Source organism: Stegodyphus dumicola, chromosome 9 (genome assembly GCF_044657685.1).
Source record: "Stegodyphus dumicola isolate Sdum_Otavi_A_Nest chromosome 9, ASM4465768v1".
NCBI classification, from domain to species: Eukaryota; Metazoa; Arthropoda; class Arachnida; order Araneae; family Eresidae; genus Stegodyphus; species Stegodyphus dumicola.
The window spans coordinates 181,894,979-182,446,050 of record NC_140776.1 but is presented as its reverse complement, the minus strand read 5'-3'; the positions used below and the strand labels follow the sequence as shown (position 1 = coordinate 182,446,050).

At 35.6% G+C, this 551,072-nt stretch overlaps 4 protein-coding genes, 1 long non-coding RNA gene and 2 other non-coding genes across 10 annotated transcripts; 2 read left to right on the top strand and 5 right to left on the bottom strand.

Moving 5' to 3' along the window:
* Positions 1–89,479: 89,479 nt before the first annotated feature.
* LOC118198564 (uncharacterized) lies at positions 89,480–107,314 on the bottom strand. Its single transcript, XM_035370263.2, has 3 exons — positions 107,140–107,314; positions 102,448–102,535; positions 89,480–90,249 (listed from the first exon to the last, which is right to left on the bottom strand). The coding sequence occupies exons 2-3, from the start codon at positions 102,533–102,535 to the stop codon at positions 89,696–89,698; spliced, it is 642 nt and encodes a 213-aa protein (XP_035226154.2). The 5' UTR covers positions 107,140–107,314; the 3' UTR covers positions 89,480–89,695.
* A 14,842-nt stretch (positions 107,315–122,156) lies between these two features.
* On the bottom strand, positions 122,157–364,952 carry LOC146995573 (uncharacterized). 3 transcript variants are annotated; one of them, XR_015043156.1, is made up of 3 exons: positions 364,828–364,941; positions 141,315–141,524; positions 122,157–122,884 (listed from the first exon to the last, which is right to left on the bottom strand). It is a non-coding gene; the product is annotated as an uncharacterized LOC146995573 (long non-coding RNA). The 3 variants fall into 3 exon arrangements; XR_015043155.1 differs by lacking the exons at positions 141,315–141,524; positions 364,828–364,941 and adding an exon at positions 129,282–129,474; XR_015043157.1 differs by lacking the exons at positions 122,157–122,884; positions 141,315–141,524 and adding an exon at positions 352,404–354,195 and having other exon boundaries at positions 364,828–364,952.
* Positions 195,764–195,836, bottom strand: TRNAT-GGU (transfer RNA threonine (anticodon GGU)). Its single transcript has one exon. It is a non-coding gene; the product is annotated as a tRNA-Thr (tRNA).
* LOC118185751 (uncharacterized) lies at positions 213,563–285,434 on the bottom strand. The gene is made up of 2 exons (XM_085824434.1): positions 285,084–285,434; positions 213,563–221,136 (listed from the first exon to the last, which is right to left on the bottom strand). The coding sequence occupies exons 1-2, from the start codon at positions 285,135–285,137 to the stop codon at positions 219,607–219,609; spliced, it is 1,584 nt and encodes a 527-aa protein (XP_085680560.1). The 5' UTR covers positions 285,138–285,434; the 3' UTR covers positions 213,563–219,606.
* A 30,844-nt stretch (positions 364,953–395,796) lies between the features above and the next one.
* LOC118185750 (organic solute transporter subunit alpha) lies at positions 395,797–440,060 on the top strand. Of its 2 annotated transcripts, XM_035355655.2 has the most exons (8): positions 395,797–395,969; positions 400,664–400,774; positions 410,587–410,738; positions 411,609–411,682; positions 413,297–413,455; positions 415,503–415,614; positions 423,829–424,081; positions 428,186–440,060. In XM_035355655.2, exons 2-8 carry the CDS (start codon positions 400,711–400,713, stop codon positions 428,314–428,316), a joined length of 945 nt encoding a protein of 314 aa, XP_035211546.1. In that variant the 5' UTR covers positions 395,797–395,969; positions 400,664–400,710; the 3' UTR covers positions 428,317–440,060. The 2 variants fall into 2 exon arrangements, with proteins under 2 accessions (XP_035211546.1, XP_085680559.1); XM_085824433.1 differs by lacking the exon at positions 400,664–400,774.
* A 56,359-nt stretch (positions 440,061–496,419) lies between these two features.
* LOC118204983 (ionotropic receptor 93a-like) lies at positions 496,420–542,729 on the top strand. The gene is made up of 10 exons (XM_085824432.1): positions 496,420–496,779; positions 501,796–501,897; positions 501,992–502,174; positions 511,181–511,284; positions 514,009–514,096; positions 517,371–517,526; positions 519,363–519,525; positions 526,649–526,866; positions 535,140–535,420; positions 541,428–542,729. The coding sequence occupies exons 1-10, from the start codon at positions 496,633–496,635 to the stop codon at positions 541,699–541,701; spliced, it is 1,716 nt and encodes a 571-aa protein (XP_085680558.1). The 5' UTR covers positions 496,420–496,632; the 3' UTR covers positions 541,702–542,729.
* On the bottom strand, positions 522,607–522,680 carry TRNAA-GGC (transfer RNA alanine (anticodon GGC)). The gene has a single exon. It is a non-coding gene; the product is annotated as a tRNA-Ala (tRNA).
* Positions 542,730–551,072: the final 8,343 nt, after the last annotated feature.

Here is a 551,072-nt window from a genome sequence, read left to right as displayed (position 1 = left end):
TTTCCGGAACGGCGGCCTTGCTGGCACCTGACTCTGTGGCCGTGTGCGCGTTCTCCTTGATGTGAAATTTCTCCTGCCATCCTTTGTAGGTGGTGTTTTTCTCTTTACCACGGTTTCTTTACCCGGTGCATCTGTATTTTTGTTTTTCTTAAACGCTGGAGTTTGAAAATTATTTTTTCTTTTTGATACCGACATCCGGGTTGTAAAAGTGCTAGGTCTCTCTTCAGTTCTCTGTTTCTTGGGTGGTGGAATAGTTGTTGTCTCTGGACCTTCTATTTCGTTTAGACTTGAGTCCTGCAAGAAACTTTTAAGGATTTCAAAATCATTTGGATTATAGTATTTTTTCACCTGGTCGGGACTTGCTTTACAGATTTCCCCTCTCTCGTTCTTAAGATATAAGACTACTCCTTTGATTTCCTGAATTACATAGGGGCCTTCAAACTTTGGAGCTAGCTTTGCCATAAAATTGTCTGGGGCACTTGATAAAGAAAATTTCCGCTTCAATACTTTATCTCCAACTTTAAAATCTGCTTCACGGCTTTTCTATCGTAATATAATTTCTGCCTATTTCTTGCCGTATCCGAGCTTTTAAGTGCCTGATCAATTAACTTTTGCACATCTTTTTGTTTAAACTCCTGCTCTCTTTGTTGCACAAAGAATAATTTATCTAAAGGCGTAATTAATTTTCGGCCTAAGAATAATTCTGCTGGAGTTTTTCCCGTAGTATCATGATGTGCCGTTCTTAAAGCATAAGCTAATTCATTTATGTAGCCATCCCAGCGCTTGTGATGTGTGCTCACGTAACTGCGAATTATTTTTACTATGTTTTTATTAACTCTTTCTGCTATGTTAGCCTGTGGTCTATACGGAACCATTTTGATATGGCGTATGCCAAGTCCATTGCATATGTTTTCAAATATTTGACTAATGAATTGTTTTCCGTTATCGCTAATGACTTTTATCGGTGCACCGTATTTTAAAATGTATCTGTGTAAGAATGCATCTGCGACTGTTTTGGCTGACGCGCGTTTAAGTGGAACAATTTCTGTCCATTTTGAAAAATGATCTACTATTACTAAAAGAAAACGATTTTTATTTAACTCGCTCTGGGGGAAGGGACCAAGGAGATCTATGCCTAAAATTTCATTCGGAAATGTAGCGCGAATGCTATTTAAGTACCCGGCCGGGCTGTAATTAATATCATTTATTAACTGACATTGATTGCAGGACCTGACATACGCCGTTACTGTTTTGTATAATTGCGGGAAATATACCGCCTCGCGTACCCTTTTTAAAATCTTTCTGAGCCCTAGATGGCCGGCTGTTTTTGCTTCGTGCAACTCCTTCAAAATGCTTAATCGAAGCGAGGCTGGGATGACTGGCTTATACTCAAGATTTTCGTTTGTTGTTTTCGTATAGAATAATAAATTATCTATTATTTCATAGATTTTTGCTCTATTTCTTATCGCATCGATATCTGTGTGCTCGAAGCTTTCGGGGTCTTTCAAATAAGCATAGATATTTCCAAATTCAGGATCAGCTTTCAGTTCAGTAATGACCGTATCTCTAGAATCTAAAATTTTTGAAGTCAACACAGCGCATTTAAGTTCATTTCCTTCATCGTCCAGTTTTATACGAGAAAGTGCGTCAGCTACATTGTTTTCCTTACCCGGTTTATATTTTATTGTGATATTATATTCTTGGAGTTTTAAAGCCCATCTTAATAACCTGGGCGTTAGGTTTTTTCCCGAGTAAAATCTACCAACAGCCGCATGATTCGAAAAGACTGTTACTGGCGATTTGCCGAAATAAACTCGAAATTTGTGTACAGCCATTAATACGGCTAATGTTTCTCTTTCTGTAGCTGTATAATTCCTTTGTGTCTGATTCAATGTTTTACTAAAAAATGCCAGAGGATGGTTATTTTGCATAAGAACCGCACCCACCGCATAGTCTGACGCATCTGCTGCAATTTCCAGGTTTTCGTCCCCCTCCGAGAATTTTAAAACAGGGGCATTAATAAGCGCTTCTTTTAATCTTTCAAAAGCTGTGTTAGCTTCCGCTGTCCACGTAAATTTAGCCCTTTTTCTTTTGATTACTAAGAGTGGTTCAACAATATTAGCGAAATCTTTTATGAAAGATCGATAGTAAGAACATAACCCAAGGAAGGAAGAAAGTTTCTTGGCGGTGTTGGGCGGTGGGAAATTCTTAATAGCTTTTATTTTTGAATCTTGCGTTTCTATACCCTTTTGCGAAATTTTATAACCGAGATATTTAAGTTCTTTAGTTGCGAACTTGCATTTTGAGGCGTTAATTGTAAGACCGGCCTCTTTTAATAATTTAAAAACTTGTTCTAGATCATTCATATGTTGTTCCAACGTACTACTCGTTATAATTATATCATCTAGATAAATTAAAGTTGATTTTCCTAGGACAGGCTTTAGAACAATGTCCATAGCTCTCTGGAATGTTGATGGGGCCCCACACAACCCAAAAGGCATGCGTAAAAATGCATAAGTGCCCGAATTTGTTATAAACGCAGTTTTATGTATATCTTCGGGTCTCATAGCTATTTGATAGTAGCCAGACGTTAAGTCCAAAGTAGACATATATCTTGTCGATTTGATCTGTCTAATGATCTCGTCTATAACCGGCAAAGGGTAAACTGGAAATTTGGTAATACTATTTAGTTTTCTGTAATCAATAGCAAACCTCCAAGCCCTTTTATCCGAAGGAGGAAACTCGTTCTTTTTCCTACATAGTACGACTGGACTCGCGTACTCACTATTTATGGGTGTTATTATTTTATTCTTTAACATCTCCTGAATACGTTCTTCGATGATTACGTCTTTTTGTTTGTCATAGCGGTAAGGTTTAGTCCTACAAGGTTTTTCGGCATTTAATTGAATCTTGTGCGTCACTATTTGGCAGTTTCCTGGTTTTTCTGAAAATAAATGAGAAAAATTACTCACCACTTGCTGTATTGCTTTCCTTTCATGGTCATTCAGATGGCTAAGGTCCAATTGCGGTGTCTCCACAGGTTCCACCACCCTCTGGTCCATCTCGAACACCACGGAACTATCTTGAAAATTTAATTTGGCCCTCGCGGCCCTTAAAAACTCCATACCTAAAATAAGAGAATGTTGCAGATCTTTCACCACAAAAATTAATACTTTGAGACTTTCCTCTTTTACCTGTAAGTTTAATGATAATTTCCCGATGCAGTGACATGTTTTTCCTTGTGCCGCTATAATTTCCGTATTTTTGGTTTTAAATAGTCGTACCCTATAAAAATTGTTTTTGAAGAAATTTTCACTCATAAAATTTCCTTCTGCTCCTGTATCGATGAGGGCTTCTACTGGTACATCGCCAACCAGGACTTGTATAATTGGTAGCTGTGAATTTTTTACGATGACCGTATTTAAATGTCTATTTGAGGGTTTTTTTAAAACTTCCGGGGTCTGGACCCTCCCTTTCACAGGCCCCTCTATTCGTTTAAAGCTTTCCTTTCAATCTGTGTCTTCTGGGTACGCGGATGTTTATTTTCAAATTTTCTTTTTGGGCCTTGACCTTCGAGTTTCGATGCGTTAGCTTGATAGCTTTTTCCCCCATAAGAGCGATTTCCATTTCTGGTTTCCTCCTTTGAAGATTTCCTTCGGGTACTTTGAGAATATGTTTCCCCTCTCGCTTTTTCCGCTATTCTGCGATTTTGAAACTTCACCGCCAATTCGAAGAGTTCCTGCAATGTTCTTGGGTTTCTAATTTCAAAGTAGTCTTGAACAGCGGGTAACAATCTTGGTAATATTATTTCAATAATCTCCGCATCGGGTTTCTTCCCATACAGCATATCCGTTAGCTTGATTTTTCGTAGAATAAAGTCCGTCAATTCTGCTATATCCCGTTGATAGAAACTATATAGCTCGGCTTCCAGCCGTGCGCGATCTTTCACAATGGGGAAGGCCTTTACTAACGATTTTTTGAAATTTTCAAATGTATATGTCTGGCTTCCAAATTCACCTAGTAAAAATTTGCCTATGTTTTTCCACCATAGCGCGGCCTGTCCTCTTAGTGCTGATGTGGCGATGGCAACTTTTTGTCTTTCAGGCACAGGGTAGAGCTGAAAGTGGTTTTCTAGACCTTCTAGAAATACCGCCACCGAATTTTTTCCGTCGAAATGGACGTTTGGCTTGATTGATGCTCTCAAAGTCTGGACCAGGTATCCAAATCCTTCGAACTGGCTTGTCATTTTTTGGTGTTGTCCAGCGGCTTCCATCCAGTTTTCGGCCATTTCAGTTCGATAATTGTTCGGGCGCCAATGTAACGTTGCGCGCCTCCAACTTGCACGCAACCAAGCGGTGACTGTGAAAACTGTATAAAACACAGAGTCTTGTGAAGGGTTTAAGTCCCTTTTTATTCAACGTAAAAATTACAATTGCGTGCTCTTGACGCTCACAGACTGTGCCAACTCGGCAGTCAAATAAAAATAATAACCTGAAAAGAAACTAAGGACAAGACTCTAACTACGAGGCTCTCTAAAATAACTAACTCACCGCGTTTTACAATACCGCTGCTACTTCAGCAAACGTGAAGCTCACTTGAACGATTAACACTACTTCCCGCCAAGCACATAGGCCGAAACGGCCTATGTGCTTGGCCGAAACGGCCTATGTTCTTCAATTTCTCGCTCACTACCTCCGCGCTCGTGAAGTAAGAATATCACACCGAACTCGTTTCCTTCCTATTTAAATTATAATACTTCCGCTGATAATTTGAATCCTTGCGCGTTCTACTCACATTTACATATTCTGGCATTGGCAGTTCCAGGGGAAAGTAAGGCTTGACAGGAAAGATAGTTTAAACTTAAAATAAATGTTAGTTAAAATAAATATAAACCCTACACGCTTTTCGGACCGATTTATTCACGAAATGTATGGATCAAGCACGAATCACATAATAGGAATTTTTTTCGCTCTTATGGGCCCACCAGCGGCTGAGCGGTAAAAACGCTGAACACTGGTAGCTCGGTCCGAGGCTGGAATCCCGCGAACGGGCTGGCTGCATGGGCGTTTTCGTGGTTTTCCACAGGTGTATACGAGCCAGTTTCCCTTACAAAGTTCTCCACGAAGGCATCCCCCATTTAGGCAGATAGGCCTTGTGTGCTTTTGCCATAACTAAATAATACCATCCAATCCTTTTCGCTCTTATTTTTTCCATGCGTATTTTTACTGCGTTCAAAAAACACAAATTTAAGAATGCCAGAAAACAGCTTTTAAGTAATCTAAGATAATACGCTGGTAATCAATTGTATTTATTGTTTGATTATATTGTGCTTAACTTTGCGCATTTATATACAGTGATAATCGTTTAACACGAAACGGAGGGGACTGAAATATTTTTCATGTTAAAGGATAATGAAAAAAAAATACATATATTCGACAAAATTAAGTTTATTAGAGTACATTTTATTTACATATATATGTATGTATGCCTGCAGTTAATAAAAATCAATGAAACAAAAGCAACCACAAGAACTTAATGAACATTTATATAAAATTTTCATGTTTTTGGGAAAAAAAAAAAAAAAAAACATTCATTGAGTTTTTCGAAAATAGGCTAATATTTTTCTTTGCACTTCCTTTTTTAGCATCAAATTGTGAACAAATTGTTCAATACCGTCCATTTTGTTATTCATTTCATCTTTGGAATGAGCGTCTAAATAACTGTGCTTACTTTTCATGATGTTCTTCATTTCGGATGACCCGGAAACAGGAGCTGCATTATTCATTTCATTTTCGTCGTCGGAATCTGCATCAGTGCTATTTTTTGAGCTTTGAACAAACTCCAAAATGTCTTTGTCTGCCGTACTTGGGGCTGTACGCTCACCAACTACTGCAACGAATTCTTCCAATAATACAATAGGGATGTACAATAATACAGAAACGTTCTCAAATTTTTCATTAAGTGTCGGCGCAGTTTCAATATCTTTCTTCTCCATTTCTTTTGACGCCAAAGAATCTGATACTTTTGAGAATCGTGCATGACGAAAAGAATCTTCATTCATCCTTTGGAGTCACTGAATTCCATGCAGAGTGTAACACATGGAGAGAAAGAGATAGGCAGAGTGCAGCATATGAAGAGACAGAGATAGGCAGAGTGCAATACATGAAGAGACAGAAATAGGCAGAGTGCAACATATGAAGAGACAGAGATAGGCAGAGTGCAACACATGAAGAGACAGAGATAGGCAGAGTGCAACATACGAAGAGACAGAAATATGCAGAGGGCAACAAATGAGGAGACAGAGATAGGCAGAGTGCAACATATGAAGAGAGAGAGATCGGCAGAGTGCAACACATGAAGAGACAGAGATAGGCAGAGTGCAACACATAAAGAGACAGAGATAGGCAGAGTGCAACATATGAAGAGACAGAGATAGGCAGAGTGCAACATATGAAGAAACAGAGATCGGCAGAGTGCAACATATGAAGAGACAGAAATATGCAGAGTGCAACATATGAAGAGACAGAGACATGCAGAGTGCAAAATATGACTCAAACTCACAGAGTTTTACTCACACTGCGATGTACTCGTCCCTGAATTCCAAAGCCAACTGATGAGAGATGAGATGTTTGTGTGGTGTTCGCAGGGGTGGAAGTAGCTTAGATAATCAAAACTTTCTCGCGTCGCAGGCTATTACGAGGGTATTTCAAAGCCAAGTTAGCTTACTTTCTACGAAACATTTGAAAACACATCTTTTTCATCTCACAACTCTCTTAAATCTCGCCTGCGAGGCCGCTGTTTTCCATATTTGTTCATTCCCAGAAATATATCTCTTCGTGTTAAGCGATTTTTATTTCCTGTTAAAAGAAACAAAATGCATGAAAATACATAGTAGTTTGTCGGGACCGTTGTATGATTCCGTGTTAACCAATATATCGTCTTAAGCGTTTTCGTGTTAAACCTATTTCACTGCTTTTATTTACATACTGGTAAAAACATGAGTTCTTCCAAACTTCAGTTTTGTTATATATAAAAATTTTTATGATAAATTGCAATAAATAACTGCTGTTGTGTAATCATTATTATTATTATTTAATCTTTATTATTTATTGTATAGTTTTCATTAGTATAAATTTATTATAATAATTATTATAATTGATTATAATAATTTTACGATAATAAATAATTATTATAATATTATTATCATTACTTATTATATATTTTTTTATCTTTGAACTAAATTCATGTACATTAACAAAAAGTGAAAAGCGAAATTTCTTAATTATAAATTACTTAATTATAATAATTATATTATATTAATTATATAAGAATAATTATATTATAATGAATATTACTATACCCTTTGACTTGTTTCGCTAAAATTTATACGCAATATTACACTTAGTTGAAGAGGTGGTGAAGAACCAAATTTATTTTAGGAAAAATGCATGGTTCTTGCGTCAAAGATCACAGTACTGATGATTGTCACGTTAAATCAACTTACAAACAGGGAACCACCCTCTCAGATGGAGTAGATACCTGTTGATCATTATTTTTTTAACCTACAGATAGAATATTTCGGCTAAAATATAGTTTCCCTATATTTAGGGATCATATTTTTTAAACCAAGCATTGAACTGTTTGAACTGTTCATATAAAATACATGTGTTATGAAAACAAATATTCAATATTTGTGGTTTCCAGGATTGCACTTCAGTGCGAATCCTCGTGTTTAATTCTGTCAGTATGAAACAAAGAGCTGAGAGACAACTGACGGCAGGATTACTCAGTGATATGGGAACTTTCCCTCTTTCGATAGTTAATTCTCTTTTACCGGATAAACGCGAAATCTCAGGTGACTTCCCCTCACTGCATTCAAATAAAGTTTCTACTGGAAGATTCTAAGTATTTTGGAAGAATGCCAACCAAGGTTGCGTTTGAGGCGGTCAAACTATATCGTGGCGCACGAGTATACTTCATTCTGGAAACGTGTTCATAATCCAAAGCAATCATATCAAAGCATATCTTCCAGTGAGAAATAATGGACGCTCAGATGATTCATTCCACAACTAATGGTAATACAAAAAATAAAGACACAGAAAATAAATTAACTTGCAATTTGCTTTTGAAAAGAATTACTGCTAACGAAAGCGTTTGTATCTGTTGGCTGAGTGTGATATTTTTCTTTCTGTGCACCTTAAACTAAGCACTCACTCAATGATATTTGTTTTATCGCCTTTTGATGATTTGACTAAAATGAGACGTTGCATTGATGTCACTCTAATCTCACATAAAATGAAGGAAGGCCTCCGTCCTTTTTTCCTTTTACTCAGATCAGATTTTTACCTACTGCTGCTCCTTGTGATGCAGATTCATTTTCTTTTGGTAGTTAGCTCTCGGCCACGTTCTTTTATTAGCGCTTGGATTTATTTTTTTTCTTCAGATCCAGTCTCATGGTCATCCTCAATGGATACAATTATCTTGACTCTCGCCATGCAAAACCTATACGTAGTACTGGTATTGCGAGGCGTAGTTCGTTTATCAAGTTAAAAGTTTTATTACAAAATTTTTTTCGTCTTCCAAACTACTTACAGAACAAGTTATTTGTCTTCCGAGGATTCTCTGTATATTACTTGCCTAAGCTGGAACATATTTTCTAGGATATATTTTCTAGGATAATTCACTCCGAATTTTCTAGGATAGTGGAAGGTTTATGTTCCATGCATTCAGAGGTGAGCAGTTGGAGAAGAAAGCTGGCAGTGACACATCGTATCTCATTTCCGATCATAGGATTATTTGCACCGACCCACATCGTCAACTGTTTTCAAAGTTATCTCTCTGCATAAGTTCTTGAATTCAATCCGCATTATCTAGGATAGTGGAAGGTTTATGTTCCATGCGTTCAGAGGTGAGCAGTTGGAGAAGAAAGCTGGCAGTGACACATTGTATTTCATTCCCGATCATAGGATTATTTGCACCGACCCACATCGTCAACTGTTTTCAACGTTATCTCTATGCACAAGTTCTTGAGTTTACTCCGCATTTTCTAGGATAGTGGAAGGTTTGTGTTCCATGCGTTCAGAGGTGAGCAGTTGGAGAAGAAAGCTGGCAGTGACACATCGTATCTCATTCCCAATCATAGGATTATTTGCACCGACCCACATCGTCAACTGTTTTCAAAGTTATCTCTCTGCATAAGTTCTTGAATTCAATCCGCATTTTCTAGCATAGTGGAAGGTTTATGTTCCATGCGTTCAGAGGTGAGCAGTTGGATAAGAAAGCTGGCAGTGACACATCGTATCTCATTTCCGATCTTAGGATTATTTGCACCGACCCACATCGTCAACTGTTTTCAAAGTTATCTCTCTGCATAAGTTCTTGAATTCAATCCGCATTTTCTAGCATAGTGGAAGATTTATGTTCCATGCATTCAGAGGTGAGCAGTTGGAGAAGAAATTAGGCAGTGACACATCGTATCTCATACCCGATCATAGGATTATTTGCACCGACCCACATCGTCAACTGTTTTCAACGTTATCTCTATGCACAAGTTCTTGAGTTCAATCCGCATTATCTAGGATAGTGGAAGGTTTATGTTCCATGCGTTCAGAGGTGAGCAGTTGGAGAAGAAAGTAGGCAGTGACACATCGTATCTCATTCCCGATCATAGGATTATTTGCACCGACCCACATCGTCAACTGTTTTCAAAGTTATCTCTCTGCATAAGTTCTTGAATTCAATCCGCATTTTCTAGGATAGTGGAAGGTTTATGTTCCATGCGTTCAGAGGTGAGCAGTTGGAGAAGAAAGTAGGCAGTGACACATCGTATTTCATTCCCGATCATAGGATTATTTGCACCGAGCCACATCGTCAACTGTTTTCAACGTTATCTCTATGCCCAAGTTGTTGAGTTCACTCCGCATTTTCTATTATAGTGGAAGGTTTATGTTCCATGCGTTGAGACGTGAGCAGTTGGAGAAGAAAGTAGGCAGTGACACATCGTATCTCATTCCCGATCATAGGATTATTTGCACCGACCCACATCGTCAACTGTTTTCAAAGTTATCTCTGTGCATAAGTTTTTGAATTCAATCCGCACTTTCTAGGATAGTGGAAGGTTTATGTTCCATGCGTTCAGAGGTGAGCAGTTGGAGAAGAAAGCTGGCAGTGACACATCGTATTTCATTCCCGATCATAGGATTATTTGCACCGACCCACATCGGCAACTGTTTTCAACGTTATCTCTATGCACAAGTTCTTGAGTTTACTCCGCATTTTCTAGGATAGTGGAAGGTTTATGTTCCATGCGTTCAGAGGTGAGCAGTTGGAGAAGAAAGCTGGCAGTGACACATCGTATCTCATTCCCGATCATAGGATTATTTGCACCGACCTACATCGTCAACTGTTTTCATAGTTATCTCTGTGCATAAGTTTTTGAATTCATTCCGCATTTTCTAGGATAGTGGAAGATTTATGTTCCATGCGTTCAGAGGTGAGCAGTTGGAGAAGAAAGCTGGCAGTGACACATCGTATCTCATTCCCGATCATAGGATTATTTGCACCGACCCACATCGTCAACTGTTTTAACGTTATCTCTATGCCCAAGTTCTTGAGTTCACTCCGCATTTTCTAGGATAGTGGAAGGTTTATGTTCCATGCGTTGAGACGTGAGCAGTTGGAGAAGAAAGTGGGCAGTGACACATCGTATCTCATTCCCGATCATAGGATTATTTGCACCGACCCACATCGTCAACTGTTTTCAAAGTTATCTCTCTGCATAAGTTCTTGAATTCAATCCGCATTATCTAGGATAGTGGAAGGTTTATGTTCCATGCGTTCAGAGGTGAGCAGTTGGAGAAGAAAGCTGGCAGTGACACATTGTATTTCATTCCCGATCATAGGATTATTTGCACCGACCCACATCGTCAACTGTTTTCAACGTTATCTCTATGCACAAGATCTTGAGTTTACTCCGCATTTTCTAGGATAGTGGAAGGTTTATGTTCCATGCGTTCAGAGGTGAGCAGTTGGAGAAGAAAGTAGGCAGTGACACATCGTATCTCATTCCCGATCATAGGATTATTTGCACCGACCCATATCGTCAACTGTTTTCAAAGTTATCTCTCTGCATAAGTTCTTGAATTCAATCCGCATTTTCTAGCATAGTGGAAGGTTTATGTTCCATGCGTTCAGAGGTGAGCAGTTGGATAAGAAAGCTGGCAGTGACACATCGTATCTCATTCCCGATCATAGGATTATTTGCACCGACCCACATCGTCAACTGTTTTCAAAGTTATCTCTCTGCATAAGTTCTTGAATTCAATCCGAATTTTCTAGCATAGTGGAAGGTTTATGTTCCATGCATTCAGAGGTGAGCAGTTGGAGAAGAAATTAGGCAGTGACACATCGTATCTCATTCCCGATCATAGGATTATTTGCACCGACCCACATCGTCAACTGTTTTCAACGTTATCTCTATGCACAAGTTCTTGAGTTCACTCCGAATTTTCTAGGATAGTTGAAGGTTTATGTTCAATGCGTTCAGAGGTGAGCAGTTGGAGAAGAAAGTAGGCAGTGACACATCGTATTTCATTCCCGATCATAGGATTATTTGCACCGACCCACATCGTCAACTGTTTTCAACGTTATCTCTATGCCCAAGTTCTTGAGTTCACTCCGCATTTTCTTGGATAGTGGAAGGTTTATGTTCCATGCGTTGAGACGTGAGCAGTTGGAGAAGAAAGTAGGCAGTGACACATCGTATCTCATTCCCGATCATAGGATTATTTGCACCGACCCACATCGTCAACTGTTTTCAAAGTTATCTCTCTGCATAAGTTTTTGAATTCAATCCGCATTTTCTAGGATAGTGGAAGGTTTATGTTCCCTGCGTTCAGAGGTGAGCAGTTGGAGAAGAAAGCTGGCAGTGACACATCGTATTTCATTCCCGATCATAGGATTATTTGCACCGACCCACATCGGCAACTGTTTTCAACGTTATCTCTATGCACAAGTTCTTGAGTTTACTCCGCATTTTCTAGGATAGTGGAAGGTTTATGTTCCCTGCGTTCAGAGGTGAGCAGTTGGAGAAGAAAGCTGGCAGTGACACATCGTATCTCATTCCCGATCATAGGATTATTTGCACCGACCCACATCGTCAACTGTTTTCAAAGTTATCTCTGTGCATAAGTTTTTGAATTCATTCCGCATTTTCTAGGATAGTGGAAGATTTATGTTCCATGCGTTCAGAGGTGAGCAGTTGGAGAAGAAAGCTGGCAGTGACACATTGTATTTCATTCCCGATCATAGGATTATTTGCACCGACCCACATCGTCAACTGTTTTCAACGTTATCTCTATGCACAAGTTCTTGAGTTTACTCCGCATTTTCTAGGATAGTGGAAGGTTTGTGTTCCATGCGTTCAGAGGTGAGCAGTTGGAGAAGAAAGCTGGCAGTGACACATCGTATCTCATTCCCAATCATAGGATTATTTGCACCGACCCACATCGTCAACTGTTTTCAAAGTTATCTCTCTGCATAAGTTCTTGAATTCAATCCGCATTTTCTAGCATAGTGGAAGGTTTATGTTCCATGCGTTCAGAGGTGAGCAGTTGGATAAGAAAGCTGGCAGTGACACATCGTATCTCATTCCCGATCTTAGGATTTTTTGCACCGACCCACATCGTCAACTGTTTTCAAAGTTATCTCTCTGCATAAGTTCTTGAATTCAATCCGCATTTTCTAGCATAGTGGAAGATTTATGTTCCATGCATTCAGAGGTGAGCAGTTGGAGAAGAAATTAGGCAGTGACACATCGTATCTCATACCCGATCATAGGATTATTTGCACCGACCCACATCGTCAACTGTTTTCAACGTTATCTCTATGCACAAGTTCTTGAGTTCAATCCGCATTATCTAGGATAGTGGAAGGTTTATGTTCCATGCGTTCAGAGGTGAGCAGTTGGAGAAGAAAGTAGGCAGTGACACATCGTATCTCATTCCCGATCATAGGATTATTTGCACCGACCCACATCGTCAACTGTTTTCAAAGTTATCTCTCTGCATAAGTTCTTGAATTCAATCCGCATTTTCTAGGATAGTGGAAGGTTTATGTTCCATGCGTTCAGAGGTGAGCAGTTGGAGAAGAAAGTAGGCAGTGACACATCGTATTTCATTCCCGATCATAGGATTATTTGCACCGAGCCACATCGTCAACTGTTTTCAACGTTATCTCTATGCCCAAGTTGTTGAGTTCACTCCGCATTTTCTATTATAGTGGAAGGTTTATGTTCCATGCGTTGAGACGTGAGCAGTTGGAGAAGAAAGTAGGCAGTGACACATCGTATCTCATTCCCGATCATAGGATTATTTGCACCGACCCACATCGTCAACTGTTTTCAAAGTTATCTCTGTGCATAAGTTTTTGAATTCAATCCGCACTTTCTAGGATAGTGGAAGGTTTATGTTCCATGCGTTCAGAGGTGAGCAGTTGGATAAGAAAGCTGGCAGTGACACATCGTATCTCATTCCCGATCATAGGATTATTTGCACCGACCCACATCGTCAACTGTTTTCAAAGTTATCTCTCTGCATAAGTTCTTGAATTCAATCCGAATTTTCTAGCATAGTGGAAGGTTTATGTTCCATGCATTCAGAGGTGAGCAGTTGGAGAAGAAATTAGGCAGTGACACATCGTATCTCATTCCCGATCATAGGATTATTTGCACCGACCCACATCGTCAACTGTTTTCAACGTTATCTCTATGCACAAGTTCTTGAGTTCACTCCGAATTTTCTAGGATAGTTGAAGGTTTATGTTCAATGCGTTCAGAGGTGAGCAGTTGGAGAAGAAAGTAGGCAGTGACACATCGTATTTCATTCCCGATCATAGGATTATTTGCACCGACCCACATCGTCAACTGTTTTCAACGTTATCTCTATGCCCAAGTTCTTGAGTTCACTCCGCATTTTCTTGGATAGTGGAAGGTTTATGTTCCATGCGTTGAGACGTGAGCAGTTGGAGAAGAAAGTAGGCAGTGACACATCGTATCTCATTCCCGATCATAGGATTATTTGCACCGACCCACATCGTCAACTGTTTTCAAAGTTATCTCTCTGCATAAGTTTTTGAATTCAATCCGCATTTTCTAGGATAGTGGAAGGTTTATGTTCCCTGCGTTCAGAGGTGAGCAGTTGGAGAAGAAAGCTGGCAGTGACACATCGTATTTCATTCCCGATCATAGGATTATTTGCACCGACCCACATCGGCAACTGTTTTCAACGTTATCTCTATGCACAAGTTCTTGAGTTTACTCCGCATTTTCTAGGATAGTGGAAGGTTTATGTTCCCTGCGTTCAGAGGTGAGCAGTTGGAGAAGAAAGCTGGCAGTGACACATCGTATCTCATTCCCGATCATAGGATTATTTGCACCGACCCACATCGTCAACTGTTTTCAAAGTTATCTCTGTGCATAAGTTTTTGAATTCATTCCGCATTTTCTAGGATAGTGGAAGATTTATGTTCCATGCGTTCAGAGGTGAGCAGTTGGAGAAGAAAGCTGGCAGTGACACATTGTATTTCATTCCCGATCATAGGATTATTTGCACCGACCCACATCGTCAACTGTTTTCAACGTTATCTCTATGCACAAGTTCTTGAGTTTACTCCGCATTTTCTAGGATAGTGGAAGGTTTGTGTTCCATGCGTTCAGAGGTGAGCAGTTGGAGAAGAAAGCTGGCAGTGACACATCGTATCTCATTCCCAATCATAGGATTATTTGCACCGACCCACATCGTCAACTGTTTTCAAAGTTATCTCTCTGCATAAGTTCTTGAATTCAATCCGCATTTTCTAGCATAGTGGAAGGTTTATGTTCCATGCGTTCAGAGGTGAGCAGTTGGATAAGAAAGCTGGCAGTGACACATCGTATCTCATTCCCGATCTTAGGATTATTTGCACCGACCCACATCGTCAACTGTTTTCAAAGTTATCTCTCTGCATAAGTTCTTGAATTCAATCCGCATTTTCTAGCATAGTGGAAGATTTATGTTCCATGCATTCAGAGGTGAGCAGTTGGAGAAGAAATTAGGCAGTGACACATCGTATCTCATACCCGATCATAGGATTATTTGCACCGACCCACATCGTCAACTGTTTTCAACGTTATCTCTATGCACAAGTTCTTGAGTTCAATCCGCATTATCTAGGATAGTGGAAGGTTTATGTTCCATGCGTTCAGAGGTGAGCAGTTGGAGAAGAAAGTAGGCAGTGACACATCGTATCTCATTCCCGATCATAGGATTATTTGCACCGACCCACATCGTCAACTGTTTTCAAAGTTATCTCTCTGCATAAGTTCTTGAATTCAATCCGCATTTTCTAGGATAGTGGAAGGTTTATGTTCCATGCGTTCAGAGGTGAGCAGTTGGAGAAGAAAGTAGGCAGTGACACATCGTATTTCATTCCCGATCATAGGATTATTTGCACCGAGCCACATCGTCAACTGTTTTCAACGTTATCTCTATGCCCAAGTTGTTGAGTTCACTCCGCATTTTCTATTATAGTGGAAGGTTTATGTTCCATGCGTTGAGACGTGAGCAGTTGGAGAAGAAAGTAGGCAGTGACACATCGTATCTCATTCCCGATCATAGGATTATTTGCACCGACCCACATCGTCAACTGTTTTCAAAGTTATCTCTGTGCATAAGTTTTTGAATTCAATCCGCACTTTCTAGGATAGTGGAAGGTTTATGTTCCATGCGTTCAGAGGTGAGCAGTTGGAGAAGAAAGCTGGCAGTGACACATCGTATTTCATTCCCGATCATAGGATTATTTGCACCGACCCACATCGGCAACTGTTTTCAACGTTATCTCTATGCACAAGTTCTTGAGTTTACTCCGCATTTTCTAGGATAGTGGAAGGTTTATGTTCCATGCGTTCAGAGGTGAGCAGTTGGAGAAGAAAGCTGGCAGTGACACATCGTATCTCATTCCCGATCATAGGATTATTTGCACCGACCTACATCGTCAACTGTTTTCATAGTTATCTCTGTGCATAAGTTTTTGAATTCATTCCGCATTTTCTAGGATAGTGGAAGATTTATGTTCCATGCGTTCAGAGGTGAGCAGTTGGAGAAGAAAGCTGGCAGTGACACATCGTATCTCATTCCCGATCATAGGATTATTTGCACCGACCCACATCGTCAACTGTTTTAACGTTATCTCTATGCCCAAGTTCTTGAGTTCACTCCGCATTTTCTAGGATAGTGGAAGGTTTATGTTCCATGCGTTGAGACGTGAGCAGTTGGAGAAGAAAGTGGGCAGTGACACATCGTATCTCATTCCCGATCATAGGATTATTTGCACCGACCCACATCGTCAACTGTTTTCAAAGTTATCTCTCTGCATAAGTTCTTGAATTCAATCCGCATTATCTAGGATAGTGGAAGGTTTATGTTCCATGCGTTCAGAGGTGAGCAGTTGGAGAAGAAAGCTGGCAGTGACACATTGTATTTCATTCCCGATCATAGGATTATTTGCACCGACCCACATCGTCAACTGTTTTCAACGTTATCTCTATGCACAAGTTCTTGAGTTTACTCCGCATTTTCTAGGATAGTGGAAGGTTTATGTTCCATGCGTTCAGAGGTGAGCAGTTGGAGAAGAAAGTAGGCAGTGACACATCGTATCTCATTCCCGATCATAGGATTATTTGCACCGACCCATATCGTCAACTGTTTTCAAAGTTATCTCTCTGCATAAGTTCTTGAATTCAATCCGCATTTTCTAGCATAGTGGAAGGTTTATGTTCCATGCGTTCAGAGGTGAGCAGTTGGATAAGAAAGCTGGCAGTGACACATCGTATCTCATTCCCGATCATAGGATTATTTGCACCGACCCACATCGTCAACTGTTTTCAAAGTTATCTCTCTGCATAAGTTCTTGAATTCAATCCGAATTTTCTAGCATAGTGGAAGGTTTATGTTCCATGCATTCAGAGGTGAGCAGTTGGAGAAGAAATTAGGCAGTGACACATCGTATCTCATTCCCGATCATAGGATTATTTGCACCGACCCACATCGTCAACTGTTTTCAACGTTATCTCTATGCACAAGTTCTTGAGTTCACTCCGAATTTTCTAGGATAGTTGAAGGTTTATGTTCAATGCGTTCAGAGGTGAGCAGTTGGAGAAGAAAGTAGGCAGTGACACATCGTATTTCATTCCCGATCATAGGATTATTTGCACCGACCCACATCGTCAACTGTTTTCAACGTTATCTCTATGCCCAAGTTCTTGAGTTCACTCCGCATTTTCTTGGATAGTGGAAGGTTTATGTTCCATGCGTTGAGACGTGAGCAGTTGGAGAAGAAAGTAGGCAGTGACACATCGTATCTCATTCCCGATCATAGGATTATTTGCACCGACCCACATCGTCAACTGTTTTCAAAGTTATCTCTCTGCATAAGTTTTTGAATTCAATCCGCATTTTCTAGGATAGTGGAAGGTTTATGTTCCCTGCGTTCAGAGGTGAGCAGTTGGAGAAGAAAGCTGGCAGTGACACATCGTATTTCATTCCCGATCATAGGATTATTTGCACCGACCCACATCGGCAACTGTTTTCAACGTTATCTCTATGCACAAGTTCTTGAGTTTACTCCGCATTTTCTAGGATAGTGGAAGGTTTATGTTCCCTGCGTTCAGAGGTGAGCAGTTGGAGAAGAAAGCTGGCAGTGACACATCGTATCTCATTCCCGATCATAGGATTATTTGCACCGACCCACATCGTCAACTGTTTTCAAAGTTATCTCTGTGCATAAGTTTTTGAATTCATTCCGCATTTTCTAGGATAGTGGAAGATTTATGTTCCATGCGTTCAGAGGTGAGCAGTTGGAGAAGAAAGCTGGCAGTGACACATCGTATCTCATTCCCGATCATAGGATTATTTGCACCGACCCACATCGTCAACTGTTTTAACGTTATCTCTATGCCCAAGTTCTTGAGTTCACTCCGCATTTTCTAGGATAGTGGAAGGTTTATGTTCCATGCGTTGAGACGTGAGCAGTTGGAGAAGAAAGTGGGCAGTGACACATCGTATCTCATTCCCGATCATAGGATTATTTGCACCGACCCACATCGTCAACTGTTTTCAAAGTTATCTCTCTGCATAAGTTCTTGAATTCAATCCGCATTATCTAGGATAGTGGAAGGTTTATGTTCCATGCGTTCAGAGGTGAGCAGTTGGAGAAGAAAGCTGGCAGTGACACATTGTATTTCATTCCCGATGATAGGATTATTTGCACCGACCCACATCGTCAACTGTTTTCAACGTTATCTCTATGCACAAGTTCTTGAGTTTACTCCGCATTTTCTAGGATAGTGGAAGGTTTATGTTCCATGCGTTCAGAGGTGAGCAGTTGGAGAAGAAAGTAGGCAGTGACACATCGTATCTCATTCCCGATCATAGGATAATTGGCACGGACCCACATCGTCAACTGTTTTCAAAGTTATCTCTCTGCATAAGTTCTTGAATTCAATCCGCATTTTCTAGCATAGTGGAAGGTTTATGTTCCATGCGTTCAGAGGTGAGCAGTTGGATAAGAAAGCTGGCAGTGACACATCGTATCTCATTCCCGATCATAGGATTATTTGCACCGACCCACATCGTCAACTGTTTTCAAAGTTATCTCTCTGCATAAGTTCTTGAATTCAATCCGCATTTTCTAGCATAGTGGAAGGTTTATGTTCCATGCATTCAGATGTGAGCAGTTGGAGAAGAAAGCTGGCAGTGACACATCGTATCTCATTCCCGATCATAGGATTATTTGCACCGACCCACATCGTCAACTGTTTTCAACGTTATCTCTATGCACAAGTTCTTGAGTTCACTCCGAATTTTCTAGGATAGTGGAAGGTTTATGTTCCATGCGTTCAGAGGTGAGCAGTTGGAGAAGAAAGTAGGCAGTGACACATCGTATCTCATTCCCGATCATAGGATTATTTGCACCGACCCACATCGTCAACTGTTTTCAACGTTATCTCTATGCCCAAGTTCTTGAGTTCACTCCGCATTTTCTAGGATAGTGGAAGGTTTATGTTCCATGCGTTGAGACGTGAGTAGTTGGAGAAGTAAGTAGGCAGTGACACATCGTATCTCATTCCCGATCATAGGATTATTTGCACCGACCCACATCGTCAACTGTTTTCAAAGTTATCTCTCTGCATAAGTTCTTGAATTCAATCCGAATTTTCTAGCATAGTGGAAGGTTTATGTTCCATGCATTCAGAGGTGAGCAGTTGGAGAAGAAATTAGGCAGTGACACATCGTATCTCATTCCCGATCATAGGATTATTTGCACCGACCCACATCGTGAACTGTTTTCAACGTTATCTCTATGCACAAGTTCTTGAGTTCACTCCGCATTTTCTTGGATAGTGGAAGGTTTATGTTCCATGCGTTGAGACGTGAGCAGTTGGAGAAGAAAGTAGGCAGTGACACATCGTATCTCATTCCCGATCATAGGATTATTTGCACCGACCCACATCGTCAACTGTTTTCAAAGTTATCTCTCTGCATAAGTTTTTGAATTCAATCCGCATTTTCTAGGATAGTGGAAGGTTTATGTTCCCTGCGTTCAGAGGTGAGCAGTTGGAGAAGAAAGCTGGCAGTGACACATCGTATTTCATTCCCGATCATAGGATTATTTGCACCGACCCACATCGGCAACTGTTTTCAACGTTATCTCTATGCACAAGTTCTTGAGTTTACTCCGCATTTTCTAGGATAGTGGAAGGTTTATGTTCCCTGCGTTCAGAGGTGAGCAGTTGGAGAAGAAAGCTGGCAGTGACACATCGTATCTCATTCCCGATCATAGGATTATTTGCACCGACCCACATCGTCAACTGTTTTCAAAGTTATCTCTGTGCATAAGTTTTTGAATTCATTCCGCATTTTCTAGGATAGTGGAAGATTTATGTTCCATGCGTTCAGAGGTGAGCAGTTGGAGAAGAAAGCTGGCAGTGACACATCGTATCTCATTCCCGATCATAGGATTATTTGCACCGACCCACATCGTCAACTGTTTTAACGTTATCTCTATGCCCAAGTTCTTGAGTTCACTCCGCATTTTCTAGGATAGTGGAAGGTTTATGTTCCATGCGTTGAGACGTGAGCAGTTGGAGAAGAAAGTGGGCAGTGACACATCGTATCTCATTCCCGATCATAGGATTATTTGCACCGACCCACATCGTCAACTGTTTTCAAAGTTATCTCTCTGCATAAGTTCTTGAATTCAATCCGCATTATCTAGGATAGTGGAAGGTTTATGTTCCATGCGTTCAGAGGTGAGCAGTTGGAGAAGAAAGCTGGCAGTGACACATTGTATTTCATTCCCGATGATAGGATTATTTGCACCGACCCACATCGTCAACTGTTTTCAACGTTATCTCTATGCACAAGTTCTTGAGTTTACTCCGCATTTTCTAGGATAGTGGAAGGTTTATGTTCCATGCGTTCAGAGGTGAGCAGTTGGAGAAGAAAGTAGGCAGTGACACATCGTATCTCATTCCCGATCATAGGATAATTGGCACGGACCCACATCGTCAACTGTTTTCAAAGTTATCTCTCTGCATAAGTTCTTGAATTCAATCCGCATTTTCTAGCATAGTGGAAGGTTTATGTTCCATGCGTTCAGAGGTGAGCAGTTGGATAAGAAAGCTGGCAGTGACACATCGTATCTCATTCCCGATCATAGGATTATTTGCACCGACCCACATCGTCAACTGTTTTCAAAGTTATCTCTCTGCATAAGTTCTTGAATTCAATCCGCATTTTCTAGCATAGTGGAAGGTTTATGTTCCATGCATTCAGATGTGAGCAGTTGGAGAAGAAAGCTGGCAGTGACACATCGTATCTCATTCCCGATCATAGGATTATTTGCACCGACCCACATCGTCAACTGTTTTCAACGTTATCTCTATGCACAAGTTCTTGAGTTCACTCCGAATTTTCTAGGATAGTGGAAGGTTTATGTTCCATGCGTTCAGAGGTGAGCAGTTGGAGAAGAAAGTAGGCAGTGACACATCGTATCTCATTCCCGATCATAGGATTATTTGCACCGACCCACATCGTCAACTGTTTTCAACGTTATCTCTATGCCCAAGTTCTTGAGTTCACTCCGCATTTTCTAGGATAGTGGAAGGTTTATGTTCCATGCGTTGAGACGTGAGTAGTTGGAGAAGTAAGTAGGCAGTGACACATCGTATCTCATTCCCGATCATAGGATTATTTGCACCGACCCACATCGTCAACTGTTTTCAAAGTTATCTCTCTGCATAAGTTTTTGAATTCAATCCGCATTTTCTAGGATAGTGGAAGGTTTATGTTCCCTGCGTTCAGAGGTGAGCAGTTGGAGAAGAAAGCTGGCAGTGACACATCGTATTTCATTCCCGATCATAGGATTATTTGCACCGACCCACATCGGCAACTGTTTTCAACGTTATCTCTATGCACAAGTTCTTGAGTTTACTCCGCGTTTTCTAGGATAGTGGAAGGTTTATGTTCCCTGCGTTCAGAGGTGAGCAGTTGGAGAAGAAAGCTGGCAGTGACACATCGTATCTCATTCCCGATCATAGGATTATTTGCACCGACCCACATCGTCAACTGTTTTCAAAGTTATCTCTGTGCATAAGTTTTTGAATTCATTCCGCATTTTCTAGGATAGTGGAAGATTTATGTTCCATGCGTTCAGAGGTGAGCAGTTGGAGAAGAAAGCTGGCAGTGACACATCGTATCTCATTCCCGATCATAGGATTATTTGCACCGACCCACATCGTCAACTGTTTTAACGTTATCTCTATGCCCAAGTTCTTGAGTTCACTCCGCATTTTCTAGGATAGTGGAAGGTTTATGTTCCATGCGTTGAGACGTGAGCAGTTGGAGAAGAAAGTGGGCAGTGACACATCGTATCTCATTCCCGATCATAGGATTATTTGCACCGACCCACATCGTCAAGTGTTTTCAAAGTTATCTCTCTGCATAAGTTCTTGAATTCAATCCGCATTATCTAGGATAGTGGAAGGTTTATGTTCCATGCGTTCAGAGGTGAGCAGTTGGAGAAGAAAGCTGGCAGTGACACATTGTATTTCATTCCCGATCATAGGATTATTTGCACCGACCCACATCGTCAACTGTTTTCAACGTTATCTCTATGCACAAGTTCTTGAGTTTACTCCGCATTTTCTAGGATAGTGGAAGGTTTATGTTCCATGCGTTCAGAGGTGAGCAGTTGGAGAAGAAAGTAGGCAGTGACACATCGTATCTCATTCCCGATCATAGGATTATTTGCACTGACCCACATCGTCAACTGTTTTCAACGTTATCTCTATGCACAAGTTCTTGAGTTCAATCCGCATTATCTAGGATAGTGGAAGGTTTATGTTCCATGCGTTCAGAGGTGAGCAGTTGGAGAAGAAAGTAGGCAGTGACACATCGTATCTCATTCCCGATCATAGGATTATTTGCACCGACCCACATCGTCAACTGTTTTCAAAGTTATCTCTCTGCATAAGTTCTTGAATTCAATCCGCATTTTCTAGGATAGTGGAAGGTTTATGTTCCATGCGTTCAGAGGTGAGCAGTTGGAGAAGAGAGTAGGCAGTGACACATCGTATTTCATTCCCGATCATAGGATTATTTGCACCGAGCCACATCGGCAACTGTTTTCAACGTTATCTCTATGCCCAAGTTCTTGAGTTTACTCCGCATTTTCTAGGATAGTGGAAGGTTTATGTTCCATGCGTTCAGAGGTGAGCAGTTGGAGAAGAAAGCTGGCAGTGACACATCGTATCTCATTCCCGATCATAGGATTATTTGCACCGACCCACATCGTCAACTGTTTTCAAAGTTATCTCTGTGCATAAGTTTTTGAATTCATTCCGCATTTTCTAGGATAGTGGAAGATTTATGTTCCATGCGTTCAGAGGTGAGCAGTTGGAGAAGAAAGCTGGCAGTGACACATCGTATCTCATTCCCGATCATAGGATTATTTGCACCGACCCACATCGTCAACTGTTTTCAACGTTATCTCTATGCACAAGTTCTTGAGTTCAATCCGCATTATCTAGGATAGTGGAAGGTTTATGTTCCATGCGTTCAGAGGTGAGCAGTTGGAGAAGAAAGTAGGCAGTGACACATCGTATCTCATTCCCGATCATAGGATTATTTGCACCGACCCACATCGTCAACTGTTTTCAAAGTTATCTCTCTGCATAAGTTCTTGAATTCAATCCGCATTTTCTAGGATAGTGGAAGGTTTATGTTCCATGCGTTCAGAGGTGAGCAGTTGGAGAAGAGAGTAGGCAGTGACACATCGTATTTCATTCCCGATCATAGGATTATTTGCACCGAGCCACATCGTCAACTGTTTTCAACGTTATCTCTATGCACAAGTTCTTGAGTTCAATCCGCATTATCTAGGATAGTGGAAGGTTTATGTTCCATGCGTTCAGAGGTGAGCAGTTGGAGAAGAAAGTAGGCAGTGACACATCGTATCTCATTCCCGATCATAGGATTATTTGCACCGACCCACATCGTCAACTGTTTTCAAAGTTATCTCTCTGCATAAGTTCTTGAATTCAATCCGCATTTTCTAGGATAGTGGAAGGTTTATGTTCCATGCGTTCAGAGGTGAGCAGTTGGAGAAGAGAGTAGGCAGTGACACATCGTATTTCATTCCCGATCATAGGATTATTTGCACCGAGCCACATCGGCAACTGTTTTCAACGTTATCTCTATGCCCAAGTTCTTGAGTTCACTCCGCATTTTCTATTATAGTGGAAGGTTTATGTTCCATGCGTTGAGACGTGAGCAGTTGGAGAAGAAAGTAGGCAGTGACACATCGTATCTCATTCCCGATCATAGGATTATTTGCACCGACCCACATCGTCAACTGTTTTCAAAGTTATCTCTGTGCATAAGTTCTTGAGTTTACTCCGCATTTTCTAGGATAGTGGAAGGTTTATGTTCCACGCGTTCAGAGGTGAGCAGTTGGAGAAGAAAGCTGGCAGTGACACATCGTATCTCATTCCCGATCATAGGATTATTTGCACCGACCCACATCGTCAACTGTTTTCAAAGTTATCTCTGTGCATAAGTTTTTTGAATTCATTCCGCATTTTCTAGGATAGGGGAAGATTTATGTTCCATGCGTTCCGAGGTGAGCAGTTGGAGAAGAAAGCTGGCAGTGACACATCGTATTTCATTCCCGATCATAGGATTATTTGCACCGACCCACATCGGCAACTGTTTTCAACGTTATCTCTATGCACAAGTTCTTGAGTTTACTCCGCATTTTCTAGGATAGTGGAAGGTTTATGTTCCATGCGTTCAGAGGTGAGCAGTTGGAGAAGAAAGCTGGCAGTGACACATCGTATCTCATTCCCGATCATAGGATTATTTGCACCGACCCACATCGTCAACTGTTTTCAAAGTTATCTCTGTGCATAAGTTTTTTGAATTCATTCCGCATTTTCTAGGATAGGGGAAGATTTATGTTCCATGCGTTCAGAGGTGAGCAGTTGGAGAAGAAAGCTGGCAGTGACACATCGTATCTCATTCCCGATCATAGGATTATTTGCACCGACCCACATCGTCAACTGTTTTAACGTTATCTCTATGCCCAAGTTCTTGAGTTCACTCCGCATTTTCTAGGATAGTGGAAGGTTTATGTTCCATGCGTTGAGACGTGAGCAGTTGGAGAAGAAAGTGGGCAGTGACACATCGTATCTCATTCCCGATCATAGGATTATTTGCAACGACCCACATCGTCAACTGTTTTCAAAGTTATCTCTCTGCATAAGTTCTTGAATTCAATTCGCATTATCTAGGATAGTGGAAGGTTTATGTTCCATGCGTTCAGAGGTGAGCAGTTGGAGAAGAAAGCTGGCAGTGACACATTGTATTTCATTCCCGATCATAGGATTATTTGCACCGACCCACATCGTCAACTGTTTTCAACGTTATCTCTATGCACAAGTTCTTGAGTTTACTCCGCATTTTCTAGGATAGTGGAAGGTTTATGTTCCATGCGTTCAGAGGTGAGCAGTTGGAGAAGAAAGCTGGCAGTGACACATCGTATCTCATTCCCGATCATAGGATTATTTGCACCGACCCACATCGTCAACTGTTTTCAAAGTTATCTCTCTGCATAAGTTCTTGAATTCAATCCGAATTTTCTAGCATAGTGGAAGGTTTATGTTCCATGCATTCAGAGGTGAGCAGTTGGAGAAGAAATTAGGCAGTGACACATCGTATCTCATTCCCGATCATAGGATTATTTGCACCGACCCACATCGTCAACTGTTTTCAACGTTATCTCTATGCACAAGTTCTTGAGTTCACTCCGAATTTTCTAGGATAGTTGAAGGTTTATGTTCAATGCGTTCAGAGGTGAGCAGTTGGAGAAGAAAGTAGGCAGTGACACATCGTATTTCATTCCCGATCATAGGATTATTTGCACCGACCCACATCGTCAACTGTTTTCAACATTATCTCTATGCCCAAGTTCTTGAGTTCACTCCGCATTTTCTAGGATAGTGGAAGGTTTATGTTCCATGCGTTGAGACGTGAGCAGTTGGAGAAGAAAGTAGGCAGTGACACATCGTATCTCATTCCCGATCATAGGATTATTTGCACCGACCCACATCGTCAACTGTTTTCAAAGTTATCTCTCTGCATAAGTTTTTGAATTCAATCCGCATTTTCTAGGATAGTGGAAGGTTTATGTTCCCTGCGTTCAGAGGTGAGCAGTTGGAGAAGAAAGCTGGCAGTGACACATCGTATTTCATTCCCGATCATAGGATTATTTGCACCGACCCACATCGGCAACTGTTTTCAACGTTATCTCTATGCACAAGTTCTTGAGTTTACTCCGCATTTTCTAGGATAGTGGAAGGTTTATGTTCCCTGCGTTCAGAGGTGAGCAGTTGGAGAAGAAAGCTGGCAGTGACACATCGTATCTCATTCCCGATCATAGTATTATTTGCACCGACCCACATCGTCAACTGTTTTCAAAGTTATCTCTGTGCATAAGTTTTTGAATTCATTCCGCATTTTCTAGGATAGTGGAAGATTTATGTTCCATGCGTTCAGAGGTGAGCAGTTGGAGAAGAAAGCTGGCAGTGACACATCGTATCTCATTCCCGATCATAGGATTATTTGCACCGACCCACATCGTCAACTGTTTTAACGTTATCTCTATGCCCAAGTTCTTGAGTTCACTCCGCATTTTCTAGGATAGTGGAAGGTTTATGTTCCATGCGTTGAGACGTGAGCAGTTGGAGAAGAAAGTGGGCAGTGACACATCGTATCTCATTCCCGATCATAGGATTATTTGCACCGACCCACATCGTCAACTGTTTTCAAAGTTATCTCTCTGCATAAGTTCTTGAATTCAATCCGCATTATCTAGGATAGTGGAAGGTTTATGTTCCATGCGTTCAGAGGTGAGCAGTTGGAGAAGAAAGCTGGCAGTGACACATTGTATTTCATTCCCGATGATAGGATTATTTGCACCGACCCACATCGTCAACTGTTTTCAACGTTATCTCTATGCACAAGTTCTTGAGTTTACTCCGCATTTTCTAGGATAGTGGAAGGTTTATGTTCCATGCGTTCAGAGGTGAGCAGTTGGAGAAGAAAGTAGGCAGTGACACATCGTATCTCATTCCCGATCATAGGATAATTGGCACGGACCCACATCGTCAACTGTTTTCAAAGTTATCTCTCTGCATAAGTTCTTGAATTCAATCCGCATTTTCTAGCATAGTGGAAGGTTTATGTTCCATGCGTTCAGAGGTGAGCAGTTGGATAAGAAAGCTGGCAGTGACACATCGTATCTCATTCCCGATCATAGGATTATTTGCACCGACCCACATCGTCAACTGTTTTCAAAGTTATCTCTCTGCATAAGTTCTTGAATTCAATCCGCATTTTCTAGCATAGTGGAAGGTTTATGTTCCATGCATTCAGATGTGAGCAGTTGGAGAAGAAAGCTGGCAGTGACACATCGTATCTCATTCCCGATCATAGGATTATTTGCACCGACCCACATCGTCAACTGTTTTCAACGTTATCTCTATGCACAAGTTCTTGAGTTCACTCCGAATTTTCTAGGATAGTGGAAGGTTTATGTTCCATGCGTTCAGAGGTGAGCAGTTGGAGAAGAAAGTAGGCAGTGACACATCGTATCTCATTCCCGATCATAGGATTATTTGCACCGACCCACATCGTCAACTGTTTTCAACGTTATCTCTATGCCCAAGTTCTTGAGTTCACTCCGCATTTTCTAGGATAGTGGAAGGTTTATGTTCCATGCGTTGAGACGTGAGTAGTTGGAGAAGTAAGTAGGCAGTGACACATCGTATCTCATTCCCGATCATAGGATTATTTGCACCGACCCACATCGTCAACTGTTTTCAAAGTTATCTCTCTGCATAAGTTTTTGAATTCAATCCGCATTTTCTAGGATAGTGGAAGGTTTATGTTCCCTGCGTTCAGAGGTGAGCAGTTGGAGAAGAAAGCTGGCAGTGACACATCGTATTTCATTCCCGATCATAGGATTATTTGCACCGACCCACATCGGCAACTGTTTTCAACGTTATCTCTATGCACAAGTTCTTGAGTTTACTCCGCGTTTTCTAGGATAGTGGAAGGTTTATGTTCCCTGCGTTCAGAGGTGAGCAGTTGGAGAAGAAAGCTGGCAGTGACACATCGTATCTCATTCCCGATCATAGGATTATTTGCACCGACCCACATCGTCAACTGTTTTCAAAGTTATCTCTGTGCATAAGTTTTTGAATTCATTCCGCATTTTCTAGGATAGTGGAAGATTTATGTTCCATGCGTTCAGAGGTGAGCAGTTGGAGAAGAAAGCTGGCAGTGACACATCGTATCTCATTCCCGATCATAGGATTATTTGCACCGACCCACATCGTCAACTGTTTTAACGTTATCTCTATGCCCAAGTTCTTGAGTTCACTCCGCATTTTCTAGGATAGTGGAAGGTTTATGTTCCATGCGTTGAGACGTGAGCAGTTGGAGAAGAAAGTGGGCAGTGACACATCGTATCTCATTCCCGATCATAGGATTATTTGCACCGACCCACATCGTCAAGTGTTTTCAAAGTTATCTCTCTGCATAAGTTCTTGAATTCAATCCGCATTATCTAGGATAGTGGAAGGTTTATGTTCCATGCGTTCAGAGGTGAGCAGTTGGAGAAGAAAGCTGGCAGTGACACATTGTATTTCATTCCCGATCATAGGATTATTTGCACCGACCCACATCGTCAACTGTTTTCAACGTTATCTCTATGCACAAGTTCTTGAGTTTACTCCGCATTTTCTAGGATAGTGGAAGGTTTATGTTCCATGCGTTCAGAGGTGAGCAGTTGGAGAAGAAAGTAGGCAGTGACACATCGTATCTCATTCCCGATCATAGGATTATTTGCACTGACCCACATCGTCAACTGTTTTCAACGTTATCTCTATGCACAAGTTCTTGAGTTCAATCCGCATTATCTAGGATAGTGGAAGGTTTATGTTCCATGCGTTCAGAGGTGAGCAGTTGGAGAAGAAAGTAGGCAGTGACACATCGTATCTCATTCCCGATCATAGGATTATTTGCACCGACCCACATCGTCAACTGTTTTCAAAGTTATCTCTCTGCATAAGTTCTTGAATTCAATCCGCATTTTCTAGGATAGTGGAAGGTTTATGTTCCATGCGTTCAGAGGTGAGCAGTTGGAGAAGAGAGTAGGCAGTGACACATCGTATTTCATTCCCGATCATAGGATTATTTGCACCGAGCCACATCGGCAACTGTTTTCAACGTTATCTCTATGCCCAAGTTCTTGAGTTTACTCCGCATTTTCTAGGATAGTGGAAGGTTTATGTTCCATGCGTTCAGAGGTGAGCAGTTGGAGAAGAAAGCTGGCAGTGACACATCGTATCTCATTCCCGATCATAGGATTATTTGCACCGACCCACATCGTCAACTGTTTTCAAAGTTATCTCTGTGCATAAGTTTTTGAATTCATTCCGCATTTTCTAGGATAGTGGAAGATTTATGTTCCATGCGTTCAGAGGTGAGCAGTTGGAGAAGAAAGCTGGCAGTGACACATCGTATCTCATTCCCGATCATAGGATTATTTGCACCGACCCACATCGTCAACTGTTTTCAACGTTATCTCTATGCACAAGTTCTTGAGTTCAATCCGCATTATCTAGGATAGTGGAAGGTTTATGTTCCATGCGTTCAGAGGTGAGCAGTTGGAGAAGAAAGTAGGCAGTGACACATCGTATCTCATTCCCGATCATAGGATTATTTGCACCGACCCACATCGTCAACTGTTTTCAAAGTTATCTCTCTGCATAAGTTCTTGAATTCAATCCGCATTTTCTAGGATAGTGGAAGGTTTATGTTCCATGCGTTCAGAGGTGAGCAGTTGGAGAAGAGAGTAGGCAGTGACACATCGTATTTCATTCCCGATCATAGGATTATTTGCACCGAGCCACATCGTCAACTGTTTTCAACGTTATCTCTATGCACAAGTTCTTGAGTTCAATCCGCATTATCTAGGATAGTGGAAGGTTTATGTTCCATGCGTTCAGAGGTGAGCAGTTGGAGAAGAAAGTAGGCAGTGACACATCGTATCTCATTCCCGATCATAGGATTATTTGCACCGACCCACATCGTCAACTGTTTTCAAAGTTATCTCTCTGCATAAGTTCTTGAATTCAATCCGCATTTTCTAGGATAGTGGAAGGTTTATGTTCCATGCGTTCAGAGGTGAGCAGTTGGAGAAGAGAGTAGGCAGTGACACATCGTATTTCATTCCCGATCATAGGATTATTTGCACCGAGCCACATCGGCAACTGTTTTCAACGTTATCTCTATGCCCAAGTTCTTGAGTTCACTCCGCATTTTCTATTATAGTGGAAGGTTTATGTTCCATGCGTTGAGACGTGAGCAGTTGGAGAAGAAAGTAGGCAGTGACACATCGTAGCTCATTCCCGATCATAGGATTATTTGCACCGACCCACATCGTCAACTGTTTTCAAAGTTATCTCTGTGCATAAGTTCTTGAGTTTACTCCGCATTTTCTAGGATAGTGGAAGGTTTATGTTCCACGCGTTCAGAGGTGAGCAGTTGGAGAAGAAAGCTGGCAGTGACACATCGTATCTCATTCCCGATCATAGGATTATTTGCACCGACCCACATCGTCAACTGTTTTCAAAGTTATCTCTGTGCATAAGTTTTTTGAATTCATTCCGCATTTTCTAGGATAGGGGAAGATTTATGTTCCATGCGTTCCGAGGTGAGCAGTTGGAGAAGAAAGCTGGCAGTGACACATCGTATTTCATTCCCGATCATAGGATTATTTGCACCGACCCACATCGGCAACTGTTTTCAACGTTATCTCTATGCACAAGTTCTTGAGTTTACTCCGCATTTTCTAGGATAGTGGAAGGTTTATGTTCCATGCGTTCAGAGGTGAGCAGTTGGAGAAGAAAGCTGGCAGTGACACATCGTATCTCATTCCCGATCATAGGATTATTTGCACCGACCCACATCGTCAACTGTTTTCAAAGTTATCTCTGTGCATAAGTTTTTTGAATTCATTCCGCATTTTCTAGGATAGGGGAAGATTTATGTTCCATGCGTTCAGAGGTGAGCAGTTGGAGAAGAAAGCTGGCAGTGACACATCGTATCTCATTCCCGATCATAGGATTATTTGCACCGACCCACATCGTCAACTGTTTTAACGTTATCTCTATGCCCAAGTTCTTGAGTTCACTCCGCATTTTCTAGGATAGTGGAAGGTTTATGTTCCATGCGTTGAGACGTGAGCAGTTGGAGAAGAAAGTGGGCAGTGACACATCGTATCTCATTCCCGATCATAGGATTATTTGCACCGACCCACATCGTCAACTGTTTTCAAAGTTATCTCTCTGCATAAGTTCTTGAATTCAATCCGAATTTTCTAGCATAGTGGAAGGTTTATGTTCCATGCATTCAGAGGTGAGCAGTTGGAGAAGAAATTAGGCAGTGACACATCGTATCTCATTCCCGATCATAGGATTATTTGCACCGACCCACATCGTCAACTGTTTTCAACGTTATCTCTATGCACAAGTTCTTGAGTTCACTCCGAATTTTCTAGGATAGTTGAAGGTTTATGTTCAATGCGTTCAGAGGTGAGCAGTTGGAGAAGAAAGTAGGCAGTGACACATCGTATTTCATTCCCGATCATAGGATTATTTGCACCGACCCACATCGTCAACTGTTTTCAACATTATCTCTATGCCCAAGTTCTTGAGTTCACTCCGCATTTTCTAGGATAGTGGAAGGTTTATGTTCCATGCGTTGAGACGTGAGCAGTTGGAGAAGAAAGTAGGCAGTGACACATCGTATCTCATTCCCGATCATAGGATTATTTGCACCGACCCACATCGTCAACTGTTTTCAAAGTTATCTCTCTGCATAAGTTTTTGAATTCAATCCGCATTTTCTAGGATAGTGGAAGGTTTATGTTCCCTGCGTTCAGAGGTGAGCAGTTGGAGAAGAAAGCTGGCAGTGACACATCGTATTTCATTCCCGATCATAGGATTATTTGCACCGACCCACATCGGCAACTGTTTTCAACGTTATCTCTATGCACAAGTTCTTGAGTTTACTCCGCATTTTCTAGGATAGTGGAAGGTTTATGTTCCCTGCGTTCAGAGGTGAGCAGTTGGAGAAGAAAGCTGGCAGTGACACATCGTATCTCATTCCCGATCATAGGATTATTTGCACCGACCCACATCGTCAACTGTTTTCAAAGTTATCTCTGTGCATAAGTTTTTGAATTCATTCCGCATTTTCTAGGATAGTGGAAGATTTATGTTCCATGCGTTCAGAGGTGAGCAGTTGGAGAAGAAAGTAGGCAGTGACACATCGTATCTCATTCCCGATCATAGGATTATTTGCACCGACCCACATCGTCAACTGTTTTCAAAGTTATCTCTCTGCATAAGTTCTTGAATTCAATCCGCATTTTCTAGGATAGTGGAAGGTTTATGTTCCATGCGTTCAGAGGTGAGCAGTTGGAGAAGAGAGTAGGCAGTGACACATCGTATTTCATTCCCGATCATAGGATTATTTGCACCGAGCCACATCGTCAACTGTTTTCAACGTTATCTCTATGCACAAGTTCTTGAGTTCAATCCGCATTATCTAGGATAGTGGAAGGTTTATGTTCCATGCGTTCAGAGGTGAGCAGTTGGAGAAGAAAGTAGGCAGTGACACATCGTATCTCATTCCCGATCATAGGATTATTTGCACCGACCCACATCGTCAACTGTTTTCAAAGTTATCTCTCTGCATAAGTTCTTGAATTCAATCCGCATTTTCTAGGATAGTGGAAGGTTTATGTTCCATGCGTTCAGAGGTGAGCAGTTGGAGAAGAGAGTAGGCAGTGACACATCGTATTTCATTCCCGATCATAGGATTATTTGCACCGAGCCACATCGGCAACTGTTTTCAACGTTATCTCTATGCCCAAGTTCTTGAGTTCACTCCGCATTTTCTATTATAGTGGAAGGTTTATGTTCCATGCGTTGAGACGTGAGCAGTTGGAGAAGAAAGTAGGCAGTGACACATCGTAGCTCATTCCCGATCATAGGATTATTTGCACCGACCCACATCGTCAACTGTTTTCAAAGTTATCTCTGTGCATAAGTTCTTGAGTTTACTCCGCATTTTCTAGGATAGTGGAAGGTTTATGTTCCACGCGTTCAGAGGTGAGCAGTTGGAGAAGAAAGCTGGCAGTGACACATCGTATCTCATTCCCGATCATAGGATTATTTGCACCGACCCACATCGTCAACTGTTTTCAAAGTTATCTCTGTGCATAAGTTTTTTGAATTCATTCCGCATTTTCTAGGATAGGGGAAGATTTATGTTCCATGCGTTCCGAGGTGAGCAGTTGGAGAAGAAAGCTGGCAGTGACACATCGTATTTCATTCCCGATCATAGGATTATTTGCACCGACCCACATCGGCAACTGTTTTCAACGTTATCTCTATGCACAAGTTCTTGAGTTTACTCCGCATTTTCTAGGATAGTGGAAGGTTTATGTTCCATGCGTTCAGAGGTGAGCAGTTGGAGAAGAAAGCTGGCAGTGACACATCGTATCTCATTCCCGATCATAGGATTATTTGCACCGACCCACATCGTCAACTGTTTTCAAAGTTATCTCTGTGCATAAGTTTTTTGAATTCATTCCGCATTTTCTAGGATAGGGGAAGATTTATGTTCCATGCGTTCAGAGGTGAGCAGTTGGAGAAGAAAGCTGGCAGTGACACATCGTATCTCATTCCCGATCATAGGATTATTTGCACCGACCCACATCGTCAACTGTTTTAACGTTATCTCTATGCCCAAGTTCTTGAGTTCACTCCGCATTTTCTAGGATAGTGGAAGGTTTATGTTCCATGCGTTGAGACGTGAGCAGTTGGAGAAGAAAGTGGGCAGTGACACATCGTATCTCATTCCCGATCATAGGATTATTTGCACCGACCCACATCGTCAACTGTTTTCAAAGTTATCTCTCTGCATAAGTTCTTGAATTCAATCCGAATTTTCTAGCATAGTGGAAGGTTTATGTTCCATGCATTCAGAGGTGAGCAGTTGGAGAAGAAATTAGGCAGTGACACATCGTATCTCATTCCCGATCATAGGATTATTTGCACCGACCCACATCGTCAACTGTTTTCAACGTTATCTCTATGCACAAGTTCTTGAGTTCACTCCGAATTTTCTAGGATAGTTGAAGGTTTATGTTCAATGCGTTCAGAGGTGAGCAGTTGGAGAAGAAAGTAGGCAGTGACACATCGTATTTCATTCCCGATCATAGGATTATTTGCACCGACCCACATCGTCAACTGTTTTCAACATTATCTCTATGCCCAAGTTCTTGAGTTCACTCCGCATTTTCTAGGATAGTGGAAGGTTTATGTTCCATGCGTTGAGACGTGAGCAGTTGGAGAAGAAAGTAGGCAGTGACACATCGTATCTCATTCCCGATCATAGGATTATTTGCACCGACCCACATCGTCAACTGTTTTCAAAGTTATCTCTCTGCATAAGTTTTTGAATTCAATCCGCATTTTCTAGGATAGTGGAAGGTTTATGTTCCCTGCGTTCAGAGGTGAGCAGTTGGAGAAGAAAGCTGGCAGTGACACATCGTATTTCATTCCCGATCATAGGATTATTTGCACCGACCCACATCGGCAACTGTTTTCAACGTTATCTCTATGCACAAGTTCTTGAGTTTACTCCGCATTTTCTAGGATAGTGGAAGGTTTATGTTCCCTGCGTTCAGAGGTGAGCAGTTGGAGAAGAAAGCTGGCAGTGACACATCGTATCTCATTCCCGATCATAGGATTATTTGCACCGACCCACATCGTCAACTGTTTTCAAAGTTATCTCTGTGCATAAGTTTTTGAATTCATTCCGCATTTTCTAGGATAGTGGAAGATTTATGTTCCATGCGTTCAGAGGTGAGCAGTTGGAGAAGAAAGCTGGCAGTGACACATCGTATCTCATTCCCGATCATAGCATTATTTGCACCGACCCACATCGTCAACTGTTTTAACGTTATCTCTATGCCCAAGTTCTTGAGTTCACTCCGCATTTTCTAGGATAGTGGAAGGTTTATGTTCCATGCGTTGAGACGTGAGCAGTTGGAGAAGAAAGTGGGCAGTGACACATCGTATCTCATTCCCGATCATAGGATTATTTGCACCGACCCACATCGTCAACTGTTTTCAAAGTTATCTCTCTGCATATGTTCTTGAATTCAATCCGCATTATCTAGGATAGTGGAAGGTTTATGTTCCATGCGTTCAGAGGTGAGCAGTTGGAGAAGAAAGCTGGCAGTGACACATTGTATTTCATTCCCGATCATAGGATTATTTGCACCGACCCACATCGTCAACTGTTTTCAAAGTTATCTCTCTGCATAAGTTCTTGAATTCAATCCGCATTTTCTAGCATAGTGGAAGGTTTATGTTCCATGCGTTCAGAGGTGAGCAGTTGGATAAGAAAGCTGGCAGTGACACATCGTATCTCATTCCCGATCATAGGATTATTTGCACCGACCCACATCGTCAACTGTTTTCAAAGTTATCTCTCTGCATAAGTTCTTGAATTCAATCCGCATTTTCTAGGATAGTGGAAGGTTTATGTTCCATGCGTTCAGAGGTGAGCAGTTGGAGAAGAGAGTAGGCAGTGACACATCGTATTTCATTCCCGATCATAGGATTATTTGCACCGAGCCACATCGGCAACTGTTTTCAACGTTATCTCTATGCCCAAGTTCTTGAGTTCACTCCGCATTTTCTATTATAGTGGAAGGTTTATGTTCCATGCGTTGAGACGTGAGCAGTTGGAGAAGAAAGTAGGCAGTGACACATCGTATCTCATTCCCGATCATAGGATTATTTGCACCGACCCACATCGTCAACTGTTTTCAAAGTTATCTCTGTGCATAAGTTCTTGAGTTTACTCCGCATTTTCTAGGATAGTGGAAGGTTTATGTTCCACGCGTTCAGAGGTGAGCAGTTGGAGAAGAAAGCTGGCAGTGACACATCGTATCTCATTCCCGATCATAGGATTATTTGCACCGACCCACATCGTCAACTGTTTTCAAAGTTATCTCTGTGCATAAGTTTTTTGAATTCATTCCGCATTTTCTAGGATAGGGGAAGATTTATGTTCCATGCGTTCCGAGGTGAGCAGTTGGAGAAGAAAGCTGGCAGTGACACATCGTATTTCATTCCCGATCATAGGATTATTTGCACCGACCCACATCGGCAACTGTTTTCAACGTTATCTCTATGCACAAGTTCTTGAGTTTACTCCGCATTTTCTAGGATAGTGGAAGGTTTATGTTCCATGCGTTCAGAGGTGAGCAGTTGGAGAAGAAAGCTGGCAGTGACACATCGTATCTCATTCCCGATCATAGGATTATTTGCACCGACCCACATCGTCAACTGTTTTCAAAGTTATCTCTGTGCATAAGTTTTTTGAATTCATTCCGCATTTTCTAGGATAGGGGAAGATTTATGTTCCATGCGTTCAGAGGTGAGCAGTTGGAGAAGAAAGCTGGCAGTGACACATCGTATCTCATTCCCGATCATAGGATTATTTGCACCGACCCACATCGTCAACTGTTTTAACGTTATCTCTATGCCCAAGTTCTTGAGTTCACTCCGCATTTTCTAGGATAGTGGAAGGTTTATGTTCCATGCGTTGAGACGTGAGCAGTTGGAGAAGAAAGTGGGCAGTGACACATCGTATCTCATTCCCGATCATAGGATTATTTGCAACGACCCACATCGTCAACTGTTTTCAAAGTTATCTCTCTGCATAAGTTCTTGAATTCAATTCGCATTATCTAGGATAGTGGAAGGTTTATGTTCCATGCGTTCAGAGGTGAGCAGTTGGAGAAGAAAGCTGGCAGTGACACATTGTATTTCATTCCCGATCATAGGATTATTTGCACCGACCCACATCGTCAACTGTTTTCAACGTTATCTCTATGCACAAGTTCTTGAGTTTACTCCGCATTTTCTAGGATAGTGGAAGGTTTATGTTCCATGCGTTCAGAGGTGAGCAGTTGGAGAAGAAAGTAGGCAGTGACACATCGTATCTCATTCCCGATCATAGGATTATTTGCACCGACCCACATCGTCAACTGTTTTCAAAGTTATCTCTCTGCATAAGTTCTTGAATTCAATCCGCGTTTTCTAGCGTAGTGGAAGGTTTATGTTCCATGCGTTCAGAGGTGAGCAGTTGGATAAGAAAGCTGGCAGTGACACATCGTATCTCATTCCCGATCATAGGATTATTTGCACCGACCCACATCGTCAACTGTTTTCAAAGTTATCTCTCTGCATAAGTTCTTGAATTCAATCCGAATTTTCTAGCATAGTGGAAGGTTTATGTTCCATGCATTCAGAGGTGAGCAGTTGGAGAAGAAATTAGGCAGTGACACATCGTATCTCATTCCCGATCATAGGATTATTTGCACCGACCCACATCGTCAACTGTTTTCAACGTTATCTCTATGCACAAGTTCTTGAGTTCACTCCGAATTTTCTAGGATAGTTGAAGGTTTATGTTCAATGCGTTCAGAGGTGAGCAGTTGGAGAAGAAAGTAGGCAGTGACACATCGTATTTCATTCCCGATCATAGGATTATTTGCACCGACCCACATCGTCAACTGTTTTCAACATTATCTCTATGCCCAAGTTCTTGAGTTCACTCCGCATTTTCTAGGATAGTGGAAGGTTTATGTTCCATGCGTTGAGACGTGAGCAGTTGGAGAAGAAAGTAGGCAGTGACACATCGTATCTCATTCCCGATCATAGGATTATTTGCACCGACCCACATCGTCAACTGTTTTCAAAGTTATCTCTCTGCATAAGTTTTTGAATTCAATCCGCATTTTCTAGGATAGTGGAAGGTTTATGTTCCCTGCGTTCAGAGGTGAGCAGTTGGAGAAGAAAGCTGGCAGTGACACATCGTATTTCATTCCCGATCATAGGATTATTTGCACCGACCCACATCGGCAACTGTTTTCAACGTTATCTCTATGCACAAGTTCTTGAGTTTACTCCGCATTTTCTAGGATAGTGGAAGGTTTATGTTCCCTGCGTTCAGAGGTGAGCAGTTGGAGAAGAAAGCTGGCAGTGACACATCGTATCTCATTCCCGATCATAGGATTATTTGCACCGACCCACATCGTCAACTGTTTTCAAAGTTATCTCTGTGCATAAGTTTTTGAATTCATTCCGCATTTTCTAGGATAGTGGAAGATTTATGTTCCATGCGTTCAGAGGTGAGCAGTTGGAGAAGAAAGCTGGCAGTGACACATCGTATCTCATTCCCGATCATAGCATTATTTGCACCGACCCACATCGTCAACTGTTTTAACGTTATCTCTATGCCCAAGTTCTTGAGTTCACTCCGCATTTTCTAGGATAGTGGAAGGTTTATGTTCCATGCGTTGAGACGTGAGCAGTTGGAGAAGAAAGTGGGCAGTGACACATCGTATCTCATTCCCGATCATAGGATTATTTGCACCGACCCACATCGTCAACTGTTTTCAAAGTTATCTCTCTGCATATGTTCTTGAATTCAATCCGCATTATCTAGGATAGTGGAAGGTTTATGTTCCATGCGTTCAGAGGTGAGCAGTTGGAGAAGAAAGCTGGCAGTGACACATTGTATTTCATTCCCGATCATAGGATTATTTGCACCGACCCACATCGTCAACTGTTTTCAAAGTTATCTCTCTGCATAAGTTCTTGAATTCAATCCGCATTTTCTAGCATAGTGGAAGGTTTATGTTCCATGCGTTCAGAGGTGAGCAGTTGGATAAGAAAGCTGGCAGTGACACATCGTATCTCATTCCCGATCATAGGATTATTTGCACCGACCCACATCGTCAACTGTTTTCAAAGTTATCTCTCTGCATAAGTTCTTGAATTCAATCCGCATTTTCTAGCATAGTGGAAGGTTTATGTTCCATGCATTCAGATGTGAGCAGTTGGAGAAGAAAGCTGGCAGTGAAACATCGTATCTCATTCCCGATCATAGGATTATTTGCACCGACCCACATCGTCAACTGTTTTCAACGTTATCTCTATGCACAAGTTCTTGAGTTCACTCCGAATTTTGTAGGATAGTGGAAGGTTTATGTTCCATGCGTTCAGAGGTGAGCAGTTGGAGAAGAAAGTAGGCAGTGACACATCGTATCTCATTCCCGATCATAGGATTATTTGCACCGACCCACATCGTCAACTGTTTTCAACGTTATCTCTATGCCCAAGTTCTTGAGTTCACTCCGCATTTTCTAGGATAGTGGAAGGTTTATGTTCCATGCGTTGAGACGTGAGTAGTTGGAGAAGAAAGTAGGCAGTGACACATCGTATCTCATTCCCGATCATAGGATTATTTGCACCGACCCACATCGTCAACTGTTTTCAAAGTTATCTCTCTGCATAAGTTCTTGAATTCAATCCGCATTTTCTAGCATAGTGGAAGGTTTATGTTCCATGCGTTCAGAGGTGAGCAGTTGGATAAGAAAGCTGGCAGTGACACATCGTATCTCATTCCCGATCATAGGATTATTTGCACCGACCCACATCGTCAACTGTTTTCAAAGTTATCTCTCTGCATAAGTTCTTGAATTCAATCCGCATTTTCTAGCATAGTGGAAGGTTTATGTTCCATGCGTTGAGACGTGAGTAGTTGGAGAAGAAAGTAGGCAGTGACACATCGTATCTCATTCCCGATCATAGGATTATTTGCACCGACCCACATCGTCAACTGTTTTCAAAGTTATCTCTGTGCATAAGTTTTTGAATTCATTCCGCATTTTCTAGGATAGTGGAAGGTTTATGTTCCATGCGTTCAGAGGTGAGCAGTTGGAGAAGAAAGTAGGCAGTGACACATCGTATCTCATTCCCGATCATAGGATTATTTGCACCGACCCACATCGTCAACTGTTTTCAACGTTATCTCTATGCCCAAGTTCTTGAGTTCACTCCGCATTTTCTAGGATAGTGGAAGGTTTATGTTCCATGCGTTGAGACGTGAGTAGTTGGAGAAGAAAGTAGGCAGTGACACATCGTATCTCATTCCCGATCATAGGATTATTTGCACCGACCCACATCGTCAACTGTTTTCAAGGTTATCTCTGTGCATAAGTTTTTGAATTCATTCCGCATTTTCTAGGATAGTGGAAGATTTATGTTCCATGCGTTCAGAGGTGAGCAGTTGGAGAAGAAAGCTGGCAGTGACACATCGTATCTCATTCCCGATCATAGGATTATTTGCACCGACCCACATCGTCAACTGTTTTAACGTTATCTCTATGCCCAAGTTCTTGAGTTCACTCCGCATTTTCTAGGATAGTGGAAGGTTTATGTTCCATGCGTTGAGACGTGAGCAGTTGGAGAAGAAAGTGGGCAGTGACACATCGTATCTCATTCCCGATCATAGGATTATTTGCACCGACCCACATCGTCAACTGTTTTCAAAGTTATCTCTCTGCATATGTTCTTGAATTCAATCCGCATTATCTAGGATAGTGGAAGGTTTATGTTCCATGCGTTCAGAGGTGAGCAGTTGGAGAAGAAAGCTGGCAGTGACACATTGTATTTCATTCCCGATCATAGGATTATTTGCACCGACCCACATCGTCAACTGTTTTCAAAGTTATCTCTCTGCATAAGTTCTTGAATTCAATCCGCATTTTCTAGCATAGTGGAAGGTTTATGTTCCATGCGTTCAGAGGTGAGCAGTTGGATAAGAAAGCTGGCAGTGACACATCGTATCTCATTCCCGATCATAGGATTATTTGCACCGACCCACATCGTCAACTGTTTTCAAAGTTATCTCTCTGCATAAGTTCTTGAATTCAATCCGCATTTTCTAGCATAGTGGAAGGTTTATGTTCCATGCATTCAGATGTGAGCAGTTGGAGAAGAAAGCTGGCAGTGACACATCGTATCTCATTCCCGATCATAGGATTATTTGCACCGACCCACATCGTCAACTGTTTTCAACGTTATCTCTATGCACAAGTTCTTGAGTTCACTCCGAATTTTCTAGGATAGTGGAAGGTTTATGTTCCATGCGTTCAGAGGTGAGCAGTTGGAGAAGAAAGTAGGCAGTGACACATCGTATCTCATTCCCGATCATAGGATTATTTGCACCGACCCACATCGTCAACTGTTTTCAACGTTATCTCTATGCCCAAGTTCTTGAGTTCACTCCGCATTTTCTAGGATAGTGGAAGGTTTATGTTCCATGCGTTGAGACGTGAGTAGTTGGAGAAGAAAGTAGGCAGTGACACATCGTATCTCATTCCCGATCATAGGATTATTTGCACCGACCCACATCGTCAACTGTTTTCAACGTTATCTCTATGCACAAGTTCTTGAGTTCACTCCGAATTTTCTAGGATAGTGGAAGGTTTATGTTCCATGCGTTCAGAGGTGAGCAGTTGGAGAAGAAAGTAGGCAGTGACACATCGTATCTCATTCCCGATCATAGGATTATTTGCACCGACCCACATCGTCAACTGTTTTCAACGTTATCTCTATGCCCAAGTTCTTGAGTTCACTCCGCATTTTCTAGGATAGTGGAAGGTTTATGTTCCATGCGTTGAGACGTGAGTAGTTGGAGAAGAAAGTAGGCAGTGACACATCGTATCTCATTCCCGATCACAGGATTATTTGCACCGACCCACATCGTCAACTGTTTTCAAAGTTATCTCTCTGCATAAGTTTTTGAATTCAATCCGCATTTTCTAGGATAGTGGAAGGTTTATGTTCCCTGCGTTCAGAGGTGAGCAGTTGGAGAAGAAAGCTGGCAGTGACACATCGTATTTCATTCCCGATCATAGGATTATTTGCACCGACCCACATCGGCAACTGTTTTCAACGTTATCTCTATGCACAAGTTCTTGAGTTTACTCCGCGTTTTCTAGGATAGTGGAAGGTTTATGTTCCCTGCGTTCAGAGGTGAGCAGTTGGAGAAGAAAGCTGGCAGTGACACATCGTATCTCATTCCCGATCATAGGATTATTTGCACCGACCCACATCGTCAACTGTTTTCAAAGTTATCTCTGTGCATAAGTTTTTGAATTCATTCCGCATTTTCTAGGATAGTGGAAGATTTATGTTCCATGCGTTCAGAGGTGAGCAGTTGGAGAAGAAAGCTGGCAGTGACACATCGTATCTCATTCCCGATCATAGGATTATTTGCACCGACCCACATCGTCAACTGTTTTCAAAGTTATCTCTGTGCATAAGTTTTTGAATTCATTCCGCATTTTCTAGGATAGTGGAAGATTTATGTTCCATGCGTTCAGAGGTGAGCAGTTGGAGAAGAAAGCTGGCAGTGACACATCGTATCTCATTCCCGATCATAGGATTATTTGCACCGACCCACATCGTCAACTGTTTTAACGTTATCTCTATGCCCAAGTTCTTGAGTTCACTCCGCATTTTCTAGGATAGTGGAAGGTTTATGTTCCATGCGTTGAGACGTGAGCAGTTGGAGAAGAAAGTGGGCAGTGACACATCGTATCTCATTCCCGATCATAGGATTATTTGCACCGACCCACATCGTCAAGTGTTTTCAAAGTTATCTCTCTGCATAAGTTCTTGAATTCAATCCGCATTATCTAGGATAGTGGAAGGTTTATGTTCCATGCGTTCAGAGGTGAGCAGTTGGAGAAGAAAGCTGGCAGTGACACATTGTATTTCATTCCCGATCATAGGATTATTTGCACCGACCCACATCGTCAACTGTTTTCAACGTTATCTCTATGCACAAGTTCTTGAGTTTACTCCGCATTTTCTAGGATAGTGGAAGGTTTATGTTCCATGCGTTCAGAGGTGAGCAGTTGGAGAAGAAAGTAGGCAGTGACACATCGTATCTCATTCCCGATCATAGGATTATTTGCACTGACCCACATCGTCAACTGTTTTCAACATTATCTCTATGCACAAGTTCTTGAGTTCAATCCGCATTATCTAGGATAGTGGAAGTTTTATGTTCCATGCGTTCAGAGGTGAGCAGTTGGAGAAAAAAGTAGGCAGTGACACATCGTATCTCATTCCCGATCATAGGATTATTTGCACCGACCCACATCGTCAACTGTTTTCAAAGTTATCTCTCTGCATAAGTTCTTGAATTCAATCCGCATTTTCTAGGATAGTGGAAGGTTTATGTTCCATGCGTTCAGAGGTGAGCAGTTGGAGAAGAGAGTAGGCAGTGACACATCGTATTTCATTCCCGATCATAGGATTATTTGCACCGAGCCACATCGGCAACAGTTTTCAACGTTATCTCTATGCCCAAGTTCTTGAGTTCACTCCGCATTTTCTATTATAGTGGAAGGTTTATGTTCCATGCGTTGAGACGTGAGCAGTTGGAGAAGAAAGTAGGCAGTGACACATCGTATCTCATTCCCGATCATAGGATTATTTGCACCGACCCACATCGTCAACTGTTTTCAAAGTTATCTCTGTGCATAAGTTCTTGAGTTTACTCCGCATTTTCTAGGATAGTGGAAGGTTTATGTTCCATGCGTTCAGAGGTGAGCAGTTGGAGAAGAAAGCTGGCAGTGACACATCGTATCTCATTCCCGATCATAGGATTATTTGCACCGACCCACATCGTCAACTGTTTTCAAAGTTATCTCTGTGCATAAGTTTTTTGAATTCATTCCGCATTTTCTAGGATAGGGGAAGATTTATGTTCCATGCGTTCCGAGGTGAGCAGTTGGAGAAGAAAGCTGGCAGTGACACATCGTATTTCATTCCCGATCATAGGATTATTTGCACCGACCCACATCGGCAACTGTTTTCAACGTTATCTCTATGCACAAGTTCTTGAGTTTACTCCGCATTTTCTAGGATAGTGGAAGGTTTATGTTCCATGCGTTCAGAGGTGAGCAGTTGGAGAAGAAAGCTGGCAGTGACACATCGTATCTCATTCCCGATCATAGGATTATTTGCACCGACCCACATCGTCAACTGTTTTCAAAGTTATCTCTGTGCATAAGTTTTTTGAATTCATTCCGCATTTTCTAGGATAGGGGAAGATTTATGTTCCATGCGTTCAGAGGTGAGCAGTTGGAGAAGAAAGCTGGCAGTGACACATCGTATCTCATTCCCGATCATAGGATTATTTGCACCGACCCACATCGTCAACTGTTTTAACGTTATCTCTATGCCCAAGTTCTTGAGTTCACTCCGCATTTTCTAGGATAGTGGAAGGTTTATGTTCCATGCGTTGAGACGTGAGCAGTTGGAGAAGAAAGTGGGCAGTGACACATCGTATCTCATTCCCGATCATAGGATTATTTGCAACGACCCACATCGTCAACTGTTTTCAAAGTTATCTCTCTGCATAAGTTCTTGAATTCAATTCGCATTATCTAGGATAGTGGAAGGTTTATGTTCCATGCGTTCAGAGGTGAGCAGTTGGAGAAGAAAGCTGGCAGTGACACATTGTATTTCATTCCCGATCATAGGATTATTTGCACCGACCCACATCGTCAACTGTTTTCAAAGTTATCTCTCTGCATATGTTCTTGAATTCAATCCGCATTATCTAGGATAGTGGAAAGTTTATGTTCCATGCGTTCAGAGGTGAGCAGTTGGAGAAGAAAGCTGGCAGTGACACATTGTATTTCATTCCCGATCATAGGATTATTTGCACCGACCCACATCGTCAACTGTTTTCAACGTTATCTCTATGCACAAGTTCTTGAGTTTACTCCGCATTTTCTAGGATAGTGGAAGGTTTATGTTCCATGCGTTCAGAGGTGAGCAGTTGGATAAGAAAGCTGGCAGTGACACATCGTATCTCATTCCCGATCATAGGATTATTTGCACCGACCCACATCGTCAACTGTTTTCAAAGTTATCTCTCTGCATAAGTTCTTGAATTCAATCCGCATTTTCTAGCATAGTGGAAGGTTTATGTTCCATGCATTCAGATGTGAGCAGTTGGAGAAGAAAGCTGGCAGTGACACATCGTATCTCATTCCCGATCATAGGATTATTTGCACCGACCCACATCGTCAACTGTTTTCAACGTTATCTCTATGCACAAGTTCTTGAGTTCACTCCGAATTTTCTAGGATAGTGGAAGGTTTATGTTCCATGCATTCAGAGGTGAACAGTTGGAGAAGAAAGTAGGCAGTGACACATCGTATCTCATTCCCGATCATAGGATTATTTGCACCGACCCACATCGTCAACTGTTTTCAACGTTATCTCTATGCCCAAGTTCTTGAGTTCACTCCGCATTTTCTAGGATAGTGGAAGGTTTATGTTCCATGCGTTGAGACGTGAGTAGTTGGAGAAGAAAGTAGGCAGTGACACATCGTATCTCATTCCCGATCATAGGATTATTTGCACCGACCCACATCGTCAACTGTTTTCAAAGTTATCTCTCTGCATAAGTTTTTGAATTCAATCCGCATTTTCTAGGATAGTGGAAGGTTTATGTTCCCTGCGTTCAGAGGTGAGCAGTTGGAGAAGAAAGCTGGCAGTGACACATCGTATCTCATTCCCGATCATAGGATTATTTGCACCGACCCACATCGTCAACTGTTTTCAAACTTATCTCTGTGCATAGGTTTTTGAATTCATTCCGCATTTTCTAGGATAGTGGAAGATTTATGTTCCATGCGTTCAGAGGTGAGCAGTTGGAGAAGAAAGCTGGCAGTGACACATCGTATCTCATTCCCGATCATAGGATTATTTGCACCGACCCACATCGTCAACTGTTTTAACGTTATCTCTATGCCCAAGTTCTTGAGTTTACTCCGCATTTTCTAGGATAGTGGAAGGTTTATGTTCCCTGCGTTCAGAGGTGAGCAGTTGGAGAAGAAAGCTGGCAGTGACACATCGTATCTCATTCCCGATCATAGGATTATTTGCACCGACCCACATCGTCAACTGTTTTCAAACTTATCTCTGTGCATAAGTTTTTGAATTCATTCCGCATTTTCTAGGATAGTGGAAGATTTATGTTCCATGCGTTCAGAGGTGAGCAGTTGGAGAAGAAAGCTGGCAGTGACACATCGTATCTCATTCCCGATCATAGGATTATTTGCACCGACCCACATCGTCAACTGTTTTAACGTTATCTCTATGCCCAAGTTCTTGAGTTCACTCCGCATTTTCTAGGATAGTGGAAGGTTTATGTTCCATGCGTTCAGAGGTGAGCAGTTGGAGAACAAAGCTGGCAGTGGCACATTGTATTTCATTCCCGATCATAGGATTATTTGCACCGACCCACATCGTCAACTGTTTTCAACGTTATCTCTATGCACAAGTTCTTGAGTTTACTCCGCATTTTCTAGGATAGTGGAAGGTTTATGTTCCATGCGTTCAGAGGTGAGCAGTTGGAGAAGAAAGTAGGCAGTGACACATCGTATCTCATTCCCGATCATAGGATTATTTGCACTGACCCACATCGTCAACTGTTTTCAAAGTTATCTCTCTGCATAAGTTCTTGAATTCAATCCGCATTTTCTAGCATAGTGGAAGGTTTATGTTTCATGCGTTCAGAGGTGAGCAGTTGGATAAGAAAGCTGGCAGTGACACATCGTATCTCATTCCCGATCATAGGATTATTTGCACCGACCCACATCGTCAACTGTTTTCAAAGTTATCTCTCTGCATAAGTTCTTGAATTCAATCCGCATTTTCTAGCATAGTGGAAGGTTTATGTTCCATGCATTCAGATGTGAGCAGTTGGAGAAGAAAGCTGGCAGTGACACATCGTATCTCATTCCCGATCATAGGATTATTTGCACCGACCCACATCGTCAACTGTTTTCAACGTTATCTCTATGCACAAGTTCTTGAGTTCACTCCGAATTTTCTAGGATAGTGGAAGGTTTATGTTCCATGCGTTCAGAGGTGAGCAGTTGGAGAAGAAAGTAGGCAGTGACACATCGTATCTCATTCCCGATCATAGGATTATTTGCACCGACCCACATCGTCAACTGTTTTCAACGTTATCTCTATGCACAAGTTCTTGAGTTTACTCCGCATTTTCTAGGATAGTGGAAGGTTTATGTTCCATGCGTTCAGAGGTGAGCAGTTGGAGAAGAAAGCTGGCAGTGACACATCGTATCTCATTCCCGATCATAGGATTATTTGCACCGACCCACATCGTCAACTGTTTTCAAAGTTATCTCTGTGCATAAGTTTTTGAATTCATTCCGCATTTTCTAGGATAGTGGAAGATTTATGTTCCATGCGTTCAGAGGTGAGCAGTTGGAGAAGAAAGCTGGCAGTGACACATCGTATCTCATTCCCGATCATAGGATTATTTGCACCGACCCACATCGTCAACTGTTTTAACGTTATCTCTATGCCCAAGTTCTTGAGTTCACTCCGCAATTTCTAGGATAGTGGAAGGTTTATGTTCCATGCGTTGAGACGTGAGCAGTTGGAGAAGAAAGTAGGCAGTGACACATCGTATCTCATTCCCGATCATAGGATTATTTGCACCGACCCACATCGTCAACTGTTTTCAACGTTATCTCTATGCCCAAGTTCTTGAGTTCACTCCGCATTTTCTAGGATAGTGGAAGGTTTATGTTCCATGCGTTGAGACGTGAGTAGTTGGAGAAGAAAGTAGGCAGTGACACATCGTATCTCATTCCCGATCATAGGATTATTTGCACCGACCCACATCGTCAACTGTTTTCAAAGTTATCTCTCTGCATAAGTTTTTGAATTCAATCCGCATTTTTTAGGATAGTGGAAGGTTTATGTTCCCTGCGTTCAGAGGTGAGCAGTTGGAGAAGAAAGCTGGCAGTGACACATCGTATTTCATTCCCGATCATAGGATTATTTGCACCGACCCACATCGGCAACTGTTTTCAACGTTATCTCTATGCACAAGTTCTTGAGTTTACTCCGCATTTTCTAGGATAGTGGAAGGTTTATGTTCCCTGCGTTCAGAGGTGAGCAGTTGGAGAAGAAAGCTGGCAGTGACACATCGTATCTCATTCCCGATCATAGGATTATTTGCACCGACCCACATCGTCAACTGTTTTCAAACTTATCTCTGTGCATAAGTTTTTGAATTCATTCCGCATTTTCTAGGATAGTGGAAGATTTATGATCCATGCGTTCAGAGGTAAGCAGTTGGAGAAGAAAGCTGGCAGTGACACATCGTATCTCATTCCCGATCATAGGATTATTTGCACCGACCCACATCGTCAACTGTTTTAACGTTATCTCTATGCCCAAGTTCTTGAGTTCACTCCGTATTTTTTAGGATAGTGGAAGGTTTATGTTCCATGCGTTGAGACGTGAGTAGTTGGAGAAGAAAGTGGGCAGTGACACATCGTATCTCATTCCCGATCATAGGATTATTTGCACCGACCCACATCGTCAACTGTTTTCAAAGTTATCTCTCTGCATAAGTTCTTGAATTCAATCCGCATTATCTAGGATAGTGGAAGGTTTATGTTCCATGCGTTCAGAGGTGAGCAGTTGGAGAAGAAAGCTGGCAGTGACACATTGTATTTCATTCCCGATCATAGGATTATTTGCACCGACCCACATCGTCAACTGTTTTCAACGTTATCTCTATGCACAAGTTCTTGAGTTTACCCGCATTTTCTAGGATAGTGGAAGGTTTATGTTCCATGCGTTCAGAGGTGAGCAGTTGGAGAAGAAAGTAGGCAGTGACACATCGTATCTCATTCCCGATCATAGGATTATTTGCACTGACCCACATTTCAACTGTTTTCAAAGTTATCTCTCTGCATAAGTTCTTGAATTCAATCCGCATTTTCTAGCATAGTGGAAGGTTTATGTTCCATGCGTTCAGAGGTGAGCAGTTGGATAAGAAAGCTGGCAGTGACACATCGTATCTCATTCCCGATCATAGGATTATTTGCACCGACCCACATCGTCAACTGTTTTCAAAGTTATCTCTCTGCATAAGTTCTTGAATTCAATCCGCATTTTCTAGCATAGTGGAAGGTTTATGTTCCATGCATTCAGATGTGAGCAGTTGCAGAAGAAAGCTGGCAGTGACACATCGTATCTCATTCCCGATCATAGGATTATTTGCACCGACCCACATCGTCAACTGTTTTCAACGTTATCTCTATGCACAAGTTCTTGAGTTCACTCCGAATTTTCTAGGATAGTGGAAGGTTTATGTTCCATGCATTCAGAGGTGAGCAGTTGGAGAAGAAAGTAGGCAGTGACACATCGTATTTCATTCCCGATCATAGGATTATTTGCACCGACCTACATCGTCAACTGTTTTCAACGTTATCTCTATGCACAAGTTCTTGAGTTTACTCCGCATTTTCTAGGATAGTGGAAGGTTTATGTTCCATGCGTTCAGAGGTGAGCAGTTGGAGAAGAAAGTAGGCAGTGACACATCGTATCTCATTCTCGTCATAGGATTATTTGCACCGACCCACATCGTCAACTGTTTTCAAAGTTATCTCTCTGCATAAGTTATTGAATTCAATCCGCATTTTCTAGCATAGTGGAAGGTTTATGTTCCATGCGTTCAGAGGTGAGCAGTTGGAGAAGAAAGTAGGCAGTGACACATCGTATCTCATTCCCGATCATAGGATTATTTGCACTGACCCACATCATCAACTGTTTTCAAAGTTATCTCTCTGCATATGTTCTTGAATTCAATCCGCATTTTCTAGCATAGTGGAAGTTTTATGTTCCATGCATTCAGAGGTGAGCAGTTGGAGAAGAAATTAAGCAGTGACACATCGTATCTCATACCCGATCATAGGATTATTTGCACCGACCCACATCGTCAACTGTTTTCAACGTTATCTCTATGCACAAGTTCTTGAGTTCAATCCGCATTATCTAGGATAGTGGAAGGTTTATGTTCCATGCGTTCAGAGGTGAGCAGTTGGAGAAGAAAGTAGGCAGTGACACATCGTATCTCATTCCCGATCATAGGATTATTTGCACCGACCCACATCGTCAACTGTTTTCAAAGTTATCTCTCTGCATAAGTTCTTGAATTCAATCCGCATTTTCTAGGATAGTGGAAGGTTTATGTTCCATGCGTTCAGAGGTGAGCAGTTGGAGAAGAAAGTAGGCAGTGACACATCGTATTTCATTCCCGATCATAGGATTATTTGCACCGAGCCACATCGTCAACTGTTTTCAACGTTATCTCTATGCCCAAGTTCTTGAGTTCACTCCGCATTTTCTATTATAGTGGAAGGTTTATGTTCCATGCGTTGAGACGTGAGCAGTTGGAGAAGAAAGTAGGCAGTGACACATCGTATCTCATTCCCGATCATAGGATTATTTGCACCGACCCACATCGTCAACTGTTTTCAAAGTTATCTCTGTGCATAAGTTTTTGAATTCAATCCGCATTTTCTAGGATAGTGGAAGGTTTATGTTCCATGCGTTCAGAGGTGAGCAGTTGGAGAAGAAAGCTGGCAGTGACACATCGTATTTCATTCCCGATCATAGGATTATTTGCACCGACCCACATCGGCAACTGTTTTCAACGTTATCTCTATGCACAAGTTCTTGAGTTTACTCCGCATTTTCTAGGATAGTGGAAGGTTTATGTTCCATGCGTTCAGAGGTGAGCAGTTGGAGAAGAAAGCTGGCAGTGACACATCGTATCTCATTCCCGATCATAGGATTATTTGCACCGACCCACATCGTCAACTGTTTTCAAAGTTATCTCTGTGCATAAGTTTTTGAATTCATTCCGCATTTTCTAGGATAGTGGAAGATTTATGTTCCATGCGTTCAGAGGTGAGCAGTTGGAGAAGAAAGCTGGCAGTGACACATCGTATCTCATTCCCGATCATAGGATTATTTGCACCGACCCACATCGTCAACTGTTTTAACGTTATCTCTATGCCCAAGTCCTTGAGTTCACTCCGCATTTTCTAGGATAGTGGAAGGTTTATGTTCCATGCGTTGAGACGTGAGCAGTTGGAGAAGAAAGTGGGCAGTGACACATCGTATCTCATTCCCGATCATAGGATTATTTGCACCGACCCACATCGTCAACTGTTTTCAAAGTTATCTCTCTGCATAAGTTCTTGAATTCAATCCGCATTATCTAGGATAGTGGAAGGTTTATGTTCCATGCGTTCAGAGGTGAGCAGTTGGAGAAGAAAGCTGCCAGTGACACATTGTATTTCATTCCCGATCATAGGATTATTTGCACCGACCCACATCGTCAACTGTTTTCAACATTATCTCTATGCACAAGTTCTTGAGTTTACTCCGCATTTTCTAGGATAGTGGAAGGTTTATGTTCCATGCGTTCAGAGGTGAGCAGTTGGAGAACAAAGTAGGCAGTGACACATCGTATCTCATTCCCGATCATAGGATTATTTGCACCGACCCACATCGTCAACTGTTTTCAAAGTTATCTCTCTGCATAAGTTCTTGAATTCAATCCGCATTTTCTAGCATAGTGGAAGGTTTATGTTCCATGCGTTCAGAGGTGAGCAGTTGGATAAGAAAGCTGGCAGTGACACATCGTATCTCATTCCCGATCATAGGATTATTTGCACCGACCCACATCGTCAACTGTTTTCAAAGTTATCTCTCTGCATAAGTTCTTGAATTCAATCCGAATTTTCTAGCATAGTGGAAGGTTTATGTTCCATGCATTCAGAGGTGAGCAGTTGGAGAAGAAATTAGGCAGTGACACATCGTATCTCATTCCCGATCATAGGATTATTTGCACCGACCCACATCGTCAACTGTTTTCAACGTTATCTCTATGCACAAGTTCTTGAGTTCACTCCGAATTTTCTAGGATAGTTGAAGGTTTATGTTCAATGCGTTCAGAGGTGAGCAGTTGGAGAAGAAAGTAGGCAGTGACACATCGTATTTCATTCCCGATCATAGGATTATTTGCACCGACCCACATCGTCAACTGTTTTCAACGTTATCTCTATGCCCAAGTTCTTGAGTTCACTCCGCATTTTCTAGGATAGTGGAAGGTTTATGTTCCATGCGTTGAGACGTGAGCAGTTGGAGAAGAAAGTAGGTAGTGACACATCGTATCTCATTCCCGATCATAGGATTATTTGCACCGACCCACATCGTCAACTGTTTTCAAAGTTATCTCTCTGCATAAGTTTTTGAATTCAATCCGCATTTTCTAGGATAGTGGAAGGTTTATGTTCCCTGCGTTCAGAGGTGAGCAGTTGGAGAAGAAAGCTGGCAGTGACACATCGTATTTCATTCCCGATCATAGGATTATTTGCACCGACCCACATCGACAACTGTTTTCAACGTTATCTCTATGCACAAGTTCTTGAGTTTACTCCGCATTTTCTAGGATAGTGGAAGGTTTATGTTCCCTGCGTTCAGAGGTGAGCAGTTGGAGAAGAAAGCTGGCAGTGACACATCGTATCTCATTCCCGATCATAGGATTATTTGCACCGACCCACATCGTCAACTGTTTTCAAAGTTATCTCTGTGCATAAGTTTTTGAATTCATTCCGCATTTTCTAGGATAGTGGAAGATTTATGTTCCATGCGTTCAGAGGTGAGCAGTTGGAGAAGAAAGCTGCCAGTGACACATTGTATTTCATTCCCGATCATAGGATTATTTGCACCGACCCACATCGTCAACTGTTTTCAACATTATCTCTATGCACAAGTTCTTGAGTTTACTCCGCATTTTCTAGGATAGTGGAAGGTTTATGTTCCATGCGTTCAGAGGTGAGCAGTTGGAGAACAAAGTAGGCAGTGACACATCGTATCTCATTCCCGATCATAGGATTATTTGCACCGACCCACATCGTCAACTGTTTTCAAAGTTATCTCTCTGCATAAGTTCTTGAATTCAATCCGCATTTTCTAGCATAGTGGAAGGTTTATGTTCCATGCGTTCAGAGGTGAGCAGTTGGATAAGAAAGCTGGCAGTGACACATCGTATCTCATTCCCGATCATAGGATTATTTGCACCGACCCACATCGTCAACTGTTTTCAAAGTTATCTCTCTGCATAAGTTCTTGAATTCAATCCGAATTTTCTAGCATAGTGGAAGGTTTATGTTCCATGCATTCAGAGGTGAGCAGTTGGAGAAGAAATTAGGCAGTGACACATCGTATCTCATTCCCGATCATAGGATTATTTGCACCGACCCACATCGTCAACTGTTTTCAACGTTATCTCTATGCACAAGTTCTTGAGTTCACTCCGAATTTTCTAGGATAGTTGAAGGTTTATGTTCCCTGCGTTCAGAGGTGAGCAGTTGGAGAAGAAATTAGGCAGTGACACATCGTATCTCATTCCCGATCATAGGATTATTTGCACCGACCCACATCGTCAACTGTTTTCAAAGTTATCTCTCTGCATAAGTTTTTGAATTCAATCCGCATTTTCTAGGATAGTGGAAGGTTTATGTTCCCTGCGTTCAGAGGTGAGCAGTTGGAGAAGAAAGCTGGCAGTGACACATCGTATTTCATTCCCGATCATAGGATTATTTGCACCGACCCACATCGACAACTGTTTTCAACGTTATCTCTATGCACAAGTTCTTGAGTTTACTCCGCATTTTCTAGGATAGTGGAAGGTTTATGTTCCCTGCGTTCAGAGGTGAGCAGTTGGAGAAGAAAGCTGGCAGTGACACATCGTATCTCATTCCCGATCATAGGATTATTTGCACGGACCCACATCGTCAACTGTTTTCAAAGTTATCTCTCTGCATAAGTTCTTGAATTCAATCCGCATTTTCTAGCATAGTGGAAGGTTTATGTTCCCTGCGTTCAGAGGTGAGCAGTTGGAGAAGAAAGCTGCCAGTGACACATTGTATTTCATTCCCGATCATAGGATTATTTGCACCGACCCACATCGTCAACTGTTTTCAACATTATCTCTATGCACAAGTTCTTGAGTTTACTCCGCATTTTCTAGGATAGTGGAAGGTTTATGTTCCATGCGTTCAGAGGTGAGCAGTTGGAGAACAAAGTAGGCAGTGACACATCGTATCTCATTCCCGATCATAGGATTATTTGCACCGACCCACATCGTCAACTGTTTTCAAAGTTATCTCTCTGCATAAGTTCTTGAATTCAATCCGCATTTTCTAGCATAGTGGAAGGTTTATGTTCCATGCGTTCAGAGGTGAGCAGTTGGATAAGAAAGCTGGCAGTGACACATCGTATCTCATTCCCGATCATAGGATTATTTGCACCGACCCACATCGTCAACTGTTTTCAAAGTTATCTCTCTGCATAAGTTCTTGAATTCAATCCGAATTTTCTAGCATAGTGGAAGGTTTATGTTCCATGCATTCAGAGGTGAGCAGTTGGAGAAGAAATTAGGCAGTGACACATCGTATCTCATTCCCGATCATAGGATTATTTGCACCGACCCACATCGTCAACTGTTTTCAACGTTATCTCTATGCACAAGTTCTTGAGTTCACTCCGAATTTTCTAGGATAGTTGAAGGTTTATGTTCCCTGCGTTCAGAGGTGAGCAGTTGGAGAAGAAATTAGGCAGTGACACATCGTATCTCATTCCCGATCATAGGATTATTTGCACCGACCCACATCGTCAACTGTTTTCAAAGTTATCTCTCTGCATAAGTTCTTGAATTCAATCCGCATTTTCTAGCATAGTGGAAGGTTTATGTTCCATGCGTTCAGAGGTGAGCAGTTGGATAAGAAAGCTGCCAGTAACACATCGTATCTCATTCCCGATCATAGGATTATTTGCACCGACCCACATCGTCAACTGTTTTCAAAGTTATCTCTCTGCATAAGTTCTTGAATTCAATCCGCATTTTCTAGCATAGTGGAAGGTTTATGTTCCATGCGTTCAGAGGTGAGCAGTTGGATAAGAAAGCTGGCAGTGACACATCGTATCTCATTCCCGATCATAGGATTATTTGCACCGACCCACATCGTCAACTGTTTTCAAAGTTATCTCTCTGCATAAGTTCTTGAATTCAATCCGAATTTTCTAGCATAGTGGAAGGTTTATGTTCCATGCATTCAGAGGTGAGCAGTTGGAGAAGAAATTAGGCAGTGACACATCGTATCTCATTCCCGATCATAGGATTATTTGCACCGACCCACATCGTCAACTGTTTTCAACGTTATCTCTATGCACAAGTTCTTGAGTTCACTCCGAATTTTCTAGGATAGTTGAAGGTTTATGTTCCCTGCGTTCAGAGGTGAGCAGTTGGAGAAGAAATTAGGCAGTGACACATCGTATCTCATTCCCGATCATAGGATTATTTGCACGGACCCACATCGTCAACTGTTTTCAAAGTTATCTCTCTGCATAAGTTCTTGAATTCAATCCGCATTTTCTAGCATAGTGGAAGGTTTATGTTCCATGCGTTCAGAGGTGAGCAGTTGGATAAGAAAGCTGCCAGTAACACATCGTATCTCATTCCCGATCATAGGATTATTTGCACCGACCCACATCGTCAACTGTTTTCAAAGTTATCTCTCTGCATAAGTTCTTGAATTCAATCCGCATTTTCTAGCATAGTGGAAGGTTTATGTTCCATGCATTCAGATGTGAGCAGTTGGAGAAGAAAGCTAACAGTGACACATCGTATCTCATTCCCGATCATAGGATTATTTGCACCGACCCACATCGTCAACTGTTTTCAACGTTATCTCTATGCACAAGTTCTTGAGTTCACTCCGAATTTTCTAGGATAGTGGAAGGTTTATGTTCCATGCGTTCAGAGGTGAGCAGTTGGAGAAGAAAGTAGGCAGTGACACATCGTATTTCATTCCCGATCATAGGATTATTTGCACCGACCCACATCGTCAACTGTTTTCAACGTTATCTCTATGCCCAAGTTCTTGAGTTCACTCCGCATTTTCTAGGATAGTGGAAGGTTTATGTTCCATGCGTTGAGACGTGAGTAGTTGGAGAAGAAAGTAGGCAGTGACACATCGTATCTCATTCCCGATCATAGGATTATTTGCACCGACCCACATCGTCAACTGTTTTCAAAGTTATCTCTCTGCATAAGTTTTTGAATTCAATCCGCATTTTCTAGGATAGTGGAAGGTTTATGTTCCCTGCGTTCAGAGGTGAGCAGTTGGAGAAGAAAGCTGGCAGTGACACATCGTATTTCATTCCCGATCATAGGATTATTTGCACCGACCCACATCGGCAACTGTTTTCAACGTTATCTCTATGCACAAGTTCTTGAGTTTACTCCGCATTTTCTAGGATAGTGGAAGGTTTATGTTCCCTGCGTTCAGAGGTGAGCAGTTGGAGAAGAAAGCTGGCAGTGACACATCGTATCTCATTCCCGATCATAGGATTATTTGCACCGACCCACATCGTCAACTGTTTTAACGTTATCTCTATGCCCAAGTTCTTGAGTTCACTCCGCATTTTCTAGGATAGTGGAAGGTTTATGTTCCATGCGTTGAGACGTGAGCAGTTGGAGAAGAAAGTGGGCAGTGACACATCGTATCTCATTCCCGATCATAGGATTATTTGCACCGACCCACATCGTCAAGTGTTTTCAAAGTTATCTCTCTGCATAAGTTCTTGAATTCAATCCGCATTATCTAGGATCGTGGAAGGTTTATGTTCCATGCGTTCAGAGGTGAGCAGTTGGAGAAGAAAGCTGGCAGTGACACATTGTATTTCATTCCCGATCATAGGATTATTTGCACCGACCCACATCGTCAACTGTTTTCAACGTTATCTCTATGCACAAGTTCTTGAGTTTACTCCGCATTTTCTAGGATAGTGGAAGGTTTATGTTCCATGCGTTCAGAGGTGAGCAGTTGGAGAAGAAAGTAGGCAGTGACACATCGTATCTCATTCCCGATCATAGGATTATTTGCACTGACCCACATCGTCAACTGTTTTCAACGTTATCTCTATGCACAAGTTCTTGAGTTCAATCCGCATTATCTAGGATAGTGGAAGGTTTATGTTCCATGCGTTCAGAGGTGAGCAGTTGGAGAAGAAAGTAGGCAGTGACACATCGTATCTCATTCCCGATCATAGGATTATTTGCACCGACCCACATCGTCAACTGTTTTCAAAGTTATCTCTGTGCATAAGTTTTTGAATTCATTCCGCATTTTCTAGGATAGGGGAAGATTTATGTTCCATGCGTTCAGAGGTGAGCAGTTGGAGAAGAAAGCTGGCAGTGACACATCGTATCTCATTCCCGATCATAGGATTATTTGCACCGACCCACATCGTCAACTGTTTTAACGTTATCTCTATGCCCAAGTTCTTGAGTTCACTCCGCATTTTCTAGGATAGTGGAAGGTTTATGTTCCATGCGTTGAGACGTGAGCAGTTGGAGAAGAAAGTGGGCAGTGACACATCGTATCTCATTCCCGATCATAGGATTATTTGCACCGACCCACATCGTCAACTGTTTTCAAAGTTATCTCTCTGCATAAGTTCTTGAATTCAATTCGCATTATCTAGGATAGTGGAAGGTTTATGTTCCATGCGTTCAGAGGTGAGCAGTTGGAGAAGAAAGCTGGCAGTGACACATTGTATTTCATTCCCGATCATAGGATTATTTGCACCGACCCACATCGTCAACTGTTTTCAACGTTATCTCTATGCACAAGTTCTTGAGTTTACTCCGCATTTTCTAGGATAGTGGAAGGTTTATGTTCCATGCGTTCAGAGGTGAGCAGTTGGAGAAGAAAGTAGGCAGTGACACATCGTATCTCATTCCCGATCATAGGATTATTTGCACCGACCCACATCGTCAACTGTTTTCAAAGTTATCTCTCTCCATAAGTTCTTGAATTCAATCCGAATTTTCTAGCATAGTGGAAGGTTTATGTTCAATGCGTTCAGAGGTGATCAGTTGGAGATGAAAGTAGGCAGTGACACATCGTATTTCATTCCCGATCATAGGATTATTTGCACCGACCCACATCGTCAACTGTTTTCAACATTATCTCTATGCCCAAGTTCTTGAGTTCACTCCGCATTTTCTAGGATAGTGGAAGGTTTATGTTCCATGCGTTGAGACGTGAGCAGTTGGAGAAGAAAGTAGGCAGTGACACATCGTATCTCATTCCGGATCATAGGATTATTTGCACCGACCCACATCGTCAACTGTTTTCAAAGTTATCTCTCTGCATAAGTTTTTGAATTCAATCCGCATTTTCTAGGATAGTGGAAGGTTTATGTTCCCTGCGTTCAGAGGTGAGCAGTTGGAGAAGAAAGCTGGCAGTGACACATCGTATCTCATTCCCGATCATAGGATTATTTGCACCGACCCACATCGTCAACTGTTTTCAAAGTTATCTCTGTGCATAAGTTTTTGAATTCATTCCGCATTTTCTAGGATAGTGGAAGATTTATGTTCCATGCGTTCAGAGGTGAGCAGTTGGAGAAGAAAGCTGGCAGTGACACATCGTATCTCATTCCCGATCATAGGATTATTTGCACCGACCCACATCGTCAACTGTTTTAACGTTATCTCTATGCCCAAGTTCTTGAGTTCACTCCGCATTTTCTAGGATAGTGGAAGGTTTATGTTCCATGCGTTGAGACGTGAGCAGTTGGAGAAGAAAGTGGGCAGTGACACATCGTATCTCATTCCCGATCATAGGATTATTTGCACCGACCCACATCGTCAAGTGTTTTCAAAGTTATCTCTCTGCATAAGTTCTTGAATTCAATCCGCATTATCTAGGATCGTGGAAGGTTTATGTTCCATGCGTTCAGAGGTGAGCAGTTGGAGAAGAAAGCTGGCAGTGACACATTGTATTTCATTCCCGATCATAGGATTATTTGCACCGACCCACATCGTCAACTGTTTTCAACGTTATCTCTATGCACAAGTTCTTGAGTTTACTCCGCATTTTCTAGGATAGTGGAAGGTTTATGTTCCATGCGTTCAGAGGTGAGCAGTTGGAGAAGAAAGTAGGCAGTGACACATCGTATCTCATTCCCGATCATAGGATTATTTGCACTGACCCACATCGTCAACTGTTTTCAACGTTATCTCTATGCACAAGTTCTTGAGTTCAATCCGCATTATCTAGGATAGTGGAAGGTTTATGTTCCATGCGTTCAGAGGTGAGCAGTTGGAGAAGAAAGTAGGCAGTGACACATCGTATCTCATTCCCGATCATAGGATTATTTGCACCGACCCACATCGTCAACTGTTTTCAAAGTTATCTCTGTGCATAAGTTTTTGAATTCATTCCGCATTTTCTAGGATAGGGGAAGATTTATGTTCCATGCGTTCAGAGGTGAGCAGTTGGAGAAGAAAGCTGGCAGTGACACATCGTATCTCATTCCCGATCATAGGATTATTTGCACCGACCCACATCGTCAACTGTTTTAACGTTATCTCTATGCCCAAGTTCTTGAGTTCACTCCGCATTTTCTAGGATAGTGGAAGGTTTATGTTCCATGCGTTGAGACGTGAGCAGTTGGAGAAGAAAGTGGGCAGTGACACATCGTATCTCATTCCCGATCATAGGATTATTTGCACCGACCCACATCGTCAACTGTTTTCAAAGTTATCTCTCTGCATAAGTTCTTGAATTCAATTCGCATTATCTAGGATAGTGGAAGGTTTATGTTCCATGCGTTCAGAGGTGAGCAGTTGGAGAAGAAAGCTGGCAGTGACACATTGTATTTCATTCCCGATCATAGGATTATTTGCACCGACCCACATCGTCAACTGTTTTCAACGTTATCTCTATGCACAAGTTCTTGAGTTTACTCCGCATTTTCTAGGATAGTGGAAGGTTTATGTTCCATGCGTTCAGAGGTGAGCAGTTGGAGAAGAAAGTAGGCAGTGACACATCGTATCTCATTCCCGATCATAGGATTATTTGCACCGACCCACATCGTCAACTGTTTTCAAAGTTATCTCTCTCCATAAGTTCTTGAATTCAATCCGAATTTTCTAGCATAGTGGAAGGTTTATGTTCAATGCGTTCAGAGGTGATCAGTTGGAGATGAAAGTAGGCAGTGACACATCGTATTTCATTCCCGATCATAGGATTATTTGCACCGACCCACATCGTCAACTGTTTTCAACATTATCTCTATGCCCAAGTTCTTGAGTTCACTCCGCATTTTCTAGGATAGTGGAAGGTTTATGTTCCATGCGTTGAGACGTGAGCAGTTGGAGAAGAAAGTAGGCAGTGACACATCGTATCTCATTCCGGATCATAGGATTATTTGCACCGACCCACATCGTCAACTGTTTTCAAAGTTATCTCTCTGCATAAGTTTTTGAATTCAATCCGCATTTTCTAGGATAGTGGAAGGTTTATGTTCCCTGCGTTCAGAGGTCAGCAGTTGGAGAAGAAAGCTGGCAGTGACACATCGTATCTCATTCCCGATCATAGGATTATTTGCACCGACCCACATCGTCAACTGTTTTCAAAGTTATCTCTGTGCATAAGTTTTTGAATTCATTCCGCATTTTCTAGGATAGTGGAAGATTTATGTTCCATGCGTTCAGAGGTGAGCAGTTGGAGAAGAAAGCTGGCAGTGACACATCGTATCTCATTCCCGATCATAGGATTATTTGCACCGACCCACATCGTCAACTGTTTTAACGTTATCTCTATGCCCAAGTTCTTGAGTTCACTCCTCATTTTCTAGGATAGTGGAAGGTTTATGTTCCATGCGTTGAGACGTGAGCAGTTGGAGAAGAAAGTGGGCAGTGACACATCGTATCTCATTCCCGATCATAGGATTATTTGCACCGACCCACATCGTCAACTGTTTTCAAAGTTATCTCTCTGCATAAGTTCTTGAATTCAATCCGCATTATCTAGGATAGTGGAAGGTTTATGTTCCATGCGTTCAGAGGTGAGCAGTTGGAGAAGAAAGCTGGCAGTGACACATTGTATTTCATTCCCGATCATAGGATTATTTGCACCGACCCACATCGTCAACTGTTTTCAACGTTATCTCTATGCACAAGTTCTTGAGTTTACTCCGCATTTTCTAGGATAGTGGAAGGTTTATGTTCCATGCGTTCTGAGGTGAGCAGTTGGATAAGAAAGCTGGCAGTGACACATCGTATCTCATTCCCGATCATAGGATTATTTGCACCGACCCACATCGTCAACTGTTTTCAACGTTATCTCTATGCCCAAGTTCTTGAGTTCACTCCGCATTTTCTAGGATAGTGGAAGGTTTATGTTCCATGCGTTGAGACGTGAGTAGTTGGAGAAGAAAGTAGGCAGTGACACATCGTATCTCATTCCCGATCATAGGATTATTTGCACCGACCCACATCGTCAACTGTTTTCAAAGTTATCTCTCTGCATAAGTTCTTGAATTCAATCCGCATTTTCTAGGATAGTGGAAGGTTTATGTTCCATGCGTTCAGAGGTGAGCAGTTGGAGAAGAAAGCTGGCAGTGACACATTGTATTTCATTCCCGATCATAGGATTATTTGCACCGACCCACATCGTCAACTGTTTTCAACGTTATCTCTATGCACAAGTTCTTGAGTTTACTCCGCATTTTCTAGGATAGTGGAAGGTTTATGTTCCATGCGTTCTGAGGTGAGCAGTTGGATAAGAAAGCTGGCAGTGACACATCGTATCTCATTCCCGATCATAGGATTATTTGCACCGACCCACATCGTCAACTGTTTTCAACGTTATCTCTATGCCCAAGTTCTTGAGTTCACTCCGCATTTTCTAGGATAGTGGAAGGTTTATGTTCCATGCGTTGAGACGTGAGTAGTTGGAGAAGAAAGTAGGCAGTGACACATCGTATCTCATTCCCGATCATAGGATTATTTGCACCGACCCACATCGTCAACTGTTTTCAAAGTTATCTCTCTGCATAAGTTCTTGAATTCAATCCGCATTTTCTAGGATAGTGGAAGGTTTATGTTCCATGCGTTGAGACGTCAGCAGTTGGAGAAGAAAGTAGGCAGTGACACATCGTATCTCATTCCCGATCATAGGATTATTTGCACCGACCCACATCGTCAACTGTTTTCAACGTTATCTCTATGCCCAAGTTCTTGAGTTCACTCCGCATTTTCTAGGATAGTGGAAGGTTTATGTTCCATGCGTTGAGACGTGAGTAGTTGGAGAAGAAAGTAGGCAGTGACACATCGTATCTCATTCCCGATCATAGGATTATTTGCACCGACCCACATCGTCAACTGTTTTCAAAGTTATCTCTCTGCATAAGTTTTTGAATTCAATCCGCATTTTTTAGGATAGTGGAAGGTTTATGTTCCCTGCGTTCAGAGGTGAGCAGTTGGAGAAGAAAGCTGGCAGTGACACATCGTATTTCATTCCCGATCATAGGATTATTTGCACCGACCCACATCGTCAACTGTTTTCAACGTTATCTCTATGCACAAGTTCTTGAGTTTACTCCGCATTTTCTAGGATAGTGGAAGGTTTATGTTCCCTGCGTTCAGAGGTGAGCAGTTGGAGAAGAAAGCTGGCAGTGACACATCGTATCTCATTCCCGATCATAGGATTATTTGCACCGACCCACATCGTCAACTGTTTTCAAAGTTATCTCTGTGCATAAGTTTTTGAATTCATTCCGCATTTTCTAGGATAGTGGAAGATTTATGTTCCATGCGTTCAGAGGTGAGCAGTTGGAGAAGAAAGCTGGCAGTGACACATCGTATCTCATTCCCGATCATAGGATTATTTGCACCGACCCACATCGTCAACTGTTTTAACGTTATCTCTATGCCCAAGTTCTTGAGTTCACTCCGTATTTTTTAGGATAGTGGAAGGTTTATGTTCCATGCGTTGAGACGTGAGCAGTTGGAGAAGAAAGTGGGCAGTGACACATCGTATCTCATTCCCGATCATAGGATTATTTGCACCGACCCACATCGTCAACTGTTTTCAAAGTTATCTCTCTGCATAAGTTCTTGAATTCAATCCGCATTATCTAGGATAGTGGAAGGTTTATGTTCCATGCGTTCAGAGGTGAGCAGTTGGAGAAGAAAGTAGGCAGTGACACATCGTATCTCATTCCCGATCATAGGATTATTTGCACTGACCCACATCGTCAACTGTTTTCAAAGTTATCTCTCTGCATAAGTTCTTGAATTCAATCCGCATTTTCTAGCATAGTGGAAGGTTTATGTTCCATGCGTTCAGAGGTGAGCAGTTGGATAAGAAAGCTGGCAGTGACACATCGTATCTCATTCCCGATCATAGGATTATTTGCACCGACCCACATCGTCAACTGTTTTCAAAGTTATCTCTCTGCATAAGTTCTTGAATTCAATCCGCATTTTCTAGCATAGTGGAAGGTTTATGTTCCATGCATTCAGATGTGAGCAGTTGCAGAAGAAAGCTGGCAGTGACACATCGTATCTCATTCCCGATCATAGGATTATTTGCACCGACCCACATCGTCAACTGTTTTCAACGTTATCTCTATGCCCAAGTTCTTGAGTTCACTCCGCATTTTCTAGGATAGTGGAAGGTTTATGTTCCATGCGTTGAGACGTGAGTAGTTGGAGAAGAAAGTAGGCAGTGACACATCGTATCTCATTCCCGATCATAGGATTATTTGCACCGACCCACATCGTCAACTGTTTTCAAAGTTATCTCTCTGCATAAGTTTTTGAATTCAATCCGCATTTTCTAGGATAGTGGAAGGTTTATGTTCCCTGCGTTCAGAGGTGAGCAGTTGGAGAAGAAAGCTGGCAGTGACACATCGTATTTCATTCCCGATCATAGGATTATTTGCACCGACCCACATCGGCAACTGTTTTCAACGTTATCTCTATGCACAAGTTCTTGAGTTTACTCCGCATTTTCTAGGATAGTGGAAGGTTTATGTTCCATGCGTTCAGAGGTGAGCAGTTGGAGAAGAAAGCTGGCAGTGACACATCGTATCTCATTCCCGATCATAGGATTATTTGCACCGACCCACATCGTCAACTGTTTTCAAAGTTATCTCTGTGCATAAGTTTTTGAATTCATTCCAGATTTTCTAGGATAGTGGAAGATTTATGTTCCATGCGTTCAGAGGTGAGCAGTTGGAGAAGAAAGCTGGCAGTGACACATCGTATCTCATTCCCGATCATAGGATTATTTGCACCGACCCACATCGTCAACTGTTTTAACGTTATCTCTATGCCCAAGTTCTTGAGTTCACTCCGCATTTTCTAGGATAGTGGAAGGTTTATGTTCCATGCGTTGAGACGTGAGCAGTTGGAGAAGAAAGTAGGCAGTGACACATCGTATCTCATTCCCGATCATAGGATTATTTGCACCGACCCACATCGTCAACTGTTTTCAAAGTTATCTCTCTGCATAAGTTCTTGAATTCAATCCGCATTATCTAGGATAGTGGAAGGTTTATGTTCAATGCGTTCAGAGGTGAGCAGTTGGAGAAGAAAGCTGGCAGTGACACATCGTATTTCATTCCCGATCATAGGATTATTTGCACCGACCCACATCGGCAACTGTTTTCAACGTTATCTCTATGCACAAGTTCTTGAGTTTACTCCGCATTTTCTAGGATAGTGGAAGGTTTATGTTCCATGCGTTCAGAGGTGAGCAGTTGGAGAAGAAAGTAGGCAGTGACACATCGTATCTCATTCCCGATCATAGGATTATTTGCACTGACCCACATCGTCAACTGTTTTCAACGTTATCTCTATGCACAAGTTCTTGAGTTCAATCCGCATTATCTAGGATAGTGGAAGGTTTATGTTCCATGCGTTCAGAGGTGAGCAGTTGGAGAAGAAAGTAGGCAGTGACACATCGTATCTCATTCCCGATCATAGGATTATTTGCACCGACCCACATCGTCAACTGTTTTCAAAGTTATCTCTGTGCATAAGTTTTTGAATTCATTCCGCATTTTCTAGGATAGGGGAAGATTTATGTTCCATGCGTTCAGAGGTGAGCAGTTGGAGAAGAAAGCTGGCAGTGACACATCGTATCTCATTCCCGATCATAGGATTATTTGCACCGACCCACATCGTCAACTGTTTTAACGTTATCTCTATGCCCAAGTTCTTGAGTTCACTCCGCATTTTCTAGGATAGTGGAAGGTTTATGTTCCATGCGTTGAGACGTGAGCAGTTGGAGAAGAAAGTGGGCAGTGACACATCGTATCTCATTCCCGATCATAGGATTATTTGCACCGACCCACATCGTCAACTGTTTTCAAAGTTATCTCTCTGCATAAGTTCTTGAATTCAATTCGCATTATCTAGGATAGTGGAAGGTTTATGTTCCATGCGTTCAGAGGTGAGCAGTTGGAGAAGAAAGCTGGCAGTGACACATTGTATTTCATTCCCGATCATAGGATTATTTGCACCGACCCACATCGTCAACTGTTTTCAACGTTATCTCTATGCACAAGTTCTTGAGTTTACTCCGCATTTTCTAGGATAGTGGAAGGTTTATGTTCCATGCGTTCAGAGGTGAGCAGTTGGAGAAGAAAGTAGGCAGTGACACATCGTATCTCATTCCCGATCATAGGATTATTTGCACCGACCCACATCGTCAACTGTTTTCAAAGTTATCTCTCTCCATAAGTTCTTGAATTCAATCCGAATTTTCTAGCATAGTGGAAGGTTTATGTTCAATGCGTTCAGAGGTGATCAGTTGGAGATGAAAGTAGGCAGTGACACATCGTATTTCATTCCCGATCATAGGATTATTTGCACCGACCCACATCGTCAACTGTTTTCAACATTATCTCTATGCCCAAGTTCTTGAGTTCACTCCGCATTTTCTAGGATAGTGGAAGGTTTATGTTCCATGCGTTGAGACGTGAGCAGTTGGAGAAGAAAGTAGGCAGTGACACATCGTATCTCATTCCGGATCATAGGATTATTTGCACCGACCCACATCGTCAACTGTTTTCAAAGTTATCTCTCTGCATAAGTTTTTGAATTCAATCCGCATTTTCTAGGATAGTGGAAGGTTTATGTTCCCTGCGTTCAGAGGTGAGCAGTTGGAGAAGAAAGCTGGCAGTGACACATCGTATCTCATTCCCGATCATAGGATTATTTGCACCGACCCACATCGTCAACTGTTTTCAAAGTTATCTCTGTGCATAAGTTTTTGAATTCATTCCGCATTTTCTAGGATAGTGGAAGATTTATGTTCCATGCGTTCAGAGGTGAGCAGTTGGAGAAGAAAGCTGGCAGTGACACATCGTATCTCATTCCCGATCATAGGATTATTTGCACCGACCCACATCGTCAACTGTTTTAACGTTATCTCTATGCCCAAGTTCTTGAGTTCACTCCGCATTTTCTAGGATAGTGGAAGGTTTATGTTCCATGCGTTGAGACGTGAGCAGTTGGAGAAGAAAGTGGGCAGTGACACATCGTATCTCATTCCCGATCATAGGATTATTTGCACCGACCCACATCGTCAACTGTTTTCAAAGTTATCTCTCTGCATAAGTTCTTGAATTCAATCCGCATTATCTAGGATAGTGGAAGGTTTATGTTCCATGCGTTCAGAGGTGAGCAGTTGGAGAAGAAAGCTGGCAGTGACACATTGTATTTCATTCCCGATCATAGGATTATTTGCACCGACCCACATCGTCAACTGTTTTCAACGTTATCTCTATGCACAAGTTCTTGAGTTTACTCCGCATTTTCTAGGATAGTGGAAGGTTTATGTTCCATGCGTTCTGAGGTGAGCAGTTGGATAAGAAAGCTGGCAGTGACACATCGTATCTCATTCCCGATCATAGGATTATTTGCACCGACCCACATCGTCAACTGTTTTCAACGTTATCTCTATGCCCAAGTTCTTGAGTTCACTCCGCATTTTCTAGGATAGTGGAAGGTTTATGTTCCATGCGTTGAGACGTGAGTAGTTGGAGAAGAAAGTAGGCAGTGACACATCGTATCTCATTCCCGATCATAGGATTATTTGCACCGACCCACATCGTCAACTGTTTTCAAAGTTATCTCTCTGCATAAGTTCTTGAATTCAATCCGCATTTTCTAGGATAGTGGAAGGTTTATGTTCCATGCGTTCAGAGGTGAGCAGTTGGAGAAGAAAGCTGGCAGTGACACATTGTATTTCATTCCCGATCATAGGATTATTTGCACCGACCCACATCGTCAACTGTTTTCAACGTTATCTCTATGCACAAGTTCTTGAGTTTACTCCGCATTTTCTAGGATAGTGGAAGGTTTATGTTCCATGCGTTCTGAGGTGAGCAGTTGGATAAGAAAGCTGGCAGTGACACATCGTATCTCATTCCCGATCATAGGATTATTTGCACCGACCCACATCGTCAACTGTTTTCAACGTTATCTCTATGCCCAAGTTCTTGAGTTCACTCCGCATTTTCTAGGATAGTGGAAGGTTTATGTTCCATGCGTTGAGACGTGAGTAGTTGGAGAAGAAAGTAGGCAGTGACACATCGTATCTCATTCCCGATCATAGGATTATTTGCACCGACCCACATCGTCAACTGTTTTCAAAGTTATCTCTCTGCATAAGTTCTTGAATTCAATCCGCATTTTCTAGGATAGTGGAAGGTTTATGTTCCATGCGTTGAGACGTCAGCAGTTGGAGAAGAAAGTAGGCAGTGACACATCGTATCTCATTCCCGATCATAGGATTATTTGCACCGACCCACATCGTCAACTGTTTTCAACGTTATCTCTATGCCCAAGTTCTTGAGTTCACTCCGCATTTTCTAGGATAGTGGAAGGTTTATGTTCCATGCGTTGAGACGTGAGTAGTTGGAGAAGAAAGTAGGCAGTGACACATCGTATCTCATTCCCGATCATAGGATTATTTGCACCGACCCACATCGTCAACTGTTTTCAAAGTTATCTCTCTGCATAAGTTTTTGAATTCAATCCGCATTTTTTAGGATAGTGGAAGGTTTATGTTCCCTGCGTTCAGAGGTGAGCAGTTGGAGAAGAAAGCTGGCAGTGACACATCGTATTTCATTCCCGATCATAGGATTATTTGCACCGACCCACATCGTCAACTGTTTTCAACGTTATCTCTATGCACAAGTTCTTGAGTTTACTCCGCATTTTCTAGGATAGTGGAAGGTTTATGTTCCCTGCGTTCAGAGGTGAGCAGTTGGAGAAGAAAGCTGGCAGTGACACATCGTATCTCATTCCCGATCATAGGATTATTTGCACCGACCCACATCGTCAACTGTTTTCAAAGTTATCTCTGTGCATAAGTTTTTGAATTCATTCCGCATTTTCTAGGATAGTGGAAGATTTATGTTCCATGCGTTCAGAGGTGAGCAGTTGGAGAAGAAAGCTGGCAGTGACACATCGTATCTCATTCCCGATCATAGGATTATTTGCACCGACCCACATCGTCAACTGTTTTAACGTTATCTCTATGCCCAAGTTCTTGAGTTCACTCCGTATTTTTTAGGATAGTGGAAGGTTTATGTTCCATGCGTTGAGACGTGAGCAGTTGGAGAAGAAAGTGGGCAGTGACACATCGTATCTCATTCCCGATCATAGGATTATTTGCACCGACCCACATCGTCAACTGTTTTCAAAGTTATCTCTCTGCATAAGTTCTTGAATTCAATCCGCATTATCTAGGATAGTGGAAGGTTTATGTTCCATGCGTTCAGAGGTGAGCAGTTGGAGAAGAAAGTAGGCAGTGACACATCGTATCTCATTCCCGATCATAGGATTATTTGCACTGACCCACATCGTCAACTGTTTTCAAAGTTATCTCTCTGCATAAGTTCTTGAATTCAATCCGCATTTTCTAGCATAGTGGAAGGTTTATGTTCCATGCGTTCAGAGGTGAGCAGTTGGATAAGAAAGCTGGCAGTGACACATCGTATCTCATTCCCGATCATAGGATTATTTGCACCGACCCACATCGTCAACTGTTTTCAAAGTTATCTCTCTGCATAAGTTCTTGAATTCAATCCGCATTTTCTAGCATAGTGGAAGGTTTATGTTCCATGCATTCAGATGTGAGCAGTTGCAGAAGAAAGCTGGCAGTGACACATCGTATCTCATTCCCGATCATAGGATTATTTGCACCGACCCACATCGTCAACTGTTTTCAACGTTATCTCTATGCCCAAGTTCTTGAGTTCACTCCGCATTTTCTAGGATAGTGGAAGGTTTATGTTCCATGCGTTGAGACGTGAGTAGTTGGAGAAGAAAGTAGGCAGTGACACATCGTATCTCATTCCCGATCATAGGATTATTTGCACCGACCCACATCGTCAACTGTTTTCAAAGTTATCTCTCTGCATAAGTTTTTGAATTCAATCCGCATTTTCTAGGATAGTGGAAGGTTTATGTTCCCTGCGTTCAGAGGTGAGCAGTTGGAGAAGAAAGCTGGCAGTGACACATCGTATTTCATTCCCGATCATAGGATTATTTGCACCGACCCACATCGGCAACTGTTTTCAACGTTATCTCTATGCACAAGTTCTTGAGTTTACTCCGCATTTTCTAGGATAGTGGAAGGTTTATGTTCCATGCGTTCAGAGGTGAGCAGTTGGAGAAGAAAGCTGGCAGTGACACATCGTATCTCATTCCCGATCATAGGATTATTTGCACCGACCCACATCGTCAACTGTTTTCAAAGTTATCTCTGTGCATAAGTTTTTGAATTCATTCCGCATTTTCTAGGATAGTGGAAGATTTATGTTCCATGCGTTCAGAGGTGAGCAGTTGGAGAAGAAAGCTGGCAGTGACACATCGTATCTCATTCCCGATCATAGGATTATTTGCACCGACCCACATCGTCAACTGTTTTAACGTTATCTCTATGCCCAAGTTCTTGAGTTCACTCCGCATTTTCTAGGATAGTGGAAGGTTTATGTTCCATGCGTTGAGACGTGAGCAGTTGGAGAAGAAAGTAGGCAGTGACACATCGTATCTCATTCCCGATCATAGGATTATTTGCACCGACCCACATCGTCAACTGTTTTCAAAGTTATCTCTCTGCATAAGTTCTTGAATTCAATCCGCATTATCTAGGATAGTGGAAGGTTTATGTTCAATGCGTTCAGAGGTGAGCAGTTGGAGAAGAAAGCTGGCAGTGACACATTGTATTTCATTCCCGATCATAGGATTATTTGCACCGACCCACATCGTCAACTGTTTTCAAAGTTATCTCTCTGCATAAGTTCTTGAATTCAATCCGCATTTTCTAGCATAGTGGAAGGTTTATGTTCCATGCATTCAGAGGTGAGCAGTTGGATAAGAAAGCTGGCAGTGACACATCGTATCTCATTCCCGATCATAGGATTATTTGCACCGACCCACATCGTCAACTGTTTTCAAAGTTATCTCTCTGCATAAGTTCTTGAATTCAATCCGCATTTTCTAGCATAGTGGAAGGTTTATGTTCCATGCATTCAGAGGTGAGCAGTTGGAGAAGAAAGCTGGCAGTGACACATGGTATCTCATTCCCGATCATAGGATTATTTGCACCGACCCACATCGTCAACTGTTTTCAACGTTATCTCTATGCACAAGTTCTTGAGTTCACTCCGAATTTTCTAGGATAGTGGAAGGTTTATGTTCCATGCATTCAGAGGTGAGCAGTTGGAGAAGAAATTAGGCAGTGACACATCGTATCTCATTCCCGATCGTAGGATTATTTGCACCGACCCACATCGTCAACTGTTTTCAACGTTATCTCTATGCACAAGTTCTTGAGTTCACTCCGAATTTTCTAGGATAGTGGAAGGTTTATGTTCCATGCATTCAGAGGTGAGCAGTTGGAGAAGAAAGTAGGCAGTGACACATCGTATCTCATTCCCGATCATAGGATTATTTGCACCGACCCACATCGTCAACTGTTTTCAAAGTTATTTCGATGGACAAGTTCTTGAATTCATTCCTCCACATTTTCTAGTATAGTGAAAATTTTTGAAATCGCTTGTTGTCTCCAGAGGACGTTCTTCCACTATCGAAGTACTTGGGCTACTGGAAACTTCGCATGCAACTGATGCAACTGATGATTCTCAGGCTAAATTTGTCGATCTGTGCTAATTGTCTCTGAAACCGATTTAGCTTGTTTTATACAAAATTTTATATTGAGTTGTTCTTCTACAGCCAGATTACAACATAAGCCTCGATGGTAATACAGCGATGCCGTTTCTCAAAATCAAGATTGAAGGTGATAGTTGCGAGTGGAGCTTGCCATTTGTCAGCGCGCTACAGAACCAGGCCGTGAACGTTTTGATACACATTTGCAAGACCGTAATGTCTGAAGGAAACTTTTACTAGCATATTTTTAAGTTACGCACACCTGCTCAACAGGAGTGCCGTCCAGGAAAAGAAGGATGAGGAAGAGTTTCAATAACGTGATTTTACTAGTTGATTTAGAGAGAGGTGTGGTGATATTAATATTGCTATGTTCTATGTAATACTTATTGAATAATTTCTTATTTTGCTCTTTATCTATGACAAATTTAAGAGAGAGACTAATATATTTATTAAACATCGATTTAAACTGATATATTTATCAGATATATCAGTAATCGAACACATGTGCTTATATTCAAAATCGCAAATGCTAAAAGAAAACAGTAAAACAGATTTAAAGCGAAATGGGAACTTTCGTTTAAATTTCTCTCTTTTCTCCATCTGTTTAAAGAAGGTATGAAATCGTAAAAAATTAAATCGTAAAAATGTTACGTTTTAGTACCAATCAAAAGTCAGCTTTAATTTATCTTAGCTTTGTACTAAAAGTCTATGAATATTGAGAGCACCTACCTTGAGTACATGTGAGGCTTTCAACATTTAGACTGCAAAATAATTCTGTATAAGTTTTCTAAAAATTGTTATGCAAGGCCTTAAATGCGTCAGTTTATAAAGAGAAATAAGATTTTGCTATTGTATCGAGGACTTTGACGAAGGAGGAATGCAAGATCAATCAACATAAATAACGATTAAAAAAAAAAAACTTTTTCCAGTACCTTTATAATTTTCAAAATTGTAAGAATGACATGATTAACAAACGTTAACTTCTGTTTTCAATTATTTAAAAAAATGGAATTTTTGAATAAATGTTCCTTCAAAATAAAATAACATCAGATTTTTTAATACCGATACCAGAGAGCGTCATCGTGTCCAGCTCTCAAACTGGAAACCTTTCATGTGCAGGGTTGTGTTTTACCAACCGTGCTATCCGGGATTTGATCTTACAGATGAATTCATACAATATAAATATTACCAAGGCACTCTCGTAAATAATAAAAAAGGCGGCAACTGTAGCATAATTTATGGAATAAAATACATTCTTCGTCAAATGAAAGAAAAAGGTGTTGCATACAGAAGGAAAGATTGGTTTGACAATTTATTTGAAAAGAAGTGAGTAGTCGTTAATAACAATTCATAATCGAAACATAAGAGTGGTATAGCAAATATTTATTGCAAAACTTACAGAGCCTTTATAACTCTCAACAGGATGCCGAGCCGCCAATGCATGCTGCCATACTTCTTGGGTGAAACTGTAGGGGTCCTTTAACATTAGCCTATCCTTCGCAGACAGTTGTTCCTGCCGATTTTATGACAACAAAGCAGTCTTGACAAATAGACCAGATATCTTCTGTTAGGTATAGGCCTGCAATTGGGTTGACCACGGCTGAAAGTTTATTGCTACAAGTCAAGCTCTTGAAATGCCAACTGTACGAAGATTCGCGTTGCCCTTTTGGATTGGAACACTTGAGGGAGAGTTCAAATATTCCAAGGCAACTGCTCAAAGGACTTCATCATTATACCAATTAGGATGCCTACGTGCCCGTGATGAAGACCATTAATAATCGGACATCACATGAAATCTTATGCCATACCCAAAAATCTATAAAGAACTTATAATCTATAGCCTGGACATGACCCTTCGTTTTGAGATTTATATTGGTTCTTCGCCTCAAACCAAAAGTGAAACTCCTTATTAGAGATTGCTTGCTACCATTCAGCATATCTCGATTATGCTCTGGCATAGTGTCATTGAAGTCTATAACGCTAATGCTGCTATGTGAGGGGCAACCGTTACAATGCCGTGCATTCTTGTAATCCATTGACATGCAGTCTTCTGCTAGTGGTACTGGTATTTACCGGATGATACAGAGAGGGCATTACTGCTTACTGGAATGTCCGCAATAATGGTAAATGAGATGGCTGGGACAAGTCGGACCTTTACGTCTTCTCTCATTGTTATCAGTGGATGTCTACTATAGTCTGCATGCCACGCGTGCATGCTCTCTGGAATCCAATGCTATCAATAGTGTACATCAGTATCACTCTGGCAATCCACATGCAAAATGACCATCCACCTTTATGAAGTCTTTCGATGCTACATTTCTTGAGGGCCTTCAAATTGCTGTCAGCTTCATCTGAAAGACATAGTGCAGTTTAAACTATGATTATGATTCAACAGTATGAGTTTAAAGTAAAAATTACGTACGTTGGGTGTTTTTTTATAGCGTAGTATTTGCAGTGACAGGACATTTCCTTAATAACGTCTTTTGCGATGTGATTATGAAGAAATGTGATTATGGAGGAGGGAAAATGACATATGCCTGCAAATGAACAACAGACAAAAATAAAAAAATAATGCCGCTTTCAAGTAGGATGTTTTTCGTCATCGTCATTTACACTTTCGCACTTGAGGAAAAGGTTTTCTTTAACCTTCGAAAGTGTAACTCGGCTGTAAATTAATAAAATTAAACTGAAAATTTACTCAGGTTACATCGATTACATTTGCTTGTTGCTTCAGTTTAGTTTTTCGGAGAATTCTTTTTATATTTAGTTCACAGGCCGTTTTCCATTTATTCTTAATTTCCATTTCAAAGATATAGCATTCATCATGCAGTAAAGTTTCGTACATTGGCTGGGTTGTTCATTGAGAGAATTCTTTTGATTGTTTCAAATTCTATAATGCATTATCGATAACTTTCTCAATTAATCGTAAAGGCAGGATTTGAATTATTTTTACTTTTAGTGCTCATGCAGTTCCCTATTTATTCTTAAATTCCATTTTAAATATAGGACCTTCATCATGCAGAAAATTTTTGTTTGTTGCTGGGTTGCTTATTGTGAAGTCTTCTCATTCTTCTAAATTCTGTAAAGCACTGTCAGTAACTTTCTCAATTAATCGTAAGGCAGGACTTTAACTCTTTCGCATCGAAGTCGCCCGTAACGCCCGTTCATTCAGGCAACGGCAAACCGCCCCAAAGTCTCGTTTATTTTCTACCTAGTTCTTTCCCCTCCACGTTAGTGTATGGCTCATTGGTTTCGCGAGTTGTTAAAAGACATGTCACTCATTCTTTTGAAGCAAATAAAGGAGAAATACGGAAAGCTATTGACGTTCTCAGGTGCAGTCCGGCCCTAAGGTGAAACTGCACACAATGTATGAAACCGCAGGGGGAAAGGAAAACTATTTCAAGACAAATTCGTAAACACGGGCGTTTTCGATGTTTGTTGAAAATAGATTTGGTCGTCTCTCGATGCGAAAGAGCTAATTCAAACCTCTGTGAGATTCAGATATAAGAATTAATCTGATTCAAATTACTGAGTAAACCACTGAGTAGTGATGAAATCAAGAACAAGAGACGCACACCTATTTTCTTCATTGACTCTTCATAAACGGCAAGTGGCTCAAAAGTCCCCTCTGATTATCTTTAATCGGAATCAGCATGACTTCTTCGTTCCAGCTGTTGAAGTGCTGCTGCAGTGTCGACAGAGGAAGGGAAATACACTAAGATGGTGATAGTCTGAAAATAGAGCCCTTCCAGCTGCACAGTAATTGTGCGGGTTTGTGAGTGGGCAGCTGTGTAACTGCTGCTTGATTGCCTGTGGATAGATAAGTTTTAATGCTGCTGTTGTTTGTGGAGTGATACTCTGGCACATGGAGGTAGGAAGTAAGATGGAGTCGCCCTAAACAAGTTTCTCCGTACCCTGCTCTGAAGCACTGGCGATCCCTACGTGGTGACCAAAACATTGGGTCATTTACCATTGAGTTCTATGGGATTTGACGCATTCGGGTGTAAATATTTTGTAATTACGTCGCAAATATACATATAAATGTATATATTTTCTTTTTCTACAACACTTCAGAGTCCTAAGTATGTGAAAACAACATATTTTTAAACAACATTTCATTCTGAACGGAATTAAATGCTATACTTTTCACAGGATAGTTTTCTCAAAATGGTTTAATTTGAATGAAATATTTTCACAAGTTTTCGTTAATTACATTAGAAAAAAAAATTAAAGTAATTCGATTTTATTCGGTTAAGGTACAAAAATTAAGATCAAAGTTTATTGTATTATTAATATTAAAATTATGCATTATTTCTTTTCTATTTATAGAGCTTCTTCCTAAAATACTTTCTTAAATATGACATGATTTTTTGGCTTCTTTTAAATCGAAAAATGTAAGTCAATTTATAATTAATGCTCTATTCGGTTCATTTTAAATTAGAGAATTATTAGGAATTAGCGAAATACTTTAAATAAGTATTTCGCTAATTCCTAATAATTAAATAGGTATTAAATATTATTTGACTTTCTCTGAACATTTCTGAAAGGGAATAAAATAAGTTCTTTTTTTTTTTTTTTTAAAGTATTATTTAAAACTTGTAACTGAGTTATTATAAAAAGTAAAGGGAATAATTCTTTTAATTATACTTATCAGATTTTTTTTTTACCCTTCATTTCAACAATACATATTCCAAAACTCTTTATTACGTTCTTAAGTGCGCATCTCATAGCATTTGCTTTACAATACCTTTTAACAGATTGCTTTCCACTACAAACAATTCTTGCTTAAATAGTTTTATAACGTATTTGTCAACAGGATTTCAATTTATGTTTACAATTCAATATTAAGGTTATTATATATTTAGATAACATTTATAATCATTATAAATTAGATACATTTAATCATTAGATTTCTGTACAGTACTTCACAGTTGTTTATAAGTGAATAAATTCTTCATTTCAAATACATTTATAAATAATTTAATGAATATTTAAGTATTTTGTCAAAGGCAGATACATGCTTTTTGCAAGCACATGCATAAATACCCATACATATTTCCTATTTATCATTTCCGGCATGTGCAAATCTTTAATTTCTGTGCATTCAGTATATTTTTCGTGTAAAGTAATTTACACTAATTTAGCATACACCCGAAAGTTTTACATAAAAAATATATATGAATATAATTTGAATGAAAATTATAAATATTATTTTTTATACCCACTGAAAGGTCAGTTTTTCTTCAAAATTCCTCCACGATGGCATCTCTCTCTTTAGGCAGATAGCCCTTGCATACGTTACTCTATTTAATAAAAACTTAATCTGACCTATGTGCCTAATTACAAATATTTTAAAATACATAATTTTATATTTACATTTAGCCATCAAGTTTCAAATTTTTCAATTCTTCTAGAAAATAAATTTTGGCAGATCTCTTTTAGCAATTTTCTTAAAATCTATATTTTTGTAGTGCAACAGCTTAGAATTTTATAAAACAAATTCATAATCAAAATCGCTGTTGTTAGTTATCGGAAAATAACTAAGATCTGATTTTTGCGTAAATGTCAGTAAACTATACAAATTGCTATTATCCATCACACTATGAATGTTTCTGTCATGCGAGAGTGTCCCTTTTTCGATTTCTATGGAACTGTCGTGTGTCGAAATACTATCAGAATCTTGTCAAGCGAGCTTCTGAATGTAAACAAAGAACACCCCGTCTGGTGACCCAAGCTTCAAAGCAGTGCTTCACTTCTAGCGCGGAATGGCCCCTCCTCCCTTTCCTACCTCCATGCTCTGGCAGAAGGGCTACAACTACGTCATTGCCTAGACTAACGTGATGCATGATCAGCTGCAGCTCGGCAGCCCTGTGTGGTGTCGAAGCTAATCCATCCAATTTTAGTATGGGATGAGCAATTGACGCAGTGGAGTGTTTGCTTTGCAGTTATCCTTGCTATGAGCCTGTCCACAGTTTACGAAGGTACAGGCCAACACTGCTTTACAGAAATATCCTAAGTGTGCCATTCGCCTGTAAGGATTATGTTAATTTTATTAACAGTTAAATTTTAAGTTCCTTTCCTCTCAATTTCTTAACTTCAATTTACTACTTCCGGCCAGAACGTAGTTTTGGAATTTTTCTGAATACCTAATGAGGAGGAGCGGTATTTTAACCACGAAGTTACTTACAGAGTGAGAGAGAATCAGAGTTTCTGATTTACGCACGTCTGCCTTTTTGGCCACTCTCTCTCTCAAAGCTGTTATTACGCTCGGCCGCACTCAGGCCCTTGCTAAGCTTCGTAGTCAAATAAGTTAAGGGGCCAACTCGATTTGAACCTTGATAGCTTAGGCTATATTTCTTTAGTTTTAGTTTAATTCTTAGTCTCTTAAGGGGACTCATACACCTTAAGACCCGTAAGATGTTCGAATAGGTCACTGTTACAAGAATTGAGATAACTTATTTATTTTAAAAGCAATTACTACCAACTTTTTACAGCTGACTACATAATATAGCTGCCTTCTGAAATAGTAATAAGAAAGTTTGTGTTGCCACAAATATTTTTATAATTTAATCCACTTTGTGACAACATTTTTCGTCATGTTTCCAACTTGCGCGCACAGTTTAAGACATTCTGTTTCATAATTTAATTCCATGTTTAATATATAGCTTTTATAACATGTGGAAACTACTTTGAACCTAAAATTCTAAAAATTTCATGTTAAATTTCTATTTTATTTTGAGTTGAGTTTATAAAATGTATTTTATTAACAAAATTTGTAATGTTTTTGTCCATAAAATTTTTCAATATTAAAATATTCATCAGATTGTTGGTTCAGTTAGAAAATAGTGCCCATATAAAGAATTCCATCTAATTTCAAGTATGTACCATTAGCTATTTTTAAAATATCATGCGCGCAAGGTGGAAACATGCGAAATATTTTGTCACAAAGAGGATTAAATTACAAAAATATTTGTGGCAACACAAACTTTCTGGTTACTAGTTTTCAAAGCAGCTATATTATGTAGTCAGCTGTAAAAAGTTGGAAGTAATTGCTTTTAAAATGAATAAAATATCTCAATTTTTGCAACAGTCACATATTCGAAGATCATGAAAGGTTTAAGGTGTATGAGTCCCCTTAAGTTCAAGTCCAAGTGTCGGCTTTGATTGTACACTCCAAGACAGAGTTTTGTTAAATCGTATTGGAATAATAAAGGGTTACTTACCCTTGCATCTTGTTGGTTCTTGTCACACGAACTAAGCGATTATTCGCTAACTAGTTTTTAAGATACGTCTTTTTCTACAGTAACTGAGAATTACCCAAGTGAAAATCTTACACGCCGTCAGTTAAAACATTACTTGGAAATATTTTCTGAGAGCACAGAGCTAAATTCTATGAGAATGTTTCTGTGGTCCTTAGTATCCTCGTACATATTCTTCTGTAGGTCGACAATCCAGTTCAGATCATTATTAATAGTAATTCTAGAACGTACTGGTTCCTCGTTCACTGAAAGTACTAAACCAACCTGCAAAAGCTTTACGTATGTCATCTCCTGTAGCTTACGTGGGCGGTTACAAATACCATTACTAAGGACTTCTGAAATGAGGGCTATTTGAATCTGAGTGTGACTGCTAAGATGCAGAGAAAGAGCTTTTCCTCAGTTGCTTTGCTGAGTATTTCTGTATTTTTTCTTGTTTGAACTCAAGTCTCATGAATTGTAGAGATCTTCGCGCATTTTGCGAATTAATACTAGGCTTTTAAGTAAAAATATCATTTATTTTTTGGAAAACAGCTATTTCATATATTGAATATATTTCAGTAAAATGGTAATTTGAGGGCTATAAAGGGCTACCATCTTAAAAGTTTGCTGGCCAAGAATTTGCACGTTTTTACTTCCTTGTACGAAGTAAAAAGGAAGTATTGTATTCGCGAAAAGCTTCAGGCACCATATTCAACGAAAATAGCCACTTTGACTGCTTTCGAATGCAATTTAACGATGTTTTTGCGTGATATCTGTACGTAAGGACAGAATAAAAGACTCTTTTCCTCCAAAAAAACTAAAAAACTGCTTTAAAATGAATTCTGAAGAGAATTTTTCGTGGCGTCTGTACGAACGTATGTACGTACGTGCGTGTGTACGTACGTATCTCGCATAACTCAAAAACGAGTAGCCTCAGAAAGTTGAAATGTTGTATATAAGACTACTATAACATGTAGATGGGCACCTCGTATTTTGGTTGCAATCGGCCGCACCAATCGTATATAAATATATTTATATCTCTGTTACCCGGCTCAGTGATTTCAGTTTCTTCACTCTTATATGTTTGTAAATTGTACATTTTTTGCTTTAAAAATGATAGAATTATGTTGTTTTTATCTTCCGGTTAAGGGTTTTATGCCTTTAGTAAATCTGTATGCAATATTTTTAGAATTATCAACAATTTTAAAATTGTTTAAGTGCCGCTAAGCCTAATTTGATGGCGGCCATTGATGTCTACATTTGAAACAGGAGACTAGTGGATTTGTTGCCAATCTAGAGAAACTTGGCTTCGCAACAACAAAGATAACGCATTCATTTATTATTGCCAATTAAATCATGCTTAATCCTTTCTTGAATTTTTTCGAGGAAATAAGCGTTTAAGATTTACTTCGTAATTTTTAATACACATATTTTGAGTTTTGATGTATTTTTGCCTTGTCGCGATGTGAGAACTGAATTAATTGAATGAGAAATACTCAATCGTCTGTGAAAAACTGTGTCATTTTTGTTTTGTTTGCTTAATTTCTTTTATACATAGTTCTAGCTTTATTATAGTATTTGAATAGAACATGTGGCAACGATTCGATAATTCTTTAAATGATATAAATTTTGTGCATTCTGAGTTATAATATGAACGAAATATAATACTGTTAAGTAAACCTAGCGCCAGAGTGTCGCTATGGTAAACAAAGTGAATTTTAAAGAATGCATTTATTCTATTGTGGTTTATGCGCTGTCGGCGAAGTAGGTTTAATTCAATCCAATAAGTTTAAATAAAATGCAAGAAAAAATTCGTAGAATTTAATATTCCGTACAAGGAAGTCATGTGGTGTACACATCAGATTTTTTATATGATAAAGAGAGATGGAAAAGGGAAATAATATCTTAAATAAACAGGTTTGTATTATTTCATTTCGAAAAATAAAAATGATACCATGTTAATTACCTGGTTAACAAATACTAATAATAAGGGAAATAATGATAATAAGGGATAATATAATAATAATAATAATAAGGGAAATAATATCTTAAATAAACAGGTTTGTATTATTTCATTTCGAAAAATAAAAATGATACCATGTTAATTACCTGGTTAACAAATACTTTTGTATAAAAGGTTGGATTTCTGTTGTTTCTGCTGTACAAGTGGGCTCTGTGAATATCAGCAGTTGACTATGGAATATTTAATAAATGAGGTTGTGTGAGCTTAAAAGGCTATTTCATAGCAGACTCACTAAAAAGTGAGTCTGCCATGAAATAGGTATCAGCAGAAAATTACGACTGACTTCAAGTCAGCTTTAAGGATAGTAATAACTGTTTCGACAGCGATAAACATGCAAACAAATTTTGATTTTAAATAAAATTACTTTAGAATGAAAAAGTTACTGACTAACAGAAATGTTTTATTAGTTAACTGCGAATTAATGCACAATAAAATTATAATGCACAATAAAACGCATTATTTTTTAAATAAAATGACAACAAAGTATCGGTTATCATAAATAACTTATCCAGCAATGGGTTTACCATAAGTTGTATTACTCGCCAAAGGAAAATCACCAAAAAATCGCCAAAATCCGTGCAACCGTCTACCAAAATAGCACCGAAGGTTTTGAATGTAATATAAATAAAAATCAAAAAATCATTTAACATATTTTTAAATTATGTAAGTGAGTCAGTAATTTATCGCTTTTTGGAGGAAGGTTTGGTAGGTTTGTAAGGATCTTAAGTTTTACTAACGTTTATTTTATTTTAAATCTTTACTATCACTTCTTATTTTTCTACTTCCGGCCAGAATTAAAAGCTTTAACTTATTTATGCAAATTTGTCTTGCGAACGCCAAGTACTTAAGTTGTGGCTTTTTGCCAAGCAAGAGAGAGGAAGGAGTGATTAGGAGCAGACCGCTTGCCATAGCAGTTTTACTCGGTTGCTGGTTGCCTTCAAGGCCAGAGGTTTAATCCTCTTGATAATTTTAAATGTATCGTAGTGTTAACAGTTCTCTGTACTACATACGGCCTTTCTGTTAATATACGGCCAATCTTCAAGTAGGCACTTGTTTATTAATCCAAAGTTAGTTTAGTTAGAGTTTAGTTAATATTTTTATATTCTTACGTTCAGACCACAAGTGGTTGGTCTCTGTATTCCGAAGTCCGGAAATCATTGTAAAGAGAGAAAAATAAAGGGTTTCGTATACCCTTCCTGTGTATCTTGTCTACTTCCCACATTTATTGAACATAGCTTTAGAAAGCTCGCTGTTCCGAGTCAAGTCATTTAATGTTCCCAAAGCAAGTAAGGAGGAACACTGAACCTGATAGGTTAACTGATTACATTTTGGTAAGTATATCAGGACTGGTATTCCTCTTTACTTGCTTTGGAAACATTAACTGTCCTGACTCGGAACAGGGAGCTTACTCAAGCTATGTTCGATAAATTGTGAAGTAGACAATACACACAGGAAGGGTATACGAAACCCTTTATTTTTCTATCTTTACAGAGCTTTCCGGAACTTCAGAATACAGAGAGTAACCACTTGTGGTCTGAACGTAAGAATATAAAAATACTAACTAAAACTCTAACTAAACTAACTTTGGATTAATATACAAGTGCCTACTTTAAGATTGGCCGTAAATTAACAAAAAAGCCGTATGTAGTACAGCGAGCTGCTAAAACTACGATACGTTTAAAATTATCAAGAGGATTAAACCTCTGTCCTTGAAGGCAACCATCAACCGAGTAAAACTACTATGGTAAGCGGCCTGCTTCTAATAACTCCTTCCTCTCTCTTGCCTGGCAAAATGCCACAACTTAAGTACTTGGCGTTAGCAAGACAAATTTGCGTAAATAAGTTAAAAGCTTTTAATTCTGGCCGGAAGTATAAAATAAGAAGTGATAGTAAAGATTTAAAATAAAATAAACGTTAGTAAAACTTAGGATCCTTACAAGTAATGTCATAAAATAAAATTTTATGTTTATTTGATGGGTAGAGTTTTATAAAGAAGCATTTAAATATTGAAAAAATGAAAAGAATCTCGTAGTAAATCGTATAACTCGATACAGAAAATGTTTTTCTTCTTCTAAATATCCCTTCATCATAATCAAATTGAGATGTTTCTTTGAAATTTCACGATTCTTTCCATTTGTCTTTTCAGGCTTCTAGTTTCTTGTGCGACTTTTCAGATCATTGCTTCATCTTTTAAAAATTCATTTTTTATCAATTTTTTTTTAAAGTTACATACAGGGTGGCCCAGAAGTCACTTTACATTTTGAAAATTAAATAACTTTTTTCTATTAATATATTTCTTTTTCTCTTTTCAGAATTAAAAAATATAATCCCTGGAAATTTTTGGCATGGATAAGTTTACAACAGAACAACGAGTGAAGATAATTGAATTTTACTTTGAAAAATGGACGGTCAATTGTTGCAACGCAATATATGCGCCATTTTAATGTTCGACATCCCCCTAGTAGGCCTGCAATAAGGAACTTAGTGACGCGTTTTCAAGGTTCAATTAGTGCAATCTTTAAAACCAGCAGACTTTCAGAAACGAGTAAATTATGCTGTCAGGTTTCAGAGAACTGCAAGAAATGACAATGAGTTTATTCACAAGTTGATCATGGGAGATGAAGCTCATTTCCATTTGAATGGACATGTGAATAAGCAAAAAATAAAAAAGAATTAATTAAATACAGTCATTTAAGAAAAAGTTATTTAATTTTCAAAATGTAAAGTGACTTCTGGGCCACCCTATACAAATATTACAGCTTCGATTACTTCAATTTAGCTAGACATACATTCATCTAAATTTACAGATGGCCGCTCAGCGGAGATAATGGTTAGCGCCGTTGACTGCCTTACCGAAAGGCCCGGGTTCGAATCCCGGAAAGGCATGGATGCTTGTAAATGAATAGTGTCTGTGCTGCATGGGGTGCTAAATATGCAGTGAGCCGAAAGTCCACTGGTGAGGTTGCTGGTAGAGAAGGAGGGGGTGGGAAACCTTCACACCCGTCCCACGGGGAACTCTCCTTCAAAATTAGGGGTGTAACTGAGAAAAGTCGTTTTGCTAACTGTATGGTGCTCAAGGCTTTTAAAAACGACAGGCGTAATGTGTAGATAGGTCATTTCGAAGGACGAGACATAAAAAATGGGAATGTCCTTGCCGGGACGCATGTTTCACAAGTGCACATCTGTGTAGCCACCGAGGGAGTGGCTTCTAGGATGGACCAATGGGAATCCAGTAATATTTCTGTCATGTCACATGACCTTTCGCGTGCTTTAAGATTTAAGCAAGATGGTTGAAAATATTCTACTACGCAATTTTCTTTACAAAATAATTAAAGCATCGTCGAGTTCTTCTGAAAATTTGAATTGCAAAGTTAGATCAAATATGAGCAATCGGGGAGTTTTCACTACCTGGTTGAAAGAATTTGAAATAAATACAAACACATGTTGGATACTCCGCAAAAATATCCATGTTAAATCTTAATTAAGTGATAAATAAGATGAAGAAAGAAATATGTGAGAAAAATATTTACACCAATTATATATGTAAATAGAAGTCAGCACCTTTTTTTGCAATAAAAATGAAAAATATGTCCTATAGCCAACGCAGAATTTTATTCAAAGTGAACTTAACTAATTTGCATTCGTATACATTTTGTGTGTTGAATTTCACATTTAATAACTGCTCACTCTTAAATGTACTGTCTACACAAGAAATACTCATCAAACAGAATAAATTTATCTTATTCACAATGAATATATTCAATTTATTCACATATAATTTTTAATGTTAACAATGGATATAATTAGATCATGCACAATATGTATTTTGAATCTTACACTTTAAACATCAAAAGAATGCACTGAAATAAGGAAATACTAGATTCATTATAATACTTCCAGTCTTCTCAGCTTAATTAAAAATAAAACTAAACACTTGAATTCTCTTAATCCACAGGGTTTAGTAAATGCATAATATTCGAGGCTAACTGTAGCTTGAGTCATTTTCTCGATGTAAAAAAGCGATAATACGCCATTAACATCAATCCAAATATTAATGCGTGATAAAAATCGCGAAAGTGAAATATCAGGCATTAATTAAACTCATATAACGAAAGCACTGCGAGATTTTGTACTATTATTACAAATGCAAATTAAAACATAAACAACGTACGCTTACATGCACGAAGATTTAGCGTCACAAGAGCAATAGAAGCTCTTGGTCCATTTTCGAAGTCTCTCCCCAGTGGCTACGCTAATGTGCACTTGTGAAATATGCTGCCTGGACTCGAACCTCGGACTTCGGACCTCTCGAACACGCGCCGAGCGTGCTGTCCATTGCACCACGAAGGCATGCTAAGAAGGCGGGAGAAATATACTTACATGCTTTTTAAAAGTCGAAAATTCAAAAATTAATGGCTGATACATCAGGAGATTTAGTAAGGATATGAGGGGTACAGCCTTGATACCCGGTTCTTGCTTTTTTTTTTCCCGAGGAAATTAACAGTGGATTTTGACTTAAGGCAGCTTAGCTTGCTTTGTTTTGATGCACTTGTGCTGGGCACTATGGGTAAAGAGAAGGTATTTCACATTTGAAAGTAGGGTACAAAATATGTTCCTAATAATATTGTTGCTTTTTTCTTTTCTGACACCAGTTGTTACGTTATTTTCGTTCTTCACGTTTGTACGGGGTTTGTGTGGGTTTTGAGTGAATAACTACAGCACTTGATGGAGTATGGAAATACACTTTATTTAAACAATATTAATCAGGACAGCTCCAAAGCCACTTTTTACAGTCGTCTAAGATCTACTATGAACACGCTGACACAATCAGCGACACAGCCTCTAGGTTATCAGGCTATCACGATGGAAACAGCTTCACTGCAAAGCGCAAGAGTACAGCTCCCGACTCTGCTCGGTCGTTCTCGGAACTCCACGTACTCTCGAGACTCTCCACGCTGCAACTCGCGATGCACTCGACGACACACAGAGCAGAGCTCCTGACTCTTCGGTTCAGTCGTTCCCGGAGTTCAACACGCTCTCTCGACGATGCATTAACCGCGATACACTAAGAGACTCCTTCGGTGCACTCGACGACCCACTCGCTGGCCGGCTGTCAACTCGATCGTCAAGGACTAACTAGATGAGACATACTCTCTCGACGCGGACCAGCAGGGTTTATATAGCTTTCAGCTTGTGTTCGAGAACATTCTGGGCTAAACCGGTAAGAATTCGTTCCAGAAGGTTCTCCATCCGTCCATGGAATATCGCCTATTCTCGTCAAATGGGCGATTTCTCGCCAAATGTGGCAACCCTGCCTTCCTTGGTAGTTTATGGCAACGCTAAAACTGCTTTGCGGGAAAGCTATCTCACCGCGCCTGTACATTTCGTAACAATATGTAGAGTTGATCTTAATATTTTTCTTCACTCTCTTTATTTTGAATTTGCGGTTATATGAAAAACTAACAACAATCATAAATTCCTTTAAAAAACTTTCTTAAATTCTGTGAACTATGTTTACAGATTTTTTCCCCTCCTCTTTGATGATAATAAATGGATCTCGTTTTATTGGAGCCATTTAAATACACCCACGACTGATCTGTTGTGACATCCTTTTTACATTTTTGTCCGGATAAAAGTTTTTCAGAATTCTGTAGTGCGTTCCGCGTTCGGTAGCATGTCGTAAGGAAGGACGATGCTTTTTCGCCTTTTTAAGACTCAAATCGGCTGTTAATACTGAGCATTTTAATGATTTTGTAACTGTCTTTTGACGTGACGGATTTCATTTTAACATTAAAATACCTTAGCAACATTAGAAATATTCCGCTTTTCCTTGAATAGATAATTTGGAACAATTTTTCCACTTGAAGCCAAACTCTGACTTTCTTCCTTTCTTACTGACAATATTACCTATTAGCTTTAGCTGTTAAAGAACTATGGCTTTCACAGCGGTTTTCATAACAACTTCTAGATAGGAATAAGTTTCTTCGGAAAGTCGGAAAGAACAGAAGCATAGCCTTCCATTCATTGTTTCTTTAAAAGCGCCATTTTGCATGAGAACAAAACTTTCAGGTAGCAGCAATAATTTATACGTTCAAAAATATAGCTTCAATTAAAGTAATTTCCAAGCAGACGATGTTCGATTAATCTTCGGATTATGGTGACTTGGCGATTTTTTGGCGACAATTTGGCGACCAACCCTGCTATAGCAACCTGCTAATTTTTTTTTTGACGCCATTTTGTTTTCACGAAGTAAAGGCTTTTTTTTTTTTTTTTTTTTTTTTTTTTTTAAACTCAACATTTTTTCCCAACAATCTGCAAGCCGAATTGCGCTTATGCTAGAACTTTAGTGGAAGAAAAGTGCTTAATCATGACGAAGATTAGGTGCGAAATTGGGAGAAAATGCAGAATCGCCCACTGCTTGCCGCGTTTTTAAGAATTGCACATACACGGTATCCATGTACACGTCGACCTATTTTCACTTAAAAAAACATCCCAGAATTCCACAAAAATGGCATTGCGCACACTCTTGACTGTATCCATGTACACTGCTAAAATCCTAACTAGTAACCTTTATCGCCTTATCGAAATGTCGCCAAACTACCTGTTACCATATTCCAAAGATTATCCCGATGTTCTTTTCACAACAACTTTTTATAGCAAGGGAAAATTTCTCTAAAACATGTGGGAATCGCCTCTGTATTTCTCAAATTCATACCTCTTAAAAGTTTCTTTATTGCCTACAGACTTGATTCTGAAAAGGAATGCTCATGCTTTACGCTGTTTGCATAAATGAAACATAATAATTAGAAAGGCAAATTCATAAATCTGGGTTAAAGTCTATTTAAATGACAATTTTTTTAAAACTGTTTCGATAAACTGACTGTATATTTTATCATGTTATGTCCTTAATTTTACCCTAACTTACTAACAACCAATGCTTCAAACATGCTACATATTTTTGAAATCAACAATATTCTCCCCATTTTTTTTAAACCCAAATAAAACTCAATCAGTTCTGTTTCTTTATGTTTTTATTAGAAATGTATCATAATGTTCGCTCTGACGGATCGATTCATTATTCTTATTTGTATTACCTTTAGAAGACGCTATAAAGAATCAAGTATATTTAGCAAGTTGTGACAATTTGCATTTTGTTGTATCACTTCGAACTGAGTCACAATGCAGTTCCCTCCAGAGGATTATGCAGATTTTAAGAAGAACGTAGGAATTTAAGCAGTTAACTGGAACCTGTAATCGGTCGATACTCTGCAGTTTAGAACCATCGTTTATTTGGTGGTAGGTTCAGGCTCGGCATGTACCGTACTGGTACTGTGTTGTCTTCCCCCTCGGTTGTGGGGACAGTTCAGGGTCAGATATCGAAGGTTGTCCTAGGCCCTAGGACCTAGGGGGTTGGGTTTCCTTGCTCAACTCTGGGGAACGGTTGATGTCTAGTTGTGACCATGTTCTATGTGAAATATTTGAGTCCTCTTGGGTTGACAGGAGTGGGGTGTAGTCTCCTCAGATGACCTCCAGGGGCTGGGACGATTTAAAGGTTGTCCTAGGCCCTAGGACCTCGGGGGATGGGCTTTCCTTGCTCAACACTGGGGAACGGTCGATGTCTAGCTGTGACCATGTTCTATGTGAAATATTTGAGTCCTCTTGGGCTGACAGGAGGGAGGTGTAGTCTCCTCAGATGACCTCCAGCGGCTGGGACGATTTAACCGCGTAAGGACTGCCTTGAGTATACCAGGTCTGGGAAATAATTCCTTCTGGTACAGTATATCTTATGTCGGATCCCGCCTGAGTTGTAATCTACCTGAAGAACGGCAGCCGCTTCTGGTCATAAGCGCAGCAGATGATAAGGATAGAATTACAGCAAAGCATTACCCATTCATTATTCACGCTGGAGTATGTGATGAAAGAACTGTGACCATGTTCTATGTGAAATATTTGAGTCCTCTTGGGCTGACAGGAGGGAGGTGTAGTCTCCTCAGATGACCTCCAGGGGCTGGGACGATTTAACCGCGTAAGGAGTGCCTTGAGTATACCCTGGGAAATAATTCCTTCTGGTACAGTATATCTTATGTCGGATCCCGCCTGAGTTGGAATCTACCTGAAGAACGGCAGACGCTTCTGGTCATAAGCGTAGGAGATGATAAGGATAGAATCACAGCAAAGCATTACCCATTGATTATTCACGCTGGAGTATGTGATGAAAGAAAGGTCCTGTCCAAATCAGTCAGCTAAATATTTTAAAAAGGCTAGATTGATAAAAAGTAGTGAACTGTAGTTCCTCGAATCTTTGAAATGTTAATTTTCAGCTTCTCAAATAGACTTTTATTTTTATATTTTGTTATTGATGTTCAAGAAGATAATCATTAAAGTTTTTATGTTATACTATTAAGTCTTGGTCTGCATGCAGATATCCCTTCCATCTCAATAACTTGGGAAAGGAAATTAAAAGTACTTTGTAATTTAGATTCCTTAGAGTTAGCTGTATTGGTCACATTAATAGAAACATCTAAGAGGGTGGCATCCGTCTAAATCAAAGAGAAAAAGGCCATAAACTTAGGTGCTTGTTGAAGAGAGTATCATGCCAAAAAGGCAATCAACAAGAAAACGATCTGCACGCTCAACGCGTAATTGAGAGATCCTTAGGTTGATTCCCAGCGAAGGCGTTTGCTCATTTTTCATCTTTTTTACTTCCAAAAAATACCTAATGTCTCTACAGAACATAAAGATGCAATGCAGAGTTCTGTTTAGAACAACACCTGGTTGCAGGGGTTCTTCAAAACATCAAATCCTTTACGTTAGTCATGACAATAAGAGAAGAACTAACACAGAATAATACTCTTTAAAAAGGATTTATTGACGTTACAGAACTAGATAGCAAGAGCACTGTTGTGAAATATAAATACAATTTATTGCATTTACAGAGTGGGCATTAATTAGAGATATCGGATAAAATCTCTTCACATGGGCTTTCTTCTTTATACCGGTATTTTCATAAAAACTTACGTATAATACTTAGAAATCAAATAAGGTATGACTAGTAAATAATAATAAATTAAGTAGAAATTGGAAGTTCGCGCATGTATTCTCCTACTGAAAATTGTTCGGCACGTATTGTAATATAACAGCAAATGTGAGATATACTTATTATTTAAATTTTAAATTCAAGATACGTTTATTGAATTTCAAACTGAGGGAAACTGAAGTTTATTCTACTTTCAAGAAAGGGAAGTTTGAAATGTTCTATCACTTCGAACCGAGTTACGAGGCCGTTCCCTCCAGAGGATTATGCAGATTTTAAGAAGAACGTAGGAATTTAAGCAGTTAACTGGAACCTGTAATCGGTCCATACCCTGCAGTTTAGAACCATTGTTTATTTGGTGGTAGGTTCAGGCTCGACGGGAGAGCGCACTGGTACTGTGTTGCCTTCCCCATTGGTTATGGGGACGTTACATGGTCAGATATCGAAGGTTGTCCTAGGACCTAGGGGGATGGGCTTTCCTTGTTCAACACTGGGGAACGGTCGATGTCTAACTGTGACCATGTTCTATGTGAAATATTTGAGTCGTCTTGGGTTGACAGGAGGTTGACAGAAAATCTGAACTGAAGGCACAAGATAATAAAATTTCTAAAAGAATTTTATTTCTTTGGCTCGTTGCTCACGAACCGCTTAGCAAAACACAGAGCATGTTTTACAAACATTTATCTTTAAAACGAATTCGTTATGACATCCATTACTCATGAAGAGACTGTAAGAAGTTAAAATTATAATGCACACGTTTTATAATTAAATATTGCTTAACTTTGCAGAGGTGCCACTGGAAGTTATGAATTTCTTAATGAAGAAATCTCCAAGGAGCCAAAGACAGCATTGCAAAGAAGGCAATAAAGGACATCAAAGAGGAAATTGCACTCGTTCCGTTGTAACAATAGCCTATAGGACCGCACCTCTGTGACCTTTTGCAGCAGTATCCTCCTGAACAGCACTTATATCCAGATTGGCAGCAACCGGGTGTACTTAAAGATTTGCAACACTCACTGCCAACGGGGCAACAGCCGGCTTGGGTTGAAGATTTGCAGCAGAAGTCACCCATCCCGCAGCAACCATAGTCCAACAAAACGTAGCAACACGAAGCACCAGCATGGCAGCAGGCTTTTGCGTTATGTGGTGGACAGCAAGAAGTGTGACCCTCGCAACAACTGGTACTATCGCAGCATGTACCAGCACAATTATATGGAGAGCAAACACCATATGCATTCGAAACATCATCAGGTGAAGATTTATTGCCGACTGTCATTTCATGAATCTTTCCCTTACTCCCTTGCATAACAGGTACCGCACTCTCGCAACATTTGTAGCGATCGGAAGAAGCTGCGCAGCATTTTGTACCTGCAGAGAAAATAAAAATATTCGTTATATACATAGATAAGTGGCTGGATCACGAATGAACAAGTTAATAAACTGTTACCATCATTCATTATTTTAAAGAAGAAATTCTCCTTACACGTTATAAGTATCGAAATACTGAAGAATAAAAGTTTTAAATACTCTCTCTGCCTTTTATTTGTCATGCACTTACATTTACACTGGTGTGCAAAAATCAAGGACGAGACGGTTTTTTCAATATAACTTTGTACAAAAGCTTTCCAAATCAACACATTTAATACCGTAAGATCCCTAATACGTAAGGACATGAGTAATGTAAGCAACACTTACTAAAAGAGAAATCAGAGGGATAAAAAGAAGCTTTATTGAAAAAGTAGCATGGAGAGCAATGCGACTGAAGGCCGAAACATCCCTGGGATGGGTGTCCAGCAAGAAACACCCGGTCTTTAATAGGGGATACGATCTCCCCTGACTGCTAGGCAGGTTTCACAGCGTCTGCCCATGCCGAGAATGAGGGTGTCAATGAGTTGTTGAGGCATTTCTGCCCATTCGTCTTGCAGCGCCAATCGAAGCTCCGGAATCGTTACTGGTGGTAAGGTACGAGCTGCCAAGCGTCTGCCTAGAAAATCCCATACATGCTCGATGGGATTGAGATCCGAAGATCGTGCCGGCCAATCCATACGTTCAATATCCTCGCTCTCTAAGAGCTGTTCGGCAGCTACTGTACGATGACATGGTGCATTGTCGTCCATGAAAAGGAACTGCGAACCCATAGCGCCTCTAAAAAGACGCAAATATGGAAGAAGAATCTCGTTACAATAACGGGTCCCGTTGACTGAACCTGCGTCGAAGATGTGAAGGTCTGTACGACTACCAAGCATGATGCCTCCCCAAACGAGAACACCGCCACCTCCTTACCTGTCCCTTTCAATGATGTTCGAGGGATGATTGCGGCTTCCCCCCTCTCTCCAGATGAGTATGCGATGAGAATCGCTACTCAGACTGAATCTGCTCTCATCTGTAAAGAGTACTCGTCCCCATTCATTGTCTCTCCAATTCCGGTGTTCCCGGCACCACAGAGAACGCCTTCTCCGATATGCAGGCGTTAGAGGTACACACCGTACAGGGCGTCGTGCAAACAGACCACCACCGTGCAGTCTTCTGGCCACGGTAAAACGCGATATCGGTCGTCCAGTCACCTGTGTCGTGTGTCTAGCTCCCGCTGTCTGCCGCCTGTTTCTTCTGGCCTGTAAGGCAATATACCGGTCATCTGCGGGTGTGGTTCCTCGTGGACGACCACTACTAAACCTCCGGATAGCTGTTCCTGTAGTTTGAAATTGTCTTCAAAGTCGTGAAACGATGCTGTGAGCAATTCCGAACTCTGCAGCCACACTTGTCACACTGCGGCCTTCCTCCAACTTCCCAATGATTCGACCTCGGGTAAAAGCATCCAGATGTCGTCTAACAGATTGATTATTCGCCGTTTCTCGCTGAGGCAGCAACTCGGTGTGATTTTAACTGCTGTACGGCGTGCAATCTCTTTGCCAGAAATACTGATCTTACACCGACAACATGCTCTATACTACTCAGACACTCCCCCATTACGTCTACCTGCATATCTGCGCATGTGCTACCGTACATCACCTTACTTAATCTCCTGATTGGTCTTTCTGTCCGCTCTGCCTCTTCGTTCAGCTGATATGCTAATTTTTCGACTTCGTCCTTAATTTTTGCACACCGGTGTAGATTTAAACCTCAAAGGATAGTGTACTGAAATACGTATTGGATTAAACGAGTGGCTTTAAAGTTTCTTTTCTTTTTACCATCGACGGAACAGCCGGCCTACTGGGTTAGGTGATTTTCAGCCTGTTGGATCCCGTCGATGAAATTAAAAATAAATACATGAATAAACATAAATAAAGAGCTTAGTACTGTGTCCTCCAAGGATTGGCCACGAAACGAGGAACATTGAAAACCCCTTCGCGCCGGGTAGCGCAGACGCGCGCAAAACCGGCAGTGTCTTACGCGAGCGTCTGTCCAGGGCCGGAGGCTTTTTTGCTATTAAGCCTAAATCCATGAAATTTCCGAAGTGTCAACGCATTGTTTAATAATGCTCTATAGAGTATTTAAACGGCTTAGGCTTTATAGGTATTTATATATATATATATACTTTAATTACCTTATTTCTTGTCTAAATGCATATTTTACACATTTTATTTTCATTACTCACCATTTTATGACGTTTAACATTATACATCTGAAAACTAAATATATTACTTAAAATTCTCTTTTCGTATGAAAAATTTGAAAACAGGGATCTACACGCAGTCCTACGTTACATTCCTTGAACTCGTAATAACTCATTTGCCGTTTTGGAGGATTTTTCCGGGAATGTGAACAATCGAAGCATCGTCGTCTCATTTTCTTATCAGTCTCTTCTGAACAAAGTTTTGTAAAATGTCTTTCAGTTAATCTTTCAGAATCAATATCAGAATTTCAGAATCAATATCTAAAATATTTTGCATCATTTCTGCTATTTCATGCTCCGTTAAACATTTTCGACGCTTCGACATTGCAACGGTAAAAACAGAAAGAATTCACGTCTAACAAGATCTAACTATTTTCTAAAAACTGAACTGCAAACCGAAATACCCAACGCTTTAGCGAAAATAAAACTTCTCTACTTACAATAAACAACTACCACGTGCGAATTTAAAGAGACGTCATAAATCACGCCATTCGGAAACATTTATTTCCCCTTTTGTTTATATAATTAAAAACAGGTGTATGTGAGTCATGCTTCTCTCATTTCGAGTAGAAGGTCTAATGTACATGTATCTCAAACCATATGGACATACAGTGCCATCTTGTGGCAGAAATTATAGTTTTTAAAACGTTCCAGGACACTGGCACAAATACGTGACAGTCGGGGCTGAACGGGAAAACGGTCTGGCACGCCTGCGTGTCGGCCGGAAAGTGAGTGTGTTCGTTGCTGGCACGTAGACGTGACAGTCGACGCGAAGGGGATAAGGACCAGAACGAAGGTGCATGGTGGCAACTGCTGAGACTAAGCGGAACTCTTCTAGACTGGGAAATAATGGTATAAATCAAATGTTCTAGGGTAAGCTCTGGTGACAAAATATTTCAGTGCTATTGCTTAACCGCACTCTCCCCGCGACACTAATCTCTAACACGTATGCGCTATTCGGACCGATTTACTGACTAAATAGAGTAGATGGAGAAGGCATCATGTAGTAGGAACTTTGTATTTTCGATGCGTTCAAAAAGCACAAATTTAAAGAGGCACGAAATTGCTTTTAAGGAACCTAAGATAATATGCTGATAATCAATTGTATTGTTTAATTATTATATGTTTAACTTTTAACATTTATATATTTACTTTTAACTAAGTACTTCCAAAGCTCAGTTTTGCTATATATACATAATGTTGCGATAAAGTGTAATAAGTAAGTACTATTGTATAATACCTGTTATTATTATTATTATTTAATTATTATATTTTACTGTATAATTTTCATTATTATGGATTCCCTTGAAAAAATTATTATAGCTGATTATAGTATTACGATCATAAATAACTATTATACAGTACAAAGTCCGTAATCCGGATTCGTTGGGACTTCGGCGATTCCGGATTAGGTTTTTTTCCGGATTATAGATCGTCATTTTAAATCTGGTAAGATGGCATTCAGAAGTTATACAATTCAAAATATGAAACCGTAATTTATGAAATAAAAACCAATTATGATCTAAAGGGTATCAAATTTTACACAAAAAAGCTTAATATTTGTTTACTTTATTAAACATTTCTTTCCACTCGCGCATGCGTAGAGCATACATTACGCATTTGCGTAATGCGCGTAATGTATTCGCGTGCATTCTTTACACGCATGCGTAAAGCATACAAAAAATTTTGTAGCCTTTGTGGTCCGGATTATAGATCATTCCGGATAATAGACGTCCGGATTACGAACCTTGTACTGTGTATCTTTTTTTATCTTTGTACTAAAGTTTATGTACATTAATATACACTAAAAGAAGAAATTTCTTAATAATTGCTTATTATAAAATGATAATAAATGATTATCATAGTTATTTAATTAATTATAGTAATTATATTATTATAAATAATTATTAATTTAAAAAATACTTTTTGCCACAATCTGTATGCATTATTATACATAACTGAAGTGGAGCAAAAAACCAAATTTGTTTTAGATAAAAGAACGAAAATAATTCTTGCGTGACAGATCACAATATTGGCAAATGTCAGTGTATCGTCTTACAAGAAGGGAAGAACTCACTCAAATGGGTTCGATATCTGTTGATCCTTTGTTTTAACCACAGAAAGGGTAATTACGACAAAATATATAATTCTGTTATATTTAGGACTCTTTTTTTCACAGTAAACCATGAAATATGCACTGTTAACGTGAAATTCATAAAAGAAATCAACATTTTTGGTTTCCTGCATTGCACGTAGACATGGCGAAATTATCTCCCTCGACAGTGAATTCCCTTTTTCCGAAGAAGAGCTGCGTCCAACGCGACTTTCTGCCCCTGCACGGCCTTTTTGGACTAAGCGTTTTGGCAGACTTCCAGTCTAGGTTGCGTTTGAGGCGGTCGGATTATATCGTGGTGGTTCGCCAATATACTTCGTTCTGGAAACGTATTTATAATCCAAAGCACTCATATATCAAGGCAAATTTTCCCATGAATAATAATGAAAACTCAGACGATTCATTCCACAATTATAAAGTTTCATCTAAAATAGGGGGTCTTCAACCCGTGGCCCGAGGGTCACCAGTGGCCCCAAATTTGAATTTGAAGAAGCATTGAAAAATTTTAAGAAATTTTGATTTCAAGAAAAATTGCCTTGTCAGCTTTTGTCGTAAAAAAAAAAAAAAAAAAAAAAAACTCTGCAAGCTGGGCGCGTATTCTAGAGGTCCGTGATTCGATTCCCGACAAAGCCGTTGCTCATTTTTCATCTTTCCTGCGTCAAAAAGAAATGCCTAATAACTGTACAGTGGCGCCCGAACTAAAAGGGTGGCGGATGATGATTATCCACACCCAGGATTTGGCGACTGGGTCCCCTAGAAACCTCAGTCGCGCTTTAAAAGGGGGAGTATATAAGGTATTTCTCCCGCCTTCTTAGTATGCCTTCGTGGTGTGGTGGTCTGCACGCTAGCCTCGTATTCCAGACGTCCGTGGTTCGATTACGGGGAAGGCGTTGCTTAATTGTCATCTTTCCGGCTTCCAAAATATCCTAATAGCTCTACAGCCTACCTTATTTAATTTATTCTGAAGGTTCGAACCATGAGCATATGATAAAAATCTTTGAAATATACTGCTGGAAAAATGCTTATAAGGTATTGTTCTCGCCTTCTTAGCCTGCCTTCGGGGTGTAATGTCCAGCACACTTGGCGCGTATTCTAGAGTTCCGATGTATTCTAGTATTCTAGAGTCCTGGTGAGGGCATTGCACACTTTTCATGTCTACCGTATCAAAAATACCTAATGTCTCTATATGCTAAACATACGTCAAAGTGATGCAGAAAAGATCGCTTTTAAAAACAGTTTCTTATCATGCAAACAATCCGCAGTTGCATCAAGGCTATCATATTCACTACCTATATTTAGATAAAGTAAGTAACAAAGATAGATGACTTTATTTTCTTTTTCAGAATGTCAATCAAATATTTAAGTGTTTTTATTGAACAAGCATTGCTTAAATTACTAAACAGAGATAAAAAAACAACCAAGTGCTCAGTAACTGATAATATGATGTATAGGTGTTACTAGTATGCATGATATAAAACAGGTGAGTCAAATTTGACTTTTTTATACGATAGCTACGTTTCTCAAGAATATGTGTATAAAAAGGCATAGCATATTTGAAAGAAAAAATTTCTGGATCTAAAATATCAGCTAAAAAGTATCTGAAAGATTTCACATTTTAACGATTGCCCAAAAGGGTTTCTTAAGGTTTTTTACGCTTTCGCTGAGCTCCCAGTCTACCAGGCTGCTGTTACACTCACTGCTACTAACCCCTCCTTTTTTAAACTGTATCATTATCATTATTGCTCTAGAAAACTTTTTTATTGTCGTTTTATTACCGTTTTGTGTGTTCATTTATTAAATATCACGTTCTTGGAGCTTACGCCAATCAAATTATATTCAACTGGAAAATCACAAACTATTTAAAAACAGCATATGTTTAAAGTTTGCGATAGATGGCCTTGCCCGCTGGAGGTAAAAATCTTTTATTTTGAGCAGTGTTGTCACTGCTTTCTTTTAAATCGTTGAATTTGTGAATCAAAAATTTGTTAATTCAGAGATAATTAGTTTTGGTTTAGAAATTGCTTTATTGATTAATTATAATTTCTAAAATACTTATTGACAGACGCTGAAATGCTTATGTGTGTATTAGGATTCTACATAGTAACACATTAAAGTTACTCTAAGCACTCATCAACTTAAATGCATATGTGTGTATTATGATTATACATAGAAGCACATTAAAGTTACTCTCTAAGCCCTCATCATCTTAAATGCATATGTAAGTATCTGTATACTTAGCGTTTTGTAAGAATCAAGTGATCATACATTTAATTGAAATAGCGCAGTTTAAAGAGATTTAATATAAGCAGTTACTACTACTAGAACAGAAAGGGGAAATTGCCAAATTAAAATGCCGAGTTAAGGGACCACTGCAAATTAAAGTTGGTATTTTTATTTACGTGATTCTTCTATCTCAAATGCTTATGTGTGTATTAGGATTCTACATAATAACACATTAAAGTTACTCTAAGCACTCATCATCTTAAATGCATATGTGTGTATTATGATTATACATAGAAACACATTAAAGTTACTCTAAGCCCTCATAACATTAAGTGCATATGTGTGTATTATGATTATACATAGAAACACATTAAAGTTACTCTCTAAGCCCTCATCATCTTAAATGCATATGTGTGTATTATGATTATACGTAGAAACACATTAAAGTTACTCTAAGCCCTCTTCATCTTAAATGCATATGTGTGTATTATGATTATACATAGAAACACATTAAAGTTACTCTAAGCACTCATCATCTTAAATGCATATGTGTGTATTATGATTCTACATAGAAACACATTAAAGTTACTCTCTAAGCCCTCATCATCTTAAATGCATATGTGTGTATTATGATTATACGTAGAAACACATTAAAGTTACTCTAAGCCCTCATCATCTTAAATGCATATGTGTGTATTATGATTATACGTAGAAACACATTAAAGTTACTCTAAGCACTCATCATCTTAAATGCATATGTGTGTATTATGATTATGCATAGAAACACATTAAAGTTACTCTCTAAGCCCTCATCATCTTAAATGCATATGTGTGTATTAGGATTATACATAGAAACACATTAAAGTTACTCTAAGCCCTCATCATCTTAAATGAATATGTGTGTATTAGGATTATACATAGAAACACATTAAAGTTACTCTAAGCCCTCATCATCTTAAATGCATATGTGTGTATTATGATTATACATAGAAACACATTAAAGTTACTGTCTAAGCCCTCATCATCTTAAATGCATATGTGTATACTAGGATTATACATAGAAACACATTAAAGTTACTGTCTAAGCCCTCATCATCTTAAATGCATATGTGTGTATTAGGATTATACATAGAAACACATTAAAGTTACTCTAAGCCCTCATCATCTTAAATGCATGTGTATTATGATTATACATAGAAACACAGTAAAGTTATTCTCTAAGCTCTCATCATCTTAAATGCATATGTGTGTATTATGATTCTACATAGAAACACATTAAAGCTACTAAGCCCTCATCATCTTAAATGCATATGTTCGTATTATAATTCTACATAGAAACACATTAAAGTTACTCTAAGCCCTCTTCATCTTAAATGCATATCTGTGTATTATGATTATACATAGAAACACATTAAAATTACTCTAAGCACTTATCATCTTAAATGCATATGTGTGTATTATGATTATACGTAGAAACACGTTAAAATTACTCTAAGCACTCATCATCTTAAATTCATATGTGTGTATTAGAATTATACATAGAAACACATTAAAGTTACTCTAAGCCCTCATCATCTTACATGCATATGTGTGTATTATGATTATACATAGAAACTCATTAAAGTTACTCTCTTAGCCCTCATCATCTTAAATGCATATGCGTGTATTAGGATTATACATAGAAACACATTAAAGTTACTCTAAGCCCTCATCATCTTAAATGCATATGTGTGTATTAGGATTATACATAGAAACATATTAAAGTTACTCTAAGCACTCATCATCTTTTTATTGTTATTTAAAGTTGGTAGATGCAATGTGCGCCGTCCTGTAAACGGAGAAAAAGTTGGGACTCTAAGCGAAAGGCTAAAGTTCAGGATTATATAGCATTTTTTACTTAAATAAGTCACATAGCTGGTAGATAAAAACGTCTGTGTAATAATAACTTACATTTTATCAACGCAGAAAAGGTAAGTGCCAGTTGATTATCGTTGTGCAGCAATAATTTAACCTTCCGTTTCTATGGAAAATTCTCGCCCATATGCAACTTGAAAGAAATGAGATGTTATGTCTTTTTGGAGTGTTATGTTTTTTTCTGCATTTTTGCGGTTGAATACCGACAAATATTCCTCTGTTTTTTTAAAAATTATTAATTATACTTGCAGTTGAAAGATGATGAAGTACAATCTTTATGTGCTTTTCCGTAGTACCAAGTAAAGAAACATCCTCTTCTCTAATAACGACAAGATGTTTTTGTAACTGGTTCTTTATTCGTAATAATTAATATAGCATTGTTAAGTGCGTACTAGTTCGTAATAGAATGAATGCACAAGTCCGCTAATAGGTTATTAAACATTAATTTTTGTCAAAAGAAATATTTCAGAGCTTTGGAATTTTTCACAGAAATTTTCGTGCAAGTGTATTACACGGTATAATCAGTTCTTTTTGTCTCAAAATTTAACTAATTTGAAAACGAAATTTTTTTAAATACGTGTATTATTATACTTCTCGCTGGCTGTAAAATTTGAAGCATAAATAATGAATCCCTTTGGATTCTATAATTCCTTTCGAATACCTTTTCTGTCACAATCTATATTAATTTAATAAAATGTTTTTTACCATTGTAACTGCATTAAAGATAGAAATATTAGGTACAGGAATCAGGACTGTACGTTCACACTTCAAACTACTTAGAACGATAAACACAACGCAATGCAAAACGCATCTAAAGAAAAAGCTAACTAGGATATTTCAGTTCACGCGGATGACAAAAACTAACAACTGAACTCAGACGCTTTCTCTCTGGGCTTTTATACTTTTCAACTAGCCGCCGAGGAATTTCTAGTACTTTCTGCTTATCCAAATTACTGGAAAGCAATAAGAGTGTGGGATTACGGTTGCAGCTAACATAGCGGTCAATTACTTTTTTTCAATTTCAATACATATCACCGTGATACAGGGACCAGACCAAAATGTCGCCAATGCATATTACCTTGATACAGGGATCAGAGAATAAATCGTCACGAGAAATCGACAAAATAAGCCGCCAAAACCGTCATCAGCTTGGCGATATCTCGCCAAATTACCGAGATATCCATTTACTCAATGTTAAATGCATTTGCCTCTTTTTTCTTACATTTCCCGCTTAGCTTTCTCTTAAAATTTGTTTCGCGCTATATCACACCGAAAAATACAATTTTATTTATAGTTCTACTAAAGTTACCTATCTAAGTACAATATTTGTAACAGCATGTTCAATTACTCATGACCGACAGTTTCATAGTTATTGTTTAAGATTAGATTACACTATTTTACAGATTAAATGAAGAACTTTCATTACGGTTTTATTACACATTTATTATTTAAATAAATTTTTAAAAGTACACTAAAATGTAGGGAAAAAAGTTGTTTCGAATAAAATAATAATAATAATAATAATAATAATAATAGTAATAATAATAATAATAATAATAATAATAAAATCTGAAAGGTTTCAGATTTTAAATTGCGTCCAAAGGGGCGTTTTTTAAACATTTTGTGTGTTACCTTTATTTATTAAATATCATGTTCTTTGTACTTAAACCATAAAATTGAGTTCAGTTGCAATGTCGCAACATAATTTTAAAATGAGCCTATCTTTAGAATTTCCGATACACAGTTCCGCGCTCGCTCGAGATAAAAAGGTCCCCCCCCCCCCGCCATAGAGCGTTGCCATTGCTCGCTTTTAAATCGTTGAGTTTTTTACTCAAAATTTCGCTAAAGGTTTACAAAATATGAAATCGATCATAAAACAAATTCCAAATTTCAAATTTGGGCTTCCACGTGCTCATATTCGCAGTAGGATTACGTTATTCAAAATTCGATGGCTCTATGTACCATTGTTTTATCACAATGCGAGAAATACACACACATTTATGCAGATTTTTCATTATTTAATTTCTTCAAATATAATGCAGGATACTAACATTGGGTGGCAACAGTTTGAAAAGGGAAACGGACATTCATAGCGATTCAACGCAAAATTGCAAAACGAAAATAATAATCCTTCAGGGACAAAGCCCCTTTGCACTTAAAAAAAAAAAAAAAAAAAAAAAAAAAAAAAAAAAAAAAAAAGACTAACTACATACAGTACTGAAATATGTTATTTTGAAAATTTCCAGGTTCGTGTTATTTGTCTTCAATATAGCAGGAGCATATTGTTCCATCTTCATATCAGTTTTTATCTGGTTAATTTAAGATTAGTTATCGAATATTTTCGAACGAAAAGAATCTCTCATTGTACGTTACATAATATAATCTGATTCAGTTGATAAATGCTTTAAAACTCTAGTAACATTTTAGCAACATTAGAGGAACAGATTTATGTACCTAATATTTCTATTTTTAATGCAGTTACGACGGTAAAAACATTTTATCAAATTAATATAAATTGTGACAGAAAAGGTATTCGGAAGGTATTACAGAATCCAAAGGGATTCATTATTTATGCTTCAAATTTTACATTACGCGAGAAGTATAATAACGTATTTAAAAAAATTTCGTTTTCAATTTGGTTAAATTTTGAGGTAATTTGAATGACTGTACGTCTGTCGAGACATCCATCAAAATTATCCACAGAATCCGGAAAACTACCAACAACAGTAAATTGTTCACATTTACTACCAAACGGGATATTAAATACTGAAGCAAGTCACAAAAAGCAACAGAAATCGGTCTAAATTTGCAAGATATTAGTTTCGAAGTTTAAACAGAAACTTCTTCAGCTACGGCCAAGGCTTAATTTCTAAAATCAGAAGTGCCGGAGCATTGGGGAAGGTCGTCAAGAAACAAGAACAAAAATAAATAAATAAATAATCAGTAAAATAATTAGTAGTTAAATTAAAACTAAGAAAAAAAAAAAAAAAAAAAACTGTGAAGTATCCGGGCTCCGTTGCTCTCTGGCGCAATTTAAGCTGTAGCTGCTGGGAAAATGAAAATGACGGGTGCCTCCAGGAAAATAGTAGAGAAAATAGGAAATTTTCAGATTTTCAGTGTTTCTCAGTGGTTTTTCGTTCACTTTTCAGTTGGGTTTTCCATAATTTAGTATATAATAACTAAGGCAGAATACTGCAGAACATTTTTATGTCGGTTTTACATAGATACATGTTCTTTTTTCTTCGTCATTTCTATTCACGTAGCTAAGCATGCTTCGATACTAATGGCTTTTCGTTCACTTTTCAGACGATAGATGGCGACAGAGGATTTCTGTAATTTAATATATAATAATAATTTATGCGGAACATTCTAAAAAGTTTCTGTGTTGCTTTCACATAGATACATGTTCTTTTTTTTTTTTTTTTTTTTTTTTTGTGATTTACATTCACGCAGCTAAGGATATTTTGATTATTTAGATTTTATAATTCTTAGAATTTATTTAAATTATGCTTATTACTAGGTTATTGCTAGCTAGGTTGCTTTAACATTCAATTCTTCGACATATTCTTCTTTCCCAACGGAGAAGTCATTTATTTGACACTAAATATTAACCTATGGATCTGGAGTAACATTTCGATTGCTTTAAACTTGCCTTTGATAATTTAAAATTATCCTTACGAATAGAATGATATTAAACGCTTACCTTCTGGGCAGGTTTTCCCATCCGGGCAAGTTTCTTCTGCCACCACCAGCAGGCAGGTAACGAAAATTGCGTACAACAAAAGATGCATCTGGAAGCAAAGAAAAATTCTTATTGGTTTGGAGAAATGCTTTAAAAATATTTGTCGTACGGTTTTGCAAATGATTCAGTGTATCAAAAGAGAGCAATTTACCCAGAGAAGAGACAAGCCAATCTTTCGTCTGTTTTCGTTTTATTTATGACGGGTCTATGTTCTAAGTTACCTATTATTTCTTTGTTCTAAGTATCTATTATTCCTTCAGTTACCTATTATTTCTGTGCTGTAAGTTACCTATTTTTTCTAGGTTCTAAGTTACCTATTATTTCTTTGTTCTAAGTACCTGTTATTCCTTCCCGTTGCCTATTATTTCTATGTTTTAAGTTACCTATTTTTTTCGGTTCTAAGTTACCTATTATTTCTATGTTCTAAGTTACATATTATTTCTTTGTTCTAAGTACCTATTATTTTTTCCGTTGCCTATTATTTCTATGTTCTAAGTTACCTATTTTTTCTAGGTTCTAAGTTACCTATTATTTCTATGTTCTAAGTTACCTACTATTTCTTTTTTCTAAGTACCTATTAGTCCTTCAGTTACCTATTATTTCTATGTTTTAAGTTACCTATTATTTCTTTGTTTTAAGTACCTATTATTTCTGTGTTTTAAGTTACCTATTATTTCTTTGTTCTAAGTATCTATTATTCCTTCAGTTACCTATTATTTCTGTGCTGTAAGTTACCTATTTTTTCTAGGTTCTAAGTTACCTATTTTTTCTAGGTTCTAATTTACCTATTATTTCTTTGTTCTAAGTACCTGTTATTCCTTCCCGTTGCCTATTATTTCTATGTTTTAAGTTACCTATTTTTTTTAGGTTCTAAGTTACCTATTATTTCTATGTTCTAAGTTACATATTATTTCTTTGTTCTAAGTACCTATTATTTCTTCCGTTGCCTATTATTTTTATGTTCTAAGTTACCTATTTTTTCTAGGTTCTAAGTTACCTATTATTTCTATGTTCTAAGTTACCTACTATTTCTTTTTTCTAAGTACCTATTATTCCTTCAGTTACCTATTATTTCTATGTTTTAAGTTACCTATTATTTCTTTGTACTAAGCACCTATTATTTCTGTGTTCTAAGTTACCTATTTTTTCTAGGTCCTAAGATACCTATTATTTCTATGTTCTAAGTTACGTATTATTTCTTTGTTCGAAGTACCTATTATTCCTTCAGTTGCCTGTTCAGCATGTTGAACATGTATCTCTTAGCGGGTGAAGATTTGTTAGCAGTTATCTGACTGAAACAGTGCCTACGCACGCCGTACGCAACCCTCGTTGCCGATGTGTGAAAATATTTAGATTCTTCTAGTAGGGCTGTTGGGTAGAATCTCAGCAAACTAAATACTGTCGACATCAGAAATAAAGGAAAGTTATAGGCATCGGATCTTTTCCTATATGCCGTAAGACATAGCAAAGTAGTTACTGTATATTTCGGGGTATAAAATTCACGTTTTTCGTTGCGAAGAAACTTGCGATGAAAATTACTTAATTTATTACCCGAATTACCTGAAAGATACACTTGCTGCAAGTGTATCTTTCAGGTACTTCCTTTTGAAAGTCTTTTCTTTTTGAAAGTCCTTTTTTTTAAATCTTTTGTTTTGAAGTCATTCATTTGAAGATTTATCCCAGGCTTTCGAACAATGATATACTATAACCGACAAGTAATAAGGGGAACAAAACGTTTGCGGGAGGAAAATGCTTGAGGAAGTAAATAGTTCTGCAAAGAGGGTACATTCAATGCAGCTGTGCACAAGAATGTTATTTTAGGGTTTCGAGAAAAGAGGGACACACTTTCGAGTAAGCCCTTCCGACCCGAAAGAATTCGCGGAATTAAGGTTCACGTGTGTTCTCTTTCTGGCGTCACTTGAAGCCATTTGATTTTGAAGTGAACTTCGAAGGATTTAGTAAATCGAATTTTAGTTGAAACGCAATTGATCTTGTGCTCCTTTTATTAGTTCGTTTCTCATTTTATCCTACAGTACATAGGTTAGGTTAATTAAATATTGTAAAGAAAACGAGGGCTATCTGCCTAGGTGGAGGGTACCTTTGTGGAGAACGGTTCACTAAAGGCCGAGCGGTGCGCCCTTCGAGTTAATTCATTCAGTTACGGGCCCACCAGCGGCCGAGCGGTAAAATCGCTGAACACTGGTAGTTCGGTCCGAGGTTCGAATCCCGCGAACGGGCTGGCTGCATGGGCGTTTTCGTGGTTTTCCCCATGTGTAACGTGTATACGAGCCAGTTTTCCTTAGAAAGTCCTCCACGAAGGCATCCCTCCTCTTAGGCAGATAGCTCTCAAGGCTTTGCCATAATCACACACATTCAGTTACGAGTTAATTCATAGAACATTTTTGTTTTATCTATGCCACACACGATCAAACTCGTAGTATTTTCATGTTCTTTGAAGGTATCAAGCTTTAGGCATTAGGAAAAAACGCAAAAATTTGGCACATCTCAAGAGATTTATTATAATTCATATAAGTATAATATAAGTAATTATAAAATAAATAACATAGTAACTGTACAAATAATCAAGCAGTTTATTAACTTTACAAATAATCAAGCAATTTATTAACTTTACAAATAATCAAGCAATTTATTATAAGTTGTAAGGATTATGTTAATTTTATTAACAGTTAAATTTTAAGTTCCTTTCCTGTCAAATTCTTAACTTCAACTTACTACTTCCGGCCAGAACGCAGTTTTAGAATCACGTCTGAATACATAATGAGGAAGAGCGGTATTTAACCGCGAAGTTCTTTGGTCTTAGCGAGAAAGAATCAGAGTTTCTGATTTACGCGTGTCTGCCTTTTGGCCACTCTCTCTCTCAAAGCTGTTATTACGCTCGGCCGTACTCAGGCCCTTGATAGCTTCGCAGTCATCTGCATTAGAAACTTGATAGCTTCGGCTATATTTCTTTAGTTAATCTTAGTTTTAGTTTAATTCTTAGTCTCTTCAGTTCAAGCCCAAGTGTCGGCTTTGATTGTACATTCCAAGACGGAGTTTTGTTAAATCTCATTGGAATAATAAAGGGTTAGTTACCCTGCCATCTTGTTGTTTCTTGTCACACGAACTTAAGCGATTATTTGCTAACTAGTTCTTCAGATTCGTCACTTTCTACAGTAACTGAGATTTACACAGTGAAAGTCTTACAAAGTAATAAAGCAATTAAAAATTATCTAAATTCACTACCTTTCCCACAAATATATGTTTTGTGTTTTTATTTTACAATTAATTAATTAAAATTTGTTGGCGTGTTGGAACCGTTTTTGAGAATGTCTCTGGGCAGCGAACTTGTTAAAATGATAGAAACAAGTGATAAGCATATCACCAAAGTATAAATTTTGGTTTCTTTCTTACATTTTAGGTTGTGCTAAATTTCAGGATTATTAGATATGTTCCCACAAAAATATTTATCAGCATTTTACTTTTTATTTTTGTCAATTACACTTATTAATGTAATATGGATTTAAATGGACTAAACTGGTTAAGTAAAATGTCTATTAAACATACTTGCTTGTGTACATGCACTAGCTATTTTTCGAGAAAATTCTCTCCTTTCATTTACAAAATTGTATCAAAAATTTTTAGATACTCACATAAACTTAAAATTTTGTTTAATTTAATTGAAAATATTTCATGGAACATTTGTGAAACGTTTTATAAAATTGCTATAATAATATTCTAAATTAAAATATTTTTCGTAACAAGAAAGCTGAAAATATTTCAACTAATCTCATTCCCGAGCACTTGTTAGCGAAAAGAAAGATTCAGAATCCTTTTTTCATCATCACTAAAAATATTCAAATGAAAAACTCTCATTTTTAAAGTTATTTAGAGTAGTCTGTGTACCTTGGGCATCAGCTTCTAGGTCCTTAAACAGAAGCTCCAGTTTCAGGGCGTAGAATAAAATGAGCCCTAATTCTGCTACTAAGAATTGGTGAGACAAAATAAAAGTAGTTTTAAAAGTAGTTAATGTATACGCTTTTAAAATAAAGTAATAATGTTTTTAAAAATTTCATGAAAATTGGATATTAAAAAGTAGTCGGATATCTTAAATTTTAAAACCTTTCTTTTTTCTAAATTTTTTTAAATTCTTGATACATGGCAGATTCTATGATAAAAACACATACATGTTAACACTGTGATTTAATAATAACATAATGAAAGGTGAACATGACCACTAATCTTATTAATTGTAGTCTGCAATGTAAGTTTAGAATAATATTTAAAATTTAGAATTCTCTCCGTTGCAGGACCACACGCGCCAAACTATTTTTTAAAAAGATATATGCCCAAAATTATTACCTATAGCAAGAAAACAAAGTTAAGTCATCGGTTCATTGCGATTGCCGTAAAATTTTCTGAACCGAAGAAATATATATCTTAAGTTAATTATTTAAATAAAGCGTGATAGACATACATTAAAACCTTTTTATAGAAAGTACTAATTTTGCATACAAAACCATTGTTATCAGAGTTAAAAGCAGCACATTTAGTTTAATAGCGGCCGAGAGGCAAAGTTGGTTCATATATTTTTTTGTAGGCAATTTTGTTTGGAAAGTCTTTCCTATAACGAGAAAAGATTAAAAATTTAGTTACCTGTAAAAGTGAACTCAACAACGGAAAACCAGAGCCTTTTCTTAGTCTTTACGTTTCAAATTTTAAGTTATGGATTTTTAGAACGAATGAGTTTTAGAAAACTGGTGCGTTAGTGGGACATTCTTTATTATCTATCTTGCGGTTTTACCTTTGTTCTCCACCGATTGCTTCCAAATAATCTATTATTCAGATAAAGGTTACCTCGCCTTTCAATATTTTATCAGTTATTGAAAACTCTCTCAGCTGGCGAGTAGTTTGGAAGTTTCCATTTTGTTGAGGTGTGGAGGAAGGGTTCCATTTTATTAATGAAAATTTATAGAAATGGTAATGTTCTAAGGTGTGTTCTCCCTCCTTTCTGCATGCCTTCATGGTGTAACGCTAGCGCACTCGGCTCGAATTCGAGAGGTCCAGGTTCAAGTCCCGGCGAGGACACTACACATTTTTCACGTTTCCTGCTTCAAAAAATTCTAATGACTCTCCATTGGCTCCCGAACCAAGAAAAGTCGCTGAAAGATGATTATTCACCATCAGGATTTGGCGATTGGTTTCCTTAATCCCCAGTAGCCCTTTAGAAAGGGGAAGTAAATAAGATATTTTCTCTCTGCTTTTCCGTGACGTCATCGTGTAACGGTGGCACACTCAGCGCGTATTCCAGAAGTCCAGGGTCGAGACCCGGCGAAGGCATTGCTCAATTTTCATGTCTTTTGCTTCAAAATAAACTAATAACTCTACAACTTAGAACATAGAAATAATAGGAAACTGAAGGATTAATATATACTTAGAACAAAGAAATAATAAGCAACTTAGAACATAGAAATAATAGGAAACTGAAGGAATACTAGGTACTTAGAACAAAGAAATAATAGATAAATTAGAACATAGAATTAATAGGCAACTGAAGGAATAATAGGTGCTTAGAATAAAGAAATAGTAGGTAACGTAGAACAAAAAAATAATAGGTAACTGAAGGAATAATAGGTACTTAGAACAAAGAAGTAATACGTCACTTATAATCTAAAAAAAAATAGGGAGCTTACAGCAGAGAAATAATAGTCAACTGAAGGAATAATAGGTACTTAGAACAAAGAAATAATACGTAACTTAGAACATAGAAATAACAGGCAACTGAAGGAATAATAGGTACTTAGAACAAAGAAATAATTCGTAACTTAGAACATAGAAATAACAGGCAACTGAAGGAATAATAAGTACTTAGAACAAAGAAAAAATACGTAACTTAGAACATAGAAAAATTAGGCAAATGAAGGAATACTAGATACTTAGAACAAAAAAATAATATATAAATTAGAACATAGAATTAATAGGCAACTGAAGGAATACTAGGTACTTAGAATAAAGAAATAATAGGTAACGTAGAACGAAAAAATAATAGGTAACTGAAGGAATAATAGGTGTTTAGAACAAAGAAATAATAGGTAACTTAAAACATGGAAATAAAAGGTAACTTAGAACCTAGAAAAAATAGGTAACTTACAGCACAGAAATAATAGGCAACTGAAGGAATAATAGGTACTTAGAACAAAAAAAAATAATAGATAAATTAGAACATAGAAATAATAGGAAACTGAAGGAATAATAGGTACTTAGAACAAAGAAATAATACGTAACTTAGAACATAGAAATAATAGGTATCTTAGGACCTAGAAAAAATAGGTAACTTAGAACACAGAAATAATAGGCAACTGAAGGAATAACAGGTACTTAAAACAAAGAAATAATAGGTAACTTAGAACATAGAAATAATAGGTAACTGAAGGAATAATAGGTACTTAGAAAAAAGAAAGAGTAGGTAATTTAAAACATAGAAATAATAGGTAACTTAGAACCTAGAAAAAATAGGTAACTTAGAAGATAGAAATAATAGGCAACGGAAGGAATAATAGGTACTTAGAACAAAGAAATAATAGGTAACTTAAGACATAGAAATGATAGGTAACTCAGAACCTAGAAAAAATACGTAACTTAGAACATAGAAATAATAGGCAACGGAAGGAATAATAGGTACATAGAACAAAGAAATAATAGGTAACTTAGAACATAGAAAAAATAGTTAACTTAGAACCTAGAAAAAATAGGTAACTTAGAACATAGAAATAATAGGTAACTTAGAACATAGAAAAAATAGGTAACTTATAACATAGAAATAATAGGCAACTGAAGAAATAATAGGTATTTGGAAAAAAAGAAATAATAGGTAACTTAGCACCTAGAAAAAAATAGGTAACTTTGAACATAGAAATAGTAGGCAACCGTAGAAATAGTAGGTTCTCTTCCGTAGAAATATTGTTTCTTTTTTCCTGTTAAAAAAAAATCGTGATGACTGTACTGTGAAATGCAATAATACTAAAAGCAACAGAATAATGTTAACTAAAATTATCCGGATCATGCAAATTTGACAGTTTCATTAGGGAAATCGTATCGTTCTTTTCTGATTGATTTAATAGAGTCTATTACTTTAAAACAGGAGCTTCAATGTTATTTTACGCCGGCCAGTTTGATTTCTCAAATGACGTGTAGAAAATAAATGCAGTGCGGTGATGATGCCCTGAGTTACGACCGCAAATGACGGAGAGGTGCTGACAAAGGCCTTGAAGTGCCTATTTTAAAGTAACTTACTATAGTTTGCTCTGAAATGTTTGAAGCTGAATAATATCCTGTGATTAAATTTTTAACTATATGGAAGGTCTTACACTTAAATAATCATGGATCATGTTTATAGACATTTTTCTGCTTCCTATTTTGCATAGAAAGAAAGGACAAAGGCAATGAAGGTTAATATACTTCAAGGTTTGTTCTTGTTTGACATACTGACGGTTAGTCTGCTCAAAAGCAACTCTTTTCTTTGTGGCTGCTATCTTCCACTTCTGTGAACAAGTGACGTCAGCACTGGAAAGAGCCTAGCAAACAAGTTCGCATAGGTAAAAAATCCATAAAAAATTCCAACTGTTGAAGGTCGATCATTACAGGTATTGACAGCAAAATACATTACTCGTCTCCGAGAGGAAATAAACCGAAACAGAAAATAACAGCAAAATTTAATCTATGTAACGCAACTATTTGGTGCATTCTTCACGAACATGTTAACGGGAAAAATGTTTCTGCAATGTGGGTACGCCTGGTTCTTTCAGCAATTGAAAAGCAATAACTTGTCGCTGCAATTCAAGAATGAGAATATGGTTTTCCACTCCCTTTACAGTCTGGATTTAGTTCTACGTTATTCTAGTTTGTTCTCCAAACTCAAATCTGACGGAGAAGGAAATATAATGATGAAGACGCATGTCAAGACATGTTGTGGAACATGCCTCGAAAGCACGATTTAGGATACATATTATATGTACATGCAGGATTGTTCTAACGTAAGTATTTTGACACACAATCGGACTTTTTCTGAAATACCATGCCATTTTTTTTTTCATATTTCGATTCTACGAATCAAATTATGCCAAAGTGCTAAGTTTTATAAAAATTGCACGAGTAGATTTTAAATATTAGCTCTCAAAATTTTAGCTCCTCCAAGTTAATTGAATTTGTTATAGTACATTTATTAGTATCTCTTTTTTTTATTAAACTTATTTGATTCTTCCTTTCACGTTTCGAAATTTAGGTTCCTTACAAATAAAATTCACCGACTTTTTATGATTTATTTTTAAAATTTGTACTTTTAAGTAATTTTTTATAAATTTTTCGAAACAAATTTTGAATTATAAACTGGAAAATTTTTACCAACATCTCAAAGTAGATGTATTTCTAAGGATACCTGCCAAAAATTAGAGTTTTTTATTCAAAATTTCCTAAGACATACATGAATTTACACACTGACGTGTTTTTAAATTTGGCATATTTGTTATAAGCGATAATAACGCCAAATGTGATTAACGCACTTTGTTAAAATTATTTAAAAGTATGAACTATGACATTTTTTCCGCTCGTGTACAGTGGGAAAAAGGAAAGGAAAGTAGGTTGCTATAAATTAAAAAGTTCGCAAAGTCAATTAATTATTTTTGGTGCAAGCTGAAAAAAAATGCGCCAAGATAAATTTTTTAAATTTCTCACCGAAATTTGTAAAATTTAATATCCAGGCATACTTTCCGTCGTAGAATCGAAATATGGTAAAATGGTGGTATGTTAATTCAGAAGTCCGGTATTGTGTCAAAATACATATGTTAGAAAAATGCTATATGTAGATCTAATATATATCCTAAGTCGTGCGTGCTTTCGAAACATGGAAAATGCAAGTTAAATTTCGACAATCGGTCCAGTAGAACCTTGTGCAAGGTGTACATAGAAATGACATTGAAGATAAACTTAAACATTTCTTCATCTTTTCTAGATGTATATCAAACCGGAAAGTTTACCTGAGTAGATCGGACACCATCGTAAAGTCTACAGTTTTTTTTTCCGAATTGAGTAAAAAATCAATTAAATTTTCACTACAAATCGAGCAGCTGGTATTCTTGTTTACTAGCTGGATATGCTAATCGTTACAATAAAAGCTACACATACTCTAATAGTTATTTTTCATATTTAACATTACTTAAATTTAAATACTACTAAAGTAAGACAATGCATAATTTTCTGGATCTCCTGGATGACTTATGATTTTCTGAATGCTATATAATATTCAGGATCTCCCTTCCCCCCCAAGATCATATGTATTATTTTGAATTTCAGTAACAGAATCTTCTGAATATTCTGAAGTCGCATAAAATGCAGAATAAATGTTTATTTCAGAAGCAGTAGCGGGAACTGAGATATATCGTGAGAAACTGAGTGTATACGATTTAGGGGGCAAAGCCCCTTTATGTTGTTAGCAAATTTCATGTAAGGCAGTTTATAAATCGAAAATATAAATCGTTTATTTTAAGTACAAAATCCTTGATAAATTCTGGATCGGAGTTAGAACTAGATTTCTTACTATTTCTGAAAGGGCAATAAATGTTCTGGCATTCCATATCACATATTTTTATAAAACTACTTTTTCAGCTTCAACGCTTGTAAGGATCTTAAGTTTGACTAACGTTTATTTTGTTTTAAAACTTTACTGTCCTCTTTTATTTTTCACTTCCGGTCAGAATAAACGCGTCATTCTGTTTATGCAAATCGTGCTTGTAACTCTTCAGTATTTAAATTTTCACTCGCGTTTTCAGTCAGATGCTGTCCGACGCCTTTTCGGCCAGAAATTTAGCCCTCTTGATATTGAAGATGTATCGTGGTTTTCCCGTAGTATACGTACGTAAAAGTGTAGAAGGCGAATCTTTGTGTTATTAGGCTGTGTAAAGCATTCGAGTTTAGTTCTTATTTAAATTTGGTTATACAGTAGTTCTTATATTTTTAAGTTCAGACCGCAAGTATTTGGTCTTTGCATCCCCAAGTGCGGGAGCGCCTGTAATTCGTGGAGAGTAATAAAAGGTAAAGTTAACCCTGTCAGGACTTGTGTTTCTCTTGATTTGCTTTGGAAACATGAATGATCCTTAATAGGAACAGGGAGCTTACTCAAGCTATGTTCAAGAAGGTTCGAAGTAGACAACACAAGCAGGAAGGGTATACGAAACCCTTTATTTTCAATCTTTTACAAGCACTTCCGAACTTCGGAATACAGAGACCAACCACTTGTGATCTGAACGTAAGAATAGAAAAACTACTAACTATAACTAAAAGCTAACTTTGAATTAGTATACAAATGCCTAGCACTAAGACTGGCCTTTATTTAAAAAAAGGTACGTATGTAGTACGCCGAGCTGCTTAAACTACAATACGTTTGCAAATATCAAGAGGGCTAAACCTCTGGCCTTAAAGGCAACCAGCAACCGAGTGAAAACTCGTAAAACTACAGAGGCAAGCGGCTTGCTTCCTAAAACTCCTTCTCTCTCTCTCTTGGCAAAAAGCCACAACTTAAGTACTTGGCGTTCTCAAGACAATTTGCATAAACAATTTATAGGATTCCTTGCCAGTGTGGTTTAATTTACATTGGCCAAACTAAGAGAGCCTTAAAATTTCGCGTCAAGGAACATGAGGCATATGTTAGAAAAAAGGAAACACAGAAGTCTTCTGTTGCTCAACATTGTTGGTCCGAAAACCACACTTTCAGTTTTTCTGCTGCCAAAATTATTCAAAAAACATCTTCCATTGGAGAACTGGATTTTCTAGAGGCATTTCACATTCATAAAAATCTTTCTGTTCTAGTTAACGATCCTAATTCCAATCCAAATTTGCCTTCTGCCTTTAAAGAAATTATGTTTTAGTTCTGGTTTCACCAACAGATAGCGCTACTTGCTTATTCTTGTCCAGGCTTTCTTATCTTATCTAATCATTATTTCCTATCTGGCTCATTTGCGGTTTTGCAGCTGAAGATGGTGGTTTGGTAAAACCATCGAAACTAGTCCTGTGAAAATTTGGTAAATATAACGCTGATTTTTGTTGTTTGACTTCTGAATTTGCATAAACAAGTTAAAGCATTTAATTCTGGCCGGAAGTAGAAAATAAGAAGTGATAGTACAGTTTTAAAATAAAATAAACGTTAGTAAAACTTAGGATCCTTAAAACCCTTCTTAAAGATGTTCTCTATTCCACACACATACACGAACATAGCTTGAGTAAGCTCCCTGTTCCCATTCAGGATATTAGATGTTTCCCAAGGCCGTTAGAAGGAATAGTAGTTTTGATACGCTAATTAAAACCAAATGTCGTTCAGTGAGGAAACATACTGAAGATGCTTTATCTCCAGCAGTGTCAAATATCGTACTAATTTTTAATTTGATATGCAGCAGAAAACAAGCACATCCTGTCTCATTAGAATTTTCTTTAATTTTTGTTCGCTTAAAATAAATCCTAAAACTACTTTTTTCTATGTATATTGTTTACCAAAGAAGCAACTTATTTAAGGGAGGATATTTATTTTTATATTTTTATTTCATACTTAAGGGGTGTTAGAACCCCAAAATCTTCAAAAAATTGTGATTTCGGATTTTTGCATTTTCAAATTCTCTACACTTTTATCTTTCTAAAAATACCGTTCTTTAATCTCTATGAAAATTAGAACTGTAAAAAAATCTAGTTTTAATTTGTCATCGACTGCTTTGATCAATGAGGAGTTTTACATAAAAACGCGTTTTTCTCCAAACGTGATTTTTTTATACTGGATGTATCTTTTCTCAGGAACTACTGCTCAAGGTATCTAAAATTTTTATGAATTATTAGGTTTCCTAATATTTACCAAAATGAGATTTTTGTGATAAACTTCGAAAAAAAATTTTTTTTTAATTTTTCTGTGAGAAAAGTGCTAAATTTTACTACGCCTAACAAAATATTCTGTAAATTACTCTGAAATACAAAATATTTCAAAAGCTCATTTCAGTATAATCAGATAGGTATACTTTAATTACACAAAAAAAATTTCAAGCGTGTATCTACAGCAGATTTTGAGAAAAGGTGCATCGAAAATGGCCAATTTAATATTGTTGGTATAGGGGTTGTTGATACCTTTAATACCTATGATCGCGAAACAAATCTCAGTGATAAAAAGGGGTGGCTATTGAAAAACGTTTAAGAAGCCCTGTCTTAACGCATACGATGCATTAAGATGTCTATAAAATTAAAATCGTCCAAAATGAATTATTATTTAACTCAATTACATAGTAAAATATTTGTTACCAAATCTCGTTCAATGATGAATTTTACTATGTCTAACAAAATATCAAAAATTTAAATCTAAACGAGTTCTCCCGTCAATCATGTCTTATCTCATTCTACACTTGCCAGCTGTACAGATACTAGCATTAGATAACGAAATATGTACTTTTTACGAGAAGAAGAGAACACTTTTGCCTCCACTTTTCCCGCAACGTGAGAGAGTAGGCGAATTTTTCTTCATTTGCATGCGGTCTGTTTATCTCATGTAGCTGGAACAAGTGAATGTTTATTGTTTAACATTGATTTTGGAGCAATTTGTTATTACGTTTTAGTTGACACAAAGGCGAGATTTATACAACATATATTATACTATGCATTTAGTTTAGGATTGGCTTAAAAAGCTTCTTCCGAAAGCAGAATGTGCATCGAAAAGTGTGAAATTAATTTGCGGTATTGAGAATCTGTAACATATTCTGGAAAATATGCGAAAACTTTTAATCTTATAAATGTTAATTCATGAGGTTTCTGAACTCAGGAAAATTTTCTTCCACTAATTTCAATTATTCCGAAATTTTACTAAATATATTTAACACTAGCCTTGCGAATTATTTGAATTGAATGCTCTCTAGCTGTCTCTTGAGAGTTAAAATAAACTTGCTTGTAAATTTTTGCCACATATAAAAGCCTGCAGTTAATCGTAATATGGTAAGTGAAACTTAAAAGATTTTTCCAGTATCAGCATTAACAGCAAGTTGACTGATTCATTGACTAATTAGCTCGTTGACTAATATATTGGCTTGTGAAAAGTTCACCACACAATCAAATTATCAATTTTCAAAAACGTAGTTGAATTTGAGTGGCAGAAGATTGCTGCGGTTGACGATGGTAGTTTGCAAATACCGTATGTTGCAGCCAATCACGATTTAGTTTAAAAATGCCAGCAATGGGACAGTCTGAGGAGGTTCATTGAAATGCTAATATGAAGCGTTCATAACTTTCGAAACATAAATTTGGATACTATTCGTATTACTATGGCTGAAGGAAAACGAATGGCAGATAGTGAGTGCCAGCATGCTGGTGGATGCATTGAAAACAGAACGTCCGTGAGTGAGAATCGTTATTATAGAGAAAATTAATTTGATTACAAGAGACCTTTTGATGATTTAACGGGTCAAGTCTTAGTGAAAAAGATTTATTAAGGGAGAGCCTCATATCTGAGAAGCTGGGTAGTGTAGGCTTGAGGTTGTAGTCTACATCGATAAATTCGTACTTGAAGTTTTACCTACATAGAATTTACAGCTAAATGTGTGAAACCTTGAGAACTAGTAAGCGAGTAATAGCTTTAGCTCAGAGAACAAAAACGTAAACTCACGAAGCGTTAATTACCCAAAATTGCTCAAAATAAAGTTTACAAAATTGGCAAAGTAGATGGACAGAGGAAGAGGTAGGACGAAGGACATTTCGCTTACTGCCAAAAGTTAACATGGAAATAAAGACCCACTGTGCTAGCCTAACACAGTTCTTGACAGGTCATGGACCATTCCCAGTATACCTGAACAGATTCAGACTTAGGGATACTCCTTTCTGCGAATGCGGAGAGGAAGGCGACACGGACTATTATTACGTCCATTGTGTACATACAAGAAGCTGGCACTTGAAGAAACCAGCGGACTGTGCCTGGGCAATGTGGGCGACTAACACACTCAAAAACAGAATAGCCCTTGATAAAATAGAGAAAATCTCAGGACACTGCCTAAGCAGAAACAACCGTGGATAATATTATAATGTTTCAAAAGTTCAGAACTTAAAGCAGATAACCAGAATAACGCTTAGTGCCTTGTAGTTAACAATATGTAAAAACTGTTATTAGTTTATAATATTCAACCTTGTTACTCTGGAGTCTTCCCCGCCGTGATGGTATATAATTCCGTTTGGTTCATGTCCGTGGTCGGAAGCCATCATGGCGGTGCACTCACTCACTCACTCACTCACCTTTTCCCAGGACGTACAGAACAGCCTCCACTTGGGCTTTAACTCAAGAAAACTAAGAACTAAACTAATGCTTGACTAAAACGATATAGCCGAAGCTATCAAAATTCTACAGGATTTGTCCCCTTAAATGCTAACTAAACAGCGAAGCTATAAAGGCCCTGAAATAAGGCCGAGCGTAGTAGTAGTGTAGAGAGAGAGTGTAGCCAAAAGTCGAAAGCGCTCTAGTCAGAATCTCTGGCTCTCTAACGAAGTCAATGGAACTTCGACTTCCATTGACTTCGTTAGAGATCATTGACTTCGTTCGTCAATAGAACTTCGAACTCGTACTGCTCTTCCTTCATTTGCATTTAACAGCGATTCTGAAAACACATTCTGGTAGGAAATTGTAAGCTGAAATCAGGAGAGACAGGAAAGTAGCTTTATCTAAAAAAATGCGTCTAGTGTAGAATTGGGTGCCCCTTCAATTAGCCACAATTTTGTTAAATTGTGGCGTTGAAACCTCATAGTTTTAACTTTGTTTTAGCTTCCTGATTTTTTTAAATGAAAATAGATTGATGTGTACATGGATAAAGTCAAGAAAGTGCGCAATGCCTAGTTTGTGCAATTCTGGGATTTTTTTTAAGTGAAAACAGATTGATGTGTACGTGGACACAGAGTTTGTGCAATTTATTTTGGTTTTGTGTAGCGGCCATCTTGAAATTGTGATTTCATGTCGCCGATCTTGGCGTCCAAAAAGAGTCGCCAAAAAACAAGCGACACCCAATTGTAAACTTTAACTACAAAGATAACTGTTAGCAACCTAGAACAAGCCTTACAAGTTGTCAGCATAGTGTACGAAATCGCGATCAATGGCCTTGTGAAAGAAATATTTTTTATTCAGTCAGATGTGGTTTACTCAGTCAGGCAGGGTTTAGGCCAGAAATGGCGGATGACTGACGTATAGATGCGCTTTTCACGTTCTGAAGTCCAATAGAGATGATGCATCAGGAAGGTTCTTGATCTTGGAAATTACCGCAGTTGGCTTCGCCATTTGAGTTAGTGATGCGAGCTTTTCATGTGAAAGTGCCGCTGAAGCAAGCACACAGCTCCCACTGAACTAGACTAGGTCATGGATTTGATGAAGGGGCATAAGTACCTCTTTTACACTGTTTATTATAAAAGATAATTTCAGACTTTTAATCTGCATAGAAGCGAAGACGTTTCTGAAGATGAATGAGGGGGAATTTAGAATGAATGTGTTTTGTAGGGTTCTCCACCTACACTTGAATTTTAAGAATGTTAAAATAGCTCATCGAGTTTTAGAATGTCGAGTAAGGTGTGTCTATTTGGTCGTTGAATTCTAACAAATCATTGTGGTTAGGGGAAGTGTTGCAATACTAAAACACGATTTAAACCAGACCGGTTTAAACCAGTTCAAACCGGCTGATCCTCTTCCTCGAACCGGTTTCTTCCAGTTTGATCCAGTTCTGACCTGTTTAAAACGGGATAAAACTGGTTGAACTAGTTTTCATCAGTTGATCCGGTTCAGACCGATTTGAACAGGTATAATCCAGTTTAAACCGGTTCAGACCGATTAGAACTGGTTCAATCCAGTTTAAACCAGTTCAAACCGGTTGATCCAATTCAGACCGGTTTAAACTGGTTTAATCCGGTTGAACCAGTTTTTATCCGATTCAAACTGGTTCAGTTCGTTTTTATCCCGTTTAACCGGTTTAATTGAGCTTAAACCGGTTTCATCCAGTTTGATCCGGTTCGGTTAAACCAGTTCAATCCAGTTTAATCCGGCGACGCTCCGGGATTTGAGCCTGGGACCTCCGGTACCCTAACCAGTACATTGTCTGCTGGCAAATGTAAAAATATAAATAAATAATTTATATAGAGAGGAGGAATTCGATTTATTGTGTCCGAAACTACCCCGTTATGGCAAAAGTCATCAAAACTATCTGCTTGTGAATGGAGATACATTCAGGAGGATTTTCGAAGTTAATTTGCCCTTCATACACTTTGCACACGAAGAAAATTATTAAAACCACACGAAGCTGTAATAATCAACCACTAAAAACAGAAACCGGGCAAATTCGCAACGTTATTATTCACAACGTAGGTGTTGGTTGCGAACGTGTTGCAATACTAAAACACGAATATTCCCGTTTGACACCACACATGGTGGAGAGCCAGGGTAAATTTAAATTCATGTTTGAATACTTGAATGAATGTGAATTAAGCAGTAACTAAGGAAAATAAATCGATCAAAAACAAAAACTTATTCAGTGTCAAGAAAGTGTAAATTATAATGTATTTAGAAAGATACTGATACTTATTCCTTCCAGATGCTGGAAGGAAGAGAACAGATTGATTGCTGAAGTCCAGGAAAGGTTGCTGTAAGAAGAAAGGGTTAAATAAGTATCTACAGAAATTTATTCTACCTTTTGTGAGAAAACAGTTTTTTTTTTTATGTAAACGAGGCTCTTAAATTTTAGTTCAGAATTGTGGAAACTTTTCAGCAAGTCGTTTCTAGGACCTGCTTCCAGGTTTACCAAATTCTGGCAGCGGCAAATGTAGGGTTTATATTTATTTTAACTAACATTTATTTTAAGTTTAAACTATCTTTCCTGTCAAGCCTTACTTTCCCCTGGAATTGCCAATGCCAGAGTATGTAAATTTTAGTAGAACGCGCAAAGTATTCAAAATTGTCAGCGGAAGTAATCTGAGTTAAATAGAAGGGAAACGAGTTCGAAAGTGTGCTTTCTTGCTTCACGAGCGTGGAGGTGGCTAGTTAGAAATTGAAGAACCACGCGTTTCGGCCTGTGTGCTTGCTTCGGCAGATAATTAAATTTTTCAACGTAATATTCAGAAGTTTGCTGAATTATCAGCGGTATTTTAGAACGCGGTTAGGTTAGTTACGTTTAGAGAGCCTCGTAGGTAGTCACTTGTTATTATTCATTTTTAGTTTCTTATTTTTATTTTACCGCCGGGTCGGCGTAGTTTGTGAGCGTCAAGAGCACGCATCTGTAATTTCTAAAGTTGAATAAAAAGGCATTTCAACCCTTCTCAAGACTTTGTATACTTTCCAGTTCATAGCAGTCACCACTATTGTTGCGTGCAGGTTGGAAGCGCGCAACATTACACGTTAATGCTGAGGAACTGGTGACAGAAAAGGGAGAATTACTGGAATAATATGAGTGGCAGTGATGGAATATGTTCATGGCAAAAGTGTGATGTTATTCGGTATGTAAATTTTTCTATGGTAATGGATGCGTTCTTTTTAATAGCAGTGAAGGACTATTGATGATGTTTGGGAGAAAGGTTTGGTTTGGTTTATGTGATTACGGCAAAGTCTCGAGAGCTATCTGCCTAAGGGAAGGGATGCCTTCATGAAAAACGTTCTAAGGGAAACAGGCTCGTATACACGTTACAGATGGGGGAAACCACGAAGATTCCCATGCAGCCGCCAGCCCGTTCTTGGGATTCCAACCTTGGACCGAACTACCAGTGTTCAGCGACTTTACCGCTCGGCCGCTGGTGGGCCCTGTTAAACAAAAATATGACATTTAATTGCATTGTTCCTATTGCAATCATTTATATACTCGATTATCAAGTCTTTACGGATTGCAGAATTTTTTTTGTTTTTTTGTGTGTGATGGTGTGTGTGTGTGTGTGTGTATCAAGAGGCGTTTTATATTAGTAATAACTCCGACTGGAGTTGACTGAAGCATGTACTTAATGGTGTAACGAGAGTTAGACTTTCTTTACTCCGTACAACATTCGAAGTATGTTTTAGAGATAATTAATAGAAATGTAAAAATGCAAATAAATAATAAATTCACTCAGGAAAAAGGCGGTTTTGTCCGTCTGTAAGCCACAGGTCTAGAGAACAATCCGTACAACCATATTTATGTCAGATATACTTTTCATCAAACTAAAAGACTACAATCTGTGAATAAGTGCCCTTCTGTTCTCCATCAAACGGGAATACAGACAGGAGATATAATATATTCTCGGAGATGCTTTACTTGTGCTGTAGATTTTAAGTGTTCTTCTTTTCGAATTTCAAGACTCAGCATCGAATCTTCAAATATAAGTTATTTCATGTAGAGGAAAGCTGATAGGGATACATGGTTTTAATTATTTTACGTTCATGATTGGAATAAAGTGTGTGATGAAATTCTGCCATATTTAAAAGTTAAGATTTCGCATAAAGTTAAATCTCAAGAAATATTAAAAATTTTATCTAACTAATACATTGAAAATTACGTAAATGCTTTTCATCATTCCTCATCTTGGGTAAAAATATTTTCAATAAATACATAAGTAGAGTAGCTGTGATTTTTGCAGGACTCTCAAATTTTGTGAATGTTATATAGTTGATACCTCCATGAAATGAAAGGCATCAGAAATACTTAATTAAAAACGGATCGGAAGAAAGATGACAATTTTGTCTATATTTATAAGGTATTTCTCCCGCCGTCTTAGTATGCCTTTGTGCTGTGGTGGTCCGCACGCTGGGCGCGTATTCCAGAGGTTCGTGGTTCGATTCCCGACGATGGCAAACCGCACATTGAGTTGATCAATGTTACCGAATTTTGCTTATTGCGCATGCTCAATAGTATACCGCTGACGTGAGAGGAAATCCTGGCGACTAAGCATAACCCTACACAAAGCTGTTTGTTAGCCATGTTGGGTGGAGGGGGTGCCTTTTTTTTACAATTGCATTACTATAGAAATCTGTTGTGTGCTGATTGATGTGCTTCTGTTTCATTTTTTTGGCTTATTTTGTTCATAAATTTTACAATTAATATCAGCTATTTGACTGTAATTCAGCAATTTGAACTGAATTTATTCCTTAATTTGATAAAGTGTATACGAATGGAACGTATGGTAAAACTTAATTGCTTTTATTCCTCAGAAGTATAATCAATAAGCATTCAGTTAATATATCTTGCAGTGCTTCCTGTTTTGTTATTACTTGTTTGTTATTATTATTTTTATTACTATTATATACTTTTCTTAAACGAAAATTTGCGTAGTTTACAACCGATAGTTACACTCTAAAATTCTATTCTGATCCAAATTCTATTCTGAGCATGCGCAGTAAGCGAAATTCATTTAACATTGATCCACTCAATGTGCGGTTTGCCATTACGCTTCCCGGGATAGGAGTTGCTCATTTTTCATTTCTCCTGCTTCCAAAATGCCTAATGTCTCTACACATTAAAAACATTTGTATAATGCTACAGCGGATTTAAAAAGTTTCATAGATTTTTGAAACAATAAGCTTTCATATTAACATTTCTTAATGCTTTAAAAATGAAAGGCTAACAGACATCAGCTTCTAAATTAAAATAGATAAGATCAAAACACTGAAATATGAGAAAAGAGCTTAAAAAATCATTTTATTGGTTTATTTAGCTATTTACATAATCAAATCTTGAAATCTTATTTTCAGTGCCGATTTATTGATCTTTCTTGAACTCTTCAATACAACTGAGGAAGCAGTGGTAAATTACACAATTATTTTAAGAGATATTTAACAAAATACAGAATTAAATATGTCCTCGTTTAGTAAGAATGTAAACTAAACTCTGAAAGGTATAAAGCCCTTAATGAAGGAATCGCCATGAAGTCAAGCTCAGCATTGAAAAGAAGATGAGGGAAGTCATAGTGGAGCAAAGCACGCTCACTCAGCCGTAGCAGTATCCAGGAGGACCACATGTTTGCGAATTCTTGCAGCAACCTCCTCCTGAGCAACATTGGTAACCATACGGACAGCAATTGGCATCTGAAGACGGGCAGCAGAAAGAACCAGAGGAACAGCAACTGGAGTTTTTGCAGCAACTCATTTTCCTAGTACAGCATCCAATTCCACAACATACAGAACCAAAATCAAGGCAGCAACCGACTGTACTGCAACAGGTCTCTGGGCAGCAGGTGCCATCGTTGCAACATGTACCACTGCAGACCACTTCACAAAAAGATAAAACTTCCGAAACTTCCTCAGGTGAAGAACTGTTACGAAATTGCTCCTTCAACTGCTCGGTATCTCCTTGTAAAGCAGGTTCACAACACTTGTAGCGTCCTGAACGAAATGAGCAACAGGATTTACCTGTAGAAAAGATAAAATTATTATAAGGTACATTATATAATGTAATATATTCAGGAGCAGGAAATTTGATGAAGCAGAAATGTTAATCCATAATGACTAGGAAATTGGAGGAGAAGGCAGATTAAATATTCATTTTTTATTTCAGCAAATATGTTGCGGCTACACACAAATCGGCACATTAAATGTGCCTGTTCCAAAGGGCTGACATTTTGGATATACTTGCAGCAGAAAAGAAAAAGCAGACAGACAGCAGTCTAGCTAAGGCATCAAGGACAATCATGCTATTTTATACTGCTGTGAAATTATTATTGAGTTTTAGTTCCATTTACATCACCAGACGTAAAGGTCACATGACATAGATTTTTCTCGAAATGACGCGGTGCAAATAGAGGTTACTATTTTTAGAATAGAGAAGGAAAATTAATTTATGCTGCTAATTTAATCATTTACATATTCTTTATTTTACTTACATATATATATATATATGTAATGTTTTCAGTTATTCCAACACATCGTGGGTGAATGGTGAGGCTATTCCATTTCACGTTTTGGCAGATGGTTGACGAAGCTGGGATGATTGCACCTCGGAGAAAAATGACGACTCTGGACTTTTCACTTTTAACAGCATAACTTTATTTTATTTTAGAGCAGATGATTTTTTCCAAATGAAGATACTCAAATAACTTATTCAGTAATTGAATTATTAGATACGACTGACTTTAATACGTTATAACGTTCTAACAAAGAAAGAGGAGCATAGAGGAGGCGTTAGCAGAACGAAGGCGAGAAGGCATCTGTGTAGAAGAACTTATGACGCAGCATTTATATGAAAGGTTATGTAACAGAGTAGCTTCTAGAAAAATGTAGAAAAACTTATGACGCAGCATTTATATGAGGAGGTTAAGTAATAGGCGCGAATGTTATAGAAGGTACTGGTCTAGGGGAAGATCCTGAATTGCAGAAAATTAATTAAAGGTTGCTGGTTCGCAAAGAGCAAAGCCATCGTGTTTTTTTTAATATTATATATATATATATATATATATGTAATAATAAAATTCCATAGTCAAGAATACACTTAAAATTCTAACTGTATGATCTTGTCATTTTTAATGGCGACGGTCTCTTATTTGAAAGTACGTGGAATTAAATCCACAGCCCCGTAGTCAAGTTGTTTTTCCCGCCTTTTCTACACGTACAGTTATACAATGTTCTGGAAATATTTAAAGCGAACTGGAATGGCTGACGAGGCTGACGTGATTTCTTGGAAGCTCCGCCTTTCCAGAGGCTATAAAAGGACTCGCAAAGGAATATCGGGGTCTTCTCTTTAATGTAACAATGCAGTAAACTTCATACAAAAAGTTATTAGTAATTCTTTTTTATTTACTCCGGAGATCTTAATTTTTGTAACTGCTATTTTCTCCTGAAATATAATAAATGGATCCTGTTTTTTAAACTTATCGTCTGATAATTTAAGCTACGACTACATCTATGATTCTTCACCAATCTATTTATTCCGGAAAAAAGCTGGTACATCATATATATATATATATATATATGTGTGTGTGCGCGTGTGGAATATTTACAACATGTTGCAAAATTTTACTACAGTTTTCATGCTTTTATTTATCGCCCCTGAAAAGGTTAATGTGAGCATTTGTCCATGTGAATATATTTCATGTGAGCTTTTTTCCGCGTGAGTATATTTCTTAAGTGAGCATTTTTCCATGTGCGCATTTTTCTGTGTGGGCATATTTCCTTGTGGGCTTTTTTCCTGTGAGCTTTTATACCTGTGAGCATTATTCGGTGAGCATTTTTCCTATGGGCTTTTTTCCAGTGGGCATTTTTCCGGTCCCCCCTTGAACGACGTATTGGCTCCAAAGCTATAAGAACATTCATATGCACACTAACTAATATTTCTTTTTTTCCAAATCTGTCAGTTAAATTTCGATGACATTTTTACAGTTTTCTCCTATTAATGGCAATCTGTGTTCTAAGGTGCGCTGGTTCGACTGTAAACTAAAGACAACTTTACAACAACAACAAGCAATTTTAGTGTTTTATTTTATAAAATATCTGCTGAGATATTCTTCTGTAATCCGAAGTTTTGATATCAGTTATTTAAATGAACCTTTAAAAGGAGCGATAACTTCAGGATAAGTAACATATAGTTTTTTTCATCAAGAACAGCAGAAGTTAATAAGCAATCACATTTTTAAATATCCTCATATACTGCGTTGAGTTTTTACCGTTGAAATTAATATAAAAGTGTCGAGTTTTATTACGCATTACTAATTAAATTAGTGTTTATTTATTAATTAAGTTAAATGTTCATGATATTATTATAAATTCCTATTTATTATATTGTTTGAAAAAATTTATGATTTCATTGTAAAAAAATCATATGTGTACACCACATGACTTCCTTATACAGAATATTAAATTATAGGCATTTTCCCCTGCATTTGATTTAAACTTATTTCTCCGATTTTCATTAGAGATATGTTTTTCATTCAAATTAATTCAGTTCTCATTCCGCGGCAAAGCAAAAATACATAAAATCTCAAAGCATCTTCATTAAAAATTGTAAAATGCAGAAAAATATAAAACGCCAGGTACAGTTAAAACAGTTTAAAAAAATGTAACTAAAATTAGAGTTTCTACGCAATTTGGCCAACGGGCAAGAAGGCATATTTTTCGGTGCACAAAACTGAAAGCATTCTTTTGGTCCCACTCGGCAAAAAGACATTTAAAGTGCAGAAATTGACTTAATTCACTAATTCTGCTGAGAGATTTTTCTTTCTCCCCTGTGGCAGGCACTTGTCTATAACGGCATACGCCACTCCTAAGGCCAGAAGTGGTGACCATTTTATTATGGAGGCACCAAAACCGTTACCTTCTGTGAAAGGACAGATAATTTTACATTCGAACCCGGGCCTTTCGGTATTGCAGTCAGGCTGCCCTAACCACTGTACCGTCTGGGCGGATTGCAAAATTTGAAATGTAAACAAATGTGGCTGCTATGGTAAAAAATAGGCTTAGCCGCACTAAAACAATTTTAAAATTGTTGATAATTCTACAACTACCACATGCAGATTAACTAAAGGCATAAATGCTTAGCCGAAGATTAAATTATACGCATTTTTTCTTACATTTCATTTAAATTTATTGGATTGAATTAAATCTACTTCGTCGATAGCGCATTAACCACAATAGAATAAATGCACTCTTTAAAATTCACTATATTTGTTTACCATAGCGACACTCTGACACTTAACAGCGGTACATTTCGTCCATATTATAACTCAAAATGCATATAAATTTATATCATCTTAAGAATTATCTAATCGTCGACGCATGTTCTATTCAAATACTATAATAAATCTAAACGATGAATAAAAGAAAGTAAGCAAACAAAACAAAAAAGAAAGTGTTTTTCACAGAAAATCCAGTATTTCTCTTTCAATTAATTCAGTTCTCACTTCCCGACAAGGCAAAAACACCCTCTCTAGATATGGAAAATATAAAACACCTACCTTTCTAGTAATAAATTAACAATAGCCATTTAATTTTCCCCTTTTAAATTCGAGCAAGTCCACCCCCCTTCATTCTGAAAATAACAAAGCAATAACTTTTCTAGCATTTTTATATTCATTTAGAGATATTATTTCAACTACCATAATTCTTGTAAAAATATTTAATCATACCTTCATATATTCCAAAAAATGAAACGTATATAAACATATATTAAAATTTTTTATATTTTACTTTTTATATAAACACAAATAAACATGAAAAACACAAATGCTCCATTTTTTATTGAACACAAATATTTTTAAATAAACACAAAAACGTTCTTTTTGATAATAAATAAGTAGTATAAATATCAATATACCTATACTAAAAAAAATTATTGTACAAACCTACATTTGTAATTAAATGTTTCTTGCTTTTAACGAAGCAAAACCATCAATATCTCTTTCAAAATCTATTTAAACGCTTGATTTATGCTAATTTATGCGAAAGAGAAAGTCTAGGTCTGAAAGTTTTCCTTGATCAAATGAAGCTAATATCTGCCACAGTTTATTTATTAATTCCTTAAAATTCATGACAATTCTTAATTTACATTAATAATATTAGGTAGATTGTAACATTAATGCAAACTGAACACGATTTTCATGATGAAACCATTTGGTTCTTTAAGCTCTGTTAATCGAATTTGGCAAGCTTGTTATGGCAAAATATAAGCAATGCCAATTAATGGCAGACAGAGTACATAATTACTAATGTTGGCAGTATTATAGTTTCTGTGGGTAATTATAGTTTCTGCGTGTAACTTCTCCACGTCTAGGTGTAAATTAATTTCAGTATGCTACTTCCAATAATAAATTTTAATGTTAGAAAATAATATATGCTTACGCTGAAACCTCGTGTCTTTCGAGAATTAATTAATGTATTAATTCTTTTAATTCAGGCGGACTGTTTATAACACAAAACTCCTTTCATATTTATTGATGTATTCCAAAGTTGAAAGTTAAAAATCTTAATTTCCTTTTTAAAAAGCTTATTTCTAAATTTTCATAGCTACTTTGGCGCCACTTCTATTTGTTCACCTAGCTAGAGCAGCTATAATTCTCTCGCAGTTCGAACTATATCGTTTGCTTTATATTTTTAATGCCAATAGCCAAGAGCATCACCACCTGCAGATTAAAACCTTAATCGTTGTACGACTGATTAACCCATCATGGTCAACGATCAACATATTAAAATTCATAAGTAGTTTAAAGTGAAGAAATATGTGTCACATTTTATCCCTCAGATGGCAGCACTAGATGGCTCTTTAGCGGTGGCTAGTTTAACGTGTAAGAATGAGTGAAGATACTTTGCACCAGATGGCAGCACTATCACAGCTGACTGATGAACGGATAATTTTAGTAATAACTCTAGTAGAACTTAAGATATCCAAACTAACTGGGAGAATAGCTTATCAAAATATTCACAAAATTGCTTGGTTGATCTTTACATTATGGTAAATTGGCTATTTTTTGGCGAAAATTTGGCAACCAACTCTCCTACAGCAACCGTCTATTTTTTTTCCCCGCCGCCATTTTGTCTTCACGAAGTAAAGACATGTTTCTTTTCTTTTTATCTACTGAACACTTCTTCCAACAATCTACTAGCCGAATTACACTTATGCTAGAAATTTTATCAAACAAAACTGCTTAATCAAGACAAATATTCAATGCAAAATTGGGAAAAAGTGCACAATACCATACTCCTTACGCGTTTTTCAAAATAACACATACACATAAACCATGTACACGCCGACTTATTTTTACTTAAAAAAACATCCCAGAATTGCACAAAAATAGCATTGCGCACACTCTTCACTTTATCCATGTGCACTGCATTTTTCTCATAAATTAGAAAAATTTCACGAAAATACATGACAATTTTCTCAATCTTTAAACCCGGTAAAAAGAACATATATGAAATTACCTGATCGCGAAAAAGTATTTACCCTTTCCAAATATGAACATTTCCACATATAAAATAAATAAAATATCCAAAAACGTTTATCTCTAAATCATCTATTACATTATACACGTCACCAACGAATTCATACCGCAAGCATTACAAATACCTAGTATCAAATATTTAAATTATTTCCATGCACGTTTACTTCAACTTAAACGTATACCAAATTCCTACAAACATAAAATTCACAAAATAACTATCATTTAATTAAAATATCACTAAACCATGTACACGTCGACTTATTTTTACTTAAAAAAACATCCCAGAATTGCACAAAAATGGCATTGCGCACACTCTTCACTATATCCATGTACACTGCTTTTTTCTCATAAATTATAAAAATTTCACGAAAATACATGACAATTTTCTCAATCTTTAAACCCGGTAAAAAGAACATATATGAAATTACCTGATCGCGAAAAAGTATTTATCCTTTCCAAATATGAACATTTACACATATAAAATAAATAAAATATCCAAAAACTTTTACCTCTAAATCATCTATTATATTATAAACGTCACCAACGAATTGATCCCGCAACCATTACAAATACTTAGTGTCAGATATTTAAATTATTTCCATGCACGTTTACTTCAACTAAAACGTATACCAAATTCCTACAAACATAAAATTCACAAAATAACTATCATTTCATTAAAATATAATTAAATTCAAAAACACTACTTAAAATATAAATGAGCACATACATTAAATTAATCAAAATTACCTTACAATCCTAATTACTTTAAACTAAATCATTGCTAATAACAATTTTCCCAATAATACCAAATTCCTTTCCACCTTACATTTAGAACAATGCATAAAAATAATATCCTCAAATAATTAAAAATACTAACTTACCTAATCTTTTTCAGAATCTTGATTATGTGTCCGATAAACATTTCTTCTTTCTGTTTCAGGATCTTTAAAATCATACTTTTTTTTATTTCACTTCTATCTCGCACAACCTTAAACAAGCATTTATTACTACCCTTTTCAATACCACTAAATACCCAATTCGAATTCACTTTAGTTACGGCCATGGAATCCAAAAATTAACCAACACTGTTTCACACAACACAGAATAAAGCCAAATACAAAATTTCCAGATTTTTTCCCGATTTCCCCCCTTTTCCGATTAAAGAACCGTAATTCGTCCATTAATATCACATGACATATCCCATGATCTCTCATTTCCCTCACACAAAATAATGCGTAATCGGAACTGAGTACTGCTCACATTATTACCAAAGTCCCAGGTAGTAACCTTTATCGCCTCCAAAATGTCGCCAAACTACCAGTTACCATATTGTAAAGATCAACCAATTGCTTAATTGGTCTTTTTTTTTTTTTTTTTTTTTTTTTTTTTTTTTTTGCTAGATATGTATATTACTGCAATGAAAGTTAGTGCATTTTATTTTTTTTTCTCTTGAAATTTATTTCATCGACAGTTATACAGCTAAAACGGTACTATACCGTTTCGAGGACCGTAAAAAATCGCCAAATTATTGTTGATGCCAGTGCTGCCAAAAATAATTGCCACAACCCTAACGTAAGAAAGGAAGTATAATAGTAAATAACTATTTGAAAATTATTTTTTTAATTTATATGGAAGGTTAATTTCATATAATACTTTTTTTATTATTGCTATTTATATAAAAAAAGGCTAAACATAACTGAATGGATTCCTGCATCTCTATTTCGTTACCGAGTTATCGCTAAAGCATAATTTCATCTCGTTGGTTGTTCAAACATAATTTTTTATAATAAATTATACCTTTTCTTTGAAAAAATTCTATTGCAGACTTTTCGTCATGGGCAATTCCCATATTGTTAAAAACCATAGGATATCAAAAAAAGGTTTAAAAATCAAATTAGTATTTCAATGGCATCTTAAGAAATACAGAACTATCTAAACTTACGCAATTTGAAATCAGCGCGTACGCTAGATTTGGCGCGCTGTTAATCAGGCGCGTTTGCTAGATTTGGCGCTTTTGCACATACATTTTCGCTGCAATTTTTTACGGTTCTCAAAACGGAATAGTACCGTTAAAACATGTATTTTCGTATAATAAAATATAAAAGTAATTTGTTTGGTTCGGTAAAGTTCAGGAATAGTAATAATTAACATTTTTGGTCTACCTAAAATTTTGTTTTAAATTTATACTCTACTGAGATCACACGAGAATAAAACCAAATATTACAAGGGGAAAATATTTACCAAATAATAATATTAATAATAATAATAATAATAATAATAATAATAAAGCGCTCAATGATTAATAAAACTTTGATTTCATATTACTCATTTCATACTTTGATTTTATACTGATTTCATAAAATTTGATTCATATACTTTCATTCTAAATACTTACAACGAATTTAATGAAATTAAAATATTTAGTCGTTTTATCGCGAGAATCCGGCCGCCCTTGATTTTCGCCTCCTGCGTACTTTTACGCGCTGCACCCCTATTCTCCCTATTCGCAGCCTGAATGAACATGAAACAAATTGTCATGTTTATAGAATAGTTAAATATGTAAGTTTGAAAAGATCAACCGAAACATATGTTTTATAATAGATTGTTAACATCATAATATTCACATTAAATTGCATTATTCTTTAATTGCATATCATTATCTACATTATTGTGCCTTCACCTTTTCTAATACCATACTCTGATTAACTGTAAAACAACCCAGTAATGATATCTCGATATTGAAAACATGTACTCTTTTCAAGAATCTTGCATGCTCCTATTATTTCACTATTGGTAACCATTTCATTTTTACCTTTATTATGCATTTTGTGTAAGCCAAAAGTATATTGGGAATTGAATTGTGTTTTTAGATTGTCAATAACAGTGTGCATTTATATTACATTTATCTGTAAAAACATTTTTTGCATTTATATTACATTTATCTGTGAAAAGAATAACATATATTCGTAAAATTAGAAGCTTTTAATGAAAATTAAAGAGTTACCCCAAAGGAATGAGGGAAAAAAATTCGGTTATCGAACTAAAATTAATGCGAAGAATGTGCATATCATTCAAAATGTCTGAAAACATACGCAGGTGCGCACAGCAAGTAAAAAATATCTCTGCAAATACCGCCGTACACCTACTGGAGAGGAAGAACACGACCAGCGTTATTTTTTGGCGCGAAAACAGACTTTCGTCAACTTTGATAATATTACCAGTGCCTCCAATTTTAACTGACGGTCTAGATATTACTGCATGACCATAGACTTCCCAATATGCAACTGTTCCAATCCACAACAATGTAGTGATTCATATCAAGTTGATACTGACCAAATTCAGAGGAAGAAAATTTTAAACACCACACATGTTTCATCATTATATAAGTCCTAAATCTTCTTAGCCGCGTTAAATCCAGTAATAATAAAAACACAAGTTATCTTTACATCTATAGAATTTGTATTCTCGTTGCCAACATTGATAACGCATTCTTAAACTTTTTTAAAAAAGTAAACATTATAACGAATTTAGAAGTAGACATTGGCGATTTCATATGAACCATTTGGCGAGTTTAGCGAAACATTTGGCGACGACTCCGGTCCTTATAACATAACACTACCAGGAATTAATTGCATAGAAGATGTTTAATTAATTAGGCGAGTTCCAAATTTTTAAATCCATGGTAAATGCAAGAATAATTAAAACAAAAATAACCGTTAAAACTTTAGAATTTGTATTCTCGTTGCCAATTTTGAAATGCTTTCCTTAACTTTTTTAAAACGTAAACATTGTAACAGTTTTAAAAGTAAACATTGGTGACTTCATTACAGAGGCTGTTCACACATTTTTTAGACGATGTATATTGTATTCACAAAACTAAATGACATAAAATTCTGTGGATTCTCTTTAAGGAGGCACCTGTTTCTGTTGTTGTTGGTCCAAGCTCACTTGTCGTGAAACCCCTTGTCGTTGGCAATAGCCTTTAACACCCTTACAGTTGACAGCGCGATTTAGCTCAGTTCCACCGCCCCCAATTTTGATGGACAGGAGTCTACCACCCCTCTCCCCTTCCAACACAAGACACAACTTCCACAAGAGGACTTTCGGCTGGCCGCATATTTAGTGTGCAGCCATGCATCACCGACACTAAACATTTACAAACATCCGGGGAGCACGGCAGTCAGCGAAGCTAACCACTATACCGGTAGGACGGCCCGCAGGCCTAATAGGCGGCGACTGATTTGTCCTGGTTTAATCCAGTTTAAACCGGTTGATCCGCTTCCTCGAACCAGTTTCATCCTGTTTGATCCCGTCCAGACCGATTTGAACTGGTTTAATCCACTGCAGACCGGTTTGAACCACTTCAGAGCGGTTTGAACCAGTTTGCATCCAATTCAAACTCATTCAGTCCGGTTTGATCCAGACTAATCTAACCGGTTTAATCCGGTTCAAACCGGTTCAGGTTAAACCAGTTTAAACCGGTTGCTCGCTTCCTCGAACCGGTTTCATCCGGTTTCATTCGGTTGATCCGGTTTAAACCAGTTCAAACCGGTTGATCCGTTTTTTCTAACCGGTTTCATCTTAATCCAGTTAAAACCAGTTGAACCACTTCAGACAGGTTTGAACCGGTTGAATCAGTTTTCACCCTGTTCAAACTGGTTCAGTCCGGTTTAAACCAGTTCAAAACGGTTGATCCGCTTCCTCGAACCGGTTTCTTCCAGTTTGATCCAGTTCTGACCTGTTTAAAACGGGATAAAACCGGTTGAACTTGTTTTCATCAGTTGATCCGGTTCAGACCGATTTGAACAGGTATAATCCAGTTTAAACCGGTTCAGGCCGATTAGAACTGGTTCAATCCAGTTTAAACCAGTTCAAACCGGTTGATCCGCTTTTTCGAACCGGTTTCATCCAGTTTGATCCGGTCCAGACCGATTCGAACTGGTTTAATCTACTTGAGACCCGTTTGAACCAGTTTGCATCCAATTCAAACTCATTCAGTCCGGTTTGTCCAGACTAATCTAACCGGTTTCTTCCATTTCAAACCGTTCAGGTTAAACCACTTTAAACCCGTTGCTCGCTTCCTCGAGCCGGTTTCATCCAGTTTCATCCGGTTGATCCGGTTTAAACCAGTTCAAACCGGTTAATCCGCTTCAGACCGGTTTAAACCGGTTTAATCCGGTTGAAGCAGTTTTTATCCGATTCAAACTGGTTTAGTTCGGTTTTATCCCGTTTTAACCCGTTTAATTGAGCTCAAACCGGTTTCATCCACTTTCATACTGTTCGGTTAAAACAAACTGGTTCAGTTCTGTTTTATCCCTTTTAACCGGTTTAATTGAGCTCAAACCGGTTTCATCCAGTTTGATCCGGTTCGGTTGAACCAGTTCAATCCGGTTTAATCCGGGGACGCTCCGGGATTTGAGCCTGGGACCTCCGGTACCCTAACCAGTACATTGTCTGCCGGCAAATGTAAAAATATAAATAAATAATTTATATAGAGAGGAGGAATTCGATTTATTGTGTCCGAAACTACCCAGTCATCAAAACTATCTGCTTGTGAATGGAGATACATTCAGGAGGATTTTCGAAGTTAATTTGCCCTTCATACACTTTGCACATGAAGAAAATTATTAAAACCACACGAAGCTGTAATAATCAACCACTACAAGCAAAAACCGGGCAAATTCGCAATGTTTCACAGTTTTAACAACTGGACCACTGATTAGCCTGGCTCAAACGAATCATCTGAATCCCATCATTTGTGGACAGAAAAAGGGAGAAAAACATTCAAGCTTCAACTGCGGACAAAGATTTCGATACAAGGAGTACTTAGGCAACCGGATCTACAACACTGATATACATCAAGATCAAGAACTATTACACATCCTATTCCAGTGATACTAAAATAGATCGCATAATCCTGGAAAGCTTCTGAAATAGCCGCTATTCCTCGCGAGGTAAGAAGGAAAAAGAGACCATCGACACTTGTATTCCCGTCTGGGGAGTTATAAAACGGAGAAAGAAACACTTAGGGTCAAGTCTCGTTCTTTAACCTTTAAACGCCTTTTCAGAATAATACCTCACTTTCGTAGGAGTACCGTTTCAGAGACAATTGGGGGCGGAGGAAGTAAATGAATCACGTACTGAACAGTATGTGATTCATTAGTACACAGTATGAGATGCAGTAGAATAAAACAGAACCTCTATTTTTTGGATTAACCGGCACCGTAACCAATCCCATATTCGAAATTTCACATAGCCAGACTGTCTTATGTCTATACGTCAAATATGAAATTATTTTTAAGCTACAGAGTGAATTTTATCTTTTTAGCCCAAACGGCGTTAGCCCAAAAGGGTTGTCAATTTCGTTTTGGCATTTTGTGTCGGTTCACTTTTTAAATTGTTGCCACCAAATATTAGAGCACTGCTTTATAATTAAGGAAATTAAATAATGAAGAGTTTGCATGAATGTAGGTATGTTTCTCGATCTGCGAAAAAACACGGTACATAGGCACATACAGTACATAGAGACATCAAATTTTCAATAAATTAATCTTCCTGCGAATATGGGCATCTGGAAGCCCCGAATTATTGATGTTTTTATTATCTCTATCATATTTTGTGAAACTAACAAAAACAAATTCTTATCTAACACACTCAACGATATGAAAGCGAGCTATGGTAATACTGTACTAGAGAAAAAAATGAAAAACATTTTTATCTCCAACGCGCGAGACTGTGTAAGCGAAATTCTAAAGATAGACTCAATTTAAAATTATTTTGCGATATTGCTGTTCATCTGAGTTTTATGATTTAAGTGCAAAGTACACGATATTTAATAAATTAAAGCAACACACGAAACCTTAAAAAAGGGGCGTTTCTAAAACTTAAGCGAATTTCTTATTAACAAACTCAACGATGTCAAAGCGAGTAATGGCAACACTGTACGAGTAAAAAAAAAAAAAAGGTAAAACATTTTTATCTCCAACGCGCGAGACTGTTTATCAAAAATTCTAAAGATATGCTCTTCTTAAATTAATTTGTGATATTTCTGTCGAATTGAATTTTATGATTTAAGTACAAAGAACACGATATTTAATAAATAAAAGTAACACACAAAACATTTGGGCATAATATAAAATCTGAAAGGTTTCAGTTTTGGGGGGGAGGTTACATTGTATAATATTTTGCTTTAGTAATTATTTTGCATTTGCTAAAAAATAAAATAATATTCACAGAGATTTATAGTCGAAGAAACGCCGCAGATATTAAATAAAAACTTGCGCCCCCCCCTTTGAATGGTAGATAGCGACTCTAGCTTTCGTAGTGTAGGGGCCGAGTTCGATTCCGAAGAAGACATCAATGTTTCTAAATGTATAGTTTCTGTGCGGCAGGAGTCAGTCTAAATATGTCGCGACCCGAAAGTCCTCTCAAGAAGTAGTTGGTAGGGAAAGAGGCGTGGGAAACCCGGGGCCCCGTCTTGCCAAGATGCTGTCCTTAAAAATTGGGGGCGGGGAATAAAGTCCTACTGTCACCTACATGGTGGCCAAGGCTCTTGTCAACGACAGGCGCAATCTTACCTCCTTGCCAAGACGAATTTCGTAAGCTTCCTCTGATATCAGATAAGGGACATTAGTCAAAACAACAATAAATTAAGCAAGAATCAACCTCAAATTAACATCCGTTTCGTAAAAATGTCTACCGATTTCGAGACAGTCCATTTTCGTCAAGATGCAAAAATGGTCGACTTTATTTTAATAGGGAATACTCTTCCTCCTTCAAGAAAGGGATCTCTGCCTCTTTCCATCAAAAAATGGTTGGGGTTTTTCTACAAGGTCTACTTCAATGTAAGGCATGTTTTTGTCCAGTTTCACAAATGACACTGAAAGTCACTGTAGTGACCACACTGAAACATGGAATCGGGGTCCATGTTTCAGTGTGGTCACTACAGACTTTCAAATTACCCTTCCTTCAAACCACCGTAGGAAAGAACTGGCAGTTTGCATGGGCATCACTTTGTTCTCGACTGTCAACGTGTGTGGAATCCACAAATTATACTTTTCTTTAATATGAATGTTTTCCGAAAACGTTACGTCTACAGGACTAATACTAACTGAAAGCATGGACCCACGTGTGGCCTATTTTCACAAATAACAGCATACACATAATCAGTGTTTGCCTGAGTAATGGATGTTTCCCATGCGCTCTTGACCTCAGTGAAGTACTTAACCACTCAAACCCACTAGTCCTACAGAGACACTGTTCCTCATGCGGTGCTTGGTATTACTGCCAAATTTCAGGTATTTGGGCGTTTTCCCGAACTAGAAATTCGACCGCAGTTCTTTGTTCCACTCTGCAAGCCAGCTGTTGTTTGTTCAACATTCTTGCGACAGCCGGACTTGACTCAGCAAATTCTAATCTGCACGGCAAGTAAGGTGGGGTAGACTCAAAGAGAAATCAATTGAGAAAGACCATCAGGTATGTAAGACTGATGTAAACACAGAAATTATAAAGACCATTATTAAAATGAAAACCTGCATTTTAGAGGAATGAAATTAACGAAGATGGTAATGGATCATTTAAGAATTTGTGGAAACAGCCCCGAAAAGAAACTTTCTTCAGAACACTTCTTCACCTATCCGGCAATACTTGCAGCTCAGCAAAGCTTGGAGGAATTTCCTTTCCAGGAAGATCCTGTCTAGTGGAAAGATTGTAGAACTGCCAAAAAGCTGGAATTTCCACCATGGATCCATTTGACTTCTCAAACAACACGATACCAGCCAAACAAGTAAGGTGGGGGTATGTGGCCCAAGGACACTCAGCTCTGTGCATGAGTAGTGATTTGTAACAGCAACAGTCCATGTCATGTTTGAATCCCTATGTAGTATATTAATAAAATTTTTACTTGGTGTAAAAAGATAACAAGCTATTCGGATAACTGAAATTTCGGATATCTAAAGTTCCGGAAAACTTGACTTCAATTGAACAAACTATCTAATAACAGTATATTTGCTTTTCTAATTACCATACTGAAAATTACTAATAACGTAAAGTATGTACTTTGTATATCAAAATAAAAAGATCACGAATTTATTATTGATCAAAGTTTCTAAAACATTGTGAGATGGCATGATTTGACGCACCGCATTAGGATCATTAACCGTTAAATGCCCTAGAGAGAACAAAACACGGGAAGATCTTTTTAAAGCCTAAATTAGTCAAACCACTTTAAGCACTTGCTTATTAAAATATCAAGAGGAAGCGCAGTGATAAAATAACGATAACCTAGAGCCATCCAATTTTGAATAACGTACGTCTCCACCCGAATACGGGCATCTGGAAACTCGAATTTGGAATTTGTTTTATCAATTTCATATTTTGTAAAGCATTTATGAGTTTTTCATTAAGAAACTCAACGATTTCGAAGCGAGCAATAGCAACACTGTACGGGAAAAAAAAAAAAAAATTATCGCTAGTGTGCAAGATTGTATCGGAAATTCTAAAAATATGCTCTTTTTAAGTCATTTTGCGATATTGCTGTAGAATTGAATTTTGTCGTTTAAGTAGAAAAACAGTTTAGTAGCTTTATGGTAGAACATGATATTTAATAAATAAAAGTAACACACAAAACGTTTAAAAAGTGTCCCTTTGGACGTAATATAAAATCTGAAAGATTTCACTTTCATTTTTTTTTCGGGGGGGTGTCTCGACGTGACATGAGACGAACAAAAAGTATATCAGCAATCAAAAAAAAAAAAAAAAAAAAAAAAAAAAAACACCGTTTTGTAAGCAAATAATTCTCTGTTGACTAATATTAAACATTTGTCAAGACAATTTATTTTTCACTCAAAATTTTCATTTAAAAAAAAAAAAAGATCATAAGGACTTATGGGCCGGGATGTGCATATAATAATGGTTTGCATTTTTTAAATTTCATCTGATTATTTGGAGAATGAAATGTAATTAACGTATTTACTTGCGTAATAGTCGCACCCCCAGTTTTGAAGCAGAAGAAATCCTCAAAAATGCGCAATATTGTGTAGTAGATTTCCTCACATAAAATAGTCGCTCCTAGACTTTCACAATGAAAGATTGACAACCAAAGTGCGACTGTTACGCAAGTAAACATGGTAACTTTGCATCTAAACCGTCATTTGAAGTTTTTTCTTTTAATAATCAAGGTATTTTAAAATCTTTTCTTGTTAATTAGATTTACAAACCAGGAAATAAATTAATAGCTCATACAAATCTTGCTAGCAGTTGAATCCTAAATGACTTTTGCTCAGTTTGCTCAGTAAATAGGTTTCCCATTCCGTTCAGAGGTGGATTTATAATGTTGCGCAAGTCGCAATTACGAAGATCACCAAATTCTAAGATACTCCAAAATTATTAATTAATTTTAGAAAAATACTAAATGTAACGATAATTTAAGAAGAGAGCCTTCCACCCTCAAGCGATTGATTGGTGCCCCTCTTCCTAAATGAGCCACTGATTAACTACTGACCTCTTCCTAAATCCGCCACTGATATTGTTTATGTCGAAGGGTAGTAATGAAATTTGATAGATTAGAAAACTGCATTTATATTGAAATATTTCTTTGATATATCTATTTAATAAAAACTAATTTTTTTTATTTTTCTCTTTCAGCCTTGAAGCGACCCATGTCGTTTTTTGCAACCAGAGGAAAAAGGTTCGATGATTCGATAGTAGGCAGAATGTCCAAACTTCATTAGAAAATAATTTTCCTTTCTTTTGGTATTATCAAGTGTGTTTCTGTTAAATAAAATATGATTATGTCTACAGATGTAAAATGAAGGAAAGTTCTTGCGATTCATTTCTATAAACTAACCAGAGAAAAAAAATATCCGATGTTAAAAAAAAGTTGTTTTACGATTAGATGAATTAATGTAAAATAAAAAAAGATAATAAAAGATACGAGTTTAAAATATCTTGTATATTTTTTAACACCTCACACTTATTTCACACATTTACCATTATTTAAACATTTACGTTTCTCAGTTCGTTACAACAATGATATAAAAAGAGTACTTTCTGAATTAAATAATTTACAGATATACCATGCAGTGAGTGAAATGACAGTTATCGTTATTAATCAAAACATAGTTAAATTCCTTGACACATATCCTCGCTTGCAGAAGGTGTAATTACTCAGATGCAAGTTCACTTCTGAATCAGCAGGAAAATGAGAATAGCGAAAAATATTACTTTATGTTATTTTACCGTAATAAAAGAAACTGAGTTTCGGTATATTCAAATTTCGTATTGTTCTGGGAAAGTTTACAATTGGGGTGCTCTTTGTTTTTTCGCTGATTCTTTTTTGACGCCAAGATCGGCGTCAATAAGGCACAATTCCAAGATGGCCGCTACACAAAACCAAAATAAGAAGTCAAAGGAATTGCATAAACTCGGTGTCCATGTACACATCAATCTATTTTTACTTAAAAAACATCAGACAATTGCACAAACTCGGCATTGCGCACTGCCTTGACTTTGTCCATGTGCACGTCATCGATATATTTTCCCTTAAAAAAATTCAGGAAAATGATGAAGTCATATAAGGTTAAAACAAAGTTACGGTACTCTGACGGTAACGGCAATGCAAGCTAGAACTAAGTTAAAACGGTACTTTTCCGTTTCGCCGGCGCAAATCTCGCCAAGCAGACTTTATTGGCAACAGTATACACATAAAAAAGTTAACAAATTGCTAGTTCTAACAATTTTTTTATTTTGAAGGCATAAAATTTTTAATATCGTTTAAAATTTTGTAAAAAGACAATAAATAAAGACAATAAATTTGTAGAAAGACATTAATTTAAGAATTTATTATGCTTTCGTGGTACAACATTCGCCGATTCATATCACGTGATCCCAAGTGATATCATCTCATGTAAACTACGCTACAAAAATCTAATTTTCTCGGTAATTATCTACATTAATTTCAACTGAACTCTTAATATGGAATACAAATTTAAATGCAAGAATAATTTCAATTCGTACGAACAGCTTACGCAGAAATTATGTAAAACCGCAGTGCTTTACTTCGCTAGTGGATTGTCAATTAGAATGGATGAATTTAACCCTTTACTTTGCCTTTTCTATATTTTCGTCTTCGGGTGAGCGGTGTGATTACATCCTAATTAACTTAATTACCGCGAATGGCCTCGGGCATAAAATTGAACTATCTGGTAAAATTTCTATGTAATTGTATGCCAGTATTGAAAGAGACAATTTATCTGATAAGAAATGGCTGCGACTTGTTTTGAAAATGAGGCGTAAAACCTTACCAGTGAAGATATTCCGTTTGTCGTCGGCTGTACCAGTTTTGGCGACTTTATCGCCTGCGCCTGCAAAACAAAAAAGTACCGTTAAAACTATCATAGTAAACAGAAATGGGTTTTCATTGCCAAAACTGAACAAATTTGTCGCCAATCGAAGGATATCCAATTGTACACTAAAGCCTTATTCTGTTATCGGGACCGAATTCAAATATCACCAAGAGCTGATGATCTGGTGAAAAATTCGAAATGTAAAAATAATGGTCAAAATATTTACAACATGGTTTAATTGAAGAAAAATACAAGGTAAAAAATAAGATAACAGCTATTTGTATAATTAGAAATTTTTAATGTAAATTTAAACAACTTAAAAATTTTTTTAAAAAGCTGGTTAGGGAATTTAATGAATTAAGAAAAATGAGTAGGCATGAAACTGAGAATATTATTTTAAATGTCTGAAAATATTAACGTTATAGAACGCTACTGCCGCCACATTAACTCAAATAAAAATCTAATTGGTTACGTTCATTGCCGCGTTGAAGTCTATTTCGCACTATCCAATAACCTTTCAAAAGTTTGAGCATTGATAACTAGTATCGAGATCAATAAAATTATACTTACGGCTCACGCAGGAATGTTCAAATCCGGATCTTCACATCTCCATTTCAGTACTTCTTTCGAATTAGAGCAGAACTCAGTTGTATGTTTTTTTTTTTTTTTTTTTTTTTTTTGTAAAACCTCCTACTAAAGTGAATGATTCCTTGTTCCTGCAGAAATAAGCACTGTTCTGTTATCGGGAACCGGATTCAGATATCACCAAAAGCTGATGATCTAGAAAAAAATTCGAAGCATAAAAATAATCACCAAAATTTTTACAATGGACTTCAGCGAAGAAAAATCCAAAGGAAAACAATAACATATATTCGTAAAATTAGAAGCTTTTAATGAAATTAAAGAGCTTCCCCAAAGGCATCAGGGAAAAAAATTCGGTTATCGAACTAAAATTAATGCGAAGACTGTGCATATCATTCAAAATGTCTAAAAACATACGCAGGTGCGCACAGCAACTAAAAAATATCTCTGCAAATCCCGCCGTACACCCACTGGAGAGGAAGGACACGACCAGCGTTATTTTTTGGCGCGAAAACAGACTTTCGTCAACTTTGATAATATTACCAGTGCCTCCAATTTTAACTGACGGTCTAGATATTACTGCATGACCATAGACTTCCCATATGCAACTGTTCCAATCCACAACAATGTAGTGATTCATATCAAGTTGATACTGACCAAATTCAGAGGAAGAAAATTTTAAACACCACACATGTTTCATCATTATATAAGTCCTAAATCTTCTTAGCCGCGTTAAATCCAGTAATAATAAAAACACAAGTTATCTTTACATCTATAGAATTTGTATTCTCGTTGCCAACATTGATAACGCAATCTTAAACTTTTTTAAAAAGTAAACATTATAACGAATTTAGAAGTAGACATTGGCGATTTCATATGAACCATTTGGCGAGTTTAGCGAAACATTTGGCGACGACTCCGGTCCTGATAACATAACAGTACCAGGAATTAATTGCATAGAAGATGTTTAATTAATTAGGCGAGTTCCAAATTTTTAAATCCATGGTAAATGCAAGAATAATTAAAACAAAAATAACCGTTAAAACTTTAGAATTTGTATTCTCGTTGCCAATTTTGAAATGCATTCCTTAACTTTTTTAAAACGTAAACATTGTAACAGTTTTAAAAGTAAACATTGGTGACTTCATTACAGAGGCTGTTCACACATTTTTTAGACGATGTACACTGTATTCACAAAACTAAATTACATAAAATTCTGTGTTGTTGTTGGTCCAAGCTCACTTGTCGTGATACCCCTTGTCGTCGGCAATAGCCTTTAACACCCTTACAGTTGACAGCGCGATTTAGCTCAGTTCCACGGGCCCCCAATTTTGATGGACAAGAGTCTACCACCCCTCTCCACTTCCAACACAAGACACAACTTCCACAAGAAGACTTTCGGCTGACCGTATATTTAGTGTGCAGCCATGCATCACCGACACTAAACATTTACAAACATCCGGGGAGCACGGCAGTCAGCGAAGCTAAGCACTATACCGGTAGGACGGCCTGCAGGCCTAATAGGCGGCGACTGATTTGTCCTGGTTTAATCCAGTTTAAACCGGTTGATCCGCTTCCTCGAACCGGTTTCTGCAGACCGATTTGAACTGGTTTAATCCACTTCAGACCGGTTTGAACCAGTTTGCATCCAATTCAAACACATTCAGTCCGGTTTGTCCAGACTAATCTAACCGGTTTCACCCTGTTCAATCCGGTTCAGGTTAAACCAGTTTAAACTTGTTGCTCGCTTCCTCGAACCGGTTTCATCCAGTTTCATCCGGTTTAAACCAGTTTAAACCGGTTGATCCGCTTTTTCTAACCGGTTTCATCCAGTTTGATCCGGTTCAGACCGATTTGAACTGGTTTAATCCAGTTAAAACCAGTTGAACCACTTCAGACCGGTTTAAACCGGTTTAATCCGGTTGAACCAGTTTTTATCCGATTCAAACTGGTTCAGTTCGGTTTTATCCCGTTTTAACCGGTTTAATTGAGCTCAAGCCGGGTTCATCCAGTTTGATCCGGTTCGGTTAAATCAAACTGGTTCAAACTGGTTCAGTTCGGTTTTATCCCGTTTAACCGGTTTAATTGATCTCAAACCGGTTTCATCCAGTTTGATCCGGTTCCGTTAAACCAGTTCAATCCGGTTTAATCCGGCGGCGAATAATAAAGCGCTCAATGATTAATAAAACTTTGATTTCATACTACTCATTTCATACTTTGATTTTATACTGATATCATAAAATTTGATTCATATACTTTCATACTAAATACTTACAACGAATTTAATGAAATTAAAATATTTAGTCGTTTTATCGCGAGAGTCCGGCCGCCCCTGATTTTCGCCTCCTGCGTACTTTTACGCGCTGCACCCCTATTCTCCCTATTCGCAGCCTGAATGAACATGAAACAAATTGTCATGTTTATAGAATAGTTCCATATGGAAGTTTGAGAAGATCAACCGAAACATATGCTTTATAATAGAGTGTTAACATCATAATACTCGTATTCACATTAAATTGCATAATTCTCTAGTTGAATATCATTACCTACATTATTGTGCCTTCACCTTTTGTAATACCATACTCTGATTAACTGTAAAACAACTCCCTAATGATGTCTTGATATTGAAAACATGTACTCTCTTCAAGAATCTTGCATGCTCCTATTATTTCACTATTGGTAACCATTTCATTTTTACCTTTATTATGCATTTTGTGTAAGCCAAAAGTATATTGGGAATTGAATTGTGTTTTTAGATTGTCTATAACAGTGTGCATTTATATTACATTTATCTGTACATTAAGATAGCTAATTATTGCATTGTGCGTCGGAGCTTTTTTTGCAGATCAGCATTTTTTGTATATTTAGTATACGTAGTATTATTATACCCATTCTGTATAGCAATTTTTGACTTGTAGGATAAAACGATTGTAATATATGTAAACTCGGCGTCTAGGGGATTTCTACGCTGACGACACACATTTAGGTGACTAAGTATTTATTTAGTTATTGATGGAGGTACAGTGATGAGTATTTACAAATGAAAAAAAGAGTTATAATTGAGAAGTTAACAGCTTGGCCATCTATTAATACGTCTTAATCGAAAACATGACTGCTCTCTTTCGCTTCCATCGTCCATCATTCGTCTCACTGCAATGCCGTTCGTTGAGTTGAGTTGTTGCACTCCTGCTACTCACATATATGCTTTAAAATGTAATTGAACATTTTCAAGGGAAATATATGCTTTAAATGTTTTGAACATATGATGTATAACGATTATTAACATTACTATATTTACATTTAACTGCATTTTTATCTAGATGCATATCATTGTCTACAATAGTGTGCCTCCACCTGATGTAATACAATACTCTGACTAATTGTAAAACAACACCACAATGATGTTTCTACATTTAAAGCGTATACTCTCTTCAAGAGCCTTGTATGCATTTTTAACATTTGCATGAAAAAAAATGCATTTTTTTCCTTATTAATAATGGAATACAGAAATATTCTAAGGCACTCAGTTGATTCTGAGAAAAATCTAGAAAAACTTTCACCTATGTTTCATGTTAAACTAGATAATTGGATTTAAGGGAGAAAAACATGGTTTATACGAGTTTTTTAAGAGGAATTTGGAAATTTAATGAAGTGGTTAAACTAATGGTGCTGCCATCTATTGTTTATTTTTTAAAGTATAAAAATAGTGAAATGAACGCTTATCTTAACGTTACTCAAAGGAATCCTTTAAGGACCACATAGAAAGAGTTTCAGAGCCAGAATCTGAGGAGAGAAGAACACTACGAGTTTTTTAAGAGGAATTTGGAAATTTAATGAAGTGGTTAAACGGATGGTGCTGCCATCTACTGTTTGTTTTTTTAAAGAATAAAAATAGTGAAATGAACGCTTATCTTAACGTTACTCAAAGGAATCCTTTAAGGACCACATAGAAAGAGTTTCAGAGCTAGGATCTGAAGAGAGAAGAACACTACGAGTTTTTTAAGACGAATTTGGAAATTTAATAAAGTGTTTAAACTGATGGTGCTGCCATCTATTGTTTGTTTTTTTAAAGGATAAAAATAGTGAAATGAACGCTTATCTTAACGTTACTCAGTGGAATCCTTTAAGGACCACATAGAAAGAGTTTCAGAGCTAGGATCTGAGGAGGGAAGAACACTACGAGTTTTCTTAAGAGGAATTTGAAAATTTAATGAAGTGGTTAAACTGATGGTGCTGCCATCTATTGTTTGTTTTTTTAAAGGATAAAAATAGTGAAATGAAAGCTTATCTTAGCGTTACTCAACGGAATCCTTTAAGGACCACATAGAAACAGTTTCAGAGCTAGGATCTGAGGAGGGAAGAACACTAGTAAAGGCCTGAAGGATGCGTATGAAATAATTTAGATTCATTGTATATATTTTCCCTTTTTGCACTTTTAATTTTCGAGTTTGTACTACTGTGATCATTTTCATTTTGAAGTGCTTAGATTTTATGTTTAACCCCTTTACAATCATGCAATATTAATATTGCTGAGGAATTGCCTTGCTGCGACTACAATTTACTATGTACCAAAAAGAACACCATTTTACATTGATTTAAATCTTATGTGTAAAAAAATGTACCACCGAAAATAACGTAATTACCATTGTACTATAGTTTCAGAAACCTAGTCCTATACCATTATGAGGAGATTAGCAGAAAATAATTTAAAGGAGGATTTAACACGATGGTGGGGCCTTTAATCAGCTACGTAGCAAATTATCGGAACTTGGAAGAATCTGCATAAATGTTTGTATGTTTCTCGCATTGTGATAAAACAACGGTACCTAGAGCCATCAAATTCTGAATAACGAACGTCTCCACCCAAATATGGTCATCTGGAAGCCTAAATTTGGAATTTGCTTTATTATCTATTTCATAGTTAGTAAAGCATTTATGAGTTTTTGATTAAGAAACTCAGCGATTTCAAAGCGGACAATGGCAACACTGTACGGAAAGAAAAAGAAAAAAATTATCTCCAGTGCGTAAGACTGCCTGTCGAAAATTCTCAAAATATCCTCTCTTAAATATTTTGGGACATTTCTGTTGAATTGAATTTTATGGTTTAAGTGCGAAGAACATAATATTTAATAAATAAATGTAACACAGCAAACGTTAACAAAAACGCCCCTTTGGGCGTAATGTAAAATCTGAAAGCTTTCAGATTTTTTTTTTTTAAGAAATTATCGGGAATTCATAGGATTCCGACTTAAATTTTTCATAGTCTATGCATATGTAAACTATAAAACAATATTCTTTTCTTTTTCCCTTTAGAAAAGGTGGTAGTATCATTTCACCATTTTTATCCTTTAAAAAACCAATAGTCGGCAACAACATCAGTTTAACCACTTCATTAAATTTCCAAATTTTTCCTAAAAAACTCAAATAAACCACGTGCATTTAAATCCCTTAAATCCAATTACCTAATTTAACATGAAACATAGATGAAAATTCTTCCCGCTAATTTAATACAGTTGTGTTTTCAGTGATAGTTTAGTTAAGTTAAAGCTGAAACGTTTATCATTGTGTAAGATTTTCAGTGGTGTAATTCTCAGTTACTGTAGAAAGTGACGAATCTTAACTAGTTAGCGAATAATCGCTTAAGTTCGTGTGACAAGAAACAACAAGATGGAAGGGTAACTAAACCTTTATTATTCTAATAAGATTTAACAAAACTCCGTCTTGGAGTGTGCAATCAAAGCCGACACTTGGGCTTGAACTTAAGAGACTAAAAATTAAACTAAAACTAAGATTAACTAAAGAAATATAGCCGAAGCTATCAAGACTCAAATCGAGTTGGTCCCTTTATTTGACTACGAAGCTTAACAACGGCCTGAGTACGGCCGAGCGTAATAACAGCTTTGAGAGAGAGTAGCCAATAGGCAGATGCGCGTAAATCAGAAACTCTGATTCTCTCTGGCTCTGTAAGTAACTTCGCGGTTTAAATACCGCTCCTCCTCATTAAGTATTCAGAAAAATTTCAAAACTACGTTCTGGCCGGAAGTAGTAAGTTGAAGTTAAGAATTTGATAGGAAAGGAACTTTAACTTAACATTTAACTGTATAACCTATCGCTAAATGGCAACAGTAAAAAAAATTGAAACATCTAACATCTGAACCGTTAGTTAAAGAGATTCGAGAGATTTTTGCATGGACATAACTTTTCCTCTTATCTAAGTGTAATTGCTTTATGTTACCTTTATTACTTTTGACATGTAATTCTTCCATGTAGTGTTTTTTATTATAATTATAATTATTTCTTATTTGCTTGGTTAAATGTAAAGTTTACATGGCCCTCTGCTTATAAACTGGCAGCCCAACAGTGGGCCCGAAGCCTAAAAAATTTAAAACTTATTACCGAAAGCAGAGCTCAATTTTTTACTTCGAGCTCTTTTTGCGTTAAAAGGAGAAAATTACCACCCTGGTGATATGGAAAATTTTGATTTTTGACAATCTGGAAATTAACAGCCACCCTAGGAGTGAAGGATTAATCCAACGTCCTTGCGCTTATTGTAAAGCAATCATGTAGTAAGTAGAAATTGTATTTTATATAAAGTTAAATTGATTATGATAGTTTAACATAGAGAAAAAGCATGTTTAATTTTCTAAATAAAAAGAAATAATATTTGAGAATAAAAAAGAAATGGGTCAACAGAAGGAAATGACTGAAAATATGTCATTAAAAGTGAAAGCTACTGGAACGGATGAACCAAAGAATAAACGTGGAAAATCTTCAGATCCTAAATTCAATCTTATTAGTCTCAGTTATCATTGATTAGAAAAGAAATCTTAAACTCTATTTGAAAAACCCGCGAAGAAATGGAGCAACTCATCAGAGGCATTAAGTACAATCGTCTAGCAAAAGTAATGAAGATAAACAAAATAGTAATTCCACAGCTGCCGTCAAGTTGCCTTCGAACTATTCTGAGACTTTCAAAATTTTTAATTTCAAAGTTCCCTTGACAGTAGGATGGTGGGGATATTGTGATAAGATGAATCTGATATTGTGATTTGACTTTTAGAATTCGAGAGTCGCTTCAAACCAGGGGGAGATCCCCATATAATGAACTTTTCAAGAACTGATTCTATGTTAAGTGAATCATTCCGATTCAGTGATGTTTCAGGGAATTATCCCGATTCCATGTTAAATGAATCATCTCGATTCAGTGAAGTTTTAGGGAATCATCCTGATTCCATGTTAAATGAATCATAACGATTCTGTGAAGTTTGAGTGGAATAACTCTGATTCCATGTTAAATGAATCATCCCGATTCATTGATGTTTTGGAGAATCATCCTGATTCTGTGCAATTAAATCAATCATTTCAAACTCGTCATCAAAAGATTCCCGGTTTACTCTTCATAGAGATGAATGTGAAATATCTTGCGGACTCTTCGTCGAGACGTCATCAGAGCCCGAGGGGGAGTCTATAACCTAATGCTAAATGGCAACAGTAAAAAAAAAAAAAAAAAAAAAAAAAAAAAAAATTGAAACATCTAACATCTGAACCGTTAGTTAAAGAGATTCGAGAGATTTTTGCATGGACATAACTTTTCCTCTTATCCAAGAGTAATTGCTTTATGTTACCTTTATTACTTTTGACATGTAATTGTTCCATGTAGTGTTTTTTCTTATAATTATAATTCTTTCTTATTTGCTTGGTTACATGTAAAGTTTACATGGCCCTCTGGTTATAAATGTTAATAAAATTAACATAATTCTTACAATTGTTCAAAAATTTACTATTACATTTCAATTAATAAACTGCTTAATTTATTTAAAATTTCTGCTCATAGTCTCTATATCAAAGAAATCATTCCTTATGAAGTAATTGACTGTGGCTTTATAGATAAGTAAAGACTTCAGGGTCGTATACCTATTAAATAAGCGATGACCTATGACCTATGTATAATGTCACTGTTTGAGACACTAAAAAACAGTCTGATTCCTGTCAAAATTGCATTTGTTTATGCTACTTTCCTTTTTATAGGTTCTTTTTCTATTATTTGTATTTGCTCATGCTACTTTTATTTTCCTATGTTATTTTGCTATTACACCTGTATGAATATTAGAGTGGTTTATTAATTTTTTTTCTCGGTTTTTAAGAGACTGAAAATTTTCAAACTTACGGACAATGGTTAATGAAAATCAACTCTTTTATCGCTTTTGATGGGTGAAAAAGTAAATCTGTGTTCGAATAATATCAAAACCTTTAACACTTAATTATTGCCATTGTGATGAACGGAAGATGACTAATTCTAGTAATTTTGTTCTAAACCTAATACTTTTTATAATTTTTTTAACTGTAGTACACTTTTCGTCAAATTTATTACATTTTACTTTCCAAGTAATAACACTGATATATGAATTTATACCTCATTTTGGATAGAGTAGAAGAGGTGGTGTGGTGGTGTATTTAATTATGGCAAAGCACACTAGGGCTATCTGCCTAAGGGGAGGGATGCCTTCGTGGAGGACTTTCTAAGGGAAACTGGCTCGTATACACGTTACACATGGGGAAAACCACGAAAACGCCCATGCAGCCAGCCCGTTCGCGGGATTCGAACCTCGGACCGAACTACCAGTGTTTAGTGACTTTACCGCTCGGCCGCTGGTGGGCTAGAGTAGAAGAGGATGTCTGACGAGCCAAATCAATTTTAACTACGATCTAAAATACCTAAGCAAGACACATTTTCTTGTCTTAGCAGTTTTCCTTATCAAAAGTAGCAAATATAAATTTAGGTTATTAAGGCAAGATATGTCTGCGTTTTTGCTAATTTCGTGAGTAGGAGGTATAATTATAACGAAGCATTTTGTAAAAGATTAAATACTCAGCAAGGGATCAGTTTCTTCTCGATTCGCTCAACCTGGTAGCGCCATCTCTCGACATGAATGAAAACAAATTCACAAATTCATTCCTCATGGAATATTAATGAATTACATATAATACGAACTAAAAAATAAATCCAACCAACAGAGTTGAGCTTTTAAATGTCGAAAATATATATCTAGGAATTACATGAAAGTTCTTCTAGTCCAGAAAATGCCTTTAAGACTTACAAAGTGAAATAATTACACATCTTTGTTGAGCTATTTATTGAGTTTCCAAATGAATAAATACATAAAAAAACTGCATTAAAATATTGATTTTGAAATACTCAAATCAATTTGCTGTTACACTAAAACTGTACTTTCTTTGAATGTGAAGAAAACAGAGCGGAAAAGGAATGGCTAAGAATTTAATGGGTTTTTGAAATGAAATCTACTGTAGTAGGACAAATGTTAACTAATTTAATAACATTACTAAAACTGCTTTCTTTATCAGAACTGAAATATTATTTTGATTAGCGACCACGAATAAGGATACGAACTCCCTTGAAGAATACTCAGCAAGGGATCAGTTTCTTCTCGATTCGCTCAACCGGGAAAGCGACTGGTAGCGCCATCTCTCGACATGAATGAAAACGAATTCATTCTTCATGGAATATTAATAATGAAATAATTAAAACTTTCATAACTGGGAAATCTTTCTTAAAAATGAATTAATTTTTGAAAATCTACTAAAATAATGAAAGAATACTTTTCCAGATTTTTTTGTATATAAGAATATATGTAATTACAATCTAAAATAAAATGGAATAATTATCTATGTATCGTATATTCTGGTACCGTATAACGTGCACCTATAATTTCAAACCACATTTATTAATTTTTAGGTATATTCACCATATAACGAGCCCCCTTTTGTTTACGAAGAATGCATTAGTGATCATGGGCGAAACTCTTAACTTTTGATTTCATTTAACCCAATATTTCTCCCAGCGTTCAAACAATGATATACTGAATCGACAATAGAAAAGGGAAACAATCCATGAATGGGAGAAAATGCTTGAAGGAGTGAATAATTACGAAAAAAAGGTGCTCGTATTATATGAAGATGCGCACAAGAATGTTATTAGAGGGTTTCGAGAAAAGAAGGGCAGGACCTACAGTAAGAATGCCATTCGGAGCCGAAAGAATTGAATAGAATTAGGCGTCAGAAGATTTCTCTTTCCGTAGTTATTTGAAGCTGTGACTTTGGAGTGAGTATCGTTGGTTTTTGTATTGGGTCAGTCCATAAATTCGTGCGCATTTTTTGGTAAATTTTTAAATAATATAAAAAAACGCAATTTAGCATTTTAATCAATTATATATTTTCCTTCATTATGTATAATGTCTCGCCATCTTACAGGCAGCTTTTTTATGCCATTGCTGTAGAAAGACTGGTTTTGAAGGGAAAAAAAAAAAATTTTAAAGTTCATTGTGTACATCCTGTTTAGAATTTAACTTTTTTCCCAGTAAAAAATTTTGCAAGGCACGAAATAAGTGAAAATCACTTGGGGCAATACCTGGGGAATAAGCAGGATGTGTCAAAAGCGGGCGTTTTTTGATAAATTCTGAATTTAGACGGCGAAGTTGTTCACTATAAACGTCTGAATGAATTGTTTGATTTGGTTCTAATAATTCAAAACGTCCTGAACGGGGTTCATCACCAATGCTGCTTTTTCTACCTTTAAATGATTAAAACCATTTCTGGGCAGTCCTTACACTAATAGCGTGTTCACTGTGTACGCTATTAATTTTAACGCTGCAAACCTGGCAGATTCACCACACGAAAATAAAAAAAATGTAGCACGCACGTTTGTACTGATTATCTATATTCATCTTCTGTGGGTACTAAAATGCGTTCGATATTTACAAAAATTGGTGATAAACTGAATAATGTGTTAGTCAAACGATGACAAGTTTCAACAGGTTCAAAATTGTATTGTTTTAGTAAATGCGTCGTAGTGAATCCCACGCATACTCTTAATGCGCACGAACTTATGGACTGACCCGATAAATTGCAGGTGTGCAGAAGAATATTATTCTCGGCGCAAACTGAAAAAAATCGCCAAGATTCGCGATTTGATTTTCGTCAATAGGCCGAGTAGAACGAGAGATATATAACTGTCCTCCCCTTTTATTTCGCAGTATACATCATAAGATATATTAATTTAACTTTTAACTCTGTAATTTAGTTCTCCTTGTTGTAGCTCTTTCTTGCCGGATTCGTCTTTTATTCTCGCCTAGCAACTTCTGCACATGCTCATTATCAATTTTAATCAACTGCTCATAATCAACTTAATCAACTGCTCATAACCATGGTTATGACTATACAAGTTATAAAACACAGATTAAAATTAATAAATAAATAAAATTCTGAAAGCATTCGGATTTTACATTGCGCCCAAAGGGGAGTTTTTAAACGTTTTGTGTGTTACCTTTATTTATTAAATATCATGTTCTTCGCATTTAAGTCATAAAATTCAATTCAACAGCAATATAACAAAATTTAAAAAGAGCTTATCTTTAGAATTTCTGATGCACGATCTCGCGCTAGAGATAAAAATAATTTTTTTCCGTACAGTGTTGTCATTGCTCGCTTTCAAATCGTTGAGTTTGTTAATAAGAAATTCGTTAAAATTTTACAAAATAGGATGCAGATAACACAACAGTTTCCAAATTCCAAATTTGGGCTTCCAGATGCCCATGTTCGAGTGGATCCCTGCGTTATTCAAAATTTGATGTCTCTAGGTACCGTTGTTTGTTCACACTGCGAGAAACATACATACATTCCTGCAGATTCTTCATTGTTTAATTTTTTTAAATATACACGGCTCTAAGGTTTGGTGGCTATAATTTGAAAAGTGACTATATCTACGATATGAATAGTGGCTACAATTTGAAAAGCGGTTTATACTGAATGACTCAAACTACCAAAACGAAATTAATAGCCCATCTGGACAACATGTCCTTTGGGATTAAAAAAAACTCCAAACTTCAAAGCGCTCAAAATCTCTATCTGCAAACCAATCTGGCCATAATTCTCTTTATGTCAAATTTATGGTTCTGTTATTCACTTGCTGTCAGACCTTTTTAATGAGAATGAACCACTGAAAAATATTAAAGTGATGATCCCTGAATGCTAATTGTGTGGCACAGGTTGCCTGAAAACAATTTTGAAAATCATATATTGTGGATTCGAGTTTTCGTAACTGGAGACAACGTTCCGTCATCCGGAGGTATTTTTTTATTTAGATAATTTGTTCGTTTGTTTCTTTGTTGTTAGATAATTCGTTCGTGTAAAATTCTTTTGTGTCCCCATTTGCGGAAAATATCTGTTTCAAATCTCCTTCTTTGGCCAGCCACAGACCAAGCGATAGAAACCATTAATATTTCGGTTAAGTCCCGGGGAAGGGGCTGGTTGCGTGGGTGGTTTCGTGGTTTTCCCCATGTGCAACGTGGATACAGGCCAGTTCCTTGAGAAAGTCCTCCACACAGCATCTTTCCTCATAATGCCAAATGGCGGAGAGCGAAATAAAAAAAGGAAGACTCGTGGTCAAACGATCAAATGAAATAAATGTATTATTGAGTCTGTTAAGTTTTTTTATTTCCTAAATAAGTTCGAACTCTTCATTCTTTACTTCTAGCATAGGTAATTGTCATTTTTGACAACTCTCTTTGAATACAGGATGTCTTAAATTCGTGGAGGATTAATGTTTAATTACCATTTCGCCTAATTTTGCTTTGGTTATTATGAGTAAAATGGAATCTATACCATTAAAATCTGTGGGCGTCTGTCTGTCTGTTTGTTTGTTGGTTGGTTGATTGGCTTGTTTGTGGCCATTATCTTCTTCGGAACGGCGGGGAGTTGAGTTTCGAGAGGAACCTCGAATTCCAAAAATTCGTTGGAAGCCATTTTCACCATTTTCATCTTCGAACGACATTATTCAGCTGGGATATTAATTTAAAACTCAGAAAACGCTAATTTTCGCACTCAAACAAGCTGTGGCAACAGTCTCGATAGCTGGAGATAAAAATCTATTTTATTTCGAAAAGTGTTGCCACTGCTCGTTTTCAAATCGTAGAGTTTGTTAATAAATAATTGTAAGTATTAAAAAATATGAAATAAAAATAGAATTGGCAAACTTTAAACGTATTATTATTCTGTAAGGTCCTATTCTGACGTTGCAAAAAGTGCACGTGACGTCACTGCATGTCGAAGCGTTTTCGTTTTCGTTAATGTCAGCATTTAAAACAAAATAGCTGCTGTTGACAACTTTATTGTTTCAAGTTAGTATAAGTGATACAATATTAATGCTACGTTAACTCTTTTATTGATATTGAGAAAATGTTGTTATATTACATTCAATCTAAATCATGACGTCATATTAACCTGAAGTGTCAAAAGTTTTTGTTTCCTAGTTTGGCAATAAAACGATTATTTACGAATTGGTTGTTGCTTGAAAAGAAGGAACTGATTTCATTCATACACAAAGGTTTTTATACATTTGCTTTTCAAGGGTACATAGAATTTACAAATTTGGCTTTGGCTGTAACTCGCGAATCTGGCGGGCTTGCCAGCGAGTTTGTATATTGAAATTAGATTGCAATTTTTTACAACTACATGATTTTTGCATTTTTTAAATATTTAGAATTTTCGGAACTCTAATTGTAAATTCTTTGAAATTGAACCTGAAATTTTCTGACTATACTATTTTTTCTCTCGCGAAGCTTTACAAAACTCTGACAGCTATATATGCCATGACAATATATGCCATTTTCAGTGAGCTTTCGGAGAGAAAAAAATTGAGCGATTTCCTCTTTTTCCACTCTTCTGCGGCAAATTTCCTACCTTTTGATATTTCGCAACAGCATGTTTCGAGAGCATTTCCATCAATCTCCTTTATTTTATAATACTTTTTTTTTTCTTTTTTAACTCGAAATGACAAAAATTCAGCAGACAGAAACTGCATTTCTGCTGGAGGTGAAAGCGTCACATTGTCAAGGCAAAACGCGCCTGTGGCTTGGAGCCAGGATCCGGTGACCTTGGCGTGCCTCAACGAATTGCGTCAAAAACCAAACCAAAGGAAATCTGCACAGGCAAAAAAATTGAGTGGAGTAACACTAGCACCGGGAAAAATTAAATTAAGGGTAAAGTGACAAAAACTGCGAATGGTAAAGTTCGTACTTTTTCGGATCGTATCTACGTAATAGGAGGAACATGCATCGCAGTTAGCTATTTCAGATGTAAATCTGTGCGCCATTTTTCCCAAACAAAAGATTGAGCCCACATTCGTATTTTTTGTTGCGTATGAAAAAAATAGGAAAGAAAAAGAAAAATCTGAAATGTTTCAGATTTTAAATTACGTCCAAAGGGGCGTTTTTTACCATTTTGTGTGTTACCTTTCTTTATTAAATATCATGTTCCTCGCACTTAAACCATAAGATCCAGTGCAACAGCAATATCGCAAAATAGTTTTAAAACGAGCATATCTTTAGAATTTCCGATACAGAGACTCACGCGCTGGAGATAAAAATGTTTTTTCTGCACAACGTTGCCATTACTCGCTTTGAAATCCTTGAGTTTGTTAATCAAAAATTCGTCAAAGTTTTAAAAAATAGGAAATCGATCATAAAACAAATTTCAAATTTCAAATTTGGTCTTCCACATGCTCATATTCGTTGGAGGATTACGTTATTCAAAATTCGATGACTCTATGTACCGTTGTTTTATCACAATACGAGAAATATACATACATTTATGCAGATTTTTCATTATTTAATTTCTTCAAATATAATGCAGGACTCTAACATTTTGTGGCAACAGTTTGAAAAGTGAACCGACATTTATGAGTCCGACGCAAAATGCCAAAACGAAACTAATAGTCCTTCGGGATTCAAATCCCTTTGGACTAAAAAGAACAGAAAGATGCTTTAACACATTAAACAAAAATATAATGTGTTGCCGTGGAATACGACGATGATGTTCGATGTATTTTTCTGATGATTAATTACTTTTAATTAATAACAGGCACTCTTTGATATACACAGATTTTTATTTTTTTAGGTACATTTCTGTTAAAGGGGCGCCATCCAGGAAATGTGCGCCAAAGCGACAATTGTGGTAGCTAGTTTATATTGCGCCATGAATAGCTGCGCAATATTTAAAGTGCTCAATGCCCAGGATGCGAGCGGAGCTGAATTTGTGAAATTCTCTGACTTTTTTCCGAACAGAAAACAAATCGCTATGCCATACGGAGAAAAAAAACAGTTGTCTCCATATGCACAGCTAATCGGCATTGCGCCCGTTTAACTACAATTGTTATACAGGGTGTTTCATAGATCACGGGGCAAACTTGGAAGGGTGGTGAAGTGTACTAAAACATGCATTTTTTGTATAGGAATGTAGGGTCTAAAGTGACGGGTTAAGGCAGGAACGGAAAAAAAAAAAAAAAAAAAAAAAAAAGACACTACAGGAAAATGTGTTTATGTACAAAATCAACGCAATTATAATACAGGAATGCTTTGGTGGAAGATATAATACAATAATGCTTTGGTGGAAACTACACTTATGTCCATAAATTAAGGATAATGCACAATCAGGCAAAGGAAGAGTCAGAAGCATAACAAATTTGACTTATTTGTAAAGCTTATTTATTAAGCAAAAGGTAAAGAGCAAAAAAAGATGCTATATGTTTGATATTATTAAAAAAATTAGCGATTTTTTCTCTCTGGAGCAAATTACAAAAAAATCCTATTTACAAAAAACCAATATTACATGGTTGGTATGATTGTTAATACATTGTATGTCTCCCAGACGATGCAATACAGTCCGTAAAACGCCTAGGCATGCTGAGTATCAAATTATCGATCTGATCTTGGGGGATATTACATCACTCAAACAGCAATGCTCTCCGAAGTTCCCGTAGACATGTAGGAGGAGGTTGACGGGCTGCAACTCGTCGGCCAAGCATGTCCCACACGTGCTCTACTGGATTCAAGTCCGGTGAGAATGCTGGCCAGTCTTACAGGTGATATCCTCCGATTGAAGGCATTCGCGTACGATGTTTGCACGGTGAGGACGGGCGTTGTCATCTATAAACACAAATTGTGCACCACCGTAACTGTGTCGTTCAATGATATTTTCTTAGTGGTAACGGGTACCTGGAGCTCTCCATATGAAAGTCCGGCGAGAATCAGACTGCAAGCTAAACCGGGACTCGTCGGAAAACATCACACAAGCCCACTGTTGCGGTGCCCACAATGCACGCTTTATACTCCAGGTTAAACACAGGCGACAGTGAGTTGCAGTAAGTGGAACGCATCTGACAGGTCTACGAGCATATAGACGAATCTGCCCTAAGCGTCTGTACACGGTCTGCCTTGAAATTGTCGTACCAGTGGCTGAAGAGAGCTCACGAGACAGGTCTGAGGCTGTGCTCCGCCTGTTTCTTTTGGCAGTAACTTCCAAATACCGGTCCTCATTCGGCGTTGTAACTCTGGGGCGACCTGTGCTGTAACGTCTACTGACATTACCATCCTCTTGGAATCCAAAGCTCTTGGTTGCCAAAGCCTGGAGATGACACTCTGGGCAATTCCAAGTTCGTCTGATACTTCCAGTTGGGTAAGCCCACATTCCAGACGGCCGATAATTCTACCACGTAAAAAATCATCTAAATGCGTCCTTTGTGTCATAACTATCCGGTTATTGCACTGAAATGCTTATAAAGCGCCTGCGAACAATTTTACTTCTTTGCCTGTAATTCTTATATATCACTCTCTTACACTCTCGTCATTGTGACGTACTATGGGTGTCATCTGGTTACTTCCTGAAATTTGCATATGATTCTTGAAGATGTGTGTAGTGATTTTACAGGTGATATATTTATTTTAGAGTTCGATTCCCGCGTGACTCCGAATTACCCTTAATTTATGGACATGAGTGTATAATACAGTAATGCTTTGGTAGCAGCTATAATGCTTTGTTGGAAGCTATAATACAGTAATGTTTTGGTGGAAGATATAATACAGTAATGCCTGTATGTGTAAAATGTGCTGTCCCAAACCTTAGCTAAAATGGTTAATGTTGAATTTTAAAAGCTACCTATTTCTATTCTATTCTCTTTTTAGCGCAAAAGGGCGTTAGCCCAGAAGGGCTATTAGTTTCGAAACGGCATTTTGCGTCGGATCAGTAAAATCGTTGAAACACTTTTCATATTGTTACCATCAAATATTATCGCCTTGTATTATGTTTGAAGAAATTAAATAATTAAGAATCTGCATGAATGTATGTATGTTTCTTGCATTGTGAAAAAAAACAAAAACAAACAAACAAACAAACAAACAAACAAAAAAAAAAAAAAAAAAAAAAAAAAAAAAAACGATACTTAGAGCCATCCATTGTAACTAATATGCGCGCCTGGAAGCCTGAATTTTTTTAAATTCAACTTTAATTTATTACCTATTTTATATTCTGCAAAACTTTAACGAATTTTCTTATTAAAACAATCCACTGTTTTAAGGCAAGTAGTAACAAAACTGTTTACAATAAAATTTTATAATAATGTATAATTTTATTGATATACTGTTTTTAAGAATTTTTAGCCCAAAGGGACGATATGCCAAATGCTTTCGAATCGTGTATAGTTACGTAAATAATAAAAAAAAAACACCTCTTTGGGCGTAAAATAAAATCTGAAAGCTTTCAGGTTTTCTTTCTTTGTTTCGCGTTTTTTAAAAATTTTTATCAAAGTTTAAAAATATTTTAAGTAAATAAAGAAGGCAAAAGATATATAAATGCAGAGTCTTTTCACAAATTAATAATTGGAAAGCGTAAAAAGATGTTAAGCAACTGACAAACCTTTTCTAAAATTGGGCGAACGAAATGTTAATATCTTCATCGTGAGGCAGAATGTTTGGTGATATGAATGGACGAACCATTCGGTTTCAGGTTATCGCAATTTACTTTGTTTTTTCTGGAACTTTATCTGATGAACAGATTTTGAATTTTCTGATATGAAGTTATTGAAAATATTCACTGACGTATAACACCTACCAGCTTGCAATTTCTTTGCAGAAACTTTGGTACAATTCATGAAGTCCAAAACTAAAATATTTAGAATGATTTTTATATTAAAGGAATCGATAAGAGCCAATTTTTACACGTTAATTAAAAATTTGTCTTTTACTTCGTTAACATTTTCTAGTAGTTAATTTGAATTGTATTATACTTCTTAGTTACTATACTTCCACCATTTGCTAGACATGAAATAATAAAAAAAAAAAATGTTCTGTTCACTGTATTGAATTTCTTAAAATTTTCAAATATTTCCATTTTAGGAAACACAAATCCTAATTAGATTTATAAACATTAAACAAAATGACAGAAATGAAGATTTCTTCGTAATATTTCATTTTAAGAAAAACTGCGGAGAACGAAATTCCTAATATTGAGATTTAAAAATTCGTAGAACTTTTTTTTTTGGATTTTTAAATCTTTCCTGTAATATATTTAGAAGAAATCCCACCTAACACTCAAAAATAGCGACATTGTAACAAATATAATTTGAACGGTTAGATGAGATTTTTCCATCCTCTTATTATTTAGTGATCATAAATAAAATATCTTCATGCAAACCTTCCTCATCCTCTTCCAAGTTTATTTCTAGCTCGTCTTTAGCCTCGAATGTGGTAGGAAAAGGCAGATGGCCTCTCGTCTCTTTCTACAGCACTTTTTCTCTTTCGTCTCATCTCGTTAACTATTTCAACTAAATAAGATTCAAAGTTGTTTCCATGGAATGGTTTAGTTAAAGAGCTACGAAGGATGTCTAAAAATGCTCTGAAAGAAGTATCAAGGAGGCTGAAATTTAAATTGACCAGACAATCTGGATTGAGCGAGATAGATTCAAACTTAGTCAACAAACAAGTGCTGTGCCCTTTAGAATGTACTCCAGGAAATTTTGCGGGTTTTATAAATAAATAATCGACTTGAATGTTGATAATGCTTTCTATAATAACGAAATAATTGGAGGTTAGAGGTGTATTTTCGCACAAAAAGAATGCTTTGTGAAAGATTTCAATATTTTAATTCAAACAAGTTTTACACTAAGAAATAAATATCTGATGTGTACACCACATGACTTCCTTGTACGGCCTATTAAATTATACACATTTTTTGCTGCACTTCATTAAAACTTACTTCCTTGAAATTCATTAGAGATTTATTTCTCATTCAATTAATTCAGTCGTCACTTCACAGCAAAGCAAAAATACTTTAAACTCAAAGCACCTTCATTAAAAATTGCAACACACACACAAAAAAAAAAAAAAAAAAAAAAAATATAGTTAAAAATAGTAAAATAAAAGTTTTTTTTTTTTTACAATTAATTAGAGTTAACAAAAAAGAAGAAAGACAAATAATTCGATCAGCAAATGCATTAATTATTTATTACAAAAACAAATAATTCTATCAGCAAATGCATCCCTTTCTTTAGGCATTTACTTCTCATATGCTTTGCCCTGTTTTGGTATAATAACCTGACCTAAGAACTAACAGGGTCCTTAACTATACTTTTGAATATTAACACTGCTCTAAATCCTATAATATCTGTCAGACCTGAAGAATGAGTTCTGTGCAATAGTTTCATCGTAATTTATAAATACTAGCATTGGAGTTATTCCTATTTGCTCAAGTAGTTAAAAACTAATTTAACGTGAAACTAAACTAACTTAAGCTACACGAAATTAAGCAATTTCCCGTAGAAATAAAGAAATAAAATCAGATTTCAGAGGGTGATTAAGTCGCCATAGTTACCAGATGAATTATGCTTTTATAATTATAATTTAGCTGCAAAATTCTATAAGAGACTGAAATTTAACGAGTAGAAAATTTTGAACTTGAGGGATAATAATTTTGCAGCCGGAAGGAAGTTAGAATCTGCCTGAAACCTAGTGAAAATTTGACAAATTTTGAAAACTAAAGAAAGATTAACATTTAATTAAATGATACTTTTATATGCATTACTAACATACATCCAAAGAGTTGTTAATTAAGTGCCGTGTTTAAAAGAAATCATTCGATTTCGAAAAAGAATTTCAGCACTGACAGACAACGAAAGGTGTTTTTATATAAATTCCAGAAACGATGTTTTCTTGTATTTTGGAAAGAAAATTTTGTACAGATTTTGTCAAAGTATCATTTTGCAGGATATTCTTGTGTAAAATTCTAGTAGAAAGCAGCACAAAATTACTTAAATATATATAAAAAAATAAAAACTTTTATAAAATATCGGATGTTTACACCATATGCCTTCCTTGTACCGCCTATTAAATTACGCACATTTTTTGCTGCACTTTATTTAAGCCTATTTTCTCGAATTTCATTAAAGGATTCAGTTCTTTCAGTTCTCATTCCGCGGCAAGGCAAAAATAAATAAATAAATAAAAAAAAAAAAAACACTCAAAACGTATTCATTAAAAACTGTAAAATATAGAAAATCCTAAAACATCAAATACTGTCAAAAATAGTTAAGCAATTCTTACAATTAAAAGTGAGAGTTTCTGCGCATAAAAAAAAACAATTTGGCCAGCGGGCAGAAAGGCAGATTGTTCGGTGCACAAAATTGAAAGTCTACTTTTGGTCCCACTCGGCAAAAAGACAGTGAAATTGGTACAGAAAGTGACTTAGTTCACTATTCTGCTAACAGTTTCAAATGTAAATAAATGGCGGCTTCGTTAGGCTTAGCACCACTTGAACTTTTAAACTGTTGATAATTCTACAACTGTTGCATGCAGATTAACTAGAGGTATAAAAACCTTAACGAGAACATAAGAACAGCATAATTCAATCCCTTTTAAAGCAAAAAAAAAAAAAATGCGCATTTGCCAACATATTAGAATAAAAAAAACTGAGCTCACTGGGTCGGGTAACAGAGTATGTATATACATATATATATTCGATTTGAGTTACGTGAAATATATACGTACCTACATATAAACGATGTCGAAGATTTTTCATTACTTTAAGCTTTTTAAATAAATAACTGCTGTTTGTAACTCTTTTTGTTTGAGATTAGAATATTTGAGAAGATATGTAATTCTTTTATTGATATTGAGAAAAAGTTGTTATATTGCATTAAATGTAAATCATGACGTCACACGTATACCGTATTAAACTAAAGTGTCAAAAGTTTTTGTTTCCTGGTAACATGTATTCAGTTAGCCTTGTTAAACATAAGCCCACCAGCGGCCGCGCGGTAACGTCGCTGAACACTGGTAGTTTGGTCCGAGGTTCCAATCCCGCGAACGGGCTGGCTGCATTGGTGTTTTCGGGTTTTTTCCTATGTGTAACATGTATACGAGCCAGTTTCCATTAAAAAGTCCTCCACGAAGGCATCCCTCTCTTAAGGCAAATAGCCCTCGAGTGCTTTGCCGTAATCTAATAAACCAAACCAAACCTTGTTAAATATATGTATACATATTAATTTGCTTCAAACACTAATATACTCTTCTAATATTTTCAAATAGTTTGGTTTCAGCAAATAAATACAGAAATGAACACTAAAGATTTTAAAATTTAAAATAAAATTCGTAGTTAGCTTTTAGTATTATTGAATAGTAAATATTTTTTTAGTTTTAATACTGAATGCTATTTTTATTTCGGCAGAGAAGCGGAAGGGTTTTTTTACCGTATTCTTTCCAGCCTGAATGTTTGCAGAAGATGAATAAATGAAATTATTAATAGGAAGAAGTTTTACCATTAAGGGGCCTTAAACCCCTCATGATCTTCGAATATGTGACTGTTGCAAGAATTGGGGTATTTTATTTATTTTAAAAGCAATTACTTCCAACTTTTTACAGCTGACTTCATGATATAGCTGCTTTGGAAACTAGTAACCAGAAAGTTTGTGTTGCCACAAATATTTTTGTAATTTAATCCTCTTTGCGACAAAATATTTCGCCATGTTTCCACCTTGCGCGCGTGATATTTTAAAAATGGCTAATGGTACGCACTTGAAATTGGATGGAATTATTTATATGGGCACTATTTTCTAAATGAACCAACAATCTGATGAATATTTTACTATTGAAAAATTTTATGGACGAAAACATTAAACATTTTTTTAATAAAATACATTTTATAAACTCAACTCAAAATAAAATAAAAATTTAACATGAAATTCTCAGAATTTTTGGTTCACAGTAGTTTCCAGTCGTTATAAAAGCTATATATTAAATATGGAATTAAATTATGAAACAGAATGTTTTAAACTGTGCCCGCAAGTTACTATTATATACCGATTACTACCGATTACTATACCGATTGCTATTTCAGAAAGCAGCTATATTATGTAGTCAGCTACAAAAAGTTGGTAGTAATTGCTTTTAAAATAAATAAGTTATCCCAATTCTTGCAACAGTCACCTATTCGAACATCTTATGGGTTTTAAGGTTATGAGTCCCCTTAATATATTATTTTAGCTTTTTTCTTTACTAATGTTTGTACCTAGGTAAGTAATATTCTGATGTAAACAGTAAATATGCTCGTTTAATATGTTTGCTCTCTGTATCTTACACGAACTAAATTTCGTTAAAATCTTATAAAATATTAGTTAAAATGTAACTAACATTCATAAATCTTTGAACCATTTCAGTAATTTATCTGGATGAAAGATTTTTATTTCTGTATATGTGTAGCAAGCAACCAACTTTAAACAGGGACAACAAAAACTAAAATTAGCATTTTGGTACTTTTTCTCTTTTTAGAATGTCTGCAAGTAATTTTTGCAGCGACTTATTTTAATACGAGTTCCGGAAAGTGCATTTGAACAGCGCATCTTTCCTTAAGCTCATCGTTACAGTTGACAACTTTAGAATCTTTAATCATCTTGGTAGCACAGTAACTTATTTGGTTTTGTATCTGTTCTTTTCTAACTTTAGCGTGACGCCATTTTCAGCAAACGAGGTTAACAGGAATCCGCGATGTTGTTTTCAATTATCTTTCTAGGAAAAAAGCAATTTCAGCATCGATGGAGCGTTGAAAATGGAAATTCGCCTCTTGGTGGGGCTCCAGGCAACAAGCAATCACTTTTAGCCTTCAACTCTGTTTTCTAGATCTTACAAGGTGGTCCAACAAGGTCAGAGAAAGTCATTCGCATCGGTCTTCTTTCCGCACGATATTTGTCGAGCAGATTCTAACATTCTTCTTGTCCAATTCTGTGTCGTTTATGCCAAGCAGTTTTAGGAAAATGGAAATTTTCGAACTCAGAAAAATCGAAATCACTTGCAATAACTTTCATAGCGTTGTAAAGCGTTAAAACAATTAAAAAAAACTAATTCAGAAATCAAACAACAAAAATCAGCGTTATATTTAGTTCTTTCAACAATGAATTCTATTGATCCTGCTATTCAGTTCACTTTTGAACTTGAGACTTGCAATTCTCTTCCGTTTCTCGACATTCTGGTCACACGTAACACATCCAACTTCAGTACTACGGTTTACCGTAAACCTTCATCGCTTTGCCTTCCACCACACTTTAAATCACGTCATCCGACTAAACAAAAGTTAGCTTCATTTTATTCCTATGTTTTCCGTGCTCTTCAAGTTTGCTCCTCCAAACTAGCCCTTGATGAAGAACTAAATTATTTAAAAGCAATAGCTATTCACAGGGCCTTTCCACCCAACATTATTAATCAAGCAGTTAAAAAATTCTCATCTCAACACACTAAAAGGCATACTCTTGTTTTAGGAGATTATAAAAATTCTGTTGTCATTCCCTTCTTTCCATCAATTAGCTATAAAGTTGCACATATTTCGCAGAAATTTAGCTTTCGGGTTGTTTATTCTCCCATCAATAAAATTCCGAGTTCCATACTCAAGGACCCCATTCCGGATATGAATTCCTGGGGTATTTATAGGATTCCTTGCCAGTGTGGTTTAATTTACATTGGCCAAACTAAGAGAGCCTTAAAATTTCGCGTCAAGGAACATGAGGCATATGTTAGAAAAAAGGAAACACAGAAGTCTTCTGTTGCTCAACATTGTTGGTAAGAAAATCACACTTTCAAATTTTCTGTTGCCAAAATTATTCAAAAAACATCTTCCATTGGAGAACTGGATTTTCTAGAGGCATTTTACATTCATAAAAATCTTTCTGTTCTAGTTAACAATCCTAATTCAAATTCAAATTTGCCTTCGGCCTTTAAAGAAATTATGTTTTAGTTCTGTTTCACCAACAGATGGCGCCACTTGCTTATTCTTGTCCAGGTTTTCTTATCTTATCTAATCATTATTTCCTATCTTGTTCATTTGTGGTTTTGCAGCTGAGGATGGTGGTTCGGTGAAACCATCGAAACTAGTCCTGTGAAAATTTTGTAAATATAACTCTGATTTTTGTTGTTTGACTTCTGAATTAGTATTTATTCGGCGTGTTATTGTGTCTTAATTAAAAAAAAAAAACTTATAAATTGAATAGGAGCCCACCTCCGGTTTTATAGTTTTTGAATGAAATTTTATTTCCAACCGTACCCCTAACTAAAACAAGCTACATGTATTTTAATACTGTATTTTATAAGGTTCCTTATCCCTCCTTATCGTGGTGCAATGTGAAAGCACGTCCGTCTAGTAATCGAAAGGTCCTGAAGTTCAAGTCCAAGTAAGGGTACTAATCTTTTTCTTTCCCGTTTCTTGCTCACTTAGAAAAACACAATAAACTGTATAATTAAATAATTAACAATTAACTAGATTATTAGTCCAAAGAGGCAATTTGCGCAGAAGGACTATTAATTTCGTTTTGGCATTTTCCGTCAATTCACGATAAGCGTTTTTCACTTTCCAAATTGTTGCCATCAAATATTATCGCCCTGTATTACATTTAAGGGGACTCATACACCTTAAAAGCCATAAGATCTTCGAATATGTGACTGTTGCAAGAATTGGGAGAACTTATTTATTTTAAAAGCAATTACTTCCACCTTTTTACACCTGACTACGTAATATAGCTGCTTTCTGAAATAGTCATCAGAAATTTTGTGTTGCCAAAAATAATTTTATAATTTAATCCGCTTTGTGACAACATTTTTCGTCATTTTTCCACCTTGTGCGCACCGTTTAAAACATTATTTTACATAATTTAATCCCATATGTAATATATAGCTTTTATAACATTTGGAGACTGCCGTGAACCAAAAATTCTAAGAATTTCATCTTAAATTTTTATTTTATTTGGAGTTCAGTTTATAAAATGTATTTTATTAAAAATCTGTAATGTTTTCGCGCATAAATTTTTTAATATTGAAATATTCATCAAATTTTTCGGTTCAGTTAGAAAATAGTGCCAAAATAAAGAATTCCATCCAATTTCAAGTATGTACCATTAGCCATTTTTAAAATATCATGCGCGCAAGGTGGAAACATGACGAAACGTTTTGTCGCAAGTCGGATTAAATTACAAAAATGTTTGTGGCAATACAAACTTTCTGGTTACTAGTTCCCAAAGCAACTATGTTATGTAGTCAGCTGTAAAATGTTCGAAGTAATTGCTTTTAAAATAAATAAAATATCCCAATTCTTGCAACAGCCACATATTCGAAGATCATAAGGGGGTTTAAGGTGTATAAGCCCCCTTAAATCAAGTAATGAAGAATAAATGTTTCTCTCATTGTGATCAAACAACGATACCTAGAGCGACCCAGTTTTGAATAACGTAATTCTCCTCCGAATATGGCATCTGGAAGCCCAAATTTTGAATTCGGAATTTGTTTTATGATCGATTTCATATTTTGTAAAACTTTAACAAATTTTTGATTAACATATTCAAGGATTTCGAATCGAGCAATGGCAACGTTGTACAGAAAAAACATTTTCATCTCCAGCGCGTGAGACTGTGACTCGGAAATTATAAAGATATGCTCAATTGAAAATTATTTTGCGATATTGCTGTTGAACTGAATTTTATAGTTTAAATGCGAAGAACATGATATTTAATAAATAAAGGTAACACACAAAATGTTAAAAAAAAAAAAAAAATCTGAAATGTTTCAGATTTTAAATTACGTCCAAAGGGGCGTTTTTTAACATTTTGTGTGTTACCTTTCTTTATTAAATATCATGTTCCTCGCACTTAAACCATAAGATCCAGTGCAACAGCAATATCGCAAAATAGTTTTAAAACGAGCCTATCTTTAGAATTTCCGATACAGAGACTCACGCGCTGGAGATAAAAATGTTTTTTCTGCACAACGTTGCCATTGCTCGCTTTGAAATCCTTGAGTTTGTTAATCAAAAATTCGTCAAAGTTTTAAAAAATAGGAAATCGATCATAAAACAAATTTCAAATTTCAAATCTGGGGCTTCCAGATGCCCATATTCGGGTTGGAACGTACATTATTCAAAATTGGATGGCTCTGGGAACCGTTGTCTTATCACAATGCGAGAAATGTACATACATTAATGCAGATTCTTCGTTATGTAATTTCTTTAAATATCAATATTTGGATTTCTTTGAATATCAATATTTATTTCTTTGAATATCAATATTTTCAATATTTGGTGGCAACAATTTGAAAAGGAAATGGGATATTTATAGTGAACCAATGCAAAATGCCGAAACGAAAATAATAGTCCTTCAGGACAAATTGCCCCTTTGAACTAAAAAGAGGGGAAAAAATATGATTCTACAACACTAGTTAAAAAAAATTTCTAAAGCAGGGAGGGCCCACCAGCGGCCGAGCGGTAAAGTCGCTGAACACTGGTAGTTCGGTCCGAGGTTCGAATCCCGCGAACGGTCTGGCTGCATGGGTGTTTTCGTGGTTTTCCCCATGTGTAACGTGTATACGAGCAGTTTCCCTTAGAAAGTCCTCCACGAAAGGCATCCCTCCCCTTAGGCAGATAGCCCTAGTGTGCTTTGCCGTAATTAAAATACACATACTAAAGCAGGGAGGAATCGTTTTACTGATTTTTGAACGTGAGAATGTGAAGAAACACGTCTTTTACAGCAGTTACAATACACTGGCTAACTAAAATATCCATTTAGTAGGCGTAACTCATACTTGCGCGCAAAATAAATGAACGATTAAATAATCCTTTAGACTTTATAACAGAGAAAACTATTTCACTAAATATGTTATAAAAAAAAACTACTGGATAACATTCTTTAAATAAAACCAATGAATGTAAAATCAATTACTTATACTTCACAGAAAACAACAGAAACAATGTTAAATAAAATGCTTCGGTACTCAGATTCTTGAGTGGATGAAGGAATAAATGGTTGACAGAACTGGTAGTTTATTTGAGATATAAACTTGCATTAAAGGGATTTCGGAAAATATTAATTGATTTTCCTCGGGATATTCATCACGAAGGCAGAGTCCTTCTATTAGGTAGAGAACTCTTATCTGTTTACTGTTAAGCAATTAAAAAATCAAAACGGCCAGGACCTGCATTAGTTGGCTAATTATTGGGTTGTCCGAAAAGCCATGACGAATTTTTCTATGTTCTTCAAAGGTCCTTAACTTATATAGAGAACAATGATCGGAAGATAATATATTGCCCTTTTATTTGATAACTTTTTTACTTTCTTTGTAATTTCTTATTTACGAAGGAACCTAGCTTATCGGCGAAAAGCTGAACAAGGTGCTAATTTGCGGCCTCATCTGAATGAAATGCTATATCATAAAAGAAATTTTGAAGCGAGAGGTACAAGTGAAAGTCTGAGGGTACAAGATCACGTGTGCTCAAGGGAGAAAAACAAAGCGTCTGCATGAAGATAAAATCACAGAAATGTGTTTTCGGATATAAAAGCTTCAAGCATATAATCGCCATTACGATGTGTAGTAATAAATGAACTCGAAAGGCAGAAAGACAGATGTCTTGTTTTGCATCCGTTAAGACTTTCTGCTCATAGGGCTAAAAATCAAGCTTAGGTGCGAAAGAAAGGAATTAAAAAAAGGAGGAAATTTTGTTTGACAAAAATATAATTTTATAGCATTTAATACTAAATTTTTTAAAGCGAGGTAAAAAACTGGGTTTAAAAAAAGTACAAAAAGTTAAAAGTAAAACATGAAAGCTTTCAGATTTTATATTACGTCCGAAGGTGCGGTGTTTTTTGATTTACGTATACAAGCACGTTTCGAGAGCATTTGGGCTACTGTTCCTTTGGGCTAAATATTTAAAAACAACCTATCGTTAGAATTTTCTATAGACAGTCTCGCTCACTGGAGATAAAAGTATGTTTTTCCTTACGGTGTTTCCATTGCTCCCTTGTTAAAGTTTTGCAAAATAGGAAAAATGCAATAAAACAAATTCGAAATTCAAAATTAGGGATTATAGGTGTCTATATTCGGGAGGAGGACTATGCTATTCAAGCTTTGATGGCTCTAGGTACCGTTGTTTTCTCACAATGCAAAAAACATGCATACATGTAAGATATAACAAAATACAATACCTGCTTTAAAAATAATTGGCGACCTCAAAATTAATATTTATAGATTTTATGATCTCCCATAAATTCATCTGTTCTCCCAAATTCAAGATCTTTCGACGTTATGTAACGCTACTGGGAAAAGGACAATGAAAACTAATATTAACCAATCATAGCTTTTCTCTAGAATTGCACCTACTCTGGTATAAATACATCTGACGAGGTAATTACGTCATTATTCTGCTAGCTTCTACCTTGCTAATATCTCCTCACTTCGCTTCTCTAAAATGCCTGCGTCATTCTTGTGGGATGGCATCGTTCATTATAATCGGATGACGCGACAAGCTGTGAGAATAAAACTTTTACTTTTCCGATGATAGAAGGCAGACGATTCCGCCATTAAGACGATGACGCGATTAAAAGATGTTTGAATGTAAAGATGATTCGTTCTCTTCATCTGTATATATCATCTATGTAAATTCATCTTTTTCCTTCTACGTATGTAATTACTTTGTAGTTTGTAGCAACTATTCATGTTTCATTAAATATTCAAGTTTTACATAAATCGGACTAGTTTATTAGCGCCTAGACAGCCACCTAAGAAGTAAGTTTACAAACATCATATTCCTAGACAGTAAGTTCCGATTATACATTCTTTTTAAAAAACCAGTGTTTTGTGTATGAGAAATTATCGTAAATGTTATGATTAACAAGCATATTGTTTACGAGGAATTATTCTAATGTGGGACTGGAAATCTGGAAATAAAGATCATAAATGGGTGAACTTAGTTTCGTATCAACTTCTTCCTCTCGCCCTACAACTCAACCATCCCGACTGTGCTTAGAAATTATGACATAAATAAAAAAATCTTTATTATTTAATTTCTTTAAATATAATTCAGCGCGATAGTATTTGGTGGCAACAACTTGAAAAGTGAGTCAGACTTTGATAGCGATTCAATTCAAAATCCCGTTTTGAGACTAATAACCCTCCTGAGCTAACGCTCCTTTGGGCACCTCCCCCTCCTCCCTCCTTTAGTAAGGCCTAGACTTTATAGAAGGGAAAATAATTATGAGCCTAAGTAAGACACAGAAGATGAAAGATAAGCATGAAATAACCTAACCATAAATGTATTCTAATATGCAATAAATAGTTTTTAAAATAAAAGAGATATGAATGTGACTTATCACTTTATAATGAATGCCCTAATAAGTATAAATATATAGTATATTGAATGAGGTGTTGAAAATACTATCTAACCTAAATGAAAAGGGGTTAAAAAGGGGGTGGAATGCCTCGTTGCAGTAACTGAGCATTTCTGAACATTTGTTTCTTGTCAGAGGTAAAAAACGAAGCTAAAAACCTTTGATTAGGAGTGTGGAGTTTTGAAAACATTTTAAGTGTGTTTTGAGCTAAGGGAACACGAGAAGTAATCAGGAATATATTGCCAGTAATTTTAAACAGTTTTTGAATTAACTATTAATTTTTAATTGAAAAGCCAAAAATGAAATTAAGGACTATAACTTTGAAAATGAGTAGAATTTACAATTATGTGTGGCAATAGTTTATGTTTTCAACTATTTAGAATCATTATTTAATTAATTCGTTTTCTTAAAAGTGTAATATTTTGTGAAAAAATACAGTAAAGAATTTAGAAAAAGGAGATCAATTATGTAAAAATAAAACTGTATTGTCAATTTATAAAATCATTTCCATCTTCTTTCTATTAATTGATTCAAAAAGTCTGAAATTTTATTGAAAAAAAAATTCCTTATACCTCTCCACACTGATAAACTATTTCATATTGTAAAAGTAAATGCACATCTGAAAGCCTTAAAATCTAAAAACACATATTTACAAAGTTATCTCATATGATGTTGTGTAGGATGCATCTTTACATTTTTATAACTTTTGTTTGGTATTTAGATATCTTAAAATTGAAAGATTTTTCTCTTCTGTAATTTCTACTGTGGTTTATTTTATTGGCTGATGTTTTGAAACTACCGCGTTTTCTCCTGGCTTTCGTCTTTCTCAAAGTGATTTACACGACGTTTTTTCTCTTAGCGTCTTTATAATTAACAATGTTTTCTTCCACGATGTTTACACGAGCACTTTCAGCGAATACTTTCTCATATTGTAATTACAGTTTCACACGCAGAAAAACTTCTTTCGCATACAATTATTCAATAAAAACAAATGCGAATGTTTGACATATTTATATATTTATATGAATTGCAAAAGAAATATAATAAAATAACGCTTGAACATGGGCAAACCATCGTATCGACTCACATTTATCTTTAAAATTTAAACATAAAAGAAACACAATAAAAGTAACATTAAACACGAGCAAAGCATCGTATCGACTCTCATGGATCTTCAAGATTTAAACTTATAAATATCATATATTCTTAATTTAAGGGGACTCATACACCTTAAACCCCTCATGATCTTCGAATATGTGACTGTATACCACAATCCAAGAATTGGGATATTTTATTTATTTTAAAAGCAATTATTTCCAACTTTTTAGAGCTGACTACATAATATAGCTGCTTTGGAAACTAGTAACCAGAAAGTTTGTGTTGCCACAAATATTTTTGTAATTTAATCCTCTTTGCGACAAAATATTTCGCCATGTTTCCACCTTGCGCGCATGATATTTTAAAAATGGCTAACTGTACATACTTGAAACTCGATGGAATTCTTTATATGGGCACTATTTTCTAACTGAACCAATAATCTGATGAATATTTTAATATTGAAAAAATTTACGGACGAAAACGTTACAAATTTTCTTAATAAAATACATTTTATATACTCAACTCAAAATGAAATAAAAATTTAACATGAAAATTTTAGGTTTACAGTAGTTTCCAAATGTTATAAAAGCTATATATTAAATATGGAATTAAATTATGAAACAGAATGTTTTAGACTGTGCGCGCAAGTTGAAAACAGGACGAAAAATGTTCTCAAAAACGGATTAAATTATAAAAATATTTGTGGCAACACAAACTTTCTGATTACTATTTCAGAAAGCAGCTATATTATGTAGTCAGCTGTAAAACGTTGGCAGTAATTGCTTTTAAAATAAATAAGTTATCCCAATTCTTGCAACAGTCACCTATTCGAACATCTTATGGGTTTTGAGGTGTATGAGTCCCCTTAATCGATAATTATCATATTCGTGTTCCATGCATTAAAATTAATTAAAATTACTTGTTCTTAGTTTGGATGCCATTTGCATGTCAGCATTACATTTTAACTATAATTTTCATGTGGAATTTCATTTCAAACTGCTTCACAGTTGGCAAAAGTTATTTTTAATTATGTGGCATTGATTAAATGTATGTAGGAACGCTGATGTCAATTTTCACGTTTCTGACCCCACAGCGGGAAAGTGTTTTGAAACTTGCATTTTTTATATCAAAGTCAGCAATATTCAATCGTATTGCGAACGGAAGCTTTATTCAATTCTCCGAAGTGGTGGAGGGGTTTCTAAAAATATGCCTTCGACAGCTGTTCGGGTGAGTGCTGCGGTTTGGAACACGACCAGAGACAGTCTCTGGAAACGTGCCACGAATTTCCATCAACTAAGTAAACAGTTAGAATCAGACCATAGGTCGATCACGTTTTGCTTTATCACTCTTGCACGTGGAACAGAAGATGGATTGTGGTATACAGTTTGAGATTTCGGTAGCACAGTGGCGCCTTCATTGTCCACCGCATGCAAGCACTGTTCTCTTGCCAATTATTAACGAGGTGTCGCTAGGCCAAACCTACCATAAAGGTCACAAAAAATGCCAATCTAGGACAAAGTGGACCTCACCCTTGAACACTAGTGGTTAATAATTAAGATAAAACAGCACGTCAAACAAATATTAATTTAGAAGTCAAACAACAAAAATCAGCGTTATATTTTAAAATTTTCACGGGACTAGTTTCGATGGTTTTACCGAACCATCATCCTCAGATGCAAAAGCGCAAATGAAAGAGATAGGATATAATGATTAGATAAGATAAGATAAGAAAGCCTGGACAGGAGATAAGCTACTGGCGCCATCTGTTGATGAAACCAGAATGAAAACATAATTTCTTTAAAGGCTGAAGGCAAAGATGGATTGGAATTAGGGTCGTTAAGACGATTAGGGACGATGGAAGCGTTATCTTTGTTGTTGCGAAGCTTAGTCTCTCCGGAATGGCAACAAATCTACTATTCTGCTGTTTCAAATGTAAACAAACATGTCCGCTATGCTATTTTAATATTAGGCTTAACTCCACTTAAACAGCTTTTAAATTGTTGATAATTTTACAAATATTGCTTGCAGATTTTCTAAAGCATAAAAACTTTAACCGGAAGGTAAAAACAACATAATTCAATCATTTTTAAAGCAAAAAATGCACATTTTACAAACATATAAGAGTAAAGAAACTGAGATCACTGAGCCGGGTAACAGAGTGGATATATATATATATATATATAAATATATTTTGGCGCAACCGATTGCAACCAAAATACGAGGTGCACATCTGCATGTTATAGCAGTCCTATATACAAAATTTCAACGTTCTGAGGCTACTCGTTTTTGTGTTATGCGAGATACATACGTACATACAGACACCATGAAAAATTCTCTTCAGAATTCGTTTTAAAGCAATTTTATAATTTTTTTTTTGGGGGGGAAAGAGTCTTTTATTCTGTCCTTACGTACAGATGTCCCGCAAAATATCGTTTAATTGCATTCGATAGCGGTCAAAATGGATATTTTCGTTGAAATATGCTGCCTGAAACTTTTCGCAATACTTCCTTTTTACTTCGTACATTCCTTTTTACTTCGTACTTTAAGGAAGTAATAAACAGGATGTCTAGAAACTCATGGGCAAAAATTAAGGGGTACTAGAAAACAGGAAACTAGCAATTTTCACCATACAAATGCATGGACGGAGAGCAAGCTGATAACCGCTAGACGGTACTGTAATGGAAAGCATAAAGCACGAATTTTCTTATACAGTGTTCATTTCTAGCGTGAATTTCAGAAGGCATGTCGACCTGCAGTAATCAGGAATTTTCTTACACATCGTCATTTCTAACGTGTATTTCAGAAAGCAAGTCGACGTACAGTAATTAGGAATATTCTTGCACATCATCATTTCTAACATAGATTTCGGAAGGCACGTCGACGTACAGTAATCAGGATGTTTCTTAACATCTTCATTTCTATCGGGGATTTCAGAAAGCATGTAAACAGTACGGTAATCAGGAATTTTCTTACAGATTGTCATTTCTAGCGTGGATTTCAGAAAGCAAGTCGACGTAAAGTAATCAGGAATTTTCTTGCACATTGTCATTTCTAGCGTGGATTTCAGAAGGCATGTCGACGTACAGTAATCAGGAAGTCACTTACAGATCGTCATTTCAAGCGTGGATTTCAGAAGGCATGTCGACCTACAGTAATCAGGAATTTTCTTACACATCGTCATTTCTAACGTGTATTTCAGAAAGCAAGTCGACGTACAGTAATTAGGAATATTCTTGCACATCATCATTTCTAACGTGGATTTCAGAAGTAATGTCGACTTACAGTAATTAGGAAAAGGCAGATAAAGGCATTTTATGTATCATTTTGCGAATGGGAATGCTTTGGAAGCCGAAAGATCGTACAGGCAGGATTTTCCGAGATGACACGTGTCAAACCGAGAAATGTTCGAGAGATTATTTCGATGCTTCTGTGAAACGAGATTCTTTGTCACCGCCATGCATGTTAATTGAGCGTCATGAGTGTGCAGAGGCTGCAAACTGTAGAGGACATTCTGCAAAGAGTGGAAGATCGTTTTCTGCAAAGGGAGGTTTCTCGTGTCGTAAATGTATCTCACTCAACTGTTTGGCGAATATTACGGGACGAAGGCCTATACCCCTACCATGAACAGAAATTACCCTCCGGGGTCCAAGGTCAAGAAAGAAGATTTCGGAGCACTGCAGGCAGTGGCTGATGTTGCGACACTGAGTTTAGTTCTGTACAGAAATTTCTTGATACCTGTAGATTATGAGCCATGTGTCCAGTTTGTACGTTCGTTTTTGCAACAGCTAGCAGCGCAGCCTGATTTCAGTGCACAGCGTTATTTACAGATGAAGGCACCTTCACTCGTGAAGGAATTTCTAATATGCATCTTTACTATTCCTTAAATGTTTACCTATCAGTTTCGAAAAACCCTGTATTAATTCCAAAATCTAAAAAAAAAAGTTAAAAATTTCATTTGAATTCGCATGCAATTGCAAAACTAGACTTAAAATATGATAATTAATAAAGATCAGGAGGCTATTACATGGTACTTAACATTTTAAAAAGCCTAAACATTCTTGAAAAGAAAGATCTGCCAGTATTCTTTTAAATGCCTAGAGTAAGATCCAATAAAGCATTTCAAGACGACGACCATCTTTGAAAATGGTTATTCTGTGTAAGAATATGATAAAATAATGAAACTTGACACCAGCAATAATCATGTTCTTTGAGGTCACTACCAGCAAAATTCGTTAGGAATTGGTAGAATGAATATGATTGTGCACTCAATCTAAGCTTGAATTTTCCATGATTTAAAATTCAAACTTACTCACTATTCTTTTTTCATGCTAAACGCACCTCAACAGAAGATATGAAAAATGAAGACAAAGAAAGAGATCTAAGATTTTCTTACTAAAATCGTGATTATATAAGTTGCCAAATTATTATAAACCTTTACATGATCTTTTGGGTACTTGGCCAATTTGTCGACGCCCTTAAAAGCAAGCAAATGGAAAGGAAGGACGAATGTAATAATGAACACCTGTCATCGGGAATAATTAACAAATCTCAAAGCAAGGTCATTTTTTTGTTCGATCACTTACATTCAATTCCTTTCCTTTTCTTTTTATTGCAATGCTTTCACGTTGTTACTGCCAGCAGTCTGGTGGTTGTTGTATAAAATTTTACAATTTTTTTTGTATAAAAATCTTGATTTTTTTATTTTTTTAATATAGGAAAGAAGCCTAAGTACTAATAACACTAGATTATTTTGAATATGGCAAAGCATATAAGGGTTATTTGCTTTGCCGAAGGAATGCTTTCCTGAAGACGTTTTACAGAATAAGAAATTGATAATAAAACAAATTCCAGATTCCAAATTTGGGCTTTCAGATGCTTATATTCGGGTGAAAACGTACGTTATTCAAAATTTGATGGCTTTAAGTACCGTTGTTTTATCACAATGCTAGAAACATACATAGATTTATGCAGATTCTTCATTTAATTTCTTTAAACATTACGCAGGTCTCTAATATTTGATGGTAACAATTTGAAAAGTGAACTGACATTTATCGTGAATCAACACAAAATGCCAAAACAGATTTGTCCTTCTGGGGAAATTGCCTCTTTGAATTAATAATTAATATAGATTGGAAAGATGTCCCTCAGCTTCAGCAGAAAGCACTGCGTTTTAGAGATATTTATACATTTCTAATGTCAAAAAATTCTGCCCCTTTTCTTTTTCTGCTACAAATATGTAAATTAATGAAGTCTCTTCTTGTCATTGTAAATTTTTCACCAACATGTGATCTAGTTTTCCTTAGAAAATCTGTTACGTGAGATTCTACCATGAGGCAGAGTTTCATTGAATGTTTGTTACAACTAAGTCTCTGCCACTATAAATAGTCTATAGCTAGTTTTTTTTTTCTTCCAGAGTGACTTTTAAAGTATATTTCCGATCGCAAAGAACTCTTACATAAGGATATGTTATAAGGTATTTCTCCCACTTTCCTAGCGTCCTTCGTGGTGTAGTGGTTCTGCGCGCTGGGCCGGTATTCCAGAGGTCCGTGGTTCGATTCCCGGCGAAGGCGTTTGCTATTTTTCATCTTTTCTGCCTTTAAAAATATCCTAATGACTCTAAACAGTGTAGATCAATCTGACTGATAAGGAAATTCTGGGTCATCCTCCTCCATAACAATGTGTGGTATTGCTACGAATTTTGTGCACAGATAAATGATTTTAGTGCAGTTAAATGTGAAATCGTTATAATTTTCTGCGTAACGTAACGCTAAAACTCTTAACAGAGAAGCTAAGCCGGAAACGTAAAAATACAGAGACAAAACCAATTAACGAGTAAATAGATATCTCGGTAATTTTGAAAGATATCACCAAGATGACAACAGCTTTGACGATTTATTTCGTCGCCGAATTTGGAGAGAAATCTGCAAAAGTCGCCAAACTTGGCGACATTTTTGGTTCGGTCCCTGTAATTGAATAAATGTAATTGATCATTATGTTAGCTGTAACCGTAACTCGACCCTCATATTGCTTTTCAATAATCCTTTCCCTTCTCCTTTAAACTACTATGGGCCATTTATTTTAAAATTTATTTTGTCCCAATTTTTCTTCCAGGCCTTTTGAACTCGTATAAAACAATACGAAGTTTTTTTTACTCTCCTCTGGAAACCGAAATTGCACCGCTTTCTATATACATTTCCTTCGCACCTAAGCTTGATTTTTTCGACCATCGGAGCAGAAAGACTTGGCGAATGCAAAACAAGACATCTGTCTATTTTGTCTGTCTGTCTGTCTAATTTCGAAAAGCAGAAAGTACTAGAAATATCTCAGCGGCCCGTTGAAAACTATATAAGGCCGGAGAGAGAGAGCATCTACGTTCAGTTAGTTAGTTAGTTAGTTGCTGTTATTGTTGCGAGTCGATAATTCACCGTGAGATCGGAGTAGCTTTTTCTTTAGATGCGCTTTGCATTGCATTGTGTTTAACGTTCCATTCGTTTGAAGTGTATTACTGATTGTACTGATCGGGTGAACACTTGTATAGATATTTCTGTGGAAGATTCAAAATATTTATTTTGATATAAAAAATTTTTATTAATGTAATCGGACCTGTATGCATTCAGGTTATAACGAATCCGTAGGTACGCAATGAATGATAGTGACGAGAGGCATTAGAACAATCGCCATATTCACCCGATGTGAGCTCATAAGAATTTTTTTTTTTTTTTTTTGTCAAAATAGGAAAATAAATAGTACACGGAATCTATTGCAATGGTAGAGAGACTGTTATTCGTGCTAGAGGGTGGTGGCCGAGAGACATCAGCAAAAACTGATATGCCCGTAGTAAGATGAAATCAACATCTTCCAATAAATTGACAATAGGTGGTAAACAGGACAGACGATAATATTAAGGAACTAGTAGCTACGCTGCCAGCATTCTTCTGGCTTTTAAATGTACCGGAAAAGTACCTGAAGGGAACACCAAACGCTAAATTTGAAAATTGCGCAGAATTTTACGCTCCAGAATATCTTCATTTAAAAAAAAAAAAAAAAAAAAATCTGATGCGTACACCACATGACTTTCTTGTACGGAATACGCATTTTTTCTTGCATTTCCTTTAAACTTATTGGATTGAATTAAATCTACTTCGCCGACAGCGCATAAACCACAATAGAATAAATGCACTCTTTAAAATTCACTCTATTTGTTGACCATAGCGACACTCTGGCGCTAGTTTCACTTAATATTTCGTTCATATTATAACTCAGAATGCACAAAATTTATATCATTTAAAGAATTATCTAATCGTTGCCACATGTTCTAATCAAATACTATAATAAAACTAGAATGATGTATAAAAGAAATTAAGCAAACAAAACAAAAAGAAACAGTTTTCACAGACGATTGAGTATTTCTCATTCCATTAATTCAATTCTCACTTTGCGAGAAGGCAAAAATACATAAAAATTCAGAATATCTGTATTAAAAATTACGAAGTAAATCTTTAACACTTATTTCCTCGAAAAAATTCCAGAAAGGATAAAGCATGATTTAATTCGCAATAATAAATGAAGGCGTTATCTTTGTTGTTGCGAAGCTAAGTTTCTCTAGATTGGCAACAAATCCACTAGTCTGCTGTTTAAAAAGTAAACAATCAATGGCCGATATAAAAAAAAAGGCTTAGCGGCACTTAAACAATTTTAAAATTGTTGATAATTCTAAAAATATTGCATACAGATTTACTAAAGGCATAAAAACCTTAACCGGAAGATAAAAACAACATAATTCAATCATTTTTAAAGCAAAAAATGTACAATTTACAAACATATAAGAGTAAAGAAACTGAGATCACTGAGCCGGGTAACAGAGTGGATATATTTATAAATATATTTATATACTTTTTGCGCAGCCGATTGAAACCAAAATACGAGGTGCACATCTACATGTTATAGTAGTCTTACATACAAAATTTCAACGTTCTGACGCTACTCGTTTTTGAGTTATGCGAGATACGTACGTACGCACGTACGTACATACGCTCGTAGAGACGCCACGAAAAATTCTCTTCAGAATTCATTTTAAAGCAGTTTTTTAGTTTTTTTGGAGGAAAAGAGTCTTTTATTCTGTCCTTACGTACAGATATCACGCAAAAACATCGTTAAATTGCATTTGAAAGCGGTCAAAGTGGATATTTTCGTTGAAATATGTTGCCTGAAGCTTTTCGCGATTACAATACTTCCTTTTTACTTCGTACAAGGAAGTAAAAAACTAAAATGTTTCAGATTTTAATTACGTCCAAAGTTTTTTTTAACATTTTGTGCGTTACCTTTATTTATTAAATATCATGTTGTCATTGCTCAGTGTTGCCATTGCTCGCTTTTAATCGTTGAGTTTGTTACTCAAAAATTCGTTAAAGTTTTACAAAATATGAAATCGATATAAAACAAATTCCAAATTTCACATTTGTTCTTCCAGATGCCCATATTCGCAGTAGGATTACGTCATTCAAAATTGGATGGCTCTAGATACCGTTGTTTTATCACAATACGAGAAATATACATACATTTATGCAGATTTTTGATTATTTAATTTCTTCAAATATAATGAGGGATCTAAATTTTTTCAAACTGTTGCCACGAAATCTAACATTTTCTGGCAACCTTTTGAAAAGTGAACCGACATTTATAGAAGTCCGAGGCAAAATGCCAAAACGAAGTCCTTCGGGACTCAAACCCCTTTGGATTAAAAAAAAACCACACATTAAAAAAATGTATTACATATAGCAAAATTACAACGAAATAAACAATATCCCTTGATACAAATCTTAATTATCCCAATAAATAAATTAACCAACTTTCCGTGGCCTTCTCTCAACAAACGTCCGATATCCAAGAGAAACATTAAATTAAAAAAAAACTGCACAGAATGATCGCCCTCATTTTTCAAGTGGCAACAGTGTCAATTTTAAACAGTCGGCAGTCCAGTATACAACTGAATGAAAAACTCTTGCCAAAACCACATTTCTAAAAGAATGAAACTATTCAAAATGATGCGATAAAATCGAAAAAGTAAAATAAAAAAAATCTGATTCGAATTTTAAAAAAATCACTTCGAGGTGCACTGGCTCTTGTCTAGATGCACCTATATACCGAATTTCGTAGCCCTGGGTCTATTAGCTTACGCGCAGCACGAACGAAAGACGCACAGACTTTTTCTTTTATTATATGTACTGTTTGTATAAATGTTTGTGCGTAGAGTAATAAAACCTTTTCAAATCTGTCAACGTGTTGTCAAAAGTAGTTGCAATGTTCTAGCCATTCGTTTTGCTATCTCAAGTTATTGTAGTAAAAAAAATTGTGGTTATTGTGAAACGGGAAAAAAATCGTTGTGAAGAAAAAGAAAATGTATATTAATTCTCTGAAGTGTCTCGATTTTAAAACGGCAAAGTTCCACGTTTTTTTAAACAAACTGAAGGTTGTTAAACTAGAAACTGAAATATCGGTAAATTATTCCTATCATTATCTCATTATCATTACCCATTATCAGATATTGAATTTACAATTCGTTTATTTCTGGTATGGAAATAGTTTGAATGTCGACGCCTTGGAAGGCGATTAAGAACCTCTTTCAGTGTCCGGGAGTGGGTGTCCGACCGTGTTGGGTCAACGGTAGACTCATGACTCACGAGCGTTTAAGTAAAGAAGAGGAGGAGCCGGTTCCTCCACAAAAAGGGGAAACACAATCTATGTCGTTAAGATTATTCCGAGGCAGCATACTTGAATCTGTGGAGGTTGGCCAAGTGCTGTTGGAACAATTTAATCAGCATCAGCTAATAGGAGTTTAACGAACAGGTGGTATTAGGAAAGAAGTCTCGTAAAACTTCCTTTAAGAATAGTGCCGAATTTTATTTTTAGCTTTAGAAAAACCGCATTACTTATTCTAATGTTTCGTTAACACTCATTTCATCTTAGCAGCCTCTAAAATTTAGTTATTATGATCTTTATTCTTTAATTTTTATTTATTTATTTCACATCATTGTATGCATAATTAACTGCAATGTTCACCACACATACTCTAATGCTATATCGATTTAACATTTTTATGTAAAATTACTTTCAACAATTTATCTGTCATAGGGAAAAAAATCGATGAATGATCATTGCATTTAAATCAAATACTTACAAGGAGTTATCACCTTCCTCCATGCGTACCTGTGGCGGCCAGTCGGAGAAACCGTGGTTCGAATCCCATGGAGAACACAGGCAACTTTCCCCGTTCTCGCTGAATTTCCCCACCGAAAGCTTAAACTCTATTAATGTCTTTAGAAAATATAAAATTAGGGAAGAAAGCAACGCTATTTTTATTATTCGGTACCAGAAATGATTTTAGCAAAATGACCTAGAATTTAGGAAATATGTGTTATGTTGTGACTTATCTCACATGCCTGACAGTAATTTCAGAAAAAGCCCTCAAAATTCATCCTGGCAAGGTGGGCAAGATTACGACTGTCGTTAGCAAAAGCTTTGAGCACCATACAGTACGACTTCGCTCAGTCCGCCCCCAGTTTTTATCGAGAGCACACCGGGGGGCTTACCTACCTCTCCTGAGGCTTTTGACTCGCCGCACAGTTAGAGTAATCCCACACCGCACGGACACTATACATTTACAAACATCCATGCCTTCTCCGGGATTCGAACCCGGGCCCTTTGGTACCGCAGTAGTCTCCCCTAACCACTATACCGTTCGGGCGACTTTCGGAAATATAAGTATTTTTATCAATCACCAAACGGAAGACTGTTTGTGCTATTTAAGACAGAAATTGTTTTTGCATAAATTCAAGAAAGTATATATTTGAAAGCCAATTGTTTAATGTATAAATGACTGTAAGAATCATAATACGTTAGGCAAACATGCTACTAAATGGAGTCGCCTCGATCGGTATGTTGGTTAGCAGTGCCGGTTACCGTAAGTCAGGGTTACCCCAAAGAAGGATGGATGTTTATAAATGTAAAGTGATTTCCTGCCATACGGGCACTTAAAGTATCATCGAAATGAAAGTTCGCTCGACTGATTGGTTACAGGAGTAGAGAGGTAGAAGATTTTATGTTAGGCAAACATGCTACTAAATGGAGTCGCCTTCATCTGTATGTTGGTTAGCAGTGCAGGTTACTGTAAGTCAGGGTTACCCCAAAGAAGGATGGATGTTTATAAATGTAAAGTGATTTCGTGCCATACGGGCACTTAAAGTATCATCGAAATGAAAGTTCGCTCGACTGATTGGTTACAGGAGTAGAGAGGTAGAAGATTTTATGTTAGGCAAACATGCTACTAAATGGAGTCGCCTTGATCGGTATGTTGGTTAGCAGTGCCGGTTACCGTAAGTAGGGTTACCCCAAAGAAGGATGGATGTTTATAAATGTAAAGTGATTTCGTGCCATACGGGCACTTAAAGTATCATCGAGATGAAAGTTCGCTCGACTGATTGGTTACAGGAGTAGAGAGGTAGAAGATTTTATGTTAGGCAAACATGCTACTAAATGGAGTCGCCTTCATCGGTATGTTGGTTAGCAGTGCAGGTTACTGTAAGTCAGGGTTACCCCAAAGAAGGATGGATGTTTATAAATGTAAAGTTATTTCGTGGCATACGGGCACTCAAAGCATCATCGAGATGAAAGTTCGGCCGACTAATTGGTTACAGGAGTAGAGGGGTAGAAGATTTTATGTTAGGCAAACATGCTACTAAATGGAGTCGCCTTGATCGATATGTTGGTTAGCAGTGCAGGTTACCGTAAATCAGGGTTACCCCAAAGAAGGATGGATGTTTATAAATGTAAAGTTATTTCGTGGCATACGGGCACTTAAAGCATCATCGAGATGAAAGTTCGCTCGACTGATTGGTTACAGGAGTAGAGAGGTAGAAGATTTTATGTTAGGCAAACATGCTACTAAATGGAGTCGCCTTGATCGGTATGTTGGTTAACAGTGCCGGTTACCGTAAGTCAGGGTTACCCCAAAGAAGGGTGGATGTTTATAAATGTAATGTGATTTCGTGGCATACGGGCACTTAAAGTATCATTCAAATGAAAGTTCGCTCGACTGATTGGTTACAGGAGTAGAGAGGTAGAAGATTTTATGTTAGGCAAACATGCTACTAAATGGAGTCGCCTTGATCGGTATGTTGGTTAGCAGTGCCGGGTACCGTAAGTCAGGGTTACCCCAAAGAAGGATGGATGTTTATAAATGTAAAGTGATTTCGTGGCATACGGGCACTTAAAGCATCATCGAGATGAAAGTTCGGCCGACTAATTGGTTACAGGAGTAGAGGGGTAGAAGATTTTATGTTAGGAAAACATGCTACTAAATGGAGTCGCCTAGATCGGTATGTTGGTTAGCAGTGCCGGTTACCGTATGTCAGGGTTACCCCAAAGAAGGATGGATGTTTATAAATGTAAAGTTATTTCGTGGCATACGGGCACTGAAAGCATCATCGAGATGAAAGTTCGGCCGACTAATTGGTTACAGGAGTAGAGGGGTAGAAGATTTTATGTTAGGCAAACATGCTACTAAATGGAGTCGCCTTGATCGATATGTTGGTTAGCAGTGCAGGTTACCGTAAATCAGGGTTACCCCAAAGAAGGATGGATGTTTATAAATGTAAAGTTATTTCGTGGCATACGGGCACTTAAAGCATCATCGAGATGAAAGTTCGCTCGACTGATTGGTTACAGGAGTAGAGAGGTAGAAGATTTTATGTTAGGCAAACATGCTACTAAATGGAGTCGCCTTGATCGGTATGTTGGTTAACAGTGCCGGTTACCGTAAGTCAGGGTTACCCCAAAGAAGGGTGGATGTTTATAAATGTAATGTGATTTCGTGGCATACGGGCACTTAAAGTATCATTCAAATGAAAGTTCGCTCGACTGATTGGTTACAGGAGTAGAGAGGTAGAAGATTTTATGTTAGGCAAACATGCTACTAAATGGAGTCGCCTTGATCGGTATGTTGGTTAGCAGTGCCGGGTACCGTAAGTCAGGGTTACCCCAAAGAAGGATGGATGTTTATAAATGTAAAGTGATTTCGTGGCATACGGGCACTTAAAGCATCATCGAGATGAAAGTTCGGCCGACTAATTGGTTACAGGAGTAGAGGGGTAGAAGATTTTATGTTAGGAAAACATGCTACTAAATGGAGTCGCCTAGATCGGTATGTTGGTTAGCAAAGTCGGTTACCATAAGTCAGGGTTACCCCAAAGAAGGATGGATGTTTATAAATGTAAAGTGATTTCGTGGCATACGGGCACTTAAAGCATCATCGAGATGAAAGTTCGCTCGACTGATTGGTTACAGGAGTAGAGGGGTAGAAGATTTTATGTTAGGCAAACATGCTACTAAATGGAGTCGCCTAGATCGGTATGTTGGTTAGCAGTGCCAGTTACCGTAAGTCAGGTTTACCCCAAAGAAGGATGGATGTTTATAAATGTATACGGGCATACGGGCAAAGTATCATCGAGATGAAAAGTTCGCTCGACTGATTGGTTACAGGAGTAGAGGGTTGAGAGAGAACCAAAAACCCAAACCCACCTAGCCGGCAAAGCCGGCCTTAAGGTTAAAAAAGGGTAAAAGGCGATTCCAACAACAAACGAGTACATCCAGCGATCCAGCCGAATCCCCTCAAAACTCAATTAAATGAAACGTTTCAAAAATAACAAATCTAAGTAAACCCCCGGAAAACCAAAACCCGAGAACCGAGTAACAAAAAAGGTTAGTATAAAGAAAACATAATAAACTAAACAAACTTCTGGTCAATGGTTGCAAGCTGTTAATTTTCCAAAACCAGAGAAACCAAAAAAACCAAACCAAAAAAACCAAAAAATTTTTAAATTGGTTAGAGAAACTTAAAAGAAATAATACGCCACATAAAACACACATACACACATACAAACTCTGTAGCACCGTCATTATATATTCTTTCTTCTTTCTTGCATTAATTCTTATCTTCATATCATAATATCAATAATTTCTTTGTTATTATTAATAATACCTAAAATGTCTCTTGAAAACTTCTCAAACTTTTCATAGTCTCTAAAAAGTCCACCGAATCCTTTGTAATTGTATTTCCTTCTCACCTCCCCCATTAAAATACAGGTCTCGACGAAGTGACGTGCATCTCCATAGATATTACATACTAAACATTTTTCGTTCTCCTGGAGGTGGAATCGATTTAAGTATGCCGGGAATCTTCCATGGCCAGTTAGAATTTGATTACAATCAATATGATGATGAATTCTCATACTATTTTTGATTTTTATTTCATTAATGTATCCGGTATTTCTTTCTGAAGATCCCCAGCTATCTTTCCATTCTTTAATAACAATATTTTTAAGAACAGTGCATGATTTTCTCCTAGAGGGTTGTAGATAATTATCTTCCGTTTCCACCCCCAGGGCAGCCTCTTTCGCAAGAACGTCTGCTCTCTCGTTGCCTATATTTCCAGTATGAGCCTTAATCCAATGGAAATAAATAATATGTTTATTCTTCAAATAAAAATATAAATTTTTGATTTCATCTACTAATTTATTCTTATTCTGAGGACTGGAGAGTGCCGACAGTGCAGATACAGCATCAGAGTAAATATTAATGAAGTATTTTACTGTTAACTTCTCCACCCATTTCAGAGCATTAGGAGTAGAGGGGTATAGGTATAGGTAACGGGGGGCACGGGCACTGTCCCTTTACCATAATGGTTAATCGGTATTGCACGGTGCCCACCACTGTCTAGAGCCAATGTGTAGGAGCCACATTTGCGCCCAGCACCAAAAGCCGAGGCCCAACGCTCGGACCATCCAGAGGGCAGTCAAACTGACCAAAAGCGCCCTCCACACAACGCTCACCCAACCGTCCAGGCATTAGTACATATGATAGCAAATACTAAGATTCTCTGACGATTATAATACAATGTGCAATTGGTACATAATGAAATTGCAATTATAAATATACTGCATAATACAAGTCCAATAGTACAATATCAATGTAAAAAGTAAGATATAATTGCAAATGCAAATATTTCGTGAACCATAAGTGCAAAATAATAGTAAGTTAAAGGACTACTGCTTCAAATATTAATACATATGATAACAATACTGAAATTCTCTGACAATTATAATACAATGATCAATTGGTACATAATGAGATTGTAAATATAAATAGACTGTATAATACAATACAAGTCCAACAGTACAATATAATGCAAACACGAGTATGTAATTACAAATGTTAATATTTCATGAACCATCAGTGCAAAACAATACTAAGTTAAAGGACTATGCATATCAATGCAAAACATAAAGTGTTAAAGAGTAGTAGTATACAATGTTAAATATAGATATACTATACAAAAGAAAGTCATATTCTTACAACAAAATGGTATTGCGATTTAAATACCAACAGTATTAAAATATAATTACAATAATAAACTCAAATAAAAATCCGAACATATGACCAATACAAAAGCAAAATGTTATTCTTAAAATATCTATGCAATGCATATTCAAATACAGTCAGTAGATATATACTGATATAATTATACATGCATAACAAGTTAAAGACATATCGAGAAAACAACCCAATACAATCGATAAGATCTATACAATACAAATTCAAATACTAAAATAATCCAGATACTAATAGAAAAGTAAATGCATATATCAAATTGCGACGAAGCTCCGCAAAGTTATATTGCCATTTCAAGACGCCCACGGACCAATAATGTTGAAAGACCGATAACGAAGCCGAAATGTTTTGAATCATGTAGTATGTCTCTTGCTTGTTTTAGATGTCTATGTTTATAATTCACTTAAATCTTTCTTAACGGAATAGACGCAACTCATAGGAAAAAATGAAGCACCTATTCATTAGCTGTTACCAGCTTAAGGTGTACTAGCAGCTAAAAGATTAACTAAAATAACATGCTGAATAACAAAAGTTAAAGATACTATAGAACAAAAACCAGCATAACTTTGGTAAATTTGTAGGACTAGTTTTGAAGGTCAAACGTAACTTCCTTCTTCAACTGCAAGAGTAAAAATAACGAAGGAAAAGCATGTTTTTACGTCATAATAATAGAACAAAATTCCACAACGTTTAAACTAAGGAAGAGGAAGCAAAGCCAATTTCGCCGTCCGTGGATAAAAAGTGAAAACAAAGAAATAATTTTTTCAATAGCTTCATTCAAGGTAAAGAATGGTTTGAAATCGAGACTGTCAACTAGAACTGAAAGATTTTTATGATTCTGAAACTTCTCTAAGAAATCTAATTCGATAACAGAACATGTTTTTAAATAAATATTTATGCAGAGAAATTTGTTTTTGTCAATAGATGGCGCCAGTGGTTTTGTTTCCTCTTGTTTAGCTGGAACTTTCTCGAATTTTTGTCTATTTTTATCGCTTGCTTGAGCACTTGCTTCTCCTACGCTATTTTCACCTTTGCAGCTGAAGAAGAGTGTTCTGTAGAAACCCTCGAAACCAGACCTGTAAATTTACGCTGACTCTTATGGCTACACTGCCTTTAACCTAAAAGAGATCTCGTATTAATAAAGGAATTTTCTGATAACATTACGTTTCAGTTACACAACAAATACGAGGATTATTCTCATTTTGGTCTCCTGTGGATTCAGACTGAATTTAAGCTCCTAAATTAATATTTCAGTTTATTTTTAAATTTTGAGTATTTGTTTATAGTTTAGATAACATAAGTTGGCAAGAGAGTGGTGAATTCGTCATGGATCAGATGTGTCAACTTCAAAAATTATGTGTCAATGAAATAACTGCTGCTAATGCAGCCAACTCAAGCTTGAAATTTACAAGTTTGTGTTAATAAATAGGACTAAAATAAATATCCAGCTTCATAAAACTGAAGATCCAGGCAAAATCTTTTGTAAACGACCTATTTTCCTAACTATTTTCAGTGTACTAGTTATCACTGATGAGAAATACATAAAAATTTCGTGAAAGAAACCCTTACCCGTTTTATTCTTTAAAATTACTGAAATACATTTCGTTTTTCTATATGTTTTGTTTTTGTAATTTCAGTTTATTTATGTGCTGTATAAAATACATGCATACACATTTTAGACCAGGTACATTTTTTTTAGGGGGAGGAGATGGAACAAAGAGAACCTAAAACAATTAATATTCATTTTATGAACAATCCCAATTAGTGAGATGACGGAGATGAAAGAAACAGTTTCTAATACTTTAATAATTAAATGTATGACCACGTCTGCGATAATCAAAACACCCTTATACCCACGAGACATCCAAAGATTTAAGAATGGTGGTGCCAACCAGATAATCGCTCGAACCCTTCAGAAGGCATGGATGTTTGTAAATGTATAATGTCTGTGCGGCATGGGTGCGCTCAAAATACGGAAAGTCGAAAGTACTTTCGAGTGGTTTGGTGGTATGGAGAGAGGGGTGAAAGAACTTCGGATCCGTCCCTTATGCTACTCTCTTTAAAAACTGGGGCGGAAATGGGAAAGTCATTCTATATGATGCTGCTAACGACATATGTTGTCTCGCACTCCTTAAGGGGTGCCGGAACCCTAAAATATTCAAAAAATTGTGATTTTGGATTTTTGAATTTTCAAATTCTCTACACTTTTATCTTTCTAAAAATACCATTCTTTAATCTCTATGAGAATTAGAACTGTAAAAAATATAGCTTTAATTTGTCATCTACTGCTTTGATCAATGAGGAATTTTACATAAAAACGCGTTTTTCTCCAAACGTGATTTTTTATACTCGATGTACCTTTTCTCAGGAACTACTGCTCACAGGTATCTAAACATTTTGTGGCTTATTTATTAGGTTCCCTAATATTTACTGAAATGAACTTTTTGTAATAAACTTAGAAAAAAAATTTTTTTAAATTTTTTGTGTGAGAAATGTGTTAAATTTTACTATGCCTAACAAAATATTCTGTAATTTACTCTAAAATTCAAAATGTTTCAAAAGCTCATTTCAGTATAATCAGATAGGTATACTTTAATTACAGAAAACATTTCAAGCTTGTGTCTACAGCAGATTTTGAGAAAAGGTACATCGAAAATGGCCAATTTAATATTGTCGGTATAGGGGTTTCTGGTACCCCTTAACGTGATAAAATTCGTAGGCTTCTGCTGATTAGATTAGATTAGCCACAGCAGCAATAAATATGGTGGTCGGACAATAACAGCGGTTTGTTGTGCAAGTTAGCAGCCTAAGTTTACAAATCGAGGTTTCGCGAAAAGATATCAGTCGCCTATGCATGTGTATGGCAACCGTCTAAGATCTGATTTTGGGGGGGGGGGAAGAAAAAAAATCAAGTATGAAATTTTAGATTATGCTTCTGCTTTTGATTTTAAAAACTAGAACTGAAAAAAAAAAAAAAAAAAAAAAAAAGATCTGAAATGTTTCAGATTTTAAATTACGTCCAAAGGGGCGTTTTTTAACATTTTGTGTGTTACCCTTCTTTATTAAATATCATGTTCCTCGCACTTAAACCATAAGATCCAGTGCAACAGCAATATCGCAAAATAGTTTTAAAACGAGCATATCTTTAGAATTTCCGATACAGAGACTCACGCGCCGGAGATAAAAATGTTTTTTCTGCACAACGTTGCCATTGCTCGCTTTGAAATCCTTGAGTTTGTTAATCAAAAATTCGTCAAAGTTTTAAAAAATAAGAAATCGATCATAAAACAAATTTCAAATTTCAAATTTGTTCTTCCACATGCTCATATTCGTTGGAGGATTACGTTATTCAAAATTCAATGACTCTATGTACCGTTGTTTTATCGCAATACGAGAAATATACATACATTTAGGCAGATTTTTCATTATTTAATTTCTTCAAATATAATGCAGGACTCTAACATTTTGTGGCAACAGTTTGAAAAGTGAACCGACATTTATCAGTCCGACGCAAAATGCCAAAACGAAACTAATAGTCCTTCGGGATTCAAATCCCTTTGGACTAAAAAAAGAATTAAGCATTACAAAAGAATTTGAAAGCCTTTGTGAAACTCGAAGATTGGAGTACCCTTAATCCTTGCGTTATTAGTCAATAATATATATCTTAATCCTTGCATTATTAGCCTTATTTATTAGTCAAGTTTGCCGGAAGATCACGAATAAATTTGTCTTCAAAAGAAACTGTGGGCTCTAAGGTAGGAATTTCATAGAAAAGGAATCACTTGAGGAAACAGATCCATCCTTGCTGTAAATGGCACATTTTATTCGTTCCAATAAGCTTTTGCTACCGCGCCTTTTGCAGGTGAAAAGGATGCCGAGCGCTACTACTGCGAAAGGTTTTTTGGCCGGAAAATGCAAAACATCTCTTCATTCGTATTCAGCAGAGAAAAGGGTGCCTTCGACCTTATTTACGAAGGTCGAAAGATACGACACCGAGAAAGACGGACAACAGAAGTCAAGGCCTCGCCTTCGATACGGCCCTCGAATGCAAATCGCGGACTCCCAATCTTTCTTCTGGGGTGATGAAGATGCAGAACTGAAATTGGGCTGTTTGCCAGAGACCGAGCATTTTGAACACTATTATGTTATTGAAGACCATAACCTTGATTTTTGGATTATCGGATATCCACACACATCATATATTTCTTGAGTAGGTTCTGGCATTGGTGGATACATGAAACGAAATTGCTGCTCAGTTGAACAGGTGTTATATAGGTAGCTACATACTAGCTGCTGGTGCACAGCTGTTATAGCTATATATTAGCTGCTGGTGCACAGGTATTATATAGGTAGCTATATACTAGCTGCTGGTGCCCAGCTGTTATAGCTATTTACTAGCTGCCGGTGCACAGGTGTTAGGTGTTATATACTAGCTGCTGGTGCACAGGTGTTGTATATGTAGCTATATACTAGCTGCTGGTGCACAGGTGTTATATATGTAGCTATATATTAGCTGCTGGTGCACAGTTGATATAGCTATATACTAGCCGCTAGTGCACAGGTGTTGTATATGTAGCTATACACTGGTGTGCAAAAATTAAGGACGAAGTCGAAAAATTAGCATATCAGCTGAACGAAGAGGCAGAGCGGACAGAAACACCAATCAGGAGATTAAGTAAGGTGATGTACGGTAGCACATGCGCAGATATGCAGGTAGACGTAATGGAGGAGTATCTGAGTAGTATAAAGCATGTTGTCGGTGTAAGATCAGTATTTCTGGCAAAGAGATTGCACGCCGTATAGCAGTTGAAATCACACCGAGTTGCTGCCTCAGCGAGAAATGGCGAATAATCAATCTGTTAGACGACATCTGTATGCTTTTACCCGAGGTCGAATCATTGGGAAGTTGGAGGAAGGCCGCAGTGTGACAAGTGTGGCTGCAGAGTTCGGAATTGCTCACAGCATCATTTCACGACTTTGGAGACAATTTCAAATTACAGGAGCAGCTATCCGGGGGTTTAGTAGTGGTCGTCCACGAGGAACCACAATCGCAGATGACCGGTATATTGCCTTACAGGCCAGAAGAAACAGGCGGCAGACAGCGGGAGAAACCGCTAGACACACGACACAGGCGACTGGACGACCGATATCGCGTTTTACCGTGGCCCGAAGAATGCACGGTGGTAGTCTGTTTGCACGACGCCCTGTACGGTGTGTACCTCTAACGCCTGCCCATCGGAGAAGGCGTTCTCTGTGGTGCCAGGAACACCGGAATTGGAGAGACAATGAATGGGGACGAGTGCTCTTTACAAATGAGAGCAGATTCAGTCTGAGTAGCGATTCTTATCGCATACTCATCTGGAGAGAGCGGGGAAGCCGCAATCATCCCTCGAACATCATTGAAAGGGACAGGTATGGAGGTGGCGGTGTTCTCGTTTGGGCAGGCATCATGCTTGGTAGTCGTACAGGCCTTCACATCTTCGACGCAGGTTCAGTCAACGGGACCCGTTATTGTAACGAGATTTTTCTTCCATATGTGCGTCTTTTTAGAGGCGCTATGGGTCCGCAGTTCCTTTTCATGGACGACAGTGCACCATGTCATCGCACAGTAGCTGACGAACAGCTCTTAGAGAGTGAGGATATTGAACGTATGGATTGGCCGGCACGATCTCCGGATCTCAATCCCATCGAGCATGTATGGGATTTTCTAGGCAGACGCTTGGCAGCTCGTACCTTACCACCAGTAACGATTCCGGAGCTTCGATTGGCCCTGCAAGACGAATGGGCAGCAATGCCTCAACAACTCATTGACACCCTCATTCTCAGCATGGGCAGACGCTGTGAAACCTGCCTAGCAGTCAGGGGAGATCATATCCCCTATTAAAGACCGGATGTTTCTTGCTGGACACCCATCACAGGGATGTTTCGGCCTTCAGTCGCATTGCGCTCCATGCTACTTTTTCAATAAAGCTTCTTTTTATCCCTCTGATTTCTCTTTTAGTAAGTGTTGCTTACATTACTCATGTCCTTACGTATTGGGGATCTTACGGTATTAAATGTGTTGATTTGGAAAGCTTTTGTACAAAGTTATATTGAGAAAACCGTCTCGTCCTTGATTTTTGCACACCAGTGTATATTAGCTGCTGGTGCACAGCTGTTATAAAGGATTAAAAACCTTCGGTGGAAAGTAACGAACTTAACCAAACCAAACCAGGTCTGACTTTGGGGAAATACGGAAGGGAGGAACCCCATGCCAGGCGCATGCTACTCAGCATTCTTCCACGTGAAACGCTCGTAAAGAACGAAAACATGCGGTTCGTGTGAGTCATGCGCCCTTTGCAGAGGTCGGCATTATCTTATGCTAATAAGTTGAGGGAAGTGTTCGACTTTCTTGGCGGGAGTGAATGGTAAGCAACATTATCCGTGAATGAATCATGCTGATGTTTTCTACCTACCTGAGGTTTCTTTCTTTTCTGGAAAGAACTGTACGAGAAATGTTTCTGGGTGGAGAAACTCATGGGACTGTGCTGCAAGCACACAGATATGAACGGATTTTATTTTTATTCAATAGAGAAAAAGTATGGAAAATTAGGTGCGAAAATTATTAAATTTTTTACTAAACAGAAGTGGAAATCTAAAGAAGATATTCTGATGTCACTTCGATCAAGAACGTTTTATTCTATTACTGCAGCAAAATGTAAGAGGGGAGTTAAGAATGCCTTGTGGTAGATGTTTTCTTGATGGGCCTAAATAAAGGAAAGTTCCCGAAGGTAAGCTTATTGGTGAAGAGAGTTCGGGTCGAAACTATCATCATTCGAAGATGTTACATTTTCGATCTAAAATGGAATGAGGAAGGATATGAAATAAATAGAAAGTGTAGCTCAAACTTTAATAGTATTTATCAATTTAATATTAAAGAAGAACTGTTCAATTACTTCTTTAATATCAATCTGAATAACGATATTAAAGAAGTACTGTTCAGTTTTGAGCAGAAAAGAATATAAATTTGAATTCTGCAACTTGAATTTGTAGAATCAAATTTTCATGCTGCAGACATGAAACCTGAGCAATGCCCTCGCCGAGAGTCGAAGCTGAACCTCCCGAATACGCCCGAGTGTACTATCGTTACACAATGAAAGAATGCAAAAAGGAGGAAGAAAATACCTCATATACTCCCCCTTTTAAAGAGCGAGTGGAGATTAGAGAAATACTGGTAGTGAAGAATAGTCATCCATCACTTTTTAGTTCGGACGCGATTGTAGATTTATTGGGTATTTTTGAAACAAAGATATTGGGTATTAAAGAGACAAATGAGCAGTGCCCTTGCCAGAACTGGAACCTGGAACCTCTCTAATAGGCGGCGAGTCTGCTATCGTTACACAGAAAAGACGGAGAAAATACCTTATAAATTTAAAAACTAAAGCCAGCATTTCCATAGAGCGATTTTAACAATTCTGACCTTGTCATAGACATTATATATAATAAGGGATGTTTGAATATAATCTGAAAGCTAAAATAAAATATTTTATGAAATTCCCTGAATCAAAAAAAAAAAAAAAAAAAAAAAAAAAAAGACGGAAAGTTTAACTTCGTTGTCCATTTGAAATTTTTTTTTTCACTTTTTTTTACCTCAAAAGTTTTCACAAGTACGGACGTTCTTACTTTGGGAAGACTTCTTTCGTTTTATTCGCATCGCAACTTATGTATTTGATGTGCTTCGATGTGTTTTGTGAATTTAAAAGTAATATTTCATTCATTTTTTGTTACACTTAGCAATACAAAATACTTTATTTCTTGAATCTTATTGTATTGCATATGAAAGTGAAAAAGTAAGTTCAGTTTAGAATGGATTGGACCTTAACGAGAGTTCTAAAAACGTTTTGGTGCATGAAACAGGGCAATTAATGATTTTCTATTACATGAAATATTCGCTTGCTGTCGACAATGTATTTAAAGATTACACGAGGAAAGAAAAATGAAAATCGTCTTTTTATTGATTATCTACGTATCATAATACCTTAAAATAAATAAAGAAAGTCCTTAACATCAAAATTAGCAGCATGACCTCCAAAATTTGTCTCAGAAATGTGCAAAATTGATTTAAAGAAATATTTTATCGCGAATGTTTTTAATAACACGGAATATGGTAATGAAAATAAAAACTATTTAGAAGGTTAAGGGGAACTTAAAGAGATTCTAATGCTGATTAAGTTGAAGCTATCGATAACATGAAAAAATCGAAATCTAATACTGACTAAAGGAAATGGTAATTAACATTTCTGCTAACAAAAAACTGCAAGTGTCGCTAAATCTGTAGAGCACATTATGATTTTTTTGGAGGCCGGAAAGATGAAAAATTAGCAACCGCCTTCGCCGGGAATCGAACCGCGGACCTCTGGAATACCGGTCCAGTGTGCTGACCACTACACCACGAAGGCACGCTAGGAAAGCGGGAGATATACCTTATAAATTAAATTATAGTAAAATAAAAATTTTCCTGGTGTATGTTATTTTATTTTATTAATATTTTAAAAATGGAAGCCCTAGTTTTTTAACTGTTGGCGATGACATTTAAGGAAGTATCTCAAATCAAAAGCGTCTTAAAACCAAAAATGTAAGGTGGTTAATCTTGCATCCATAAATGTGCCATATAAGGTTTTTGCCAACCAAAGTCAGTTACATTTTGCAAAAGGGGAAAAGGGAATGCCTTCATACTGAAATATAAAACTCGATAATGCCCTGATTTCTAACCTTTTGAATGAGCGGACATTTTTGTATAAATAATCCGAGTAAGCTAAATGAGATTAATAAGAGGAAAAAGTTTCCTTTTCCAGGCAATTTGTTAAGCAAATTTGTATAAATTTTTAATTTAGTAAATTTTTCCAGCTAAGATGCAGTGTAATATAAGTACAAAGAGTTTATAGCTATTGCGCTAGCGTCTGACCCTAAATCATAATTAAGTAAGATCTATTTTGAAAGTACGAAAAAAACTTGGCAACGTTTGAAAGTATTCGTACAACGCAATCAAGAAAAGTAACATTCACGAGGAACTGCCACTGTAACTGTAACCTCTCGTTTTAATGTTGACAGACACATTTCAGAATGCATACCATTTTTTTACAGTTGCTTTCTTTTCGAATAGTTTTATTCTTCTCTCCGTGCTTGAAGAATCTGCCACGCACCGAAGCAGCTTGTTTTTTAATTTTCTTTTCTTCATTTCATTCTTCCATGCATCTGTTGCCTCTTCGTTGCCAGATTTCGAAACTAAGTTCTTTTAGGCGACGACGAAACACCTGGTCGAAGTACTTCAAATGATTTCTTAAAAATATGTAGCTTAACTCCTTAGTTGTCAGATCAGTAGCACAGCTGAATATTGAAATCATTCCAAATGGTAAGTAATCTTACAGTAATTTGAAACAAAATAAGGAAAGCATCTTTTTCGAAAGGATGTGCCTCAGCCTGATATAAACTTAGTATCCGAGTATCATTTGAATCTGGAAAAGGGTGCCAAGCGATAAAAAAAAATTCTCGCTTTCTTTTATAATAACACGCATAGTGTACATACCAAGCATTATTTTTAAATGCATTCTTTTTACTTTATTTCTTTCACTAGTGAGAATATTGATAGGTAGGAAATTCGATAGCGTCATTCCAGTGCTTTACTGGATGACATCCAATACGCTAGCTGAAAGAAAGATGAGCATTTGCTCAATTTTCATTGATTTCTGGTAGGATGTAGATAAACAGATTTGATCGTCTCGTTAAATCTCTGAATGATAAATCCGCCTTTAGGTGTTGGTTGGTTGGTAACGGAGGACGGGGACGCCTGATGTCTAACAGAGGTAAACAGGCATGTGTCCCGCGCCCTCCACTAACCAGGAACAACTCCCTGGGGCCTCAAAAGGCCGCCTCGGGAGCTTTTTAGGATGTTAACAAGAGCATTTACATGGTCATACAAGGGCAGATTGCATTCGTTTTACCATTTGTTGTTGCAATTTGCTATGGTAATTTTGCACATTCACAATAAAATTCAAATAAAAATACAAATTAAATATACAGATACAAAAATACAGTTACAAAATAATAGGATTAAAATACAGGCTCATAGGAAAATAAAAATAAAAATAAAATAAAATAAATAAATAAATAAAAATAAAAAATTAAGTATTATGCATATACAGAAGAGGAAATGTTAAATACATTTGATTGTACATTATTTGAAAGGTGTCTGTAATAGGGACTTATGTAAGTTTTAGGAGTAGACCTATGTGTCTGAGAATGTGGAACTGCATGCTGACTTAATTAGTGCATCATGCCTTGAGAGTTTTGGTTAATGAGGAGAGCACAAATCTTGACCCATTCTCTTGAGCTTGTTAACACAAGCTAATTGTATTTACTGCCGGTTTGTGCTTTATAAGGAAGCGGTGATAAGCTTCACTATTGTTGATGGGAAGAGGGAGGTGATTTCCTGCTGTCAGATGGCATTCAAAAACATAGTGGTCTGGGGAGCCTTCCGCTCCGCAGGCGCATGTGTCTGTGGTTGTTGCCTGTAGGTGTTGTAGGGATTTATATTTATTTTAAATAACCAATTTTATTTAATTAGTTATTCTTTTCTATAAGGTTTTATTCCCCTAATTGTCAGTGCCAGAATATTTAAAATTTGGTAGCGCTCGTTAAGGAATGCAAATTCCACTTTGAAGAAAGAAAGAGTTAAAAACCGAGGTTCGTAGGAAAGAGAGAGAGTTAGGCTATTGCCGTCAACTCTGCTGCTTAAGCATTTGCTCCCAGAGCTATTGTCTTTTCGCGTGGCTTAATTGCATTTACTTGCTGCCACTAGTTTTCAACGGGAGTTTAAGAAGCGGGCCCTGTAGCGTAGTTCTATCCTTTGTACATTTCATCTTCGAATTTTTACTTTCGTTATTTGATATTATTTACCGCCCTAGCAGAGGCGTAGTTTGTTAGCGTCAAGCTGATGCAGTGTAAATTTAAAAGTGAATAACGTATACTTCGAACCCTTCTTTTTCTTCTAGTTTTCACACAGGAGTTATCCTAGTTGACTCTAGAGTGTAAAAGTGCTCCAAAGCCTTTTTTACTTTTAATATCTTTCAAAGTGCTCTGAGATCGGCAAATTTCAAATAGGTTCGCTTATCTGAATGAATAAAAATGTGGTTTTCAAACCGGGAAGTTCTGTTCTCCAAGAGATGGAAATAACTGCATATACTGTTTCATCAAGAACAGGATAATCTTCCAGCCACTTGCAGAAATTAATGATAACAAGGGAAATGTAGATTTTGCCATCAATGTTACATATTGATGGTTAAGATAGATACGTTCCAAAGCTATTCCAATATTATAGCACTATTTTACATTAATATAAAACAATTAAAGACGAAATGAAGCAATTAGCAAACCAGTGGTGCGAATTGGTAGAACCAACTGAAAACCAATCCACAAATTACCTAGGATCCTGAACAGTAAATATTGCGGATATATGCAGCATGACGTAATGTAATCATGTGACAAGGATACCGAGAACGAAAGCGGTATATACTCAGCATTTATATTTTCAACATTATACATTTCAGTGGAAGATGTCGCTTGGCTTACATCAGGTAAGCAATTTCGAGCTGCTACTGTTGTAATGCGATATGTTCTTCAGACAGTTCCATAAACAGCATTGTTACGACTCTACTCGGTCTCGAATGATTATAAAATGAGCAGAAATTCGAAAGGTGATTTTTAAGACCGAGGAGTTATGTTCCAATCACATTAGATTTCGGTTACGCGGGACTTGACGTCGATAGGAACAATTCTCAGAACCCGCAGACTTCCAGGAAACCCACGTTGCTAGGTTACCGTTTTCACTTACTACAGAGACTTGAACGCCAAACAGCAATCGATTATCGCTCAAATTGGTATGACGTGAAGCTTCAGAAGCAGAACTTTCTTCTGATTGGTTCATCTCTACCCAGGACAGAGCTCCAGCCGAGATATTTTCGGTAAGTCCCGTGTAACCGCTATATCGTTTCCGTACCTAGGTGGGACTTCGCTTCCAGCGGGGCTCTTTTTTTTTTCTATGAATCCTCCCGTTTAACCATTGCCACCAGAATCTCGTTTCTCAGAAAAGTCCCGTCTAGCAGGGACTGTCTCCAGATGTGATAGCCTCTTAACGATACAGCATCGTTAAATGAGCGTGGTTAGCATTTTGAATGACTCAGGATGTTTAATAGTTTGTTAAAGGTTTCGCAATAGGCTGTTCATGAGAACAAAAGGCTAAGAAAGATATTCAACCCTGTAAGAAGAAGTCGAAGGCGTATAATGAATGAAATTGCAAGTTGAACTACTAGGCATTCGGTATGACGTTTTGCCATGGCCAGAATATTGAAAGAGAATAATGTATTTGTTTGGCTTATTCAAACAAATACATTATTGTTTGACTAATCTATTTGTTAATGATAGGTTAATATGGTGTGTGCGCAATAGACGCCTCTCCATCGCACACGGCATTTTCTGTGGTGCCGGTAACAAGAGGACTGGAGAGCTTAAAAACAGGAGTAATCTTTATCGATGAAAGACGATTTAGATTCACTATCTGTTCTGAATGTCTAAAAATCTGTAGACATCGAGGAACAAAGTACCTTGAGTTTTTTCGAAAGCGCCAGTTTGAATGTGGCAGAGTTCTTGCTAACGGAGGCACAATTCTTGTTGCCTATACGGAGCTCCACATCTTTGGAAGAGATTCGGTTTCGGGTGGCTGTTATTCTTTTTGCTGGTTAACAGAGCTAAACAGGTATTTGCTTTGCGCCCTTCCACTTCCCCAGAGGCATCAATTCCATTGAGCTGCAAAAGGATGAGTCAAGAGTTTATTGCAAACTCTTTGGAAATTATATGCGCCTGAGTCATTAACAAACTTATGTTATGATACAAGAATATGACATGAAATTATTACTATGAGTACTCTACACAGAAATATTGCATTATGTGAAAATAATTTGAACATCAAATAGGTATTTGCTATATGGATTACAAAGGTGCTTGTTAGTGGAGATAAGTATTTTCTATATGGTTTACAAAGGTCTTTGTTATATGGACATAGGTATTTTCTATATGGATAGAGGCATTTGTTGTATTTTAATGGCTTAACGCTATATATAATAGCCATTATCCTTGAGTCACTACAAGGACCGGAAGTGGTGGCCATTTCATCATGGAAGCACCTAATAGGTGGCCATCGTTGCGTCCTATGAAAGACGGACAGTTTCAACCATGCCTTATCCGGGATTCGAAATCGGGCCCATCGCTACGGCAGTCAGGATCGCTCACCACTATAGGGTTGGACTACATTATTTGCTATGACGACTATGATACGTATAAAAGTCCATATGCATGCTAGACAATGCTCTCGCCATGTCTCATAAACACCTATGTCAAATAATCAAGATACAATAACACGCCGAACAAATATTAACTTAGAAGCCAAACAACCAAAAATCAGCGTTATATTTTCACCAAGATGCCACTATGCTCGTTGCACACAAATCGACATAGAGAAAAGAACAAATATGTAGTTGCCCAATGTTTAATGTTGGGTTATGCAAAGAATGCTTTACCCTGTTGCATATGATGTAAAATTTATTTCATGTAATAAAGGTTTCCAGAATAATAGGTGTGCTTATAGTAAGTCGAACTCTACTTATGGGATATTTGTATCCAACCGTTAACTACACAGCTGGAACATATGTATCGCAGCATTTGGGTTGAAAACCGGTTTTTAAAAATTCCCAAATGATCAATATTTTGTTCAACTGGATAGGAAACGGGGTAAAAAGTTTTTAAAATTGGTATTCAAAGGGCTACGGGGTGAATGAAGTACGGTATGATGCCCTGGTGGAACAGCATATTAGGAATCTTATTCTCACGTCCCTGCTGGTGTAAGTCAGCGGTACCCAACCTTATGCTCGCCGATCGTTTTGTATGTGCTTGCCAGCCCGATTAGGTACTATGAACAAAAAATATTAAAAAAAAACATTCATTTATATTTCTTAATTGTTAAAATATGGTAAGCATTTATAGCCATAAGAGATATCTTGCAAGACGTTATGAAATAATGGATTGTTGACTGATGAACTTGATGGCGAACATGGAATCTTATTGCTTTATTCCGATGTTAGATGGCTCAGCAGGGGAAAAATACTTCAAAGATTTGTAGAGTTTCTTTCCCCAATAAAGCAGTTTTTGTAATCCGGAAACTAAAATTATAAAGAAGTGGACGATAATGAATCGTTATCCGATCTTTTCTCACGGATATAACAGCTAAACTGAACGAAGATCTCCAAGGAAAAGAAAAAAAAAAAAAACCTTTTCCAATTGACTGGGACTGTAACTGCTTTTCAGATAAAGTTAAATTTGTGGATAAATCAGATGAAAGAAAAAAATTTCACCCATTTTTCAGAATTTATAAAGCCATATTAATAACCACACAAGGCAACTGAAACAAAGAAATGCTCGGAAAACCTAAATGCACTGAAAAATAATTTTGAACTCCACTTCTCTGATTTCCATAAAGTTCAACCAATATTCATCTCAAACGCATTTGCCGAAATTAATATTTCAGATGTATCACATAAGATTGGAAATATGTTTAACAAAAATGTGGATGTTTTGGAAATTTGTTCGCGATAGGACAAATGTTGGGCACCACTGGTGTAAGTAGTTAGTTTGGCGAGTTAGTAATCAGAAAATGTGTGGTTCGAATCCCAACGAGAAACCAGGTGATTTTCCATGTTTCCTGCGCCAAAAATAACATTGTAGTTCTTTCAGGTTCGGGAGATGTACTGAAAACATTATCCCTTAATTTGATAACACCGACTACTAGTGTTCATTCTTTTTTTAAATGAGGCTGCAGACATGTTTGTAACATAAACACCACAAGGATATTAACCCAAATTTTCTTATTTTGCCTTCCCTTATCCCTCATTCTCATTTCTTAAGAGCGGTACTGTTTCGTCGTTTTTGGCATCTCATTCGTAAACAAACATTCTATCCTTAGTCTTGTCAGAATAGGTGTTTGGGAAAAAAATTCTCCAAGGAGTTGAAAAGTAAATGACGCCCACTCTCAAATCTTCCCTCCACTCCCAGAAAGTATCTAATAATACCCGGGCACTTTCGCTCAGAGAAAATCGAAAATGAGTTTCTCCAAGCAAATGCGTTTTCTAGCGCGAGGTTTTCTTTCCTTTTTCCCTCAGAAAAAATGCGAGAAACTCCAAGGGTGACATCCTATGCACTTTTGAGAAATGTGTTTGATGGCGAAGTGAGCTTTGGAAGCGCATGAGTTTGCGGAACTGGAGTTATAGCTTCTAAAATAGTTGAGAGCAAACTACTTGAAGGCCAGTTTACTAGAAATATGGTAGAACTGCAACAATCCGGGAACTAACACATACGGAATTCCAATTATCCGGATCATTTATTCTTCTGCTTGTTTTTAATTGTCTTAAAAAGTTCGTAATCTTTTATAGCTTTAAGTAACCTAAAGCATAATGCAGTTTAACGGAACTATTAATTTAATTTAGATGAGTGCGTGTGAGCTGTATACCCTCAAAAACAAGTATATAAACCTACTGATCTTTGTTTTATCTCTTACTCTCTTCCCAACAATGATAATGAGTGATGATGTGATATCAGAAATTAAATTAGTGAAGATCAGCTTGTGAAGGCGTTAGGCCTAAGATGTGTGTAGAGGGATATGTATTATTTTTTTGTTAAGCTAATGTAAGGAATTAATAAGCACATCTAGAATAATAAGCACATATTATTTTCAGATGCAGATCAGTCTGCATGGGCGTTTTCATTGTTTTTCGCATGTGCAAAGTGCATGCTACGCAACGTTTCCTTAGACAGTCTTCGAGGAAGTCATCCCTTTCGTTAGGATTCCCTTCCCTCGGATTGGGTTCCTGGATTATGGCAAAGCAAGTGAGGGTTAACTTGATTTGCCATAATCCAGTAACCCAATCCGAGTTCAGTAATCCGTTACTAAACTGTCCGTTTGACGTTGTAGAGTTCCTCACTTCGTAATTCTAAGTTAATGTTGAAAGTGAAGAATCTAAGAACTGATAAGCGAATAATCGCTTGAGTTCGGTGACAAGAAACAACAAGATAGAAGGGGAACTAACCCATTATTATTCCCATAAGATTTAATAAAACTCCGCCTGGGAGTGTACAAGCAATGCCCGCACTTGGACTTGAACTTAACAGACTAAGAATTAAACTAAAACTAAGATTAACTAAAGAAGTATAGCCGAAGCTATCAAGGTTCAAATCGAGTTGGCCCCTTAACTTATTTGACTACGAAGCTTAGCAAGGGCCTGAGTACGGCCGAGCGTAATAACAGCTCTGAGAGAGAGTGGCCAAAAAGGCAGACGCGCGTAAATCAGAAACTCTGATTCTCTCTGACTCAGTAAGTAACTTCGTGGTTTAAATGCCGCTCCTCCTCATTAAATATTCAGCAAGGTTCCAAAACTACGTTCTGGCTGGAAGTAGTAAGTTGAAGTTAAGAATTTGACAGGAAAGGAACTTTAACTTAAAACTTAACTGTTAATAAAGTTAACATAATCCTTACAACGTTTTTTCCGTCTCTTTGTATATATATAACAGGGATCTTTTTTAATTCTCTACGAAGTAATTTCTTACAAGGCAGATATTACTCAAGTGTTTTGTCATAGCTAATAATCTAATTAAGGGGTGTCAGAAACCCCTATACCGACAATGTTAAATTGGACATTTTCGATGTACCTTTTCTCAAAATCTGCTGCAGATACAAGCTTGAAATTTTTTCTGTAATTAAAGTATACCTATTTGATTATACTGAAATAAGCTTTTGAAACATATTGAATTTTAGAGTAAATTACAGGATATTTTGTTAGGTATAGTAAAATTTAGCACTTTCCTCACACAAAAAAATTTAAAAACTTTTTTTCTAAGTTTATTACAAAAAGCACATTTCAGTAAATATTAGGGAACCTAATAAATAAGCCATAAAAATTTAGATACCTGTGAGCAGTAGTTCCTGAGAAAAGGTACATCGAGTATAAAAACATCACGTTTGGAGAAAAACGCGTTTTTATGTAAAAATCCTCATTGATCAAAGCACTAGGTGACAAATTAAAACTAGATTGTTTTACAGTTCTAATTTTCATAGAGATTAAAGAATGGTATTTTTAGAAAGATAAAAGTATAGAGAATTTGAAAAAGGAAAAATCCGAAATCACAATTTTTTGAAGAATTTTGGGTTCTAACTCCCCTTAAACATGAAATATGCATGCATTCATTCTTTAAAGGGAACTAACTACAACGGGATGTGATATCTTTTAGAATTTCAGGAAGGGCTTTGAAACTTTGAAAGTGCCTATAACAAATATATGTAATATTACGACCGAGGGAGCACCAAATATGACAGGAAAAAAAATCTGGATTTCTTTGACTCTTTAATCAAAACTATGCAGAGAACAATGCTGTTTTTCTACATTGTTCCCGGGATACATCAAGATGCTCTGTGTAAATCTGCATTGAATATGAAACCCGTGCTTGATGCAATCGAGAAGTTTATAAATACTATTCGATCTCGTAGACTTACTCACAGCAATTTCGAGATTTTCTTCACTTCGTGCAATCTGAATACTCTGATGTACTGTATTACAGTGATTCTCAACCTTGTTTTGTTGCGGCACACTTTTAACGATTTCTAAATTTGGCGGCACACAAAGACAGAGTCGTAGCTAGAGTTTTCAGTGCCCAGGGACAACTGAAGATTTCGCGCCCCCTACTGCTTGCCAAGGATGGAAAACATTTAATTCTAAAATGTTGTAACATCAGTTTGGAGCCCCTTGGATTCTGCGTCCGGGGACAGATGCCCCCTCTTGCCCCCCTCTAGCTACTCCCCTGCACAAAGAGAAAGATAAGTTTAAAAGTTGTTTACTTACCTATAATACACTGTGTAAAATAGTTTATGATAATAATTTTGAATGTTAAATATAAGAATATATACTGCAAAAACAGCAGTACGTTTATTAAGGGATTAATTACAAGTTAATAATAAGAGTACTTTTAATGAGGAATTCGAGCTTGATATTTTTGATAATTCCATTTATATTTGGTTGTAAAAATGACAATGCTACTCTCATATCGTCTTGTACATTTAACAGTCTCGATCTTTTTTTTCGTTTTTATGTTGGTCAATAGTGAAAATCCGAATTCTCACAAATAAAATGTAGAAAACTATAATAATATTTTTAAAGCTTTTATGGCCATTATGGGATAATCGCATTTAATGTTAATCAAAAATGAATTAATTGATTCTGCCGAATATTTTAAAATTAAATCTCGATTATTAGAAAGCGAAATTAGTTCTTTCTCTTGGTTCAAAGTTAATTCAAATACAGAAGTCTTCGGCAACAAAATCGGCTTGGATACCACGATTGAAGTGCTTATTAATAAGCCGAATTTCGCCAATTCTCATGTGTACCGTATAATAGGATAAAACCCATTATAAGTTATACTATAAACATTTCTAAAATTTGGCGGCACACTTTAAGAATTTGGCGGCACACAAAAGTGCCGCTGCACGGTGGTTGAGAATCACTGCTGTATTACACGAAAGTAAATGGCTTCGTGCAGGATGTGTTTTCGAGTGAGTTTGGCAGCTGAAAAACGACATTGTGTCGTTTTTCCATGAGAAACAGCTTTCTGCCGAGTGCGAAAAGTTCAAAGATACAGAATGGCTTTCGGACTTTGCATTTTTCACAAATCTTCGTTGTCATATTGTAGAGACATTAGGATTTTTTGGAAGCCAGCGAGATGAAAAATTAGCAATCGCCGAGAATCGAACCACGGACCTCTGGAATACCGGCCCAGCGTGCTACCGTTACAGGTGACAGGTGACGGAGGACGGGGACGCCTGGTGTTTAACATGGGTAAGCAGACATGTGTCCCGCGTCCTCCCCTATTTAGAAGCAACCACTCCCTGGAGCCATAGAAGGCTCCACCGGGAGTTTATAATGATTTGAAACATAGAAGTTACATTGTCATACTGGAGAGGTTTCAGCTTTACATTGGTGATAGAATAACATAATGCTGTGATTGTACATAGATGCATATAAATATAAATAAACTTAGGAGAGTAACAGAGAGAGAAGGCAGGAGAAAGGATGACAGTAACAAAAGTGAGTAAGAGTAGAGAAGATGTGAAGAAAGAGCATCTGGACATACACTAGCATGAAAAGCATTCATTAATACACAATATTAATACACGATAATGCTCATAAACAGTACATTCTGATTCAGAAGTCAAACAACAAAAATCAGCAAAATTTTCACAGGACTAGTTTCGATGATTTTACCGAACCACCCTCTTCAGCTGCAAAACCTCAAATGTTTTTTGAATGTGATTTGCGGTTTTGCAGCTGAAGAGGGTGGTTCGGTAAAACCATCGAAACTAGTCCTGTGAAAATTTTGCTGATTTTTGTTGTTTGACTTCTGAATTAGTATTTATTCGGCGTGTTATTGTGTCTTAAGTACATTCTGAGTTGGGAGACATGCTCTTGATATCTAAATATGTGAACATTGGAATATGTTTAAAAAAATACAACACGAAGGCACGCTAGAGAAGTGGGAGAAATACCTTATATACTCCCCTTTTTACAAGGCGACTAGGGTTTTAGGGGACCTAGTCGCCAAACCCTAAGTGCGGAGAATCATCATCCACAACCCTTTTAGTTCGCGCGCCACTGTAGAGACATTTGGAGGATTTTTTGGAAGTCAGCGAGATGAAAAATTAGCAACCGCCTTCGCCGGGAATCGAACCAGGGACCTCTGGAATACCGGCCCAGCGTGCTACCGTTACACCGCGAAGGCACGCTAGGGAAGTGGGAGGAATACCTTATAATATGAGCAATCTGAATTTCAGGACGGAAGGGAAAAATCAATTTATTGACGATATCTGGGCCCATCTCAAGGCTTTTAAACTAAAACGTAATTTATTTGCTGGGCAACTAGCTACGAAAAACTTGTCGCATTTCTCGAGGTTAAATTCAATACCCTCAGTAAATGAATGAATAGAAGCTTAAGAATTATGAAAATGACTTGAAAAACACTGCATTTGGAGTTCGAACGTAGCTTTTAAAATTCCAGTGCCATTCAAACAGAATTGGATATTTTTACCTTGCCTTTCAACGTACATTGTGAAGCAGTGAGGTCAGATTTGCATCTTGAGTTAATTGAGTTGCAATCTAACCATCACCGCAAGCGGTTGTTTCCAAATATGCCAAAGTTAGAGTATTACAAATCATTATCGAAAGTAAGTTTACAAAATTTAATATCTCACGCCCAGAAAAATCAGTGCTATGTTTGCTTCATCTTATATATGTGAACAAGTGTTTTCAACTATGAACCTTAGAAAGAATTATTTCAGAAGTAGACTTGCACATGAGCATTTAGCCTCGTTCCCTAGAATCAGTACATCTCACTTCGAACCTCAATGTAAGGAACTTTTTAAAAGATGTAAGGATTATGTTAATTTTATTAACAGTTAGATTTTAAGTTAAAGTTCCTTTCCTGTCAAATTCTTAACTTCAACTTACTGCTTCCGGCCAGAACGTACTATTGGAATCTTGCTGAATATTTAATGAGGAGGAGCGGCATTTAAACCACGAAGTTACTTACTGAGTCAGAGAGAATCAGAGTTTCTGATTTACGCGCGTCTGCCTTTTTGGCCGCTCTCTCTCTCAAAGCTGTTATTACGCACGGCCGTACTCAGGCCCTTGCTAAGCTTCGTAGTCAATTAAGTTAAGGGGCCAGCTCGATTTGAACCTTGATAGCTTTGGCTATACTTCTTTAGTTAATCTTAGTTTTAGTTTAATTCTTAGCCTATTAAGTTCAAGCCCAAGTGCGGGCTTTGCTTGTACACTTCCAGGCGGAATTTTGTTTAATCTTATTGGAATAATAAAGGATTAGTTACCCTTCTATCTTGTTGTTTCTTGTCACCGAACTCTAGCGATTATTTGCTTATCAGTTCTTAGATTCCTCACTTCCAACATTAACTTAGAATTCCAAAGTGAGGAACTCTACAAAGGAAATTGCAATTTCATTCATCTCATTAATATATTCGGGGCCCACCAGCGGCCAAGCGGTAAGGTCGTTGAACACTGGTAGTTCGGTCGGAGGTTCGAATCCCGCGAACGGGCTGGCTGTATGAGCGTTTTCGTGGTTTTCCCCATGTGTAACGTGTATACGAGCCAGTTTCCTTTAAAAAGTCCTCCACGAAGGCACCCCTCCCCTTAGGCAGATAGCCCTCGAGGCTTTGCCATAATCACACACACACACGTTAACATATTTGAATTGTAATACTTGTAATATTTGTAAATTGTAATACTTGTTTTTAAAATTTAGAAAAATTGATTTTGTCCAGCCAACCTTTTTTTTTTTTTTTTTTTTTTTTAGTATTTTTTTTTTATTATTGGCCCACGACCGAAAAGGTTTGCCTGTCCCTGATTTTATAAGGTATAAATAATTCTCTAGAAAGTATGATTTTTATTGGGTATTGGGTATAAATTATTCCTTCAGAGCCCTGCCTCCTTCTTGACTCTTCAAATCCTACAAATCCTACTTTCAAATTCATGGAATGGCCCACCAGCGGCCGAGCGGTAAAGTCGCTGAACACTGGTAGTTCGGTCCGAGGTTCGAATCCCGCGAACGGGCTGGCTGTATGGGCGTTTTCGTGGTTTTCCCCATGTGTAACGTGTATACGAGCCAGTTTCCCTTAGAAAGTCCTCCACGAAGGCATCCATCCTCTTAGGCAGATAGCCCTCGAGGCTTTGCCATAATCACATACACACACACAAATTCATGGAATTCTCACTTCTAGGCTTGAAGTGCGCTTTCAGCGATGACCCAATATAGGAATTCTATATCAGGACATCAAAATACGTTAGTTTATTGTAATTTTATTCACACAGTTTATTTCAAAAAGATTTCTCGACTATGAACTGGAGTTATAGCTTCTAAAATAGTTGAGAGCAAACCACTTGAAGGCCAGTTTACTAGAAATAAGGCAGAACTGCAACAATCCGGGAATTAAACAATTTCCGGGAATTTTTGTGTTGAAAAGTTGATCGCGGATAAATGTTTCCAATTTAAGAACAGCAATAACAAAAGAAAAAAAAAAATTCTAGACTACATCAACTTTATCATGTGACATATTATTGTAAAAAATATGAAAATTTATTTTGATGTTGGCTCTATAGAGCAAAACTTCTATGCGAAATGATTTCTGCAGTCAATTTCAGTCTAACAAAAGTTATCCTACTTCATACAATTAAAATTAATGGCACTTTACATTATTTTTTTTAGAATCTTATATAAATTTGTAGAGCCATTAGGTTATACCTATGCTGAAGACTTGAAAAATGTGCCGGGATTCGAACACTTGACTTGGTACTAGGACGTGCTATCCAGTTACACCCCGAAGTCAAAAGAAAAGGAGAGAGAAAATACCTTACACCCTCCGTGATTTAGAATGTGGCTTGGTATGAGTCGACTCAGTTCCCAAATCCTGATGGATGGACGAATGATGACGAAAGGTGATGGACGAATTATCGTCCATCACCTTTTAGTTCGGGCGCCAGTCTTTTAGAATTTTTCGATGAAGAAATCCGCAGCGCTCTTCAAACTCCGGGCCCTCCGATTACGCGTCGGACATGCTTCCAGCTACAACACGAAAGCTTGTGAAAAGATGAAAAAAAAAAAAAAAAAAAAAAAAAAATACCTTACTAACTGCTAAGTTATATGACCTCTAAAATCGATGTCCTCATAATTATTTTTCATTGGATGAAATGGATTTAAGTTATTTAAGCTATAACAACCGATTTCAGGACTCATTTTTGCATGTTTCAAAATAATTTCTTTTCTTATAAGAAGATCTGCAGAATAAGAAAATAATTTGCTAACTGGAATTTCCTTTGCGTATCAAATTTTAATGCATTGTTACTAATTTTGTGCGTATGTAAATAATTTTATTTGTACGTATGTAAATAATTTAATAATATGTAAATAATAATAATGTAATATTTATACGTGAAATAATAGTTTTTTTGTCTATTTAACATTGAGTAAATGGCTATATCGCTAATTTGGCGATATATCGCCACTTGGCGATTCTTTGGCGACTATTTTTTGTCGCCAAACTTGGCAACCATTGTGGGACATTTGGGTCAAGTCTATGTATAATTGCAACTGGTACTGTGATTGAATAAATATAATTCATTAACCAGTACTCCCTCAACATACTCTCTCTTTAGATACAATTATTTATTAATTACATATTACATAATAATTAATTAATTATAACATTTATTTACAACAAGTTCAATGCAATTTTTGCTAGAAATTTTACCATTCAGTTATATTACTCTCAATAATTTTATTACAAATATTATTACTTTCTTAAGTATTTAACATTCATTATAACAGTATTCAATGTCAAAATATTGCATATTTTCTATGTTATACTCAAAAATATCATTTTACATCCATTTTTTGTACCAATATTTCAAAATTTTTCATTGATTTTTAAATATTCCCATTATTCTCAAAGTAAATCCAAAACTCTCGAAAATAATTAAACAATTTTAGATAATAATCCAAATATCTTGTTTCTGCATTCATTTTTAATAACTTTCACTAAATAAAGTTAATTAAATAGCTTTATTTAGTGACTTTATTAAACATAATTATGAAAAATTAAATCTTTTGATACCATGTTTATCATTTTCATTAAATAGTGCTAAATGTTTAAAATCCAGTATAATAAGAAAACAGCATTACACGTTTAAATTTTCAAATGCCAGGAATTGTTAGCACATGTTACTATCTCTGTAACCGTATCCGGCCCTCATATGTCTTCCAGTAATTTCGAGAAACGGAAAGTACTAAAGATTTCTCGGCCTTCGGAGGGAAAGCTATATTAGAAGGGAGAGAGCATCAGTTTCTGAGTTGTTTGGTTCAGCGTGAGTTCTGAGTATTGAGATATCTCCGTGTTAGCTTCGTTCTTTATATGCGCTTTGCATAGTGTTGTGTTTAATGTTCTTAGTAGTTTAAAGTATAACTGCTGATCATACACTGTGATGCTGTGAAGAGCTGTACAAATGTTATTGGGAAAGATCCAGAGCAGAAAAGTGTTCTTTTTTGTAAAATAAATATTATCAAGTTAAAATCGCTTCTGTGTACGTTCAATCTATTAGGAGCCCGTAAGCAACAGCAACAGTATCATAGATTTACTAATAAGGGCCATGTTATAAGGTATTTCTCCCGCTTTCCTAGCGTCCCTCGTGGTGTAACGGTAGCACGCTGGGCCGGTATTCCAGATGTCCGTGGTTCGATTCCCGGCGAAGGCGGTTGCATATTTTTCATCTTTTCTGTTTCCAATTAACCTAATGACTTTACAAGTGGCGCCAGAACTAAAAGGGTTGTGCATGATGATTCTCCGCACCCAGGATTTGGCGACTAGGTCCCCCAAAACCCTAGTCGCCCTTTAAAAAGGGGAGTATATAAGGTATTTCTCCCACTTTCCTAACGTGCCTTCGTGGTGTAACGGTCACGATATGCCTGTTAACCCCTTCGCGCCGACTGTCACGTATACTTGCCAGCAACGAACACACTTATCTACCAGCCGACACGCGGGCGTGCCAGAGCATTGTTGCATTCTCTACCGACTGTCACGTATTTGTGCCAGTACCTTGGAACGTTTTTCAAACTATAATTTCTGCCACAAGATGGCACTGTATGTCCATATGGTTTCAGATACATGTGCATTAGACCTTCTACTCGAAATGAGAGAAGCATGACTCACATACACGTGTTTTTGATTATATAAACAAACGAGGAACTAAATGTTACCGAATGGCGTGATTTATGACGTCTCTTTAAATCGCACTTTATTCGCACGTGATAGTTGTTTATTGTAAGTAGAAGTTTTATATGCGCTAAAGCGTTGAGTATTTCCGTTTACAGTTCAGTTTTTAGAAAATAATTAGATCTTGTTAGACGTGAATTCTTTCTGTTTTTACCGTTTCAATGTCGAAGCGTCGAAAATGTTTAACAGAGCATGAAATAGCAGAAATGATGCAAAATATTTCAGATATTGATTCTGAAATTCTGATATCGATTCTGAAAGATTAACTGAAAGACATTTTCCAAAACTTTGTTCAGAAGAGACTGATAAGAAAATGAGACGACGATGCTTCGTTTGTTCATATTCCCGGAGAAATCCTCCAAAACGGCAAATGAGTTATTACGAATTCAAGGAATGTAACGTAGGACTGTGTGTAGATCCGTGTTTTAAAATTTTTCATACGAAAAGAGAATTTTAAGTAATATATTTAGTTTTCAGATGTATAATGTTAAAAATCATAAAATGGTGAGTAATTAAAATAAAATGTGTAAAATATGCATTTAAACAAGAAATAAGGTAATTAAAGTATATATATAAAAATATCTATAAAGCATAAGCCGTTTAAATACTCTATAGAGCATTATTAAACAATGCGTTGATACTTCGGAAATTTCATGGATTTAGGCTTAGTAGCAAAAAAGCCCCCGGCCCTGGAGAGACGCTCGCGGAAGACACTGCCGGCCTCAGCGATAAGCGCGCGTTTTCGATACTCAGTCGAAGGGGTTAACCTCTGTTAAACTTCAGGCGTCCCCGTCCTCCGTCACCTGTCACCTGTAACGGTCACGCTGGGCCGGTATTCCAGAAGTCCGTGGTTCGATTCCCGGCGTAGTAGATTGCTCCTTTTTCATCTCGCTGGCTTCCAAAAACCTAATGACTCTACAATGTGGGCAAAACTGTCGCAGCCTGATAGTTGTATCTGACGTGTTCTTAAGATGAAGCTGTGGATCTATGGCCAGCTATTCAAGATACATTTATAGATACTTAATCTTTTCGTAACATCCTACACATTTATGTATAGAGAAATATTTCATAGGCATTCAGTTACTACCAGTTATATTCAGGTTGTACAGGGGATATTAGTGATTGTAAATTAGTGTTATCGTATAGTATAAACATTTGTAATAAAAAATTGAGAACAATGCATGAGATAAAAACTGAAAATTCAGATTCATAATTCAAACTTCGTTTTATTCAAATACAGAACACAGATTCAGAATACACCAGAGGCAAACTATACACACTTTTCAAAATTTATTACATACTTTCTCAAAATTGTACAGGCACCTGGACCCGCTAAATTTTACATTATCTTTATCAACAGGTCCTTTGATAACCGCTACCACAACTTCCGAATAAACGCAAGGTAAATATTTTGGCAATCATTTACATGGCATGAAATTATCTCGAAATCGTTGAAAAATATTGTTACAACCAAGTACTTATTCATCACTCAAAATGTATTTGAACTTTGAGAACTCTCTTATTGTAAAGCCTTGATTATCGAAGCACTGAGTTGCCCGCAGTGCAATAAAATTCAACAGTAGACAGAATTTTGACAATAATTATCGCTAGGAGATTTTTGAAGAATTCGAGAATATCAGATTTTTCTGAGGAAGTGTAATGGTTATTTTAGAATTTTACATCTTTTGTATGATTTTTAATTTTTTTTCTAAGCTTTTACATGGTATTTACATTTACATCAGTATGTTCAGTATCATTCTTTCTTTACTGCTCAGTATCATAAAATAATATATAAGTAGATAAAATCATATATAAGTAGATCATCAGTATCATAAAATAACAGCCATTAGTATCATAAAATGGATAAGATATTTAAAATAATTAATAATTTTTATGTGGATATCTATTAGAATTTCCTCGAAAACATACTGCAAAATAATTCCTTTCTGAAATTGAAATTAAAAGATTGAACTCTGGAATTACCCTAAATTTTCGATTCTCCTGGACTACAAAAAAAAGTTCGTTTCCCGACGTACATAAAGTCGTCTTCCCTTACCTGTCAATGTCCACAAAAAATTTTGACGTTGAACGATTATTTTCTTTAAGTGTACACGTTGACCCAAAACATGGGACAGTTTTATACGTATCTTCCGTTCTACTGGTTCTATTGACGAAATTTAACGTGCGTATTTCAAACCTCGAAAAACGCGACTTGTATACAATTAAAAGCGCGACTTTATACAATTAAAAGCGAAATTTATATAGAGAATTATTCCAGCATAAGTATTTCGACTCAAAATCGAACTTTTTATGAAAGAACATATCGATTTTTTTTCATACTTTGATTCTACGGCGCAAATTATGCCAAAGTGTCAAATTTTATAAAAATCGTGGGCACAGTTTTTAAAAACAATAACTCTCAAAATTTTAGCTCCTGGATTAAATTAAATTTGGTACATATTTATTAATATCTCTTTTTTATTAAACTTACTTCATTCCTTCGTTCACAATTCAAAATTTCAGTTCAATCCAAATAAAATTCTCAGATATTTTTTGATTTATTTTTAAAATTTGTATTCGTCTGTAATTTTTATAAATATTTCGTTAAAGGTTTTGAGTTACAATTTGTAAACATTTTACCATCCATCACTTTAAAGTAGATATGTTTCTAGGCAAACCTGCAAAAAATTGGAGTTTTTTATTCAACATATCCCAAGATATGCACAAGAATTTACATACTGGAGCATTTTGTAATTTGGCATATTGGTTACAAGCCGTAATAACGCCAAATGTGGTATACCCACTTTGTTAAAATTATTTAAAAGAATGACAGATGCAACCTATTTTTCCTTCCGTGCACAATGAAAGGGAGGGAAGCCAGGTTATCATAAATTAAGAATTTCGCCAAGTGAATTATATTTGGCGAAAATTTACAAAAATTCTCAGAGATAAATTTTTAAATTTCTCGGTAGATTTTCCACCAAAGGTTACAATATTTAGACATAATTTGAGTCCTGAAATGAAAATATGGAAAACATATTTGTGTCACTACAGAAAAACTCTGATTTGGGTCAGAACACCTGAGTTAGAGCAATGCTATATATAAATCCAATATATAGCCTGAGTCGCGCTTTCGAGACATAAAAAACGCAAATCAATCGGTCGAGTAGAACGGGAGATATAGAACTTTCCTCCTTTTTTTGTGTAGAAAGTTCAAATTAATGAAGAAAATCGGTGAGGTAACAATATGATGTTCAACCTCACTGTACAAGTGTATGGCAGTCTTGATCTAAAATAAAAGTGTTGACTAAGTTTTCAGAAACTGAGTTTCTCAGTAATATTTTGAATGTTAATGAATTAGAAATATATAATATAAATTGTATTTAGTTTCATATTAGTTATTTGTATCGTTGCTTCATTACAGTTATACATCCGTTCCATCTCGAAATGTTATTATAAATTGCACGCAGCAGAATTTTTCACAAGTTTCACTACTTCAGAATATTACAAGCAGATTATAGGTTCAATAATTAGTGTTTATAAATGCGAATATTTGCTGCAGAGATTTTAATATTTATAATAAAAATATTTCGACTCAATTCAATTTTGCAGTATTCAAGAATAAATGGTTTACTTGAAAAAATGGTTTACTTGAATAATGGTTTACTTGAAAAAAGAACATTTCGAAAGTATTTGAAAACTTTCATGCTCGCTCATATTGGATAATCGAGGCTCTACTGTATATGAACTTTCTTCGCACATTCAACTAGGATATTCAAGGTAAATATTATTCAGATATCCAAAGCATACAGTAATGCTTTACATGGAAAATTAATGTAAAATTAAATGGATTTTAGAATAGATAATAACTGTATACTTGTATTGATAACATGGTGCTTTAATTCAACAAATGTATTTTTAAGTGAAATTTTAAGGCATATCCTTGAAGAAAAACCAAACCTTTTAATGTTTTCTAATTTTATTATAAAACTCATGATTATGGTTTGAAATTTAAGAAACAGCGAATGCAAGAACAATTAAATTTACTGAAAAAATTAGAAACAACGGGTAATACCGAACTATGTGCATTAATAAAAAAGGAGGTTCTAAAATGTGTTTTGGCGCAGTGCCAACTCCCATCACGCTTCCGTTATTGGGAAGCAGCTGTTGATTGAAAAGTACTTTGATATCAATGGAAAAGTACTTTCATGATGTATAAATGAGGAAGGAAGTTACTATAGTTCGACCGTCTCCAATGCAACCTTGGTTGGCATTCTGCCAAAACACTTAGACTCGTCCAAAAGGGGTATTTTTACTTGCTGCGACGTGAAAGGCTTCTCTTCTCCGGAAAGAGAGAATTTATATGCTCGACGGAAAGAAAGTCCCCATGCTTCCACCTTATTTTGACAATAATTCAGTCCGAATGGCGCATGCGTGTGTGCGCTCATGGTCGCGGATGAGGCGGTCGAACTATACTTCCCGTTTCCAGATGCGAAAAATAACATATTTTATACGGAAACAAACTTTTCTATGACTTCGTGACTTTTCCATGAATTAATTAGCAGTAAAGAAAGAATGATACTGAACATCTGTTCAGTATCATTCTTTCTTTACTGCTCAGTATCATAAAATAATATATAAGTAGATCATCAGTATCATAAAATAATATCCATCAGTATCATAAAATGGTAGCCATATTTAGTATGATTTTGTTCTTGTCTTTCTTACGGAACCTCTTATGACCTTTAAAAAGATACATTAAAATGCACATTTTATACATCAAAAACATAATGCACTAGACAGGAAGTTAAATGCGTATTTGGAAAATATGATCTCTGTATACTTTTTTACCTAGTTATAAAAATAATCTGTATAATTATGTTTTGAAAATACATGAAATGATTTTCACGTAAAATTACTTAAGGTATTAGATAAAATGAGTCTCCTAACCACAACTTAAAAATATCCTGTTTTCAATATAGGCTAGAAAATACGTTATTTAAAAATCTTCAAAATTGAATTTTTTATTCGATGTCTATCCCTAGTTTTTAATATAAGTTACATACTTCCTTAAAACACATGTCTTCCTTCACAAAGTGTTTCTTTTGGCTCTAGATATTTAACATATTATAAGAAATGAAACATTTTCACACAGATACATCACATATATCGAAATCACTCAAAGTATTTACATCAAAAAAGATAAAAATGAATATAAACAGAATTTAAACACCGTCTTTAAGACTCAATAGAATATATAAGCTTATATTAAGTAGAAACAAAAAAGTGCTGAAAAAAAAACTTAAACGTGCCAGACGTTTAATAAAACAAGAGGTAGGCAGATATATACATTTGTTCTACAGCAGCTAACGCTGTACAGATGAAAACTCGAAAGAAAACAGTATAGCTGGCATAAATAGAAATAGTCCTAATTTTAGTCCCTAGTTTAATTCTCAAAATGAGTAAACAAAATGGCAAAAGAAAACATAGTTTGCTTTTAAAATGCCCTTTATCTTTGCATAGCAGAAATTAACAACGCAATTAAAAATTCTCACAGGGCATCTGATGGATTTTTATCAACATTTTTCAGTCTCTTTTTACAGATTTTAAGTTTATATAATATTGTAATCAATAAAACTATTTTGTTTCAGAAACACATTTACAGCAGTTTAGTTATCAGCTGTTCTTTAGCATCAATTGAAGTAATTAAAAAATAATTTTCGGCTTCAGAACTAGCGTGAGCCAAAGTAATTCCAAGATGTTTTTTGCCTTCAAGAGGTACTAACTGGTCTATCTTTCCCACGTCAGTTTAAACAGACGAAACATAGAGAAACAAAAGCGACACGTTGTTTTGTTCTCTCGTTAATGACTGTTGACCTTTGTTTTATATTTCTCGCCATTTATTTCACACACTTCTGAACACATTAAATTTATTTCACACACTTCAAAAAGTATTTCGTTAAAGTCTGACTGCAATTAAATACGAAGCAGCCATTTTTTCATAAGTAAATACCTTTGTTGAACATCAAATTATAACTACATATTTTGGTTTTCAACTCGGTTTCACATATTTTTGCTTCCTATTTTTCTTCTGAACATCTTTTCCAAGAAGATACGCCCCATCGTTGATTTCAAGTATTTTAATTTAATATAAAATAAAAGCTAGAGTCAAAGTAAAGGCTAATTCAATTCATCTTTTAAGCCATTTCTTATATTTTATTTATAAAATAGCTCACTCAAAGAATTTGTTAAATTTTATTTTCTGTTTTACCGAGCAAAGAAACTTTGTACCATTATCCATTTCTACTATAAAAATTATTAATCAGGAAATACAAGACCCGAAATAATGACGAGCCATTTTTTTTTTATTTCAAATGAAAGTTCTCGGCTCACGTGATAGTAATGTACTTTATGGTAATTTATCTATTGCTGTATTCATATTTAAGGGGACTCATACACCTTAAACCCTCATGATCTTCGAATATGGGACTGTTGCAAGAATTGGGATATTTTATTTATTTTAAAAGCAATTACTTCCAACTTTTTACAGCTGACTACGTAATGTACCTGCTTTGGAAACTAGTAACCCGAAAGCTTGTGTTGCCACAAATATTTTTGTAATTTAATCGTCTTTGTGACAAAATATTTCGCCATGTTTCCACCTTGCGCGCATGATATTTTAAAAATGGCTAATGGTACATACTTGAAATTGGATGGAATTCTTTATATGGGCGCTATTTTCTAACTGAACCAACAATCTGATGAGTATTTTAATAGTGAAACATTTTATGGACGAAAACATTAAAAGTTTTGTTAATAAAACACATTTTATAAACTTAACTCAAAATAAAATAAAAATGTAACATGAAAGTTTTAGAATTTTAGGTTCAGAGTAGTTTTCAAATGTTATAAAAGCTATATATTAAATATGGAATTAAATTATGAAACAGAATGTTTTAAACTATGCGCGCAAGTTGGAAATATGACGAAAAATGTTGTCACAAAGCGGATTAAATTATAAAAATATTTGTGGCAACACAAACTTTCTGATGACTATTTCAGAAAGCAGCTATATTACGTAGTCAGCTGTAAAAAGTTGGTAGTAATTGCTTTTAAAATAAATAAGTTATCCCAATTCTTGCAACAGTCACCTATTCGAACACCTTATGGGTTTTAAGGTGCATGAGTCCCCTTAAGAGGGCTCATAGAATTACTTTCCGGTCAAAAACGACTTAGTGTGTACCTAAAGTCTACAGTTTCGTTTGCTCATTATCATCTACTTTATCTGTTTCTTCTTTTTGGTCATTTTTCAGTTCTTCTGAGGATTTTTTATCTTCCATTTTATTTTGATTTTCATCACTTTGATCAACTGAATTTCCACTACTTTTCGATTCGGAATCCTTTTCCTTTTGGCGGCGTTCACTCTCATCTGCTTTGGCTTCCAGTTTGTCGATACAAGACTGAACTTCCCTTACTGCAGCTTTGCGAGCACTTCGAATGTCCTCTCTTCCTTCGGTGTCTATATCATCGAGGCGTAGCATACATCTTGTTAACATTTCATCGAGGAATCGAAACTGTTTATCCCTACCAGTTCCATTGTATGCCTCAACGCGCACGACAAGATCTTCTACATTCTGCAGAATAACAGCTATCTGTTGAAGAGAAGGGCTGTCGAACTTATTTTTTCTTGGTTTACGTTCCTCATAAGTCTCAGAAGTTTGACTCGTATTTCTATTTTCGTTCCCTTCACATTCTTGGTGCTTTGGAATATTTTGCCTCTGGGGTTTCACCTGATCATCATAAGAATCACCTTTGGTTTGGATATTAGTTGAGCACAGCTCTTCTCGTTCTTTTTGGGAAGGTAACTTGACTTCAATTTTAGTAACGTATGTTTGTTTTGGACAGTGTCCATCCGAGTGCGATCGGAAAGCTGCTGAGTGTTGCTGCTGCTGCCTAGGGATGTCTTCGTGTGTTTCCGAATAAGAGCGGAATACTGATTTTGGTGGTACCGGATGTCTCGAATCGTCGAAGCTCTGAGAACTTTTATGGATTCTTCTTGTTGGAAGCGTATGGATAGCGTGAGGATCCCACGAATCTTGCGTAGGATTTGTAAAAGCTCTAGGTCTTCCACTGGTTGGAACGCGATGATGGTTATACCGAGAATTGACACCGAGATCTTCAGGCTCGAAGGTTTTTCTCAAATGCTGAACCTGAGGACCAACCCACTCCTCAGAATAATCTTCTTCAACCGCTCGATCAGGAGGCGGGGAATTTCTACCAAAACGTGATTTCATTTCTTCCATCCTACGTTCTACCATTATTGGTATGTGATGGACTCTGCCTTCAGCTTTCTCAAATTCTTCCTCAAGATCTTTCTGAAGATCACGCGCGCTGAAGCGCTTGTCGAATTCTTCATCAAATTTTCTCGATGAAGGCCTTCCGTCTTCAAAGTCATGATCAAACTGCCGTTCCACTCTTCTTATGTTAGGAATGTCGCCATCGAATTCGCTGTCCCAGCGACCTGGTTTGAAAACCCTCTTAAACATTCTAGGTCGATCAGGGAAGCGATGGTTGGGAGATTCGTTCCATACTTCCTTGAAGATTCTTCTCGGGAAAGTTGGACTCCTGCGACCGCTAAAGAACTCCTCCTCATGATCTGTCTTTCTGGGTGGGAAGTCATCCTCAGTATGTATGATCCTTCTGTAAGTTTCAGGACTTGAGCCAGGAGATCGAAAATGTCTACCAGATGGAGACCACGTCATGTCTTCGTAGTGAGAAGGCTAAAATGAAAAAAAAAGAAGTAAATAATACATATTTAGTTTACCTAACAACAAACCATTTCATATATTGTAAGTAGTTAATATATCAGTTACAAAACATGTTTCAACCCTTTGTGTATAAGACCCTAACAATAAGGTTATAAGATATTTCTCCCGCCTTCCTAGCGTGACTTCGTGGTGTAGTGGTTCTGCACACTGGGCCGGTATTCCAGAGGTCCATGGCTCCATTCCCGGCGAAGGTGATTGCTAATTTTTCATCTCGTCTGCTTCCAAAAAAAAATCCTAATGACTCTACAAGGTGCTCTTAATTCAAGCAACTATCACGACTATAGTAGTGTAATAATAGTAGAATTCCACTATAACTTGTATGAAATGAAATTAGCAATCAGAAACGTCCGTTTACTATGAAGTATTTAATCTTTTTAATGATACACTAAGTGATAAACAAGCTTTAAAGGGTGTAATATGTATATTAATCAGATTTTAAGAATATTTGATAGAATTTTCATGTTAAAATAATATAACTAATCCTTAGTAGTACTCACAAGATTCAAATATTATCGTTTAGTTGATCATACCTTTTCGGAATGTTAGTATTTTGATTTGTTCCAAACAGAACTAACAATATAGGCTTATAGTCTTCTTGGCTGCAAAAAATGATCATCACCTAATATGGAAAGCCTATTCTTATATTGCATTTTGGAGTTTAATATGCGCAATAGTGACTATGCTGGAATGCTGAAGAGATATGAAGATATGATCCCTAATTACATTCCCTTCAAAGTTTTTAATCAGATATTGGTTATGCTTAAGTTATTCATTTTTCATTAGAATGGCAACCATTTATTCTTAAGAGATGACAATCCAGTTATTAATGCAGTAACGACTTTTCATTAATTTCACATGAATTCGGCTCATACTTTCACATTTCATTACCAGAAGCGTGGCAGTAAAATCCGTGAACATTGACAATTCGACCCAGGTTCATAACCGGTAAACTGGTTGGCTACATGGAAATTTTCGTGATATTTTCCCCATGTGTAATGCAAGTACAAGCCATTTTTCGTTAAACGTCTTTCCACGAACGACCTTTCTCTTCGCTTAAGGATATAGTCGTCGTGTACTTTGCTGTAATTCATATAATCGAATCCAATCCTTTTTGACTATAAAAGTGTAGTAGGTGTTAGCATTTTCAGAAGGTTAATATCAATAACTTGAGGAGATGACTACAAACTAGTTTAGTCATTCAGTACTGATTCATAAGAAAATAAACTTATTATTCTACTGAGTGAACAAGTCCTTACATTTATATAAAATTTAATCAGCGAAACATTGAAATTCACCTTGAACTAAATGGTATAATTCTTGAATTTCGTGCAATTTATATTTTGTTTTCAGGTGCTTTGGTTATCGGAATTCTGAGAATCCAACTAATATGAAACTTTTGTTTTAAATTTTAGAAAAAATCTTGGTAGTACATCAGGGGTTCTCAACCCTCCACGGGATTCTCCACGGGTTGAGCTTACCAAGGCTCATACTTCTTACGCTGTCAATATCAACCACAGCTCGTGGAGAAGCAACTAAAGGAACATTCAAATTCAATTTCAAACGTGGACCGATAGTCAAAGATTATATAATTTAAATCTTACTCTAAACTGGCTAAATAACTCTACGCAACTAAAGGAACATTCAAATTCAATTTCAAACGTGGACCGATAGTCAAAGATTATATAATTTAAATCTTACTCTAAACTGGCTAAGTAACTCTACGCAACTAAAGGAACATTCAAATTCAATTTCAAACGTGGACCGATAGTCAAAGATTATATAATTTAAATCTTACTCTAAACTGGCTAAGTAACTCTACCGTATAAAATTCAAATTTTGCAGGGATATAACGCAAAGCTGACTAATTACAACCTATCAGAGTTTAATTTATTTGATTATAACAAATCACTCGAGGTTATCTGCCTAAGGATAGAGATGCCTTCCCGGTGGACTTTCTAAGGAAAACTGGTTCATCTATACGTTGCACATGGGGAAAACCACGAAAACGCTTATTCAGCCACCCCGCATATAAACATCTGCAGGAAAATAAATTATGTTATAATTTTCAGGTTGATGGTGATGCTAGGCATTTCGTGGTTGATTGTAGTTTAAGGGGTATCAGAAACCCCTATACCGACAATGTTAAATTGGCCATTTTCGATGTACCTTTTTTCAAACTCTGCTGTAGTTAAAATAAGCTTAAAATTTTTTCTGTAATTAAAGTATACCTTGTAGGGTTTATATTTATTTTAACTAACATTTATTTTAAGTTTAAGATATCTTTCCTGTCAAGCCTTACTTTCCCCTGGAATTGCCAATGCCAGAGTATGTAAATTTTTAGTAGAACGCGCAAAGTATTCAAATTGTCAGAGGAAGTAATTTGAGTTAAATAGAAGGGAAACGAGTTCGAAAGTGTGCTTTCTTGCTTCACGAGCGTGAAGGTTGCTAGGTACAAATTGAAGAACCGCGGCCTGTGTGCTTGCTTCGGCAAATAGTTGAATCTTTCAACTTAATATTCAGAAAGTTTGCTGAAATATCAGCTGTATCTTAGAACGCGGTTAGGTTAGTTACGTTCAGAGAGCCTCGTAGGTAGTAACTTGTTATTATTCATTTTTAGTTTCTTATTTTTATTTTACCGCCGAGTCGGCATAGTTTGTGAGCGTCAAGTTCATGCATCTGTAACTTCTAAAATAGAATAAAAAGGAAGTTAAAACCCTTCTTAAGAGTTTTGTATACTTTCCAGTTCATAGCAGTCACTACTATTGTTGCGTGCAGGTTGGGGCCGAGCAACATTACAACCTATCTGATTATACTAAATGAGCTTTTGAAACATTTTGAATTTTAGAGTAAATTAGAGAATATTTTGTTAGGCATAGTAAAATTTAGCACTTTTCTCACACAAAAAAATATCTGTGGTGTTCTATGTTGTGAATTTGTGTTTATGGATTTTTTTGTTTGTTTGTTAGTCTGTAATATTGTGTTCGATGTGCTTATTTATTTTTGATTTAGTATTTTTGTTTGTTGTTTGGGGTGGCTGGGTTACTGGCTGCCCTCATTTGTGGAGATACGGGGCCCCTTCTTTTGAGCTATGGGTACACTCGTGTCCAGGTGGGCTCTGAAGGGAGCCTCCAATTCTTACAATTCTTACCCCGCATATAAGCATTCTGTACCGTGCTACGCGCATACGGAAAAATCCGTACTTGTGATTGGACATACTTTCTGGTGACATCATTTTCTCTTGGTCTACTAACGTTTAAGCAGGATTCGTATAGTTTTGGTTTCGTTAAATGACCCGCGAAACGTGAAATCATTTGTACTCTTTGAATAATAATGCTAGCCGAAAAAATTGATATGCAGCCTTTTGCAGATGGCATCCTGTTTATGGTATGATAAAATCATAAAATCCTTCAAAGATGCTTTTAAAATCAGAAGCAATCTTAAATACTTAGATTATATGAATAACTGACTTCATAAATTTAGTGCAAAAAACAAAACACATAGGATTACATGACCATTCGACACAAACGTAAAGGTGTGTTGGTGTATTTAATTATGGCAAAGCACACTAGGGCTATCTGCCTAAGGGAAGGGATGCCTTCGTGGAGGACGTTCTAAAGGAAACTGGCTCGTATACACGTTACACATGAGGAAAACCACGAAAACACCGATGCAGCCAGCCCGTTCGCGAGATTCGAACCTCTGACCGAACTACCAGTGTTCAGCGACTTTACCGCTCGGCCGCTGGTGGGCCAAATGTAAAGGCATATGTGCTAATAAGTATATTATTATTGAGATTTTGCTGCATTCAGTTCCTTTCACATTGGAGAAAATATTTCCTTTACAACTGTTTATGTTTTTCCATCTTAATGTCCCTGTCTTTCCCACTTCGAACATTCTATTGCCTTAAATGAAGGAAAAAGGTGCGTTCAGTATATTCGCTGAGTACACGTGTATAGGAAAAGAAACATTCTTCTCTGATAAGCACTATTTTTATATATATAGGTATAAAAGATTTTACACATTAAAAAAATGTGCAACATTCATAGAGTACATATTTATAGGAAATATTCAATTTATATATACGTATCTCTGTTTCTGTGTTCTAAATCTATAGTAGTCTAACTTCAAAAATAAATTTTATTTTTTCAGACTGACTGCAAATATCGTGCATTTACTTTGTATTAATGTTAGCTCGCAAAGTCTTTGTGTTTGCGGAAAATGCCTTGTCTCATGCTTTCGGAGGCTGCATCTCCTAAATATCTATATTTAATGAATATGAAATTAATAATTAACCAAAAAAAACACTCCATATTTTTTATATTAGTTGGTGTTGGTGTTGGTACATTTAATTATGGCAAAGCACACTAGGGCTATCTGCCTAAGGGGAGGAATGCCTTCGTGAAGGACTTTCTAAAGGAAACTGGCTCGTATACACGTTACACATGGGGAAAACCACGAAAACACCCATGCAGCCAGCCCGTTCGCGGGATTCGAACCTCGAACCGAACTACCAGTGTTTAGCGACTTACCGCTCGGCCGCTGGTGGGCCGTTTTTTATATTAAATTCATCATACTACAGTGTAATAAGCGTAATCGGGAACAAAACTATCTAGCCGCCATTAACCGCCATTACCGCCATTACCCGCCATTAACCGCCATAACCGCCATTACTGCCATTAACCGCCATAACCTAGCCGTCATTAACCGCCATAATCTAGCCGCCATTAACCGCCATTACCGTCATTAACGGTAATTATCTTTTCGGTGCTATCAAAATGTAAACAAACGGTATGGAAGTGTACATTTGAGCCCAAGGAAAGTCAAGGCGTTCCTAAGCGTAGAGGAAATGATGTCATCGGAAGCCCTATCCAATCATGAGGATAGATTTCACCCTGCGCGCGTGATGCGGTACAGAATGCTCATATGCAATCAGCCCGTTCGCCGGGATACAAACCCTGGACCGAAGTACCTGCGTACAGCGACTTTACCGTACGATTGCTGGTGGGCTCAACCTATCAGAGCCAGCAGAAACTAAATGTAGCATGCACGTGCAGGCCAGAAGCACCTCCTGTATTAAACTCCTCAATTTAGGGCTACACTCATTTACATTTTGGTGAGGAAACTTAAAGCAGAAGTTTTAGTAAACACTCAAATTGTAAATAACTGCTTAATTTAAATAATAAACTTACAATACATATAGAAAAGCTATATTTATCAGTTTTAATTTATGAATACGTAAAGCTACTTTTATTCAAGGTTTCGTATTTATCAATATTTTCTGTACATTTTTTTAAAATTCATAAAACACGATAAAAATAATATAAACCTAAATAAATGAATTTTTGTGTTTTTCGAGTTTTGAAAAGTAGAGGGGGAGGAGAATGATCTGTTAGCGATGATGAAAGGGGTGCATGAGGCAAAACAGGTTAAGAACCACTGTAATACACTGGTTATCATAAATTAAGGAAAAATCACAAAAATAGCGATAAATCCCTCAAAAATAAGCCAAACCGTGTGCAATTTAAATATGTTGCCAAGTAAGAGTAGCTGAATAAAACTGCAATATGCAAATTAGTGGCGCTGCACTCGGAATACGTCATCTGTGAGGAGGATAAAAGTCCATGTTTGAGAGCAATCCCACATATTTCACTGTGATGGTGACATCAGATATCTGAGATAGATAATTCGTAACGATGACCTCCAGACATCATTTGCCTGCAGAACTACGATGGAGAGACATTGGGAGACTAGAGGCAGGATAAAGTCAAACAGAAGTGGCCAGACGCTAAATGTGAGTCCTTCTGTGGTTCATAAACTTTGGAGGCGATTTCAAACCACAGATTCGGCATCTGAGAGGTTTAGCCAAGGACGGCCCACTGCTACGACGAGCGCCGATGACCGATATTTGACATTATGTGCACGCAGGAATAGAACCACTACTCCAGCTCTTCTTAGATCCTCCCTTGCTGAAGCCACCGGAAGGTTGGTGTCAACGTCAACTGTGCGAAGAAGGCTTCACGAAGGTGGTCTGTATGCGAGGCGAACAACCATTTGCTCGCTGCTCAAGTCACGCCATAGGAGGGACCGCTTGCAGTGGGCATAACAATATGTCCACTGGACGCCTTAGCAATGGAGGGCTATTCTTTTTACGGAAGAGTCCAGGTTTAGTCTAGAACGCGATAGTAGGCATTATTTGATATGGAGAGAACCTGGAACTGGTTATCATCCGTCAAACATCCGTTAAAGAGATGCATACGGAAGAGGCAGTGTCTGTGTTTGGGGTGGCATCTCTTTGGGTGGACGCACAGACCTCCATGTCTTTCCAACGGAAATCGTGAATGCTCCAGTTTATAGAAATGACATCCTTGATGCTTATGTGCGCCCATGCGCCAGGGCAATAAGTGATGCTTTCTTGTTACAGGACGATAACGCAAGACCACATAGAGCTCGCATCGTAAATGATTATCTTCAACAGGAAACAATTATACGCATGGAGTGGCCAGCTCGATCCCCGGACTTGAATCCTATCGAACACGTTTGGGATGGTTTAAAGAGACGTCTAACTGCTCTCAATCCGCCTCCTTAGACCCTTGCCGCGCTTGCAACTGCTTTGCAAGAGCAATGGCTCTCGCTTCCTATGGAACTGATGGACCGCATAATTGAAAGCATCACACATCGCTGAATGTGCTGTATTGCTTCTAGAGGCGACCATATTCCATATTGAAGGTACTTTTACTATAGCAAACTGACACCTTCGATTTGTTCATTTTATACATGTGCTAATTTCTATACTACCTATACTATATATTTCTATAATATTGTGTGGTAATTTATTTTCATGTTATTTGATACTTTGCTATGTGTTGTATATAGTGGGTAAGTTTCATGAAATTCTACATGTAACTTTTTCAGTAATCGTGATTTTTCCTTAATTTATGATAACCAGTGTACATATTTCTACCATCTCTGTAGGAGTAGCTATGAAGCCAATTCTGGGTTTATTTCTACAGAAAAGAAAAGACACTGCATTAAAACTGAGGAAGCGAGGAAGAAAAATTCTTTAATCAGGCTTGCTGGCATTGCCCAGACTAACTTTACATTTTTCTGAAAATGAAATTACCGATGGCAATTATGCACGGCTAAGAAATGTAATCCTCTCCTTACACATCACGCAGTAGAAAACTCAGTTTCTTTTGGGGTCGTCAATTCAATGAAGGGCGTAGGATAAAGGATCATTAGCTGCTTGCGTCAGAGATTACGGAGAAGAATGCATTTCTTGAAAGAAATTCTGTGGAATAATCTCTATCATTAGAAGGGAAAAAATGGGACTCAAGGCGTTATAGAAACTATTCTGATATTAGCGTGACTGCTATCTGATGAAATTGATGTGATTATTATTGTGAATGTGCATGAGAAAAGACATTGCAAGTTGACACGAAGGTTGGCTTAATGGTAAATGCCTCTAAATATGAAACAGTCTCAGCCAGTGCATCGGAGTCAAAAATGCATATTTAATTATGAATGCAATAAGAATTTTGATAAAAATAAACAAATTTTTACATTTACATTACACTTCAAATGCATACAAACAATGAATATGTTTTGGCGTCACACATCAGAAAACATAAAAGCATTAACGGCCAGACACACCATTTGCCACAACATTTTGTATCAAAATAAATGGCTGGTGACAGGTGACGGAGGACGCGGACGCCTGGTGTTTAACATATGTAAACAGGCGTATGGCTGTGTGTTGACGCCATACGCCATATGTTAAACACCATGACGCCTGGTGTTTAAAATATGTAAACATGCTCTCGAGGCTGTCTCTAGATAGGGGATGGCCCACGCCCTCCCCTATCTAGAGACAGCCTCGAGAGTTTATTGAGATAAATGAGACGTTGCACATGGCCATACAAGGGCTTAGGAGTGAGGTTAGACAATTTTTTTACAAGCATAGGCTGGACTAACACAAAAATATCAGTTTAAGGATATAAGTCTGTTGTTGTTGTTGACTAACGCTCACTTGTCTGACCAAGCTCACAAAATTTCTCGTGCAAGGAGTGCAAGATACACCTGTCGTTGGCAACAACCTTGAGCACCTTACCGGTGACAGCGCGATTTAGCTCAATTCCACCCCCAATTTTAATGGAGAACAACCCCGGTGGGGAAGGGGTCCAAGGATCTCCCACCATTCTTCCCTTACTACCAGCCTCTCGAGAGGGAAGATTATTCGCGCATTTAGTGTATCCCCATGCCGCACAGATACTATACATTTATAAACATCTATGCCTTCTCCGGGATTCCACCCCGGGCCATTCGGCAAGGGAGGTAGCGAAGCAAACAACTGTAAGGATTGGGTGGCATAAAAAAAGCTAAAATGAAAGGAAAAAAAATCTGGAAGGTTTCAGATTTTAAATTACATCCAAAGGGACGTTTTTTAACGTTTTGTGTGTTGCCTTTATTTATTAAATATCACGTTCTTCGAACTAAAACCATAAAATTCAATTCAACGGCAATACAAGAAAATAATTTCATGAGAGCATATCTTTAGACGTTCGGATACACAGTCTCGCGCGCTGGAAATAATATTTGTTTCCGTACAGTGTTGCCATTACTAACTTTGAAATCGTTGAGTTTGTTAGTCAAAAATTCGTTAAGTTTTACAAAATTTGAAACAGATAATAAAATAAATTCGAAATTCAAAATTCGGGCTTCCGTGTGTTCGGTTGGAGGATTACGTTATTCAGAACTGGATGGCTCTAGATACCGTTATGGTTTCACAATGGGAGAAATATTCGTGCAGATTCTTCATTATTTAGTTTCTTTAAATATAATATATGGCGATAATATTTGGTGGCAACAGTTTGAAAAGTAAATCATCGCAGAAAGTGAAACGATGCAAAATGCCGTTTTGAGACTAACAGCCCTTTTGGGTCTAACGCCCGTTTGGGCTAATAATTCGAAATCCAGATCTCGAGGTCATGGATCTTCAGATTCGTGTGTCATTAAACAAATATGTTTAGAAAACAGTGGAGAGATGCACTGTCGCTACGAGCCATTCCAGTTAAATGACGCATACAATAATTCGCGGATGAAGAACTTTGAAAGCCACGGGATAGGTCTCGTAAAAAGCATTAAAATCCATTCATAGAAGATCAAGAAAACAGTTAGAAGCATCAATGAGAATAGGATGGGCTATAAAACGTATAGATATATTGATCCATGAAAACGTGTTCCAGTCCGTTGGATCTCTAAACACACACAGTGGCTTTTGCGTTTACGATTCGAATTCCTCGTTATATTCTTAACACAGCCTGTTTTCCATTACAATCACCAGCGTGGTTTTCTCCATGCGAAACCACAATTATCCAAACCTAAAATTAAAGTGCACTTTCATCACAGCAAAGATCATTCACCTTCTGGAACACACTACGTTCCTAGATTAAACAATTCTTTGTATTTGCGAAGTCTGGGGGATCTGCGCAAAGAATGCGTTTTCACTTTCCCATCACGTCAAGTACCGTGACCGCAACTGTTTATGAGATTCTACGAGCAAGACTGAAAACGATTAGGAGAGTGATATTCGCGAAGGTGAGAATGGAAATTTCCTTGTTTCATTTTACGCCTTTCAATAAAGGAAACAACTTAAATTAAGATGAATGTTAACCTTTTCACGTTCCCGATGTTTTCTAATTACTTAGAGTATTTTTAAATAAAACAAAAACATTTAGATTTCTAAAATTAACTAGAATATAATAACAAATGCAAAAAACGGTTTGAAGGTATAATTTATTAAAAGGATATAATAAAATTAAATTAAAGAGATGGGATTGTTATATCCTTTAAAATAAACAATTATTTAAAAGAATATAATAATCCCATCCCTTCATTTAAGACTTATATGAACAGCAGACTTTCTTTGCAGGCTAAATTTGTAATCAATAGTTGATTTGTCTTATTACATTTTAATTTTTTGATAGTTTAGAATTATTAATTATGGTAAATTAATCCAAACCTATCTGGAAGGCTATATGGCTACCCTAAGACAGTTCCCACAGATACCATTCAAGATCATTTTCTTTATCATTTTTTTAACATTTTAATAAATAATAGAAATATCTTGAGCAGAAATATCTTGAGGTACTTGTCGCATCGTTAGTTATGCTGTGAATAAGAATATAATTATTCAAAGCATCAGGCAAATCATCAGTATTGAAAGCTGTTTCCAATTTCAGGAAGAATATGATTCATTTAATTTTAAGTTACAAGACTAATAGACGGCTTTACAGAGTAACAATCGGAGCGGTTTTAAAAAAATATGCATATTTCTTAGTGATATTTATCTCTATTTCACTTTTTCATAATACATGCTGTATCATGCGAGCACAGCTCTCGGCCTTATTAGTGCCTAATGCCTATAATGGCTAGTGTCCGCCATTTTGGGGGAGATTTGATTTGATTTAGGGGGGATTAATTAAGATGATTCTAACACTGTATTTAATGGACTCACCTACAAGAAAATAGTTCAGTCGCCGCCTTGAAAGAAAACATCTTAAAATTAGGCAAAAGAACATCTTTTATTTGGCATAGATTTAATTTAAACTCTATCGATTTCTAAGACAAACAGGTAGAGGTCTCTTTTCGTCAGGAGCTAAAAACATTCTGCCATTTTTGGCAGAATTATTTTGGTCCTGACGAAGAGGGACCTGTAGCTGGTTGCCCTCGAAATCGGTAGAGTTTAAATTAAAGCTACGCCAAACAAAAGTTAGTTCTTTTGCAGGGAGTTTTCTCTACTCTTATGATAATCGTCTTCTTTATCGATAGCGAAGTGACATTTAAAATGTAATTTTCTTTGGGATTTGTGACATAACATAATAGCAAAATAACAACATAAAATTTTTGAAGAACTTTAAGTGATTTCCTATGTTTTTCTTTAATTAATAGCAAATCTGCATTATTAATCACTCAAGAATTATTTCAGGAATGAAACAGCCTTTGAAGAAAGTCGTTCATTAAGAGAGAAAACACACACACATTTATAACTACTTAAATAAGATTAGGTTTCCAGTTTTCAAAAATCCGATTAAAATTGCTTTTCAAATATGGTAAAGTTTTAAAGGCTTAGTAATTCAATTCTTAACCCTGTATACTGTTTCTTTTTTACGCTTAAAAACACTCATTATTAAGAACTGGTAATGTCCCCATACTGAAGTCCAAAGCCCTCGTGAAGAACCATGGAAAGAGGAGAGATGGCTTCATTTGTTATTTGTTACACATCTCGAGCCCTTGTGTAACTGTCTTAACATCGATGCTTGTTTTCAATCAAATACCATAGCAGTTTGGATCCAGACACACCCGCGCATGGCATATTATGACCAAATATCCCTCTTCCTGTTTCTAATTATCAGAGAATTTTTGGATCAGTGGAGTAGCGAGCATAACTGGCGCCTGGGGCAAAATACCCTTTCGGCGCCCCCCCCAAAAAAAACACATTGATATGACGAAAATCTTGTTTGGAGACCACCATTTGGCGCCCCTCTGCGAGCGGCGCGCAGGGCATCATACACCCCTTGCCCCCTCTCGCTACGCCATTGTTTTGGATCGATGGGTTTATGTGTTCTTGATCGGCATAGATCGACATCATCCGATGAATCCACTTACCACATAGCAGACCGTTCTTGTATCAATGAACACAAAAATTAAAGTTAGTCCAGATACAAACGAATTATAGTTTCGAAGATACTTCGAAAATACTGTAAGCTCTCATGTACTTTCGGAACAAGGCTGAGATATATACGATAAATAATTGTTATGAGACATAATTCTACATCAGAGTACGTGCAGGTACCTCTAAACACAAATACGAACATAAAATATTGTTTAAAAGAACTTTAAAAATGTTTCTGTCAAATATTTCCAACAAAGGAAAACGCCAAAGATTTCTCTACTAAACAAATCACGACAAGGAACTAGGAAAAGGCCTAAGGACTACAATGTAATACGAGAAAAGCGACAAGAACCTGTGGCAGTGAGCTGGTAACAATGTATTATGAGAAGATTTGTTATTTGATTCTGATTGTGAACTGTCCCAGAGAATGGTGAGAACAGTCAAACAGTGTCAAAGATAAATACTAAACTTGTAAGATTTAGTTTTCTTAGCTATCACCAAATGTGACTAGATTTACCAAAGCTATATCCTTGGGAATTCTCGCACAAGCTTGAAGATGAACACAACAAGGGATGGGTGTAAGACACCCTTTTACTGAACACGAAATATTCAACAGATGGCACAGAGTTACGTGCTTACAAAACACCGATCACTCGCGGTGAGAGCTTAAAAGATAACGTAACACCAAATATAAAGAGTACTGCGAGGCTACACAATTCAATTTAAACTACCAGGTTGACTCAGAAATCTACTGCCCAAAATATAATACTTTGAATTTTTATATGGTCTTACACATAAACAAGCGCTTTAAGACACGGAATCACCATACATGTACCATCAGATATAATAGGTGATTGTATGCAACATGTCTTAGGAAGGTAGCGCAGGGAACCTATACGGTGTTTTTTAAAATCAGTGGGATCACACGAGTGCACCTTCATCGTCAAATAATCTCATATGCATATCGTACTTTTGTCTCATATGCTTATTCCTCACTTGCTTTTTACAGTCTAAGTACAACGACCTGAACCACAGTTTCTTAACATGGGCGCTATCGTCCACCAGTAAGCAATGAGATTTACGGAGTGTGGGTGAAGCGTTACTTGCCCGTAGGGAAGTGAAGATCATTGGAAAGCAAGCGGGAAAGGAGAACACGGTTGGAAAATTTGGTTCCTTCAAAACTTTTGAAATTAATGCTTAGACATTCACATGATTATACAAACATTATAGTCAAATATCCTTATAAGAACCATACTCAATCGCATCATTCGACCCTTTACGTATTTTAGGCTAAGTTGCATGTAAGTTCCCTTTACTATTCCAAGGAAAGAACATTATAGTCAAATATCCTTATAAGAATGCTTCCTTTTCCGCGTTAACTCCCCTGCTGGTAAGACGCATTTCATTCATGCTGCTGCCGCTTACTTGCTTAAGATGACGTCGTACTTAAAAATTAGAGTTATTCTATTCAAATATTATTAAGAAGTATCTTGTCTGAAAAAGGATGATTTGATATGCATGGAAAAAATAAAGATTGGGGTTTTTCAAGATATGTTGTGCTAAATTGCGTCGTCATGCTTTCCACTCTGCCACCTTCAAACCACAGTTTCATCACAATAATATGGCGCAGTCGATTTTCGATCCTACAGGCGTGGAACTTCAGTGCAGTTTATTTCAACTAATCTCACATCGTTTAACGAGTGGATAAAATAAAAAAGGTAACTATTCATCTAAATTCCTCTTCAAGCCACTACGGTCTTCTCGGTCATCTACGCAGTATTGTAAGCTGTTGGGCGGTCCACTGCTTTTATCCTTATAAAAATCATACTCAATCGCATCATTCGATCCTTTACGTATTTTAGGCTAAGTTGCATGTAAGTTCCCTTTACTATTCCAAGGAAAGAAAACATTTTAAAAACATGACCAAAAAGGTCATATTCTAAAAACATGACCAAAAGGTCAAGATACATATGCGCAAATAGTATGTTGTTGAATATAATAATTCCATGAAGTAACAAGAAACTGCGCATGGTTTGTTTGGTCTACAAACGTTATGAGAAAATTTTAATTATTACTATTCCGTTTCCATATTGCGTGCAGAAGTTTAATTAATGCAATAAATATCTATAAATATTTTAACTTTTTCGATCGTACTTTACAGACCCTCCTCGGAAGACTTCCAGTATATCACTGACAATACAAAGTATATCACTGACATCACTCACATCACTGACAGTATATCACTGACAAATATCATTGTTGCTCTATCGAAACTACATGCTATCACTACCTACTGCGCTGCAAAAACGAAGTAACCTGGAACAGCTCTCATCACAGTCATTCCCAAATAGCTAAATTACTATTTCAGCTCCTGTAATATAAGTGTTTAGTTTATATATATGTAATAATAAAATTCCATAGTCAAAATTACACTTAAAATTCTAACTGTATGTTCTTTTCATTTTTAATGGCGACGTTCTCTTATTTGAAAGTACGTGGCATTAAATCCACAGCCCCGTAGTCAAGTTGTTTTTCCCACCTTTTCTACACGAACAGTTATAGAATGTTCTGGAAATATTTAAAGAGAACTGGAATGGCTGACGTCATTTCTTGGAAGCTCCGCCTTTCCAGAGGCTATAAAAGGACTCGCAAAGGAATATCGGGGTCTTTTCTTCGACATATATCTGTGATTGTCGACAATATACCTATGCAGTAAACTTCAAAAAGTAATTAGTAATTATTTTTATTTACTCCGGATATCTGATTTTGTAACTGCTATTTCTCTTGACCAATAATAAATGAATCCTGTTTTTTAAACTTATCGTCTAATAATTTAAGCAACGACGACATCTATGATTCTTCACCAATCTATTTATTCCGCAAAAATGTTGGTACAACACATATATTTGTAATAATAAAATTCCATAGTCAAGAATACAATTAAAATTCTAACTGTATGTTCTTTTCATTTTTAATGGCGACGTTCTCTTATTTGAAAATTAAATCCACAGCCCCGCAGTCAAGTTGTTTTAGGCCTTTTCTACACGTACAGTTTTAGAATGTTCTGGAAATATTTCAAGCGAACTGGATTGGCTAACGAGGCTGACGTCATTTCATGGAAGCTCCGCCTTTCCAGAGGCTATAAAAAGACTCGCGAAAGGAATATCGGGGCTTTTTCTTAAATGTCACGATGCAGTAAACCCTTCATACAAAATATTAGTAGTAGTTCTTTTTTATTTACTCCGAAGATCAGATTTTTGTAATTGCTATTTTCTCCTGAAATATAATAAATGGATCCTGTTTTTTAAACTTATCGTCTGATTATTTAAGCTACGACTAAAGCTGATACATCACATATATATATATATATATATATTTATTTATCTTTTTTTACATATATGTAGCTATTTAACTCTTTTGTTATAAAAATCTTTGTTCCATCGAATCAACTTCTTGACATATACAAATATTTGTACTCATCCGGTGTAATACATTGTTCATACAGTTATCTAACATTCGTTATATAAGCGTTCATTCTAATATAGTAAATATGCCAACGTAACACATGAAATACTAATAACAATGTTGCAAAATGTCTATATATTTCTGTAGTGTAAAAATACTTCTTCCACACTGATTGTCATCACTTAAATGAACCACATTTGACTTATTTATGCACCAATTTTAGTATTCATTTAATGCACTGCCAAGTGCATGTATGTGTATACATACAATATAATTTCACTTATATATAGTATGGATTTATGTTATAAGAGTGTTCATATGTAATACTGTGCTATTCAAAATATCTTGTAACAAAAGGAAATAATATGTACTGAACAACAGGCCTTGTATGCCAACGTAACTGATTTCCGCAGAAATGACGTTCAATTCCGTACGGCAAGAACTGGGACGGATGTCATCTTCGCGGTGTATAGCATATCACTGACTGAAAGGGTAAGGGTGAAGTCGATGGAGCAGTTGAATAAAACTTCGAAATGGAGGTGGAAAACCGGAAATGGACGGGGAAACTCTGATCCATTCATGCATTACGATTGAAATCCCTGCTCCTCGGAATGCAAACTATGGCAAAGAGCAATAGTTTCCAAAACCAAGTATGGCTTTTTGCCATACTTAAGTTACCAAAACTTAAGTATGGCAAAGAGCGTATTGGCTATATGCTACAAACAAAAGAAATGACTTTGTGGAGGATATTACATACAAAACTAGCTCATAGTCACATTACATATGAATAAAATTACGAAAACTCTGTCCATCCAGCCCAGTAACCAGAACAGTCGAATCTGATCGAAGCGCCAATATTCAGAGCTTTACTCTAAAAGCTATTGGTGGACAAATCTGCGGCTTATTATCTCAGCCATTTGGCGGTCAAATTACGGATTAATTATTAAATAGTTTTTGTAAATTAAAATTATACAAGTAAGAAATTTATATTTTATTCCCTTGAAATGCGTGTCTTAGATGCTAAAAATGTTCTAAAATGTTTCCAGAATGATTAACTAAACAAGAAACGTAGAACTACAACTTCTGCGATTACGTGCGCAGTGTTTTTATTTGCGCCGAGTTAACAGCAGCGTTTTGGTAGAATCAGTGGAAAATAAGTTTGTAAAAAACTTATTTCTGCAGAATTTAATATATATATATATATATATATATATATATATATATAAAGATCAGTGTTACCGTCTTTTTCCGAAAATAAGACACTGTCTTACTTTCTTTTTTGGTCCAAAATACGCGCTAGGGCTTATTTTCGGGGGAGGGCAAAAATAAAAGTATATTTATATACTTTTATTTAATATTTATTTTACACAGAATGCAGAAATTTAAATTTATTCAACTACAGTCATGTCATCTTCTTCTGGAACATCGTCATAAATAACATTCTGAATTATATTCTGATTTTCTTCCAAATCCCTTTCCTGTTGAATCATTGGTCCGAATCTCTCATGTTTTGCGATATAGCTATCGTTAAATGAATACTTCTTGTCTAAGTAGCCTGTTCGTAGCGCATTGGAAACATCACTATCAGTTATTTCGTCCCATGAATTTTTTTACCCATCAATCACACCTTTTAATTTTCGACTCATTCTGTGGGGGTTGGAAAAAGGTCGCTGCGTCGTATGTGTCTCAGGGGTTACGGTTCAGCCCAAATTTCACCCCGACGAGAGTCTGCCGACGCTAACGGATGACGATGCATTTCCTGTGAACGTATCTCTCTCGGAGCAAACGGTGAACTGGTTAAGATAAATTCCAAGAATTAATTTCAAACGAACTGTAGAGGAAAACAATTAATTTCTCGGAATATTTTGTTTCAAACATTTCTCTGAAATACGAGTATTAGGAAAGCTAAACATATTATTACTTAATAAATCAACAGCATTTTTTAACGAATCCTTTTTGTCACATTATTTTAACTAGGGATTATTTTCGGGGGATGTCTTATTTTACAAAAAGTTCCGAAAATCACGATAGGGCTTATTTTCGGAGGATGTCTTATTTTCAGAAAAAGACGGTAGAGCCCAATAATTAGGAAACGAGTTAAAAAACGTACAAAATTTTTAGCATTGTAAAATATTTACAATACCAGCAATGTCGAGTTTTAAATCATGGCGGCAAGACGGCTTTGCCCAGCAACAGATATTAAAAATGGAACGCACATAATTTCAAACGTAATCCTCAATTAAAATGCTGTAAAAATAGGATATCTTGTTTTAATTACCTAGATTGCGCAACGCAGACGGTACATGCCTCCATTTGACGTCACACAGGCATTCGGAAAATAAATAGTAACTAAAAGTAAAAGAACAGGTTACCTTTCAAGAACAAATGTCTACGAAATAAGTGGGCCGTCAGAAAATAATTGCATATTCCATTTGAGAACATTTGTGCTTGAGTGCATGAAAAAAGACGTGGGCAAAAATGCGATGGAGCCTGACTTCGAGCTACACCTCCTCTTACTCCGCAACAGCAATGAGTGCAAACGATTAATTACCCTGGTCGAATCTGTTTCGACCGCGGGAAGAGAAAATAGAATCTGTTTCAAGTTTGCTTGTTTTTCTACCTCAAGGAAGAACACAGCCGTAAGGTTACGAACATATTCAACTTTCATTTTATTAAAGACTTTCCAATTGCATCTGTAATACTTCTTTGGCGATATGAAGCAACTCCAATGATGGAACACAGCAATAACTTTTATTTAACACTCAAAAATGGCGACATACAAACAAGAAAAGAAAACATATTCTAACATTTAAAAATAATTTACATTCTTCGTGCGAGAGTCGCACGTGGCACTCGAGTCTGGTTTCAAATATTGCCATTCACAAATACCTTAATGTTCATCTATTTAAATTATTTAAACTACAAGATTTTAATATTATTTAAAGCTGGTACACATGTTGTGCTGTGCAGTAAACTGCAAAATCTCAAAATTTCAAGACCGGATTCAAATTATCTAGAGAAAGAAAAATTCATTTGCATTTTAGCATTCGAATTTAAATAGATCGAATTATTGATCTTCTATTTCATGGAAATATTTAATGTTCAGAATTATGCTCCACTTCATATTCATAATTCATGGTAATTCACTCATAAGTAATATATGGAATTATGACCTTCAATTTCATATTAAAATTTCATATTTGATAAAATGATTACTCTTTATTCCAAATTAGAATTCAATATATAAAAAAACAGATATAGTTTTTTCATAAAAATGGGACTAGTTTGTAGAGATGTTACAGTGAAAGACCGAAATCTGGAGAATGTCGACTTTCACCGGTGAATGTCAACATTCACATAGTCTCTTGGTGTATGTCCGAAATATTTTCCAAATACTCTTATTTCTGACTTACACCGGTCAATGTCGACATTCACCATGTACTAATGGTGAATGTTAAACGTATAACAATATTATATTTTCGTCTCCGTCATTCAGTCGCGAAGAAAACGCACTTGAGACTTGAAATAAGAACTTAAGAACGTGAGAACCTAAAATACACAATACATTCAAAATGAAAAAGGAAAATAATAAAAGTTAAAAACTTACTTAATTATACAGTGCGTTCTAAATGAGAAAATAAAATAACACTAAAAAAAAACACTAAATTATGTGATTCAAATCTTATTCATTGCAGCAACTTAAACTATTATGGCACTTTAATGACCTCTCTTTTCGACTTTCACCACAGCATATCTATGATTGTCGACATACACCGGTGAGGGTCCGAATCTACAAGAATGTAGTGCAATATTTGATCTTTCACCAACGTATTTGGTGAATGTTAACATTCTCCGGTGAAAGTCGACATTCTCCAATTTCGGTCTTTCACGGTAACAGAGACATTAGGTATTTTTATAAGCAGGAGAGATGAAAAATGTGCAACTGCCTTCGCCGGGAATCGAACCACGGACCTCTGGAATACCGGCCCAGTGTGCAGACCCACTACACCACGAAGGCACGCTAGGAAAGTGGGAGAAATACCTTATAAGTTTTCCGCAAGAGATATGAGGATAATGGGTAATAAATAAATTATTTCTAAAATGCAATGGACTAATAATTTAAAAGCTACCAAAATCATAATAGTCCTCTTAATATATAGATACACTAGGGTTAGTTAGTTCTCAGCACTGGCCACCAGCCCACGTAGCAGGCGAAACCTGCCATATGGCTATGAGGGAACAGGCCAAGACACAAAGGCATAACAAACAAACAACAACAACAAAAAAAAGAACGTAAAGTAGTTACATACATTCCAAACACTCTCGGTGAAATAGTATATAAATGTGTCATTTCCATTTCTGTGTTTTTTTCCTAAGTTTAAAATTATAAATTAAAATAAGTTTTACTTTCAATTAGTTATTTTTATTCAAATCGTCTTTATATTATCAAAATTCATCTTAAATTTCTAAGTTACATCAATTAGTTCTGTTTTCAGTATGATTTTCAGTATGCTTTGTTATATCTCGATACCAATATTCTTCTTATTCTTATTCACAGTTTGCATAATATCTCTTGCAAATTTTCTAAACAATTTATAATTACTAAATATATCCTCAAACTTCGCAAATTTATGTTTTTCTCTCACACTTCCAGTCGGGCAACAGTCCTCGACGAAATGCTTTGAATCGCCGAGTTTATTACAAACTTTACATATATCATTTCCCTGGGGGTGGAACCTTTTTAAATAAGCAGGGAATCCTCCAAATGCAGAGAGAATTTGATTGATATCTGCATCTCTTAAACTGTGGGTCGCGGAACTTGCAGCTGGGGGTCGCCAAAAATTTTAACAGTTCTGGTATTTCTTTAACTTATTTTAATAATTTTACAATTACCAAATATTTTTACACTATGTATATGAAAATAAATAAAGAAAAGACAATACAGACAAAGAAAGAAAACGAAAACGCTTCGCCGCATTCTTTTTATAATATAAATGTTCCTTTTTTCTTGCTTTGCACGTGACACTGTCATTTCGTCCGTTACTTATTTAAAATTTCCACATCCTTCTATGTGTTAAAATCAGAAATTAAAGTTAATGACCTAAAACTGCAATAGTATATTACAGTACAAGTGAAAAAAATGGACAGTTTCACTCACGAGTGTGTCGGATTTGTGCAATACTTATGGGGTCCCACAAAATTTTTGTAAATATTATGGGGTCCTGGGGATCGCAAAAAAATCTCAGTGATAAAAAGGAGTTGCGACTGAAAAAAAGTTTAAGAAACCTGCGTGTAGATCAGGGGTTCTCAACTGGTGGTACGCAAGAGAAAAAAATCTGATGTGTACAACACATGACTTGTACGGAATATTAAATTATACGCATTTTTTCTTGCATTTTATTTAAACTTATTAGATTGAATTAAACCTACTTCACCGACAGCGCATAAGCCACAATAGAATAAATGCATTATTTAAAATTCACTTTGTTTACCATAGCGACACTCTGGCGCTAGGTTTACTTAACAGTATTATATTTCGTTCATATTATAACTCATAATGCACAAAATTTATATCATTTAAAGAACAGAATTATCTAATCGTTGCCACATGTTCTATTCAAATACTATAATAAAGCTAGAATGATGTATAAAAGAAATTAATCAAACAAAACAAAAAAGAAACAGTTTTTCACAGACGATTGAGTATTTCTCATTCGATTAATTCAGTTCTCACTTCGCGAGAAGGCAAAAATACATAAAAACTCAAAATATCTATATTGAAAATTACGAAGTAAATCTTAAACACTTATTTCCTCGAAAAATTCCAGAAAGGATTAAGCATGATTTAATTGGCAATAATAAATGAAGGCGTTATCTTTGTTGTTGCGAAGCTAAGTTTCTCTAGATTGGCAACAAATCCACTATCCTGCTGTTTCAAATGTAAACAAACAATGGCCGCCATCAAGAGAAGTATTAGGCTTAGCTGCACTTAAACAACTTTAAAATTGTTGATAATTTCTAAAAATATTGCATAGAGATTTACTAAAGGCATAAAAACCTTAACCGGAAGATAAGAACAATATTATTCAATCATTTTTAAAGCAAAAAATGTACAATTTTCAAACTTATAAGAGTAAAGAAACTGAGATCACTGAGCCGGGTAACAGAGTGGATATTTATATAAATATATTTATATACGTTTGGTGCGGCCGATTGCAACCCAAATACGATGTGCACATCTACATGTTATAGCAGTCCTACATACAAAATTTCAACGTTTTGAGGCTTTTTGAGTTATACGAGTACGTGCGTACGTACGCACGTACGTACATACGCCACGAAAAATTCTCTTCAGAATTAATTTTAAAGCAGTTTTATAATTTTTTTGAAGGAAAAGAGTATTTTATTCTGTCCTTACGTACAGATATCAAGCAAAAACATCGTTAAATTGTATTCGATTGCAGTCAAAATTGATATTTTCGTTGAAATATGCTGCCTGAAACTTTTCGCGATTACAATACTTCGTACAAGGAAGTAAAAACACAATTTTAATCTCAAGCGCGCGAGTTTGTTTATCGGAAATACTAAGGATATGCTCTTTTTAATATTTTGTGATATTGCTGTTGAATTGAATTTTATGGTTTAAGTGCGAAGAACGTGATATTTAGTATATAAAGGTGACACACAAAATGTTAAAAAACACCCCTTTAGGCGTAATATAAAATCTGAAAGCTTTCAGAATTTTTTTTTGAAATATTTCTAGTCAGAATTTTAAAATTAATCGCTGTAAAATGTAGTGATGTTACTAAAGATTTTCAGCTTTTGTTTACATGGTACGAGTTAGTTAAGAGGTTGAGCGCTACTCTAGAGTAAACAGCATAAAGGTTTCTTGTATTAGCAGGTACGTATCTATTCCTTCCTTGATACATATAAAAAATGAATATAAAAAATGAAATCATACATATAAAAAATGGATGTTTGTTTGTCCTATATACAGATCTACAATTTTAATTCCGATCTTTATGAAACTTGGCACACTCGACCTTCAAAATCAAGAGGAAGGTCACTACCTACATAAATTTTCTCATAAAGCCAGATCATGGGATCCACACTCTTTATATACATATATTTTACGCAAATTTAACGAATTTTTGATTAATTATATACTTAAAAAATATTATTGATTTAAAAAAACATATTAAATAATTTTAGCGTTTTCCCCTAATATTTATATTATATGATTTTTTTTTTATTTATACGTGATATAGTTTTATGTTAATAACCAATTAATCATCAGTTTGATGTATATCGATTAATCAGGATCTTAATTATGCTGTTCATTTAACAATGTATGCTATCGATCCACAGTGGACCACTTGATCATCATTGCTCCCCCAAGCAAGGATTAATACCATTCCTGTTGGAAACTCCTGTTTCAGATAAAAGTAAATTGATGATGATAATTCTGAAAACACGTTAGATTATGCATTTGCTATATAGGGTTCAGAGTAATAAGTATTTTAGAATTAAATGCATACCGATTTCATGCATAATATTAAAAGAAAGGAATGATCATAAGCTTGACTGCCCTGCAAGTATTCTAATAATGAGCACTGTATTTCTCTCATATATTTTAAAAAATAAAAGGCGGAAGTAAAGGAAACTTGTGAAGGCGTGAGAGTAGAAAAGCTGCTTAATCATCCTTAAGTGATTTCGGCGACAAAAGAAACCATGTCAGGTAATTAAAACAACAAATCGAATTTAAATTATTTACATAATTATTTGATTTTTCTCTGAATATTATTATTTCTAGTACGCAGTATAAGGAATGCGTCCTCGGGCGGCTTCCTCGACTATTTCAATGAGTCATACGTCCGATCATAAACTCTTGTTGCACCACCTACAGGCAGTTTATTTCCATTCTTTTCCAAAAAGGCTTCCATATAGAACTCATTATCCTTAATTTCTTACATTTCAGAGCAGTGCTGCCAGACATTTTTCAACTAAATTAGCAGGAAAAAGAATAAAAAAGTCGCAAAATGTAGCACATGACGTCAGATGACACGTGATTTTAGTGATGTCATACCTACGCATGTTCATATTACCTCTGACGTCACCACAAATTCGATCTCCATTGGTTTCGTAAGCTACGGACTGTAATTCGATTATTGGTCGTTTTTATTACGTATCTTAGTTCTGTTGAAAATTTTAAAACTAAAGTGCTAATTATTTGTTGGTTAAACACTACTTGTTTAAACGTTACTTTTACTTTTAATTCCTTCTCAGTTAACTTAGATTTTTATTATCTTATATATATGCGGCTTAAGTGTCTGTCGCCGATAAATTATTGGTTGCTTGCGTAACTGTTAATTATTTTATTTCCCGTGTAGTGCAGCGCGTGACGAATATTATGAGAAAGCTAAGAGGGAAAATTAAAAAATACAAGAGCACGTGCATTTAACATTTAATAAATAAATTTAACATATGTTTATCGCCGATAGTTTATTGGTCGCTTGCGTAACTGTAAATTGTTTTATTCCCCGTGAAGTGCAGCGCGTGAAGAATATTATGAGAAAGCTAAGCCGCCGGAAAAATTAAAACTACAAGAGCCCGTGCACTTAACATTTAATAAACAATTTAGCATCTATATATAATAGAATTCGGAAATATGCAACCTGCAAAAACCGGCAACGATGAAAAACAAATAAAATGCATATCTTTATTATATGCGGCTTAAGCGCCTGTTTGTCGCCGATAGTTTATGGGTTGCTTGCGTAACTGTACTAGCCAATGAGGTGAAGTTGCCACGGCACAGGTTGACCGTTTCAATTGAGACGTAGACAATTTCCTGTAAAACTTGCCTTTGCTATGACCATCCATAAGTCTCAGAGTCAAACGCTTAGACGTGTTGGCAATTTTTTACAGGAACCTGCATTTGGACACGGTCAACTTTATGTTGCCTGTTCAAGAGTTCGTGAAAGAACGGACGTAAAATTAAAAATAATGGATGGTTCTCTGCAGGGCGAGCTTAAAAATGATGGAAAGATCTACACAAGAAATGTTGTGAACAAAGAGATCTTTGACATGTGAATTAACATTTTATTATTTAAATCACTTTTATTTATTGAGCTGGCGGTGGCTTTTAAGAAATGTACCTCCAGTGGTTTCCTTCATTGCACTCTACTTTAAGCAATTATGCAAGTAGAAGGGGAAACCCCGTGGGGCAGTAAGCAAAGGGGCGTCCTCGCCGCCTGCCTTATTATTTTAACATATAAAGCATTTTACGATATATTAAACAAACATAGTCGCAAAACGTACCACATGAATACGATGGAGTAGCGAAAATTTTGCAAAATATCATGCACATGAATTTGAATCTCACAGATTTATCAAAAGTAGCAAATTTGCGAATAATCGAACGATCTGACAACACTGTTTCAGAGGTTTTACTGGTGTGGTAAAGAGACAGGTACGGACATAGTATGACGTTGGTATGATGTTTATAATACGATATTCAATTTAAGTAATATTTTAATCCAATTAAAAGTTGGCGCAATGTTGTTATAGCGGTGTTTTTATTCTATTTCTTTGCTATATGAAAATAATAATTTAACCTTACTTTACTATTTTATATTCGAAGTAATTGTATTTGGTACTTTTCTGTTTTGCCGGCGTAGGCGATAAAGTCGCCAATAATGCTACAACCAATGCCAAACAGAATATCCTCCCTGGTAACCTTTTACTCCTCATTTTCGAAACAAGTCGCAGCCATTTCTTATCAGATTAATTGTTTCTTTCAATACTGGCATACAATTACATAGAATTTTTACCAGATAGTTCATTTTTATGCCCTAAGGCTACTTGCGAGCGGTGATTAAGTCAATTATGATGTAACCACACCGCTCACCTGATGGCAAAAATATAGAAAGGCAAAAAGTTCATCCATTCTAATAAGAATGCTCTGGCGAAGTAAAGCACGGCGGTTTTACATAATGTCTGAGTAAACTATTCGTACGAATTGAAATAATTCTTGCATTTAAACTTATATTCCAATTAAGATTTGACTTGAAATTAATGTAGGTAATTACTGAGAGAATTAGATTTTTGTAACGAAGTTTACGTGAGATGAGATCACTTTTGGTCACGTGATATGAACCGGCGAATCAGGATGTGGTACTATGAAAGCATAGTAAATTCTTAAATTAATGTCTTTTTACAAATATATTGTCTTTATTTATTGGCTGTTTTACAAAATTTGAAACAACATTAAAATGTTTATACATTCAAAACAAAAAATTCTTAGAACTAACATTTGTCAACATTTTTTATGTGTATACCGTGTGTTGTCGCCAATAAAGTCTGCTTGGCGAGATTTGCCCCGGGAAAACGGAAAAGTACCATGTATTTATTTACATTTGGCCTGCCATCTTAAAAAACGACGTTTTCAACAAATAATTAACCCATTATTTTTAACGATATTTATTTTTTTAAAGTTCTGAACACTTTACCATGCGTTAAATACGTAAAAACGGCGTTTTTCAAGATGGCTGACGATTGTAAAAACCGCGCCAACAATTGTGCCAACATAAATCGCTAAAAATTTCGTGCAACCCTCTACCAAAGTAGCACAGCAATGTCTTCACCGGACTTGAACCCCGGACCTCTCATGCTGAAAAGGCGCGAGAAATACCTTCTAAGCTATTTTCCGTAAATTTTCCGCAAAAAATGCACAGTAAACTACTTTTTCCTAAACCAAATTATGAGATTTATCTTTGAATTACGCTAAATGTTTTTCGACTTTCATGCAAAAGTTACATAAAAAAGCTCCATTTGCTTATCAATACCAACAAAAGCGGCCGAATGACCATTTTCTAAAAACGTGCAACTTACTGAAGTATAAAACTACATTAATTGGTACTACTATAAATTCCTTGCTATTTATAAATTTCAACGTCGATTTTGTGCACATTAAGTACATTGCGAGCCCGTATTCATGCAATAATATATAAAAAATCTATATATTATTTAAACTAACCAGCTATTTATAATTTTAGCCTTTACTATATCTTCTCCTTTCCGTTTCCTCGCCAGAATATAAATGAGTTAGACAGTACTTAAGCGGATAGCGTTTTTGCACTTACACGCTACTTTCAGTTACTGCCAGCTCTGATAGTTGTAACTTTCGGCTTTCAGTTATTCGCTGTCGATAAATTGATTTTGACGTTACGGTTAAAATTACTAAGCCATTAGAGTAAACTTTTATTGTGTAGTCTTTCACTAGTCGATAAAAACATCATAACTACAAAAGACTTCCTTTAGTTGTATAACCAATAGCTCTGGCTGATATTTTTAGCACAAGAACGTGCATTTATGTTTAAAGTTTTGCTAAATAAAAAGGTTTATTTACACCTTTCCCTGACTTGTAGTTACTTAGACCTATCGATTATTCGTTTCTCATCTGTTAGGAGTTTTAGACTAATTAAGTTTTACAACTAATTAAGTTAAATCTCATACATGATGCATTTAAAACGTAGTTTGGGTCTAAAATGATGATGCTAAATACGTTTCAAAATTTTGATTGGTAAATGGCTAAAATGTAAGTTTTAAATAAAAAAAAAGTAATTATTCTTTGATTATATATAAGTTATTTATATTATTGCTTCAATTGCTTAACACTTTGCCACCCCTTTCCCAAAAGTATATTATTGACTGAGAAATTGTTAATGTAAATGTCAGGTCACGAAAACTTAACAAATTTTCACAACTTACGCTGCCGACTGCCCCTCGAATTTTACAATATTTGGCAGCAATGAAATTTACTGCGTTAGTCATGCGTAACATACACTGAACTGACAAAAGTCATGGGATACCTCCTAATATTTTGTCGGTCCTCCTTTTGCCCGGAGAAGTGCAGCAACTCGACGTGGCATGGACTCAACAAGTCGTTGGAAGTCCCCTGCAGGAATATTGAGCCATGCTGCCTCTATAGACGCCCATAATTGTGAAAGTGTTGACGGTGCAGCGTTTTGGGCACGAACTGACCTCTCGATGATGTCCCATAAATGTTCGATGGGATTCAAGTCGGGCAATCTAGGTGGCCGGATCATTCGCTGGAATTGTCCAGAATGTTCTTCTAACCAATCGCGAACAATTGTGGCCTGGTGACATGGCGCATTGTCATCCATAAAAATCTCATGGTTGTTTGAGTACGTGAAGTCCATGAATGGCTGTAAGTGATCTCCAAGTAGCTGAAGGTATCCATTTTCAGTCAATGATCGGTTCAGTTGCACCAGAGGACCGAGTCTATGCCATGTAAAAACAGCCCAGACCATTATGGAACCACCACCAGCTCGAACAGTGCCTTGTTGACAACTTGGGTCCATGGCTTCGTGGGGTCTGCGCCACAATCGAACCCTACCATCAGCTCTTACCAACTGAAATCGTGACTCATCTGAACAAGCTACGGTTTTGCATTCGTTTAGGGACCAACCGATATGCTCACGAGCCCACGAGAGTCGCTGCAGGCGATGTCGTGCTGTCAGTATAGGCACTCGAGTCGGTCTTCTGCTGGCATAGCCCAAGCAAGAAAAATTTCGCCGCACTGTCCTATCGGACACGTCCTTCGTACGTCCCACATTGATTTCTGCGGTTGTTTGACGCAGTGGTTGCTTGTCTGTGAACATTGACAACTCTACGCAGACGTCGCTGGTCTCGGTCGTTAAGTGCAGGGGGTCGGCCACTGCGCTATCCATGGTGGGATGTTATGCCTGAAACTAGATACTCTCGGCACACTCTTGACACTGTGGATCTCGGAATGTTGAATTCCCTAACGATATCCGAAATGGAATGACCCATGCGTCTAGCTCCAACTACCATTCCTCGTTCAAAGTCTGTTAATTCTCGTCGTGCGGCCATAATCACGTCAAAGCCTCTTCACATGAATAACTTGAACACAAATGAAAGCCCTGCCAAAGCACTTCGCGTTTATACATTTTCTACGCGATACTACTGCCATCTGTATATTTGCATATTGCTATCCCATGACTTTTGTCATTTCAGTGTATGATAAGTATGTTAAAATACTCCATGCCCATGTACATTCTAAAAGTAACTGAAAAAAAATTACAAAAAAAAAAAAAAAAAAAAAAAGTATGAAAGGGTTCATATTTTAACCATCGCCCAAAGCGATTTGTTAAGGTTTTTCTATTCTCTCGCTGAGCCAGCAGTCTACCAATGTGCAGCTGCACTCTTGATAACCCATTTCTTTTTAACTTTATTATTAAGCACCATTTACTTCGCATATGTCATATACAATTCAATGAGAAATCACAAAAATTTTAAAAGCAACATAGTAGTATATATTCAGAATTCCCGATAGAGTGTTAACATGCATTGGCATACATTTTCCTATTTTTTTTTTCAGTCTTTTATCATTTCATTATGTAAATATTCAGTTTTCTTAGTAAGATGACAAGCAAAAAACAAAACAAATTTTTTTTTCTCTTGTTATTAACAATTATTAATAACAAGAGAAAAAAATAATTATATATTTTTTTCTCTTGTTATTAATAATTGTAATTTTTATGTTTTTAATAACTTTATTTTTAAATATCAAGTTCTTCACACGTACGCCCTATAAAATTCAATTAAAAAGGAAAATCGCAAAATATTTAAAAACAGCATATCTTGAGAATTCTCGACAGATAGAGTCGCGCACTGGAGATAAAATTTTTTTTTTTTTTTTTTTCGTATAACGTCGCACTGCTCGCTTTCAAATCGTTGAGTTTGTTAATCAAAAATTCCCTAAAGTTTTACAAAATATGAAATATAAAATTCAATATTTAGGTTTCCAGGTGTACATGTTCGGGTAGAGGACTATGTTATTTAAAACTGAATGGCTCTAGTACCGTTGTATTTTCATAGTGCGAGAAGCAAAAACACACTTATGCAGATTCTTCATTATTTAATATTGGCCCACCAGCAGCCGAGCGGTTAAGTCGCTGAACACTAGTAGTTCGGTCCGAGGTTCGAATCCGGCGAACGGGCTTGCTGCGTGGATGTTTTCGTGGTTTTTCCCCATGTGTTAATGTGTATACGAGCCAGTTTCCCTTAGAAAGTCCTCCCCGAAGGCATCCCTCAGGCAGATAGCCCTAGAGGCTTTGTCGTAATGAAATAGCATAAAAAATAGCATCATTTCATATTGTTTAAATATAATAATAATGTTGTATAAATAATAATACAAATCATATTTAATTCTTTTAAATAATAATACAAATATTATTATATTTTAAAATATATATTTAATCAAATAATTAAACATATATTTTAAAATATAATAATTATTTGGTGGCAACAATTTGAAAAGTGATACAGCAATTTACAGTGAACCTACAAAATCCCGCTTCAAGACTAATAGCTCATTCGGACTAGAACTATAGGACTGCTTTTGAGGTAATAAGAGCCGAAAATTGAAAGTCCTTCCGAGTATCCTTGATATCACGTCAGCTTTATATATTAATAGAATCTAAACTATATCAATATCCTGGAATGTATCCACAGGTAATGCTTAAGTGAGTTATGACTCAAATCTGCAGTATTTTTAAACAGTAGTTTCCTGTTTCACGTGCTCATTCTTTTAAGTAGATGTTGTCATCAGCTAAAATAAGGTTAATCATCCTTCATACAAATAAAAAATTGACGTAACCAGTTATTCGAGAAATTTGAAGTTATCCTATCTTTGCAAAAGACATGCTTTGAAAATTCAAATAATCATTGATTCGTTTCTAAGACTCTGGCATTTTCTTATTTTTATGTAGGAATCGTGTGCTAAATTGGAGAGATCTTAGGGCTAGATAACCTCGAAACGTTTTGTGCCAACCAAGCATTATTTACGCATGGTTTATTATTTAAATAAAGATCTGGGAAACTGTTACAGGATTACGCTTTCTAAGTTTTATATTAAACTTAACATGAAGTTGTAGAGACATTAGGTAATTTTTGGAAGCAGAAGAAGTGAAAATGAGCAACGCTTTAGCCGGGAATCGAACCACGGATCTCTGGAATACGCCCTCAACATGCAAACCACTACATTACGAAGGCATGCTAAGAAGGCGGGAGAAATGCACCCCTTTTTAAAGGGCATATGGGGTTTAGGAGACCCACCCGCCAAATCCTGGGTGTGTAGAATCATCGTTCACCACCCTTTTAGTTCGGGCGCCACCGTAGAGACATTAGGTATTTTTTGGAAGCAGCAGAAGCGAAAATGAGCAATGCCTTCGCCGGGAATCGAACCGCAGACCCCTGGAAAACGCACCCAGCGTGCAGACCGCTACACTAAGATGGCATGGTAAGAAAGCGAGAGATATACCTTATAAAGTATGTTCAAGATTTTACTTCCCTGTAAGAAGTAAAGGATGTATTGTAATCGCGGAAATTTTGGGTATCATATTTAAACGAAAATATCCATTTTGACCACTCCCGCATCCATTTGAATGACTTTTTTTTTTAGTCCAAAGGGATTTGAATCCCGAAGGACTATTAGTTTCGTTTTGGCATTTTGCGTCGGACTCATAAATGTCGGTTCACTTTTCAAACTGTTGCCACAAAATGTTAGAGTCCTGCGTTATATTTGAAGAAATTAAATAATGAAAAATCTGCATAAATGTATGTATATTTCTCGTATTGTGATAAAACAACGGTACATAGAGTCATCGAATTTTGAATAACGTAATCCTCCAACGAATATGAGCATGTGGAAGACCAAATTTGAAATTTGAAATTTGTTTTATGATCGATTTCCTATTTTTTAAAACTTTGACGAATTTTTGATTAACAAACTCAAGGATTTCAAAGCGAGCAATGGCAACGTTGTGCAGAAAAAACATTTTTATCTTCAGTATCGGAAATTCTAAAGATATGCTCGTTTTAAAACTATTTTGCGATATTGCTGTTACACTGGATCTTATGGTTTAAGTGCGAGGAACATGATATTTAATAAAGAAAGGTAACACACAAAATGTTAAAAAACGCCCCTTTGGACGTACGTAATTTAAAATCTGAAACATTTCAGTTTTTTTTTTTTTTTTTTTATTTTATTTTTTGTACGTACGGACGGAATGGGGAACTTCTTTTCCCAAAACTAGAACGCTGAAATTTTGTATATGGGACTGCTATAACGTGTACTTTCTTCTCCCTTTTTCGTTCAAAAGGCCGCACCAAACATATATATATATATATATGTAATAATAAAATTCCATAGTCAAGAATACACTTAAAATTCTAACTGTGTGTTCTTTTCATTTTTAATGGCGACGTTCTCTTATTTGAAAGTACGTGGAATTAAATCCACAGCCCCGTAGTCAAGTTTTTTTCCCGCCTTTTCTGCAAGTGCAGTTATAGAATGTTCTGAAAATATTTAAAGAGAACTGGAATGGCTGACGAGGCTGATGGCATTTCTTGGAAGCTCCGCCTTTCCAGAGGCTATAAAAAGACTCGCAAAGGAATATCGGGGGCTTTTCTTAAATGTCACGATGCAGTAAACTTCATAGAAAAAGTAATTAGTAATTATTTTTATTTACTCCGGATATCTGATTGTGTAACTGCTATTTCTCTTGACTAATAATAAATGGATCCTGTTTTTTAAACTTATTGTCTGATAATTTAAGCTACGACTACACCTATGATTCTTCACCAATCTATTTATTCCGGACAAAAGCTGGTACATCATATATATATATATATATATATATATATATATATATGTGTGTGTGTGTGTATATATATATATAAACAATTTAATTAATTGTCATAGATTGCCAAATACTTGCGTTAAAGCTGCAAAGTAATAAAATAATAATTTATTTACTAATAGATTATTTAGTATATTATCTCCATTGACGAAAGTAGTTAAAATTCTATTGAAGCTATGTAACTCATTAGCATATTTAAATATTGAATCTTAAATAAATTAAAATTGAAATATTAAAAAGGTGTAATTAAAAGTGAAAATGCAATCAATAAACTATATATTCTCATCCTGTTACCCGGCTAGGTGACCTTAGTATTTTTATTCTTAAATGTTGATAAATTGCGCACTTTTTTGCTTTAAAAGTGTTTGAATCATGCTGTTGTTATGTTCGGGTTGTGATTTTTAAGCCTTTAGTTAATCATGAATGTAATAGTTATAAAATTATCAACAATTTAAAAGTTAAAAATAGCACTTTAACTTTTAAACGAAACCTCCATTTATTTACATTTGAAACTCTCAGTAGAGAATTCCTTTTTTAATTTGAACAATAATACGTTATGAATATTGCCCATTTTTTTATGTGTAACATCTTTTGTACCTTTGCATAACATGGAAATAACATAGCATTTGCAAAGGAAACATTTTCTGCAATGTGAAAAAAACAGAATGCAACAAAATTTGAACAATAATAATATACTTACTAGCACACAATGCCTTTACGATTGGATCGAGATTGTCGTTTTTTGGTATTTGCACTAAATTCATGGACTCAAGCTATTTATATAATCCATGCGCTTAAGATTGCTTTTGATATTAACAGCATCTTTGAAAGATTTTATAATTTTATTATTCCATGAAACCGTAAGCCCTCTGCAGAACGCTGCGGCTAAAGATTTTCGTTTCAAAGTAAACAAACGATAATTTTCACGCTTCTATGTCACTCATACGCGTCAACGCCCTGCCTGAACGTCATTAAATCAAGAGAAAATCATGTCATATGAAATTGTGTCCAATCACAAGTATGGAAAGACCTCCACGAAGCATCCTTCCCTTTCCGTGTAGTACCTAAGGGCGGAGCACGTAATAAGTTTTTTTAAAAAAATCACAAGTATGGGTTCTTTTCCTATGCCCGTGGCGCGGTACAGAATACTTATATGCAAGCCGGTCGGACCGAAAAGACTCTGAAATGCCTAATCTAAATTAGTATTAGTGTTATAAAGAACGATAACAGTTTTTCTCGTAAGCAAAATGAAAATTCTTAACGAGAGGAATGAAACTACGCTACTTTAGCGTAACGTAATAAATAGGGAGATATATCTTCCAATCCATTGACAGTAAATATCTTCCGATCAAACGCTGTGCTCAAGAGTCATTAGTTTTTTTTCTGAAGCAGAAGACGTGAAAAGTGTGCAGTGACTTCGAACTCTGGACCTCTCGAATACGAGTCGAGTATGCTGCAAAAAGAAGGGATAAAATACCTTATATGACAAAAAAAAACTCTTACCGTATATACTCGCGTATAAGTCGATACCGCGTATAAGTCGACCCCCCACTTCGACATAAAAAATTCGTAGAAAATAAGAAACCCGCGTATAAGTCAACCCCCCACTTCCGAAATCGATCGAGAAACTACGAAAAATTTTTTTTAAGTCCTACGTTTATTCAAAATCATCTGAGAAAAAAAAGTAAATATACGATAAAAATACCTTGGTAAATAAACAAAATCAAAATCCTTCATCGTCCGATTCATGGTCAGATTCGCCAAACATTTCATAGAACTCTTCTGCCGTCATTGGCTCGTCATCATAGATATTTTCAGTCTCGAACTCTGTATTGTTAGAATCACTACCAGAGACTTCGTCGTCATTTTCACTTTCAAAAACAGCATCACCTTCCGTGCCGTCTAGTTCGTTGCTAATACAATATTTTTTAAATGATTTTATAATAATTTCAGAGAGATTCTGTAATTAGTTCGTCACATAATTTAAGTCATGAAATTACTTCAAGTAAGTGACTTATTTGATAAGTCGTCCAATTTGAGTTCGGGAAGAAAACAACTGCATTATATAAAGAAATTTTTGAACTTCCGATTCTTTTCATTTTTTATGGCCCCGCGTATAAGTCGACCCCTCCCTTTGAAGTCTTTTTTTTTTTGTCCAAAGTATCTCGACTTATACGCGGGTATATACGGTAATTTCATTTCGATCAAGAAACACAATTAATCTTCTTAGCAGTTTTACACTGTTATTATAACGCACCGTGCGGAAAATAATGCTACAATCTTAGTTTTTTTTTTGGGAAAGCAACGAGCTAACAATAAATAGTTTGATCGATGACGAACTCTCATTTCGAACAAATGCGATCTTTATAAAATAAAGAAACGACATTCAACAAGGACAACCAGTTTCGAAACGACTCTGATTTCATTGGCAAGTGTCAGTTCCAGATCTCCTGTTCTTTGCGAGGTCATGGTAACACGAAACTTTCTCAAGAGACGCTATAGAAGTTCGAAAATTCACAGCCTGAAAAGAATTCTTTTCCCCGTCGCAAACGATCTGCCGCTTCGGTCATCATTGTGCCTTATAAGAGGAAATTACAAATTGTTATGTGTCTATCGTAAAAGAATTTTGTTTAAAGTGTTCTACAATGAAAACAGTGCAAATGTCACGAAAGTGTTGCAAAAACTTGTAAATTTCGAAATGAATTTGTGATCATAACACACATTGACGTTAGAATCATTAAAAGAGACTTTTTGGACTGAGTTAGTTGTTAGTTTTAGACCGAAAGGGCGTTAGCTCGAATGGCCTATTAGCCTCGAAGCGAGATTTGGTGGCTTGTTATTTTAAATGTCTGAAGCGTTGCCACCAAATATTATCGTACTGCATTAATTTTAAATCAATTAAATAATGAAGAATCTGCAGGAATATATGTATGCTTTTCGCACTGTGAAAAACGATGGTACCTAGAGTCATCCCATTTTGAATAACGCAGCTCTCCACCCGAGCATGTGCCCGAATTTTGAATTTCGAAGTTTATGTTTCATGTTTCATAAAACTTCCATGAATTTTTAACAAATTAAACTATATGAAAGAGAACAGTGGCAACAATGTACGGATTAAAGGCCCGCACAAGCAGTTTAAGTTTGAGAACGCTGTTTTAGAATATATTTTTGTGAGATTTTACCTTACCGAATGTCTTCATGGTGTAATTGGAAAATACGTCCGACATCGGAAGGTCCAGTGTTCCGAGTCCCAGCGAAGGCACTGCATTTTTATTCACGTTTCCTGCCTTTAAAAAAAAAAAAAAAAAAAAAAAAAAATCTGAAATGTTTCAGATTTTAAATTACGTCCAAAGGGGCGTTTTTTAACATTTTGTGTGTTACCTTTCTTTATTAAATATCATGTTCCTCGCACTTAAACCGTAAGATCCAGTGCAACAGCAATATCGCAAAATAGTTTTAAAACGAGCATATCTTTAGAATTTCCGATACAGAGACTCACGCGCTGGAGATAAAAATGTTTTTTCTGCACAACGTTGCCATTGCTCGCTTTGAAATCCTTGAGTTTGTTAATCAAAAATTCGTCAAAGTTTTAAAAAATAGGAAATCGATCATAAAACAAATTTCAAATTTCAAATTGGGTCTTCCACATGCTCATATTCGTTGGAGGATTACGTTATTGAAAAATTCGATGACTCTATGTACCGTTGTTTTATGACAATGTGAGAAATATACATACATTTATGCAGATTTTTCATTATTTAATTTCTTCAAATATAATGCAGGACTCTAACATTTTGTGGCAACAGTTTGAAAAGTGAACCGACATTTATGAGTCCGACGCAAAATGCCAAAACGAAACTAATAGTCCTTCGGGATTCAAATCCCTTTGGAGTAAAAATCTGAGAGGTTTTAGATTTTAAATTACGTCCAAAGGGGCGTTATTTTAGCATTTTGTTCATTGCATTTATTTATTAAATAGCATGTTCTTCGCACTTAAACCACAAATATCAGTTCAAGAGCAATATCGCAAAATAGTTTTAAATTGAGCCTATCTTTAGAATTTCCGATACACACTCTCGCGCGCTGGATATAAAAATGTTTTTTCTGTACAACGTTGCGATGGCTCGCTTTGAAATCGTTTAGTTTTTCAATCAAAAACTCGTTGAAGTGTTACAATATACGAAATCGATAATAAAACAAATTTCAAATTCAGATTAAGCCTTCCATATGCCCATATTCTATGGAAGGTTACGTTAGCCTTCCAGCACGCGCGCTTGGGTATTTTACATGAGCACGCGCGCGTCGTATGTTTTACGACATCTGTTATTTTACCGTTTTGGGCACGAAAAATGACAGAAATGTGTGAATATTGATAATAAATTTGTTAAAACATAAAATATTAACTTTATTATTGCAAAATACAAATGATGTCCCATTTAAATGATAGTAATTTTTTTAAACTTTCAAATCAGTCAGGTGTAAAGCAATGATGTATTTCATTATAAAAATCTTTAAATTAACTATTTAATAACTATATTTTAAAATCCAAGCTAGTTTTAATATTCATCTGTCCTGTCATGTTGATTTATCATCGAATTGAAGACAACTTGTCAGAAATAAAAATCTTGTCAGACAACTTGTCAGAGCCATCACTTGTGAACAATTCCTTTGCATTTACATGGTGTCCTTTTTTTTTACTCCTATCATATATAACAATTCAAATTAGGCCATCATTTCCACTCAGGTAACAGTGCTATTATTCTCACATCCAAAAGTTTCCTTGTCTGCTTTTTCTTCATCAGATAATTCTTGAAGAATGCGAGCAAAATCAGCTGGTTGCACATATGTTTTTACCATGAAAACCGATATAAAAGTTATAGACTCGAATTTATACAAATTAAAATAATACACGTCAATTAATAACACAAAATTACAAAATAATTGAGAAAAAATATTTTCCGAATTTTTCCCCACGACCACGCGCGTGTCGTGACTTTTACGAAGAAGCTGCCACGTAGCATAAAAGCCCAATAAAAAAACAAAAAATGTCATTTAACTTCCTTTTGGCACATTCCATGATGTGCTGAATGGTTGAAAGGAAGAACAGAAATGACATTTAGATGTCTCAGCTGCGATATGCGAAAAGTGTGCATTAAAAACCGAATTTAAATTTAGATTTAATTTAATTAAAAGTTTGTGCATAGCGCGCGTGCTGGAAGGTTAGTCAAATTTTGTTGGCTCTAGGTACCGTTATTTTATCACAATGCGAGAAACATATATTCATTTATGCAGACTCTTCATTATTTAATTTGTTCAGATATAATACAGGGCGATAATATTTGGTGGCAAAGATTTGAGAAGTGACACAGCCTTTTAAAGGTTTCAACGCAAAACCGCAAAACATAAACAATAATCATTCAGAGCAAATTGCCTTTATGGACTAAAAAACTAATAACTCTACATTTTTACTTCCTTGTACGAAGTAAAAAGGAAGTATTGTAATCGCGAAAAGTTTCAGGCAGCGTATTTCAACGAAAATATCCATTTTGGCCTCTATCAAATGCAATTTAACGATGCATTTCCGTGATATATGTATGTAAGGACAGAATAAAACACTCTTTTCATCCAAAAAAATTATAAAACTGCTTTAAAATGAATTCTGGAGAGAATTTTCCGTGGCTTCTGTACGAACGTATGAACGTACGTATCTCGCATAACTCAAAAACGAGTAGCCTCAGAACGTTGAAATTTTGTATATAGGACTGCTATAACATGTAGATGTGCACCTCGTATTTTGGTTGCAATAGGCCTCACCAAACGTATATTTAATATAATTATATATATATGCACTCTGTTACCCGGCTCAGTGATCTCAGTTTCTTTACTCTTATATATTTGTAAATTGTACATTTTTTGCTTTAAAAATGATTGAATTATGTTGTTTTTATCTTCCGGTTAAGGTTTTTATGCCTTTAATAATTCTGTATGCAATATGTTTAGAATTATCAACAATTTTAAAGTTGTTTAGGTGTCGCTAAGCCTTTTTTTATGGCGGCCATTGATTGTTTACATTTGAAACAGCAGACTAGTGGATTTGTTGCCAATCTTGAGAAACATAGCTTCGCAAGAAAAAAGATAACGCTTTCATTTATTATCGCCAATTAAATCATGCTTAATCCTTTCTGGAGTTTTTTCGAGGAAATAAGTGTTTAAGATTTAAGAACTAAATTAATTGAATGAGAAATACTCAATCGTCTGTGAAAAACTGTTTCTTTTTTGCTTTGTTTGCTTAATTTCTTTTATACATCGTTCTAACTTTATTATAGTATTTGAATAGGAAATGTCGCAACGATTAGATAATTCTTTAAATGATATAAATTGTGTGCATTCTGAGTTATAATATGAACGAAATATAATACTGTTAAGTGAACCTAGCGCCAGCTTGTCGCTAATAGTAAACAAATAGAATGAATTTTAAAGAATGCGTTTATTCTATTGTGGTTTATGCTCTGTCGGCGAAGTAGATTTAATTCAATCCAATAAGTTTAAACGAAATGCAAGAAAAAATGCGTATAATTTAATATTCCGTATAAGGAAGTCATGTGGTGTACACATCAGATTTTTTAATTTGTATAATCTTCTGGTCTGGGAGAATATATGTTACGTGAATCAAAGGAGGCTAGTATTTAGATATACAGCTACCTGAAATCATGTAATTTGCATAATAGAACTAGTTGATGGACCTGTTGATTTTTTCGACAAACAACACTCTATAATTATTAAACTGTAGCGTCTTTGTAGAAAATCAGAATAAAACTGTCATCAAAAATAGACCTATAGTTCATTAGTTAGTTTTTAAATTCTTCCCATTACTTTCACAACCACGTTGGGAAGGTATGCATCTCGCTTAATTAAACACACAATCAGCAGATTCAAACATACTTTTCTCTCTTTGTTTAATTTTATTTTTACGTAACCCAGTGGCAACAGGCCAAGAGATTTTTCTATTCCATTGTACTCCTGAAGCAGTTTTAACCTCTTCAGGTGCAGAGATAAACTTTTGCTAGGAGTAGGGAGTCAAATCCATCATCATATTATTTAAATAAATTTCATGCTTTAGTACTTCATTTCAAAATATTGATGTGCCTTTAAAAAGGTTTTACAAGAAAATCTTCCTGTTTTTAGAATATTCACAATGCTGCTTTAACCTTTTGAAGACGAAAAGGCCATTATAGTGGCCACAGAGTCAACACCTTCTTAAACACAAGCCTCCCTACTGAAGGCTCGTAGTTTAGTGACGTCACAAACTGTTGGCCTTCTCAATGGGGTGCGAAAAATCGCCCCTAAACCAAGGCCATCTAGATGGCATTAGCAAGTTAGGGGAAATTCGTCCTTGGTCGTGAGAAAGCGCGTGAACCATGTCGCCTTAATTTGATATTGATATATTTTTTTCGATTTCAATCATGCCTTTAAAGTGCTGTGTGCCGTTATTCCGACAAAATTATTGTGACGGTTCTAAAGTATGAGTATATAGATTTCTTAAGGAACAAGATGTATTACATAGATGATTAAAATCGATACCGCGAGAAAATTTTACCATTTCGAAGTATTTTCGGGTAAGTTAAGCCTAACTTGAAATTTAAATTTATTAAGGTATTTGCTTCTACATTTAAAAGAATGGATACGTTAATATTAAGGAATTTCATTTTTATAGAATACATTGTGTATAATATTGTGTAATTACGTATCGATTAGTATAATTATGTATCGAATTGTATGGTTAATAATTATGTATCGAATTGCATGCTAAATATTCACTTACTTTTTAAAATGTCCAATTTTTTACTTTTTGATTAATTTTATAACTTGGAACTTTTAACTTCATACGTATATGGCAGCAAATGAAATTATTTAGCTTAATATTTAATATATTTTGGTTTTAAAAGTTTTTCTAAAGGAACTGTGAAGGCAATAAATATGCTTATGGTTTTTTAAATTTTAATATAAAGCGCACAGTTTTGCGTAAAACAAGAAATAATTTAAATTTCTAATGCATGAAAATTCAGATATTATTAAAACTTATGTCACTAATTATCCACTTTAGTGGCCATGTCTTTTCCCCCCATTTTCCAGGCTGAAAAGTGGGGTGAAATGTCAAATTTGACGTCCCTGGGGTTTTAACCACTTATCTCTTTCAAAGGTCTTCCTTTTGCGACATAGATGCACCCCTCTGAGAATCCATTAAACTACACACAAGAATCTTTGTTGCAAATAGGAGGTGATTTCTTAAAGGGGGGAAAGCATTCGGTTCAAGATTCCCCGTCCTTTGGTAGCTTTTAGTGCTACCAAAGCCCCGGCCTCAAAAGGTTAATATGGCCTTTTTTGCATGATTTTAATTTAACATCTTTTAAAACAGTAATTATGTTACAATACTAATTTTGATCTCTTAAGGACAAAATTCTCTTTTAAATATCCGCAATCAAATTTGATTTTGAAAGATTTCTTTTTTCAAAGAAAGATGCTTTCAAGAATTTTGCTTCCAAAAGGTACGACTTCAAAATGTGTAACATAAAAATGATTAAATTTTTGATTTTGAATTAATTTCATTTCTGAAAGCATATGCAATGAAACTGTGATAATCTAACTAAGCACATATCATAACGAGTATTTTACAATTACTAAACTAAAGAAATCTGTTTAACTAAAAGGGGTAATGACTATTAAGCTAATGAAGTATTAAGTTATGTATGAGGTTAATGAGTATTAAGCTAATGAAGTATTAAGTTATGTATGAAGTTAATGAGTATTAAGCTAATGAAGTATTAAGTTATGTATGAAGTTAATGAGTATTAAGCTAATGAAGTATTAAGTTATGTATGAAGTTAATGAGTATTAAGCTAATGAAGTATTAAGTTATGTATGAAGTTAATGAGTATTAAGTTATGTATGAAGTTAATGAGTATTAAGCTAATGAAGTATTAAGTTATGTATAAAGTTAATGAGTATTAAGCTAATGAAGTATTAAGTTATGTATGAAGTTAATGAGTATTAAGCTAATGAAGTATTAAGTTATGTATGAAGTTAATGAGTATTAAGTTATGTATGAAGTTTATGAGTATTAAGTTATGTATGAAGTTAATGAGTATTAAGCTAATGAAGTATTAAGTTATGTATAAAGTTAATGAGTATTAAGCTAATGAAGTATTAAGTTATGTATGAAGTTAATGAGTATTAAGTTATGTATGAAGTTAATGAGTATTAAGCTAATGAAGTATTAAGTTATGTATAAAGTTAATGAGTATTAAGCTAAAGTATTAAGTTATGTATGAAGTTAATGAGTATTAAGCTAATGAAGTATTAAGTTATGTATGAAGTTAATGAGTATTAAGCTAATGAAGTATTAAGTTATGTATGAAGTTAATGAGTATTAAGCTAATGAAGTATTAAGTTATGTATGAAGTTAATGAGTATTAAGCTAAAAGAGTATTAAGCTAATGAAGTAATTTAATTCCATTACTTAAAAGTAATTTAATTTCTTAAGCAGATGTATCTAATGGTATATCGATAAAATTAACTGTTTGACTAAGTATATTAAGTTATCTTTTCGGCAACTCTCATTACTAATAGCATAATTTTCTCACTTTTGTACTCTTAAAGGAATACTATGTTCTTTATAAAAGACAGTTTAATTTGTACATATGCATGTGATTACCTTTATAAATTTATAAAATAATAATTGTGATTTAATGAATAAACTTCATGTAAATATTTCATTAAAATTTCGTTAGTATACTTCTAATTTTACAATGTATCTTCCCTTCCTTCATTCTTTTTTTTTTGTCCAGGACATTTTATTAGGTGGTTTTTCTTTCAATTTAGAAGGAAATCTATACATGATATTATAAAGATTCTGTACTGTTTACTTTAAGTTACAGTTGAATGTGAAGAATCTTAAGCTCTAGTAAGCGAATAATCGCTTGAGTTCCTGAGACAGTAAATAAACTTATTAAGAACCTAAGAATTAAAACTTAACTAAACTAAAAAGATATAGCCGAAGCTATCAAGATTCTGACGGAGTTGGTCCCTTAACGCTTATTGACTGCGAAGCTATCAAGGGCCTAAAGTACGGCCGAGCGTGATAATATCTTAAGTGAGGGTAGCCTAAAAAGGCGGACGCGTGCTAGACAGAATCTTTGGTTCTCTCTCATTAAGGCAGTAGAACTTCGCGGTTATATACCGCTCTTCCTGATTAGCATTCAGCAGTGATTCTAAAGCAACGTTCTGGCCGGAAGTGGTAAGTTGAAATTAAGAAGCGAAAGGAAAGAAGCTTAACTCAAAATTTAACTGTTAATAAAATTAACATAATCCTTACAATATAAAAAGAGACTGGATGTATTACAATCTTACTTGTATTTAAAAAAAATCTGTTGTGTACACCACATGACTTCCTTGTACGGAATATTAAATTATACGCATTTTTCTTGCATTTCATTTAAACTTATTGGATTGAATTAAATCTACTTCGCCGACAGCGCATAAACCACAATAGAATAAAGGCATTCTTTAAAATTCACTCTAGTATTTGTTTACCGTAGAGACACTCTGGCGCTAGATTCACTTAACAGTATTATATTTTGTTCATATTATAACTCATATAATGCACAAAATTTATATAATTTAAAAAATAGAATTATCTAATCGTTGCCACATGTTCAATTCAAATACTATAGTAAAGCTAGAAAGATGTATAAAAGAAATTAAGCAAACAGAGCAAAAAAGGAACAGTTTTTCACAGACGATTGAGTATTTCTCATTCAATGAATTCAATTCTCACTTCGCGAGAAGGCAAAAATACATAAATACTCAAAATATCTATATTAAAAATTACGAAGTAAATCTTAAAAACACTTATTTTCCTCGAAAAAATTCCAGAAACGATTAAGCATGATTTAATTGGCGATAATAAATGAAGGCGTTATCTTTTTTGTTGCGAAGCTAAGTTTCTCTAGATTGGCAACAAATCCACTAGTCTGCTGTTCCAAATGTAAACAATCAATGGCCGCCATGAAAAAAAGGCTTAGCGACACCTAAACAACTTTAAAATTGCTGATAATTCTAAACATATTGCATACAGATTTATTAAAGGCATAAAAACCTTAACCGGAAGATAAAAACAACATAATTCAATCATTTTTAAAGCAAAAAATGTACAATTTACAAACACATAACAGTAAAGAAACTGAGATCACTGAGCCGGGTAACAGAGTGGATATATATGTAAATATATTTCTATGCGTTTGGTGCAGCCGATTGCAACCCAAATACGAGGTGCAGATCTACATGTTATAGCAGTCCTATATACAAAATTTCAACGTTCTGAGGCTACTCGTTTTTGAGTTATGTGAGATACGTATGTACATACGTTCGTACAGATGCCACGAAAAATTCTCTTCAGAATTAATTTTAAAGCAGTTTTATAATTTTTTTGAAAGAAAAGAGTATTTTATTCTGTCCTTACGTACGTACAGATATCACGCAAAAACATCGTTAAATTGCATTCGATAGCGGTCAAAATGGATATTTTCGTTGAAATATGCTGCCTGAAACTTTTCGCGATTACAATACTTCCTTTTTACTTCGTACAAGGAAGTAAAAATGGCAACTAATTTCACACAAATGTGCGATTTGAATTTTCTTTGGGTGGGGGGAGGCGTAGGAAGTCGGGAATATATCGCTAATTTATTTACTTATTTTTTTGTGATGGCGTTTGTTTTTCAAACGACGTATGCATGCCAGTGACGGATGGCTTAACCCATTTGTCGTTAGCCATCTCTTCACCGAGAAAGTGCTTCTCAGGGTGTAGACCGACACTGCACTGGCGGGAAGGGTTGAAGATACACACCTGCAGACAAACTTTACGCAAAATTCAAACCAATACCCATAATTTTTTGATAGACGTCAGCCGTCGTTAACCACTTCTCCAAGCAAGGGGGAAGTTTCAATAATCTGAAGTTTCTTCCTTTCATTTCTCAACTGAATGCTATTAATGATTGCTTCTTAAAAGTCAACTTACCTAAAACGTATATTACGTAACCCTAGATAACTGGTTTTACGTCTTACGCCTCACTGTCCATTAATGCCAGTTCTGTTCAGGCTTAATGGGTAAAAGCTACTCTCACAACCTTCAGAATGCACGAAACATTGTCCGTTTCGACAGAATAATGTAGAACTGAAAACTCTCCATGTGGAATTCATAAAGAATTGCAAAATGTCAACTTGCTCTGACCAGAAACCTCTCATAATCTAAATAAGTGTTATAACTGCTTGAGGTTGTAGGGTTTATATTTATTTTAAGTAACATTTATTTTAAGCTATCTTTCCTGTCAAGTCTTTACTTTCCCCTAGAATTGCGAATGCCAGAGTATGTAAATTGTAGTAGAACGCGCAGTCTATTCAAATTTTAGCAGAAGTAAGTTGAGTTTAAATAGAAGGGAAACGAGATTGTATGTGTGCTTCTTGAATTGCGAGCGTGAAGGTTGCTAGGTAGAAATTTCAGAACCGCGCGTTTCGGCCTGTGTGCCTATTTCGGCAGTTCGTTGAATCTTCAACTGCTTAATCAGTAAGCTTGCTGAATCTCAGCTGTATCTTAGAACGCGGTTAAGTTAGTTACGATTCTAGAGCCTCGTAGGTAGTGATCTCGTTATTTATTCATCCTGTTATTTATTTTTAGTTTCACATTTCTGTTTTGTTAAACCGCCGGGTCGGCGTAGTTTGTGAGCGTCGAGTGAACGCAGCTGTTATTTCTAAAGTTGAATAAAAAGGGATTTAATCCCTTCTTACGAGTTTGTGTAATTTACAGTTCGTAGCAGTCACTACCACTGTTGCTGACAAGTTGGGGCCTCGCAACGCTATAAGGTTATACGTAATTACGGTCGATATGAAATATACTAGTGGCGATGATGATGACAGTACAGGCCCACCAGCGGCCGAGCGGTTAAGTCGCTGAACACTGGTAGTTCGGTCCGAGGTTCGAATCCCGCGAACGGGCTGGCTGCATGGGCGTTTTCGTGGTTTTCCCCATGTGTAACGTGTATACGAGCCAGTTTCCCTTAGAAAGTCCTCCACGAAGGCATCCCTCCCTTTAGGCAGATAGCCCTCGAGGCTTTGCCATAAGTACACACACACACACACGATGACAGTACAGAAAAGAAACATAAATGCCCTCGAAAGATTTGACTTTCTCTTCTGCAATCATGAATATGCCTAATGAGAAGAGAAGTCATTGAAGAGAGTGTTTTAATCTTTCTTCAACACCTCACATAGTTTGTTAATTTCATTTAATTTTCAACGCTTATCCTACCCATGCGTTTGCACATGTACGCTGCAGCATCCAATGCTGCGTTTTTTGAAAATATGATAACATATTCAGTATGCATAAGGATAAATACAACTGAACATGCTAAGCTAAAGCATTGTCTCGCATTCACAAAGCAGGTCTCACTTCGATCTTACAATGCCTCGGATATATCCTCCGTGACAATCAAAACAATGCTATATATCTGCCAGGTAAACTTCCAAAGACGCGATTTCGTGCAGTTGCCAGACGAGTTGAGTTTTTACTTCCTTGTACGAAGTAAAAAGGAAGTATTGTAATCGCGAAAAGTTTCAGGCAGCATATTTCAACGAAAATATCCATTTTGACCGCTATCGAATGCAATTTAACGATGTTTTTGCGTGATATCTGTACGTAAGGACAGAATAACATACTCTTTTCCTTCAAAAAAAAAAAAAATTATAAAACTGCTTTAAAATTAATTCTGAAGAGAATTTTTCGTGGTGTCTGTACGAACGTATGTACGTACGTATCTCGCATAACTGAAAAACGAGTAGCCTCAGAACGTTGAAATTTTATATATAGGATTGCTATAGCATGTAGATGTGCACCTCGTATTTTGGTTGCAATCGGCCGCACCAAACGTATATAAATATATTTATATACATATATATCCACTCTATTAGGCTCAGTGATCTCAGTTTCTTTACTCTTATATGTTTGTAAATTGTACATTTTTTGCTTTAAAAATGATTGAATTATGTTGTTTTTATCTTCCGGTTAAGGATTTTATGCCTTTAGTAAATCTGTGTGCAATATTTTTAGAATTATCAGCAATTTTAAAGTTGTTTAAGTGCCGCTAAGCCTGTTTTAATGGCGGATATTGATGTTTACATTAGAAACAGGAGACTAGTGGATTTGTTGCCAATCTAGAGAAACTTAGCTTCGCAACAACAAAGATAACGCTTTTATTATTGCCAATTAAATCATGCTTAATCCTTTCTGGAATTTTTTCGAGGAAATAAGCGTTTGAGATTTACTTCGTAATTTTTAATAGAGATATTTTGAGTTTTTATGTATTTTTGCCTTCTCGCGAAGTGAGAACTGAATTAATCGAATGAGAAATACTCAATCGTCTGTGAAAAACTGTTTCTTTTTTGTTTTGTTTGCTTAATTTCTTTTATACATCGTTCTAGCTTTATTATAGTATTTGAATTGAACATGTGGCAACGATTAGATAATTCTATTCTTTAAATGATATAAATTTTGTGCATTCTGAGTTATAATAGAAACGAAATATAATACTGTTAAGTGAACTTAGCGCCAGAGTGTCACTATGGTAAACAAATACTACAGTGAATTTTAAAGAATGCATTTATTCTATTGTGGTTTATGCGCTGTCTGCGAAGTAGGTTTAATTTAATCTAATAAGTTTAAATAAAATGCAAGAAAAAATGCGTATAATTTAATATTCCGTACAAGGAAGTCATGTGGTGTACACATCAGATTTTTTTAAAATCTCTTAATGTTAGGTTATCCTGTTTTCTTTCCTCTTTGCAGTGGGGCTTCATTGAGAAACGAGAAAGTATATCGGCTAGCAATCAGAAGGTTTAGAGTTCGAGTCCCGGGGACGGCAATGCATTTTTTCCTTGTTTCAGCTTCGACAAGCCTAATTACTCTACAAAATAACATGCAAATAAATGCATTATCCTGCTTCGAAAATTAATAACGGTAAACGCCACACCATGCATTAAGTAGTACGTACCAAACATTTATGGAATGCATGGCTATGACCTGAGTAAACGTAACGTAGATATTTTTGAGGGTCTAAGTAATCATTTAAATTTCTCCCTTCATGTTACATTCTTCATGTTCTGATGGTTTAAATTTAAAGAAATTAAGGGATTTTTTTAATTCATAATTTCACAAAAACTCAGTCAAGTTTTATTGATTGATTCATTTGATCAGATCTTTAAGAAATTGATTAAAAAAAATCCCTGTATGTTCTTGATAAAACTAATTAAAAATATTTATCGTAACACTAGAATCTAATGAAAAAGCTACAAAATTCCAAGAGAAAAATGGCAGTCTAAAAAAACTTTGTTTAACGACATGCAAGTCCAACAAATATTAGGATTTCTTTTCAGTTATTATATTTGATCTTAAGTATTGGCATATACTGTTAACAAATAACTACAGGTGGCATTTAGAGTTACCAAATTCTTAAAAAAAAAAAAAAAAAAAAAAAATCCGAAATGTTTCAGATTTTAAATTACGTCCAAAAGGGCGTTTTTTAACATTTTGTGTGTTACCTTTCTTTATTAAATATCATGTTCCTCGCACTTAAACCATAAGATCCAGTGCAACAGCAATATCGCAAAATAGTTTTAAAACGAGCATATCTTTAGAATTTCCGATACAGAGACTCACGCGCTGGAGATAAAAATGTTTTTTCTGCACAACGTTGCCATTGCTCGCTTTGAAATCCTTGAGTTTGTTAATCAAAAATTCGTCAAAGTTTTAAAAAATAGGAAATCGATCATAAAACAAATTTCAAATTTCAAATTGGGTCTTCCACATGCTCATATTCGTTGGAGGATTACGTTATTCAAAATTCGATGACTCTATGTACCGTTGTTTTATCACAATACGAGAAATATACATACATTTATGCAGATTTTTCATTATTTAATTTCTTCAAATATAATGCAGGACTCTAACATTTTGTGACAACAGTTTGAAAAGTGAACCGACATTTATGAGTCCGACGCAAAATGCCAAAACGAAACTAATAGTCCTTCGGGATTCAAATCCCTTTGGACTAATAACAAAATGTATTTTACAGTTAAAAAAATCTAGAATGTTTCTAGCGAAATATTTCAGAAATCTGTAATTGTAAATAAAAACCAGAGACTAATCTAAGCAGCTCCCTTCCAACAAACGTGTAGTTAAAATAATTAGAAACCGGCAACTCGATGACGCGGGTTGGAGTCGCGGTGAAAGAGTTGCATGAGATTTTCCGGTGGTTTTATTTATTCGATTATAGCAAAGCACACGCCCACCAGCAGCCGAGCGTAAAGACGCTGAACACTGGTAGTTCGGTCCGAGGTTCGAATCCCGCGAACGGGCTGGCTGCATGGGCGTTTTCGTGGTTTTCCCCATGTGTAACTTGTATACGAACCAATTTCCCTTAGAAAGTCCTCTATGAAGGCATCCCTCCCTTTAGACAGATAGCCCTCGTGTGCTTTGCGATAATTAAATAATCCAATCCAATCCAAATGGCAAAGCGCGCAGTGGTTATCTGTTTAAAGGAAAAGATGCCTACATGAAAGACACATGAGAAAACTCACGAAGGATTTTGAAGTGGACTGTCAGCATTCGCGTAAAATCGAAACCCAGTGTTGAGCAACTTTACTGCTCGGCCGCTAGTAGGCCAGACTTTCCGATGCCTAACGGGAATGCGATGTAGTTAGCTACAAAATATTCTCTACGAAGACGTTCTTTTTCTAAACGGACAGCGTGTTCTGTTGTTCTTAAATAAAGAGACAAAATAATCTAAACTGAAATAATTAATCAATGATTTAAATTTCGATTATAATAATTTATTATAATAATTATAGTAAATGAGATACATTCCAAACTTTCATACATATGAAGAATTAGAGATTTTGTAATTCGCTGATATTTTAACTTAGCTTCAGAACTGAACAAGATGAAAACATTGGGTTTTATCTATGTATTACCAAACAGTGAAATGAGCAATAAATAACATAAAAGAATACAAAAAACAAAAAATTCTGAAAAGCAAAGTATAATTACAAACAAATAAATCAATCAAAATACGAGCTAAAATTTTCATGTACCTGTTTCTTATCGTACAGCGATGTTGTAAAGACATTAGGTATTTTTGGAAGCAGGCAAGATAAAAAATTAGCAAAGCCTTCGCCGGGAATCGAACCGCGAACCTCTCAATTACGCGTTAAGCGTGCAGACTATTACACCATGAAGGCTTGCTCAGAAGGCGGGAGAAATACCTTATATAATCCCCCTTTTAAAGGGGACCCAATCGCCTAATCATGGGCGAGGAGAATCTTCATCCAACACCCTTTTAGTTCGGCGCCACTGTAGAGACATTAGGATTTTTTGGAAGCCGTAGAGATGAAAAATGAGCAATCGCTTTCCTCGGGAATCGTACCACGGACCTCTCGGTACCGGTCCAGTATGCAGACCACCATACCACGAAGGCACGCTAGGAAGGCGAGAGAAATACCTTAGTGAAGTTTTAAAACTGAATATATCGGTCAATTTTTGTCACTTAGGTGACATATCTTTTGCTACTTTTTAATAACGAGTATAAGAATTTTCTAAATAGGAATCTATGAATCCGGATATAGGAATCCGAAGAACGTACAAAAGTTAAATTTTCATAAAATTTATTCTTAGGCATACAATAAAAATAATAAAATCTGAAAGTTTCAAATTTTATATTACGCCCAAAGGCGCTTTCTTTAAAACTTTCTGTATGTTACCTTTATTTATTAAATATCATGTTCTTCGTACTTAAAAACCACATATAATTCAATTTAACAGAAATATCACAAAATATTTAAAAACAGCATATCTTTAGAATTTCTAATAGATAGCCTAGCGCGCTGGAGATAAAAATGTTATTTTTCGTACAGTGTTGCCATTGCTCGCTTTGAAATAATTCAATTTGTAAATAAAAAAATTCGTTAAAGTTTTGCAAAATAAGAAATCGATAATAAAGCAAATTCCAAATTCCAAATTTGGATTTCCAGATGCCCATATTTTTGTGGAGGACTCCATTATTAAAAATTGGATGGCTCTATGTACCGTTGTTTTGTCACAGTGTGAGAAACATACATACATTCATGCAGACTCTTCATTGTTTAATTTCTTTAAGGGGTATCAGGAACTCCTATGCCGACCATGTTAAATTGGCCGTTTTCGATGTACCTTTTTTCAAAATCTGCTGTAGATACACGCTTGAAATTTTTTGTGTAATAAGAGTATACCTATCTGATTATACTGAAATGAGCTTTCGAAACATTTTGAATTTTAGAGTAATTTACTGAACATTTTGTTAGGCATAGTAAAATTTAGCACTTTTCTCACACACGCACACAAAAAAAAAAAAAAAAAAAAAAAAAAAAAAAAAATTTGTTTCTTAGTTTATCACAAAAAGCTCATTTCATTAAATATTCGGAAACCCAATAAATAAGCCATAAAAATTTTAGATACTTAAGAGCATTAGCTCCTGAGAAAAGGTACATCGAGTATAAAAAAAAAATCACGTTTAGAAAAAAACGCGTTTTTATGTAAAATTCCTCATTGATCAAAGCATTCGATAACAAATTATTAGATTTTTTACAGTTCTAATTTTCATATAGATTAAAGAATGGTATTTTAAGGACTAGCAGCTTCGCTGCCAGCCTTCGTCTGGCTTTTAAATGTACGGGAAAAATGGCTGAAGGGAACACCAAATTTAAAAACTGCGTAGAATTTTTCTCTGCAGAACAACTTCATAAAAAAAAATATTACGTATAACAAAATTACAATGAAATAAGCAATTTGTAAAAAAAAATTGTAAAAGATTTTTGGTTTCTAACACCCCTTAAATATAATGCTGGACTCCTAATATTTGGTGGCAACAATTTGAAAAGTGAAACGGACATTTAAAGGTTTCAACGCCAAATATCCCTTAATACAAATATTAATTATCCTAATAAATATATTAACTAACTTCCTTTTGCAAAATATTAAGAACTCAAATGGTATAAAGGAGGTTAAAGACTTTGTTCCCTAAAAAAATCACTCAAAACATTTCAATATCTTAAAGACAGGGAAATGAGCAATAAATAACATAAAAGAATACAAAAAACAAAAAATTCTGAAAAGCAAAGTATAATTAATTATATTTTATATTATATTTTCAAGAGAAAAAAATTTAAATGAAATAAGCTATATCCCTTAATACAAATATTAATTATCCTAATAAAAAAATTAACCAACTTTCCTCTGAAGAAAAAAAAATCATGCACAACTTTTCAATATCTTACAAATAGTGAAATAAGCAAAAAATAACATGAAAGAAACTCAAAAGAAAAAATTCCGCGCAGAATTTTACTCTGCAGAACAACTTTATCGAATAAATAAATAAATAAATAAAAATGTATTATATATATAAAAAAATGACAATGAAATATGCCAATCTCTTAAAAACAGTCACATAAGAAATACGGTGAAAAATTCTTGCGAAACCCATATTTCTAAAAGAATGAAACTATTCAAAATGATGTGATTTCATCAAAAATCTATCAACAACAATAAGAAAGGAAAATTGCTGCCAAAATCACATTTTTAAAAATGTGAGATGTCAGAAGTGTACTCGGAAGCTTCATTTAAAAATTTTTTTAAAATATAAAATATTATCATTTTTCCAAAATTCTTTTTGTAAAAGCAGTCGCAAGGATGAAAGTTTAACGTGTCCAAAAATCAAAGAAAAATAAAGTGTACATTTTTAAACATAAACCTTTTTTAAAAAAATACAGTTGAAAAGGTGTTAAGCTCCTTTTGTTAAATAAATTCGTATTGAATCAATTTATTGAAATACGAAATTTATTTTAAGTTCGTAAAATAGCTAAGTGCCTAAGTTTCATGACGATGTAAAAATGGAGTGCGTAGAGTAAAATCTCGTTTTCCTATAGCCCATTATGTCTCAAAATGACGCGATTTCGTCACAAAACATAAAATAAAAAAAAATTTTAATTCGAATTTCGAAAAAATCGCTTCGAGGTGCACTGGCTCTTGTTTAGATGCACCTATGTACCAAATTTCGTAGCCGTGGGTCTATTAGCTTACGCGCAACGCAAACGAAAGACACACAGACAGACTCTTTCTTTTATTATATGTAGAGATAAAAGTGCAGAGAATTTGAAAATGCAAAAATCCGAAATCATCATCTTTTTGAAGATTTTTGGGTTTCATCACCCCTTAAATATAATGCTGGACTCCTAATATTTGGTGGCAACAATTTGAAAAGTGAAACGGACATTTAAAGGTTTCCACGCCATATGCCAAAACGAAATTAATAGGCCTTCTGCGCAAATTGCCCGCTTGGACTAACAAAGAAACACCCCATATTTACCATTAATGGCATAATCGCGATGGGATACATTAGCGGCGTGTTAGTTGTACCTAATAAAAAATTTACATTCACCTAAACTGAATTATTTCGAAACGCAAGAAGCAAAAACACCAAAAACAAACACTGGGGAATTTGTTTTACGAATTCATTACCCTAAAAGTTTCAGGAAACGTATTACAAAACTAGTTTCATACCTACACGTGCCTTGAGCAACGAAATAAGAGTTTCCCCATTTTCTTCTCAATGCCGTCGATGTAAAAATAAACAACCAGACGATTCAAAGCTGCGCCGGAAAAAAATCAACTCCGCTTTGAGCGCGCTTGACATGTTTTTCCCTCGCCCTGCTGTTTTTTAGCTAGCGTGTGCAAAACCAACGGAAGTGGAGTGAACTTTAAAAACAAAATTTGCTGCTCGCGAGTCTTCCAGGGAACAAGTATTTATAGAGAAAGTCTAAATTTTAAAAGTTACGCCGTTTAACTAAACTGTCTCAGGTAGATCACAGTATTGACTTTTAGTTTAACAGTTCCTCATCTTAATCACCCTGAATGGTTGGTTCTCCATTCCCCCTCCCCGTGTTAGGCATCCTTGTATAAAATTATTACAGTACAGTTAAAGACTCCTCCACTCGATAATCTAGTATCCATATCTGTTTGACGAGGCTCTGAGAGTGTCATTCGGAGGTAATCGGCAGCTTTCGGCATCTATTTACGAGACACCATATACATAGCTGAATTTTATGTAGGAAAATTCTGTTATAGAAAGCAAAAATATCAACATATTAGGTGACCGGAAAAATGCGCACAGGAAAAAAGCTCACAGGAATAATGCTCACAGGTATAAATGCTCACAGGAAAAAAGCCCACACAGAAATATGCCCACATAGAAAAAACCTCACATGGAAAAAAGCCCACTGATAAATAAAATATGTAGAAATATCCTTACATTAATCAATCAATAAATTAATCGATTTGTACATCGTACACCTAATTGAATTTTTCAAAGAAAAATTATTTAAATTACGAAAACATCTATGGTATATATGAAACACCGAAATCTGGAGAATGTCGACTTTCACCGGTGAATGTCAACATTCACATAGTCGCTTGGTGTATGTCCGAAGTATTTTCCAAATACTCTTATTTCTGACTTACACCGGACATGTCGACATTCACCATGTACTAATGGTGAATGTTGAACATATAAGAATATTATAATTTCTTCTCCGTCATTCAGTCGCGAAAAAACGCACTTGAAACTTAAAATAAGAATTTAAGAATATAAGAACTTAAAACACACAGTACATTCAAAATGAGAAAGGAAAATAATAGAAGTTAGAAACTTACTTAATTATACAGTACGTTCTAAATGAGAAAATAAAATAATAGTCATAAAAAACTTACTAAATTATGTGATTCAAATCTTATTTATTGCAACAACTTAAACTATTATGACACTTTGAATTGTAGACTCATTCTTTTCGACCTACACCAGAGCATATCTGTGATTGTCATCATACACCGGTGAAGGTCCGAATGTACAAGAATGTAGTGCAATATTCGATCTTTCACCGACGTATTTGATGAATGTTGACATTCTCCGGTGAAAGTCGACATTCTCCAATTTCGGTCTTTCGCGGTAAATTTTACATTGCTCGGAGTTGCAATAGCTTTTGACACCTTAATGTGTATTTCAGCGGAAGCGTCGGGAAAAAGGAACACAGCAGTGGAGCTCCAAAAAAGGATTTATTCCAAAAAAGATATATTCGGGAATACTAATGTTCTTTTATAAAAAATTTTTCGCATTAAACAAGAGCTTCAATGGTCTGTTTCGGCGAAACGCGTAATGGTATTTAACCTAGTTCGAAAATCAGTTTTTTTCCCTTGAAAAGCCAATTGAGAGTACGAGTGGGTTAATTTACCATTTTCCGCTATTTAATTATTGTATATTGTATTGTTGCATTTTGTGTCTTCATTTTATTTTTTAAATTTTGCTTTTTTATGTATTGGCATATTTTAAACTATGTTTTTGTACTTTTATATTTTCTTCCGTCGATCTAATTATCATGTAAGTTAACTTTTCACATATCACAACGGACAGATTAATTTTTCGTGCATTAGTAAGTCTTTTAGCATTATTTTTGGCTGTTTTTTCGCGTGTTTACAGTTTTTTTCCCCGTTTTTCCAGACAAATTTCTTTTTATTTATGTATTACTGCGTTATAATATTTCGTGGAGCCACAGCTCCTGGTAACTTTTTAGCAAGATCGCTGCAATGTTTCTACCTACTACTATTATATATATATATCAAAAACGTTATAACTTACGTGTAGATTCAGTTGCTATATAACATTAACAAATGGACTGTTTTGAATTATGAAAAGGAGAGTAGGAAAGAAGAAAAATGGAACAGAATATACATTGAAAAATTATTACAATTCTAATTGCTAAAAAATAAAATAATAGTAAATTTACATTTTATAATATAATACACATTTATAATATATACACATTTTATAATATAAACATTTATAAGAATAGCAAATATAAATAACTATTTTATTTAAATTACGTAAAATACCTTATTATATATAAATCATAAATATACTTTTCAAAAAGTTATAAATACATAAAATTACTGAATATTAGCTAATATGTGTAACTATCTAATTTTATCATCGATTTCATCATAGTTGCTTAGATGATTCACAATTACTAAATCTAAGTTTTTATATTTTTTTTTTTTTTTTTTTTTTTTTTTTTTTTTTTTTTTTAACTTCAGTACGCCCTGTATTTACAATAGCTAATAATAAACGTTGACAAGCTAAATCTTTTTTCAGTTCGTCAAATAAAAACCACATACTGGAATGGCTGCAATTAAATAATGAATTCAGTTCCTTATGAAAGCTTTCGTAACAATTTGTGGTTTTAGGAGATTTTTCGGAGATTACTTCATAATGATTCTACACCTCGATTGGAAACTGTGGTCTTCTAGAACTTTTTTGGTTCCAAACTTAAATAACTACATTCAAGCATCAGTTCCTATAGATACACATCAAAAGTATGCAAAAATAGAGTAAAAAAATTAACTATTGGCAGTTACAAGAATAAAATGTCGTACAGGGGCAGTGGTATAAAATATTATAGTACATGCAACATTTTACTATAGTTTATCATTCTTTTATATACCGCCTCTGAAAAGGTTAATGTGAGCATCTGTCCAATAATTTTTTAAATGATTAAATAATTTTTCTTTTAAAAATTAAGTAGGTGTACGATGTTCAGATCGATTAATCATTGATTGATTAACGTAAGGATATTTCTACGTATTTTATTTATCAGTGCGCTTATTTCCATGTGAGCATATACCTATGAGAACTATTTTCCGTATGAGTATATTTCTAAGTGAGCATTTTTCCACGTGAACTTTTTTCTGTGTGGGCATATTTCACCGAATACGTCGGTGAAAGACCGAATATTTCACTACATTCTTGTATATTCGGACCCTCACCGGTGTATGTCGACAATCAATAGTCTGGTGAAAGTCGAAAAGAGAGGTCATAAAGTGCCATAATAGTTTAAGTTGTTGCAATAAATAAGATTTGAATCACATAATTTAGTAAGTTTTTTATGACTGTTATTTTATTTTCTCGTTTAGATTTTTCGGAGTGGTACGAGTGGGTTAATTTACCATTTTCCGCTATTTAATTATTGTATATTGTATTGTTGCATTTTGTGTCTTCATTTTAATTTTAAAATTTTGCTTTTTTATGTATTGGCATATTTTAAACTATGTTTTTGTACTTCTATATTTTTTTCCGTCGATCTAATTATCATGTGAGTTAACTTTTCACATATCACAACGGACAGATTAATTTTTTCGTGCATTAGCAAGTCTTCCAGCATTAATTTTGGCTGTTTTTTTTTTTGCCTGTTTACAGTTTTTTTCCCCGTTTTTCCAGAAAAATTTCTTTTTATTTATGTATTACTGCGTTATAATATTTCGTGGAGCTACAGCTCCTGGTAACTATTCATATATACTGTATCTGGAATATACAGTATCTGGAATATGCTGTATAAGTTTTAGTATCTGGAATATACTGTACAAGTTTTAGTATCTGGAATATACTGTATCATTAAGTAAGTTTTTAACTTCTATTATTTTCCTTTCTCATTTTGAATGTATTGTGTGTTTTAGGTTCTCATGTTCTTCAGTTCTTATTTCAAGTCTCAAGTGCGTTTATTCGCGACTGAATTACGGAGAAGAAAATATAATATTGTTATATGTTCAACATTCACCATTAGTACATGGTGAATGTCGACATTCATCGGTGTAAGTCAGAAATAAGAGTAGTTGGAAAATATTTCGGACATACACCAAGCGACTATGTGAATGTTGACATTCACCGGTGAAAGTCGACATTCTCCAGATTTCGGTGTGTCACCGTAACACATATAATGCTGTTGATATGTTCAATAAAGTGTTTTTTCTTGCACCGGCAGTAACGTCATACTTTGTTTTTCGTATTTTTCTCGTAAAATATGGATCGCACAGGAATGCTTCTTTGAGCAGTTTTTATGTACTCTTCACGAGAAATCTAGCGGTGCAGAGTTTATGCGTTCGTTTTGGGACACCCTGTATATATAGATAGATGCCTAACAGCGTCGCGGCATAATGGAGCCGGCAACTTAAAAAGTCTTGTTCTTAAGTTAGAAATTCACCTTCAAATGATGGCTGGCACCTTTGTAAAAGTTTCTGTCCGAGTTGAGCAAGTACCAGGATCAAACACCAAATCAAATACGGCATCAGATACAAAAGAAGGAAATGAAGATGCGAAAGATGAAGAAAACAGAACGAAGATGCGGAAGACTTGTTTAGCCCCTCCTCCCCGAGTTCCATTAAACGGCGTTACTTTTTCACTTCCCCTCTTGTGATTCACGCGTTCTTTATATTATTCTGGTCAAAAGAATGGGGTTCCCTATCGAATGGGGTCAAAGAGAAAGTGCTGACCACTGGCATTTTGAGACCGTGCGAAAGTTCTCAAAAGGTTGATAAGGCGAACTGCAAAACTTGTAACACACACTTAATAGCGATCTTTTCTTCGCCCTTAATTGGATGCTGGAAAACAGGTCTGGCAACAAAAGGGTCAGTAGCCAATAACATTCTCTCAAGTGCTTAGCATTTATCACGATTTATGGGCCCACCAAATTATGTTTTTATTTTTTCAGTCACTTTAATACAAGGAAAAAACTAGGTCGTTTTTTCCCCCCAAATTCTGTAAATTGAAATTCTATCGAATGCAGCAACTTCAAATACCGTAAGTAATTGGTCTCAAACTAGACAACCGAGGGCCGCATACGTCTCCCTAAGCAATTTTATACGACCCGAGAAGACCTACCAATGATGAATTTGTTACAAATACAGCGCTACAAAGATTTCAATTTCAAGATCTTAATTATTTGAAGTCCCAGTTTACATTATTTTCTTTTCCATTAAACTGTAGAGACATTAGGTATTTTTGGAATTTGGTGATGTGAAAAATGAGCAACCCCCTCGCCGGGAATCGAACCACGGACCTCTGGAATACGCGCCCAGCGTGCAGACCACTGCACTACGAAGGCATGCCAAGAAGGCGGGAGAAATACCTTACATACTCCTCCTTTAAAGGGAAACTGGAGTTTTTTATGGAACCCAATCGACAAATCCTGGGTGTAGAGAATCATCATCCACTACCCTTTTAGTTCAGGCGGTACTGTAGAAGCATTAGGATTTTTTGGAAGCAGGGAAGATCAGAAAAATGAACCACGGACCTCTGGAATATGCATCCAGCGTGCAGACCACTACACTACGAAGGCATGCTAAGAAGGCGGAGTAATACCTTATAAAATCTTACGTGAATAACACATCAGAAAATCTATAAATGGAACTAATGAATTTACAGTGTGATATGGAACTTATTCAAGCTTTGAAGATACAGATTTTATTAACTTTTATTGGCACTTGTCAAAAAATTAATCAGTTGCGAATTTTTTCACTAAAGTTTTGTTATAATTAATACTAATTTATTTTTAATTAAATGAGTTTAAATTAATGAGTTTCGCTCTTTGTTCGGGAATACATTTGTATGTGATCAGTTTTTTTTTTTTTTTTTTTCATGGTTGGAAATTAATAATAAAACTTCCTAATTGACCGACGAGCATTTGCAATCAGGGATGAAGATAATTTCTCTCTAATGTTACAAACTGTATCAAAATGGAATTGCCAGCAAGTATCAAACTGTAGCCTCTAAAAATAATAAAAGAAAGAGTCTGTCTGTGTGTCTGTCTTTCGTTCGTACCGCGCATAAGCTAATAGACCCAGGGCTACGAAATTTGGTACATAGGTGCATTTAAACAAAAGCCAGTGCCTCTCGAAGCGGTTTTTTCAAAATTCGAATCAGATTTTTTTTTTTTTTTATTTTATCTTTGTTGATGAGATCGCATTATTTTGAATAGTTTCATTCTTTTAGAAATGTGGTTTTGGCAACAGTTTTTCATTCAATGCTTTGTATACTAAACTGCTGACTGTTGAAAATATGAGATAAAATACTTATTGCTTATTTTACTGTTTTCGAGATACTGAAAAGTTTAGCTTTTTTTAATGGCAAGTTGGTTAATATATTTACTAAGATAGTTATTATTTGTGTTAAGAGATATTGCTTATTTTCTTTTGATTTTTGGACCTGTATTACGCACATCGCAACTTCCTTATTCTGACGCGCATGTGTCTCACGAGGCACATCAGAAAGAATTTTTTTTTTTTTTTTTTTTTTTCTCTCTCTCTCTCTTTATTTGCTAATGACAAAGAGCTTTGTAAACTTTGAATTAGTATATCATCGACAAAGCACAATTTTGATTGGTTATTGCTTTCTGATGATAGTTTCATTCTTTTAGAAATGCTGTTTTGGCAACAGTCTTTCATTCCGCACTGTTGACTGTTTTCTCTTGAAAATATGATATTTATTGCTTCTTTCATTCTAATTATTTTATATTATTTTTTTATTATATATAATTTTAATTACATTAAAATTTTTGCATGATTTTTTTAGGAAACAAAGGTCTTAACTTCCTTTATACCATTTGTATTCTTAAGATTTTGCAACGGGAAGCTGGTTAATTTATTTATTAGGATAATTAATATTTGTATTAAGGATATTGCTTATTTCATTGTAATTTTTTAATATGTGATACATTTTTATTGATTTTTTTATAATGTTGTAGGTTTTAAAGTAGAGTAAAATTCTGTGCAGGTTTTAAACTTAATGTTTGATATTCCTTTAAGCATTTTTATGGTACATTTAAAAGCCAGACGAAGGCTGGCCACATAGCGTCTAGAACAAAATAAAAAAAGTTTATAATTATTTACATAAAAACACATGTACTTTTTATGCGCAGAAGAAAATTTTAATAAATAAGAGAAGGAGATTAAGTTTTCGTTATTAATTCTCAAGTTTTGTTCTATTTAGAAAAATGTCTCTAAAAAGTTAATATCTAAAAAGTTAAATTAAAATCTCTAAAAAATTATCTAAAAAGTTAAATTAAAAGTTAATATCTAAAAGTAAAATATTCTAAAAAGATAATATCTTTCAGTTTAAATAAAATAGATTATTTAATGATTAATGAAACATATTAAATTTATTTTAAAGAAACATCAGTCTGCAAATTTAATATTTAGTTGTCACTATGTATTTTCGGGGGAAATAAAAATGTCTCTAAAAAGTTAATATCTAAAAAGTTAAATTAAAATCTCTAAAAAATTATCTAAAAAGTTAAATTAAAAGTTAATATCTAAAAGTAAAATATTCTAAAAAGGTAACATCTTTCAGTTTAAATAAAGTAGGTTATTTAATGATTAATGAAACATATTAATAGTTTCCGAATGTTATAAAAGCTATATATAAACTGTGGAATTAAATAATGCAACATATAATTTTAAACACAAACTTTCTGATTACGATTTCAGAAAGCAGCTATATTATGTAGTGAGCCATAAAAAGTTGGAACTAATTGCTTTTAAAATAAAAAGGTTGTCTCAATTCTTGTAACAGTCACATATTCGAAGATCATAAGGGGTTTAAGGTGTATGAACCCCCTTAATGTATTATTTCGAATTATTATTCGAAGAACATATTATTTCTTCACCATTTCTTTTCTCCACGTAAAGCTTGCAAATGCTGATTTAGACATTGAATTTTGCTTCAACATGTTGAAGCAACATGTTGCCAGTTGCTTCAACAAACAGACCAAGTTATCGACAGTTTAAAAACAAAGGAAAAATTGCAGCTTTCAAGCAAATCAACATCGCAAACTCAAAATTACAAAAAAAAAAAAAAAAGAAAAAAAAAATATTATTTGACACATTTATTAAGAAACATTACATGATCTGAATCCGATATCTCCAGCTGGTAGTTAGGAACTAGACAACAACGTAATTTTACTCTAATTATCTTCCAAAACTTCAGAGAATTAGTTTTTCGGCGAGGTTGAGCAGACGGAGAAAAGCGATGGACCATAGAAAGGACACATATTGCTGGCTTAAATCTTATTTATGAAGTATTGTTTACAGTGTACCATCATTAAGTCAAATATTAGCGGTGAAACAGTTTAAATTTAGTGTTTACTTGCTTTCAAAGGCAATTGAAGCCAAAACTCCATCAAGATAATTCACCAGTTCTCCATTAAAATAGTGTTCGTGAAAATGCGTTCTGTTAAAACCCAGAACCAATTCGTTTCGAAAATCCTGCATTACTCTTATTGCTATGTTTCTCGAGAAACATTCTTTTTGCCACAACTTTTAAAACTTTTGTTACTTTAAAACTTCCGAAAACAATCTGTTACATTTATTAGGATTTGAGCTAAAGGTGATCCTTCCTTTCCTTTTAATGTTTTAAATGCATGTGTTTGCTGTAGATCTTCTGTATTAAACTATATTTAATTTTTGCTTTTTTCACAGTGAGAATTTATTTTTATGCTGCAAATATTTCAGTTAGGATTAGTTTTTAACTAACTAAACACGAATTAAATTTAGATCTCATTATATTATTCAAAAAAAAAAAAAATTCCTTAGAAAATCATCTACGAATGCGGAGATGAATATACGAAAATCAGAGATTATTTTATGCATTTGAGAACTTGAACTTTCTTATGCTTTAATGTAATGTATGCTTTAATGTTTTCTCATGCTTTTTTATGTAATAAGAAATCGCTTATGAATACAGACACACACGCATATAAAACTAGGGAAATGCAAAAATTAAGTATAGTTTAGAATGTATATATATAGATATGCAAACGATCCTCTTCAAGCGATTTTAAACTCAAATTAACAAATTTTTATGAAAAACACTTTTGGAAAGAAAATAATAAAAGAAGGTAAATTGAGCATATCTTCATAAACTTAATTTTGTTTTTTCTTGCAAAATCTTTTTTAAAATTATAAGATACAATTAAATTCCTTTCAATATAAGTTTTCTTAAATTAGGGCTCTGTAGAATATGTTCCTCAATCATATTTTCTTCGGGATGTTCAGCGACATCTAGCGGAAAATTTCGTGTTTATGAAACTCTGCCGAGAAACACTTACTCTACTACATTATCAGTGAATGCTATAATTTCAGAAATACTCGTACATCTATAATTATACGAGAAGTGCTAGTAATTAAATTTTTAGAACTCTCATGTAATGTTTATATGAATGCTATTTTATTAACTTGAAGTTTGCAAGATTTCCTACCTCTATTGAATGTAAAAATTATAAATGTACAGTTAGAAAAAATTAGCAACAAATGATAAAATAAATTAAAAAGCTAAAATAAACTATCAATAGAATTCTCTGTTAAACATTTGCTTACTCCTTACATGCTTACTCCTGATGTTACTTCAGCATACGGTCGATAAATGTGTAATCACAATAGCTGACAAATTAATCATACCAAAAACTAATATTTGAATAGTTGCATTTTTACAAATTCTGTCTATTGCGTTTATGCGATGCGCAATTAAAAAAAACATGCTTCTTTATCTAAAGAAAGCTATTTCATACTCGTTAAATTATTAAATAACTGCTTATAAATAACTTTCTTTTTGCAAAGTAATGAAAAAACATCGCTTATATTGCAGTTATGTAAACGTGTATTTCAGGAACTGAATTATTTGAACAAAATGGCGATTTGGAATGAAATCCAGCAGCCAAAAGAAATTAATATCTCATGCAAAGTGTTCAAAATAGCTCACAATTTTTAAACCATTTCCTTTCCTTTATTTCATATCATATGCTCAGAATACTATTAAATATTTTTCAGATAATTTTTCATATATCCCTTCTAAATATCTAACTTTTCATTTAAGTATCCTTAAAATTACATTTTCCCTTCGAGAATTATCCATAATTGAATAAAATGAGCTTGAACTAATTTATTAGATACAAAATTTTATTTAATTCTTACGTAATTTTAAAATGTAAAAAATTATTGCAGAACAGCTTTTATCTTTGGCGTAAAAATACTATGATTTACTACCGCCATAGAAATTAAGATGTTCTTTCTCTCATTGCTGAAACTTCGAAACGTAGTAATATTCCACAAAAAGGGCATATTTTTATAATTTTTCAATGTAAAATTAAATAACGCAGTTTTTTAGAATAATTTTTTTTTTAAAAATTTCATTAATGCATTTTACTGTGATCTACTGAAATTAAAATTAAAATTAAAAATTGTTATTTTAAAAGAATAACCTTTATATAAAATTAGTAATCTTAGAATAATACAATTACTCATAATTTAACACTTATTTGTTTCAAGTACAAACATTTATTAACACTGAATACAGTGTTGCCATCCAGAAATGTGCAATACTTAAAAATCATGTGATACAGTTGACTCTTGAACAACGCGAATGTTAGGGGTGGCGAAACTCGCGCTGTTGAAAATTTGAGTATAACTCTTTTATTATTCTCAAAAACTATGAATTAAACTCAAATTCTATTCGTATGACTAATAATTTTTTTTTTTTTTTTTTTTTTTTTTTTAAAAAGAAATTATTGCTAAAAATCATTATAAAAGCTGTAGTGCTGAACGAATGTTTCAGTGCTCAAGTTTGCGGTTTTAGTTTGGAAGATAAATCGTCTGTTTGTCATTATTTACATAAGCACAGCCTCATATGTTAAACATATTGTAAATGTTACGCATATGAATAATAAATGCATTTGTGCTATCTTAGGACCATAATAATGAAACAGACATATATCTGTTTTAAACTCTCCGTGTATACCTAGCTCTTTATGAAATTTTTCATCATTTCTACACTACTCAGCTTCTTATCTAGCAATTTTCAAAACTGTTGTTAATCTCTTAAAAAAAAAAAAAAAAACACCGATATATTTATTGGGAAAATTAAACACTTAAATTTGAAATCGCGCAATTCAAGCGTCAACTATATTATTTCATAAATCACGTGTGGCTTTTGAGTTGTTTACTAACCTACCTTATAAGATCTATGCCATCCGGGTCCTACAGTTTGCGCTGTTTCGTAAAACATCCCGTTTCAAATCAGCGCCAAAATGTGTAGTCCAAGCAAAAGAAAAACAAAAACCAGAATTATTTATTCACAGGGGAGAGCACAGAGCGAAGAAAATTCGGCGTAACTCAGTAGCATTCGGCAAAATTTCACCACATAAATATTTCCTCTTAAATCAATAGGTGGTGGGCACCAACAGAGTAAGTCCAATGCATGTCCCGAATACAAGCAACAATTGGAGAAACTGCCGAGAACTTCCCGCCAACGGAACGCGTATCAAACTGGCTGTATTACCTAGGTATCCTGAGTTTCTGACGAGGAGACGAATGAGCAGCGAGAGCGGCAGTCACGTGGCCCGTCCAGATATGTGCCAGCCAAGGTTCCCGGTCCATATAAAGTAAGTACACGACCAAGGTCTCCCCCTCTCTCGTTTTTTCTCGACGCCACGAGAAAGAAAACGCTGTGGGCAGGTTTATGTTATGGTTTTGCGGGAACAGAGAACGCAGAATATAAATTTGGGAGGGAAAAGTTCGTGGTTTTTGCGGTTTAGGGTTTGTTTTCCTAGGTGGATCCTAAAAATGTAATGCAGTGTGAGAAATTTGCATGCGAAGTTTCATACTCCCCATGCAGATTCAAACAGTAGAGAAAAATAACGTTGAATCTGTCAGTTAGAAAACCAGTCACTTTTATTTTGCAAGAAATTACTGGGTATCAGATTCCCCTCTGCGCCCTCTTGCAGCGTCAGTGATTAACATGCACATCTAGAAAACTGGAAAGTACGTGGATCGATTCCGTTAAGAAGAAAAATGATTTTTCATATTTCCTGCTTCCATGAAACATAACAATCTCTATCAATTTTTGAATTTCAAATTTAGCAAGCGAGTAGCACGTGATCCACATGGCTGCAGAAACACAATAAACTCTCTTCTCGAGACCATCTCTCTAAGGCGACCGTATCTGAAACTGACCAGCATTTATGAAAACAGAAATAAGCATCGTTATTTAACCTTCCCATTTAATTCAACCTCTTATAAAGATTTAAGATGAAACTTATCAAAATAACAATATCTCGGAGTTTAAACCTTTGTAGAAGACCTTTTAATAATCATGGATATCACCTGATTTGCTGACATTTATATTTTCTGAAATCAGAAAACATGAGAAATCAACTGAACTCTCACCAATATTTAAACTAAAAATCTTCTAGTTGCTGGCTGAACATACTAAATACTTAAATCACAAGAGCATGAGTAGAGAAATTCAGTAACTCCTTACATTCTTCTCTTCTCAAAGGACGATTGGGAAAAGGCAGGGAAACCAGTCGACCAAATTCAAGTGATGATAAATTATCCTCCATCGCCTTTTAAGCTAAATACCACTGGAAAATTTGTGTGTGTGATTATGGAAAAGCATCGAGGGCTATCTGCCTAAGGGGAGGGATGCCTTCGTGGAGGACTTTCTAAGGGAAACTGGCTCGTATACACGTTACACATGGGGAAAACCACGAAATACCACTGGAAGAGATTTACTAGGTTCAGAGCTGCAGAAAGCACATAATTCTCTGTTTTCCTTCCGGAATTCTAACCACAATATTTATAACCTAGTTTCACATATTACCCACATATGTCACAAGATCATGCACACAGAAGGCTATAACTCTTTGCAAAGTAATCATTACAACGAATTTTGAAGTATGTTATTTTCAGTGCACCTTTATGTTTATGAAGATTATTGCGCAATTCTTTCTATTTTCAGTTTTTGAAAATTTCGAAAAAGGCCTTGTAATCATTACGTAAAAAATTACAATAAGAATAATTAATAAAAAAAAAATAAAATCTGAAAGGTTTCAGATTTTAAATTACATCCAAAGGGAGATTTTTTTAACATTTTGTGTGTTACCTTTATTTATTAAATATCATGTTCTTCGTATTTAAACATAAAATTCAGTTCAAGAGCAATATTGCAAAATAATTTTAAATTTAGCATATCTTTAGGATTTCCGATGCACAATCTCCCGCGCTGGAGATAAAAATTTCTTTTTTTGTACCTTGAGTTTGTTAATCAAAACTTCGTTAAAGTTTTACAAAATAGGAAATCGATAATAAAACAAATTCCAAATTTCAAATTTGGGCTTCCATATGCCCATATTCGCAGTAGGATTACGTCATTCAAAATTCGATGGCTCTATGTACCGCTGTTTTATCACAATGCGAGAAATATACATACATTTATGCAAATTTTTCATCATTTAATTTCTTCAAATATAATGCAGGACTCTAACATTTTGTGGCAACAGTTTGAAAAGTGAAACGGACATTTATAGCGATTCAACGCAAAATCGCAAAACGAAAACAATAGTCCCTCATAGAAACCCCTTTGGACTAATAAAAATAATTATTATTTTTGAAATTAAATATTTTCCAATGTAATAATAAAGTGGTAGTTTTATTACGAAAGCAAGTGATCTCAATTTGCACGCAAATACTACAATGGGAAATAAATGCCTGTATTGAAGATAGCTTCAAGTAATTAATTATAGTAAATTAAAAGGCCACTTTTAAAGGCAGCTGAGAAAGAAGAAAATAAAAAGAAGAATACTAGTTTAAACAAAGCAATCTGAAAATGAAAAAAAACTTTGCTTTAAGAAAATAAACCTTTTCTATAGAATTCTTCTTCTAAATCTGTTTTGAATTAATTCAGATTCAGTTTAAATTCACAACAATTTTTTTCGCTAATAGTTAAAAATTGGTAGAATCCTTGCTTTAATCTTTCATTTTCAAATTTGAATTGAAATTTTAAGTTTATAGAATTTTGATATAGCACTTCAACTTTGGCGAATATATATTTTCTTAAAAAATCAAAAGATTCTAAATTAGTGTTCTATTATGATACGACTGTAGGCCATTTTAAAAATGGTAATTAGCATTGTAAGTAACTGAATGCAAGCGAGTTTTAAAAAGTGACGAATATTCATATTAGTACCATTTCGAAATAAGCTTGAACTAAGAACGAAATATTTTTTATTTTTAAAGAATGCAAGCCAAGAATGTATTTTTTCTTCAATTTTTAATTGAAATTCTCTGAGCGGCGCTGTTTTTTGGATCTGTCATGAAGACCTGTATTTCTTCTTCTTCATTGGCTGGACAGCCCAAGGTGGGCCCTGGCGTTCTCCAGAAGTCTTCTTTAGGCATGTCTGCTTTTGGCAACTGTTTTCCAGTTTTTGACCTTAGAACATTTAGATTACTTTGAACATATCCGATATATCTTGCTGGGGGTCTATCGCTGGGTCTGTTTTCCATCGGCTTTGCTAGAAAAGCGTTCTTACATCACCTTATAAAGTATTTCTCCCGCCTTCTTGGCATTCATTCTTGGTGTAGTGGTCTGCATGCTAGGCGTGTATTCCGGAGGTCCGTGATTCGATTCCCGGCGAAGGCTTTGCTCATTTCTCATCTCTCCTGCTTCGAAATAACCTAACGACTCTACAGTGGCGCCCGAACTAAAAGGGTGTTGGATGATGATTCTCCGCACCCAGGATTTGACGAATGGGTCCATTAAAACCCCAGTCGCCCTTTGAAAGGGGGAGTATATAAGGTATTTCTCCCGCCTTCTTGGCGTGTCTTTGTGGTGTGTCTAATTTGTGGTGTCTTTGTGGTGTGTCTATCACGCCTTCTTGGCGTGTCTTTGTGGTGTGGTGGTCTGCACGCTGGGCACGTATTCCAGAGGTCAGCAGTTCGATTCCTGGTAAAGGCGTTCGTTATTTTTCAGTCTCTCATGCTTCCAAAAAAAATCCTAATGACTCTACAACCTGTCTTCATGCACTCTAGCCAGGCACCCAGCCCATTTAAATCTCTGTAGTTTAAAAAATTTGACTATTTTAGGCCGTCTATAGCTCTAGGTTAGATCTTCTTCTCCACGATCCAGTCACTCCGACTCCACCAAGTATGCAACGCAATTTGCTTCTCTCGAATTTGCTTCTCCCCAAAGTTTCCATGTCACGTGAAATTAGCGCTCAAGCTTCCAAAGCATAAATCAGAACAGATATTATAAAGAAGTGATTTTGTTCTTAACTTGAGAAAGCTCGATCTATTCTTAAATAGTTCTTCAAGCCATGAAAACATCTAGTATTTTTACTACAGATTTCTTTTAAGGATTTCAGAAGTTTTCTCATTTTTACAATCCGTTTCCCCTCCCAGATAAGGGAATGTAGACCTGCTTCAAATTTATAGGTACTAATTTCTAAATGACTAAGTGGTAAGTCAGATTTTAAACAAGGCATATATTAATTTTTTTTTTCGTTAACATAAAGGTTAAACCTTTTTTACACTTTCTTTTTAATGCCACGAATGCCTGCTTAAGAGCAGGAATAAATCGGGCAATAATGCAAATATCATCTGCATAAGCCAATTATTGAATTAGTTTTATTAAAAATATTTCCTCTGATATTGATTCTAGAATCTCTGGTAACATTTGCGAGCGCAAGATTAAACAAGAAACACGCCAATGCATCCCCTGTCTATTTTTGACCTCAAATTGTTCTAGACCTGCATTTAAACAACATTTATTAGCTAAATTTGAATATTTACTTATCTTGTAGAGACATTAGGTATTTTTTGGAAGCAAGAGAGATTAAAAAATCAACAACGCCTTCACCGATAATCGAACCGCGGACCTCTGGAATAGCGGCCAGTTTGCAAACCGCCACACCACGAAGGCACGCCGAGAAGGTGGGAGAAATACCTTATAATTTTAGTCTCTATTTTCATAAACTTATGTTCATTAAGATACCATTTATGTTATTAAAGAAAGTAAGAAAGCAAAATATCTTAAATTATAAGCTAATATGTACCAAGTGATAAAAATCTCATGCCCGGATAAAAGCCGCTCAGAGGGTTAAGAAGCGATGTTTTGTTATAATCCCGGAAAGTTAAAAGTCGAAAAAATTGCATTCTTACGTCATGGATTTCAATACCTAATATAATAGTATATATTGATACAAATTACATACCGAAAACACAATACGATTAAAATAATTTCATTGCTAAATAAGGGCATTTTTCCTTAATGTGTGATAATTTTGAAACAGTTAATAAAATGAAAATGTTTCAGTAAACATGCTAGGTTTGGATACTGGAGGAGCAGTATTCATTCACTTAGGTGTCAAATGTATTTGCGGATTTTATGAATGTTTAATTATCTCAAAGTAAATGGCGAAACTATTTTTCTATAGGTATCATACTGCACTACCATCGAATGCTCTATAATTATATATAGATAATTTTATGCGTATTTGGACGAGGATAAAAGGTCAAAGGAAAAATATTAAAATTCAAACAAATAACCTCTACCTGCTCCATTAAATTTGCAGTTTAATTGACGGCGTTTGTGTATCATTATGTTATTATATCATTAGATTATATGTATTGTTATATTATTTTTTAAATCTCCGCTACTCAGACTTACACAAAAAAATCCTTAATCAGCCTATAAATAACATTTTTTCACCTTTTTATATTACACAGTAGGTTGGAAAAGCCATCTGGGCAATCTCGATTGATAATCACTTCCGATTAACTAAATTAAACTTTAAAAGAGCTCTTTTTTCTCTCGTTAAAATCTGAACTTTTCAGACTTTTTTTTCAAAATTTTCTGACATATATTCTTACAAAGTATTTTCGCCTTTCTTTCCGCATGCGTTCGTGGTGTCAGTGGAAGCACGCTGGATGCGTATACGGGAGGTTCCGAGTTCGAAACTCGGCGAGAGTATTTCTTCAATTCCCTGCTTCAAATGAATGTAAGAGGTCTTTGCAGCGGCGCCCGAACTAAAAAGAAGGTGGACGACAATACCTCATCAGCAGGATTGGGCTATTGGGTCCGCTAATCCTTAGTCTCCCGTTTAGAAAATTTTGTAATGAAGCAAATCTAAATAAAACTGCATTTCAAATGCTCTTAGGTGCAGTTTTAAATATACACTCCGCGTTCTAATTATGTTGTTGTTGTTACTAATCTCCATGTCTAGGAATATACTAGACGAGGTCCACGAGTCCATTCAATTTAGAAAATCGAAAACAAGCTCACTCATTTGATAACTTTATTTTAATACTCATTTGATAGCTTTGTTTGAAATGCCTTTGAATTCTTTTTTCGGTTCGGCCCACCAGCGGCCGAGCGGTCAAGTCGCTGAACACTGGTAGTTTGGTCCAAGGTTCGAACCCCGTGAACGGGCTGGCTGCATGGGCGTTTTCGTGGTTTTCCCCATGTGTAACGTGTACACAATCGTATACACGACACTGGCTCGTATACACGATACGAGCCAGTTTCCCTTAGAAAGTCCTCCACGAAGGCATCCCTCCCCTTAGGCAGATAGCCCTAGTATGCTTTGCCATAATTAAATACACCTACACCGAGCAATTTTCGGTTCAGCCAAACAAGCGTGTCATTTTCGAAATCTTCAGTTAGAGCTCGATCACAAGAAATTTCTATCAATTGTTCTTTTTCTCTTCACAAAATGTTTGAATTTAATATGCGTACCACCTATTTTTCTCTTCACAAATTTTTTGAATTTAATACGCGTACCACCTATTTTTCTCTTCACAAAATTTTTGAATTTAATACGCGTACCACCTATTTTTCTCTTGTGTACCGCCAGTGGTACGCGTACCATCGTTTGAGAACCGATGGTTTATGGTATTTCGCCCATTATCTTCTCATTTGAACTGCACTACCATTTCTATTTTTCGCGAGCTTTCACCAAGTTATAAATGAGATATGCGTAAATACGAACAGACTTTTTTTTAACACTGCTAAGAAGGACTACTGACCGGGAACAAGCCCTTGCAGTATGATGTCCACTATAACGGCATTTATTAAGTCTAAATTAAAAAAAAAAAAAAAAAAAAAAAGATTACAGAGTCACATCTAGATAGGGAATACAAAGGACTACCTTGAATACATATGACATTCTTGATTGCATAGATTGAAAAATATACTTAGAAGTACAAAGCTGCATTGATACAAAACTGGTAAGGCTAAAACAAAAGCAGTAAAATTCCAGACTAACAACGGAATTTCAAGCCTGGAGTTATACATCACACTGACTTACTATTATACAACTATACACTTACTGTTATTCCTCACATTACTAAAACACATATTATACAATACATTGCTAGAATACTGAACAACACATTGACATAGTAAAGCTGATACTACAAATGAAACAAATCATATACACTGCTCGTATCAGAAAGGTAGACAATTCTGTACATGACGCTGTACTGTAACGTTAAAACTAATCAAAAGAACACTAGACAAATAACCTTTGGAAGCAGTCACAGTGAAAGTTTAGAAGGTAATATATTGTAGCAGAGCTAGAATGCTGAGTCAATTCAAAACATTAAATCCACAATACATTTCAATACATATTTATAAAGTTCTACAACCAAGAATGTCTAGTTCAATACTACTATTATACATCACACTTACTTACTATGATGCAACACTAAACTAACTATTATACTCCACATTAATAGAAAATAAATTTTACAACACACTTAATACTGTAACGCTAAAACTAATCAAAAGAACACTAGACTTTAATTTGGAAGCAGTCACAGTGAAAGTTTGGAAGATAATATATTGTAGCAGAGCTAGAATGCTGAGTCAATTCAAAACATTAAATCCAACAATACATTTTAATACATATTTATAAAGTTCTACAACCAAGAATGTCTGGTTCAATACTACTATTATACATCACACTTACTTACTATGATGCAACACTAAACTCCACATTATTGTACTCCACATTAATAGAAAATAAATTTTACAACACACTTAATGGAATACTGTACATACACTGAAATGAAATGGCGAATACGACAAAATAGCAATCAATATACAATGGCCTTATCAGAAAGTTGGCTCTGCGGATACGAATATTTGTTAGAAACTGTTACATTTTGCACAATTCTAGAAACTGTAACAAAACATAAGAATAGACTTCTTGAAAGTTCCAGAGAGCTTTGGCAGTTATGCTGACCGTTGGGCTGTTCCCTCCCCTCCCAGGTTTAAGAATTTCCTTAGAAGGCGTTAGCATTTTACCAGCCGAATCACTCATACAATTTGTTTAGCATAAAGCTAGGGCTTGTTACACTGCGCATTTGTTTGCTTTGAGTTTTGCTGTTGTTGTTGTAAATACTCACTTGTCTAAGTATAGTCAGCACAAGCCAATGAAATTCTTCGTGGCAAGGAGAGCAAGTTTACGCCTGTTGTTGGCAACAGCCTTGAGCAACTTACAGGTTGTTATTGCGATTATTTCTGTTCCGCCTACAAGTTTGATGGAGAGCACCGCGAGGGAACGGGTCTGAGGATGTCCCACCCCTCTTCCCTACTACTAACCTCTCTAGAGGACTTTCGGCTCACCGCATATTTAGAGTGTCCTTATCCTGCGCGAACACTATACATTTACAAACACCCATGCCTTTTCCAGGATTCGAACCCAGGTCCTTCGACACGGTATTCAGCGACGCTATACCGTTTGGGCGGCTGCTTTCAATTTTAATTCGCATTTTTTTGTAGTTGGATTTCTCAAGCTGTGAAGATAACTTCTCTTAGCACAAGCCGTGCATTTTTCAAGTTCAAGCTTTAAATTAATAAGTTTGTTTAAGCTTTCTGCTGTCTCTATATTTTCCTTAATAGACTGGACCATAAGTCATTTGGCATTCTCGGTAGGATTCGTTTGATTTGGTTTATTTGATTACAGCAAAGTACACTAGTGATGTCCGCCTAAGGGGAGAGATGCCTTCGTGGAGTACTTTTCAAGGGAAATTTTCTTGTATGTACAGGGTGATTCAGAATTCATCATCAATATTTAGTGGGGAAGTAGGGAATAGGAAAAGAAGGAGATTTCACATAGGAAAGTATGGGCGCAGACGAACGCATGGTGTTGTAGAGGGCGCTGTGTTTACACAACTTCCATACATAAGCACAGCTGTTTGACGTGTGCAGCTAGTCGTAATTCGACTAGGTTACTTTGCAGAAGTAACATGAACCGGTATACGTGGAATGAACTTGCAGATATGCATGTAACTACCAGGCATATTCCAGAAGGTTCGGTTGTCCATGCAACGCCTTTGTGAATCATGCCTTCTAGCACATGGTCAGTAGTTCAAGCACCTCTTCTAAGTCTGTAAAACCGATAGAAAGAAATGTTACATGTAAGATAATAAGTGTTTTTTTCCTTACCTTTTCCATTTTATGTGTTCTTTCCATCATTGAACTAGGATTATTTTGTCCTACTACATGGCATATGCGCCCATGCATTCCTATGTGAAATCTCCTTCTTTCCTATTCTCTACCTCCCCACCAAATATTGATGAAAAATTCTAAATCAACCTGTATATTACACATGGGAGAAACATCTATACAACCGGCCCGTTTGCCGGGAATCTAATACCAGGCTGAACTATCTGTATTAAGCGATTTGACCGTTCAGCCACTGGTGGCTCAATCTTAGTAGGGACCAAGAAGTTAACCGAATAAGAACAATACACAGTCATACTATAATTAGACATTGTTGTGACCGTTTGTAATGAGAGTATGCATGGTATATACGAGTACCATAGAATTCTGAGAGTATGAATGCAGTAAAATATACGCCAACGTACTTCACACTAAATTCCTAAACATTTAAGATATAAACTTAAAAAAAAGTCTACATTTCAGCATGCTTTCGGCGTCTAATTTCAAAATTCGGAGCAAAGTGGTTTTGTTACCTTCAAGAATGTAAAGAAAAAGTCTCAGCAGAGCATTTAAAGGATCTGTTGTATGACTAAGAATTCAGTAACACATCAAAAGTACACATATTTTATGAAGAAGCTCTATTACATTAGTACTCATTTGGAATTTATTCCCACAAAAAAAAGAGCTGCATTTGACTTCTTCTAGACTCAACATTGCTTTTGTTTTCGTCCTGTCGTTGAGATACGGAGGGAAGCAACTCTGGCATCATTCTGGAAAGATCCCAAACTCAAATTTCATCTTGTGTATCTTTTCTGAAAGTTTCTGCACCAGCTGCGTCGAATAGTGGAGATTCTGTTCCAGAATAAATAGTTCTCACCCAACGCCATTTTTCACTTGTCTTCTTTTCCGATGTACGTTTACAGATGAGATTTAAATATACGAGGTTAAATGAAAAAGGTTCTTTTCTATGTTTATGAGAAGTACATGGGTTATAAAGAGTTTCTTTCAGCAGTTTGATAATCATATATTTTCCTTTTCCCTGAATCCAGTTTGACCTCTTATATAGGAAGAATTACAAATGTGAAAACTAGAAACGCTTTTTATATTAACCTTTTGAAAGCAGATTCTGTCAAATAAAATGCATCATTGTTCTACTTGTTAAAACGAATGTAGTCGCTTTGGTAAAAAAAATGAATAATTTCAATACAACGAAAGCTACGGATTGTTTTTACGTTATCTTCAAATTATTACTTCGTTGTAAGAAGTAAAAAGGAAGTATTGTAATGGCGAAAAGTTTCAGGCAGCATATTTCAACGAAAATATCCATTTTGACCGCTATCGAATGCAATTTAACGATGTTTTTGCGTGATATCTGTACGTAAGGACAGAATAAAATACTCTTTTCCTCCAAAAAAATTATAAAACTGCTTTAAAATGAATTCTGAAGAGAATTTTTCGTGGCGTCTGTACGAACGTATGTATGTACGTAAGTGTACGTACGTACGTACGTATCTCGCATAACTCAAAAGCGAGTAGCTTCAGAACGTTGGAATTTTGTATATAGGGGACTGCTATAACATGTAGATATATTTTCCTTATATTCCTCACAGATTGAATAATAAACACTTTTTCTGCAATTTTGAAGTTACTCAATTTATAACTGGACATGGTAAATTCAATTCTTATCTGAAGAGATTTAGATTATTTAGTACAGACTTGAGTTCATGCAGTTTCGGGGGAGTTCAAAATGTCGAACATTTGTTGTTCTATTGTTCAAAGCTCAAGGAAGGACGAAAGGAACTCATTTCTAGGTTAAACTCTGTGAATATTACATTTCCTCCCGCATTTTCACGTATTTGTCCAATATAAAATGGCTTTCTCTTTCTTCTGTAAATTTATCTCTTACGTGTCATCTGTTGAATTTGTAAGTTAATTTTATTTTGTGTTCTGTTGTTGTATTTGTTTGTTTTTTTACTTACCTCTGTAAGCCTTGTGTAATACTATGTGGTGCACAAGGAATTTAAAATTTTCAATTAAAAAAAATTCCCCTGGCACTTTACACCTGAATTTATGTACTTTTGATATATTGCCTTAATTTCTTTCTTCTTCATTTTTACAGACATCACAAAAAACGGTCTCGCCGGTCAGAACGTTTTAAAGAAGAAATTTGACCGGAAATGGGCAATTGACACACGGCAGAGTCGAGCTACGATATTTACTGACAGCCTGTCAAGGATTTATGCTATCAACAACCCTCTCCAGCGCTCCGCACTAATCTCGCACCTGCAAGAAGTCCTCCGTCTACAAGAAAAGTCAATGAGAATCCAAATTTCCTGGGTGAAGGCGCACACCGGAATCCAGGGAAATGAAGCAGCAGACGCTCTTGCCAAGAAGGCTGCCCAAAATGAGGAAACGGAGCAGATTCAGGTGCCCCTGCCCCGGTCATGCCTAAAGAGGCAAATAGAGGAGTCCGCCATTGGAAACTGGCAGAATGAATGGGACCAAATCCCGCAAGGCCGCAGAGCATATGAGTTCCTGCCCAAGGTAGAGGTGGACCGGCTCATCTCATCGCCCTACCTCACGCGATATATAACAGGCCACGGCCCCTTTCCGACGTACTTTGCAGAAAGGGGTCTAGCAACAACTGTGTGTTTGTGACAACGTGGGCTCACCAGACCATTATGTCACGGAGTGCCCCTTAACAGCAGAATGGCACATAAAATTCCCAACTACCAATGTTCTGCCTTTCAAACGCCTTCTCATAAAACATCGAGGCACGCGGCAAAAGCTTAAATGCATAATGGCCAAACTAGAAAAAATGGGCATAGACCTCTGCAGGCCGGAATAGGGCACATGAAATAAACATAAAAGCATCTTACTACTGTGAAGTCTCAAGATGGTTGCAGGGCCAGGGTAATACCCGAGTAGTCATAGAAAGCCGTCCGGGTGCCCTGTCCTGCTGTCACCTGTCACCTGTACCTGTGATCAAAAGTTTAAGTGGGATATTTCAGCACCTAATATTATTGAATAGAATTTTAGATAAAAATCTTGCATCATCAAATCCGTTCCGAATCATTGACATTCAGATTTCATTAAATGGAAAGCAGTCGGCATGCACTTCGTTTTTTAATCCAGTTAAAATTTTGTTCGTCATTTTTCTGATGTAAGTTTTAAAAAAAAACACATCAATGTAAAACTTATAATTACGCATAAAAAAAACTTGAAAAAGTGTAAATTTTGAATAAAAATCTGTCAATTTCGAGAGTGATCAAACATGGGTGCCATGCCCAGCTCCAGTTGTGGGAGATAAGGTATTGATGTCAGTAGCGAGTTATGGGTTGGCAAGATCATTTCAAGAGCAGCACTGGCAGAATGGAGTAACAAGTGCAAGCTAAAATAATGCTAAAATGTCAAAGTCAAAAATGCACACTGTGTCAAAGTCGGAAAAGCAAATTTAAAGTTAATTATGATTTTAAAAGATGCAGAGCTCTTGATTTATAATAGGAACAGTGGAGACTTCATTGGAGACTGTAATGGATGGTACGATGTTTATTGTGATATAGTATGCTTATCTATTATGCATTATGCATGTTTATTATGAATCATTATGTTTATCAATTATCATCTGTATCACGTATGTAAGTAAAGTATGACTTGTTCAGTGTGAACTAGCACACGCCATGTTCCAAATTACACACAAAGTAATCAGATCTCACACACAATACACTATGCTTGATTTGTACAATTCAGTATCTGTATGTAAGTCAAAAATTGTGTAAAACAGTAACTGTGAGCATGGCGCGGAATATTTCAGTAGCATGATTAAGTGTCATGTATGCTTTTGTATTTTGAATCAGTATCAGCAATCGTTTGTATGGCACTGAGCAATTCAGTTGTATGATTATGTATCATGTATATTTATCTATTATGAATCAGTGTGTTTATCTAATATGTGTCTAGAGACATTACGTTAGTTGGAATCAGGAGAGATGAAAAATGAGCAATGCCTTCGCCGGGAATCGAACCACGGACATATGGAATGCGCGCCCAGCTTGCAGACCACTACACCACGAAGGCACGCTAAAAAGGCGGGAGAAATACCTTATACACTCCCCCTTTTAAAGGGCAACTGGGGTTTTAGGGGACGCAGTCGCCAAATCCTGGGTGTGGAGAATCATCATCCACCGCCCTTTTGGTTAGGGCGCCATTGTAGAGACATTAGCTATGGAAGAAGGCAAGATGAAAAATGAGCAACGCCTTCGCCGGGAATCGAATCACAGACCTCTGGAATACGCGCCTAGCGTGCAGACCACCACACCACGAAGGCATGCTAGGAAGGCAGGAGAAATACCTTATATGTGTATCAATTATCCTTCGTCTCATGTATGCAAGCATGTATCAACAAAATTTTTATGTACGATGCAGGCAGCCCTTGTATGCCTTATACAGCAATATTCAACCTATCTGTTTAAGGGCGTTGTTCTGGACAGTTGCGGGATTCGGACAGACACACCGGGTGAAGGACCTCCCACCGAGGTTCTCATTATACGGAACCCATAAAGAGTTTGAAATATCCAACACCCGTGGGACCTTCGTTCTCGCGGGCGCAACCCCCGCAGTCCCCGTCCGGCTTTTACTAAGCATTGCCAGAACGCTTCGTTGCAAATTTTAAAACGCTGTCACCTTGCCTCCGGGCACCACTCCATTGGCAAAACCACATTGTATTAAGGTGCTCTGTCCGCTTTGTCAGTCCCCGCCACGAAAACTGAATGGGGTCAAACCCCCGGGAACTCAGTCGACAATATATACCATGTAGCTCCACCACAGCCGAAGGAACAGACACGACAGTACCAGTACGGTCCCTGCCAAGCCTGAACCAACCTGAGTACAATACTCGGGTTCTAGTCCAGTGAAGATAATTTGTATTCCCCCGTGGTTGAGACTGCCTAGGTACAGATCCTAGCCAGTACTTCCCAGGCGTTCGCCTGAGTCAACCCCCGGGGGTGGCGGGATTCGGACAATACCCGACTAGTCTGTGTAAGCCGCCCGGATGTCCGGATCCTGCTCTCAATTGTCAATTGCAATGGATGGTACTCTTAATTCTGCTGAATGTTTGTGCAACAATTAACATTCATTTAGAATCCTTGGCCTCGGATCATATATTCCAAAAATGAAAAGAATATTCCGATTAAACTTTAGTAGCGCCAGAAAAGCAGTTTCAAAAAGACTTCAAAGATTTCGCTGTCAAGCAATTTTTTTGTGAAGCAATGACTTGATAAATTCAACATGGTTCACATACACTTGCCATATCTTTATAATTATAAGAACTTGGAAAAGAGCTGATTAGTAAAAAATTACTAAAATTTTCAATTTGTCCAATGCAAAAGACAACTGGAGGTACCATACACAGCTATGGTATAGTTCGACCGCCTCATCCGTGACCATGAGCGCAAACACGCATGCGCCATTCTGACCGAATTATTCTCAAAGTAGGGTGGAAGGATGTGGACTTTCTTTCCCTCCAGCATAGCTCTTTCCGGAGAAGAGAACTTTCACGTCGCAGCAAGTAATACAACCCCTTTTGGACGAGTCTATGTGTTTTGGCAGAATGCCAACCAGGGTTGCGCTTGAGACGGTCGAACTATAATATGAGCGGGATATTAATGACAAAGAAATGAAGGAACATAATGCTATAACATTTTGATAGAATTTACAGGATTTCTTTTCGAAAGTGGCCCAAAACATCAAAAATTTGTTTCCTGCATTCACCTGTACTCTTTATAAGATATGCAACATAAGGCAGGTGTATCTTATACGAAAGTTGTAAACAGTTACGTTATCAGTAGCTCTAGCGGAGAGAATTTAACAGCAGGAAGAAGTTTATGAAAACTTGCTTGATGTTTAAATAAAAAAAAATTTGAATTATCTCTCATTTCGGTTTACAGAAAGAATCACTTCTCAAGAATTACACTGCCATGTTACATGATTACAGTTCGCCGACAATTAAACCTTACTGTTGGGTATAAAAATGTAATTGCGCAAAATACTATTTTTGGTTGGGTTGTATCGGGCAGAATTAAAATAGAATGCAATACTCCGCATCCCATTAGTGTTAATCGCATTAGTTTACATATTGAAGATAAAGGTCGATGCAACACTTAAGCGTGTTTGGCAGTTGGAAGAATTAACGTTCCAAAATCAGAAGTCGACAGTTGAAGAAGAGTTTTGTGAGAAACATTTTAAGGGAAACTATCGAGTAAACGAAAACGGCAGATTTGCCATCCGACTGCCCATTTTCAGTGAAGCAGAAGAGTTAGGCGACTTCAAACCTTTGACTATTTCCCGTCTTCTATCCATGAGAAGAAAATTTGATTTAGATAAAGAACTTGGTAGGCATTACAAGGAGTTCATGCAAGAATAGGAAACTTTAAATCATATGGCTCCAGTTGTTCGTGTTTTATATTTTAGTAGAATAGCGTTCTTAGCCGCACGGTGCTGCAGGCAATCTTTCTGTTAAAGAATTTCATGTTTTAGAACAACAATAAAGTTTGTATACAAAGCTGATGCTTTTTAGTTCAAGGCCAGTGGCGTAACTAGAACTCTTGGATCCTATGCAAAACATTTTCCGGGACCCCTTTCCCAATAAATTTAATGTGCTTAAAATTTAAAAAAAATTTAAAAAAAAAAAAAAAAACGCTATAAGGTCAAAAAAAAAAAAAAAAATCAGGGATTCCAGGAGCCAATGTTTTCATGATGATTTTTATCTCATCTGGATTAATTGTTAAAAAATAAAAGCACGTTCTTAGGGAACCAGTGGAAAGGTACGTAACATGAAGAAAGAATAAAAAGGAAAATAATTTCCCTTAACCAACTGTTGAAATGAAACTACTTACAAAAGGCACGTAAAATTATATCATGTTGCTTTCATAACGAACTTTAAATGCTAAAAAAGTTGCATTATTAATAAATTAAACAAAAATGTATTATGGTTTAATACACTCATGTCCATAAATTAAGGATAATGCAAAATCAGGCAAAGGAAGAGTTACAAGCAAAACAAATTTGACTTATTTGTAAAGCTTATTTATTAAACAAAAGGTAAAGAGCAAAAAAAGATGCTATAAAAAAATTAGCGATTTTTTCTCCTTGGAGCAAATTACAAAAAACACCTATTTACAAAAAACTAATATTACATGGTTGGTATGATTGTTAATACATTGTATGTCTCCCAGACGATGCAATACAGTCCGTACAACGCCTAGGCATGCTGAGTATCAAATTATCGATCTGATCTTGGGGGATATTACACCAATCAAAAAGCAATGCTCTCCGAAATTCCGGTAGACATGTAGGAGGAGGTTGACGGGTTGCAACTCGTCGGCCAAGCATGTTCCACACGTGCTCTACTGGATTCAAGTCCGGTGAGAATGCTGGCCACTCCATACGGGTGATATCCTCCGAATGAAAGCATTCGCTTACAATGTTTGCATGGTGAAGACGGGCGTTGTCATCCATAAATACAAATTGTGCGCCCATGGCGCCCCGAAACAAACGTACGTGTTGTTACAGAATGACGTCCCGATAGATTTGGCTTGACATGGTCCCAATTTGAACATGCAGGTCAGTTCTGGAAGTCAGAATAATTCCACCCTAAACGAGCACTCCTGCACCACCGTAACGGTGTCGTTCAATGATGTTTTCTTGGTGGTAATGGGTACCTGGAGCTCTGCATATGAAAGTCCGGCGAGAATCAGACTGCAAGCTAAACCTGGACTCGTCGGAAAACACCACACAAGCCCACTGTTGCGGTGTCCACAATGCATGCTCTCTACTCCAGGCTAACCGCAGGCGACAGTGAGTTGCAGTAAGTGGAACGCATATGACAGGTCTACGAGCATATAGACCAATCTGCCCTAAGCGTCTGTACACGGTCTGCCTTGAAATTGTCGTACCAGTGGTTGAAGAGAGCTTACGAGACAGGTCTGAGGCTGTGCTCCGCCTGTTTCTTTTGGCAGTAACTGTAAAATGGCAGTAACTCTGGGGCGACCTGTGCTGTAACATCTACTCACATTACCGTCATCTTGGAATCGTTGCTAAAGCCTGGAGATGACACTCTGGGCAATTCCAAGTTCGTCTGATACTTCCAGTTGGGTACGCCCACATTCCAGACGGCCGATAATTCTACCACGTAAAAAATCATCCAAATGCGTCCTTTGTGTCATAACAATCGGTTATTGCACTGAAATGCTTATAAAGCGCCTGCGAACAATTTTACTCTTTGCCTGTATTCCTTATATATCACTCTCTTACACTCTCGTCATTGTGACGTACCATCAGTGTCATCTGGTTACCTCCTGAAATTTGCATATGATTCTTGAAGATGTGTTTAGTGATTTTACAGGTGATATATTTATTTTAGAGTTCGATTTCCGCGTGACTCCGAATTATCCTTAATTTATGGACATGAGTGTATGTTTAACTTACACAGAGCTCCAATTGTATTGGCCGCCTAGGGCTCACAAAATGCTGGAGCAAGCCTAATAGGTGCCTTTTCATCGGAAGTAAAAACTATTTTTGCAAAGATTGGGAATGCGTTAATCATTTTATTGGTTAACTATTTATGTGGCTCTGCGTTCGCTTTTGCTTTGCTCTGTCTGCCCTTTGGGTTCCTTATAAAATGATTATCGTTCCTTCCACTTTTCAAAAAAAATTTTTTTTTTTTTTGCTTGCTCTTGAATAAGTGCGAACTGAGTTTCACAATCGATAAGTTTTTGTTAAATTTATACCAATCTCTGCTCGCATTTTTGCCTAATTAATTTTTTAAGCTTTGAGTTATTGTTTGGCATATAGATAGCAAAAACAAGAAAACATTTAAGAGAATAAACACCTTTTTTAGAGATTTAAAATTTTCTTATCATCTAAAAAATAAGCAGTTACAGCTATCATACCAGGATAGATTCAACTTCTTTAAGACAGCCTCATTTCAGAGCTATCCTATTACAAGATCTGCTTTCTCTGACTCCGAAAGCAGCCAGACCTGTTTTGATACTGAATGTAGCATCTAGCTAAATTTGTCCAGAATTTCTTTAATTTTGCTTCTGCCGGCTGTTGCAGAATAGGGAAATGTAAATTAAACGCAATATTTTTTAATTGCAAGTTCATTTCTTAATTTAAAATTCTGAAAGCTACTATCTGAAATTTTGAATTCATCTGTTTTTGGCAGTGAATCGAATAAATATATGTATGGCAATAATAAATATATTTATGGTATAATATACTAATAAATATATTTATGGCAACAAATCAAAGATTTTTGCGAATGTTTGCCCTTTGACCTCTAAAATGTATTCATGTTATTTGCATATATTTTAAGAACTATTTTAATTAGTCTTTTCTAATGGCGGGTATATGATTTTCTGTCAACTGATTTTCTGCCTTTTTCTCCTTTACATTTCATATTCCTTCATTGTACTTGAAAATCATAAATAAAAAAAATAAATAAATAAACACCTTCTGAGCAATGTTGACATTTTTAGGAGTTTACTGACTTGTACCTTTAAACCATTTAATTCCATATTGACCAAGAAAGGTCGGGATTTAACTTACTAATATATTTCTAAAACATAAAAATAGAGTAACAATACAGCCATTTTTCATTCATACAGTTTGTAAGGATTATATTAATTTTTCTAACATTTAAATTTTAAGTTAAAATTCCTTTCCTATAGCTTCTTAATTTCAACTTACAACTTCCGATCAGAGCGTATTTTTAAAATCACGCGTGAATACAAATTTAATGAGTAGAATTTAACCGCGAAGTCCTATTATCTTACTTAGAGAGAACCAGTGATTCTGGCTAGCGCACGTCCACCTTTGAAGGCTACTCTCAAGCTATTATTACGCTCGGCCGTACTTTAGGCCCATAATAGTTTCGCAGTCAATGAGCGTTAAGGGCCCAACTCCGTTTGAATCTTGATAGCTTAAGCTATATCTTTTTAGTTAAGATTAGTTAAGTTTAGTTCTTAGTCTCTTAACTTCAAGCCCGATTGTCGGCTTTACTGTACAACTCCAAGACGGAGTTCTGTTACACCTTATTGAAATACTAAAGGGTGTATTTCTCCCTTCTTACTTGTTGTTTTCTATATCACGAACTCAAGCGATTATTCGCTTACTACTTTTTAAGATTCTTCAAATTCAACTGCAAAGTACACATTACAGAAGCTTACAAGTTGATCAATCATTGCCAAATATCGGCTCAAAACTTTTACATAGAATAAACATTTAATAGACTAATTTTTGAGTGATGGCAAAGAAAGGTGCATGAAAAAAAGAACCACTCCAAATTCGAAAATTACAGAAATTTTACCTAAAATCGCTGTCAGTCAAAGTTTCAATACTGACTAATTTTAAAAAGAAGCTTCTTGAATTCTATGGAAATCTTACGAGATATATCGAGTATAAAAGCATTTTTGTATTCTGTAATTATTATTGGTATTTATATGGAAGGAAACAAGATCTTACAATTTAGCAAAATTCATCAAATAAGAGAGCATCTATTGTAATCTTAATTACAATAAAAAAAAAATCGGATTTCGTCTCCCATTTGATTTGCAGTTAATTTCCGATCAACCGGGGGAAAATTAACAAGGCGCTGTCTAAAAAACAAACATTGTATTTATTATTGGAGAAGTCAAGCAACAAGAATCATCGAAACGTTTGTAAATTTTTCAGGATTTGTTTCAATGGTTTAATTATAGAGCCATCTGCCTCAGCTGCCTTAGTGCTAATAAACAATTTATTTGTTCACTGAGGTACGATGAAAAATTACTATCACAATAACCAGCGTAAAACAAAACTGTCAACGAAAAAGGAAAAAGAAAATGAAAAATGCATACGATAGCTTAGTGATAGCCAGTGATGTCATCGTGTTTGTAGCGTAAATTAGGAATTATATTTTGGAGCATGAGACGTAAAAAATAAACTTACTCCTCGCCGAAATTTGAACTCCTTCCCGGATACTAACCGGATACTTTAAATTATATCATGAAGGGAGGAGGAAAAGAATAGCTTACATATTTAGAAGTTGTTTTTATTCATAACACTATGTAATTAAAATCCACATATATACAGTGGATGGACAAAAATATGGAAACACCTTGTGAAATGCATGTTTGAAAAGAAAGATTGATTTTAATGAAATGTGCAGGTGGCGCTGGCGTTTTTGACTACTGACGCCACCTATACAACTTCGTAAATGTGCTAAACAGTTCAGTTGTTGTCGGAGTACTGTTATGTGAGGTTGTCATTGCACTATGTCAGAGTTAACAGACTTCGAACGTGGGCAAATTGTTGGAGCACGTATGGTAGGTGCTTCCGTAAGCAAGGTAGCCGAGGTGTTTAGTGTTTCAAGAGGTACTGTATCGAAGATTTATTCCGCATATTTGAAAAGCGGAAAAACATCATCTGCTAAATCACAGCGCGGACGAAAGTGTGTCCTGATTGATCGTGACAGACGATCATTAAGGGCAATTGTGACGAAAAATAAGAAGACCACAGCTGCAAAAGTTACTGCTGAAATGAATGTTGTGTTACCGAACCCTGTGAGTACCGAAACAATTAGAAAGGAGCTTCATAAACAGGGAATTGCTGGCCGTGCCGCAATTGAGAAGCCACTCATCAGTGATGCTAATGCCCGTAACAGGAAAAGGTGGTGTTTAAGTCATAAAGGCCTGGACTATAGAGCAGTGGAAGCGAGTAATATGGTCTGACGAGTCTTCTTTCACATTGTTTCCCACTTCTGGCCGAGTTTACGTCTGGAGAACGCCATCTCATGCCTATAATACAGACTGCTTGTTGCCAAGAGTGAAACATGGCGGGGGTTCTGTTATGGTTTGGGCAGCCATATCGTGGTTCTCTGCTAGCCCCATGATAACTGTGTCAGGGCACATGACTGCCAAGACTTATGCGAACATTTTGGCCGATCAAGTTCATCCCATGGTACAAACTTCGTTCCCCGATGGTGATGGTGTCTTCCAAGACGACAAAGCCCCTGTTCACACAGCTCACATTGTTCAGTACTGGTTTTCTGAGCACGAGGATGAGTTGTCCCATCTCCCCTGGCCACCACAGTCACCAGACCTGAATATTATCGAACCTTTGTGGTCTACATTGGAACGGAAAGTGCGTTCTCGTTATCCACCGCCAACATCGTTATCTGAACTTGCCACCGTTTTGCAGGAAGAATGGTATAATATTCCCTTGGCAAACATACAGGAACTGTATTTATCCATTCCGAGAAGACTGCAAGCTGTTTTGGATGCCAACGGGTTTCCTACACCATATTAAGCAAAGAAATATGTTTTCTTAAAGGTGTTTCCATATTTTTGTCCAAAAGCAGCAGAGTTTATATAGCTTTCGGCTTGTGTTCGAGGACATTCTGGGCTAAACCAGGAGGTTCTCCATCCGTCTATGACATATCGCCAACTTTGTCGCCAAATGGATGAGATCTCGCCAAATATGGCAACCCTGCCTATCCTTGCCATTTTCTGGCAACCCTAGAACTGCTTTGCGGGGAAGCCATTTTACCGAGCATATTACCGAGGTTTTTCGCGAATTTGGATTCAGTGACATATTTGAAGTTCTCTCAATTATTATTCTTTAATGCGATTTATAACTTATTGTATTTACAAACAAATGTTACTCTAGGACCTGTCCCCCCCGGGATGCTCTTCATCAAAATTGGGTGCGGAACTGAGCAAAATCACACTGTCACCTGTTAGGTGCTCAAGGCTGTTGCAAACGACAAGCGTATTCTATCGCTTCTTACCACGAGGTATTTCGTGGGCTTTGACTGATTACGTTAGACAAGCGAGCATAAGCAACAACAACACCAACACTAACAAATATTTTCCCTTGGCGTTTTTAGAACAAGATTTTATTATTTTTAAACAAATGCCAGACCATTGACCATTATTCATTAGCCGACGAACTCCCCAGTACTTTTTAACAACGCAATCCAAATCATTTAGTGCAGAATACGTGTCCAGATGGGCAGTAGTCATGTCTTGTCCAGTCTTGCAGTCATACATAACATATTAAGGTGAACTAGTCAGCTTAAATCGAAACAACTCGTCAACTGTCTGAATTCGGCAGCACGGAGTCAGTTCAGAACATTGTAAATACCACAAAACAAACTCCTGAGCTCATAATCAGCAGCGTGGGAAGCCACATGACGAAACCGATTGCTAGAAAATTCTCTTTATTATAATTTTCCAGAGCGAGGAAGTAAGGTCTCTGCAAAAACCTTTGGAGAATATCAGTTCCCTTTTTTGCCAAAATGTTCGCCATTTCGATTTCGTAGAAACTGCAGTGTGATGGTACCCACTAGAAAGCAAACTTTTCCCGAATCCTTTTCAAAAGTTCCCTTCAACTCTGTATGAGGAAACCCTCATTCTCCTGGTTGCTTGTCAAAAGCCTGGAGAGAAGAGACGGAATCTAATAAACTAAACCCTCTTGAGAGGGTAAGGGGAACATAAAAATGTTGCAAGCTTCGAGTTCTCCATTAAAGTCAGTTGTAAATGAGCCAACATGTAGGTAAATGAAAAAAGGCCACTAAAAACGCCAGCACCCTAAGAAACGTCAAAAAGAGGCCCACCAGTGTTGATGTGAAGCCGCTCGCCAGAAGGAAAGTTTCTAAAGCACAGATTCCAATAGGATTAAGGTCACGTTTTCTCATACTGAGAAACAAGTTCACTCTGACATCGAGAACAATGTATTCCAATGGATTCATAAAAGATAGTGGTTCATAGGGCACATTATTAATAACGTTATTATATTGTTACGTTATTTTTCTTCCTTTACGTTACGTACGTACGGGGGATTCGTGCAAATTTGGAGTGAATAACGACGACAGCACTCGATGAAGTATCGAAACGCACTTTAGTCGCCAGTATTCTCAGGACAGCTCCAAAATCACGTTTTTACAGTCGTCGAAGAACTACTATAAGCCCGCTGAAGCAATCAGAGATACAGCCTTCAGGTTATCAGGCTAAAAAGCGATACACTAAGAGACACTTTCGGTGCATTCGACGACCCAATCGGGACTCGCTGACCGACTGCCAACTCGATCGACACCGCACGGATAAACTAACTCTCCGCGTACCAGCAGAGTTTATATAGCTTTCGGCTTGTGTTCGAGAACATTCTGGGCTAAACCAGAAGGTTCTCCATCCGTCCATGACATATAGCCAATTTTGTCGCCAAATGGATGATATCTCGCCAAATATGGCAACCCTGCCGGCCCTTGCCATTTTCTGGCAACCCTGAAACTGCTTTGCGAGGAGGCCATCTTACCAGGCCTGGACATTTCGTAACAATATTTTAGCGTAAGATTCTCTAATGTTTTAAGTATTCAGGCAGCTTTTCTTTCCTCAAAGCTTTCAGAAAGCGAGTTTCCTTAAACTTAAAAAAAAAAAAAAAAAAAAAAAAGTATTCGTCTACGTAGTGATTTATTTTGTCTTGCTCATTGATTTGCTTGTGGAGTTTTGGATTTTGGATGCATGGACTCTGACTGATCAAGAAGTAGTAGTGTACAGCTTCAAGAAAACGGGGATATATAATTGGCTCATAATGGCTCTGAAGATCTTTGCGCGTAGGAAGATAAATTGAACAGCGACGAAGCCGATGACAATAGAAACTTGTTGCAAGGTGCAGCGGACGGCTCAGACAACATATCCAGCAGTCTTAAATGATTTGAAACTTTGAGAGTAGCAATAAACAATAATAACAGCGGGCGATACTCAAAATGCAAGAAGCAGAAAGGAAGATCATGTTAGATATTGCTAATCTTATTTACTATGTAATCTTATTGCTTTCTTTTAAATAAGTAATTCTATAAGCACTTTATAAGCAACGGTGAGATATTCATGGATATTTTTCGTTTGTTATTTTCTTACATTAACCGAGTCCTTCGGAAATTAAAGTGTTAGCATAATTTTTCCTTCTATAAAATTAGTAAGAAAGATGAAAATACACGAGTAAATACGATAGTTTCTTTATTTCTAATGACGTTTAGCCTTCTGTTATTTGCAATGTGCCGTTTTGTTTTCAATACTGATTTAAGGAGACTCATACACCTTAAAACCCATAAGATATGTGACTGTTGCAAGAATTAGGATAACTTATTTCTTTTAAAAGCAATTACTTCCAACTTTTTACAACTGACTACATAATATAGCTGCTTTCTGAAATAGTAATCACAAAGTTTGTGTTGCCAAAAAAATTTTTATAATTTAATCCGTTTTGTGACAACATATTTCGTCATGTTTCCACCTTGCGCGCACAGTTTATGACATTCTGTTGCATAATTTAATCCATATTTTATATGTATCTTTTATAACATCTGGAAACTACTGCGAACCAAAAATTCTAAGAATTTCATGTTAAATTTTTATTTTATTTGGAGTTGAGTTTATAAAATGTATTTTATTAAAAAAATCTGTAATGTTTTTCGTGCATAAAAACTTTAATACTAAAATATTCATCCGATTTTGGGTTCAGTTAGAAAATAGTACCCGTACAAAGAATTCCATAAAATTTCAAATATATACCATTAGCCATTTTTAAAATATCATGCGCGCAAGGAGGAAACAGGGCGAAACATTTTGTCACAAAGCGGATTAAATTACAAAAATGTTTGTGGCAACACAAACTTTCTGGTTACTAGTTTTCGAAGCAGCTATATTCAGTTGTAAAAAGTTGGAAGTAATTGCTTTTAAAATAAATAAAATATCCCAATTCTAGCAAAAGTCACATATTCGAAGATCATAAGAGGTTTAAGGTGTATGAACCCCCTTAATTTACATAACCAAATGAACTTAGTCTTCAGTTTAAACTGTTTAAAAATGCAGGGAAATGATCTACGGCATTTTTCTGTTAATTATAATATGGTTAGTCATCTTCCCTTTGTTTTTTAACTGCCTTCAAATTAAAGCCATTGACTTCGTCCGCATTAAATCAGGAGCTGATCTTACGCTATTTTTGCTTTAAATTATAGTCACTAATTGCCAGCATTTCCTATGATTTCCTGCATAGAAGACAACTGTCGTGCTTCGCTGCAATTAACAGTTATTCCGACTCCGGAGTATCTTCATCACGAGACATTCTTCTGCTCCTACGCTGGGTGCTGGCTCAAACCGAACCAAATCCTCTGTAGGGCGGGCATAAATATATGTTATTAATGATGAATTGTCCCGTCAGAAATGTCGCCCCGCTGCTGCGTTGAGGACTTTGTTAAGAGAAAGGCGAGACCAAAGGGCGTAACTTCGCTTACGTAATTCAGTTATCACTGTGGCACTTGCAACATTTAGAAAACATATTTCATTCTGCCTCCGATAGGGTTGAATCCGTATTTCGATCGGATCATTTTAATAGCTTACAAATGATTCTTCAAGACTTTTTCATTACTTAGTAGTACACTTGGCATTTCACCCCCTCCGGTGCTAGTTTGGTAGACGGTTGCACAGATTTTTGGCGATTTACATTGGCGCAATTGTTGGCGCAGCCATCTTGAAAAACGCTGTTTTTACGTATTTTACGCATAGTAAAGTATTCGAAACATAAAAAAAAATAAATATCGTTAAAAATAATGGATTATTCTTTGTTGAAAACGTCGTTTTTTAAAATGGCAGGCAAATGTAAATAAATACATTTACTACGAGCATAAAATGTTTAAGTAAGTTTAAATTATTACTTTCATATAACAAAGAAATAGAATAAAAACATTGCTCCAACGTTTAATTGTATTAAAATATTACTTAAATTTTATATCTAATTAACAACATCATACCAACGTTTTTTGACAATTTTTTTTATTCCGATACCAATAATTCTTGATAAGTACCAATAACAACATTCATCTTTGAAAAGACATATCCGTTCGCTATGAAATCTAAGGAATTCGAAGAGATGAATAATAAAATTTTAAAATGGCGCGGTAATGCACAAATATTCAGTAACCAATGATAGAGCTGATTACATCATGCATAGAATTAAAATTAATTAAATAATCATTCATAATAAATCATTTTTTAAATGCAAAATTAAATTGTATTTTAATATTTAACAGCCATAAATAATGTTTAAAACATTAGATTGAATTTATAGATATTAATAAAACCAATTACTCTTTAAGTAAGGTGACGTCATTGATTACATCATCCACAACATAAAATTATATAAAATATCATAAACAACAAAATTTTTATTTCAAATAAAAATGCAAAATTAAATTGATTTTTAATATTTAAAAGCCATAAATAATATTTAAAACACTGAATTTATTCATAATAAAACGCATTATTTTTAAAATAAAATGACAACAAAGTATCGGTTACCGTAAATAACTTGTCCAGCAATAGGTTTACCATAAGTCGTATCACTCGCCAAAAAAACAATCGCCAAAATCCGTGCAACCGTCTACCAAAGTAGCACCTAACCACCTTTGATCTTTCCCAATCACTATGCTGATATTCAGATTTTAGACTGTAACCTCCAATGACCTTTATTCAATTTGTATTGATATCCAATCCTGCTTCAAGACATTTTGGTGACTTAGTACATTCGGCATTGTAACCTTCATTGACGTTTATCAAAAACTGAACTCATATTAAGTCTTGACATTATAAACTAAGTATCAGATATTTGTCAAAGATTTTACTGATATACAATCTTGACATTGTGACTTCATCGATCTCTGTCAAAAAAAGGCTGATATTCAGTCTTGGCATTGTAACCTCCGTTGAACGTTGTTAAAAGTTGTACTGATATTCAATCCGATGACATCAGAAATATAGTTCACTTAATAATTGACTTACGACAGGTGTTGCATTCCTATGTTTTGCTTTGAAGTTGAAGACGAGTTTGAAGATTTGGTTAAAATAAACCAAACCCTCAAACTGGCTACAGTCAACTTAAGTCTTCGAGTTGATTAACGATTGAAACATGGTGGTATTTAAACAATACCAAAACAATATAATTGTATATAAATTATGTCGTTGTGTGGAAACATGATGAAACATTTTGTGGCAAAGCGGATTAAATTATAAAATATTTGTGGCAAAACAACCTTCCTGATTACTATTTCAGAAAGCAGCTATATTATGTAGTCAGCTGCAAAAACATGGAAGTAATTTCTTTTAAAATAAATAAGTTATTCCAATTCTTGCAACAGTCATATATCTGCAGGTCTTGTGGGTTTTAGGTGTATGAGTCCCCTTAAGAGACTAAGAATTAAACTAAACGAATCTTAATTAAAAAGATGTACCCGAAGCTATCAAGATTCTAACGGAGTTGGCCTCTTAACGCTAATTGACTGCGAAGCTATCAAGGTCCTAAAGTACGGCCAAGCGTAATGATAGCCTGAGAGAGAAAGTAGCCTAAAAATGCTGACGCGTGCTAGCCAGAATCTCTATTTCTCTCTGACTAAGACAGTGGAACTTCGCGGTTAAATACCACTCTTCCTCAATTTCATTCAAACGTGATTTTAAAACTACGTTCTGGCGGTAAGTTGAAATTAAGAAGCTATAGGAAAGGTAGTTTAACTCAAAATTTAACTGTTAATAAAATTAACATAATCCGTACAAACTTCTGTGAGGCAATCCACACATCAAACTACACCATTTCAACACCTTTCTTCTTTATTTGTCCAGAATCCCCAATGTTTTTCCTTAGCTTACATATCTGACAGTTTCGTTATGTCGGGAATTTGGGTATTTTCCTTTTTTAGGCTCTTGCATAAAAGAACCTGTCTCATTGTGCTTTTGATAAAAAAACAACCAAAGTGGAGTTTCCAAACACCACATTTCATTGAGTGCACATTTTACTATTCTAAGAAACGCCAGTTGTTTTTAGATTGCGATAAAGGCTTATGCAGAAGTTTTTCCTTCAAGGTTCATAGCCCAATGATTATGTCAGCCATCGACATTGACGGAACTTAAAATATCATAGGAAATCCATCAGCAGTGGTATTTCTTTTCCCAAATCAAAGTTTAGACCCCAAAGTGTTTTCAGGGGCTCCCACGCATTACAGGAAGGAAAGAAGTGTGACACTGTTATACTTGGCACTTGGAAGCAGATTATTGTTAGAGCTGTGGAATACACCTCTCTTTCTCTCTTAAGATAAACGCTGAGAGCTTCTATTTTGGCCTTCCGTAGTTTGTGCCTCCGATAACAACATATGTGTACGTGTTTACTTTGCGCGTGCTGTTACGATATAAGTCATTTCTGAGAACACCAACAACCTTCTTACCTGAATGAGAATGATTTCCTGTTGTAATTCCCTGAGGGTGGTAAGATTTCTTGGTAACTAACTAACTACTTTAGCATGGCACGATCTGGATTATTTTCTAACGCATGATTTTGCATCGTAAACTAAAAGATCGATTTGGATGGGTTAAGCGTTACAGAAAAACACGTGAGGGGAATCTGTTAAAAAAAAACGAGCTGATTTTGCGAAGAACTTTTCAAGGGAAACTGACTTATTTTCACATTACACATGGGGGCGGTAAACATCGAAAATGTCCATGCAGTCAGCCAGTTCGCTTAGATTTGGAATCTGGGTCGAACTATCGATGTTCAAAGATCTCATCCACTCGGCCGCACATGAGCTCATAAGGTTGTAAAGATTCTGTACAGTTGAATGTGCAGAATCTTAAGAACTTGAGTTCCTGTGACAGAAAGCAACAAGATAGAAGGATGAAATAAACCTTTATTATTCCAGTCAGGTGTAAAAGAACTCCGTCTTGGAGTTGTACAATAAAGCCGACACTCGGGTTTGAACTTAAGAGACTAAGAACTAAACTAAACTAGTCTTAAAAGATATAGCCGAAGCTATCAAAATTCTAACGGAGGTGGCACCTTAACGCTAACTGACTGCGAAGCTATCCAGTGTCTAAAGCACGGCCGAGCGTAATAATAGTTTAAGAGAGAGTAGCCTAAAAAGGTGGACGCGTGCTAGCCAGAATCTCTGGTTCTCTCTGACTAAGACAGTAGAACTTCGCGCTTAAATACCGCTCTTCCTCAATTTGCATTCAAACGTGATTCTAAAACTACGTTCTGGTCGGAAGTGGTAAGGTGAAATTAAGAAGCCATAGGACAGGAAGTTTAACTCAAAATTTAACTGTTAGCTTGTAGAGACATTAGGATCTTTGGAAGCCAGAGAGTTGATAAAAGAGCAAACGCCTTCGCCGGGAATCGAATCGAACCACGGACCTCCGGAATACCGGCCCAATGTGCAGAACCATTACACCACGAAGGCACGATAGGAACGGCGGGAGAAAGACCTTATAAGCTAAATAAATATAATCCTTACAAGGTAAAGGTTTGATTGATTTGGTTTGATTTATTTAATTATGGCGAAAGCACGCGGTGTACCTGCCCAAGGACAGGAATGGCTTCGTGGAAGACTAAAGAAAACTTGCAAGGTACACACATTACACACGGGGAAAATTACGAAAATGCCATGCAGCCAGCCCATTCACTGCGATTTAAACTCCGGGCGAAAATACCAGTGTTCAGCGACTTTAACCGCTGAGCTGTTAGTGAGCCGTAAGATAAAGGATTTAACTGAATAAATTTTCCCAGTAATCAAAATTATCTGATGTATTATTATTCGTACTTATAGAATAATTTTTAAACTTGTAGGGAAAATAGGCATTCACTCATGTACAATTATTCTGTAACGATTAGCAGCACATCGAACTGGTTATTTGAAAATACCTTCTTCAACTCTGGGCAATGACACAATTTTTTTCAAAGATTTTGTTACCCAAAACTCATAACATTCCTATAATATCGACAATTCACTAAGTAAAATAATACAGGACAATTTGTGACTAATTTGGTTGGTCAATTAGAGGTCGATCCAATTTATCTTCAGGAGGAGGTGGGACTAAATAATACAGGAACAATTTGTGACACTAAGTAAAATAATACAGGGCAATTTGTGACTAATTTGGTTGGTCAATTAGAGGTCGATCCCATTTATCTTCAGGAGGAGGTGGGACTAAATAATACAGGACAATTCGTGACTAATTTGGTTGGTCAATTAGAGGTCGATCCAATTTATCTTCAGGAGGAGGTGGGACTGAATAATACAGGACAATTTGTGACACTAAGTAAAATAATACAGTACTTTGTGACTAATTTGGTTGGTCAATTAAAGGTCGATCTAATTTATTTTCAGGAGGAGGTGGGACTAAATAATACAGGACAATTTGTGACTAATTTGGTTGGTCAATTAGAGGTCGATCCAATTTATCTTCGGGAGGAGGTGGGACTGAATAATACAGGACAATTTGTGACACTAAGTAAGATAATACAGGACAATTTCTGACTAATTTGGTTGGTCAATTAGAGGTCGATCCAATTTATCTTCAGGAGGAGGTGGGACTAAATAATACAGGACAATTTGTGACACTAAGTAAAATAATACAGGACAATTTGTGACACTAAGTAAAATAATACAGGACTTTGTGACTAATTTAATTGGTCAATTAAAGGTCGATCTAATTTATCTTCGGGAGGAGGTCGGACTGAATAATACAGGACAATTTGTGACACTAAGTAAGATAATACAGGACAGTTTGTGACTAATTTGGTTGGTCAATTAGAGGTCGATCCAATTTATCTTCAGGAGGAGGTGGGACTAAATAATACAGGACAATTTGTGACTAATTTGGTTGGTCAATTAGAGGTAGATCCAATTTATCTTCGGGAGGAGGTGGGACTGAATAATACAGGACAATTTGTGACACTAAGTAACATAATACAGGACAGTTTGTGACTAATTTGGTTGGTCAATTAGAGGTCGATCCAATTTATCTTCAGGAGGAGGTGGGACTAAATAATACAGGACAATTTGTGACTAATTTGGTTGGTCAATTAGAGGTCGATCCAATTTATCTTCGGGAGGAGGTGGGACTGAATAATACAGGACAGTTTGTGACTAATTTGGTTGGTCAATTAGAGGTCGATCCAATTTATCTTCAGGAGGAGGTGGGACTAAATAATACAGGACAATTTGTGACTAATTTGGTTGGTCAATTAGAGGTAGATCCAATTTATCTTCAGGAGGAGGTGGGACTAAATAATACAGGACAATTTGTGACACTAAGTAAAATAATACAGGACTTTGTGACTAATTTCGTTGGTCAATTAAAGGTCGATCTAATTTATTTTCAGGAGGAGGTGGGACTAAATAATACAGGACAATTTGTGACTAATTTGGTTGGTCAATTAGAGGTCGATCCAATTTATCTTCGGGAGGAGGTGGGACTGAATAATACAGGACAATTTGTGACACTAAGTAAGATAATACAGGACAATTTGTGACTAATTTGGTTGGTCAATTAGAGCTCGATCCAATTTATCTTCAAGAGGAGATGGGACTAAATAATACAGGACAATTTGTGACTAATTTGGTTGGTCTATTAGAGGTAGATCCAATTTATCTTCAGGAGGAGGTGGGACTAAATAATACAGGACAATTTGTGACACTAAGTAAAATAATACAGGACTTTGTGACTAATTTGGTTGGTCAATTAAAGGTCGATCTAATTTATTTTCAGGAGGAGGTGGGACTAAATAATACAGGACAATTTGTGACTAATTTGGTTGGTCAATTAGAGGTCGATCCAATTTATCTTCGGGAGGAGGTGGGACTGAATAATACAGGACAATTTGTGACACTAAGTAAGATAATACAGGACAGTTTGTGACTAATTTGGTTGGTCAATTAGAGGTCGATCCAATTTATCTTCAGGAGGAGGTGGGACTAAATAATACAGGACAATTTGTGACACTAAGTAAAATAATACAGGACAATTTGTGACACTAAGTAAAATAATACAGGACAATTTGTGACTAATTTGGTTGGTCAATTAGAGGTCGATCCAATTTATCTTCAGTAGGAGGTGGGACTAAAGCAAGAAATTAAGACATTTCTTCATCATTTAATTAAGGGGTGTCAAATCCCCCTTATCTATCTGATTATACAGAAATGAGCTTTTGAAACACTTTGAATTTTAGAGTAATTTACAGAATATTTTGTTAGACATAGTAAGATTTAGCCCTTTTCTCACACAAATTTTTTTTTAAATTTTCTATTTCTTAGTTTATCACAAAAAGCTCATTTCAGTAAATATTAGAAAACCTAATAAATAAGCCATAAAAATTTTAGATATCTATAAGCAGTAGTTCCTGAGAAAAAGTACATCGAATATAGAAAACTCACGTTTGGAGAAAAACGCGTTTTTATGTCAAAATCCTCATTATCAAAGCATTAGATGACAAATTAAAATTAGACTTTTTGCAGTTCTAATTTCCGTAGAGATTAAGTAACGGTATTTTTAGAAAGATAAAGTTGTAGAGAAATTGAAAATGTAAAAATCCGAAATCACAATTTTTTGAAGAATTTTGGGTTCCAACACCCCTTAAGATATTTAAGAATTTTAATTTAAAACATTTAAGACAAATTAAGGCATTTCTTCATAAAGACATGGAGTCTATTTATTTGAAGAACCCCTATCCGGCTACTTTGTTTACTTTCCTATTTCTTGCTCTCAAACTCCCGATAAGTGAAAGTTTCTGTAAAACGCTTCGGATGGTTATGCAAGATTTAATGTGCTAATAGTATTAAGAAATGAATTTTGTAGTACTTATCATAAGACTATGGTCAATCTACTCTTATTTCGACTCTGTTTCTTGATATATGCTAGCGAGCATTCGGAATGCGTTCATTAGCATTGATAATTATAGAATCTTCTGGCAATACCTTTCTTGCAAATTGCTTCATAGGAGAGCTAGGCGTTACATGGAAGCTCCGTATTGGGGCTTCTAGAATTAAATGATCATAGATTATTATTGTTGACTACAGTTTTAGTTATTGATGCGTGACTCCTGCCTTCTTGGCATGCCTTCGTGGTGCGGTGTTCTGCACTTTGGGCGCGTATTTCGGATGGTTCGATTCCCGGCGAAAGCGTTGCTCATGTGTTGTTCATTCTTTTTCACTTCTCCTGCTTCCAAAAAGTACCTAATGTCTCTACAGTGGCGCCCGAACTAAAAGGGTGTTGAATGATGATTCTCCACACCCCGCGGAAGCAATGTTAAACGGTTTAATTTTCGTGGAAAAATACTGTCCTTTAATATCCATATTTAGACTTTACCTGGACCCTGTTTGTAAAGAAACATTCTTAAGTGTTTTATGACCCTTGCCTGTCGTAGATAATATGTCTTTTGAATGTGAACTTTTCACTGAGAATAACTCTTAAATATTCCGCATGAAAACATTGAGATAATAGGCTTCCGTCTATGAAAATATTCTCATCCGGATCCTTTGTTTCGTACCTCCGAAAATCTTCCTGAGAAATTTTGAGGCATGTATTAACATTTAAATAGAATACAAAAGAACACAAAAAACAACCTTACTTTGCAGTAGATTTCTCATCTTTTTTCTTCATTAACAAAAGTATTTTTGATCCTGAAGAAGAGAAACCTGTGTTTGACAGATCTCGAAATCGCTAAAGTTTCTTGTGCTACTTTAGTAGACGGTTGTACGGATTTTTGGCGATTTACGTTGGCACAATTGTTGGCGCGGTTTTTACAATCGTAAGCCATCTTGAAAAAAGCTATTTTTACGTATTTTACGCATAGTAAAGTATTCGAAACTTTAAAAAAATAAATATCGTTAAAAATAATGTATTAATTTTTTGTTGAAAATATCGTTTTCTAAGATGGCAAGCAAATATAAATAAATATATGTACTATGAGTATAAAATACTTAAGTAAGGTTAAATTAATACTTTTTATAACAAAGAAATAGAAGAAAAACACCGCTATAAAAACATTGCGCCAACGTTTAATTGGATTAAAATATTACTTAAACTGAATATCTAATTAAAAACATCATACCAACTTTTAAAAGAATTAAAATACTACTTAAATTGAATATCGAATTAAAAACATAAAACTTTTAAAAGTACTAAAATATTACTTAAATTGAATATCGAATTAAAAACACCATACCAACGTTTAAAAGAATAAAAATATTATTTAAATTTAAATCTTTTAAAATAAGTTTTATAGGATATAATTATTTATCATTAAAACATATGTAGCAATAAATATTTCGGCAATTTTTGAAAAGAGTGTACTAATTTTTTTAATAAAAATTGAAGTATACAATTATAAAGTAAAAGAAAAATATGTACTTACATTTTCTTTTAGTGTTTAACCTGCCGTATATTGATAAGTATCACAAAAAATTCGAATCATGATTTAAATATCAATGAAAAAAATTTGAAAAATCTAATATAATTTTTAAAATGTAATCTAAGGAAAAAAATTTGAAAAATGTAATCTAAGGAATTCGAAGACTTTGGAGCAGTTATTTTCCTTTTTATTTCAATGGCGGATTTAAAGTTTGTGATCATTTTATTCTTTTTTAATCACTGTCAATTAAAATATAAATCCATATTATTACAATATTTGCTATTTTCCTTCTCTTAGTCCAAAGATGCAATTTGCCCTTTTCGTTTTGGTATTTTGCGTTGGTTCAGTGTAAGTATCCGATTCACTCTTCAAATTGTTGCCACCTAATATTATCGTCCTGTATTATATTTGAAGAAATTAAATAATGAAGAAACTGCATAAATGTATGTATGTTTCTCGCATTGTGATAAAACAACGGTACCTAGAGCCATCCAATTTTGAATAACGTACGTTTCCACCCCAATATGGGCATCTGGAAGCCCAAATTTGGAATATGGAATTTGTTTTATTATCTATTTTATATTTTGTACAATTTAACGAATGTTTGATTAACAAACTCCACGATTTCAAAGCGAGCAATAGCAACACTGCACGGGGGAAAAAGAACTTTTTTCTCCAGCGCGCGGAACTGTGTATCGGAAATTCTAAATACAGTGGATGGACAAAAATATGGAAACACCTTGTGAAATGCATGTTTGAAAAGAAAGATCGATTTTAATGAAATATGTAGGTGGCGCTGGCATTTTTGGCTACTGACGCCACCTATACAACTTCGTAAATGTGCTACACAGTTCAGTTGTTGTCGGAGTACTGTTATGTGAGGTTGTCATTGCATTATGTCAGAGTTAACAGACTTCGAACATGAGCAAATTGTTGGAGAACGTATGGTAGGTGCTTCCGTAAGCAAGGTAGCCGAGGTGTTTAGTGTTTCAAGAGGTACTGTATCGAAGATTTATTCCGCATATTTAAAAAGCGGAAAAACATCATCTGCTAAATCACAGTGCGGACGAAAGTGTATCCTGAGTGATCGTGACAGACGATCATTAAGGGCAATTGTGACGAAAAATAAGAAGACTACAGCTGCAAAAGTTACTGCTGAAATGAATGTTGTGTTACCGAACCCTGCGAGTACCAAAACAATTAGAAGGGAGCTTCATAAACAGGGAACTGCTGGCCGTGCTGCAATTGAGAAGCCACTCATCAGTGATGCTAATGCTCGTAGCAGGAAAAGGTGGTGTTTAAGTCATAAAGCCTGGACTACAGAGCAGTGGAAGCGAGTAATAGGGTCTGACGAGTCTTCTTTCAAATTGTTTCCCACTTCTGGCCGAGTTTACGTCTGGAGAACGCCATCTCAAGCCTATAATACAGACTGCTTGTTGCCAAGAGTGAAACATGGCAGGGGTTGTGTTATGGTTTGGGCAGCCATATCGTGGTTCTCTGCTAGTCCCATGATAACTGTGTCAGGTCACATGACTGCCAAGACTTATGTGAACATTTTGGCCGATCAAGTTCATCCCATGGTACAAACTTTGTTCCCCGATGGTGATGGTGTCTTCGAAGACGACAAAGCCCCTGTTCAAACAGCTCACATTGTCCAGGACTGTTTTTCTGAGCACGAGGATGAGTTGTCCCATCTCCCCTGGCCACCACAGTCACCAGACCTGAATATTATCGAACCTTTGTGGTGTACATTGGAACGGAAAGTGCGTTCTCGTTATCCACCGCCAACATCGTTATCTGAACTTGCCACCGTTTTGCAGGAAGAATGGTATAATAATATTCCCTTTGCAAACATACAGGAACTGTATTTATCCATTCCGAGAAAACTGCAAGCTGTTTTGGATGCCAACGGGTTTCCTACACCATATTAAGCAAAGAAACATGTTTTTTAAAGGTTTTTCCATATTTTTGTCCAACCCCTGTATATGCTCATTTTTAAAATTATTTTGCGATATTGCTGTTGAACTGAATTTTATGGTTTAAGTGCGAAGAACACGATATTTAATAAATTAAGGTAACACGCAAAACGTTAAAAAAACTCCCCTTTAGGCGTAATGTAAAATCTAAAATCTTTCCGATTTTCATTTTATTTTTGCTTTTTAATTTTTATCCTGTAGCCCATCTATTAAGCCGTCGCGTATCACCAGGAATATACTTCCTACAAGTTGGGAGCTCCTGTCTTAGCCTATCATTCATAAAGAGATAACTTTCTAAAGCGACATAACAAACTGTAAGATTTAATTTCTTGGGCATTTTACATAAGTATTACTTATCTAATGAAATAACATTTCTTTTGTTAGTTGTATGTATCTTTATGTTCCTCCCTGAAATTAATTTCGAGGCTCATTTTTAAAGAATTAATGTTCCCGTGAGCCAAATAAAAGTAGGTTTAGATGTAGTAAATGCGAAAATCCCGGCTCGAGGGAGACCATAAAACGCCGGACGGAAATTCGACGTAGTTTTAATAGTTTGGTAACTCGTAACTGCAAACTAAAGTGCGTATATTCCAACAGCTATGCTGTCGGGCATCCAAGCTCCCATTTTTATAGCTTCCATTTTAACGGAAACCTTCATTTTTAAAAAAAAACTCACTCTTACACCAAAACAAGCAAAGAAAATTTAGTGCAGCTATACATGCGGGTTTCTTGCCTTGTTTATATAATATTTCATAAAATGTATAAGAAAAAGAGATCGTTTACATAAAATTTAACATGTTACTCCGGTTCTTTTTAAGACAGATAATAGTATTAAATACGTTAAATTGTTCGTGTTCTGTTCTTAAATGCATATTGATTACGGCACCACCCCATGCGCTGTTTCGCCATCTAATTCATTATAAAAATTTTTACATTACATATAAACTATGTGACTCGAAACCCAACATCTTTCCTTAGGTCAGCCAGCTCAATGCTAAAAGCAGTAGCCAATTTCTCATTAAAAATATTTAAAGTGCTACTTAAATCTGAACGATTATAAAGACTATTCAGTACACCACGGATATCCCATAGGATAGCTGGACTTGTTAGCCACTCATATCACGATAGCATGCAGTAACTCCTCACATTCTCTCCCACTTAAACGGTGACTGGAAAATGCCACGAGATGAAACTAATCAAATCCAGGTGGTAACGAATAATCAACCATCACATTTTTACGTCACACGAGAGCTTTTTAAGCCTAGAACATCAAAAATCAATTGTGACATCACCGGTATGCGAACCATGGACCTTCTAATAGCAGCTAGACGTGCTAACCAATTGCACTGCAAGATCAAGCACGCTGGAAATGCGATATTTCCTTATGCTGTCGACTTTAATTAAATGCAATAATTTTTGGAGCAATTCTTAGAATCGCCATTACTCCAGAAATTAAATTCTAATGTATTCTTTCATTATTTACACTGCCAGGTAATAAAAAGATGACTCAAATTATTTTGTGCTTGAAAGTGCTAATCTAAAGGCACCACACACGTATTATTCGCAGTCATTTCCTTATCGTGTATAAAATAAATCCTATTACGCAGTTTCATTGAACGAGCCTCGTCTTTAATCAGCAGCAAAAATAACACATTCAGATAACAGGAAAAAAAAAATGAAAAGCAATTTCATTCAAGAGTCAATTTAATCTATAATTTGGACCCTAATTGAGTATAAAAGATTTTATGTTAATTTTTTGATAGCAGATGCAAGACAAAAGAAAAATAGTTAAGGTCACTGAGAGATACTTCTGTCCATATTGTTTAACTCAAGAATTTATTACTACAGAATTTTAACTTTTATTATTGAAATGTTTTAGCTTACTTTTATTGAAATGTTTTATCTTCAAAGATAACAGCCACTATTTATATCGGATGCAAAAACTAGTAAAACGACTTGGCATAAACGCGGACTCGTTTTATTTTACCTCATTTCGTTTTACGAAAGGTACACATTTGTAATGTGTATATATTTCGTCTTATATATGAAATCCAAATAGGAATTTCTCTGTCCTGTAAAAAAAGGACAAGGGTGAAAGAAAATATCGCTCACTTTTTCTGGCGGCATTTGAGAGCATAGGTTATAAGGTATTTTTCCCGCTTTTTTAGCATGCCTTCGTAGTGTAGTGGTCAGCACGCTCGGCGCGTATTCGAGAGGTCCGTGGTTCGACTCTCGGCGAAGGCGTTGCTCATTTTTCATCTCTCCTGCATCCAAAAAATACCTAATGTCTCTACAGTGGCGCCCGAACTAAAATGGTGGTGGATGATGATTCTCCTCTCCCAGGATTTGGTGATTGGGTCCCCTAATCCCCAGCCGCCATTTGAAAGGGAAATTATATAAGGTATTTTCCCGTCTTCTTAGCATGCGTTCGTAGTGTAGTGGTCAGCACGCTCGGCGCGTATTCGAGAAGTCCGTGATTCGATTCCCGGTGAAGGCGTTGCTCGTTTTTCATCTCTCCTGCTTTCGAAAAATACCTAATGTCTCTTCAAGGTAACTTGCGATACAAAAGCGTATTTAGAACAGTCCAAAGGTCATCAATGGGTTCCGGCCCATTAAAGGAAATGAAGCAGCGGATATGATTGCGAAGGGCGCAGCCAATGAACCTCACGTGAGTAGCATTAGTGTGCCCCTTCCGCACTCGTATCTGAAAACTACTCTCAAATGTGAACTAATGAAGCAGTGGCAAAAGTACTGGGAGACAAGCACCACAGGCAGAAGACTGTATGATTTCCAACCAAAAGTCAACCACAATTTAAATAGCAGTTCTTCGCACCTCACACAGTATCTGACAGGGCATGGCCCATATATGTCCTATCTTCACAGATTTCGCCTAAGAGACAGTGACCAATGTATTTGTGGCAGTACTGGTGACCCAGATCACTATATGTATGACTGCTCGCACGCAGGGAATTCACATTTGAAAAGACCAACTGCAATCAATATGCCAGCATGGTTCAAGAACACAATTAAGAATAAATATGCGCTCAGCCGCGTTAGAGACTGCACTACCATTGCTAAAAGCATTGCTGACAAAATGGAGTGACTTCTTTCCTTGGACACCGTGCCGTCAGCAGCCTGTTCTGTACATACATTAATTTACTTAATGTCTTATGTTTTTTGTTTGTTTTGCTGTTTTTAATTATATTTAATATTATGACTAATCCAGAACTCATTTAATGCATTCCACAATTTGTAATGGTCATCTTTACATCTGTACCTGATTATTATAGCACATCCTTAATATAACTGTATGCCTAACAGCGAAGTACGTTAATAGTGAAAAGTGTTCTGCTTAGTCTCAGCAGTCCCCACCATGCACCTTCTTTCCATGTTCTGGTCCTTACTTCGTGGCCAATCCCCGGAGGATACAGTACTAAGCTCTTTATATTTATTCATGTATTTTTTAATTCCATCGAAGGGATCCAACAGGCTGAAAAGTACCTAACCCAGTGGGCCAGCTGTTCCGTCGATGGTGAAAAGAAAAGAAAGAAAGTTCAAAGGTCAACTGAGTTGCGGTCCATTTACAAAAATTCCTTTGAAAAGACAGAATGTCCTTTTCGAAAAGAAAAAGGGTATTCTAGCCTGAAGAGGCCCGTATCCCTAAGAAGATCAGTTTCTAACTTATAGAAGGCAACTTTCATGAAGGTTCTCATTACAAAAACAAATGGAAATTTTGCTTGAATAGCAATGACCCTGCATAAAAGTGCTAAACATTTACGAAGCTTGCTTTTTGCTAGTTATCTTTATAAAGAGCAGGGCATTTTTATTCCCGGCCCCCTTTGTGAAGGTTTCTGTCTTCTTTGGCAGACTTGAATGTGCGCCAGCACCTTTGTGATGGAGAACCGTTATGAAATCTATAAAGTCTCGTCCTTTTTGGTAACATACGCAACGAGAACCTTAACTAAGACGTAAGTGACACTATGTCTTGAAAAACTACAACAGAAACGTGGGAAGAGTTAAAAGACTCTTTTATTTAACTTCGATAAAAGATTAACAGAAGCCACAACTCGTGCTTACAGGACCAGCCAGCATTTATTTCTTAACCCAAAGCGTAGGAGAATTTAAATTAGATTAAGTTAATCGTAAGATAGCCAAAAAACTACACAAACGCAAAACTTGCAAGTTGGCCCAAAAACCTAAAGTCAGCGTGATAGAAATGCCACAACCTACAATAATGCATTACATATTGCACAGTCATGAAAGTTTTTCCAGAGAAACTGACTAAACAATTGTGTGTATCTTTCCCACGTGCACTTATTGAAATTGTTTTGTATTCTTTAGTTTACATTAAAAAAGCTGAAGACTCATTCTTTCGGTAATTACAAACCGCTATCTGTTCACAGTTCTGTATAGAAGGTGGTTATAATTAAACTCCCAATATTCACTCGGACTACTATAATTAACTGATTCGAATGAAATTTTGTGCGTATATGTTTCAAATCATCGGGAAGATATTCGGTGATGAAAGTATCATCTCATGGGATTCCTCAATTCCCTCCCCGATATTAAATCTCAAATCCTGTGACTTCCAGCTTTGAATTGCTTGAAAGATCGTGCTTTTAATTAGTCATCCGAACGAGTTAAAAACTAGAAAGCTACAAAATTATCTAGATCAGGGATTCTCAGCCGGTGGTAGAGAAAAATAGGTGGTATGCGATCTGAACTTTGTTCAAAAGTGGTGGTGGTAGTAGTACCTTGTAGTGGTGGTACTAAAGATTTCCAGTTTTTGTTTAAATGATACGCATTAGTCGAAGGGTTGAGACCCACTGATCTAGATGCTTCTTGACATACTTGATAATGCCACCTTATGATTCCAATATGTGATAAATAATGAACGATATCACACTGAGCACATAATTTTGTAATTTTATTCTTGCAATTAAAATTATTTTTGTCTTATGCTTGGTGTTGTTTACAGAGTGGTCAAACGACAAAACTTTGAGCACTTTTGTTTTCCTTTCTGTAGACCTTTTCCTCAGTCGGGTACAGGTCCTTCTTCATCAGGCAAATCAAATAAATCTGCAAGACTGGAATGCAACTCAACTCAACTTACAAACATACCGCCGGGCTATTACACAAAAGTGTAATTTTTCTGGCTGAGTGAGAATTAAGCCAATAAGGTGCTTGAAGAGTTTTCTGGCGTGGCAATCTTGCTGAGGAGAAACGGAGGCAAGAAGTTGGAAAGCAACGGATTTCTTGTTACATTGATACTGTTGTTATTATTCTGGCATGCAGCGGGGAAATCCTGTCCCTGTTTTTTATAGATTTCTGAATGAATCCCGAATTGGGCTGACGTCTGAGCAAGTCCATAAATAGCCTTCTCGAGATGAGGTATAGTAAGCTGAAGTGGGGAAACTTTGGAGCCCATTGCTTCCTGCAAGAACATGCCAAGACTGGACGGCTCTATAGAAGAGGCTGTGGTCAGGTACTGTTTAGTGGTCACATGGCCTAAAGCAGCGAATCTAATGTCATGAAGGGGCGTGGCGTTCCGACTACTGCACTAAATGAAAAGCTATATGCACATAATTCAAAATAATTACATGAAAAATTCAGAAATTGCTTGCTCACTATTTACATGGTGAATAAATGTTCTTTTAAGAACAGCAATGAAATGGATGTTACATTTCAGTTGCTGAGGGCTGGAGATTGCCTACCTGAGCGGTGGCATGTAAAGTCCAGTATGTCGAAAGTCACAATAAAGGAATACAAAAACTACTACAGTAAACTCAGTGGCGTAACAGTCCTAATGAGCCAAGGCCTGTAGTGCCCTAAAATCTGCTTTCTTGACCGTGAGCCCGGGGTGCGTAGGCATATTCCCTGACCAAGTGGTCAGTTTGTAGCAGGACTCCCAGTGTTTAATCCCCAAGCGAACTTGGTACTCATCGACCCAAGTGATGGAAACAATAAAGGAATAAACAGTCTTAAAATTACTTGGTAGTCAGTTGCTGTGCATTAATTAATGAAAAAAAAAAGAGCTGGGTGACACGGTGGTATTCATACCCTACGGCAATAAAGGGAACGAAAAGGTGGCACAATCTGTCGTCAAAAGTAGCAACGAAGGTGGAAAATTAAGTTAATAGAATTTTAAAAGGGAATTTAAAGGAAGCTTTAGGAAGGTCTGGATTGGACTTAAAGTCATTAACTAAAGAAGATAAATCTTTGAGAATACGAAAAGCTCCAAGAAAATTCAGTCAACAATCCAAGAAGCTGTTTAAATCATTTTTGCAGAGCCAAAGTCAAAATTACTAAGTTTCTGACTATGATCAGCTATCGAAGACTTTCTAAATTCGTCTTTTCGGACATAAGACTCGTGTTACTAGAAACGAAACTTTAACCCTCTTTTACTTTGGCCAGTATGTCTCAAAACACAAGTTATGCTATAAATGATCACACAATATGCTATAAATTCCCCAAGACATCAGAAAAGTCAGAAAAGTCAGAAAGGGAAGAATCGAACGGTGGATATTATTGATAGGCGAGAAAATGACATGAAAATTGAACTTTTGGAGAATCCGTGCAATTTTATAACTGACAAAAAGATTAAATGGAAACACAAGAAGGTTATTAATGTTATTTGTAACAGAGGGCCGTTTTCCTTGATGATAAGCTGAACATTTTTTAAAGGCTTGGGAGTTTTATCCATTTATTTATAACTAATATTTCATTTTAAATTAGCACTTTCCTGTTACTCTCTTTTCACCCACGCTTTTCATGCTAGAATGTAAATGAGATAGCGAGCGTTTATTCAGGTTAAGGTAGAGAGAAGTGCTATTTAAGCAAGACTTTCGGAAGTTAGTTGTAGAGCGTGTCTGCCTATTCCAGGCCACGATGTGCCGTGATTATTAGCGACTCGATTTAGTGGCGCTGAGTGCTTCTAGCCATTCAGCTTTGTACCGCCGGTTTCCTACAAACCAGAGCCTTGCGTGCGTTTAATTATCCTGCGAGCCGCTAGGCTGATTTACCATATTTTGAATTTGTTCATCGTTCATCGTTTCTGTTAAGCCAGAAGTGCGTGTAAATGGGGAAAATGTTAAGTTTCCGTTCGAATAAAAGGCTCTAATACACTCTTTTTCTGACTTTTGTTTTGTTTCACAAGGCTAGAAGATAATTAAGACACAATAACACGCCGAATAAATACTAATTCAGAAGTCAAACAACAAAAATCAGCGTTATATTTACAAAATTTTCACATGACTAGTTTCGATGGTTTTACAGAACCACCATCCTCAGCTGCAAAACCGCAAATGAACGAGATAGGAAATAATGATTAAATAAGATAAGAAAGCCTGGACAAGAATAAGCAAGTGGCGCCATCTGTTGGGGAAAACCAGAACTAAAACATAATTTCTTTAAAGGCCGAAGACAAATTTGGATTGGAATTAGGATCGTTAACTAGAACAGAAAGATTTTTATGAATGTGCAATGCCTCTAGAAAATCCAGTTCTCCAATGGAAGATGTTTTTTGAATTATCTTCCATTGGAGAATTGGATCCAATCCAAATTTGCCTTCGGCCTTTAAAGAAATTATGTTTTAGTTCTGGTTTCACCTACAGATGGCGCCACTTGCTTATTCTTGTCCAGGCTTCCTTTTCTTATCTAATCCTTATTTCTTATTTTGTTCATTTGCGGTTTTGCAGCTGAGGATGGTGGTTCGGTAAAACCATCGAAACTAGTCCTGTGAAAATTTTGTAAATATAACGCTGATTTTTGTTGTTTGACTTCTGAATTAGAAGATAATTGTTCAGTAGTTTTTTTAAGTCTATAGTGTATGCTTCCTAAGAAAACAGGCTTTATCAATGATCACTGCAGAAAATCCTCGGATCTGTATAATTCAAAAGAACAAACTTGATTTTGAAAGGTACGTTTACCTGAGTAAATGACATATGAATGGTAGCAGAATCTAGATACTAAAATGCAGCGTCATTATCTAACGACCTGAGCAGCATCTCATTTAAAAATATTCTTCTATGTATAATATGTTAATGGTGGACCGAAACAGAAGAAAAATCGATAAACCTGCGTTTTTGCTCATCAGCTTTCTCCTCGTCTCTAATCTATTTTATTTATTTTCTTTTTTTTTAATGGATGCAGATTTTCCTCGTGTTCTTCTCGGTGATTGCCAAAATCTCTTTGCCAGACTCATTGATTGAATTCTCCTGAAGATGTATTGCCCGCTTCTTTTTCCTCTGCCTGGATCATTTCCAAAATAAAAGTTCATAGACGTGACGTCCTGTTTTTTGCGCAAACCTTCAAAAACATCGTTCCCAATTTTTCCTGTCGTCTAGAGCTTCGGAGAGATTTGCCATTTCTTCAGTTCCTACGATTTCCACGATGATGTTGAGGTTATTTCAGCATACAAATACGTCTACACAAAAATGCAAATTTTACTTACATTTATATTAAATAAAAGTGCAGGTCGTATTTCTTCGTGACTTGCATCTTTTGTTAGCTATATGTTAACTAACTACTTAGGTTTAAAAGTAACGCACAGTAATTAGTTTGGCAAAAAGTGTAATCGATAAGCGATTCATATAGAATAGATTCAACTCTAATGTTTGAATAGCAGACATTACATAGAACACGTATTAGATCTTAGAAATGCCTGACATTTTCAAGCAAAGTGTGAAACACTTACATTACTTTTATTTACTTTTAGGCCAGGCAACGGAACTGCTGCAGTTAGTCCACTCACAACAAACGGCAGAATTTCAGTGAACAGAGATTACATCGACTGGTAAAATGTCTGGGCAGCCCTGTATGCTTTTCATAGATACTTATGTACCGTATATTCCGGCGTATAATGCTCACCTATAATTTCAAAGTATATTTAATAATTTTTAGGTATATTCGCCATATAACGCGCACCCCTTTCTTTACGAAAGAATCTGAAAGATACTGTGCGATGCTTCTATACAATGGTATACTGAACTGACAAGCGATAAAGTGAGTAATGTGTGTGGGGGGAATGCTTGAGGGATTAAATAATTCTGCAAAGGGTTGCATTCAATGCAGATGTGCACAAGAATGTTATTCTGCAGTTTCGAGAAACGGTGGGTAGAATTTGCGGTAAGAATGCCTGAATGAATTCGCTGAATTAGCAGTTAGAAATTTTAAGTTTTTTTTTTTATTTTTTCAGTTATTTGAAGCCGTGATTTTGAAGTGAACGTGGAAGGCTTTATCAAATCGCATTTACTTGGGTTGAAATACAGTTGATCAACTGTTCCTTTTCCTAGTAAATATGGCTCCTGCCAAACGAAACAACACAGTGCTGGTTTCAAATACAAATTCATTTAGTTTGTGAAAGAAATTGGAAATCGTGCTGCAGTAGGGACATTTCGTGAAAGATGGAATGAATGACTACGAGAATTTCGTGTAACTACTTTAATTTCAATGAATAACAAAAAGATGAAAGCTGTATTCTTGCTATACTTGCTCCGAGCTAAGCTCTCCAAAAGTGCTTATTTTAAGCTTTAATTGTGTCTTCAGAAAACCACTGCAATATTTTATAGAAGTGCATATCTTTATATATAGTGATTAGAAATACTTTTTGTCTCGCAGAATACAAACGAACCTGAATACAAACGTCTCGCAGAATGCAAACGTCTGATCGGGATATTCCTCAAAGGAAAAATATTTCTGACTTAGCGGTCACATTCAAATGCAATTTCAGACATCTCTTTGCTATGTTTATTATGTACATTTCTCAGATGAAAGCCAAATGATAAATTTGACCTCTCAAACGACAAATTATAGCAACTGAAACTTACGACTTGAAGACCGATCCAATGAGTTTATGATATAAACTACATAAGCCTTCAGTCCAAAATTCAAACATTAATCTGCATTCATTCCTAACTTATATTCTTGTATATTAGGTATGGAAGCACCTTGAACACCACAATATTTCTTAGAGTCTTATTAGTGCCACGTTACAGAAGCAGCGCTGAAGCGTTATCTAAGAGAATTGATGCAAAAATATGCTTTGCAGAGCATATTAGAAACCTCTCATTTCATATAATTACCAGTAAACTCTAAAAAATTGTAATCGCACTTAAAATTCGAGCCTAATTTTTGTCAGTAAGCTGACATTATTTTACCGTTAATTCGACAAATATATTAATATAATCGCATTTCTATTTAAATCCATCTCTAGTGCGTTAGGAAAATTTCCCGGAAATTTAAAAACTTTTAGAGTCATTAGATTATATCAATGCAGGAATGTGAAAAATGTGCAATGCCCTCTCCGGGATTCAAACTCCGCATCTCCCGAATAGGCGTCAAGTGCGCATCCAGTTACACCACGAAGGCACGCTAAGAAGGAGGGCGAAAATACCTTATATAATCTTTCTTTTAAAGGGCGACTGGGGATGAGGGGACCAGTCGCCAAATCCTAGTGGTGACGAATTATTATTCACTACCTTTTACTTCGGTCACTACTTTATAATCTTTTAGAATTTTTCTAAGTTAGGAAACTGAAAAAATTGACAACACCCTCGCTGGGATTCGAACTTCGGATCTTCCGAAAACTCGTCGGACGTGCTTCCAGTTACATCATGAAGGCATGTGGAAAGGAGGGAGAAAATACCATGTAATCTAATGTAAATTTTTAATTAATAATTTTAATTCTTTTTAAGCAATAATCTTCTACAATTTTTTATAGAATATTTGACATATAATATATAAAAACTTGATACTGAAACACTTTGTTGCGAAAAAGTTAATTTAGATATCGCTCATGAATTAACAAATTAAAATACGGTTATAAATAAGGAAACTAAAAATGCTGTGAAGCATTGTATATAAAAGAAATGGTACTATTCGGTTTTGAGGGCCGTAAAAAATCGCCAAACTATTCTTGATGCCAGTGCTGCCAAAAATAATTGCGGCAACCCTAACGCAAGAAATGAAGTATAATAGTAAATAACTATCTAAGATTGATGTTTTAAATTATACGAAAGGTTAATTTTATATAATACTTTTTTATTATTATAATTTAGATAAAAAAGGCTAAACATGACTGAAAGCATAAGAGTCAATAACTATTTCAGATCATTACTATAATTTATATAAAAATTGCTAAACATAACTGAATGGATGCCTGCATCACTATTTCACTACCGACTTATCGCTAAAGCATAATTTTATCTCGTTGGTTGTTCAAACGTAATTTTCTATATTAATGCCTTTTCGTTGAAAATATTCTCAGCAAAGTGCAGAATCGTTCACTTATTTGTTTGCCGCTTTTTACAAGGGTAAAAACAATTAGATTTTTGTCAATTTTCTTTTACTTTTTAAGTGAAAATAGGTGGATGCGTACATAGATAAAGTCAAGGGTGTGAGCAGTGCCATTTTTGTACAATTCTGGGATTTTTTAAGGTGAAAATAGGTCGATGTGCACATGGATACCGAGTATGTGCAATTCTTAAAAATGCGTCAAGCAGTGGGTGATTCTGCACTTTACTCAAACTTCTATTGCAGACTTTTCGTCATGGGCAATTCCCAAATTGTTAAATCCATAGGATATCAAAAAAGGATTTAAAATCAAAAAATGATTTAAAAATTAAACTAGTATTTCAATGGCGTCTTAAATATAGAACTATATAAACTTGCGCAATCTGAAATCAGCGCGTACGCTCGATTTGGCGCGCTGTTAAATGGTCGTGTTTGCCAGATTTGGCGCTTTTGCGCATATATTTTCGCTGCAATTTTTTACGGTCCTCAAAACAGAATAGTACCAAAAAAATTATTATTATTCCGATTTTATGCAGTATCGTTTCCCGCCTGACTATTAAAAAATTACAGAATTTTAATGAAACCAGTAATTACAATAACGAAGAAAATTGGGGAATTAATTGAATATTTTATTAGAACAAAGAACATGCTACTAAATTACAAGAAACAGCAAACGAGACAACAGCTAAATTTCTGAAACTCTGTTTCTTTCATAACTGCAGCCGGAAACAAAATGGAATAAGGAGGTATTATTCGTCAACATTCATTCGTCGAATAGTTTATTGTTAGCAGATCCTTCTCTCTCAGACTCGTCTATTCTCAATAATACCGAAACTGCATGGTAATTCATTGTTTAAATTACTTTCCAGAATATGCAGATATTTTAAATTAAAAGGGGATTTCTACCGGATCGCGTAGTGCCCATATAAAGAATTCCATCGAATTTCAAGTATGTACCATTAGCCATTTTTAAAATATCATGCGCGCAAGGTGGAAATAGGGCGAAATATTTTGTCACAAAAAGGATTAAATTACAAAAATATTTGTGGCAACACAAACTTTCTGGTTACTAGTTTCCAAAGCAGCTATATCATGAAGTCAGCTGTAAAAAGTTGTAAGTAATTGCTTTTAAAATAAATAAAATATCCCAATTCTTGCAACAGTCACATATTCGAAGGAGTTTAAGGTGTATGAGCCTCCTTAAGAAAGTCTGGTCTAGGGGAAGAAATGTATTTAACAGCTTATGTTTAAATGTGAATTCATGTGTAATACATGTTATTCTCTCATGAAAATACGTAATTGGTATAGTTTACCAAGTGGCGAGCTATAAAAGCTTTAACGAAAATTTCGCACTCTCTTTTATAAAAACAAAATATTGAACTCTAATTAAATGTTTTAATTTTAACAAAAATATCAAGCACAATTTATGTGCAAGAAAATATTTTAAACTAAATCATTCATAATTTAGAAAACAAATCTCGAAACATCACTGAAATTACATAAAATAACGAGTTTATTTAATTCTACCGGACGAATCATGGCAGAACTGACTCATTATTTTCTCTTTCATTCATCTCAGTTCATCTTCTAGGATGTTCTAAAACCGAGACACACTTTTTTTTCGAAATAAATCTGCATATGCTTTAAGATATGTTAAATGTTTCCCACTTGAGCTGACTGCTGTTAAGTTTGAAACACATTGTACTTCATTCTATCGTCTTGGTGTTAAACAAATCCTAACATAAATTGATTCCTAAAAGTAAATTTATTGAAAGCAGTGGACATTTTACAGTATCTATTTCGTTTTCTACAGCAAATTTAACCAAATTTAAATGAAATGAGACGAGAGTTCCCCCCAGTTGTCAATAAGACCAAAAACTAATTTTAATCTAAAAATGTCTATTATATGAAAATATATGCTTTTCTTAGAACACGTAAACAATATAAACAGAAAGAGCAATGGGCTAGCAAATAAAAAGACGTATTTAAGATATTCATTTGAGATTGGTTTCCCATCTCAAAAAAATCCTCATAAAATTTGAGATTTGGTTTCCCATTTGAGATGACTGCTATTAAATTTGACAATTGCTCCAGTGTCAACCTCACGAATCTCACAGAATTTTTCTAGAGGTTTCGCAATTTAAAATCAAAATTCGAAAGACTTTTTTATTAGAATTAGAATATTGATTTCAGAGCTAAGGATTTAAGATAATTAATTTAGTAGCTCATTTTAATTTCTATTGTTAGTGTTGCCAAAAAATGATAAGAAATAGCTCTATTTTTATGAGAACAACTCCATTAAGACCTAAATAACGTAACTTAACAAACAGCGAAGAAAAATCATCCAACCTTTTTGAGCGATATTGTTTTAGATCTGTTAACACAGGAGTCTCTGCATTTTCCACTAAATGCAAAGCATAAAATTACGTAAATTTCATAGTCTGTCTGATATTATCTAGTTGTAGCAAACGTTTTCCGCTAAAAAACGTTCTTAATAAAGTTAGTAAAAGAACATTTAAGCAGTACCTTAGTGAGAGCAATAATCACCACCCAGATGTATGTTTTCTGCCACGTTTTGCTAGTTTTTCGATGCCATTCGATTCAGTAGAGTATGCAGGCACACGTGGTCTTGCATTATCTTGATGGAATATCGCCATTTTGCGCAGGAACTCAATTCGAAGTCTTTCCTCGACATATTAGCATCGCGCTGTACAACTCACCGTCGAGGATTTTACATTCTTCCAGATACTCTTTGTGGATAATACCACGGCAGTCCCACCAGATGCAAAGCATGACCTTTTTGCTTGTCAAATTGCTTTTTGAGACACTACCGAAGGGTTCACCGGACGCAGGCCATGCCCCCTTTTCGGCCTGTGTCGTTAAAGTAAATCCACTTTCCATCACAAGTAACGATACGGTCCAGAATTTTGTCCTTGCGTTGATATTCGAGCAGATTATTGCAGGTCCGAACACATCTGTCTTTTATCTGCTCGAGTAGCGCATGCGACACCCAGCGATTGAACGTGAACATCAGGTTTATAATATAGCGCGACTAATGGACATGGAACTAACGTCTTAAAAAGCTATCGAGTGGTTGCATACTGATCTTCTTCCACAAGTTATCGCAGGCGGGCCTCATCAACATCGGTACGCCAGCCAGAGCGCTCTGCTTGAATGGCATAGTCCTTGTTTTCGAACTTTCGGCACCAAACCTTCACTGCGTCATATGTGTTAAAAATAAAATAATCATGCGAGCAGACGACCGTGCGTTTGGATTTGGAAGAAAAGACTATATCGTGAACAATATCAACCTCCCCTCACATTGCATATTCAGGTCCCACCAGCGGCCGAGCGGCAAAGTCGTCTGCGGTTCGAATCCCGCAAACGAGCTGGCTGCTTGGGCATTTTCTTGTTTTTCTCCAAGTGTAACGTGCATAAGAGCCAGTATTCCTCAGAACGTCCTTCACGAAGGCACATCTCCCCTTAGGCAGATGGTCATCGAGAGCTTTGTCGTAATCGTAAAAGCAACCAAACCAAACCATTACACACTCTCATCGCTGTCTTCATCACAACGCTTTTTGTGCTCAAAAGATTACAAATACATTAAAAGAAGTTTCAAATGAGTTTTTATGAAAGCTATAAATATTATTAAAAACTGAGAATTAAATTCGTAAATATTTACTTTGCTATTCAATGAGTCATCTAGTAATCATAAAATCTTATTTTTCTAATCAGAAGTGCGGTGATTATCTCGAGAACAATTCTTTAGCCGGTGTTTTGAGTTAAGTAACAACGTTAAAATTTTTTTTTAAAGAATATAAACATGATCATGCTTCAGAAGAACAGTGTCCGCCGATAACATCGCGGCAAAAACATCGCGGATGAAAACGTCGCGGAGAAAACAACGCAAGGCGAAAACGTCGTCCTACAAAACATCGTGGGAGAAAACATCGCAAAGAGAAAACATCGCTGTTTTTAAACATCGCGGACAAAATATCGTCATCGAAAATAAAGCGGTTCAGAAACTTCGCTGTTTAAAAACATCGTCATCGAAAATATCGTGGTAAAAAAAAAAAAGTATCTACAAATCATCGCATGACGATAACATCGCAGACATGCTTTATTCTGGTTTTAATAATTGCAAATGGCTATTCCCGTAAAGATTTGTGAGCGCAAGATGTATAGAAGGATATTTTTTACTTTCACATTTTTTTATTAACTAATAAATTTTTGCTGAAAAAGTAAGAAGGAAACTTAAGCATGGAAAATTAAGTGCAACTTATAGATTATACTTTTCATGAAAAATTACTAGTAAAAACTTTATAAAAAATTATTTATTAATGGCCTTTGTTAGTTAACTATGTCGGTTTAAAATTCTATTAAGTGCATTAATTTTCTAAGCTTAAGTTTCCTTTTTATTTTCTCAGCAAAAATTTATTGATTAATAAAAATTATGAAAGTAAAAATTATCCTTCTTTCTATCTTGCGCTCATAAATCATTACGGGAATTTCCATTTATAGTTATTAGAGCCTGAAAAAAGCATGTTTGTGATGTTATCGTCATGCGATGATTTGTAGATACTTTATTTTTTACACGATATTTTCGACGACGATGTTCTTCAAATGCGGAGTTTTTGAACCGCTTTATTTTCGACAACGATGTTTTGCACCACGATGTTTAGGAACAGCGATGTTTTCTCTTTGCGATGTTTTCTACCACGATGTTTTGTAGTGCGACGTTTTCGCCTTGCGTTGTTTTCTCTGCGACGTTTTCGTCTGCGATGTTTTCGGTTGTAACCTTCAGAACAATACCATGGAATGTGATCATACTTTATCCCTACTTATCAGATATCTTTGCCACTTTAAGGGAAGTTAATATATACATTTAAGAACTTAACGTTGCATGGAATTGAAAGTGATGGGGAAAATGATTGCAGTGCGTTTAAAATTATATTTGATTATCAAAAGATATAAATTTGAAATATTTCTGAAAAACAGAGTAGTTTTCTAATGAAAAAGTAATCAAATTTTGGTGACAGCATTAAAAAATGAGTATTCGAACGCTTTTTCCAGTTGAGAAAAATCTCGTAAGGAAATGTTTCTCATTACAAAATTTATCTGAAAACAAACTGACGCGTACAACTTAGATAAAAATCTGTTTTAAAATTGTAGTAAAAAAAATCCCTTGCCGACAAAAGAACGAAAACGTTTAATTTATATATCAGCAAACTAAATATTGAAAATTAAGTCTCAAACTGAACAATTGGAAAAAAACAACTAATTTTTGTTTAAAAATTCATGCAGAATACCCTGAAATTTCTAACAAAGCCCTAGAAAAGAGTCCAGAAAGAAAAGATCCTAGAATAATTTTTAAATTATATACTAATAAAAGCAAGATAAAGAGGCAGGCAGAGTACCCGATGTATGAGTATTTTATGTTCAGTTGCAGATAACGTTAACATAAGCAGACTTCGAAATTTTGAGTTAAACAAAAACTAAATGCATACAAGTAGTTAAACTTTACATGGAATTAACTATCATAGTAAATAATAGATTAATATCTAAACTAATTAAACGTGTTAAGATTGTCTGATAAAAAAATTATAAGAAAATAATGATTTGTTTTCATTTTTCATATAAAATGTAAGCAAAACTGAAATTATATTGCGAATTTTTCATTTTAAGCAATCACTTTCCTAAAGGTAATACGCTTTCTTCTCCCCAATATATATATTTATTTATTTGTAAATATGTATGTGTAACAGGAATTCCTTGAATCGATGAAGTGTGACGGCCCTAAGTTAATATATAAAGTCTGAAAAAAATTTTTGTTTTTAATATTCCATATTGATGCAGGTCTATGAAGTGAAGTAAGGCCGTTCCGAATCCTTTGAGAATTCGAATGGAAACTTTCGAAAGCAGGATTGTAAGAATCGGCTGGTTTACCTGAGAGTTTGGCATCTGTGTTGGTGTCATCTGATTCACAGCATGTGGGGAGCACTGGCTCCTTCCCTATCATAGATGACTGATTACCCTCGGACCCCGCGTTCTCTACCTACTTCAACAAGTCAGCTGCAGACGGAATACTTATTGATTCCCCAACTATAGAAAGGAAACATCAATATGACATTAGAAATTCGAATACACAGTTTAGATAAAGAGATTGCTTTCCACGATTGTCGACTTTCTGTAACCACACGATCAAGTTTAAAAGCTGCAAAAGAATTTAATATGACCCATGCTAAAATTACCACGCATATTCCGTTTCAATTTTTTGTTCGATTTTATTCAAATTTTATTCAGAAAGAACTGGCTGAAAGTCGAAAATTGTTTACACGAAGCAGTATATAAATGAAAAAAAAAAAATCAGAAATATAAACTAATCCAAGTAAGTATTATAAAAGTATAAAGCGAACTAGGGTTTTCTTTTAACATTTAAAGGCAAACTGCTGCAAATTTCTAGCTAACTAAATTCCAGTTAATTTTTTGGAACAGCTTCAGTATAGCCCACCCAGAATTTTAACCAAAAAATATCGCCAAGAGCGGCGATAAATGATATGATGTGGTAACCCAAACGCAATGTAAACAAAAGGATGGAATTACGATTACAGCTAATATACTAGTAGTCAGTTACATTTACTCAATTTCAATACAAATTACCGAGAGTTACTCATAGTTAAACGCACGTGCCAATGTATTCTTACTTTTCCGGCATAGCTTCTCTTAAAATTTATCTCACGCAGCATTGCACGGGGAAATGCACAACATTTTAAAATTAGAATTGTACTAAAATTAACTATCTACACAAAATTCGTAACACTATTTTCCGCGAATGTTTAACGCTCAGATATTGTGGAGAATACTGTTTTGGAGATCAGATTTTTGCATTTAGTTATGGATTGCTCTAAACCTGCTGTTAGTAATGTTGCAATTAAGTGTCGAGAGATTTTAAAGGAAAATTTAAGGTGGGAGTTTTCAAACAAGCGTAAAAGTTTGGGAAAGCCAGGCATTCCAAAGAGATATTTTATGTATGAATTGAAGAGAGTATGAACGTTTTAGAGGGTTTTTGATGGATTGTGGATTATTGAAGGATAAAACTTGTGAAAAATGTAAGGTACCACCCAAAGGAATCTTACATTTGGGAAAGCCAAGCAAAGGTGAGATTTTCCGGCATTGTTTTTAAAATTATATCCTTTTAACCTTAATAGGTACTTTTCCGTTTCGCCGGCGCAAATCTCGCCAAGCAGACTTTATTGGCGACAACAAACAATATACACATAAAAAATATTTAAAAAATTTTAGTTCTAAGAATTCTCTTTTTGAAGGCATAAACATTTTAATATCGTTTAAAACTTTATAAAAAGCCAATAAATTTGTAAAAAGACATTAATTTAAGAATTTACTATGCTTTTATGGTTCAACATACTAATTCGCAGGTTCATACGTGACACCAAGCGATCTCATCACACGTAAACTACTCTAGAAAAATCTAATGCTCTCAGTAATTATCTACATTAATTTCAAGTTAAATCTTAATTTGGAACACAAGTTTAAATGCAAGAAATATTTCAATGCGTACGAATAGCTTATTCAGAAATTATGTTAAACTGCAGTGCTTAACTTCACTAATGCATTCTCATTAGAATTGATGAACCCTTGACTTTCCTTTTCTATATTTTCGGCTTCGGGTAAGCGTTGTGATTGCATCCCAATTGACTTAATTACCAAAAATGGCCTTAGACATAAAACTGAACTATCTGATAAAAATTCTATGTAATAATATGCCAGCATTGAAAGAAACAATCAATCTGATAAGAAAAAGCTGCGACTTGTTTTGAAAATGAGGCGTAAAAGGTTACCAGCGAGAATATTCAGTTTGGCATCGGTTGTACCATTATTGGCGACTTTATCGCTTGCGCCGGCAAAACGGAAAAGTACCCCTTAATCATTTTCATTAATCATTCCTTAATATTTCTTTCTTTTAAAATCGTGTATAATAGTAGTAAATTTATTTCTATTATCCACGATTTCTGGTCAAATCAAGATATCCGCTATTTTTGAAACACGGAGTTTCGTCGAAAATCTGGATGGCAATCATTTTTCAAAACAACGTATTTCATGGGCTTTGGCGCCAAAACAAATTCGCCAAACTTTAAAGGTGGACTATACTAAAGCTGTTTCATTTTTGATTTTCCATAGCCACTACTAAGGCGATATGTGGTGGTCTCTTTATTATGGAGGTGCCTAATTAGGTGGGCCACCTTTGCCTTCTTATAAGTATTCCAGTTATTATAATTCCAGTTATTATAAATATGAATTTTTTTTCTTCTCACATAACTTGCATCAAAGTAGCAAGCATAGAATTTTCTTATGACCAGTTTTAACTAACAAATTACTCTTCACGATAGAAATAATACAAATGTTATGTCCTACCTTTTCTTAAAAGAAGCACATTACTTTGCAATATTTTAGTGTACTTTCAATATTAATAGAAACGTATGTGAATAGTATTGCATAGTATTACACTGGAATTAAGTAAAATCACAAAAATTGCACTCTCCAAAAATAAGCCAATCCGTTTAAAATGTGAATATGTGGTCACATAAAAGTTGCTGAGTAGAACTGTAGTATCAAATTAGTGGCGCTGCAACCGAAATTCGTCACCTGCGAGGAGCATAAAATAGTCTGTTTGAGAGAAAGCCTGTAAATTTTGCTGTAATACTGAGATAAGAAATCTGGGACAGCCAATTCGTAACAATGACCTTCTAGGCATCATTTGCCTGGAGAACTGTGATGGAAAATTATTGGGAGACTAGAGGCAGAATAAAGTCATTCAGAAATAGCCAAATGGCTATATGTGAGTCTTTCTGTGGTTCATAAACTTTGGCAACAATTTCTAACCACACATTTGGCAAAGAGGTTCAGCCGAGGACGACTAACCGCTGCGACGATCGCCGATATTTGCTGTTATGCGCACGAAGGAATAGAACTCCGACTCAACTCAGATCCTCTCTTGCTGCAGCCACCAGAAAGTTGGTGTCAACGTCAACTGTGCGTAGATGGCTTTACGAAGGAGGTCTGTACACGAGGCGACCAGCCATTTGCGTGCCGGTCGTGTCACGTCATAGAAGGGAACATTTGAAGTAGGCACGCCAGCATATCCCCTGGACGGCTGATCAGTGGAGTGTTGTTATCTTCATGGATGAGTCCATGTTTAAACTCGAAAGCGATAGTAGGCGTTATTTGATTCTGAAGAGATTAATATCTACCCATTATCGTCCTCCAAACATCCGTTATCATGGAACATGGAAACCATTATCATCCTCCAAACATCCGTGAAGGAGATGCATACAAAGGAAGCAGTGTCTGTGTTTGGTGTGGTATCTCTTTGGGTGGAAACACAGACTTTTGTGTCTTTCCATGTGGAACCATGAATGCTCAGGCCTATAGAGATGATATCTTTGATGCTTATGCGCGCCTTCATGTCGGAGAAACAGGTGATGATTTCCGGCTATAGGACGACAATATTGGACAGCACATTGCTCATGGAAAGTAGTAACAAGCGTGGCAGGGCACCAACGAGGAGAACTAAGAGCAGCTATACGTATTCCTAAAACTTCCCTAACGGGTCTCGCAATCGAGCTGGCTACTCTATGTGCTGAATTCTTTGCTTCTACAAGGTTCCTACGTGATGGATAACTGTATAATGTACCAGCATCACATATCGCTGTATGTGCTGTATTGCTTCTAGGGGAGATCAAACTACATACACTGGTGTGCAAAAATTAAGGACGAGACGGTTTTTTCAATATAACTTTGTACAAAAGCTTTCCAAATCAACACATTTAATACCGTAAGATCCCCAATACGTAAGAACATGAGTAATGTAAGCAACACTTACTAAAAGAGAAATCAGAGGGATAAAAAGAAGCTTTATTGAAAAAGTAGCATGGAGCGTAATACGACTGAAGGCCGAAACATCCCTGTGATGGGTGTCCAGCAAGAAACATCCGGTCTTTAATAGGGGATATGATCTCCCCTGACTGCTAGGCAGGTTTCACAGCGTCTGCCCATGCTGAGAATGAGGGTGTCAGTGAGTTGTTGAGGGATTGCTGCCCATTCGTCTTGCAGCGCCAATCGAAGTTTCGGAATCGTTACTGGTGGTAAGGTACGAGCTGCCAAGCGTCTGCCTAGAAAATCCCATACATGCTCGATAGGATTGAGATACGGAGATCGTGCCGGCCAATCCATACGTTCAATATCCTCACTCTCTAAGAGCTGTTCGGCAGCTACTGTGAGATGACATGGTGCATTGTCGTCCATGAAAAGGAACTGCGGACCCATAGCGCCTCTAAAAAGACGCACATATGGAAGAAGAATCTCGTTACAATAACGGGTCCCGTTGCCTGAACCTGCGTCGAAGATGTGAAGGCCTGTACGACTACCAAGCATGATGCCTCCCCAAACGAGAACACCGCCACCTCCATACCTGTCCCTTTCAATGATGTTCGAGGGATGATTGCGGCTTCACCGCTCTCTCCAGATGAGTATGCGATGAGGATCGCTACTCAGACTGAATCTGCTCTCATCTGTAAAGAGTACTCGTCCCCATTCATTGTCTCTCCAATTCCGGTGTTCCCGGCACCACAGAGAACGCCTTCTTCGATGGGCAGGCGTTAGAGGTACACACCGTACAGGGCGTCGTGCAAACAGACGACCACCGTGCAGTCTTCTGCCCACGGTAAAACGCGATATCGGTCCTCCAGTCGCCTGTGTCGTGTGTCTAGCGATTTTTCTCGCTGTCTGCCACCTGTTTCTTCTGGCCTGTAAGGCAATATACCGGTCATCTGCGGGTGTGGTTCCTCGTGGACGACCACTACTAAACCCCCGGATAGCTGTTCCTGTAGTTTGAAATTGTCTCCAAAGTCGTGAAACGATACTGTGAGCAATTCCGAACTCTGCAGCCACACTTGTCACACTGCGGCCTTCCTCCAACTTCCCAATGATTCGACCTCGGGTAAAAGCATCCAGATGTCGTCTAACATATTGATTATTCGCCATTTCTCGCTGAGGCAGCAACTCGGTGTGATTTTAACTGCTATAAGGCGTGCAATCTCTTTGCCAGAAATACTGATCTTACACCGACAACATGTTTTATACTACTCAGACACTTCCCCGTTACGTCTACCTGCATATCTGCGCATGTGCTACCGTACATCACCTTACTTAATCTCCTGATTGGTCTTTCTGTCCACTCTGCCTCTTCGTTCAGCTGATATGCTAATTTTTCGACTTCGTCCTTAATTTTTGCACACCAGTGTACTGAAAGTAATTTTCCTATACCAAACTGACACGCACGATTTGCTCATTTTATACATATGCTAATTTCTATAACACCGTGAATGTCTGATAACTTCTTTCTATGTAATTTTATACCTTACTATGTGAGGTATAGTGTGGTTCAGTTTCATTATATCCTACATACAACGTTTTGAGTAATCGTCATTTTTGTGATTTTTCCTTGTAATTCGCAAGTACAAGTGATTACTAAACGCATTCAAGTCGTTTGGGTTAAGTTTTAAACGAAATTAACTATTATGGTAAATAATAAACTAATATCTAAACTGATTAAACGTGTTAAGATTGACTGATAAAAAAGTATAAGAAAATAATGATTTGTTTTCATTTTTCATATAAAATGTAAGCAAAATTCATGTTATATTCCGAATTTTTCATATTAAGTAACAACTTTCCTGCAAATACGCCTTCTTTTCCCCAAAATATTTATATTCGTTTGTAAATATGTATGTGTAATAGGAATTTCCTGAATCGACGAAGTTTGAAGACCCTAAGTTAATATATAAAGTTTGAAAAAATTAATTTTTTTTTAATATTTCATATTGGTGCAGGTCTATGAAGTAAAGTAAGGCCGTTTCGAATCCTTTGAAAATTCAAATGGAAACTTACGAAAGCAGGATTGTAAGAATTGGCTGGTTTACCTGAGAGTTTGGCATCTGTGTTGGTATCATCTGATTCACACTTGGACTTGTAAGTTGACTTGGATTTTTTGGACTTGTAAGTTGTATTACCAACTGAAACGTTTCTGCTTTTTACAGCAATCGGGTTCATTTGGTTAAAACTTATTTCTTGAGTGTTATGCATATTAGCAGCAAATTCACTTGACACCTTAAAAGGACATACAAAGTGTTGTATATCATTTTACGTAATTTTTTTCCGAAACCAAAATGATTTTTGCCAGTTGATTTTTTAGGAACCATGTCATTGAGGGAAAAAAAACATTTTTCTTTTCAATTAGGCTTCATTTTATCAGGGTACTGCGTTTATCTCCCTTTTTTTCTAATTTTTCATTAGTCGAAAGATTTTCAGAAATTTCTCGAAAATATCAAATCGTGCAACTTGCGAATTCAAAAACTTGTACAAATGTATGAATCGCGTGACCTTCCACAATCAGCGAGTAAAAAATACTCGTATAACTTCCCTTTTTTAATCAAGATTGAAGAGCTTTAATGTAATATTTTAGGTAAAATTTTTGCTATCCGAAGCTGTAAGAACAGAACATTCAAAAAATTCCTTTTAATATTTCACAAAACCGTTTCCGCTAAACCGTACTTAATAAAGCTCACTGGGACCTTTAGACTAAATTCCAATGTCGAGGTTCGGCTGTGTGCTCATGGGAAGGGATACCTACGTGGAAGACCTTTTAAGGGAATTGGTTCGTAACCACGTTACACATGGGAAAAACGATGTCATGCAACCGTTCGCTAAGGTTTGAATCCGAATCGAGCTACCGTTGTTCAGCGGCATGTAAGGTTTATCCTATGTTTTTAACAGTTATTCTATTAGATTATGTTAATTTTATTTTTAAATTTATGTCAAATTTTATTAACAGTTAAATTTTAAGTTAAGGTTCTTTTCCTGTCAAATTCTTAACTCTAACTTACTATTTCCGGCCAGAATGTAGTTTTGGAATCACTCTGAATACTTAATGAGGAGGAGTGGTATTTAAACCGCGAAGTCTACTTGCAGAGTTAGAGAGAATCAGAGTTTCTGATTTGCGCGCGTCTGCTTTTTGGCTACTCTCTCTTTCTCAAAGCTGTTATTACGCTCGGCTGTACTCAGGCCCTTGATAAGCTTCGTAGTGAAATAGATTTAAGGGGCCAACTCGATTAGAATCTTGATAGCTTCGGCTATATCTCTTTAGTTATTCTTTAGTTTATTTCTTCGATTCTTAAGTTCAAGCCCAAGTGTCGGCTTTGATTGTACACTCCAAGTCGGAGTTTTGTTAAATCTTATTGGAATAATAAAGGGTTAGTTACCCTTCCATCTTGTTGTTTCTTGTTACACAAAATGAAGCGATTATTCGCTAACTAGTTCTTAAGATTCGTCAATTTCTACAGTAACTGAGAAATACACTAGTGAGAATCTTACAATTTTTAGGCTCCTTTCCTATCTATCTTAATTTCAGCTTACAATTTCCTACCAGAATGTGTTTTTAGATTCGCATTTAATGCAAATGAGTGAGACTAGTTTTTAAGTCGAAGTAGAGTTATTGTAGAGTTATTGGGAATTTTTGGAAGCCAGAGAGATGAAAAATATGCAACCGCCTTCGCCGGGAATCGAACCACGGACCTCTGGAATACCGGCCCAGCGTGCTACCGTTACACCACGAAGGCACGCTAAGGAAGTGGGAGAAATACCTTATACACTGACTTCGAGAGAGCCTCAGAGTTTCTAACTAGCGTGCGTTTGCCTTTTGACCACGTCTCTCTAAGCTGTCACTACGCTCGGCCGTATTACAGGCCCTTGATAGCTTCGCTTGCTTATTCGATATTTAGGGGCCAACTAGTTTGATTTGTGGTAGCTTCGGCTATCGATTTAGTTAAGCATTAGTTAAGTTCTCATTTCTTACTTTTGAGTTTAAGCCTAAATGGAGGCTTACTGTATGCCCTGAGAAAGGGACCGACTGCTCATTCTTATTATGAGAAATAAAGGCTAATTAACCCTTCGTGAGTTTTACTTTTCTGTTACTGAACTTAAGCGATTATTCCCTTAGCTGTTCACAAGGCTCCTCCACAGGTAGTGTTTACATGAAAGCATGGAGCTCTACAGGTTCATCTAATGAAAGCAACTGTAAGAAACTTCTGGAAAATGTTATCCGAATTAATAGGTAGAAGCATGATCACATACTACATCTTAACTCTGAAAGATATATATTAATATATTGGTAACATAACAGTGCGAGATAAATTGAGCTAGCTTATTCGACTCGGAAAATGATCCACTGGTCGTAGCTCTGGAGCAAGAAATTAAATTAACATAATACAGGTTTATTACCAGAGCTGGATTAACGGTTATTACCAGAGTTGGATTAAGCAAAATAAGTACATAATTAGGTCATCAAGGTAAAGAGGCATCACAGAAAGGTGTTTTTAGAACTCGTGAAAAAAGGACACCACACAAAGTTCCTGTTGCCGGTTTTATCATGGAATATATGGTTCATTTAAACTAAGACCGAGTGAGAAGAAACTGAGAAAGAACAAACTTTGTTCTGTAAACGTATGTTTGAACACCAAAATCCTTTAAGTTATATAGTATTTCTACCACTTTCCTAGCTTGCCTTCGTGGTGTAGTGGTTCTGTACGCTGGGTCTGTATTCCAGAGGTCTGTGGTTCGATTCCTGGCGAAGGCGGTTGCTAATTTTTCATCTCTCCGGCCTCCAGCAAAATTCTAATGTCTCTACAGTGGCGCCCGAGCTAAAATGGATGTGGATGATGATTCTCCACACCCAGGATTTGGCGACTAGGTCCCCTAAAACCCTAGTCGCCCTTTAAAAAGGGGAGTATATAAGGTATTTCTCCCACTTTCCTAGCGTGCCTTCGTGGTGTAGTGGTTCTGTACGCTGGGTCTGTATTCCAGAGGTCCATGGTTCGATTCCCGGCGAAGGCGGTTGCTAATTTTTCATCTCTTGGGCCTCCAGCAAAATCCTAATGTCTCTACAGTGGCGCCCGAGCTAAAAGAGATGTGGATGATGATTCTCCACACCCAGGATTTGGCGACTAGGTCCCCTAAAACCCTAGTCGCCCTTTAAAAAGGGGAGTATATAAGGTATTTCTCCCACTTTCCTAGCGTGCCTTCGTGGTGTAGTGGTTCTGCACGCTGGGTCTGTATTCCAGAGGTCCATGGTTCGATTCCCGGCGAAGGCGGTTGCTAATTTTTCATCTCTTCGGCCTCCAGCAAAATCCTAATGTCTCTACAGTGGCGCCCGAGCTAAAAGAGATGTGGATGATGATTCTCCACACCCAAGATTTGGCGACTAGGTGCCATAAAACCCTAGTCGCCCTTTAAAAAGGGGAATATATAAGGTATTTCTCCCACTTTCCTAGCGTGCCTTCGTGGTGTAGTGGTTCTGCACGCTGGGTCTGTATTCCAGAGGTCCATGGTTCGATTCCTGGCGAAGGCGGTTGCTAATTTTTCATCTCTCCGGCCTCCAGCAAAATCCTAATGTCTCTACAGTGGCGCCCGAGCTAAAAGAGATGTGGATGATGATTCTCCACACCCAGGATTTGGCGACTAGGTTCCCTAAAACCCTAGTCGCCCTTTAAAAAGGGGAGTATATAAGGTATTTCTCCCACTTTCCTAGCGTGTCTTCGTGCTGTAGTGGTTCTGCACGCTGGGTCGGTATTCTTGAGGTCCGTGGTTCGATTCCCGGCGAAGGCGGTTGCTAATTTTTCATATCTCCGGCCTCCAACAAAATCCTAATGTCTCTACAAAGTGTTTAAAGCTTCTAAAAATCTTAACTTTGGCCTGTTTATTACCAAAACTGATAAAAATGGATCTGCAAAAATTCTAGAAGAAATGCAAAATACAATAACTTATATACAAAATAAAATTATATGTAGTAAAAAAAGTTAAAAAAATGTCTTAAAGGGTATTAGGTGTGATATGCACGCAGTTTTTTCACAATTTATATTATAGGAAAAAGACATTACAGACTGCTAAGTAAAATATAATTTTAATTGGTTGGAAGATAAGAGGAAAATTAAACCGCAGAGTATTCTTTATTAAGCTTTACACATTATGAACAGGAAAGAAATGTTAAAAATTACGCTGCCAAAGAATTCATGCCACTGTTTATAAAATAAGTTCTATCTTGAGAGGAGAAGCAAATATTATTGAGGTCTTAAAAACTTTCTTAAGTCAATGCATTCAAGTGTTGTTTAGTATATTTAAAATATTCATTCATATTGATGAACACATTGCACTTTTAAGAATTATAACCTCACCGAAATTAGAAAGAATAGCTATTCAAAGCTACTAATAACTAATAAGGTATTTTCTTTTACAATATTAGAAGCTAAACTTGAATTGTAAACTAAGCTTAAATTGTAAAGCGCATCAGTGTTCATTAAAGCCTATTTTGACACCCTATTAAAGCCTATTTTAACACCCTATTTTGCCTATTTTGACATTGACAATCTAGATTTAAGTGAGAATAGCGGTTTTGATAAGGAAATTTTCTCAGAGACGGGAATGGAAGTTTGTTCTGATTTCACTTCACAATCCCGCAGAACAATGGCTACTCCATCACGAACTCGATCTGTTACGTAATTGAAGCCTTATGAATTTACAGGAATTGCAGAAGTAAACTGATGTGTTATGTGAATGAAACTGATTTTTTTTTGGCATTTACTTCGATAATCTAATGAACATAATAGCTGAAGAAACTAATAATTTTTATGAACAAAAGATGCCTGAAAATCCATCTTCATTCAAGATTAACATACTCCTGTAGATGTGCCTAAAATGAGAGGATTCCTAAGATTAGTTATTCTGGCTGGGGTGGAATTAAAACGTGCAGCCTGAAAATCTGTTTCACAACTAATGAAAGGGACTAGATTATCACACACTGCGTGCATTCTGAATCATTTATGCTATAATATTTAATCATATATTTTATGGATGTTTAGATATAGATTTCAGTATATTTTTACATTTCATCAAGATGAGTCAAATATTTTATTTTGCTTTTAGATTTTAATTGAAATTTTTTCGAAATCCCTTGATATTCTGTATTTATAATTATATTACTGTTAGATACTGTTACAGAAAAAAATCGAAACAACTAATAAAAAAATCTGATGTGTACACCACATGACTTCCTTGTACGGAATATTAAATTATACGCATTTTTTTTTTTTTTCATTTCATTTACACTTATTGGATTGGATTAAATCTACTTCGCCGACAGCGCATAAACCACAATAGAATAAATGCATTCTTTAAAACTCACTCTATTTGTTTACCACAGCGACACTCTGGCGCTAGATTCACTTAATAGTATTATATTTCGTTCATATTATAACTCAGAATGCACAAAATTTATATCATTTAAAGAATTATCTAATCGTTGCCACAAGTTCTATTCAAATACTATAATAAAGCTAGAACGACGTTTAAAAGAAATTAAGCAAACAACATCAACAACAAAAAAAAAAAAAAACAGTTTTTCACAGATGGTTCAGTATTTCTCATTCAATTAATTCCGTTCTCACTTCGCGACAAGGCAAAAATACATAAAAACTCAAAATATCTGTATTAAAAAATTACGAAGTAAATCTTAAACTCTTATTTCCTCGAAAAAATTCGAGAAAGGATTAAGCATGATTTAATTCGCAATAATAAATGAAGGCGTAATCTTTGTTGTTGCGAAGCTAAGTTTCTCCAGATTGGCAACAAATCCACTATTCTGCTGTTTCAAATGTCAAAAAGCAATAATAAAATTGATAGGCTTAGCGGCACTTACAACTTTAAAATTGTTGATAATTCTCAAAATATTACATACAGATTTACTAAAGGCATAAAATCCTTAACCGGAAGATAAGAACAACATAATTCAATCATTTTTAAAGCCACAATGTACAATTTACAAACCTATAAGAGTAAAGAAACTGAGATCACTGAGCCGGGTAACAGAGTGGATATATATATAAATATATTTATATACGTTTGGCGCGGCCGATTGCAACCAAAATACGAGGTGCACATCTACATGTTATAGCAGTCCTATATACAAAATTTCAACGTTCTGAGGCTACTCGTTTTTGAGTTATGCGAGATACGTTCGTACAGACGCCACGAAAAATTCTCTTCAGAATTCATTTTAAAGCAGTTTTATAATTTTTTTGGAGGAAAAGAGTCTTTTACTCTGTCCTTACGTATCAGGCAAAAACATTGTTAAATTGCATTCGATAGCGGTCAAAATGGATATTTTCGTTGAAATATGCTGCCTGAAACGTTTCTCGATTACAATACTTCCTTTTTATTTCGTACAAGGAAGTAAAAGGTATTTTTAATGAATTTTTTCAAGTTAGGCTTAGCAAAGCGAAACACCCCGTCTTGCGAAATCGTACTACTGCAACAACACAACGTCTCCAAGGTGAGTTGCTCTAAGCGGCATACCGTCGCATAAGAGAATTAAGTCCTGATGCATGTATGATACTTCCGCCATGAAGGGGCTCCTCCATAATGAAGTGAGGAAATAACTTCAGATCAATAATTAATTAATTTAGAAGCGAAAATACTGAAAATAAACAAAGAAAAATACTCTAAAATATTACGAACACGTATAATAATGAGTTTTTGAAATATTCTACAACCGTCAAGACATGTTGCACTTTAAATTTAAACTATTACCCCGTCGCTATAAAAACGGTTTGAAACCCAATCAGTTCATAAATTCTATTAAATTAGTCAGTAATAATAAGAATAAATTTGTAAGAAAATCTCCATATTCATTGAGAACTAACTACCCTCCTATTGAGAATTATCCCTCAATGGAACCAAACATTTTCTAAAGAAACTAGCAGAAAGGTCTTCTAAAAATTACGAACATCTGGTTGAGTTTAATGAAATTAAATAGCATTCTTCTTTTCTCTATTTTAATGGTCTACCGCCATAAAAGTATATAAAGTAAAATAAAAACAAAATCTGAAATGTTTCAGATTTTAAATTACGTCCAAAGGGGCGTTTTTTAACATTTTGTGTGTTACCTTTCTTTATTAAATATCATGTTCTTCGCACTTAAACCATAAGATCCAGTGCAACAGCAATATCGCAAAATAGTTTTAAAACGAGCATATCTTTAGAATTTCCGATACAGAGACTCACGCGCTGGAGATAAAAATGTTTTTTCTGCACAACGTTGCCATTGCTCGCTTTGAAATCCTTGAGTTTGTTAATCAAAAATTCGTCAAAGTTTTAAAAAATAGGAAATCGATCATAAAACAAATTTCAAATTTCAAATTAGGTCTTCCATATGCTCATATTCGTTGGAGGATTACGTTATTCAAAATTCGATGACTCTATGTACCGTTGTTTTATCACAATACGAGAAATATACATACATTTATGCAGATTTTTCATTATTTAATTTCTTCAAATATAATGCAGGACTCTAACATTTTGTGGCAACAGTTTCAAAAGTGAACCGACATTTATGAGTCCGACGCAAAATGCCAAAACGAAACTAATAGTCCTTCGGGATTCAAATCCCTTTGGACTAAAAATATTATTTATTAAATATTTGCTACATTCTTTGCCATTCCTTCATTTAAAATTTGCTTTATTTGCTTTTGTCACGCTACTATGTCCTTGAAAGTCTTTTGTTTTCTTTTCTTGGTTTTCCAAAAAATGTTAATAAAGTACTTTTTGTAGACGCGAAGTCTTGAATGAAGCTGAATCTGAATGAATGAACGCCCTCTTTCAATGACCGACCTTACAGTTGAAGATCGTGCTCGGCCTTTCAAAGAAGGTACTAAATCGTATTACGAAACGTGAATAGTAAATACTAAGTGTGAAAAACCGCCTCATATGGGCGATTAAGTCAAAATGAAGTCCGTTTTTTCATAACTATGCGCCAGGTAACAATGGAAAAATATAGGTATGAAAAGTTTTAAAATTGTACGGTAGTAATAAAATGTATCACAAATTTTAAATGTATTCTTTTAACATCACAGCGTTCTATATGAGCCATATCCAGAATAAAATCATGCGGCATTCCTAAATGAATTGTATTGGTTCAGAATATTGTTTTTATTGAATTGGTTACTATACACTGAAGTGACAAAAGTCATGGGATAGCAATATGCAAATATACAGATGGCAGTAGTATCGCGTAGAAAATGTATAAATGTGAAATGCTTTGGCAGGGCTTTCATTTGTGTTCAAGTTATTCATGTGAAGAGGCTTTGTCGTGATTATGGCCGCACGACGAGAATTAACAGACTTCGAACGAGGAATGGTAGTTGGAGCTAGACGCATGGGTCATTTCATTTCGGATATCGTTAGGGAATTCAACATTCCTATATCCACAGTGTCAAGAGTGTGCCGAGAGTATCTAATTTCAGGCATAACATCCCACCATGGACAGCGCAGTGGTCGACCACCTGCACTTAACGACCGAGACCAGCGACGTCTGCGTAGAGTTGTCAATGTTTACAGACAAGCAACACTGCTTCAAATAACCGCAGAAATCAATGTGGTACGTACGAGGGACTTGTCCGATAGGACAGTGCGGCGAAATTTGTCTTCCGTGGGCTATGCCAGCAGAAGACCGACTCGAGTGCCTATACTGACAGCACGACATCGCCTGCAGCGACTCTCGTGGGCTCGTGAGCATATCGGTTGGTCCCTAAACGAATGCAAAACCGTAGCTTGTTCAGATGAGTCACGATTTCAGTTGGTAAGAGCTGATGGTAGGGTTCGATTGTGGCGCAGACCCCACGAAGCCATGGACCCAAGTTGTCAACAAGGCACTGTTCAAGGTGGTGGTGGTTCCATAATGGTCTGGGCTGTTTCTACATGGCATGGACTCGGTTCTCTGGTGCAACTGAACCGATCTTTGACTGGAAATGGATACCTTCAGCTACTTGGAGATCACTTACAGCCATTCATGGACTTCACGTACTCAAACAACGATGGGATTTTTATGGATGACAATGCGCCATGTCACCGGGCCACAATTGTTCGCTATTGGTTAGAGGAACATTCTGGACAATTCCAGCGAATGATCTGGCCACCTAGATCGCCCGACATGAATCCCATCGAACATTTATGGGACATCATCGAGAGGTCAGTTCGTGCCCAAAACCCTGCACCGTCAACACTTTCACAATTATGGACATCTATAGAGGCAGCATGGCTCAATATTCCTGCAGGGGACTTCCAACGACTTGTTGAGTCCATGCCACGTCGAGTTGCTTCACTTCGCCGGGCAAAAGGAGGACCTACAAAATATTAGAAGGTATTCATCTGTGGCTAGTATGACTATGTATAGTGTTGCTTGCGTACGGGCTCGTAATAGACTGAATGCACACAGAGCTGATGATAGCTTAATAAAACTTATTTTTACAAAGAGAAACATTTTACATTTCTGGAACTTTCCACAAAAATATATTCACACAGCTCTTGTCAGAATAACAGAGCACAATCAGAAGTTATACTGCAAACTACTAAGAATATTAAGCAAAGTGCAATGCCTAGAGGACGAAGATCTCAATACTCGGAATTGAAAAACTGAGAGCATATGCTCTCTTCGATTATATCCACTTTTCCCCAGCTCTCGAGAAATCTCTAGTACCTTCCAATTTTTGAAATTTCTGGAAGGCATATCTGGTTAAACTCACATATTGTTACGGTTTATGCATTTAGTTTATTACTTTTTTTAGTAGAATTGCAATTAAATTGTTTCATTTCCCCGTGCAATGCAGTGCTCGAAGAGTTTTAAGAGAAATCGACGCCGAAAAAGTAAAAATACAGGAACATGCTCATTTAACGTTTAATAAATAGATATCTCGTAATTGTACTCTTTTGCTATCCAAAAAAATCGAGAAAATGGAAATTACCATAATGATTAAAAAGCTGTAAAAAGCCGGGCAGAAACATATCAGTTCAGTTGCTTTCTTAGTGCTGTTGTTGACTGTAGAAAATTTGCGGTTGTAGAGAATTTAGGTTTTTTTTTTTTTTTTTTTTTTTTTTTTTTTTCAGGCAACATGAAAAATTAGCAAACGCCTTCGCCGGGAATCCAACCACGTAACTCTGGAGTATCGGCCCAGCGTGCAGAACCACTACACCACGAAGGCACGCTAGGAAAGTGGGAGAAATACCTTATATACTCCCCTTTCTAAAGGGCGACTGGGAATTTCAGGGGACCCAATCGCCCAAATCCTGGGTATGGAGAAATTTCATTCAACAAACTTTTAGTTCGGGCGCCAATGTAGAGAAATTAGAGTTTTCGGAAGCTTTCTGAAGAAGATGAAAAATTAGCAACGCCTTTGCCGGGAATCGAACCACAGACCTCATTGAACCACAGACCTCTGGAATACCTGCCTAGAGTGCAGAACCACTACACCACGAAGGCACGCTAGGAAAGTGACTCCCCTTTTTAAAGAGTGACTGGGGTTTTTAGGTGACCCATTCGCCAAATCCTGGGTGGGGGGGAATCCTCATCCAAGACCCTTTTAGTTCGGGCGCCACTATAGAAGCATTAGGTATTTTTGGAAAGCAGGCAAGATGAAAAATGAGCAAACGCCTTCGCCGGGAATCGAACCACGGACCTCTGGAATACCAGCCCAACGTGCAGGACCACTACACCACGAAGGCACGCCGCTAGGAAAGTGGGAGAAATACCTTATACGGTGAGATTGGATTAACTTTTTCTGCTTTGAATTGTGTTCTGTATAACGTTTTAGTAGTTTAAAGTCTAGCTACTGTGAGATATTGTGATATTGTACGAATATCTCTGAGGAAATTTCATCATTTTGTTTTATTTATTGGGATAAGAATAAATGTTATTATCTTTTTATCGACTTGTGCATTACTCCATTACGAACCCGTACGCACGCAACAATATAAAGGCCGGATACGGTTACAGTTATATATAGAAATCTATTACTGTTATACAGAAAATGGAACAAAATGTTACCAAATCATCGTCAACTTTGGCGATTGGGGGCGATTTCTCGGAAGATATGGTAACAAAATTTAATCGCCAATACCATCGCCAGCTGATATCCATCTGAGTGTTAAATAGCTCTGTAGTAATCTTATTTTTTCGAAAGAACTTCATCTCTTTTAAGCATTTCATGTTACATAATACAAAAAATGCTACAATTTCACAAATAATTTCACTCAAATTATTAACATATATGCAAAATTTGTAACATTATTATTTATATTTTAGTTCCTAAAATTAAAGAATAATATTAAATATCTTCCGAATAAAATTCATTTAAGAAGTATTTAACTTTATTACAAATATCTTCAAGGTTATTGCAAAAGAAATACAGGGATTCGATAATTTATAGCCAAAACATTTGGACAGCAAAAGCTATCAAGAAGAAAAAAATGTGAAAAAGTGGGCAGATATCAATAAATTTTTTCAGCATTCCATGTGGCGCACACAGTCACCGAGTGTCGAATCATTAGTAGGTAAAATGACGACATCTGTAGTGGAGAAAGTTCGTCTTCCATTGCCGTGATCATTTATGTATTGCGATAATTCGATTTGTATAAAATGGATTTTAGCCACATTTTGTAACATTTTTCATGTCCCTAGGTTATTAATTCTGAAATTCAAAATTCTAACGCATTGTCAATTTCATTCGACTCTGCTCAAAAGCTCAGTGAACACGTTCAACTTTTTCTTCAGATACACGACGTCATCCATAACTTTTTCCTCTGCAGAAAGGGCTTATAGTTTTAAATTTCTTCAGCCAGTCGTAGATAGAGTTCCTGCATAAGAGTAATCTACTCCAATGTGATCGAAATTGGAAACAATGGATAGCATGTGATGCTATTGCAGTCGCATATTCTCATTCTACTGTCTGCTTTGCCGCAGATCAACTGTTGCCAGTTTTCGCAGTACTATTTTAGCGGTGCACGTAGTAATGCCTTTGCGATGATTTTTCAATTGATTTATTACACACGGTTGCATTCTCAAGACCAGATAAGAATCAAAAAATGGACTTTGAATGTCGTGCTCTTAAAGCAGAATGGAGTGTGAATTGGTTTTGATAGAATTAAATGATAAAGGTATTTATTATACACTCGTGCTGAAAAATAAGCAACAAATACTAAAAGTAAAGGTGCAAATATAAAAAAATGAAATTTAAATTTAAAATTTAAGTATAGAAATCATGAGCCGAAGACACCATCTGCAAGGTGAAATGCGTTGGAGGGCTATCGGGATTTTGCAAGCTGGTGTAAGACAATCCGCTATTATGGAAGAGCTGAATATGCATCGTAGTGTTATCAGTAGACTATGGTAGTGTTGCCAAAGGCATCAATCCCTTGTAGAAAACAAGGTTATCTATCTAGGTTATCTGAAGCCCGGAGGATTACCACAACGAAAGACGTTCGCTTCCTGTTCCTATGTGCAACGCCGTAGATCACTAACAGAACAACAGCTGGCGTCGCATCTGTCTGCTACTGATATGCATCAGCTCAGACTACTGATTTGTCTGAGCTGAATATGCATCGTAGTGTCATCAGTAGACTATGGTAGTGTTGCCAAAGGCATCAATCCCTTGTAGAAAACAAGGTTATCTATCTAGGTTATCTGAACCCCGGAGGATTACCACAACGAAAGACGTTCGCTTCCTGTTGCTATGTGCAACGCCGTAGATCACTAACAGAACAACAGCTGGCGTCGCATCTGTCTGCTACTGATATGCATCAGCTCAGACTACTGATATGTCTGAGCTGAATATGCATCGTAGTGTCATCAGTAGACTATGGTAGTGTTGCCAAAGGCATCAATCCCTTGTAGAAAACTAGGTTATCTGAACCACGGAGGATTACCACAACGAAAGACGTTCGCTTCCTGTTGCTATGTGCAACGCCGTAGATCACTAACAGAACAACAGCTGGCGTCGCATCTGTCTGCTACTGATATGCATCAGCTCAGACTACTGATATGTCTGAGCTGAATATGCATCGTAGTGTCATCAGTAGACTATGGTAGTGTTGCCAAAGGCATCAATCCCTTGTAGAAAACAAGGTTATCTATCTAGGTTATCTGAACCCCGGAGGATTACCACAACGAAAGACGTTCGCTTCCTGTTGCTATGTGCAACGCCGTAGATCACTAACAGAACAACAGCTGGCGTCGCATCTGTCTGCTACTGATATGCATCAGCTCAGACTACTGATATGTCTGAGCTGAATATGCATCGTAGTGTCATCAGTAGACTATGGTAGTGTTGCCAAAGGCATCAATCCCTTGTAGAAAACAAGGTTATCTATCTAGGTTATCTGAAGCCCGGAGGATTACCACAACGAAAGACGTTCGCTTCCTGTTGCTATGTGCAACGCCGTAGATCACTAACAGAACAACAGCTGGCGTCGCATCTGTCTGCTACTGATATGCATCAGCTCAGACTACTGATATGTCTGAGCTGAATATGCATCGTAGTGTCATCAGTAGACTATGGTAGTATTGCCAAAGGCATCAAACCCTTGTAGAAAACAAGGTTATCTATCTAGGTTATCTGAACCCCGGAGGATTACCACAACGAAAGACGTTCGCTTCCTGTTGCTATGTGCAACGCCGTAGATCACTAACAGAACAACAGCTGGCGTCGCATCTGTCTGCTACTGATATGCATCAGCTCAGACTACTGATATGTCTGAGCTGAATATGCATCGTAGTGTCATCAGTAGACTATGGTAGTGTTGCCAAAGGCATCAATCCCTTGTAGAAAACAAGGTTATCTATCTAGGTTATCTGAACCCCGGAGGATTACCACAACGAAAGACGTTCGCTTCCTGTTGCTATGTGCAACGCCGTAGATCACTAACAGAACAACAGCTGGCGTCGCATCTGTCTGCTACTGATATGCATCAGCTCAGACTACTGATATGTCTGAGCTGAATATGCATCGTAGTGTCATCAGTAGACTATGGTAGTGTTGCCAAAGGCATCAATCCCTTGTAGAAAACAAGGTTATCTATCTAGGATATCTGAAGCCCGGAGGATTACCACAACGAAAGACGTTCGCTTTCTGTTGCTATGTGCAACGCCGTAGATCACTAACAGAACAACAGCTGGCGTCGCATCTGTCTGCTACTGGTATGCATCAGCTCAGACTACTGATATGTCTGAGCTGAATATGCATCGTAGTGTCATCAGTAGACTATGGTAGTGTTGCCAAAGGCATCAATCCCTTGTAGAAAACAAGGTTATCTATCTAGGTTATCTGAACCCCGGAGGATTACCACAACGAAAGACGTTCGCTTCCTGTTGCTATGTGCAACGCCGTAGATCACTAACAGAACAACAGCTGGCGTCGCATCTGTCTGCTACTGATATGCATCAGCTCAGACTACTGATATGTCTGAGCTGAATATGCATCGTAGTGTCATCAGTAGACTATGGTAGTGTTGCCAAAGGCATCAATCCCTTGTAGAAAACAAGGTTATCTATCTAGGTTATCTGAACCCCGGAGGATTACCACAACGAAAGACGTTCGCTTCCTGTTGCTATGTGCAACGCCGTAGATCACTAACAGAACAACAGCTGGCGTCGCATCTGTCTGCTACTGATATGCATCAGCTCAGACTACTGATATGTCTGAGCTGAATATGCATCGTAGTGTCATCAGTAGACTATGGTAGTGTTGCCAAAGGCATCAATCCCTTGTAGAAAACAAGGTTATCTATCTAGGTTATCTGAAGCCCGGAGGATTACCACAACGAAAGACGTTCGCTTCCTGTTGCTATGTGCAACGCCGTAGATCACTAACAGAACAACAGCTGGCGTCGCATCTGTCTGCTACTGATATGCATCAGCTCAGACTACTGATATGTCTGAGCTGAATATGCATCGTAGTGTCATCAGTAGACTATGGTAGTATTGCCAAAGGCATCAAACCCTTGTAGAAAACAAGGTTATCTATCTAGGTTATCTGAACCCCGGAGGATTACCACAACGAAAGACGTTCGCTTCCTGTTGCTATGTGCAACGCCGTAGATCACTAACAGAACAACAGCTGGCGTCGCATCTGTCTGCTACTGATATGCATCAGCTCAGACTACTGATATGTCTGAGCTGAATATGCATCGTAGTGTCATCAGTAGACTATGGTAGTGTTGCCAAAGGCATCAATCCCTTGTAGAAAACAAGGTTATCTATCTAGGTTATCTGAAGCCCGGAGGATTACCACAACGAAAGACGTTCGCTTCCTGTTGCTATGTGCAACGCCGTAGATCACTAACAGAACAACAGCTGGCGTCGCATCTGTCTGCTACTGATATGCATCAGCTCAGACTACTGATATGTCTGAGCTGAATATGCATCGTAGTGTCATCAGTAGACTATGGTAGTGTTGCCAAAGGCATCAATCCCTTGTAGAAAACAAGGTTATCTATCTAGGTTATCTGAACCCCGGAGGATTACCACAACGAAAGACGTTCGCTTCCTGTTGCTATGTGCAACGCCGTAGATCACTAACAGAACAACAGCTGGCGTCGCATCTGTCTGCTACTGATATGCATCAGCTCAGACTACTGATATGTCTGAGCTGAATATGCATCGTAGTGTCATCAGTAGACTATGGTAGTGTTGCCAAAGGCATCAATCCCTTGTAGAAAACAAGGTTATCTATCTAGGATATCTGAAGCCCGGAGGATTACCAGAACGAAAGACGTTCGCTTCCTGTTGCTATGTGCAACGCCGTAGATCACTAACAGAACAACAGCTGGCGTCGCATCTGTCTGCTACTGATATGCATCAGCTCAGACTACTGATATGTCTGAGGTGAATATGCATCGTAGTGTCATCAGTAGACTATGGTAGTATTGCCAAAGGCATCAAACCCTTGTAGAAAACAAGGTTATCTATCTAGGTTATCTGAACCCCGGAGGATTACCACAACGAAAGACGTTCGCTTCCTGTTGCTATGTGCAACGCCGTAGATCACTAACAGAACAACAGCTGGCGTCGCATCTGTCTGCTACTGATATGCATCAGCTCAGACTACTGATATGTCTGAGCTGAATATGCATCGTAGTGTCATCAGTAGAGTATGGTAGTGTTGCCAAAGGCATCAATCCCTTGTAGAAAACAAGGTTATCTATCTAGGTTATCTGAACCCCGGAGGATTACCACAACGAAAGACGTTCGCTTCCTGTTGCTATGTGCAATGCCGTAGATCACTAACAGAACAACAGCTGGCGTCGCATCTGTCTGCTACTGCAGGACGCCCCATATCTTACCATATGTGTCGCGTCAACTGCATGAAGGTGGACTCTACGCCCAACAGCTTGTGGTTTCTGTTCCTTCCCCCCCCCATTGCAAGTCAGAACGTAGTATAATTGGGCCCATGAACATTGCAGTTGGACGCCAGAGCAGAAGGGCACGTACTCTTTGCAGATGAGTCTTAATTTAACATCCAGAACGATTACCGAAGGGCAATGATCCGGCGAAAGCCAGGTACACGCTATCGGAATCGGACGCCAAACATCGTCGAAAGAGAACCATTACAGAGAAGCAGGCAAATTTGTATGAGCTGGGATAGCAACGAACTGCCACGCCGACCTCTACGTGATTCCTTGTGAATCCGGTACAACTATCCGGTATCGCGAACACCCTGTTGTGCGTCCTTTTATCGCTGCAATGGGTACCGACGCGATATTTATGGACGATAACGCCAACCCACATAGAGATTGAGTGGTGCAGAGCTATCTGAAGAGTGAAATCGTTCCACATCTGACGTGGCCTGGTAGATCAGCAGACGTGAATCCCATAGGGCATGTATATGACAGATTGGGACGACGGACGCGATGTTCCCATTGCACATTCTTCCGACCTTTTCTGTCTTTCTTGATGTGATAGTCGTGATAGATGTGTTTGTGTATGTCTTCACTATATTGTTTGCTATGGGATCTAGTAATGCCACACCAACTTCTTGGGTGAATTTTACGCATATCCATTGAATAATTTTGTTTTATTTCGTGTTTTGCTTCGGTTGCTTATTTCTAAGAAGGAGTGTATTTATTATGTAATGCCATAATATCCCTGTGAAGAAAATTCAATATATGTCATCATAACGCGAGAAAGTATTCAAACCTCTCAAGAAACGCTGAAACGCTAGCTAAAGTTGGAGAGTTCGAAACAAAATGCTTTATCACACAGCAGTTTATTCGTAAAAATAAAAAAATAACGAGCGAGCAGCAACTTAACTCAGTTTGCGACTTAACTCAGTTCAGCTCATTTATTAGCCACGAAAGAGAAATTGGTTACCGAAGGTGAATTAAATTAAACCAGGTTTTCCTGTAGCAGCCGAAGAAATGGGCCTGTAAGAAAATGGATTTATTTCAGTCTCAGTCTTTCCACGAGAACAACGTTTAGATGAGCTGAGGACCACCAGGATCTACATTAACAGTCAATTAAAGAAGAGTGAAAAGAATTCAAGTGGTTTTCGTTGGCTGTTAATTAATCTATGTTGATACTGCGCAACTGTTGTTGTTTATTCGAGCGGTCAGTGCCGAGGTAATTCAGTAATTAGCTTCTACAAGTATGCTACTTGGAACAACTCCAAGTGAAGTTACCTTCCAATATGTCCCAAAAAATGCTAATACAGTGCAATTTGCAATGGAATCACTTAAAGCCTTTACAAATGATGGTCGTAAAAATATGTGTTACAACGTACCCTGGCCGTTCATTTGGACAACTTCAATGCCTTAACAATGTCGTAGAAGATAATGAGTGAGCTGGCATCATATGAAAGAGAATTCATTAAGGGCTTATACAGGTTTAGTTGGCCACAACACTTTACAGCCATTGAAGGAGGGCATGATATTAATTTAGTGGTAATAATTTAGTGGTACGGGCTTCAGTTTCGCAAAGACTATGAAGGACACCTTCTTGAAAATCCATGCTATCTGTGACAAAACATTTATCAAACAGAATGAAGGCGCTAATTAATTCAGAAGTAATAATAACAATAGAACAAATGCTAAGGAAACTAAGCTATTCGTTATGTACCAAGAAGAGATCAATAATGTATCATTTATGTATTCCTGATCTTGTCTGGCCATGACAAATTTATTTATTTTGTAATAAACCCTTGACACGAGAGTACAGACAATTCCTGCTAACCTTCGGAAGTTAGCTGAAGTCTCCGCTCTCCGACACCTGTCATCTGCCTTTCATGTCCAGCTCTCGTACTACCACTTCATACATCTTAAATATACGAAAAGCTCTTTACATAGACTCATCTCCAATAACACTGTTCGTTATATCAAAGTAGTTCAACTTCGCACTCCTTGTCCAAGGCAATAAATATGTAACACTCATTTCCCAAGTATGCTTAAGTTGTTTTCGCTGGTGCCAAGACAGAAATTACATGGAGGTGCACAGACTTCAGCCTATGGTTCTGTTTTGGAACCGATGATAACTGGGTTATGTGTATGAAGACGTATGAGTACGAGTTTCACAACGGATATCTGGCGCACAGCCAGATCAAGGCTTTCATTTGTTGTTACGGTGCAATCTTCCATATCTAATGAATTTCAAACTGCTTCACTGTTTATCATGGGCGATCTAATCGACCAATGACTGGCAAATGACGCCCACCGTAACTTTACTCCTGACTACCATCCTTATCCTAGAGGGTGTTCCAGCTAGAGAATATGTTAAGTTCACATCAGCTAGTGCAATTGCTGTACAGATCGTAGATGTCTTGCCAGTCACCAAAGCTGTCTCCGAACGAACATTGACAAGATCACCCAAGAAGACAAGATCTAGTATCTTTCACAACCACTAACAGATATTATCATTTATGCCAGCATTTTTAAAAATGTGGTAAGCCTCCTTTACTGTCTTATCGTGTGACCGGCTCTTTTAATATGCGTGAGATCTATATGAGGCATTAACATTAGAACTCTGGGTGAAATCTGATGAGCGCCGTGATGTACCATGTGCTGGTGTCATGTCATGTATCCATGCATCATGTGCACAGGATGCATTACTGATCTCCTCTTGGTACATAATGAAAAGCTTAGTTTGTTTAGCATTTGTTCTATTGTTATTATCACTTCTGAATTAATTATCATTTCTGTATGTATCACAGAATATGGTCATCACGTTTTAGGAGTTGATTTACTTTCGAAGATGTATAAACGAAAGGTAATTCGTAAGTAAGGAAAAGGAAGCGATTAAAAATTAATTCCCAATAAACCCTCCACATTAAATATTTTCTCTGTGTTAGCAATGGAAGAATCTTTAACCGAAACTGTCTAGGGCAAATTTAAGCGAATTGAATGTTATTTTTATATATGTCTTTTCTATATTATCCCTTCTGTTTTCCTTTAAGTTATGTTAATGCTCCTATTCAAGTCTGTTATGAGTGCCCCACGATTTTATATTCAATCACATATAATTAAAGATGTTTCGACAGCCAAAAAGATTATTTTTCATTTTTTAGAGTATGTTAATAAAGCCTTGTGACTTTAAAGTTTTTACATACTTATTGTATTTAATATTTTTAAACATTTGAGGACAGACAGCTTTGTTTACTAAGCCTACTCAGTAAGATACCTACAATAATAGCCACAAGTTTAAGATGAAAATTCATTATTTCAACTCTACGCAAGTAATATTTTTTACAAGCCATTAGTACATATATGCAACCGCAAATTATCTTAAATTTTGACCTGCATTCTGCATTTTGTACGGATACGCCATGCCAAATAAGACTATTTGCTGGCCATTTAACCTAAATTTTTGTATTCTTTGTTTTATAAATACCACGTTCATTATTTTGATAAAACAAAATACTGATTTCGCCAGCTTTCTCTCCCCAATCCAGGGTATCTGCGAGTAGAAAAATGGCACCTCTAAGAATCAACGCACTTACCGTTATCAGCAGTTGCAGGCTTAGTTTTTCATCCACAGAGCATCAACGCATGTTGAAGCCACCTGGCTGCCACAAAAACCCCGAAATAACTACTCCTCGCTCAGACGACTTCTCTGACGCTTGCTTTCTTTCGGAGGAAAATATTTCCAGATGCTTCCACCGATTTCCTTTCAGTTTGCTTTAGAGTAATTTGGAGCACGCACTTTTTTCCCGTTTCTTAGAAAAGAGAAAAAGTAGTGTTAACGCTTACGGTATAATAATTCCTGCTGAAGAAAGATTTTTTACATTTTTTAAATAGTTTAAAACAGCAAATATTTGGATGCCATTCATTTTCTTTAACTCTTTGAATCTAGCATCTAAATCATATACGGGAATCATAAAAAATTTTATTGCTTTACGATTAATGCCATCTTGAAATTTAATAATAATAAAATTCAAAGTTTCTTTAGCGTTAAATTTTTCATTTTATTAAAAGTCCATTCCTTAGAGAACGATAATGATAACCTAGCAAATAATAATAACATAATATTTTTCATTCGTAGAATTAACAGGATCAAATGAACGGTACAAGATCGGCGTAAGATCTACTCGACGTAAAATCAACACCTGTATATGATCAATGCTAGTTACCAGTTTATGATCAATATCATATAAAAGAAACTGTCAATATGCTGTAGTAATGAATAAGGGGATTAATGCCTTTTATTCTCCTGTGTAGAGTTTTCACGAGCATGCAATGGACACTGCGTAAAAACTACATCAATAAAATCTTTACGGCACAATCCACATCGAAATCAATTCAAAGCTTTTACTGAGAAACAATTGTAGAGACATAAGGAATTTTTTTTAAGCAGGCAAGATGAAAAATTGGCAACGCCTTTTCCGGGAATCGAACCACGGACCTCTGAAATACGCGCCCAGCGTGCAGACCCCCCCCCCCCACGAGGGCATGCCAAGAAGGCGGGAGAACCTTATACAATCTGTATAAACAGAAACTATCTTACACAAAGTGAATTAACAAAAAATGAAGAATGAATTTCATCAGCTATTGAATTTTGTCATTCAAAATACTCTTTAAAGGTTTAAGAAACTTTTTCATTCAAAAATTCAACTAAAATAAAAAGTTTTTTTTTAATTTTTATTATTATGATTACATACTCATTACCAAACACAGTCAATCGAGGCTGTTATAATAACATTTGTGGTAAAGGGCAACAAACTTTTATCATGTGGCCGTAAGACAACACAGCTCTATCGGTAGGAGGTAGGACAGAGTCTAGCAAGAATTAAGCGTATATAGCCAACAAACTGAAGGAAAGTGTTCATTAATTCTGGAGAAATCCAGAATATCCAGAAGAAATGCAAAAAAGTCATTCAGCAAGCTCTGAAATAAGTTTTGCGAATTCTGGAGCAATATCCAGCTTCTTATACGAGTTCAATATCCAGTTTCTGGATATATATATCTCAGTTCTCAGCTAAGAAATGATCTTTGAAAGTGAACAAGTGTTAAATGAACAAAATAAATTTATACTGCTGATAGTTTTAAGTTCAAATTCCTTACGTAAAACGTTACCAAATTAAACAAAATTAATCATAGAAAATATGTGACAATTTGTCACTCGTATAATATGAATAAGCATATCAATAAGCAGAACGTTTATAATATAATGCACATTTATTTAAAAGTTAGCATTTATAGATCTTTATCATTTTATTTTTACAGATTTACGATCATTAATTATCCATTCTTGCAGAGCAATACGCAAAAAAACTATTTATAAACTTGCGAAGAGCCTCAGTGCTACATTTGTAAATTCATTTCTGAAGTAGTAAATCTTGTATGAAAGGGTTGTTCTAAACTTGCATTTACGTTAAAAATTCGATTTTCCAATAAATAAGTGTACGTCACGTTTAAAAAAAATTTTATGAACCAAGTCAGGTTGTAGAGACATTAGGATTTTTTTTGAAGCAGGAGCCATGAAAAATGAGCAAAGCCTTCACCGGGAATCGAACTTCGGAACTCTGAAATATGCGCCGAATGTGCAGACCACTACACTTCGAAGGCATACTAAGAAGGCGAGGGAAATACCTTATACACTCCCCCTTTTAAAGGGCGGATGGTGTTTTGGAGGGCCCAATCGCCAGATCCTGGTTGTGGAGAATCATCATCCATCACCCTTTTAGTTCGGCCGCCACTGTAGACACATTAGGTATTTTTGGAAGCAGGCAAGATGAAAAATAATCAGTGCCTTCTTCGGGAATCGAGCCACAGACCTCTGGAATACGCGCCCAGCGAGCAGACCACCACACTATAAAGGCATGCTAAGAAGGCGGGAGAAATACCTTATAAGATTAATTAGAGTTGTTACTATCTAGCATTTTGTTTTCCACAAATTTCAATCCGTAAATTTCAACTCCAAGCCATCCGATACTTTGCCTATCGCTGTCCAGGTATATATTTCCAAATAGTTGCAGATTCTGTTGGCCCGAATGAAATTAAAAGGTAAATTAATAAACAAATTAAAAGTAAGTAAGTTAAAAATAAATTTAACTTTCCTGTTGCAAGCTTCCTTAAAAATTAGGAAAATTATGTGTAGGATTCAGAAATAAACTCATTTATAGGATAGTTCACTACCACTTCCATCGCAACGAAGTCTCACAAAGCGTTGAGTAAATTTTATGCAAATCGAATATTTTGTTAAATGCAATCAACTCTGACAAAAATAACAATTATTTTTACTGACCTACCAGTTCTATTATGAAAGTTCTATAATAAAATGTTTATTATGTCTTAGAATAAATCAAAATAAAGTTTCCACAAACAAAAAATGTCGCAGTTTGTGAGATTACACAAAGATTGTCTAGGGGTAAGTTTCGTCTCACTAAACAATATTACTAAAAAGGTGGTGGACGATAATCCTCACCACCAGGATTTGGAGAATGGGCTCCTAATCCCCAGTCCCCCTTTAAAAGCGGGAGTATATAAGGCTTTGTTGGCTTTGTTTTTTCATCTTTCCTTTATTTGCCTTTTTTAACCAAGATCTCCGCAAGAAATTTGGCAAATTCTGATATCTGTATATGTGGGGAACAGGGAACTCCTAAACTGAGGATATTCACATAAAATCCCCAAGAACTAACCTCCTGGCATTCCAAAGGTTTTTAATTAAAGATAAACATCAATATCCAAAGTTTCAGAAAATTATGCAACGACTCTCTTCCTACGGCCTAGATCTTGTCAAGTGTAAGTCCACATACAGTTTAAACTTAGTGAACTTTTACATGCTGTGATTATGGACAAAATGGATCCGCACGTGAACTTTATAAACTGCAATAAACCAATATATCTGAAATAACCCATGGACACCCACCTCTTTAGCATAATTATAACAATTCATTTTAACATTGTTTTGCCAGTACTAATTATAAATATCTCATTATGTTTATTTGTTTATTAATTATGTTTGCCTCCTATTTTTGTTGCACCAAATCAGATGTTCCATTTATCTTGTGAATCTCAAATTGTATTCCGACTATTTTGTATTCTACTTATGCCCTACACCATTATTTTTAATAAATACTGGATGCGGGGCGTACTGTGGAATTGCACGATGTACCATAACAGGCAAACTTTAGACCTTTTGAAAAGCTTCAGTCTATGCAAATTCTTATAAAACTTGCAATTACACCCCCTCTTTTTTTTTCCTCCAAAGAGTTAGTATGGGAAGGCATTACCAGTTGACTTATGGTACATCGCTGGTGTCCCCCATACTTTACCTTTACCTTAACCAAGATCTTATTGTTACTGATTTTGTATTTAGTTAGCTAGTTTTAGTAGAATTGCAATTAAAATTGTTTCCTATCCCTGGGTTATGCAGCGCGTGACGAGTTTTAAGGGAAAGCTACTCCGGAAAAAGTAAAAATACAGGAGCATGCGCATTTAATAAATAGATATCTCGTAATTGTACTCTTTTGCTTTCCAGAAAAGTTTAGAAAATACCAGATTGCTCTCGTGCATGATTAAAAAGCTTATAAAAGCCGGAGAAAAACATCTCAGTTTCAGTTGTTTTAGTGAGCGGTTGTTTACTTGGCTGCTGTAAATTTTGATAGTCACTCCTTATCGACTACATTGAATAGAAATGCAATTATACTTCATTTAAACGAAATGTAAATGTATAAATGTCTAAAATTGTCAAACAGAAATTTGAAAATGAGAAACAGATGGAAGGCGATTCCTTTACAGAACATCCCCGTATCAGTATTTCATTTAAGTAATATGTCATTTAAAGAGAAATATTTGACGACAGCTCTGTAGACACAACATCCAAAGTAATTACCCGAAGAAATCAATGCAGTAAAATTATCGCAAGCGCTTCGGTGTCAGTCCAAGTAAACACTCATTTTATTGGTTCATTTCTTCTATTACATTGGTTTTATCGGCCTGGCGTTTTTTATCAATTCAGAGAAATTAATTGGGTATTTCAGGTTACCTTGTTTGGTTTGGCTGGCTAATGAACAAAATTATTGATCTGCATTGAATGTGTGTTGCCCTTTAACCGTAATTACTCATAAACGTTGCAAAAAGAATCTTTTATTATTTGAAACAACAGATATGTCCTCGCACTGTAACATACGTTTGTTTAACAAACATACAAAAAATATTATGCAGCCGCACAAACTTAGTGGTTAGGGGAGGTAAACCTCTGAGTTGGCTTCCGACCCAGGTATAGATATATCCATACAGAATTGGTTACCAACTCGGCGGTAGTCAACCACTAGCTACCAGGCCCCAGCCCTGGGCAGCTCCGGCTGAGCAGACGGCATTTATAAAATGCAAAAAAAAGAGTTATACATATGCATACAAGGCACTTGAAGAAGAGTACAACAATATACAAAGAAATATGTACATGTGCATGCAAGGCACTTGAAGAAGAGTACAATCAAAATATATGTATATATATAAATACAAACTCATATACAGATATATACACACTTACATACATAGATATTCCGAAACAAATAAAAGTATACATAGTCTGACTCATAGTCATATATACATTTATACATATACGTTATCATGATAATTAAAGTTTACAAGAAGCATGCCATTGAGGTACGCGTGATCCCTAGTATAAATTAGGTACCATAAATAAAAGATATAAACATGTACAGATACATTACAGCATTCAGATACAATACGAACTTTATGTATGAGAACTTGGCGCAGCATAAATACAAAATTACATATTGAACATACATATCACATACTCTGTTGCTGACATGTTGAACTAGCTTATATAGATTTTTATGACTACTATCTTCCAGTGTCAGAAGAGTAATTGCTAGTACAGTACTCAATTATTGTTTTCAGTTTCCGCTGGGCAACTCTGTTGCTTTATAGGGGAGCCTACTGCGATACCGAAGGCCCCGGGTCCGGAGCCCGGAGGAGGCTGCATAATTTTATATTTACATCATAATTTTATATTTACATTTATATTACACATCATAATTTTATATTTAGCATGCATAATTTTATATTTACATCTAGCCATCAGACTTTTGATTTAAAACACGTTTTAGGATACATTCACTATATAACTCAGATTTTCTAGTATATATATTTTGGCAGAGCATTCAATACCTCTTTTTTCTCTGATAATATAATAAATAATATCTATGCATTTCACATTTAAACATTAACCTCACTGTCATCAGATCGCAATCTTGATTGCCTTACTTTACATAATATTGCTTTGTTTGTTTAAAACAATTAAAACAACTACTTGATCTAAATTCACAGATACCTGAAATTTTCATACTGTAAGGTAATCCAGAAGGTAACAATATACAAAGTATATTGATGTACCGATTAATAATTTTTTTTTTTTACCTATTACGCTTAGACACTCTACGGAAAGAGAGGAATGCCCCGTGGAAGTTGTTTTTTTTTTTTTTTTAAGGAAAATTGGCTTGTATCCACGTTACACAGGTGACAGGTGACAGGTGACGGAGGACGGGGACGCCTGGCGTCTAACAGAGGTAAACAGGCATATGTCCCACACCCTCCCCTATCCAGACGCAACAACTCCACGTTACACATGGGAAAAACCACGAAAACGCCCATGCCGCCGGGACTCGAATCCCGGACAGAACTACAAGTGTTCAGCGGTTTTTACCGCTCGGCCGCTTGTGGGCCGATTAATAACATTGATGATGCTTTTTTCATGTCTTGAAACTCTTTCAAAAATAGCGGAGTACTACTCAAGTATATAGTATATTGAATAGCAAGGATTTTTCATTCATAATTTTGTATTACATTTAAGTCATCAATTAAGCATGTTGGTAAATAAAATTTTTGAAAAGAGAGACAGAACTTTTTTTTAAATTATTTTTTAGTTAACGCAAAGTGTAGACCCAGAGTGATAATTTTTCAGTTACATAAAAATAAAATGATAATATGTGGATGACAAAACATGTATTTTATTTAAAACATTTCGGTGTTCGGAATATAAAACAAAAGTAGCGAATCAAGGGTGTCGAAAGACGTCTGCAATTTTAAAGGTACCTTCAAATCGCTGTTGTAAGTTATCGAAAAACAACCAAGATGTGATTTTTATGTAAATGTCACTAAACTATGCAAATTACTATTATCCATCGAACAATTAATGTTTCTTTTATGCGAAAATATCTCGCTTTTCGATTTGTATGGAACTGTCGTGTGTGGAAGTACTGTTAAACAGAGAACAGGGGCTCCATTACCTAGCTGACATGATGTCTGCCTTACACGGATTAAAGCCCCTGCCTCCAGAAGCTATTTATTATCACTAAGCAAAATATGTTTACAGTGGCATACAAGGCCTTCAAGAACACAAGGATATAAGTAATATAGTCATTAATAAACCCTAAAGAAAGCATGTTACAGTTAGTACCTATAGCATTCAAACAATAAACCGAGTATACTTTCATACATTGTACTGCAAATACGAAATACTTTCAAAACTGAGTCCAACTAATTTAAATAAAAACTATGGTACAAACAAACAATATCAAAGCGCTGTCAAGGAAACAGAAAACACCCCATCTGGAGACCAAAGCCTGGGAGCAGTGCTTCACACGTAGTGCGGGGTTGACCCCTCCTTTTATTCTTACCTCCATTAATTTGGTGTAAGGGGAGATGGGTGGGAGACCCTCGGTCCCCCCAAAGATGCTCTTCCTCAAAACTGGGGTGGAAGTAGAAGTCCAACCTCCTTGAATCTTGTCACCATCCTTCCATGAAATTCATGAACAGAAGAACAACGAAATTATGCGTAAATGTTTATTATGACTTTTAGATGACGTAAACAATTCCCAGTCTCCTAAGAAGACAATGTCCTGGATTCAGCCTTTCCCAAGCCCACATCTTGTTATATTATTCCCAGTTCAGCCCTATCCTATAACCATCAATCCCAGTTCAGCCTTCGTTTCTCACTCCCGAGTATTAAATGTGTAGAAGATTGAGTTTTTGATACTTCATCTCTGTTCTTTGTACCAAAACTGTCACGTGATTAGTATTATCCTGTCTTTACATCTGAGCCAAGTATTAAATTTTAGTAACTGTTGCCCACTTGTTAGTTTGTTGCAGGATAGTATACGATACGTGTCAAATTCACTGGTTTATGATACGAGTATTCTTAAAAAAAGTTTTAAAAAAATGTTGGAATATGCTGAAGCGCAGAAGGCCAAAAAAGCCCTAACGTAAGATAAAAGGTATTTTCTCTCTCCCATCTGCATGCCTTCGGAGTGTAACAATGGCACACTAGGCTCGTATTCGAGAGATCCAGGTTCGAGTCCCGGCTAGGGCATTGCTCATTTTCAATATCTCCTGCTTCAAAACAAACTAATGTCTCTACAGTGATGCCAGATCTTCAAAAGAAAGTTAAAAGCGTGTGTTATAAATAAAATGAAGGCATATTTTCAGATCGAGCGCAGATGGGAATAAATTATTAAATTTTTCCCTTCTGAGTTGGGAATAAAACTAGCAATGTTGAATTTGGAATGGGCTAAGCCGATATAAGCTTCCGAAGATGCATGCTGTTTGAAATAGCTTGCCCATTTTAGCTTGGATGAATGACTTTAAGTTTTTAATGGTGAGCTAAAAAACTTCAGTTTTTATTATAAGCTTTTATTTAGTTGATTCTTAGTGCTTATCCCTATGGTCAAAAATTTTCCATCGATATTTAAACAACTTTCTGATAAGCTATCGAGTTCAAATTTTTGTGCACGTATTCTTTGTGGATGACGATACGATATGAAGCGATTTTTCAAAATTAGATTTTGACTTTTAACCAAAAAAGGCTATAAGTCTCAAAATATGATTTTACGTTGATTCACTTTAATGCGCTGTTTTACTTGTTTATTCGAGTCTGCTGTCATTCGGTAAAATGTAAGGTATTCATTTATCCTTCAGATTAAATTTGTGTGCTATTAATTAACAAACTAAGCTATTAAAAAGCAGTATGTGTAATACTTAAGAATATTAGATTTTTGTATTTTTGAATTTTATTAATTTAAATAAAAATGCCTTTTTGGAGGAATTAAGGGGAACTGATTCGAGTCTGCTGTCATTCGGTAAAATGTAAGGTATTCATTTATCCTTCAGATTTAATTTGTGTGCTATTAATTAACAAACTAAGCTATTAAAAAGTAGTATGTGTAATTTTTAAGAATATTAGATTTTTGTATTTTTGAATTTTATTAATTTAAATAAAAATGCCTTCTTGGAGGAATTAAGGGGAACTGATTCGAGTCTGCTGTCATTCGGTAAAGTGTAAGGTATTCATTTATCCTTCAGATTTAATTTGTGTGTTATTAATTAACAAACTAAGCTATTAAAAAGTAGTATGTGTAATTCTTAAGAATATTAGATTTTTGTATTTTTGAATTTTATTAATTTAAATAAAAATGCCTTCTTGGAGGAATTAAGAGGAACTGATTCGAGTCTGCTGTCATTCGGTAAAGTGTAAGGTATTCATTTATCCTTCAGATTTAATTTGTGTGTTATTAATTAACAAACTAAGCTATTAAAAAGTAGTATGTGTAATTCTTAAGAATATTAGATTTTTGTATTTTTGAATTTTATTAATTTAAATAAAAATGCCTTCTTGGAGGAATTAAGGGGAACTGATTCGAGTCTGCTATCATTCGGTAAAATATAAGGTATTCATTTATCCTTCAGATTTAATTTGTGTGCTATTAATTAACAAACTAAGCTATTAAAAAGTAGTATGTGTAATTCTTAAGAATATTAGATTTTTCTATTTTTGAATTTTATTAATTTAAATAAAAATGCCTTCCTGGAGGAATTAAGGGGAACTGGCTCGTATACACGTTATACATGGTGAAAACCACGAAAACGTCCATGCAGCCAGCCCGTTCGCGGGATTCGAACTTCAGACCGAACTACCAGTGTTCAGCGACTTTACCGCTCGGCCGCTGGTTTGCCTTTTTCTATAATGAATGATGCCTTTTCTTTGAAAAAAATTCTACTACAGACTTTTCCTCACGGGGCAATTCTCAAATTGTTAAATCCACAGAGTTATCAAAAAAAGATTTAAAAATTAAAGTAGTATTTCAATGGCGTCTTAAAAAATATAGAACTATCTAAACTTACGCAATTTGAAATCAGCGCGTTTGCTAGATTTGGCGCTTTTGCGCCTACATTTCCCCTGCAATTTTTTTACGGTCCTCAAAACGGAATGGTACCGGTTTCGAATTTTAAATTGCGTCCAAAGGGGCGTTTTTTTCAACATTTTGTGTGTTTATTTATTAAATATCATGTTCTTTGCTCTTGAACCATAAAATTCAGTTCAAGAGCAACATCGCGAAATAATTTTAAAATGACCCTATCTTTAGAATTTGGGATACGCAGTCTCGCGCCCTGGAGATAAAAATGTTTTTTCTGTACAATGTTGCGATGGCTCGCTTTGAAATCCTTGAGTTTGTTAATCAAAAAATTAGTTAAATAATAAAATTCGTTAAATAAATTATTCAAAATATGAAATCGATAATAAAACAAATTTCAAATTTGGGCTTCCACTTGCCCATATTCGCAGGAGGATTACGTTACTCAAAATTGGATGGCTCTAGATACTGTTGTTTTATCACATTGCGAGAAACATACATACATTCATGCAGATTCTTCATTATTTAATTTCTTTAAATATAATACAGGGCGATAATATTTGGAGGCAGCAATTTGAAAAGTGAAACAACGCTTGTAGTGAATCGATGCAAAATGTCAAAATGAAATTAATAGTCCTTCTGGGCAAATTGCCCCTTTGGAATAAAAAGGTTTTTATAAAAAAGCCTATTATTTAAAACTTATAAAATCATTACTAGACTGAAAGGAGGAATAGAATGCGTCATGTAGCTTAATGCGAATAAGAGATTAAACAATCCTTTTGAAAAAATCATCTATAAATTAATTTAAGAAAGTATGTGCCATCATCTTTAAAAATTTATCAAGGATTTGCCGTGTTTTTATTATTTTATTAAATCCTAGTTAATTTTTTCCAAAACAATTATTTAATCTCTTGCTCCCATCAAACTGTACGATAAATTATTTTTCTTCTTTCAGTTCATTAATGATTTTATGGGTTTTAAATAAAAGCTTTTTAGTCCAAAGGGATTTGAATTCCGAAGGACTATTAGTTTCGTTTTGGCATTTTGCGTCGGACTCATAAATGTCGGTTCACTTTTGAAACTGTTGCCACAAAATGTTAGAGTCCTGCATTATATTTGAAGAAATTAAATAATGAAAAATCTGCATAAATGTATGTATATTTCTCGTATTGTGATAAAACAACGGTACACAGAGTCATCGAATTTTGAATAACGTAATCCTCCAACGAATATGAGCATGTGGAAGACCAAATTTGAAATTTGAAATTTGTTTTATGATCGATTTCCTATTTTTTAAAACTTTGACGAATTTTTGATTAACAAACTCAAGGATTTCAAAGCGAGCAATGGCAACGTTAAGCAGAAAAAAAACATTTTTATCTCCGGCGCGTGAGTTTTTGTATCGGAAATTCTAAAGATATGCTCATTTTAAAACTATTTTGCGATATTCCTGTTGAATTGAATTTTATGGTTTAAGTACGAAGAACATGATGTTTAACAAATAAAGATAACGCACAAAACGTTAAAAAAACGTAATTTAATTTGGACGTAATTTAAAATCTGAAACATTTCAGATTTTTTTTTTTATATATATATTGATTTTTTTTTCTTTATTTTCGATTACTGCACTGACAGGTATTGAATTATGTAATTGCAAGTAGAAGAAAATTTAGTCTCTAATGCGTTAATCTTAGGAAGCAATGTTATTTGTAGAATGATGGATTTTTGTGACTCGTACGCCAAACATATCGTTAGGGTAACATATTATTCTTTTCCCTTTTCATTGCTCTGCGCTTCTCGAGTTCCCAAAGGAGAAGAAACAGTCGACAAACGTCACACATTTTTTCGTATGACGTCAATACCTCCCACTATATTTCTAGATTTCAGGTGGCAACGGTAGGAACGTTTTTTTTCTCCCCGCTTCAAGCCGACAGTTACGGATTGCGACGTCAAAACTAATGGATGAACGGCTAAAAAAAAATACGCCTGTTTTATTTTGTTCCTACTCTTTAGCCTCTACGCTTACGCAGCTTTTATGCTGTTATGCAATCGTACTATGTATGCCAAGTTGAAAGAAATAGATTTCTGGTCCAGTGAGGTGTATTTCAGGAAATCTGTACGTTCGTGTACTGAATGTGAAAGTAAAAACGATTTAATCAAGGCACAAAGCAATCAATCAAAAGAAGTTATATAAAATACCTTAAGATGTTCTCTCTGTGATGATGTACTATATTATTTAAACAGAAAATTAGCAGTTTATGATTTTTTCATTTCTTTCCTTACGTCGCGCTAAGCGGGCGTAGTATTTAGCAGGCCTTTTAATGCTCTCCTTTGTAAACAAAACATTCTTCGAGCCATCGTCGAATTCCTATAAATGCTACTGAATATTATAATATTGTTAGCCCAGAAGGGCTATTAATTTCGTTCTGCCATTTTGCGGTAAAAACTTTAAAAGGTACTTTTAAAGGTTTCTTGTACTTGTTTCTTGTTCTTGTTTTTTTAAAGGTTTCTTGTACCACTTTTCAAATTGTTGCCACCAAATAGTATTGCCTTGTGTTATATTTAAAGAAATAAAATAATAAAGAATCTGCATAAATGTATGCTCCTCGCACTGTGATAAAACAGCGGTACCTAGAGCCATCCAATTTTGAATAACGTAATCCTCCACCCGAATATGGGCATCTGGAAGCCCTAATATCGAATTTTAAATTTGTTTTATTATCTACTTCACATTTTGAGAAACTTTAACGAATTTTTGATTAAAAAACTCAACGATTTTCAAAGCGATCAATGGCAACACTGTACGGATAAAAGAACATTTTATCTCTAACGCACTAGAGTGTGTATCGGAAATTCTAAAGATATACGCTTTTGAAATTATTTTGTGATATTGTTGTTGAATTGAACTTTGCGGTTTAAGTGCGAAAAACATGATATTGAGTAAATAAAGGTAGCACACAAAACATTAAAAAGAAGGCGCTTTGGGCATAATATAAATCTGAAAACTTTCAGATTTATATTATGCCCAAAAGTACAAACAAAAAAAAAAATTCCTTTTTTTTTTTTTTTTTTTTTTTTTTTTTTTTTTTTTTTTTTCCCTTTTGTTTTTGTTTATTTTTAATTCTTTGAAGCGCTAGAGTAGTTCTAATTCTCTATAAATATTATCTTTCCAATAAGCGTCCAAATGTTTTGTGTTTCATTTCTTGTAATCTCTCTTAAATCTTTAATGTAAAAAATCTTTAACTTTTGTCTTACATGTTAAAAATCTTTAATTTATATCTTGAAATACAATGATTTGGTTTGGTTTATTGAGATTACGACAAAGCACGCTAGGGCAATCTGCCTAAGAAGAGGGATGCTTTCGTGGAGTACTTTCTAAGGAAAACTGGCTCGTATACATGTTACACATCGGGAAAAATCACGCCCATGCTACCAGCCCGTTCGTCTGGAATTGAACCCTGGTCGGAACTACAGGTGTTCAACGTCTTTACCTCTTGGCCACTGGTGGGCTAGAAGTAAAGTGATACTGTAAGTTAAGCATTTTCTATTATCCGTAACTTGAACTCCCACCCTCCAAAAATGTTTACACGAACTTTAATTCCCTGCACTAAAACGAAAAAGAGTAGACATTTTAGCTATCATAATATTCTTAATCATATGGGACTAAAAATAAGATCGTGAGTTTTCTAAACATGGCAGTTTTCGAATAAAAATTTAAGATAGCTGAATAAAGTCATTTATAATACATCAGTTATGGTATCAGAAATCTTGACAAAAATTAAGAAATACGACAAGCCATAATATATAAAAGACGTTTAAGTTTAATGGACGAAAGTTTTATACCCTTTTCAGCGTCTAATAAATTTTCGGTACTACTTTGGTAGACGATTGCACGAATTTTTGGCGATTTACATTGACGCAATTGTTGGCGCGGTTTTTACAGTCGTCAGCCATCTTGAAAAATGCTGTTTTTACGCATTTCACGCATAGTATTCGAAACTTTAAAAAAATAAATATTGTTAAAAATAATGGATTAATTTTTTGTTGAAAACGTTGTTTTTATTAAGATGGCTGGAAAATGTAAATAAATACATTTACTACGAGTATAAAATGCTAAAGTAAGGTTAAATTATTACTTTCATATAATAGAATAAAAACATTGCGCCAGCATTTAATTGGAATAAAATATTACTTAAATTGAATATTGAATTAAAAACATCATACCAACGTTTAAAAGAATTAAAATTTTTCAATTACTTAAATTCAAATCCTTTAAAATAAGTTTTATAGGATATAATTATTTAACATTAAAACATGTGGCAATAAATATTTCAGGAATTTTTTTAAAAAAGTGTATTAATTTTTTAATAAAAACTGAAGTATACAATAATAAAGTAAAAGAAAAATATGTACTTACATTTTTTTAAGCATTTTACTTTACGCATATTGATAAGTACCAGAAAAAAAAAACGATCTTCATCTGTTATCCACATTTCTCGCACTTCACTGAAGAAGCAATTCGCGAGGTTTCCTCCAAAAATTTAAAATAAATTTCCTCTGATCCTTGTAACAATAAATAAATCTTTCATTAGGAAATCCAGGTTGGCCAAAATAAAGTCTCAAACTGCAATTTTTTTATGCCGATACCAATAATTCTTGGTAATTACCAATAACAACATTCATCTTCGAAACGGAGACATCCAATCGCTTTGAAATCTGAGGAATTCGGAGAGATGAATAATAAAATTTTAAAATGGCGCGGTAATGCACAAATATTCAGTAACCAATCAGAGAGCTGATTACATCACGCCTAGAATTAAAATTATTTAAATAATCATTCATAATAAAATCATATTTAAAAAATGCAAAATTAAACTGTATTTTAATATTTAACAGCCATAAATATTGTTTAAAACATTAGATTAAATTTATAGATATTAAAACCAATTACTTTTAAAAAAATGTGACGTCATTCATTACATCATTCACAACATAAAATTCCATAAAATATCATAAACAATAAAATTTTTATTTAAAATAAAAATGCAAAATTAAATTCATTTTTATTATTTAGAAGTCATAAATAATATTTAAAACACGTAATTTATGCATAATAAAACTCATTATATTTAAAATAAAATGACAACAAAGTATCGGTTACCATAAATAACTTGTCTAGCAATGGGTTTACCAAAAGTCGTATCGCTCGCCAAAAAATAACAGCCAAAAAATCGACAAAATCCGTGCAACCGTCTACCAAAGTAGCACCAAATTTTCAGAGAAATGTTAGAAGTATTATTATCTCATGATAGTTTTGGAAGTCATACACTGTAAATAACTTCTCGTTTCACTGTCTCCCTCACCCCCCCCCCATGATTTTTTTAAATTTCCTTACTTTCAGTGGCACTGATTCTCCTCCAAAACGATATTTTTTATATGTAATTTTTGTTTAAATATACAATTTTATAGCTTTTTTTAGAGAAAGAAGTATAAAAATTAAATAAAAATAATTTCTTGACATACAGTTGTGAAAAAAGGTTTTAAAAAATAGATAAAAAGTAAAAGCTTCAAATTAATTCTAGCTTCAGAAATCATTTAAAAAATTCATTTAGGAACTTCAAAACTTATTTCATTAACATTTTATAATGACCATCAATCAACGATTGAAATTCACCATCAATATTATTTTATCGGATTTTTGCAGTTTTACGTGTTTTGTAAAAAAGAAACGTAATGTCTGAAATACCAAAAATTGAACTCTTAATAATGTAATAAGTTCTTTCTCTCTCAAACAGTTTCTTGTCTAATATAACTTTCAAAAAAGCTAAAATTATCACCGTTCATTAATATTGTTACGAAACGTTCAGGAGCGGTAAGATAGCTTCTCCGCAAAACAGTTTCAAGGTTGCCATAAAATGGCAAAGGAAGGCAGGGTTGCCATATTTGGCAAGAAATCACCCATTCGGCGACAAAATTGGCGATATGCCGTGGACGGTGGAAGAACCTTATGGAACGAATTCTTACCGGTTTAGCCCAGAATTTTCTCGAACTAAAAACTATGTAACGATCTAAAAACTATGTAAATCTTGCTGGTACGACGAGAGTCAGTGTGCGAGATAGTTAGTCTCGAGTTAGTCAGTCCGTGAGTAGTCGATCCAGTTGACTGCCGGGCAGCGAGTGCCGAGTGGGTCGTCGAGTGCACCGAAGAGTCTCTTAGTGTATTGCGGTTAGTGCATCGTCGAGAGAGTGTGTTCAGCTCCAGGAACGACCGAACTGAAGAGTCGGGAGCTGTGCTCTGTGTGTCGTCGTGTGCATCGCGAGTTGTAGCGTGGAGAGTGTCGAGAGTGCGTGGAGTTCCAAGAACGACCGAGTCGGGAGCTGTACTCTGGTGCTTTGTAGTGAAGCTTGTCTCCACCGTTATTGCCTGACAGTGTGAAGGCTGTGTTGCTGATTGTTCCAACGTGCTTACAGTAGATCTTCGACGACTGTTAAAGTGTTTTGGAGCTGTCCTGATTAATATTGGCTAAATAAAGTGTGTTTCGATACTTCATCAAGTGTCGTCGTTATTCACTCCAAATCTACGAACCCCGTACGAACGTGAAGGAGGAAAATAACGTACCAACTGGTGTCAGAAAAAAACGTTGCAATGTTATTGATACAAATCAATACTAATAATAAGTAATTCAAAATAACGAAATTAAAATCACTCAAATTTTTATATTATAAAAATAATGCAAAAAAAAAACCTTGTTATGAAATACATTATTTTTTGAAGATTTAAGAACCTAATATGACATTTGAATAATCTTTTGCTCTTTATATCCCGCATTATGTTATCTTCTCTATTACTACGAACAAGTATTTTTAATACGAAAACGACGATGTCTAGGAAGCAGTAATTCGCAAAGTACGAGGGCAATCCCAAAAAAAGGGTCTCCTGTTTTTTGGGGACGTTTGGCAGCCATTTGAAATGGAGCTCCCGATAAACGTTGCCGCCAAGAGCGAAGTGTGCGCAGTTATTCGATTTTCGAACGCAAAAGGCGTTAAACCGGTTGAATTTCACCGCCTATTGACGGAAGTGTATGGACAGTCGTGCATGGATCCCCCCCGAGGGTCGACGTAGAGAACTCTGCGAAGCTACTGGCTAGGATCTGTACCTAAGGCAGTCTCGGCCACGGGGGTATAAAATTTATGAACTTGGTGGTTCTGAAGGCTCTGGGAAAGGTCACTTATTGGCCGGCCTCGGAGTCTGGCACGTCCTAGCGCGGCGTGGTGCTAGTAACCCGTGGGGTTTTCCCCCGGGGTCGCTGGGTAATGTCCCGCTGCGACGGGCTCGCCCGAGCGACTGGCAGGAGCAATTGACGACCGGTGCTGCCTGGTGACGTAACCAGGTGGTGCGCGGCTCTGCTGGAGGGTAATAGTGGAGGTTGAACCTCCACGACGTGCCCGAAGGCAGAGTCGACCTGTAGTGAGATTTAGTTACTCGGAACAGGGAAGCCGAAACCCATAGTCGTGCATGGATGTCAAAAACGTTCGCAAGTGGTGTAGAGAGTTTACAGCAGGTCGTACTGAAATTCATGACGAAGAAAGGAGCGGGAGGCCGTCAACTGCCGACGAGACAATCGTGAAAGTTGAGGAACTCATGCGTAAAGATCGGAGGATCACTCTGGATGCTCTCTGCATTTTGGTTCCTGAGGTTTCCAGAAGCACCATCCACAGGATTTTAACGGAAAAGTTGCAATATCGAAAGATGTGTGCAAGATGGGTGCCGCGTATGCTGACAGAAGAGCACAAACGGCAACGGGTTGATTCATCCCGCGAATTTCTTCGCCGCTATGGAGACGAAAAGGACAACTTCTTGGACTCGATTCACGCTTCCTGGAGGGCATGGCGGCAAGCTGGTATGACATGGGCATTGTAGAACTGCCACAGCGTCTACAAAAATGCATCGACCGAAATGGCGATTATGTTGAAAAATAAAGCATTCTTCAATCTTTAAAGTGATGTAGCAATTATAGAAAATAAACGGTTCTTTGTATATCTAAAAATATAGGAGACCTTTTTTTTGGGATTGCCCTCGTAAATAAAAGCAATACTAACAGAATATTTTATATCATCATCATTATCATAAGGGCACAGACACGATCCTCCTAGCCGTCACAATCCCGCCATACAACAAAAAGTAGGGCGGGTTATTCTAACAACAAACGAAGAGCCAGGGAATCGGCCACGCTCTTCGTTTAAAAAAAGATGCATATAAAGTCCAAAATCTGGAGTCTCAGGGCCAAATTCCAATTCTACCTTTGTTCGTGTTTATAATCTTGATTATTGTCTTTGCAAAATCTTTCAAACCTGAAGAGTTCCTTTTAAAATCTTCCTTAAAATTCTTTCTATATTTTTCTCTTGCAGTCCTGGTAAACGTACATTCATCAACGAAATGCCTGGCGTCCCCGAACTTATCACATATTAAGCATTTATCATTATTCTATAGATGGAACCCATTAAAATAACCCGGGAATTGCCCATGATTAGTCAGTATCAATATTATTTATAATACTCATCTTCTTGTTTAACTTTATATTTTTCATTAAATCCTTTTCCTTATTGGACGATTCCCACCAAATATTCTATTCCAGCTTTCCATTTCAAGTCATAGTCATTTTTCCTTGAATATTTCGTATCAAAGTTATCCGTCCCATCCCCCAAGTGCCGCCATTTTAGCAAGGGTGTCTTCCATCTCATTTCCGACAATTCCACTATGAACTATTCTGTACATAAAAGAAACTCATTTGTGAGAGCTGAAATCGCTATTTTTCAAAACTTTCTTTCGCTCTGACCATTCTACAACAGAACAACAAACCATTGTTTAAGATACAATAACACGCCGAACAAATATTAATTTAGAAGTCAAACAACAAAAATCAGGGTTATATTTTCAAATTTCTTTAGTTCTGGGTTTCATCAACAGATGGCGCCAGTAGCTTATCTCCTATCCAGCCTTTCTTATTGCGCTTTTTTCAGCTGAGGATGATGGTTCGGTAGAACCATCGAAACTTGTCCTGTGAAAATTTCAAAATATAACGCTGATTTTTGTTATTTGACTTTTAAATTACACCCCTGTTTACTTTAACAAAAATCGAAATTATTGTCATTGTTGCCTAGAGCATCATGTTGTAACTCATGAATAAAAGAAGTCTGCCAAAAAGGGTAATTACACCATTTAACCCAATGAACAAAGCACTGATTGTCTGCTTTGCTCATTGGGTTAAATGGTGTAATTACTTCACCTCAACCTTACAAATTCATATTTTAGTTTATTTATAAGGTATTTCTCCCATTTCCCTACTGTGCCTTCGTGATGTAACGGACATCTGACGGATAGCTGACCATCTGCTTTTCAATCATCAATTGCGGAAAAGGTGTCTACTCCATTTTCTTCTTACCAACATGGTTTTCAACTTATGATGGGTTTATCAGAACGTAACCAAGTCTAGAACCACCTGTACCTAGGGCAGATCAAGCGACTGGCGACTCTAAATGCTGAAAGAAACCTCATATTCTAAGAGGTTTCGTGGCCTCGAAAATCATCTGGAAATACATGCTTTTCTAATTAAAGGGGCATAATAAATAAGATTATTGACTATACTTAATGCTAATAAACACATCAGTTTATTTGTTATGTTGTTTTTGTTGCTTATGCTCAGTTGTCCGACGAAGTCAGCCCAAGCTCACGAAGTTCCTTGTCGCAAGGAGGGCTAGATTACGCCTGCCGTTGGCAACAGCCTTGAGCATCAGTCAGATGACAGTGCGATTTAGCTCATTTCCACCCCCAGTTTTGATGAAGAGCACCCCAGGGAAGAACGAGTCCGAGGGTATCCCACTCCTCTCCCCTTCCACCAAGCCACACGACAGTACTTTCGGCCGGCCGCATATTTAGATTGCCGCGCCGAAACTATACATTTAGAAGCATCTGCGCCTTCTCCGGAATTCGAACCCGGGTTCTTTGACAAGGTTACAGCAGAAAACATCGCGGAGAAAACAACGCAAGGCAAAAACGTCGTGCTACAAAACATCGTGGGAGAAAACATCACAAAGAGAAAACATCGCAGTCCTAAAACATCGTTGGTACAAAACATCGTCGTCGAAAATAAAGCGGTTCAAAAACTTCGCAGTTTAAAAACATCGTCGTCGAAAATATCGTGGTAAAAAATAAAGTATCTACAAATCGTCGCGTAACGATAACATTGCAGACATGCTTTTTTCAGGCTTTCATGACTGTAAATGGATATTCCCATATTAATATGTGATCGCAGTATGTAAAGAAGGACAGTTTTTACTTTCATACTTTCTATTAACTAACAAATTTTTGCTGAGAAATTAAGAATGAAACTTAAGCATAGAAAATTAATGCAACTTATAGTACTTAATAGAATTTTAATGCATTTAATTTTTTATGCTTAAGTTTCCTTCTTACTTTTTCAGCAAAATTTTATTAGTTAATAAAATATGTGAAAGTAAAAATTATCCTTCTTTATATACTGCGCTCACAAATCATTATGGGAATATCCATTTACAATTATTAAAACCTGAAAAAAGCATTGTCTGCGAAGTTATCGTCATGCGATGATTTATAGATACTTTATTTTTACCACGATATTTTCGATTACGATGTTTTTAAACTGCGAAGTTTTTGAACCTCTTTATTTTCGAAGACGATGTTTTGTACCACGATGTTTTAGAACTGCGATGTTTTCTCTTTGCGATGTTTCCTCCCACGATGTTTTGTAGCACGACGTTTTCGCCTTGCGTTGTTTTCTCCGCGACGTTTTCGTCCGCGATATTTTTGCCGCGATTTTATCGGCGGACACCTTCGACAAGGCAGTCAACGACGGTTGGGCGGCGTTTGTTTGTTATAGTTAATGCTAATAAGTGCTAAACACATCAGTTTAACAAATCTGGTAACAAATCTGGTAACTGGTAACAAATCAATAAAGAAAAGAATATTTTTAACTTTTCGCGTTTCTCCGTCTCTTTATCTTTTTATGTTCCTAGAAATGTTATATTGAAGCCTTTCTAAGATGACAACCTATGCTTCTAAACGATTTTGGATTCCTCTGAAGGTGACACTCCTGAGAGACCACTGCTATAATTTGAAGTGCTTTTTCGGGATATACGTCTGGGAAATTGTCACTCTGAGAGGTTTTGCATTTCACAAAGCCGCTTATCTATGTTTCACAAGAATAACACGTATTTCTATTTTTAATCCCTTTACAGACCAATATTATTTACACGCAAAAGATTTGAATGATGTCTACAGACATTTTCAATCAGCTTTAGGTCCTCCTTAATGATTAAATCCTTGAATCATTATGGTTATTAGGAAGCAGGAGACACAAAAAATAAGAAATGTCCTCGCCGGGATTCGAACCTCAAATAAGCGTCGTGTGCCCCACGAAAACATGCAGAAAGGCGGTTGAAAATACTTTATATACTCCCCCCTTCTAAAGGGCGACTGGGGATTGGGAGACCCAATCGCCAAATCCTGGTGGTGAGGAATTATCATTCACCACCTTTTAGTTCGGGCGCCAGTATAGAGTTTTGACGCTGGAGATGTGAAAAATGAGCAATGCCCTCGCTGGACTCCAACCTGGACCTCTCGAATACGCGCCAAATGGACTATCGTCACACCACGAAGGTATGCAAAAACGAGGGAGAAAATACCTTACAGAATCATGATAATCTTTAAACCACAATTATATTAATTCCTTCTACCATATCATGACCTACTACCTAGTTGAAAATTCCAATCGTTGCCATTTAATAATGCTCTTAATGTAACAACCATGCAATGTTAATATGTGATGCTATACCGATTGAGTAAAGCAATGTATGAATTTCTACCATGCATGCCCTACAGCGTAACTCACCACTCTACGGCAGTGCTCGGTGCCGCGGCACACTGGTGTGCCATGAGTAGGATATAAGTGTGCCGCAATCAAATACATGTATTTGACATTTTGCAATATTTTATCATGTATTTAATACACAATGACATTTTTTTCCCCTTAATAATGTCTATTTTAAATGTTTTTATACATTTCACTGTTGTGTGGTTGTGTGTGTGATTGTAAGTGTGTCAGCATTTGAATTTCTTCGGCACTTCCTTGATAACTCGGAACTCTTTGGTGTGCCACGAAATTCCAGAAAGATTTTTTGTGCGTCGCAGGGGAGAAAAGGTTGCGGAGCACTGCTATACGGAATAACCTACTAAAAATGTTTTTCGGCTTTAAATCATGCGAATAACAACTGCTACCTTCACCAACATCCAAACTGAACATTTTGAGAAAATAACAGTTTCTTTATCTGAATATACCATTACAGTTCCTTACCCACCTCAAACTTACAACTTCATATTTTAGTTTATTTATAAGGTATTTCTCCCATTTTCCTACTGTGCCTTCGTGGTGTAACGGTAGCACGCTGGGGCAGTATTGCAGAGGTCCGTGGTTCGATTCCCGGCGAAGGCGGTTGCATAATTTTCATCTTTTCTGCTTGCAATTAACCTAATGACATTACAAGTGATGCCCGAACTAAAAGGGTTGTGGATGATGATTCTCCGCATCCAGGATTTGGGGACTAGGTCCCCTAAAACCCTAGTCGCCCTTTAAAAAGGGGAGTATATAAGGTATTTCTCCCATTTCCCTACCGTGCCTTCGTGGTGTAACGGTAGCACGCTAGGCCGGTATTCCAGAGGTCCGTGGTTCGATTACCGGCGAAGGCGGTTGCATACTTTTCATCTTTTCTGCTTGCAATTAACCTAATGACACTACAAGTGGTGCCCGAACTAAAAGGGTTGTGGATGATGATTCTCCGCACGCAGGATTTGGCGACTAGGTCCCCTAAAACCCTAGTCGCCCTTTAAGAAGGGGAGTATATAAGGTATTTCTCCCATTTCCCTACGGTGCTTTCGTGGTGTAACGGTAGCACGCTGGGCCGGTATTCCAGAGGTCCGTGGTTCAATTCCCGGCGAAGGCGGTTGCATATTTTTCATCTTTTCTGCTTGCAATTAGCCTAATGACTCTACATATTAGAAAACAATTTTGCATCAGTTTAACATCTAATTATCACAATAACTGCAGTATGAAATATTTTTCAGTTAACGATCAGTCTTAACCGTATCTTTTACCGTTGCCCATTTTAGTATTCGCTTATTTTTATCATTCAGGGGTGATTTTTTTTTTTTTTTTTTTTTTTTTTTTTTTATATTTTGCTGCACCTGTACAACACTAAAGAGCTATATAACACATATATTCCGGCATATTACAAGCACTTTGAATACAAAAAATAGGACCGAAATTTACAGGTGCGCGAGGCTGCCTTAGGAAGTGTTTCGGGTATGCCCTGTGTTCAGGGTTAAAAAAAAAATAGCAACCAAAGTTATTTATTTGTATTATTTTAAGCAATCGCAGTTCCAATGGAATACTTCTGAAAGGAAAAGTCGTTATTTGAAAATCTTAGAACTGTTTCTGACCGGACATGGGCGTTTCCCGGGATACTTCGCCAGGTTTAAGATACAGAACGACGATAGATGTAAACTATGTGATCTATTTGGTGATACTAAGCATTTCCTCGAGGTCTGCCCTACTTTAATAGCTTAAGAAACAATAAAAATATTGATTTTGAAAATCTCTTTTTATGCTATAAAGATTTCGCACAGTTATGTAAATCTGTGATGAAAATTATGAACGGTGAGCGCCGGGCAGTGGGAATCAGTGTATGATTTTTGCTTTTTATTGCCATCACTATTTGGTCTATTTTACTAATTTGTTATTACATTGTTTGTGTTTGTTGTTTGCGTTTTTTTTTTTTATTTTTTATTAAAGAAACACAATAAGTTCCCCATGTACCATATAGTATCACATGGGGCTTACAGAAGTAAGTATGAAACACAATACAAAATAAACAGAAGAAAAAACTGAAATGAAATTAAGGATGATTACAAAGTTTCGCAATAGATTGACAAAAAGTGTTAAAAGCACTTCCCTCGGAAATAAATTGGTAAAATTCTGGAGGCCAATTAATATTAAAATTTTCCAGTTCCAGTTTCAAGACTTTTCTATCGTTCTTATATTTAGGACATAGAAGAAGTACACGTTCAACATTCTCCTCTCCACCGAGGCTACAATCACAGACAGACTCGGAGCTCAACTTAAATCTATTCAAATAACTTTTGAAATTTCCATGGCCAGTAAGAAATTTATAGTCTGTGAAGAAGTGATGACATGACAATCTCATCTTGATAGAAGGGAAAAATCTCTTTGTCAAGCTCCCTTTATTTGAATTAATGAATTCGTGGTTGCACGACTCCACAATACTTTCATACATGACCTTCTTATAAAAGGAATTAGGGATATTGACAAAAGTGTCAATTTCCCGCTTAGTCGCAGCCTTTGCAAGGAAATCGGCTCGTTCGTTCCCAACAACACCTGTATGACCACGAACAAATGAAAATGCAACCGAAATATTTTTATCTTTTAGGTTTTTCAGTTCTTTTTGAATTTCGATGATGATATTATTAGAAGAAGAAATACATTTTAAGATCTCCAAGTATGAAAAGGAATCAGTACATTGTTTTTGTCTTTGGTGTCTGTTCTTGTCTATGTGTTTGCATTTGTTCTTTTTCTTCACTTTTATGTTTATAATTATTATTAACACATGATTATTTTTATTTAGATATTTTATGTTTCAATGTTTTCCTTTGTTGAAATGGGCGTGGCCTGTTACGACCATGTGACCAACTTGTTTGGTTAGGCGGGTCGGGCTGCTCCCACTACTGATACTGATACGTTATGAAATTAAACATCTTCATTATCGGATAACATGAAGAGTTCGTCAGGTCCGTCTTCCGTTATATCTTCCAGGCGTATTATCGAATTTTGTTTCATCTTCCTCATCATTGTTATTTTGATCTATAAATAAATAATCATTATCCGTTCCGTCTTTCACTAACACCAAACATTCTTGCTGCAACACGATTTCATTTTTCTTTCGCAAAATGAATCGCTTTGCATTTGAAGTAATTGTTTCTTTTCGCGGAAGGCATATTTACTGCTAACAGGAGCATTGGATCAGTTCTATTTCAACTAAAGCAAATGCGCTTTTCTGAAGGCTTCAATTTTCACTTCAAAATCTCGGCTTCAAATGACTACAGAAAGGAAAAACGTCTCACTCCTAATTCCACGAATTCATTCAAGTTGGAAGTGCTCTACAATAGCATTCTTTTGGACGGTTGTATTGAATACAAGCTTCCCTCTTTGCCGGAATATTTACTCCCTCAAGCATTTTAAAAAATTTTTTTATTTGTAAACATACAGACTTCCCTTGCACCACAGATGTACAACACAGGACTTACAGAAGTAAGTTAACTAAAACATTAAAAGTTGCATTCATAAATAAAACGAACAAAAGCAGAGAACAGCAGTCTGGACTTCACGAAAACAAAGAAGTTCACTAGCCAAGTCACTCCCAACATTTTTAAATCATTCTGCAAGCATAATCTAGGGCATGAGAAAATCAAATATTCCACATCCTAAGGTACTCTTTTTGGACATGCACATAAACTGTTTGATCTTAGATTAAAACGGAACAGGCAACTTGCAATTTAAGATGAACTATGTTCCTTATTCCACTTAGCTAAAGGCTTCTTATAACGAAAGGACTTCCAATTGCTCTTTGGAATGCTAATGTTGATATCAATGGGTAAATTTAAGGCATCTAAGAAAGGCTAAGAAATCATCTCTTTCATTTCCATAGAAACCATGATAAGCTCTCACATAAGCAAAGCGGATATCAATTCCTCTATTTCTAAGCGAACTGAGAGTTAATAGGGTTTCGATAACTAATTTGTCGCACCTCGTAATACGTTTCAAAAGGTGAAGAGGAGAAAGAGAATCAGAACAAATAAGGTACCTTGATCCGTTTGAAGGCAAGATAAATACACAGAAGTTCTGCTTAAAAAGCTGTGCATTCATTATACACCGTATACGGTGTATAATAACAAAACCTCTGAATGGCCTTCAAAACAAACAAATGCAGCATATTGCATTTGTTGTTATTGCATATTTAAATGCAAGAACATCACATATTGTTTCCCATCTCACTTGTCAGTGCGGTTTACAATTGTTCGAAAGGCTAGGGCAAATGTTCGAATAAGTTGTAGAGACATTAGGTATTTTGTTGGAAGCAAACAAGACAAAAAATTAGCAACCGCCTTCGCCGGGAATCGAACCACGGACCTCTGGAATACCGGCACAGTGTGCAGAACCACTACACCACGAAGGCACGCTAGGAAAGTGGGAGATATACCTTATATACTCCCCTTTTTAAAGGGCAACTGGGGTTTTTAGGGGACCCAATCGCCAAATCCTGGGTGTGGAGAGTCATCATCCACAACCCTTTTGGTTTGGGCGTCACTTGTAGAATCATCATTTTTTTTTTTTTTTTGAAAGCAGGCAAGATGAAAAATATGCAACCGCCTTCGCCGGGAATCGAACCACGGACCTCTGGAATACCGGCCCAGCGTGCTACCGTTACACCACGAAAGCCGCTAGGAAAGCGGGAGATATACCTTATAAAGTGACCTCAAAAGCTAAGAGCACTACACATGTATCTTTTAGGTTTTTTTCGTGAAGAACTAGGTGCGCGTTATATGGCGAGTATATCTAAAAATCACAAAAATGTAGCTTGAAATTATATATGCGCGTTATACACCGGTACGCGTTATAAGCCGGATAATACGGTAATTAAAAACTTAGCGAATTTGCCAACTTATAGCATGTCTTCTCTCACTTTTAAATTTTCTGTCTCTCGGCCTCTAAATTCAGCCATCGTTAGCATGTAACAAATAACTCTACTCGTTATTTACGTTTAAGCAATACATCAGTGTTGTCAGCAAAAATTTAGCTATGGGATCCATTATGTGTTTTTTAAAGTGCATTCATAAATTCTTTTCATAGTTGTGTCGACTTCAATTTTTGTTATTTTTTAAATATCGGTAAATACACTGCGGAAAGCGAAATCCCAGAAACAAGCAGAAATCAGTTTTGAGCAGGGTTAATCAAACATTTTGGCAATGCGATCCTACTTGGAATTTCGAAAAAATAACCCGACCCATAATCTGAATGTCGAGTTACCAAATTCAAAGTTACAAAATATACAGTTTAAAAATTGACTGGTGATAATCCTTTATAAATTAAAATTAAAACATGGCAAATAACAGGGAAAATCATTCAAAAGAAAATTCAGTTAAAAAAAAAATTTAAAAAAAAAAAAGCATTTTATGAGACCTAGGATTCATTTTCTTGTTTACAATTAGTGATATTTCTGACTCTGTTTTGCTGAATTCAAGCTTTAAATGTGACTCTATAATTAATTTGTTTAGATATTAGATATTAGATAGAAAACTGGTAAAATTCTATCTAGCACATATAAGATAAAATTCATAATAATATTACCTTTACAGCTGCGTCAGACAATTCTGAATATTCATTTTGAAACTTAAGAGAAAAATTGCTCAATTCAAACTCTTTTAAAACAAATTTCAACTTTCCATCAGATGATAAATCAGTTATTCTTTCGCTTAAACGAAATGATAAATTTTGGGGTAACACTCATTGAAGTAGGTTCCGGATGCATTAAGTCTGAAAAGTCTTCAAAAAATAAGCATTAAAGCAATATTTAAGATCTTCCAAGTGAGTTGCTGTGTCTTTAATAACCGGTTGAGCAAAATTTAGTTTGTTTTCTATAACAAAACTTTGTAAAGGGGAAAATAGTGCAAAATTAACCTCATTGCAGCATAAGCCCTGAGTTTTCTTTCTAAAGGCTTTGATTTTATTATTAACTATTAATATATTTAGTTGTTCTCCTTGTAGACAAAACTTCACTGGCTCAATTTGAGAAAAATATCACTTGAAAAACCTGATCTTCCTAACCGTTCTTCATCAATTAAGAAGGATAAAAAGATGTAATGTTTCTAACTGCGTTGTCTATGCTTAACTTCGTAGAAACCTTGATGAATTATGTAGCGACTTATCGCTGAGTCCAAATGTGTAAATGAAAAGTCCAGAGAAGGATTAAACTCACCCTTATTATCTCAAACTTAGAACACAGATGGCCCCTTTTTCGGGCTCACAGAAAAGCCTCCACTTGGGCTTTAACTCAAGATAATAAAATAAGAAACTAACCTAATGCTATACTAAACTAAATTTGTACATAATTATTTAACATAGTTGGCCCTTAATTAAATTAAGCGGCGAATATCAGCAGGCATGTTCAATACAATCGAGCGTAGTTAGCTTTAAACAACGAAGTAGACTGTCGGCAAAAAGGCGCCACTAAGGACTCCTAAGCAAGCGGAACCGTCCTTTAAATACTTTTTCTGCCTCATTTGCATTCCATTTTACTTTCTGCCTAATGTAACGCGATACTGAAAACCTATTCTGGTAGGGAATAGTACGTGGGAAACGAGAATAAGACAGTAAAGCATGTTTAAAAATTAAAATAACTCTTAGAAGCTTAAATTGATCCCTACAATGTTTTTATCATTGCCATTCAAAAACACAAACACTTAAATTTAAATATGCTCATTATGACCCTATCCTTTTAAATCCAACGCATCTCTGTGTATAAAAGACGATACTGATCTTCGCTGCCCATTTCTATGGATATTTGTGAAAACATTCTTGAGTTCAAAGGATGCGTCTTCATAAAATTTGTTATTTCAAATCCAACATATATGACACATTTGAAGTGCGCTGGGATGTTTTTCGATACGACAAATTCAATATGATTCATACAGTGAACTTGTATTATACTGAGAGAAACTTCTGTGATTTGGGCTAGAAGGTCGTTGTGTTTTCCTTCCAAAACACGAACACCATCACTGCACATCCCCACACAATTTTCCTAAAATAGAAATATTGTTTCTTGTGGTTTAAAAATTTACTAATTTAATGATTGCTTCTCCGTAGTCCTTTGTAGTTCCTTGCAAAAAAGACACTTTTCAACGATTTCATTTTTGTATTCATGTTTTTTCAAAACAAATTAGTTGTCCAGCGTTTTGGCAATCGGTGTTTCATCTAATTGAAAACTGAAAAATTTGCTTTTTTGAATTCTGTTCTTAAGTTCGCTTTCCACATTATCTGCCATTTCGTATATTCTGTGACCAGTTGTTGCATTATAGAATTTTATTTGATGTAGCTCTTATTTTTCCTTTTCCCCCGTTCTATATTCTGAGCTGCTGGAACAATTAACTCCTCAGCATATGTTTTGCCAGTTTTAACTATACGATAATCCTCTCTGTAAGAAACCACTAATGCTTTTTTTGTTAATATCTATAAAACGTTTGCTAACGTTTTGCCTACAGTTCAAATGCCCTGCCTCAATGGTTATCTTTTGATTCTGGGTATTTGGTGTCCCTCTGCAGTTTATTTGTTTTCAGCAACTCATTTGATAGTACTGCCAACCACAGAACGCATCTAGCACTTGATTCATCAACTTTAGTACATACAAAATCATATTTTATAAACTCATTCTCAAACATAGAACTCATTTGTTTACTTTTACTGTTTGTATGTCGACTCTTTAGGGGCAGAAGTTTCTCAATTTATTTGGTCTGTGTCGGATGTTAAAGCAGCTGAAATTGAAGAGCTTTTCTCGGTACTTTTTCCTTCAATCTCTGTTTTTCTCAGTTATCCTAGCAGTTTTTAGCCTTTTATCCATGAGGTCGTTTTGTCTATTTCTTTGTTTCTGGAGCATTATGTTGTAAATACGCCTCTTTTTCTTTACACAGCACATAAAAAGTAACTTCTTTGAATTGAATATGGTCTACTTAAATGAAGAATTTTTCCCATCGTTAGCAAAAGCCAACAGAATATTTATGACTTGTCCAAGTATTATACGAGAGCTCAAAACGGATTTCCAAATACTGACAGAATTCCGGAGTGGGCAAAACATTGTAAAAATTCAAATAAATCTAAATCATCATAACTTCGTTACATAGTATTCGCCAAAAAATCTTAATATTTTCAGATGGAGTAAAAGTTACTATACTATGCAAACAGTTTTCAATTTACATTCGTACTAAATGCTATTATTAAAAGAGAAGCAAATGCGTTTCCATTCATTAAAATTCCGTTAATGAAGAATTGTTTTTAGAATCTATCCATTTAGGTCTAGTAGTAAATCTGAGCTGACACCATCTTTCAGATATGCAAATACGCTTCCCAAATTTCATTTATCTAGCACAACTCTTTTTTGGTGTTGGGAATTCATTTTCAATGAGTATATATTTTAGTCATTGCTTATAAGAAAATTCTTCTAGTTATTAAAAAAATAAATAGTTTTTTAAATTATTATCTCCAATTTATATAACTACTCAAACAGAGAAGGAAGTATTATTCTGTTTATAAAAAATATCTTATTCGTAATGTAAGACCTAATTAGTAGATATTCTTTGAAACTCATATCAGCATTAAAATTTTATAAGTCTATTAGAACTAGAATTTATAAAATGTGATGAAGACTTAAGTACAAAATAAGGCCCACCAGTGGCCGAGCGGTAAAAGCCGCTGAACACTGGTAGTTCGGTCCGGAGTTCGAGTCCCGTTGAACATCCTGGCTGCATGGGCGTTTTCGTGTTTTTCCCCATATGTAACGTGGGTACGAGCCAGTTTCCATAAAAAGACTTCCACGGGGTATCCCTTCCTTTCCGTGTAATGCCCAAGGGCGAAGCACGTAATAAGCCAAAAAAATTACAAAATAAAATTGCACTGCATTGCTGAAAAAATACAATACTCGAAAGAATGAGTAGACTATGAAGAAAACTGTCAGACAAGAAGAGAATGCAAATATAAATAAAAGGCTAAATTTTCCAAAACGTAATACAATATGGGGATCGAATGCACGGAATTATCAGCTTACTTAACACTGTAAAAGGCTCGCCTAGTGATTTCGAATATCATTTAACACTGTAGCTATGGGCAAGCAAAAATCTCCGACCTCGCTTGTGAACTAATAAAATTCGATTAGATAGATTTAAAAAGGTATAGATTTCCAAACTGAAAAGTAAATCAAAAAAATAAAAATCATAAAAATTATTTAAATTCAATTTAATTTGAATTGTATAAGTTAAAATTCGTATCGCATATGCAGCATCATTCACAATTTTTCACCAATATCTCTTTCTGAGATTTGTTGCAAATGTGTGCAATGCAGAATGACTTCAACTGCTTCCTATAAAATATCGATATTGAAACCGGATGTATGCGAAGTGTTGCGGCTGTTGTTGACAGTATAGTTTTTAATTAAAGAATCATAATGTTATACCGAAATAATTTCTCTTGTTTAACTCTGATCATGTAAATAAAATTAAACTTTAAATATGCAGTAGTTAAACTCAGACATCTGTCGTCTGCACACACAACATGGTATGAACTTTCTATTTTTAGTTTTATGTAGAAAATACTTCCGGCTTTTTTTAATGAATCGTTTCAACCAGGTTAAGTATTTCTGTAAAATGCATTCGCTTCTCAGTATTAGAAAAACTGTGAAAGTTTTATTTTTAACATTGATTAATATTGTCTTAGCAATCTACTGTCTTAAACTGCTGTCATGAAATTACTTTCCTGATTTTTCTAATTATAACATATATCTATTTTCCTTGTTCTTCTGAATACTTTTGCTTGCCTACATTTTTTTTTCCAGTTATTTCATAGAAATGATGCTAGAGTGTTATTTTAAAATTGTAATTTATGAAAAACATTTGCACATCATTTAAGAAAAATCGGTGAGAAAATATATACTTTCATTTGGATATGTTGAAAGCATTGTAAAAATATACATTATATAGGTAACATCGTTTTTAATGTTAATACTTTTTATAATAACAATTGAGTATGTAATTATAACTAGTCAGTAATTGTCTTTCATGTATAATTTGGCCTTGGATATAATATTAGTGTCTTTTACATTTTAAAGCGGTTTCTGTATTTATTAGGCATTTTCGTTATTATAGATTGCTACCAAACAACTGAGTGTAAATATGGTAGATGTATGCTAATGACTTTGAAAGTAACGTTTAGAAATAGTGTAATGTTTATTAGAGAAATAACTAAAGGTGATCAATATAGCATTCCAAAAAAAATCTTAACAAGTAAGATTTGTCATTTTATGTATTTCTGAATACCTTGCAGAATATAAAATTGCCGACAGTATTTATTTTGTGCCATTAGTGTGTGTCTAGTGTAAAATGTTTTTCAGTTTTTACCAGAAGATTTTGCTCAACTCTATATGCGTTTAAATACTTAGAAGTATATGTGAACAGTGCAGCTTGATCTTTGAAACAAGGGTTGATCTTTACATTACGGTAACTTGGCGATTTTTTGGCGAAAATTTGGCGACCAACTCCCCTACAGCAACCCTCTATTTTTTTTCCCCGCCGCCATTTTGTCTTCACGAAGTAAAGACATGTTTCTTTTCTTCTTATCTACTGAACACTTCTTCCAACAATCTACTAGCCGAATTACACTTATGCTAGAAATTTTATCAAACAAAACTGCTTAATCATGAAAAATATTCACTGCAAAATTTGGAAAAAGTGCACAATACCATACACCTTACGCGTTTTTCAAAATAACACATACACATAAACCATGTACACGCCGACTTATTTTTACTTAAAAAAACATCCCAGAATTGCACAAAAATGGCATTGCGCACACTCTTCACTATATCCATGTACACTGCTTTTTTCTCATAAATTCGAAAAATTTCACGAAAATACATGACAATTTTCTCAATCTTTAAACCCGGTAAAAAGAACATATATGAAATTACCTGATCGCGAAAAAGTATTTACCCTTTACAAATATGAACATTTCCACATATAAAATAAATAAAATATCCAAAAACTTTTACCTCTAAATCATCTATTACATTATACACGTCACCAACGAATTCATACATGAAGCATTACAAATATTTAGTATCAAATATTTAAATTATTTCCAGGCACGTTTATTTCAACTTAAACGTAAACCAAATTCCTACAAGCATAAAATTCACAAAATAACTATCATTTCATTAAAATATCACTGAACCATGTACACGTCGACTTATTTTTACTTAAAAAACATCCCAGAATTGCACAAAAATGGCATTGCGCACACTCTTCACTATATCCATGTACACTGCTTTTATCTCATAAATTAAAAAAATTTCACGAAAATACATGACAATTTTCTCAATCTTTAAACCCGGTAAAAAGAACATATATGAAATTACATGATCGCGAAAAAGTATTTACCCTTTACAAATATGAACATTTCCACATATAAAATAAATAAAATATCCAAAAACTTTTACCTCTAAATCATCTATTACATTATACACGTCACCAACGAATTCATACATGAAGCATTACAAATATTTATTATCAAATATTTAAATTATTTCCATGCACATTTATTTCAACTTAAACATACACCAAATTCCTACAAGTATAAAATTCACAAAATAACTATCATTTCATTAAAATATAATTAAATTCAAAAACACCACTTAAAATATACATGAGCACATACATTCAATTAATAAAAATTACCTTACAATCCTAATTACTTTAAACTAAATCATTGCTAATAACAATTTTCCCAATAATACCAAATTCCTTTCCACCTTACATTTCCAACAATGCATAAAAATAATTAAAAATACTAACTTACCTAATCTCCTTCAGAATCTTCATTATGTGGCGGATACACTTTTCTTCATTCTCTTTCAGAATCTTTAAAATCATACTTATCTTTCAAAGCAAGATACCAGGTAAAATAAATAACATAATAAAACATGTTTATTTCTCTCTCACACAACCTTAAAAAACATTTCTTACTATCCTTTTCAATACCACTAAATACCCATTTCGAATTCACTTTACTTACGGCCATGGGATCCAAAAATTCACAAACACTATTTCACACAACACAGAATAAAGCCAAATACAAAATTTCCAGATTTTTTCCCGATTTCCCCCCTTTTCCGATTAAAGAACTGTAATTCGTCCATTAATATCACATGACATATCCCATGATCTCTCATTTCCCCCACACAAAATAATGCGTAATCGGAACTCAGTACTGCTCACATTATTACCAAAGTCCCAGGTAGTAACCTTTATTGCCTCCAAAATGTCGCCAAACTACCAGTTACCGTAATGTAAAGATCAACCGAAACAAGTATGAGGTTTGAGGTTGGTTTGTGGTTGTGAAATTTCATCATTGTAATGATGTTTCTTTTTGGTCTTCCAAACAACAAAGCAGATTCACTAGCGTATTTTCAACCATGTGGTATTATCTCTTTAGGGTAAAAATACTCCATTCTCCATAATATCATTTTATTTATCCTGTTCCACTATTATTTGATTGTATCCTGTTCCACTATTATTTGATTATTTGTACGTCTTAAATAATGACAAAATGTGGAGAATGTAAAAAATGTTAATGCTCACTGTCATGATGAAATATAAAGAAATTTTTCTAAAAGCAGTTGTCACAAGGACTGTTTTGGAGTGAGTGCTCCTAAAACGTACAGGAGGACGTATTCAGTATATAGATCCTACTAAATCATACAAAATGAAAAGATCATGAATATTTGTATCAAACTGAACAATGAATTATCAGTAGCACCTGAAATCATGAAATATTATTTTTAAAATACATTTCTGTAATGTTTTATGCATTATTTATAATTTTAGGCCATCCTATCAATGCTTTAAAATGTATTTTGAATTCTAAATAAAAATTTTAATTCAGAATTTTTTCCTTTTAAATTATCTTCTTTACTTGTGTCAATAAAAGTCACTTACAACTCCTAACATACTGCTTTGTTAAAACACTGCATTTAAAATTTTTGTAACAGCTGAGAGCATATAAGGATTATTTATTGCTTCATTAAACAGGGCAAAACGTGCAAGGGCTTTGTCCTATTTTAATAAAGTGAAAAAAGAAGGGAGGATTTTTAAGGACAATGGCTGTTATTTACATTGCACATGGAGAAACTACAAAAATAACCTATGCAAGTAGTCCATTCTTTGAGTTTTGAACCTGAGTTGAACTACCAATATTCAGAAGCTAGGCAACTGGTGAGCTTCAAAGTTTCAAGGACAAATGGAATGACTAAAAGAGTTTCCTTATTTTCAAAATATAATATAAGCTCTATAACCTGAGCCTTCATCATTCACGCTTTCTGTTGATTGAGCTGACAATTAATTTAAAAAATCACGGATAAAACATAGTAACATTCAAAAGAGTACTGTGAAAATCGGTAACATTTGCAAATTCTCTTATCAGAATTGATCTTTCCTGTTCTGTTTTACAATGAAGAATATAGTTTATTTGTAGTATTGACTGGGTAAATTTAGAAAACAGTGAACTAAGTTTTCAAGTACTGAGTGACCCCCCCCCAAAAAAAAAAAAAAAAAAAAGTTCACCTTATCAATCGATAAGAATTACAGTGATGAAAGTGATGCTTAGAATGATGATGAAGTAGAAACAGGCAGTGTAAAAATAAGCCATGTTGAAATGATGTGCAGAGTTCTTTATTTAGAGCAATATTCTGATATTTTTGCCATTAATCTCTTGTGCATCAAAAACTGGCATCATCATGACTCATGATCATGAGTATATTGTCTAAATTATTTTGTCTCAGATTGGTGCTAAAAAATTCTACTTCACCTAATCATCATTAAAGTGATAGTGTTACTAGTCATTGTACGAATAAGAATGAACTTACCATGTTGTTAAATTTCATCACATATACAAAAATGTAAACTTGGTATAACTACATTTTTGTGTTGTTCATAACTTCTTTTCATAGATAAAGTTACTATTTGTTAGTCTTAAAGTATCTGTTTGTCAGAGCTTATTATTCAGTTGTAATTAGATTGTGTCATTAGCTTGATAATGTGTTTTTTTGGGGTGTATTTATTTTTTAAATTATAATTTTCTGTATTGTATTAAATTTGTATTTAAAAAAAAGGTGGAAAACTCTTTTCATGCTTTATCTGAATGTGTGGAATTAATTTTTTTTTTTTTTTTTTTTTTTTTTTTTGTTTGTTTGTTTATAGATGGATATTTGGTATATTTTAAAATGTTTTAACAATGGGTGCTGAAAATGATGAACTGTTCGTATCTTCTGGAGACTGAGTACATTCCTACAATGGAAGAAGCAGTGGCAGGTAAGTGATTTTGAATCGTGAATACAGATACGATCTAAAGGGTAGCAGATCTAAAGAATTTAGATAATTTAATTTATATGTTGAAAACAAAATTGGTACTTTTCCATTACATGCCCACAATCTAAACAAATTTCCCAAACAAATAGCCAGTTATATGCGGAGAAGAGAAGAAAATCATAAGTAACCTGTAAATATCTTAAGTTATTATATTGTCATTGTCATCTTTTTCTTGTATTTTGTTGTGGTTGTGAAATTTCATCATTGTAATGATGTTTCTTTTTGGTCTTCGAAACAACAAAGCAGATTCACTAGCGTATTTTCAACCATGTGGTATTATCTCTTTAGGGTAAAAATACTCCATTCTCCATAATATCATTTTATTTATTAAAAAAAGACAGAACTAGGTGGAGATGTCATGCATGTAAGAATCAAATCAACATCATCAGAAAGGCAGTTGGTTTGAGGTTGGTTTGTGGTTGTGAAATTTCATCATTGTAATGATGTTTCTTTTTGGTCTTCCAAACAACAAAGCAGATTCACTAGCGTATTTTCAACCATGTGGTATTATCTCTTTAGGGTAAAAATACTCCATTCTCCATAATATCATTTTATTTATCAAAAAAAGACAGAAATAGGTGGAGATGTCATGCATTTAAGAATCAAATCAGCATAATCAGAAAGGCAGTTGGTTTGAGAATTCTAGTCTTTTCTTGAATGTGAATAAAGCATCCATTATTCACTGTGACTTTTGGAAGGCATGTAAGATAGAGACTCTCAAAAGAGCAGGCTTTTCCCACTTAAAAGTAAATCACTTAATTCTGCTTTATAGACCAAAAAACTGGCATTCATATACAGACAGTAGAGTGCCTGTGGGGGTCAAGCAAGAAAAAGAATGGACAACAATGAGGAACTGCCCGATAACATTTACTATCATACTTAGCAGAATTCATTTGGCAAAAGAAAGAAAATTGTGAATAAAAAAGTTTTATTCATGTCTGTCATCAAGCCATTGCAAAACAGTTTCTGCTGGAAATCAACATTGACGTTTCAGAAAGCCAGTGAAGTTTATGTCAATAAATAATAATTATTTAATCTGTTGATATTGTATTATTTTTTAATATTTATTTTGAGCCCTTTATAAAAATGTAGGTTGCCTGTATTGTATTTGCTGTTCCTAGGAAATTCGAGGCATTCCTACAGTGCCCAGTGTCAGTATCAGTCTAACTATCTGCTGAATAAAATTTTGTGTAATTACAGAATTTTCTGTTTGTATTGTGACTGAACTGCACAACAAAATACCAGAACTCATCTTATTAGGAGCTTCAGTGTGCTGTGGCTAGTGTTACAATTTTACTCAAAAGTTGAGATGTACCAGAAACAGACTGGCAAAACTTAGGCCCTAATTATAATGAGATTTTTCAGTCTTCAAATAAATGTTAATAGCTCACTGAAATTTATAAATTATTCAACACATTATTTTTGCCAGGAACTTAATATATCAAAAGAAAGCGTATATTAAGCTTATCTATCTAAAGCTTATCCTTTTCTTATCTTTTAGCTAATGTTCAGCATCATAATCTATTAACTAGTTAATTTTCTTGAATTGCCTAATTTGAAAATGTGCTTTTTAAGGTTTATCATTTTTAAGCAATTTTCTTTCTCGTAGAAAGACAGAAAAAATACTGAACATATGTTAAAATGTCCTTTGAAAGCACATCTGTTTCATTTTCAGTCATTCTTCAAATTTCTAGAAAGATGCTTTAACATTGAGGTAAATGGATATCTCTCTAAATTGTCAAAATACCGTCAAGCTGGTGATGGTTTTTGTGACTAATTTTTGTTATGAAATTTGGTGAGAAATCACCAGAAGTTGCTAAATTTGGAGACCATTTGGTGACATGGCTATCTCTCTAAATTGTCAAAATACCATCAAGCTGGTGATGGTTTTTGTGACTAATTTTTGTTACGAAATTTGGTGAGAAATCACCAGAAGTTGCTAAATTTGGAGACCATTTGGTGACATTTGGGTCTGGTCCCTGTGTAATTGATCCCTGTATGTAACTGGAGGCCCGATGGTCCAGTGGCTAGCGCATCGCGCAGCAGCGCCACAGGTCCGACCTTCGATTCCCAGGCTGGGCAAGGTCGACACAGCCTTCCATCCCTTGATTTCCATCACTTGGGTCGATAAAATGAGAACCAAGTTCGCTTGGAGACTAAACACTGGGAGTCCTGCAACAAGCTCACTTGTTCAGGGCATGTGTTTATGTACCCCGTGGCCCACCAAGAAAACAGATTTCGGGCACTGCAGGCCTTGGCCCATTAGGGCTGTTGTGCCACTGAGTTTAGTTTTTTTATGTAACTGTAACCCTATCTGGCCCTTATATGTAACTTTAACCATATATGCCTTCCAGTATTTTTGAGAAATAGAAGGTACTAGAAATTTCTGAGCAGCCGGAGGAAACTATATAAGCCAGGAGAGCATCAGTTGTTTAGTTTAGCATTGAGTTCTGAGTGTTGAGATATATCCACGTGAGCTTAGCTCTTTGGATGTGCTTTGCATTTTGTTATGTTTAACATTATTAGTAGTTTTATGTGGTAACTACCAATTATGCTGTGGTGTACTGAGAAGATATGTATGAGTACTTTTGTGAAAGTTTCTAGAACTGGAAAGTGAATGTTTGGGGCAAATACATTTTATCAAGCTATTATTGGTTCCATATGCATTCAAACTATTATGAACTCATATGCACACAATAATAAACTGTGTTAAATTTTGGGATGAAAAAGACTTTCTTCTAACAGTCCAGGATGAATATCGCCCAGTCTGGTATGTTGTAGAAAGAAGAGAAAGAATTTCCTTTTTGCCCATGTAAAATATTTTGTTAGCCAATGCTGTAGCTTGATAGCATGCACAATCTCTTAGTGGCAGAAACTAAGAAGTTACAATAATGCATAATTCATTTTATTTTAAATTTCCTGAATAAAATTTGTTATTCATTGCAAAGGATGGTACTATTCTGTTTTGAGGGCTGTAAAATAATTGCAGCAAAAATGTATGCTCAAAAGCGCCAAATCTAGCAAACGTGCCCGTTTAACAGTGCGCCAAATCTAGCGTCTGCGCTGATTTCAGATTGTGAAAGTTTATATAGTTCTATATTTCTTAAGATGCAATTGAAATACTAGTTTAATTTTTAAATCCTTTTTTGATATCCTATGGATTTAACAATTTGGGAGTTGCCCATGACGAAAAGTCGGCAATGAAATTTTGGGTAAAGTGCAGAATCACCCACTGCTTGATGCGTTTTTAAGAATTGCTCATACTCGGTATCCATGTGCACATCGACCTATTTTCACTTAAAACAAAATACTAGAATTGCACAAAAATAGCACTGCACACACCCTTGACTTTATCTATGTACACATCGACCTATTTTCACTAAAGAATTAAAAGAAAATTGATAAAAATACAATTGTTTTTACCCTTGTAAGAAGCGGCAAACAAATAAGTGAACGATTCTGCACTTTGCTGAGAATATTTTCAACGAAAAGGCATTAATATAGAAAATTACGTTTGAACAACCAACGAGATAAAATTATGCTTTAGCGATAAGTCGGTAGTGAAATAGTGATGCAGGCATCCATTCAGTTATGTTTAGCAATTTTTATATAAATTATAATAATGATCTGAAATAGTTATTTATGCTTATGCTTCCATTCAGTCATGTTTAGCCTTTTTCATATAAAGTATAATAATAAAAAAGTATTATATGAAATTTACCTTTCATCTAAATTAAAACATCCATCTTAGATAGTTATTTACTATTATATTTCCTTTCTTGCCGCAATTATTAGGGTTGCCGCAATCATTTTTCGCAGCATTGGCATCAACAATGGTTTAGCGATTTTTTACGACCCTCGAAACCGAATAGTACCCAAATAATTTCCGTATGTATTCCCCCCTTCATACTAATTTTATTGTATGAAAGTCGCGAGAGGAAAATTCTCCAAATAATTTAATTTCGAAGGGTATGTTTATAGTTAGAATACGATAATATGTTTATAGTTAGAATATGATAAAGGAAAACTATTCATGGATAAAAACTGCCAGTAACAGTATTATTTATTTGAAAGAAACCTACATTGTAATAAGAATAGAAAGTAATATTAACATTACAATATCGAATATGATGTCTCCATTTCTATATCCCTATATCTTGAAACCCACCCTATTCTTATTGTTGTCCACTGCTGCTTCTGCGGCCTCTAATAATTTAATGTTTCTGGAACTGCTGTCTGTGTCATCTGTTACAGCTTACAAGCTGTTAACCTGATTTTCATCACTGGTCTGTCTGTCATTCCACATGCAGTGATCTTCAGAATTATCAGGAACATTAGATATCCCATTTTCTTGAAGCTCTTCACTGCTATAACTCCATCAGTCAAGCCCATGGATCCAAAACCCACGAGCAAATCAGTAAGACATGTAGATCGATCCGTTTTAAAATTTAGATGAGCTCTCGTTCTGAATGCCTTGAGGAGAGACGAATACATGAATATTTTTTTTTTAAAGTAAGAATTTTATGCTAAAAAGCTAGGTGGAAAATATGCAAGGGGATATGCGAGTAAATATGGTAATAAAAATTTTGCTACGTGATTTAGTTAAAAAATAATAAATTCTTTTTTCAAATTTAAATTTCTAGGCATGCAACACGTATATTGCATGCTCTAAGAAGATGCTTCTGGTTGTGCGACAAGGAGCAGTATTATGGTGCAGCATCTGAATGCGTCTAATTCTTAACTGCATGTGAGTAACTTGTTTTTTAAGCCTTTGGAAGATAGTAATAAGAATTGACAATTTGTCTTTGAGACATGAATTCCATGTGAGTAATCCTCAGAATGTTGGAAAAGCAAATCAAATCAACATTGATTCATATGTAGCTATTCCCCTTCTTCCTTGTTTGAAATGTGGTTTATCACTTCCAATTTTCAAATTTTGTTTCTGGATCAAATTGGAAAATATAGAATTCATCACTAGTTATTGCTTTCCTGAAGAACTTCCTGCTATTTTGGATATGTTCCAGGAGCTTATACCTAATTTTTTAATTCTTATTCTGGTTGGTGGTAAGAAATAGTTTTTTCATGGAAAGAGGAAAGGGAAAATCAGTCTAGCACATACCTTTGCATGCTTGGGTTAAAATTTTAAGTAATGATGGTAGTATACAATCTGCTGCTGTAGTTATTTATTTGTTTGTTAGATGGCACCTTTAAAATTAGTTTTTGTTTCAATCATTTTCCTTCTCTCCATTTTATCACATGCACTAACAGGAAAGCTATTGAATTTTTTATTTTTGAAGCTACTGAAATTTTAAGTTTGTAGAACTAAAAATATGATGGGCTGTTGAATAAATTAATATAATAATTTTCATTTATGTATTTTTAATTACACTCAAACCTGTTTTTGAGTGGAAGATAGGAATGGCATAAAAGAAAATGGATTAAAAAATATTCTGAAAGAAGTAGGTATAAAATACATTGTTTGCACCACATTAAAAATTTTAAAAAATTAATGCAGTAAATAGAGATTACATAAAAAAAGTCCAGTGTAAGAAATAACCCAGCTTGACGACATAGGAAAATATTAATTTACACATGGGAACATTTTAAAATGTTTCATTTGCTTATACATTATATATTACATATACTAAATTTCCAGAATGTAAATGTAAAAATTGGTTTCATTGTCAAAAGTATGGATTTTCTTGTGGAGAACTCGTTCAGAATCACTTTTAAGACACTATCTTGCACGTTGTGCAATGGGCAGAAGGCAGTTGAGGAGTCTCTGTGGTAATCAGTTCCACTCTTGGAACAAGATATTTCTCAGAGGGGAATGGTGAGATAAAATTATCTTCCCCAAAGTGTCCCAAACATGCCTGCTCTATTGGATTAAGATCAGAGATCTGACTGCCAATCTATGCAGTAAATATCCTCATTTTCCAGGTAATCATCAGCCAATTAAATAAATTATCAATCAACAATAAACTAAGCCCTGTGTGGACAAGTTTTGATATCTATTAACAGAAATGCAGGAACAGCTGCACTCCTGAAAAATCAAACACAGGGCTGTAAGATTTCTTCTCTGTACCTTATAGAGTCATTAGCTTATTTTGATGCTGGAGACATGATAAATGAGCAATGCCCTTGCCGAGACTCAAACCTGGACCTATAGAATATGCGCCGAGTGTGCTACCATTATACCACGAAGCCATGCTGGAAGGAGGGAGAAAATACCTTATATACTCCCTCTTTTAAAGGGAAACTGGGGATTAGGGGACCAATGCACCACTGTAGAATTATTAGGTTCTTTTGAAGCAGAACATTTGAAAAATGAAAATGTGCTTAGCAGGACTCCAACCTGGACTTCTCAAATATGCACTGAGTATGCTACGAAATCATGCTAGAAAGAGAGAGAAAATACCTTATAACCTCATAGCAGTCAAAGAGCCTTTGTCAAACACATGCAGGGGTGTGAGTCCATCCAACATAATGCCTGCCCAACCCATTAAACCTCCACCACAACAATGATCTTTTTCCCCGAATTATTCGTGTTCCAGGCTCTCTCCAAGTACAGGTTTGCAGAGAATCAGTGTCCAGGCTGAATCTCGATGCACCTGTAAAGAACACGGTGCTTCACTGAAGTCTGGTCCAAGGCATATGTTATCTGCACCATGCTAAACACGTTCTTCTATGTGCTGCAGTGAGTGGAACATAAACAGCAGGTATTCTGGCATATAGCCTTATCTCATGGAATCTTCAGCTAACTGTAGACCATGAAACTCAGATTCTGGTGGCAGCATACAGTTCACGTGAGAGCTGTAGCAGTTCTGTTTCACCATGCTGAAAGTTCCAAGTAACGATCCTCATTCGCTGTTGTGGATTTTGTCCAGGTCTTCTCAATATGGATCCAGTGTTCTGAAACTGTTTCCACAAATTGTAGACACTGGGCATTACATTCAGTTCTGTTGGCACCTGCACTTTACGATTGGACAGTCTCCAATCTACCAATAATTCTCCATCTCATTCCACCATCCATATGTTTGTGGCTACTCATTTTTCTTGATACCTTATAAAATTTACCTGACTCTTGCGAGAAACATGGCAAATGTTGTGAAGGAGTGCGACATGCAAATCAGTGAAAACCCCTTGTATATTTATATTTCCTCCATAATCCCAACTTCACAGACACAACATGTACACTTACCTATTTGACTTTGAATATTTGCATGATTCTTCAGGGGCAGAATTAATGCCTATGGTTCAGTACTTTTCGTAGAATTAGACATAATTTATGAATTCTTTTAATTTTGCATATGAATGTAGTTTTAGTTTATGGATATAAAAAAAAATATTTAAATTTTGGCATTTATCAGCATTTGCTTTTTCTTTTTTTCATTTATAGAGGCTCTTTAAAAATAATCAAAATCTGGATGAAAGCATGTGCATTTTTTTTTTAGTTTTGGGAAGGAGGAAGTGGAGAATGATCTTCTAGCAGTAGTGAAAGGGGTGCATAGGGGAAAATAAGTTAAGAACCACTGGTATAGATAGATATGAAGTACCTAAAATATTTATTTCAAAAATAAATAAATAAATATTGTTGGGATTGTAAATGAAAAACTTTACGACAGTCATAGTTATAAAATCATAATTTCATTTTGATCTGTATTTTCCATTCAAAAGCTTTGATGTAGTAAGAAAGGCATAGCAAGGAAGTGTAATTTCTTTGAATGCTGTGCCCAGTGTAGAAACAGTACTCTTCTCATTTCTGTTTTATATCACAGTTTGGCACCTTGTAATTCTTCTCTTCACCAATGAAAGAATTGATTAAATTGCTGAATACTGGTAGTTCAACCTGAGGCTAAATTCCAAACAATGGGCTGGCCACTATTTGGTTTACTATACTTTTAACATAGGGCGTGTAATGTTTGTATTTACAGATGCATGTCATGATAAAAAAGCTGTTTCAAGAGTGAGTATTGTTGCATATTTGGAGTGATTGAAGATAACACTTGATGAAAAATCAAAACACATTTTATTCATAAGTATTACACAGGACAGTTCTCAAGATGCGATACATTTGCCAAAAAACTACTACAAATACGTTGAAACAATCAGCAGCACAGCCTTCAGGTTATAACGGTCAAGACACCTTCATGGCAAAGCACTAAAGCACAGCCTCCGACTCGGTCGACTGCTCTTGAGCTAATCTCTGTACTCAAGACGCTACTGCTGAACTCAACGTTTACCACTACTCAGCGTATATATAGCTTTTAACCTAGGTATATATAGCTTTTAACCTACCTTCAAGAACATTCCTGAGAAAAATTGCTAAGGATGTGTTTTAGAATTTTCTAGCTCTGTCTGTGGAGTATTGCTAATTTTGTTGCCAAATATGGCAACCTGCCTTTCCCTGCCACTTTCTGGTAACCCTAACCTTGCTGCTTTACGTGGAAGCTGGGCATTTTATGACAGTACTAGTGAATAAAAAAGGGAGGATAATTGCAGATATATCTGCAGAGTGTCGGAAGAAAGTCATTAAAGCATTAATAAAATGAAATATTTATTTATATATTTTTATTTAATTATTTAAGTTGCTCAAAATTAAATGTGTAAATAATTTTGTGGCTGTTAAACATTTCTGTAGTAAAAGAAAGCATCTTTTATTTATATTTTTAACATATTGTTTGATATACCCAAAAGTATTGAATGCATATATAATGCACAATTTTGAATTCAGTAAAATAAATTTCTTTGCATATAAAATGCAGTTAAATAATATAGCAGACAATAAAATAACTAAGGTAAAAATTTAACTATTATGAAAGGAAATAAAAAGTCCTTTTGATTAATATTCTATATAAATTTAAAAGATAGCTTTTGATGTATTATTAACAAATATTTTAGTAGGCATTATTAATAAAATTGAAAATTAAGAAATTCTGCATGAATGATTCACAGTAAAAGCTTAATTGGAAATTTAAGGTTCACATTAACTGTTGGAATTCAGTATATATATAAGATTATAATAAAGTGTATAAACCACATTTAGTATTACTGTCGCTTATAACAAATATACAAATTTCAAAACATAAATAAACAAAATTCAAAACATATATAAATTCACATATATATTGCAAAATTTTGAATTAAAAAAATCTTAAATTTTTTGCACGTATGCCTAGAAATAAATCCACTTTAATAAAAAAGAGATGCTAGTAAATATATGCCAAATTCAATTAACACTGAGGATCAAAATATGCAAGAGTCATTTTGTTGGTATGTCATTTTGGAAAAAGTCCGGTTTTGTGTCAAAATACCTATATTAGAACAATACTATATGTAAATCTAATATATATCCTAAGTCACGCTTTCAAGACATGAAAAATCCAAATTGAATTTCGTCAATTGGTCCAAAACAGGATATGCAACTGTTCTCCCCCTTTTTTTTTACCTCAGTGTACAATGTTTCTTTATCAACCCAATGTTTGTTCTTTAATTCAGTATGATTTTTAATAAAGTCCATTTACTATTAATTATGTCTTTTGATGCATTGCTTGAAAATGATATGTTTTATTACTGTTGCTATCCTTGCCACCTTGAATTTTCTGTCCATACAGTCGCACCAAAATCTGATCACTAAGTTCACACCTATATTTCGGGGAATGTTTTAACTAGTATTAAAAAGTAGTTCATTGCGGTAATGTGTATTTATTGACTTATAAATTATACTGATTTCTAACTTCTTTCTTCCATTTTAGCTTTAGGAGAACTGAGTATAGGTCTAGTGATTTTAGGTGGAATTGTGACTACAGGCATGTATTGCATATACATAGAAGAATTAGTTTATCTGTATCGTCACTGGCCTGTTAAATTCTTCTTTCTGAAACTTGGATGTCTCAGCATCTTTCCTGTAAGAATATTTTTGTTTTTAGTGTATTTTAAACCGTCAGTTAAAATTATCAGTTTAAAACCAAGGTAATAAAATTTAATGAAGGCAATTTAATCTTAAGATTAGATTTAAAATAAATCTGTGCAGGGCTATCTGGTGATTCAGTATGTTGTAGGCAGTTTAGTCGGGGGGGGGGAGCACTACTTTAGTTTTTATATGCTAGAAAACAAAGTATAAAGTTTCAATGCTGTTTTCAGAAATAGTATTTCCTGTGTAAAATCATTACTATTAAAGATACATTGTTGCTTGATGATTTCAAATTTAGAAATTAATGGGTAGATCTAGGACAGTTGCTTGTGTCAATGCATAAATTTTTTTGCTTTTTGTTTAGTTAAAAATAAAGGATATAGTGAACCTTAGCCTTATTATTACTGCCATGCATTACTAATAGGGTTTCGTCTGAGCTGTGAAGAGCGGAGCAAGCTACTAGTTAGCAGAAGCTAAGAAAATTGTTTTTCAGCCCCCCCCCCAAATAAATGAAATTATGTTTTGAGAAGAGAATTATTTATGCTTTGGCTTTGAAAATTCTCATATTCCATTTACACAAATATCACTCATTCCATAATCATTTCAAAGCACCTTTCAAAATCTGTATAAAATTGTATCCCAATCCTGCATTTTTTTTCCTCTCATTTTACTTTTCAGTTGCTGATTAAATGGCAAAAACATGAAAGGGAGACATTTTTTAGTGTGTTTTCATTTTTGTGAATTAATTTTGAATTTTATGAAAAAAGTATGAAAATTAATTTTTGAAACTTATTATTTTATGTGTAAAAGTGATTAAACTCATACCAGTGAAAATAATAATCTTATTCTTTTTTACAAAACTAGATTGTTGGCTCCTGCTTCTTCCTAAATCTATTGGTCCCTCGTGCTACTGAATATACAACAACCACAGTTGTTCTGTAAGTTTTACCTTTAATATATAATAATTCTAATATATAATACCTTTTCTAATATATAATAATGTATACAATCCTGTCAAAGTTGAACCTTCCTCTTTCTGTCACGTAATGGGCATTTTCCTTTCCATCTGCTATATGTAGCCATTAATGTTACATACACAGTGCAGAATAGAATGAGATGTGTTCCAAGTTTGAGTAACATTCTTGTTACAAAATTGAAATGAAGAGCTGAAAAGGAATGTTACCAGACACATTTGCAAGTCTGTGGAAATGATGCATTACAGTGAAATGCAGAAGGAGGTATCTGAACATGTATGTAGTAAAGGAAAATTTGAGTAATGTTTAGGCCTGGGAGACCTGTCATCTAAGATGCATAGTAGTGTACCTGATTGTTAGTTTATAAATGTTTTTGTGTTTGTGAAACCAGCCTCAGTTTTATGACCATTTTTGACATTTTGGATGAACAACTATCTATAATGGGAGACTGCAGTACATTGCTTTCTTCCTATGCTAATGCATCTGAAATGATATGATCATAAAGATGATGAATCTGGATTCTTAGATCTGTGAATAAATTAAAAACTGGATGAAAGACTAAGTGAACAAAGTGCAAAATGATATGTACTCTGCATGAAGTTGCATGGAAGGAAAGCATCATAGATTGACCACACCATTGTAATTCCTTGTCTCCATGGCAGTGCCAAGGACATGGTAGTGCCCTGCCTCCTGTAGTTCCTTTTTTTTTTTTTTTTTTTCTTTTTTGCAATCAACCTGCTTGCTATAAACGGTTAGGGAAACTCTCTGCTGACTTCAATGCTCGCCTTTGATTTATTCATTAAACTTATGCATACTTTTATATGAGGTGTTCATTATCACGTAAATTCATAACATTGCATTTGTAGTCCACTGCTTCATCCTTGATTTTGACAGATTTGAGACTGCTGATAACATTATGAAGCTGTCACATTGATGAAAAAGGATTTGAAATAATACTGGAGACTATTGAAAGGCCATAAAAATTAACCTATCCCATGCTATAGAAACGAGCCTATAGTTTTCCTTTACTGCATTAACCAGCATTGTTGGGATTATTTTCTCCATTCACCGTATTCAAGTCATCTATTTATAATTATGAATATATTTTTATGGTTACTTCCTTATTATGTACCTATTATTTAAATAATGCCAAGAGTCCTTGTTAATATGATGGGCTAAACCGACAGCTCTACTAAGAGCTGATTACAAACAGTCACCAAATGACTTTCAGTCCTAATCATTGTCCTTATAGTCTGTCATTCACAAGAACAGCTATGAGAAGGGTTACTGTTTTGATGCAGTCCATTAACAGAGGGCTTTTGGCATTATGATAATAAGAAAGTACCATGTTATGTCCAATATTTGTTTCAGGGTTTAAAACCTGTTGATTGTGAAACAATAAGCTATTTATATAACACCTTTATTGGATGTCTGAATTTAAAAATAAAAATTACTAATTTACAGATTTTTTTTAAAAGAACACAAAATTAATATAAAGGGATAACTTACAGGTAATTTTTATTAATTTGTGTAAAATTAACTTTATTGCATGTTTTATGTACTGAAATTCTTTTTCAGATGCTTACCTGCACCATTAGTATTGTTCTTCTGGGTAGTAATTGGCTATGCATCTAAGGAAAGGCATTTGTTGGAAAGGTTAGAGGATAAACTGATTCCTCTGCGAGGTCCACCGTGTTGTTGTGTGTGTTGGTGCTGTCCTAAATTACCATTTTCAAAGTAACGAATTTTGATATTTGTAATAAAAAAGTATTTCTAACAATAAATTAAAATTTTGTTTAGTTTATTTCAAAAATATAATTTTGTGTTTTATTATCTGCTTGGATTTGTACTCTTAGGATAAGTAATGAAATAATGACCACATTACACCATTGCCTAATTTTAATTATATGTTATCAAAAGCAGTTCTGTGATCGGATTTCATTACAAAATTACCCAGCGCTTTGGATAGCTTTTGTGACTAGGTAAACTCAGAAGGTTCTGTTTCCAGGTTATTATTTTTCTCCAAGTTCAGCTTTCAGGTTTTTTTCATTTCCAAAATGTAGAATGTTTCGCATTTTTCTGCAGGCCTTCAACTGTTCACGAATATTTTCAATCTTTGAATGTTCTTGAGTATCTCTAATCTTTCATGTGAGAATATTAAGAAAGAAAAAAAAAGTCTTGATATTAAAAAATTTTTAATTCAAACAAAATTTAAAATCTGCCTTTCACAAATAACAAAGTTAAGGATACTGTTTTTAAGAGTTACTCTGATAATTACTGGAAAGGTAGAAATTTAAAATTCAGTAAATGAAGTATGTAATTTAAAATTCTTAAATCTGATATTCATTTTCTCTGTATAGTCAGCAAAAAATATTTGAGTAGCAGTTGAAATAGTTTACATCTTTCCAGAATCATTTTAAGTAAGTGTAAAGAGGAAATAAATAGCACAGATAAGCATTATTCCTGGAATGGTAAATTCCACTGAGAAATAATTGCGTCCCCCCTTTTTTTTTCAGCAGGAATTTCTGTTGTACCTCAAATAAGATAATCTTTCTTAAGTTCTAAATTGAAATGTTTTTGGTTGGTTAGAACTGCAAACATTAAAATTAAAAAGGTTAAAAAATTCAAATCTGAGATTCATGCATGGGATTCGAGATTTACGAACTTGCCAATTCTAATATCAAGTTTTAATTTTGGGGAGTTTTTAATGTTCTTTGTCATTGTAGTGCAATATGCAGTAATGATACTAAAGATTGCTGTAAAATTTTATGTTAAGGAGCATAAATCTATGTATTGATATTGTTATAACTTATCTCACATGTGTGACAGTAACATCTTATCAGGTCTATGAATTTTATGATGGCCAAGAAGCAAAAGTTACTATTGGCTTAGGTTTTTGAGTGAGGTGAGAGTGTGAATTAGTCCATCTTCATCCTAAATTTTAGGGAAAATTCTTCAGGGGATATATATCCAAGCATTTTCTGCTCCTCTCTTCCCCATCCACCAACTTTTATTTCAGCAACGTTTATTTGCTTCCATGCTGCAAAAACACTGCCTTCTCCATATTTCAAACCAATTTTTTCTATCACCTTACAAAGTATGAATCTAATTTTAAAAAATAAATAAATAAAATAAACAGAAAACTTATTGATTAATTATTGATGGTCCCCTTAAAATCTTTTTTTTTTTTTTTTTTTTTTCTTTCCCCAGCTATAATTAACCGGAAAGATTTGGAGCTAAATTATTTCCTTGAAGGCATTCACACGAATCTCTCAATTTTATTGAATAAATTTAATTCTAATTATATTCTTTTGAAACCTTTCCCATCTTAATTGGCATTGTTTGTGTATTTTTGTAAATATTTATTAGTTTTATGTTTATGGGAAGAAGATGGATCTTAATGTAGTGCTTCATCAAGGAAAGAAATTTAGCATGAAAAGCATGTTTCTGAAATCTGTCTTTGAGCTTATCTCTAAAATTAAAAACATTCAGATTTCACGATTTAAGAAAAAGTTTACATACATTGTTTGTGTAATAAGAGTAAGAAGATTATAACTGGCAACTATTGTAAGTGTTTTAAATATTAATTTAAGTCTCTGATTAATAGTCATATAATTAAAATCTATTACACTCAATTTCTGTGATAATAAATATGTTGGATATCTTTTTTGTATATGCTGCAAAAAGTTTACTTCAGTAAATTTCAGGAACAATTCTTTAAGAAAATAAATTATAGGAGTTCTAAATGTTTTTGTTTCCTAATGTAACTTTCTTTTTGTTACAGGCAACGCTTCAAAGTAGTTAAAGCTTGTATATACCAGTTTTTTTTAACGCCAATAGTCTTATTTATTATTGCTACAGTTTGTTCAAAATTTGGTGTATTCAAAGAATTAAAGGTGAGTTTTTCAGTGATGATAAAAATTCTTTTCATATAGTTATTTTATATATTCATTAAATCATCAAAAAATAAATAATGAATTTATATGTTTTACTGTTCACATGAGTTATAAGAGACTGTTCATAAAGAATTAAAAAGTGCAGTTACTCTGTAAAATTCAGTTACAGATAATATAATTAAATGCTGTGGGTTTTCTTAAATTTTGTTTTTCTGTTAGTCGTATGTTTGTGTGCACTTTATTGGTGACTTGTACTTTAAGCACTCAATATTAGATTTGTCAAACTAAAATATTCATAGCTGTTGAGGTAGAATATCATTTGGTCAAATGCTAGCGTAAGAAGGTAACTAGAAAAATCGGTGCTTTTCCCTTTCGTCGGCGCAAACCTCGCCATTTCCCTTTCTCCAGCACAAATCTCGCCAAGCAGACTTTATTGGCGACAACACACAGAATTCATATAAAAGAATGTTAACAAATATTAATTCTAATAATTTTTTTATTTTGAAGGCATAAATATTTTAATATCATTTAAACGTTTTTCAAATGGGTCTTTTATGGGTCTTCAAATGGGTATTTTAATATCGTTTAAACGTTTTCAAATGGGTCCCAAGCTGAGCTTCAGCTTGGCAACGAAGCTAAGGTTTATTCTCTAGAAAAAGGCTGTCCTCAAGGCTCTGTATCCGGACCTACTCTTTGGAACATAATCATAAATGATCTTTTAAGTCATCTCGACGGTTGTTTAAAAATTGCGTTTGCAGACGACTTACTATTAATTTTCCAAGGAAGGATTTTGAATAACATTCTTTTGAGAGCACAAGAAGTCCTAGATTTTGTCTCCAGTTGGGCGATTTCTCATAAACTCACTTTCAATCCTTCAAAAAGTAAAGTTATGCTTGTTCCCAGTACGTTTGATGAACAAAATATTGCTTCTTTGATGCTCGATAATTCTCCGTTGGAATTTGTAGAAAATGTTAAATATCTTGGTGTCATTCTTGACCAAAAATTAACATGGAAAAAGCACATTGAATTCCTTTCTGCTAAATGTGAAAAAATTATTAATGGCTTTCACCGAATTGCCAAAAATACTTTTGGAGTAAGCTACGATGTTAAGAAACTCATGTATAAGCAGTGTATTGTACCTTTCATTTCGTACGGCTGTCGTGCTTGGGGACATGTTCATGCCAAGAAGGTTAACAAAAGAAATTTAAGAAAGATTCAACGGAGAATTCTTCTTCGTATTATTAGTGGTTATAGAACCTTAAGCTATGAGGCTACTTTTGTTCTTGCAGGAGTTCCGCCTATTGATTTTGAAATTGCATATAAGAATAATATTTTTGAGTCATTGGCAACTCATGCTTCGGAAGACTGTATTTATGGAATTGTCCCCTTCACTGATCTTCCTCATCCCGCTTCTTTAGAACCCATAAATTTCTGCGATTATAAAGAGACTGCTGAAATAAATTTTCATATGGTTTTCTTTACAGATGGCAGCAAGATGAACAACAAGGTTGGCCTTGCATTTGTTCTTTTTGAGGCAGTTCCGAGATTTGTTTTCTTAGACACCGTATACGGAATGAATGTACAGTTTTTTAAACAGAACTTCTGTGCATTTATCTTGCCGTCAAGTGGATCCAGGATCATGGGACAGCATCCTCAAAGTACCTTATTTGTTCTGATTCTCTTTCTTCTCTTCAACTTTTGAACAGTATTACCAGCTGCGATAAATTAGTTATCGAAACCCTAGTAACTGTTAGTTCACTTAGAATTAGAGGTATTGATATCTGCTTTGCTTATGTGCGTGCTCATCATGGTTTCTACGGAAATGAAAGAGCTGATTTCTTAGCTAAAGATGCCTTAAATTTACCCATTGATATCAACATTAGCATTCCAAAGAGTTATTGGAAGTCCTTTCATTATAAAAAGCTTTTAGCTATGTGGAATGAGGAATACATTTCATCTTGTAATGCGGAAATCACCAAAAAGTTCCTTCCTTCTATTTACCATAGATTGAATTCCGAGTCTTTCCTCTCGTTAAATTTTAAAGTGTCTCAGTTTTTATCTGGTCACGGTAAATTTGCAAGTTATCTGTTTCGTTTTAATCTACGATCAAACAATTTATGTGAATGTTCAAAAAGAGTTCCTCAGGATGTGGAACATTTGATTTTCTCGTGCCCTACATTTGATGGCCCTAGATTATGCTTACAGAACGATTTGAAAATGTTCGGAGTGACTTGGCCAGTGAACTTATCTGTTTTCGTGAAGTCCAGACTGCTGTTCTCTGCTTTTGTCGCTTTATTTATGCATGTAATTTTTAATGTTTATTTATACATGTAACCTTTAATGTTCTAGTTAACTTACTTCTGTAAGCCCCGTGTTGTACATATGTGGTGCACGGGGAGTCTGTATGTTCTCAAAGGAAAAAAAAAAAATGGGTCTTTTGTGTCCTTTCACCACATAAATTCGGCGAGGTAACTTTCCAGATGATGACATGCAGTACCTCTGTGTTTCTTATTCTGCCATTTGGCGCTACCCTATAGTCTTTCAATTTTTTGCGTGCACGTTCCAGTTTCCGGATCTACAAAATTGTATTTTTGATTCACTTTGAAATGTTCAAAACTTTCCTCTTCCAGTTTTTCAGTGCAATATGATTTCCATGAATCGGAATATATTGTAGTACCTTTTTTGATATTTTCATTTATTGCGTCTAATATAATAGTCATGGATCGGTTTGGCACCTTCACAAGGAAATGTTTGTTTCACGACAAACTCCACCAAAGATCCACTGTTGTGGTAAAATCCGTCCTGCGTTGTTTTTGCGCTTCATGAACATACTGTCATCCACTTCAATGATCATACCAGGTCCTCCTATTTTGCATTGTTGACATAAGTAAAGAATCCACACAAACCTCACGCATGTAGTTATTCCAATCCACAACTGCTCCGTGATTGATTTCCAACTGCTTTTCACACCATTTAACTGAAGTTAATTCTTAAATCCAACCATAAATAAATCTTACACACTTCAAGAAACTCAATCTCGATGATTCAAATCATGTGCCTTTCCGTATACTTCTTTTACTGCGGCAAGTTGAAAGGTTGCAACGCCATTGAATTTCATCTCCGAAATATAATTTCATTACATGATTATTATCACAAATAGCAATGTTGGGCAAAATGCCTTTCACTTGGAAGAATCTGATAGATTCTTCCTCTGTCCTGGGCAAATCCCAAATATGCATTGTTTTTCATCCATTTTTGACATATTTGTAAAAAGATGTTAATTTAAGAATTTACTATGCTTTCATGGTATAACATCTTGATTCGGCGGTTAATATTACATGACACCAAATGATCTTATCTCGCGTAAACTACACTACAAAAATCTGATTCTCTCAGTAATTATCTACATTAATTTCAAGTTAAATCTTTCTATGAAATACGAGTTTAAATGCAAGAATTATTTCAATATTATAATTTTAAAAAAGTTATGTAACTATATGCCAATATTGAAAGAAATTATCAATCTGATAACAAATAGCAGCGACTTGTTTTGAAAAAGTGCCGTGAAAGGTTATCAGTGAGTATATTCAGTTTGGCATCAGCTGTGCCATTTTCGGCAACTTTATCGCTTGCGCCTGCCAAACGGAAAAGTACCAAAAAATCTGATGTGTGTACCACATGACTTCCTTGCACAGAATATTAAATTATACACATTTTTTCTTGCATTTAAATTTAAACTTTTTGTATTGAATTAAGTCTACTTCATCGATAGCGCATAAACCACAATAGAATCTATGCACTCTTTAAAATTCACTATATTTGTTTACCATAGTGACACTCTGGCACTAGGTTCACTTAGCAGTGTTACATTTCATTCATATTATAACTCAGAATGCATATAAATTTATATCATTTAAAGAATTATCTAATTGTTGCCTCATGTTCTATTAAAATACTATAGTAAATCTGAAACGATGTATAAAAGAAATTAAGCAAACAAAACAAAAAAGAAACAGTTTTTTACAGACGATTCAGTATTTCTCCGTCAATTAATTCAGTTCTCACTTCCCAACAAGGAAAATATACATAACTCAAAATATCTATATTGAAAATTACGAAGTAAATCTGAAACACTTATTTCCTCGAATAAGTTCCAGAATGGATTAAGCATGATTTAATTTGCAATAATAAAAGAAGGTGTTATTTATCTTTGTTGTTGCGAAGCTTAGGTTCTCTAGATTGGCAACAAATCCACTATTTTGCCAAGTTTGAAATGTAAACAAACATGGCCGCCATCACAGAATTCATTAGGCTTAGATACTTTTGGTGTCGCTGATTGCAACCAAAACACGAGGTGCACACCTAAATGTTATAGCAGTCCTACATACAAAATTTCAACGTTCTGAGGCTACTCGTTTTTGAGTTACGCGAGATACGTATGTACGCACAAACGCCATGAAAAATGCTCTTCAGAATTCATTTTAAATCAGTTTTATAATTTTTTGGGGAAAAAAGAGTCTTTTATTCTGTACAGATGTCACGCGAAAACATCGTTGAATTGCATTCAATAGCAGTCAAAATGGATACTTTCATTGAAATATGATGCCTGAAAATTTTTGTGATTGCAATACTTCCTTTTTACTTCATACAAGGAAGTAAAATATGAAACCAATATTTAAGAAGTAGTTGTTACAATTACAAATATTGTATTTCATGTAATAAAAAAATAATTTCATGCGTTCAAGTGCTGAATTTTTTTTTTATTTAGACCAGAAACACTTTAAAATTCACTCCATATTAATCACTGTTGTGGTAAATACAAACTGTCTTTACATGTATTTGTTTGCTTTAATTAAAAAGAGTAAAAGGAGAAAAAATCCGGAGGAGCTTTTCTACTTGAATAACACTGAAGTGCAAAAGTTTAAATATTAACAGTGAATAATTTAAATTCTTTTATTTGTAAACAAATGTATTAAGTTTTATTTATAGAATTTAAATCATTCATTCAATAAGTTTTAAAACAATACTGTTGATTTTAACTTTATTTATTTTACATCTTCAGTTTTTAAATGCCAGTCCTCTTACATTAGAAGCAGTTTGGAGCAAGTTTTATAATATTAATTAATGATTGAATAATTCATGAAACCATACGTAAAAACTTCATGCTGTGTTAAATCAGAAGTTTAATTTGCTATTAATGGTGAAAGAAATTTATTTGCAGTAAGGAATTTTAATATTAATGTGAAATTAAGGTGCTACTTTGGTAGACGGTTGCACAGATATGGATTTTAGCTGGTTTTTTTTTTTTTTTTTTTTTTTTTTTTTTTTGTGTGTGTGTGTGTGTGAGTGTGTGTGTGTGTGAGTGAGCGAGACAACTTATGGTAAACCCATTGCTGGACAAGTTATTTATGGTAACCGATACTTTGTTGTCATTTTATTTTTTAAATAATGCGTTTTATTATGCATAAAATCCGTGTTTTCAGTATTATTTATGGCTTCTAAAAATATTACAAATCAATTTAATTTTGTATTTTTATTTAAAATAAAATTTTATTGTTTATGATATTTTATATAATTTTATGTTGTGGATGATGTAATCAATGATGTCACCTTGCTTTAAAAATAATTGGTTTTAATACCTATAAATTTAATCTAATGTTTTAAACATTATTTATGGCAGTTAAATATTAAATTACAATTTAATTTTGCATTTTTTTAAAACTGATTTTATTATGATTATTTAAATAATTTTAATTCTATGCGTGATGTAATCAGCTCTCTGATTGGTTACTGAATATTTGTGCATTACTGTGCCATTTTAAAATTTCTTTGAATTCCTTGGATTTCATAGCGAACGGATGTGTCCTTTTCAAAGACAAATGTTGTTATTGGTAATTACCAAGACTTATTGGTATTGGAAACAAAAAAATTGTCCTTTGAGACCTTATTTTGGCCAACCTGGCTTTCGTAATCAAAGATTTATTTATAAATTGTTAGAAGGGTCTGGGGAAATTTATTCAAAATTTTTGGAGAAACCTTACTAATTGCTTCTTCAATGAAGTGTGAGAAATGTGGATCATAGAGGAAGATCATTAAAAGACCTGATTCTAAGGATTGTCCGCATATGGTATTGTGGTCAATAACCGTTATAATGATAAAAAAAAGTATTAGACATTTCTTCTTTTTTACCGGCAGTAAACTTCTAATTGCTGTCACTTTAGCTCTAGTGTACGAAGCATTCTTATGTACTTATTTTAAAGTTAAATAATATTTTAATTCTTTTAATCGTTGGTATGATGGTTTTTAATTTGATATTCAATTTAAATAATATTTTAATCCAGTTAAATGTTGGCACAATGTTATTATAGCTGTCTTTTTATTCTATTTCTTCGCTATAAGAAAGTAATACTTTTAACCTTACTTACTTTAGTATTTTATACTCGTAGTAAATGTATTTATTTACATTTGCCTGCCATCTTAAAAAAACAACATTTTCAACAAAAATTAATCCATTATTTTTAACGATATTTATTTTTTTAAAGTTTCGAATACTTTACTATGCATAAAATACATAAAAACAGCTTTTTTCAAGATGGCTGATGATTGTAAAACCGCGCCAACAATTGGGCCAAAGTCAATCGCTAAAAATCCGTGCAACCGTCTACCAAAGTAGCACTGAAATTAATTTTATCTCGAGTATCCTCACATTGCCTAACATTGTGCTACACTGACTACCAATAAGTATTTGAACACCTGTGACAGAAAAGAAAAACTAACTTTATTCAAAATCAATAAATAGTTGGTAGAGCCTCCACGAGAGATAATTACAGCGTGGATCCTCCGGGACATACTTTCCACAAGTCTTTATATGACAGCTGGGGGTATTTTCTTCCACTTGGCTTGGACAAGACATAGAAGTTCCTTCACCGATTTTGCACGGATAGTGCACACCTGAATTCGGTGATGCAACTCGTCCCAGAGGTTCTCAATAGGGTTCAGGTCTGGACTCTAGGCAAGCCAGTCCATTCAATGAACTCCATTGGCACCATACCAAACCTTGGTTAACGTCAAAACATGACAACTGGAATTGTCGTCCTGAAAGTAACAGGGGTCCAACCCGTAAAACTGCCACAACGTAGGAAGCACATGGTCATCCAAAATAGTGCAGTAGGCATCGGAGTTGAGCTTACCATGAATGGGGACCAAGGGTCCCAGCCCACACCAGGAGAAACACCCCCAGACCATAATTCCACCTCTGCCGAACTTGACTGTTGGCACAATGCATTCTGGCAGGAGACGTTCTCCAGGTAGACGCCAGACCCAGACCCTGCCATCCGAACGATAAAGGATAAACCTTGATTCGTCACTCCAAACAACCCGTTTCCACTGATCTACGGTCAAATTTCGATGTGCTTTGCACCACATTAACCGAGCAGTGCGGTTGGACTTTGTGATCAAAGGCTTATGGGCAGCAGCACGACCATGAAAACCAAGCAAATGTGCTTCCTTATCGATGGTATTCATTGAAACAATATTCCCGGATGCCTGTTGAGACTCCTCACGGATGAGGGCCATCGGTTGGGTGCGGTTCTTCCGAATTTCTCTAGATAGCACTCGTCGGTCTCTATCTCCCAGTTTCGTTGGTCTGCCGACTCGGGGCACATTCCAACAATTACCACTCACCTTCCACTTCTTAATCACAGAGGCCACTGTCGATTTTGGGTACTTCAGATCGTTAGATATGTCCCTTAAGGATCGGCCACATTTGTGATACCCGATAATTATACCTTTCTCGAAATCAGAGAGCTCCGAATTGCGAGGCATCTCGCATGCGACTAAAGCCGATGCTGTTTCCTTCACGATATATACCGGCGGAGTCCGTCGCGTATCTTAGGGCTGCAGATATCGTCATTTGCGTAGGTGTCCAAATACTTATTGGTAGTCAGTGTATTTCTTATTGGAACTGACACATAGTTGAAAATGTAGGAAGATATTGAACACTAATTTCCAGTGGCAATTTATAAGCATTATTCAAGGAGTTGGTGTTTGTAATATATATGATACCACAGCAGAGTGCAAATATTTATCTTTGAACAAATGCATGTATGGCATAAGAATTAAATATCTACTTAAACGAAGAGTAAAATTCAGAAAAAAATTAAATGTAAAATAGTTACTTAGTTTTACTAGCTGAAATAGAATGTTTCTTTGTAGTTTGTGCCAGATAATGCTGCACCATACCTTGTTGGTCTGAACTTTGCATCCTTCTTCATTGGAGTATATGGATTAGTTATCTTCATGAAAACTACTTCAAAACTCCTCTCAGGATTCCACATTCAAGGCAAATTTCTCTCCCTGCAACTTCAGTTCATCCTTGTTCGTTTTCATTTCTTTACATTTGACACGCTTGGCAGACTGGGGTTCTTTCCTTGCCATCCACCTGTTTCTTCTTTAATGACAGCTTTGTGTAAGTATATTATTGAGACACTGTTTAAGTGTTGTTGTTCTTAGACATTTCTTTATTGATAACAGTTTTATATACTTGTTTCAAAAAAGTGTGTAAAATTGATAAGAATATTTGAAAAGGTGTATATTGTTATGTATCTTTTAGGAGAGAGTGTTTAATTGCCTTTATTTATAGTGTCTGTCTTTTTTCGGTAGGTATTCTTTACGTATGTTTTTGGGAAAATCATAAGATGTTCATTGTATTTCATGAAGCTCAAATGTGGCACTTCACTTTCAAAATAGACTGCTTCGTAGTACATAAAGGGTACCCCCCAAAAAATACTGTCAATCTGATGGTATTTTTAGGTTAGGTTAGAAATACCTACCTGAAATATCTCAGTATTTTTCCTTTATCTGGTCCCAATGGATACATCACAAAAATTTTTTAAGTGGCTGTCATTGATATTGCAACCATTTCCTAACATTCTCCATGTGGATTTTTAACAATCAAGATTCAAATATTCCCAGAAAAATTCAGAACCCTCCTGTTGTGAACATTTGGGCTGAGCTATAAGAAAAATATCTGTGCTTCTTTGAGTGAGGAATAATTAATGGCAAATTCCTAGTCATTACTTTAAAGCTTTTTTTTTTTTTTAATTTATAGTAATAAATCATAATATATAAAATATAGCCTTATAATTCCTGAAATATTTAAATTTTAATGAGAAAATGATAATGTTGTTATTGATTATATTGTTTGTAAATTATCAGATCAAGTTTAAGGGGACAAGTGACTGATGATAGCAAAATAAGCAATAATAATAGTGACTGTATCAGAAATTTAGAACTGATTAATATGTGTAGTAATGGTTCCTACAACCCAAATATCGGAGACTGGAGTTTCAACCCTTAAACTAAAAATTACCAATATGATAATATTTGTAATATTCTTAGCTAATAAATATTCATCTTCATACTGTTTTCTATTCCTTTTTAATATGTGTCAGGTACAAAATGCTAACTCTTATGAAATACATCTCAGGATATTTATAAAACATTAAATTCAGTGTGTGTGTGTGTGTGTGTGTGTAAGCTTCTCTTAAAGATCAGTTAGGAATATGACAGTTAAGTCCATTGTGCTAGAGAATTTTTAAGGGAACTGATTCCCTCTCTCTCTGTATAGTGTTTTTTCTGACTAGTAAACTTAATTTTTTTTTTTTAATCAACTACACATGCTAAAAATAAAATAACCAGGTTTTATTGGAATTTATAATAAATTTTCAGTTTTTTAACTTAGATTTCTATAGCTAGCATATTTAAATTATTCAATCAAATTAACACAAACTATCAAAAGGCAAAAACTCAGATTGATAAGTGATGATATGCATGATACAATATGATGATATACAATGATCAGGAAAGAAGTGTTGAGTTTACAAAAATGAATTTACTTCCGTTAGACCTGTTTATAAACAAAAACATTTTTTGTGAACGCTTGAAAGTGTAATTCTGCGTATTTATTTGTAGCTTTTTTTAATTTTAAAAGTGATTCTATACCTCTAAATGTTTTATTATGAGAATACTTCCGATTCATTTAAGCCATTTTTTCTTGAACTGAAACTGGAAAAATTTTGAAGATTTTTCTAGATTAAAATATACATAGCATTTCCATGTAACTTACTCATTTATGTAAAATATTTTTAAGAAACACTAGATGATGCTGTAATTAATCCGTTTTTGTTAAAATGTGTTTTATTGATACTTGATCATAAGATTTACTTAAGATGCTGTGAGAATGATATTGAAAAAAAAATTGCAAATTGGATTGTGGCTTGGCTTCCCTTCTAGATGCTTGATAGTTAGACATGTAAAATTCATCAGTAGTCTTAATAATAGTAAAAAACTTATGTATTAATTCAATTTTTTATTATGAATGTATTTTTATGCAGATCTTGTATATTAAAATTCATTTCAGTTCATAGAAATTGTAAACATTAAAAGTTTGTATTTTACCTTGCAGTTTGTAGCAATTGTTTTACCAGCTTTTACTATCATTGTTACCATCATATTTGTCTAACATATTTTTCAAAACATGTCTAATTGTGCATAAAAAGACTCATTTTAGGTGCTAAATCCATGAAAAATTCTCGTGGCTTAAAAAATTAATAGCTGTCCATAGTAGCTTTAGAAGCAATATAGTAGCTATAAAACTGCTTGAAGTCTATATAACAGTAGTACCAGTAATATCAAGAGTTTCACTATTAAACATGTCAACAAACTTTTCATTATATTTGTTACAAAAAGAAAAAAAAAAGGGGGGGGGCTATTTTTTCATTCATTTTTCTTCTTTTTAATCATCATGAAAATAAGTAGTATAAAATTAATTATAGCACAAGCTGCAGATACTCAACCGCAGCTCAAACTTTTACTTTTGCTGTGTAATATTTATCAAATGTGCAGGTATTTGGTCTTTATTTCCTTCCATATGATTTTAATGTTACCCTATAATGTGTACCACAAATCTGCATCATAATTTCCAGGTTTGGCTTTATAATACATATTGCAAATCTAACTTGTAATTTATGTATTTGGCTTGTACAGAGTTACCAACTCTCCCGATTTTCGACCGCTCTCCCGCCAACCCGATTTACAATATATTTCTCCCGACTATTTCTTATTCTTAAAATTTCTCACGATTTTTATGGAACTTGGCTTCGTTATATAAACAAAAAAAACAAAAAAAAAAAGTGATTTTGGACGTCTGAAAGCAATTTAATTTTCTCTATCTAAAACAAAACCTTGCGAATCAGATGAGAACTTCTGCTTTGTGAGTGAGAGCATATACGTATCCAGAAATAGTCTGTCACAATTATGTACAGACAAATGTAAAATGTGTACGGAAAAGTGTACCATGGCATCATGGGCTTAGGGCTGGATTACTATATTTGGCTTCTTATCATGTTTCGTGGTGAATTATGGCAAAGATTAACAATTGACCATGCAATGTAAACAAACATCAAAGATTTCGTGTTAGGGTACAAACGTTGTAGTAGTGTTCGCTTATTAATAAATTTCCAGTCAACGATGAAGTGATTTTGCATGCTAAAGTTGCTGATGTTTTTGCTCTAGCAAATGCATCTTTTTCTGATATAAGGTACTTTTTGATATAATTTTTTATATTGATTTTTTTTTCTGATATAAGGTACCTGTGTTACTTCCTTTAGTCATGAAAGATGATGATATTGATGTAACCACTGATAAAATATTGCAATCTACAATTAGAAAACTTGGATGAAGTTATAAAATCAGCTAGGATTGATACCCAGTGGAGTTTGATTGGAAAAGTGAAAGGTGCTGATGGAATTTTTAAATATAGTGAACTGTCTAGAATTATGTTGGCCATCTTGACAGTTCCCCATAGTAATGCAGAGTGTGAGACAATTTTCAGTGTTGTTGCGAAAACGAGGACTAAATTTAGATCTAATATTAGTGATATCACATTAGAAAAACTTTTATTAGCGAAAGCAGGCCTACATGGCAATTGCTATGAAAAAAATTATGAAGTTTCTTAACAAAAGCAAAATCGGCCACTGTTCATAACATTTGTATGAAAACTGATTATAGTGTCTTTTTTTTTTTTTTTTTTTTTTTTAATGATGCAAGAAATAAAAATGTTTTTTATGTGTAAGGCATTTTTGTGTTGCTTGCATTTAAGAATTAGTAACTATTTAAAGTTAATTCATTATTAAAAACTATATTTTTATCATTTAAAAAGTCTTTTTAACATTGTAAAAAATATGATTTCTTAAAAAAATCTCCCGATTTTTGAGTGTCATAGGTTGGCAAGTATGCCTGTAATATATATGATGAGTTTTGATGAGTAATTTATATATTTAGCTCATATGCCATACTGTGAATCTTATCTTTGATCAGTAACCTGTATCACAAATCTGACTCATGGTTTCTATGCTTCATCTGTATTTTGTGTAGAGTATCTTATATGTCATTATATAGCGAGAGGTTAAGAGAATGTATGTTAACTTTTGGTTGCATAAATGTGTATTTAGGGTTTTAATTCTGATTCACTATGGCATGCATCGTTTAAATAACTTTGATTTCTTTTCAGATATTAGAAGTGCCTTGCTTTTGGGAGAAGGCTTTATTTTGTCTGTAGTTGGAAGATTTTTTTTCCTTCATGCTCCTCCACCACATTTCATGAGCCCAGAAACTTCTCATCCTATCAACCAGAGTACATAGAATATATGTAGAAAACCATTCCGCTGTAAATATTTGTTCCATTTGTTTTTTAATTTCAACTGCAAGGTGTGAAGTTTTCCATATTTTCAGAATGTTACATTTTGCTGAATTGAAAATTTTATTTTTTTAGTATGTTCATATTTTAGATATTATTTATTTATTTATTGTTTTGTCTTTCTGATGAGTTTTTTAAAGGGGGGCAGACTTCAGACTGAAGTTGATTTTAGCTTAATTGTTTTCAAATTCAGAATGTTTGTCTTTACATGGTTATACTTCATTTGTATAAAATGAAATGTTTTTAATAATTTGTCAATTTCAACTATATTAATATTTTTTCTTGTCCCAAATTATAATTTTAAGTTAAGTGAAAGCTTAAAAGCTTTAGTAAAAGCTAAAAATTAAATAATCCAGACTAGAGTGTTTCTATAAATTTGAGCAGTATGTATTTTTTAAAATCTTGAGTAATTTTAATCTAGGTTATTGGACAAAACTATCTGCAAATGATGTGCAGGTAAAATTTTGCTGAATAATAATTTGGTAATAAATTTATGAATTAATATAATTGATCTCCAAGCAGCTTTTTATCTTGAAACCTATCAGATATTCTTATTTCTATTTTGCTTTCATTCTGCTCTCTTTATTGCTAAATGCAAGGTTTTAAATCCTGTTTGTACATTAGGCAGCCCCACCCTAAAGCAGCTAACATTTTTTATTGCTATTTCCATGTAGTTTTTCTCTCTTTTATTCCATACTGTTTTCTTAAAATATATACTGATCTCTAGCATGGACTTAGAGTTCAATTGTAGGAATATAAAACTTATAACATTCTCAATAATATTTAACCATGTTAAAAATTCATCTTTCCTCTCTAGAGAAATACTTTTGATAAAAGCATTTTACTTTTCAGATATGATTTTTTTATGATTGACTGATTTCTTTATTAGTTGTCTATTTTACAAATAAGTAATGAAGATGATTTTTGGCTAATTATGCCAGTAACTCATCAAATCATAATTTTGCAAGGCATTTTTTAGAAGAAATTCAGGTAAATTAGGGATATCAGGCAAAAATACTTTAACCATTGTCTTTCATTTGCATCACTGTAGCAAATATTAAGCATAATTTCTGTTTTTTACTTTATTATTGTATCATGTTTTTATTTAAAATATAGTTTGTGTTAATATTGTATTTATTTATTGGATGTTATGGATATATAATTTTTTGTGACGTGGAAACTGCATTCTTTTATTGATCATTAGCAGATTTTTATATTAGTCTTATGTGTCTGCTGGGTGGACATTGTATTATAACATTTCTTAACTCTTATATGTTGTTCTGTTTGATACACTATCTTTGTTTTCAGTGTATTTAAATAAAAAGATTATTTATATGTGTTCTTGGAATGGGACATACGATTGTTAAATTGCATGCTGAAAAAATATATATATATATATATGAATATTTATATTGTAAATAAAATTATATGTATGAATAAATATATCATGTATTTAATCAAAGAGATTTTAAATGGTGCAACAAAACCATTGAATTTTAAGTTGCATAGGCCTTTTATGATAAATATTAGCATTTATTAGTGTAACATGTAAGCACTTTGTGCGTTTGGAAATGTGTTTTGAATGTCTGGAAGTGTGTTAGCATTAAAGTGTCGATTAATCATATCAGTTAAGCCCAAATTAGCCAGCCATCTTGCTGATCCTGTATTTTCTAGTAGTTTAACATATTTCATATATTATTTAAATCAAGAAGAATTTTGAGTTCTTCACTCCTTGCAGCGGCATTATTTGTGTATTTCACTTTTTATTCCTTGTATAAAAGTATGATTATAGATTTATTTTGCTGTAAGTATATGTTTATTTTATATGCTCCTTCCTTCCCAACAGTATAATTTGCATACTTGATGGATTTTTTTTTCTATGTTAACAATAAAGGCATTTTGTACTGAGGATTTCAGATTTGTAATACCACTGTAAAATTATGCTATGCAAATACTTATAACAATTGCCCATTAATTTATCATATAAATAAAGCTAAAAATATCTCATATTGGTATTTTTAAGAGAAAAATAAACCAATCTTCTGTATAATTAAAAAAAAAAAAAAATTAAGTTGCTCATTTAACTTGTCCTTTATCAGTTTCTTCTTGTCTTTCAAAATAAAATGAAAGAAAGTTGAGAAAACATTTGCATTTATTACTCAGTGTAAAAGCTTGTAACCCTTTTTTAGTGTATTACTGATAAATAAAAAGCTCAATGACATCTAAAATGTTAATATAATTTAAATGTTCTGCAACAGAGGGAGAGCCATACTGTGTTCATTTTATAATTTCATTGTAATGAAGTGATTATCATGTATAATAATTAATGTATGTAAAAAAATAGCTGTACTATAGAATGCTAATTATGCTGTATAGCCTTACTGCAGCCGAGCTATGATTTTAGTATTACAAAATAATCATTTCGTATTGCTTCCATAGTAAAGATTTTAATTATTTAAAAATATAGTGACTTTTTATAAAATTTCCTGTGCACACTTAAAAATATGGCAAGTCAACTGATGCTTAGCGGCTAGTTATGATGCTGAACTTTGCATTCACTGACATGTATATTCACAATGTATCTATAGGCTGTAAAAAGCTTGGTAGAATTCTATGCCAAATTCAGCATGGGGCAAACATTGTTAATTGTGCACTTTTAGCAGAAAGGAAAGAATATAGTGTTACAGCTGCGTGAATGGGTATGGATTAATATATAAAGGTGAATTTACTTTAAGTAATTTAAACTTCTGCTTTCCCTTTCTGAAATTAAGGAAAAATAGTTCTTTTCCATGTTTAAATAGTGTTAATAAAAACTGTGTGGAAATTTATTATTTTGCTCATTATTTTTATTTTTTTCTCTGGACACCATTTGCAAGTTTGAAAGCAAAATGTCTTCCTTTAAAGCCTTCCTTTGCTTAATGTTATAAGCTCTGATTTTTAAAATAAATAGGCTCAATAATGCTGTCTTAAAAGTTTTTATTTTATATAAAATGTATATATATATGTCATTTCTGTGCCAAAGAGTTGCTTCACAAAACCTGTCACTGAGGATTTTTTTAACTTATTTTATTTAAGTGGCAACTAGATAGCATTTTGAGAACAGGTAACATAGTTCAAAAATAATGTTAAGCTATGTAATTTTTATTAAAAATAGTGCAATATTTGTTTTTAGGTATGATTTTGAGTTTTAATATAATGGATCATGCTCTCCTTTCATAACTTGATTCTTGTGAGTGCTAGTATCTTAAATATGGCATACTTTTATATTCTATTTATTTCCAGCATGAAGTTTTCTGGTATTTGCAGTCAAACCTAGGGCTTCCATCTCAAACCTGGTATTCTCGTGACAGATCCTTTTACTACCTTGTATTATCTTTTAAGTTCCATCCATTAATTTTGATTTATAAAAGAAGCTGTTCTAATGCTTAAGATGAAGTTAACATTTTTCTAATATATCAGATCTGTGCAAAATTTATAAAAGTATGCTAATAACTGAGGTTTTCACTTTGTTCACTTTTAAAAGTATTTCATAGAATGAAAATTTACAGTTTTTTCAACCAATTTTGTTTCTCTCTTGTGCATGACTTTAAGTCTTTAAGTTAAGTATGAATTCTAGAAGCTGCAAAATGCTTCACAATCGGTGATATTCAAACTGTTTTTGCGCAGTTTGTAATGACTCATTTAATTTCTGAAATGTAATGTTGCCTGCTGCAAACATATTTTAGTAATCTCAAGAAGCTAAAATGAAGCAAAATTTAGTTCAGAAGAAGGGGGAAGAAAACAAGATTTATATGTTTATACTGTGCCTCAGAAAAGCTGTTTAGGCAAAAAACATCTGATTCCCTACTGGGTTTGTTAATTTTTGAATTGCTGTCAAAATAGAGTCCTTAAAGGGCAGATTTTACTGGTGGTAGTAAATGAAAAGTAGTTCACAAGTGAAAGTGAGAACGCTTGCATTTTTTTATAATGAATTACTGATGGTAATTATACAAAGAAAACTTTCCATTGCTTTTCATGATTTTACTTTTAAATATGGAACAGTAGATATAACAGTCATACAAAATTACATAAAATCAAACAAAAAATTCTATTTAAATTTCTTTCCACGTGAATGTGATATTTTAAAGAATGCTAGTTGAGATATATTCATAATGATTGACATTAGTTCTTATGGGGCAGCTTTGCTTCAGCTGGTTGAGTTTAAAAACTTTGTATGTGCACTTTATGTTAACATATGCCCTTTGAAGCCTTTTCATAGGTATTAATTGTCAAAATTATTTGAAGAGTATCAATACATCAATGTATTTCATCATTTTTAATACTTGATTATCATTTAATGCCATTATTTTTAATGGAGTAGTTAGGATTGGTTATAAACACTTTAAAATAAAATCTTGAAAAAGTGATAGAAAGCACTAACATTTGTTTCTACATTTATTGTTGTTCGCATTTTAAACAAAGTATTTTAGAGTCAAGAACCTTCTCTTAGTCTTTTCTCATGCTTTACTATTTTAATAATAGTTATTCTGGTCATTTGAGAAAATTATTTCAGTATTTTTATGCTAGTGTAAGTATAGATTTCCCCCTTCCTCTTTACATACTAGTATAATTATCCAATAGAACTATGAAAATAATACCTAAATCTGTAACTAATAGCCACTAGTTATTATCGATAGACATAAGGTTCATCCATCCATAAAAGAATGCTTGGCTATTTTTTTATTCATGCTGGTTGTTTTCCCATGTTACCTGAATTCTACCAAGCTTCCTCCATTTTATTTTACCTTCAAAATAGAGTATTTTGACAATCAGGATAAGTAGTACATTGTGCTTTTAGTCAAATCAGTCAAATTAGCCACTGCCTGTGAATCTGGATTTGTCAGGTTCTCTCTTAATACTGACCCATTTCCAGTAGGTATAGGCACATAGGTTAAAACAAAAATAATTGATTGTTGGTATTAATAATATTAGAAATGGAATATTTTAATAATATGAAATGTGCACTTTGGTGCTATGTTATCAGAGATATGCTGGGAGTTAAATATGTTTCCAAAGTAACTGGTGAATTTGAAATCAGTTTATATTTGTATAAAACAGGAACAGAGTCTTAAGGATTTAATAGTTCACACTGAAGTCCTGCAGTATATCTCTGAAATCAATGGAAGTTCATTGTTTAGTATGAAAATGGTCATTGAGAATAGGGTCAAGGTTGCTCATATTTTGCAGATTATTGTCTTGAAGGATACTCGTAGGGAAAACATACCTTTTTAACGAACAAATTATATATTAAATGTTTTGTGTTAAAATGTTTTTAAATATTGTGTATTATAAGAAGCTACTTGTTACATTGCAGTGCAAGAATATAGTATTTGGTTTTATGTTCTTTCTGTTTTGTTATTTTGTGTTCTGGTTGGTTTTAGAATTTGAAAATTTATACTCAGTATTATTTTACTTTTTGCATTCCATTTTGATATTATACATCTCATCTAATAAATTAATATTAGATTTGTTTTATTAATTAACTTTAATTAATTAATAAGAAAATATGTTGCATTTGTCTGAAAATTTGTTTTATTATTCCATATTGTTTAAAATTTGTTTTCTAAAGAGAAAATATTTTTCATTAAAACTGCGTATTATTGTCCTTGTACAAAAGTTGTAAATACATAACTCAGTTTCTATGCAAGCTATTTTAACTGTTGCACATAATCAGAAGTTTTAATGAAAAATACTATCTACTTAAGGTTTTTAAAGTAATTAAAATATGTTTTATTTATAATCATATGTATTTCTTTAACATTCCATGTTCATTTTCATGTTATTTGTGGTGTAATTAAATTATTTATTTATGAGGTTAAAGAATTAGTAATCAGAATTTTAGGCATTTTTATTTGTTTATATAATTTATATTTTTGTATTCATCAGTATTAATGTTTTTAGTTTGCATTTTAAAAATTGAATAAGCAGCAAATGAAGTGAAGCTGTCTGCTTTTACCTGGACTAATTATTAGGAGTTTTAAATTTTTAACTAAGTGTTATTTTATCAGAAAGAAATAGTTCATAACCTGAGTGCTTAAGCAATGGTAGATGTATACTTATAAATGTGAAAACTATATGCTTCTGAATCTTATACTACACTTCCAAACAAGTGCTATGATAAATAAAAGATTATATGATATTAATGCTGTAGATTCTTTCAAACAATTAAAAACCTTTTTGTAATGAAGTATTTCTGTTTAATACATTGTGGTATTTGAACATATCTTCGTTTTTTAATGTGAAGTCCAGTGGTTCTCAAATTTTCAATGTTTACTGTACAGTTTAATTTTTTTTTTTTTTTCTTTTTTTTGTTATTATCTAGCATTGATGGAAATTTGTTTTGTAAGTATGATTTAAAGTTTCTTTTTTATGTCTAATTGTAAAACAAAATAGATATGATTGAGTTTAATTTAGAGCTTGATGTGTTACATTGCTTGAATTTGAAACTGTATAATGGCATCATCAAGGTAGTACATATCTACATGTATTCAGTACATATCTGTAATTGGAGTGTATTTCTTGGGTGGAATTTAATGGGTAGACATTTTATAATATTGTTTAATGTTAGGTTAGGCTAAGTATTTGCGACAAAGAACATAAGGGATATCTGCCTAAAGATAGCCCTTCATGCAGGGATTTCTAAAGGAACTCCATGCAGCCAACCTGTTCAAATGCTGGGAACAGATGCTGGCATGAAATGTGTTCCATAGTTTTAGCTATTTGGCCTCTTGAGTAGGCATCAAGATAAATAACTGTGTTCTTTCCAACTCACCTTGCAAAAGGATTGATTAGGTAACATTCGTATTCATCTGCTGAAAATAAAATGTAGTTGTCTTTTACCATAGCAAAAAATAATTTAAGTGAAAATAGTATTTCCTTTAACTGCAATAGAAGAGAATTCTGAGAAGCAGAATGAAAGCTGAAACTGTACAGCTAGAAATTGAAAAAATGCCTTTTTGTAGTAAAGCTAATTCAGTATTTCTGCGTACAGCTCTGAAGTGTCACGTAAATTCTTATCACAAGTGGGTTTTTTTTTTTTTTTTTTTTTTTTTTTTTTTTTTGTTTTAATTTAATTTAATTTTTAACCCAGAAAATTTGTAAACTTGAAATGTAGATAAATAAAAGGAAAATCATTGTAACTTTACATATTTCCTGCTTTTTCTTTAATTTTTTCCATTTTTTGTTTAATTTTCAAAGCAGAGAGGAATTGCTTTCACTATTTCAGTCTGATAGTAATAGAAAAGTAATTAATGAGTAATTAATTGTAAGTTTCCAAATTGGGACTTTTTCTCTTCTGAGTTTAGCTGTGTGTTTGGGAACACTAAACTATGACAAACCACTTGAGAACCACTGTATTAAGGTAGATGTAAAGATGCATTTTTGTGATATTAAAAAGTATAATACATATTTACTTTTAAACAGCAGTCTAGTCAAATTAATTTACTCAAATATCCAATCATGTTTTGCAAGTGTCTCAGAATGGGAGCATGTGATAAAATGATAATATAATATTTTTACTGACTATGTTTAAAAAAAATTGTGTAAATTATATACATGGAATTATTTCAGAATGAATAAAATGTATAATTTTAAAATGCATTATTACTGCAATTCCTCAATTATCCATATTAGGAAAAAATATCTCCTTTCTTTCATCAGTTTCAATTATATAGAAATAAGTGCACAGTCCCCAATCCCCTGAAAGAAAAAGCAACATTTTTTTAAAATTTTTCTTTTAGTTCTAAATATTAAAAACTGTAAAACCATTGCAAGATCTGTCCATAGGTTAATAATTATTTTTTTGAAGTCATGCATTTAAATATGTATGTAAAATAACAAAACATAAATATGTTGTATGTTTTGAAGAGGTTAATAAAATAAAATTATTCTTTATAGAAAAACAAATTAAAATACTTGATTCTGTTTCTACATGATTTTTATATAACCCATTAACCGCCAAAACTACAAGGAATGTTTCTTTTCTCATGAAAATAATAACAAATATTAAATTAAGCATTTATAACATAAATTTACATTGAAAATTTAAAAAAATGCTCTTACCTGTGGAAAAAGCGAGTGTTGCGTTCGCGCATCGTCAGCAGAATATGACTACGGATATTTAATGACTAGGATTGTACTCGTATGATGTTTCTTTTGAGTGGAGCGCAGGATTACTTTTTAGCTGTATAACATTTTATAAATCTACAAATCACTTTACTTGTAATTACTTTAATATTAAAATATACATTGTATCTTTTTTTACAAATACAGATTATTTCAATTGAAAGATTCAAGCATGAAAAGCTTCATTACAATCATGATGTAAAGCTACATTACATACTTTGCATCTATAAACAGTCTGGCTATGGTACTCTTTACGACAAAGTCTTTTGTTATCAACGGGCTTTACGATAAAATGTCTACCTTCTCCATACAATGGTTTTTGAATGCCGAATTTACTAGGTCTTCCTGTTGCTGATCTATTTCTGGCTAATTCTACACTCTCAACAGGAGTTTGCAAAAGGAATAATGCATTCTCGTGTCTGAAATCTAAAAGAGACTTTATATTTACAGTAGTAAAATGTGGTGATATTTAGTAAGTTTAGATACGGTCTCATCTCATATAATTTATCAGTATTGTCAAATGCAAATTCTGCTTCATATTCCTGTACTGCAAACATCATATCGATTCTCGTACAACAGGAACAGAAATGTCCTTATCAAAAGACCAATACCTTTTTTCTTGAGGTAAAGAATGATATCCTGTAAGCAATAATATTCCAATAAATCTTCTCATATAGGTTTCAGATGCAATAAATTCTGGGCATTTCTTTTTTTTTTTTTTTTTTTTCTGAGCGTATTTATTTGTCTGTTCAACGAGAAGAGAGTAAATGTCTAAACCAAATCGAAAATCTGTGCACTAGTTTTACCTTGTGTTTTGTCTTTTATAATTTTTCTTCTATCTCTTTCTTCATGTTCTTCCTGAGACATAACTAACAGTTCCTTTTTTTATCCACTTCAAGATTTCAGTCTTCTGCTTTTTAAACTTTTTAGTGTGAATATAACTGCTTTTAGAAGGCTGAAACTTACTTCTTACGTGAATTTCAACTTCCCCAGCAGTATCATTTGGTAAAATATCATTATCATTATTTAAAACATTGCCATTGCTTTCTTCTTCGTCACTAGTTTCTGCAATTTCTGGGGAAAAAACAGCAATATCAGTTTCATTCTGGTCATTATTAACATTATCATCATCTGTTTCTTCATCAAAAAATCTTTGAAGGGCTTCTTCTAATGTAAGATACCTTGTTCTAGGCATTTTTAAACAACCAGAATATGAACCAGAGCATCGAAAGGAATGAGTGAAAAAAGAGATTGACTACCCGTTTCCTGCTGACGTTGCGTCAGCGCAACACCTGTTTTCCCTTCATTCCCAACGCAAATATAAACATCTGACTGATGTAATGTTCTGATAAACGGTGACCTTGACTAAAAATAGATCACTCATAAAGACGGCGATTCTTTCGTTAAATATTTTCAGCAAAAATACCCGGTCGAAAATTTTGCTTAAAGTATGAGATTAATTATTATAAGCAAAATGATTGTTGAAGGCAAATATTTTTTTACAGAAATAATCTTCATAATATTCCCTACACAAAATCATCTGCTGGTATAAAATATCTTAGGTAGTTATATTTATATAAGCATTTATTTTGACCGTTGCGTCAACGCAACACCAGCGGCTAATGGGTTAATATAGTGTTAACAAAAATCCAGTTTTCTTTTTTCATGATTTATTTTGATCTAACGGGATTCATTAGCATTATCTTAAAAACCATTTGAAGTAAATTCTAAAGGGAAAAAATTCTTAGAATTTGCTGTCGTATATATGAGGTGCCACTTTTATGATCACTTTTTTAAAAACTTTCTAGAGAAATGTTTCTCTTAGAAACTGCCGTAACATAAATGTACACCAGGCTACGGCGCCACAAATACTATTTTACTGCTAGAGTTTCATGCAATTGCCATTGGTTTTTAAGCGATAAAAATGTGTTATCAGAGAATAAAAAGACGAAAAACCTAATTAAAGCCTCCATGTGTAATTTTTTTATTATGTTTAAATAATACTGTATTTTCTTGAAGTGGGATAATTTATTATATATATGTAAATATAATTAAAAACTCAAAAAAGTATTTTTAAATAAATTATAATCAAGATTTAATTAATTAATTTCCTATCATTTATTTCAAAACAATTTATTTATTGCAATTTCTCATCATATCAGGGGTGATTGTGGTCCTGATATATCCAGAATTCCAGATTTTATACTTTATGAAATTAAAAATTTCTGGATTTGTGAAATGTTCGTTTCTCTTCTCTTCTTTCCCTAATTTTTATATAAAATATATCATTCAGAAATTACATAAATTGAAAACTCTTAGACTGTGGAAACACTTAACAACAGATTCATTTACACATTTGTATTTTACAGAAACAGAAACAACTCATATTGCAAATTTTGGGGCTGAGAGAAGATAGCAAACAGAAATACACAGTATTGCCAAAATTCTGTTCAACTTGCATCCATGGAACTGTTGTCAAAAGTTCGTTTAATTATATGGCTGATATTATAATAGAACATCTTTCAACTCTTGATAGCCTAGTTGTGGAGATTATAAAATATTATTTATTTTCGTAACATACAAATGCATGTGAAACTTAGAGCTGAAAATCCGTTTGAAGACCATATTGGTAAAGATTCTCTGGATAACTTATGGAATAACTAGGTAGCTGGCCAAAATTCTGTACATTCCATGAACTGCTTTGTTCTTTCTAACATTTCCTGCTCAAACACCTGCTGATATGCATACTTCAAATTCTAATATAATACCTAAAGACTTAAGTGAAAAGTTATTGTTGGCATCAAATTGTATTGCTGATTATACTGAACTTTAAATTGTTGCAGCAGCCCTCCCCCCCAAAAATAAAAGAATGCTAAACTGTGCAATTATTTGAAGAAATATTGAGAAACCAAAAATTAGATAGTTAAAGGAAATGATGTAGTAAAATATAAATTTATTTTTCATAAATTTAAAAAATATATTTTTTGCTGCACTAATGAAATTATTTGAAATCATGCTGTATTTTTCTCCATGGTAATTTTCAGGATTTTTTTTTATGTGGTCACAATCACCCTTGTCATATCCAGAAGCAAATGAGCTGTCTTTCCATTGTGAATTTTTTAATTTGTTTGAATTTTTTTGATTGAATTTATCTACTGCTTAAAAACAGAACTGAATGTATAATATTCTCCTGAAGACAACAAATTGATGATTAAAGCTTATTTTGTATCTTTTCCCAAATATTTCGCCCCTGCTGTCGTCTACTTTATATTAATTGAGGAATTGTTAATATTTGAGAGCTTAATCAATTATATTAAATTGTTATAAATATAATTAAATTATGTTTCCTGATATTTGAAGTAAAGAAAATTTCTGTGAGGATTGGAAGTTTGGGGAAAAGGAATGTGAATTATGGTTAAAAATGTAAACGATTGGGACCAAGTGTCAGAAAGTGAAATGCCGAGATATTAATTGTATAGTTTTCAGTGTATATGATTTGTAATAAAAGGCAAAAAGTCTTGTCGAAGTCTGTGTCATTTTATTTCTAAGATTATGGAGCTTGATATTACTGAAGCCTGCAGGAAATACTACGATTTTAGAAGTAATCAGAAGCTAAGAGTAAATACATGTTGTGATTTAAAAGAATTGTTAAACATGAATGCGATTCAAGTTTATCATCTTTAAAATAGATGCCCTGCTGTTATACATTCCAGATTGCTGGCAATTATCATAACAGTGGAAGGAATCTTCACTTAAACCCATTGTCACAGCTACCAGAACATTCTCAGCTGTCTCAGATTGTCCTTTAGAATAGAATTTGAGATGTCTTGTTGTTATACAACGATTCCAAATCTCTGGCACTTATATGAAATTTGAAGGTGTCTGCATTTCAGACCCTTCGTCACAGCTGCCAGAACGTTTTCAGTTGTCTCAAAATGTCCTTTAGAATAGAATTTGAGATGTCTTTCTGTTATGCAATGATTCCAAATCTCTGGCACTTATATGAAAGGGGAAGGAGTCTGCACTTCAGACCCTTCGTCACAGCTGCCAGGACATTTTCAGCTGTCTCAAAATGTCCTCTAGAATAGAATTTGAGATGTCTTGCTGTTATACAACGATTCCAAATCTCTGGCACTTATATAACAGGGAAAGGAGTCTGCACTTCAGACCCTTCGTCACAGCTGCCAGGACGTTTTCAGCTGTCTCAAAATGTCCTCTAGAATAGAATTTGAGATGTCTTGCTGTTATACAACAATTCCAAATCTCTGGCACTTATATGAAAGGGGAAGGAGTCTGCACTTCAGACCCTTCGTCACAGCTGCCAGGACGTTTTCAGCTGTCTCAAAATGTCCTCTAGAATAGAATTTGAGATGTCTTGCTGTTATACAACGATTCCAAATCTCTGGCACTTATATAACAGGGGAAGGAGTCTGCACTTCAGACCCTTCGTCATAGCTGCCAGGGCGTTTTCTGCTATGTCAAAATGTCCTCTAGAATAGAATTTGAGATGTCTTGCTGTTATACAACGATTCCAAATCTCTGGCACTTATATAACAGGGGAAGGAGTCTACACTTCAGACCCTTCGTCATAGCTGCCAGGGCGTTTTCTGCTATGTCAAAATGTCGTTTAGAATAGAATTTGAGCTTTGAGAAATCGTCGTGTCAAGGCTATTCCAAATTCCGCAACAGACTTCCTTCCATTACCAATAATTTCGACAAGAAATAGAGACTGCTTTACCGCACATACTTCGATGAACTTTAACTTTTTCTTCAATCGGAAAGTGCATAATTTAGGTATCGTGCTCTATGCATGTAATGTCTTGTTAAGAAGCTTCTATTTTGAGCAAAAAAGCGAATGCCACAAAGGGCAATTATTAAAAGAAATCTAATGTTATGAACATTTTTAATTATGTAGCCCCATGAAAGAATGCATATGCATTCGCGAATTGCAGGATGAATCATCTACATCTGGAAAGTGGAACTACTTTTGATTCTCTTGATAAAAGCGCACGGGAGCGAAGCCCACAATACTACGATTGCCGCGTGGGCATTATCATAGTGAGACATAACCTCACTGTGTTAATGCCCACGCGGCAAATATCCACACGGATGGCAACACACATGGATAAAAGCTAAGACTGATAAAAGGGCACATGATTTTTTGTCAGTATAAAATGTGTATATGATTGTAATGATAATAAATGGAGTATTTGATTCGACGACTGGAGGGGGGACTGACATATATGCCTTGTATTTACAGATGATTACATTGAAGGGGCTATCATGCATTGAAAACTTATGTTTTATGGAAACATTCCCGGTATTTTTGATCTCAATAATTAATAATTACGGGACGTAAAATAAGATTTTGAGGTCAAAGCTTAAAAGAACTGAGATCTGAATTTTCTTTTAGGATGCAAATGGGTTAAAAATACTTCGAGTCTTTTTCCTCTAGAAGCATTAATTTTCCCATCTAAGAAAGTCCAAACAGAAAATTTCTGATGGATTGTTGAAACATTTTAATAATTTGCTTTTATTTATCTGTATTTGTGCTGTCTATCTCAAGTTCAACATATGTTTCTAACCTAGCAATTAGTTTCCAGTCATTCATCAATTGTGGCTGAGGTCCTGGACAGAAAGATACACATCACAATACCAGACTCCGCCTCTGGTACAGTTTCTCTCGTGTTCTGTGGCTGTCACGAAAATTATGCCCTTTGTGAAATGTTGTTTATTGACATATGTTGAAAAGAAAAGAGAAACATATGATGTGAGACATTTAAGAAGAATCGTAATTGTATTATTGATCCAAATTTTTTTCCTTTTGACGCCAGAAATCACATTATTGTTACATTTCGCTTACCGTCAGAAAACTAGTCGCTATGCGATGCAGACGAAAATAATTGTTTAGATAATATTCGTACAGTTCAAAATACAAAGTTTTCCAATACGTAACAAAAGCTAATGAATTTCATGCATAACGTGGAACTTACTGTTTAAATAATGTTCGCAAAATTTTGTGAGCACATAATTGAAGAGTATGAATCTATCCGAATACGAATGTTTCAATTAAAAAGTGATTCAAGGCTGTTCGATATTGCTTTCAAGTTTATTTTTTAAAGCTGCCTTTCTTTTGCAGCTGTTTGCAAAACAAAAAAAGAAAAAGCAGTAATTTCAATAAAAATGCATTATATATAAAAGAATTACAATGAAATAAGCAATATCCCTTAACACAAATATTAATTATTCTAATAAATAAATTCACCAACTTCCCGTTGCAAAATCTTAAGAATTCAAATGGTGTAAAGAAAGTTAAATCTTTGTTTCCTAAAAGCAATCATGCAAAGCTTTTTATATAATTAAAACATAATATAAAAAATTACAATGAAATAAGCAATAAATCTCATATTTTCAAGAGAAAACAGTCAGCAGTCCGGTATCCAAAGCAATGAATGAAAAACTGTTGCCAAAACCACATTTCTAAAAGAATGAAACTATCATCAGAAAGCAATAATCAATCAAAATTGTGCTTTGTGGATGACATAATTCAAAATATACAAACTTCTTTCCCATTCCCTAATAAAGAGAGAAAACAAAAAAAAAAGGGGGGAGAAAATTTTTCTGTTGTGCCTCGCGAGACACATGCGCGTCAGAATAAAAAGATTGCGGTGTGCGTGTTGCGTGTCAAAAAATCAAAAGAAAATAAGCAGCATTTTATCTCAGATTTTCAGCAGTCCAGTATACGAAGCATTGAATGAAAAACTGTTGCCAGAACCACATTTCTAAAAGAATGAAACTATTCAAAATGATACATGTGATGCGGTGTGCGTGTTGCGTGTCAAAAAATCAAAAGAAAATAAGCAGCATTTTATCTCAGATTTTCAGCAGTCCGGTATACGAAGCATTGAATGAAAAACTGTTGCCAGAACCACATTTCTAAAAGAATGAAACTATTCAAAATGATACAATTTCATCAAAAAAGATAATAAACAAAATATAATTCGAATTTTGAAAAAAATCGCTTCGAAGTGCACTGGCTCTTGTCTAGATGTACCTATGTACCAAATTTTGTAGCCCTGGGTCTATTAGCTTACGCGCAAGCACGAACAAAAGGCACACACACAAACAGATTTTTTTTTCTTTTATTATGTGTAGAAATTTCATATATTTATTTCTCATTTTTCTTCAGATTCCTTACGCTTTTCTGGGAGAGTTTTATTTTTAAATATAATAGAGGGACCGGAAAGTAATGTCGCTTTCTTACATTAAATTCAAACGAATAAATTTGTAACAAGTTTTATTTTTATTCAACAATATAATCACCCTCGTTATCAGCAACCTTTTGCCATCTAGTATGCCGATTTCAATCCCAGACCGATAAAAATCAATTGGTTTTTGAGTAAAATATCTCGAGCTGCCATTTTGGACATCATCCAAATTTTAAAATTTTTTGTCACTAAGAAAATTTTGTAGGGATCGGAATAAATGGAAATCCGAAAGTGCGATATCGGACGAATATGGTGGGTGAGGCAGTACCTCCCACCCCAATTCATTATATTTTTCCAGTGTTCGTCTTGCACAGTGCGGTCTTGCATTGTCGTGTTGCAGAATGACCCCCTTTCCGTTGACAATCGCCAGATATTTTTCGATTAAATATTGGTTCACTCGATCCAGTTGTTCACAATAAAGGTATACATTAACAGTTTTTCCCGGTTTCAGCAATTCAAAATGAACAATTCCGCGAATACACCATCAAACACCCAGAAGCGTCTTTTCGGGATGTAAACCCTTTGTAGCCTCTATTAAAACTGCCTTTTGCGTTTTGGATTATCATATAGGACTTATTTTTTTGTCTTTACTAATCAACCGATCAAAAAACGGTTTTGTATGGTGCCGTTGAAGCAATACGTTGCATGGGATGGATAGGTTGGCTTTGTTCTTTTCGGACAGATTATGGGGGACTCAAACACCTGCTTTGCTTATTTTTCCATTCTGCTTTAAATGTTCTTGGATGGTCGACCAAGGTTGGTTAAGAGTGTTTGACATGGATTTGCTTCCACTTCTGTCCTTAGCATGTTGTTGTCGACATACGCAGAAACGACATTACTTTCCGGTCCCCCTATTACAATAAATGTAGTAGCATTTTAAAATCATGTGGCTTTAATATCATGACTGCTGTGGGCTGACATCATAGCCGAGTGGATAAGGCAGTTGAACACTGGTAATTCGAATTCCGACGAATGGGTTGGCTGCACTGATATTTCGTGTTTTTTTTTTTTTTTTTTTTTCTGTGTAACATTCAGAAGGAGTAGATTTTCCTTAACATGTTTTCCACGAAAGCATCCATCCCTACTAAGGTATATAGTCCTAGTGTGTTAGCCATAATTAAATAATTGATTGTCCCACAAAGATATTCGAATCCCGCGAACTGGCTGGCCGCATGGGCGTTTTCGTGGTTTTCCCCTTGTGTAACGTGTATACGAGTCAGTTTCCCTTAGAAAGACCTCCCCTTAGGCATTCCTTCCCTTAGGCAGATAGCCCTAGTGTGCTTTGCCATAATTAAATAAACCAAACCCACAAAGATATCTGAAAAACCTTTTGGAGGGAAAAATACTCCCTGTGGGGTGTTTTTTTATTTTATTTTACGACAAAATTTTGCAGTAAAATACAGAAGGCAAATTTCTGTACTTTTTATTAATATTTTCCTCTTATGCCATTTTATACTTAATAAAGATCTACAGCGATGTACACAGCTCTTAAACTGAAATTGTTTTTGAAATGAGTTTTCATTTTATTCAATACTAAAGATTTAGTTTTACGAGATTGTAGCAATAGTAATTTTTTTTAGTTAAAAAGATGTCAAACGTTACTGTTACGAATCTTGTATACATGTAAGTAACTGTAATGAAATTATGTATGAAAATCTATGTAGCATGAAATTCTTGAAAAAGTAGATGTTTTGCTGGGAAAATAAGAAAGCAGAGGCAAGTCTACTAACACTGAGTAAATGGTGAGTTATCGCGAAGTTTGCGATGGTTTTGGCGAAATTTCTCCTTGTGAGCTTCGCTCTTTAGATGCCCTTTGCACTGCGTTGTGTTTAACATTCTTAATAGTTTGAAGTGTAACTACTGATTGTTGTGATACTGTGAAGAGCTGTACGAGTATCTTTAGTCCAAAGGGACTTTGTCCCTAAAGGACTATAGTTTCGTTTTGCGATTTTGCCTTGAATCGCTATAAATGTCCGTTTCACTTTTCAAACTGTTGCCACCAAATGTTAGAGTCCTACATTATATTTGAAGAAATTAAATAATGAAAAGTCTGCATAAATGTATGTGTATTTTTCGCATTGTTATAAAACAATGGTATATAGAGCCATCAAATTTTGAACACGTAATCCTACTGTGAATATGGGCATGTGGAAGCCCAAATTTGGAATTTGTTTTATGATCGATTTCCTATTTTTTAAAACTTTGACGAATTTTTGATTAACAAACTCAAGGATTTCAAAGCGAGCCATTGCAACGTTATACAGAAAAAACATTTTTATCTCCAGGGGCGTGAGACTCTGTATCGGAAATTCTAAAGATATGCCGATTTAAAACTATTTTGCGATATTATTGCTCTTGAACTGAATTTTATGGTTCAAGTGCGAAGAGCGTGATATTTAATAAATAAAGGTAACAGATAAAATGTTAAAAAAACGCCCTTTTGGACGTAGTTTAAAAATCTGAAACCTTTCAGATTTTTTAGGAGAAGTAGCCAAGAAACTCATTTTCTGACCTTGTTAGTTCAACGAACTGATACATATTTTTTTTAATGCAAACGAACAAATTTCACTTAATATTTCAACAAAGATAATGTATTAAATAAATATGATATTTTTATTTCTGCAAAATAAAATTCATTGTTTTCACGAAAAAAATTAAAGAACGAAATTACATTTTGTTTACTTAAGTTATAGAGTTAAACGCATAACCTTTCGCTTATTTCTAGTGAACAAAAAAACAAAAACAAAAAAAAACTAATTTTTCACACGCATAAAACGGAAACACATAATCTGTATCTGTTCAACTAAGAGCTTTTTGATAGTTTTAAATAATTAAATAAACATTATTAACATTATTTAAAATATGCTAGTACATCTTTCTTAGAGAAGTATACAAAATTAAATTTTTGCATTCACAATTCGTAATAATTTATGTTTTTTTAAAGTATTAAAAAGTAGAAAAACGAAGAGTAGTAAGCATATATGGGAGTTACAATACCTAACTACGTTTCCATATGCATTTAACGCAGTTAGGTGTTTAAGTACATTTTTCCTCTATTTAGCACAGTTTTATTAAAGAACAATTTCATATAATAACTATCAAATCTTTATTTAACACATTATAGTTTGCTTAGCTTAAATAAAACACAAATAGAATACAAATCAAAGTTAACAGTCTTTACAAACATTTAAATTGAAGTGTTGAAATAAAGGACTTACAAAATACTCTCGTACCTATAATTTTTAAATATCTCCAGGCTTACCTGTTAGACAATATTATCAGGAATATATTCCATAAAAGAAGGTAACTTGCTGAAAAGAATGAAGCACATACAGTATCTCAAAAAAGTGATGGGACACTTGTGTTTTACAAAAGGAAACTGCAATAAAATAAATTTAAAAAACACGTACAATTTTTTTGGGTGTGTTTCATACTTAAATTTAGTAACAATTATTACATAACATACATTTTCTCAAAATATTAAAATATTAATTTAATAAAAATACAATTGTTCAGAACGGAGCAAAAAATGGCTCACATAAGTGATGGGACACCATTAGATACTACTACGTACTACAATAAAAATATTTTTGGGAGTTTTTATTTTTACTTAAAAGCAATTGGCAATAATTTATAAAATCGTCTGCAGTATTTCTCTCCAGTTTGTTTTGGAATTTTTGTTTTTTTTTTTAGCTCTGTGCAGCCATGAATGCTAAACGAAAAGAAACTTTGCCTGGAATTCGAAAATTAGTTATTAATTTGCATATTGAACGCGGAAAATCTATTAGAGAAACTACTGAAACAGTTAACTTCAGTCATTCAACAGTTTTCAATATCATTAAACGATAAAAAAAAGTATCATATGATTCAGGATAAAAGAAGACCAGGCCGACCATCAAAGCTATCCAATGGAATAAAGCGAATTATCGTTCGAAATATTAAAAAAAATCCAAGAATGAGTGCTCCTAAAGTTGTTGCTGATTTACAAGCATTATATGGAGTAATTGTTAATTCTGAGACTATTAGAAGAGTAATTCGATCTACTGGATATCACGGTAGAGCAGCCAGGAAAATATTCTTCGTAAGTGAAAAGAATAGAAAACTCAGACTGTCTTTCGCAAAATCCAACTAAATAAGAATTCTGATTACTGGAATGAAGTTATATTTGCTGATGAGAGTAAATTTAATATATTTGGTTCTAACGGTAGAATCTTGGTGTGGAGAAAACCCAGGGAAGAATTTCGCAAACAGTACTTGGTGCCAACAGTAAAACATGGTGGAGGAGGAGTTACGGCATGGGGATGTATGTCGTCCGCTGGAGTTGGTAATCTCGTTTTTATTGACAGTATAATGGATCAGTACAAGTATATTAACATTTTAAATCAAAATTTGAAATCTTCAGCGCGAAAATTGAACCTTCATAACGATTTTAAATTCTACCAGGACAATGACCCCAAGCACAGTGCTTTGAACGTTAGACTCTGGCTGCTGTATAACTGTCTTGAAATAATAAAAACACCCCCACAATCTCCACAATTAAATCCATAGAGAATATTTGGCAAGAATTGGAATCAAGAATTCGCAAACACACCATTTCTTCAAAACAACAATTAAAATCGGTGCTTCAAGAAGAATGGGGTAAAATCACTCCAGAAATCACAAAACAATTAGTCGAATCCATCCCAAGAAGATTAAATCATGTTTTAAAAGTAAAAGGAAATCCAACAAAATATTAAAACCTTTTAAAAAGTAAAATTTTTGGATAAATATTTGATGGAAAAGTAAGTGTCCCATCACTTATGTGATCCATTTTTTTGCTCCGTTCTAAACAATTGTATTTTTATTAAATTAATATTTTAATATTTTGAGAAAATGTATGTTATGTAATAATTTTACTAAATTTAAGTATGAAAAACTGCCACAAAAAATTTTACATGTTTTTTAAATTTATTTTATTGCAGTTTCCTTTTGTAAAGCACAAGTGTCCCATCACTTTTTTGAGACACTGTATATGAAATCATTTTAAGACTTCTGCATCTGAACAACAATAGAATTCTCTCTCGCTAATATATATCGTTTGGCGCTCGTTTATTTTTGACGCTGCTGAGTTTCATTATGCAAAAGTGGCAATTTATTCTAACAGTATTGCATCAGCTTTTTATATTATTTCAACCAAGGAAAGAAAAAAGTAAATTAACCACAACCTAATCTTTACTTTGTCCAAAAAGAAGAATAATCAAGCTAGTTGCTATGAGGATGTATGGAATTCAAACAGCCTAGACAATGGCTAGGATGTGTCGAAGTAAGATGGCTGAACTAAAACGTTTCGCGAATACAGCATCTCTAATTTCAAGCAAGCATTACAGGTAAATGATTTGGAGGTTTAGCTACAGCCCAGCAGAAGGTCAATTTTCAGAGGTACCGAATGTATTGTTTCCAAATACTCGGAATTAAGGGCATCTTGCAAGTGAAAAATGAAATTCTGCAACTTTCATCGGAAAAAAAACATTTTTTTTTTTTTCATTTGACTTGCAGAAATTCATTTTATTAAAACGGCAGAAATTCATTTCAGTAGAATCATTTGACCTACTGAATTTTTTGTAATATTTTAATAATAATAATAAATGAATTATTGTTATTGAAAGTTAATAACTGAAACTAGTATAATAAAATATGATTAAAACATTACGAATGAAAATCCGCTTTAACTTGCGAAAAATAATATGCATTTCGTTTGCAGCAGTTCATTTAAATAGAATCATGGGTCCTATAGAATTTAAAAGTGAATATTTTATAATATTTAAGTAATAATAATTACCATATATTCCGGTTTATAAAGCGCACTTTCACACAAAAAAAATGATTTCGAAATTTATGGGTGCGCTTTATATGCCAAATGATAGATTCAAAAATAAGGGAAAGATGAGCATACAAAAATTTGATTTCTACAGAGCTAAATGTTGTTACTGGCAATTCTGACAATTTTTTAGGAACTAATTCGCAATGCTTTCTTCTAAGATAGGCCATTTTTGTTATTCCTTTCCGCAAAGCACAGTCATTCTTTGGCTTATTAATTATTTGTGAAATATTTTTACTTTCACTCACGTATGGGGCTTCCGCCAATACCAAACATCCTTGCTGCGCCACGATTCATGTTTTATCTCGCTAATTGAATGACTTTGTATTTGAAACCAACACTCTGTTTGCTTTATTTGGCAGGAACCATATTTATTACTAAAAGGAACATTAAGTCAACCGTATTTTAACTGAAGGAAATGTGAGTGAAAGTCACTAAAACCTTCGATGTTCACTACCGAAGACCTATAAATTTGTTGGTCGCCAAAGTTTCGCCAAAAAATCGCCAAGTTACCATAATGTAAAGATTAACTCTGAGCTCTTACGCTAGTGAGAGGAGAGTAGCGCTGGAAGTGCACAACCAAAGGTAATCACTTTTTAGTACTTTCGAGAACAAAACATTTTACCCGCTCTCATAAATTCATTGTACTACTTGGAAAATAAGCTTCTGAAATGTGGATGGAGGATTTTCTTACATTTAACGTGTTAACACCTCCGTCCGTTTCTTCACCAGGGAAAAACAGGCATGCATTCGGATGTTATAATCGACTTCTAACGCATATTTATTTTTAAAATATATGAAAGTAAAAATTATCCGCTGAAACAGTATTCCATTCGCATAAAAAAAAACTTCCGTAACCCTTTTATTTAGGGCCCAGGTGCGCACCGGCTATAATCACCATTTGCCTCAGAAACGGAGGTTACAGCCGAAAACACCGCGACAAAAACATCGCGGAGAAAATAACGCAAGGCGAAAACGTCGAGCTACAAAACATAGTGGGAGAAAACATCGCAAAGAGAAAACATCGCAGTTCTAAAACATCGTGGAAAGAAGAATAATTTTTACTTTCATATTTTTTATTAACTAATAAATATTTGTTGAAAATGTAAAATGATAACTTAAGCATAGAAAATTAATGCAACGTATAACACTTAACAGAATTTTAAACCGACACAGTTAACTAACAAAGGTCATTAATAAATTATTTTTTATAAAGTTTTTGCTGGTAATTTTTCCTGAAAAGTATAATCTATAAGTTGCATTTAATTTCTATGCTTAAGTTTCCTTCTTATGTTTTCAGCAAAAATTTATTAGTTAATAAAAAAATGTGAAAGTAAAAATTATCCTTCTTTCCATCTTGCGCTCACAAATCATTATGGGAATATCCATTTACAGTTATTAAAGCCTGAAAAAAGCATGTCTGCGATGTTATCGTCATGCGATGATTTGTAGATACTTTATTTTTTACCACGATATTTTCGACGACGATGTTTTTAAACTGCGATGTTTTCTCCCACGATGTTTTGTAGCACGACGTTTTCGCCTTGCGTTGTTTTCTCCGCGACGTTTTCGTCCGCGATGTGTTTTTGCCGCGATATCGGAGCCGGGCTCCGGTGGGTTCAGACGCAATTTAAGCTCTGTTCACGGCTTCAAATGACGACAGGAAGAGAAAGCATCTGAATCCTAATTCATTCGGGTAGGAAGTATATTCGCATTCCAAGATATTTCTCCCTTTTCTCAAAACTCTAGAGTAACATTCCTGTTCATTCATATCTGCATTGAATACAATCCATATTTGCAGAACGTACTCCGTCAAGCATTTCCTTCCCCCACATATATTGTTTCCCTTATCGTTTGTCAATTCAGTAAGCCATTGTTCGAAAGCTTGTCAGAAGTCTTCAAATGAAAGACTTCTACAGATAACAGCATCGCACACGTATCTTTCACGCTTCTTCGGTACGAAAACGGTGCACATCTACGGCGAATATACCTAAAAGTTTTAAAATGTATTTTGAAATTTCAGGTGCCAGTTATATGCCGGGATACACTAAAATTGTTTTTGAAATATGAAAAAAATTACATTAATAAATCTGCATTATATTTTAAATACGTTGAAAAACAGCAAGAGGTAATACCCAGCTTATCTCTTTTTCTTACCGTCTTTTTCCGAAAATAAGACACTGTCTTACTTTCTTTTTTTGGTCCAAAATACGCGCCAGGGCTTATTTTGGAGGGAGGGAAAAAATAAAAGTATATTTATATATTTTTATTTAATATTTATTTTATACAGAACACAGAAATTTAAATTTATTCAATTACAGTCATGTCATCTTCTTCTGGAACATCGTCATAAATAAAATTCTGAATTATATTCTGATTTTCTCCTAAATCCATTTCCTGTTGAATCATTGGTCCGAATCTCTCATGTCTTGCGATATAGCTATCGTTAAATGAATACTTCTTGTCTAAGTAGCCTGTTCGTAGTGCATTGGAAACATCACTATCAGTCTAATGGATGACGATGCCTTTCCTGTGAACGTATCTCTCTCGGGGCAAACGGTGAACTGGTTAAGATAAATCCCAAGAATTAATTTGAAACGAACTGTAGAGGTAAAGAATTAATTTCTCGGAATATTTCGTTTCAAACATTTCTCTGAAATACGAGTATTAGGAAAGCTAAACATATTGTTGCGTGCGTACGGGTTCGTTATGAAATGAATGCACAAGTCCGATGAAAAATGAACAAAAATTTATTATTGTCACAACAAAAATGCTTAAATTTTCTCAAATTATCATGCAGTATTACAATATCTCACAGTAGTTATCTTTTAACTACTCAAATATCCAATAGAACGTAATTCAAAACAGCTAAAGAACGCTAATCTGCGAATTCGCTACAATCAACAAGAGCAGTTTTCTAAACAACAACAAACTAAGCAAGCAACTAACTACAAACTGAGATGTTTTCCTCCTTTTATAAGATTTTAAAATCACGCGCTAGAATTTTCCAGTACTTTCTCGAAATCAAAAAGAGATATTTATTTATTTAATGCACGCGCTCTTGTATTTTCAATTTTCCGGCTTTGCTTTCTTTTAATATTCGTCACGCGCTGCACTGCGCGAGAAATAAAACCATTTAATTTATAATTCAACTAACATTAGCTTTTTAAATACCAAATTCGTAACAATATAATTACTTAATAAATCAACAGCATTTTTCAACGAATTCTTTTTGTCACATTCTTTTAACTAGGGATTATTTTCGGGGAGATGTCTTATTTTACAAAAAGTTTCGAAAATCACAATAGGGCTTATTTTCGGAGGATGTCTTATTTTCAGAAAAAGACGGTAGAAGGGAAATTTTATTTATTCAAAATTTGAGGAATTTTTGGCCTTCCTAAGATTTTCAGAAGTGTCATAATGGCTCATATTCGTCAACAGTAAAATAAGCAGAATTATGTAACTAACGCCTATCAGCCTGTAAAACGAACTTTGGTCACAAAGGAAAATGGAGAAAAACAAGAAGAGGGAGAAAAAAGTACAGTTCGGGTTAAAAAAAAAAATGGATGTCAACTCATTGCCCATCTATTTGTCAGAATGGAGTCCTGCCCTTTATTTCAAGATGTGTCCTCTTATTGGACAATATTTTCACCACAGCTTTCAGAGAAGGAACTTCTTACGATCAATTTTTATGCCCAGTGATAGTACATTCATATTTAACAATTGCAAACAACGTTTATTGGATTACTCCACATAAAGGAAAACCCCAATATGCCATGTCAGCGGAAGGAGTGTTACATTTATAACTGAAGTAAGTATTTCACTTTTCTTCCTTAAAAACGCTAAATTATAATATTTAATGAAATTAATTTAGATTTGTAACAAAAAAACTTTTATTATTATTATTATTATTATTATTATTTTGCTAAAATATAGTTACTCCATTAAGATACCATTTCTCAAATATTTTTCAAATAGGGACGACTTTTATAAATTCGAATAATGTGCGGGCCACCCCTTCAAACGCAGTTTTTTAGTGTACGTTACTATATACTTAAATTTTTAAAATACAATTAATTAAGATTCATTCAATTTTGTAGTAGATATACTGATAGAAAAAAAATTAGATCTGTCTTTAATATTCAAGCTTATAACTGTTTGGATAGACTTACTAACTAAAAATTAAATACTCGTGCTTACAGTAATGAGATGGCTGAGTCTGCCAATTTTAGCACAGCTGTGCTATATTTGGATGTATCCAGGTAAGAAAAACCACGGTCATAGTGCTTGCCGTAGTCGTACCTTAGCTATATGCAGTTAATTTAAATTTTTATTTGTCTAAATTCAGTATACAGGATGATTTATTTGATATATATAAATATATATATCTATTACCGTGAAAGACCGAAATTGGATAATGTCGACTTTCACCGGAGAATATCAACATTCACCAAATACGTCGGTGAAAGATCGAATACTGCACTACATTCTTGTATATTCGGACCCTCACCGGTGTATGTCGACAATCACAGATATGCTCTGGTAAAAGTCGAAAAGAGAGATCATAAAGTGCCATAATAGTTTAAGTTGTTGCAATAAATAAGATTTGAATCACATAATTTAGTAAGTTTTTTATTACTGTTATTTTATTTTCTCATGTAGAACGTACTGTATAATTAAGTAAGTTTTTAACTTCTATTATTTCTCTTTCTCATTTTGAATGTATTGTGTGTTTTAGGTTCTCATATTCTTAAGTTCTTATTTCGAGTTTCAAGTGCGTTTATTCGCGACTGAATTACGGAGAAGAAAAATAATATTGTTATATGTTCAACATTCACCATTAGTACATGGTGAATGTCGACATTGACCGGTGTAAGTCAGAAATAAGAGTATTTGAAAAATATTTCGGACATACACCAAGAGACTATGTGAATGTTGACATTCCCCGGTGAAAGTCGACATTCTCCAGATTTCGGTGTTTCACCGTAACATATCCATTAGATATTGGATTTATATACACTGGTGTGCAAAAATTAAGGACGAGACGGTTTTTTCAATATAACTTTGTACAAAAGCTTTCCAAATCAACACATTTAATACTTTAAGATCCCCAATACGTAAGGACATGAGTATTGTAAGCAACACTTAATAAAAGAGAAATCAGAGGGATAAAAAGAAGCTTTATTGAAAAAGTAGCAACTGAAGGCCGAAACATCCCTGTGATGGGTGTCCAGCAAGAAACATCCGGTTTTTAATAGGGGATATGATCTCGCCTGACTGCTAGGCAGGTTTCACAGCGTCTGCCCATGCTGAGAATGAGGGTGTCAATGAGTTGTTGAGGCATTGCTGCCCATTCGTCTTGCAGCGCTAATCGAAGCTCCGGAATCGTTTCTGGTGGTAAGGTACAAGCTGCCAAGCGTCTGCCTAGAAAATCCCATACATGCTCGATGGGATTCAGATCTGGAGATCCCTCCGGCCAATCCATATGTCCAATATCCTCACTTTCTAAGAGCTTTTCGGCAGCTACTGTGCGATGACATGGTGCATTGTCGTCCATGAAAAGGAACTGCGGAACCATAGCGCCTCTAAAAAGATGCACATATGGAAGAAGAATCTCGTTACAATAACGGGTCCCGTTGACTGAACCTGCGTCGAAGATGTGAAGGTCTGTACGACTACCAAGCATGATGCCTCCCCAAACGAGAACACCGCCACCTCCATACCTGTCCCTTTCAATGATGTTCGAGGGATGATTGCGGTTTCCCCGCTCTCTCCAGATGAGTATGCGATGAGGATCGCTACTCAGACTGAATCTGCTCTCATCTGTAAATAGTACTCGTCCCCATTCATTGTCTCTCCAATTCCGGTGTTCCCAGCACCACAGAGAACGCCTTCTTCGATGGGCAGGCGTTAGAGGTACACACCGTACAGGGCGTCGTGCAAACAGACCACCACCGTGCAGTCTTCTGGCCACGGTAAAACGCAATAACGGTCCAGTCGCCTGTGTCGTGTGTCTAGCTATTTTTCCGCTGTCTGCTGCCTGTTTCTTCTGGCTTGTAAGGCAATATACCGGTCATCTGCGGGTGTGGTTCCTCGTGGACGACCACTACTAAACCCCCGGATAGCTAGCTGTTCCTGTAGTTTGAAATTGTCTGCAAAGTCGTGAAACGATGCTGTGAGCAATTCCAAACTCTGTAGCCACACTTGTCACACTGCGGCCTTCCTCCAACTTCCCAATGATTCGACCTCGGGTAAAAGCATCCAGATGTCGTCTAATAGATTGATTATTCGCCATTTCTCGCTGAGGCAGCAACTCGGTGTGATTTTAACTGCTATACGGCGTGCAATCTCTTTGCCAGAAATACTGATCTTACACCGACAACATGCTTTATACTACTCACACTCCCCCATTACGTCTACCTGCATATCTGCGCATGTGCTACCGTACATCACCTTACTTAATCTCCTGATTGGTCTTTCTGTCCGCTCTGCCTCTTCGTTCAGCTGATATGCTAATTTTTCGACTTCGTCCTTAATTTTTGCACACCAGTGTATATTTATAACCTATATATATCCTTTATTGGATATGTATATTTATAGGAGGATCCGAACCACTTGTTCCCCCACAGTTTGAGAAACGCTGCATTAATACATAGTATTCTAATTAACGAACTGAATATTAAAAAATAAAATGGTTCTTAATCTTCTTCACTGTTTCACTGGTTCAACTTCCAAGCACACAAAAATATTTATGCACTACAGTAAATCCATTTTAACACGAATCTCAAGGGACAGAAAAATCAAGAGTTCGTGTTAAAAAAAATGTGTTTTAACTGAAGACTCAAATTTTATTTTTGGAACTATTTTTCTAGGTATTAACCATTTACAGTATGCAATAACATAAGTAATACAATATACTATGCATATCGTCATACAAAAGCTACATTAAGATTGTACTACGTTAATTCCTGTACTATGACTTTATGTGCATTCACGCAATTTTTGGTTAAAAATTCCTGTATATTGCACCGTCACAGACGAGAACATGCGACATGCGACGGAGGACGTGGGCACCATCCCTCTACCAATACGGTTAATCGGTATAGCGCCAGGTCCACCTTTATCTCTTGCCTAGATACATGATACATAAGAACATACGGTGGCTACAGATAGACTGTGCAGAAGATACATATATATTCCAGATGCCTAAATACATCTTACGTAGGAACATGGGGTGCATGAGATGTATAAGGGGACATTCATAAGAACATATCTAATGTGACACACATTGGGTGGCGTACACATACTTGAAGTACACATAGTTGAAGATATATAGGAGCAGAATCAGTTACATGTTACAGGATGTTGCGAGATATATGATACAAGATGCTGTTGATACAGATATATGCAGATGCCAAGATACATAACATGAGGTGCAGAGTGAAATAAGTGGCAGGATACATGGTAGAAGGTGATAAATAAGATGCTTGATACAGGGTTATGCGAGATATATGTTACAATATGCAGAAAATACAAATATTGGCAGATGCCAGGATGCATGATACGTAGAACATAAGGTGCGATAGATAAATAAAGTGACAAATATAAGGACATGCATAAGGTGACATACACATACTTAAGAAAAGAAGGTTCAAAATAGGTTACATATTAAAGGATGACACGAGATATATGATAATTATTACACAATGATACAAGATATTTGTTAAAACGTACAGGGTTAGATTTTACAACATAGGTTACGTATTGCAGGATGTTGCAAGATATATAATACAAGGTGCAGAAGATACTAATATAAGCAGATACCAAGATGCATGATACATAATACATATTAAAGGATAATACGAGATATATGAAACATATTACAGGATGATACGAGATATTTGTTAAACATACAGGGTTACATTTTACAACATAGGTTACCTATTGCAGGATGTTACAAGATATATGATACAAAGTGCAGAAGATACTAATATAGGCAGATACCAAGATCCAAGATACATGATACATGATGCAGAATATGTTACATGCTACAAGATGACACGAGATTATATATGCAGATGCCGGGATACATGATACTGGATTCAGAATAAGTTACATAACTAAGATTTTGCGAGATATATGATACAAGGTGCCACAGACGAGAACATAAATGTCTTGTAATTGCACGACCAATTGTACTCAGTTCAAATGTTACAGCAAAACGTTCTATAGTAACCAAGGCATGTCATTGGCGGGTGGGCAGAATGTTACTGTGCTCCTCACTTTCTTGTGATGGCATTTTTTGCACCTCAGACACAACTGCTTGTATATCAAATTTCACTAGAGCACACATGGCAACATCGTCATCTACAGTAACTAAATCCTCAAAACTAACACCAGGTTTGCAACGCCTTGTAGACTATTCTATTCGTCAGATGAAGCGGTATCGTTGTCACCATCTAACTCGTCAAATGATTAACTCTTTATGTCTCCAGGCTCTGCTAAAACAGTTCTGTATGTATTGTGACGATACCAGATTTTCAGGGTGCTGTGATAGCTTTTATTGCAGCAAGCACACACTCCGAGTTGGTTTTACCGTCTCCTTTTCAGCAGCGGGAACTGCAGCTGATTCAAAAGCTGAAGACGCCTTGTTGCCTTTGGGTGGGGGACTGAACCTTTAAATTGGAGCCGCCTAGACGGTACAGTGATTAGTGGAGCTGGCTGCGATACTGAAGGGCCGGGTTCTAATCCTGGAGAAGGATGGATGCAAACTATATATCCTATCATAGGAGGTAGCGGTGGCCGCCTATTAGGTGCCTCCACAATAAAATTGCCACCACTTCCGGCCTTAGGAGTGGTCAATGCTAGAAAAGCAAATTAAAAAAACACCTTTATATCCGTTCGATTAAAAAAAAACACCTTTATATAGGTTGGGTTGTCAGGACTTGTGTTTCTCTTGATTTGCTTTGGAAACATGGTATGCCCTGAATAAGAACAGGGAGCTTACTCAAGCTATGTTCAAGATTTGTGTATAACAGACGACACAAGCAGGAAGGGTATACAAAACCCTTTATTTTCGATACTTTACAGGCACTTCCGAACTTCGGAATACAGAGACCAACCACTTGTGGTCTGAACGTAAGAATATAAAACTACTAACTAAAACTCTAACTAAAAGCTAACTTTGAATTAGTATACAAATGCCTAACACCAAGACTGGCCTTTATTTAAAAATGGTACGTATGTAGTACGCCGAGCTGCTGAAACTACAATACGTTTGCAAATATCAAGAGGGCTAAACCTCTGGCCTTAAAGGCAACCAGCAACCGAGTGAAAACTCGTAAAACTGCAGTGGCAAAGGGCTTGCTTCCTAAAACTCCTTCTCTCTCCCTTAACTCTTGGCAAAAAGCCACAACTTAAATACTTGGGCGTTAGCAAGACAATTTGCATAAACAAGTTAAAGCATTTAATTCTGGCCGGAAGTAGAAAATAAGAATAGTACAGTTTTAAAATAAAATACACGTTAGTAAAACTTAGGATCCTTACAGGGTAGTCGCAAGACCATGCCTATTCTGAGCCACCTGTCGACTATTAAAACAAAGAAGCCAGTTACGAAATGATGAGCTTTCGATCCAAGCTTCTTATGGTCAAAGTAGAAACAACATGATTTTCTGGACTTTCCGATCACCCAAGAATGGTGTTATATCAATGCTGTCTACAGCAGTACAATGACAACAGTTACATACAAAGACAACAATTAAGCGTTATTTACTGCGTCCTCCACCATGGCCCTTATAACCTTTTCTTCTAAGGGTACGATCTGGGAAAAGATTGTAAAAAGCTCCATATTATAGACATCGTACGAGGCTTATTAAATTTTGCTTATCAGATTCATAGAAGATAATTTTGCTGCAGAAGATTGTATTAAAACTCCAGTATAATTGCATTAAGGGAGGGGGAAAAAACGAACATTAAAACATTTATTTCAAAGTTTACAAAATTTAAATAAGATTTATAAAGATAAAAAAGAAAAACAAGATGAGTAATGTATCTTTCACACAAGATGCAAGCAATGGTAAATAGAAGAATACTTTCATATACTTTAATATATGAACATATTCCTAGACATGTTCTATATTAACTATATATACACAGGGTGATCAGCGAATACGCCCTGATTTCAAAATTAAATATCTCTACAACAAAGATCGACAGAATTATGCGGTAAACTGTACGTTTATTAGCAAAACTGTAAAAATGGTGTACAAAAGTTTAGAAAATTTAGTTACAAAAATCGTCAACAGAGCGCCCTGTAATCGCAATGACCTATCAATAATAGCCTTTAACCTTTTCCCGTGGGCTACAGGGGCCAATTTCGAACGTATTATGGCCATAGTCACTTATTTTAAATGAAAGGAACAGAAAAACAATCGACAGGGTCTTGCATTTCCTAATTCATATTAAGGAGTAAATTTTAAATTACCATAGTTTACTGAAATTTCTTGAGAAACGTTGAAAGCGTTGGCTAGTGAAAAGAGGCTAGCGTAGAAAGTGAAATAATGTATTCCATTAAACAACTTTTTTTTTTTTTTTGTTCTGGAATTTCACCGATTAGAACAAAGTCCTACGGCAACACGTCGCAGTTTTCAAAACCGATTCAATGTTCCAGTTGGACCCGATGCGAAAACCATTCGCATGCTCTTCGCGAAATTCGAACGGACTGGCAGCGTGGCTAATGATCGAAAGGGAAATGTTGGGCCTAGGCAAACTGTAGTCACTTCTGAAAATGCAACCAGAGTTTCTGGAATTGTTCAGCAAAATCTTAGGAAAAGCATCCGACGGATTGCATCAGAGACAGGTTTAAAGTGCACAAACACGCAAAAAAAAAAAAAAAAAAAAAAAAAAAAAAAAAAAATCTGAAATTTTTCAGATTTTAAATTACGTCCAAAGGGGCGTTTTTTTAAAGTTTTGAGTGTTACCTTTATTTATTAAATATCATGTTCTTTGCACTTAAACCATAAAATTCAGTTCAAGAGCAATATCGCAAAATAATGTTAAATTAAGCATATCTTTAGAATTTCCGATATACACAGTCTCGCGAGCTGGAGATAAAAGTATTTTTTTTTTATATATAACGTTGCCATTTCTCGCTTTTAAAGCATTGAGTTTGTAAATCAAAAATTCGTTAAAGTTTTACAAAATATAAAATCTATAATAAAACAAATTCCAAATTTGGGATTTCAGATGCCCATATTCGCAGTAGGATTTCGTCATTCAAAATTCGATGGCTCTATGTACCATTGTTTTATCACAATGCGAGAAATAGACAATCATTTATGCAGATTTTTCATTATTTAATTTCTTCAAATATAATGCAGGACTCTAACATTTTGTGGCAACAGTTTGAAAAGTGAACCGACGTTTATGAGTCCGACGCAAAATGCCAAAACGAAAGCAATAGTCCTTCGGGACTGAAATCCCTTTGGACTAAAAAAAAATTAAAAAATATCCTACGGATGTTTCCATACAAAATCCAAAGTCATCATGAAAGGTGTGCAACAAAGGGTTGACTTTGCGAATCAGATTCTAACAATGATCGAGAACGACAGATTTGATGTAAGCTGCATCTGGTTCACAGATGAGACACATTTTGATTTGAATGAAATTGTTAATAAACAAATCTGGAGATTTTGGTGTTCCGAAAATCCTCATTTGTGTGATGGGAAAGCACTGCATTCGCCTAAAGTTACTGCATGGGATTCGGTATGCGCCAGAGGCATTATCGGACCCTTTTTCGCACGAGAAACGATAACTACTGAACGTTACGTTACGATTTTGGAACAGTTTGTCAGCACTCAACTAGCGTTGGAGGATCGACCAGGTGTCGATTAGTTTATGCAATATGAGGTACGACCACATCGAACAGATAAAAGTTTTCGCTTTCTTCATGAATACTTGAGAATAGAGTAATTGCGTTAGATTATCCGCAATTTACTGACACAGGAATTGCTTGGCCTCCATATTCTCCAGATCTGAGTCCTTGTGACTTCTTTCTGTGGGACGCATTGAAAGACACTGCCTATCGAAACAATCCCGCTACTCCCGCTTCACTTTATTGTTCTTTTAGACTCCTTTCAGAGCAAGAGTTTTAAGCCCAGAGCGCCATCTGTTAATGATTTTCGTAACTAAATTTTCTAAACTTTTGTACACCATTTTTACAGTTTTGCTAATAAACGTACAGTTTACCGCATAATTCTATCGATCTTTGTTGCAGAGATATTTAATTTTGAAATCAGGGCTTATTCGGTGATCACCCTGTATATAACATGTTAACAACTATTAACTACATATCTATAACATGTTCTATATTCCTAGACTAGTTCACATTCCTATATTATTCATTTACATATGAAAATTTTCGGTCAGTGGCTTGAGGATTTAGTTTACATTTTCGTACACACGCAGAAAAAATCCTGGATTTTCGAATCGCTAATTAATAAAGTTTTTAAACCTTAAAAAATTATTCTGTAATAAAATTACAGAAAATATAAATCTTCCCTATTAACTATTAATCTCTAGCAATTTTCTGTATTAATTCTGCATTTGATATTTCGTTATATAAAATGCATTTTTCTATATAAATCGTTTTTTTTTTTCTAGGTGCAGTTCGAAAATTGAAATCATTTTAATGCTATATACTATCATTAATACAATATTAAAATATTTCATCAGAAATATGTAGCTATTCCACAAAACTTTCATTAAAGTAAGACAGCACTCCTTGAAACATAAGTACTGTTACGAACTTTGTACATATGTAAGTAATTTACTGAAAATATGTAATATTTGTAATATTTTTTGTGTAATATAACGTGAAATGCTTGAAAGAGAAAATGCTCTGCTGGAAAAATAAAAACACAGGGGCAAGTTTATTTAACATTGAGTAAATGACTACATCGCTTAATTGTGGAGTTATCGCCAAGCTGCGATGATTTTGGGGACTAATTTGTGTCGCCAAATTTGGCAAAAAATAGCCAAAATTCTCCAAAATTAGCGACGTTTCGCTCTCGTCAATATGTAAGTGTAACTGGTTTTTCAATTGAAAAAAATGTTAATTAATCTATATATGTAACTGCTACCGGCCCTTATATGCCTTTTTGAATTCAAGAAGTGGAAGGTACTAGAGATTTCTCGACGGCCAGGGAAAAATTATAAAGACTGAAGAGAGCATCAGTTTCTCAGTAGCAGTTGGTTAGTTCAGCGTTGAGTACGGAGTATAGAGATATCTCAGTATAAGCTTCGCCTTCTAGATATGCTCTATATTGCGCTGTGTTAGTTCAGCGTTGAGTACGGAGTATAGAGATATCTCAGTATAAGCTTCGCCTTCTAGATATGCTCTATATTGCGCTGTGTTTAAGGGGACTCATACACCTTAAAACCCATAAGATGTTCGAATAGGTGACTGTCGCAAGAATTGGGATAACTTATTTATTTTAAAAGCAATTACTACCAACTTTTTACAGCTGACTACATAATATAGCTGCTTTCTGAAATAGTCATCAGAAAGTTTGTGTTGCCACAAATATTTTTATAATTGAATCCGCTTTATGACAACATTTTCCGTCATGTTTCCAACTTGCGCGCACAGTTTAAAACATTCTGTTTCATAATTTAATTCCATATTTAATATATAGCTTTTATAACGACTGGAAACTACTGTGAACCTAAAATTCTAAAAATTTCATGTTAAATTTTTATTTTATTTTGAGTTGAGTTTATAAAATGTATTTTATTAAAAAAATGTGTAATGTTTTCGTCCATAAAATTTTTCAATAGTAAAATATTCATCAGATTGTTAGTTCATTTAGAAAATAGTGCCCATATAAAGAATTTCATCCAATTTCAAGTATGTACCATTAGCCATTTTTAAAATATCATGCGCGCAAAGTGGAAACATGGCGAAATATTTCGTCACAAAGAGGATTAAATTACAAAAATATTTGTGGCAACACAAACTTTCTGATTACTAGTTTCCAAAGCAGCTATATCATGAAGTCAGCTGTAAAAAGTTGGAAGTAATTGCTTTTAAAATAAATAAAATATCCCAATTCTTGCAATAGTCACATATTCGAAGATCATGAGGGGTTTAAGGTGTATGAGTCCCCTTAATGTTATTAGGCATTTGAACTGCAACTACTACTGAGAGCAGCTGCCCGTGTATTTTTATGGAAAGTTCAAGAACTGCGAAGTGTTTCCTTTAGCTAAATAAATTTTGTCAAACTATCATCGGTTCTATGTGCATTCAATCCATTACGAGCCCGTACAGAAACAACGGTATTTTGGCAAGGCTGGATAAGAATACTTTAAAGTAATACATTCTGCATAAAATGTGCATATGCCCTCACACGCGTTGAATGTATTAACGAGTTGATTAAAAAAATTTTTTTGGACACATTTAGTAAAAGCCTTCGATCCGGTAAAAATTTTGTACGTTGTAAATTTGAAGTAGTACGAATTCATTAAATTATGTATTTCTGCCCTGTAAAAATTCACTAAATAAATAACGGTATAGGAAAAGCCGTTTAATTAAACATTCTTGGCATTAAAAACCAACCAAAGTAAAACTGGCACAGTAAAAACAGACCAAATTTAATGTTCGGGGCAGTAAAAATTCCCTCAGTCAAGCAGAAAGGTATGAAAAACTGACATACAGGAAAAAAAACATTAAGTTTTTTAGATTCTAAATTTCAGTTTGGGGACCTTTTTTCTTTCTTCAGAATAGCAGTTCAATTATATTAGCTTAGGTTTGTAATTTACCTAATCAAAATAAATTTTATATTCTCATGAGAAACTTAATTGCCATTTTTTTCTTTAATTGCAGGAAAAGAACATCTACACACAGAGATCTAATTTTCGTTTGCATTTCCAAAACAAATTTAGACAGCTCACTCATCACACGTTGGTAAAAGAAAAGATCATGCATTCCGAATAATGCACTTGTTGCATACAACCTCACTATATACATCACTTTCTCTTCTTCTGTTAGAGCCGCTGCCAGTTTCAAGAGCTTTTAAGATAAGTAAGTACCGAGAAACAAAGAAGCTTTCAATTATTCTCCTGTATATTATACATAAAAGGCAAAATAATCAAACATATCGTATTGTTTACAATCCAATATAAATGTAAAATAATGTACAATGCATGTATTGTAATATAAATGTAAAATAATGTATTTAAAATAATTTACAATGTTGAATATGCGATATGTTAATCAAATACGATGTGTTACAGTACGATATGTTTACAATACGATATATAGGCCCACCAGCGGCCGAACGGTAAAGTCGCTGAACATTGGTAGTTCGGTCCGAGGTTCGAATCCCGCGAACGGGCTGGCTGCATGGGCGTTTTCGTGGTTTTTCCCATGTGTAACGTGCATACGATCGAGTTTCCCTTAGAAAATCCTCCAGGAAGGTATCCCTTCCCTTAGGCAGATAGCCGTCGAGGTTTTGCCATAATCACGCACACAATACGATATATTAATCAAACATATCATAATTATTTGAGTATTATGGTTACAATACCATATGGGCCCACCAGCGGCCGAGCGGTAAAGACGCTGAGCACTGGTAGTTCGGTCTGAGGTTCGAATCCCGCGAACGGGCTGGCTGCATGGGCGTTTTCGTGGTTTTCCCCATGTGTAACGTGTATACGAGCCAGTTTCCCTTAGAAAGTCCTCCACGAAAGGCATCCCTCCCTTTAGGCAGATAGCCCTCGTGTGCTTTGCCATAATTAAATACACCATACAATACCATATGTTATAATAAGATATGTTTACAATTATGATATGTTATAATACGTTATGTTTACAATGCGATATGTTTACAATGCGATATGTTACAATACGATATGTTTACAATACGATATATTAATCAAACATATCATAATTATTTGAGTATTATGGTTACAATACGATATGTTATGATACTATATGTTTACAATATGATATGTTAATCAAACACATACGTACCTTTATTTATATATATTAACTATACCTTTCAGTATATAGAGAGCTGCAGGTTCGCGCTACCTAATTAACTAAAAACTTCGAATAAGCAGGGGAAGACTGATAATTTATTACAAATAATATGGACAAACAGCAGAATAAATAGCTGTAAACAGCTTAAGGAGAACGTAGCTAATTCCCTTTGAGCTGCAGAGGCTCAGAAACTGATCGAAAATTAACTCGTTATAGCTTTCGGAGTCAGATCTATATGGCGTTAAGCGCATACGAGGAAGTTCGGGGAAACAATCGGTTGAAAAATATGTCTTCCACAAACTTCCGAAATGTCTCCCAATTAGCGAGAGCTTCCAAATGTTATCAACTTTCAAGGCCCGCCAAGGATGTTCTCTCATATCTCGCATTCTAATTGAGTTACTTTTACACATTTAACAATGTTGGACTCAAAATGGAAAGATCTGTAATTTTTTTTAAGAAATAAATATTGGTTTACGAAACAAATTCAATTACACACAAAATAACTTCTAAAGATGTCACCTTAAAAGCAACAAATAAGTAAATAAATAAATGATTGTACAATGTTGCAATAATACGTAAAAACAACAATAAAGTCGAGTAAATTTAGTATTTTCAAAGTCCACGCCAAACTAAGGTTGCTTTTTTTGCTCAATTTTATACCGAAAGAAAATGTAGAAAATTTTATTCTAACTATTATAGATAGAAGTTTATTTAATTCCATATTTCAAGGTTTTTCTACCTCTTTTCCGCGCATCTTCGGGGTGTAATCGGAAAACACGTCCGGTTAGCAGTCGGAAAATGCGGAGTTTGTGTCCCGGCGAAGGCACAATTTCTAAATCACTCTAGAATATAAGATTTATTTTGTTGCTGAAAATAACAAACCTTAATTATATTCAGTTTTAGAAGCTTTCGATTAGAGACAGTGATTTTTATTTTCAAGTAAGCCTTATGGAATGTTGCAGTTCTGCTATCACTAATTTCGATAAAGTTCTCTTTGTACAGAGGCTATTCGCACATTTTTTAGACAATTTTGGTAAGCGGTAATAAAAAATCATTTGCTGCAAAAGAAGTAATTGCAATTGTACTACTATGTTTTTAAAAGTCAAAATTATCATCTGTGGCTTGAAAGTTTTATTTTTATTCAAAATGGGGAATTTAACAAAGCAGTGGTTCGAAGGCTACATTTACGCTCTTTCCGAAGAGAAATAGGCATATTCCGTTATCCAAAAACGATATGAGAGTCATGGTTTTGTGATATCTAAACCATCGATAGGTAATATCATCAACAAGAAAGGAAACAAACGTCAAATTGGAGCCTCAAGTGGGACAAAAATTCCAAACAAGTATCCAAGGAAAAAACGGACATCTTCGACTAGTGCAAAGGTACGTTGTTTAATGTTAAAAGAAAATCCCCTAGTCAAAGAACAGTTGCAAAATCATTCAAATGCTCGGTGTCCACTGTAAACAAAATGATAAACGTTGATTTAAATCTTAAGACAGCGAAAAAACGCAATGTGCATCGTCTTCTTCCAAAGCATATCGCTCAACGCAGGACACGTTGTAGAATTCTACATGAGAAACACTTATCCAAAGAAAAATGGAAAGCAATTGTCACAATAGATGAAGCATGGGTGTATTTAAATGATTGTAACAAAAGAGCCAGTTATTATCATAAAAGGGAAGAAAAAAAAAATTTAAGTACATGGTTCAAAGAATCGAAAAAAAGTTTTTCTAAGGGATTCATGATCGTTGCTGGTTTTTCTTATAACGGCAAGTTAAAAATAAAGAGAGTGCAAAAAAATGTCAACATTAAATCCAGATACTGTCAGGAACATATTTTATCGCCAATTTTTCTGAATGAAATACCATCGCTTCGCTTTACCCACAGTGCCATCCATCTGTGAGACTCATCAGGACAAAGTTAGCAGTCAGACATCAAAATCCACTGTAGATTTCCTAAACGAAATGGAACAAAAAACTGCTATCAAGGCCATACCCTTCACTGATATCCCTACTAAATCTCCCGATTTGTCAGCTATGGATGTTTGTGCTTTCGGACTTTTAAAAACTGCATTATCCAAACGTTGTCCCAAAACCCTAGCAGGACTCTGGAAAGCTGTTCGGGAGGAATGGGATAGAATATTTTTTCTGCCACTTCAAAAGGCATTATTATCCTGGAAATTGCGGTGTCAAAAGATAGTTCAGAATGAGGGATGTCAAACAGAACATTTAAAACACAAGAATTTTATGCAATTTAGTTTTGTGAATACAATATACATCGTCTAAAAAATGTGTGAACAGCCTCTGTAATCTCATTGAAAACCACGCTTTCCTTTTCAGTTTTAATGTATGCTCCCTGCGATAGCTACCTGACTAATCTGCTCCACCTAGTTCACAGAGCTATACGAGAGCACTACGAGTTTCATGAAGATACTCAGATGAGAGAAAAACCCAGGCATCTAATCCATCATGCTCGGCATGATTTGAGCAATGGTGAGTACATAATGAAATTTTTCTTCTCTCAAATTGAGAAAAGAATCGACTTTTATTTCACCTTAAAATAATTTAGCCTTTAGTAAGGATTGGGAGGAGGGGTTGTATAAAACTAGTGACTCAGGCGAATGGTTAGTTTAAATTTGTGCATTATTAATCTGCATTATTTTAAATGAACAGTTTGTAAGATTCTCACTAGTGTATTTCTCAGTTACTGTAGAAAAATACGAATCTTAAGAACTAGTTAGCGAATAATCGTTTAAGTTCGTGTAACAAGAAACAACAAGTTGGAAGGGTAACTAACCCCTTCTCCTAACTTATTCCAATAAGATTTAACAAAACTCCGACTTGGAGTGTACAATCAAAGCCGACACTTGGGCTTGAGCTTAAGAGTTAGACTAAAACTAAAATTAATTAAAGAAATATAGCCGAAGCTATCAAGATTCTAATCGAGTTGGCCCCTTAACTCTATTTGACTACGAAGCTTATCAAGGGCCTGAGTACGGCCGAGCGTAATAACAGCTTTGAGAGAGAGAGAGAGAGAGTAGCCAAAAGGCAGACGCACGCAAATCAGAAAGTCTGTTTCTCTCGAACTCTACAAGTAGACTTAGGGGTTTAAATACCGCTCCTCCTCATTAAGTATTCAGAATGACTCCAAAACTACGTTCTGGCCGGAAGTAGTAAGTTGAAGTTAAGAATTTGACAGGAAAGGGACTTAAAAAATTAACTGTTAATAAAATTAACATAATCCTTACAAGTTCTACAAGGTATCTCATAAGTAGAATAACTATAATTCTACCCGGGAAGAAGAAATGAGGGTTTCTCTAAAAAATATCACACTTTAAGTATTGTGTTCTTACGTAAAATAAGTATTGACATTAACATGATTCTTTCTGAAACCAACAAATAGCCCACCAGCGGCCGAGCGGTAAAGTCGCCAAACACTGGTGGTTCGGTCAGAGGTTCATATTCCGCGAAAGGGCTGTATGCACGGACGTTTTCGTGGTTTTCCCCATGTGTAAAGTGTATACGAGCCAGTTTCCCTTCGTAGGTCCTACACGAAGGTATCTCTTAAGCAAATAGCCCTCGAGGCTTTGCCATAATCACACAAACCAAATCAAAGGAAGAAAGCAACAAATATTTTGCTTTTATATAAGATATCGTTTATGCTGATATCGAGAAACGCTCTGATTTCGGCAAACCACCAGCGTTTGCTACACTTTAACCTCCAAATCGATTCAAGTATCGGCTGCAGAGGATTGATCTTTTTTTGCCTTGCGGTACGATGTTGGATTTCTGTCTAGCAGATTCGATCCCCAAAGACAAAATGGCACTGCCATTTTTCTTCCAACCACCGATCAAAATCAACCCCAAGTCACTCCCCATAAATCATCGTTACAACGGTGTACACAGACACAAATCTATGAAAATATATAAAGGAAATTTAAAGAGAATGTGGCCTTGCATGTGTTGCAAGAAAAAAGGGTACTTTTCCGTTTCGCCGGCGCAAGCCTCGCCATTTCCCTTTCTCCGGAGCAAATCTCGCCAAGCAGACTTTATTGGCGACAACACACAGTATACACATAAAAAAAATGTTAACAAATGTTAAATCTAAGAATTTTTTTATTTTTTTTTTATTTTGGAAGCATAAATATTTTAATATCATTTAGAATTTTTTCAAATGGGTCTTTTGTGTCCTTTCGCCACATAAATTTAGCGAGGTAACTTTCCAGATGATGCCGAGCAGTTCCTCTGTGTTTCTTATTCCGCCATTTTGCACTTCCCCATAATCTTTCAATTTTTGGCGTGTGCGTTCCAGTTTCCGGATCTACAAAATTGTATTTATGGTTCACTTTGAAATGTTCGAAACTTTCCTCTTCCAGTTTTTCAGTGCAATATGATTTCCATGAATCGCAATATATTGTAGTTCCTTTTTCGATGTTTTCATTTATTGCCTCTAATATAATACTCATGAATCGGTTTGGCACCATCACAAGGAAACATTCGTTTGTTTCACGACAAACTCCACCAAAGATCCACTGTTGTAGTAAAATCCGTCCCGCGTTGTTTTTGCGCTTCGTGAACATACTTTCATTCACTTCAACGATCATACCAGGTCCTCCTATTTTGCGTTGTTGACGTTTAAGTAAAGAATCCACACAAACCTCTCGCATGTAGTTATTCCAATCCACAACTGTTCCGTGACTGATTTCCAACTGCTTTTCACACCATTAACGGAAGTTAATTTTTCACTCCAACCATAAATGAATCTTAAACACTTCAAGAAACTCAATCTCGATGATTCAAACAATGTGCCTTTCCGTATACTTCTTTTACTGCGGCAAGTTGAAAGGTTGCAACACCATTGAATTTCGTCTCCGAAATATAATTTCATTTCATGATTATTTTCACAAATAGCAATGTTAGGCAAAACGCCTTTCGCTTGAAAGAATCTGACGGATTCTTCCTCTATCCTGGGCAAATCCCAAATTTTCATTGGTTTTTCATCTATTTTTGACATATTTGTAAAAGACGTTAATTTAAGAATTCAAAGACGTTAAATTAAAGATTTACTATGCTTTCATGGTATAACCTCTTGATTCGCCGGTTAATATCACGTGATCCCAAACGATCTCATCTCACGTAAAATACGCTACAAAAATCTGATTCTCTCAGGAATTACATTAATTTCATTAATTACTACATTAATTTCAAGTTAAATCTCAGTATGGAATACGAGTTTAAATGCAAGAATTATTTCAATATTATAATTTAAAAAATTCTATGTAACTGTATGCAAATATTGAAAAAAAAAAGGTAAATCTGATAATAAATCTCAGCGACTTGTTTTGAAAAAGTGCCGTGAAAGGTTATCAGCGAAGATATTCGCTTTGGCATCAGTTCTACCATTTTCGGCGACTTTATCGCTTGCGCCGGCGAAATGGGAAATTGCGCCGGCCAAACGGAAAAGTACCGAAAAAAGCCTAGTACAAACTCTACTGCTAAGCAGATACATCTTTCAGAAAAAATAGCAGTCTTATTCTGACAATTATTTTCGAGTTTTACTAACTTTCAGATCTGAATTAAACCCTCTTTCGGCTTTGCTCATGTCACAATGCATGCTCAGACCAAACAGTATGCAAATTTAATGTCTTGATGCACAATCTAAAAATAGGAGGTTAATCTTAAGCGTAATCTTACAAGAACTTTCGCCACATCGCTGCTGGATCCGTGAAAGGCTTATATGTTTGTCGATATGACGTTAGTAAATGATTTACGAATTTTAGAGGCATCTGGCAGATGTCTGATTTTGAATTTAGAGCTTTGTTATAAACAATTTGAATCTTATAGCTACCAGAGAAAATAACCGCTTTTTCCAATATAATTTATATGATAAGTTATTGTCTTAATAGTGGCAACAATTTCAGTTGTAATCCATCAGCAGTGGCTAAATAAATTAATACCTTATAAGTAAATAACTGCTAGAGAGGTTAACTCTCTATGTTAAGATGTACTATATATACAGTGGAACCTCGAGATACGAACACCTCTATATAGGATAAATTAGAGATAAGAGAAAAGTATGAGCGAATTTATCTCTAATTACGAGCAATAAGCCGGGGCGTTGGTATCATGGAGGTAGGAAAGGGAGGAGGGGCCATTCCGCGCTAGAAGTGAAGCACTGCTTTGAAGCTTGGGTCACCAGACGGGGTGTTCTTTGTTTACATTCAGAAGCTCGCTTGACAAGATTCTAATAGTATTTCGACGCACGACAGTTCCATAGAAATCGAAAAAGGGACACTCTCGCATGAAACAAACATTCATAGTGTGATGGATAATAGCAATTTGTATAGTTTACTGACATTTACGCAAAAATCACATCTTGGTTATTTTTCGATAACTAACAACAGCGATTTTTATTATGAATTTGTTTTATAAAATTCTAAGCTGTTGCACTACAAAAATATAGATTTTAAGAAAATTGCTAAAAGAGATCTGCCAAAATTTATTTTCTAGAAGATTTGAAAAGTTTGAAACTTGATGGCTAAATGTAAATATAAAATTATGTATGTTAAAATATTTGTAATTAGGCACATAGGTCAGATTAAGTTTTTATTAAATAGAGTAACGCATGCAAGGGCTATCTGCCTAAAGAGAGAGATGCCATCGTGGAGGAATTTTGAAAAAAAAACTGACCTTTGAGTGGGTATTAAAAATAATACTTATAATTTTCATTCAAATTATATTCATATATATTTTTTATGTAAAACTTTCGGGTGTATGCTAAATTAGTGTAAACTACTTTACACGAAAAATATAGTGAATGCACAGAAATTAAAGATTTGCACATGCCGGAAATGATAAATAGGAAACATGTATGGGTATTTATGCATGTGCTTGCAAAAAGCATGTATCTGCCTTTGACAAAATACTTAAATATTCATTAAATTATTTATAAATGTATTTGAAATGAAGAATTTATTCACTTATAAACAACTGTGAAAGTACTGTGAAGAAATCTAATGATTAAATTATCTAATTTATAATGATTATAAATATTATCTAAATATATAATAACCTTAACATTGAATTGTAAACATAAATTGAAATCCTGTTGACAAATACCTTATAAAACTATTTAAGCAAGAATTGTTCGTATTGGAAAGCAATCTGTTAAAAGGTATTGTAAAGCAAATGCTATGAGATGCGCACTTAAGAACATAATAAAGAGTTTTGGAATATGTATTGTTGAAATGAAGGGTAAAAAAAAAATCTGATAAGTATAATTAAAAGAATTATTCCCTTTACATTTTATAATAACTCAGTTACAAGTTTTAAATAATACTTAAAAAAAAACTTATTTTATTCTCTTTCAGAAATGTTCAGAGAAAGTCAAATACTATTTAATACCTATTTTAATTATTAGGAATTAGCGAAATACTTATTTAAAGTATTTCGCTAATTCCTAATAATTCTCTAATTTAAAATGAACCGAATAGAGCATTAATTATAAATTGACTTACATTTTTCGATTTAAAAGAAGCCAAAAATTCATGTCATATTTAAGAAAGTATTTTAGGAAGAAGCTCTATAAATAGAAAAGAAATAATGGATAATTTTAATATTAATAATACAATAAACTTTGATCTTAATTTTTGTACTTTAACCGAATAAAATCGAATTACCTTAATTTTTTTTTTCTAATGTAATTAACGAAAACTTGTGAAAATATTTCATTCAAATTAAACCATTCTGAGAAAACTGTCCTGTGAAAAGTATAGCATTTAATTCCGTTCAGAATGAAATGTTGTTTAAAAATATGTTGTTTTCACATACTTAGGACTCTGAAGTGTTGTAGAAAAAGAAAATATATACATTTATATGTATATTTGCGACGTAATTTCAAAATATTTACACCCGAACGCGTCAAATCCCATAGAACTCAATGGTAAATGACCCAATGTTTTGGTCACCACGTAGGGATCGCCGGTGCTTCAGAGCAGGGTACGGAGAAACTTGTTTAGGGCGACTCCATCTTACTTCCTACCTCCATGGTTGGTATGCGTGGCGCCATTTCTTCATCCGGCTCGACTCGGGGGAATCCGTCAGATCACTCGGTATTCTTTGATCTACGTGTTTATGCGCTTGCTGGTGAATTGTTTCAAACAAAAATAAGGAACCCATAGAAATTAAGAAAGAAATCATAGATAAACAAGCGTGGTGTAAGTGTGAGGAAATTGGCGAAGACTTGCGGCCTTTCGACATTGGCGATTTGCAGTGTTCTGAAGAAGCAGGAAGGAATTGAGAAACTTAATGTAGCAGAGAAGTTACTTTTACTTCGAAGCACCGTCCCAAACTCCTAGAAGATGTTGAGAAGCTGTTTTTGATGTGGATTAACGAGAAGCAATTAAAAGGTGTCGAAAGCTGTCGAAAGCTATCATAAACTACGGTTATGTTATTCACAAGTGTTATTTATTATAAAAATTGATTTTTATGTTGATATTTTTAGGGATGCGGAACGGATGACCTGCATTTCCATTATTTTCAGTGGGAAAGTTTGTTTCTAGATACCAGAAGTTTAATGCTGGAAGGAATTAAACTCGTATCTTGAGGTTCCACTGTACAGCTATTAGGTTGAACGCTCAGTTAAATTATTTCAAACCATAAACATTCTATTCAACAATATATTACATATACACGCACACACAAACATATATATCTATGCATATACTGAGGCTGTTCACACATTTTTTAGACGATGTATATTGTATTCACAAAACTAAATTACATAAAATTCTTGCGTTTTAAATGTTCTATTTGACATCCCTTATTCTGAACTATCTATCGACACCGCAATTTCCAGGATAATAACGCCTTTTGAAGTGGCAGAAGAGGTATTCTATCCCATTCCTCCCGAACAGCTTTCCAGAGTCCTGTGACGATTTTGGGACAACGTTTGGATAATGCAGTTTTTAAAAATCCGAAAGCACAAACATCCATAAGTGACACATCGGGAGATTTAATAGGGATATCAGTGAAGGGTATGGCTTTGATACCAGTTTTTTGTTCCATTTCTTTTAGGAAATTTAGAGTGGATTTTGATGTGTGACTGCTAGCTTTGTTCTGATGGAGTCTCACAGATGGATGGCACTGTGGGTAAAGCGATGGCATTTCATTCAGAAAAATTGGCGATAAAATATGTTCCTGATAGTATTTGGAGTTAATCTTGACATTTTTTAGCACTCTCTTGATTTTTAACTTGCCATTATAAGAAAAACCAGCAACAATCATAAATCTCTTAGAAAAACTTTCTTTCGATTCTTTGAACCATGTACTTAAATTTTTTCTCCCTTTTTATGATAATAAATGGCTCTTTTTTGTTAAGTTATTTAAATACACCCATGCTTCATCTATTGTGACTATTGTTTTCCATTTTTCTTTGGATAAGTGTTTCTCATATAGAATTCTGCAGCGTGTCCTGCGTTGAGCGATATGCTTTGGAAGAAAACGATGCACATTGCGTTTTTTCGCTTTCTGAAGATTTAAATCAACATTTATCATTTTTTTTACAGTGGACACCGAGCATTTTAATGATTTTGCAACTGTCCTTTGACTAGGGGAATTTTCTTTTAACACTAAACAACGTACATTTGCAATAGTCGAAGATGTCCGTTTTTTCCTTGGATACTTGTTTGGAATTTTTGTCCCACTTGAGGCTCCAATTTGACGTTTTTTTTTTTTTTTTTTTTTTTTTTTTTTTTTTTTTTTTCCTTTCTTGATGATATTATCTATCGACGGTTTAGATATTACAAAACCATGACTGTCATATCGTTTTTGTATAACGGAGTATGCATATTTCTCTTCGGAAAGAGCGTCAATGTAGCCTTCGAACCACTCCTTTGTTAAATTCGCCATTTTGAATAAAAACAAAACTTTCAAGCCACAGACGATAAGTTTGACTTTTAAAAACATAGTACAATTGCAATTACTTCTTTTTCAGCAAACGATTTTTTATTACCGCTTACCAAAATCGTCTAAAAAATGTGTGAACAGCCTCTGTATATGTACAAAATGTAAAATCATAACAACAACATAAATGTGTAAAAGGGCCCAAGTTCGGAAGAAACGACGTTCGGTGTAGTCGGTGTCCCAAAGTAGCTCAGATCTAACGGATGGCAAGTTCCATAGCAGTTCCTTTAATCATAGCTGTAGGAATATACAACGTTCTTCCATTCATTAAAAAAACAATTAATTTCCAGTAAATTAAGCTAAAAAATCTGACTTCTTCAATTAGAAATTACCTCGCCAAGTTAGAAATCTCATATCAAAGACAGTAATAAATTGGTTTTTAAACGAATTGAAGAAGACTTGTATATTCCTCCAGTTATGATTAAAGGAACTGCTATGGAACTTTCCATCCGTTAGATATCAACTCATTCGTCGGTGACAGCGACTACACCGAACGTCGTTTCTCCCGAACTTGGCACTTCTTTCACATTTATGTTCCTTTTAAGCTGCACTGTTTTTTATTAGCAATTTCTATATTTTCCATAACGGTGGCAATGTTGTCTTTGCTTAGACAGATCTGTTTTACCGAGCTATTGCAGGCGCAACTTGGCCGGTTCCTTAAGGGGGCTCATACACCTTAAACCCTTTATGATCTTTGAATATGCGACTGTTGCAAGAATTGGGATATTTTATTGTAAAAGCAATTACTTCCAACCTTTTACAGCTGATTACGTAATATAGCTGCTTTTGAAACTAGTAACCAGAAAGTTAGTGCTATTTTATATTTTTAAAAAATATTACACAAATATTTTTGTAATTTAATCCTCTTTGTGACAAAATATTTCTCCATGTTTCCACCTTGCGCGCCGGATATTTTAAAAATGGCTAATGGTACATACTTTAAATTGGATGGAATTCACTATTTTCTATCTGAACCAAAAATCTGATGAACACTTTAATATTAAAAAATTTTATGCACGAAAACATTACAGATTTTTTTAATAAAATAAATTTTTTAAACTCAACTCCAAACAAAATTTTAATTTAAAATTAAATTCTTAGAATTTTTGGTTCACAGTAGCTTTCAAATATTATAAAAGCTGTACATTAAATATAGAATTAAATTATGCAACAGAATGTTTTAAACTGTGCGCGCAAGGTGGAAACACGACGAAAACTTTTGTCACAAAGCGGATTAAATTATTAAAATATTTGTGGCAACACAAACTTTCTGATTACTATTTTAGAAAGCAGCTATATTATGTAGTCAGCTGTAAAAAGTTGGAAGTAATTGCTTTTCAAATAAATAAAATATACCAATTCTTTCAACAGTCACATATTCGAAGGTCTTGCTGGTTTTAAGGTGTATGAGTCCACTTAAATAAAGCCAAGGGCACATGCCTTAATGAACTCTGAAAATGGAAAACGGAGAAAGGAAAAGTGAGAGGGGTACTAAAAGGAAAAAGGCCAAAGGCATCTGGTAGGTGAACGGAACTTGACAAGATGAAGGAAATGCGAACGGATCCTTCACAAAACGGAGAAACGACAAATGCAAAACATGGTTCAAAACACTATACAACAACAACAAAAGTTCAATACTACTACAAAACTACACAAATTCAACCCATACAACAGAAAATCAACACACAACGATCATTAAAACATTACACTAGCAAATCCAAACAACTTAGAGTACAGCACTGTCTGCATCAGATGAAATGAAAGAAATTACAGCCACCAATTGAGAAGCAAGAGAAAAAGCAGTGTCTTTGCGCTGCACTTGTTTCTTTTTATTAACAATTTCTATATTTTTCACAACGGTTAAGTTAGAGCGCGCAGACCATTCGGTGCCTAGTATTTTTTGACACGTTTTCCACTTATCGATAAAGTTGCTAAGCCGGGGCGGTATAACTACACTCATGTCCATAAATTAAAGATAATTCGGAATCACGCGAAAATCGAACTCTAAAATAACTATATCACCTGTAAAATCACTACACACATCTTCAAGAATCATATGCAAAATTCAGGAAGTAACCAGATGACACGGATGGTACGTCACAATGACGAGAGTGTTAGAGAGAGATATATAAGGAATACAGGCAATGAAGTAAAATTGCTCGCAGGCGCTTTATAAGCATTTCAGTGCAATAACCGAATAGTTATGACAAAAAGGACGCATTTGGATGATTTTTTACGTGGTAGAATTATCGGCCGTCTGGAATGTGGGCGTACCCAACTGGAAGTATCAGACGAACTCTGGAACGCCCAGAGTGTCATCTCCAGGCTTTGGCAACGATTCCAAGATGATGGTAATGTGAGTAGACGTTACAGCACAGGTCGCCCCAGAGTTACAACGCCGAATGAGGATAGGTATTTGGCAGTTATTGTCAAAAGAAACAGGCGGAACACAGTCTCAAACCAGTCTCGTCAGCTCTCTTCAGCCACGACAATTTCAAGGCAGTTTGTGCAGAAACGCTTAGGGCAGATTGGTCTATATGCTCGTAGCCCTGTCAGATGCGTTCCACTTACTGCAACTCACTGTCACCCGCGGTTAGCCTGGAGTATAGAGCATTCGTTGTGGACACCGCAATAGTGGGATTGTGTGATGTTTTCCGACGAGTCCAGGTTTAGCTTGCAGCCTAATTCTCGCCGGACTTTCCTATGGAGAGCTCCAGGTACCCGTTACCACCAAGAAAACATCATTGAACGACACCGTTACGGTGGTGCAGGAGTGCTCGTTTGGGGTGGAATTATTCTGGGTTCCAGAACTGACCTGCATGTTCAAATTGAAACCATGACAAACCAAATCTATCGGGACGTCATTCTGGAACAACATGTACGTTTGTTTCGGGGGGCCAGGGGCGCACAATTTGTGTTTATGGACGACAACGCCCGTCCTCACCGTGCAAACATCGTAAGCGAATGCCTTCAGTCGGGGGATATCACCCGTATGGACTGGCCAGCATTCTCACCGGACTTGAATCCAGTAGAGCACGTGTGGGACATGCTTGGCCGACGAGTTGGAGCCCGTCAACCTCCTCCTACATGTCTACCGGAACTTCGGAGAGCATTGCTTTTTGAGTGGTGTAATATCCCCCAAGATCAGATCGATAATTTGATACTCAGCATGCCTAGGCGTTGTACGGACTGTATTGCATCGTCTAGGAGACATACAATGTATTAACAATCATACCAACCATGTAATATTGGTTTTTTGTAAATAGTTTTTTTTTTTTTTTTTTTTTTTTGTAATTTGCTCCAAGGAGAAAAAATCGCTAATTTTTTTAATAATATCAAACGTATAGCATCTTTTTTTGCTCTTTACCTTTTGTTTAATAAATAAGCTTTACAAATAAGTCAAATTTGTTTTGCTTCTAACTCTTCCTTTGTCTGATTTTGCATTATCCTTAATTTATGAACATGAGTGTAATTTAATGAGATAAATCCCATCAATGGTTTTAATTCGAGCAAATGCGACATACGCCTGCCCTTTGCTGAATACTGAAGAACCTATATCGAGCAGGGCGCTGTCAAGGCCAAGGCCTTGTGATTTGTAGATTGTTATTGTAACGCACGAAGTCCGTGCCTTTCTGTTAAATTAGTTTCAATCAATTAAAGGGTTATTTTTCACCCTTTCTTCTGTGCTGGTAATTTATTCACGCCTGTGCGAGAATTTTCTATGTTCACTGTAGAATCTAATTTAGATTGTGTGAATGAATAGAGATAGGTCTTACAAGACAATACAGATAAAGAAAAAAGGAAAACGTTTCGACGCATTCTTTTTATAATAGAAACAGTTCATTTTACTTGCTTTGCATGTGACGTTGTCATTTCGTCTGTTACTTATTTAAACTTTTCACATTGTTCTATGTCTTAAAATTAGAAATTAAAGTTAGTGACCTAAAACTATAATATATATTACTGTGCAAGTGAAAAAAATCGACATTTTCACAAACGCGTGCGTCGGATTTGCGCAATGCTTATATGGGGTTCCACAAAATTTTCGTAAATATTATGGGGTCCTGGGGGTCGCGAAAAAATCTCAGTGATAAAAAGGAGTCGCGACTGAAAAAAGTTTAAGAATTCTGATTTAGATAAATGTCTTAGGTTCTTCTAAAAAATGAATACGTCGAAGATCAGTCACCTTTTATTTTCATGGTTTGGTTTTACTTATGCTATCTGAATTTAAATGATATTGTAGATTAGTTCGAAAATTAAATCTTTTATATGTTTGCACAATTTTTTTTAATTATTTTAACTTTAATTTGCTTTTTTAAGTATATACATGTTTGTTAAAATTTAAATTTCGTTCCTTGCAGCAATGACGCAAAGAATTAATTAAATTTGTATTTAAATTCAATTTATTCTTTTGAAACAATTTCAAATTGAATATATTTATATTTGAATATATAATTGAACGATATAACATATGATTTGATTTGAATATATATTTGAATATATATATATGAATATATATTTGAATATATATATATGAATATATATTTGAATATATATATGAATATATATTTGAATATATATATGAATATATATTTGAATATAGTATTTTAAATATATTCATATTATAAAATATATTCAAATATATTCAATTATCTGAAAAATCTGTAATTCAGAATCTTCGAGTCCCGTAGCTTGTGATTAAAATAAATTTTTCTGTGTATTGGATTTTTTTACCAGCAGTGTTTCCAATAGAACCAAGAATATCATACTTCTAAATTTTGCAGTAGGATTCGTGTATTATATCAAGTATGGAGTATCATATTTCAGTAGTATTACTTCAAAATTGTTTTCGTGCATATGCTTTCAGAGATGCTATGAGTTTTTTTATATCGTCATTCATTTCAGCCTGCATGTGGGTACTTCAAAGGACAGTGGCCGTGATCGCTGTTTCCAATGCAACAAAAATTTGGAAAGGAATAGACGTCACAGCACACCATTACAATCTTCCGCATCTGGTGACGCCCCAGTTTTGCAACTGCAGTCGAAAATTTCCGAAATCACAAAGACATTCACGTCTTTTGGATTTCGCTGTTTTCGAGTATTTGAAGCACACTTACCTACATGACGTTATCATGCTTCACGAGGAGGATAATGAAGGTACACACTTTCCCCTTAACTTTTTATTAGACTCACCTTTTACTAACTTTTGATTGTCAGGAAGTCGAAAATTTCCGAAATCACAAAGACATTCACGTCTTTTGGATTTCGCTGTTTTCGAGTATTTGAAGCACACTTACCTACATGACGTTATCATGCTTCACGAGGAGGATAATGAAGGTACACACTTTCCCCTTAACTTTTTATTAGACTCACCTTTTACTAACTTTTGATTGTCAGGAAGTCGAAAATTTCCGAAATCACAAAGACATTCACGTCTTTTGGATTTCGCTGTTTTCGAGTATTTGAAGCACACTTACCTACATGACGTTATCATGCTTCACGAGGAGGATAATGAAGGTACACACTTTCCCCTTAACTTTTTATTAGACTCACCTTTTACTAACTTTTGATTGTCAGGAAGTCGAAAATTTCCGAAATCACAAAGACATTCACGTCTTTTGGATTTCGCTGTTTTCGAGTATTTGAAGCACACTTACCTACATGACGTTATCATGCTTCACGAGGAGGATAATGAAGGTACACACTTTCCCCTTAACTTTTTATTAGACTCACCTTTTACTAACTTTTGATTGTCAGGAAGTCGAAAATTTCCGAAATCACAAAGACATTCACGTCTTTTGGATTTCGCTGTTTTCGAGTATTTGAAGCACACTTACCTACATGACGTTATCATGCTTCACGAGGAGGATAATGAAGGTACACACTTTCCCCTTAACTTTTTATTAGACTCACCTTTTACTAACTTTTGATTGTCAGGAAGTCGAAAATTTCCGAAATCACAAAGACATTCACGTCTTTTGGATTTCGCTGTTTTCGAGTATTTGAAGCACACTTACCTACATGACGTTATCATGCTTCACGAGGAGGATAATGAAGGTACACACTTTCCCCTTAACTTTTTATTAGACTCACCTTTTACTAACTTTTGATTGTCAGGAAGTCGAAAATTTCCGAAATCACAAAGACATTCACGTCTTTTGGATTTCGCTGTTTTCGAGTATTTGAAGCACACTTACCTACATGACGTTATCATGCTTCACGAGGAGGATAATGAAGGTACACACTTTCCCCTTAACTTTTTATTAGACTCACCTTTTACTAACTTTTGATTGTCAGGAAGTCGAAAATTTCCGAAATCACAAAGACATTCACGTCTTTTGGATTTCGCTGTTTTCGAGTATTTGAAGCACACTTACCTACATGACGTTATCATGCTTCACGAGGAGGATAATGAAGGTACACACTTTCCCCTTAACTTTTTATTAGACTCACCTTTTACTAACTTTTGATTGTCAGGAAGTCGAAAATTTCCGAAATCACAAAGACATTCACGTCTTTTGGATTTCGCTGTTTTCGAGTATTTGAAGCACACTTACCTACATGACGTTATCATGCTTCACGAGGAGGATAATGAAGGTACACACTTTCCCCTTAACTTTTTATTAGACTCACCTTTTACTAACTTTTGATTGTCAGGAAGTCGAAAATTTCCGAAATCACAAAGACATTCACGTCTTTTGGATTTCGCTGTTTTCGAGTATTTGAAGCACACTTACCTACATGACGTTATCATGCTTCACGAGGAGGATAATGAAGGTACACACTTTCCCCTTAACTTTTTATTAGACTCACCTTTTACTAACTTTTGATTGTCAGGAAGTCGAAAATTTCCGAAATCACAAAGACATTCACGTCTTTTCGATTTCGCTGTTTTCGAGTATTTGAAGCACACTTACCTACATGACGTTATCATGCTTCACGAGGAGGATAATGAAGGTACACACTTTCTCCTTAACTTTTTATTAGACTCACCTTTTACTAACTTTTGATTGTCAGGAAGTCGAAAATTTCCGAAATCACAAAGACATTCACGTCTTTTGGATTTCGCTGTTTTCGAGTATTTGAAGCACACTTACCTACATGACGTTATCATGCTTCACGGGGAGGATAATGAAGGTACACACTTTCTCCTTAACTTTTTATTAGACTCACCTTTTACTAACTTTTGATTGTCAGGAAGTCGAAAATTTCCGAAATCACAAAGACATTCACGTCTTTTGGATTTCGCTGTTTTCGAGTATTTGAAGCACACTTACCTACATGACGTTATCATGCTTCACGAGGAGGATAATGAAGGTACACGCTTTTTCCTTAACTTTTTATTAGACTCACCTTTTACTAACTTTTGATTGTCAGGAAGTCGAAAATTTCCGAAATCACAAAGACATTCACGTCTTTTGGATTTCGCTGTTTTCGAGTATTTGAAGCACACTTACCTACATGACGTTATCATGCTTCACGAGGAGGATAATGAAGGTACACACTTTCTCCTTAACTTTTTATTAGACTCACCTTTTACTAACTTTTGATTGTCAGGAAGTCGAAAATTTCCGAAATCACAAAGACATTCACGTCTTTTGGATTTCGCTGTTTTCGAGTATTTGAAGCACACTTACCTACATGACGTTATCATGCTTCACGAGGAGGATAATGAAGGTACACACTTTCTCCTTAACTTTTTATTAGACTCACCTTTTACTAACTTTTGATTGTCAGGAAGTCGAAAATTTCCGAAATCACAAAGACATTCACGTCTTTTGGATTTCGCTGTTTTCGAGTATTTGAAGCACACTTACCTACATGACGTTATCATGCTTCACGAGGAGGATAATGAAGGTACACACTTTCTCCTTAACTTTTTATTAGACTCACCTTTTACTAACTTTTGATTGTCAGGAAGTCGAAAATTTCCGAAATCACAAAGACATTCACGTCTTTTGGATTTCGCTGTTTTCGAGTATTTGAAGCACACTTACCTACATGACGTTATCATGCTTCACGAGGAGGATAATGAAGGTACACACTTTCTCCTTAACTTTTTATTAGACTCACCTTTTACTAACTTTTGATTGTCAGGAAGTCGAAAATTTCCGAAATCACAAAGACATTCACGTCTTTTGGATTTCGCTGTTTTCGAGTATTTGAAGCACACTTACCTACATGACGTTATCATGCTTCACGAGGAGGATAATGAAGGTACACACTTTCTCCTTAACTTTTTATTAGACTCACCTTTTACTAACTTTTGATTGTCAAGAAGTCGAAAATTTCCGAAATCACAAAGACATTCACGTCTTTTGGATTTCGCTGTTTTCGAGTATTTGAAGCACACTTACCTACATGACGTTATCATGCTTCACGAGGAGGATAATGAAGGTACACACTTTCTCCTTAACTTTTTATTAGACTCGCCTTTTACTAACTTTTGATTGTCAGGAAGTCGAAAATTTCCGAAATCACAAAGACATTCACGTCTTTTGGATTTCGCTGTTTTCGAGTATTTGAAGCACACTTACCTACATGACGTTATCATGCTTCACGAGGAGGATAATGAAGGTACACACTTTCTCCTTAACTTTTTATTAGACTCACCTTTTACTAACTTTTGATTGTCAGGAAATTGAAGTAATCTGCAGTGTCCTCGCCGGGATTCGAATTCCGACCCCCCCCCCGCGAATACGCCTCGAGCGTGCTTCCAGTTACACAAGGAAGGGATGAGAAAAGGACCTTATAAACTTATGAGGTATTTTCTTCCTTATTCCAGCATGCCTTCGGGGTGTAGCGGTAGAACACTCGGCGCCAGGTTCGAGAGGTCCAGGTTCGAGTCCTGGCGAAGGCACTGTGGATTCCTTCAATTTCCTGATTCCAAAACAATTTACAAGACTGCCTAACTAAAAGTTGTTGGATGATAATACGTCACCACCAGGATTGGTCCCCTCATTCGCAGTCACCCTTTAAAAAGGGGAGCATATAAGGTAATATCCCCTCCTTTCCGCATGTGGTGTAACTGACGTCTCCGCATGTGGTGTCATAGTTTTCCCGTCTCCTGCTTCAAAATAACCTAACGATTCTACAAACTCATTAGTAGGAGACGTAACCAATATAAAAATACCACTTCCCAAGAAGGAAGAGAGACAAGATGGGGGTCGCATATCTCAAAAGGGAGTACATATCGAATGGCGAGAGCTTTGCTCACCAGATGCCAGACAAAGTAAAATTGGTATAAAAAGAATTAATTTATGTAATTTAAAAAAAATAACTAGACAGTGTCGTAGATATATAATAATAGTTTCAGGAATAAATCAATGTAATGTTGTAATCATATTTTAATATTTATTTATTTATTTAACATCAGATTAACCGCCTTTAAGACATTCAGCTTTTACGCTCAACTGATGGAATCATCTACCAACTGTGTTGTTATGTAAAATACAATAAAATTTTAGAATTTTGATAATTACATAATAAAAATTAAATATCAAGAAATAAATATATGAATAATACAATAAATAATAAACATAAATAGATACAATAAATAAAAGTTAAAAATTTAAGAATAAGATAAATACAATGTTGTTATATATGAAGTCAAATAAAGTATTAGAATTTTGAGAATTCTATAATAAAAATTGAAAAAATTAAATATATAAATACATAATACCTAAATAAAAATCACATTTTAATAGAAGAAAGTTAGAAAAATAAGTCATTTGACTGTGTATGTTGTCATCGATGTCCCAAATCTTCAATTTCGGACCTCCTGAAGACACGCCGAGCGAGATTTCTGTTACACTACGAAAAAATGCGGGAAGGAAAGTGAAAATACCTAGTAATTCACTTAAAATCACTTCCATTATGGAATTCAACAGATCTGCTGCATTTGAATTATACTGTTTCCAGTTAAAATAGTCGTTTCATTTACTTGATTTCAGATGGAACTCTTCTGGCATCGTTATTGAGTTCTCAAAGTATTCGAGTATCACACCTTGGAGTACAATCCGGACCGGGTTTCCTGAAAACCGTTGAGCGATATTTCGAAAAATGGAATATGGTTGACCTTAGCGATGAAGGAAGGATACTGGTGTCTCTAGCAGGTGGGCAGCATGTTGATAGATTGTTGAGAAAAGTAAGTTTTCATTTACGTCAATTCTTTTATTATAGGCCCTAAGAAATGCTTATTAATGAGCATGAGTAGTGTACATATGCCGACTGTAGAGCAACCATGTTTATGGTCTAAGATTGACCCATTACTTTTTCCGCAAAAGTAATAGCTCAAGATTTTACCCATTACCTTTTTCGCAAAGTAAAGGCTCAAGCTTTCACCCATTATTTTTACACAGAAGTAATGGCTCGAGATTTCACCCATAACTTATCCCGCAAAATCTAATAGTTCAAGATTCCAACCATTATTTTTTCCGTTCCTTTTTCCTATTTTTCCGCAAAAGTAATGGCTCGAGATTTCAGCCATTATTTTTCCCGCAAAATAATGGCTCGAGATTTCACTCATAACTTTTCCCGCAAAATCTAATGGTTCAAGATTCCAACCATTATTTTTCCGTTCCTTTTCCCTATATTTCCGCAAAAGTAATGGCTCGGGATTTCATCCATTATTTTTCCCGCAAAGTAATGGCTCAAGATTTCACCCATTGAATCTCCGTAAAAATAATGGCTCAATATTTCAAAAATAACGTTTCCCTCAAAATTAATGGCTCAAGATTTCACCCATTGAATCGCTGTAAAAATAATGGCTCAAGATTTCAACCATAACGTTTTCCTCAAAAATAATTGCTCAAGATTTCACCCATTGCATCTTCGCAAAACAGTAATTTCGGAATAAAAACGGACCTTGAATTCAAGGATATTGACGCATATCTTGAAGACCCCGAACATTTTGAGCATGTAACGTCTATTCGCAATAGAGGGGGCCCATTATGAAATCATTGATAAAGTACTATTTTACACGAAAATAATTAGCGATAATCAAGAATACCGGCTAGTGATCCCAGGAAGTCTGCGCTTGAATATTTTAGAGCAACTGCCTCATTCGCCAATTTCGAGTCATATAGGTATTAGAAAAACTTTGCAAAGGGTCCGCGAAGCGGTTTATTTTCCGCAGTTACAAAGGGAGGTAACGGCGTATGTCAAGTTGTATAACTTGTGTTAATTAATTAACGACGTTGATTACAACCCGGCCGGGTACTTAAATAACATAAAAAACCACTTTCCCAAATGAATTGGTTGGCACTGATTTGCTCGGACATTACCCTAGAACAAAAATTAATAAAAACAGATATCTGTTAACCATCGTTAATCATTTTTCAAAGTGGGTGGAAATAATTTCCCTTAAACAAGCATCAGCAAACATAGTAGCAGATTCGTTTCTAAGCAAGTAAATATTTTAAAATACTGGGCCCCAGTAAAAGTAATATCGGATAATGGGAAACAATTTGTAAGTAACTTATTTAAAAATCTTGGCACAGGACTTGGCATACGCCATCTAAAAATGGTACCATATAGACCGGAATCGAATATTGCGGAACTTGTAAATAAGAATTTTGTTAAAACTATTCGGAGATATGTTAAAAATTATCATGACCGTTGGGACAGCTGTGCCAATTAATTCGGTTTTGCTTTGAGAACAGCGAAGCACTACACAAAAGAACCCCGCAAAACTCTTTTTAGGAAGAAAATTTTAACTCTCTTAGATAAACACTATGTTTGTGCAGAAAACGCAAGAATTTAAATTGAAGGATATCCAAGAAATTATTAAGGAAGCGATTCAAAATTCCGATGTAGCAAGGCAGAAACAGAAGCTATATTATGATAGAAATAGAAGGGATATAGAATACACGGTCGGTCAGAAAGTATTAAAGACCAAACACTCATTATCGTCTGCACCAGAAAACAGAGTTGGCAAGTTTGAGCCCAGGTTTGAAGGCCCGAATGTGATTGAAAGGATTAAATATGTCACTTTCTATTTAAAGGCTGCAAATGTCCAGCAAATAATTGCTAATATTGATCAAATAAAACCTTATTATAGTCGTACTGACTTCCAAGATTTAAAAGATTTATTGCAGTATCCTGGAAACGCGCCAAGAACTCCAGTGAATCAAACACCGAGCTGGAGCCTCCAACAGTAAAAAGGAAACATGCCGAAAGCACGGAAGAAAGACCGGCTAAACGCATGTAACCGCCACAAGGTACAGGGTTAGCGAAAAAGAGGAAAAGAAAATCCACGGAAATGCGAATAAGGAAAATTCCACCACAACGAACACTAATACCACCAGAAATGGTGATACGATTGGAGGTAAGGCATCAATTGAATTTTAATTGTGTTAAAGCCCATATTGGTTGTTTGGACAATGAGAGGACGGATGTCTTAGCAAAGGAGGCAACAATGAGTAATGATATTGAAACTGTCGATGTACAAGCCTCCAGGAGAAGATGCATTAATATTATGAAGTGTGACATTGTAGATAAATGGTGGACTCAATGGGAAAACTCTGCTAAAAATAATATGTTCATGAAGATTTTTGTTCCTAAGGAAAACATGAATATTAACAATGACATTGACTTGAATCAGTTAATTACAGGTCATGGGAGATTTCCCTTTTATCTGAAAAGATTCCATGTTCAAGATAATGATTTATGTAAAGTATGTACGAAAGTAAGAGACAATGTCCACTTTATTACAGAATGTAAGTTAACCAGATGCATTAATGGAGCGAACATAGATTTTATGAAAAATGGTTTACTTAAGGCAAGAGGAATAGCGCATAAGATTATGAAGATTATTAACAACAATAAAGAACCCATTGGCATTGTGTGATTCGTGTGTTTGTATAGTTGTGTGGTGATTTTTGTACTGGCGTAGCCCGTATAGGGTCATAGGGCAAACTTTGTTTTGCAAGGACCAGGCTACGCCCTCACAAAACAAAACAAAACCACCAGAGAAAAGGAAAAGAACAGCGGACGGCTATCCAGTGAAAGGAGTGGCATCACAACGAAATGCGGATTCAACGAAGGAGACTTCGCGAGATAGTCAGCGTTGCCCGGCGACAACCACCTCAAGGGGGTCAGAGGAGCTGCAGAGCGAAGAATTGCCATAGGAAAAAGGACAGCCGGCCAGGTAGCTGTACCGTTCCAGCAAGCCAGAAAATCAAAGAGAAGGTTTAAAGATCCTCAGCAACGAAGTGGCTCCCTAGTAGGTAAAGAGGAGACTAAAGTTCTAGAACCCTCAGCCAATCTGGAAATCAGCGCGTTTCATCGATAGAGGGAAGAAACGAAAGATTCCGAAGAGTGTTACTAGCCATCCAAGAAGAAGGATAAAACTTCAGTTTCTACGATATTCTACTTTTGAACAGTTTTTATAGTCTCATAATGGAGGAGTTTAGAAACCAAAAAGATAAGTGAAAACTTTTTTTGTGTGCTTATTTTGTATTAAAAGTTCAATTTATGTCATGTTGTCTTTTATGTCAAGTTTCTAAATGCCGTTTAAAGCAAAAAGTTTGAATTCGAAAGTCTGCGAGAATTTCGTTTGTAATTATCTTTTAAGCAAAAAGATTCTTGAATTCGCACGTTGCCGAGAAATTAGTTTGTAAATATATTTTTGAGAATTCGAAATTTTCGAGGAACTGGTTTGTGAATATCTTTTAGTCGGAAAGACCTGAATTAATAGTGAAAATTGTTAAATTAAAATTAAGATTTTAGGAAAAGATTGTAACTTTTGTAGAATTTACACTCCTAAACAAGGTCGTTGTGAGACCTTATTCTTCGAGTAGTTAAATTCTGGTGGGGAAAGATGTAAGGTTTTTCCTAAGTTAATTTCAGTTAAAACTACTTTCATGTCCTTCCTAATTTCCGCTTACAATTTCCTACCAGAATATGTTTTTAGAATCGCGTTTAATGCAAATGAGTAAGAGTGGTATTTAAGTCGAAGTTCCACTGATTCAGAGAGAGAGCCTCAGAACTTCTGACTAGCTTCTGACTACTATTACTACGCTCGGCCATATTTCAAGGCCCTTGGTAACCTTATTCGAAATTCAGGGGCCAACTACTTAGACTTTTGATAGCTTCGGCTATTTCTTTTTAGTTAAGCATTAGTTAAGTTTTATTTCTTATTACTTTGAGTTCGAGCCCAAGTGGAGCTTTGCTGTACGCTCTGAGAAAGGAGGCAACTGTTAAATTCTTATTTTGAGAATTAAAGGGTAATTAACTCTTCTTGAATTTACGACTCTGTTGCTGAACTAAAGCGATTATTCGCGTATCTGTTCACGAGGATCCCACACATTTAGCTGTTAGATAAAAAGGTGGAGCCCCCAAACATTTACGTCGTATTTCATTTCCATTTTGAAATTCTTTTTCTTATATACATTTCTTTAAATTCATTAAGTCAAATCTCGTGGGTCAATTGGCGCAGCATGAAGTCACTTTTGACCAGATACTCTTCGACTAAAGCATCAATAGCCAGTACACGATCACTCTTCATGAAAGCGGCACGTGCTTACAGACTTTCCCTCCTTTTAAATATGCAAATTTTATCGCTAGAGTACAATTTCACTATGCAATTGCAAAGGCTCAACTCCTTGACTTAACAGTGAAAATGGGTTTCTTCCGAGATCTTTCTCTATTGTCTCCATTTTATTTCGAATTACGAGAGTATTTATAACAAACCCATCCATTTCAAAATCCATTAATACATAAAATTCCCCTTTAAATAAAGGAAGAAATTGAGTAGAATTAGGTGTTATTTAATTATAATTAAGGCAGCAATACATAATATAAGAATTGCCATTCAGTATGTGCAATTAGAGTTGCTTTTAGACGAACCAGATAGAGTACAAATGAACCATTGGTTTAATGAATTAGCAGATACATATTTTGTATTAACAGACCGATTTCAAGAACTTGAATAACTTCTGAAAGAATGATTTTTAATATCTCTTACTTAAGTTATTAAAAAAAGACCCGTTCGCTTATCAAGAAGCGCTTATCGAATCTGGGTCATGAGGAAGTGCCTTTTTTTTATTCTATCGTCTCGACATTGGACTACTTCCTGCTTTTGGTGGTTTGTTTCTATTGTTACTGTTTTCTGCGTTACTTGTTTTTTACTGGCTGTCCATTATTCAGCTAATATGAAAACATGTGACATGCTGTTATGTTAGACTTACAAGACAGTTAGCAAAGTTGGGTACCCATGGCTTAATGATTAGCGAACTGGACTACTAACATCGTGGGTCGGAGTTCGAACCCTGTCTCTTCCCCGTTACTAGCTAACGGGGGTTGATAACCTAGAGGAACTGAGCCTAAACCAAAGAATATGTATTGTTAAGAAGGAAAGCTTCGCAGCATCAGGAGTGACCCCCCCCTTCGAACGAAAAGGGAAACAGCTGCGCATGCGTAAAATATCTGTCGCCAAAAAGCGCCAAAGCTCGAAGCTGATGTCGAAATTCGAACAGTTTCGACGGTCACGTTTATCAAGCGTTTAAAGCTGTGTGACTCCATGTTTTCCTCCATATTGACGGATATAAAATCAGACATCAAACTGCGATATGGATAATGCAAGTTCAAAAGTCAGTGAAAGTGAAACTTCACCTAATTTTCTTATTCATCTTAATCCGTGTTCCTCAATTTCCTGTACACGTGATGGAGGAGGAAAATCTCGGCCAGGTTCAGTACATCACAAAGGGGGAAATTCTCGCCAACAGGTGCCGTCGCCAAATCCCTTGGCGAATTTTTACTCTTCTTTCTAGCGGCGTAGAAGACAGAAGACAAACTGGTTTACATTACGTCTAGGGAGTCTTTCCTTCTTTACATAGACGTTCTTTGCCTAAAAAACTGCATGCAAACATCCTCGCCGTTGTTCCAATGGGTTTGCAATCATAGATTTCATTATCTGAGTTGGGTGGTGGTTTCATTAACCGACGCAAAAGTGTTGTGTTGTCTTTGCGTTAAGCCCAGTAGCCGGTGAGTATTCCAGGACCCTGGTTCTTGAATTCATATACAACTGTTGGAACCAGGCTTCCGGAAACACTCACTGGGGGGCATTTTGCTATTGTTTCAATCATTTAGGATGGAAATGATGTTCAGAGTTATGTGCTCTCGAAAGATGCTTCAACATTTTAAACCTTTCTACCATCGTACCACATTCAAGGCACTCCTCCATTTCTTCCATGTGTCTGATGTGGTTAGCTAATTCTTCTTTTCGGAGCCTTAAATAGCCCTAAATGCCTTTTCTCCTGCAACGTCAAACATCCATCCTCTAATTCTCCTCGATTACTGTGTTCTCTTCTTTCAATGTGTTGGATCACTGCTTCTTTTCTGACCCCCAATGCCTGCCCTCCTGCAATACTCGTGAAGCTCAGACACAGTGTAATCCTCTAACCTTCTCTCGTTTCCGTCTTCATTTCGTTCTATGTGTTAGATCAAGTCTGCTTTTGGGAGCTATGTATAGCCCCGAAAGCCTTTACTCCTGCAATAGTTGTGAAGCACCGCCAAAGTGTAATCGCTTAATTCTGTTCAATCTCCATGACCTCTTCGTTCGATGTGGTTAACTAATTCTTCTTTACGGAGCCCTGAATAGCGTCGAATGCCTTTACTTCTGCAATACGTACGAAGCTTCGACACAGTGAGCTCCTTTAAATCTGGTCTTTCTCCGTTCTTCAGATGACATCGTATTTATAAGATTATATAATATTTTGCCCTTGCTAATCTTATATTTCTTTAGATTTAAACCAATTAATTATGGGAATTGGTTAGAACCGGTTATCGGATCAACACAGAAACGGGTATAGACTATGCTTAAAGGTTTCAAATTTAACGGGCCGACCATTACTTTTGTGGAGGGTCCATTTATTTTTCGGGAACGGAAAAATTAATTGTTGGAATCTTGAGGTTTACTTTTTGTGGAGGTATGAGGTATATCTCCCCCTTTCCTAGCGTGCCTTTGTGGTGTAGTGGTTCTGCACGCTGGGCCGGTATTCCAGAGGTCTGTGGTTCGATTCCTGGCGAAGGCGTTTGCTCATTTTTCATCTTTCTTGTTTCCAAAAAAAAAACGTAATGTCTCTACAGAGAGACCATTAATTTTAGGGAAAAAATAATGGAGGGTCCATTAATTTTAAAGAAAAATTTATGGGTGAAATCTTGAGCCATTGCGTTTGAGGAAAATGTTATGGTTGAAATCTTGAGCCATTATTTTTGCGGAGATGCAATGAGTGAAATCTTGAGCCATTACTTTCCGGAAAAAAATAATGGCTGAAAACTTGAGCCATTACTTTTGCGGAAAAATCGGAAAAAGGAATGAAAAAAAGCTAATGGTTGGAATCTTGAGCCATTATTTTTTGTGGAAAACGTTATGGGTGAAATATCGAACCATTACTTTTGCGTCAAAATAACGGATGCAATTTTAAGTGTATCAAATCTTTAGCCATTACTTTTACGGAAAAAGTAAGTGGTTAATCTTGGACCATAAACATGGTTATACACTACTTCGAGGCATATTTTTTATATTCCATTTGATCTCTAAATTCGAAACTGTTCTCGAGATATGAACCATTTTTTTAACATTATAGTATGTATTTTTTAATATTACAATACGAATTTCTAAAATATTTTCCATAAGTTTCACAAAAGTACAAATTTTATTTATATCATGGAAATAACGAACAATCAATAAAATAAAAACCGTTGCCTCATGGCAATATTTGCGAACTGCAAACATTCCTTTTTTGTGTTAATGCCAGTGGTGACTTGAACATAAAACATCTGCTGGTTTATCTCCTTCAAAACGTTTGAGTCTTTGAAAGCAGAATGTCAGAACAGACATAAATGCCGATTTCGAAAGCTTCATAAAAAGCTCTTTTTCAAACATGTTTCGACGTTACCTTTGGTTTAAACGTGAAGGAATTCTGGAAGACCAATTTAAATATTATTCTTTCTTTACGTCATGTTAATCAGGCATGGGGAGCTGTTTCTGTACGAACATCAAAATAAGTTTAGGAAAAGATACATCCTGTATGCGTCCAAATATTTCTTTTAGTAAAACTTAGAAAAGAAATTGACGCTATAGATACTGTTGTTTCTTTGGCTAAGAATATTCATTCGGAAGTTAATGTAGCAGATATAAAGTAGAAAGGTATGGTTAGAAAAACACAAAGTTGCTGAACTAACCGTTGAAGAGCAACTGGAGTTAAGAAGGAAGCAGATTGAAAGATAAGAAAGAAAAAGCAAATGTCATCCGAGAATGAAGAAGATTATAGCAGAAAAGGAACAATTCAACCGTGCAAGATAAAGAAAACCTTGTAGCGCTGGAGCGAGTTGGAAGAATGGTTTGATATGTGACATCAATTTCAAGCTGTTGTTTCTAGAGCCGTCAGAATCTTCAATGGCAATGCCATTAATTAGTTTAGAAAAATGTTAAATTAATAATAGATTTCGTCATCGTTGAATAGGTTTTCTAAATCTTTTTCTCCAAAGCGACTAAAAGAAGCAGCTGTTGGCAACAAAACCAAAACATAGAACCAAACACAAGAATTTTTTTCTTTTTTTTATATACATATGTTACCGTGAAAGACCGAAATTAGAGAATGTCGACTTTCACCAGAGAATGTCAACATTCACCAAATATGTCGGTGAAAGATCGAATATTTCTTTACATTCTTGTACATTCGGACCCTAACCGGTGTTTGTCGACAATCACAGATATGCTCTGGTGTGGGTCGAAAAGAGAGGAGTCTATGTACACGCTGCCATTCCAAAAGGAAGTGTTCCACAAATACATGCAGTTGTAAAAGCAAGGGCCTCTCGTGCAATTCAAAGTGTCATAATAGTTTAAGTTGTTGCAATAAATAAGATTTGAATCACATAATTTGGTAAGTTTATAACTTCTATTATTTTCCTTTCTCATTTTGAATGTACTGTGTGTTTTAAGTTCTTATGTTCTGAAGTTCTTATTCTGAGTCTCAAGTGCGTTTTTTCGCGAATGAATGACGGAGAAGGAAATATAATATTCTTATATGTTCAACATTCACCATTAGTACATGGTGAATGTTGACATTCACCAGTGTAAGTCAGAAATAAGAGTATTTGGAAAATATTTCGGACATACACCAAGCGACTATGTGAATGTTGACACATTCACCGGTGAAAGTCGACTTTCTTCAGATTTCGGTGTTTCACCGTAACATATATACCGGGTGATCAAAAAGTCAGTATAAATTTGAAAACTTAATAAATCACAGAATAATATAGATAGAGAGGTAAAAATTGACACACATACTTAGAATGACATGGGGTTTTATTAGAACCAAAAAAAAAAGTTGTTATCGGGCCTTTTTTCTTCGAGGAAATGCGTGATTCTGGTTTTGTAACTGCTACCGTGACGGGTGAGAGGTACGCCGATATGTTACAGAATCGCATCGTCCCCAGCCTGGCTGATAAACACCTGCTGGAACGTACGATTTTTATGTGGGATGGCGCTCCACCCCATATCGCTAGACTCGTTAAAGATCTCTTGCGCGCGTCATTTGGTGATGATCGTGTGCTCAGCCGCCACTTTCGTCATGCTTGGCCTCCCAGGTCCCCAGACCTCAGTCCGTTGGATTATTGGCTTTGGGGTTACCTGAAGTCGCAAGTGTATCGTGATCGACCGACATCTCTAGGGATGCTGAAAGACAACATCCAACGCCAATGCCTCACCATAACTCCGGACATGCTTTACAGTGCTGTTCACAACATTATGCCTCGACTACAGCTATTGTTGAGGAATGATGGTGAACATATTGAGCATTTCCTGTAAACAACATCATCTTTGCTTTGTCTTAATTTGTTATGCTAATTATTGCTTTTCTGATCAGATTATTGCTTTTCTAATAAAACCCCATGTCATTCTAAGTATGTGTGTCAATTTTTACCTCTCTATCTACATTATTCCATGATTTATTAAGTTTTCAAATTTATACTGACTTTTTGACCACCCGGTATATATACAAAGCATATAAAACTAAAGATTTTATAAATAAAACTAATAATTTCTATATAAATGTACACAATTTTCCTTATATATATATATAATGTTGTATGATCTTAAATTCACTTAGTGCGAAATCGAGTTATCTTTGGTTCTCTGCATTGGTTCTTAATCCCTTCTATTCACGGAAATGTTTGGCCTAGCTTGAATTGCAAGTTTGGCATCGCCTTATTGCTCGAGTAAAGGACGAAACACCTTCGTATTTATTTCTTAATTATTGTTCATTGAACGGGAGTTGGTTTGTTCCCCTTGAAACGTCAACTAATTTCTGATCAATGGCAATGATTACTAGCATTCATTTAATTACTTGCTTTTAATTTATTTCTTTTTACAATTGAAATTTTTTTATTCATGATTTAATTCAACTCCCCGTTAAATATTTTTAACAATTTACATTCAAGTTACTTTAAAACATTTTTCGAAATTGAACTTACTAAGTATGGATTCACTCTTTTAAGATAATTCTACTAAAATTAATATTAGGAGATAATATAATCAATATTCTTTAGTAAATAATATATATATATCTTATTTTTACTTGTACTTTTTCTAAAATTTTAAATTATTTCCCATAACATGAAATAATTTATATTTCTGTACGAAATTTTCGAGTTAAGAGTCTCGGACGAGAATGAATTAAATTTACAAGGCAAAATACGATTGAAAATTATACCTTAAATTAGCAATAGCCCCTTAAATCTTCATTTTAATTAGGGTATCTGAGTATCCTAATTAATCTTAGTATGTTCAGGTACTTCTGCAGAATAAAATTCAAGTTTTATTAAAAATGAATTTCAAATATACATGCTTCATTTTCACGCATTTTAAAAATCTTGCTTTGTGATTTTTCATTGTATGATTGTTTACGAATAGCAATAGTTCGTGTTCCCTTTTTGACATTCATTTCAGCTAGTGCAAACTAGTATGCACAACAAGCGCACAAAATTGTTGGTGATGGATGATCCAGAAAAATGGCAAGAAAGGCTCCTCAGCGTGAAAGCTTACGAAGTGGATCTTGTAATTGTCAGTAATGATCCTCTGACCATCACTGACTGTCCTACGGCTATAGAGGTCAGTGCAATAGCTTAATCTTCTACCTAATAATTTATAGTTATATCACCAATTAATTACTCTTGTTGTTCAAACACTGAAGTAGAACTGTGTGTTTTATTCTTTGCCAATATTTTTAATTTTTAAATTCATCCTTTTTCTGCTTTAATTCTTAAATTAAGATCTTGTTAAAATTTTGCTCAGGTGGTGACTTTTACCCCTATTAATTATTGGAGTAATATAATTATTGGAGTTCCGTAACATTTTCGAGGTCATTTCCGTTATATTGCAAACGCTAATGATTTCCTGAAGGATCTGTACCTCAACTTGATACTTAAAGAAAATATGAAGCTAAGAAAATATTGCTGCACTGAATGCACACACTGAATGCACTTGTGTGCATAGACTGAATGCACACAAGTCCGCTGCTATTATAATAAAATTTTATTAGCAGAAAAACCTTCAAAGTTCTGGAATTTTCCTAAGAAATACTCGTACAGAGTTCACAGTATCACAAAGTACGATCAGTAGTTACGAATTAAACTACTAGGAGCGTTAAACACAAAGCAGTGCAAAAGTGCATCTAAAGAGAAAGTTCACATGGAACCAACAAATCGCAGCAACAATAACTAAGCAACCGAGGGCAGATGCTTTCTCTTCGGCGTTAAATAGTTTTCAACCGGCCGAGAGATATTTCTAGAATAGTTCGACCGCCCCATCCGCGACCATGAGCGCAAACACGCATACGACATTCGGACAGAATTATTCTCAAAATAGGGTGGAAGGATGGGGACTTTCTTTCTCTCGAGCGTATAAATTCTCTCTGTACGGAGAAGAGAAGATATTCACGTCACCTTTCACGTCGCAGCAAGTAATAACGCCCCTTTTGGACGAGTCTATGTGTTTTGGCAGAATGCCAGCCAAGGTTGCGTTTGAGACGGTCGAACTATACTTTCTGCTTCTCGAAAAAAGTGGAAAGCAATACGAGGGGGGGGAATTATAGTTACAGCTAATATAGTAGCCAATTACATCTTTTCAATTTCAATACATATTACGGTAATACAGGGACCGGACCAAAATGACGCCAAATTCGGCGACTTTTAGTGATTTTTCGCCAAATTTGCAAAAAAGTAAGTCGCCAAAACCGTCATTACCTTGGCGACATTTTGTTATACGTATTACCAAGATACCCATTTACTCAATGTTAAATGCACTTGCTGCCTGCATTCTTACTTTTCCGGCATATCTTTTTCGTAAAATTTGTCTCACGCTACATTATACAGAAAAATACAACAATTCTACTAAAATGATCTATCTAAGTACAAAATTCTCAACAATATGCTTATCACTTCATTTTGCTTGTGATAAGATTTTCCTAAGCATAAAAAATATTTTTTTTAGGCTAGTGAAACGTCAAAAGTTTTGAGAAAAATATAAACATTTCTTTGGCCAGTTATTTCAGTAAACAAAGAGGAAAACAAAATGGCTAACTTTATAAATTTTCATTTCTAATGTTTATTTTGAAAGCATGAACAATGTTAACGAGAGATAAAAAAAAGCACATTTAATTTAATGTTCTCGAAGAAATAACGCTTGAGTATATCTTTCAGTAGACAAAATTTAGGTACAAAAAGGTGACACAATGAGTCGTCAATAGTAACGATTAGATTACAGAATAATTCGAAGCTAGGCAAATACACAGCTGTCATTCAGTTGCTTGCCCTCATAAGTAACATCAGTTCCAAATGGTTGCTATTTACTCATAATGGCTTGAATTAATCGAAGTGCCTTGTAAGGTGCGTCAGTGTTGCATATACAAGAAGAATATCATTGAATTTTTTGAGACGGCCCATTGTTGTCTTTACTGACAAATTACAATTTCTCTTACGTTTCTCACAGTATTTATATGTATGCTTTTCGAATGGCAAAGAGAGACGTATGAAGATGGACACTGTATAGTGTGGGCTGATATAATGCGGAATGTGCGGGTCAACTTACATTTAAGATTTTATCAGTGCTTCCCTTTATAGCAGTAATGAAACGACACTTTTAAGCTGACTTGTTGCGAAAGCAGTCCAGCCGTATATTAAACTTAACGCAGAATATTTCAACAATCCGTGAAATTACCATAATGCAGGAAGGCTGAAATTGCTTCAGTCGTAAGATTGACAAGCAAAGTATTAAGACATCCTATTGCATTTAGTGGTTTCGTGTGTCTAAGAGTGCATCAAAGAGGCTTTCGGAAAGAATAATAAAATTTATTTACAAGAATTTTGTAGCACATTGAAATAGTTGAAGACATACTATTAGGCATCTCTGCCTTCCACGTCCTACACCTTTAGAATTCAGTCTGCCACTGACTATTGAAACATACACGCAAAGCTGCTTCAAGAAAGAACCATACATACAGCTTTACATATACGTATCCGTCTGCCAATGGCTACTGGAACGTACACAGCGCCCTCTAGCCGAATGGCGCGGGAAATGACGCGGGGGTAACACACCCTTTAGGTTTAAGATACATTAGGTAGATCTTCTTCTGTTCTTACACTTTCTGTAGGAGCTGTGACGAGTTAGTTCCGCAGTGTTCGTCTAAAAATAGTTCGCTGAAGTACTGGTACATCCGATACTCATCTCAAAGACATGGTACCACCGAGAATCTAAATAAACTGCAGATTGCTCACTCGAATAAATGAGACTTTTAAGTACCCATAGCTGTAAGATTTTTCTTAACCTGCGGCAAAATTGCACAGTTAAACTAAGACCATATTTTTTACCTCATTCGCTGATTGTTAGATATGCAATCAGTTAATTTTTGAGTACATCACAGGCGTTAGTCATGTTAGCTGTGTTCTACAATTTATTATGGTACCTACCACAATTACCAATATGGTTTTTTTTTTCTTTTTAGTATTTTTAGTTTAATTTATATATCACAATGTATCAATTAAATCATTCAACTATACATGCATACATGCACAGTACTAGAGAAGAGAGGAAAAAAAAAACAATAACTCTTTTTTTCTCTTTAATAATGAAGGATTTAAATGATTAATATGAGCAGATACTGAAATCCTGGAATAATGCTAAGCAGACATTGAACTAGCAGATAATGTAACTCCATTCATATTTCCACCCATTTAAATGTAGATTTTGGCGAAAATATTCTACGCTTAGTTTTTGTTCAGTTACTAGAAAAAGGAAGGGCATTATTATCGTAAAACTAACAAATATCCATTGAAATATAAATTTTAGTCATAACAAAATTTTTGTTGGCATATCAGGACTGGTATTCCTCTTTACTTGCTTTGGAAACATGGACTGTCCTAACTCGGAACAGGGAGCTTACTCAAGCTATGTTCAATAATTTGTGAAGTAGACAATACACACAGGAAGGGTATACGAAACTCTTTATTTTTCTATCTTTACAGAGATTTCCGGACTTCGGAATACAGAGACCAACCACTTGTGGTCTGAACGTAAGAATATAAAAATATTAACTAAAACTCTAACTAAACTAACTTTGGATTAATATACAAGTGCCTACTTTAAGATTGGCCGTTAATTAACAAAAAGCCGTATGTAGTACAGAGAGCTGCTAAAACTACGATACGTTTAAAATTATCACGAGGATTAAACCTCTGGTCTGGAAGGCAACCAGCAAACGAGTAAAAACTACTATGGCAAGCGGCCTGCTTCTAATAACTCCTTCCTCTCTCTTGCTTGGCAAAAAGCCACAACTTAAGCACTTGGCGTTAGCAAGACAAATTTGCATAAATAAGTTAAAGCTTTTAATTCTGGCCGGAAGTAGAAAATAAGAAGTGATAGTAAAGATTTAAAATAAAATAAACGTTAGTAAAACTTAGGATCCTTACAGGCATTAACGTAATATTTCAAATAAATCACTTGATCCTTTAATTTATATAATTATTCGTATGACTCAATCTACATGATGATTTTCACGAATGTTGCTAACATTGAAACTATTTCTAGAACATCTGCTTGAAAAAGGCTCTGATTATAATTTTAAAAAGTTAAATAGCTTAGATTTTAAAAAAAATATTAATCGGGTGTTTGAATGCTGTACATAAAATCAAACAGAACTTCTCACGCATTAGTGTTTTATCGTCGCCTCGAAAGAATGCATTGATTTCAATAAGTAGGTGTTTTATCACTTCGGAAAGATTGTAAGTATTCTTCTCATAACTTCCTTATGATCTTCGAATATGTGACTGTTGCAAGAATTGGGATATTTTATTTATTTGAAAAGCAATTACTTCCAGCCTTTTACAGCTGACTACATAATATAGCTGCTTTGGGAACTAGTAACCAGAACGTTTGTGTTGCCACTAAATATTTTTGTAATTTAATCCGCTTTGGGACAAAATGTTTCGTCATGTTTCCACCTTGAGCGCATGATATTTTAAAAATGGCTAATGGTTTATATTTGAAATTTGATGGAATTCTTTATATGGGCACTATTTTCTACCTGAACCCAAAATCTGATGAATATTTTAATATTAAAAAATTTATGCACGAAAACATTAAGATTTTTTTAATAAAATACATTTTATAAACTCAATTCCAAACAAAATAAAAATTTAACATGAAATTCTCAGGATTTTTGGTTCACAGTAGTTTCCAAATGTTATAAAAGCTATATACTAAATATGGAATTAAATTATGCAACAGAATGTTTTAAATTATGTAACAGAATGTTTTAAACTGTGCGCGCAAAGTTTGAGCATGACGAAAAAATTTGTTACAAAGCGGATTAAATTATAAAAATATTGTGGCAACACAAACTTCCTGATTACTATTTCAGAAAGCAGCTATATTATGTAGTCAGCTGTAAAAGGTTGGAAGTAATTGCTTTTGAAATCAACAAGTTATGTAAATTCTTGCAACCATCACATATTCGAAGATCTTAAGGGTTTTAAAGTGTATAAGTCCTCTTAAAATGATAAAGTTTGCAATACTAATTTTCACTTATAATATCATTTTCATTTATCCATATGTACTTGCATTTGTTTCCAGTTACTACCCAGTGGATCTCACAGCCATAAAACAGAAGGAAAATGCAAGAAACTCGCCTCTAGTGATAGAAATCTGGGCAATAGTATCATAGCCGATATTCGGGTGAGGATAATAGCAAAATATCTACAGTAATAAATCTTTTGAAGTTTTTATTATCAGAAATTAAGTAAATACTGAGGACATTCTTGCATTTCAGAAAAATCTTACAAGTTGTTGCTCACAAGGGACTGAAAATGACTATACATTCTGGAAGAGCTCACTTTCTGAAAACGGTACTCAGCGTCTGAAAGCTGTTGCAGTATGGTCGCCGGACCTCGGAATTCTCAGAATGGAGAACATCGACGTGGAGATGATTACTTTGCGCGTTGCCATTATGCAGGTAGTTCAATATCATCAAGATTCTGAACTCTTTCCCTAATTATGAACAGCGACTTGGCACTTGGTATTTGCGCAGTATTTCAGAATTTCTGACATTGTATTCTCTAATTCAGAAGTCAAACAACAAAAATCAGCGTTATATTTACAAAATTTTCACAGGACTAGTTTCGATGGTTTTTACCGAACCACCATCCTCAGCTGCAAAACCGCAAATAAACGAGATAGGAAATAATGATTAGATAAGATAAGAAAGCCTGGACAAGAATAAGCAAGTGACGCCATCTGTTGGGGAAACCAGAACTAAAACATAATTTCTTTGAAGGCCGAAGGCAAATTTGGATTGGAATTAGGATCGTTAACTGGAAAAGAAAGATTTTTATGAATGTGAATTTGGTCCGAAAATCACACTTTCAATTTTTCTGCTGCCAAAATTATTCAAAAAACATCTTCCATTGGAGAACTGGATTTTCTAAAGGTATTTCACATTCATAAAAATCTTTCTGTTCTAGTTAACGATCCTAATTCCAATCCAAATTTGCCTTCGGCCTTTAAAGAAATTATGTTTTAGTTCTGGTTTCCCCAACAGATGGCGCCACTTGCTTATTCACGTCCAGGCTTTCTTATCTTATCTAATCATTATTTCCTATCTTGTTCATTTGCGGTTTTGCAGCTGAGGATGGTGGTTCGGTAAAACCATCGAAACTACTCCTGTGAAGATTTTGTAAATATAACGCTGATTTTTGTTGTTTGACTTCTGATTTAGTATATATTCGGCGTGTTATAGTGTCTTAATTGTATTGTCTATTTAAACCAATGATTCTCAACCACTGAGCCAAGGTATTTTTGTGTGCCGCCAAATTTTAGAAATGTATATGTTACCGTGAAGGACCGAAATTGGAGAATGTCGATTTTCACCGGAGAATATCAACATTCAACAAATACGTCGGTGAAAGATCGAATATTGCACTACATTCTTGTATATTCGGACCCTCGCCGGTGTATGTCAACAATCACAGATATGTTCTGGTGTAAGTCGAAAAGAGAGGTCATAAAGTGCCATAATAGTTTAAGTTGTTGCAATAAATAAGATTTGAATCACATAATTTAGTAAGTTTTTTATGACTGTTATTTTATTTTCTCATTTAGAACGTACTGTATAATTAAGTTTTTAACTTATATTATTTTCCTTTCTTATTTTGAATGTATTGTGTGTTTTAGGTTCTCATGTTCTTAAGTTCTTATTTCGAGTCTCAAGTGCGTTTATTCGCGACTGAATTACGGAGAAGAAAATATAATATTGTTATATGTTCAACATTCACCATTAGTACATGGTGAATGTCGAGTGTAAGTCAGAAATAAGAGTATTTGGAAAATATTTCGGACATACACCAAGAGACTATGTGAATGTTGACATTCACCGGAGAAAGTCGACATTCTCCAGATTTCGGTATTTCACCGTAACATATATATAAAGAGACCACATTTATATCGAGACCAAGCGGAACAAATGGAATGAAATGAGAATTGTAATTTAGTTATGCAGGCAAACCAATAATTTTAAAAAATGTATTTTATTGTATATATGCATTTACTTATCTATAAATATACAAAAATATATTTATTATTAACTATTGGTAACTATAAAAATATTTGTAAAAAACTACAATTTGAATATTATGTTTTTAATTAATTTAAAATTTTATTTAAAAAAATTTATGGTTTTCTTTCACGGTCATATTTTTTATCAGCGTGAATACTTGGCAATAGATTCGGATCATTTATTAAAATGTCATGAAATTTCTCACATGAATTGGTCAAATTATATTTTACGCTTAATAAATATTTTAAAAGTTTAATGTTCAACTGCGTTTTTTCAATTGTCCATATTTTATTGATACTAGAAAAAACACGTTCTATTGCTGCGTTTGTTCCTGGAAGAGAAAGCGCATGATCTGCAATTTTAAAAATATTTTCATAAGGAATATTATTCTGTTTAAAATGAAGGAATAACTCTGTCCATTTTTATTTCCTTGTACGAAGTAAAAAGGAAGTATTGTAATCGCGAAAAGTTTAAGGCAGCATATTTCATCGAAAATATCAATTTTGACTGCAATCGAATGCAATTTAACGATGTTTTTGCGTGATATCTGTACGTAAGGACAGAATAAAATACTCTTTTCCTTCAAAAAAATTATAAAACTGCTTTAAAATTAATTCTGAAGAGAATTTTTGGTGTCTGTACGAACGTATGTACGTACGTGCGTACGTACGTACGTACGTTCGTAGGTACGTACGTACGTATCTCGCATAACTCAAAAGCGAGTAGCCTCAGAACGTTTAAATTTTGTATATAGGACTGCTATAACATGTAGATGTGCACCTCGTATTTTGGTTGAAAACGGCCGCACCAAACGTATATAAATATATTTGTATAAATATCCACTCTGTTACCCGGCTCAGTGATCTCAGTTTCTTTACTCTTATATGTTTGTAAATTGTACATTTTTTGCTTTAAAAATGATTGCTTTATGTGGTTCTTATCTTCCGGTTAAGGTGATTATGCCTTTAGTAAATCCCTCTGCAATAATTTTAGAATTATCAACAATTTTAAAGTTGTTTAAGCCTAATACTTCTCTTGATGGCGGCCATTGTTTGTTTACATTTGAAACAGCAGACTAGTGGATTTGTTGCCAATCTAGAGAAACTTAGCTTCGTAATAACAAAGATAACGCCTTCATTTATTATTGCCAATTAAATCATGCTTAATCCTTTCTGGATTTTTTTCGAGGAAATAAGTGTTTAAGATTTACTTCGTAATTTTTAATATAGATATTTTGAGTTTTTATGTATTTTTGCCTTCTCGCGAAGTGAGAACTGAATTAATTGAATGAAAAATACTCAATCGTCTGTGAAAAACTGCTTCTTTTTTGTTTTGTTTGCTTAATTTCTTTTATACGAGGGCCATCCAGGAAATAGATTACGTTTCCGTCTGTGTCCGCTAGGGGCGGGGCTAGCGCGGCCGTCTTGGGGTCAGAGCGTTGCGCAGCTCAGTCTGCATCTAGCCGTGCTAGTGAGAGGTTCGTGCTGTGCTCCGTTCAGATACTGTGACGGTTTGAAATGTCTGCGTTAATTGAAAATCCCGCGAGCTGCGAGGTGCGCTCAGTAATAAGGTTTCTGACTTCAAAAAACTGTAAACCGATAGAAATCTATCGGCAGCTTCGTGAAGTGTATGGGGACAACATTATCACTGAAGGTGGAGTGCGTCAGTGGGTCATAAGATTTCAAAATGGCCGAACCAATGTTCACGACGAAGATCGAAGTGGGAGACCCAGCATAGTGACCGCCGAACTTCTCGAAAAAGTCGATGCTAAAGTCCGTGAAAATCGAAATTTCACAATAACGGAACTTTCTTTGAGTTTTCCACAAATTTCGCGAAGTTTGTTGCACGAAATCATCAGCGAAAAGCTTGGTTACCACAAGTTTTGTGCAAGATGGATTCCAAAAATCTTGACAGAGGACCACAAAAATCAGCGAATGGCTGCAGCGTTGAACTTTTTGGACGCTTACCATAAGGATGGTGACTCTTTACTCGATCGCATCGTTACTGGTGACGAAACATGGGTGAAACATGTGAACTGTGAAACGAAATTGCAATCAATGCAGTGGGGGCACACAAGTTCTCCCCAAAAACCCAAGAAATGCATGCAAACAATATCGGCAAGGAAGATGATGGCGACTGTTTTTTGGGACAGAAAAGGTGTAATTTTGGTGGACTTCCTGGAAAGAGGCACTACAATAAACTCTCAAAGGTATTGCCAAACTCTCCAAAAACTCAGAAGAGCAATTCAAAACAAGCGCAGAGGAATGTTGAGCTCTAAGATCTTGTTGATTCACGACAACGCCCGGCCCCACACGGCAAATGTCACTCGTAAAGTTCTTGAATCTTTTAAGTGGGAGTTGTTTCCTCATCCGCCGTACAGTCCCGACCTGGCACCGAGCGACTTCCACCTATTCCCAGCAATGAAGAAGTGGCTGGCTATGCAGCGTTTTGATGACGACGCACAGCTGCAAGAAGAGGTAACGAAGTGGTTGAAGGCGCAGGCGGCCGAATTTTTCGACGAAGGAATTTCCAAGCTCGTACATCGCTACGATAAATGCCTTAATTTGTATGGTGACTATGTAGAAAAGTAGTATTTGAGTGTGGCTTTCATCTGTATATAATAAAATTTGTTTCCTATACTTTGTTTATTTTTTTATTCCAAAACGTAATCTACTTTCTGGATAGCCCTCGTACATCCTTCTAGCTTTATTATAGTATTTGAATAGAACATGTGGCAACGATTAGATAATTCTATTCTTTAAATGATATAAATTTTGTGCATTCTGAGTTCTAATACGAACGAAATATAATATTGTTAAGTGAACCTAACGCCAGAGTGTCGCTATGGTAAACAAAGTGAATTTTAAAGAATGCATTTATTCTATTGTGGTTTATGCGCTGTCGGCAAAGTAGATTTAATTCAATCCAATAAGTTTAAATGAAATGCAAGAAAAAATGCGTATAATTTAATATTCCGTACAAGGAAGTCATGTGGTGTACACATCAGATTTTTTTTTTTTTTTTTTTTTTTTTTTTTTTTTTTTTTTTTTTGTTTCCACATTTGCAGGCAACGAACATTTAATTTTTTCTTCAGTAACGTATATTTTTTAAAATGACACCTTATCAAAAAGATCATTTTCGCAAATATTATTTTTCGGAAAATGGTTACTAATAAAATTAAAACGATTTTTTTCACATATTCCCATAAAATCTTCTTTTTTTAATGTCACTCAATGAAAAATTTTAATATCCTCGAATTGAGCTGTCTGTTCTTCAAGATATTCTTTCCACAACAAATGCGTATTTGTTGTAATGTAGGTGAGAAGATTGTATTTTTTTATTATTATATTTTATTTCAATAAATATTGTAGAGTTAAATAAAATATTATTTAACTAAAACCATTAAAAATGGCAGTTTGTTTGCTAAGTCACATAAAAACTAAAACAACTATCCGTTGTGTGTAATCGACAAAGGTCGCATTTAGAAGAGATGTAACACCGGGGTGTCTGGGTCAAGGACCCTACCCCTTGTCGAACATGTAGGTTGTTTCGCATGCTGTCATGAGTAACTAACGTAAGATGTAATATATTTTTTTATATAATTTATGATCATATTTTTGAGTAATGAGATAATAAGATATTTTAGCAGAAATAAAAGTAAACTCCACAGTCAGTTCGTTCGTCAGAAAAAAAACAGCCGAAGAAAGTACGGTCAGTTCTGTAAAACAAGTCCGGCATGTTTTTGTGCACGTAAAAATCACTTTTCAGTTGTCAGTTTCAATGCTACTTTTAATTTTTTCCATCTTTCGTTATTAGAAGATCTTAAAATTCGTATACATGTAGTCATTTATTATATAATATTACATGGAAAAACACTTCTCCGTCTTTGAAATTATTATTAAAAAATCTGATGTGTACAACACATGACTTCCTTGTACGGAATATTAAATTATACGCATTTTTTCTTGCATGTCATTTAAACTTATTGGATTGAATTAAATCTACTTCGCCGACAGCGCATAAACCACAATAGAATTAATGCATTCTTTAAAATTCACTCTAGTATTTGTTTAGCATAGCGACACTCTGGCGCTAGATTCACTTAACAGTATTATATTTCGTTCATATTATAACTCATAATGCACAAAATTTATATCATTTAAAGAATAGAATTATCTAATCGTTGCCACATGTTCTATTCAAATACTATAATAAAGCTAGAATGATGCATAAAAGAAATTAAGCAAACAAAACAAAAAAGAAACAGTTTTTCACAGACGATTGAGTATCTCTCATTCAATTAATTTTCTCACTTCGCGAGAAGGCAAAAATACATAAAAAATCAAAATACCTATATTAAAAATTACGAAGTAAATCTTAAAAACTTATTTCCTCGAAAAAATTCCAGAAAGGATTAAGCATGATTTAATTGGCAATAATAAATGAAGGCATTATCTTTGTTCTTGCGAAGCTAAGTTTCTCTAGATTGGCAACAAATCCACTATTCTCCTGTTTCAAATGTAAACAAGCAATGGCCGCCATCAAAAACATTATTATGCTTAGCGGCACTTAAACAACTTTAAAATTGCTGATAATTCTAAACGTATTGCACACAGATTTACTAAAGGCATAAAAACCTTAACCGGAAGATAAAAACAACATAATTCAATCATTTTTAAAGCAAAAAATATACAATTTACAAACATATAAGAGTAAAGAAACCGAGATCACTGAGCCGGGTAACAGAGTGGATATATATATAAATATATTTATATACGTTTGGTGCTGCCGATTGCAACCAAAATACGAGGTGTACATCTCCATGTTATAGCAGTCCTATATACAAAATTTCAACGTTCTGAGGCTACTCGTTTTTGAGTTATGCGAGATACTTACGTACGTACATACGTTCGTACAGGCGCCACGAAAAATTCTCTTCAGAATTAATTTTAAAGCAGTTTTATAATTTTTTTGGAGGAAACGAGTCTTTCATTTTGTCCTTACGTACAGATATCACGCAAAAACATCGTTAAATTGCATTCGATAGCAGTCAAAATGGATATTTTCGTTGAAATATGCTGCCTGAAACTTTTCGCGATTACAATACTTCATTTTTACTTCGTACAAGGAAGTAAAAACATTAATTTCATACCCGATATAAGAATCTATTAGTTTCTTCTCATAATAATTAGCATAGATATTGAATTTTTTAGAAATGTATTTATGTTTCAAATGTAGATGCCCACTCTAGTTTTTACGTATTTGCAGGTCTCTCTTTCTGCTCGTTTTTAAAGTAAATATAATTAAAGTTTATTATCAGCCATCTGATATAAGTAAAATCATTATGATTTTATAAAGCAGATATGTTCTGTAAAATGTTCAACATTCGAATAGCGGAATCGAGAAAGACTGTAAATAAATATCAGTGTGATATTAATACAAGGAGGAACAATAAACACTCTAACGTTTTTCTGCTACAATTAGAAATTACCTAAATAAGCTATTATTTTCTCATATTCTTTCTTTATTTATATATTGTTTACGATTATATAACATAGATTTTTAAGCATTTTTGTTCTGTTTATGTACATTGAAATCAGGGTTTTGCAGCCGATACTATGCTTCTATTCCCAAATAGCTCATAAAGAAATAAAAAATCTAATGTGTACACCACATGACCTCCTTTTACGGAATATTAAATTATATGCATTTTTTCTTGCATTTCATTTAAACGTATTAGATTGGATTAAATCTACTTCGTCGATAGCGCATAAACCACAATAGAATAAAGGCACTCTTTAAAATTCACTATATTTGTTTACCATAGCAACACTCTGGCCCTAGGTTTACTTAACAGCGTTATATTTCGTTCATTTTTTTAACTCAATGCACAAAGTTTATATCATCTTAAGAATTATTTAATCGTTGCCACATGTTCTGTTAAATACTATAATAAATCTAAAACGACGTATAAAAAAATTAATTAAGCAAAGAACAACAACAAAAAAGAAACAGTTTTTCACAGACGATTCAGTATTTCTCATTCAATTAATTCAGTTCTCACTTCGCGACAAGGCAAAAATACATTAAAACTCAAGATGCCTGTATTGAAAATTTTGAAGTAAATTTTAAACACTTATTTCCTCCAATAAATTCCAGAATGGATTAAGCATGATTTAATTCGCAATAATAAAAGAAGACGTTATTGGGAAGCTCACTTTCTCTAGATTGGCAACAAATCTTCTATTCTGCTGTTTCAAATATAAACAAGCAATGGCCGCCAAGGAAAAAAATATTAGGCTTAGCGGCACTTAACTTTTAAATTGTTGATAATCCTAAAAGTATTGCATACAGATTTACTAAAGGCATGAAAACCTTAACTTGAGGATGAGAACAACATAATTCAATCATTTTTAAACAAAAAATGCACAATTTACAAGCATATAAGAATAAAGAAACTGAGATCACTGAGCCGAGTAACAGAGTGGATATATATATATAGTTTCATAAGAATAAATTGAATTTAATTTTAAAAAAATAAATTTAAATACAAATTTAATTAAATATAAATTTAAACAAATTTAAATTTAATTTTTAACAAATACGTATAAAAGTAAAAAAAGCAAATTTAAATCCTAAAAAAAGGAAAAAAGCCAAAATAATTTTTAAAAAAATGTGCAAACATATTAAGTTAATTAAACTAAATTATTTAGAGAGCGAGTTTAAAATAAAAACAAAACTATTAGTAAAAGAAAGTTGTTTTTAATAAAAAAAAGAGAAACAAACCAGGTAATTAGCGCTAAAGCTGCTTTTTTTACTTTTATACGTATTTGTTAAAAATTAAATTTAAATTTGTTTAAATATACATATATTTATATACTTTTGGTGCGGCCAATTGCAACCAAAATACGAGGCGCACATCTACATGTTATAGCAGTCCTATATACAGAATTTCAACGTTCTGGGGCTAATAGTTTTTGAGTTATGCGAGATACATACGTACGTACGTACGCACAGACGCCACGAAAAATTCTCTTCAGAATTCATTTTAAATTAGTTTTACAATTTTTGTTTTGGGGGGAAAGAGTCCTTTATCCTGTCCTTACGTACAGATGTGACACATAAACGTCGTTAAATTGCATTCGATAGCGGTGAAAATGGATATTTGCGTTGAAATATGATACCTGAAATTTTCCGCGATTACAATACTTCCTTTTTACTTCGGACAAGGTAGTAAAATGGCATTTTAAAACTTCAGTTGATAATATTATCAACTATCGCTTGGAAATAACCATTAAGTTTTCTCACTAGAAATAAGTTTTTGTATAAGTAATTATTTTATGTTTATTAGTACATGCATTTATTTTTCTTTGAATGCAGATTTAAAATAATGTTTTCCCTCAACAGTATATACCCTACGTTATATTTAATGTAACAGACGGCGAGGTCATACTACAGAAGTGCGTATTTAAAGAAATGTTATCATTCCTCAGTAGAAGGTTACATTTCAGGTAAGTGTATTTTATTTTGGACAATGTGGCAAAATAAAAGCTCTAAATACTTCCGAAACGTAACTAACTTTATTTCCCAAGATTATCTTGATTGTTTGAAACAGCGAAAAATAATTTGAGGTTACCAGGATATCAACGAGCTCTTTTTCTCTTCTTCTGGTGATTCTCAATGCTCTCTGATATATTACTCGAAAACGTGCAAAAGTATTACTGGAAGGCTAAGTGTTTAATTAAATATCTTCAAATATTTAAAATATCTTAAGTGTTAAAAAATATCTTAAAAATTAAATACCTTAATTAAATAGCTTAAAAATATTTTATCAAATAAAAATATCTTACCAGGATATCAACGAGCTCTTTTTCTCTTCTTTTGGTGATTCTCAATGGTCTCTTATGCATTACTCGAAAACGTGCGAAAGTATTACTGGAAGGCTAAGTGTTTAATTAAATATCTTATCTCGAGATTAAGATATTTAATTAAAGATATTCAATTAATGTATTTAATTAAATATCGTTAATTAAATATGTAATTATTATTAAATATTAAATTTAATTAAGGATATTTAATTAAATATCTTTAATTAAATATCTTAATCTCGCACAATTAATTCTTATAAATGAAAGAAATGCTTTATAGATAGAAGGGCTTATAAGTATCAATATTATAAGCAAAAGGGAGTTATAAATGAGTCTACCATTTAGATTTTATAATAACTATTGGGTCAGTCCATAAATTCGTGCACATACTTTGGTAAATTTCTAAATAATATAAAAAAACACAATTTAGGTTTTTAATCAATTATATACTTTCTTCCATTATCTACAATGTGTCGCCATCTTACAGGCAGCTTTTTTATGCCATTGCTGTAGAAATACTCTGGTTTTGATGCAAAATAAAACTTGAAAGTTCATTGTGTATATCCTGTTTAGAATTTAATTTTTTCCCAGTGAAAAATTTTGTAAGGCGCGAAAAAAGTGAAAATCACTTTGGGCAATATCTGGGGAGTAAGCAGGATGTGGCAAAAGCTCCCAATTAAATTCACTCATTTTTGAGGCGTTGTTCGAACCGTATGCGGTCTAGCGTTATCATGATGAAACAACACTTTTTTGATATTCACCAATGGTAGGCGTTTTTTGATCCATTCTGAGTTTAGACGGCAAAGTTGTTCACTATAAACTTCTGAATGAATCGTTTGATTTGGTTCTAACAGTTCAAAACGTCCTGAACGGGGTTTATCATCCATGCTGCTTTTTCCAACTTTAAAATTTTTAAACCATTTCTGGACAGTCCTTACACTAATGGGTGTTCACCGTACATTATTAATTTTTATCGCTGCAAACCTGGCAGATTCACCACACCAAAAATAAAAAATGTAGCACGGCACGTTTGTACTGATTATGTATTTTCATCTTCTATGGGTACTAAAATACTTTTATTTACGAAAATTGTGATGAACTGAATAATATGGTATAAGGTATTTGTCCCACATTCCTAGCGTGCCTTCGTTGTGTAGTGGTTCTGCACGCTAGGCCGGTATTCCAGAGGTCCGTGGTTCGATTCCCGGAGAAGGCGGTTGCTATTTTTCATCTCTCCGGCTTTTCCAACTAACCTAATATCTCTTCAGTGGCGCCCGAACTAAAAGGGTGTTGGCTGAGGATTCTCCACACCCAGGATTTGGCGATTGGGTTCCCTAAAAGCGCCAGTCGCCCTTTAAAAAAGGTAGTATATATAAGGTATTTCTCCCACATTCCTATCATGCCTTCGTGGTGTAGTGGTTCTGCACGCTGGGCCGGTGTTCCAGAGGTCTGTGGTTCGATTCCCGGTGAAGGCGGTTGCTATTTTTCATCTTCTCGGCTTTTCCAACTAACCTAATATCTCTATAATGTTAGTCAAACGATGACAAGTTTCAACAAGTTCAAAATTGTATTGTTTTAGTAAATGCGTCATTGTGAATTCCACTCATACTCTTAATGGGTACGAACTTATGGACTGACCCGTTAATAATTTTCTGTGAATTGGTACATTTGCATGAACATTCGTATTACGCATTTTTCTGAAATTTTTAAGCAGATTATTAGAACATCTTTATTAACCAGAAATACATATAAAGTTAAAAATTAAATGGACAATTTCAATTTTGCAATAGTTCCATAATTATCTATTTTAGTTTTGATATTTTCCAACTCCATCCTTTTCGCAAGTGTTTTAAATGTCGTAGACATGCATGTTTTAACATATTTTAATTTAAAAAATTCTAAGAAATACAATTTTTTGTACAATCTCCTGGTTCCCATAGCTTTGTTTAACGAAAGCTTATACTCATTAATAAAAATAAAACCTGGTGATAGCTAATAGAAAAACTAGAAGGTTCAGGAAGGAATTAATATAAAAATAACTTAAATCTTAAAACGAACACACGTAACGTAAACGAACATACGTAACGAAACGTAACACAACACGCAGACACGAAACGTAACACACCTAAACGAACACACGTAACACGAAACGTAACACACGTACACGAACACACGTAACACACGTTCACGAACGCACGTTACACGAAACGTAACACACGTACACGAACGCACATAACACACGTTACACGAAACGTAACACAGCTTCAAATGAATGCCCCGAGATAAAATAAGTAATACTATAAATATAAAAAAGCCTCAAGGAGTTGTAGTTTAGGACTGTTTATTATATACCTGCTTTGGTTTTAGGTACAAATTGGTGACGCCTCCGGATGAAGAATGGGGATCTTTCGTTGACGGGAAATGGATCGGCGCTATTGGGATGGTTACTCGAGGGGTAAGTTTTGTACAAAAGCACAATTTGTTTGCACACTCTCCGAATTACAACGTAATTGTCATGCATCGCATGGAACAATGTTGCCTGATTTTATAGCCGCTAACTAAAATTATATTATCTTGATTATTCTTGAAAATATTTATAGCTATTCTCAAAAACAAATAGTATTTCGAACGCTTCTTTAAACCGTTTAACTTGGTTCCGAACAGACGATTTATTGTCTCATATTTCTTGGTTATAGCAGAGTCCAGTATACGATGGTTTCGGATATTAGGTTAGAATATTTTTAACTACATGCATGCAATACCATTTCGAAATTAAAAGTTTCGTCACAAAATGCGTGTATCATGAAAGAAATTTCGCAGTACTTCGGAATCAAGACTGATGTAAAAAAAAAAAAAAAAAAAAAAAAAATCAAGAACGCATAGCAAACCCCAGTATTTTCAAACTGATAGGCTCGGGAATCTGTGACTACGTTGAAACAGTAAAAAGCTCAAAGCAAAAAAATGTGCATTGAATAAAATCAGACAGTATCATGATCAGAAATATAATTTTGCGGAGATAAGGTCTCCAGTAACCGAGCGATGAAAGCTGATTCACACTGATAGTTCGATGTGGGGTTCGAATCCCCGGTAAAGGGCTGGCTTTATGGGCGTTTTCGTGATTTTCCCCATATGTAACGTAGATACAAGCCAATTTCCCTCAAAAAGTCCCCCACGGGTGTCCCACACTTTCAATGTATTGCCAAATGGCGAAGGACTTCACAAATACAAAAGCATTTTTACAAATGTAGAAAACAATTGAAATGTATAAGGGTACTTTATCCTCCTTTCCGCATGCCTTCGTGATATAATTGGAAGCATACTTGACACGTATTCGAGAGGTCCAGGGTTCGAATCCCGGCGAAGGCAATGCATATTTTTCGCATATACTGCTTCAAAATAAACTAATGTCTCTACAAATGTTACTGAAAATTTTTGAAATGATTCATTAAGAATATTTCACATTGTTTTTCAAATGGCTTTATAAATATGTTTTATTATTTACAACAATGCGTTTCAATTTCTATCAGTTAGATGTGTTAAGACACAAAAACACGCCGAATAAATCCTAATTTAGAAGTCAAACAACAAAAATCAATGTTATATTTTCAAAATTTTCACAGGAATAGTTTCGATGGTTTTACCGAACCACCATCCTCAGATGCAAAACCGCAGATGAACAAGATAGGAAATAATGATTAAATAAGATAAGAAAGCCTGGACAAGAATAAGCAAGTGGCGCCATCTCTTAATGAAACCAGAACTAAAACAATTTCTTTAAAGGCCGAAGACAAAGATGGATTGGAATTAGGATCGTTAACTAGAACAGAAAGATTTTTTTGATTGTGAAATGCCTCTAGAAAATCCAGTTCTCCAATGGAAGATGTTTTTTGAATAATTTTGGCAGCAGAAAAATTGAAAGTGTAAGTGTGATTTTCGGACCAACAAAGTTGAGCAACGGAAGACTTCTGTGTTTCCTTTTTTCCAACATATGCCTCATGTTCCTTGACGCGAAATTTTAAGGCTCTCTTAGTTTGGCCAATGTAAATTAAACCACACTGGCAAAGAATCCTATAAATACCCCAGGAATTCATATCCGGAGTGGGGTCCTTGAATATGGAACTCGGAATTTTATTGATGGGAGAATAAACGACCCGAAAGTTAAATTTCTGCAAAATATGTGCAACTTTATAGCTAATTGATGGAAAGAAGAAAATGACAACTGAATTTTTATAATCTCCTAAAACAAGAGTGTGCCTTTTAGTGTGTTGAGATGAGAATTTTTTAACTGCTTGATTAATAATGTTGGGTGAAAAGCCCCTGTCAATAGCTATTGCTTTTAAATAGTTTAGTTCTTCATCAAGGGATAGTTTGGAGGAGCAAACTTGAAGAGCACGGAAAACATAGGAATAAAATGAAGCTAAGTTTTGTTTAATTGGATGACATGATTTAAAGTGTGGTGGAAGGCAAACCGATGAAGGTTTACGGTAAACCGTAGCACTGTAGTTGGATGTGTTACGTGTGACCAGAATGTCGAGAAACGGAAGAGAATTGCAAGTCTCAAGTTCAAAAGTGAACTGAATAGCAGGATCAATAGAATTTATTGTTGAAAGAACCTTATTTAAATCATCTTTATTACCTTCAAACACGGTAAAAGTATCGTCTACGTAGCGGAACCATGCCGGGAAGTTTAAAGTCTCAAACAATTTTGATTCATAATAATGCATGTAGATATCAGCCAGGATCAGCCACGCTGACTTTTGTTGTTTGAATTCTAAATTAGTTAGATGTGTTATTAAAAATAAAATGACGTAAATGCTCATTTCAGTGCCAAAAACTATGCATCCATAAATAAATAGGTAAATTAAATTTAAACTAACTGAAAATGATACTAATAATTTTTAAATTGCACAGTTTGTTAAACAGTTAGAGATTAATTAAAGTGGAAAGAAATTTTGAAAGACTTACTTTTTCCTGAATGGGCTGAATGGCAGCAACCTGAGAAACTAATCGTTCGGCGAGTCGCATAGGTGACTTCAGGTTTCGCGTAGTGGGATTACTAACGAAAATGGAAATGACGAATTATTATCCGTAACGCTTTTAATCGGGCACCTTTGCAGACTTATTTGTTTTATCCGTGATTGGGGAAGGCGAAAATTCCTTAGTAGTTCCTTAGTATTCCTTCCCTGTAGAGACCATTTTCTAGAATTCTAATGCTTATCACTGCTAATTTCGAAAAGCCATTCTTTAAAAAAATAAACAGTTTGTCTTTTATTGGCAAACGATTATTAAAATATTTTAATATTTCAACATTTCATGCATTATTCTTTATTTGCCTTTTTCTCATTTGATATAGAAAAGTTAAGAAATAAGGTTTTAATATTAACTTTGAAAGCTCATTTTAGCTCATTCTAATATTTCAAAAAAATTAAATAATTTATTTAATTTCCTCTATTTGTTGATTTTTTGAAAATTAGGATTCTATTTTGATTTGTTAATAAGGAAAACTGTAAAATTCTAACAAATTCCTAAAGGAACGTTAATACTCGCTTTTTAAATGACACATTTTCTCATCTAAAAATGAATAACGTTACTTTTCAATATTAATTTGCTGTTTGGTTCATTTTCAACTGAAAAAGATTTTAAAATGCTGCACTTTATTTTTTTACACTTTCTGTAATACATGACTTCAAGAAATTATAAACTGACTTTTATTAAAGTGTTATTTTTAGGAAGCTGATATAATTCCCTACCTAACCCTGACACCTAGCCGTCATACAGTAATGGATTACAGTAAGCCCTTAGCTGCTGTCAAATATGGCATTTTGGTCGCCTTTCCAAGTGAACCACCAAGGGCCTTCATCTTCTTGAGACCTTATCGAAAAGAGGTATAATTTTATCTTAAACGTTGCTTGGCATTTTTTAATCCTATATAAAAATTCATTGCATATTATATTTTAGGGCATCTTATGCGTTTATACCAGTTTTACAAAATATAAAAAGGTATTGAGGATTTATTTATGTTGCTCTACACAGTATACAGCTTATAACATGCTTACTGCTAGTTTGCAACTAAACGTAAAGGCTGGGACTCGCACTTAAGTTTTGATTGTTATGCTGTCTTCTCTTTTACTTGTTGCTGGTGTAATATTTGTCGTTTTTGTGGTTTTCCCCATGTATAACGTGGTTATGAGCCAGTTTTCTTTAAAAATTCGTCCACGGGTATCCTTCCATTGCCGTGTAGTGCGAAATGGTGGAGCACGTAATAAATAAATCACTAAATAAATAAAATAAACCTTGCGACTTCGGAAGTAAAGCGTGGATTGTGAAAAACCCGAGCTTTTGTTGAAAAACGGAACAGATTTTCAATGAAATGAAAGTGGTGCGAGAATGTTAGAAATCATTGTTTTCTTTTGGAATCAAGAGGATCATAAAAAAAAATAAAAAATAAAACGCTTTTTAAGAATTTCATATATACGTAAATATTTTTGTGAAATTATACGTAAATTTGTACTATCTCTTGCGTAATATGACCTGAAAGGCCTGAAGAAAGTGAAGCTTTACTAGAAAGTAATATTTCAGGAGCAAGTCTATTTAACGCTGAGGTAAATGGTTGAGTTAAAGCGCCAAGATATCAATGATTTTTGCGACTAATTTCTGTTGCCAAATTTGAAAAGAAAACTCGAAAAGTCGGTTTTATTAATCTATATTTGTAATTAGACCAATCCGTATGTCATGTAATTCTATCTGACTATGTGTAGCTCTAACTGTATTAGCCTTCCAGCAAGGCGAAACAGCACCAAGCTGGCGGCTTACTTATGTCGCCGTATTTGAGAAGAAATACCAAAAGTCGCCAAACTCGGCGAACATTTTGCGACGTTTGGATCCGATTGTTATATAACTGTAATTAGTTCAATTCGTATGTATTTTAACTGTATCCGGCCATTTGTATCTGTAACGGTATATGCCTTCCAGTAATTTCGCGACATCTAAGTTATTGAGAATTTCTTGAAGGCCTGCGGAAAATTATATAAAGCCAGAGAGAGCATCAGTTCTTAGTTTTGAGTTCAGAGTTGACTTCAAACTTCTGAAAGATCTCCGTGCGAGCTTCGCTGTTTAGATGCGCTTTGCATTGCATTGTGTTTATGTTCCCAGTAGTTTGAAGTGGTAACTATTGGTTTTGCTCTGTCGTATTGAGAAGATCTGTAAGAGTTTAATGGAAAGTTCCAAAACTGTGAAGTGTTCCTTTTGGGAAAATAAATTTTATCAAGTTATCATCAATTTTGTGTGCATTCAACACATTACGAACCCATACGCACGTAAAATGTAAACATGCACGTATGTTTTGATACAATTTCGTCGTGTATCAAAACAATTCAATTGATACAATTTCAGTGTATCAAAACAATTTCAGTGTATCAAAACAATACAATTGATACAATTTCAGTGTATCAAAACAATTTCACTGTATCAAAACAATTCAATTGATACAATTTCAGTGTATCAAAACAATTTCAGTGTATCAAAACAATTCAACTTATACAATTTCAGTGTATCAAAACATACGTGTTTTTAATATATGATAGTTTTAACTTTAGATTCTCATTTACCCCCATAAATAAACTTTATCTGATTGTATAAATGTGTGAAGATCATTATTTATGAATTAATTAAAAAGCAAAACAAACCCAAACATGACCAGAACTCCATTTTGAATATTTCAGGTCTGGTGTCTGAATGTTATCGCCGCTATTCTCATGAGTTACATGCTGTTCTTAATGCACAAGTGGAGCTGCAAAATATGCAAAATAGATAAAAAACAAACGAAAGAGTTATCGTCATATTCTCGCTGCTTTTGGTTAATATACGGTGCCACGTTACAGCAAGGTGAGCTTTCATAAGCATCTTTATTTTTGATCGCTGATATACCTCGAAGAAAAATATATCAGGCTGAAATTTATGTATTTATGTACATGCAAACAGTATCCACAAAAGTCCTGAGGCGGTCTGTTTTCTCAATCGTTTCTCGTAGACATATTCTTCCAGTGATAAAGATGTTTTAAAAGACGCAAAGATTCGTATTTTGGATGTTTTAAAATTTATAGCAATGTTACGAAATGTACAGGCGCGGTAAGATAGCTTCCCCGCAAAGCAGTTTTATGGTTGCCATAAAATGACAAGAGAAGGTAGGGTTGCCACATTTGGCGAGAAATCGCCCATTTGGCGAAAAATCGGCGATATCCCATGGACGGATGGAGAACCTTCTGGAACGAATTCTTATCGGTTTAGCCCAGAATGTTCTCAAACTCAAGCCGAAAGCTATATAAACCCTGCTGGTCCGCAGTCATTTGGTTCCTTGCATGGAATGCGAGATAGTTAGTCTCGAGATAGTCAGTCCGCGTGCAGTCGATCGAGTTGACATCTGGGCAGCGATTGCCGAGTGGGTTGTCGAGTGCATCGAAAGAGTCTCTTAGTGTATCTTCAAGAAAGTGTGTTGAGCTCCAGGAACGACTGAACCGAAGAGTCAGGAGCCGTCTCTGTGTGCCGTCGGGCGCATCGCGAGTTGTAGCGTGGAGAGTCTCGAGAGTACGTGGAGTTCCAAGAACGACCAAGCAGACTCGGGAGCTGTACTCCGGAAAGCAGAGTCGGGTGCTTTGCAGGAAGCTGTCTCCACTGTGATAGCCTGATAACCTGAAGGCTGTGTCGCTGATCGTGTCAACATGTTTACAGTAGTTCACGAATGTGGGCGTGGGTTCGAATCCCACTTCTGACACCAATTGTTACGTTTTTCTTTCTTCTGACACCAGTTGTTACGTTACTTTCTTTCTTCACGTTCGTACGGGGTTAGTAGATTTGGAGTGAATAACGACGACACTACTTGATGAAGTATCGAAACACACTTTATTGGCCAGTATTGTCAGGACAGCTCCAAAGCTCGTTTACAGTCGTCGATGAACTACTATAAACACGCTGACACGATCAGCGACACAGTCTTCAGGCTATAATGGTGGAGACAGCTTCCTGCAAAGCACCCGACGCTGCTTTCCGCAGTACAGCTCCCGACTCTGCTTGATCGTTCTTGGAACTCCACATACTCTCGAGACTCTCCACGCTACAACTCGCGATGCACTCGACGGCACACAGAGAACAGCTCCTGACTCTTCGGTTCAGTCGTTTCCAGAGCTCAACACGCTCTGTCGACGATGCACTAACCGCGATACTCTACGAGACTCTTTCGGTGCACTCGACGACCTACTCGGCACTCGCTGGCCGGCTGTCAACGCGATCGCCTCCGCAGGGATTGACTCACTCGATGAGAGACGCACACTAACTGACTGCGGACCAGCAGGGTTTATATAGCTTTCGGCTTGAGTTCGAGAACATTCTCGGCTAAACCGGTAAGAACTCGTTCCAGAAGGTTCTCCGTCCGTCCATGGGATATCGCTAATTTTTTCCTCCAAATGGGCGATTTCTCGTGAAATGTGGCAACCCTGCCTTCCCTTGCCATTTTATGGCAAGGGAAGTTTATGGTTTATATTCATGGTTTTGTGATAGTGACGGGTACCACATAAGAAAATGAAAGCAAAAGCAAAAGAAGCACCTGATGATCTTGCCAAAACAGTAGAAAATAAATTCATATTACGATTTTCAAATTTTCTTTTAATTTATTAATCAGTAATTTAATTAGTAATTCCGGTTTAATTAATTCAAAATTCGATTTTTTATTTCCTCAATAGTACACATTTACTATCTAAATTTTACTTCATATTTCTTAGGAGATAATTTTTCATTTATATATTCTGTATTAAATTAAAACTTTTATCTTTGCTGCGATAACGTAGGGTTTTACTATTTAACTTCTTTTAAAATAAATTTTTGAAATTCATTAATTTTTAAGTTTCTCCCTTGTATTTCTTTTCATTTGTGATTTACGCAGAAAATGATTTCTTAGTATGTAACATTCTTTAATTTATAATTTCGTTACATTTTTTACGTATAAAGCATTTTCCCATAAATAATTTTGAGGTTTGTTATTTGGTAATACTTGAAATCAGCCACTAATTTCTAAAAAGTATTCTTTAAAAATGTATCCATAAGATGTGCCCTTTGAAAGAATTGTTAGTCATGAAAGCTTTTACCGACAGTCTGCATTAAAATGTTCGCATTTAATATATTAACATTAAAAAACATTTTCGAAATTGATATTTCATTTTCAGTTGCCCACAATTTAAATATTTCTGTCTTCAATTTATGTATGATCCTCAAATTTTCAGAAAACATTTTTTCAAATTTTAAAATTAAGTATCTGAGCCAAATTTTGTCGTGCAGGAGTCAATTTTATTCTTTGTGTTTCAGTTTTTAATGTAAGTGTAAACTTTTACTAAATATAGCTGTAGAGGTTGAAAGACCCTATAAAAAGCCAAATTTCTTCATTCTTTCAAAGTTTTTTTTAATATTTAAAAATGCCAAAACATGAATATTTACCGTATTGAAAGAATTTTTGCAATTGAAATTATTTATCTATGACCAACGGTTGCAAAAATAGAAGCCGCCTTTTATTAAGACATTTATCTGATAAGAAGACTATCTCTTAAGACTTTTATTTGATACGGTGCATAATAATTGAACCTTCAGTTCAATTCAGTCTTCAAAAGAATCTAATGCGCCGCCCAATCTGGATAGTATTTACTGACTCTAACTGTCATTCTGAAGGGTCCGGGTTCGAATCCTGGAGAAGGCATGGATGTTTGTAAATGTACAGTGTCTATACGGCATGGGGATACTCACAATATGCAGCGAGCCGACAGTCCCCTTTAGAGGTTGCTGGTAGGGAAAGAGGGCCTTGGACCCGCCCCATAAGAGTTCTTGTTTTCAAAACTGGGGAAACGGAACAGAGAAAAATTACACTGTCACCTTGTAGAGACATTAGGTATTTTGGGAAAAGCCGGAGAGATGAAAAATTAACAACGCCTTCGCCGGGAATCGAACCACGGACCTCTGGAATGCCGGCCCAGCGTGCAGAACCACTACACCACGAAGGCACGCTAGGAAGGCGGGAGAAATACCTTATAACCTATCGACATACGATGCCCGAGGCTCTAGCCAGCCACAGGGCGCAATCTTGCCACGATGATTTCGCCTTGTTCTGATTTCAGACAAGTGAGATTAGTCACAACAACAAGTCTAATTAGTAGGTAAATGTTACTAACTAATAAAACATTGTAAATCATTTTATAAGTTTATAATATTCCTTTTATAAGTTTCCTTATTTTATAAGTTTTTTAATAAGTTCCTTTATCCCTTTCAGGGGCGCAATGTTATGATTTTTTAAAAGTTATGAAAAAGTAAGCATAATGACACGCAATGGTCCTATAGACGACATAAATGAGTTTAAAAAAATTTTTTTTCGTCCCTCTTTATGGAAAGGGGACCGGTTTCGCCTTGAAACCAGCGCCCGTCTAGAGCATTTAAGACTAAACATTTGCTTATTTATCTTTACTTTGCTGAAAAGTATCTGAACGTAACCCAAATTGCAGATTATACTAGTAAATTACTGAACAACTAATGAAGTAAGTAATATTTGCATAAACACGCATTTTTAATTATAAATAAAAAATTTAAAACAGGAAACAAAAAAGTATGAGACAAAATGTAACTAATAATGCACTAAATTATTTACATAAAACTATGAAATATTTTTAAAAATTATGTTAAAAACTAAGAAAATTACATGTAAAATAAAATAAATTAAGATGCATACAATTATTTTACTATGAACTAGAAGCACGAGAAAAGCGAACGCTAAGAGAAGCATAATAAAAATGCAACTGTGAGTGTTTTTCAGTGTGCTCTGTGTCTCTGTAAAAAATAAAAAATGCTTTCCCTCTCTCAAAAGCTCCATAAATCCTCATCTTTGAAGCCACTCAAATGAAGATATTGTGCAACTGTTTACAGCAGTGATCCGAAAGCAATAAACACAACTGCAAAAAATCTCGCGACTGCGTCATCTGATCCTTTCTTCGATGTCTCAGAGGGGCGGTGGTTTCATACTGAAACCGTAATGAAAACACTCAACATTAAAAGGATTCCATTACTTTTTTTTTTTTTTTTTTTTTTTTTTTTTTTGTGAACTAAGGACATTTCATTACTCATTGATGCCTGCTTATAAAATATATTGTGAAAAAATAAAAAATTTTGGGGTTTTTTTGTTTTTAAAATGAGTCAAAAAGAGTAGTGTGGAAAAGAAGCTATTTTTGAATGATTCGTATCAATGAGTGGATGCCCAGAGAGATTTGGTGCTGCCATCTGTTATCAGCTTTAGGTAGTAATTTAATTTTAGCAGCGGTTTTGAGGGGGGAAAAAAACCAAATTTTCTCAATTAAAAAAAATGTTGAAAATGCGGTTTCAAGGCGAAACCACCGCCCTGAAAGGGTTATAATATTTCCTTATTTTATGAGTTTATAATGTTCCTCAGTACTTTGTGTATGCTAAATTGTATGGGAACCTAGTGAACTAAGTAGCGACTTATCGCTGAGTTCAAGTATTTACGACAGATTCGCGAAAAGGGCTAAAATACCCTTTTATTTCACTCACAGAAATAATAACAGACGTCCCCTTCTCGGCCTTACAGGAAAGCCTCCACTCGGGCTTTTAAATCAGAATAACAAAATAAGAAACTAATCTAATACTAAACTAAACAAACTTAGCCGAAGCTAAACAGAAATACCTAACGTAGTTGGCCCTTAATTTAACCTAGCCGGCGATTATCAACGGCACGTACAATACGGCCGAGCGTAGTAAATTCAAGAATGAAGTAATTAGAAAGCAAACCCGCGCCATTAAAGACTCCTAAGCACTGTTTCTCGAAGTAAATTGAACCTTCCTGAAATACTTCTTCCAACTCATTTGCATATAATGTGACACTAAAAACTCAAATCTGGTAGGGAATAGTGCATGGAAAACGAGAATAGACAATAAAGCATGTTTAAACTTAAAATAACTATTAGAAACTTAACGTAATCTCTACAATTTTCTCCAGTTTATTTCCATTTTTTCGCCGTTTTAAGTGGTTATAGCCAGTTTCTGTCACTGGTTAAAAGAATATAATATTAAAATTTGGGTAAAAGTATAGTTGGCGAAACTTGGCGATGTTTGGCGGTACATGGATACCGATTTTGTGCAATTCTTTGACTCGTTATTTTGGCTTGCGAAGCCACAAAGCCAAAATAACAAAACAAACAATTGCACAAACTCGGTATCCATGTACACATCGACTTATTTTCACTTAAAAAAATCCCCGAATTGCACAAAAATGGTATTGCGCACTCTTTTAACTTTATCCATGTACACGTCGACCTATTCTCACTTAAAAAAAATCCCAGAATTGCACAAACTTACATTGCGTATTCCCTTTACTTTGTCCATGTACACATCGATATATTTGCACTTAAAAAGTCAAAGGAGCATCAAAGTCTACAATATAAGCAAACAAAAAAATACATAATCTCAACAAATACATTTTTAAGGGGGCTCATACACCTTAAACCCCTTATGATCTTCGAATATGTGACTGTCGTAAGAATTGGGATATTTTATTTATTTTAAAAGCAATTACTTCCAACTTTTTACAGCTGACTACATAATATAGTTGCTTTGAAAAATAGTAACCAGAAAGTTTGTGTTGCCACAAATATTTTTGTAATTTAACCTTCTTTGTGACAAAATATTTCGCCAGGTTTCCACCTTGCGCGCATGATATTTTAAAAATGGCTAATGGTAAACACTTGAAATTGGATGGAATTCTTTATATGGGCACTATTTTCTAACTGAACCAAAAATCTGATGAAAATTTTTATATTGAAAAATTTTATGGACGAAAACATCACAAATTTTTTTAATAAAATACATTTTATAAACTGAACTCAAAATAAAAGAAAAATTTAACATGAAATTTATAGAATTTTAGGTTCACAGTAGTTTTCAAATGTTATAAAAGCTATATATTAAATATGGAATTAAATTATGCAACAGAAGGTTTTTAAATGTGCGCGCAAGGTGGAAACATGACGAAAAAGGTTGTCACAAAGCGGATTAAATTATAAAAATATTTGTGGCAATACAAACTTTGTGATGACTATTTCAGATAGCAACTATATTATGTAGTCTGCTGTAAAAAGTTGGAAGCAAAAAAAAAAAAAAAACTGTAAAAGTTGGAAGGATTCTTGCAACAGTCACCTATTCGAAGATCTTATGGGTTTTAAGGTGTATGAGTCCCCTTAACCAAACAATAAAATAACATAAAAAAGGAAAAACACGTTATACATTTAAGCACTACCAAAAGCAAATATTCACTTACCATGATTTTCGAGTTCGCTTCGTACACCAGAGCCACGTAAAAATCAAAATATCAATCATACTCAAATGACTTTTTTCAAACCAGGTACTCTTTCTGATCGAACGCTTCAGATAGTGACCATCTGAACCTTTCTTCCTACAAACCCATTCAAATCCATCTAAACGGTTTCAACACACACCACAAAAACGCTTACGAAACATCCCATGATTCAAAATTTCCCAGAATCATTCACCGATTACGTCACAATAGGGTTTCCATAACATTCAACTACTCAGGCTACCCTAAATGAAACTTGGCGATAAATCAAACAACAACTTCGCCATAATACAAGGGGTACCTTAAAGTCTACTCTACCCAAAATTTGTTTTATGTCGGCAGAAAACCAGCCCAAGCTTAAGGGTAAATGGCAAGTGCAGGAAACGTTGAAATTTAAAAGTGCTGTTTCTATTGAATGTTTATTGCTACGCACATTACCGTAAAAGCGGAAAAACGAAAGCTAAACCATTTATACGAACCATCTATAAACCATCACCATCTAACCAAACCAAGTTGTGTACCATCTATACGTTTTTCATATTTGAAAATTAATAGCTCTTGTACAACTTTTCTTCATATGTAATACTTCCCAAATCTATTTTTTTCTTTCCTGTGCAGGAGGAACTCATCTTCCTGTTACAAATTCGGCACGTCTGGTCCTCTCCTCCTGGTGGATTGGAGTAATGGTCATTATGGCGACCTACAGTGCAAATTTAATTGCATTTCTAGCTTTTCCCGAAACAAAATGGATTGTAAAATCTCTTGGAGATTTAGCCAAACATAAGACAATTCAGCTCGCAATAATGAGGAGCTGTCCAGTTCTAGAAGATTTCCAGGTGCATCAAAAATTTTCTTCTGGGTACATTCATGTGTAAAGAATAACACATTATTATTGCCTTTAAAGTATTAAGGAATAAGCTGTTTAGGATTAGAAGATTAAACTTTTATGTAACAATTAAAACTGTACTCCTTTCATCACGAAACTAGAAAAATCTAACACTTAAGTTACGGTTTTTAATCATTAAAAACAGTTACTGTGTTGGAAGCAGTTAATAATAGACAATAAAAAGCTACAGGGTGGTCAGCGAATAAGCCCTGATTTCAAAATATCTCTACAACAAAAATCGATAGAATTATGCGGTGAACTGTACATTTATTAGCAAAACTGTAAAAATGGTGTACAAAAGTTTAGAAAATTTAGTTACGAAAATCGTTAACAGATGGCGCTCTACGCTGAAAATTCTTTCTCTGAAAGAAGTAAAAAAAATTAATTAAAAAAATAAAGTGAAGCAGCCTTTGCAATCAAAATACAATTTCTTCAAAATGTTCACCGTTCGAAACAATGAGGTGGCGTAAACGAACAATGAAATTTGACAATCATGTCTTGTAATGTCTCGACGGAAATGGAATCACATGCAACACCAATCAACGATTCCAGCTCATCTAGAATAGCAGGATTGTTTCGATAGACAGCGTCTTTCAATGTGCCCCACAGAAAGAAGTCACAAGGACTCAGATCAGGAGAATATAGAGGCCAAGCTATTCCTGTGTCAGTAAATTGAGAATAATCTAACTATCTAACGCAATTACTCTATTCCCAAAGTATTCATGAAGAAAGTGAAAAACTTTATTTGTTCGATGTGGTCGAGCCCCATCTTGCAGGAACCAGTCGATACTTGGTTGATCCTCCAACTCTAGTTGAGTGCTGACAAATTGTTCCAAAACTGTAACGTAACGTTCAGTAGTTATCGTTTCTCATACGAAAAAGGGTTTGATAAGGCCTCTGGCGCATACCGCAACCCATGCCATAACCTAAGGCGAATGCAGTGCTTTTTCTTCACACAAATGAGGATTTTCGGTACCCCAAAATCTCCAGTTTTGTTTATTGTCAAGTTATTTTGATGATTTGTGTCAACTGTCAAGTTATTTTGATGATATGGGTACACAAATTGTCAAATTTTTTTATTGCAAAAACCAAATGTTTAGTACAAAATAAAATATACTTAAGTAGTTAAAAATTGATATTTTGACGTACATGGGTAAAATGTTTAAAGTTTTGTAGCCACTGCATATTTTCTTTGAGGCGGCTGTCACTCAACATGGCAGTTGCAAAGTTCGCTTCTAGTGGAGCATTATTTTCTAAAAAGAAAAAAAATTAACTCTTTTCTAAAACATAAATAAATATAAGTGAATACCTATTAGTAGTTCAGTAATTCAGTCTTATGTGGTACAACTGGAAACACTTTTCCAAGCACAAACCAACTCCACAATCACTACACCAGAATCGTGATTCCTTCCTTATCTTTTCCCCATTTTTATCCTTTTTCGAACAACACACTTTGCACTGTCTTGTAGGCTCACGTTTCGCAGGAATAGGAGGAAAATGGGATATAAAATGTCGTTCAGTAAGACGGGCAGGGTTATCTATTGTAGGTGGTCTGCCAACATTCTTTTGTCCAGAAGCTGCATCATCATATTTATGTAAAAGCTCTTCTACAACTTGGATTCGAAATTCTAAAAATGTTATACGTTTCCCAACTACATTTTTATAGAGCAAATATGAGTTCCAGAGTACCTTGTCTAGTAAATGTAAAAATATCTTTTTATAATATTTTATCTGACGTTTTCGGATTGTTGGATGAAAGGATATTTCCTGATCACAGCGATCTACACCACCCATAGTTAGACCGTAATTAGAAACAATCTTCGGCTTGAGTATATCTCCATTTTTTATTTTTGAGGCTGACCATGGAAGTATCATGAATACTGCTCATCAAACACACATCCTTCATCTTCGGTTGAAGAATCTAAATCATCTATATAACGTTTCAAAGAACTGGACGCTATTTTACAACAAAAAGATCCCATGCACCTTGAACCAAATAACCTCTAACCTTTGAAATCTTCAGTAAAGTGCTGTCATCTATTGAACTGAGCGCACATTAACTTTTCCCGAGATACAGTCGGGTTTGACAAAGAGATGACGCCGAAATAAACGTCTCCCGATATATATTCGGGTATAACAATAAGATGCACTCAAAAAAAAATTACCCCGAGTAATACTCGGGCGTGACATTTTCGAACACTAGTGCTGTGCCCGAGATTATCTCGGGCATGACAGTTAAAAGGTTAAAATTCCATTCAAATGAAAATGTGCCTCATCTGTGAACCAGATGCAGCTTACATCAAATCTGTCGTTGTAGATCATTGTTAGAATCTGATTCGCAAAGTCAACCCTTTGTTGCACAGCTTTCATGGGTATGGCCTGATGAATTCCAATTTTGTATGGAAAAAGCCGTAGGCTATTTTTAAATATGTTTTGTGTGCTCATGTACTTCAAACCTGTCTCTGATGCAATCCGTCGGCTGCTGTTCCTAGGATTTTGCTGAACAAATCCAGAAACTTTGGCTGCATTTTCAGGAGTGACTATAGTTTGCTTAGGCCCACCATTTCCCTTTCGATCTTCAGCCACGCTGCCAGTCCATTCGAATTTCGCGAAGAGCATGCGAATGCTTTTCGCATTGGGTCCAACTGGAACATTGAATCGGTTTTGAAAACTGCGACGTGTTGCCGTAGGACTATGTTCTAATCGGTGAAATTCCAGAACCAAAATACACTTTGTTCAATGGAATACATTATTTCACTTTCTACGCTAGCCTCTTTTCACTAGCCAACAGTTGTACTGATCACTTTCGACTTCGAAGCACATTTTAAAGGCTATTGATAGGTCATTGCGATTAGAGCGCCATCTGTTAACGATTTTCATAACAAAATTTTTTAAACTTTTGTTCACCTTTTTTACAGTTTTGCTAATAAACGTACAGTTTACCGCATAATTCTTTCGATCTTTGTTGTAGAGATATTTAATTTTGAAAGCAGGGCTTAATTGCCGATCACCCTGTACCTAATGTAAGTAAATTCTTCAGAATAAAAGTTCTTAATATAATATTGTTGCGTTCTACGGGTTCGTGTATTTGGCGTGATTGATGTCAGCACTTCCACAAACGCATTACAGTAGTCGAAAAATTACGATAAACACGTTGAAACAATCAGCAACACAGCCTTCAGGCTATAACGGTGAAGGCAGCTTCACGGCAAAGCACTAGAGTACAGCTCCCGACTCGGTCGGTCGCTCTCAAGCTGAACTCAAGTCACTAATACTACACTACTCAAGATACTCTTCGCGATAAACTGCTACTCCGCGTACAGGCAGGGTTATAGCTTTTGATCTGCCTTCCAGAACATTCTCTGCAAAACCGTTAAGAATTCGTTTTAGAATATTCTCCCTTCGTTTATGGCATATCGCCAGTTTTGTGACCAAATATCGACAAATGGGCGATTCTGTGCCAAATCTGGCAACCCTGCCTTTTCTTGCCATTTTCTGGCAACCCCAAACCCGCTTTGCGAGGAAGCTATCTTACCATAGCTGGGCATTTCGCAACAATATTATATTTTCCGTTTCATATTAAGCTGAGATTAACGACAAGGACTGGAATTTTCAATTAGTGCTTCAGATTTAATGCTTTTAATTGAGCAAACGGACAAATAAGTAGTGTATCTCGAAGAAAATTTAATTTTTTTATATGGCGTAAGCATTAATATACAGTAAGATCCCACTTAACACTGTTTCGTTTAGCGCTGTTTCGGTTAAACGCTCTTTTATTTGAATTGTTGGATTCCCCGACGGGAACCAGATCTTAAAGACCTGGGAAAGAAAACTTAAGCACCACAACTCAGTTTTTCAGGCTGAACTGATTACATTAAAAGCTGCACTTGTCTACGCACTGGAAAATAACTATTCCAGTATAATATTCAGACTCAGCCTCTAGCCTCCAGGCAATCCAAGGCACATGTAGTAAAAATCCACTCGTCAGGGCCATACAAAAACTCTTACTAAGAACAACTAAATACTATAGGCCTGAACTCCAGTGGGTACCTGCCCACACCGGAATACTGGATAATAAAATTGCAGATGCAATAGCCAAAAGAGCAACAACTGACCCCCATGTTCGCACACTTGACGTGCCTCTCCCGGGTTCGTTCTTAAAAGCTGAGCTCGAGAGAGAATTACTCAAACGTTGGCGACATCTGTGGGAGACAGAGACCACCGGCAGAAGAGTTTACAGATTTTTTCCAAAAGTCTGCCGGCTTCTAAAAAGTGGCTCGTCTCACTTCATTCAGTATCTAACAGGACATGGTCCCTTCATGACTTACCTGCATCGCTTCAGACGACGCGAAAACGAGCGTTGCTCATGCGGGATGGTAGGAGATCCCGGACCACTATCTGTTCGCTTGCAGAGAGACCGCCAAATATCATCTTAGGCAACCAGTAGCAAACCACATCCATGCATGGGCCGAAGCTACTTCGAAAAATTGCAATGCATTGAAACGCATATGCGATTGCATAAATATTGCACGCAAAATCTCAGACACGTTGGAGTAATTCTCAGCTACCATCCTCGTCACCAGCACAGCCCCTGTATGCTCTGTACCTGTAATGAACTAATTTTATCTTAAGTTAGTTTATTTGACTTTTCTTATTCCCTGTATATATTTATCTCCTTGAACTGTAAACCTTGAATTATGAACCTTGAATTATGTATTTTGCCTTATTTTATGTATTGTTTTCACTGTTTTGCCTTTTTTAATTTTAAGTATTATTTCACTTTTTAGTGTTTTACTTCTTATTACTTTTAGTATTGCTATTTAGTATTTAGCCCTATTTTAGATATTATTCTTACTGTTTTATCGGTCACTTTGTTAATTGCCCATATATTGCACTGTACTCATTTATTGTTCACATTGTGAAAGTCTTTTGTAACCACCTATCTATAACTCTGTAAATATGTAACTGAAATTGTTCTTCTCACCCGCAATGCACCCTTCTTCCATCACTGCACTATCGTCTTCGTCCAGCATTTATTTGCACTGCCCCAGCAGTCGTCTTGAGCACAATATGTATATATAAGTGTGTTATTTTGATCAAGTTGTTTCCGTCAACGGGGCTACCTGGCCTATATGCTAACTATCCAGTGGAGCGGCTGCCTCGCTGTCGGTGGAAAGGAAAGTATTCCCCGAAATTGCACGCAGCGTTAGGCTTCCCGATATCTGAAGCAGTTTATATGTTTCTTCTTTCCTACGGTGTTATACGAACATATTTTTATCGTTTCAAACATTTGTTGACGTTATTGTAAGTATAAATTTACATAATATAATGACATATAGTGACAAATATTATGCTTTTTAAGTTTTATCATGGGTGATAATAAAAAACACGAAAATAAAGCAACAAGAAAAAGCATTTCGCTAGAAACTAAAATGCAAGTGATTAGAAGATTAGATACTGGTGAAAGTCAATCTCAAATTGGTGCTGCATTGAATTTGGTAACTTCAACAATAAGGACTATTCTTAAGAATAAAGAAAAAATACGGTCATCGGCAACTGCAACTACGACAAGCTCTGCAACTAAAATTACCCGTTCTAGAAATAATACAATAGAGGAAATAGGAAAACGACTTTCTATATAGACTGATGACGAAATTGAACGCAATATGCCATTAAGCCAATCTATTATAATGGAAAAGGCAAGAAGTATTTTTAATTACATTCAGGTTGACGCAAGTGACAGAAGTGAAACTTTCGTTGCACGTTGAGGATGGTTTAATAGATTTAAACATCGAAATAATCTTCATAACATACAGATTACAGGAGCATCAGCAAGTGGTGATACGAAAGCGGCGGCTGAATTCCCAGAGACATTAAAAACAATAACTGAACGAGGAAACTATCCTCCAGAATTGGTTTTTAATGTTGATGGAATAGGCCTATTTTGGGAAAGAACGCCACAGCGAACATTTCTATCCCGTGAAGAAAAAGGATTTAAAGCTGCAAAAGATCGCTTAACACATCTACGTGGTAATGCAAGCAGAGATTTCAAATTAAAACCACTACTTGTTTACTATTTCTAAAACCAAAGAAAATAACATCCCTGTAATTTGGGAGTCTAATAAAAAAATCATGGATAACTATGAAAAATTTCCTGAATTGGTTCACTAAATAGTTTTCCCCGTCTTTTAAACGCTATTGCGAAATTAAAAAACTTAAACCAAAAGCAATACTTAATTGATAATGTTCCAAGAATTTATATGACTTCATAACATGCATTCCAATCGAAGTGGTTTTCTTGCAGCCTAACACCTTACTCCAACCAATGGATCAAGGCGTTATATCAAATTTTAAGGCTTATTACCTGCTGTGAATATTTAGACAGATGTTTGAGAAAACAGACGGAGAAGAGAAATAATCAATAAGAGAATTTTGTAAAAGCTACAATATCATGAATGCTATAGAAAACATAAACCTTTCCTTGGATGAGGTAACAGAAAAATGTTTGAAAGGGGTGTGGAAGAACATTTGGCCAGATCTAAGCAAGGGCAGTGACACTGGACACTCTGTCGATATGAATGAAATAGTGGAAGAAATACTGGAATTAGCGAAACAAACCGGTTTAGATGAAGTAAATGTGGAAGATGTCGAAGAAATAGCAGCAAGTCTTTCTAATGATGAGCTCAAGGAATTAACGGACCAAGAAGAACACAAAAATACTGAAAGTAGTGATTCTGAAGAAGAGCAGAAAGAACTTATATAATATTCTTAATATTGTCGTAATATAATATTGTAATATAATATTCTTAATACCAATCTAAAAAAAACATTTTCTAAAAACCAATTTCACCAAAATATCAGAAATTGTGGACTAATTTATTGAAAATGACCCAAATTTTGACAGGAATTCAAAGGCAAGACGGAGTGTTATGGATGCCTTATCCACTTACCAACAACTTCTTACAGAGCGCAAAAGGAAAACGCAAATTACATTAGATACCTTCTTGATAAAAAGGCAGAAAATTGGAAATGCAAGAGAAAGTGAATGATCTGAAATGTGAACATACTGAGCATTTTATTTATTTTTATATGTATTGTTGCGTGCGTACGGGTTCGTTTGGAATTGAATGCACAAGTCCGATGAAAAATGAATACGATTTATTATTATCACAAATAAATAAAACACAATACTTAAATTTTCTCAGATATTCGTGCAATATTACAATATCTCACAGTAGTTATCTTTTAACTACTCAAACATTCAAGAGAACTTAATTCAAATCAGCTAAACAAAGCTAATCCGCGAATTCGCTACAATCAACAAGAACAGTTTTCTAGACAACGTAAACTAAGTAACCACAACGAACTGAGAGGTTTTCCTCCTTTTATAAGATTTTAAATTCGCGCGCGAAAATTTTCTAGTACTTTCTCAAAATCAAAAAGAGATATTTATTAAATGTTAAATGCACGCGCTCTTGTATTTTCAATTTTCCGGCTTAGCTTTCTTTTAATATTCGTCACGCGCTGCACTGCGCGGGAAATAAAACCATTTAATTTACAATTCAACTAACATTAATTATTTAAATGCCAAATTCGTAACAGTATATTCGTTTATTATGCTTCTATATTTGTAAGAAATAAGTTTTTTTTATTGTTATAAAAACATAATTAGTAAATTTAATGTTAAAATATCTGACCAATTTTCTTCTGATCTTCCCCCAACCCCATTATTTACATGATGAGATAACCTCGTTTAACGCTGTTTCATATTACGCTCTACTTTGATGGAACGTATACCCCGCGTTAAGTGGAGTCTTCTTGTACTTCTTACGTACGTTGAGTGCAAATTCATTGAAATATTGCCTTTTTTGTTGCTTTATTTCTATAACCTCTTCTAATAATTTAAAGAAACAGTATATTCCTATAAATGTGCTGAAGAACAGTATATTTCTATTAATGTGTAAATTTGAAGACTATTTCTTAATATACTCAGAGTATGTTTACATATTTACCATAGCATTAAATTATATTCACAAAATTCATAAGATTTTTGCACCAAGTTTTAAATAATTTGCTGCAAGAGGTTGATGAAACATAATACATTTAAACACTTTTAATCTGTAAACAGTATATCTAAGTTACATTGTATGATCTTAATTCCATCATCTTGAGTTTAATCATGTAAGTGTATATTTAAGTAATTTTTAAATTATCTTTTTGTAGGAGTCGAATATCGAAGTTTTTGAGCAAATTCGGAAAACATACTTGAAAAATCCATTGCGTCTTCGAGTACTAAATCGACGCAATTTCAAAATTGTTGACGACGTCGCAGCAGGGAAGACAGTTTTCATCGACGATATGAATTATTTAGCCAAAATGGTAGAAACGGATTATCAAAATCATAATCGCTGTAGAATCACCATCGCACCATCAACATTTTCAAGAAAAGATTTTTCTCTTGGCCTTAGACGAGGATCATCTCTGATGCCTGCCATTAATATGGAGTAAGTTATTGATTTTGACATGACAATCTTTCCTATATTCATTATGTTAAATTATACTACGTAACATTATGTTACCAATCGATTTCCAGGCCACCGCATCTTGCAAGTGGATTTTTTATGGAGTCTCACGTTATTTTTTATGGATAATTTATGGAGTCTCACGTTTTGGGAAAGCATACCTTAAGTCGAGAATTATCGCTGTCTTGAAAGAAAATAGAGAATGTAAGAAAGGTTTAAAAGACCCTTTCATTGAGAACTCAAACAAACTATTGAACAAAAGGGCCCACTAGCGGCCGAGCGATAAAAGTCGCTGAATACAGGTAGTTCGGTCCGAGGATCAAACTCCGCGAACAGGCTAGCGTTTTCGTGATTTTCCCTATGTGTAACGTGCATACCAGCCAGTTTCCCTTAGAAAGTCCTCCACGATGGCATGCCTACCCCTAGGCAGATAGTCCTCGAAGCTTTGCCTTAATCTCATAAAACCACAAACCAAACGTTGAACAAAAGACACTCCGTCCGCTTACAAAGCCAGCCAGCATTTATGGCGTAGCTCAAAAATAAGGAATTCAAATTAAATTAGGCTAAATCTTAAGTTATCACAAAGGCTACACAGAAATGATTAACAGGCAAGTTGGCTTAACCTATACCGGCAAGAAAAAGCATTATTGGCAGAACGCAGAAGACAAACTGCTTTCATAGAATTTCAACTAGTAAGGCGGCCTTCAGAGAGTGGACTACACTCTATTTAAACAATCTAAAACATCTCTTAAAATAACCAGTTAGATAAATAAATACTTTGCAAAAATCATCTTTGGCACAGCTTAGTTAATAGTCACTTGGCGCAGATTGCTAATTTCCTTTTCCATTTCCAATTAAAACTTTTCATTGCTTCATAAACTGACCATTTAAACCAGTGTCGAACAACAAACATACTTTATAATACCTTATGACTTATTTTTAAATACGTTCAAATTTATAAAATATTTAATTGACGTAATTTACATCCTGTTTAATAGATAAGGTTTATAAAAATTTATTGTAATTATAAAAGATATTTCGGTACTATTCCGTTTTGAGGACCGTAAAAAATTGCAGCGAAATTGTATGTGTAAAAGCGCCAAATCTAGCACATGCGCCCATTTAAAAGCGCGCCAAATCTAGCGTACGCGCTTATTTCAAATTGCGTAAGTTTAGATAGTTCTATATTTCTTAAAGCGCTATTAAAATACTAGTTTTATTTTAGTTTTATTTTTTATTTTTATTGATATTGCCCATAACGAAAAGTCTTCAATAGAATTTTTTCAAAGAAAAGGCATGATTTATTATAGAAAATTATGTTTGAACAACCAACGAGATGAAATAATGCTTTAGCGATAACTCGGTAACGAAATATTAATTACCGAGATACACATTTACTTCAATGTTAAATGGACGTATTCTTACTTTTCCGTCATAGCTTGTCTCTTACAGATTTTTCATGTTACATTACGCGGCAAAATATAACAATTTCACGTATAATTGTTCTAAAATCATCTGTCTATGTTCAAAATTCGCAACAATATTTTTTACCAAAAACTTTTAATATTTACCACTCTGTATGTTCTATCGTTATCGTCGTAGAAACTATTCTTTGACTGCAAAATCAATCCGTTGTTTTTTCACATCGTTCTATAACCATTAGCAAAATATCATAAAAAAGGTCTCCGAGTTAGCAGTTTTGTAAGTGCGCATGATTTCATATATGCGTATTTCCTCAATACAAAAAAATCAAAATCTACATGCATTTGCATTAACGTTTTTGGACACCTTTGTTCGTGGCGTTAATCTTGTACTATTGTATCATTGTAATCTTGTACTATTGTATCATTGTAATCTTGTACTATTGTATCATTGTTCCTATTTGCCTAAATTCCGTAATTCCGAACCATACTAATTATTCTTTTCTGATATCCATTTATATCTAAACAAAATATAGAATACAACGGAACCAAACACTTCACAGCGATGCCCATCATAGGTTGGCACTTTTATGCGAACTAGGCCACTGTTCGAAAAGACCGGAAACTTCAGAAGCTTGCTGGTAGAGGAAGAGTGGTGGGAAGCCCTCGGACTTGTCCCCCTCCCGGGTATTGGGGGGCAGAACTGAGCGAAGTGGTACTGTCACCGACTCCTGACTTCAGCTTGAGGTAAGAAAGGGAGGAGGGGCCATTCCGCGCTAGAAGTGAAGCACTGCTTTGAAGCTTGGGTCACCAGACGGGGTGTTGTTTGTTTACATTCAGAAGCTCGCTTGACAAGATTCTGATAGTATTTCGACACACGACAGTTCCATAGAAATTGAAAAAGGGACACTCTCGCATGAAAGAAACATTCATAGTGTAATGGATAATAGCAATTTGTATAGTTTACTGACTTTTACGCAAAAATCACATCTTGGTTATTTTTCGATAACTAACAACAGCAATTTTGATTATGAATTTGTTTTATAAAATTCTAAGCTGTTGCACTACAAAAATATACATTTTAAGAAAATTGCTAAAAGAGATCTGCCAAAATTTATTTTCTAGAAGATTTGAAAAGTTTGAAACTTGATGGCTAAATGTAAATATAAAATTATGTATGTTAAAATATTTGTAATTAGGCACATAGGTCAGATTAAGTTTTTATTAAATAGAGTAACGCATGCAAGGGCTATCTGCCTAAAGAGAGAGATGCCATTGTGGAGGAATTTTGAAGAAAAACTGACCTTTGAGTGGGTATTAAAAATAATACTTATAATTTTCACTCAAATTATATTCATATATATTTTTTATGTAAAACTTTCGGGTCTATGCTAAATTAGTGTAAATTACTTTACACGAAAAATATAGTGAATGCACAGAAATTAAAGATTTGCACATGCCGGAAATGATAAATAGGAAATATGTATGGGTATTTATGCATGTGCTTGCAAAAAGCATGTATCTGCCTTTGACAAAATACTTAAATATTCATTAAATTATTTATAAATGTATTTGAAATGAAGAATTTATTCACTTATAAACAACTGTGAAAGCACTGTGAAGAAATCTAATGATTAAATGTATCTAATTTATAATGATTATAAATGTTATCTAAATATATAATAACCTTAATATTGAATTGTAAACATAAATTGAAATCCTGTTGACAAATACGTTATAAAACTATTTAAGCAAGAATTGTTCGTATTGGAAAGCAATCTGTTAAAAGGTATTGTAAAGCAAATGCTATGAGATGCGCACTTAAGAACGTAATAAAGAGTTTTGGAATATGTATTGTTGAAATGAAGGGTAAAAAAAAAAAAAAAAATCTGATAAGTATAATTAAAAGAATTATTCCCTTTACATTTTATAATAACTCAGTTACAAGTTTTAAATAATACTTAAAAAAAAAAAAAAAAAAAAAAAAAAAAAAAAAAAAAAACTTATTTTATTCCCTTTCAGAAATGTTCAGAGAAAGTCAAGTACTATTTAAAGTATTTCGCTAATTCCTAATAATTCTCTAATTTAAAATGAACCGAATAGAGCATTAATTATAAATTGACTTACATTTTTCGATTTAAAAGAAGCCAAAAAATCATGTCATATTTAAGAAAGTATTTTAAGAAGAAGCTCTATAAATAGAAAAGAAATAATGCATAATTTTAATTTTTTTTTCTAATGCAATTAACGAAAACTTGTGAAAATATTTCATTCAAATTAAACCATTCTGAGAAAACTATCCTGTGAAAATTATAGCATTTAATTCCGTTCAGAATGAAATGTTGTTTAAAAATATGTTGTTTTCACATACTTAGGACTCTGAAGTGTTGTAGAAAAAGAAAATATATACATTTATATGTATATTTGCGACGTAATTACAAAATATTTACACCCGAACGCGTCAAATCCCATAGAACTCAATGGTAAATGACCCAATGTTTTGGTCACCACGTAGGGATCGCCGGTGCTTCAGAGCAGGGTACGGAGAAACTTTAGGGCGACTCCTTCTTACTTCCTACCTCCATGGCTAGCTCATAGAGCGTTTCCCCCTGAAACAGGCAGTGAGGAGTGATGACGTAGCAATGATGCCACTGAGCGCGGAGATGCAATTGACAACATAGAAATTAGCGTTTTAAATTTGAAGAATCAGCGTTTAAAATGAGCTGTGTGTGAAAGATAGCTATAATTTGGAAGAGACAATGTTACTGCAGTATGCATTTTACATTGAACATTACAAAATTTAATAGTACTTACGCAATTTTAAAATAATAGATAAAATGCGCTACTCTTAGCATAAAGTTCCTTTTTTTATTTGCAGGGATTTTTTTTTTTCTTTAAATGCCTGTTTGTTTCTAATCATTTCTTTATCTGCATGTTAACTAAGAGAACTGTACTACTGCTAAGATAACTATAATAACAGCTATTTAAAATTAATCAAAAAAACAACCTTAAATTGGCATAGTTTTAAACGTGTATGGTTATATATGGCAAAATTTCTGTTAATCTTTCCAAAAATCGTAGCTTTTAGATGACAGAGCTCTTATGACAATGCAACGTGAAATATCTTCACTAGTCCACCGGATTTTTTCCTTCTTTTCCAGCAATGCGTTAACCTGCGTCTTTGTAAAAATATGCTTTAGACGTTTTTCCAAATTCTCCGATCTGTTCTGTTTTTTCCTAAATTTCGCTGTTTGGGATTTTAATTTCTCAATTTCCGATACAAATTTCTTTCTAGATGTCGTCCACCTTCTTTGTCGCTGAGCAAACATTCTAAAATCTTTCTTTTCTCTATTTTTCAATATTTTATTACAATTTTCTAAGGATATTATTTTGTTCTTCAAATTATCAATACATTCTTGTTTAATCTTTACACTTAGGGCACTCAGGGATATTGTCACATAGGGCATTGTCACTTGTGAGTTTTATTTCAAAATCATTCACATTTGATTTATTATTGTCAGCTTCAATTTCGTTCTCGGTCTCAAAATAAATTTCCTTTGGGCTTAATTCGTGTAGTCTTTCAAAAGCACTCTGCATTAGTTTTTTGAAATGTCTCCGATTTCTTGGTGTTTCTTTTGCGGCAATCCAAGCAAGCGATTTCTCATGTCATCTTCATAATCACTGCACAGAAAATGTTCGCTGTAAATTCTTGCGTTTTTCACATTAATAGAATCCTGTCTTCGACATTTATGTATCCATTCTTTCGTCAAAAGCAAATTGTCCTTGGGGAAAGCATGAAATACAATATCTCTTCCTTTCGTATTTCTATAAGTGTTACGGCACGTTGCTACAGCACAAGAAGCCATATTACATAAAGGATACTTTAAATATAGAATTTAAAAGGAAAACTGACTAAAACTACATATACACAAATTATTTTAAATATTTGCATTATTAGAAAACAAATATTATGATTAAAATTAATTTGGGATATGCGATCTCCAGAAAATCGTCTCGCAACTGAATGAAACTACAGTTTTAAAGGCGCGAAATCAGAGCAGGTGCAACAGAGATACGTCAGATTACTTCTGGTTCCCCCCCTCTATGAGACTCGCGTCGGCGAGGAGTCGAACAAAGGAATGACCTAGCCCTTCTATTTATCCCTGGCTTATCTGCTCTTTCATCAGCGACTGCTTTTCTCTTATTTATTTCATTTTTATGAACGATGATGTGGAGGTAATTGCAAAGGTACTCCGTAATCCAAATGCCTTAGCCCTTGGTCCTAAGGTGCTCAAGGCTCTCGCCAACGACAGGCGCTAATGTTACTCTCATTGCCACGATAAATTTAGGGGCTTGTTCTGGCGTTACTGCACAGAAGTGAGATAAGTCATAACATCGACAAGCCGTTTCGTGTACTAACTTGTAAGATACGTAAATTTTGTTATCTGCGAGACGTGCCATTGTAAATGTTTGACAAACAGCGAACCTTTCCCAGAATAATACCACCTAACAGCTGCAAAACTTTAGTAATAAATTGCGTACCTACAGCTGCCTTTGTTTTCTTGCAGGATACAACAGATGAAGGAAAGCGGCATATTGAGACACTGGAAAGATAACCATAGTCCTCAACGAGACGAATGTTATGATATCACTACCATCCTTCAAAATCACAGCGTCAAAGTCACTCTGGAAGACCTGCAAGGGCCTTTCTACTTATTAGTATTGGGTCTTTTAATAGGACTGATATCCCTCACTTCAGAATTCTTGTGGGCCAAAACAAAAACCGCGTATAGGAGATACATGAAAAGAAAGTTCTTTATTAGGACTTTTCATCCAACTTGAGTGCTCCGTGAAATTTTATAACTGCTTCTTTTTCAGTCTTTTTCTTTTTAAATCTTGTGGACCAAAACAAAAACCGCGTATAGGAGATACATGAAAAGAAAGTTCTTTATTAGGACTTTTCTTCATCCAACTTGAGTGCTCCGTGAAATTTTATAACTGCTTCTTTTTCAGTCTTTTTCTTTTTTAAATCTTGTGGACCAAAACAAAAACCGCGTATAGGAGATACATGAAAAGAAAGTTCTTTATTAGGTCTTTTCGTCATCCAACTTGAGTGCTCCGTGAAATTTTATAACTGCTTCTTTTTCAGTCTTTTTCTTTTTAAATCTTGTGGACCAAAACAAAAACCGCGTATAGGAGATACATGAAAAGAAAGTTCTTTATTAGGACTTTTCTTCATCCAACTTGAGTGCTCCGTGAAATTTTATAACTGCTTCTTTTTCAGTCTTTTTCTTTTTTAAATCTTGTGGACCAAAACAAAAACCGCGTATAGGAGATACATGAAAAGAAAGTTCTTTATTAGGACTTTTCTTCATCCAACTTGAGTGCTCCGTGAAATTTTATAACTGCTTCTTTTTCAGTCTTTTTCTTTTTAAATCTTGTGGACCAAAACAAAAACCGCGTATAGGAGATACATGAAAAGAAAGTTCTTTATTAGGACTTTTCATCCAACTTGAGTGCTCCGTGAAATTTTATAACTGCTTCTTTTTCAGTCTATTTCTTTTTAAATAAATTTTGATTTTTAAAAGGAAGTATACAAATCCAATCATGTTAATAGTGTCAAGATGTGTTCTGACATTTGAAACATTGTGATAGGATATATAAACATGTATCTGGAGAACATTGTAATAGAATATAAAGTTGGATATCTGTTAATTAAAGATTTGTAAATAGTTTTTGTATATAATGTAAATTATAAGTTTTTCTTGACATTCCATTCTGTTACTAATGAATAGGTCTACTTCATTTTTCTCTCAGTCTGGTAAATAAATCTTTACAAGTGAAGACACCTCCTCCTTCTTTATGCTTTTTAGACGCCAGAAATGAACTAATTAACTTCTTCTCTTTGATTAAAAATTATTTACTAAAAAAGAATCTCTGACAGTAAGCTTACTCGCCAATTTAAGACTCCATATCATAAAACCAATCACTTATTACGACAACCCTATTATATTACATCCCTGAATACATTTACATTACCCACCATTTCGTTTAAAATTTTGCAGGCAAGTAAATCAAATTGCTTCCTGGCATTGTTCCTAAATTTGTATATATAAATAACTAGTTTTAATTGAACGGGTTAATATAGAAAACTATATAAATTTTAATTTCACTTTTGATTTTGAGATGAACGTTTTAACATAAAAGAATGTATAAATTTCGTTTTAACTTTTGATTTGAGTTTCATTATAAAAAAATGTTTTAATCTAAAATAATGTAATCATTTGTATATTTTTCTATTAATGTCTCCTTTTGTATATATTAATTTGTACAAGTATCGATAGCTTTTTAATGGTTTTGACAATATTCTGAGAGTGTCGGTGCTAAAATAAGGATCTTATTTAATTCATTTCAACGAATACCTTAAATTAAGAAGAATAATTTTTATTTTAGATTTTGTTTATGACAAAATTTTTGGGTTTAAGTAGACTAATATCTTTCTAATAATTGATTATCGTTCGTACCTTATGATACCACTCTAGCAAAATAACTAATTTGATCCTTTTCTGAAAAAAGACGAAAAATTCTCACTTAATTTCGTTATTGTTAATGGATAGTAGATTGGTTTAGTCCCCTCGACAAGTCAATTAATCTGCGATCAATGACAATAGCTACATTTTCAGTACTTTTTTTCATGTTTAAAATTTTTCTGTACAGATTTTAAATAATTTTTACTACAATAAAAATCTAAATACTACTTAAAATATTTACTAAGATTTTTTCTAATAAGTCATAGTTTTAATTAAATTTCTTTTCCTTGTAGATGATGAATAAAAAGCTTTTCATAATAACTTAAGTAAGGTTGTAAGAACAAAACTAAAAAGACCAATTTAGGTCAAAATTTTGCGCATTGTTCTGCAAAATAAAGGAAATTAGAACATAAACTTTAGTAAGCTTGCCAAAACGTTACCAAGAGCTGTGGCTCCTCGAAAACTCCAACATAAGCATATTCAGTTGCTATGAAAAGTGTGAAAATGGAAAAAATATTTGTATATTTACAAGTTAAATTAATATAAAAGCTATATGCTAAACAATTTAAGAAATTTTAACACAGTAAAAGAAAAAAAAAAAAAAAAAAAAAAAAAAACAATTAAATGAGGTAAAAAAATAGGCTATATGCTAAATAAAAAGTAAATTATAAAACACAGTAAAATACTAATCGATTGAACAAGGTAAAATGCAAAAAATATTAAAATTAAGAAGCGGAAAATGGTTAATTAGCCCAATTCGAAATTCATTTTGGCTTTTCAAGGGAAATTTTTAAAATGAATCTCGAACCAAGCTAACCCCATTAAGCTATATACGTGTAACGTGTATAGGAGCCAGTTTCCCTTAGAAAGCCCTCCACGAGGGCATCCCTCCCCTTAAGCAGATAGCCTAGTGTGCTTTGCCATAATTAAATAAACCAAACCAAAACCCCTCCAGTCGCCCAGACGGTATAGTGGTTAAGGGAGCCTACTATGGTAGCGAAGGGATCAGGCTCGAATCTCGGGTAAAAGACAGAGATGTTTGTAAATGTATAGTGTTGGTGCGGCATGGCGGCACCCCAAGTATGCGGCGAGAGGTCCTCTCGTGTGGATTGATGGGAGAGGAGAGGGGTGATATCCCCCAAGAAATCCAACCTCTCTTCGGAGTAGTATTACATTGTTCCATGTAATATGGACAAGACAACAACAATAACCACTGGTACTTGTAATACTATTCTTAATTTCAAATTGCTTTCAATTAATCTTTATTGAAAAAAAAACATATACCAATTAAATTTTTTTTTTTAATTTAAAATATATGTTACAATAGTTACATGCAAATTAAGTGAGAACATGTAAAATTAGGCAAAACAAAAACAATTTTCCTTTGATGTAGATATCAAATGAAAACATCTATTTTGATGATAAATTAACACATTGCACTTCTTCTGAAGGGTAAAAAAGCTGCAAAAGAATTCTGATTAAAAATTTAGAGAAATTAAGCAATTTTCTTTCTCTAATTTTATTTTTTACAGGTTGTAAGGATCTTAAGTTTTACTAACGTTTATTTTATTTTAAATCTTTACTATCACTTCTTATTTTCTACTTCCGGCCAGAATTATAAGCGTGAAGGAGTTTATGCAAAGTTGTCTGGCGAACGCCAAGTATTTAAGTGTGGCCTTTTTGCCAAGCAGAAGAGAGGAAGCCGTGAGTTCGAAGCAGGCCGCTTACCTTAGAAGTTACGCAGTTGCTACTTTGCCTTCCAGGCCAGAGGTTTTAATCCTCTTGATAAATTAAACGTATTGTAGTGTTCACAGTCTCTGTGCTACATAACCTTCCTGTTATTATAAGGCCAATCTTATTCTAAAGTTAAATTAGAGTTTAGTTTTATTTTGATATCTTTTAAGTTAGACCCCGAGTGGAGGGTCATTGTATTCCGAAGTACGGAAGTCATTGTATATAAAGAAAAAAAATAAAGGGTTTTGTATACCCTTCGTCTGTATCCTGTCTACTTACTACAATTAGTGAACATAGCTTTAGTAAGCTCTCTGTTCTAGTCAGGTCATTGTATGTTTCCGAAGAAGGTTAGAAGAAACATTGAACCTGATAGTGGCGCCCGACGAAGAATAACCATGGCCGAGTTTCAAGAAGAACCTGTGCTGCCTGCAGAAACAGCTCAGAATCCAGAAATGCCAGCTGCCGCCCTGGAAGGATTTGGGTATATTGTCCAGACCATGCGCGCTTCGATGAAACCAGAAGCAACGTTTAATGGAAACTCACAGGTAACCAGTTTTTTGGAAAAATTGGATGACCACTTCATGCTCTACCCCGTGCACGAGTTTCAAAAAGTTACCTTAGCTACCAGCGCTTTGAGGGGCCAAGCGCTTAACTGGTTCAAATGTATCGGCAGAAGTCTCTTGGGTCAAGCAGGAAGTCCCACCTATACCTACGAAAATTTCAAGACTGCCCTACTAAAAGCCTTCCCTGTTGTAAGGGATCGTGCGAAATTAGAAACAGAACTTTTCAGTATATATCAACAAAGAATCGAAAACCTCTCGAGCTTTATTTTAAGAAAAATTCACGTTTTCAAGCTCTTGTATGGAAACCGTCCGTATCCTGAAATAATTCAAGTGATTTTGCCGAGGTTACTACCCCAAGTGCAAGACTTTATTGAATTGAGAAATCCGACTACACTGGAAAAATTATTTGAGCTAGCAATCCAGTTTGAAAGTAGAAGAACGGCGGACGTCGAAAGAAGACGCCAATATCAACAGCGAAACCAATTTGGTACGCCAAGACTACAGCAAACTCAAGCACATGGCTACGGAGAAAAAGCGAATCAGTGGGCAAGGAAACCCGAGCATTCAAAAACAGCCGGCGAACGTCGACAGTTCAATAGCAACCCAGGAAAAAAGTCTCAAGGCCAGTGGAGAAAGGAGAGCACCGAAAGAAAAAATAATTTAAACTAAAACGGATTTCTGCTGACGAGAGGGTGCGGAAATCCGAAGGCCACGAAAACCCCTCTTCCTACAAGTTAAATACAGTAATGGTGAAAAATTTAACTCTTCCGAAGATTGAAGTCTTGGTAAATAATATCCCGGCCACCGCACTCCTGGATACCGGCGCGCAGTGTTCCTGTGTGGCAGAAGTCTTTTTTAGAAAGTATTTTCGCAAATACCGCATATATAATGCGGATAATACAACAGTATTAGCGGCGCAAGGAGAACAATGTAAGTGCGTAGGTAAAGTACCTTTGTACATCCGTATCAAGGACGAACAAGTAAAGGTGATGTTTTTTATATTAAAGAATTTGCAAGCACACTTAATACTAGGAATAGACTTTCTTTCAGACGCACAAGCTACACTGGATTTTAATGAAGCGTCTCTTAAGCTGACGATGAAACCAGTGCGTGTAGAAAAGGTTGAACCGCCAAGGGTAAATCTCGACCACCTGCCTAATGACGAGCAAGATAGAATCCGACAAGTGGTAAGTGAATTTGCTTCCTTATTTAGTGATATTCCAGGATTTACCCAGGTTACTAACCATAGTATTGACACCGGAGATGCATTGCCGGTTCGTCAAAAACCATACCGGTATGATAAGAATAAGGAAAAAATTATAGAATGGCATATTACCGATATGCTACGTAAAAAGATCGTAACGCCTATCTCAAGTAGTTATGCTAGTCCGGTGGTTTTATGTAAGAAAAATAATGATTATCCTTTGGAGCATCCAAAAAGGTGGAGATTCGCTATTGATTACCGTAAATTAAATTCCATAACGAAATATCCGGTATATCCGTTACCGATTATAGAAGAAATTTTAAGGAACATAAAATCAACCAAATTTATGACAACTTTAGACTTAACGAATGGTTATTTTCAAATAGGGATCAGGCCTGAGGACGTGCCTAAGACTGCTTTTATAACCAAGTCTGGCACTTATGCATTTTTGCGAATGCCGTTTGGCCTTTCAGGCGCCCCAGCAACATTTCAGCGATGCATGGACATTGTGTTAAGACCTGTTCTCGGAAAGTCCACATTTATCTATTTAGACGATATCATTATTACTAGTGATAATCTAGACCAACATGTACAGGATTTAAGACAGGTGTTTTCTTTATTAAATGAGGCCGGTCTAAAAGTTAATGTCGAAAAATGCAAATTTGCAGCCCCTGAATTAAAATATTTAGGTTACAAAATATCGCAAAAAGGGATCGAGACAGATGAATCAAAAATAATCGCTGTACAAAAGTATCCGACTCCAAACACGGCAAAGAAGCTCTCTTCTTTTCTAGGACTTTGTTCATATTATAGGTCCTTTATAAAAGATTTTGCGGCTATCGCTGAGCCATTGTTAAAATTAAAAAGGAAAAAGGCAAGATTCTCGTGGACGGCCGAAGCCAATAGTGCTTTCGAAAAATTAAAACAAGCATTAACGCAAGCCCCTGTGTTGAAATTTCCTGAAAAGGATGAAAATTTAGAAATTTCAGCGGATGCTTCGGATTATGCGGTAGGAGCGGTACTTTCGCAAAATCAGCAGCCAGTAGCATTTTTTAGCCGAACTTTAAATCAAACACAAAGAAACTATTCCGCGACCGAGAGAGAGGCACTTGCAGTTCTGTTAGCAGTGCAAAAGTTCCGAGTCTATTTTGGAAAGGCGCCGATAACAGTATATTCTGATCATGCGGCGGTAACTAGATTGTACTCTGGAAAAAATTTATCCCCAAGGTTAATAAGATGGGCACTCAAGCTGCAAGAATATAATCTGGTAATCAAGCATACCCCCGGAAAGGAAAATATCGTAGCAGATGCCCTGTCACGAATTAAATTAGACGAACAGGGTAATACCGTAAAAGTTGCAATGCTGACAGCGTGTACAATAAATTCCCGAGAAACTGTAATAACCGAACTGGGTAAGGATCCTGAGTTTGGAAGTATTTATGAGTATTTGAAGGATCCTGAAAATTTTAGCCACCAAGATATTGTGGCGATAAGAAATAGGGCGGCCCATTACGAACTAATAGATGGTCTATTATTTTATACAAAAACTACGAATTCCAACAACGAATTTCGACCTGTTATCCCAGCTAGTCTTAGATTAAATATCCTGCAAGAGCTCCATGACAGCCCTTTAGCTTCTCATGCTGGTATTCGAAAAACTACTCAACGCGTACGCGAGGCAGTCTACTTTCCTGAACTGCAAAAGTTAACAAGGGCGTATGTCCAGTCCTGCCCAACATGTCAAGCCGTTAATTATATTAATTTCCGCCCGGCCGGGTTTCTAAATAGTATTAAATCCGAATTTCCAAATGAAATAATCGGTATCGATTTATTGGGCCCTTTCCCAAAAAGTCAGTTAAACAAAAGTCGCTATCTCCTTGTTATAGTTGATCATTTTAGTAAATGGACCGAAATTGTTCCCTTAAAACGAGCCTCCGCGAAATTAGTTACCGATTCTATTTTAAATAAATATATTTTAAAATACGGGGCGCCCCTAAAAGTTATATCGGATAATGGTCCTCAATTTGTAAGTAATATATTTGAAGACATGTGCCAAAAACTGGGCATACGTCATTTAAAAATGGTCCCGTATCGGCCGCAATCAAATATAGCGGAACGGGTCAACAGAAATATAGTGAAAATTATCCGTAGTTATGTTAAAAATTTTCATAAAAGCTGGGATAACTATGTCAATGAATTTGCTTTCGCCCTTAGGACCGCAAAACATGATACAACGGGAAAAACTCCTGCTGAGTTATTTCTAGGCAGAAAGATTATAACACCGTTAGATAAACTATTTTATGTGCAACAAAGAGCCCCAGAATTTAAAATGGGTGATATAGAAAAACTAATAAAAGAAGCAAAAAAGAATACAGAAGTAGCACAAAGAAAACAAAAATTGTATTATGACTTGAAACGACGGGGAGTAACTTATAAAGTAGGGGATGAAGTACTAAAAATTAAGCATTCACTTTCTTAAGCACCAGAAGATAAAACTGCCAAATTTTTCCCACGCTTTGAAGGACCATATGTTATAGAAAAAATAACTCACGCTGTTGTAGTATTAAAGGCAAGAAATGGTGAAACCTGTTCCGCAAACATTGACCAGATAAAACCATTCTATGACCGTAATAAAATGCAAATCTTTTCAGATCTTTTGCAGGATCCGGTACGGCAGACACCGCAGGTACAAGTTCCAGAGGTGGGAAAACGACAAGTACAAGGGCAAGCCAATGAGAGACAGAAGCAAGTGAAAAGAAAATTGCCCCGCGGAAAAATTGAAGGTACAAAGAAAAAGAAGCCGTTCCACCGTCCAAAAAAACAGAGTTCACGAACACCCCCAGAATGAAGAAGGGAGAAGGACGACGTATGTGGAAAAGACCGGGAGAAAGGACGGCAACTATAACCCGGCTGTGAAACGGAAGATTGACTCATCCGACAGAACTCTCCGCAGCAAAAGTCGCCGAACTGCGGAAGGGCCATCAGCGGCGGAGGAAAAAGTACAAGAAAAATTTGAACGGCCAACAACGAGGTCCAAGCAGGATCACGACAGAAGTTTCCCGGTTCCACCAAGACCAGCTGCCTTCAAACGGCCAAGACCACAAGCAGAGGACAGAAGGAAGATGTTCAAGGGTGGCCGTAGTGGTGAAAAACGGAAGCTTCCAGAGGAAAGCACTGAAGGGCGAGCCCGTACAAGAAGGAGGATCAACCAAGCTACGGTCTGCAGCACCTTTAAAGACTGGGCCCAGAAAAGGATGTCTGAATATTACAAAGATAAGTAAAATTTTGTGTTACTTTACAAACTTAAGTTAATCTTTCATTCTTACTACAAGTGGCAGATTTGAAGAAGTTTTACCTCATGCGAGGTCTACCTTTATCGCCAAAAGGGCGAGAAATGAGTTGTGACCGATTTTCTTATTATGTTTTTCAATTACTCGCGCGTAAAACTAAAGTTGATGTATAATAGCGTTGTGTAAAGACTTAAATATTGTAAAAAGTTATTGTAGAAATTTTATTTAAAACATTCTAACAAGAAAGAAGTTTTAGTCTGAAAGACTTTTTGAAATGTAGTATTATTTCAATGTAGAAAGAATTGGCACTTGCTTTGAAAAGAATAGAAGTTAACAATGTACTACTAATGTATGTTTTCAAATGTGTAAAATTAACGGCATCTTGATATGTTCTTGTATACATGTGAACTGTTATTTTGAATGTTTAGAAATAACGTGATATGGTAAAAGTGAAAGTAATGTTAAAAAATTTGTTATTCGTGTGACTGTAAAGATTAAATCATGGTGAATATGTGTTAAAGGTTGAATGATGTAGTTAGGCTCTCTGACGCTACACTTTAGAGTTAGCCACTTTCAGAATAGTACCTCAGGGTTTAGAGTTGAAATTAGGGTGTGTTAAGAGGTCTCGTATGTTGAATTTTAACACGTTAGTGTTTTGATTGTAGGAGGAAGTGTTGAACACATAGACAGAAACACATTCGTGTTTGGTGTTTTTACAACACATGTCAGAGAGCACGGGGAGAGATAATTAAAATAGTCATGAATGAAATAAGAATGTTAAGAAAAGTATATTCTATATGTTATTTGCAATGTCATTCTGTAACATTTCATTAAACTAGTTTTCCTTCCAGATCTCTGGAAGGAACCAGAATTGAATAAAGCTCCTGTTTTG

Excerpts from the sequence above, each read along its gene's own strand:
- LOC118198564 (XM_035370263.2), bottom strand. The coding sequence starts at position 102,535 with ATGCATCTTTTGTTGTACGCAATTTTCGTTACCTGCCTGCTGGTGGTG. Across the intron at positions 90,250-102,447 it reads TGGGAAAACCTGCCCAGAAG|GTACAAAATGCTGCGCAGCT; the intron begins GTAAGCGTTTAA and ends TTTTCTCTGCAG.
- LOC118185751 (XM_085824434.1), bottom strand. The coding sequence starts at position 285,137 with ATGTTTTACGAAACAGCGCAAACTGTAGGACCCGGATGGCATAGATCT. Across the intron at positions 221,137-285,083 it reads GATGGCATAGATCTTATAAG|CCTTCTCACTACGAAGACAT; the intron begins GTAGGTTAGTAA and ends TTTTCATTTTAG.
- LOC118185750 (XM_035355655.2), top strand. The coding sequence starts at position 400,711 with ATGATGAACTGTTCGTATCTTCTGGAGACTGAGTACATTCCTACAATG. Across the intron at positions 410,739-411,608 it reads GATGTCTCAGCATCTTTCCT|ATTGTTGGCTCCTGCTTCTT; the intron begins GTAAGAATATTT and ends TTACAAAACTAG. Across the intron at positions 415,615-423,828 it reads GTGTATTCAAAGAATTAAAG|TTTGTGCCAGATAATGCTGC; the intron begins GTGAGTTTTTCA and ends GTTTCTTTGTAG.
- LOC118204983 (XM_085824432.1), top strand. The coding sequence starts at position 496,633 with ATGCACAACAAGCGCACAAAATTGTTGGTGATGGATGATCCAGAAAAA. Across the intron at positions 511,285-514,008 it reads AGTAGAAGGTTACATTTCAG|GTACAAATTGGTGACGCCTC; the intron begins GTAAGTGTATTT and ends CTTTGGTTTTAG. Across the intron at positions 519,526-526,648 it reads CGGTGCCACGTTACAGCAAG|GAGGAACTCATCTTCCTGTT; the intron begins GTGAGCTTTCAT and ends TTTCCTGTGCAG.